General features: G+C 40.8%; 12 protein-coding genes and 2 long non-coding RNA genes across 45 annotated transcripts; 9 read left to right on the plus strand and 5 right to left on the minus strand.

Moving 5' to 3' along the window:
* The first annotated feature begins 335 nt into the window (after positions 1-335).
* LOC139621477 (phospholipid-transporting ATPase IH-like) lies at positions 336-34,684 on the plus strand. Of its 9 annotated transcripts, none has more exons than XM_071478056.1 (31): positions 336-806; positions 11,381-11,503; positions 11,759-11,848; positions 13,031-13,111; positions 13,768-13,875; positions 15,922-16,050; positions 17,600-17,703; positions 17,826-17,876; positions 18,009-18,073; positions 18,165-18,246; positions 18,350-18,500; positions 18,602-18,799; positions 18,909-19,082; positions 19,806-19,972; positions 20,720-20,791; positions 21,712-21,785; positions 21,896-21,999; positions 22,892-23,073; positions 23,506-23,739; positions 23,932-24,109; positions 24,204-24,306; positions 24,780-24,925; positions 25,329-25,388; positions 26,107-26,234; positions 26,360-26,495; positions 26,947-26,970; positions 27,953-28,018; positions 28,312-28,415; positions 28,513-28,678; positions 30,327-30,545; positions 31,631-31,768. In XM_071478056.1, the coding sequence occupies exons 1-30, from the start codon at positions 768-770 to the stop codon at positions 30,510-30,512; spliced, it is 3,525 nt and encodes a 1,174-aa protein (XP_071334157.1). In that variant the 5' UTR covers positions 336-767; the 3' UTR covers positions 30,513-30,545; positions 31,631-31,768. The 9 variants fall into 9 exon arrangements, with proteins under 9 accessions (XP_071334157.1, XP_071334149.1, XP_071334174.1 ...); XM_071478048.1 differs by having other exon boundaries at positions 30,327-30,526; XM_071478073.1 differs by lacking the exon at positions 30,327-30,545 and adding an exon at positions 29,383-29,497 and having other exon boundaries at positions 31,631-31,764.
* Positions 34,685-34,902: 218 nt separating this feature from the next.
* On the plus strand, positions 34,903-75,510 carry mcf2lb (mcf.2 cell line derived transforming sequence-like b). 9 transcript variants are annotated; one of them, XM_071477950.1, is made up of 35 exons: positions 34,903-35,168; positions 37,564-38,176; positions 52,486-52,569; positions 54,764-54,878; positions 58,747-58,837; positions 62,721-62,840; positions 62,954-63,070; positions 63,509-63,658; positions 63,781-63,905; positions 64,818-64,932; positions 65,036-65,155; positions 65,910-66,101; positions 66,185-66,376; positions 66,581-66,740; positions 67,574-67,635; positions 67,738-67,817; positions 67,993-68,059; positions 68,137-68,252; positions 68,396-68,465; positions 68,563-68,655; positions 68,743-68,835; positions 68,950-69,075; positions 69,728-69,949; positions 70,070-70,162; positions 70,602-70,680; positions 70,862-70,925; positions 71,040-71,146; positions 71,419-71,511; positions 71,968-72,027; positions 72,299-72,364; positions 72,501-72,578; positions 73,037-73,146; positions 73,931-74,043; positions 74,137-74,240; positions 74,351-75,510. In XM_071477950.1, the coding sequence occupies exons 2-35, from the start codon at positions 38,098-38,100 to the stop codon at positions 74,428-74,430; spliced, it is 3,636 nt and encodes a 1,211-aa protein (XP_071334051.1). In that variant the 5' UTR covers positions 34,903-35,168; positions 37,564-38,097; the 3' UTR covers positions 74,431-75,510. The 9 variants fall into 9 exon arrangements, with proteins under 9 accessions (XP_071334051.1, XP_071334043.1, XP_071334061.1 ...); XM_071477942.1 differs by lacking the exons at positions 34,903-35,168; positions 37,564-38,176 and adding an exon at positions 42,620-42,897; XM_071477965.1 differs by lacking the exons at positions 34,903-35,168; positions 37,564-38,176 and adding an exon at positions 43,313-43,560.
* Positions 75,511-76,662: 1,152 nt separating this feature from the next.
* Positions 76,663-89,065, plus strand: phf11 (PHD finger protein 11). Its single transcript, XM_071473613.1, has 18 exons — positions 76,663-76,893; positions 79,756-79,860; positions 79,958-80,091; positions 80,282-80,310; positions 80,397-80,467; positions 80,838-80,908; positions 81,036-81,085; positions 81,164-81,243; positions 81,357-81,379; positions 81,644-81,714; positions 81,822-81,949; positions 81,983-82,023; positions 82,633-82,667; positions 82,752-82,816; positions 83,059-83,203; positions 84,602-84,967; positions 85,060-85,131; positions 86,434-89,065. The coding sequence occupies exons 1-18, from the start codon at positions 76,783-76,785 to the stop codon at positions 86,508-86,510; spliced, it is 1,674 nt and encodes a 557-aa protein (XP_071329714.1). The 5' UTR covers positions 76,663-76,782; the 3' UTR covers positions 86,511-89,065.
* LOC139621515 (RCC1 and BTB domain-containing protein 1-like) lies at positions 88,897-99,700 on the minus strand. Of its 5 annotated transcripts, XM_071478112.1 has the most exons (13): positions 99,538-99,643; positions 98,056-98,115; positions 97,156-97,394; positions 95,480-95,630; positions 95,231-95,397; positions 94,062-94,220; positions 93,861-93,968; positions 92,592-92,734; positions 92,312-92,502; positions 91,047-91,173; positions 90,787-90,938; positions 90,542-90,672; positions 88,897-89,649 (listed from the first exon to the last, which is right to left on the minus strand). In XM_071478112.1, the coding sequence occupies exons 3-13, from the start codon at positions 97,279-97,281 to the stop codon at positions 89,509-89,511; spliced, it is 1,596 nt and encodes a 531-aa protein (XP_071334213.1). In that variant the 5' UTR covers positions 97,282-97,394; positions 98,056-98,115; positions 99,538-99,643; the 3' UTR covers positions 88,897-89,508. The 5 variants fall into 5 exon arrangements, with proteins under 5 accessions (XP_071334213.1, XP_071334196.1, XP_071334206.1 ...); XM_071478095.1 differs by lacking the exon at positions 98,056-98,115 and having other exon boundaries at positions 99,538-99,700; XM_071478105.1 differs by lacking the exons at positions 98,056-98,115; positions 99,538-99,643 and having other exon boundaries at positions 95,480-95,604; positions 97,156-97,284.
* A 2,389-nt stretch (positions 99,701-102,089) lies between these two features.
* kpna3 (karyopherin alpha 3 (importin alpha 4)) lies at positions 102,090-123,461 on the minus strand. 2 transcript variants are annotated; one of them, XM_071478144.1, is made up of 17 exons: positions 123,220-123,461; positions 120,509-120,553; positions 114,429-114,518; positions 111,143-111,172; positions 110,461-110,513; positions 110,273-110,368; positions 108,816-108,901; positions 107,701-107,787; positions 107,378-107,547; positions 107,015-107,059; positions 106,714-106,845; positions 106,484-106,612; positions 105,811-105,915; positions 105,438-105,509; positions 104,987-105,149; positions 104,644-104,738; positions 102,090-104,556 (listed from the first exon to the last, which is right to left on the minus strand). In XM_071478144.1, the coding sequence occupies exons 1-17, from the start codon at positions 123,286-123,288 to the stop codon at positions 104,458-104,460; spliced, it is 1,566 nt and encodes a 521-aa protein (XP_071334245.1). In that variant the 5' UTR covers positions 123,289-123,461; the 3' UTR covers positions 102,090-104,457. The 2 variants fall into 2 exon arrangements, with proteins under 2 accessions (XP_071334245.1, XP_071334252.1); XM_071478151.1 differs by lacking the exons at positions 114,429-114,518; positions 120,509-120,553; positions 123,220-123,461 and adding an exon at positions 113,710-114,367.
* Positions 123,462-123,633: 172 nt separating this feature from the next.
* spryd7b (SPRY domain containing 7b) lies at positions 123,634-132,477 on the minus strand. The gene is made up of 5 exons (XM_071478202.1): positions 132,314-132,477; positions 130,334-130,450; positions 129,716-129,882; positions 127,462-127,564; positions 123,634-124,812 (listed from the first exon to the last, which is right to left on the minus strand). The coding sequence occupies exons 1-5, from the start codon at positions 132,417-132,419 to the stop codon at positions 124,715-124,717; spliced, it is 591 nt and encodes a 196-aa protein (XP_071334303.1). The 5' UTR covers positions 132,420-132,477; the 3' UTR covers positions 123,634-124,714.
* A 119-nt stretch (positions 132,478-132,596) lies between these two features.
* Positions 132,597-135,600, plus strand: trim13 (tripartite motif containing 13). 4 transcript variants are annotated; one of them, XM_071478189.1, is made up of 2 exons: positions 132,597-132,720; positions 134,061-135,600. In XM_071478189.1, the coding sequence occupies exon 2, from the start codon at positions 134,067-134,069 to the stop codon at positions 135,261-135,263; it is 1,197 nt and encodes a 398-aa protein (XP_071334290.1). In that variant the 5' UTR covers positions 132,597-132,720; positions 134,061-134,066; the 3' UTR covers positions 135,264-135,600. The 4 variants fall into 4 exon arrangements, with proteins under 4 accessions (XP_071334290.1, XP_071334270.1, XP_071334262.1 ...); XM_071478169.1 differs by having other exon boundaries at positions 132,607-132,651; XM_071478161.1 differs by lacking the exon at positions 132,597-132,720 and adding an exon at positions 133,171-133,383.
* A 24,935-nt stretch (positions 135,601-160,535) lies between these two features.
* On the plus strand, positions 160,536-167,518 carry LOC139621574 (uncharacterized). 2 transcript variants are annotated; one of them, XR_011691022.1, is made up of 4 exons: positions 160,536-160,689; positions 160,803-160,992; positions 161,546-161,637; positions 163,880-167,518. It is a non-coding gene; the product is annotated as an uncharacterized lncRNA (long non-coding RNA). The 2 variants fall into 2 exon arrangements; XR_011691021.1 differs by having other exon boundaries at positions 160,536-160,992.
* Positions 167,519-183,077: 15,559 nt separating this feature from the next.
* Positions 183,078-187,430, plus strand: rnaseh2b (ribonuclease H2, subunit B). 2 transcript variants are annotated; one of them, XM_071478228.1, is made up of 11 exons: positions 183,078-183,319; positions 183,652-183,720; positions 184,433-184,540; positions 185,020-185,096; positions 185,395-185,509; positions 185,594-185,658; positions 185,844-185,949; positions 186,278-186,359; positions 186,453-186,498; positions 186,808-186,885; positions 187,261-187,430. In XM_071478228.1, exons 1-11 carry the CDS (start codon positions 183,256-183,258, stop codon positions 187,369-187,371), a joined length of 921 nt encoding a protein of 306 aa, XP_071334329.1. In that variant the 5' UTR covers positions 183,078-183,255; the 3' UTR covers positions 187,372-187,430. The 2 variants fall into 2 exon arrangements, with proteins under 2 accessions (XP_071334329.1, XP_071334339.1); XM_071478238.1 differs by lacking the exon at positions 186,808-186,885 and having other exon boundaries at positions 183,112-183,319.
* A 1,254-nt stretch (positions 187,431-188,684) lies between these two features.
* LOC139621598 (uncharacterized protein C13orf42) lies at positions 188,685-191,259 on the minus strand. The gene is made up of 3 exons (XM_071478264.1): positions 190,722-191,259; positions 190,497-190,641; positions 188,685-189,062 (listed from the first exon to the last, which is right to left on the minus strand). Exons 1-3 carry the CDS (start codon positions 191,133-191,135, stop codon positions 188,818-188,820), a joined length of 804 nt encoding a protein of 267 aa, XP_071334365.1. The 5' UTR covers positions 191,136-191,259; the 3' UTR covers positions 188,685-188,817.
* A 1,521-nt stretch (positions 191,260-192,780) lies between these two features.
* LOC139621592 (TLR adapter interacting with SLC15A4 on the lysosome) lies at positions 192,781-194,812 on the plus strand. Its single transcript, XM_071478251.1, has 2 exons — positions 192,781-192,948; positions 193,646-194,812. The coding sequence occupies exon 2, from the start codon at positions 193,647-193,649 to the stop codon at positions 194,589-194,591; it is 945 nt and encodes a 314-aa protein (XP_071334352.1). The 5' UTR covers positions 192,781-192,948; position 193,646; the 3' UTR covers positions 194,592-194,812.
* A 15,838-nt stretch (positions 194,813-210,650) lies between these two features.
* nr0b1 (nuclear receptor subfamily 0, group B, member 1) lies at positions 210,651-212,560 on the plus strand. Its single transcript, XM_071478331.1, has 2 exons — positions 210,651-211,501; positions 211,985-212,560. The coding sequence occupies exons 1-2, from the start codon at positions 210,832-210,834 to the stop codon at positions 212,224-212,226; spliced, it is 912 nt and encodes a 303-aa protein (XP_071334432.1). The 5' UTR covers positions 210,651-210,831; the 3' UTR covers positions 212,227-212,560.
* Positions 212,561-215,080: 2,520 nt separating this feature from the next.
* Positions 215,081-469,637, minus strand: il1rapl1a (interleukin 1 receptor accessory protein-like 1a). 6 transcript variants are annotated; one of them, XM_071478284.1, is made up of 13 exons: positions 469,493-469,637; positions 469,124-469,324; positions 362,003-362,104; positions 311,092-311,377; positions 304,745-304,931; positions 303,302-303,455; positions 271,608-271,682; positions 231,112-231,244; positions 226,689-226,834; positions 222,992-223,138; positions 221,030-221,200; positions 220,105-220,149; positions 215,081-219,517 (listed from the first exon to the last, which is right to left on the minus strand). In XM_071478284.1, the coding sequence occupies exons 3-13, from the start codon at positions 362,082-362,084 to the stop codon at positions 218,796-218,798; spliced, it is 2,148 nt and encodes a 715-aa protein (XP_071334385.1). In that variant the 5' UTR covers positions 362,085-362,104; positions 469,124-469,324; positions 469,493-469,637; the 3' UTR covers positions 215,081-218,795. The 6 variants fall into 6 exon arrangements, with proteins under 6 accessions (XP_071334385.1, XP_071334396.1, XP_071334405.1 ...); XM_071478295.1 differs by lacking the exons at positions 469,124-469,324; positions 469,493-469,637 and adding an exon at positions 389,189-389,796; XM_071478304.1 differs by lacking the exons at positions 469,124-469,324; positions 469,493-469,637 and adding an exon at positions 382,648-383,315 and having other exon boundaries at positions 222,992-223,135.
* Positions 302,308-304,747, plus strand: LOC139621630 (uncharacterized). The gene is made up of 3 exons (XR_011691038.1): positions 302,308-302,438; positions 303,401-303,476; positions 303,917-304,747. It is a non-coding gene; the product is annotated as an uncharacterized lncRNA (long non-coding RNA).
* Positions 469,638-495,349: the final 25,712 nt, after the last annotated feature.

Consider the following 495,349-nt stretch of genomic DNA (forward strand, 5'->3'; position numbering starts at 1 on the left):
AAGTAAGACATATCATAAAATGATAAACTCATAAATCATAAACTACAGTACAGTACAAGTACATCAAAAATACACTGAGGCGTTGAATGTACTTTGTGTCCCAGATGCTTCATAACGCTGACAAACCACAGCCACAGTGAGTGTTTTGATATTGTTTAGGTTATGATAGTTGTGATCATTGTCGGACCAGGGTATGATTTTGGATCAGTGTCGGTTTTCCGTACTCTTGGTCTGTGCATGTGAAACTGAAGTTACCTCTTTTAGTGCGCTACACATATTCCGGGAGATGCGACAAAAACCCAGTGCGCATGCGCAGCGTAGTCATCTGACGGGTGAGCGCTTGTGGACGCTTCTCGTTGCCGCTGCACCGAGGGCCACCGCCGGCGCGCAGAGCGGGACACGGGCTGTCTCCTGCAAGAATAAAACACTTCAGCATCGGACGGACAGTCAGCAACAAGACGAGCCGGAGGCTTGGCGGCGTGCATGCGGTGAAGCCCCCCCCCCTCCTCCTGAAATGTGGCCAGCAGCAGCAGCAGCGTGAGTGTGGGTCGTTGTGGTCGCTCGGTCGCTGCATGGCTCTTCCCAGGGATGCCATGAAAATCAGAGCAGCCGACTGAGAGACCGCTGCTCATCGCTATCACAGACACGGCGGCGGTGGCGGCGGTGAGCGATGGATACTGCTGGAAAGGTCCACGTTAGGTAGCGTTTACGAAGACCCAAGGAGAGCTGCACGTCTCTGTTTAGTCGCCGCCGGAGCTGTCTCAAGGATGGATTTCAGCCTGCTCCGGAATATCATCAGCAGATACGTAAGCCCCCCCCCCCCCGTCTGTCAACACTGTCACAACTGTGGCTCCGTGTCTCCAAGTGCAGCAGTATGTAGCCTATATGTAATGCATGTCCCATCTTTCTGTTATTGCATCTATCAAATGGGTTGTGGTGGATTGCACACTGCCTTGCTGGGCAGGGGGGTGAACACGTTGCTCGTCAGCAATGATAAACATTTCACTCCAGCTGCTTTGGCAGGCCGTTGACTGTGGGCTTTACAGTGGTTTTTGTGAAGTTGAATAGAGAATGTGCCAGTAGCTACAGATGCAGTGACGGCTGGTGAATGTGTAGAATAGAGATGAACTTGGCTGGCCCACTTAAGTTGTTTAAGTGAGCTACAACATGCAGGCACACTACAAAAAATCCCATGGCTTCCAGTTGCCCCGGTCTGCAGAGGGAATAAATCCCAATCAAGACTCAAAGACAGACTTCAGAGGCCTTGTAGAGACTCAGTCTGCAGCGTTAGTTTGTGAGCTGTACTCACTTCCAGCCTGATGGAGCAGAAAGTTGTGCAGGTTAAACTAGAGGTGCTCAGTAAAAGAGAGCGTCCTGCAAGGCCTCAACATTATCTTTAATCGGTGATTAGTCTGTCTGTGAGCAGGAAATCCACATCATATCAAAGCAGATGATGGTGAGCTCTAACCTTATTACTGGTTGGTGTGGTCTGAACAGGCCGGCGCCATCGGCAGCCTCTGATTATCTGCCAGGGCAGGAAGCAGCTGGCTTGTGGGCAGCTGAATTAGAGAAAAGGGAAAAAAAAAAAAAAAAAAAGAGTGTCTAGTGGGAACCAACTCTGACGGGCCCGGTGATGTTCATCAGACTGGGCACCTCTGGAGTATCGACACATCTGCTGCATACAGTCTGCGACCCATCACCTGACCTCAAACCTGGCTCAGGTGGTGTGAAGATAACTATCTCTTTGTGCGCGAGGGTGCATGCTTTTTTTTTGTGTGTGTGTATTATTCTGGTTTGTCAAGATTGTAAAGTACAAATTAGTGTGCAAGTGTGTGTGTGTATTTGTGTGTGTAGCGGGCAGGTGACAGTGTGTAGCTTGATGGATGCTCCAGCAGGGCTAATATCAGGGGAAATCAGATCCACCGCGGAGGCGGAGCGGAGGAGGGAGGGTTGGGGTTATTGAAGAAGCCCCTCATCTCTCACCCGTTTCCCTTTGCATCCTCCCTCTGCAACATTATGAAGTAGAGAAGGAATTAATCATTAATTTAATTATCCACATATTGATTTAGAATTGGACGGATGGTTGATGTTTATCTGGGCCCATGTTACTTGTGGATCACCCTCTGTTAACCCTGCCATATTCTGAATAGCTGCTCCCTGAGTGAGACTACGCAGAAGAACAAACTTTACATTACAGGAGGTGATTAACATGTGATAATTAGGGCGTCCAGGCCTTTGCTCTGGACACAGAGTCATCAAGGTCACTGTTCTCCACCGCTTTCATGCTTTTATCAAAAAAAATAAAAAAACAAAAAAAAAGCCGAACTTGTAAATCATCTTTAGCCGTTTAATAATGTAGGTCTGATTTAGTTCACTTTACTCCACTGGGCAAGTTTATGAGCCTTTCACTTCATATCTTGTTCCCTTATTATCACCCTGTCATTGACTTGTGGCTTGTCCTTGATGTATTTTTATGTGAGGGACATTTGTGTCTCACAACTCTGCTTTGCTTTTGGTTTGATTTGTTTTAATATGTCTATAAAGTACAGCATACCTTACTTTTTCAGGGATAGAACAACAAAGCCCAACAACCACTATGAAGACAAAGACAGGCCATAAGTGTCTGACTTTAAAAAACAACTCGACAACTGAAAGATATGAACAACTGATATATTCATTTTCAGGAAGCAGACCAGGTAAAAAGTACTGCAGACACAGAAAGTACCTGTTAAAAGACAAGAGTTGTATGTTTGCTATGATCTGTGTTCACAAGAATATTGTTCATTATTTGAGATCATTCCAAATTTGTTTTATTACTAAACCTACATCTCGACCACTAGTGCGTCAACCTTCACTGTGCAGCGTAAACTGTTTTGCCTGATAAACTTTATTGTTAACTGCGGACAGTTATTCAGATGTATCCAGTGCGGCACTTTATAATGAGAGGGAAATTACATTTTCTGAAGGCGGTGCATTCTGTCCTGCTCATAAGCCTGTTTTCTGACTCAAGAAAAATTGCTGGTGAATTGAGCCTTTACAGTTCAGTAAATAGTTTTTCTAAAGAAAAATATGGTGTCATGGTGTTTTGCAGCGCATGAAGTTTAAATGGGACATTTTGTTGCATAATAACCTAAATCTGTTCAACTTTTTTCTCTCTGCTGGCACAAAAGAATGGCTAAGCCCTCATGCAACAAGATATGCAGTATAATAGGAGAGTGTGTCTATGTGTGCACTCTTGTTCTGGTATGTCAGGAGACTATGACTTGGCAGGAAGAGATTTGATTTATAATGAGATTTATCTGGTAAATGACCTCCTGTGATTTAAACAGATAATGTTTGAGTGTGCGTGTTGGTCAGTGCATACGTTGCAAGTGTCCACTGTCCCCACTCCCTTCTCTTCAGCGTCCTTTTTGTCGTCTAGTAGTAGTAATAATAATAGCAATGGCGTGATGCCTCAGACATGCACAAACTGTGAGAACTGCATGAGGTCATGATCTGGATAAGAACGATGCTTATATGTGAGCGGTGGTCTTATTTAAAAAAAACCTAATACCCTATAGGAGCTTTGTCCTCTTATTTGTACAGCTTACCTTTTATGTCATGTAACAGTCTGCTGTGATCGCAGCATTTTGATCTATATCAGCCTTGTGGCCACTATTGTCTCCTGTCTTCAGCTTGATTTACCCTTGTCCCCCGCTATCCTCACCCTCCTTTACATCTTATCTCTGAATGTGTAACTGTTATTCTTGCAGAGACCTCTCACAACCTCAGCAGATAAAAGAGAAAGGCCAGCGATGTCTGCCTTTGATCAAAAAGGTGCCAGCGGGTCCCGCAGTACTGAAGGGCTTTAGAAAGGTTTCTAGCAACTTTACAGCTCTTTGAGTCTCCTGGCTAGTGTTGAAAGGCCAAACACAGCCTGCTAGATTACTGTTTACCACACCAGTTTGCACTGCTACAAACGGTTAAGGGCAGTCTATTCCTGTCCCCTGCCCCCCTTGGAGTTGGGCCCCTGGAGGAGAGACACGGGCTGTAGGTGAGAAAAACACACAGGATTTGTGTTTGGGCCGAGCTTTGCCCGCTGGCCTGCGTGTGTATATCAGAGACAACAGCCATGCATTGGCGTGCTGCTTCATAGGAATGATTTTTGTTTCCCACAGCGTGCCCTGAAGACAGACGTTTCATTAGAAGGTGCAGTTTCAAGCCTGTGTTAGCATGATGTCGGCACTAAATGCAGACAAGATGAGAAAGAGGGGTTTTTAGGATGCAGATTACAGCGGTGGGAGAAAAAGGAGAGAGGAGCGCGAGGGGAGAGGAGAAGTAGCACAGCTGGATTAAAGACTTATGTAACAGTTGGATCACAGCAAGTCAAGTGGGAGAGGAAGCTAGGGCAACAACAGAATACAAATTCTGTCATTTTAAAGTAATCTCCTCATATTTATCCTTTGATTTTGATGCAGATATATAGTCATTTGCGTCATCAGGGGTCTGGTGGGTTTTGTCATCAGTGTCAGCCGGTGAGATAGTGTGTACAGGCTGAAGGTCACTACTTTTCCCACATTTTCAAACCAAAATATTGCTAAAATATTATTTTCCCCATAATATTATCCTCTAATAAATAATTATAACAGCTAATGGCACTTACTTTCCTTGTGAGGTAAGCTCCCTCTCCTTATTTAATTAGTTTCTCCCTCGCTGCTGCGTTTGATGTTTTTTCTTTCATTCTACATTGTTCCAGAAAAACTGATTTTTAATAAGTCCTAGCTGAACCAAATAAAAGCGCCAAGAAGATCTTGAAGATGTTCTCTGGAACAGTACATACTTACATATTTTCCTTCAAATCCTCATAATATCTTGTCAAAGCCAGTTTCACAGCATTAAATCAAGGAGAAAATGTGACACATTTGATCTTCATTGTAAACACAACAAAGCCTCTGTGTGAAGCAGTTTCTCTGTGTCATGAACTTGCAGATGTAGTGGAGCTGCCGGCATATACTGTGTTGCCATGGTGATTAATGGCAAATGAGTAGCACTGGAGCGCATATTGAACAGGTAGCCTCCTTCCTCTTTAGCCGATCAAGGTCTCGAGGCTCCTTTTATCTTTGCCCAATACTACGACAGACTTCACAGCTTCTGTTCTGCTAATAAGTTATTCCCTTTCTTTCAACGTTCCTATGGCGAATTTACACAGAGAAGGTTTACTAAACAATCATGGTAATTTCTCTTATTTTAATGTTGAAAAAACTACATTGAAATCAGTGGAACTTTGCTCGTGCATACAGGTACACAAGGAGGATTATGTTGTGCCAGCTATTCATAAATTTATTGTGAATAGCTGTAACTGTACGAAAGTTTAAATTTTGTATTGCTGTAAAACAGGAAGTCACTTACCAAACCAATGCTAGCAAGATATTTAGCACAATCTTTTGTTGTTTGAGGTATATTTGTTATTTTTTTTAAATGTACTTTAAAATCTTCCTAGTTTACATTATAATGAAAGAACATGTTAACAAGTGTCCAGTCAACATGTATTTTTTTACCCTTCAGTTTAAACTGGTCATACTATCAGCAAGCAAACATTAGCCTTGTCAGTTAGCCCATTTAGCTAGGCTATAGTCACAGTTTGGGGCCATAAATATTTAGTAATGACTAATTTCTATGTGAGAGCCAGTATTTGCTGTGCAGCCTGTTTTATTTTGATGATGTGTGAATTTACATTTAGTAAACACTTACATAGGCTTTGAACATACAAAGGACAGCCACAACCGGCTACACGGCTATTACAGTTTCAGAAACCTTTGCACGTTCACATTTTAAATTGAAAAATAACATTTTTAACTGTTAAATTGACAATCTACTGCTCATATTTATCACATCCTGCATATGGGTGTTGTTTAACCATGTTTGTATATTTCTACATCCTCTGTCAAGCTGACATGAGTAGTTCATTAGGGAGGAGTTCAGTCAGGGGAATTTGATCTGTGAGTTAATGAAGGATACCTGCTCAACATGCTGTGTGCTTCTGCAGCACAGCATGGTGGATGAGACAGGACCATTTAATCAGGCCAGTTAATGGTGTATACCTTTTATTACACCTCCGTGGTAGAAAGGACCCACATCATGAAGACAGCATGGATAGATCCTGGTACTAGCGGGGTCAGGGGTTACTTTTCCACTATGGAGATTTACATATCCATAGCCCTGTAAAAGGCTATGGAGCAATGCATCTGTAAATCTTACACACGCTACAAGAGAAAGGCACAACTAGAAATAGTAAAGCCTAAAATAGCAGACATGCATCTGTTCTCTCTTGTGAATTCAGAGTTTAAACTGTTTGAAAAAAACATCTACCCAAGAGAGTGTACCAAAATATACGGTTTAAAACATAGGGAGGAGTTGCAGTGGTGGGATGTTTTCTGTCACCAAATCCATCCTGTCATTGTTGATGATTGATGTCAGACCAACCTCTCTGTGAGGACGCCGTTTCAGTGTTTTTAATAAAGACAAAGCCTCCATGTCCTCCAACCAACCAGCCAGCCACTTTGTCTGATGGAGCAGTAGAATGAAAAGGGAACAGTGGGCCGGGGGTTGATGCGGATCAGTGAGGATTAATGATCAGATAACTACAAACCACAATGCAATCTCTCTGTGTCTTTCTCCATCCCTCTCCCACAATCACACTGTCAGGGTGTGATACTCACCAAGGGAGGAAACAGTGCAGATAGACAGATGACGGGGATGAATGATGGAATCAGGGAAATGCAGATTTAGGAGAAAAAATTTTAAATAGAGGTACAACTGGAAAGTAGCAGATATTCTGTAGATTTATATATGATGGTGCACTTGTTATTAACTTATGTTGTGTAATTATTTTAACCATATGACCATTTTCTTTTGTTCTGGACTAGACTGTGTGCTGATTAGCTGGTGTAGCATCTGTTCAAATATTATTGGTTTGTTATTTTATGGGATGTAGTTGAGAAATTGTGTTTTATTGGTAAAATGGGTATCTTTTAGTAAGCGATAAAGTGCCTGTGTGTGTGTGTGTGTGTGTGTGTGTGTTTTACATGCGTATTGATTATATAAGCCTGGACTTCCCAGTATTTCAAAGCTGCCTCACAATTTAACTGAAGGTGATCTCAGAGCAATAAACAGTCCTTTAAGAGACAATGTGGAAGAACTGACCAACTGTCGAAATCGTACTCAAAACAAAAAGGGCAAAGGACAAATAAGCATATTACCAAAAAGTTGGGGTGTCCACACCTAGCATAAGAAACTAGGAAATGCTTTTTGGTCCCTCTTCCCCCTTCCCTTATGTCATAGTCAGACTGGCCATCAGGCATACTGATAATGGGCTGTTGGACCGCCAAAAAATCCATAAAGGTTTTACCAACCTTATTTGCCTCTCTACCAGCCCTCCCTGTGTACCTGTTATTGGGGCTGGACATGTTAAATGTTGAGCTAACGTTAGCTTGAATAAATCTAAAATCAGCAATGGGCAGTTGTTGCATGTTTCCAAACCTGCTTTGATTGTGCAGTAATGTTTTCCACACAGGTTTAACTTGCACTCTCTACCTGGTGTGCTGTTTTCTTCGATTATTGTTGAACTGATGACAATGATGCCACACCCAGTCTGCCCAGTCAGAGAGGGAGGTTGAGGGCGCGCAGCAGCATCAGTGGCTGAACTTGAGGAAAGTGTGGAGGAATATCGCTGAGCGAGGACAACTAGAACACAGCTTTATAGTTCACTCACTGTTACTATGTCTTTATTCTCTCATGTTGGACTGAGGGCAGGCTGGACACTACAGTGACCCACTATCGCCTCTTGAGGTAGAAATTGGCATTAGACCACCGGACAGGATGGGACGGGACGGGGCTAGCTGGTTGGTATGCTAACTTCAGTAGCTATCTGTGCAACACAATACATATACGTCTGTAAAATTATCATCAAAACTCTTATTTCTTCACGCTCTGTTGGTAATTGTAGTTAATTTTTACATGTTTCAAACAAAAATATGTATATATTGCTCCTTTGACAGGATAATTTTAGCTAACATGATGTTAGCCTGGATTATTTAAGGCATGTTTGAAGAACAGGACCCAGGGAGTTATTTTTGACTTTCTACTGACACACTTTTGACTTGAGACCAGTGAACACGACACTCAACAGATTGCATCTGTTTTTAACAGGTTGTTTTGGTCATTTACATTCCCTTGACTTAAAAAAACTCATAGTGTAAGTTGCCTTGTTTTCACAGTTTCTTTCGGCCATCATGTATCATGTCATTATTTTGTCCCCCTGCAACTCCTGCTCCCGCTGCTCGCTCTCCTTCAGTCTGCTTCTCTTTTTCCGCTTCGCTTTCCATCTCTCTTTCTTTCCATTTCACTGTATCTCTCTGGGTCATGTTGCCCTCCTAATGTTTTGAAGGGGTCTCAAGCCGGCTGACACTGTTGGCTTCAAGTCTATTTTTATCCCACTGCCAAGCGCCTGTTGATCACAGTGGATAAGTTTAGAAGTGTGACTCTGAGCTATTGTGATTTGCAGTTTTTCTTGCAGATTTCAGTAGGAAAAGTTACATTAGCCTTCATTTGAGCTTGTGTCCAAACCTATACTTGTTAAATTTATGGATTTGAACCTACAAGGTTACTGGGAATCAATGCAACAAGAGGAAAGTGTTAAATTTACAACATGTGCACTCTGAACACAAAGACATTAAAAGTTTTGCTCATTGGCAGTGATGAGCTGCATCTCTGCCAAAAAGCTGAGGACATTTAAAGCAGTGAAGCGCTGCTTCCACTGAGGTGCTTGTTCCAGAACTTTTCTGCTAATGGTCAACACTTCTGATTTGAGCTGTGTCAGGCAGGCTGCTTTGCCAAAGGCTACGCTCACACTGCCCACTCAGGCCAAAACATTAGGAGCCATGTAGGAAGCCAGATAGAAACAAACAGCTGAATGTTGAGGTCTCTTCACTGTTGTTTTTTTCTTGCAGAGCCCCAGTCCCACAATAGTTGTTAATGAAGGACACCTTGGGAAAAATGTGTGCCGTGCTAAAATCCCAGAATGCACTGTGTTAGTCCCCAGGGAGCTACTTAGTTGTAATATAGATGAGAGATGAACTTAGATGGAGGTTTGCATGCACATGATCCAATATGTATTCATTATTTTACATCAAGACATTGTATTAACAGAGTTACATGCTGTTTTGGACCTGTGCAGAGGAAAAAGAATAATGAGCAGCTGGAGCAGAGTGCAGACTGCAGAGTGGTCCTGTAGGAAGAACTGAAAAGATAAATGACAAATCCACACTTGTGTGACTCAGAGCTGATCCCACCTACACATATCAACAGACATACACTCATCCTTCAGTCGGCCCTGTCTTGTCTGTGAGGTTGTTTGTTACACAACTTCAATAACTTTTTTTAACACAGTCTTGTGTAACGTTCTGTTTCTTGATCGCAGTTTTAAATCCAGGACAGTTAGACCAGTGTCTTTCTAAGCTGATCAAAAGTTGCAAGGAATTAATCAGTAATTACATTTTATTTAGAAATGATATTAAGTTTATTTCATTGATGTGATTTATTTCATTGGGAAGTAAGACTAGTTGTTTAGTAGCAATGCAGTGATCCAAGTTTTTCTCTCAATACTAAATGGTAAATGGAGTGCACTTATATAGTGCTTTCCTAATCGTATCAACCACTCAAAGTATTTTATATTACATGCCACTTTCACCCATTCACTCACACATTGATACGTTCCATACACACTCTCTCTCACACATACAGTCAGTATCATTATCGTCTGATGCAGGGAACTGATCTTTTTCACAAATTGAAAATCGATATAACACATTGCATAATGTAATATACACTCACTGGCCACTTTATTAGGTACACCTTGCTAGTACCGGGTTGAACCCCCTTTTTCCTTCAGAACTGCCTTAATTCTTCATGTCATAGATTCAACAAGGTGCTGGATACATTCCTCAGAGATTTTGGTCCATATTGACATGATAGCATCAAGCAGTTGCTGCAGATTTGTTGTTTAACATCCACAATGTGAATCTCCTGTTCCACCACATCCCAAAGGTGCTCTATTGGACTGAGATCTGGTGACTGTGGAGGCCATTTGAGTACAGTGAACTCATTGTCATGTTCAAGAAACCAGTTTGAGATGATCTGAGCTTTGTGACATGGTGTGTTATGCTGCTGGAAGCAGCATCAGAAGATGGGTACACTGTGGTCATAAAGGGATAGATATGGTTAGCAACAATACTCAGGTAAACTGTGGCGTTTAAACGATGCTTAGTTGGTACTAAGGGGCCCAAAGTGTGCCAAGAATATATCCCCCACACCATTACACCACCACCAGCAGCCTGAACCGTTGATACAAGGCAGGATGAATCCACGTTTTCATGTTGATGACGCCAAATTCTGACCCTACCATCCGAATGTCACAACAGAAATTGGGACTCATCAGACCAGGCAGCGTTTTGTAGCCTCAGTTTCCTGTTCTGAGCAGACAGGAGTGGCACCCGGTGTGGTCTTGTTCAGAGATGCTCTTCTGCAAACCTTGGTTGTAACGAGTGGTTATTTGAGTTACTGTTGCCTTCCTATGAGCTCGAAGCAGTCTGGCCATTCTCCTCTGACATCTGGCATCAAATTTTTTCTCTTGGCATTTTCGCCAAGAGAACTGCTGCTCACTGGATGTTTTCTCTTTTTCGGACCATTATTTGTAAACCCTAGAGATGGTTGTGTGGTATATGGTGTGTGTGTGTGTGTGTGTGTGTGTGTGTGTATAAAAGTCTACCCAGATTACTTGTTTTGAGCAAAACCCAAAGATAAACAACTTGCCATGATTTCAAACAGAAAACCAGCAATTCCTCACATTTCAGAAGCTAAAACTAATAAATCATTGATACTTTTGCTTAATAAACAATTAACTGATTAGAAATATTGTTGACGAGTGGCTATTCTACCAATTATTTCAGCATTCCTGTTGTTATTGAGAACAATATACAAAATTATACATTCAGTAAAACTTTATAAGCCTATGGTGTAAAAGAAGCAACATCATATAATGAATATATAATTATAAACTATAGATGTATAAATATACAACAAACCATGTGGAGTTTATACGGTGTCAGTCTGCATTTGGTAAAATCATGCTTTAAAGAAATTTTAGCATGAGTGTAAAGTCTTGGTGAGTTTTAGTGACATTAATATTCATTTGAATCCAGGTGGTTGTAATAATATAAGTCAGGTAATAGTAAGAAGGTCACCACTCGTATGCGAACACAGTTGAACAGTGTGATTCAACCCATTTTTTTCCTCTCTACCTGTTTTGCTATTTATAACTATATATCATCTCCATCTCCATCAGTGTGTGGGGGAGGAGAACTGGGTGGACAGCCGGACGGTGTACATCGGGCATAAAGAACCCCCTCCGGGAGCTGAGGCCTACATCCCTCAGCGTTACCCCGACAACCGCATTGTCTCCTCCAAGGTGAGCGAGCCACAGCCCATGAGTCAGTGCCATAACGCTGTTCATCATCATGCTATTCCTTGGTTTCATATTCAGACAACCATGTAATTCCTATTGTGGCCACGTTTTTTTAAGGATGACACATTTCGTTCTTCCCGTGTTCATCAAGCTGTGCATCACCATTTGTCTTTCCAGGAGGATTTTTATGATGTGCCATTGTTTCCCTCTCTGTTTTTATGTGTATGCTAGTCATTTTGCTGTCACTCTGTCCCACAGTACACCTTCTGGAACTTCATTCCCAAGAACCTGTTTGAGCAGTTCAGGAGAATCGCTAACTTCTACTTCCTGGTCATCTTTCTGGTCCAGGTGAGATTTTCATGAAAACTATAAGCTATTTAAAAATGGTTCTATCTGAAAATACGACACTATTTGTTGAAGCAAGAAAAAAAAACATCCTAAGCTCTCACAAATGGCCACTTTTGTGATATAAAGTTTTTCGTTCCTATGTGAAACTGGCTCATGTTTATTTATAGTCCATGGCTTTGCATCAAGATGTTTGCAGGGCAGCTGGAGAAGTTCAGACAGCTGAACAACAGCCATATTTTTCATACATAACGTAGGTAACCATGTAGTGTAGATTGGATGGCTGATGATTCTTTTTTTTTAGTATTTGAAGACGCCTAGTCTTTGATACAATTCAGAAGTCAGTAAGTTTATTTGACTAACTTTTACTGTATAAATCTATGAAATGGAGGAAAATGTTTTTCGGAGTTTGGTCTTTTCAGTCATTCCTTATGAGCTGCACATCCAAATACATTTAGCCCTCTTGACAGATAAAATGCTGTACATGACATTTTCGCATTTTCAGAGGTTTCTTGGTCCTCATAGCCTTAACTCATGTTGGGTTAGCTTTGTGGCTTCACAATAAGAGCAATTATCCAAGATTAATAGCTAAATCCTGCACATGTCCTTGATGTTACCTGAATCACCAACATAATTTGAAATAGCTAACATATTATCCTGAAATGATGAGTATTGTACAGCGCAGTGTCTGTCAATCAGAGTCAAAGGGAAACAACTTTTTCCTTGAACAACTATATTGCACCAAATGTTGAATAATTGCACAAGGACAAACTCAACACAGATTCCTTTAAAGCAGTTTAGCAGAATGCAATGTAGCAACAGCTTGGCTCTTTGTGCGCTGTATGTTTTATCAGTAGCATGTGAAATACCGCACCCTCCTAATGAGACAAACAGGGCATGGCACAAAGCAGCAATGTTTGTACTCCTTTTTCTTTTTTGTCTACTGCAAAGGTCCTGCTTTGTTGTATTGCCCTCCTGTAAGTGTAGTTGGGACACACAAAACAAGATTTGATTACTGGATACTTTAAGTTTGTGAGATTGGTGCTTGATTCCTTATTACAGAAGCTTTTCCCTGCTGCACTTCCTTACTCAGCGTTGCATTTCTTGGCATCCTTTCCCCTCTCCTCTCTGTTCAACCCCCCCTCCCCCTTTGCATCTTCCCCCCACTGTTCCTCTCCCTTGCAGCTTATCATCGACACCCCCACCAGCCCAGTCACCAGCGGCCTGCCCCTCTTCTTTGTTATCACTGTCACCGCCATAAAACAGGTAGGACACACACAAACATGCTCACATTTCCAGGAAATATTGCCCTCAATGATCCCCCTCACACACACACACACCTACTCCCAGCTTCAAATTCACACACACACACACACACACACACACACACACACACTCTCTACCAATCGGCTGCTCTATTATCTGTATATACGCATTCCTCTCTCAGAGAAAGGACATGCCATTGAATATGTCTGGTGATGTGAGAAATATGATAATGAATGGTCTCCTCTGTTAATCACTCTAGCTGAGTATCCCATGCCCCTGGGAGATGCATCCTCTCCACCACATCTTAGTACTGAGGAATGGGGTACTATCAGTGATAGATGAAGCTGTTCTGGCTAAGGAAGCCTGAGCTTTCCTGGGACATAAATCTAAAACATGACGTGTTGGCTAGAAATCCAGGAAAGAGGTCACTAAGCTCAGGGAGCACAATGCTAATTAATTACAGTGTATGACTTTCACCTCTCTCCCTCTCTCTCTTGATCTCATGCTATGCTCTGGCCCCGATTCTCTCTGCACAATAATCTATATTTCCTGTTTCTACCCTGCGACAAACACATTGGATTTCTCCTCCTTTTCCCTTACAACCCTGTTCTCTCTTCCCCTCTCTCGCTGCATCCCTCTTGCTGCATCTCTCTCAGGGCTACGAGGACTGGCTCAGACACAAAGCTGACTGCTCTATAAACGAGTGTCCGGTGGATGTGGTGCAGCAGGGGAAGGTGGTGAGGACACAGAGTCACAAGCTACGGGTAAGAATGGCCTCATTAGAGCAATATAGCACCTGAGGCCACAAAGCAACACCACTGTACTGCTGCATAGCTCACTTTTTCTATATCTGTCACTCTCACTCCCCCCTTCTCTTCCTCTCTGCAGTCCTCTCTAATGTTGTTTCTGTCCTCTCTTGTGCTCTCTTGTTTTTTCCACCAATTAATTTCCCTGAAACAGTAGTAGAGCAGCAATTGGTGTCCCCTGGCACACCATGTAAGAGTTCCCTGGAGAATTAACAGGACTGATGCATCTCATGAGTTTGGATATTCCTGTCATCATTCCCTTATGTTCTCTTATGTCATTCTGATGCGACGGTAGATCACTGTTTGGTATTGTGGCTCAGTCTAATTCCTGGATATGTTTTATAATCCGTAAGATTTTTATTGTATCATAGCACATTTCTGATTCTCTGTATGTATTTGATATTATTCGCTTTCTGTAACTGTCTTTCTATATAGTAGTTTTTAATTTTATCGATGGAGTCTGCCTTGCCCATGTCAAATTCAAATTGCGTACTCATGGATAAGTGATTTCACATAGACATTTAATCATGAGTTCAGTACTACAACTTCGGACTGCCCTGTTTAGTCTCTTTATTAAAACAGAATGATGCAAGGAATCCTCTAGATCATGTTTCATTTGGCTGGACTCTAAACCAGACTGTTCCCGCACTAGAGGACGCTGCAGTTCGTTGATTTGCAGCGTTATTCGGAACGGTTAGTTGGTTTGCAGCCATATTTTGATTGGTTGGTGTGTAGCCATATTGTTATTAGTTGGTTGGTTTTTAGCTATATTCTGATGGGTTGGTTTATAGCCATGTTCTGATTGGTTGATACAAACTTATACAAACCAACCAATCAGCATAAGGCTACAAATCAACCAATCAGAAGATGGCTACAAATCAATTAATCAGAACGCGGCTACAAACTAACCAATCAGAATGGGAATTTCTCCATGGCTTCATCTAAATAAATGAGAAGAGGTTGGACTGTTGTGGTCACCACTGATTCATATGAATTCTATAATGGAAATGAATGACTCAGGCAATGCTGCGGAGTGCAGTAATGGTAAAGAGATGATAGAGTAGAGGAAATAAGAGACACCCATTAATAGTAGTCCCGGTACCAGATGCAGGGTTGAATGTCAAGATTTCTGTCGAAAGGCAAGAATCAGTTTCACTGAGCTTGTGTGTTGCTCTGCAAAATCTCTCTTGTATCATCCCAGCGTGAATGAAAACAGAGGTGTCAGACTGCATCATAGTGTGAATGTCTAGCTCAGCACCTCCGATGTAGATCTATAGTATATTTCAGTCTTGTTTCACCATTGTGTCAAGAGGGTATTTAAGGGGTGCAGGTACGTCTAGTTTCTGCTGCATCTGCTGCTCCTGTCGAGTATGCAGAGACTGTGTGGGATGTTGAGGGCCATCTTAGAGTGAGGCTTCGATACAGCTACACAGCCTTAAAGGTTACAGTTATTAGTTTTTGGTACCATAGCAGTAGTTTTCGCTGAATTTCATCATGAATTTTACATTGAAATGCACAAAACGTCTCCTGTCTTTCATTTTTTTGTCTCTCTCTGTCTGTCACTGTCCCGGTCCCTCTCTCACTTAGTCCTTTCTTTCTGCCTCTCTCTCCATCTGTCTGTCTGTCTTCTGGTTTTTTCTCTACCAAGGTTTCTCACTTCTGTAGATCAAACAGGGGATTAGAGTGTGAATTGGGAGCAGGAATAATGATGAATATATTAATCATGCAAAATCAGAGAGCGTGTGTCATGTGTATGGTCACCGTGGAGATGGGATTTATCAGAGCTTAAGCTGCTCCGCTCGCATAATCTGTTATGCAACTTCTTAATCCTTTGAAAAAAAAGAAAAAGGGGGATGTTAAAGGATGAGCAGACGATTACCCGCAGGTCCGTCTGTATGTCTTTTACTCTTGTGTTTACTTGAACCTCTTGTCAAAATACTTGTCATTTATTATGGATGTGAAAGCCATTACGGGGTGTGTGATGTGCCTGTCCTGCTCTGTCAGGTGGGGGACATCGTTATGGTGAGGGAGGATGAGACTTTCCCCTGTGACCTCATCCTGCTTTCCTCCAGCCGTCATGACGGGACCTGCTATGTCACCACCACCAGCCTGGATGGGGAGTCTAGTCACAAGGTGCCAGGACCAGTGCATGATTTACATTTTTTGTCCACTTAACTTTAAAGTTACCATCTTTAAATCCCTAGAAAGAAACATCCAAAGGTTAACATGGGTCTATAACTCTTGAAATAACACAAAACAACACGTTAGTATAATGGCTTTACCAGCATTGTTACACAGTCTATATCAATGACAACAAAAGAAAACAACAGCACTGTTGCCAGGCATTATGGTATCACAAGCATTAAGTATTATTGGAAAGTCTTCCTTCTTCTTTATTCTTATATTATGCTAGGCAATAGTTTCACCAAGCACACTTGGATGTTACACTACGTTCCATGACAACTGCTAATTTCAGTGTCCTTTTTCATATTTTATCTATTTACATTATGGAAACTTTCAATTACCTTCAGTGTGTTCATTGAGAAACTGACTGATTTTGAATAAGATTCTACGTAACATTTAAAAAGGCTTAAAAGTCCTACAATTTGCTAATACACCCATGCTGTGCACACTCATCTAGACCTGAAATGTTTAGCAATTTAATCGTTTAGATAATTTAGATAATTAATCAGAAATATTTACCTCAAACTAAGAGGTTATGTTTTCACCTGAGTCTGTTTGTTTGATTGTTTATTCTTCAGCAGTATTATTTATTCTGAATTGTACTGAACTGATTTACACCAGCCTTGGTGGAGGGATGGTGCATGACCAGGGAAGAACCAGAGCTGGATCCAGGAATTTCCTTTACATTGCAAGATTTTTGTCAATTTCTCAGGAAATAAAGTATAGATCTAAAGAATCCGAAAAATGTATGGTGTTTATACAATTTGGTACAGATCCAGATAATTATAATTATGCTTTGATCCAGATAATTATAATTATTGTATAGGATTGTTTGGCCTTGACAGAGGTATGCGCTCTACTGCGTGCCACTCTAGTCTGATAATCAATTACTTGTTTAGGTTATTGAAAGAACCAAACAGCCCAGTTGTCACCATAGGTTGTAGGAAATTGTGATGAGTATTTTTCACAATTTTCTGACACAAGGCCAAAATAAAAATTAAATAATTAATATAATAATTAGAAGATTAATCTAAATTAAAAAAAGAATTTGTTGCTGCCTTCCAATTTTTAATCAACACTTGCACTCAGGCTCACAAATGCACGAAGACGTGGGTGACGCACCGCCACACAACGCATTTCACATTTTCACCTCTCTGATGTTCACCGATGTCACTCACATGACCATCTGCATGGCTGAGCGTACACACACACATACACACATATCCCACAGTGTAGCATAGAGTACTCCACCCACCCTCCTCATACATGCCCCAAGGGCGACCTCCCACCGTGTTCACCTTCCCAGCATGCTGTCCTCTGCTGACCCGGGGAGGGCTTTTTAACTGCTCATCTCCCTGGCTCTCCTGGTCATTTAGAAAACCTGCAGGAAGCCAGGCTGAAGATTAAATGAACCCTGCTCTCATTAGTGGCAATGGTTGACATTTTCCTCTGTTGTCTTCTTCTTCTTCTTCCCCCTTCCTCCACCTTTCTATCTCAGACCTATTATGCTGTACCAGATACCATTGCCTTTAGAACGGAGCAGGAGGTGGATTCACTACATGCCACTATTGAATGTGAACAACCGCAGCCTGACCTCTACAAGTGAGTCACACACACACACACACTCTCTGATGCACCTTATACACAGGCCTGCTACCAGCTCTTAGAAATGAATCTTCCTTTATTGATATGTCTTGATTTGATTTTGCTTTGACCTTTCACAGATTTGTGGGACGGATCAATATTTACAAGGACAAAGAAGAGCCTGTGGCTAGGTGAGTGTACTTTCTTTAAAATATGTTTCCTTTACTTTTGAGAGGACCAACTCATTTTTCTCAGATTAATTTAATGTTTTTAACGGTGTATTTGAAATAAATACAGTGAGGGATTCTGTTTTATTCTTGTAGACCACTGGGGGCTGAGAACTTGCTCCTTAGAGGAGCCACACTGAAGAACACACAACATATTTATGGTAGTGACGTGCACATTCACACTGCTTAACAGTAAAAGGAAAGGCTGATGTCATTATTGTCTTGGTAACTCAGTGTTTTCTCTCCCCTCAGCTGTTGCAGTCTACACTGGCATGGAGACCAAGATGGCACTCAATTACCAGTCTAAATCTCAAAAGCGCTCCGCTGTAGAAAAGTATGATTAATGTCTATATTCCTCTCACTGCATCATTTGGAGTTGTTCTCTGTGGATTGGTTCAGTTCCTGATCCATGACCCTGACCCTCTGTCTCCTTGCAGGTCGATGAATGCCTTTCTCATAGTGTATCTGTGCATCTTGATCAGTAAAGCGGTGATCAACACTGTTCTAAAATACGCTTGGCAGTGGTCTCCCGACCGAGACGAGCCCTGGTACAACCACAGGACTGAGAACGAGCGCCAGCGGCACGTGGTCCGTTCATCAACCTCTACTTTAAAAACACACCATCGACACCTAATCTCAAATCTCATTTCCCTAAAACAGCTGTTGTCTTTTCTTCCTTCCAACCCCAGGTGATCCGAGCATTCACAGACTTCCTGGCTTTCATGGTCTTGTTTAATTACATCATCCCAGTGTCTATGTACGTGACGGTGGAGATGCAGAAATTCCTTGGCTCCTATTTCATCACCTGGGATGAGGAGATGTTTGATGAAGAGCTGGGAGAAGGCGCTCAGGTGAACACCTCTGATCTGAATGAAGAGCTGGGGCAGGTACATCAGCACACACACACACACACACACACACACAAACATTTGCATACAGTATCTGAGTGTAAACTTTCTGCAGGCATGCCCTTACTCTACCCTTCCTTCCTCCCAGGTGGAGTATGTGTTTACTGATAAGACAGGCACTCTGACTGAGAACAACATGGAGTTTATTGAATGTTGTGTCGATGGGAACGTCTACATCCCTCATGCCATCTGCAACGGGCAAATCCTCAGCGCTGCTTCCAGTATAGACATGATTGATTCCTCACCTGGAGGATACAGGAGAGTAAGTGTGTGTGTGTGTGTGTGTGTGTATGTGTTTGTAAAGTAAATAGGCTTCTAAATCCAGCCTGAATTGAAACTTGGCTGTACTAACTTGGCTACCGAATAGAGACACTTGCAGATTAACATGTCACATTTCAGGCAGGAGGAACATTGCAGTAATTTCTTCTGACATTTTAACATAAACAAATGTCTATTTTGCAGACATTTTTCCTTCCCATTGCTGGTGAACACAGTAAACGAACTCAACATTATATTTAGTTCATGAAAACTTCATCATTTTCTTTGTAACCTCTAAGTCCATGTCTTACATGGAAAAAAAATGTCCTCTGATACACAGAAAAGTGATGAGCCTTGCATTTTTGGCAGCGGCAGTGATTTGTTTAGATTTAATAGAAGAAAAGTTGTGTAGTCAGCATCTGCAGCAGTAGCCACCACAGGTGACCAGAGAGGGAGAAGAGCACTCGCTGCCAAAACTTAAATGGGCAGAAAACTTTAGAAAAAAAGATTCATGGATTAGCTGCTTTTTTGCTATGTTTTCTGGGAAATGTAGTTTAAAATTACTGCTTGAAAAGGTAAAAACATATCAGAAAGGCTGAAGGTTTTAAATAAGTATTTTACTGCACTGATGCACCTTTGAAATGGACTTATCTGTTGCCTGAATAAAATATAGAATATCAAGTATTATAATGTACTGCTGTGTGTCTGTATTTGTCTGCATCTGCAGGAACACGAAGATCTGTTTTTCCGGGCACTGTGTCTGTGCCACACAGTGCAGGTGAAGGAGGAGGAGACGGTGGACGGCATCAAGAGAGGCATCCACCAGGGCAGGCCCACCTCCTTCTACATCTCTTCCTCGCCGGATGAGGTGGCTTTGGTGGAGGGAATGAAAAGGTAAACATGCTGAAAAACACACAATTAGAAAAATTACTTTTAATACTTACTCGTTCTTTCAGTTGTGTTGCACTTCAGCACATTGAATTTGAAATTAAAAAATCCAGACTTCCTTTGTCAAATTGAGGAAGTGTGGCCTTTGACCTTCATGCATCAATCACTGTCTGAAGTCTCACTCTCTTGGTGATGTTTTGCCAGGCCTGCAAAGCAGCCATTTACACTCTTTGTTTGTTTTGGGCGCATTTACCTTCAGTCTGGTTTTGAGCAAGTTTTACATTTAAAATCAGATTGAATAGTCATTTATCCAATCAAGAAAACTAGGGGAGGATGTATAAAAAGGGATGCTTATCCTACAATGTTTAACCAATGTAGACGTTAAAGCAAAAAATTATAGCACTAAAGGGCAACTTTACAGACATTGTTTCATTTTAAATTCACTGTGATGGAGTGATGATTCAGTGTGTGGAAAAATGTCCTTAAGTTCAGCCTAGAACATCTTATGCTGTGTTTAGACTGTCGTTAGCTTTGTGTAAAGAACACAGTCCCCTCATTGATTTAAATGAGACCACTGTGTTGCTGGCAAAGAAATGCAGGGTCCTGGCTCAACTGCTGCTGCAAGTGAGCTGTGCTCCTGTTAAACTGAATCACCCACAGCCTTTCCAAGTGTGATAGAAATTAGTACTACTGCACAGTGTATGTGGATACCTTCTGTCAGACTATAATGAGTCATTTTTCTCTCGTCGTTAGGCTGGGTTACACCTATCTGAGACTGAAAGACAACTACATGGAGATCCTCAACAAAGATGACGAGATTGAAAGGTTAGTCTGCTGAGTGTCCGTTGTGGTCACACCACAGGCGATAAAGCAGGAGTAAGTTGGCTGATGGAGTTGTGCTCATACATCAGCTGCCTGGAGGGAATCAGCTTTCGGATTGTGTTTCATGTTTGACAGAGGTTACAAAAAACTACAACCGCCAAAGACACCACAGACAGAGAGTTGTTTTTAGAAACTGCTCAATCAGATCAAAATGCTCCAATTGGTCTGTAAGAATGAAAGATGGCCAGATTCCATTGGAAGGTGGTTTTGTGGAAAGTGTCTAATGTTGTGATCCGTAGGAAGTGTTCATGTAACCATCTTCTCTTTCCATCACTGTCTGCAGTAACCTGTCAATAGTGAGCTATTTTAAGGAAATAGGGGAGCTGGAGAGGGGAGGGAGGGAGTATCCAGTGATGTGAAGACTTAAGATGCAATAGGAAGGCAATAGGTTCGCGAGTATTCTCACACTTGCTGTTTTAACCCTTTATAGGGAATCTGAATCTTTTGGCCCAGAACACAAACTACCACACCTGTCTAATTGTCAAAAATGTCAAATTTTGTCAAATTTCTCTGAATCACCATCAAACATTATTTTATTGTTGATGAATAATGAAAGTGGCATATAAAGCCAAACAGGCACCTTTTTGAGAAAAGCCAGATCAAACCTGATTGCTTTTTGTTTTAGATAGTATGTTCATTTTCACAGCAACACATTAGGCCCTGAATATCAAGAATAGACTGGGGCATGACCAGAAAGTACAATATGCACTTAACAAAAAATTCAGGGGAAAAAAAGGTCTTGGTCCACTAAAAAATAGAGAACTGAGTTGATCTTAAGTGGACATATTTTACTACATTTGACTTGATAGAGCGTTAATAAAAAGAGAACTCGCTTCAACGCCTTCATACTGTCTCTTGTTCAGGTTTCTGCTGCTCCACGTGCTGAACTTCGACTCTGTCAGGAGGAGAATGAGTGTCATAGTCAGGTCAAGCTCAGGTAAGACGTCCTTTGACAGAAGTAATGCAGAAATCAGAGCCGTGTTCATACATTTTATAAATCAGACACTAAAAATGTTTTTTGTTGTATGTGTGTTTTTGGGCTTGCAGGAGAATACCTGCTCTTCTGTAAGGGCGCAGACTCATCCATTTTTCCTCGGGTGGTGTCTGGGAAGGTGGAGCAAGTGAAAGCCCGGGTGGAGCAGAATGCTGTTGTAAGTGTGCATGGTCTAATATAATGGGTTCAATAATACATCACATCAGTGCAGTTTTAGCATAAATATCATTCAGTGGTATTTTAAGGGCAGTAATACAACCTCATAAGCTTCTGCCTCATGAAAAGAAATTCATAAATATGAAGTTGATTTTTTTTAAAAAAGGGTTTAATGACTCATGATGATTTAAATGCTCCTGCAAAGAATCAAATTCAGCAAAACACTGAGCACTTCAGAAGCTCAATTTAAAGGCAATTTAGATCAGCGTAAAATTTGTCTATCAGCGGCTTTAAGAAAATCAGTATTTGTATATTAGCAATGAATCAAATGACTTGATTGACTTGGGTTGCTTGTTGAATCCACAGAGAATTGTGACACAACTCTGCAGTTCCTCTCTGCTCTACAGAGCGTTGTAGTTTGGTTTACATCCCACAACTTTACTGTCTTGGTTCAGTGTTACTGCTCCAATCAACCTAATCTCCAGCTATTTCAGCAAAAAAGGCTCTAAAAAAACGACTGTATGTGACCTGCCCAGCACCAAATAGCACACAAAATTAGTAACTAGCTGGTTAACTTGGGGAAGCGTTTAGCAGTAGAGCCAGATGTTTCCCTCATCAAAAGCAGAGCTCACAGAAGATTGAATATTGCACGTACATTCATTAGGTGAAAAGAAACAAAACAACAAATGAATACTAATGCTGCTCTGTGTCCACCAGATGTGTAAAAAGACACAGTTATATTATAATGTGAGAATATTCCACTGTTGTGTCTACAGTCTGTTACACAAACCTAAAGAAGCAAAGCAACCATATGAATCTAACTTTAACAAACTGTCTTGGGGTCACATGACAAATTGAGTCTCTCTTCATCTCTCTCTACACTGCGACACCAGGAGGGGCTGCGGACTCTGTGCGTCGCCTATCGGAGGCTGTCAGAGTCAGAGTATGAGGAGGCATGTCATCGCCTGACTGAAGCCAAGATGGCCCTGCAGGACAGGGAGCAGAGGCTGGCACAGGCCTATGACGTCATTGAGAGGGACTTTGTGCTTTTGGGTGCTACAGCAGTGGAGGACAGGTTGGTCACCGTGGAGAGAGAGAGAGAGAGGGAGAGAGAGAGAAAGGAAGGGGAAGATTTAAAAGCAGTGAGACAGAGGGGAAGATTAATGAGTCATGAAGTCATCTTCAAAGTATTGTCATGACTCATGAGACCAAAAAAGATTCAGCCTGAGCTCAGATAGGTGACTTACTACAAATACTAATACTATTTGGTTCCTTTCTTCACTATGCTGTGATACAAAATGTGTTTGTCCTCTGACAAAGTGGACTTCAGTATTGACCATAACTGATTGACAGTTTGACTTCCTAATAGATAAACTGGTGATGAGCAGGGACAGGGGTGGTCGTGTATTGATGAGTTGTCACCAGTTGGTAATTGATTGAAGTTCTGACGGATGCTTTAACCTACCCGCCTGGGGGCTGAAACTCTCATTGACTTATTGATGTGCAGGCTCCAGGAGAAAGCTGCAGATACCATTGAGTCACTGCACAAGGCTGGGATGAAAGTCTGGGTCCTGACGGGAGACAAGATGGAGACAGCGGCGGCTACTTGCTATGCTAGTAAGCTGTTCCGTCGGAGCACACAGATCCTGGAGCTGACCAAGAAACGCACAGAAGAGCAGAGTCTGCACGATGTTCTGTTTGAACTGAACAGGACCGTTCTCAGACAACGCTCTATTTCTGGGTATGAGATACTGCATGTGTGTATCTACAGCACAGGGTAAACGCTGTGGATCCACATGTGAAATAATAACATTTAAGAGTTTATGTACACTTAACTTTTGGTCAAACAGAATTTCAAGACCACAGACTCATCTACAATTGGGTTTGTGTACATAAATCCTGCTTTTGATCGGTCTGTGATATTTTCCTCCAGGTTGTCAGTAGACTGCCTCGACTTTGGTCTGATCATCGACGGGGCCACTCTGTCTGCAGTGTTAAAGCCTAACCAGGAGGGTGCAGGACACGGCAACTACAGAGAGATCTTTCTGGAGATCTGTCGCAACTGTAGTGCTGTGCTCTGCTGTCGCATGGCACCACTGCAGAAAGCACAGGTGACAGAACTGCACTTCCTTTTACAGGTATACTCCAGGCTTCTCCAAAGTGACAAATGGTGGTACTGATTGAAATTGTTTTTTTGTTCTGCAGATTGTGAAGCTAATTAAGGCTTCCAAGGAACACCCCATAACCCTCGCCATCGGTGATGGCGCCAACGATGTCAGCATGATCTTGGAAGCACATGTGGGCATTGGTGAGTTCATTTCACTCCTCTAATTAGTGGCTAATTTGCTAAATCATTCATTAAAATGTGAAAGATGTTTCTGTTAGAGACTGAGTTGATTTTTAAAGATAATACTGATTTTTTTGAGAGGAAAAGAAATCTGGTGAAGCTGTATGGGCCAATATTTGTTTTTACCCAAACACATAATGTAAAATAAAAATTCTGTGATCTTTTTAGTCAGGATATTTGCAGGGTCTTTGTTAATACATCTTATTATCAAAGCTCATTCCAATGGTAAATGTAAAAGTCCTTTTTAAACCAAAAACTTGAATTGAAATATGTATAAATCATAAATAAGCTATAAAAACAACATGTTAAACTTCTATATTATAAATTGTCAAATATACCCACAAATAAGCCAATAAAACATAGTAATGACTCACTTAGGGCTTTTATTACATTCCTGATCAGATTGTATATAACTACCTTTCTTGTTCCCTCAGGTATCATGGGTAAAGAAGGCCGACAGGCAGCGAGGAACAGTGACTACGCCATCCCGAAGTTTAAACACCTGAAAAAGATGCTACTTGTTCATGGCCACTACTACTACATCCGAATTGCTGAGCTTGTTCAGTACTTCTTCTACAAGGTACTAGACAAATGCTTTGTGTACTCCAGTGGCTCACACATTTTAATCACTTTATCGTAATTCCCAGTGAAACAGTGAGTTACAAAGAACCAGATTTTTCAGCTACTCTGACAGATTACTGGATTCATGAATCCCTGGTGCAACATTCTCTCCTGGATTCATGGCCACGATGATCAGTGTGGGCGGCTTCCACAGAAAGCAGTGCCCTGCCAACTGATTCATTTTTTCCTTTTGGCAGGCCAGCTCTTTGCGGCCCACTCAGTGAGCTTATAGCGCAATCTCTGCTTAAACAGAAATGTGTAGATAGTAGCATTTTTAGAGTCTTCAAATCTCCTCACATGTACTTGTCACAAGCTTATCACTCTCTCCACTTGTTGTTTTTCCAACTCTTAAATCTTTCCAGAATGTATGCTTCATCTTTCCTCAATTCCTGTATCAGTTCTTCTGCGGTTTCTCCCAACAGGTAAGTGATTAATACTCTGCTAAGGTTACAGTGTGCAGGCACACAGTGTAGTATATACTTTGATTACATATCCTCACACTGTTATTATATTAAACTGGCATAGTATTGTCAAAACTGTTTTTTGTTTTTACTTTTTAAAGCTGCATTTATCAATCATTTTATGTCAACAATGGGTGAAATGATTATATGTAATGTGAAAGGTGTTGCCCTTAGTCAATCACCTCGTTTTGTAGATCCTTTCAGCTCTATGGGGCATTTTATCATCTTTTAGCTCATTGTTTTGGTTTGTCTGCCCCACAAATTCTGCTTCATCGGTCTTGTTTCTAGGAGCATCTACCAGCCGTTCACTGTGAAAAAACTCTGATAAACCCACTTCACCAAATAGCTCACAGACAAAGTTAGTAACTAGCTGGCGAAAATAGTGAAGCATTTACCTGTAGAGACTAATATAGAACTAAAAGAAGAATTAATATTGGATATTTGCCAGGTGGCCAGAAACACTACTCCAGATAAATGTTTCTGCATGTATGCTGGACATGTAAATAAACAACTGTTGGCAAACATGTTGGCCATAAAAACTTTGCAAGGTGTTAATATGTCAGATGTTGTGTTTTTAGCTCCTTGCTGCCCCCAAGTGGCCAAGAAATCAAATAATTTTAAGCTGGCCTTGGAGTTCCACATGTCTAATGCTGCCTGTGTTGTATTTGTCCCTCGGCAGCCTCTGTACGACACCGCCTACTTGACGTTGTACAACATCAGCTTCACCTCACTCCCAATACTCCTCTACAGCCTGGTTGAGAAGCACGTCACCATAGAGACACTCAAGCGGGACCCCTCCTTGTACAGGTGAGCTCATAAGAAAATGTCTGACGCCCCCAAATGTTGTGCTACTGACAATAGTATTTAACTGCTACAATAAAATATTTATTGTGTTTACTCAAATTCTCCTTTTTTCTAATCCTCTCTCTCAGGGACATAGCAAAGAACTCCCTCCTCCGCTGGCCCGTCTTCCTGTACTGGACGTGCCTGGGTGTGTTTGACGCTGTTATCTTCTTCTTTGGTGCCTACTTCCTGTTTGACAACACCACCTTCACCAGCAACGGCCAGGTGAGCCTCTGTGGTGAAACGAGCAGAAATAAAACAGTGTTGTGGGGTATTTGAGGTTTAGGGAAATTAAAGGAGGATAAGGGATATAAAGAAAGTGCTGTCTTTACGAACACTCATCCATCTCCATTGGATTCTCATGAAAGAGGAGTTAATTGACTCTGTGGCCGTGTTTTTGTTATCTGTAACAGTAAGGTTTCTGTCCTGGGGCTCCCTTATAGGTCAGCAACATTGGATCTCCATTCATATCGACAACGCAATAGCATCTTTCTCTGTATTGTTAATTTGTATCATGTCAACTGTTTTCAATTGCCTTTGGTCCTGTTTTTTAAGTTGAAACATTCTGAAATTCATTTTACCCTTTGTCCTGATTCTTTTCTCTTTTCTTCCCCCTCCTTCTCTCTGCTTCCTCTCTCTTTATTTTGCTCCTCCTCTTCTTCTTCTTCTTCCTCAGCTTATGACCACCAACACACAGATGGTAAGCCTGTCTCCCTCCCTGTCAGCTCTCTCTGTCTTTCACGCTCTTTTAGTTCCTGTCGTACCGTTTAAGCTTTCAGTTTGACCGTTTCATCCGGTTTCATCCCTTCTCACTTCACATCATCCATGCACTTTCATTTGAATGTGTAGTTTTCTTGTGCTCCATTATTTCCCTAATCTCTGTAAAGCCCTGAATCCTGCACAGCACCTGATCTTAACAACTCCACTGACATAGTAGAAACCTTAGATGCTCCCCCACATTATCCTTGTGTTTATTTGTGGTAGCAAATAGAGTAATGCTAGTTTTTTCTATAGATTAAGATCCAACATCTGTTTGTTTTTCTGTCTAATGTGTTTGTGCCTTTATGTGTGTGTGTGTGCGCGTGTGTATTTGTAGCAGTTTTTGAGGTTGGTTGGTTTTTAGTTTGACTGCTCCACCATTCATGGGGGGGCTGAATTGTTTTCATCCTGTGCGCTTCCTGTTCTGTTGACAAACAGACAAACAAAAAAAAGAAGGAATTCAAAAAGGAAAGGAGTAACGAATGAAGGAGTTCTAGTGAAGTTACTGGTACTAACAACCAGCTGTGACTATTACATAAACTCCCCAGTTTCTTTGTCTTGATCTTCCTCTTCCTCCACCCTCCTTCATTCTCCTCCCCCCAACTCTCATCCCATCTGTTCACTGTTGATGTCTGCTTAAACCTTTCTAGGATTTCAGCAGGTAGAAAAATGTGGATGCTGAGAGGTGAAGTGAAAATATTCTCAGTCTATTGGCCCACAAACCTTAAGAGAAAATCTCAGAGAATAGTCCTTTCCTAACAGATTACTTCTCACCACAGCAGATATGACGTGAAGGTGTCTGTCTGCTGCTTTTCTGTGCTCACTGATGCACTGTAAAACCGTAGGATGTTCACTAATCCATGTGGAGGGTTATGTGATTTGCTGTAGCCATTAACCCTCTTCTTCTTCTCTCCTCCTCACAGATGTTTGGGAACTGGACATTCGGGACTCTTGTCTTCACTGTACTGGTGTTCACTGTTACACTCAAGGTGTGTGAGCACGAGTATTTGGAAATTAAATGAGGCGGAAAAAAAAAGAAAAAAAGAAACACTCACATCTATTGTATTGCATAATCCCTCCATTTGAAAGACTTGATTACCATTGCACGTGTGCCTGACTGGATGCGTGGACACGCTTGCGGCGCTCATGTTAGCTATTATGTTACATAAATGATTGACCGTACTGGCTGCTCAGTTTGCACAACAGTAAAGCCTAAAGGCAAAGTCAATGACTTCATTGACTGGTTGGTTGTTTACTATGTATATATTCTTGTTTGTTTCAGCTTGCCTTGGACACACACCACTGGACCTGGATCAATCACTTTGTCATCTGGGGATCACTACTTTTCTATGTTATTTTCTCTCTTCTCTGGGGAGGCATCATTTGGTATAACATCCTTTTTACTCTAGTATCTATAACGTTTATGTTGATTAGTACATTTCTGGAAAACCAATCAATTTCTCTCTTTCCCGTTGCTGCTCAGGCCCTTCCTGAACTACCAGAGGATGTACTACGTGTTCATGCAGATGCTGTCTAGTGGTCCGGCCTGGCTCAGCATCATCCTACTTATTACGGTCAGCTTGTTGCCAGATGTCATCAAGAAGGTCCTCTGCAGGGCCATATGTCCCACAGCCACTGAACGTGCACAGGTAGGTCTTGGCACCAACTCCACAGTGAAACTGAAGCTTTAAATATTTTGTGTTTTATAAATTTTCCTGTAGTGACGACTGATATTCTTAACTAAATGCTTTGCTGAAGCCATTAACAAATAACTAATTAATGCTTCCCAATTTTTAAAAGATAAACTATTTGTTGTTTTTTTCATTTCAGTTCACAAACTGAAATTCTCTTAAATCCTTGCTCACACTTAATATTTTGATAGTAATAAACCTTATGGGTAAGCCTCACATCTGTTACACTCTATTAATCATCCAGGAAGACCATTTAGACCCCTAAAAGCTTTGAGCAACAGTGTGATTTAGTGTGACCTCTTATTCCCTGTGGCTTTGCCTCACCTTCCTGTGAAAGCAAGCTTCACCATGAATGGAAAAATGAATGAAGGGTCTGACAGATTTCTTCTTCCTGTGCTCTTTCTTCTCTTTTCTCACTTGTCACTGCACCCTAATGGACTACCCTAATCAAAATTCACACCATCCTCCATTGTTTCTCCCTTTTCCCTTCAATCACCCTTTAATACCTTATCCTCACCACTGCCATCCCCCTTTTTCTTCTTCCTTCCTCCCTCCTCATTACTCTCCCCCTTCTCTTCTCCTCTCTTGTTTCCTTCCCCACTGCTCCTGTGTGGTTGTGACTCTGCCCTCCGCACTCACTCACTCTTTCGTGGTAACTGCAGTCCACTCGCCCGTGCCTTACTGTGGAGCCGTCCACCATCTTCATGCTTTCTCAGTCCTCCAGCAGAATGAGTTTCTGATTGGCCCAGAGAGACGAGAGAGGAGCAGGAAGAGGAGGTGACTCTCTCTTTTAAGCCCTCATCTCTATATGCATGGTGGCATGTCACAGTGTAAACCACTTATCTCTGTCTCAACACCTCGCCTAATGTGAAACTAACTACTAGGGCGCTCTTGATGATGCCCCGATGTCTGGTGTGCGAGTAGTATCCTATTCCTCCCGTTTATGAAATCACCTTTTCCTTATATATTTTGTGTGCTTTGTGTCCCTTTTTATATTTGCTGTTTTGTAACCATGTTTTCATCTCTTTCATGTTGTCACCTTGTTGTGTATTTTTTTTGGGTTTTTTTGTTATGGTTGGTAGGATGATGTCGTGCAAGGTTTCCCTAGGACTGCTTGACAGGAATAGCTTAGGCTTACAATTTAATTTGCTTCCATCTTTCTTAGCTAAAACAAATAGTTGAATAATTAATTATATGGTAAAAAATAATTACTAGATCTGGAAAAAAATAAATATCAACTGTTTTGACAGCAGATGAACTGTTAGTTAGCTGCAATTCATTGTCATTACTATATCATTTCAGACTAGATATTAACTGTCTAACATAAATCTAACATAAAACAACCAGGACAGTGTTTTGAAGTCTATAACCTTAGTGAGGTACCAAAAAGCCACAGCGGTTTATCGTTCAGGATTGTTCGTCAATCAGTTTAAGAGGGTTCACGGTTTGTGCATACACAACAGGTGAAAAAAAATCATTCTGACGTCAGGTGAGGACTCGAGTCAGCTTTAACTGAATCTAAACACATGCTGGATGTAAGAAAAAATAAGACATGAGGTCTGAGTAGATTCCATTATCACCTCCTTTCCTTTAACGTCATCCACAGAAGGTAAGGACAGCGGGGGCCCTGGAGGGCTGTGTGGCTCCTGGTCCTGCTGGTGGAGGGGGAGGCAATGAGCAGGACCCGCTCCACCCTGATAGGACCTGTGAGGGAGACAGTGGAGAAAAAGCTGCTAGGACCTATGACTCCATGATGTCACACAGCCACAGCACCCCGCTCAGCAAACCCTAGAGTCCTCCCTCTAGGTGGGCAATGGTCACCATGGTAACAGCACACAGAGGGCATTGACAGTGGGGAGTCAGGTTCTTAATGCTGCTACCAGGGTGCTTCCTGCTGCTGTGCATTGTGTGGGGCATGCTGTCGTGCTATGGCTGAGGCTTGGGGCGGGGGGTTGGTGGCCGGGCCTGCATAAGTATGAAGTTTCCTTCTGTCAAACCTACTTTCAGGAATCACAATATCCAATTAACTCTGCAGCGCTGGTTTCATAGCGTGCTGTGCTTCTCACCGCATGTCGACTGGGAATTAACTTGATCTGGGTAGCAGCCAAATTAGAAATGTTATCCTCTTTATTAGACGCAGGCTACTTAAAATCTGTTGCCACTTGTCATGGGGGCACCAACAAGTTGTAGACTTGTGACTGCTTTTTGGTCCTGGACAGATGTCAAAGTAAAATTGAGGGTATAAGAGTGCAGCTTCTGGATCAAAGGAGGTTTAATTATGTAATATGAAAAATTATTGTCAGGATTTAGTGATTTATACAGATTTAGTTTGTAACCAAGGTCATATTTTATTAGGCACTGCCACTAGTAGGCCTCCTAATCCAACACGAGTGCCACAGACAAAATATATATTTATATATATATTTACCCAGGTTGCCCAGGCAGCTCATTAAACCATATACTGTGTAACTGAAAAGTGTCATTCTGTACCAGCAACACTGATGACATCTGGTGTTGGAGGATCATATTGCAAGTGTGAATTTTGTCTTCATTTCTTCAGCATGCTAATTCTAACATGACTATTAAGCATAATGGGAATTTTCAGAGGGTTTCTTATTATTGATCAGTAAATTCTGTTTAGTTTCCACACTGAATTTTTTGTTTGTTTTTTTCAGTAAATTTCATCCAGGGGTCCACTGCATGGGGTCTTTGTTCATTAAAACTAAACATCTGGATATCTAAAACCAACCTTTATCTTCTGACTATAACCCTGTTGTTCGATCTCATGCATCAAGCCGTCTCACATCTTTTCTCATTCACAAGATGTTTGCTTATTTCGGTTGTTTGGATTTTGTCTTCTCTGTTTTTCATTGTATGGTGATGGTGTATCCTCCCTCCCTCTCTCTGCAGGATCATGAGAGGCTTTCGCGGGGTGGCGTGGCCGAGTTGACTCCGCTGTCGTCTCGTCGATCCTACAAAGGCACGAGCACGGACTCCTCTCACCTCCACCTTGGTGCTGCGGAGACGCTGTCGCTTCGCAGGTCTGATTCCCTGCCCCAGAAACTACTGGCCCACTTGGCAGAAGGGGGAGGGTCAGATTTGTGCGCCCTCAGCCCCTACACGCTCCGTCTCTCGGGGGCAGGATTCGCCTACTATGCTCCAGGGCCGGAGACCTCCGTGTGAACACAAATGCAAACTCTGAAACTATGTGTATGTGATTCTTGTCGGCTAAAACACACACACACAGCATGTGTAGTACATACCAAGATATGCGACCAAGATCTGCACCTCAAGGATCAAGGATTGAGAGAAAGAAATACAAACATGTTCACATACGTGTAAAGCATGGACACTCCATGCTGAGTTCACCATGTGCATTTTCTGGAATACACCTGAGTGGACAACCCTTTAGATATTATTGCCCTGACTCCTCATCCTCTTACTTTGGTAACATCTTTTTGTTTCAGTGTAGTCCTTGTCTTAGTCTCATCGAAGTTCCTGCTCAAACTCTTACTTGAAAAAGTCTAAGAACAAAAGGGGAACCACATGTGAAGGTGCATTATTTGTTGCACTATGGAACTGTCGAGTTTCAACATGTCAACAGTCGGGCATTTTTGTATTCCTCGTCTTCATTTTCAGTCTCACATTCTTCCCTCTTCCTCCACTTTTGTGTCCTTTTTGTTTCTTTTGTAAATGTTTGTCGAAAACATTTATGTACAGTACGTGGTCTGGCCAAGTAAGGGGCAGTCATCAAGCTCAGCCCTTTAGGTGTGCGTGAGTGTGCATGTGTGTGAGTGTATGCATGACTTTGCCTGTTATTGTATGTTTTTATGTGACACACCTTTGCCTTACAGGTAACCACACAGCAGCAGGCTAGGAGCCAAAGGAGAAATGTGTAGAAAAAAAGAAAAAAAAACAGAAGTGGTGTTTTACTAAGCCTTACACACACATACACACACACACCCATCAGCTGGAGGAGAGAAACGGGGGAAACTCTGAAGAGGGATGTGCAGTATTCTACCACCCTGCCTTAATTCATGGATTCATAGATACCCATTTTCAGTGGATTATATTTCTAAGTCAATTTAAACACATTTGTGAGAGTACAAGGAGGTTCAGAGGGCATATATGTCTGGTACAGTGTGCCTATTATTCCTCTTTCAGCTTCCTTTACCCTCATGATAGTGTCACGCTTTGTTTCCCTTCTTATCTGTCAGTGCTTCATGTTGGATCTCTCTGCTGCACGCTGATCTGTTCTTCTCTCGGTTGTTCCTTATCCTCCTTCGTCCCAGACATCATTCATCACAAACTATATCATGACACCTTTTCTTTCTCCTGAACAATGAGCACACTGTACCCACTCCCGCCTCCGTGTGGCCATGTAGGGTAACAGCAGCGGTCTTTATTTATGATGTCCTGAATGACATGTTATTCCTCACTATTGCATTGTGCTCGTGCGTTTGCCGCCATGCTCTGTGTTATGCAAAAGTAAATGTAAGAATGCTTATGTCATGTCGTCACATTATAAGGGGTTTTCCCTGTGTTGCATTAATACATGAGTTTTTTTTCTGTGTTCTAAAAATTATTGATGGCAGTCACTGTTTATGTATGGATGTAACTTAAAAACTTTTGATATGTATATTGTAGTGAGACGGGGGCGTTATGTAGTCTGTTGTAAGTAGGAGGGAGACTTGAATCGGCGATGTCACAATCAAATCAGTGAGAATGTTGAACTGATTTGTCCATCATGTCCTCCAGCTGAAGATTGTAGCTCATTATGGATGAACCTCTTTTCTTCATTTCTAACATCTGAAGTCCTCTTTGTCCAAAGCATATCCGTTGCGTTACACAGCGAGCGACTGACTCGGGAAGTCTTGAATGTCAGATTCTCAAGCATTTTTGTATGTTTATACAGTTTATTTTCATATACATCACCATCTGCCAACATGTATAGATTTAAAAAAAGGTGTTCATTGTTTTTTACTGGGGCAAAGATGGTTTATCAGTTTTGGTTGGAGGTCTGGATTTGTCTCACTCAAAGCCCACAAGACCTTCACAAGTGTTCTGGACCTGTTCGGGCTCAACATCCTGACCTTGGTCATCTTAAAGGAAGGTCCTTTGTGCTTGTTACACAGCGTCCCACCTTGCTGTACTTTAATGATGTGATGGGGAATTCTTTATGGTCATTCTTCAAACTGTTTTTTTAGGCAATTCCTCCACAGCTCAGTTTTTCACTACTTCTTGTCATTTTTGTGTTGTCCATTGTGAGAATTTCTTTTGCTACTTTTGTATCCCAGAGAGAAGACTATATTTTAACTCTGTTACAATGTCTGTTTAAGTTTGTAACCAAAATAAGAGCAACATATACATTATATGATTCATTATAGATTTACCAATAGGTCTACACACTGCACTTTGTTCTACAAGAGATCAGTTTTCCCCTAAAAACAAGGTCTATTGTCTGTCGACTGGGGTTTGTAAGTGTTCACTCTTCCTCACAAGTTATTTTTCTAAGAAGATTGTAGTGGGTGAGAAAAAAGTGACCAAATAACTTGACAAGGAATGAACTGTCTGTAGGTGTCAGCCTCTGTCTCAAAATGGGTTTATAACACCAGCCTTCTACTGCTGATCAGAATGTCAAACTGCTTTTCTAAGTCCATCAGCACAACAGCAGGTGCTCATCTTGTCACTCCTGAGCTTGGCAAAGGTCTGAAATGTCGACTTCTGTGCTCCGAGTAGCACTCTTCATATCATACTTTCAGTATAGCACTGTTTGTATTACTAAACAGGTTTTGAGAAATTACCTTTATTTTGGTGGGTGGGTGGGTGGGTAGGGGGCATAAAGATTTTAAAAGTTCACTTGTTGACTTTTTGCCAGCCTGTCTGTAGCAAATGAGGGCAAAGCACTGTATTGTCATTCTGCTTGTAATAAAAGAGTGAAAATACTTGTCCTCTAAACATTGTGTGTTATTGTCTCAGCGGCAGCTTCATCCTGTCGTTTATATATTTGCTCTGCCATTATCCACAGCTGACATTTTGACCAGTCCTGTCATTTCAGACCTCAGTTGATGTCCACAATCCACCAGGTGAACCTCACCCACCAGTTAACACAACTGACCCTCATTTCCCTTAATCAGCCACCCAGTATCTGTGCCTGCCCACAAACACTAGTCTTCTGCCACATTGTTTGATTCATCTTAAAAGAGTAACCCACACATTTAGCACTGCGCTGACTACTGTGGAAAGTTTACATAAAGTATTAAAATCAATGCAGCAGAACCAGATATATCTTTATCTATCCTACACCTTGTCAAAACCTGATGCCTACAATACCCACAATGCAACTGCCAGCCGTTTGCTTGGAGAGCCAGGTGTTGTGCTCGTAGCAGCTAATATAGCCCCAAACCTGCTAGGCTCAGTCGGGTCAGAGATGAGGAGCGCATTACTGGTAGGCTCACTTCTTTCTAACTCCACAACTTCAAATCTTTTTATTTGGTGGGATTTCTGTGAGAGCATTCAGACTTCAAAACATGTTTAAATTCATAAATAAATGCATCTTTTTCACAGATTTATAAACTTTGAAATTATTTGTGAGTAAGGGATCTGTCCAAAAGAAGACAGTCTTTTGGGTTGAACCCCAGTCTATGATGTGAATCACGATCTGCATCTTGTTTCCACTCTGGTTTTATTCTGAAAGTCCTGACTGGAATCGGACACTTGGCTCTTGCTTTTGTTCACCCACAATGCTGCCTTCTGTTTACCAAACACGACCAATCACAGTTTTGTTTACTCAATATGGAGTATTCCTTTGGACTGTGCTGTTACTTATTTATTTATGAGGTACAGTATGTGTCAGTGCCTGCTGACCAACAGGTCTCTCGTCCCGCAGACAACTGTAACTCCACCTTTTTGGCCCCCACCTGCTGGTGGAGGTTCCTGTTCCGCTCATGTACAACGCGCTCAGAGAGGCTGCAGAGCAAAACAAAGGCTGCTGTTGTCGGCTGCAGCTGCTTAACAGTTGACAGCGATTAGCATCAATTGAATATTATTTTGAATTTATTTATATTGAACTATTGCCACTTCTTAATGACATGGTCTGTACAATTCATCTGAAAAGGTAGATCACATGTCAAAGTAAGATCATCCACCTTTGTTTGTGAGCATCACTGTCCAAACCCAAAATAAGTTTGACCCTAATTTGTTCCCGTATCCCTTGTGATACACAAGAAGGTGTTTTCATACTGCAGTTACAGTTTGTTAAATGGATGATTGATGAATATTTTAATATAAGTCAACCTTTAACCTAAAGGAAAACTTTTAAAAATATGTCCAGGATTCCTGTTAACAGTATCTACAGTGTAGCCACATCCTTTGAAACTCATTGGAGTTTCCTGTGTAACTTGCACCTTACTGATTTAATTTAATGGTAAATGAAATTAATTTCAAACGAAAATGTTTCTCAATATTGTTTTGTAAAGAGATACCTAAAATATCATGGTTTGCCCTGCAATGGAAAGCGTAATTTATTTAGTACAGTTGTGTGTTTTAGTGGGCAGCTGGTTCCATTACCTGAGTCTCCGCTGCAGAGCCTGAAAGGTGCAGTAGATTTTCAAGACAGGCTGTTTATTAAACTTTTGGGTTGAGTGAGAGAAATTAGATTTATAAAAAATAAATCTGTGTGAGAAATTCAAGTTTGTACGTATGAAGAAATTTGACATGTGTAGAAGAGACTGTGATTAAAATCTGATTAGTGGTGAGGTAACACAAAGACACTGAAAGAAGTGATTTTGTCAATATCTGTGAACAGATACAGAGCAGAAAACTGTTTGTAAAACTTGATGCTCAAGTTCTGAAGTTACAAGTTACTAACCCTACGCCCAGCCATCGGGCTCCTGAGGGGTCAGCTTTGCCATGATGGGTAACCACCTTTTTTTTCTCAAACCCCAAATTTGACATTTTTGAGATGAGATCCTGTAAAGGCCCTACATTGTTTAAATTGCTTTATTATTTAAATTTGAAAATGAGTCTGGTTGAGTGGATGAGTGCTGCACATTCAGTTAATGTTTTGCTATTTTTTCTTACACACACACACACACACATACATATACACATATATATATATATATATATATATATATATATATATATATATATATATATATATATATATTCTTTTCTTCACCACCTGCAGCATCTGTGTCCTTCCTGGACCTTGTAGCTGATTTCACAAAGTCAGGGTATCCACAAGCTTGTGTGCACATTATCAGCTCTGGGTTCTGATAACTATTAGCTTGTTTTCCAGTGGGTGGTGAGAGTCAAACAGCAGGTACTGGTCTGTGTGGGTGGGTTTCCTGTATATTCCAATGTGGAGGCTCCTGTTGTCTTCAGTGTGTATGGTACAATTAAAAAGGGGCAAGATGTTTCTGACATCCTCTTGTGTGACCTCGATCATTCCTTTGTTTTAATTTTCACCCATGTGTCATCCACAGATCTGAGTCAGTGGCTCAGTGCTGTTCCTCAGTTTAAACCTTATAAATAGTGGTAAGGGCTACCAAAAGATCATGAACCTTTGTCCAACAGTCTAGTGGAACTGGAACAGGAATATGTCTATTATAAGGAGGCCCAATGATTTTTGTCATAACCATGTGTCGTCACATGGTGGCAATGCAGCATAATTAATGGTGCATGACCAGCAATAGTATAGTGTACGTTTCTGTGGCTGAGAACGTTTCATGATGCAGCTGTTATGCCTTTCCTCCACACTGGATGTCACTATTGTATCAGCTGTTTGTGTTTAACTGCAACGTTGACCTTCACTTCCCCTCCCCCTCTCTGTCTCCCAGGTCTGCACAGGTTTGCACCATCATGTGTGCTGAAGCTGAAGCATGCATATGTGAATGAGGCTGCCTCCTGCTCCACCTCCTCCCCATCTCCATCGCCGACATCCTGCGTTCTGCACCCCTCTGCCGAGGACTCGTCACTGCAGCTGAGCTGTCACAGCCCTAGCAGCTTCAGCATCATTCCTTCATCCGTCTCTGCAGCCTCCTCTCCATCCTCGAAACCATCCATTTCTCACAAGCATCCCAGTACTGCCAAGCTGCACACGCCCCCTTTCTCTCGAGCTTGTTTCCTCCAGCATCCGTGTGTCAAACAAGACTGCAGGCAGGCAGTCGCTTCCTGGGCTAGTTTACCCTGCTGCATCCCCGTCTTCCCTTCTGCTCGGCTGGGCTTCTCACCGTGACAGTGCCCCTCTCCCGTCCTCTTCACCATCATCTGCTCTCCAAAGCACCGTTCAGAGAAAAGCAGGCAAGCTGTCTCTTCTTCCCGTGAAAGTGTCTTTTGGCTGGGCAGCTGGTCTTCCACTGTCCCTCTGGAGGATGATCCTGTGGATGAAGACAGAGGAGATGGCCCTGGGGGAGTTGCTGGAGAGACTGAGGACCGTCACCCAAAGTATAGGTGGGTGACAAAAACACACCCAACACAAACTACAGTTGTTTTCTTGATTGCACAAGGTTATGCATGTTTGCCATGAATTGGATAGATATAGGTGAAGTACTCATAAATGCAGGATCATCATGTCAATAAGATTGATTTCTGCAGTTTATGCCTCAAGCTAGGCAGGTGTTTGGCCAGCAGGCTGTGTTTTTTATGACAAGACCTGCTTGTGCTTGCAGTGGGGAATATGATATTGACCCATATTATTTGATCCCATCACAGTGTTGTAAAATAGGACTTAAAATTACTACATATTATTACATAACACAGTTAGTTTGTCTAGTTATCATTAATGTTTTGTTGTTTTAATTGAACAAATTTTATGTTAAATAATATCTGACATGTAATCTGTATACGGATGTCTGTAAAATATGCAGACACTGTGATACAGTGCCTCACTGGCCTATTTCTTCAGCACTCCACCCTAATCAGTTACAGTATTTGGTCTATGTTTGGTCAGAAAAGGTGTTGAGAGCAGACATTGGAGAAACAGTGACCTATATATGATCCGCACACCTCTGTAACCCTGGACAGATTACTTAACATGGAAATGTTAGCTTCAGGTAGATTTTTACAGATTTTGCTGTGGTGTTTTAAAGCTCTATTGGATATGTTCATGGCCTTTTATTTGAAAAATCAGAGCTGCTGCAGGGAAAACATTTTCAATGTTTCATTTCTAGATGCAGTTCAGAGTCATTATGTAGCCATTGAAAATAAATCTATATCTGAGCCTTTTTTGAGTTTGACACCAGAACCCTTTATTTCCCAGACTGTAGATGTGATGTCCTGATGTTGCTCCTGCAGCCTCATGATGTATCACTCCTGATCAAAGGACAGATTGTTCTCCTTTATCTAAAGCCACTAATATGATTTCTGATGTTTGCTTCTCTTCTCTTTTGATCCATTTATAGAGACCTCCCTTAATCCACTCATTGCCAGCACACAGAGACAGACAGACACACACACACACACACACACACACACACACACACACACACACACACACACACACGCACACACACACACAGAACACACTTTGACGGTACACCTTTCATTTCATGTTTTTCTATTCTGTTATTGTTTCATTAGAGAACAGTGATGCTTACCTCATTTGGAGAAGCCATGGGTGCACATTTAATGTTGACTGACTCCTACTGTTTTCAAAACATGATTCCTTTTAGCTGTATTTGTAAGAGCTGTGCTGTGAATTAGAATAATGTTTAGTAGATGCATACACTGTACACACACACAGTCCCATTTTATTTTTACATGATTTTTTAGTTTTCTGTGGTGGCAGCTCTTGCTGCAATCATTTATGCAGCACAGTGGGCTCCAGTTCAGTTCTGTCCTTCCCAGCACAAGAGATGGTGAAAGTATGGCAGTAGTGAGTGGGTGGACTCGAGGAAGGGGGGAGGGGGGGGATAGCTGTGCCCAAGCTAGAAGAATGAAAATGCCATATATATATATATATATATATATATATATATATATATATATATATATATATATATATATATATATATATATATATATATATATATATATATAATATAATATATATATATAATATAATATAAAAAATAATTAATGGGCTGGATAAATGTGCCATTTCTTCATTTCATATAACTGTAAACAAATAACTAACAAACTGAGGTTATTGACAGTCAGACAGAAACAATACAAGTGCAATTGATACTGATGGGAATGTGATACTTTCTGGTATCTGGTCATAGTTTTAATTTTGACCTGATGATGGTGCTAGATGAGAAGTTAATGGCTCACCAAAGTCATTCAGTTCATCCTGAGGAGAACATGAATGTATTTACCAAATGTCATGGCAATCCATCCAACAGTTGCTGAGGTGTGGTGGACCCAGTGAATGACATTGCCCTTCACAGAGCCACACTGTCAGCATGGCTAAAAAATATGATACATGTTTAGTTCTAGTAACTTATAAAGGAATGATTAATCAATTTAATGAAAAAAATAACAACAGATTAGTTAGTCATGCAAGTAATTGTTACTTGCAGCAATAATCACAGACAGCCTTTACTTGACTCTCTAACTGGGCATTTGACCTACTTCCAGTTGATTTAAAGGGACACATCCAGTTCAATGCGTCACAGGTCTCAGCTTTTCCAGCATTAATGTGTTCATCTGTAGCCAGCAGTGCTTTGGGGGCTGTTTTACTTATTGTGTAGTAATGGTGACAAATTTGTGGCTAGAGGTTTTTTTTTTTTTTTTTAGCTAATGTGACTTGATATGACTGTGTGTGTGTGTGTGTGTGTGTGTGTGTGTGTGTGTGGCATTGGTTGGATGGAAAGCACAAAAGAAAAGTTGGTTATAAGTCAGGTATATGTGAGACGTTAACTTGATGTGAGTGTCAGGTTCCTTTTTAGCTTGAGGTCATGGGTTCATTCAGCTTCACAAGGTGAGCTGTGCTGTTCATCCCTAAAGGCAGAGCAGGTGTACAGCCAGATGGGTCCAGCAGGTCGCTGTTAGTCTCCAACTAGGCAGCTATAGTTAGAAGACGCAGGGACTTCAGTACCATTACTTCAGTAATAAAGTATTCTCAGTTTCATTCTTTGTATTTTACTAAGGCTGCTCACAATGCGTTTGATTTTTTTCCTATCAAATTAACTATCATGTAAACTGTCTGCAGAGGAATTTGAAAGCTTTATGTTAAATGCCAACTAATGTTCTTCTTACTCTATGTTTATATTTGCTTCCATCATGTTTGTCAATAGACACAAATGTTTATGTTGTGGCAATACAAATAGATGAATATCAGATTTTTAGCCACGCTAATGGCATAACTCTGTGGATGGCCATATCTGTCTGTCTGGCAATTGGTAATCACATCATTTTGGTCCAGACTGAAAAATCTCAACAACAGATTAATTGAGAAACACGAATGTACAAAAATATGTGCCAGAGGATGAATCCTCACATCTTTGGTGATCTCCTGACTTTTCCTCTCTACATAAGCACCACCACGAGGTTGACATTTGTGTTTAGTGAAGTTTTGTACAGATGACCATGAAACTCGGTTGACACATATTTTCCCACAGATAATGATGAATCCTTAACTTTCCTTTACCTTGTTCTTCTTCTAATTAGCAAATATTAGCATGCTAACAAACTACAAAGGTGGTGGACATGGGAATCTTTACACTTGATGATCATTACCATGTTAACATTGTCATTGTAAGCTGTATTTGAGGGTCTTAGTGGATTTCATTGGCTTCAGTCCTAAGTATCAATACATTATGTATGAGTCATAATGGTAACTTGTGGTGATAAGAGGAGAGGCAAGACGCATGTGCGTATGTGTATATCTTTGTTTTCCTGCGTGTGTGGAACACAAATAGGTACACACAAGTATGAAGTCAGTGTGGGTGCACACAGTGAGGGATTATAGATGAGGTGGTGGGAGATACCATAAAGGAAGGATCAGACCTCATTAACAGGGGAACTGAAAAAGAGGTGGGGGTGGGGGGTAAGGGTGAATGTCACTGAATAGGAACCTGATGTTTTGTGTCTCGTCCCTGCAGTGGCATCAGTATGTGTGAGAGTGCAGCTCCTCTCTCTTCTCTACTCTAAGCCTGTAAACTGCAAAGTGCCTTGTGCTTGCCAGTTTTAACCACACAACACAACACAGCCAAACACACACGCAGACACACACATACACTTCTAAGCCTGCCAGAAAGCAACCTACTTTTCTCTCCCATCAAAGGTGACCCTCTATGTTTGGTCCTCCACCTCAGTTACTGGCCACATATTGAACAACAACACACCCTGAGAGGTGTGTGCACACCACCATTTTTTTTTCTTTCAAATTCTGCAGCTGATTTGTTTCTGTGCAGTATTTATGCCTGTTTAAGATCAACAGGAATGAACGCAGGAAAGAAGCAGGGGAGACAGAAAAGAGGGAAAGAAAAGGCAGATTAGTTAAGGAGTGGAGGAATATAATTAGCCTGAGCAGCAGAAGGGGATTTGTGCTCCACCGGCTGCCCTCCGCCCCCCTCCATCCTCCTCCCCTCTTGTCCTTCCTTGGAAACCTATGCTACTCTGATTTGTCAATAGTTGCACTGACAAGGGGGTTTGTGTGTGTGTATCAGAGTGTGTGTGTTTGTGCAGAGCTGGGCCCATTCTCACCTTCAGTGTGAACAGTGTTTGTTTTCAGAGGTTGTGCAGACAGTGACTCAGCTTTTTTTTTTGGTTGTGCCGGCTTCGCACTGTGCTGTCTCCTTGGGCTCCCAACGTGGCTCTGCAGAGGACCCTGTTCTTGTCGTATATATGTAGCCAGCGCAGACAACTCCTCACAGGATGCATGTGAGAGCATGTCAGCTTGATCCTGCGTGACCCCGGCACATTACAGAAAGTAAGGATCCTTCCCATGCCTGCATTTGGGGGCTGCGGTTTGGAGTCTATTAGAGTGTGCAGCGGAGCTCTGCAGGTGCAGCAAGGGGTCTCTCTGGATGACAGAGTTTGTTTGAGTGTGTGAGACCAGCAGCCGGCTCTCATGTCTCTGCATGACATTCTGCGGGAGGGTGGTGAGGCGTCGTACCGGATCATGAACCGGCTCAGTCATCTGATCCAGAACTTGGACATCTCTGGACTGGGCACTCCTTTCCCTTTCAGCCCTGCCAGCCGCAAGAACTCCTGGAGAGACTGGGATGGTAAGACCAGCAGAGGCAGGGAGACTGTATGGTGTGTGTTGTGAGTGTGTGGACTTTTTGCAACTTTCCAGCACTGGAAAGTTGCATCTGAGATTACATGTCTATGTGCCTGAGCATGCATCTGTATGTGTGTGTGTATTGTCTGTAATATATTCCTGACTGAAGCTCTAGCCAGAGTCCTGTAGGGAATCATGCCCAGAGCTTCACACACTGTTTCCTGTGGGCTTCCCTTGCTCCCCATTGAGCTGTTTCTGTGTCTTTTCTTTGTGTGTATAACAGTTTGCGTCTGTGTGCGTGTGAGTGCGTGACTGTGCAGCTTAAACAGCCGCTTCACTTTCCAACATACAGATCTCGACAGCTGCCCTGACATTTTTCCGTAGCAGTAACAGATTCTTCAGCAAATGCAAAAACTGCAGCACACAGCAACTTACCAGCAGAGGAGCTGGTGCAAAGGAATGGGAACTGCTGATTAAAGCTGCTGAGTTTTCAAGTTGGTGTCCTGTCAGCCAAATTGTTGCCACTTGGAGACCTTGGTTTTGCCACAGCATAGAAAAGGACTCACCCTGGTCTTTCTGACACACTGCACAAAAAGCATGGTGAGGAAAGCCAAGAGGAGTGCTTCTCAGTGGGATAGTGGGATGCCGATGGTCCCGCTAAAGCCACGTGAGTCAGGAGACGTATGGATGGTGTTTTTGTGTGTCTATGTATGAGTAGGTTACTTGTACATTTTTCTATATTGAGGACAAGCTGACTTTGTGTCTGTATGTGCATTTGTGCATGTATAAGCTATTTGCTGCCAACATGATGTACAGTATGAGGACCTTGCATGTCCATTCATCCATCGCTTCTTTTTGTGACCTGGCTTACAAAGGTCATCCTTAGATATTTATGTCTATACTGTCCCTGGAAATTTGTCATTGTACAGTCTGAGCTATTTCTGTGCTTGGCAGGTATGAATTGAGTGTATGTGTGTCTCTGCATGTACAGTGGTGTGTGTGCTGGCAACCCTTTCAGCAATGCCAGCCACAGGAACTCCTGGAGAGAGTGGGGTTGGTAAGGCATGTGGGTATGTTGTCCTTGTCTGCTGTGTGGTGAAGCTGTGTGGTTTCAGGGGAAAGTTTTCCTTTTCTCCCCCTTCAGCTCTGTTAAAGTCATTAGTCATAAGGGGAATTCATACAAGAGAGGAATCATGTTGTTGATTCTTCAGCTTTTTGGTTTTACTGACTGAGGACACGAGCATTGATACTAAACAAATATCTGTGAAACTAGGGACATTTTTTGTTTGCCAAGTCTATCTTACATTTGTAGATTACTCACAGAAACAAACTTTAGGACAAATAAAAAAGATCTAACTTAGTTATTTCCAAAGAAAATCAATCTGTCTTTTTTAATCAAGTGTAGCTGTATCAAATGGATTCTTGGCAACATTGCAGAAACAACCGTGTCATGATGATAAATTCACATTGTTAGACTACTGTATACTGCAATCCCTCTACTCCTACTTCTGGCCACTGAAGTCTATTGAATGTCTGTCTGTCTGAAGAGGTCAAAACTCCAGCAAGACTTAACTTAGGTTTAAAGCAGAACAAAAGCAGAACAAAAATCAAAAATAACCAATCATATCAGTCAGTGGGGCTGCAACAAAGACTTGGCTGTCTGGGAAGAGGAGTCCCTCCTCTGTTTCCCATCCTCTTAAAGTTTGTGTATGTGTTTTTCCGTAGTGAACTGAGAATCTAAACATGGAGGGTATTGTATGTCCCACAGATTGCAAAGGGACATAGTTGTGATTTTGGGATTATATAAACAAAAACCGGCTTGACTTGAGGACTTATAATGACTGATTAAAACAAAACACATTGGGCAGTTGGGAAACCAGTGGGGGATCACGTTGTTTTTGCTGTTGTCGATGAGGTTGGCAGTGACAAGAACTACAGTGTAGGAATGACTAGTCATACCAAACTCTGGAGAAAAAGAAATGTGAATTTAAAATAAAAAATTTTAAAAAGTAATGTCTTGCAATAAGTGATACTTGTTCGGATTTGTGTCTTTTTCTGTAATTTCATGCTGATGGATTCATGTCTCGATTGGAGAAAAGTCTATATTTGATACAGCAGTTTCTTTCAGCACTCACACACTGGCTTTTGATGAAAACACAGTGAATCAGTGTCTAAATTGGACTGAGACTGTGTTTTGATCTGTCAGTCTGTCCCTTTGTTTGACCCTCTTTATCACTTTAAGTTGTGCAGTTCTCCAACCTAATGGCTTTAGTTTTATCTCTCAAGGTTTATGACACTGATAACCTCTAGCCTGACCTCACTCACAGAGCAAACACACATCTAAAACACTGTGCCCCATACACTCATGCAGATGCACGCTTTCCTACCCACACACACACACTCACTCAACACAAACATCTCTTGCTCAAACCTTTTCACACCACCAGACTTCTTTTAGTAGATAATGACTGAACCGGGAGACAGAGTGGTGTCTATTAGCTCTTTTCAAAAGAAATATATCTTTTACACAACTCATTGAAAAGGAATCTAAATTGCCACATTCTGTTAAGAAACAGTGTCTGTCTTTGAGAGGTCTCATTAGAATTAAGTCTTTCAGTAAGTTTGTAAGAATGGGGTCTTTTGATTGGTATAAACAAGAATAGAGGCTTTGAATAGATACAGTCCGTGAATGGTTAAATGGGGATACAGGCAGTGTTTGAATGGGCTGGTCAGAATGGAGGCTTTGTACTTTTGGTCCACATACCCTGAGATAAGGCGGACGAGAAGCCGGGCTCTGTTGGCCTAGGTAAATGAGCTGCAGTACCTACAGTACCTGGAGACTGTAACACAACATACTGTAGTGGAACTTAAATTTAAGCATTTATGGACTTTCTGGGTCCCTTTTTTAGAAGATTCAGAGTCAGTCATACATCAGCAGGTTAGAGGCATTGCTTTTGAGCCAGGAGAGGTCAGGTAATTGTCCTTTGGGGGGGGATATAGGTAGTCGGGCAAGCAGGGAGGGTGGGGTTGAGTGTTACACTGTAGCTTTTGTCTACAGGGAGGGTAACCTGAGGTTGCAATAGGAAGTCCTCACAGTTACTGAGTGACGTCCTGCAGGCTGTAGAGCACCTGTTGCCTGACAGAGAGTGAGAGGCTGAATGTGGAAAGGTGGAGTCAGAATGAGAGGGAAATTGTTGCTGTGATAACGTTTGCGAAAACTGCATGGAACAGGTGTGGCAGAAGAGGAGTGAACACGAAGCGGCCTGGAGCAGCAGGATGGGAGGAGAGGAGATGGCAGATTCAGGCTTCTTGATGGGGGAGGATGTGGAGGTCGAGGTAGACTCGGGGTTTTGCATGGAAGCAGATTCAGAGCTGAGTCTAGCAGGGCGGGTGAGTGTAGGTTCTGATGAATGTGCAGACATAGAGGAGTTGGACTGGTTTGTGATTACAGGACACACAGATTCTCTGTCTAATGGTAAGGAGCAAAAAGAGGGAAGCACAGGAGAAGATGCGGGGAGTCGAACTCAAGAGGAAGGTGAAGCTGAGTCAGAGTCAAAAACTGTCAAAGATGGAGGGACTGATGCTCAAACTGAAGAGGCCCAAGAAGAAAACAGTGGGGGAGCATTTGATGTGTGTTTGTGGCCGGCAGAGGAGGGTGGGGGTCATGTACGGATCTCTCTGGAGGAGGTGGAAAGATACTACAGATTTTCACGCTGCTGCCACTGGCTGCGTGGTAGGTGTCAGATTTTTTTTCTTATTGTTTTCTCTTATCTTCTTTCTTTTCTATGAATCACACAATGATTCCTTCCTTCCTTGTCTGTCACTTTTACAGGCACTTTATTCCTGTATTATATTAACCACAGTTTGGTTCTGTTATCTTGACACCACATCTCCCACCTGAGTCACCCGCCCTCTACCTTTGCTCTCAATGAGTGCTGGGATTGGAAAAACACTGCATTTGCTTATTGTTTCCTCTATGTGATTAAAAGCTCAAGTACATATGGCGTTACAGCAGCAGCAGCAGCATCCTTTGAAAATGTACAACATATAAAAGAAGAAAACGCTGTAAATCACAGAGGAATCAGATGCTCTGTGTCCATCTGTGTGTTATGTGGATGTATGTGGGGTCTGGTATAGATAACACTGTGATAATAATCAACAGTGATGCATTACTGTGCTATATACAGACAAAACATTGGATAAATGTATTAATGCTTGAATTTGTCCTGGTGAACCAGAAGACTAGAACTGTTGTTTTGGGTCTGTTTTTTTTTTTTAACTGTTTATTAGATGAGAACAATTGTCGACCATCCCCATCATCATGGACAATGCCTTCCTCTATGATATCATCCAGAGTCACCTGCTCACCCTGAGTCATTGCTCAGCCACATTTAGTGTTTTGCTTTATCTTTGTTGCTCCCCCTCCTCCATGACCATGACTGTAAGCCCCTTATTTCCACTTGTTGCCCTCCCCCACTTCTCTGTTCCTGAGCTTCCACTGTCCTCTGCCCTCCTCTCTCCCAACTATGACCTGGTCATCATTCAGAGTTTATTATATCTTTAGAATAATTTCATGTGAGGGCAGAGAAGAACGAGGAAGAAACAAGCAGCTCTGGCTGAAGGAGTTATTTCTTAAACATTTATTAACAGTCTGATAACCCGCTTGCTTTATAGTTTAGATGTTTTTCAATGTGTTTTTGTCCCTCCTGGCCTGGCGAACCAGGATTTCAGCCTTCTGCTGTAGTCCTGTTTAATCTGCATCAATAGTGACAGGCGGTCCAGGTGTGTGACTGTGACCCACTAACGTTTGACTTGTCACCCACAAATGTGAGCGTGAGTGGACACTAATCCTGATCGTTAAGCCTTTTAAAGAACATTAGAGCCTCAACCAGCAGGTGGTGTGTATATGACTGTGTGTTCTGTAAGGAGAGTTGGAATCATTTTATGTTCAAGATGTGTGTTTTATCATTAGCAGAATTACCTTGTCAGCAAAGAGCAGAAAGATCATTGTAATTATATAATTTTATTACAAGGTTAAAACAGCAAATACATTGGTATCTTCTAATTATCTGTCATGTAATACAGTACAGGAAAATGTGAGTAAAACAAACACTAAAAGTAATTGAAGCCCTTATCGTCAGTGATGCTTCATTTTCCTGTTGAGAGGATGTGGCCTGTGTGTGTCAATATACACAGACTGAGTTTCATCCCGACCACCTCAGAGCCAATGAGACATTAATAATAAACTTGGTTTCTTACATATACTTCCCTGAACTCTCATAAGAGCATTGTGACATCATCGATACTCATTGATGAGTGAACATGTATGAAAACACACTTGAGCAGTTTCATGGTCTGACGGTCTGACCTTTTGTTGGAAATACAGTAGTATCTGATAGTGGTTCATCCCATCCCTCTCAGATGGCCACAGGGCCTTTTTAAGGGTTGTATAAGACTGTGTGAATGGTGAGTGGAAGTCCCCAAAATAAAAAGGTGGGGGGCAAGGTAAAGACAAATATAGAGGACATTTTGTGGATATTGTTTTGTAACATAGAACAAAAAGTGACTCTAAGAAGTGACTGAAACTCAAATCTGACATGTTTCAGGAGGGGATTTTTCAGAAACAGAATAGCCTCTTCGTGGAAACAAAGTCTAGCTCTTGATGGCCCGGGTGGGGGATGGGTTAGGGGGTCGAATTGATATGTGTGGGAGTTGCTTGGGGCAAGGCGTGGCTAGCTGAGTGAGGCAGGGTCAGACAGTGGAAATTGATGGAGGTTTCTGTGTGAACTTGAGTCCATAAGGAGTGTGTCAGCACCTGCGAGCGCTCTGCAGACACAGCTTTGTGTCTAAACACCTCAGGTAGTGAGTGGCCATCAACATGCTTTACCGAGGTACAGACATCACAGATATGGGTCATTTATCTAGTCTCATTCCCACTTACTTGGCTTCTATGCAGGAGCCATTTTGGTGCCCACACCCTGGCCTGAGGTAAATTTCAAAGAAAGGAAGAAAAGGAAGCTGTGTCTCGAGTAACACCAGTAGATATCAGTCAGTCAGTTGTCTCTAATCAATACCTGTGAACTACAGATGTTATTGAAAATAGTATCCAATCAGTAGATGGCAGATACCTTGTTCCCTGCAGGTCTGGTAAGAATAAAAGAGATTTGGCTTTAAGGGTAGATTATATTTCTGAAGACAAATAATGACAAAAACTGGCGCAGTCCATCGGGATCAATAATGTTTGTCCAGCAACAGACAGGCTTTTAATTTATGATATATGAGCTTGTGCAACCTTTGCTGTATCATAGACAGAAGCATTTCCAGTGGAGGAGGAGAGGAAACAGATTGCTGTAACAGATGAGTGTGACTGAATAGCACCTTTTGGTCACACTGGGTTAACAAGGTGTTAATTCTAGGTTTACAACTGCCTACTTAATTCTGTCTGTGTATAGTATGTACAATTTACAAAAAACTGTACATGTGTATTTGAGCTGTGTGTGTGTGTATGTGTGTGTGTCTGTGTTCTTGGAACATGGTAGACTAATGTAAACTATATGCATCAACCTCATAGGCGTCCTGCTGTTGTAAGATGTAAAACCACCTGCTTCAGTGAGCAGAAGTTTCTCAAGAGATATATTGAATCCTAAAGCACCTAATGGAATTGGTGAAAGTTTGAGAACAAGTGCTGTTCCTGTCTTTTTATTGCTGTGAGGTATAACAACAGACCACTTTGCCCCACCTGTTTTCTAACCAACATTTTAGCTTGAACGTGTCCACACCCCTGTGATCTGGTGGCACAAGATCAGCAAACCAGCAACAGTTTAAAGCAAGAAACCACCAGATTGACACTACCTTTTTCAGATGAGATGCCCATTTTGGGTAGGTGGGTGGTTGTGTGGGTGGTTCATCTCGCTACATAGGCCACAAATACTTTTTGGCACCCTTTCTGAAATCCTGGATATCAGAGCATCGTTGAGCGCAGCAGCAAGGAGATTTTTCCGAAGTATTCCTGCAGATAACTGCAGTGTCTTGTACTGTGGCACTGAACATGCTTTTAAGTGGTTTGTCTTTCCAATTTATCTCACTGCTTTGAAGAAAACACAAAGGTGGTGAAACAACGGGGATGCAAGATATAAAAGATTTGCACTGTACAGTTGTCAATGAGCTTACAACTTCAAAAACACCGGTGTGGTCCTTTAAGTCCCCTGATTAGGAAAAATCTTTGATTGATGCTGTTTTGACAGAACAGACATGGCACCAGCTGGTCTCAGAGGAAAAAGATTTAAAGGAGACCAAACCAAGACGAAACACTTGAATGAGTCCTGTGCCCATGAGTGTGTGTGTGTGTGTGTGAGAGAAAGAGAGAGAGCGAGCAATGAATGTCAGTCAGTGTAATACCTCACGGCTAAGTCACCTGATAGGTTTCATTGCCAAACAAAGAGTTACAGCAAGTCTTTTTGGTTTGTTTAAACTGCACTCGGAGGAGGGCTGGAGCTGAAAGAGATATGCTCTGTTTACAGACAGAGACGGTCATCTGAACATACAGGGAGAGGTGGGAAACGACATACATAACACTGAGGGATATAATGTGATATTCCATAAAGGACTTAGCTCCGGTGAGAATGAAGCCAGACTAGGTGGATGTGTCTTGGGTCTGGGTCTGAGCCTGGTGTCACCGCATTGTCACGTATCATAAAACAGGTACAGTGCCACACAGGGAAAGCTCTTGAGACAGAACGTGTGTTTATTTATGTTGTGTCTGTGTAATGTTTGATAAATCTATTGAAAGGGATTTCTTTGTCTTAGCCTTTGGTAATGTTTGATATGTGTTCCCCAATTACTGTTTTTTACATATTTTATTGTCTTTCTTCACTTATTGTCAGATCCTTATACATAATGTTTGATAAATGTTTTTTTTATATATACTCTTCTTTTTATTATGCTCAGGCTCATTGGCTCTATCTAGTTTAGTTTTTCTGTGAAGCATTTGTAACTTTGTTACAAATGCTTCACAGAAAAAAAAACTCTGCTTGTTACCTTCATACTGTGTTATATCTCTAAAAGTAGTTTATTTTTGATCCAGAAAGACATGAACTGTATGCAACATTTGAATAGCATGGTGACTCAGTGGAGACTGCCTCAAGAAAACAGAACAAACAAAGTCAGATTAAGATGAAAAGTCAATATTACTCTTGTGCTCTAACTTACTTGAACTTGCCTGTCTATGTTTGTACAGTGACAACATTTACAGGATACTGTCAGTGACCGTGAGAAACTCTCTTCTCATAGCCTCCTTGCTTATCTGGTTCCTTGATGGATCTCCTTGTCATTTTCCCCCTGATTTTCACATGTATTTTCACAGCTGCAGCCTGTTTCACCTGAAGTACAGTATCAGAAAACAGTGCCTCGTATGTTTATGACTCTGAACTGTATCAACTCTGACTTGAGTTGTGGCCTCTTAGCTTTCATGACATAGAGGCATACAGAGCCCCATTTGGCTGGAACTAGATATAAAATATGCAGGCATCTTAAAAAATGGCCAGTAACTGAGGAATTCTTATTCACCTTTTTGTCTTTACTGGTATTGATAAACTGAATCTTAACACAGATGTTTCCTTGTCAAAATGCCCCAAGGAAAATTTGTTTACCTGACAGTATCTTCTCACAAGCTCACTTGTTTTGATTTCCCTCCGGCCTCTCGGTATGACGTCTACATTTAACGTTCATAACAGAGAGCGGTTTAGTTCAGAGAGACACGCAACTGGTTGACGAAACAACACAAACCTCAGAGGTCTTTCTTTCTTTGAGCATAAAAGAAGCATGCAACAATTCGATGTGTACATTTGGTTGTGTGAATATCAAGAGTGTGAGAGAGACACAAAGCAAGGGAAAAGCAGTAGTGTTACAATCTGATACCAGAGAACTGTATGACGCCAACTTTCCTGCATTGATCTGTTTTCCCTTCGCTGCGTAGCTCTCAGTTTCAAGTTGAACTGTGGCCAGTTTTCATTCAAAAGTTTCCTGAATACAAATCAATGCATACACTGTATACTGCATGGAGACTGTTTATGTTTAATGCATAGTATTCATGAGGACTAGCAGCTGTCAGACACAGATGTTTCAGTGTAACCTACATCTCTTCTCCATTTGTGCTTTGTCTGATTAGACCAAAGTAGAAAAGTAATGTATTTTCCTTTCTTCCTGAATATGTTACAAAAAATGTCCTACATGTAATGTTATTGTAATGACGTACAAAGGTATGCAGTGTGTCAGCTGGCTAGACTACTAATGCCCCCCCCCCCCCCCCCCATCAGTGTCTGCCATCCAACCTGCTGGGAGAATGAATCTTAAACCTGATTATTTTAATCCGTATGCAGAGAGTCCATGGGGGGTAGTGAGCTGTGATCACCACTGAAATGCTACTGCCAGAGTTAATTTTGGTCATGTTTGAAAATGCCAATGATTGTGCCATATTATAAAAAAAGTCGATAATGAAACAGAGATGAGAGGTTCACCTCAGGCTTCACACCATGCTGTACATCCTCTGCTCTGCTGTGTCACTAATGTTGGCATTTGTTCCTGTTTTTTCCAGATGAAATCATGCAGCTGGACAGCAGTCCTCTCCGAGCTGCTGACATCACCCCTGACCTCAAGAAGCAGTTCGCCTTCCTTTCAGGTGACACGTCTGTCTCTTTGTCTGTATCTATTAGTGTCATGTGTGTGTTTCTATTGTCTCTTCATTGCCATTTTTGCCTCCACTCATCTGCTGTCTGTTCATTTCTTTCCTCATTAACCTAACAACTATCATCTTCCTCATCTCAGCCATTTCAGTAATCATTTATATATTAACTATTCCTCTTAATATTTGCATAGTTGGTGTCAACTGTTCTCGTGGCACCCATGATTTGCTATTCAAATGTCACCTCCGACCTTTTCCTCTTAACTGGTTGGCAGGTTTTGGTCTACTGTGTTTTTGTTGCCTGATCTGCACCTTCACTCACTGCTTCTTAATGTCTAGTTCATGATAAATGTCATGTTTTCATCCCCGCAAGTCTCTTTTCACAATATCTGAGCCCTCCAGATTGCACCTATTATTATATCCATTCCTACAGTGCTGTTAAAAAAAAAGCTGTCCCCTGTGTGTGTGTGTGTGTGTGTGTGTGTGTGTGTGTGTGTGTGTGTGTGTGTGTGTGTGTGTGTGTGTGTGTGTGTGTGTGTGTGTCAGAGGTGACCTTGTGGCTGCAGCAGAGTCGGGAACCATTTTGCAGACAAAGATCTAAGCAGACGTTGAAACCATGACCATGCACTTGCTGTTGCTATAGCGATGAGAAAAGAAAAGGCAGACAGATTGATATTCCAGTCACATGCGCTGACAGAGCAGCTGTTCTGCACAAGGAGTGAGATTGTGTGTGTGTGTGTGCGTGTGTGTGTGTGTGTGTGTGTGTGTGTGTGTGTGTGTGTGCGCGCGCAAGAGGTGAGATAAGCCCTCAAAACATTTTCTCAGTTGGCTTCTTAATGTAAGTGATGGGTTGCTAAAGGAACACACAACCTTGTGCCGGCGTTGGAACAGTTTTGGTTATTTCAGACTAAAGATTTCTGTATTTTGTGTTTTTCTCTGTGCTCTTCTCACTGGTTTTAAGTGCGTGGGGCTCAGTTGGAGAAAGGCTATGTCACATATTTCTGTCCACCAATAAGTCTAATTGCACATATGGGGTTGTTTGCTCATGTTTCCAGGCGACAAATCAAATCTGATCAAACCTGACCCATGCAGTCCTGAGAAAGCAGATTTGCTGTATTTTTTTATTATTAAACTCATTATAATTAATTACTCAGGACAGTTTCTAAATGTTACCTTTGATTGTTGCTTATTTATTAAGTCATAAATTAAAGATGTTGCTTAAGATTTGAAATCAGGGCTTTAAGATTAAATTTGCGGTAAGATGGGGCAATAAGGGGCTAAGATAATGAGAAAATATCACCTTAAAAACCAGTTTATTTTTAACATTTAACTCTCAACTGATGACTCTAGAGGCCTTAATCTTCCTTTTTTCACATACTGATTCATTTTTTATTTTGTTCAATCTTTTTTTCTATTCTTTTCAAGGCTAGTAAATGTGCACAATTCCTCATTAATAGCTGAGAAGCAAAAAAGCAAAGAAAAAAGGAGAAAAATAGGGTTCAAGCTGAAGTACAGTACAAGCAATATACAAACCAAGGGGAAACAAACCTTAGTAAAGTTATACGGATATAATGTAGATCAAGGATTACCAGCATCTTCTAAAGATCAACAATACCAGGAATGTCCCTCGGTTCTCTAAATAAGCATCACAGGGGGACGGCATTAGTCAGGTACAGTGACAAAGTTAAATGTCTGAAGACAGATCTGCAGGGAACCCACACTTTTAAAAAAATATTCACAGACCTCCTTCAATGAATTTCAGATTTTTTTTTCTAATCTAATACGATAGCTGAATACACCTGAATCTATCCATAGTGATCCATAGCAAACTTTTTTTTACTCTGAATTCCTGTATTTTTAATTAAGCGTTCTGTCTGTACTAACGCAAAAAATTTGGTCAGATCACACATCTTTGCTTGTTGTTAGATTGAAGTGTGTGAGACAGATACACACCAAATCATTTTCTCTACAGCCTCCAGTCACACAGCTTTAACATCAGTGCCCCCATGTGGTCACAGCTTCTTCTTACTCAATGCTCTCTTCTGTGTTTACTGGAAAGTATTGAAATTGAATGACAAAGCTCTCAACAGCAGCCCAGAAACCATGAAAGCTATGATACGTTTAAATGGTTTCGTCTTCCCCTCACGTACTGTCTGATTCTTCTGACCAACTTTTTTTGGTTATTTTCTAGGGGGTAGAGGAGATAATGGCAGCCCCATCATTGTGTTCCCAGAATTCCCTGCATTTGGCGAGATCACAGACAGAGAGTTTCACAACGTGCTGACCTACCTGACCAGCGTCCCCAGGTAAAGTCCCTCACTGGGCTGGTTTTCACACGTACAAACATGCACACACACAAATCAGAGATGGTTGTTGATACCCACACTTCCCTTTCTTACCTCTTGTATCACACTCAGATTTTTCTTCTCCTTATTTTCTACTCTTCCTTGTTTAATGGCACATGCTTTTTTTTTTTTTTTTTTTTTTTTTTTTTTTTTTTAACACCATTCACTCCCCTGGTGTCAACATCCACTTGTTTAACCTCTCTCGATGCTGCAGTGTGGTAACAAGTTTAAACACAACCGACTGAGGCTTTTCTTTGTGGGGTTTGCCTCTTCTTGGGCTTTCTTCCACAGTCCAACGACATGCAGGTCAAGCGAATGGAAAATGGGTGGATGGAAGGATAGTATGAATTATAGAGATAAAAATGGAGTTTGTGAAGATATCTTTTGCATGAAGTCTGCCAGTAGATGGCAGTGGATACTTAATCACGGCTTCACTTCATGAAGACGTTGAGAGCAGAGGCTTTGCTCAGTGGATGAGACAGTCAGTTCATTGCACAGATATCTGTAAAAGGTTGTGATTCCTGTATTAATAAGATGGCCAAGTCATTATCCAGAGTCTTTATCAGTCCTCTGCAGATTGTCTCTGTACACATGGGTAGACCAGATGAAACAAGGGGGGAGGGGGGGAAGATAGAAGACCATCCTTTCCTCTAAATATCCCCCCAACAAGACAATCTCCTGTCCCCTCTTCCTGTTTGTTTTTGTTACTTTCTTTGACATTTTCCTCACAATTTTCCGTTTCTTGATTTAGCCCTTCCTCCTGTCTGTCAGACCCTTTCTTCATCCTGCCTGGAATAGTGTGCAAAAATAGAAACTGCAGCAATTCTGACTTTTATAATCTGAATAATGCATACAGACAGCTGAGCAGTGTTCTGCAGCAGTTGAGTGTGTGTGTGTGTGTGTGTGTGTGTGTGTGTGTGTGTGATGAATTGCTCACACAGACATGCATCTATATTAAGGCATATAGTACATGTGTTTGTGTTTAAAGGGCTTTATGTCAGTATATCTGGTCCCATGTTGCTTAAATTATTGCTTCCTACTTCAGCATGACCAAGACCGTTATAATTTCAATCAGGATTTACCTCCTCTTGCATACGCTGTATTACTGCTCAACTCTCCCCCAAAGCCAAGCAGAACAGCAGCTAACGGACAAATACTATTTTTAAGTTCACCTCCTCCGTGGTCTGTAGAGGTTACAGGTCATCTGAAGGAGGGTCGTCCACAGAAGCTGTTGTGAACACAGAAACAGATGGCTGCAGCTACCTGAGGGACCGACCACAACCAAGGGCAATTGTCCTGGATCTGTGTATTACGACCTTGAACAGCTGCTGCTAGTTTGAAATGAATACCTTGGGATCAATATTCATTACAGACATGATTTCTAATGTTAATTATGTCACACCATACATTCTTATAATCATATATTTATAAATCATAAATGTCATTTTCATTAAAGCTGAGGCTGACTGCTTGGGTGTGTTTAATATTGAATCAATTTCTTGTCTTGTTTGGTTTTTCTGGATCCTAATTCATTTATATTAGGCTTTGTATCTGAAAACACAGTAAATGAACTAATAGCTGTTCCCTTGCACAGATGATGTTCCTGTCTCTCTTCTTATTTCTTTTTATGCTCCTTGGCTTTGCATATGTGCATTCACACATGGATCTAGCTCGGTTGACTGGTTTTATGTTTAAACAAATACAGGTAATACTGAGATATCTGGCCAAAATTGTTATGCTTTCTTTGCTCATGGTTATTTAATCTGTTTTTAATTTAATATACCAGTGCCCTTACCAGTCACTTTCTCAGCTCATACTTCAGAAGGAGGAGGGGGGTGCAGCAGTTTGGGTATTGCTATGTCTGCATAAGCATTCATGCAGCAAATTTCCCTCAGTACTGCATTGCCATTAGGCAGAGCTTTGTCACAGCTCAACTCACAGCTTGTGGTGCTTCTACACACTTTGACCTGAGCAATCCAATTATTATTAGGACTAATATGTCACGCATGCCCAGCCACAACATCATCTGGCAATTCCTATGCATTTTTAAATTAAGCAGTTTATGTTTGAGACAGTGTCTGTTTGCAACACAAAATAATAATAATAATAATAATAATAATAATAATAATAATAATAATAATAATAATGTGTCCATTTACATTTTCATGAATTCAAAATCACCTTTGTTTTCAAAACAAAATTAGAAATTGTTCCTTGAACTGTGTTTTGATACAGTGAAAGTCCTGTATTAGTCCAAATACTGAATCACAAACACAGTTTATTTGCTTATTTATAAGGGACTGTAAACCTTTATCAATATTTTGAAAACACCGGAGAAAATGTGGCTTTGATTAGGTTTAGCTCAAAAGCTAGTTTCCACTGTCCCAACACAACTGAGAAACAGAAGATAACAAACATTACGTGTTAATGTACTGTGACGTGTATTATTGAAAAAATAAAGAGGGCGGTTGGCTGACACGCAGTTTGGGTCATTGTGGTTTAGTAGCAGCTGCGGAGGACCACTTCATCACGCTCCTCTGATGTTCTCTGTCCTTACACGCTCACCATAAACCACCCTCTCATCTCAGCAGCTGTAAATGTCTCAGAGGCAGAACAGCACTTGTCCCGCTTCCCCCTCCTCCCCCTCCTCCTCCTCCTCCTTCTCCTCCTCTGCGGCTGAGATGTAAAGCAGATTGTGCTTTGAAAGCCCGAGTGGCTGTGAGAGTCTGTGTAGGTGATTGTATGCAGAGCTGAGAAGTGGGGATGGTGGAGGAAGAGAATAGAACAAGATGAAAGAGGAGGGAAAGTGCAGGAAAAAAGGATGAGAGTCATTATGAATGTAAATGTAACAGTGAGAGAGATGGATAAAGCAGAGAGGCAGACATGGATAAACATTCTGTATTTTCCTAATAACTGAAACCCTCATGCTTATGGTTTACATCCTCTTTGAGCCTGCCCCCCCCACACACACACACACACACTTCTGTAAAGATCTGCTGATTAGCCACTAGAGCTGCTCATCACTTTGCAGCCATCTTGTGATTGGCTTGTGTCCCAGCAGCTCCCAGTGTCTCATTGGACGGCTTACAGATGCCGCACAGGGGATGCAGAGGCTGGATTCTGTGATGGTGTGAGGCATTTGGTCTCCCTCCCCTTCAAACAACACAGCACACGCTGGGATCTACTCATCTCCTGTGTTTTTTATTTTGTCTTTTTTGTCAGAAGAAGTGCCCTTTTAATCTGCTGCCACCCTGTTTGTACAGTTTATAGCTGTAGAATGGCCTGATATAAAAGCAAATACTTGAAGATTACTGGGATTTTTCTGCAGGAAAAGTACAGTGCCCATGTGTCACCTATGCTGTAGATGCATCATGTTTTCAGGTAAGCGCAGGGGATGAGCTGTGCATGTGATTGTCATTTATTGTTGGTGTATAGCCCCCCTCTCTTCTGGGACCAGAGAGCCGGCAGGGGGGGGGGAAGGGGGTGCGCAGGGAGAGAACAGGGGGGCTGGAGGCTGATGGCCAAGAAATCTGGAGGTGCTTCAGAGCCTCTCTTTTATGGACTGCACCAGCTGTCTAAGAAGATAAAGAGCAGCATAACAAACAAGTGAACTGTGAACAAGCACTTTGCTTCTTCACTGTATGTTTTAATGTTTTTGTTTTGGTTTTTTTTGTGTCCCCACTTTTCTGTCTTTAAAAGTGGCTCTTTGGTTAAAGTTTATGATCTGATCTTGCCGTTCACTGAGGTGCTGACCCCTGAACTATCTCTGTGGGTCAAACAGACCAGTGTGTAATTTGTGTTGAACATGCTGCCTCTCTGTGTGTTCCAGCTTGTCGTCGACAGGCGTGGGTTTCATCCTGGTCATTGATCGCCGGCAAGACAAATGGGCGGCTGTTAAGGGGACCCTGCTTCGTATTGCAGTAAGTTTGTCCTTGTGTCTGCAGATGTGACCCTGCACTTTCTTTCTGTGTGTATTGTCCTTGTTGTGAGTGTCTTTGTGTCTGTGTGGGAGAGGCTCAGCCCTTTTATCAGCTGTTGAGACGAGAGGACCGGGCTTTGAGAGGCCCCCGCCTTGCACCCTCACCCATGGGGAGGGTGCAAGGCCACAGAGAGGTGTTGGAGCATCCCCGTCTCTCTTTGGCAGCTCCACCACTAATATCATCACCACCACCCTGGGGAGTTCATATGAGCCAACACCATCCTTGAACTCTGTCCCATTACCATCACAGCCTGCCATGTGTTTCCATAGCTACGGGGCAAAATAAACAGTCATATGCCAAAAAAGACAGAAGGAGATAATGAGTTTTTTTTGTTCACTCATTTGCTGAAATCTCACTCATCTCTTCTTCATTTGCTATTGACAAGAAAACACATTTTTTGAAGCAAAAGGCCTTAATGGTTCATCTCAACATGTGACATATAATTTATGTTGCTGACTGAGGGAAATCTAGTTGTCGGTCATCAGAGCGAATCATTTCATTTCTATCTTCTGCTCCTTCTCATTGTTTCAGTCCTTTCTTCTGGACAATGAGATGGTGCATCTATATTTTCGTGTGTGTGTGTGTGTGTGTGTGTGTGTGTGTGTGTGTGTGTGTGTGTGAGAGAGAGAGAGAGAGAGAGAGAGACATCATACAATCTCTCAGCATATTTTTTGGGATGAAACAATGGACTAACACCCTGTTTTTATCAGCTCTACTCATAGTAACACTCGCCTTACTGTATATTCCCTGCCAGTGTAGTGTAGACATTATTGTTGTTGCTAAATAATAAACATTAGCATTTTTCAGAAATATTGCAGTGAATAAAAGTGGTCAAATAGGTGTTTTGGATTGGACAGGTCTTCACAGATGTATTGTTAATGGTATCAAAATAATATGTTATCCCAGAGGGCAACATGAAAGTATGAAATGTCTAAAAGAGAATGAGAGATGAATATCACCACCCACAGTCTCCAGAGACATGGGAGACCCACTCACTCATTTCAAATTAAATCAAGCTTTATTAATCCCACAAGGGGGACTTTAACGGGCTGACAGGCTGGTAAGAGGGGGCATTCAGTCATCCCTGCAGTAATGTCCTGTTTGGGGTGATTCATCCAGACTGCTAAATACATTGTGATCAAAACTGGACTTTCTACACTGCGACTATCTCTTTCTAGTGGAGACTAGATCATATATTAAATCATATATTGAATCATATTCAAAGCACACTGATGTATTTAGGTTATTCAGTGAGCGTGTACATGTACGTGGATGTGTGGATCTGAGGGAGTGCGTTTCTGCTGTTGAATGACTCTCTCTGTCTTTTGTCTTTTTGTGTCTGTGTTCACGATCACACTTGTGTACACATGTGCTTGTGTGAATGTGGGTCAGTGTGTTTCAAGGAGCTACCGGCTCCTGTGCATGGCTGAGTTTGATCTGATGACAGGCACGATGTGTGTTTACAGGCTGATCCTAAAGAAGTCTACAGTGTCAGCTGCTGAAGCACGCCGTCCTGTGTGTGTGTGTGTGTGTGTGTGTGTGTGTGTGTGTGTGTGTGTGTGTGTGTGTGTGTGTGTGTGTGTGTGTGTGTGTGTGTGTGTGTGTGACAAAGAACAAGTAGACCATGACCGCGACTCCCAGTGATCACAGATCTAAGCAGCATGGTTGAATGGTTACAATATACATTTAAAGGGTAAATGGAGAGATATTCTCCAAAAGAACAGAATCAGCAGCGAATTAGTTTGTTTCTCAATATTTCCCTGCTTCTCCGCCCTGTCTGTGGCCTTTACCCCTAAACTCATTTGTTCCTACATAAGACAAATTAGCAAACATGAGTATGTAGCTTCATCTTTAAAGAAGTCTAAATAATCCCACCCGTGTGTTGCTTTGGGCTTGGTATCACTACTTCAGGTGTGTTTTGGTCTGTACCAGACTCAATCTTTACAAACTTGACAAATCGTACATTTTTTTGACAGCTTCTGATTCTCTCAGTTCTAAGCATTGTAGGATCTCCACATGACTGCAACAGCTGTTGACACAGAATTGCTTAAGACTTGTGACTATGGCTCAGTTTTTCCCACACAAAAGGTGCTGCTACAGAACTTACATCCACTTTTTTTGTCCCAAAATATTTCCACCATGTTTGTTCAGCATCTTTTATAATCAACCAAGGTTATGACTGTGATCAAAAGGGCTGAAGCTTTTTCATTTTGGGTTGCGGACAACAGTGGGAGTTTCTGTTAAGGGGTTAACAGCTTGGCACTAGGGCTGCACAGTGAATTGAAATATTATCAAAATTGCAATATGGCCAAATGCAATATCCTAATCGTAAGAGCTGCAAAAAAATCACAGAAGCATTGCTGTGCATTGTTAGCATCTTAAGTGTTGTGGAGCTACAGAGACGCCCCCGCTTACAAATCATATTCTCCAGATGTAAGGGAACATGTTTAGTTACAGTTGGAGACTGTTGAGGATTCACAACAGCAGAAATTGTCTTAAAGTAAACTACAGTGCACATGTTCATCATAATGAAAAACATGTCACCCAGTGCAGTGCAGTGACTTTGTTTTTAAGCGTTTTTGGACAACACAGCTACATGGCACAGAGGAATAAGATATATGAGGCTTTGACGGCACAGGGAAGATTTGTTAGTGAGATCATCAGGATTAGTTGTTAATTTAAGTCTTTTCATGTGATTTATTGACAAGAAGAATAATATGGAATCTTACCAGACTGCACAACATTATCAAAACCATTAACCATAAATACACTGAATATTAGTTCTTTTTTGGTAACACCTCCTGTTACTATTGCTGTTATATAAAAACAGCTGTGTTCCACAGATTGTGGTTTTCTTCTCTCCAGATGGTGAATTACTATTTTCAACACAATTTTTCTCCTTCCACGGGGTCAGCAAGGACAGACACTGAATAGATTTATTAATTCCATTAACAGTGCAAATCCTAAGTGTCTTCTTTGATTATCAGTGTCTTCATTTTTATTTCTGCTGAAACCAGCATTCCTCAACTCACTTGGGGAGGACGGCCAATCAGGCAAGGCATCCGTTTAGGTCATTAGCTAATTAAAGCTGCATTAATAGTTGGATTGCCTCAGGCAGGGAGATCAGTGTCCACCCTCAACTGTCATCCAACTGCTTTCACAGCAGTTCTTAGTCTGTCGGTGGGTGTCAATCCAGACATTTTAATTGGCATTTTATTGGTTCTCTTGGCTGAGTTTAGCGTATGGTGGATACATAGCATGATAAATATAAGGAGGATTCAGAGGGATGTTCCAATAGTGTCCAGTAAAACAGTTTTAGCCTTGTGACTTTGCTTTATGTTGAGTATGTTTGTTAGAGATGAATTTACACAGCTGATAATCACAAATCATAAATTTGCCTCTAAGGGGGGTTACAAAAGTAAAATGTATAGTAAAATGTAGTAAAATTAATCATTCTGCATTAACAAATGCATCAACATTTTGGTGGTGGGTCTTTCCACCTTGTTATTCATGCAAAGCATCTTGGGGACATGAAGATTAATGTGTCTGCCAGAGGATCCCACATCCCCCACACCTTCCCCATCCACTTGTACTCCACACACTCCATGTACGTGTTCGAATGTGTTTGAGTGAGAGTTTTCACGTGGGAGACAGAGGGAGAGACAAAAGGAGAGCATAATACAGAGGAAGTGCTGGCTGTCAGCAAAAAAGAACGGGACGCGTCCATCCGGCTGAAGTGTGATGTATAATTGACTCACGGTGGAGGAGGATCCTGTCTGCTTTGTTGCACCAGTGACAGTCTTTATCTCCTCTGTAATTTCAGGGATCCTTCCCAGGGAACCTCCAGCTGGTCCTGGTTCTGAGGCCCACCACCCTCGTGCAGCGCACACTGTCCGACATCCTCTTCAAGTTCAACAAGGATGAGTTCAAGATGAAGGTGCCGGTGCGTGAAGTCACTCTCTCACTGGTGGAAACATGGTGTATACATCACACATATATGTTAAACATGGACATTTGATCTCATTTATAATGAAATGACGCGTGTCTCTGTCTCAGGTGATCATGCTGAGCTCTATAACTGAGCTGCACTCGTACATCGACCGCACCCAGCTGACCCAGGAACTCGGGGGAACACAGGAGTACTGCCATGAGAAGTGGATCTCTCACCGCACTGTATGTACACTGAACAGTTCACGCCACCTCACACCGAACAATACACACAGCCATTACAAGGAGCCTTACAAATAAAAGAAATGAGTACACGTAGAAGGTGAGAAGTACAAACAAAAATGAAATAAACAGGAGACAAAGAGGATCATGAGTCAGATTTAAGAAGCTCAGGCCAAGAGAGTATGATGAAAGTTAATATAACAAGCCATGTGTTTCTAGTTTAGGATGGAAACCCTCCATAAAAGTCTGCACCTTGGTAAAATCATAAAAAGTACCAAAGATGCAGCTGTGAAATATTCAGTCTAAGAAAAATATCCTTACATCTCATCATATCAGCATCATACTGCACCACCTGAATGTAAAAATAAAGGCACTGCAAATCTTTTTGAATCATCACAAGTATGCATGGAAACAATCTCTGTTGTGTCTTGTACACATCAGGCTATTGAAGGCTTTGCGCTGATGGTAAAGAAAACAGCACAGACCCTGCAGTCGTTTGGGACTGAGCTGGCTGAAACTGAACTCCCAAATGAAATCCAGGCCACAACCATCCTGCTCAGCACACACACGGACAAGAAAGACAAAATGAAGGTAATGCCATTCATATTCACATACACACTTCTGCCTTATTTCTCTGTATATTTCTATACAAAATATTAGTTATTTGTTTGGATTATCCACATGGTTTCTTCTGTCTTGGTGGGTGTCTCTAGGAGTACCTGCTGGTGGCTTTGGGTCAGGGTAGCAGGCTGTTGGAGAGCATCAATGAGCCTGTAGTGCGAGACCCCGACCACAACATGAACCAGGATGAACTAGAGAACCTAGCTACAGTGCAAAGGTTAGAACCACAAGAGCTGATAGAGCTGCAGGGAATCAGAAAGAATCAAGCTGATTCTCTCGAGAAAGAAATAAATCAAGATCACCATCATGGGAACTACAGAAACCAGGAAGTGATATTAAGTCAGAAGTTTTATCATTTAACACAAAAGCTCAGGTTTCAATAACAATAAGGCTATGGGTACAATACAATAACAAGTCAGAAACCGAATGAAAAATATGCATTTAATTATCATTATGAATTATTGTGTGTGTGTTTTTCTCTTTATTCAAGTAGAAAGTTGAAAGAAAATAGTCACATAATTTTTTATTTTGTATCTGATCATTTTAATTGATAATCATCAAGCAAAAGTACCAAGCATTTGTAGTTACAGCTTCTTTGCTTGTCTCCATTTCATACACTGCAGTTCTTACATTAATGCTGTGAGTTGTTTTTTTTTTTACCATTGATGAGGAAAAGTCAGTGTTTGAAGTCAACAGTTTTTAACACTGTACTTGAGTAAGTTGGACTAAACATATAGTAGCACCATTACTGAATCAGATGCACCACTGAGAGTCTGTATAACAAAGAGTAAAGCCAGGAGACTTTTGTTTTTTTTGATGGCAGGTGATTTGTTCCTGGCTGTCTCATCTCCTTCCATCAGTACAGTCGCAACAACACTCGCCAAGGCAGTGTGCTTTGAGGTCAGCCAGTATTTTGAGCAGCACTGAAGGCACTGATTCCCTTGTCAACAGGCATTAGCTCTACATAGCATGCACACACACAAACACAGAAAAATATCCAAATAACTCAGTCAGCATCTGTACTGCATTTCTCCCTCCACTGTCTTTTTTTCTACTTAACTGCCTGGTTTTTTTTTTTTACCATCTGTGTCTCTTACTGTTCTCATCTCTTCCTCTGCTCCTCTGTCAGACTGCTGTCTCAGCTGGATGAGACAGAAAGGGCTTTCGATGAGTTCTGGGTGAGGCATCAGACCAAACTGGAGCAGTGTCTCCAACTGCGCCATTTTGAGCACAACTACAGAGAGGTGAGCTGGAGCCTGTTGGCTCAGGTGAAATCCTCCGAACTAGACCTCAGTCAACATGATCCCTGTTTAAACCGGAAAACTGACCGTGGTGTTTCTGCTGCAGGTGAGGGCTCTGCTGGATCAGGTTTCTGAGAAACTTACAACCTTCTCTGAGGTTGGGATCAGCCCGGCCCACGCTGAACACATCTTCTGTGAACTCACCACCTATGAGGAGCGAGTGTGTGTAAGTAATACCCGACCCCTCACAGTCAAAGCGTTGTCTAACCACGGCACGAAAAAAGCTGGTGAATAATACCTAGGTTTGTTAAATTCTCAGTTCTGTTTGTGTCTTTATAATAAATCACTGTTTCTCATATAATCATGTCACTTCAGTAAAGCTGATAGTCTGGTAGACTTTTTGTCATCAAGTGGTTGGAAAATTTATAGAAATTTATATTTTGTTCCAAATTGCTGGAACTACTGCAAATTTATCGTCTTCTTAAAACTGCACGTGGCAGTATCTCCATAGTACCTTCCTGAATCAGGTCTGATTGAGAATAGTTTCAAATATTGAGCTGAGCGTATTGCTCTGCAAAGGCTGAGCATTCATTTTTTAAAATTTTTCAGTTTCATCCTAATCTGGATCAAAATACACATATGAAGCGTGTTGATGATGGCCTTGATTTTCAGAGAGGAGCAAAAAGAAAAATCCTCTTTTTGGGCAATTAAATTGCTCTATAGCAGCATCATAAATTTTAGCAGTTAATATGTCTCCTAAAAATGTGGTCACAATTGCTCAGTGGACTCAAAAGTGTTGGGAGTTTATCTCCAAAAAAATTCACAACCAATATAGGAAAAATGTAAAGAATATCAAATATGTAAAAAGATTTCAGATTTCAGGGTCATTAAGGTGTGTAGGAGATGAGGTTAAAATCGGATGATGTTTGTAGGAAGACCCCTGGCAGAGGTACTAACTATCACGCCACACTACTCCACAGGAGGTGCTGGATCGAGCCTTGGCCTTATCTCGTGAAGGTGATGAACTTATCCAGAACTCGCACTATGCTGAAGACTCCATTCAGCCCAAATGCAGCGAGCTCAGAGCGATCAGCGAGAACGTGAGCAGCAGCCTGAGGGCCAAGAAGGACCATCTCCTCAAAGCCATGGAGCTGCATCGCTGTTTGGAGAGGGTGAGAAGACGACACACACAGACACCTCTGGTGTAGTGCCCTTGTCTTGTTTCTGACCCCACCCCCTCTTCCGTCCTCCTCAGGCTTCTAAATGGGTTGATGATGGTATATATCTGCTGGCTTCTCAGCCAGTAGACAAGTGTCAGTCACACGAGGGGGCTGAGTTAGCCCTGCAGGAGCTGGAGCGTTATCTGGATAATGCAGGCCAGAACCAGCTGACAGACCTCAGCACCATCTGGACAGAATATGAGGCCGTGCTCAACCAGCAGTTCAAGGTAAGAGGGCCAACCAAAGAACAAAGAACTTGATGTAGTTATTGCTATATATGTCATTATTGCTATATATGCTTTATTGATGCTAATATATTTAACAAATATAAACATTAATTTAAATTATCTGCCGACTGAAAAATTATTGAAGCAAGCACCAAGTATTAATGTAGAGTACTGACACTCCTCTGATGACTTCCTGTGTGTCAGGACCAAGTGGAGAGGATTTTCCAGAAGCAGGTGTCCATGCAGGAGATGTTTGACAAGAGGAGGGTCAGCCTGAAGAAGCTAGCAGCCAAACAAACCAGGCCGGTGCAGCCGGTAGCCCCCAGACCTGAGGCCTTCATCAAATCCCCTCTCAGCTCACCTGGTCAGTTTTCACAAAAACTTAGAGGATTTTATTTTCTTTATTCTTTGCATGACGCAAAGGCTATTGGCACTAGGTATAACTCATATGTGTATATATATATATTTCTTCTTCTTCTGCGAAAAGTTTTTAGTTTAAATATAATAAACAAAAATGTACACAAAGTACGTAGTCCTCTAACAAGGAATGAAAGATGCTTTATTCTACTGGTTGTTTCATCAGGAAATTCTTGCTATAGCATTTAACGTATGCACAGCAGTACAAAGCTTTCTTCAGGGCAACTTTTGCATTTTCAGGGCAGGATGATGTTTCTTTTTTTTATAATATATAATATTATAAATAATAATATCGATTTATCCTACATACTAAAATTCATCAACATCTTTTGTGTTTGCTGACTAAAGAATTTGTAGCTGCAAGATGAAAATGAGATGTGATGAATGTAACTTCTGTAACTTCTTTTGATTAAATGTGTGTCTATCAGCACAGTAAAGCCCTGGTGAAATGAAGGTTACACTTAGTCTTCCATAACAGTATTACTTATTTAAATACAAATACTTAATATGTTAGACTATTAAAACTCTAAAACCATATCATCTGCTTTTCATAACAAATGCAAAATGTCAGGATGTTTATAGGATTATTTGTCCATGTGTAAAAACACAGACAGTGACAGCTGAGAAGTAACAGTATGTCGTCTGGTACAGATTCACAATTATACTGATCACAGTTTATACCAACTGTATTATATGTGACTAACTTCCAATAAGATAAAAAGCCACAAATGTTTCTTAATCTGACTGATGAAAATGATGAGTCTGTGTCCTCATCCTCAGCACACAGAGCACAGCAGGAGAAAAACTGCTCGGAGTCGGACTCTGGGAACAATTGTGAGAAAGTGAGTGTGTCTGCACGCTGATGTCCACTTGTTATCTCACGTTTGTATTGTCTGTTGCTCATGTTGATCCTATGTTGTGTTTTTTTTTATTTCTATTCCCAGGGTAACAGCCAGAATGGAGACAGTAACAGCAGACATGCTTCTCTGTCAGAAGAGGAGGAGAACCTGGCAGTGCTCAGGAGGTGAGGGGGTCAGCCGCTGCTCTTTCATCTGAAATCAAATGACACAGCAGATGGACTGTGTGTAAAGTTATCTCATTATCTGTAGCGCTCCATCTTTTCTGACTCTGACCAATATTTGCTCCCTCTTTTCACCTTTCTGCCTGTCTCACTTTCTGTTCTCTACGTCTGTCTGCAGGCACGTGATGAACGAGCTGCTGGAAACGGAGAGAGCCTACGTAGAGGAGCTGCTCTGTGTACTGCAGGTGTTTATTCGCTCCACAGAAGGATTCATACCTTCATTTACCTGCGCCTGTGAATCTCATGTTTGTGTGTGTTACAGGGATATGCCTCTGAGATGGATAATCCAGCTATGTCTCACCTCATCCCTGCTCCTCTGCAGAACAAAAAGGAGATTCTGTTTGGCAACATGCCCGAAATTTACCACTTCCACAAGAGGTGAATGAGCGCCACCTGGCTGTCATCAATGATACCCGCGCTGTGACTTAGCATTTTATAGAAAAGGCATTTCAATTAATTCTCAATTAATTTTCTTTTGTCTTACTCTTCCTCATACTCGTTCATGATTTTCTTGTCCCCAGGACATTTCTGAGGGAGCTGGAGCAGTACACTGACTGCCCAGAGTTGGTTGGAAGGTGTTTTCTAGAGAGGGTGAGTGAATTATGAGATTTTCAGTGCAGAGATGTGAATCCAGCAGTGCTGATGAGGAGGTTTCCTGAACACAAATCGTTTGCACTTCCTTCCTCAGATGACAGACCTGCAGATCTATGAGAAGTACTGTCACAACAAGCCTCGCTCTGAAAGCCTCTGGAGGCAGTGCTCAGACTGCGCCTTCTTCCAGGTGAACAGACCGTTACACATTCTGCTTTTGAACTTTCTGTTCAAGTGTGTTTAATTTAACATAATCATTTCTGTTTCATTGCATCAGGAGTGTCAGAAAAAGCTGGAGCATAAACTGGGTTTAGATTCCTATCTGCTGAAGCCTGTGCAGAGGATAACCAAATATCAGCTGCTCCTGAAGGTATGATACTGCCTGTTAGCAACAAGTCAGCTGGATTGTCACATTGTGTTTTCTGGGGGACTTGAATTTTTTTGTCTTTGCAATGAGCTTCTTGTTTATGTTTTCTGACTACAGGAAATGCTGAAGTACAGTAAGGGCTGTGAGGGGACTGCTGACCTGCAGGAGGCGCTGACCTCCATCTTAGGCATCCTGAAGGCCGTCAATGACTCCATGCACCTCATCGCCATCACAGGATATGAGGTTAGACGTTAAACAGGATCCAGGCTCATCAGTCACAGAACAGATTCTTGATAAAGGTTACTGATAAAAAATGGAAGCACCATGGACAAAAAAATGCTGAGTGTAGCCTTTGAACATGATAACGTGTTAAAGCCAAACTGATCTGTGATATGGGATGATCTCACCTGCATGATTGTCTCAGTCATTTAAAGAAGAAAATGATCAACAAAGGAGGATATGAAAAGGGAGAGATGAATACTGTAACAGTAAAAAGGGAAAAGCAATGGAACAATACAAACAGGCCACATATTAAATATAAACTAAGAATTCATTTATAATAAAAATGAGAATACAAAATCAAATGACATACAATACATACTCAATAATCGATTTTTGGACTGTTGGTCAGACAAAACAAGACATTTGGAGATGTGAACTCGGCAGCTGCTTCCAAGTATAGACTTCAGAGGAAAGACATCATGTCAGGATATAGACTCTCCTGATGAACACTGGCTCATAACACAGACATTAAACAGACACATTAAATGAAAAAGAGGTCAAGTTGTTTAAATAATGTATTAATATTAAAAATGATTGTCTCCATACAGTATTTCAGAACATATGCAGTGTGCGGTCAATCAGCTCTATCTTACCGCATCTTTCCCTTTCTCAGGGTAATCTGAGCGAGCTGGGGAAGCTGCTGATGCAAGGGTCATTCAGCGTGTGGACAGAGCACAAGAAGGGTCATGCCAAGGTTAAGGATCTGGCCCGTTTCAAGCCCATGCAGAGACACCTCTTCCTCCATGAGAAAGCCCTGCTCTTCTGCAAGAGGCGGGAGGAGAATGGAGAAGGCTACGAGAAAGCGCCCTCATACAGCTTCAAACAGTCTCTGAATGTGAGCACCTATCCATTTGCAATGTTGTGAATTTCTTCTTGCATTTGTGTCATAAACTGCCATCCATTTGTATTTTTTTAAGAAGTGTTACATTTTTAGCTTGTTATCTTTTTTTAACAGATGAGTGCTGTGGGCATCACTGAGAACGCAAAGGGAGACAACAAGAAGTTTGAGATCTGGTGCAACTCACGAGAAGAGGTTTACATTGTTCAGGTAAGAGTCTGGTGATATTCTACATTTTTATAATTGTCAACAAATCCCATGGAATGACCAAAACCAACAATCCTACTGATAAGTGTTGTCTATACAGCCACAATCTATTTCCTATTTCATGTAGCATGTTCCTTCATTACTGGAATTTATTTTGAGTCAATCCCTCATCTATGTCCTGGTGCCATAAATTCTCACTTGCACTTATTAAAAACAATTTACCATTGTTTTAGTAGTGTTTGCAGTGGCCAGCTGTTTTAGGAAATTTCTGAGCCTTTGAATGAATTTGTTGACAATGCGAAAAATACAAAATAAAGAGAGGGCTTATCTTTTAAGTATAACGTACTGTATTGGAACAATGGGGCTGTCTATCTCCAGGAAACAGTGGTAAACGTCACACAGTTTGCACTGAGCCTTTTAATATTTAACTGTCCTATTTCAGGCACCAACAACTGAAGTAAAAACCACTTGGGTAAATGAGATCAGGAAGGTTCTGACAACCCAGCTGGAAGCGTGCAGAGGTACAGCAAGAAGATAAGCTTCTCATTACAACACATTTTTTTTTTAAATTAATGTCCAATTTCAAGTCATAATCACACTAATATCTATATTTGACCAGAAACTGAGATGCCGATCATTTAGCTGTAATTATGATGACATTAAAATCCTTGTTTTTGTTTCCATTCGCCCTCTGTGTTTCAGAAGCCAGCCAGCAGAGGGCACCGGACCAGTTCCCTCCTGCTCCAAGTGCAACTGTAAGTCTCAGGTGAGTTTCATTTGTGATGGCTTTTTTTTATTGAACCCTAAATAATCAATCTTTGGGCCAGTCCTTCCTGAGACTGTTCAAACAGTCTTATTTTCCACTTTTGTTTACCCACAGTCCATTCAAGACCGGTCAGAAGAGCTTTAAAAAGGGAGAGGAGAAGAAAGCTGAGCCCTGCAGCCCTGATGTCAACTCCTCTTCTTCACCAAAGCCCACAGGAAAAGGTGAAACTGACAGGTCCTGTTAGACAGGCGCTTCTTTAACATTTCTCTTTCGACAAATCTTCCTTTAGCATTTGTAGTGCATGTATTATACAAACCGCACTCACCACTGCACCTCTTTGCTTCCTCACCTATGACATAACTTCTTTCTTCTCCACTGAAACATAGAACTTCTTCCCTCTTTATTGAATTTCTCCCTTTACCTTCCTTCCCTCCTTCCTTCCTTCCTTTCTTCTTTGTGTCCTTCCCGTATTCTTGTTTTTCCTCTGGATCAGATGAGGCCGTGACAAGCCCTACCTCAGACAGAGCTGCTGTGGCTAAAAAGCGCTTTACTTTACAAGGCTTCAGTAACCTCAAAGCTCAGAAAGGTAACTGCAGGCCATTGTCGATTTCATATCCAACACATCACGCCATCTTCTGCATTTCTACAATTAAAAAGGGAATTTCCAATTAGTGGAGCTCTTGACCACGGAATGGTCCACAGCCTGTCACTTTTTAGTCCTCACTTTCTGTACAGTTTCAACAAATTAGACATAACGTGTGTGAGCTTTAGAGGTGCTGGAAGGTGGTCTTTGTTACATTTGGACATAGCCCGACCAGCTGTTTCCTCCTATTTCCAGTCTTTATGCTAAGCTAAGCTAACCAGCTGCTGGCGGTAGCCTTATATATTTACCATGCAGACGTAAGTCTTGTTATCTTATTCTAGGCGGGTAAGCAAATAAGTGTCTATTTTCTGAACTGTCCATGAAGGACAAAAGTAAAGACGTAATATATTTTCAAGATGTTGGGTCAGTAGGTCAAATACTGCATGCTTCCCTCCACAGAGCCCTCAACTACTGAAGACAAAAGTTTTACATTACCCATGACAGTCCTCCCATCTCCAGGTATCACACAGCTCTAGAGCCCAGCTTTATTCAATCCAGTGTAATCTATTGTTGCTTTTAAAGTGCATTGCAACATCGATCTGCATTTTGCAACCCTCTCCTTCTTAGAATTAGTTTACCTCTGTCTTCGTTTTTTTCCTCAACCCCTGTAATTCAGCTGTAAGTTTACCATGTGTGTCCTGTAGCTTTTTCACTTGTCAGTATTTCGGTTGTGGTTTCTCTCTTGCCTCAACAACCATCCTCGTCTGTCCTTTTTCCTGCGTCATGGTAGGATCCCCCACAAGCCCCGATCACAAGACGAAACGCCAGAGTGACCCTACGCCATTCGGCTTCAAAGGTTAGTAAGTCTGTTCAGCGACAACCGCGTAACCTCCATGTCTGGTTGGTTGTTCATTTCTGAGCACAGCTGGGCTCGGCTGCGGCTGCTGCAGGGTGAGTGACTGGCTGTGTTTCCATTGCCTCCTGTCCCTCAGATGCAGGTCCTCCTCCCCTCCACCTGAGCAGGGCCAGGTGGTTCAGCACCTCTAGTCTCTTACAGACAAAGTGGAGAGGTACACTAGCACGAGCTGCTTCACACTGGCTGTGTGTCGGGTCCACTGTTTCACTACTACGAAAATCTAGAGAGTTTCTCTTTACTTTTGCTTTGCCTGTCTGACACCTTCACGTTTCTTTCAGGCTTAGAAAGAATCCAAGAAATACACACTGATATGGAGACATGGTTGCTGCCTGCCACTTTATTTCTTTGTTTCAGTCACAGAGTTTAAAACATAGAGCTGCATGTCTGTCTCCCCTGTCCTAGAATTGATAATAGAGTTGATAGTAGCTGTGGGACTGGTTGTGTCATGCTGGGATTCCTGGGATTAGCTGCTCGGTTCAGAAGAGCATCTTGTTCTTCCTTTCACCCTTTCACTCTCGTAGATCTCTCACTGTAGGTCACTCACATGTCTGACAGCGGGTGAAGTTACATGTTGCTGTAAACTAATCACCTGTGTTTCCCTCGTCTCCTCAGGCTGGAACAAGGCTTCCCTGTCACTGGATGCCTCAGAGGAGCATGACGGCTATTCCAGCGCTGAGGATCCTCTTAATTCTGACCCAGAGGACGATAACGGCAAGAAGCTGGTGAGTCACTGTGTGTGACAAACCTGTCAGCCTGTACTAATCAGACTGTGGAGACAAAAGCCTGATTACACAATCAAACCATGGGGACTCAGCTCCCTTCATTCCCTGTGGTGTAGGGAAGGGTTGGGGTTAGGTCTGTAGTGATTGTAGTTAATGTTAAGGTAAGTCTTTTTTTGGCCACTTGGGGTCAGTGGAACAAGCTGTAAAGACAACACTGACATTCAGTATAAAGCTGTTAGGTTAGACGTGTCCCGTTTATACATCCAGCAGACACAGACCATGATTATTTTAACGAGAAGTTCTGGCCACCGATTGAATTTAAGTCTAATATTCACTCTCATTTTAGCTCTTCTTTGCTCTTCCCCTCCCCTGAAGAAAATTAACCGACTTTAGCTGCTAAATGCTGCACTGTATTCACCGGCCGTCACTAATTTTGTCTGTGTCTTTTGTCTGCTTTTGACTGCTGAACTAGCTACAGCTGGAAACATCATTTGATCCATTGTTAACATAAAAGTAGGGTTGAACGATATGCAAAAAACAAACAAAAAAAAAAAACATTGTGATTATTTAGGCAGATATTGTGATTTCAATAATATTTTGATTAGTTGTTCACTCCTATATAAAAGTAATGATTTTTGCAGCTTTAAAGATGAGACACATTTTGACTGAATTGTTTGTCCTTCATAGCACATAATAATCGTAGGCGTCACTGTAACTCTTGATCTGGCAAAGCTCCTGACTCTAATGTCAGTGTGTATCCTCTCTGTTTCCTGACTATGAACAGTGTGCTGGAAAATACACAGTGATGGCCGACTATGAGAAGAGCAATGCTCAAGAGCTCTCAGTGAAGAATGGAGACATGGTGCAGCTGGTAAAAGAGGGGGATGATGGACAGTGGTGAGCATACAGCCTTTACTGCTGCCTATTAGAAATAAAAACATTTACAGCAGCTCCACTATAATACCACTGTGTGTGTGTCTGGCTACGCAGGTTTGTACGTAACCTGAGCACCTCTAGGGAGGGCTGGATCGCTGCTGCTAATCTTATCACACTCGTTGGAAAGTCCAAGTCATACCAGTCTCTCACCAGCTCAGGTATTCAAACAAAAAAAAAAAATAAAAATATGTATGAGCACTAACACATGATTGTTAGGTAAGTGTGCCGCATTAATCATTAATCTTCAATATGTGTGTGTCTCTAACAGAAGGCAGTGGCTCTGGAAACCTCAGCACATCGTCCAGCTGCAGCGAGACCTACACAAGCTTCTCTGACATCAAACCCTGAACCTGAAACCACCACCAAACTGCCCTCCTCAATGCTCGCATCGTGTGGCTAACTGTGCTGTCATGCCAACATCAGTACTCACAAGTATTTTGTCAGGTTTTCACAGAAAGCTGTATTTTTCCATCATTTCTATCACGCACATGCACCGCGTTAAGACAATGGCACACGATATAGATTTGACTGTGGTGCCATTGCACAGTGAAGATACAGCATAGACGAATATGTCACATACAGTAATTTCATAGTATAGTAAAGTGATCTTCCTCTAGTCACACACTTGTCTGTTTATTTTTTATGCAGGATCTGTGTGATCACAATGTAATAGATGTATGAATGGGCCAGCAGGACTGATCTCAGTTAATGCATCTATTTGAGTTTGTATCGAAAATGGGAAAAGATTCATGATCAAATATGACAGATGACGGTTGTCTTTGTGTTCATCTGCACTAATTCACCCAAGAGTTTACATTTCCACTGTTACTGTAAATAAAAGAAAGAGGACGAAAGCTAAATGCATACAGCTTGTTTAGCTTGAATGAATGTTTTCTGAGGGTCTAATCACCTCGATGTCCTCTGTTTTTTTTCCCTTTACAGGTTTATTTATTTGTAAAAAAGCAAAAACACTCACATACTGGATGTTTAGTCCATTTTTAACTTGCTTCTCATCATCTTTTCTTTTCTTACTTCTTTCTTTTTATTCTCTTCCTGTCTGCCATTTTTCTCTCCGTTGTCAGCCTGTCATTAGAAAATGTTCTGCCACCAGCTGCCCGGACTTGACTGTGTATGAGCTTTTGTCTTTTCTGGTCTCTGATGGCTTCATGGTCTAACTCTTAGTGGGTTTTTCATGTACGCTGCAGTTTATAAATGTTTCTCAGTGTGAATAATCAGAGATCACTGTATAGCGCTAACTTATTCCCTGTGAAGGGATCATGTTCTGAATGTAGATATTGTTCATTAAAATCTGTCTGTCATGAAATGTTTGTTATTGGAGATGCTATATTGTACATTAAGTTCGGTGATGTCACTACTTTGTGACTTGTCTAATTTTTTTTTTATATATAAACAACTTGTGATAATTCATCGCTGTCTCTCTCTGTGTCTAAATGTGTGTAGCTAAATATTGATCAATTTTTCTGCAGTTGAAAAAAACATTTCTGAAATTCAGGGAGCATTTATATGAGCAGATTTTACACACACTGACATAAGAGGCCTCAGACAGTCCTTCGGACCAGAAATGAAACTGAAACTGTCGAACGCGGTTGCCAGGTTTTGTTACAACCCACGATTTGTACAGTACAGTGTCATGAAAAGTACCAGTGTTATCATAAACTGGCATTTCTTTTTTTTTCTTTTTTTTTTTTCTTGTATATTTTTTCAAACTGAAAGGTGACAAATCGTCATCAGCCACTGCTGAACAACTGAAGCTGTGAATCTTGAGATGCGGAGCTCTGGTGACCAGAAGCTTTGTTTTGAAAGCTGCAAATCTAAACAACACAACAAATCTTTGTTTATTACAGCAGATGAAAACTCTCCACATAAAATCTTTGGAAGTTTAAAAAAAAAAAAAAGCAAGAGACACAAATATAAAATTGTATTTGTGGTAAAATTAAATGAATGTATTAAGTATTTTAAAATACTGAAGGACGATTTTAATGATATTAGAACACAAACTGAGTCTCAAAATGTACACATAACACCACAGTCATGTCCACAGTAATATTTCTGTAAATTTTGAGGGTTTGTAATGAGTTGATGTTTTTACATCCTACAGCTACACACATATTACACTTGATGGGGTTTGAAAGGGACTTTTTTTATTATTAAATTGGACAGTTTGGAGGCAAAAATGAAAATAAAATGAAAAGACACCAGGATTCTTCACCTTCTGATATGGCTTACAGGAAAAAAAAAAGGAGAATTAAGTGAATATATCCTGACATAAGACATTTTTAAATACCCTGAACATACACACAGATGTTTTTAGGTGGTGCCCAGCCCAAGATGTCTGTAGTGGGGTAATTTAGTCCATAACTTCAGTATTACTGGCTACAGCAGTGCTTCATTTATGGGGAAAAACACAAGACAGATGTGCAAAAAAAGATTAGCGTCAACAGTTTTGCACGACACGTTAGTTTTATCTGCAAAAATAACCCTGAAAAACTCGAAACAGGGTTTGGGGAGCTCGACAGGGGGATATTACGGTCCCAACCTGGCAACCATCCACCACAGGAATGGGCAGGGTGAGCACGGGGAAGTAATCTGAGGTCGTAGTGGAAAGGCTCCGGTCCAACCACCGGAGACAGATAAACAGATCAACAGTGATCTCAGACGCACCGACGCTGCTCGCTGGAAATGAGCCCCGGCCGCAGAGTCACCTGTGCACTTTGCCACCGGTCCGAGGAGACGACGATAACCGGAGCGCTGTCGACCAAAGACGAAGTCACTGCTCATCAGAACTGCTTGGTAAACATTTTATTTTTGTCTTTATTTCATTCATTTCCAACGAGTGGCTAGTGAGCTGAAGTTATCAGTCGGTTATGGGTTGACGTGTTGACGGGAGAGAGTGATTGAATAAACTGTAACGGATCTATTTGAGAAAAGATCCTGGAAATAATGGTGGGAAAAAAAAAAAAAAAAATCCCTGATGAGGAGAAGCGGGTGTCCTGAAGCGGAGACTCCTCAGGGCATAAAGGAGATGTTTGTTGTGCCTGTGTTCATGAACCGGCCTCAGTTTACTGCATCTTACCTAAAGATCAGTAAATCTAAGAGCTCTACTCTGCATTGTCTCCGTATGTTTCTTGTCTCTTGGGTGTTTATTGACTTCTATGAGCTAAGAGATATTGTTACTGAACTAAGTGCTGTGGAAGATCTTCAGACAGATTTCTGCTGCAACAGTGCAGAGGCAGCAGTAGAGACAAGGAGAAGCCTGCCTCACCTTTCATGCTGGGCCCTACATGCACAGTGTGGGGCCTCCCACACAGTGATGAGTGGCTCAGGGGAAGAGCAGAGGTGTGTAACCTAATAGTTGCAGAGAAGAGGAACTGTTGGCATTTCTGCTAATCCTTTATTTTCAATCCTTAATATTTAGTGATTTCAGTTTTTTCAATATTTGATAACGCAGATTTCTCTGTACTGAGTTCACTTTTTTCCTTTACTGACATGTAGCTCAGAACAAGAGTTTATCGAACATTTAACATGCAAATAAACACTTCATACATATCAACTGACAAAATGAGTCTCCCAGTTGTCTTTGAAATATCTTTTATTTGTCTATTTATTTATTTATTCATTTGGAATAAATCAAGATTTATTGGATTCTACAGCCTTACAACTACAGTCACTGAGCATTTTATTCATTTGAATGGAGAAGAAAATGTGACTTCCATGATTTTGACCAAGGCAGTATTGTTGGTGCCCGACGGGCTGGTTCAAGTGTTTGTGAAACTGCTGATCTCCTGGGATCTCCATACACACTTAAGGGTTTACTCAGAATGGTGCGGAAAACAAAAAACATCCAGTGGGCGGCAGCTCTGCAGAGGGGAAGCACCTTGTTGATGACAGAGGTCAGAGGAGACTGGCCATACTGGTTGGAGCTGGCAGAAAGGCTGTGGTTACTCAGATAACCACTCTTTTCAACTGTGGTGAGCAGAAAAAGATCTCAGACTCAGACAACATGTTGAGCCTTGAGGTGGACGGGCTACAACAGCAGAAGACCACATCAGGTTTCATTCTTGTCACCCAAGCACAGACATCTGAGGCTGCAGTGGGTACAGACACCAAAACCGGACAGTTGCAGACTGGAAAAACATGTCATAGCCCGGTCTGATGAATGTGGATTTCTGCTGAGGCAGCAGATGGTGGGGTCAGAATTTGGTGTCAACAGAGTGAATCGATTGACCCAACCTGCCTTGTGTCAACAGTCCTGGCTGGTGGTTTGTGTGCTGGTGTGGGGAATGTTCTCTGTGATAACAATCAATAATCATTTGAATGTCACAGGCTATCTGAGTGTTGTTGCTGAGCATGTGCATCCCTTTATGGCCACGGTGTACCATCTTCTAATGGCCTCTTCCATTCTAATGGAATGATAGGACACGCTGTCACAAAGCAAAAGACAGCGAGTTCAGTGGCCTCTGAATCCAATTGACCATATCTGGGATTTGGTAGAATAAGAGATTCAAAGAACGAATGTGCAGCTGACAAATCTGCTGAAATTATGTGATGAGATCACGTCGACCTGGAGCAGAATCTCAAAGGAATGTTTCCAACATCTCGTGGAGTCCATGCCACGAAGAACTGAGGCTGTCCTGAAAGCAGAGGGAGGCCCTAGTTCCTAATAAAGTGCTAAGTGATCCAGCATTCATGGTGTCCAAGAGGGACATCTGATCATAAACGTTGTACCTCCATATGGAAAATAATTCCTCTGTGAGGTTGAATGGATAGTAGGAGCAGTGACCTGACACCATACTGTAAACCAACCTGCGACTGGGAGAGAGCAGTGACACACCACATCGTCTCATATCATCATATCTGCCCCCTCTCCTCACCTGGCACAAGTCTTTCACCGAGGTCATGAAGGAATGAAAATGGCTGCTCCATGTTGTATGACCCACTTAGAAGTTTATGCATTTTTATCATTATATTTCTGTTTAGATGTAGATGTAGCAGATTGAAGCTAATTGCAGTTCAATTTACAGTAATTTTGCATTATGTAGGTTTGAATGTAAATTTAACAGTTTTCTTAAAGTTATATAAACATGTGCAATATGGACTCTAAGTCCACTGAGTTTTGGTGGCGGTTGAGTTTGAGTGAGGAAACAGTCAATGAATTTTGAAAGACATGGCAACTGAATGCATTCTGTGTCAGTGCAATGAAAAGGGAGCCACACTTCAGCATAGTCTTATGTTGTTCTAAACTGTGAAGAGTTTTGAAAAAAGTGAACTCAGTATTGAAAAATGCTTGTTACCAATTGTAAAAAGAAAACTAAATGTAAGTAGGGTGACCTCTGGTAAAGTTGGACAACTGGGTATAACATTTTTTTTTTTCTTTTTGTTTAAACAGGTCATTAACGTCCCCACAGTGACATCACATTGTACAAATCATTTTAAAACAAGTTATATTTAGTGGAAGTGTAATTTTATGTTTTAGTTGGACACTTCCTGCAGCATTAAGACACTACTGTGGTATTGCTCTTAATTTATGCTTTGAATGTACAGATGCCTAATAAGGCCTTCATTTACAAATGTAATCCTTAGACATGTATCTTTGAATTACAGTGTGATTGTTCAACACATTTTCTCCTCATTGGTGTTGTTTCTGTTTCACAGTTATTTTCCTCTGGGATTTATTGTCGGAATTCGCCACAGTTCGATGACCTGTTTGGTTTCTCCGTCGAGGATGTGATGACAGAGGTCAAACGAGGAAGCAAACTGGTAAAAATGACTGATGTTTTCATATCTGAACAGCCCTAATCCAGTAACTGTGTGGTTGAAACTATTTTTAGCTGTGTTACTCATTTGTTTGCATTAGTATTGTAACAAATGTAAGAAAAAGGGAGCAACTGCTGGGTGTGAAGTCAGACGCTGCAAGAAGTCCTACCACTACCCCTGTGCTGTTCAAGAGGGAGCTAAGATTACTGAAGAGCCAGACAATGGGAAGTACGGGTCAGTGCAACTGTGTTCTAAAAATGTCTGTGTTTATTTGTTGTGAGAAACATTATATTTTATTGCAGTTGAATAACAATTTAGTACTAATTTCATTATTATATTTATCTATTATTATTAAATTATTGCAATTTAACAGAAACGACTGATTATTTTCCTAAAATTACTTTTATGTTTTCTCATTTATCAGGCTATTCTGCTTCAAACACCATCCAGACAGTAAGTGGGCGTCTCTGAATTTTTCCCTTCTGTGAACTTTTTTTTTTTTTTTTTTTTCAAGGTATAAGAAATATTGAATTTTTCAGGATTGGAAAACAACTGCTCTGCGAACGGGCTCGGAACCTCCAAAAATCCCAGTGGAGCTGGATCATCTAAGGTTTGACTGATAGAACTACCTGCTACATAGACGTAAAGCACATCACTTAAAACTGCAAACCTTAAAAAAAACGATCAGCAATTTTCTAAAACATCTGGCCACTGAAGTTTTCAACAAATGTCACTCAAGCAGGAAGAAATAGTGCATGAGAACGAAGGAACATGTCCCCCGGTTCACTGATGTATTCTGAGTTTTTTTAGTTTAATGGCTTTTGCACAACATTGTCACAACAGGCAAAACTTGTTAATTGGTCAATTAAATGTTGGTTTTCATGGTTTTTTATTTTAGGAAGTGATAATTTTATTTAACATTTTGCAGTCTGGCCCCGAACTGTTCAGGAAGTAATGATATCCATGTTTATTTTCATGAGGTATATTGTCTCACCTGTGAAAAGACAGAGGGAAATATCAGTTTGGAGAGTTTGTCTAATAGCATTATTATGTAAGTATGTTAACATTTTGCAAACATCTTCCTTTATAAATCTATAACTCAATTGCTGTATGTTTCAAATCTTCTCTGAACATCAACATATGATCACGGTGTTACAACCAGACGTGTGTGTTTTTAGGTTGTACTGTGACCAACATGCTCCTTCAACACATAAGTGGAACACCAATGGTAAGTCCTGTTCAGTGTGTCTCATGTCTTCTGTTTTATCTCTGAGTGTCACAGATTAAATGTCTTTCTGCTTGACAGATGATTCTGCAGCAGCCAGACCAACTGCTTACAGCAGTGACTCAAACTCATCCAGCAGTATGACGCATTTGCACCCCAAGGTTCACATTTTATTCACAGTCATTTAAAATAAAGCTTTTTCATATTACGGTATTTCATTTTTAATCAGAATGATGCAGTGATTTTAATCATTCTGCTTTTGTATTTGAAACAGAGGCGGTTGAGTTTCAATGACAAGTAAGTTTTTGATCATTTGCATCCTGGACTTTGCTGTCCAACCTTTTTTTTTCTGTCTTAGATGTTTTGAGACTTTTGTGCCATTATTACAGCTTAAATCATTATTTGTATTACAAATGTATATACATTTTTATGTGCCTGTCTACATTTTTTTTGCTCCCAAATCAAATTCTTGCTTCCGATTCTTGCAGAACCACCACATTTCTCTTTCCATAGATTGTTAAAAAAGTCTGACAGATACATGGTGTCTCTCCTTTGTCGCAGACAGGAGGAGAGCCCCTCGAAGCGTAAATCTGCTGCCAGGACAAGGAAAATATCTGATTCTTCAAATTCAGGTGAACCATCTGCATTAAGTGAGAGAATGTAACCTATGTGGGTTTAGCACCCTTGAACTAATGAACCAGTTAACATACCGATTTATATGATTCCCTTTCTTCTACAGATGAGAATGAATCTACAGCAGCGATGGAAATCTTCGCTCCTTTGGAGTCAGACATAGATGAAAGTGCAAACTCTGTTCCAGAGCACCCAGTAAGTCTAATCTTAATTCCACCATTAGAGTTGTTTAATGTTTAATAATCATTTTTTCTGTCTTCTCTTTCATACATTCTTCTCCACTTCTTCACTATGCCTCAGTTTATCAGGTAAGACAAATTCTCTGTAATCCATTGAAAATAATTTATTATTTATTATTTTAGGTATTGACAGTGTGTAATAATTTGTACAGTGTACCCTATAATGACCATAACTAGAATTACCACCTCATGGTTGTATCCCACCGTCAACCAGTCAAGTTGCAGGAAATATCATCACCATCTGCTCTTCCTGAGCTACAGCATTTTTTTGAAGAACATTATGATGTCAAAGTGAAGTTGACCTTTGACTGTTTGGATATAAAATTTCATGACTTACTTTTTTTATCCTATTAGGCATTTGTGATAAATTGTGACATAATTTGCATATTAATTCTTGAGTTATGGCCAAATAGGCCAAAGCAGCCTTGACCTTTGACCTTTGACCACCAAAATCAAACTAGATCATCCTTGAGTCAAAGTGAGTGTTTGTGTCAAAGTAGAAAAAATTCCCTCCAGGCTTTCATGACATACAGCGTTATTTCATTAATTTAATTCATTCAAATAAATTTAGTTTAATTTCTCTGACACACAGTCAAGAACTGTTAAATGCTAGTTTTAATTACAGGCCTGTTGTATTGGATTGCATTAACACGTACAGTTTCTCCTCTCCCTTCACAGAAAAGACACAGAGTCCCCCGCAGAGTGCACCACAGGTAAACAGTCACAGTGGATTCTGTTTATGGAGCATGTAGCTAACACATGATGCTGGTTTGCAAAGTGATGCTGTCTCTTTTTAGGAAATCAACCAGAGGATGAGAGCAGAGGTACAAATGTAGATGAAGACGAAACAATCATAGATTTGGTGAGTTGTTACTGCACATTGTGCATCGTCACTGTCACATATAACATGTTTCCTGCCTTCACCATTCTTCTAATTTGTCATTTAGTCTTTTATCTGATATTCATATTCATATTGACTAACAGCTTCTTGAGGCTAATTTGAATTAGTCTGCCTGCAAAGGGTATTTAATCACAGAATATCAGGTATATCATTATTACTCTCAGAACAGGATTGTGACATCATATATGTTTGCTTCCTCTCAGGATGCTGAATCAGAAAGTCTGCTTCCTGTGCAGATCTGCAGAGAGGCAACAGCAGGTCCTGCACCCTCACCTAAGACAGTATCAACAGCATATCCCAAAGTGATTTTGGCTAAGTCGGTGGAGTCAAAAAAGAGACAAGATGAAGGCAAGTTTTACTCTTACTGTGGCAGAACAGTTTATTTGAAATGCAGTCAGATGATAACATTAACTTTTTAAAAGTCTGCCAGAAACTCAGAAAAGTAGATACAAATTCAGTTTAAGTATTAAAACATATATTTAACAAGACAGATGATACAAAACACCCCCAGACCTGAATATTCCCACCACCATGTTTCTCGCTTTGATACTCTCTCCTGTTCGTCTCCTTACATACACCCTTCTGTTACTGACATGAATCTCCAACTTGGACTCGTCAGTAAATAAGACATGTTTCCAGTCATCCACTGTGAAATTCTCCTATTTCTAAGTCCACCCCTGTTTCGCCTTTTTCCGCCTCCTGAGAAGTGGTTCAGAAACTGCTACTCATCCTCTGAGACCACGACAAGACTTTAGCTGATTGGCGTTCTCCATTTAGCAAATTCTGTATCTGTAATGATGTTGCTTTTCTACCTCTCAGGGAACTGAGCTTGATGCATTGATCTTCTGATGATGTGGTCACTCTTGGACTGCCTGATTGTGCTTTGGATAGAACTGATCCAGTTTCTGCAAAGTGTTTTAGAGGTCCATGCATCGCCCCTTAGAAACCTTTAGTCAGACCATGATTTGATGCTGAGAAAGCCCCTCTTTGCTCAGAATAACAGCTTGACTTCTGACACTTAGACTCAGTTCTGATGCTGTTTTCCCCACAATCACGATGCTACTGAATAAGCAATGATCTGCTGGAAACTTGAGGCGCAGACTTATTTATAACAGGTGAACACTGGCTGCAAGTTGAGTTAGTGATGAGTAGATCAAATCCATCAGAATGCACGCTTCAAAGGAAGGAAACAACTCGAGAAAATCTGACCTTTGTGTTAACTCTGGTCTCTTTTGGGCCCCACTTTATATTTCACAAGGCTGATACTGAGTCTTGGTCATGGTTTTACAGGCGTGTATATAATATATATATATATATTATATTATATTTAATAATGCAATAGATATCACAATTTAACCTTGTGCTCAGGATCATTCAGTAGTTCAGTAGAAATATTTCAGTCTGGACCAAAGTGGTCGAGCCACCCACCAACAGTGCCATCCTTAGAGTCCTGCTACTACCATGCTGAAAAAAAATACCAGATTATAATAGCATGACATCACACAGTTGCAATCACTCAGTTATGCACATGTTGTGTGCAAATACTTTTAACCATTCATATTATAACATAACCTTAATAAGCATTTCATATGAACGGGTGAATGAGTCCAGTTTGGTTGAAATAAATAATATATGTATAAACACTTTTAAGGAAGATTCTGTTGCAGCAAAATTGTACAGTAGTGAAACGTACAGTAGTGATGTTGTGTAAGCTGTGATAACACATGGTCCTGTCTCTTTTCTCAGGGTCCAGTCCTGAACATAAACCTGTCCACAGTCCTGTTCAACACATCGCTGGACCCTCTGCCCCAAAGCAAAGCTCCACTGGGGCCCCTCCCTCTCCTGACTCCAAACCCCACAGTGTAACTGGCTCACCTCGGGGCGGCAGCTCGGCCATTTCCCCGGCTCCACGTGAAACCATCTGTGTATCCCTCGTCTCCTCCTCTCCCTCTCTTATGGGTCCTCGCTCTGACCCAAAGCTCAGCATCGACTCTCCTAGCTTCTGGAAAAGCTGCAACACGGCAGGATGCACACAGGCCATCTTTACTGATTTCATTAATGAGATGAACGATATTGCCAGCAGGATTCAGTCAGACCAGGCAAGCCAGGAGGGTAAGAGAGGATTCAGTATATTCACAAGTTCCTGAGACTACATCTCTGTCTCACACTTTTACTGTGATATAAGCTCACTCGTCTTTTCACAGATTGTGATCTTGCACTAGCAGTGATGGCGGCTTCTGGGAAGCTGGCAGAGCTCGTGGCCAAGCAGCAGAAAGGTGACGTACGCTCTTAACAGACTCTATTTGGGTTGATACCGTTGTCCCTCACTTGGTCAACAGTAGTTCAGCATTACTATGAAAACATATAGGCAATTTTAGATGGTTGAGAGTTGCAGAGGTAAACAGTGTGACCTTTCTTTGGCACCACAATTTGCAGACAATTTCGTTGTCTGGACAGTAAATTTGAGTGTAATCTCATAGTGTTGCCAGTGTCTAGGCTTTTAGGGGATGTTTACTGAGGAGTGAGGCCCTCAAACTAATTTAATAATGGACCGTGCAAAGAGCTGCAACGATTAGTCAATTAATTATTTAGACTGCAGGAAAATTAATCAGCTGAAACTAATGCTATTTAGATAAGTCAATATTTGTTTCAGTCATTTTTAAAGCAAAGGTGTCAAATATTTGCACATCTTCATCATACAGCATATGACAGTAAATGAAATATGTGCAGGTTTTGGGCTGTTGGTCAAACAAAGCGAGGACGTCAGCTCAGGCCCCGGGAAGTTGTGATGGTGGTTTTTCACTGCTTTTCTTTACATTTCAAGGACTTAATAGTGAGACTAATTGTTAGTTGCTGCCCGACCTGCACCAAAGTGTTGCGCTGGCAAATCAGAAGTAAAGAGGCACAGCTTAAAATTGCATCTTTGAGGCTGCAAAATATGGGAGGGTGAGTCTGAATACTTCACTGCTACTACGTCAATGTGATATTTAAGTTTTTCTCCTGTAATAAATTAGCAAAAAGTTTTTGCTTAGTCACTGTGGGAAATTGAGTGCAGATTGATCAGGGGGAAAATGAATTTAAACTATTTTAGCAAAAGCCTCCAACTGAAGGGGTCTGAATACTTTCTGAATGTCCTGTACATAAACAGGCACCCACACCTGATTTATCATTGCTGACTGACGACCGTGGCAGAAGAAATTGTGTCTGAGATATAACTTGGATTGTATAATGTCTCTTTAAGAGTAAAGAGGGTGTAAAGTCTGCAGCATTGGGGAGAGGGGAGTATAGCCTTGTTAAAACGAGAGCGAAACATTTAGACAACTTTGGTCTTTAGTTGTAATTTCCACAATAACAAGTGACAGCAGTGAAGATAAAATATGCAGATTAGGCCACTTTACAACGTTTGACTATCAAGCTAATAATGAAATAGCCAAGTACAGCTTCAGTTTTTACACTTAACCTTGTTTTAAAAAGCGTAATCTTCAACAAGCACTGAACTGCAACTCACAAATTCAACCTTGCCATGTTTTACAGTAACTAAAGGGCAATGTGTAAATGTCAATGTATTGATTTTACAGAGTTACAAAGGAAACAAATGGAGCTGACAAAAGCAGCAGCAGCGATGAAGGAGGTCTTCTCAGCACTGAGGAGATGAGTCCAGCAGCAGCTACTATAAGAACTTGGAGATCAAGGTTAAATGTTCTCTTCTCTGTTATTTTTGTATTTCAAACTATTCACACTGATATTTTTACATTTTTACACAAGCAGTATATTTATGTATTTTTACTGAATGTGCCTTTGTTAATTTACGTTGCAGTTAAGTTGGGCTGGATGTGGAAATATAAAACTGTACGAATGTTTGGCACTGAAAGTTTAAAACAACTTTGAGACTGAATCTTGCAACGTGATCTCAGAGTTCAGTCTGTGATCATGATGCTTTTACAAATCAGCTGAAGATGTTGCACTTCCATTTAGAAGATATCTTATACAGAAATATGTCACATTGTGAAATAAGTTTGGAAAAATTTATTTCAAAACTTGTACGGAAGATAAAGAATTGGAAAGAATGTCTTGAAGATGTTTCTATCCAGCCCTAAACTAAATTAACCTCACCTGACTGAGGCGCTGAAATAGTTGTAATACGTCCGATTTTTTAAAAATATGATTATATTTAAGTTTCTTTGCTTTTCAAGATGATAAAATGAGATTTTGTGTAACATTGGCATTTTCTTAATTATTTAAATTGGATAATATTTTACTGTAGACCTGCTGACACACAGTAGAGAAAACAAAAACAATTTGCTTATGTCTATTTTGTTATTGTTCAAAGTGTCTTTTATGAAGAGCTGTGTGTTTGTGAGAGTCTCACACGATCCTTGTTCCCCAAGCTGCTTCCAAGTACATCTCTTTGTCGGTACATGTCGTCAGTGAATGACCAGACTGGTCTTAAGTTCAGTTTAGTAAACAAAGGACAGGAGAGCTGAAATAATGTTGCAGTTTACAGCTGAGTATTTTCAAGTGGTTTTCTGTGTCCTGTGGGCACAGTGGAGCCCTGATGTTGTTTTTCTTATGTTTGCATTGTGATTAAAAGGGGATTTGTGTTCTGAAATACATTTTTATAAGTGTGATAGATAAGAACTGAAGCTGTAATATGTTCTTGAATCTTGAAGTGTTATCTAGCTGTCACATTATACACATTTCATTCCAATAACTCATGTTTGCTCCTAGGATAATATTGTTTAAATCTTAAACTAGTAACACCATTATTGAGAAATTATAGTAATAATAATAAATAAAATATCTTCCAGTTGTTTTTAATGAACAGCTTTAGAGGAGCACTGAAATGAATTTAACTTGTGAAAATCTTTCAAAGAAAAACCAGACAAAACCTCCAGTGACCACAGTCCCAAGACCAGTATCTCAACATAACAGCTTAACAATACAGAATAACACTTGTAACCGAGATACAAGACGCAGATCTGAATGTCTCTGAATGTCTTTGGGAACATGTGTAATAAATCTGTAAGACACACGGAGATGCTCTGCGTGAAACAATGAGAACTATTTGTCGCATTGATGTTGGACAAACAGAGTGAGCTGTGGTTAAAGCAAGCATCAATGAAGATATAAGTTAGAGATAATTTAGTTTGATACATGATGAAACAAAACACTTTGTAGTGGAGGACTCACTTTATGAATCCTAAATGCTGCATTGTGTATTTTGATGGTTTGCATCTTGTGGTCGATCCATTGTGTTAATCACCTATCAAACTCAATTACTCAACTTTTTCTAATATTATCCATGATACATGAAAATCCTCATCTTTTCCAATTTGGTTCATTGCAATATGTCTTTTGAATACTGAAAAACACTTGTTTACAAAAAACACAAGCAGATCAGGGTCCTTTTTATTAATTTGCTTGTAGAGGTCATAAAATATAACTGGCACTTCATATGAATAAAACATCATTATTGATTTTAAAGTAGAAATGTCCTGCAAAGAAAATAGCAAATACATTCTTCAAAATACTCACAGCAGTAGTGCAAATGCCAACAACCTTATTAATGTTAATACTGTTAAATATTGTTTTTGACATCCAGTGGACATGTCATGCAGACACAAAAGTGTCCTTCAAAATCTAAGTGCCGGCCCACTCAGCCTAAGCTTCTGCAAGGCCAAATGCATTAGACTGATTCTGATACCTTTGTAGCAGCTGGCAACCAGGCAGTTTCAATGCCAGCTAACGGTTTTGTGCACTAAAAACCGACAAACTTAATAAGCCTTATATATGTTATGCTGCAGCTGCACAGAATAACAACTTTCCTTCCGTCCACAAATGTAAAGTGAAATCCACAGTTTAAGACTGACTCACTCTGTTGTGAATCTCACTTATAACCTGAGTTCCCATCTTTGGGTTGACTTCCAACCTGGACAAAAGCTCACACCTTAGCATCGCAGCTGTGGACACCACTTGGACTAATATCACTGACTGGAATTTGACCTTAATAGACTTAATTGCACCTTGGATGCCTGAGTCTGTTTTCTTATTATGTCAGTGTCTAGTTTTCAAAATACTGGTTCTGTCAATCCTGACATCTACAAGTGCACAGAGCCTCATAGCTCAACCTGAAAACCATGAACCCAGATGTCACAACCAAACTATGATGTGGTCTTCTAATAAAGTGGAACAAGATCATATAAAAAAAAACAAGTGCAAAGACTGAGGAAGTAACTTGGTCAATTAAACTGAAAAATAGAAAAAGTAAAGTGATATTAGGCGACTGATAAAATCCTTTAAGTTAAAAAGAAAAAACTCGATCAAGCGATAGTGTCCTCCTTTACACAATATGTGTAAATGAATAGGCAGTCAGGCACTGCGGCAAACAACTGTACTCTGTAATGATGCTGTTTCCTGTCAGCTCTGTCTTGTGATTTCAGGACGTGCAGCTCATGTAATGGACAAACAGGTTTTAGTCTGGAATGAGATGAATAATAGATTTGACAGTGATAATCCACTGTGTAACCACCTGTCAGTGAAGGTACATGCAGCCGACCGGGGGTGATGACAGTGATGACGTTCTTTGAGAATTTACTCCCCCAGAGTCCCACAGCATCCTCTGCGCCTGTTCCTGTCATTACCTCGAGTTGAGGTCAGTTTTTGAAGGCTCCACAGCGGCTGGCTCGACATATGAAATCTTTGAGCAAGTTGCCGTCAATCTGCCAGAAAGCAGCAGTCTGTGTCACCTCAGTCAGGTGATTCACGCAGAATTTAAAGCAGAACTCCTCGAGGTCCTGAATGACAAGGGAAGAGCACAAATAACCAAAGAGTTCCTCCTTTTAGTCAAACGTTCTCCAATAAATGAATGAGATTTTCTGACTTACTGCTAGTCTTGATCCAATTGCCACTCACACTAGTGTGGGCAAGCATCACTTGCTCAGAATTTGTAGTTGTCTGCTAGATAATGTACATACTGTATATGTAACAAATGTATTTTGAAATACATGCTGGAGACCTTAGGCTTTTACACCAATCTCAGTTTTACAAAACATATAATATGGAGCCAAGGGATCTGGGATCTTAGGAAAACTTTGTGGACTCTTGGCACTGGAATAAGTGACTGGGGTTGATTACCTTGGCCTGACAAAATGTAACCTCTTTTTTTTGTTGCTCTACAGGAAATCTCCTCACTGTCAAGTTTGAATTAGCAGCAGGAGGTGTTTTTTTTTTTTGCCATTTTTGGCTTTATTAGTATAGGGACAGTGAGCAATAATTTGTCATTATTCCAAATGTACAAAGCAGATTTTTTTACCTTTAAGTAGAGCAAGAGATGGATTTTCTACCTGTTTCCAGTCCTTATGTAAAGCTAAGCTGACTGGTTGTAGTAGCTTCGTATTTACTGCACATTTATGTGACTGGTATCAATCTTCACATCTAACTCTCAGAAAGAAAGCAAATAAATAATAATAAATAGATAAATAAATGATACATTTCCCAAAATGTTGAACTATTCCTTCGACAGAAGAAGAAAAACTAATGAAAAAAAAACAAAGACACTGTTACCTTCTCAGTGGATGAAACATTTTCTGTCCTACTTTTAAGACTCGACAACAGCTGTTTTAGATGTGTATTTCAAGATAAATTCTGCTTTGGATGATAGTTTGTCACCTGATGGTGAAGACTGACCTCTGCATCATAGCGCACAGCAGCCGACAGCAGGGAGAAGGCGTTTTCAACTGTGATTCCCCGCTTGATTATGTGTTGACAAAGTCGTTTCAGGCGGTTCTCACAATACGATGTTGCCAGATCCAGCAGCCCTGATAGAGCACAGACAGTAACACTGTCAGGTAAATGTCAGGATGTGAGATTAGACATTCACACATATGTGTGTGTTTGTATTGATGTGTGAATCTGTGGGAGGGGGGTCTGACCAATAGCATCTTCAGGAGGCAACTCCACGTTGTCTGTGTAGAGGAACTCGAGGAAGGAGCGGTACACTGGGTAGGAGAACTGGTCTATTTCAATCACCTCCTTCATGTCTTCATTCCAGTGGGACTGGAACATGGATCTGAAGTGTTCACACCTGCACAATAAGTCGTTTCAGGATAGATACAGATTTTATTTATTTTTGAATTGTTTCTATCTTATAGTTTTATGATTTAACAGATAGCTATGAGATGAAAATCCTGACCTGATTTTGAGAACAGCTTTGTGCACATAGATGTATTTGCCATCGACACAGAACTTGAGGTCAGCTGTCTCTGGGTTGTCAAACTCTTTCTTCAGAGACTGAGCTACAGTCAAGAAGTCGTCATGCTCTGGAGCGAGAAAACACACCCACACATACACCCACACACATCAGCTCCTGGCAGATAAAAACTCTTATCAGTAACTTTTAACCACTGGTATTTTAATGAGCCATACAGGGAGGACCACAGTCTTCCTATATCGTTTTGATCATCCTTTTTTGCTTCAACATGCTCCAAATAATTTCCTCTCAAGTTTCCTGCAAATAACCAAGTAATCTTGATCTAACTACAGGTCAGACTGACGCAGTGCTCAAATGCTACACTGCACTTTAACAATTCTAATTAAATGGTAAGTTAGTGTAACCTAAAGTCTTTTGGACAATGTGCAGCAGGTCTGCTGAACATGCAAATATGCCTACAGTTTAAATAATACTATGACAAGTCAAAATGTCTGCTGTAAAAAAGGCCTGTAAATGAATGATGGATAAATACTGATTTGGGATTAAATGGAATAGATCTTTCAAGGAAATTCCTCTTGAAAGGAACAAAAAGTATCTTAAAACTTTAAACAAAACTACATAAAAGAATAGCGTCACAACTTTGTCACTTTTGTCCCAATAATTACTTATTTAATTTACAATATGAAGTATGGCAGGTTGAAGTATGTTGTCCATCACAGTTATTCTTAAACAATTTTTGCTTGTCTTTGATACAAGTATTCAGTGTTTTTTACAGCCTCTTTTGTAACTGAACTTTGTAAGCCTGTTCTTTTACTGACGTACGTATTTAGCCAGCTTTATTTTTGTATGTGTTACACTATTATATGTTAAATGCAGTATTCCAACTGGGGATACAGATATGAACACAAAACTGTTTTGAAAACTCTTCCTTACTCACCTGCTCAGGAAAAAGAGAGATGCTTTCAAAACTGTTAACATTTGCAGCTGCATTATCACATGATGTTGATGTTGAGTAAATTAAATGTGCCTGTCGATTTTCAAAGCGTACATGCATGGACTAAAACCTAATCACTTCCTGAAGGTTAAAAATTAATTAATCAAAAACTTGCTTTGGAAAGTTGTCTTGAGTAACAGAAACATGATTTGTGGTTAATGGAAATATGTCAAAACCACTGCTGCAGTGCTTTAATTACCGCATCACCACCACCACCACCACCACCACCTAGCACATGAGCTTCTTGTCTTACCCATGGAAAGAGGCCTCCACATAACTGAGGGGGTGGCGAAGCATGCAAAGACATCGTCGGTGCAGGTGAAGTGCGTGAGGTGAGGCAGCACAATGGACTGGCCCCTGCACTGGCCCCACATGTACACCTGACCACTCTGAGTCTTCGCAGCTGATGTGTGTGTGGAGTGACAGGTGGCAATCTCTACAATCCTGTCAAAGCAGCCCGAGAAGGGAAACCAGTCAGCGGCAGTGTGTGACACAGTGGAGGGAGGATCTATTTTATCTGTGGTGATGCTCACCTCTCTTTGTCGGTCATGATCTGAATTGGGCTCAGTTGGTTGTTCTTGTTGCCGGTGCCCAGTTGTCCATATGTGTTGGCACCCCATGCGTAGAGCAACCCCTCATCCGTCAGTGCCAGTGAGTGGGCATAGCCTGAGACAATCTGGAGAGGAAAAAAACTTTAGATGTGGCTTCCACCATTTTGACATGCCCAATGAAACATACAAATGAGGTTTTCACATGAAAAATTGAATAAAAGTCTGCTTTACACTGAATAAATAAAATTACAGAGTTGTCCATTTTAAGATCCCTGTACTTTAACTTAAGCATGAAAACAAGTTGCTGATAAATGGAGTCTGTTGACAGAAGATGGTGATTTCAGTAATTTATCATATGTGATTATTTGTTCTGTGTCATGCTGTAAGTTGATAATTATGTTTTTGACTTTTGGTTAGACAAGTACAGCCATCACTTGGCTGTGGTTACTTTGACTAATTCGATATGATGAAATACTCAGCAAGTATTTAATGTATTTTATCTGAGTTTGCAATGTAAGCAACCTAGAACAACCTTTGTCTTAGCAGTGACTTACAATTGCATTCATAAAATTTTTCAGATTTTTTTCTGTTCAGGAGTATGATGATACACAAAATTTAAACAGTTGCGCATGGCTTCATTCAGCAAAGGGTGAATTGCAAAAACACAGCTCCAGGCTTCAGTGATTCATCAAACCTCATTATGACGGATGTATTTTTAATTTTTGCCATTTAATTTCTGCTACTGCAGATGTTTCCACTGTGGATGTTTCTCCCTCACACTTCCTGTCTCTTTCAACTGAGGCATTTTTCCAGCAAAACATTTGAGCACTTGCATATTTGAGTTAGTTGAGAATCTTCACATACACATCGAGCAAAGAATTTAAAATTACTACTAAGTCAAGTTAAGGAAGTTAACTTTAAGTTAAGTTAAACTTCTTATGAAATCATTTACTGCAGTATCTCAAATGATAAACAAATAAGATTCTAAATAGCACCATGTGAGTTGGTATTAAGTCTTATTATCATTCAGAGAAACATTATACTGACAGAATTACAACTGAGGTGACAGGGCTGGATCGAACCGCAGAGATCTCCTAGCTGACTAAAATCTATTTGGATGGACTGAATTGTTCATTGCATATTGATATGAGTGTAATGGTATCAGATCTCACCCTTAGTGTCCAAGTGTACTGAGAGGTTCATCAGTTTTTGTGTGTGTGTGAGAGTGTGTGTGTGTGTGTAACTTCAAACCTGTTGCACACATAAACCTTGCAGAGCCACAAGTCGGCAGGGAGTGAGCTGGTTCCCGTTATTTCCAAGTCCAAGTTGTCCATTCCCATTATAGCCCCAACCGTACACCTTGCAGAGACAAGAAGAGAACATGAGCGATTTTTTCGGCTGGATATCACTGGATAACACCTTTTATATCTCCAGTATGAACCAAGCAATCACCTCTCCGTTGTCCACCACTGCCAGAGATGAGGTCTGACCACAGACGATACCGACAGCCACTTTGTTCTGCAGGCAGCTGGACACTCTGCGGGGTGTGGGCTGGTTCGCTGTGGAGCCTGAGCCCACCTGCCCACAGTTGTTGTAGCCCCATGCATACACCTGGCAGACAATTGTTTATGATAGATGATTATGACAGCTATTGGTTTTCTGAGTGATGAAGAGCAGACTGTCATTATAAAGTCACAGAAAATATTGTCTGTCCTCACTTGTACCCACTGCTCCTAATCCCAGTTTTCAGGTCCCCTTTGTGGAGACTAAAAGTGCTACAAGCATTCCTTCATGTTTACAACAGCCAAGCTTCTTAATGCTAGGAGGTAAGTAGGTTGTTGACTGTTTACACAATGTGACAATAGTAATGATAATGATGATTTTACGATAGTTTTACTATAATTATAGTAGTGGATCAGCTGTAAAAAGTGTCGTTCACTAGAGGACATGGTGTCTTTGTAGTTTACAAAAGTTTGACAGATTGGGAAATACACATATTTGCTCTGCTGCAGAGAGGGGTCTGTAGTATGATGTATGAAGCTACTGCCAGCAGCTGGCGGACTGGGAACAGCTAGCCTGACTCTTTGCAGAGGTAACAAACTATGTTGTTTATTTAATCCATACAAAAACTTTGTGTAAAATGGTTTAATTTCTAAGTTAGCTGACTGCTGGCAGTTTCATATTAATTCACAGACATAAGAAAATAAGATTATTTCGCAAAATGTTGAACTATTCTTTTAACAACTAACAGATCTCTAAATAAATTATTCAGAATCCTCTTATTTAGTGCATTTAAACCCCTCCAAAACAAACTGTTATTGTATCTGGGAACTAGCAGACCATCATAGGCATTGATTGTGCCGTGCACTTGAAGATGACCATGTGAAGTAGTTTGAAGCACAATAGATTTCTTGTGGCTGAGCTCAGTTTTCAAAGTTTTCAGCTCAGGGGATCAGCTTGTGCTCTGATTGGACTCAGGGTCCTATAATGGTCTGTGTGACTAACCACTAGGCCTTTGACCAAAGCTGAGTCACCTGTGTCATTATAAAGGTTTTAAATAGGCTTCCATTCAGCTCTGTGCATAATTTTGCTGTAATTTTTTTTTTACCACAGATACTTACTTCTCCTGAGTCAGTCAGAGCCATTGAGTGGTGAGAACCACAGGCCACCTCTGTGACCTTCTTATTAAGCAGGTTTACAGAGACGAGCACTGGTGCTACTCCTTGGTTGGTTGTTCCGTTTCCCAGTTGGCTGTAGCCATTATGTCCCCAGGCAAATAGCTCCCCGTCTGAAACACAAAGAGATTAGTCATCCTGCGGCACTTTTTAATCCAACTGTGAAGAGGAGGATTACACGTTTTGTGCAGCTACCCTCTGTGGCCAGGAGGATATGCGGTCCGCTGCCGTAGCTCAGGCTGACCACCTTCCTCCCACTTAGGAAGTCCAGCTTCTTGGGTACAATGGTGCTCTGGCTATCCCCTGTCCCCAGGCAGTTACTGCAGTTCAACCCAAACACATACACCTGAGTGTGATGAGAGGAAGGAAGAGAACATGTAATGTGGATCAGTCATAAGCAGGGCTAAGCAGAGACAGATGGAGTCAGCTCAGTAGGTAACAGGTCACATCAAGACACACAAACATCACCACAAGAAGCAGCCCTGATAAGAGCTGCAGGTGTAGGTCCGGTGTCGTAGACCTCCACAGCACTGATACAGAGAGCTGACAACACCAACCTAAAGTTTATTTTGATATTTACTTTTGCGTTAATTATTAAAGGAGCCCCAAAGAATTCAATATTAAATAAATAAGTCATATGACTACATTGTGTAAAATGTATAAACATTAACCAGCCAGCTAAGTGTTTTTATTTAACAGTGAAGTGCTCCATGTCTGCTCTGTGTTTAATCTGACTCATTACACAGGGAGAGGGGGTATTAACAGTTACTGTTGGTTTAACAATGTTGTTAGGACACATACAAACGTCCATGGCCTGGCTGACCAGACTGAAATAAATTTAGAAACTGTTAAAACTCAGTACATCCTTATGTCATTTCATTAGACATTTTCATAATGACATGGTTTCATAGGAGTTAATTTTGATTTCATAAGGGTATTTTTCCTCAAAACTACTTTTATTTCATGATGGGTTTTTTTCTCTTACATAATGTCACTTTTCATTAGTGACATTAACTCTTTATTCAATCACACGACCCTACCTCTGAGCTAGCGAGCTCAACAGCTGCTACCAGATTTAGTCATTTAGTATCTGTTAGCTGGAGCAACAGTGAAGTCAAAATAATTCAGAACTCAACTATCTAGATGCTGCTTTAAATGATAGATTAAGAAATAAAAGGTTCCAAATCCAAGATTAAACGCTATTGAGCAGTTTTCAACATGTTTCCTACTTAAAATAGTATATGAAGGAAACGCTTTTCAGCAGTCGACTCTAGTCGCTCTGCATTTCGCTCTGTTTTGTTCTCTGCTGCTAGAAATTTGGAGAAATATCTGCTCCCTTGGCTGCTATGTTCACCAGCTGGGTGCTTACTTTGTGTGTCTGCTGTTTGGTCCTGAGCCAGTCACGAACAGTGGGCTTTTAAGTGGGTTTTGTTTTGGGTTTTTTTTGCTGGAAAAGGCTGACTGCCGCAGCTGGAAATAAGGTTAATGAGAGCAGTGACACTGAACCAAAACAGTGAAGTTGCTCGAATACTGTGACACTGACAGAAAATGAATAAAGTAAACTTCCTCTGTGGTGGTTGTGAGCCTGTTTTACTGCGGTTAGGGCTGAGTGTGGCGTGTGAATGGCTGCTCGCAAGGCAGGAAACCAATCTGAACAGTGTGCCGAAGAACATGGCAGTAATGTAAAGCAGACATGATTTGTAGTTCAGTGGCTAAAACATGCAAACCAACAGGTCATCTAACTATTAGCTATGTATCAGTTGACTTATGAGCAACCCTGGAAGAATTACATCATCATCTCGAAAGGTCAGCACTCGCTTTCCCTTGAACGATTAAAACACAACCACCCTGTTTTCCCTTTGACCTCTCACCTCATCGTCATTGGTGATGTAGATGGCCTCATTAGCAGACGTTCCAAACACGCATGCTTTCCGTATGGTGGAGAGCTCTTGAGGCCCCATCAGGCTGAAAATGGTCCATTTGGTCACATCCACCATGATGCTGCGAGTCTGTGGCGAGGGCAGTGGGGTGGAGGGAAGAACCTCAGTCCAAAGGCAGGGCAGGGGGAGAGGGAGGATCTGGGTGTGCAAGGCTGCCAGTGCTGCAGTTGCTGTTTTGAGTTGGTGCGAAAATATACACTGTTAGGGAGATATTTACCAACCTGAACATTCATCCATTCATTTAACACACTTAGACACACAAATATGGAAGAAGAAGAACTACGAACCTGCACGTTTTAACCTTGAAAAAAAAAAAAAAAAGCAATTTACAGCAGATTCAAAGCAACTTTTTAAACCTGTTAAATGTTTAAATGCTTTGGGACAAACAAGCTTCACACACATGGGCTGATGTTCAGTTTAGTAAGAAATGATGTAAAACCCACGCATGATCTCACTGAGGAGATTACAGAGAAGTTGGGTCATGTGGCGAAACATTAGTCCCAAGAGATCAGGGCTGGTATGTATAAAGCCGCTCAGAGTAAAATTTTGGTCTTAAGAGCTTTAAAATTCTAAGAGTTATATAATTTTCTTCTCAGCCTTATAATATATATAATATATGTGCCTATGAATAAACATTCATAGGAGTTAAGGCTTGGTGTCAGCTTCCAAATTATCGAAGAGAGCTCTAGAGGTTTCCTTACCCAGTCAGGAGCAACAAGCAAATGGCTGAGTCACATGTCCAGAGGCAGAGGATAAACACATTAAGAAAAGATATTTTGGAAACTATTTTCATTAAAATCATAGTACAATGTTTAGGATTATTTTTCGTACCATGTATAAGCAGTGAAGCAGACAGGACTCTCCTTCTCCTAACTCTAACGCAATCTTTTCCTTAAAGAAAAAGAAAAAAAAACTTAAGAGACTATACCATGTGTTATTTTTGTAATATTGCACAACTTAGTGGTAGTTTGTGAATTTGAATCAGCCTTGTCTTAAGCTGGAAAGCAGAGACACAATCAGTGTTGATGAGACAAATCTTAGAGCTGCTCCATAGATGGTGACAGCACCACACACACCTTCAAACCCCACATTACAGCTCAGTTTATTGTATAATGTATACTGCAGTATTTCAATTGAGGTACTTATACTTGAGTTTTTCCGTTTTATGGACTTTATACTTCTTCTCTCTATACCTCAAATATTGTACTTTTTACTAGACCAGGAAAAAAGTTACAGTTAATAATTTATTTATTTATTTATTTTATTACACGTTTGAATATGATGTATAGTTACTAATTAAATGCTGCAACTGCATGTTAATTAGTTAAAATTAGATCCCTCCCTGCCAGCTAAAACATTAAAATGGTATATTAAAGTAATAATAATCAAATAATATACGATAAAACACTGACAGGAGAGACTCATCTGTAAAACCTCAAAAGATAGTAAACTTGTGACAATTAAAATGCTTGTTATAATTCCTCACAGCCCAAAGTGACATCTTCAGATGTACTGTTATATCTGACCAACAGTCAAAAACTCAAAATTCAGTTTACTATGAAATACAAGACAAGAAAAGGCATCAAATCCTCACATTTGAGAAGCTGGAATCGACTAATGTTTGGACTTCTTTCTTCTTGCTTAGAAAACAACTACAATAATCAATTATCAAAATAGTTGTCTGTGGATTGACTGATCTATGAATTGACTAATGACTGCAGCTCTAGTAGAGATGACTGTAACTTTACTGTCACATGTAAACAGGGTGGATTGAGGTGGACTTTCTACTGTTTTGCCTGCCTTTAACTGTTTGTGGTGAAAACAGCTTATGAATTTCTGGGTATGTGACCGGATGAAGGGGGAGAGGACCATGACGACAACACCACTGTCATGAAAAGTGACATTTAGAAGTAACAAAATGGCCTGAAATAGAGGAAGTATTGGGGAAAACACCATTATGAAGCGAAAATGAACTCCTATAAAAGTGCTATCAAGAAAAAGACTGATTAAATGACACAATAATGTGATTAATTTCACTGCTTCCATATAGTCTAGTTAGCCAGGGACGTGGAGCTCCTCACTGCCGGATAACAACAGTTAGCTAGCTGGCTAATGTTGGCCATTGTTACAAACGCATTATTCAGCAAACTGACACAACACAGCAAAGTGTTGCTACTAGACTGATCCGCTGGGACAGTCTCTCTAATCTGAGCGGACTTGTTTTGCTTTGTTTTGTTTTTTTCACATGGCCACGGTTAGCGAGTTAGCCTCCGACAACAAGACACAACAGAAAAACACTAGAGTTCAACCCACCTGTTAAATAGATGAGTGACTGTTGTCGCTGACGGTTTCGCCGTGACCCACGGGTCGGTGGCGGGCTGTCCGTCCTGTTTTCACTTTCGACGGGAGCCGCCACAGTCCGCACGGTTCGCGTTTATTTGCGGAAATGGTGCGGGAAGGTGACGTCACGCGTTTTTGTAAGACCAAAATAATCGTTTGCAGACGGAGCTCAGACCGGACAGGATGAGCCCAGATCATTCAAAAGGCCCAGTGACCCTTGTTTTATGACCTGCATGATGTATGGTTTATATATATATATATATATATATATATAACACAGAACACTTCAGACAAGGCAGGATTATCCCATCAGAGGCTGCAGCAAACAAATACTTTCCTTAATAACTGATTGATTGTTCAGTGCATAAAATGTCAAAAACAAAGTGATCTAAAGCAGAGGTTAACACATTCCTAACATATTGTTTTTGTCTAACCAACAGTCAAAAACCCCGGAATTGTGTTTCCTATGACAGAAAGCTGTGAAAATGAGCAAATATTCACATTTAAGAGGCTTTGAGAGGCGTTTTGGTTAGAAATTTAACTGATTAGTTATAAATTGTTACAAATTAATTTTCTCTAAACGTCTAAATAAGCAAATTTCAGCTGTACAGGTTGGTTTCTGTGTGTCTGCTGAGATAATTACACTGCTGGGGTCAGTAGGGGCCCAACAACAAATTTCTGACCTTGTGCTCTCTGGATGGTTAATCCACCACATCTCATGGTCTTCCACAGCAGGTGGAGTATTCTCACTTCAGGTGTTGAGATTCACACATTACCATCAGGGAGGTGTCTGATTGGGCCCAAATTTAGTCTGCAGCATAAGAATGACCCCAAACACAGCAAGTCATAAAGATCTATTTTCAGCAAGAAGAAGAACAGAGAGTCCTGCAGCAGATGGTGTGGCCCCCATAGAGGTCTGGTCTCAACATCATGGAGTCAGTCTGGGATTGCATGAAGCAGACACCGTCTAAATCCACAGAACTGTGGCACATTCTCCAAGATGCTTGGAACAACCTATCTGCCAAAAACTTTGTGTAAGTGTACTGGGGCTGTTTTAACAGCAAAGAGTGGTCACACATTTAGTTTTTTTTCTGTTTACTGCTCTTTGTAATAAGTGAACTGACAAATAAAAACTATCCATGACGACCCTTTGGGGCACCTCCATCTGCAGGAGAAGATTGTGTAATATGATAGAAAGCTCCAGAACAGCAGTGGACCCTGTGGTGTGTTTGTTTTGTCAACTGCTGTTTTTCCACGGTCAAACGTGAACTTAAGATCCCAACTCAGATAATTTCTCTGGAAAACTCCTCTGACTCAGGTTTTGTTGTGTATCAGTTTGTGGTAAGAAGGGCATTAAAATTTGATGTTGATTTAGTTAAACAAGACAGGACCTTATCGCTTCCTTAAGCTCCTTACCATTTCAATGTACATCTTCCTACACCCAAAAACTGCAATGACATTACCACAAAGTAACCGCCTCTCCGTAAACCTGAGGCCTGTGGATCTAGGTCGAGCACCATTAATGTTCCACTTACAGGCCCGTTATCACTTTTGGGTTACAGACCCCATCCAAAACCCAAATTCAGTGTGCGGGTCTTCAGGTTAATCATTACCCCCAAGTCAACGTGTTCACCAACACATGTGCACGGATTCAGCAAACAAACTATGTCACTTACAAAACATGTTAAACACACAATGAGCTGTTCCAAGTGTTCACGCTAACCTAATTTCCAGCAGTGAATGAATGTGTGGGCTGGAAACCAGCCTGGGGTCACCTCTGGAGTACATGAGTCTGATGTTTCTTTGTGATTAGATAAATTCACAAACATCACGTGAGGGAACAGAAGAATCCAGGTCAATTAACAAATCATTACTCCCAGCCAGTTATTTGTCGCTGACAGATCTGATCTGTAATTTCAAGAACACACCACAGAAAAAACTATGGGAGGAGTAAGAGACCTTAAAAATGCTGTTTGGTAGAGGAAGTGATGCAGATCCTGATTACAAATTCAAGCGCATATAAAGGAGGAAAAATGGGTCCATCTCTCCCAAACATTTGGAATCCATCCTCACATTCATGCAACTTAAATTTAACTAACAGCTACTGTATGTGTGAATCACAACACTTGCAGGCACGGAGGATCCAGCGGCTAAACAGCAAGTTTATTTTGGTTAGGATCAGAAACACAGATCATGTCCTGAGGGCGAGATGAGAGGAGATGATATCAAAATCCCCTGACTGAAATATGGCAATATGGTGTGGAGGGGGAAGGGAGAGGGGGGGGAAGGAGTGATGAGTGGGAGAAATGGTGTGTTACAATGTTCAGTGGGTAAGATTGGAGGGGAGCAGTTGCTCTCAACAGCAGAGAGCAGCATTGACCATTCCCATGGCAAACTCCAACAACAGGGAGGCCACATATATTACTGCAGCCACATCTCCCATTTCTAAATTCTCCTGTCGCTCAAAGAATCTTTTCTATTCAATAAAACCTAGTTTTAGTTGAAATGAAAAACAAAAGGCACAATGATTTTCAACTCATTCTTGTCTTTAATATGCACAAGAGTTGAAAGCATCAATGAGCCACCTTAAAGAGAAGAATTCAATCTAAAATTTATAAAAAGATATAAACAATCAGAGGCCAAAACGCTGTCTGTTGCTTTTCTCCTATTATTTTATTTAAAACAACTTTTCATTAGCAAGTAAAAATCTTGCAACAAACATAAGCTTGTATCCAATTCAGATACAAGGCAACGAAATTGTAAATCTTTAAAGTGGCTCGGTCTAGTCTGCTAGTTCATGACTGTACACCCTCTCTATAGTTTTGTTCAGTAATAAACAGCTAGTCCCAAAAACAAGCCTGGGCTGCTCATAACAACCCCACCCAATATTTAAAACCCCAGTGTGACCACCCCCCTCCCCTGCTATGACCCCCTCTCAGTAGTTAGCAGCCATCCAGAGGATCATAAAGTCTTCGAGACCAGGGCTGGGGTCGGGCTCGAGTTGTGAGACCTCGAACCCGAACCCGCACACCAACTGGGACATGGGACGGTACATTTTAAACAGCCCGTCACCACTACAAAGAGAAGAAAAACACAGCCTGTTCCAATTTATCAGCATGTCATCACAATACATATGCAAGTCAAAAATAAAAACAATGAAACAAAGAAATATTGCTTCCAAAAAAAAAAAAAGAAAGAAAAAAAACCCCTTCCCAGTCATCTTTGACAGTAAAGTTATCGTCCATCCAATGACTGTCAGCTGCAGCAGCTTTGTACAGGCTTTATGTAAATATATTCATATATTCATTAGACGGCAAGGAGAGATACACATCACATTTTTGTACAATTATTCAAATTGAGTGATGACATGTGACCTCTTCATCGAAAGTAGTTAAGTATAGTAAAGGTCAGGACCTGTACTCCTTATACAAGTTTAGTCTTCAGTGAGTATAGGTCCCTTTCTGCAGGCAGACATCAATATGCCTCTCAGCGTGTGCATAAGACTGAAGAGAAGGAAAAAACAAAAACAGACATATGGAAGCTCCACAGACTCAACCAGCGGAAGCTGAAACATGAACCTAAAATATTTAATTGATTAAGATTTAAAATAACTGAGATAAGCTTAAGGTCTGATAAGCAATTTGGGTTGATTTTAGCTGTTGATGTTTTTTTTTTTTTTTTTTTTTTTTTTAGTTAAACCCCCCTTCTGAGTTTCACATTACAGGGGAGTCCCGAGCAAACAGTTCACTGGATCACAGGACGTGACCAAGCTCATGCTGCAGAAATGGATGTCCTGTGGGTGAGGGGGAATAAACGCTACAGCTGACATATTCCTTTTCTCTTAAGTCTCTGCGCCTTCACCTAAAGGTGCTTCCTCCCGTGACAGGTATTCACATCCGTAAAAAACAAAAATGTTGTCGCTCTGCTGAATCAGAAGCAGGCAATTAGCAGGTCTTACAGTTGTAAGTATTGGAAAAAAAGTATTATGGCGTTTTCTTCACATTTTTGATGATTTTTTAAACAAACGTTAAGCTTGATAATTCAACAGAAGTCACATTAAAAAAGTGACGTCATTGAGTCTGAAGTCCCATCAGTCAGTTTGCCACGGAGTCCTCTTTTTGCCTTAGAGCCCTTTCACCCCTCTACCTGCCCCAGGACTCTCCTGGGAGGGCAGTGGGGGTCCGTGGTTAATCATGGCTTAGCTCTGGGATTAACTCTTTAAACTGGGTGAGAGGGGGTTATTTGGGTGCCCGGCCATCAGGTATTAATGTGACTAAGTGTGTTGAAGTGTGTACTTGAATGTCAGTGTGCGTGCATGAGGGTGAAGTAACACCAGAGGACAATCCAGGGGAGGGAAAGCACAAAAATAAACCACAAACAAACAGCAGTATTTCTTCCCCATAAGTGATATGATGGCTTCTAACAGAAGTATGCACACAAATTCTAGGTGTCAAAAAGTGTGTATAGGTGTGTGTGTTTGTATGTCTGGAAATGTGCTTGTGTTTTTGTCTTTTGTGAGTACTTGACATTTGGCAATTAAATCTTGCCACGAAGGCTTTTTCTTCCTTCTGGTTTTATTTTTGTGTGATATTTAGAAGCACTGGCAGAGAATACTGACAATCCTCCTGATGCAGGTTGCCAGATGGTGATGGTGCCTGTTGAGTGACCAGGACTCCTATGAAGGGTTGCCGTGTTCAGTGAAGGATGACCATTTAAAAAGAAAAACACCCCGCAGTGCAGAGGTGGGTAAATCCTTCAGTGGTGAGTTTCCATGTTGAAGTGATGCTAAGTAAATCCTTCGGAACCAGGTTGCCAGGTTGGAGGAGAGATGGATGAATGTCTGGGGTGAATACAGAGTACCCGTGCAGCTGGTTGAACCAAAGATCCTGGTTTTTAGAAATTAAACTCCTTTGTTTGCATGTTGGAAGCTGGATCAAAGTTAAAGGTTCCTCCTTGAGTGGTTTCAGGGATCAAGCTGGGATCTTCATCAATCTGAAACGGACACATATGATAATTTGATGACTGTGCAGGAAAAACAAATGAACATTTTGAGGTGTAAATCACTGGTGGTAAACTCACATCATCTCCTGAAAAGTACTGATCAATAATCTCAAAGGCTAGTTTGTAGATATCCTCATTCTCGTGCTGCTGCAGATTTTCTATCTTCTCCAAACCTGTAAAAAACACAAACAATGACAAATATAACTTTTCCCCTGTTTTTAATCACTGGGGAAAAAAACGCTCTCATTTGCCAAACAAGAAATGGAAAATTATACAACAACAATCTTACAACTCTAGTCCTTGAAATAAAATATTGCAACAACTTCACTAACAAAAAAAAAAAAAAAATACGACACCTGAAATTATAAGATGATTAAGACAAACGAATAGAAAGGACTGAGAAGTAATGCAAGGAACAGACCTCCAGACTCCTCAATAATCTCAGCAATGGTGCTGGCTTCCTCTCCTGCCATGATGAGGATATTCTTGAGGCCATCCAGAACTACCTGCACCACCTGGGAGTCCTTCACTGACAGCAGGCTACAGAATGGGGGGATGACATTCTGCTCGACCAAGAACTCCACCTACACAAACCCACACATACACACCACATCCATACTTGATTACAACATAGGTACATGGTTACAAATGTGGAACATGTCCTTGTAATTCACTCACAATGACCTTCATAAAATGGTGGGGTAAACATTTTCTATTGAAATGATACAATAGTAAATGAATGCCTCACATGCTAAGTGGGACTTCTGTAGTTTAAATATAAATATTTACGTTGAATAAAAAAAAAATAGCAGCAAACATATTTGAACGCGAGCACCGCATATCTACATCACTGGTCCCAAAGCCCAGCTCACCTGGTCTTTCCTCCCACTGATGGTGAGGTTGCTGATGGCCCACGCTGCCTCCTTCTGAGTGCCAAAATCACCCTGTAGAGAGACAGGCTGTCACTAAGATGTGCACATAGCAGGTCTTTTCTACAACACCACGATGCCAAGGCTCACAGAAAATCCACGCTACGTTTGCATTCAGTGTTTTTTCATCTCTCAAAAGTTGTGTTGCTTCTCTGGCTACAAAACGTGGAATGTGTCGATGCAACTGAAAACATATAATCAACGGCAGCATTGTGCATCAAGTCTAGTACCATCTGCCGAGAAAACTGAATATAAAGGAGTACAGGATATAAAGCTTAAAGAATGTGCTTTCTCTGCTCCTCCACTGTGAACAAACCTTAGCCAGTTGGTGAATGATCATAGGAATCAGTCCAGCATCGATCACAGCTTGGACCTGCTGCTGGTTCCCAGCTGTAATGTTGGACAGGAACCAGACTGCTTCCTGCAAACAGACCAATCACAAATTTAAAACCAGCACTAAAGCTTCCACACACAAATATTAATTCAGTTACACTTGTCATTTTTGGGTTTAGCACTGGCTCTAAATCACAAGTCTCTTACACTTGTCATATCTAGCTGTATCATCTTAACATGGCTAATTATTGAGCATGTTTGTAACAATGAAGGCTAATGTGAAATGGGTGTCTGTGCTTTGTTTTCAGTAAATGCACGCTCACCACAAGGGTGCAAACAGGGTGATAAACATCCTTTTCTTATTTGTGTGGATTGGCAATTAAAAGTAGTACTGATCCATAAAAAAAAAACAGGGAAAAAAATCCCCACTGACTCTGGGAATATGGACAAAACAGACCTGCTCCTGATATATTATACTTCCTGAAGTGAAAGAGATATCTCTCATAAATGCCATGAACATCAGCACAGTTCAAACAGCAACAAACTCCTAATTCCATACCAGGCCACAAAAAAGCATCAGACATACAAAATGCAATGATATTCTATTGTAATTTTATTTCAGACTCACAAGAGGGCCCATAGATATTAAAATATACCTTGTTGATCTTTTCTTTAGGGTGTGTGAGCAGGTTGGGGAAATGTGAGAGGACATCACAGTTGAGCACAACCTGTGTCTGTTCATCTGTCCCCGTTACAATATTTCCCACTGCCCTCAGAGCTGCCGTCTGCAGTTTTTAGGACAAAGGAGAAGAATAAAGAATGGTATTAAATCATGGAGGATGAAAATTAAAATATGGTCATGGCTTTGAGTAAGACAAAGCCTCACCTGAACTTTCACCTCCTGATGGCTGAGGAGAGGCACAAGAAATGGAACAACTCCAGAATCAATGACCATCTGGATCTGCTCGTTGCCTCCGTCCGTCAGATAGGACAGAGCCCACACTGTGTCCACTAGGATCTAAACACAGACACACAAGCTCATATACCGACAGTGTGCAATAATTATGCTGTTAGATTTTTCAAAAAATGGCATGTTGGCAACACAAAGAAAGCATTTTTCTCTACAAACTATTAGAATCAGCAAACAGTAAATGACTGGGATAATCACTCTTCACTCTGATACTTACATTTATATCGGTGTGATATATTAGCACACAGAGGGCAGGCAAAATCTGTGGGGAAAGAGAAGTAGGCTGTGAGTGGGATGGATGTAGGCAGAGGAATAGATGGATCAGATCAAGGCAAAAACAGGGCAGAGTGAAAAGAAAAGACAAAAAAATCACAAAGATGAATAGCTGTCAAACCCAGACTTCAAATGGTCTTCAAATGGTGCCAGAGCTTTATAGTTAGAAAGTCCCCTGGGTGTTGAGGCTGATTTGGCTACTGAAATGCTCTCTGTGACTCAGCCTGCAGTGACAGTCAACTGCAAAGCAACACATCCATCTGTCTGGCACATGAAAGCCTGCACACACACACGCACACCCACCCACCTCCTGCACAGTCTCCATTGGTGGTGGAGGATCCTTGTTGCGGCAGAGGTTAACAATGACCCAGGTAACATTGCGGAGGAAGGTAATGGGGATTGATGGATTGATGAATGAAAGCAGTGGCTTGACCACACCCAAGGAGATGACATAATCCCTGCACTGTGGACCATCACCTGGGCAAGCAAGGGGCAGAGGTCAACATAACTCTGAAGAGTTGCTTCCACACCGTATACACACACACACACACACACACACACACACACACACACACACACACACACACACACACACACACACACACACACACACACTCTGACTATACTTACCTATAATGTTTCCTAAAGCCCATACAGCTTGTTCACAAACATTTTGGTGGGGGGAGTGTAGCAGTCGCAGGAAAAGGGGCACTGCATCTAGACAAACAAATATCAATACATCAAAACATTTGCCCAATGTGACAGATTGTGCAATTCAAGTGATAAGCTCTGTTGCCTGGACATATTCGAGGTCAAATAAAACAAACAAACCCATGACTTATATTAAGTAGCCCAAATGCAAATGCCCATTTAAAGCCACACAATCAATACATGCTCTCAGAGATGTTATCGACCAACACGTCCCTGTTTCTCCATTCGGCAGCACAAGTGTTAGTTGTCTGTGTTGTTTTGGTGACCTCTGTCTCCAGAATCTCAAACCAGCTTCTGCCAAAACTGAGCTCTGATCTCCCTGAATAACTGTTCTCAAGATAACTCAAGATAAACACTCAGTTTCAGATAGTATGTGGATACAGTACAATTCAGATTTTTCTGTTTCTTGAATACTTAGGCAAAGTTTGCTGGATCATAACCAAACCATTTTAAAGTTAAGCTTATCTAGGAACTAAGTTGAAATATGAATCACTCTCTTTCCAATAAAACAATTAAATATTTTCAAAAGCAAACATGTACGCTACTGGTTAATCATCAAATCAAAATGTTTTTAAGATTAACTTTGTTGAATATCATGATTTTTAAACAAATGGGCCTAAAAAATAAGGATCCAGTTCAAGTTTTCCTTAGGCTTGGCTAAATTATTGAAGGTTAGAGCAATTGAAGCTGAACAGATGCTTTTATTCAGAAAGGTAAGATGGAGATTTTGATGTGAAAATATATGAAATGTTTAACTATAATTTGTATATACTTAGATTGAGGCAAACAAATTCTGTCTCTGTAACAGCCTGGTAATCATATGAATACTGATCATGGTTCCCATTCTAGTCATGTTGTTTTCATTAGATAACACACCACTCTTATTTTGAAACAAAGCTATCATCCAAAAAATGGCTGTGCCTCATTGAGTGAAAAAAACAAATAAATACGTTTGCTTTTGCAGATTGCAGACGGTACACAAACACAGACTGAAGGGGTAACATCAAGGCAGACAGAATGTGGGGTCGACTTACTGGATTTAACCACAGCCTGAGTCTGTGCTGAAGTCCCAGACGCAATGTTGGTCAGAGCCCAAGCTGCCTCAAACTGAAGAGAGGGGCTGGGGGACAAAGAAAACAAAACCAGGTAAAGATATAAAGAAAGCTTGTTTGGGTGCCATGGTAGATTGGGACATGAAGGGGAAATTAAATAGTAATGATCATGATTAACACTGCAAGTTCACATTTCCAGCTGCCATTACATGTTCAAGGCTGACTCATCACCAGAGCCCATACACTGATCTGTTTTTGGCCTTCCAGTAATAAAATGACTTTTTAGAGCAATGTACCTCAAACCTATTTTAATCAAAAGCTTGTTGCTCATGAGGGCCATGAATTGTTTCTTTAAAGAGAGATTAATAATCTAATAATAAGTTTCGCACACTCTGTGAAATCCTGGCAAAAACAGTCTGTGTGGTGGATAATGCATCTGATACTGGATCAGCGACCTAGATATTATGCTAACTGTGGCAGGGCTCAAAAGAGCCCTATCATGAATTGATAAAAAAAAAAAAAAAATTATGCATCACAAAATATTAGAAATCAGAGGCAGGTGATCCTCACACCAGACACCAGCCAAATGCTAGTAAATCATCGGAAAAGGTGTTAAGTCCGTCTACCCCACCAAATATATCATCATACAGCCTGCCATGACCTGGAGTTTCTACTGGTTTCTCAAAGTTTAGTTAGGATGCAAAACAGTGCTCTTTGTGATACATCCGTCATACACCGTGGTTGCCTGTGGACAAAGTGGTTTTATCATGCCTTCACAGATTTAATTTTAGGACCTCAGAAAATATATTTAGCCTAATCTTGTTCATGGCAACTAGAGCTGATTTAATTCTGTACATTTCATTATAATTCTGTACCTCATCATATCAAGGTGAGCTGTCTTGTCTTTCTGCCATAACGCTATGGCAACATGGTAGACAATTATTTTCTCCTGATGGATGAACATGGGTTACACGGCATTGTTGCATTTCGTACAAACTAAAAATGACACAATTGCTTAACTTGAGCTTGTGTTCCATATTAACATGATGCCTTATGTTATAGGTTGTCATGGTAAAATCCTTACAACTTCTTCCTTTAATGTTTTTTTTTTTTTTTTTCAAACCCAACTATTCATTCTCCCCCCTCAGTGAACACAAGGTCCTGGGAATTGGGGAACTCCAAGAGACAGGAATGCTGTTATATTTGGCTTGGCCTGGACTGAGAAGACCAGCCAACTGCCCTGTGTGCCTCCACACACTCTCACGTGTGGACACAGTAGGATGCACACACACTTTCATGCACACAAAGCCTGCGTTGCAGCAAAGATGGAGCAGCTTGACAAACTGCACAGCAGTCTCCAGTCACATCAACTAGAACACCCAGCATCAGATACAAGCGACACTGACAGCAAACACAAACTGTTTTGGAAGCAGACTTACTTGTCGTCCCTTTCCAGGCATTTAACTAAAATGGGCAGGATCCCAGACTTTATCAAGTCGTCAATAGGAGGGTTTCTGTCACTCGAGAGCAGTTTTCTGACAAAAAGCAGGAAAAAGAAAATCATCTCAGGAACTTCATAGATAAAGACAACAGGTGTTTATCTGTGTGTATTCTGTCAGTAACTCACCTGGCTGCTTGTACAGCACTGAGCTGTATCACTGCATTATCACTGGTAGCATTCTATAGTGACAAAGAGTGAATAATAAATGTTAGAATAGCCAACAACTAAGAAGCTACTACTGACACATTTGGAAAAGGTTAATACACAGTACTGTGCTAAAGTTTTAGGCACTTGTTTAGACTGTTTAGATTCTTATCCATCAATACCATCAGAGAGGCATCTGATTGGTCCCAAATTCATTCTGCGGCATGAACGAAACCATAAAGCATGAGTCATAAAGAACTATCTTCAACAAAAAGAACAAGGAGTCCTGCAGCAGATGGTCTGGCCCCCACAGAGCCCTGATCCAAATATCATGGAGTCAGTCTGGGATTACATACAGACGACACACAGCCTAAATCCACAGAGGAACTGTGGCAAGTTTTCCAAGGTGCTTGGAACAACCTACCTGCCAAGTACATTGAAAAATTGTGTGCAAGTGTACCAAGGAGGACTTGGACTATGTTCAGGACAAAGGCTGGTTCCACCAAACAGTGAGTGATTTACCTTTTTCTGTTTATTGCACTTAGTATGAGGTTACTTACAATTTGTGGCATTATTTTTAAATAACATCCTCACTTTATTTGTAGTGCCTATAACCTTTGCACAGTACTGATTAAGGGAAAGCTTGAATGATGTTAACTCTTACCTGTAAGATGGCATCAAGTGTAACATTTTGCTGCACAAAGAGAAATAAAGAGGAATATTAGCACTGTCATAAATTGGAAAGTGTACTACATTCAATGTTAAGTGCTATGATTTGTACTCATGTATCTTTATTTTAGGACTGTAGTTACTTCTTTTGAACATTACTGAATCAACCAGCAAGCAAAAGTTGTTGACAGAGCTCTGTTGATTTGGAGCGTTCGGTGGATACAATTTGGATTTTGATGTCAGGTTGTCTTATGGATATTTTAAATACTTTTGCAGCATAACAAACCAAAACAAGAGAGGGTCAAAACCTGGTATATGGCTGAACCGACTATGGTCAAATCCTGGTGTTATAACTGTGACACCTGACAAAATCACCAAAAGCATATATCAAAGACTGTGCTGTGATTTTGGCTATACTGACTTATAAAATGATCAATGATGGATGAGAAAAGTTAGAAGCAACTTATTTTGTCTCTCACACAGAGCGCAACCTTCATGTGGGATTGATAACAGTTTAGACTTTATTTACCTCAACTCCAGAACGTAACAGATATTTATTAGAACATTATCTTTATTTATAACTCCCTCTGTTTGATGTGTATAATTGGTCAGCTGTATTTTAGTATGAAGCCTCGTTTTCAGTTGCTCCCGTTTGCTGTGTTAAAGTCACTGCATTACATGTAAATAGAAACTCAACACTTCCTGTCTACATTTCAAATTTAAAGCCCTGTAGCTCTTTCAGTGAACAGAAACCCTTTATTAACAGGTCTGTTATTGATGTGCTGCAGTAAGCGTATTGTCTCATTTCCAGTTGCTGATGTTTCTGTTGTTTACATGCTATTCAGATCTGCTAGTTTCTTTAGCAGTTACCCTTGACTTTTCTCTCTCTCCCTCTCTCCTGCTCAGTGTGTCTTATGTGTAGGTATTCCTCTGCCTCCATTAGTAATAATAATACATTAGTACATAATAATACATTTAGTAATGGAAGTATTTTATTTTCTGTAATGGTGGTAAGGCTCAGTGTATTGGAAGCACTCCTCCACGTCCCTGCAGTTCCTGAGCAGCCGGGAAATGAGAGTGGTTTGGTAAACTGCCGATAACAAGAGGTGTAGCCCTAATCTCCCGGTTGGCATCCATACACGGTCCAACAATGTACCAGGTTTATACCCAGTCTTGTTTTAAAAAAGTCTCTAATCTAGCAACAATGCACTAAGTTGGCAACACTGCAGGCTGTAAACACCCCCCTAATAGAACCCATTTGCGCCAGAAACTCCAGCCAAAACAAAAAAAAAAACATACCAAACTTAACAAACGCTTTCTTAGTACCACTTTACATGATGTGGAAATTATATAAACTAAATGTGCTAAAATATGCTAAAATTGAGCTTGCTCACTGCATCTAGGTGTCCGACGTGAAAATTATAAATGCAGAATATGAGAAATTCTTGCTGACTTTTCAGCATTTAACTGAAACATAAAGGAAATTACAATGAACTGAACCCTCTTTCCCTGTGACTCTGTGACAGGGCTCAAAGAAAGTACACATGCCCAGGCTAGCTTGTTTGAGTATCACCTTTACCTGATATTTTGGTTAATATTTTATGTTACATTAACATTTCTCTCATACTGTACTGGCTCAAAAACTGAAAAAACTTGTCACATTAACAAACAATGATGGCATTAGTTTTCAATCACAGCTCCCACGAGACTTTCACAGAGCTTCTGTGCCTAAGACATAGAATTAACACAACAGAGGTAACAGTAACGTTGGATGAAATGGCTTGGACGTGTGGTGTCACACAGTCATTTAATCCAGTTTTTGGATCAGTACTCTACATTTCCTTTCTCACTAATGTTTCTGTTGACACAAGTTGAGAGTGTGAAATGCACAGATTGGCTTACTCTGCAAACAATTTATTATGTCATTTATCTACTGAAACAATGTCATCAGAAATTAATGGCTGTGGAGAAACAAACATTTCTCTGCCTACATACAGAATATTACACTTTGTAGAAAAACCAGTAGCACGACAAGATGTTTTTTTTGCAGTCTAAGAGCAAAGTTCTGGATCTACAAACCACAGACCTGATTAACAGGGCTTTTGTAAATTCTCTACAGTGCAACTTGTCCATGACTGAAGGATAATTACAGGATTATCATTTTATCTGTACTATATTTAACATTTGTCTTATATGTCTGGATTGAGGTCAATAGCATTTTACCTGTGGTGCTTAAAGCAATTAAAAAAATAATAATTTGAAAATGATCTTCCTAGAAACATTGGTTTCTCAGGATAATCCACAGAACGTGTATCAACAGTTTTTATAATACATTTTCTAGTATTAAAACTGTCAACCAGGTATGTGGATTATCCTGAGAGACCAGAACATCATTACTGGAAAGTTTGCAAACATAATTTTTCACTTCTGTGAGGAGGACAAACAATATTCCATTCACATTAATTGCATTGGAGTGGTGGCAGAAATTCAGCAGCAGACATTGTGCACAGACCCACACAACTAGATTAAAAAAAACAAAACAAAACAACAAAATAAACTCACCAAACTGGCCATCGAGTAGCTATTAAGGAGCCCCCAAATACATGAGTTGATATACATGTTGCACAACTGTCCTCAGTAGTTGACGTTTACCCAGTTGTCATGGAACTGTAGATGTTCAAATTTCTGTTCCTCTGGGCTCTTTCGGAGCTATTTACTGTTTAAGCTACTAAATGGAGCTACAGTGGGATCCAAATGTCTGAGGCCACTTTTGGGAAAGCAGTTTCAGACTTTTGAATCCCATTATACTTCTTAGAAGTTTGAACATTAGCTATTCGATTACAACAGGGAAAACTCAATCTGCTGAGAAAGACAATGTAATGACACTGAAAGCTCCAGAACAGCCACTAAAATGAACTTTTTTTTGTCATCAGCTCTTTCCAAGATCATGAATGTACTTTCAATCTCAACTAAGGAGAAAATGTTTTTGGGTGAATTCGCCCATTGAAGTTTCAAATAATAAATCGTAACCTGAAATTTTATATGTAATTTGCACTGTAAATGCTTCTATTTGGGAGGAAATCCCTGTAACACAGAACTTTCCTCAAAGACCCAATTTATTCCTACTGAAGCTGGTAATGTACAATTTCTAGTGTGTATCACACACAGTGGACATTAAGTACACTGCCCACTTGATTTTAACACTTCTGACCTGTTATCCAGACAGTCCAGTCTCACTACATCTCTCTTGCTCAAGCACATACCCAGACACCCACACTTACTCCTTTGAAGTCTGAGTCGACATCAGAGTCCTCCAGACTCTCCTCCTGCGGGACATTTCTCTTCTTCAGTAGATGTTCGTCTCGTTTGTTCTGACAAGATGGGAAAAAAGACAGAAAAAGCAATGAGGGAAGATGAAAGTGTTCATTAATGCATTCATGAATTCTTAAAGTAACAGGTCTACCTCAAAAACTATTTTTCTCTTCTCCAAACTTTAACTTTGTGGAGTCACACCCACAAGTTTGAAATCCCATTCTAAGTGGGTAAGTCCGAGAAATCTGCCTGCAGGCTAATCCACAAATCACACACATTCATATTTGAAGGCCACTGAACCTTAAACCCCCCCCCCCCCCCTCCTCAGCAAGCACACACACATTCAAGAAGGAAATACAGAGAAAGACATGTACACAGAGACAGGCAGGAAGACCCACACCTCCCATCAATTCACAGGGCATGTGAGTCAGCGGTAGGAGGAGATTCCCTTGCCCTACATTCCTGTGCATCATACTGATGTGCGTCACTTATGACTAATCAGCCGGTGCAGTGCTTCTTGCTGCTCTGATCCAGCTAAATGGAATGTGCTAGACTTGAGACCACCTCAGCACTCCACAGCAGTGACGCTCTATATTTTAACACTGGCTGTGATGGTGTTCTCCAAATGTCTGCTGATGGCTTTGCTGCTCTACGTGCTTGTTTACCAGCATCCTCAGACTTTCTCTGAAAGCACAGTGCTAAAGTTTGCCTTGACCTTTGAGTATTACAATTACCATTCATTTGCCTCATACTAAGTCATGTCTCTACATGTGAATCTGTTTGTCATCTAAATGTTAATTTCCAAGTTTGATGTTAAGATGCTGTGATTTTCATATTTTCAATTCTATGTCATGCTGAGCTGCAAAAACTCAACTGTACAGAGCAATGACTTAACAATGGTTCATTTAAATTTCTACCACTTTGTCTGACACCCAGTTCCCAGAGCCAGGGGGCACCTTCATCTCCCATTACCCACATATGCCTTTCCTATTGTAGGAGACAAACAACTCTGATATTACATGATAACATCCATGTGGGAATATTTCATCAATAAGGATGGATAGTAGTAAAACAATTATTAAATGTGTTGTGGATATTCATGTTTTTAAAGAAATACCAGTTCTTAATTTAGTTCAGTAGAAAAAATATCTGTGGATGAGCCATAATGACTGTGTTAACACTTTATTTCCCAAAGTCATCGGGTATCTATATTAAAAAAAATCTTTTAAAAATGTGATAATTAAGATTCACCTTTCTGTTGTCAGATAATCACATTTAGACAGAAAGAATTATAAACCCCAGCTTAGATGTGAGCAATCTTTCCATCTGTTACAAAGCCAAATGAACCTCCAACTGTGTGTGAAAACAATCAGCAAGTTTAAAAGCTGCATGACAGAACTTATTTCTTAGTTAGAAACATCTTTTGGAGACAGTGTGGCTTCTTTCAATGATCTCATTACTTTAACTCTGCAACACACTACAGGAATCTGGGTGCTGAGTCTGATCTTAGCAAAGGTTAGGGTTAGGAAGTTTGAACAACTTCACTGTACTCCATATACCACTTTACACATGTGTTTCCTGGTGAGTTTTCTCTCACAGTTCTTATAAGAAAATGCATTAATGTCAGAAAGAAATATCCCACCACGCCCTGTCACAGTGTCCACAAAGGCTGTCTCCAAGTGAGTGTCAATGAAGGAGCCATGAAGTGTAAAATCAAAGTCTAGCCATAGTTTCTTCTGACATTGGACAGAGTTTGCATACACAAATCATGACTATACCAACTCAAGAAATTCTAATGATATGAAAAGGTGACTTGCTTTACAAAGTGAGGTTGATAGAAAATAACAAAGTCTTAAACATCCCCTGCTATGAAAACAATGTTTATGTTCTAACAGGTTATAACTCAACAATAGCAAATTACCTAATAAATGTATACTAAAGAACAACAACCAACAGATTTCACCTCAGAGCTTCACCTCAGAGGATTCATCACAAGATGAAAAACCTATTGTGGGCCTCATGTTTGGAAAAACCAGGTCACAGTTGGTTGTGGTACTCTAATGGGGTCTTTAAGTAAGTTGCTGGTTGATGCGACAAAAGTCAACCATACCAGAGTAATGGAGAGAATAGTGTGGAGAAAAATGTGACTCGGGCTCTACCACATTATCTATGAAACGTGGTGGCATGTATGGCTGACAGTGGAGCCAACTCACTAATGAAGGTACATACACACATACATCTGATCAGATCACAGTGAATGCATCAAATCTTTTTGAGCAATGCCATCCTTATGCTGCACCATGATCCTAAACATGCATCCAAAGCAACCAGCTGAACTAACAGGAAATACAGCTACGACTGAGTTTTACTGAGTGAAGGCGAATATCCGCTGAAACAAGCAATAAGTGAAGAATGCCTACATCCTGTGATGCATATTGGTCATAGCCAGCTGAAAGTTGCCATTTTAATCTCATAGTCCTTGTTTCATTCATTAGTACATGGTACATAGTAAAGGGCTAAATCGATAGAAAACGTGTTATGTGCACAAACTGCTTATTGTGAAATACCTGTTAAAATGTGGCCCCTTGCTGTTGTTTTAGACCAAAAATCAAAACAGGCAATAGAGCTCTGTCAAAAAAATGTAGATACTTCTGTCTTTTCAATACCATCGCCATGTTGGAACAGTGGGAGTGCAGCAAATGAAAAACAAATACAATAGTGTTGTATAAAATGATCCTAGCCCAACTTCTGTTGCAGTGTAATTTTGGCAATATGCTGTGTTTGCCAAATTGAATACATTCTGGGTAGAATACCTTGTAGCCTCTTGCTTGTAGCATTGTGATCATTTTGTGCTTTACCTGTAAATACTTTTTAGCAATCACACTTTTGAAACACAAGTTTTACAAATGGCATCACAATTTCTTGGAAAAAGCTTAAGCTAATTCAGTCTTTTTTTGGGTCTGCAAATCACTGAGACCTAGGTGGAATTGCCAGGAAGCATACAAACCATTGGGTAGAAACAGTATTTGATTTGGTTTGTTCTCTAACAAACGTAAGCATACTGCCTATGACTGCCTTGACTATATTATGATATAACCAATTTAATTTGCTGTAGCTAATTAAGTTTAATTCTTTCAGTTTACCAAAGGACTAAATTAAACTTGAGTGTTACTGTTGCCTCTGCATGCCAGTGTCTGTTCCATCAGTGTTCAGCCAAAGATGGTTCCCGCAGGAGAGAAACATCCTTCAGTATCAATTGGATATCCTACTTATTCTATGATAGCGAGTCAAGTGTGGCAGTGATACGCTTTGCTGTCAAATAACCCTGCGTTCACACAACTACGTTTCCGTTTTTAAACGCATCTCTTTTGGTATGTTTTTCGCCTGCCGTCCAGCAGGGCTCGAGCCTAACAATGTCCAGTTGTCATGGAAACGAAAGAAACTTGGGACAAACAGATCTGAGTTTGGGCGCCACCAACATAAAGGATATATATTTTTCATTTTCTTGTTTTAAACTATCGTTTAGCAAATGACAAATGAACCGAGCGCTGAAGCGCGTGTTATCGTTCTGTTGCTATGGTTACTATCACTCAGCACGAGACCTGAAATGTTCCTGTGCAGAACTCATGACTTCGGTCCATCTACCCCCTTAGCCATGGCTTATTGGCAGGACCTCACAAATATGTTGTGCTGGTTAAACAAAACACAAGGTGAAACCGCCAAGAGGCCTTAACCCTGGGTCTGAGGTAACTGAAGGACAAATTTTAATGGATGTGTTTTTATTAGGCATTGAATTAAAACAGTCACCAGCTGCTTGGTAAAGTTACTTCTTAGCTTAGCTTAGCAAACTTTACAGGCGGTGCCTTGGCTGCATGTGAGTAGCTGATATTAACTAAATATAAACATAACATTAATTTAGACTGATCCAATATATCATTGTGGTCTTTTTTGTTATCGTAGTGAACATAGCTTGTGTGTGAACAGTAGTGATCCCAGTTATATCCACAGGCACAACAGTTATAATCCATGGGTCCGGCGGTCATTAAAAAAATAACACTGATTAGTAGCGGATGGGTCGCGAGTGGTGAAATGATTCGTGTTCTGACTCAACTCCTCAAACTAACAGAGGTGAATACTGGGCACAGAGTGGCTGATTGGGAGACACAGGAAGACTCTTGGTTGGCTGAGCTGTTTGTTGGACCGCAAGGCAAGAGGTGAGAGAGCAAGGGAGCGGGTAAGAGCAGGAGGGAGATAGATGGAGAGTCCTGTGTGGTGATTAGCCCAGTGGAGCAGACTGTGTGGCATACTGTGGTTTTGTGTCTGTCATCTTCCTCGATGTCTCCCCAGAAAACTATGTTCGGTATGTTCGGTTCGGACCCGGGACTCTTTCCACTCGCTTACCGTTTATATGTTTGTATATGTTTATCATTGTTTTAACTGTGCTGCTTCACAGTGGACTGTGCCTTAAAAGCCAAGTCAAAAAATAACTTAAAATCAAGACTAATCCCGATGCTTCAAACAGTTGTTCATCTATCAGCAGTAACTCTTGAGACAACAGACAGGAGGAGCAGAGCAGCAGAGTGGGCTCAGGACCACAGCTCCCAGTACAGATCCCAGTGAGTTGAGTTTTACACAATAAGCAGTAGGCAGAAGACAATCTTTTTTTCGGAATCTTTTTCGAGTTTATTTCACGATAATTTTGTATAGCTTTGGTTTCTGCTCGTGTTTCATCAGAAATTCTTATAGGCTAACTAAAGTCATCACGGTTGTGTGAACGGCTCAGATCTACTGAATTTTATCACAGGGAGATCCAATGAAGGAAGAAAAGTACTAAAATTCAAAAGTGTGGTGTTGAATTTACTGCTGCACTGTCTGGTCTGAACTCTTATCTCTCACTCTCTACGAACTTATACAGAGCAAAGTGCAAATAGGAACTACAGTTTAATGTGCCAGTTCCATTTCAAGTATTGTTCTAGAAATCATCCTAATTAATTTATCCTATGTTTACTATATGATTCTTGTAAAGTGTGACACAGGCTGTATGTGATGGTGTCCCCAGATGGGCTCTGGTTGGCCATCCCTGAATATTAACAGATACTAAGAAATGCAGGCACTAATTTAGGTTAATCAGGAGCAAAAACTGGACTGCAGCAGGAAGCATACATCCAACTAGTTAATCCAACTAAAAAGCAAGAATCTCTGTCTGTCTGTGTGATATTAACAGAGTAAAGGAAAAACATTTTGATTTTGGGACATTTACACTTCAGGATAGTTAAAATTGTTTTTTGAGATGGCTATGAAAAAAAAGTTAGTCTGCAGCCCTGCTGTCCATACTAATCTGGAGATTTCAAGTGCCTAAAAAAAGAGACTTTTGGAAACACTGGGGGTGATGACATACAATATTGTATGTAAAACCGGGACAATGGCACAGATTTCCAGATAGTCTCTCCAGAAAGTCATTTGTAGTGTTGCACTAAGTTGTTCACAAGACCAGGGCCACAAATAGTTGTGTAACAAATGAAAGGAGCGCAAAAGAGAAAAGTTCAATCTTTGGCTCCTTCCTCACCTCATAGCTGACCAATCATGGTGTGATTGGTCAGCTATACCGATGGTCGGTATATGGGAGCATACTGACAAAATGGAAACCCAAAATACATGCAACAGTTCTCATTAAAAAAGCTTAGTCGGTTGCAAAGATGGTATTATAGTTGGGGGTGAATGAGGCTTTGTAAAAATTTCAGCCTATTTACTACAGAGCTGAGCAATGTTTTTAACATTAACAATGAATTAAATGTCTTACTGTAATGAAATGGGCAGCTAGTGCTTCCAGATGCAATAAACTTAAATGCTCAACTCTGCAACTTTTAGCAAACTTTTTTTGCATACAGACTGTATAGTTACATCCCAGTGGTTCTCAACATAAAATGGCTCAGTCTGCATTTTTAATATTCTCAGTACGTCAAACTCCACTTGTCTAAAATCTGTGGCAAGTTTAAAATACTCTGACAGAGGCTTGGTGTATGTATGTATAGACAGTGTCTTCTCTCACCTTTCTCAACTCAACTGTCACCTCATTTCGATGTCTTCTCATAGTCTGTAACAAAGAAACAAAAAGAAAGAGTCAATAAGAAAACTTTTGTGTTTTTATATTTTTGAGTAATTCAACCATTTACTGCTGTGGAAATATATACATTGAGCCTTTTACATGCATAACAAAAAGACCTAATGGGCAAATCACAAAAACCATGAACAAAAGTTATCAAGTTGTATCTTTTACATTCGATTACACGTTTCATTAATAAACCATTTCATTTTCAGGGTCTTATAACCATTTGAAAAAACAGCATTGCTCAAGTACATGACTTTTTTCAATTTAGGCATTAATCTGTGACTGAATCATAAAAGCACAAACCACCACCAACACATTCTGTAAAACATATTTAAAGCAACTCAAAAGTAGGAAAGACACTTTAACCAGTTGCTGTATTTGAGTGTGTCTGCTGGGTTTCCAGTTCATCCTGAACAGTTTGAGATGGTCTAACATCTTGTGACTGTTTGAAGAGGTTCATGTTGCCTTCCTAAATAGCCTCTTACGCAATCTGGGACAGTCATAACTCAGGAGGCTGCAGAGCATATTGGTGTCTCCCACCCAATGCAAAATAACAACAATGCCACTATCTCGACCCAGACAAAAAATACCCTTACAGACAGCAAAGCATTAAAATACAGTAGTCCCAACTGGATCTCAAGAGAAACTAATGCAGCCCAATATACTAAGCCCAATGCTTAATTTGCCTAATTCGCTTTACCCGATTTACCAGAAATATGGGCCTAAATACAAAGTTACAATGTATATATGCTTACAGTGATAAAATTGCTGAAGACCATGAAGGGCACCACACTAGATACTCGATGATATAAACATGATGATATAAGAAAGATGTGATATTTTCAGATAAATAACACTTTATCGAGCCACACCATAACTACATTTTATATGATATTCAGGAATACAAAGGAGGCTCTTACTATGATCTGGAGCATGTGAGACTTTACTGCTTTGCAATTCAAAGCTGTTCCTAATGATGACAGAAATGACGAGCAATCCATTATGCCTGACCTAAATAAATAAAACCCAAACTGGCATTTTTTTCCTGCTTTAGTCTGAGTCATCCCTTTAGGAAAACTCAAATTCATACAGAGGCTCTTAAGAGTACTCATGTTAGACATCTATGCCTGAAATAGCATCAGGAATGTACGAAGTCTGCCTGTTATAGTAGCCATGTGCTTGTCACACTGACTAAATTTCAAAACAACCACCTATGGGTCATCAATCTGTGCTTTGAGCCAGTCGCTGGTGAAACTCCAATCAGCACCCTGGTGGATTGTGAGGGGCCCATTTTCAGACATACCTTTGTTTGAGGATTACCTCAGGATTACCAATAGATCAGAAAAACCCAGCACAAGCATGTCTATTTGCTGGCAAACTATTAGGCCAAGAGTTGCATATCAATTCATTACATACATATAATATATAAAATAAGCAAGTCTAGACATGTGTTAATTTCTTTCACGTCTTCCTTTGCTCCAACACTTTTAGCTTCCCTTATCTTGGCTTGCCTGAACACAGCCTTGGCCAAATGGTTTGGTCCTCATGTCAATGAGCATTACAGATAAATGCTGTCACAGAATTTTATATTTAGACTTGTTAATTGAATGATGCTGCAATACCCAGCGTTTTAGGCTGTAGATTTGCCAGCAGGACACAGAGTACACCAATGGTGTTTTCTAGAAAATGTGACCTGTCAGTAAGGCACCTACAATTATCCTTTATAATTTCGTTATTATAGCGATGTATGATAGGAAAAATGTCTAAGGATAAGCATTATGAAATTGGCGAGCTAACCTTACAACGTTAGACCAAGTTACATGTAATAGTACTGCTCGCTAATTGTAATCAAAGTCTAACATTACTAATCCTCAATGAGGCATTCTCACCAAACTGTAACTTCATGACATTTGTTTTAATTAGCAATACATTTGCTAGTTTTTTAACATCAAAATGGGCCGTAAAACTCGGGTGATCGCATTATTACCGTTCAGCTAACAGTTTAGTGACTTAGCTAGCAGCTCAGTTTAGCTGGCTCACCTGGCATTACATGCTAGCTGTTTGCTTGACAACGTTAGCAAGCTAACAAGGAGGGGCAATGTTTGGTTAAGGTTGATGTGGACAAACCGTATAACGTCAATTCAACGTAATACGGCGTTTTAATAACAATGACAAATATATGAAATGTTTCCAAGTTAGCATTGATGTTACTTAAGGTCAGCTGGATGTAAAACAGAGCAAATGTCAAGAATCGGGTGCCGGCCAGGCCCAGCCTCGCTAGCGACCGGTGTCCATCCAACTAGCTACTTAACGTTAGCTGGCAGTGACAGCTACATCGCCTTCCCTCAATTCTCCCATTTCCCACGGTCAAACTATGATGCTGTTTACCTTTAACAAACATCCTCTGTTGTTAACGGGACAACCATCACCACAGTGGCTATATAAAGGGGGATATAACGATATGCAGATAGGCCAATAAGCACTTCTGATGGCGAACTCATCATAGCTTACGTTAGCTAGCTAGCTAGCTACCTAGCTGGAGGCAGCTGCAGCCGGGGCCAGGCTACCTAACGAGGCCCAAAGATTGACGCTTTCTACGTAAAACTAATTCGATTCATGTTATTTACAGGCGCATTTAAATGTCAGCTCACCTCGACATCACGTCCCTTATTTTTAAAACTCTTGATGCGGTGGTTTTCCAAGCCGGCGTTTTCTGCCATGGCTATAAGGGGTTTAGCTTTTACTCCGGCTTTCTGGATCTCCTCAGTGAAAGACGAGGCACGGCAGCTCCTGTGCTGCTGCTGCTGGATCCGGAGAAGGGGAGGAGGAGGAGGAGGACGTAACAGATCGCAGAGTGAGGGGAGGAGTCAATGCATACCTCCTCCATGGGCTGTCCTGGTTTCCACGGCTTCCTCGCAACGCAGTAATAATAAATTCACCCACAATTTATGATGCAGACATCCTCAAACGTGAAAGCTGCGCAGCCCAGTCTTCAACTTTGCAGATAACAATAAATAATTACAGAGATGATAGGCAACTTAAGACAGGAGAGGACTCAAAAAGAATGCCTCCAGACACAAAAGTTTAATGAGTCAACAATATTTGGATTTGCCTGTACAATAACATCATTAGTGCAAACAAAGACAAGCTTCTGAAATATTTAACTGTCACACTTCAGCAGCAGATATGCAATGCCAATACAACACAACAGATCGACATTTTTAGCCGAATATCTCTAATCAGAGACAACCAGCACCAGCTCTGGTAATATTCTGATATTTGATAAATGAATAAATACTCCATAAAAAGATTTCAGGACAAGAAAAGTGTGGGGAAACTAACAATCAGTCTTAATACATAATAGTGTCATGGCATTTAAGAAATATTTCACTTAATGAAACATTTTCCAGCACCATCACCTCAGCATGCCTCAGTGAAAAGTCAGCGTCAGCCACTAACTGTCCCCTGGAATGTGCACTGGTTTACTGGAGTTAGTATTTCAAACCGTCTCTGTCTCAACTCAAATTGGAGCAGGTACAGGAAGTGTGGCAATATCCCCACGTTTAATTGTGTTCTGAAGTACAGAAGGCAACATCAATGTAAATGGGATATTGTTGAATGATGTGTTAGTACTGACAGCTGATCTTCAATCATCTTTTGTCAAACCAAACAAACATATCACTTTGATCTGTGATTTTAATAAATACAAATAAATATAGGGCCAGATACCAGTTTTGCATTTGGGAGATTACACATGAAAACCTTGACTATAGAGCAATGTCAATCAAACACGGTTTCTGATCCCGGCATCTACACACAGACTGAGGATGTAAACAGTAACTGAAAGTGTTTCAGGAAGTATGGGATAATAACCACTGACACAAGGTAATGATTTGAGTTTTCCATCAGCAAAGACTGTAGCAGCCCATCATGGCCGACAAATGATCAGAAATCCCACCTTCTTCAAGGATACGCCAACATCAATCCAGAGCAGCAGCGGAGAGACGGGGTAATCAGGGGAAACAAAACAGGCATTCAAGCCACACATTAACATTCAATCAAGGTCAAACTGTAGTGCCACAGAGGTTGCAATTAGATATAGAGGAGAACGACAATGTAAAGAGGGGCTAAGGCTGAAGTGCTTCTTTAGAAGATTTGTTGTTCGAAGAGGATCTTCTCAAATCCTTGTGGAGGTGTGTGATAGAAGTCACTAAACTGGCAGTCTAAGATGGCACTGTCATCCACTGCAACAACAGAAGGAAAAGCACAAGCTTAGAAATTATTTACATGTTAACCCATAACATTTATTTGATTTATATTCACCTTTAAACCCAAGGGGGACTTTTTAAAAGTTTTAAATTGTAACATTTCTCTGCAACATCAGAAAAAAACCATCATTAAGAGTTAACTTACTCAAAACTGATCTGCTTCATTGGGACTGTGTGGGTGCGGTTTGATCAAGTCTGATTGACCGTTGCCTTGCAACATTAACAAACATTGCATTTTGATTGAAACAAAGCTAAATGCCATGTCATTGCATTTTTCTAATTGATCCCAATGAGAAGAGAACAGAATACACAACTCAACTTTCTAACATGTGCAGAAAATTTTGTTCACAGGACCACATCACTCAAAGTAAGAAGTTGATTGAGAAAATTGCCTTCAAGTTGGAAAAAAGATGGTTCCATACATCTGTTTTTTCAGTACTTGATCACTGCAATAAAAGATTTTTTTTTCCCCACTGAAAACATTTTCACATGTCACAGTAGGAAACAGGTGTAAGTAATCATGGCTACAATTCCATTCAGCTGCTTCAATTTCAGGGTCCTGGTGATGTGCATGCTGGCCAGCTGCCACACTGTTATAGCTCACTTGGACACTTGAACAGGACAGAGCCATATTATTAATATCACCTGTGTTTTTCCTGCTACGCCAAGACAGAATGCCTGCTGTGAAAACAGCCTCCTCAGACCAAGACTCAAACCCAACAGCATGTATTACAACACCGTTCCATCAAATGGATGATGCGTGGTCACATGTCTGTGGCGATAGGAGGTAGGCGGAGTTGATGGTGAAATTGGAGTCAAAAATACATTGATTGAGCCCATCCAACCATTCATATTCTTTGCACCACAACACCACATGCACAACACCAGGACCCTGGAACCAGCTCGTGTAAATAAAAAGCAGTTGTTACCAGCCACGACTGCATTGCTGGTATTGTTTTCATCTTGTGAGTGTGTGTTTGTGTGTGCGAGTGTGTGTGTATGTGTGTGTGTTATCACGTCATGGTTCTGGAGACACCTACTGTTGCGTGAGCTACGACAGATTTGGTTCTGACTAGTTTGGTAGGTGTTTATATGTCCGTCTGTGGACAGATTTTGTCGGTGTGATCACATCACAGCCATGCAACACACAGTCACAAAACTTTACAGGTGTGTAATTGAGCTCAAAATGAAGGTAGTGTTCAAAGATGACTGTGGTCTGACCCATGAGTACTGAGTAGTGATGTAATAATGTAGTAATGACTGCTGAGTACTCATGATTGTGAACATCAACATGTTAACAGGCTTTGTGGCGTGTAGAGATGAAACAGTTACAGGTTTCATGCTATATCTCGGTGTAAATGCTAGACGGTTAGTATAACCGTTGTAATTTTAATTAGCACTCTATCCGTTAATTATAGTGGTTAATTACTATGGTTAATTTGACTCAGGGTAAGTTCTGTACGGCAACAGCCTCCCAGACACATGAACAGCCAGCAACATGGGTTTGTTTTGTGTCAGTCAAAACATGGAGGAAGGTGGTAAGAGGCTCCTCCGGAGATTTTTCATCCTTCAAATACCGTTTTTACATCAAAGTTATTGAGTGTATGCTGGTTATTTTGATCACTATAATCGTGATATTAAATTTTCATATCATTTCATCTCTAGTGATGTGGTGCCATCTCAAGATGTTCTCTAGTTTCTAATAGTTTTGTGTGTTTCCTGCTTTGATCAGCTGTGAGAAAGGCCTGTCATTTGAACAGAATGTCAATGTTAAAACTGTCCGAATTTGGTAAAACTGAAATCGTAGGGTATTTATTACAAAACTGAGTCATGAGTTGTAGATAGCTGACATTGCTGTAAATGGCATATGATTACGGCGAATAGTGAAGTCATGATCCTAACAGCCAAAACAGTTTGCCTTGCCCTTTGGACATGAATAATATTATTGTAAATACACAACACAACAGAAAATAAAGTGGAAAGCTTGACGTGATATTTATAAAAGCATCCAGGGTCACGCTCTGATCACATGGATATTATTCTCTAATGCAGAAAAAAAAGCAGTGCTTTAGGATGTTTGCTCGAGAAAGCTCAAACAAATTAGTCATTAGTGTTGCTGTAGGCCACGAACAGGCAAAGCTACCACTAAATATCAACAGCGCACATTTTCTTTCCAAGATAAAATCCTCAGTAGATTTCACCGTCGAGCTCAAAATCCAACAGAGAGGAAACGGTCAGTGAAATCATCTGCTAAAGCTTCTAACCACAATAAAACCTGCATGTCTTGTTTCTCTGTGGTAAAACTGCCCCTTTCTGCTAAAGCTTTGTTTTGATTAGTTCACGTAACTCACTCTTGGGAAAGTAAAATCTGTTTGTGGTCAAAAAAATGTTTTTTTTTTCCTAAGTACAACTAATGACCATGCTAATGACCTGAACTGACCAGTGTTATGTAAAAATGCACAAATACAGCCCTCTAGTGGAATAGATTTGTAACTGCTGTAATGGCATTTCTGAGAAAATCAGCTCAAAAGTCAAAAATATTCACATAAATTTGTTCCAATTTTATGGAAATTAGTACAAACCTTGGTTAACTAATCAGCAGTTCAGGCCAACAAATGAACTTACCATAAACAACCGGGTATACAGTGCCTCGGATCCCTGAGGCAGGACAATGCATGTTCTTTCCGTTCAGATATAAATTCAGCTCCACATGGTCATATGTGATGCCCTGAGGAATATAGAGAAAAAGTTTATTAACTTTCACTGACTTTTTGCATGTGAATATGATTGCACATTTAAACCTGGTTTAATTATCAATAAGAAACGTTTTTTATGTGAAGCCTGGCTATTTGGCTGAGTTTCAGGTGAAACCTAGTTGAAGATAAGCACTGAGACTCATTCCTTTTTTCAGTCCAAGTCCAGAGGAGCGGGAAAAGCTTGGTTTAGCCAAATAAAAACAAAAGTATTCATATTATCCCGCAGTATGCTTTGCTTTCCTCTCCTACCTGCAGCTACACTGAGCCATCCTGAGCCATCATGGCTTAAGCTTTAATTATGACTCAATAATTACCGTCAATGACATTTCTATCGAAGAAAAAAATATGTCTGGCACAAATTGGGAAATAAAAGAAGACTAAACATTTTATGGTTGATCAGGGGTTTTAACAAAATATTTTAATATATCAAGATTTGTAAATGCACTATATTAGTTATCTGCACACAGAAAAAAAAAATCAGCGTAGTACTGGTGTCTTTATGGTGGCCTCTTTTGCCAAAGAGTTAAAATTACACTTAAATGCGTGCAGGTGGCCAAAACCAGTTAAAAACAATCCTAAAAGGTCTGCGTATTGAAAATATGTCAGTGCTGAACAAAGTCAGAGCTTGTTTTTGCAGGTCATTGTTACATGGAATAAATGATGAAGTGAGTAGTTGACAATGCATGTGAGTTTTGCACACTGCTTCATAACCCTCCAGGCTGTTAGTCATAAACACTTGCTAACTGACCGTCAGCTCATGACCAGTCACAGCTCTCATACAATTGACAGTTTGTTTGGCAAACTGCATATTTCACATGAAGTCCGGCCAACCTGCCTGTGCAAATCAGAGGGTTTTTAAAAAAATGTATTTACTTCATATCGCTTATCCTTCTGAGGGCCGTGGAAGAATTTATTTGATCATTTTTCTATTATTGTACTCTTACCCATATCAGTTAAACATTAACACAAAAACATCACAAATGCTTTAGAGTTGATGATGGTCATCACAAGGGCAGTTTAATAAAAGAATAGGGCATTATAACAAACCACACTGAGCAGGTATCACTGCATTCAGGGTTTGAGAACAGTTTCACTGGCTGACCTTAATTCTTGACTCCATACAAAATACCTTGTATCATCATAAAAAAAAAAAGATTGATTTTGTTATTACTGCACAATTACTCAGTTTGCAGTAAGACAAGTTTATTGACGTTCATCTGTATACATGTCTTTGCTCTGCCATCTGAGTGTGTGTGTATGTATGGTCACTATAAAGGTCACACAAATATAGAACTGCCACTAAAGGACGTAGGGGGTTCCAGTTGTGGTAGCTTTAAGCTGTTTTGGTCTCTTCTTTAGCAGAACTGTCGAGTGTCATAAAATGACCATCACTAGGAATAAATTTAAAAAAGCACTTTTTTCTTGTGTTTATATTTTAGCTTTGAGAAAAAGAAAAAACCTGATTTATCTTAACACTAAATGAGTTCTGATAGACAAGCTTTGTAAAAAATTGAAATAATAGCTATTTTAGGATAATGATAAATCAGTCATAATTTACAAACTGCATTCTGCCAAATGGAAATGTGGTGTGCATGTGGCAAACTCTGGCACAAAGAAAAAAGGCAATCGAAGCCACATTAGACCATACGTTTACAATGTGACTGTTGCTGTCAGCCAGCTGCCTTAGGAAAAAAAAAAGCCAAAATACCCATAACTACTGTGGGTCTCGTGGTACCTGCAGGCCAGCCTGTTCCAGCAGACCTCTGACAGATGATCCGTCTTTACAGGTTGATTAAGGCTTTGTATATACACACAATCTAAGGTCACATACTTGTTGGAAGACCATGAGAGAGCTCAATGTGTGTACAGACTGGACTGATAAAAACAAATTCCAGCAAGCATTAGTGCAGCACCTTTACTCTGCACAAAATCGCCTGAGCACAACACAACCTTTATTCCTGGAATATGTCCAGTTTATTAATAAGTTGTGTCTGTATCTCTTTACACTTGCCGGTTGTGATTTATTTGACAAGATGCAGATTCAGATGAGAAAAAGTTTCAACTTTACAGGCAACTGGCACCACTTAAATCATTCAAAGATCAATTCAGGATGTTGCACTTACAACAATGTCACCTTCCTGGGGAAGGCTGTTTGCAGGTAGACGATTCTTCTCTTCATTATTGTGGTACACAGACCCATCATGCCTCAGGACTAGGCTGTTTGTGTCTCTGCCCATAGGCACTTGGTTAAGATTCACTTTCTGGGTGGCCACACCTATTCCCCACACACCTAAACACAAAGCACAATTCTAAAGTACCTGTTTTTTGTTTTTTTTAATAAACACTTTAAATACTAAACCTAAGGTGCATTGATATTTAAAACAAAGACCAACTCCAATAAAAAGTAAGTAGGCAAGATTCACATACAGAGCACATTCACAACTAAATGTTACACGGTAAAATCCGTCCGTGACTAGTGTGAAGCTGCACGAGGGTGGCCTTGCTTAACGTCTTATATGGAAGAAAGCAAATGTCTCGTGGTTTCAGATGCTGTCCTTTTAAGTAAACAGAATTCCATCAGTTTGCGTGCAGTCACAAGATAGTGCAGCTACTAAAAAGTAGAGTGTGTCAGAATCAATAACCACCATTAGGAATGCACTAGAAAATGGCAATCTGGAAGGGAAAGAAGGCGGGAGAGGTGTGGGAACAGAGTGGTCATCAACTAAAAACCAAATGCTCACCGGTGGACTGGATCTTAAACTCAAAATAACTTTTGTTCTGGTGCAGAGGAGCGTTGGCCAGACAGCCTCCAGTGCCGCATATCCTCCTGCCACTCTTTACAATGACAACATCTGTGCCTGGAAGAGAAAAAAAATACATTTTTCAGTGAAGATATTCACACATCCAAATGTCTCAGGTGGAGGTGTGTTGCAAAGAGAGACATTTCAGTCTCTCTAGATCTTCATCAGAGGTATTTTTTGAACAAAGCTCTAGAGAGACCAAAACGTTAGGATGATCAGTATCTTGTGATGCTCAGCGAGAGCAGTGTGCGGGATGTTCTTCTTTTCAAGACTGCAGTTCAAACACATAAAATTCATTAAAGCTATTTTGAGATGCAACTACCAGCTGTATTCACTGGTAACTAACCTGTCAATGTTGCTTGAGTTATCAAGGAATTCTTCAGTCTATAAAATTACAGTAAATGCTAGAAAATCCTTGTCATATTTTCCTAGTGCCCAAGATGACAGCTTCAAAGTGATTGCTTTGTCCAACGAACAATCCAAAGATTCATTCATTTTACAATCATATCAATTGGTGATCCACAGTAAATCTTCACATCTGACAGGCTGGATCTGGAGAGTGTTTTGGATATTTGCTTGATACATGACTGCCTTGAGTTTTTAGGAGAGGTATTTGTAAAAGCTTTTAGGGTCCTACTTCTCCTGCACGGGCTCTTGTTTACTTTGGAGTATATGTAGGTAAAATGTCTTTGTGCACATATCTTTTTCTTAGCTAATTGTACCTTTTTATGTGAAAATAAATAATCAATAAATAACTTTTTAGATCAAAATCATTGATTAATGTTGTGTCAGTTGGTTTATCCGCTGATCGTTTCAGCACAATGCCAACTGTTGCTGGCCAATATCAATTCTCTGCAGGTGCTGCTTGAAAATCCAGATATTCCTTTAGAGTAAAAAGGTGAGGCAATTATTCAAGAGGAGTATCATAAGTTTATGTTCGATAACCTATAAAAAAGTTGTTGTATTTCAATACAGACAACAGGCACTTTATTATAACAAGTTGAAGTTGAAGTTGATGAATCCAGGCTTGTCTGAGCTTATGAAAACCTCTTCGAAAAGTAGGAGTAATGAAATACATTCAGGTAGATCATACCTCATACCCCTCTACTCAAAGATTTGTTTTGCTTATTGTTACTTCTCTTTTATGTTTGATGTTCACGGTGCATAATTAAAGTTTCCCTGGGTTTACCTTAGGTCTGAGTTCAGGAAGTGGAAGCACAGACAGGATTTTATGACATCGCAACTAGTTTGGAGACCAATTGTGGATCAATATGTAACTTTTGCAATTATGATGTGGACATTTGATTTCTCCACTGCACATTTATTGTGAATTGGCTTTTAAGTGTTATAAAGACATTTTGTTTCTGATACTTAAAAAAAAAATCAAAGGGAAACATTTGCATATTTATATCTTCTGGACTTCTCAATGAAGGAGAAGGATTTGATGTGATTATTTAAACTTTTATTAATTAATCGAACTTTTTTGGTGAAAAATGCGTATTAGACATGTTATTATTCAAAGTAGAGAGCTTTATACGTCTTAAAACATATATTGAGGGCATCTCCAAAGTTTAGCTTGTGGAAAAATTAGAAATGTCAGTCGTGTCTTTGCAAGAGACAAGAGCTCAGATTTCTCAAGTTTTCCTTTTTGTTGGTGTTGCTGCGTTACATCGTGTAGTATTTCACCAAGTGATAAACTTATGTGCAGTTTACTGACGATGTTTTTAAAAATACAAAACTGTCCGCAACAGCCCTCCTCCACAGAAATACATTCAGTAGCACAGTTAGCATAGCTAGCTAGCTAGCTAATGGTCACGACGGAAGTAGCGGACCGTCATGTCACAGACACAGCCGAGCCGACGTGTGCAGACATAAACTATCCGTCCATCAGTGGTAACAATCAGAGACAAACCCACTTACCCATGTGGTGGGTGTCTAACTGAACCGTGGGCATTTCTTTGAGGGGAATATGCCCCGATCCGCCATCTCCGCAGCAGCCTAGACAACACGTAAACATCGCAGCCATTCTCGCCCGATACTAAACCAAACATCCGGAAACAAACTCACACCATCAAACCAAAGAGCGCTCGGCGTTAAAGCGTCAGACCGCCCCCCCCCCCCTCCTCTCTCTCCCCGCAGCGACACCCCCCGGCAGGGGCCGGTACTACATAAGCCCCCGCTGCACCACTGTATCCAATCACAGCGGCTAAGATAGGCAGCCGCTCCTGATGGCATGGAAACAAGGGAAGAAAATCAAGGTCAACATTTACACACGTGACTAAGTAACTATTGGATATCGAAGTTATATAAGCGCAAGTGGACGGAAAGTGAGTTTCGTTGGTGGGGGGGGGGGTATATGTTTAGTAGTGCAGAGATGCTGACTTGGTCGTGTGAAGTTAGATGTGACCAGGCTGAGACATGGAGCCAGCAGCCAGGCTGTTTCCAGTCTGTCTCGGTTCCTGTGCGCTCACGCTGCCCGACATAACCCGCCACAGGGCGTGAGGCCACATTTAAGTTGATTTCATGTCGCAGGTGATGCACGTCGGGCGCCTGCACCGCGTTACCCGTGGACACATGCACATATTGACAGGTGCCCACACGACCGGCTGAAGTGGGGCAGTGTGAAAGCCCGTGATGCCGAGCGGGGACTCAAACCTGGCTGACAGTTTTTCACGCTGTAATGTTTTGCATAGCAACAGCCCCTCCCCCATCCGACCGGCAGGGATCCTCTGCAAGTTACCCTGCAGGGACAAAAACGTAAACATCCATCGCATTCAATGTTAAGCTGCCGCATAAATCGAAATACCGGTAGTTTCCATATTGGTGGCATCACATGACGCCCTCGGGTGTACCTGTGCGCAAACACAGAGGAACCAGTGCGTCTCAATTTTCTGTGCGCCACCGAAACAGTTAACTCCAGACCCGGAAAGGGCGAAGTCTGCACAGCAACAAGCGCCATGATTGCGTTGCACTGTGCGTCTCAGCAGCTGGTGAGTGATTCTTTTGGTCCAGTGGTTGCATGTTACTATGCGCTTGCAAAATCTGTCACAGCCCTCCTTCAGTACCTTGCCAGCAGGAGCAACGCTAACCTGAACCCCGTTTGTCGCTAATTTGTCGCATCGGTTTGGTTTTGGCGGCGGTAATTTAGGATTCATCACAGCTAACCACCGTCCTGCTGCTCTGTAATACAAAGCCAGGAGGAAGGAAAAAAAACAAAACAAAACAAAAAAACAACCACAAATCTCTGTAAAGTTATCACTGATTTGGACTTATATTCATCTTGGTTTTGCGACGCGGTTTTCAGTTTCTCTCAACGCCAGCCGGTTGCAGAGAGGCATCAAAAGCAGGATGTTACTTAACATTAGATTGGCACCCGGAGCCTCTGGCACAGCGCCCGCCACCCTTTCGCACGGGCACAGCGATGCAAGTCAGTTTCACTTTCAGGATGGGGATACTCCAGACGCAGCTGGATCGTGACTGCAAAAACCTGTATCCTTTGCGATGCATGTCCCTGTGTGATGTATTGCCGCTGCTGCCTTACGTGGCATCGTTTCTCCGAGCGTGAGTGCATGTTGTGCAGCCTGTTTGGCCGGGTGTTGATTGATTGAGCTTTTTTATTTGAAGTTATAGGCACCGATGATTTGACGCCTGGGTGATGTGTTTGCAGGATGCCATGGAGCAGCTAGAAGAGGAACTTACCTGCGCAATCTGCTGCGGTCTCTTCGAGGACCCACGGGTCCTGTTGTGCTCACACAGCTTTTGCAAGAAATGCTTGGAGGGACTCTTGGAAGGGAACCGAGGTCCAGCTTTCAGGACACCTTTCAAATGCCCCACATGCCGCAAAGAGACCCCCCACAACGGCGCAAGCAGCCTGCAGGTCAACTATTCCCTGCGCGGAATAGTGGAGAAGTACAGCAAAATAAGGGTTATGCCCAAGATGTCTGCTTGTAAACAACACTGCGACCAGCCTCTGAACATATTTTGCGCCACGGACTCAAAACTGATTTGTGGGTTCTGCGCGACAACAGATGACCACAAAGGGCACAGATTCTGCTCCTTGGAGGAGGCGTATGAACACGAGAAGGAGGTGTTTGAAGAGCTGCTACGCGGGGTGGAGAGCTGGCAGAGCGCAGATATGCTGTCCTGCCTGGAGACACTACAAACCGGTAAGAAAAAGGCTCTTCAGTCGGTGACCAAGGACGCAGAAAAGGTGACAGACTATTTCGACAAGCTCATCAGCGGCCTTGAATGCAAAAAGAATGAGATGCTGTCCGATTTTGAAACGCTGAAGCTGGTGGTGATGCAAGCATACGACCCGGAGATCACCAAGCTGAGCGCAGCGCTGGAGGAGCAGAGGCTGGCGCTCAGCATCGCGGAGTCCTTCAGGAGCGTCTCCGACCCCCTGTGCTTTCTGCAGCAGATGGAGGAGTTTCGGGAGAGGCTGAAGGTCCTTAAGGAGACTCCCCTGCCCTCTCGGAAGGAGATGGACGTGGGCCCCCTTGTGCGCAATTTCGACGTTAAAAAGTGGGATTCACTGAGGCTCAGGGACGTGGACAAGATCTCCGTCCCTCACGAAAGCGGCTCCTACCGAGTGGGGGGCTCACGGAAGGCAGCGTCCCGGTGGATCCCCCTGTTTGTTGTTCTGTTGCTGACGACCCCGCTCCTGCTGCAGCCGCACAACCTCTCAGCCCTCGTCACCCCGCGGATTGAATCATGTCTCACTACAGTTTCCTCGCACCTCAGCCACGCTGGCGTGTACCTGCGGGGAGTGACTGACGCGTGCACAGCTTTGATGGGTGCAGGTCAGGAATGCATCGTGCACTTAATTGACTCTGCTGTCAGTTTTATTGGCAGTTGTAAGTGGTTTTAGTTGGCGGCCTGTGGCATCTCACGCACTCGCAACTACAAATTGTTTTTCCAAGTGACCCCCTGAGATGCACAGAACTAGCGACAGACAGCAGCTGAGCATTGGGAAACACTATTTTACCTGTCGATCATGTCTTTTGCTCTCTTTTGCCCAGCCTCCCCGAAGCCACAGAATCAAACATTCATCCACAGATTGTAACCCCCATTTACACGAGAGTGACAGACGCTAATTCACACTTCTTTCTACAACTGTGCCACATATTCTTCTCAATACGATGGCAATTTTTTCTACTTCTCTAAGATGATCTTGATAAATAAAACTGAGAAATTTAAGACACCTCCATGTTTGTTTGTTTGTTTTTTTTGTAATTAAGTGCGGCAGGCCCAATCAGAGAGCTATTTAGGGAGAGAGAGCCGAGCCGGTGAAGTAGGACGCAAGTGAGCAATTGAACAAGTGTACGGTGTGATTCATGGCCTCTTCTCTGCAGAGCGCGTCAGCACCACCGTGATGCTGCAGCCCCTTCAAGGTTAGAGACGTTGCATAACAGGCCCCATGTGAAATATTCAGCAGGCTGCAGACATGGGGCGAGAGGTAAAAAAAAAAACAAAACAAAAAAACAATACGGTCCCGTGGTGTTATGTTATTTTCATGAAACCTAAAAACCTGCCAACTGCATTTCCTCCACCAGTGATAGTAAACCTGATGTAAGACTGCATGATCTGACCTGCGGAGGTTCACACGACTCATTCATTGAATGACTTGTTCCGGTCTATAAAACATCTGCAGGCTGTTCATTTAAAAGTACCGTGCAGGCCCAGTTTCCAGCATCTGAATTTGAAGAAAACTTGCTTATGAGCCTAAAATCAAAATGCAGTTGTGCAGCCAAATGGAAGTTATTACATTTATCTGTTTATTTATTTGTTTTTTTTTTTTTTTGGTTTTTTTTAATTTGGGTCAGCTCAATGAGATCTGTTTATCACCAACTGTGGTCTTCATTATAATAGGTCAGAGCAAACGGACAAACAACGAATTGTGCATCGATCATTTAACCTTTTTATTTATTTACTCCCCTGAGCATATGCATTTTGAAAAAAAAAAAATTAATTAATTATAAAATTCCCAAGATCAGACCACAAAGCGAATCCGTGATGTCAGCACTGACCATAATTCAGGATGTACGTCATGGCACGCTGGTACATATATATATAGCCTCCTGTTGCCAGGCAAATATAGGATGAAAATAAAAGTACCTTACCACATTAATATTTTAATTGTGTACGCAAATTTAAATATAGCCTGACAAACGTTAACTCAATCCACATTAAGGGAAACTATAGTGAATAGCAGGCAATAGGTTACACTTTTCTGGAAAAATGATAAAGCCATGGATCATGAAGCCAGGGCGCACGGACACCCACTGAAATCAGATGTGGGCCCTCTGTGAGGACTAATAAAAACAAACTTCAAGTCACCCTCTACACAATGTGCTGCTAAATGTATGACTCAATGACCAAATAATGTCCCGCACTTTTACACCCTTATACACTTAGGGTCTGAGCGTGTGATGGTAGTATATGTAAAGACCTGTCATATGTCCCGTTATTCAATCATCTAACTTAATATTATCTACTATTGTTACAATATTAATTTAACATAGAAATGAATTTTTAAGTTTTCTGGAAAATATGGTTGCAAATAATAGTACAAGCGCAATCAAAACTTGTCGGTGACTGCGCCCTTGGGAGAATAATTCTACAATTGTACAAGTAATTAAAATATGCACAGCCTATATGGACGCTGGCAAAAATGCACGAAGTCACAACAGCAAAAAAAAACGTGAAGTTTAACAACAGGTGTGAGACAAAATGTGGAAAATGAAGCCACACATTTTGATCGCTTTCTGCGGAGTCAGCAGCTTTTCTAAAAACGCTTAATGTTCCAGTATGGCTCAGATTTAAATCACAGAATTTAGGAAAAGATACAATAATTCACTGATTTATAAAATTATTGATGGGTTACTTTTGTGCTTTTAACACAACCAACCACACACACACACACACACACACACACTTGCAGAAAATCAATTTTCAAAGTCCACCTTATAGCCATGTCATAAAATAACGCACAGTACTATATTCAAGCTTATCCTCACTTAAATTAAAGCAAAACTCCCAATGTTAAAATATGTATTTGATGTCATTTTATTTTCCATTTGGAAAACTGCAAATCCTTTCTGCTTAAAAAAAAGAACTTTTTTTTTTTTGGCCGACTCCCGTCATTTATTTATTATCCGTTTATTTATAATTGTACTTGTAGGCTATAAACTAATCTGAGAATTCCGACTCATCAATAAAAAAAAAAGGCCCACAAGGCCAAATGGAAGAAAATCGATGCAACCTGCGTTTGTTCAGTGTACAGCAAAATGTCACTGGGCCTTAAACTGTCATAAGAAAAAAATGCATGGCCACCGTGTAAAATGTAATCCCCAAAATAATACATGATGTAACTATTATATACATTTTCATCAGAAAGCGAGGTCTTGTCTCTAAGACTTTGTAAACAGGTGTAAAAGCTTCTCATCAACTGATCTGATTTTGAAGCTTTTTATTTTACCGTGCGAGTTCACCTACCGCTTGCACTCCACTTTTTTTTTTTTTTTTTACAAAAGCCAGAGATTTTACAACCGTGGTCATATTATTCTAAAGGCTCATGAAACATGAATGTAGTCATTTTTATGAGGAAAGTCAGATTTGGGATTATCGTCGTCGCATGTCCTGGTGCATCAGATGCCTACACGGCGTTTATATGCGCTTAAAATGGAGGCTTTTAGCAGTCACACGCCACCATATCATTTGTTACAGCACTGCACAGAATATATCATCCTAGTTTGTTGGCATAGGGCCGACACACTATACAATAATCTAAAGCGACTGCGTCGTTATGAGATAGATACCAAAGACCATCAGGGTAATCGGGCCCAAGCAGAGCAGAAATCGGTCTGATAAAATGTCTTCAGGGGGAAAAATAAATTGACTTGTATAAAATAAATGCATTTTGATATTTCAGAAAGATTTCTGTCGTATGAAGTCTACAATAAAATGGCTGTCATGATTTTAATCCGCAGCAAATCTGTCTGTCAGGGCTCATGCTGAATAGGCCGGCCATCACACTGGCGCTGCATCAAGGCCACGCAGGCCAGTGTGCGTGGTTTCCTCTTTGTAGATGGCGGTCCGACTTAAAGTCATGATCATGGTTTCACACTTAGTTTTCTTTTTAATATACTAAATGCACGGCATTATGTATGTAAGCATGTTCAAAACACATTACAGATATAACCCAATTTAAAATTTTATTTTTGCAAGTACTCAGACATAACAGTGAAATGTAAAAAGGTGTTTTATACACATTTTAACTATCGACAAGACTGTGTAAAGGTGGACTCAAAATCGGTGAGTAAACAGTGCAATGTACCTGTGAGCATCGCTTCAGCAAAGCTACTGTCTGACACCAGCAGGGTTGGCGGGGGACGCTCGGTGGTGAGTTGCAAGGTCGAGAGTGGTCAGCTTTGCTTCAGCAGCACGATCAATACTGGAGGCTTCATCTAGTCTTAACTCCAATATTTACGTGCTGCTACAGTAAAGCGACCAGCAGATGTGAATGATAACTTTATTATCAGGAAAACAATGGTCTATGTCGCATTAATTCAGACAATGAATATGCAAGAGTTACAGTGGTAAAAAAAAAAAAAGAGAAAACTTCTATCATCCCTGAAAAAAGGCAACGTGTTGAAGAACTGATAGGTGACAGCCAAGTCGTATATCCAGGCTTTACTGCTGCAGCACAGTATGGCCTGCATCTCTGTGTAACCCACAAACCATTCCGTGCTGCTACAGCATTGCCAGAACTGCAGTCATGGTCCTTCCTCTTCCAGCTCTTCTCATCCTGTGTTGTTTGCACTCTCTTCATCTTCCAGGCTTCAAGTCCTTATATGTTCACAGATGGGTACAGACTTATCATCTATCCTTTATCTACCTAAAGGGCGTTCAGATGATCATCAGCATCTTTTGCAGATCAAAGTCTCCTGTCCACTCTGTAAGCAGGCAAGGAGCCTCGCCACCTGAAACATACACACAAGAAAGTAGATGTTAATATAATTCTGATGTCAGCCTGCCAAAATTGATTATCAACTTTGGTTATTAACACTGAAATTTTGCAGTGTTAATAATCAAAGTGCACTATATGACCAAAAGCATACACACATACACCAGAATATTATGCTCATAAGATTGTTGACAATTTTATCTTAAAAACCTCGGACATTAATATGATGCTGTTAAAGCCTTCACTCTTCTAGGGAAGCTTTCCGCAACATTTTGAAACCTGGCTGCTGAGATTTTCACCTATTTAGTTGCAATGTGAAGTTGGATACTGATGCTGGGAGAGAAGGCCTGGTTCAATGTCAGCTTCCAATGGGGTTGGGGTCAGGGCTCTCTGCAGACCAGTCAAGTTTTTCCAAGATCAGAAAACCATTTCTTTATAAATGTTGCTTAATGCTCACAGCTGTCTACAATGACACTGCATGCTGTAACGTTGGGACTCCCCTTGACTGAAGACCAAGCAGCATAGGGATAGGGCTGTCCACATTCTGGCCATCTAGGCCCTGTTCAGAGCTGGTATTAACATGCCTCTTGTGTGACACCAATACAAGGGGCAGACAGACCTGAGTACAGATGTGAATGCACCCAAGATGCATTGAGGACACACTTGAGATCCGATCACGCTGACCATATTCGGTGGTGGTCTGGAGTGTGTATGGCTACATTCTTTTAGCAGTGTGAACACAAATGTGTCCTGGGCCACACTGAAGGACCCAGTACTCAACTGATGTCCTCTGTCACAGTCTAATTTGTCCCGCCACAGTTTCATAATGAACTGAAAATTTTTACACTTCCCAGTGTTCTCCATACACCGATTTATTTGTGGTGGCCCGCCACAATGCCACATAGATTCCTTTTCCCCCCTATTTCAAATGGCCAAATCCTTATTTCATTTTAGAGCTGTGTGCAGCTGGCTCAGCCCCTTTTTGTCCCTCCCTCTCTCCCTCTCACACATAGAGACACAAACAAATTGACAACGGACCGTCTGTCATAGTTGGACTGACTAACAACAACGCATTTGGTCTTTGCAAACAGAAATGATTTACTGGCTTATTTGCATATAGAGCAGAAAGGTAAGATCTGAGCACAAGTGGTCACTTGAGACACATGTTGACAAATTTTGATGCCAGGTGTGAACTGACATACTTAGAGCTGTCCACTTGTGATCAAATCACCCGAGACATGTTAATGCAAGGTCTGAGCAGGGCCATAGTGCACTAAAGTAATTTCACATCTTCAGTCCAAGAATTTCTGCACTCCCTTTCCAGTACAGTTGAACAGTACATGTTACATTGTATTTTAGCAGCAACAATTCGAAAAATGGTTTAGTAGAATAGCTAATGTTACAAAACTAATAAGGCATAAATAAATAAATAAATAAATTTCACTCTGGTTTGTCTCAGCTAAGCACTATGAAAACAAGTGGTTGATGGAGAAAAAAAGCTGTCTGTGCTTTGCATGACTCAGAATTAAATCAGATTTTCTAAAGGGTCTGTGTACAACTATAATACTGTGGCATTTTTATGTCTAGTAACACACATTATAACTATTAACAGATGTAACCAGAGCTGCAAAGATGGTTACTGGTCAGAGGGATAGTGCAGTATTTCATTCAGTGCCTGAGCACTTTTAGGTTCAAGGATAATTGCTACTCCATTGCATTTAAGATTATTAATCCTACAGAAACCACTGTAAATAAACCAAAAAATATATATATGTAAGGAGAAAAAAAAAAAAAAAAAGTAAAAACATGACCCCACACATGTAAGAGAGCAATTAAAAACATAATTTATCCACTGGAGGAAATCAATAAACTGCCATATAAAAGACCTCAAAATACAACAGGTCAACTTTTATAGTGAGATGTTTTAGGCTATCCTGGGAAACAACATTTTAGAATTTTAAAACCAAACAAAACATTGTTTGTATGCAAAGGTGTTCAGAAACTGTATTCTGACAATAATCCTGTAGGTGATTAGATCCAACGATTGTGTTGCCACTAGAGGTCTCAATGGACCTGTAATTATTGTGACCTTGGTTTGAAATGGACCGGATAGCCTGAACCTAATGACATCTCTAACATACATTCTTCTCAAAGGAAAAAAAAAAAAAAAGAAGATGTGCAGTCCTCTGTTTTCTCTCACACAAACTCTAGTACAGCTCAGAGTAAACTAATTTAAAAAAATAAAAATGCCACTTTATTCATTTGTTTAAGGAAAGGTAACATTAACAACTTGTAGCTTTTATTTTTCTATCCAAATTACATTTGCTGCGGTAATGAAGCTGCAAAGCACAGATGATTTATATATTTAAAAAAGCCCTTATTAAGATGCCAGACTCAGCCTCACAAAGGGATTGCTCTCATCATTTACTGGCATTGCTCTCACTGTATACTGTCTGACAATTTAAGTCAGAGGCTAAACACTGGGAGGGGATTATATGAATTGGGTTGTTTTCCTGTTTACTCTGGATGTCAGTGTCCCCTAAACACCAAAAGGCAGTTTTCAAATTGGTCCCTGCTCTAAATTACATTACCATGCAACAACAAAACTTGTCCAAAAAAACTGTTCACTGATTGCACAAACAACAGATAAGATGTGCAAAGGTCAGCAGTCAATCTAAAATCCTGTGGTATAGTTAAATGCTAAGCAGTTACTACACAAACTGTGCGACTGCTGAAATAGAATTTATTATACTGTGATGCCTATAATTCTCAACTACTTCACCTCCAGTGCCATCATTACCTACTGCACATGTATCTCTGCACAAAGGCTTCATGACAGATAAAATTTATTTCTAATGTTAACTCAATCTTAGTGCAAGCAGGGAATAAGTGATAATAAAATGCATGGGTTTTTGCAGTTCTAAGATGTAACACATATGATATAGGATCTGTCTCATCTTTCTATCTCAAAGCATAATACATGTAATTCTTGGTGAAGAACATTAATGATTACAGGTAAAACAAAGGGTGAAAACACAGGTGCAACAATGCTGTCTACAGTCAGACACTCTTAGCAGTAGCAGGAGAGTGGGAAGAGCCAAGACCAGTGCTGTGCTTTTTTAAATTGGTGAGTTGGAGCCCAGACCTTTAATTACGCATGACATTGATGCCACACCATAAAAAAAAGTCTTACAACCATAGCACGGAAAAACATGGCACAAGCTAATTTAGTATGAAAATAAAGCACTTACTCAAGAAAATGTATAGTTTACACTTCAAACCAATTTTACAAATTATACCTAGCATCTCAAAAATACATCTTCACAAAATTTGGTGTAACTTCTGAATGACTTTTTTTTTAATTATTATTATTGAAGAAATTTTTTATACACATATATATATATATATAGATATATATATATATAGATATATATATATATATCTATATATATATATATATATATAGATATATAGATATATGTTACTCAACAACCAATGCTGTTAATTTGGTGCAAAACACTTTCTGGTGTATCATAGTTTAAAAACACAAGGTATCAAAAAGTCAAATAGTTATACTCAAGACATTTGATACATAAGTCACCACATGTTATACTGTGGTTAGTTCACAACTTCACATCAGGGGGGTGTTACTGTCAGATCTCTGGGGTATGACAAAATCTCCTTGTATTAGTCAGGGGCTAACAGGGTCCACATATCCTGTCAAAGTCCACATATCCTGGCAAAAAAAAGGGGGAAAACAAAGACAGCTATTGGAAGTAGTGCCTTAAAAATGTATGTGTGCAATAAAAAAATTAAACAGCAATTTTAAAAAGTAAATCATTTTTCTAGATAAATATGCCAAACATCTGCTGGTATCAGCTTTTCAAACATGAGGATTTTCAACTTTTATCTTTGTAAACTGAATCACCTGTTTTAGCTGTTGAGACAAAATAAGAAATCTGAAGACATGAATGGACTCTGTGAAGTTGGGGTGGAAAAGGGCACCTGTTATAATTTCTAACATTTTACTACTTAATTTATATAAATGAAAAGGATAAACTGATGATAAAAATGATTGTTAGCTAAGATATAATTATAAACAGCCCACCCCCCCCCCCCCATAATTTTTTTTTTTTTAATTACATATGTGGGAACACATACAGTGTATTTAGTGACATATAATTTTCTTGTCTTATGTCAATTGTACATTCCCTCTTTTAGCTCATTTTCTCAGAGGCCCATCCTGTACTGTGTGAATTAAGCTGAAGCTGTCATGAAACAACTATTTTACCTTGTTCATCCTTATAAATTACTAAACAAACAGGCACAGAGGAACTAACCAGGTAAGTTGTGTAATTTCCTTTTAACTGATAATTTCTTTACAAGTCCAAGTGGAATTCTTCACATCAATGACTCTAACCTCTCCCCATTTTTCTTGCTTTCCTTAAGGAAGCATGCCCGGACATGTCACCTTCACTGCTCAGCCTTTTTAACCCATTCCTACAACATTTGCTCCCCATACAATGGTCTAAAAGAGTCACCTGACCTTGAGGTTGAGGGTCAAGTAACCTCCTACACCCCATCGGGTACAGGGACATGGACATGACAGTCCATCGACCCCCCCTGAGATCAAGTGGTCTGGTCTGGCCTCTTCTAGTCTGTGTTACACAGTCCTCTGCCTGTACAAGCACAAACCAAAGGGAGATCTGTAATGACATCCTAAGCTGTGGGGGGAAAAAAACTGAATGCAATCGTATCTATCCACTTGAAAAGATCCATGCAAATATGAGTTTCTCATTATGTCCATGCTTTTAATCGTTAGTCATTGGAACAGGGAAGGAAACTACTCCAAGTTAAATATCTGCAGACACAACGGCTCAGTTTGACAGCTATAACAATTAACAAACATTACTGATTAATACTAGTTTCAGAGTATATTTAGCCATCAATTCAGGATACAGTGAATTGATGCAATGTGCAAAAATATTTCCCTACACAAAAGTCCATCACTTGTAAAATCTAAACCAGATAAACACCAGTTATTAGGCTACCGAAATCATTGTTGTCCTGTGTTTGGCAAGAACAACACACTACAAATATGCTCACCATGTCACCACATTATAAGATGTGACAAATTGTTTCATCGGCTACTGGGGTAGCATGTACACAGCATGAGATATCTACATTAGTAAAATCTAATACAAAACCAGTTCTTCCATAGTAACAAAACAATTGATTATGATGACAAGTAAATAACAGGAAAAAAATGTATATCACCTTTCTACAATAATAGGTGGTGATTAGTTTTATTGTTCATTGTAGAACAGGGATGCTACTTATGAAACACTGCTGTTGCATACACACTACTGTAATGGTATGTGTTAATCCTAGAAAACCCTGTTACATTCGCACACCCAGCAAAACATGTCCAGCAGCGCACAGGAAGAGTGACTGGGATTCCCTGGAAGCTGCATATCGTGTCATATCTTGTCAAATAAATTAGAGAAAACTCCAGAAACTTGTGAAAACATACCTGGGATTGAAAACTGAATAACCCTATTTTACAGTACAACATTAGCAAATATGTGAGAGTGACCTCTGAGTCATTTTTGCACTCCACAGGTATACAACACCCCCTCCATTTACTGTCAGGTGTGACTGTGACAGAGGGACTCTTTACACTTGAGGTACACAACATCTATACCAATGAGTAAAATTATTTGGAACAATGGATTATAAATTGAGTATTAATAAATTATAGATGAAATGTATAATTAAACAATATCTGAAATTGGATAGTTAAAGCACAATAATCATCTAACAGGTAAAGTAATGATTAATATGATTCAATGTACCGTTTTGAATTAGTTACTGAGAGCATGTCTTACAAAAGGGCAGTGCATGTCTTTAAGGATTTAATAATAGTTAGACATGTTTTTTTCACCATTTCCAGTGAAAGTGTGGTCCACATTATAAGGCTCCCCCTGGACCAAGAGCAATGTCTGTCACATCACTATGAACACACCAGGGTGTCCACAATGTGTCTGGTGAAATATTTAAAGTGAGCACATAATTGCTGTCCCTGCTCATACTGTAAAAACAATGCATTTCAACTTAATATTACTATTCTTCAGCAAATTAATTTCTGATCTCTCCAAATATTTACCATTTCATTTGAACTCTCTCAAGCTTTCTCTTACTGCCACGGACGACAGAGTAGCAATAAACAGGATGCAGACAAAGCAGTACACTGTGATGCAATTTCAAAACTACGACATGAGGACCTGATTTACACTTGACCAATTGCAATAAACTATACAACTTATATCTACAAACACCTCAACAAATTAAGCCTAGATAACTTCCAAAAACTTTAACATGACCACCACTTTTTTTTTTTTTTCATTACAGTGAATCCCAGTTTACAGAATCATCAGTAAGGCTGAAACTGATATCCAATAAAATGTGTACTGTATGTTCTATGCACATGCACACATAAGTAAGAGGGACAAATAAGGAAGCAGAAGCTGAAGTGTGAGAGTTGAATGGCACACCCATACACTCATACACCAGTTACAAAAACACACATACTATACTTTTTTTGGGATATATTCCAATTCAAATGCCTTGGTTAAATTCAGATACTGACATTACTCTGGTTCATGGTTGAAAAATGTTTGGTAAACATGTACCACAACCAAAACCAAAAATAATAAGGCTTTCCAAGGACTTCAAAGTTTTGTTGTTACACTACTGACAGAGTATACGCATTGACAAAAATAAATAAATAATTAATAGAACAGTGTATTATGACTCTTTTGTATGGTAAAAATGTTTAATCACATGTAAATGCAAGCATTTATATTTCTATTTATTTCACCACATTCCTTGCTAGACTTGACCTACCTACTTACAAGTGTATAGGCAGTGACAATTACACACAAGCAGATCAACATTAGTTACAGCAGTAAATCCAAAATTATGAGTGCCAAAAATTACTCTTAGGAATACACCAAATTAGTTGTCTGAATCAAACTTAAAACTCACCAAACAAGACATTGTTGGTGACAGTTCGTGTGAAAGTATCTGGTATCTGTGCACACAAGCACACTGCCTGGCTGTGGAGCAGAGGAAGACGTGCTACCTGCTTACCAAGTTAGGGCTAATAAAACAGCCATACACAAACCAGCCTACAATATTTTAGGATCATTATAAATCTTTCCAATCTAATCACTTGCATGTTAATACTGTGGGCTAATCTAGCGCCCGCAGGTGAAAAATAAGTCTGGTGCAGCAGAAATGAAAAACACTGTGTGTGTCTAGTCACAGGAGGCATACTCTTGCTATGTCAGATCTTACTGCCAGTGATGTTGCAGGTTATCATATTACTACCTAAAATTTAATTATCAAGCAGAGAATTCTCCAGCAATGTAACAGCTGACATACTCTATGCTGTCCAAGTTCATAAGTGCTTTTGTCACTGCCGGGAAAAAAAAATATATAAATAACTTAAAATAAATTTAAAAATAAAATAAAAGGGAATCTCCAACTTTTTGAGTGCAACAGCCACAAAAGATCTGATTTTTAGAGAATAGTGCATGACCTTTTGAAAATGTCCTAATATTTTAAAGCAGCTAATTGACCAACCCAAAATACAACAGTGTACACAACAGATGCTCTTGCTTTAGTGTGCCACAAAATCCCAGACTTTTTTCAACTTACCCGATTTGCTGAAAATGTGGTCAAATATATACAAACCATAACAGCAGTTAAGCACATAGCTGACAATTATTTTAAATGTTACTGCCTTCCAATATAAACTGTTTTATAATCTTTTCACCATTCAATGGAAACAGGTGTAAAGCACTACAGTGATGCCGGACATACTGTATGCAAAAATCAAAGCCAATGCAAAACATATGCTTGTAAGAAGCATGCAAGGGCCTGGCACCCTCATATGCTGCACTGCTGCCACTAGTGTTACCAGCCTTAACTTTATGTTTAAATACATCAGAAAAAATAAAGACAGTCACTTTCAATAAATATCACATCTTAATTTAAGGTGTACCTTGAATTACCACTATTTAGATTATCCCAGGACTAAAATTATGCCTGCGAGAGAACTGACTGATGCATATTAACCCATTTGACAGCTTCTATTTAATGCTACTGAGATATAGAACTGAAACCGAGGCCAACTTCTGGAAAATAACCAACAAGACCTGTGAAAACCTGTTCCCATCACAGCAAATTTGAATACTATAAAGTTTGTGCTGAGTGGTGCAGAAAGAAGGAAGAGAAGGGTGGGGGTTCTTTGTAGCCTGGCTACAACACATGTGAGCAAGTACAAGAAGAGAGGCACAGTTTCACCAGGAAATGGGGGTGGGAGCCCATTTTGCCGGAGGGGTCTGAGAAGACAGAATGATGAGTCACAGAATGTCATGCTAACAGTCTGAAACAGCACAACGGTGCTCTACAAAGAGAGTGAAAAGGCAAATACCAGAGAACGTAGGGGAGACATAGACCTGTAGCATTTAAAGGAGATTAACAGTAGGCACCACAGGAATAAAAACTGTTAAAATACACCAGTACTAATCTGACAATTGCTTACAGAGACAGAGTCAACAATGCTGTAATCCCTCTTCAAAAGAATATGAGCAAAATATTTACACCCATTTCACCTGTATGAGCACAACAGATACACATTCTAAAATGAACCAACCAGTGAGTAAACGTTTATGTATTACTAAGACTCTTGATCTTAAAATTCCACTTTGACAAACTGCTACCGCCTCCCTTCTAGAGATTAGATCTACAAATTCAAATCTGTACTTTTTACAAAACAATATCAGCAATAAGCACACACTGCATTGCTTCCATCGACTAAATTTGATGTAACTTGATTTCAATAGACTGACACTGTGAATCATTAACATTTTCAATGCGATTTTTTATCTATCTACACTTTTACAGCCAAGCCCTCTGTAATATTTTTATCCATTTACCTTATTAGAGCTATTTGGTTTACTATCTTTAAAACTGCTATCGGCTATTTGGCTGAAATCACATGATGACAGACTGGCAGACAACCATTTCAACTTTTAGCAAGAAATAATCCAGCAGATGCACTTAGTTTGCAAATATCTTTGAGTATACATGCAGGAGTACACCAGAGAAGTAATATAAACAAAATGTTGTGAAACCTTGCTTAAAAAAAAAAAAAATTGATATTGAGCTTTGAATAATTACATTTTCCAAGCACTAATTTTCATCATTTAGATCAGATAATGTGAAAAATAATATTTCAAAACACACCCCAACTTGTGTTGTGACCTAAATAGCCCCCTCCCCTCCCTAGATCAAATTATCAAGAAGCTCCTTTATCTAATTTTCAATAAATAGTTGGGGATTTTTTTTAACATTATGTGTGTATTTCATATTGGAGCATGGAAGTTAACACACACATACACTTGTAAAGTAAAATGGGAACTTTGAAAAAATATATATTGCCCATCAATTTTAAATACACCACATGGTGTACATTAAATATCATCAAATTTATTTATTCCTAAGGCAGATAATCACATGCCAGTCACATTTTAAGTCATCATATTCACTGTTTCATACACCCACAAATTAAAGTTTTCTTGTCAGTGACACATCAGATCTCATAGTACAATAATTTCCTCCTCCACCTCTTTACTCTGGTATGTGGCTGTGAAAGATCTTTCCCTTCTATCACATTCGCTAATTCCCCTCCAACTGAATACCCTCAAAAATAAATAAACAAAATCTTTCTATATGCAACAATTATTACACTAGGGAACAAAATGCGATTTCAATTAAGACAACTATACTTAAGACTATGGTATTCTGTCAGATTTTCATTCAGGTCATGCATAGCTAATCAAAGTAGAAGCTCAAGCTCTAGCCTTGCTGCTGCAGTATATGTATGAAAATAAAAATTCTGGAAAAATGCTATTAGTAAGCACACTGTCAGATGTGACTAGCCAAAGAAACCAATTCCAGGGAAAATTGACATAAGTACCTACAATCTGTCTAATGTTCTCAACGTGGTTAATTTGAATAGGGATTTTTAAAATTTTAACATCATACCTGACAATGTAGGCACTTGCTTGTTTAAATAAATGTAAGTGTAAAAGATAGGAAGGCCTCACATTATGTAACACATTAAACCGATCTCTACTTAGAAGGGGCGGGTTTAGACTCACAATTATATGGAGCCTCTCTTTTCCTCTCTTGTACTGCAACAGTCAAGTAGTCATATTCATGATGAGAAGCAAAAGGCAGTATAAAATATCACACATACAACCTCTCCAGAAATGAATAATTAGGTCCGTTTGGTCATTCCTTACTAAACCGATTAGACCACATTAGGGGTTTTTTTTTCTCTCTTCAATATAGTTGTATTTAATCAGGGTCTAGGGCACACAGAAAGCGGAGCGAGGCTAGTAAGGGCAAAAAAAAAAGGCAAAATGAGACAGAAGACAATGACTGAGAAGCCCTCAGCATCAAACTACGACAAACCAAAACCCCCAACATTACAGCGAGCCACGAGCAGCACCACAACAAAACAATCCTTATTTTTATTAACTAACGCTAATTCAACCTTACTGCATCGTTAGTGGTTATGACAGCCATTCGTCCAACGTTTAACACAGCTATTAAAGTTGAACCATCAGAAGTGGCGACCTATGACTGCTGTCACTTGGCTGAGAGCCACGTTGATCACCTAACCCCAATTTAAGATATTCAAACCTTTTTTTCAGATACAAACATGAAGTAAGTACTTCGCGTTGGATGAGATTAAGTTAATTATTAATCGTAGATACCTTAATACAAGAGCTGTCAACAGTAACGTTAAGACTGCAAATACACCTTAACAACCACTATGCGACACAGATAGGAAAATAAAACAAACTCAGTCATTACTAAAGTAGGCATCACTGGCTGTAAGGTCAAACCGATAATGTTACAAACTTACCAGGTGTTTTCTCTCTTACAATCCAAAAACCGTTTAAAACAAAACAGGACATCATGCAGTTTACCAGCTCGGGCAAAAAAAAAAAGTCAAGCCTCTGCAAACAAGCTTCGTAAAATTAAGTTACCACAAAAGGCACTGGGTCTGTCTCGGTATCTCGTTTTGATTTTTTCCCTCCCAAGCTATTGTAGGTGCCGTGTGCATTTGTTGACACTGCCGACCGAGCTTCTCCTCAGATCGAGCCTGGGCTGGATCTGAGGAGCCGGACCTCCCGCTCAAAACCGGGCTCCAATGCGAAAAAAATATAGTCCATTTTACTTCAACTTTGATTAATAACCCCTAAGTTCAGTGTCTCGTCTATAGAAAATAATATTCCATCCATTCGTGTTTTTTTTTTCTAATATATGCCCTCGCCTCCTGGATAAAACGGACCGCTGTGAGCGCATTTTTTTTTTTTACCGTTACAGCGCAGCAAAGTCAGACATCCCTGTGTGCTAGCACGCTAAGCTAGCAGGCTAGCTGCTAGGAGTAGTCAAGCTGACAAAGCTGGCCAAATGGCTAACGTCTCCCCGCCACGGTCGGTCTCTTCTCTTTTCCACGTATTGCTCTCCTCCAGTCCGCTTAAATTGACCGATTAAAATCTATTTAAATCGTTTGTGGCTGCAGTTACCTGTGTTTCCGTTGAAATTACGTGATTTCCCTCTCTAAAAGCGTAGTTTAATTTTGAGCGCCTGGTTTCTCCCCCGTCTCAGCGGCAGCTTCATATATTCGCAGCATCCTCTCTCTGCAGCTGCCGAGGCAATCGCTGCTCACTCGAAAATGGCGCCGAAAGATACACTCCTCATTCAAATTCGATAGAGCCTCCCATTCTCCCTATTGGCTGAATGCGGAGTGGACTCCGCGCCGCTGATTGGCTGCTGAAAATGCACTCTCGAATGATGTCGCAGCCCACCACAGCGTTCAACAGAGAGCGACATGTTAACTCTTTACGTCCCTCAACGACTTTTACAGCAAATCACCCGAAAGCCTTTACCTTCAAACTTGTTCACAGCAGGGTTTTTGAAATGAAACGAATGCCGCGATCATTAATAACGACGATACGCACTACTTAATGACAAAATTCAGCTTTTATAAGGGACACAATTGAATGTCCGCAAAACTCTATAGTGATACAACAGGAGATTGAGAGAAAAAAGTCGAATAAAGTAAATAGTAAAGGGGTTATTAGGTGCCATGGACACACTATAATCGTAAACTAACATAAATATTGTATGCACTTTGGAAATATTATAGTTGTATATAATTTCTTGACTTAATGTAATAGCAAACATGATCATTTGTCAAGTTTCTTACCACCCGTGAATAAAAATGACTAAAACTTAAACTAAAGCTCCACAGGCTGTGCCTGTTAACATGATAAATGTCTGTGGTACCAACAGTGATCCACAACAAAACAACAAGGACTGAGAGCTGCTACTGGCCTCATGGTTTAAATACACTGTTCTTCACCCAGATGACCTGGATTAAAATGTGTTAGCTGTCTGCTCTTGCACTTTCACTTACCGATTATTCCTTACCAGAGGCATCCTATATACAATTTTACATGTATTTTGCCTGTGCCTTAACAACACACTGTAAAATATGCATACATTAACACACACTACACTACATATGCAAAGCCTGTGTTACAGCACATTATAGGGCTGAAATAGGAGAGTTTTTTATGTAAAGTACATATAAAGGCATGGCCCTGTGGGTGTACAAGAATGCCACATAGTAATACTTTTATAACCATCCTTGATACAAGCACTATGAATGTCTGTTCAAATGCTGTCCCTTATTTATACAATGGGTGGTTATCTGCAGTTAGTATAATAGTGCTCGGAGTGACAGGCCTACCAAAAACAATCAAAGGATAGCCAAATAAAACACCTTATTACAGATATAGATGACAGAACATCTAACATAACATCTGGTATATGCGTATTATTAGTTCAACAAGTAAAGTCCCAAGGCCGAGGAGATGCAAACCAATTCATATCAGGGAACAAAAAGCAACAAAGGTTTAACTCTGAGTCAGTGAGGTAAAGAGGCTGGTAAACATAGAGGTTCAGACAGTTGTTATATTCTCCTTCCAGCCTCTTCTCAATCATATTGCAGAGTTTGGTTTGAAAAACACTGTCTTGGTTTATTTTCCAAAGTTTGAATGAGGACATTGCTTTCTTATCTTAAATCGCTGTGACATCATATTGCCCTCTCTAATTTTAATTAAGTTTCCTTTTCAGTTGCCCCATTCTTTTTTCTTTTTTTTTTACTCTTGACTGATTTGTTTCCCCACACCTTTCAAAGGGACCTGGGTATCTAGCTTAAAAGAAACAAATTCCATAAGTAAATTTTGTGGCATAACTCCTTCTCAATTTAAGATTTGCTACTACTTGAGCACACACTCCATTGTCGTGTACATGCGATGACCAAAGCACGCACGGGTTGGGCTCTGCCACAATAACCCTGCTGTTATCACATCTACTGTAGCATAGTGTACCTCGGGCAAGATAAACAGAGACAGCCATTTCATCCCAATGCACACATAATAACAATGCACAACATTCACCTGCTATGCCAGTAGTTGGCTCCACCAGGGTGCACTGGAAAAAGAATTAACTGCAACCTGCTATTAGTTGTGGGGTGTGCTTAAGTGAATAGAGACCAATCTCTTGAACACAACTTTAACTGAGTTAATATTTCTACTTATCTTTGAAAAAACTATTACATAATTACTGATGCCATTTCATTGTGATGACATTTTAAACTTTATATTTCTTTAGACCTCACCAAGAAGCATATAATTTCTTTGCATATGTGTTGTAGTGACACATAATGTTTTCTACTTTGGAGTACAAAAGCAGACTGGGAGAGAGAGGGCGCCCATTGTGTATGCATTCTGGTGTAGTGTGGACAATGGGGCGGAGAGGAAAAAAACACACTTGTTTACAGATAAACTGGTTTGGACAGGAAGCCAGTAAGGAGGAGCTCTATGTTGTTAAACAGGCATGTGGAGAAGCAGGGATGAGCCAGCAAAAACACCACTGTGACCATAGGGAAGATCATGATGCAGAACTCAAAGACTGCGCGCGCGCACACACACACACACACACATACACACACACGCACATACATGCATTAATATCTGCAGATCCACATATGCAGTACTTGCAGATTTTCAGATTAGTATCCCGTGAGTTTTCAAAAGATTAGTAACCAGTTCAGCCAAACCCTGTCAGTGACATGAACAGAAATTGTGGTTTCCTTAGTTTCACTATGACAAAAATTAACAAGATAAAAAGATGCTCATCGGTCCCTATTAGCAGTGCCAAACAGTAGCCAAGCTGAGCGCTGGTGAATACTATACAGTTCATCCTGCATTGTGTCACTGTCACATGAGCACACACTGCCTTCCATTAGGCAGGAGATCCTTATGACTCACGAAAACACAAGTCACATGTCACTACACAAATGAACCATGCTACTCAGACTGCTCTGTTACCCACAGCAGCTTTTTTTTTTTTTTTTTTGCAGGCCCAAATGAAATCACATCATAATGCATCTCTTCATTAGGAGGGTTGAGACCGAGTGGGGCTCTCCCTTGTCTTCTGGTAGACGAGCTGAACAAGAGCCACAGTGTCATGTATCGTGGTGTTCAGCACAGCAGGCTAACCTGGCTGCAAAGTTGCCATGCTGGGGCAGTTTTAGTTCAGTGTAATTTGATTTCATGTCAGATGAATTGCGTGCATAGCTGGCTGTTACACTCAGCTGCTTCTCATTCAAAGAGTTTTGAGATTTTTTTTCTCGTTCTCTCTTCCCTCACGCAAATCAAGAGGCAGCCCTTCACACCAGCAGACATGGGACCGCATCACATCAAATGATGGGGCAAGAGACAGCTCAACTCACAACATGCTTCAAGAGTTTCAAGAGTACAAACTTTCAGAAAATCCTTCCATATCGCTGAAACGAAGAAAATATCAACAAAAGACTTAATGATACCTTGAAATCAGCCCCAAAGGTTAATTAAAGTCAGGAGTGAAATTACACTATGGATACACCCCAGAAGACTAACAGTAAACAAACAGTTTGCAACTTTCCAGCAGGTGATTTCACATCAGTGTTGTTGAACATGAGAACTTTTGTCATGGGTGTTGGCTGAAATGAGAATGAGCAGTTATGGTGAATCACTCTGACTTTACTTCACTCACTGTTGAGGTAAATTTGGGACGATCATCATTTTAAATATAGTTCGTTACATTCACCTTTTAAATCAAAAATATCTGACACCACATCCTGGCAAGTAAAACTCGAGATTAAATTATTTCCTTTTATCATTCCATCCACAAAGCAGAGTGACGGGGAAAAAAAACTTCATAATAAATATCAAGATGTGGCAGTGCACACCAAGAGACAATTTCTTATAAACACAGCACACGCATGAGACAACCCAACAGTCAAAGTGAGCAACACCCTGAAAGAAAGTGTAAGAGACTATAGGCTTACTATATTAATGTGGCCTATTCCCTCGTCTTGGTCTTTAGAGAACACAATGAGCCCCACTGAGAACTCCATACTAGAGAGAGACTCTCCATTGATGTCTCCTTGGTTCCCCTCCCCCTCTCTCTATGAGACATCTGTAGCAGCTGCCCCCTTGTGCTCCTGTCAGCAGGGCAGAGTGTGCGTGTTTGCGTGTGTGTGTATGCACTAGTTGAGGTGGGGTTGGCTGGGAGGTTAGTGTGGGGCGTGCAATGAAACCTCCCCCTTTAGAGGGGTCCGGCCCGCACACTTGTGGGACATCACATTTATCAATGGCTAATAGTCACTAGCAGGTCACCCTGAAAACACAACAGAGACCTCTGACCTCTTTTTAGCACAAAGGCTGCGAGGTGGTCACATAAACCCCTGATAAAAAAGTGTACACACACACGCAACTTCTTTACATCCAAATCTGCTGTCAGAAGGCGTGGTAAAATATTGTTTCTTGTTTTACTTTCTAACAAACTCTCCCCTAACCTAATCCCATGACAAATGAATTGCATAACCCTAACCCTAAAGTACAGACAAGAAACAGACTTTTATCATAAGGGTTCTCCTAAATACTATCACATGCCTGGCAGGCAATTTTATATGTTACAGCACAAGAAGCCCTTTTTATATAGTCTCTCTATAAGCTTACAAATGTACTCACATATAGCAGTCAAATTAAGTGGGCATAATTCATAGACCAGGCTAAAGTCACATTACAAACTGGAGACAATTAAGGGGAAAAATTAAGGGGGGGGGGGGTTTGGCAAAAGGAAAAGAAGGAAAAGTAAAGAGAATGAAATGATGTTCCACAAAGAAATTCTCTGGTTTTAGACTTGATAAATGACAAAAGACTCAGCAAAAACTTCACTGTAGACACTGCAAGATAAGCGTAGTCTGCTAACAACGTACTGACACTGACAAGATCCTCAAGAGAAGCTTCATTTCACCTCAAACTGTGCTTTTGAATGCTTTTGCACAGTTAACACCGGTCATCTATGAGGCCTGCTGTTTTCATATGTATTTTCCATACTAATTGTGGAGTCATGTGCTAAAAAAATATAAAATGTCTATCAATAACCTCAGAGACATGTATTGCTACATCAAGACTCAAACACCCAGTGCCCTGGTTGGGGGTGTTTCAGTCTGTTGAGAGACATTTTCCGTTCAAAACAAATGTTATCGTTATTTTTGGGACAGGTTTAAATCACCCAACAAAACGTTATTCATGTTGCTTCCTGCTCTAGTAGGTTTTTTTATTTTTATTTTTTTTATTTTTTTTTTATCTTGACTGGATTGTCCACACCCCTTCTTATTTTTTTTCTTTATTGAGGCAGACTGCTGAGAGGGATTACAGAGAAGGCTAAACACAAGCAAGATCTAATCCTAGGCCAGCAGAGTTACAGAAAGGCCTTGAAGAATAAGTTTTTTGAAGGCTGATGTTAACAGCACTATTTTTTGCCTGAAGTTGGTGATTGAGGATGTTTTGTGCCGACATTCTTTATCTTTAAATTTAAGGATGACTGTGCCGAAAAAAAAATACAGCCAAGTACGGTATGAACAGCAGCTTCACCACAGGACTTAAGACTCACCACTGAGACCTGGACGGAAATAATATAAATAAATTATGTCAATGATATTCATATTCATATTTGAATCAAAATACAGAATTTGAAATCAGGATATAGTCAGAGACAGGTGTACCTATAATCAATTGCCATCAGTAAGTCACAGGGGACTGATCACTATCCGCACGGCCAAGAGACTATTTGCCTTAGAAGATACTTTATATTACTGTATATTCATTCTAACATTAGTCACTAGCTCTAATGGCATTCAAAAAGCTAAAGGAGACTCAATGGACTGTCCTACAAGACAATGTATTTTCTTGCAGGATTATCCAAGCTCTACACTGCCTTTCAGTTGCAGTCTCCTACGTGTTTAAACTTTACGCTTGTTCTCACTCTTGCCCAAAGTCTGTGTCTACAAACAATTTACGAGCAACCATTACACACAGATTTCCACTGTAAGCAAAATGTAATACACTCAAACTATGATAAGAGTTCAATCAGTTATTTTTTGAAACTCAAGTTATCAGACAGCATGAACAGTAATATGACAAGATAATGTTGAAAACAAAGCGCATACAGTGTATAAACCTCTAAGGTTTTTTTTTTTTTTTTCATTCTTAATCATGAGGAGTCAACTCATTATATCAGCTAATCTGAGACTCCATTGTCACAACCAGCATTCTTGTTTTTTGTAAATCAGAAAATACAGCAGTGTCCACTAACATCATGTTGCATTGCATGTGTTAGCTCCTGGATCCTTGTCTCATGTACACTGTGGAAATACACTGTGGAGAGTGGAAATTAACTCTGTTATTATAGTATAGTAGTGATTAGCAATACTTTACATTTTGGTTTGAAATTGACCGAATAATATCAGAGAAGGTGTTACTGATAACAATATTGATACATTGCACTGATAGAAACTTTGAATGTCATTTTATGGAGAAGAGAGGGTTTGTATTTAAACTAAAGTGTAAAAAAAATCAAAACAATCCCGCACACTGTTGGCCACGTGTACTCCCTCACAGTGCTCACATCTAAACAGGAGAATATACCTGACATAACATCACATTTAGACAATTAAGGAGATTATTTCCTACAATCTTACATGTATTATTATATTTGAGCCCAATATACTACTGCTACAACTACTACTAATAATGATAATAATATTAATGAAGCGGTAATACAGTTTATCACAAAGCATCTAGGATTTGATTGCAATAGTTTCAGCCCATCTCAAGACTCTATCTGAGCAGCATCGCTCAGTGAAAATCATTTCAGACAGTTTCTTTCTGTAGGCTCTTTCTGGTGATTAACTCCGATGTGTCGGAACAAATTTGTAACGCTGAAGCCAGGCGTCCACGTGTAATTGTAAAAGTTGACATCATTTTTATTAACAAGCAAGGTGATTGACCAATTTTGCTGTTTTGTCACTCAGTCATTGTAGGAGCTGAGGACTGTGGCTAATCTCTTCTTTGACACTCGGAGGCTACAGTTGCATGTTGTATGGTTGCAACCTTTAAAGCTCGTATCAATCCTCCTGCTAAAATTGACACATTACAAAAAGATGCAGCTGTTGCAGTATCAATAATTCTGGCATAGAGCCACCAGTCACCAGTTTCTAGACATATTGGGAGGTCGGTAAACATTTATGGACGTATGTATGTAAACTTAACAGCAACCTTCACCAAGTCAGCAAGTCTTCACCGGCCAAGTATTTTTTGCATTGAAACTAGAGGCATGCTAATGGCAGATTGAGAGGTTCTTCAGTTATAGTGTGTTTCCTGAGCATTACTATATTGAAATGACACAGTCACAAACAGTGTCTAAGGCACACCTAACAGCATCTTGGCTGTATGAAAGTGTAAACGGGCTCTGTCAATGGATGTAAGCTCTGAAAACATCAGACTGCAAGCTCCAGAAAACAAAACTGATCTATTCATTGTCCTGTTTCTGGACTACAAACTGAGAATTCCTGCGGAAGTCCCTCCCTCCGCGGGCCGCTGTTGTACCTCGATGATGTAACCACTTTCCAAATATAGCGTGTTGCTGATGGCGACGCGGCCTCCTCATTGGCCGGGCCGGCTGTCAGTTCCGTGACGTCATCGCGATCGTGTTATTATTGTAAACAGCCCGCCTGCTCTCCACCGACGCTCTGTGCCGAGCCGACTACTCCATCCAGTTCTTTGTTCATGCAGTAAAAACACCGACGCGACAAAGCGGAGTGATCGTCCGCCCAAACTGCGGACCGAACCTCAGAGCAAAGTTAGACACATCACCCAGAAATGATGGCACCACATCTGTGGAATAAAATGATCCCACCGCTGCTCCGTTGTGGACATGTTTGTTGATCACAGGGATCTTCATGCAACCGGCGACTGCTCAAGGCTGCTGCATGAATAACAATACTAATAAACTGGGAGTCTGTGTTGAAGTCCTGTCGATGCACAACACGTTTATGTCCACCCGAGCAGTGGGTATTCACACTGACCTGGTAGAAACTGATTTCTTGTTCACAATACATGGACTAAACCTACAGCCCCAGTCTTTCAGGCTGACAGTACAATAGTTAAAGCCTCGTTGTTGTCAATGGCCCCTTGATGTCAAATTGGTCAAAAAAGACAACAAACTTGTCATTTTGACAACAACATGCACATCTCTCTGTGTGGACATGACATACAGGCCTATAACTTATATTCCACCTCGCCAGTTCGACAGCGTTACCTTGGAGGGATTTTACTTTGTGCTCAGCGTCGCAGAGAAACGACCAAAACGACTTTATTTTTGCAGTGACTGACACCGTACGGCAAACTCAAGTAGTCGAGAGGTCACACACCAAAAGTTGAAATTACTCCACTGAATGTTTAATGGCACTTACTCGATCGCCTGGATGCGTTTCGGAGTGATCGACTGCATCTCCCTCGCTGCCGCCCGGCCACCGCTGACACCCTCACCTCGACATTTCCATCCAAGGCAAGTTGACAACAAGCGTCCATTCTCCGACTAAGTGCAGTTTCAGCAAAGCTTCAAGGAAGTTGTTTCTTTTGTTCCAGTATTTTTGGTTGCGTCAATGTTGCGAAAAGGGGGGGGGAGGCGGAGCGGTGGATACAGAGAGCGACCGAGAGAGAGAAAGAAGAAGAAGAAGAAGAAGAAGAAGAAGAAGAAGAAAAAAAAACCCCATCTGAGCGCACCACAGCTTCGCTCGCCTGGCCATTAACGCACAGAAACCCCCCTCATCTAAATCCGCGATAAAGTCGCCTCATCGGCTCAGCTCACGTGTCTGGGACAACCAGCATCCCTTCAAAGTGGAACAGACCAGCTACACGGCCCACGGAGCCCACGGAGCCCGGGTCCGATGGGCTGTCCAGGACCAGGCTGCACACTGCACATCGGTGCGCCCCATGCGCGCGTAGAGGACCGGGGACATTTGCATGGCCCGGCTCGGAAACTAGGATCTGTACACACAACAGCACGACCCGAAGCGCGCACACAGGTTCTCCCCTCTTGCTTCTCAATGGCGCTCGCCAGCCTTTCTCCCTGTCACTTCGCCGAGCCGGAGTCCTTCAGAGCGAGAAGGCACGCAGCCCGCACGCCTCTCCAGCTCAGCCTCTGCTGCTCCCGGACAGTAACAGGGCGGTAACGACCCGCTCGGTAACGCGTTACTGTCGCCTCCTCAGCGGGGAGCAGGTCCGTAGAGACTCACAAACATTTCCCTCCACTCCCAAAACTCTTTGCTATCACACGAATCACCCCCCCTGCCCCCTGCCCCTCCGCCCCCTGCCCCTCCGCCGGACTGAAGTTGAGCAATTATCCCATCTATACATTCCCTCCCTCGGCAGGTTACTCGCTCCCTGTCGCAGATTACATGAGGCGGAAAAGTTCACTTTCTCTGAGCGGAAGCAGGTTTCATCAAACGCGAAGATGGAAAGGCAATTTGTACATAACTTACGGGACAGCCAATTAGATTTCCTGCTTTCTAACGACAAAGACCACAGAGCAATGCAACAAGTACAGTGTCTCAGAAGAGACCCCCCCTACACCCCCCCCCCCATGTTGTCAGAACTGAGACGCGGACAGACCCTTTGATAAAAAACGAGTCCGTGGCTGTTCTTGGAAGCGAGGGGAGGGGGAGCTGAGGCGGCTTACTATGCAGAAATAGGATCATGAAGGTTCATCGGATAAAAAGGTGAGCTCCCTGTTTCCCCGCCGCTGTTACAGCAGCGTTGCGTCAGGAAGTTGTTGGTGTCAGTGAAGTCACCATCAAGACGCCCTTCTTCTTCTTCTTCTTCTTTCCTCCAGCCAGCTTGACGGCTAGCAGCGTACATGGATCACTCCTGTATGAAGTGAAAAGCAGCCGGTGCCTTCAGCTCCTAAATGTCCTTGAAAATATTTTTGACCTGACGGCGCTTGAGACTGTGACCAAAATGTTTGGTACGATGGAAATAAAAGGCTGCAGATTTCACTGAAGAGGAGGAAGCACGTTTCAAAGGTGGTGTATGAACAGGGGGAAAGAAAGTGCACATCTGACGTGTGTGTGTGTGTGTGTGTGTGTGTGTGTGTGTGTGGCAGCTTCATCGTCACAAATGAACTAAGAGCTTTTATAGCTCACAACATGCATTTCTGGTGCACATACACAGCAGGCCTGCAGTTTCAGGCCTGGTGCAGGCTGCATATCCTGGTTTGACAAACTCTTCTGAAGGGGGGGGGGGGGGGGTTGCATTATGAGCTCCACAGTAAGTCCAGAACCTCACAGACTCAGATTATAACAAGTGTGGCATATGGAGAATAACATCAAAAACAGAACATGAGCCTGAGAAATTCTGGTTTGCAGTCGTGTAAAAGTTCTGGTGGCAAACAGGAGTTGGGTATTAACAAAGATCCCAGTTTGGGGGATAGAAATGTGACTTTTGCAGAGTTCGCACATTTGCCCTCCAGCTGTGCCCTCGCTTTTTAAAAAAGTGTACAAAGGGAAGGACTACAAGCAGGAGCCCGCGTGGTTGATGGGAAGAAACTGAAAGCCTGCTGCTTGTTGTCCTAAACAGACCAAAGGTGACTCTGCCACCAGTGAGCGCACCGAGGAACCACTTCACTGACAGCCTCCTCACTACTGCGCCACCACATCTTAAATGGCCAGGTGAGCATGTTCTTTAACATCAGCTTTCAAACGCTCAGAACAAGCTTTGATTTACGCCCGTCTCACACTTTATCTGTGCGGCAGCAGGTGCACATCAGCCGCTGTGCGGCTGTGCGCGCCACAGGTCATCTGTCATACACACGTCCTCACTGTGGTCGTGGTGCAAAGTGATAAAAAACACTGAAACAAAAAAATACAACGGAAAATAAAATGTTTTTTTTTTTTGTTTGTTTTTTTGTCCCTCATGACCCCTGACAGAGTTCATTTGCAGTCTTAGGAGAAATGCATTCGAAAATTGCACTGAGGTATGTGCAGTGATTCTTGTGCAGGAGGACGTTCATGGACTAAATGTTGAAATTGTGTCCGGTTTGACTAAATTACAGGGAAAAACAGCGTGAAGCCTTTTTTTTCTTTGGGGGGGAAAAACAAAACCTTTTGGCTGAAAATGGGACTTGATTGTAGCAAATTAAATAGTCACCATTCGATTATAAACTATAAACTAAACTATATGGTAAAACTGCTAATATTTGTCATGTGCAGATTTTTTTTTTTTAACATTTTCTTTTTGTTGAGTTTGACAGACCAAGTGTACTTTAAAAAAAAAAAAGAAACGAAACTAGGTTAAAACCTGAAGCTTTGAGAACTTAAAAAACAGAATGAAGCCCTGAACACACACATTATACAATTCCCTGCCAAGCGTGTTTGCTATTATTGACACGTATTGACTGATAACATAGATTTAGTTGCAGGCTGTTCTGTGTGTAAATTAAAGTGATGAACTGACTGAGCTGTAGGAAAAAGCAACTGTGAAGACGCCTGATCTCTAACTGCGTGTGTGCGTGTGTGTGGGTGCTTGTGTGTGTTTTTGGGGAGTGTCAGACTAACAGTTATGCAGCAGTATTTGAATATTTGCCCGATGTGTGGGCTGATGTACAGTCACAATGCAAAGAAGAAACAGTAGTAAAATCATCTGATGGGCTGCGGTTCCACCTTAAAGGTCATCGATGAACAACAGAGCGCCAAAATAGTCGAAGAGAGATTTTAAAATTTCCACTTTGAAATCTGTCAGTCACCCAGGTTCTTTTTTTTTTTTTTTTTACCCTAAAACAAACAGTTTGTGTTGGCTCCCTCTGTCTTTCTTCTTTTCTGGTTCAACACCTGACTGCTGACTTTTTGAAAAACGAGGAGCGATGCGCATAAAAGAAATCCTTAAAACTTTCCGATCACCTCCTAGTTGCCCAACACTGACCTCTTCTTTCTCACAGTCATGCCATAATTACCACATACCTGCTTTTGCAACCGACAGTTAAAACCATTTACTATTAACTATTAAAATTTGAATTTGATGGGATTAATAAGAGGAGATATCTGGGCTGTCAAATGTAGTCGTTACGCACAGTCTGGAGAATATGCTACAAAAAACATGAAAAGCAACCGAAGATAAAGCTGTTAGAAAATGTTCATCTTTTAACTTTGTAATCGATTATCTATCAGAAGCATTTTCAATGCGCAAACATAACCCAAGGAGGGCGTTTGCGCAAATGTTTAAGTAAGATATTTAGAATATGAGGAACAACTGAAAGGTCATATTGTGTGGGTGGAATCTATATGACTCAAAACGAAAAACCCAGCAACTGTCTGTGTTTGTGTGTGTGTGTGTGTGTGTGGTATATGTGTTGCGCACATGACACACTGGTAACAAATCATCCCCGCCTGTCAGAGTGTAAAGAGGTTTTTAGGTTATTAGTATGGTTGCCGGTGGAAATGTCATGAGTAAAAAGATTTCTCTTAAACAGTCTGTTTTCATGTAAACTGAACAGAATTTTATGGCAGTTCAATATTAGCCTCATGTCAAATGAGTCAGAGTAAACCTACCTCCCCTGCATCTGGTGGCTTCAGTCACTGTGAATTTCTTCCTCTAAATTAGACATCTACAGTAAGACCTTGAACATCTACAGTAAGACCTTGAACATCTACAGTAAGATCCTGAACATCTACACTAAGATCTTGACAGTTGCTCAGGACAGCCCCGCTTTTCACTCATGTTATAAAGACTGAAAATGCACTGCCAGCGTGCAAACATCATCACTGTCACTCTGACAATAGGATCCTTGTCAGCTGGGGACGCCATCCAAGATCAATGATGTTCACTCAATTAACCTGATGGATAAAATGTCAGAGGGGTTATGGATGTGCTTTTCTCTGAGTGAATATGTTTACGTCCTGGACTGTCTGTCTACAGGCCCAGAGGAGACAGTGGGTGAGGCCTGTCCCTGCTAAAGCACCCTGTGTCCAGAGCAGAACTAGGTCAACAGAGACCGCTGGTTGGTGAGTTGGAACGATGCTGCTCTCTCACACACAGGAAAGAAAAGGAGGAAAAAAAAGCAGGAGAAGAAAATCCTTGCCTTCGATTGAGGGATAATTGGAGACTGTTTGACCTATTTGTCCCCTTAAATAAACCGTTGGCCATTTAGTTGGGAGTGGGTTTAGAGCATGTTGAGCCCTTCACTGGACCCCTCCAATTATGCTTTTTAATGGCAAGTTGCCTGCCTAGGTTCAAAGGTTTGCTTATTCTTTTTTCCATCTTTGTCTCTGTCACAACTTACATTCAGAGATGTTCAGTGTGCAAAAGCACTCAGTCAATTACACAGTCTTTGCCACAATATAAAGCTGTAGGGTGTATTTAACGGCACAGCTTCAGTGAAGATAATATGACAAACGGGACTGAATTAGTATTTTTCTGAAGTGTTTTGCTGAACAAAGAAAGTGCATTACATGAAGAAAAGAAAATGAAACCAGAGAATACAGGACATTCATGAACACAAACGGTGACATGACAGGCCATGAAACACGATTTTGAGATACTTTTTAGTAAAAGTGTGCTTTGAGAAGTGATTTCAGAGGGGTCACTGTGTGGGGGCTTCGCGGAATCTGCAGACTCTTACAGTAAAGGCAGTTTTTAAAGTCTGTCTTAAAGCAATACTCATGTGCCCATATGCACACTGAAGCCATTATTAGTCAACATAATTCTTCTTTTATCCTTCACTGAGGCCTAGATGTCACAGCATCAGTAAAATATTAATAGCAAAGCTTGAATGCAACCTATGCGGAGCTGTGAAAACAAAGGTCAGTTTTCCTGCTGACGATGTGCACGTCTGAAATGTACAACTGAAACACAGACGGAGATTTAATCCAAACACAGATGCGGTGTTATGAACAAATCACTGTAAAATCGTCAACATCTGCCTCTTATCTTTTGCATGAGCTATGGTTATGCAACATAGATAGCATGACCTGACACAAGTGAACAGGAAGTCACACTCAGGTTGACCCTCAATGCAACCTGTTGTAAGCACACAAGGTGGCCCGTATTCACAGTGTGCTTATGGGTTGGTGTCCATAGGGACAACAAATGTCCCTGTGATAAGTTCCCTCTCCTAGGCTGCTCAGCCTGTCAGCACAATGGGAATCAACAGGTAACTTAGAGACCTGAGCCAAACATATTTTCCAGAGAAAACCTGAATACAATGACTAATCACAACGGTATATGCTCCCTCTCTGTTGCCCTACAAAGGCTCTGCATTACTTGGACGCATGCAAACCTAACCTTACCTGAACCGGATAAAACGCTGAGGCTGTGCTTTAAAAATTCTGTCTCATCTTTATTCTCACTTGAGAGCTTGAAACAGGTGCCATTTGCATGTGTACAGTATGTGTGTGTGTGTGTGTGTGTGTGTGTGTGTGTGTGTGTGCAAGAGTGATAAAGGCGAGTGAAAACACACGGAAATGACCAAACGTATCAACTGTTGGAGGGCTTCAGCTGGTGCCTCATGAGTGAGGCCTATGACTAAGATCGGAAGAGAGTAGGAGTACGCCTGTGCCAATGTTGCCATACCAATACCGCAGCGAAAAGAAAGAAGGTAGGAAAGAGTGGACGGTGATTGGACTGGGTACAGATACACCAAATAAGACCAAAAATAGGCAGTGGGTGGAGTGGGTGGTAGTGAAATTCCTCCTTATTTAAGTAAACATTTACATGTTGGTGACCCCACAATCAGAATGTTGTTCTCACATCATGTACAGTATGTGAGTAAATGCACGTGTGTGGTTGTTTATTGTGTTGATCAGATAGTCTGCATGACATGCGCTGTGTTTTTTAAAGTCAGGGATGGGACAACACGCAAACAGGCATTTCAACAAAACACTACACGAAGAGAAGGAACTCTATGGGGAAATAATCACTAAAATGGTCTGCTTCCTCTTTTCGGTTTAAAGCGTATCTTTCTTGCTAACTTTGCTAAACACAAGTAACTGCACTGAAGCCAGCATTTTAAGTTATAAGGAGGGAATCTGATGAGGCTCTGAAGAAGTGCAGGAACACTAAATCTGATGGCTGTGAGTAATAACCCTGCCAAGAATAGATGCTGGTCAGGGCAAAAAGAACATTTCTCTGCTTCATCTTTGCTGGTTATTTTGTTTGATTATCCCTGACCAAATTTTTTCCTCCATTTTGTGGACTCACACCCTCACATCACGACGAGCCCTCCCTCATTCCCTTCCTATCGCTCATCTCTGCTCCTCTCTGTCCCACACTACATGCCTCTCTATTTATACAGTTGAGTCAGTTTGCCACTGACAGCAGTGAGCGATAGGGAAGATTGAATCATCATGCATTAGAAACACCAGCTTTCATATATCACTTCACTGTCTTAAAAGCAAACACTGAGCGTTACTGGCAGTTAATCAAAGTGTTAAGAAGATATGACCCTGCTGCAAAGGAAATTGGTCATAATCATAACCTTGCTATCAAATAAATAAAGCAAAGTAAGCTTTTTACAGAGAACACATCAGTGTCTGCCAAGTGGAAAGTCCTCAGCATCGGCAGTGGCTCCAGAGAAGGAGAGGTGTATCACTCCAGCAGGATGCTGGTCCATAGGTGTCTGGTTTCAGATGGCAGGCATGCTGGGAGCACAGTGTGGAGCACAGCACAGCCAAGTGGACAACAATGGAAACACGCAGGGACACAGGTGTCCCTACTAATTGTGTGAGAGTGTGTTTATTTGTGAGCCTGTGTCTATGTGTCCACGTGTAAATATGTTGTTGTGCATACAGCATGTGCTTCTATGCTACACACACAGTATCCTACTGCAGTACATGCACTTGTGTGTGTGTGTGTGTGTGAGAAGACTGGCAGATATTAAGGTTGTGTGTATGATGTGTTTATGTGAGTGTGTATTCGCTGACTGGTATTGATTCACTTGCACTCTAGCTGCACTTTAGCTGCACTCATGCATACTTCCCTCAGGACGGTAACACCTACAAATGGAAATAAAGCAAGTATTCCTAAAAGAGAGACACACGGGTCTGCGAAGATTGAACAAGAAGCAGACGCAGTCATGTAGAAGACAAAGAGCAGAAATCCAGATCACAGTCATTGTCTCTCTCTCAGTGTCTATTCCTTTTCCTTTCGCTTTATTTACAAGTCTCTCTGTCTCCTATTTGCTCTCTCCCTTTAACTCACTGGAGGATGCTAACCCATCAGGTCCCTTGGCTCCCCTCCACTGGATGATGTCATTTTAGATGACATCACCATGCAGTGTATGTGTGTTTGTGCTATGTGTGTGAGTGTGCGTGCCCCCCACCCCACCTCCTCCTGCAGCCCTCCCTCTGCTTCTTTCCTCGGAGGGAAGGTGCTGTTTGACACACACCCGCTATACCCAGACCGTCGGCCAAACTGCCATGCTAGCACAAGTGCTCACACAGACCAGAGCAAGGAGAATGAGGGCGATAGACACGGACTGCCAGGAAAGCAAGAAACACACACACACACACACATGCAAAAGAAGGAGGTGAGGTATTCTTTAGAGCAGTAGTGGTGTGATGTGAGGGCAGACAAAGAAGAGTGGAGGTGTGGGGAGCACTTGGGGAGGGGATGGGCTTTGAGGGGCAAGTTAATTACACAATTTTGCTGCTACCATAACGCCACAAAGCCTAGGCACTCACTATCATTAGGATAAAAACTAGTACATGGAGGAATGCCATAGATTGTCTGAATTATTTTATTTTATTATTTATTGCCTGTAGTTAACATCATTATATTAAAGGCTGCACAGTCTGGTGTAAAATTCTGATAAATGAGTTTAAGGAAGAATTTGACATTTTGAGAAATAGGCGTATTCACTTTACTGTTGAGAGTTTGATCAGACTATTCAAATTTGGCACAAAGTCAGTACACAGGGTTAAGCAGTAGCATGTAACAAAATCATACAACATATTGTATCTTGTTTGTTATAAAAAAAACCTGACGCATAAAAAGGAGAGGTTGTGGTTTTACGGGCGTTGTGTGCTGGACTGTCTCTGGGAGTCACTGCTCCCAGCCAAGACGTAGTCCTGCACAAAAACTCCCCACAAAACCAAAACTTCTCAGTTTCTACACTTGGCTTTTTATATGAATTATACAAATGTGATATAGAGAGTTAATTAATGAGCTTTAGAAGTGCTGGTTGGCAAATTTTCTTACCATTGGACAGAGCCAGGCAAGCTATTTCCCCCTGTTTCCACTCTTTATGCTAAGATAAGCTAACCTGCTGCTAGGTCTAACTTCCTATTCGTCCTACAGACCAAGTCTCACCAGGAATGTGGACTACCCATGAAATCCTCCTCCTAAAAGACAAATTACGTTTTTTCCACGCCCTGAATGACACATAGAAGTGTTTTCTGCTCTGATGCTCCTGCCAGCAGGACAACAGCTTTTCTCGGTATCTTCTAAAACCACAATGAATGCAGCGTTGGGAAGTAAAGCAGTTTTATGATGTAACAAGAATATGGTTTGGTTAGGTTTAGGGAAAGATCATTGTTAATGTTAAAATTACTGCCTTGTTAAGGTTGGGGGATCTTTGTTACAATAATAAATGTTGTTAAGGCTACGAACTGATCTCGGTCATGCTTTAAAACAAGAGCAAATGTCAGCTGTTGGTTGTTAAAGTCTGATGTTTTGATGACCTGTCCATCCACTCTGACCTCCACCCTACACAGACTTTATCACTTTATGATAACGTCACCTTACTTCCTCTTTTTGCTCCCATCATAATTCCTATGGTTGCTTGAAGGCTTTGTCCCTTGTATGTGAAAATACGTTGTGGTGTGCAGTGGCTGAACTGACTGATGCCATGATTCCTCTTGGTCGGACAGCCCCGAACCACCTGCTGGCATCTCTAAAACTCACAAATTAACACATCATATTTCTTTAAATAGAGCCTATACTGCAAACATTTTACAATTATTTATTTATTTTACAATAAAAGGCAGGCAGCAGTTCACCTAACTGAGCTCAGCTTTGCACACGTCTACTGGAGGTAGGAAAGGATGTTGTTATAATGATTCAATTTCTTTACAATTACTCGGCGAGTACTGGTGTCAGGAAATACTCTCAAATTTTTTGCCATGACTAATTTAGTACAAAGATCTTCTCACTCACGTCTTTCATACAAGTCTCAATGCAGCAGAGGCACTCCCACACTGAAACACGCCTGGGCTTTATTGAGCACAGTTGGCACGGTCTGAACCAATGATGTCATCCTGGTGAATGGGCCAGCAATATGGGGATCAGCAAGTTTCTGAAATGAGAAACGCTGGGGACAGACATCATGTGTAATAGCAGATATTGGAGTCATTATGGCAGAAAGGTAAGGCTGTAGCATTTTGGTGCATGTGTGTGTGTGTGTGTGTGTGTGTTTTTTTTTCTTGTTCTATCGAGGGGACAATGGTGAGCTTTGGAGACTATGTGCCCACAAAAGCTGGTCTCAAATTACATGTTGCAAGTCTGAAAATATTGAGGCATGGTTGGAGGTTTTCATGTGGTGGTGCTGAAGAGTTTTGATAAGTGGTTTTAGACTCTGCCAGTGAAATCTGTTGTTTTCAGCTTGGGATTGTAACCTAGCATGACACAGATTATAACCATCAGTTTGAGGCAATGGCAGACTTGTTTTTAGAGGTGTGTGTGTGTGTGTGTTGAGGTGGAAGATGTCATTATCATTTCTATAACTAGATTGTGAGGTCCGGGGCTTTGGTCATGGCGTTCACCCGTCTGTCCCATGAGTACAGGCCAAGGCCCCCGTCACCTCCACCTGCTCCAGCCTCCAGAGGGGACCAGGGCTAAATTTAGACCAACAAGGAAGCCAGTCTGTGGAACGAAGCGGGATAGAGGTCCTCCAGATTGTTGGAAAACTGGGGCCATCATCTTTGTGCCAAGCATAGAGGGAGAGTATTTACTGCAAAAAATATTCCCCTTCAAGACCATTTTAACAATTTCAAAATATTTATGTGACAATGTGAATTTAATTTTTAGAGATGGCAATGCTGGTCCAGACTGAATTTCAACAACTTTTAGATGACATGCCATGAAATTTTGTACAGATATTCATAGTCCCCAGAAGATGCACCTCAATAACTTTGGTGATCCTCCTGACCTGAATTGAGGTTTGCCACAACAACTTATGGATACAACTGCCATGAAATTTGGTGCACACCTCAGGATAAATTGTAAATATTTTAGTGATCCCTTAATTTTCTTTATGCAGCGTTATCAAATTTTTGGTTGGTTTTATTGGTTTAAGACTAAAAAGCTAATTCTTGTGATGACAGTTTTTTTTAATGTAAATAAAATGTGTGTTGGAGTTCAACACAATGCACAATTTCCATGTCATTTCATCTTTTCCTATATTTTTAATGAAATAACAGTTATTGATGTCTTGAAAAACTCCTCTTATGTGCTCCTCACATATTTTAGTAAATGATTAAAAATATATTGCAGGTAAATAAGACAGTGAGAAAAACAGGACTGCACGATTGTGAGCCTCACTTGAAGACTAAGGCTACATCCACACTAATACATGTCAATTTGAAAACACATTATTTTTTACCACATTTACACCTTCTGCCCACACTATGGTGTTTTCGAGCCCCTAGATCTGACACTTTAGGTGCTGCTGCCAGCCCCATTTTAGTTTGAAAACTCCTTGCATTGTAGACTGGATGGGCAAAACAGAGATCTTTGGAAACGATGATGCAGACACCCATCTTGCCCCCTGATTGGATCTTATCAGTGTCAACTACCAATGGTGAATGCCACACAGATAATGAATTACAAGGGTTGCTGACCTTGTTGTCTTTGCTCTTAGCAGCTGTTGTGCAGTTGAATTCTGCATTTTAATGGTACAACTGCCTTTGCTGTTGCTTCTTCGTAGTATTTTCTGCAACTAACCAACCGCAGAGTAGACAATGTGCTTTCTGTTAGCACCAGCACAAACATGCCCAGTGTACATTAACGGTCATGTGATATGTGTTTTCAGGTGTGTCAGGATGAACGGAGATCAGAGTCTGATACAGAGTTAAAACGGTTGTTTGGACGGAGATTGTTTTTGTATTAAAATGCCATTTTAAAGCAGAAAAATACTAGTGTGGATGTAGCCTAAGATGGGTGGACATTTTTTGCAGCTCACACTCTCTCTCTGTTTCTCTGCACTCTTAAAATAATGAGTTGTAGATTGAACATGCATTACACACACACACACACACGCACACACACACACAAACACACAAACACACACTCACACACACACACACACACACACACTCACACACGTGCACAAGTGCATGTGCACTCCTGCCTTGTGTGCACCTGTTGTCCTATGCAGAACATGCAGCTCTCCGTTGAACAGGAGGTAGAGCACTAAGAATTTCCACCTGTGCGTGGGAGGTGTGTGTGTGTGTGTGTGTGTGTGTATGTGTGTGCGTGTGATGACAGATAAAGAGGGAGACAATAAAAGAGGGAGGAGAGCAGCAGTGGTGTTTTATTGAAGGATAACTTGAATGAATTTCCCTCTTATAAACACACCCTGTTTAACCCCTCACTCCTCACCCGCCCCCCTTCACCCTGAAGGCCCAAATGTTGCCCCAACATTGACATGTTTTGGGTCATTTCATCTGATGGGATCTCCTGGGAGGAATTAGCATGTGCAAGAGAAAAGTCCACAGTTTTAAAAGCTCAGTGTTTCCAATTTGCCGCCACATGCTTCAAATTAGCCACGTATTTACTAAGGTCAGGCGCTGGGCACCGAGACCAGGGGGGAGCCTGTGTACGGGTTTGAAAGAGAGCGAGACGAGGGAGGGAGAAAGACAGAGAAGGAAGTTAGTTTAATTGTAATCTACTGCTGCCATCATAACACCGCAAATTTTAGCTCAGCCTATCTAAATGAATGCACAGAAGCATAACCGCCTCAACAAATTGTTGACTGCTCTGTGTAGTTCAATACAAATCCAGATAATATAATCATTTTTATATTCAGAGTTACACATACATCCTGCTCAGAGAGGACACCAGGCCATGTTAAAAGTCTCTTCCTAAACACACGACTCTTTTACACTCTGAGGGAAGGTCCTGTTTTACAGTTTATTTTAGTCAGTGAGGAACTCTGCGTATATACAGTATGCAAACTACAGAAAATTAACACAGTGGCCGACAATTCTATTTTTGGCTTTTTCAAAATAAGCTCAATGTGATTACATTTAGGGTCTGATTTAAAGTAGCTTTTTTCCTGGCAGAATATGAGGAGCTGTGGCCTGGCTTTTGTCAGAGAACTGAAGGTTTACAAGCTTATTATTAGGCATGTTTAGTTCTGCAGATTTGTTTTATTTGTTCTAAAGCCAAATGACATCCTTATCGCATCTGTTGTATGTTTGTCTTGTTTATATCACGACTCAGTCTTGGGCGAGGCTCCTCGAGTGGTTGTGCACACGTGTGCGTTGCCCATGGGTGTATGGGTGCATGTGCGTGTGCATGCCAGTCTGTGTGTGTGTGTGTGAGTGTGTGTGTGTGTGTAAACATACACACGCTTGGGTGTTGAGTGTGTGTGCGGCTGTGTGTGCATGTGCAGCCAAGCCTAAAAGCATTTAAGCGGGAATGGGAGAGGGTCTGGAATCCTGGGATGACATCATTATCCATGATGTCATTTCTGCAGGGTGACTTTGGCACATGTGATCGTTTGGGTGAGGTCACACCTACACTTCTAACTCACTGTAATTGACAATGAAACAGCAGGTCACCACTGCGGATTGAGCCATGTCAAATTTAGCAGCCAATTAGGTAGTCAGAAATAACAGTTTTAAAATGTGTAATCAATTTAATTAAAAACAGAAAACAAAAGGAAAAGGATTTTTTTTTGTAAGACTAATTGCTCGTATCTTTTAACTGTCAAATAACGAAACAAGATCTGGATTAGATACATGTTTCTATCATAAGGACTGTACCGATGTGAGAATTTACTACATGCTTTTATGCATAATATAGCCCACTGCTTGAGCAGGTTATTGCATACAAGTGTAACTCTGAGGTTAAGATTTTCTCCATATGTGCATTCATTTAAAAGGAGTTAAGAAAAATCTTATACTAGCTTGCCAATTTTTACTATGAGCTTTACAGAAAGGCAATAATTTTCACATTAAATGATTCAGGACTAAAATAATTTGCTACCTATATTCAATATGTGAAGTAAAATAAAGTTGTACTCAACCAAAGACAAACTAGAGAGAGCTGTAAGATACGAGCCCAAAAGGGTTTGTATGCCCGCGTCAGTTAGGACGTTTTGTTTATTCAAATTTCCAAATGTCCAAAATGTAGTAGAGGGGATCCGGCACTGTGCATGAGCTGACCTCTTACTTTGACCTCATCATAAAGAGGCCAAGTGAAGGAGGAATTTATCTTAAGAACACAAAAGAAAACAAAAGAGTAACTCACTGATCATCTATTTGAGATCAATATATAGGTAAGAAAAATGACATTACTTTGGTGTTCAGCAACATATGTTTTTAAGAGGTGATTTGCTCAACAACTCCGTCACAATCTCAAATAGTATCACAAATTTGTCCCAAAGGTTTTACGGTCTGTACAGAATATAACATCCTCAATCCTTAGACCCTCAGTTCGGATACAGAAAAAACTCCCCAGAGAAACATTTAACAGGGAAAACAGGACGGGACCAACAGAGGAAGGACCCCTCCTCTAGGACGGACAGATGTGTATTAGATGTCATATGTACAGCGTATTTTGTAACCTTAATTTTTTATAAAATTAGACTAAGAAGAATCAGGTTGACATTGTTATATAAACCAAATGGAAAACTGAGTAACTGAACTATTGTGAATAAAAGTGAAACTGGACTGGTTCTCTCATTGAGAATGAGTAACAGTGAAACTCTCATTGTTTTATTATCAAACTAACTAGCAACCAGAATTCAGGACAGTAAATACATTTAAAACTCAGGCATTAGTGGACTATGTGTGAGAGGACGTGGCGATTGCTCAGACCACAAAATACATTTGGAAACAGACTCAACCTTTGCTCACAATGAGTTCACAATGATACTCATCTGGTGAGTGGTATTGTATTGTCTGGATGCTTGAGACACTGTCTAAAAACAGTATGTGTCAGTGGAAAAATGAATCAGATTCATGCAAAACTCCAGACCTCACATGCCTTCCTCATGTGTCTGTCCCCTGGTGTGTACCTGTAGGTCCTTCGCATCAACCCTTTCTTGACTACATCATTCGGCCAATAACTATCAATTCATCACAGTAAGAACATGTGTACTCTGCCTCTCTCTCTCTCACACACACAGGCACACATGGATAGCTTGAGGCAGGCCATCTATTCTCATTAGTACCCTGTTGCAGTCGGTCGACGGTAAACTGAGCGTGTGCCAAAGTCATAAACTTGCACACCCCTCCCGCCATTACCTCACAATTATGATATCACACAGTGGCTCATAGTGATGACATCACACCACCAGATTCATGGTTTTGCCTTTTTCGATTACATTACACTCGGCTAGTTCATGCCAAGACCCTTATCCCTGAAAACCCAAGGACAAAATGCAGACTGTGTGAGACTGGGTCCAGTCAGGGGAGTAATTACCGTTTTTACTACTGAGATGAAAGCGTCTGGTTCAGCCATTGTTGTCCAGTCAGAAGAGCTTATTGGTAAAATTAAAGTTCTTGTTCACACTCTGGGATATTAGTGTTGGCAAGTAAAGTAGTCATTACCTATAGCATGGAAATTGGCCAAAACCCTTATGTCACATGAATGACGTTTTTGTCTTTCTGGTCACGAATAATGAAGTCAGTGGTCTTATCCACTGTCTATCCATCCACGTCTCTGTATAAATATTTGCTTACATACACAATTTCATGCATTACTTAAAGATGATTGTGTTTAAAATGCCAATGTGTTTATTGATTACGTGCACTGGGTCAAGAAATTTAGCAATACTTTAATGTGAAGTCCTTCAGAGCACACGAGAGTCGTTTTAGTTTTGGCGGAAAAATGACAGTTCTGACATAAAAGCATAGATCCATCATGGGAACAATTTCACTAAAAGACTGACTTGTTATTTTATGAAGCAGCCTGGTCAATCCATCTTCTGAGGTAAGTTAAAGGCTGGACGCGGGGCTGTCAGCCATCCGGTACCTGTCACTGCTGTGTAGTCGCTCTGCCTCCCTCAACATGAACACCTTCATGAGTCTGCCCTCTGCTCTCGTCCAGCATCTGTTTTCCGTTCCAGTAATGACTCTCAGATCACAGAGAGGGCCGAAAAAGAAGTGAAAATGACTGAATTGAAAAGCTGCTCATAAACACTCAAAACCTTGTGGCTGAATTATTCAGCTATCTTTGATAAAAGATGATGTGCAATACATGATGACAGTGGTTTGGTATCAAAATCCTTATTTTCTAAAAACAAAGAAAAGCAGGAAGAAGGCTGTAAGCGGTAGAGAATTTTTATGTCTTAAGAGGGAAACATGAAATAACCACAGACATGTCACAGCACATACAAACACACTGCGTAATAGGCTGTCCTCTCCCACTGTGTCACCCTCCACCTTGTAGATTTATACGGTATGAACATAATGATTCTGCTCCCAAATTATCCCAGTATGCCTGTGAAAAATCCAGATAATCTTTTAATGGCCTGAGTTGTCGACTGTCTCATTGCGCAGCTCATAAATTTGGGAATGGAGAAAGCGCCCCTCGGCAGCTCTGGGTCCCCTTGACTATCTTGTGTCTGAAACTGGACCCCTTCAAAGTGAAATGAGAGACATGCGGCTATCAGGGATGATGAGGAAACAGTGGGTCTTTTCCTCGTCTGAGAGATTCAGTGATTTTTGAAAGTCCGGTCGCTGGACTGGTGGTCAGGAAAACAGTTGGTGTACAGGCACTGAAAGAGTAGTTGGCAGGTGTGTCTTTATACTTTGATATGTGAGTTTTAAAATACTGTGATTTTCTCTCAATATATTTGTGAAAGAAGTAGTTTTGGAAAAGAAAGATATTTTGTGTGATCAGAGCTGACTCTCTCCTGGTCGAGCCTCTTAAAAACAACATCTGTACAACATATAATACTTTCTTTCCTCACTCAGATTAAGAGAAAAATAGAATAAAAAATCTCCTGTGAAGAATGGAAAAAGAGAGCGACATTAGGAGGAATGTGTAATAGGTTCTGTAAGTACAAAGCAGAATTATAATGTAGAGGAACAGAGTGACAACATTTAGTCAATAAATTACATTACAGATATAGTACTGAATTGAACCTATGTAACTTTTGCTGAACAGCAGCCACATTGGCTACGAGTGACAGTAAAAGGACGAGGGCAGACGTTTCAGGAAATAGTTCAACTTTTTGGGAAAAATGCTTATTCTCCTTCTCGACTGTGTGGTAAATATGATCACAACAAGACACTTTCTGGCCATATCCAACATGTGATCTTTACACTTATAGGGATTAGATAAACGAGATACACTGTGTTAATTAGATAGTTTAGAGGGGCTGGTACCATCCACACAGAGCAAGAAGAGGTAAGATTAAACTCATATCCCTGTCTGTACATAGAAGAAGTTATTGGTCACTGTAATCATTCCTCCTGTCCATACTGGGCCTAAGATGTGAAGGGGGACAGAATCAGTCCTCAGCTCTGTTTAAAATGCATGCTAAAGTTCAGCAGTCTGAGTTAAAGTCAAATCGAGCGAATATTTTCCAAAGTTACGCTTTTTTGAGTATAAAATTTCCTCTTTGTGTTATGATCCCTCCACTGCAGCTGAGCCCAGAAACACTGTCTGGGGAAAAACATAAAGGGAATTTTGAAATAAAAGGACTGTAACTTTGGAAGATATTCACTTCACACGATTAATACAAATGTTGAAGACTCATATTAGCTTCTGTTTATGAACTACATTTTTGATTAAAAAATCCATCACACCAAAACGATATCAAACAGGGACACATGCTAAAACGATAAATATAGTGGGAGAAGAACAACCACTTCAGCTGTGTTTCTCACAACTCTCCAACAGGGGCTTTTTACACATGACCCAGCCTTAGAGAGCCAAAGCAAGAAGAAGTGCCCTGGAATTCAGGGGTCTCATAAATAAACAAATAAACACATTTCATACACAGAGTACTTATTTTAATTGCAGTCCTGGACATGTGCTGAGCAGTCTCTAATTTCTCTCTGAGCAGAGAGACTTGCGGAGCCGTCTGCGGCAGACCAGCAGTCGGCAGATGTAATTACCACATCATCTCTGGTCCCTGGTACACTGAGAGAGACAGAGAGACAGAGAGAGGGAGAGAGAGAGAGAGAGAGAGAGAGAGACAGAGAGAGGGAGGAAGGAAGAGGGAGGGACACAGTAAGAGAGATGGAGAATAGAGAGAGGGACAGGGAGAGAGAGATTGATCCTAGTAAACAATAATTAGGGTTGGGGATAGTGTATTGTGGGACGTCTACTCGGCGGGACAGAATAAAGAGAGGGAAAGAGAAGGGAGAAAGAAGACAGGCAGGGATCATGGGCAGATGAAAGCCTCTGGGGCAGACAGCCCCCCCTGAAAGGCTGAGTTTAAATCTTAATAAACCCCACACATCATGGCTCCCTGTAGGGCTGCAACAAACTCTTGAAAAAGTTGATGCACTTCGACCAACTTGACGAACTTCCCTTCTTCTTCTCCCATTGTATTAGTCAATCTTTAGTATTTTTGCTTGATAAATTACTTAAACCTAAAATATCTCTGATAATCACTTCAGCCCAATTTCCATGATTAATACACTTTGAGCAGTTAAAAAAATAGATGTGAAAAATACACAATGAAGAAATAGGAAAATTCCTATTTAAGTGCCTAAATGGCAAAGTAATTTGTACCTAGTATATTGTTTACATCCATACTTGGTAGTCTTCTTCTTCCCTGCAATTTACTGGCTCAGTCCTACTTTTCTTGGAACATTATCACCACCCGCAGTCAGTGGAATAGTGTGAAACCATTGGCAGGAATGTATGTCGTGTGATTCGTGTCCTCAGTGATCTGCATGGGATACCAACAAAAAGGAAACCCACTCGTCAAAACGTTGCCTTATAATGCTACTTTCATTCATTCGTTACATTTGAATAAACTATCAGAGTGATGCAACAGTAAAAACATAAATCAAAGGAATCGCTCTTTCCTGTTGTTGTCTTATATGTGAAAACTGAGTCTCAAATGCCCCTGATGTTTACTCTGTCATTGAAGTAATTTAGTCTTCACGGTTCTTTGAACGTCCAAAAGGGACTTTTAATTTCTAGTTTAGTTCCTATTCCTAGATCCGATTCAACATTTCCTATAACTTTTTGGTCAAAAAGAGAGTTGGTCAGAAACTCAACAGGGTGAGTTAAACTTGACAGATGGATAGGTGCAAGGCTGTGTTACTTACTAAGAAATGTTGACAACTGCCCTGGGGCCACCGACGCTCAGGGGCCCCAAAAGCCCCATGGTAAAGGCCAAGGACTTTTTTTTCTTATCATGAGGCAGTTGTGGTGAGTCTCCCGTTGGCATACTTAACCCAGCTGGTTGTCTTGCTCGCAGGCTAACCCAAGACTTATTCATTTTCTGGCTAATTGGCCGGTTAGCGAGCTAAGCTAACCAGCCAAGTCTGATGAAGCCAGACGCTAGTGCTGACATATAAATAAAATAATACTGGAATTTAAGTCGCCTCAAAATACAGGGGCACAGACTTCCTTCTGGTAGTCAATGATCCGTACAGCAAGCATGAGAAACACACGGTGGAGAGGTCACGTTCAGTGACTCACATTAGTTGAGGTGACGTGGAGGAGACAGTGGGCGGACTGTGATGCAACACATCTGACACCCGAAGTGGCCACGCCCTGAATTATGTATAACTTTAAGCCTTAATAAAAGTTAAACGTGAATTATATAAAAATCCAACTCCTATACAGTTAAACGGGGAAAGTGGCTACAGAGACTAGACTGTTTTTTTGTACCAGCTTGTAAACATTTTTGTAAACAAATTTGGGCATTTCAACATGAGTCTGTTGGTTTTTTTGTTTTCACTCAGTTTTGTTGTGTTTTGTTTCATTTCATTTTGGCTGCTAAATCCCATTTTTCTAAAAAGGTTGGATGCAGCTATTTGCGGGCTGAAAGCTACTGTCATATGTGTCCCCCGAAGAAACACAGGTTACCATGTAAAAGCAATGACGCCAATCACACACTCCGTAGCAGTGAGTGATGGTTTTAAGGCACTTTTCTGTTTGCCATCTTCAAAAAAAGAAACACAAACATAACAAATGTGTTGTGGGGGTTAAAAGAGTAACACCTTAGGGCCAACATGCCAAAAGTGAAAGAGACAAATCTCTTTCTCTTTTCTGAACAGAATCAGAGATGGCATCTGGTTTATAACGTAGCTCTAACACTTGCTTCAACTATGCATTAGCTACGTGTACTTCATCTCTTTAGCTCTCTTTAGCATCTCTTCTGTTAAGTTCCAGACTACCCGCTCTCAGACTGTATTTGTAACTTGGTTGGTCATCAACAGAGCTGAGCTGCATCCTGGCAGCCACCAGACTGTATTTTCCACAGCGTGTGAAGATGATGTGGATTGTAACTTTAGTGGAACGTATTCACATGTTAGGTAACACTAACTGCCTATTACCACGGCTTGAGTCATGAGTCCTGCTGAGTGCAGACCCATCCCAGCTCCTAGTCACTCAGTCAGTGTAAAGTTAATTCATAGTGACTACATTTTAGCACAAAACTGCTGAGGATTCAGATGTTTTTGGTCTTTTAACCTCACTTGAAGACATATTTCCTTTCTTCTTCGCTCCAGTACCCTTCACCACTTGGACTCGGAGCCCAACACAATTTAATGTGCGTGTGTCCAGTAATGAGGCCGCTGTTGCTGCTGCTCAGCAAATGTTATATAGTCCTGCCTTAAAGTGGCTTTGTGCATTTTTGGCAGTTCTTGAAGCCCTGTTTTGTGTGAAAATGTAACACCTTCAGTATTTCATGAATACATTTGTGTTGAAATGATGCACAGCAACCCTGGCGCAGGTAGTATTCGAACATGGGAGTATGGGTTGGTAAATGACTGTATCTGATGGGTTTGTAAAGACAATGTAAGAAGTGGGAAGAACAAGGGCACCCATAGGGGCCCACGGTTCATTTGTGGCCCTGAGACCATCTAGTAGTTTTATCCAAACCCGGGTCTGTGGTTTAATCTTACATTTTTTTGAGCTTATTTTGTTTTGTGTTTGTTCTGCAAAAAAACCCCCCAACCTTTAGATAAATGTAGTGGAGTAAAAAGAAAAGAGGAAAATAATACTTAAGTAAAGTACTACAGCAAATGCACATTGTGAGCATTTCAAAAATGTAAAAAATGTTCACGGTTTTGAAAGATAAAGGGCTACGTCAACCATAAGCCATCACACCATTCTCACTAAGAGCAAAGGGAAATACCACGCTGAACCATCGGCCTCACACAGAGCAACTGATGCTGGGAATAAGGAGTCACAATCTTGTGGGGTGAGTGGGGGTGAAGAGGAAGAAGTCTTTACGGGAAGGAATATCTCCCCAGTGAGAGGACTGACGAAAATGTGTGTGTGTGTGTGTGTGTGTGTGCAACATTAGGCATGAGTGCTACATCTCAGACTTTACAAACGTGCGTGAGGGAAAACAGTTTGGTGATCCTTGCATTCCCGACATTCCTTCCTGTGGATTTCCAGTCAGCGTGAGCCTCACTGTTCCACAGCTCTGACATCACGAGGGGGTTCCACTCTGCTTCCACACTCTGCCTCCCGCTTTCTCACAATCCCACCCATATTTGGAAGTGAGAGGAAGGGAATCCCAGATGATGACTCAAAGGCTTCTGCTGCCAAGGGGAATTCTCTCCACATCTGTTTTTATGTGTGTACGTGTGTGCATGTCTATTATTAGTGCATCGATGTGTATATTACCTCCTTGAGCTAAAGATGGAGTTTACATCTGTGGGGAATTCAAAATAGTAATGTGGCTGTAACAGCTGCGTGGAATGACAGCCAATGTCTGTATCTATACAGAAAAAGTGGCACCCTGAGTGACGCTGTCTTTCTATTTATATCCTGCTTCTCTTGGCAGCACATATTCACATACACTGTGCTGAATATGTATGTTCTTGAAATCAACAGTTTTCACTCTATAAACTGTGAAGATAGACAATGAAGAGGGTAAAAAAAAAAAATACCCCCTTGTTAATGCACAGCACATTGTGGTGACATGGCAGCTCAGGGCTGAGTCGATATGTAAGCTGTAACCTGTCACCCTGCATTGGACCACCACAAATGAGGCCACAGCGATAGATGGGACCATGGGCTGTTCAATGAGCTCAGCAGAGTGTGACCAACCGTCTACAGCCTGCTGGCAGCAATACACTCCTACCTCCACAGAGGAGTTTATTGGAATCATCTTATTTTTTAACAAGTTGTGAGCTCAAACCTGAATTACATAGAGGAGGAGGAAGTAGAGCTTGAGGGGGAGAAAGAAAGAACAGACATGGCCTTGGTTGTGTTAAAATTCTCTTTGCTGGATGTATGATTGATGAGGATTGTGGAGTTGCGTTTGGGAGAGGATAGAGGGGGGGTCTCGGACTCTGTGTCCACAAAGCCACATCAGGGCCTAAATTTAGACCCACTTTGTTCTTGTCTGCACGCTGGTGACAGAGGACTGGGCTCTCTGGGGTTGTCTGTGGTCCAGTGTATCAGAAAGGCTGCTGTTGTTCTCCCTGGCAGTCAGAAACGCAGACGTTCCCTCAAGCAGCCCAAAAAGAAAGAAAGCTTTCATGGAATATTCTGTTTAGCTGCACAGACTGTTGTGTACGATACTCTGGGGACCCATAAAACGAGTAATTCACGGACAATATCTCACCCATGCTCTCTTTGCCGCAGACTACAGTAACATAAATCTAACTGATTTTAAGAAGGAGTTGAGACAGTGTTCAAAGGGTTGAGAGCATGTGTTGCTCAAGTGTGGGCAAATGGGCCTGAAAGGCAATATTATTTTTAAATAGACAAAAAACAAGGAAGACACAAAAGATAAAACACACACACACACACACACACACACACACACACACACACACACACACAAATAAAATATAGAAGGAGATGACATCAAAAAATGAGTGAACCAGAGAAACATTAAGCCAAAAGTCGCCCAGTGCAGGCTCTAGTTTTCCTCCACGTCATGCTGCTCCCCACAGGGACACTGTATGGGGATGTTTAAATGATCACCCAGCACACAAATCCCTCCTTTCCTCATTAACAAAACAAGCTTATTAGAAACCTGTTAATGTGCTGCGTTGTGGGTGTCTTCAGAAGAGAGGGAAATCCACGACTCAGAAAAAAGCTATCTAAGCATGTTAGAGGGACCCCTGAACAGTTAAACAAATTGATGACTCAGCGATTGTCATCTAATGGGGATGGAAACACAAGCACTCTACACATCCCTAGTTGAGCATGCACATAAACAGTGAAGGAGGTTAAAAAAAACAAAACAAAAAAAAAAAAAACAAGTGACTCACTGCAAAACCAACTGGGACTCAGTGTCACATCCTGAGAGTGAGAGTGAGAGATGCCCTTCTCTTACTGAAGGACAGATGGGCCCCCCAATCTGTTATGTGCCAGTGTGCCAAGGGCCCACAGGTCACCAAACATCCTGCACCTGAGAGCAGAGGCCTTTTGGCTCTCTGAGGAGACCAAACCATCTTTCTGAAATATCAGTATCTAGGGGGGGTAATCTGCCCAGCACAAACCCAAACGCTACCGTAGACTGTCATTTTAATCGTAGATCTTGGGCGACCTCTGGCGGTTTCACTGAGGAGCTGCATGTTGATGACATCACCGCGGAACGTACCACTGCAATGTCAACAGGGTGAATTAGAGTCTACCACAATGTCTGTTCCGCTTCTTTTTGAGTTATTTTAAATCAAATACTAATAATTCAATCTCACAAATTATATTTAGTGCTGCCTGTTTAAAAAACGATAGAAATGGCCTCACAACACAATAATAAATGTAGTGTTTTCTCCCCTTTTTTTCCCCTGTGGTACAAACGCAGATGGACACGGAGAGGCGCCTTTTCTGAGCTCATGTTGTTTGGCTAAAGTAGCGTTTACTTTCACAACACCGAGAGTGGATTTAGCTCAGGAAAAATAATTAAATTCACATCAGTAGCAAACCACGTCAACAGAAACTCATCCGGTCAGGCTGAATTACACAAAATGGCTACTAAAAAGAAGCGGACGCCTAACGCACAAAATGACAGCTGGGTAGTCGTTGCTGCGGGTAGGTTGAACAGCACAGTGAGCTAACTAAGCTAAGTTGCTACAAACATAAGAAACCCTAGCAAACCAGTGGTTGATGTTACACATGCTAAAGAAAACAAGGCCTTACTACAAAGTCAGCTAATGTTAGTTACTAGATAGTTATTCATTAGTGCATACGGTGATGTGAATTAGCTGTGCTCTCAGCATGACATGCAGAGATGATTTCCCACAGATTAAACAGTGATATTTTGAGATATATATATATATATACACACACACACAGATATATATATAGTGATGTGTGCTGACACTGAGCTATCATTAGCCTGATTTTTGTTTTGATGTCCACAGACTCTGTCATCGACACACAGAGGCCCGACAGTGATCCAGCATTTGTGAGACTAAGGAATCCCTCCACAGGTTTAACTTTTTTTTTTTTGTTGTTGTTATACAATATCTATCTACATCTGTATCCAACAATTAATGTCATACACTAATGAGGATAATACTCTTTCTGATGATAGTGATTAATGTCCATCTCAGCTTTCCAGAGCCCTGTGTAATACCTTCAGATTTCTTGTTTTGTCCAAGCAGCAGCCAAAGGCCTGAAGATATTTAGTTTACTGTCATAGAAGATTATGAATATTAGCAAATATTCACATTTGAGAAACTGAAATACGTGAGGTGAGCTCTGGTGAAAACCATTAGTAACCTGGCACTTTGGCTTTGAGAAGAAATATAACAAAGTAAATTGACAGACTTTTTTTGAAATGTTCCTCCAAGAAGGAATTGCTTGACAGATATACCAGTATGTGTCATCTCTATGTTTGCTAAATTATTAAGACACAACAGGACAGTTTGACAGCTATTGAGTTATAAGAAGCCACATTTTTTTACCTTTACAACAGCCAAGCTTGTCACTTGCATTTGGAACAACTTATTTGACAGTCAAAATTGTTGCACATTGCTAATACAATAATTGTTAGTTGCAGGCCTAACAACTAACAACCGTTAACAGTTAAGTCAGAAGAAGTTAGCGTTTGCTTTCGGTTTTCACCACAGTCTAATTACGTAGTGAGCACATGCTGATGTGGTAGTGAAAGTAACACAGTTCCTCTTTTTTACCCTCCAGATGCAGCATCTCTATATATGCTGGGTAGTGGTGATGCACAGCTGTATGAGGTCAAAGCGTTTGAAGAAGATTTCCACTCCTGGTTTGTTGGCCAGACTGTACAGAGAGGTTGGTCTCATTATTCTTTAAATAAACTTAATCATTATTACAAACACTGCTTCAATGGGGGCTCATACTTTCTATCATCCACACAAGAGTTATTGTAGACAACGAACAGAGCTCCACCTAAGCCAAATCATCTATGCAGAAACCCCAGGTGCAACGGTAATGAAATTGAAAAAATATATTAAACGCGTCCAAAAGAACAGTGTCCATCTGATATAACTACACCAAGCACAGACAGACAACAAGGAAGAGGAGCTGCTGACACAAATTTAAACTAGCCAAGTATCAGGTACGCATACAGCAAACTGGTATGAAGTCTGATACTGACTGAAATGTTGATTAAATTATTTCAGAGTTTGAGTTTATCATAAAGTTAATAACATTGTACTGCTGCTTCTTAATTTTAACTGGTCCTGGGTCATAATTTGACCATATGTTAATCAGGTTTCTGTATTTTTACATTTGTCTCTTTTGTTAAACAGATGGGAGACTTCTGTTCGTGACACCAATGGATCCTCTCTATCTCATTTTGCCGTATTTGATTAAAGCTGGAAAAGAGGTAGGAAATGATCCCAGCGATGCCTTCATGCTGATCATTGTGGTGTAATGCAGTCTAGTTCACAGTCTGTTTTTTAAACTTCATATCTAACTTATCCTATATACTAATCTTTCTAAAGATACAGTACAGTTTTGTACAGCAATGTTGTGCCTCTAATGACCTTAGGAGTATATGAATGACTTTAAATTGGACTAAAATCTTTCCCATTTTTTAGATTAGAACCTGCACATGAAAGTCACAATATCTGTTTTATCTTTTTTTTTTTTTTTTTTTTTTTTTAATGTTATCTACTGCTCAGGGGAAGTTCCAGCCTGTGGATCAGGTTGTTATGGATGAGGAATTCCCAGTTTGCTCAAGGCTGCTGAGCTGCACCCGTTCCCTGGCCTCTCTGCACCACATTGCCGAGGAAAAAGGTGAAGTTTATCTTTTAAACTAATAACCTTTAACTTTAAAGTTATGCTAATTACTTTCTTTAATGTTGTCTTTTATTCTCCCAGAGGTGGGAAGCCTGAGGTTTCATCGATACAGCCAAGAGAAGACAATGAACTGGTTAAAGAAAAAGGTACTTATTAAGTGCTAATGAAGCTGTTTAATATGAAATCTTTCTAACATCTTTCCATGCTGGTCCAAAGACAGTGCAAGACAGTTTTACTACAATACAATAGACAAAAAAACTGTGTTCATGTGAAAATTCATTATTGTTTTTGCACAGTGGAGCTGGATATTTTGTTTTACTTCTTGTTATAGGTAGAGAGGACAGTCATTGCCCTCAAGAAGAGAAATATCTCTGTGGGAGAAGGAGTCAAATCCACAACATACGTCAGAGTGAAATCAGAGTCAGACTTCCATGAGGGTAAGTCGGTTCATCTTCAGGCTGCCTCAGTGTTTAAGACGCTGTCTTGCAACTGTGTAATATTCCAGTCTCTCCTTCCAATGAAAAGAAAAGACAGTTTTTTTTTTTGCCTCATTTCCATTTTTCCAACATTTCCAGCTTGTGTTTGATGTTGACCAATAGATGGCAGTACTGATGCATAGTTGCTGTCTGGGTTAGGGTTAGTCAAAAAACACTAACGTTTATCCACCTTTCAGTTTGATTTTAAACCACTCAACCTTACATTATCTAAAACAATAAGTATTATTATATTGGTAATCACTGTCATTCTCTCGTCTTCATGACACAGAGGACTACCTACGCTATGCCCACGGCCTGATATCAGAGTACATCAGTGAAGACCTGAGCAAAGCCCTTCTCAAACACCTGCAGTATGTTCACACATCTAATACTTTGACGACATGAATGTTGTCAGTGCTAAGGTACGGTCTTAATGCCACCATGCATCTCCTCCTTCTTCACAGGTTGCCAGAGCTCACAAGCCCAAAGGAGACAGAGCCGCCCTCCAAGGTACGTTAGTGTCTTTCTTAGACATGAGTGAAGTCGGAATTATACATCGTCCTTCTTCTGCATGCTGGCAAAACTGCGCTGAGTGTTTTCTGTGGTCCTCCACCTCTCTCTAACATTACTGCATTTGCATGTTTTTGAGGAGAAATAATTGCACCATCCTAAGTCACTGCTTGTTTGTTGTTAACTTGGGTGTTAAGGTCTTTTAGCGTCTACAGCGTGAGGTCATTGGAGCTAGTCGTGTGTGTTTCTGTGGTAAAAGGTGTGGTGCTCTTTGTCATGAAAAGCATTTCTTACTTCCTCGTTTGGCAGAAGCGGAAACTTTCAGACAAACCGGTGGAGGCCGGAGAGGACTACACCAAATTCAACAGTGCAGACTTTGCGCGGAAAGTGAGTGTATATGGAGCAGTCTGCCTGAAAAGACCAAGCAGTTATTGCAGCAAAAAAAAAACAAAAAAAAAAAACGAGACTGGTCGTTTGTTTGCTTTTATCTCTGGAGTTGTTTTTTTTTTTTTTTTGTAAGACCTTGAGTGATTGTTGATGTAGTCATTGTTTGTTGACCGCTTTCTTTAAGCTTTGTCTGTAGATTATTTGTCTGTACATAAGCTTTGTAGATTTTATACACATGGGTCAATGAGGCTTACCTTGTACAAATATGTTTTTTCTCAGCTTGAATTGAGGTTCATGACATATAATGAATTCCCTGCTGTCTTTGTGCAAGGTTGTCGAGTTATCATATTGATTTCCCTCCCCCCCTTCCCCCAGCCACCCAAGAAGATGACGGCTGCTCAGAAAACTCTGGCTAAGGTGGACAAGACTGGCATGAAGCCTATGTCATCCTTCTTCAGCACCAAGGTCAAAGCTGAAAAGAAATGAATGCTGTATAGTTTCTGGTTTGTACATGACACATTTGTAATAAAGAAAAGAAAACGTGACATATTTTCTTTTTAAATATTTTGAATGAGATGTTGAAAAGGAAAATGGGATAATGGCAAGTAATTCTGCATTACTGATTTTACTAATATTTGACAATCTAAAGAATAATATACCATAATAATATATGACTGAAAGGAGACACTGCATAATGAGTGCTTTTACCTTAGATACTTTAAGCACATTTTGCTGATAATTCTGTGCAGTTTGAATTCAGGACCTTTGGTATTTTCAAAATTTGCCATTTTTCCTTTTACTTAAGTCAAGGGTCTTGATACTTCCATCACTGGAGCTTGCAAAAATTACAGCCCTTTTGTAATCTCACCCCAGTGGTACCTTAACCTGCAGACAGGTCACAGTTTATTTATTTTTTCAATGTTGTAAGCACCTAAAAAAAATTAATTCAGCACCATTGTATCTGAAATTTCAGTGACAGGCATCCCAAAACCTGGCCAAATAAAAGCCGAAATATCAACACTGCTACATACCATAAAGGTTATTCGAATTTACCTTTCATCTTTATCACCATTTTAACTTTAGCAGTGAGGAACGGAATTACCTTAGCTGGGTTTGAACTATTCAGACAACTCTGCCCTTGGACTTGCCTCGCAAATCTGAACCTCTCTGTTGAATGAAACAGGCATTCATGCAGCACTTGTTGAGCTATTGTTGCATTTTAAGGTTGGCTTTGATGCCTTGGCGGGATGCAGTCACTGCAGGTCTGAACCAGAAACTGTTCTCAACCTAAATTCCATATCTGTCACAATATTGGACGTTTCTCTAATTTAATTTAAATTCAAAAGCACATGAATAAAATGCTAAAGTAACCTTGAGATGGTGGAAAGAATTAAGGATTTTTCTATTTCAGACTATGCTGCAAAAATAATTTAATTTTTTAAAGTGGCACCTTATTGAGATTTATCAGTCAGACACTGACTGAGATTATTTGTAATATTAATCTGCTACTGTTAATGAAATCCTTGAAACAAATGATAGGCCTTTTAAGGCATTTTGACATGACACAGGAAAATTGCAGGTGTAAATAATAAGATGGTGGTTGAATTCCATTTAGCTGCTTCAGTTTCAGAGTCCAGGTATTGTGTGTGCTGGATCACTGTCACACTATCATGACTTACTGGGACACTTAATAAAAATAGCCATTGTTAATGTAATTAGTAACATCTTGACCTATATTTGAGGAGGAGGAATTATTTTCATTTCATTTAAAAGTTTTAATTTGCTTTATTAAAATTACACTTTACTGTTTTTATGTCTGTATTAAATGTCCGGATAGACTTTTTGCAGAGCATGGTGTCTGTCCAAACATACTAAATGAGGCTCTACGTCAGCAGTGTGGCAGTGCTGCTGGTTTCAAATGTCCATCAAGCTTCACTGCTTTTTTAATTTGGGTTTGAAGCGCAGAGTCTTGAACGCGCTCTCCACCACTTTGGGCAGGTGGATCGGGTTCCTCTGAAGTCTCAGTCTGCTGCTTGTGGACCCGCTTTGGTTTTTCTTCTTCGGGACGCTTTCATTGGCACAGTTCTTAACCGCTTTCTGCACGGAGTCATCCACGACCCGAGGAACACGCAAGACCCAATTGGAGTGGAGGTCGTGTTCAGCTGAGCTGGAGGCCACTGTGGGAGACAAGGCAGAGAGCCAGAACCTGAGCTGAGGCTGAAGCTGAAGCTGTTACTTAAGTAGCATTCTAACCAAGCAGGCACCACACAAAGTAGATTAAGTATCCAGTAAAAAAAGAAAAAAAAAAAAAAAAGAAGCTGGTCACAAAGAGCTGAAGCAGTGAAAAATGAGTATCTTACAAATTAGTAAATTAGCAGTGGAAGAATAACAGACTGTTGTCACAGCATACATTTTGACATGTAATAGAGGGAAAAGCTCATTAATAATACTAACAATGGCTGCATTCAATTCAGGTGTGCCAATGCTATGACCTTGGTGCATGCTGGCTTACTTGGACAAACAGAGCCTGAGTTAACATTATTCACTACACCTCTGCTTTCCAATGTAAAAACTGTAATCTGGAAGGTAAATAGTAAATAGCTGTCAAATAAATGGAATAAAACTCAAAATTGGTAGAAACCACCTCACAGCCCCTGCGTAGATACACAGGTTTACATCTTGTCATTAAGCCCCATAAGAATAATAAGAATTCCTACAGGTGCAATAAAACTGTAAAGTGACAGAGATATCAGTGAAGCTTAGTCTGTGCACGTCCACACAGTCTTGAGAGAATGTTTAATCAGACAAACCATGGATGTATGAGGGTTTTGAATATCTGTACTTAGCTACTTTCCACCTCTGACCTCAACCGTTCAAGAAAATCCTCAATTTAAGTAAAATTAGAAATAGAGGAATTTAAAAAAATGTGTCCCAAAGGAAAAATTTACTTTAGTAAAAGTATATAAGTATTATCGGCAAAATATACTTGAAATATCAAAAGTAAAAGAGCTCACAATGCAGAATGCCCTAGTATAATGTTGTATACAGTAATTACAATTAATTACAATTACTGATATGTTAATTTGTAAGCAGTGTTTTAATGTAAAGTGGTCGATGTGGGGTTCATTTTAAATAATGCTGGATAGTTGAATCTCTGACAGTGCATCAGACTTTATGTATTTATGATCTAAGTGTAGTATAAAATGAAAATAACCAAGTCCAAACATTTCGGTGAGTAAGCATTATCACTATAATGTATTGGACTGTTCTTATTAATGCAGTGACATTTGAATATGGGAGCTGGTTCAGGTGGAGATAATTACTTTATATAAGGTCGGGTTGTTTTATGTAAAGCAATATATGTTTATAAGATCATCTTCTATGTGTTATATGTCTACCACGGTCTGACTCTGACCTAAACACACCCATTTCAACGTTATTACGATATTTAGTAGTTTTAGGCCTGTGGTCTAAAGACAGGCTGATGAGACAAGCTGCCAAAAACTATGTCAGGCTTTGATCCCCTCACTTGAACTGACACCGAGGCAGTGCTGGATGCTCAGACAACATCTTAAGATCATTACAATTACGGAGAGGAATTTGAAGCTCGCCTATGAAATCCACGTCTGCGTTTCCATCATCCATGTAAGGTTTGCGCAGAGGCTCGCTGTCGCAGCTGGCGATGACCGCATCAAAGAACTGCAGAGTGTCCTCCTCGCTGGAGAGTGGAGGGGCAGAGGGTTTGGCTCTTGGCACCTGTGGTAATAAAGAAACAGGGGTACATTCGTCTGTGATATCCCCTGCCATGTGCTCTGGGAGAGACGATTGAAGCTTACCGGCTCCGCCCCGTCAGGCGGCGGGGGCGCAGGCTTCTTCCCGGAGGACACTGTGGCCTTGATGTCGTGACTCTTCAGGTCACCCACACTCTGAGTGTACCGCCGCCTCAGAGCCACAAGTGCTTCCAGGTACTCCAGGCAGTCCTGGTTCTGAGAGTAGAGCCATATCCTGTCCTCTTGTCTCTGGTAGTAGTACAAGGTCGACTCGATGCTCACTGAGCTTTTGCTGCGCTTCAAAGTGGTTGAGCCCGCGGCTGCCTGAGCTTTCTCCCCCACCACCAGCATGGAGGTGCTGCGGACCAGCCTGACGGTGCAGGCGCTGTGGTAGTCCTGCTCGGACCGGCGGCCGCCGCCGTCCCGCCCTCTGTGTCCGCGGTGGTTGGGACGGAACACGTTATTGATTTTCCTGAACATCCCTTTTAATCGGAGCCTCTCAGGGTCAAAGACTTATCCTCAGATTCCTCAGTGTTTGTGAGGCATCTATCCATAGTCGCCTCTTCAAGATAAACTGACAGGCTATTACTACAAATAACAAACAAACAAAACAAAACAAAACAAACAAACAAAACACCAAAATGCGTTGAACCTGGCTGGAGCTGTTCACTGGGACCAGGCGCTGTCCATGGTGCTGAAACCGACGAACCGCTTTTCTGCGATGACACAAGGTAGAAGCGCATCTGTTGTCTCACCTGAGCCCGACGTGTCTTCACTGTTACCGGTGTCGCTCAGCAACATCGCCGCTGGTAACTCGACCCTTGGTGCAGCCACCAGCTCTCCTGTGTCAGACACCCTGACTCATGGTGGACTTTAGTGGACAGAATAACAACAGCCAGCAGTCCTGCAAACTGTCGGCCTATAGTTTTGCTGCTTGTCAGGATGACTCCGCCTCTTTATAAACTATCCGTTGAACAAGACGGGAGATTTTTACTTTAAAAAATGTGATTAAACTATTGTTGTGTTTATTTCTTCCACGTTTTGGGCCAAACATGAAAACACACTAGAACTTTTAGACCCATATCAGCTATATAATGAACTATATTTTGTTCAGCATAACAAATACTGGAGACTTTATGTGGTGTTGATTCCTTGCCTTATCAATAATAGAACATGTTCTCTCATATTTCATGTGCTTCCATTGTTGGGCTTCCCTGGCGCAAGTGGAGGAAGTCTGAATAACAGAGTCTTAACTGAGGCAGCTCATATACACAGACAAGGTTGCTTTCATCTGGGAAAATCCTGGCCCTAAATGTGGCCTACAAGTTTCCTTCACCTTCCCCCGATGACTGATTCAGACTTGTATAACATAAAAGATTCAAAAATGAATTTATACCACTGAAGAGCTCAAATCGAGTGAGGGAAAACTACATCTTAAGGTCAAAGTTAGTATGACAGTTTAACTGTAGAATGCTGAAGCGTTGGTTCAGTTTCAAAGAGGAAATAGTGAGTTATGTTTCATACATAACTGAGCATGAAGTCACACTTCCGCTTTGGCAGCAGAGACAGATAACAGAGGGAGTAAAATATGAGCTCTGAACAATTAGTCTACTAAAAACCTGCAGCTCTAAGTGCGCTCACAGAGAGGTGACTCACAATCTGTGGTGTGACCTAACAGAAAACGAAAGCAGGAATCAGCAACTGCAGAACTTTCTGTTTGCTGATATTTTGATCATATTAAATATGACTTTCTTTTCTGCTTTCAACTGAACCTCAATCACACACCTGTTTCTTTTACAGAGAAACACAACTTCAGTGGTTTTCTTTTTATAGCTTCTGTAAACCTCCAAAGAACACAACATCTGCCATTTCACTTCTTTTGGCAAGAACAAAAACTGATGCAGAGTTAGGTACCTTCTTATATAAGGGTGTAAAAAAAAAGGACACAATTCCACTGACTAGGAACAGGATATCAGTAAAACATTATTGACAAGATGATGTGCTGGAATACATTCAGCAGCTGCAACATTAAGTCTGCAGATATGGGAAAAAAGTGAAAAGAATCTGACGTTCCCACTTCCTCTTGGGGTGGTACAAAACAACCGCTCTTCACACACCACTCTCCAGACAGACTTTGAATCAAATTGCGTGTGCACATTTGGTAAGCTGCACTGATAGACAATGAAATGTTTCTAAGAAGAACTTTTCTCTTCTGTGATACAGACTGTGGAAGGGCATTTGGCGCCCAACATCAAGTGACCAGCTGATTGAGAGAATTTGAATCCAGTTCAAGGTAGGAAGATGTTTGTTTCAGAGTGAGGTGATTTATTTTAATGATTTTTCTCTTCGCAGTATTCAGACTCCCTCCGTTTCTTCACATTTTCTTCCTCGGGCGAGCCACCCAGTAAAACTGGGCTATCAGGGGGGAAAGGCCTTGGTAAGAGAGGTGACCAAGCCTGGCTGAGCTCCAGAGATCCTGTGTGGAGGCAGGAGAAACTGCCTAAAAACTAAAGAAACAAAATTCTGTTTTTAATTTGTCCACATGGAGTATTGTATGTGTAGATTGATGAGGGAAAAAAAAAGATTTTTTTAAAATTCTAATATAAGGCTGCAACATAACCAGGTGTGTAAGAATTGAAGGGGTCTGAATACTTTCTGAGTGCCCTGTAAATAGGATCATTTAAACTCAAGTAGCTTTTAACGCGTGATCTTGTGCTTGTCATTGAGTTTTGTGTATTTGTATAAAGACCCATCAAGGGACAGGCATTAAAAAACTAGCTGAGACTATCATGCTGTAGTGTCTGGCACTGGTCCATGCTGTGTACACACAGACCTACAGAAGGCCTGTGTGTACATAGAAGCCTATTGTGTGTATATAAATTAAATAGATCATTACATTCATGGTGACAGCTGCCTCTCATCACATGTTGACATGCAGTGTGCTTTAATGACTCCACTCACAGCTCCTGAGTATGTGCTCTTTGTTGCAGTATGCTTTGCGAAGGGAGACTGTTAAGCATGGCCTTCGATGAATTGCAGGAGGCGGACTCCTCCCCACCTCAGAGGGCTCTCCAGAGTGCTTATGGGCTGCCAAGAGCACCTGCAACCCTCATGTCAGGCTCCACTAGACACGCTCCACCTGTTCATCACAGTTCCCCTGAGCCCACAAGTAGCATGGACAACAGCAGTGCTTCAGCTGAGTTGTACATTTCTCCCCTGCAGTCCTTGGCTCTTCAGAAAGCCCATCCAGGCAGACTGATCTCTTCAGAAATAGAGATCCCAGCTCATGCTCTCTCAGGGGGCGATTCCCCTTTCTTGGTTCCCTCCTCCTGTCAGAGCATCTGCCAAAACTACAGTGACCTCCACATTGGAGGTGACCAGGTGATGCCTCTCTCAGCCAATGATGGTGAGCTGAGGCTCTGCCCTGACGCCCAGCCTGCTGGCCCCTTTCTTCAGTCTTGCGATGTCCCCTCAGCTGTGGAGGATTCTCTCCCTAGACAGACATCTCAGGGTGGGCTTCAGCATCCACTGAGGAGAGGCTCCAATCACTGGAGACTGGGGAGTGGCCGTGATCGCAGCTTTTTGTTCCAGGGGCGAGAGGGACCATTCTCCAACTCCCTTCTAAATCACTACCTGGAGCAGAAGCTCTTGGATCTGTACCAGCAATATATGATGGAAAACATGGTGAGAGAAGATTCTGACCCACGCCCCATTTGCCCTCTGCTGGGGTCAGAGCTGGTCCTGACCAGCGTGGACCAGATCACTCTGAAGCTGAGTCGGGAAGGGAACTTGGATGCCGGCCTGGCCAAGGACATGGTCCTGAGCTGCCTGCTGCGGGTAGCTGGTGACATGCAGTCGAGTGAGCTCAGCACTCCCTTCCTGCAGATTTCAAACGAGGCATCCAGGGAGCAGCTGACAGAGAATGAGGAGGAGTAACCCCAGTGTTGCAAAACTGACTCACTTCTCCCACACCATGAAAACAAGATGAAACTGATGACTGCATTTTATTTTTTTTTGTTTTATTAGCTGTTGTTCAGTATTTATGTATCGTAATTGTAATGCAACTGGCATGTATGTATAAGGCATGTTAGTGGCATGTGAGTGTGTGCATTCTTCATTTTCTACAGGGCAATAAAAACAGGAACTGAAAATTGAAACAGATTTTTTTCCCTTTTTTTCCAAATAATGTTTGGGGAAAAAAACAGAACACATCATGCCCATCTCAACTATTGCTTAACACACAAAAACTACACACATGATCATCATATCTTCATCTGTTATAAATGTCTCTTTGTGGTTAGGTGCAGGAGAACATGGTGCCCCTATCATTTAGGTGACATGTTCAGAATAATATAAAACAGACAGTTTATTTCAACAGAATAAACTTGTGCTGCAAGTTTCGATTCTAATCAAAAAAGTGGTTTTGCTTTTTGTTACCTCACTTGGATGTTTGACCTTCACTGTGCTGAATGATGGATGTGCAGAGTCGGACACTAGAAGGCTGTTTTTCCATTCACCTGCTCTCTGTGCTCAACCTTAAATGTGAATTTAAGTTGTGCACATATGATTTTATCACATCACAGCTATTGTGGAAGGTTGTTTTGTTCATTATTCAGTTTACTGAACAAGTTTAATCTGAGAGCAATGTTTTCAGTGAAGTAGGAGACATCTGTATCCACCTGCTAACATAAACAATATTTGCATATTCTGAGATTATAGATTCAGATATAATGGAAAAAAATTAAAGTAATTGAATCTATTTTGTGGAAAAACCACATTAAACTCAAATTATTAATCAAAGAAGAGTAATTTTGTAGTTCTAAAAACATGTGGGGAATTGATCTTTAAGTACAAAGCTAAATGCAATCAATTGATCTTAGATACTGTGGAATACCACTATTTAATCAATTTTTTAAATGCATAAAATATTATTTTTGACATATTACATCATTGGTCACATGTTTTTATTCCTACGCTCCTGTGAATGATGGAGGTCATTAGTGACTTTTCTACAATGTGTGCAGTTTAATAAACAGTCACAAGGGGGAAGCATTATCACTGAACTTATTAACCCTGATGACTTTGACACACACCTCCTGCTCCTCTCTTTTGTGTTACTCCCCCTCCGCCACACTGTCTGTCCGCCCGGCCAACACTTCCTATCGCCTACTCCTCCTCATCTATGACGTCATTAAGACCGGGCTATAAATCTGTAGCACGCAGGCAGTTGGGCATTAACACCAGTCTTGACCCTGCTTGTGATACTGTTTCTTCTACTTTGTAAACAAAATTCAGACTTCAGATAAGGGTATCTACACTGCCTGATTTATTTTAAGAAAATATTGCACAAGCACAAATGAGGCACTTGACAGGACTGAAAGCCAGTGGATGTGCACACTAAAAGAGACATGCTATTTTTCATGTTTCCCTCTATTTAAAGCGCTTTGAAAGTCCCGCAACTCCATTCCAGCTCAATGCAGCCGTGGCCTTCTGAGCCAGTGTTTGATCAGCTTCCTTGTTTCCTGTCCAAACAGAAAGCCACAGGAGGAAACCGTGTTTACCGAGCTGAGCAGTGAGTCGGAGCCCTGTGAAGTCTCAAGGCCACAGAGACACATGTTTGGTATTTCTGCCTCTATCCGGATTGAACATTCCAGGTACATGTTAAAGGAACCGAGTCCTTAAAGACCTAAACAAAAACACACTCACATATAAATATCATTCACCCAATGCCAGGCCCGGCACTGTGAGTGTATTCAAACAAACTGTTTTCCGCAGACCTTGAAAAAATGAAAAACAGACCTCTTGTTCCAGCAGAGGATGAGAATTGTTTAAAGGGCTGAAGGAAACGCGACATACTGCAGTCTCTCATATTTATTCACAAACCTTCAGCTTCACCATATTACACATATTAGGCAAATTATTTACCTTGTCTCTTCATCAGATTGACAAATATTTCATTGTGTTTCACTTATTTGGGTGCAAAAGCAACATAAATAAAAGGCAAATTGAATTTTTAAAATTTAATTACCAGTAGTTTTTCTCTAAGAAAAAGGGAGACAAAGACTGAAGGAGAAGCTATGAAATAAGTGCAGGGAACGAATGGCAAACTGCAAAAACACACTTCTCTCATGGTCTGGCTATGAAACTAACAAGGAGGGTGAAGTGTTGGAGTGTCTTTCAGAGGTTCATAAAGTAATTTCCTTGTCACAAAGAGCTTTTAACATGGAGGGCGGTGGAAGCAAGGCCACAAGATTTCATATCAAAGCCAAGGTCCTAGATACACTCTCACTATTGTGGCTTTAATGCTCTGTAACGCTCTGTAGCTTGCCTTTATTTAAAAAGCTTTTTGCACACTGGGTCCAAAACTGTGAGACCACTTTTCCATTGGGAAACTGGTCTCAGGCTTTTGGATCTGACTGTGTGTCGCCATGTTAATTGGAACAGTCATATACTATTCACTTATATTTTTTCTTCCTTTGTGACTATGTGATTTAAAAACCCCTGTCAACCCAGTTTATCAAGGCCTATTGCTCGTCAAGCTCCTTTGAGCCCTTTACAGACTTAGACGGGGATACACATGCACACACATTAAGCATACACACATTTCCAATCTTTTAATTTTGACTCAAAACTTTTGACTCACTTTTTGCCCATTCAAACTTTAATGTAAAGCTTCAAGAAATGCAATGCGCGCACACACACACACACACACACACATATCAAGGCACTTAATTCAATTAACATTTGTTCAGAAGCCGAGCTCTTACTGCAAATTTCTTGGACGGCCTTGAGCAAATGTGTTTTTTTTTCTCCCAGATTATATCTACTGGAATGACCTAATGTCCAAGTGGCAGCGTGCTGGAACATTTAATGACAGCCCTGCTCTGTATCTGGCTGATTGACACTGAGACACGTAGGTGGTGGAACGGGAGAACACACATTTCCCGGTCAGTTAGCCACTCAAGGTTGCAGGGAGCCCGCAGCAGAGCGGGTGACCTTGGCTAAGCTAGAGCAGACTGAGAAAGACCTTGAAAGACAGCAGGGCAGCAGGATCTGGCGCTCAAAGAGCCAGGGAACATAATGTGGCAATGCACGACTGTATTTTACAGCACACAGCACCCACGTGAATGTGGATGGCAACTGGCTGGAAAAACAGTTTTATTCACTCACATGTTTAGTCTTCTTTACAAGCTTATGGTTTTACTCTGATCTGAGGATCACTGACATTTTACATTTTACAACCTGGCTGATAAAATATAAAAAGAATTGTAATATATATTTTGGAGTTCTGATTATAATAATGTACTGTTTAAGTTCTACAATTTGTTCACATGGTTTTCTTGTTTAGATGAAAAATAGATGGGAGTTTTTATTCCTTGCTATATCTCTTGTTCTTATCTGCGTTTATACCCTTTGTATAATAGAAATCAGCCACTATGCATATGTCAGATACCAGACCTTTATGAATGTATTAAACTCAATTCTTAGCACCTACTTCTGTGGAGGTTAAATGTTTTTGAGAGAAGGCTGATGGTGTTATTTTACAGATCCATTTACAATTACATTTAGTCATTCGACAGATGCTTGTGTGCAATAGGATGAACAATCACGTACAATCCCAGCCACAAGATTCTTGACCCTCTATCCTGACACTAATAGATAAAATCTATGGAGGGCATCAGCCTCGTTTGTCAGACATTTCTGGCAAATCACATGGACAACTACATCCATCACTGCAAATCTGCACCATCTGCTCTTTAAGGAATTTGATCTTCTCCCCTCTGGTCAGAGATACATGTTTCTGAAATTAGGTCAAACTGATTGAAGTTTTCTTTTTATCCAATCTGCAATAAACACATTATTATTATTATTTTTTAACTTCTTCTTATTATTGCAGTATTTCTTTGCTTTTATCACATGGACCTGATACTGGACTCTGTATTGCATGTATGCTACCAGCACTTTTAATGTTTCTGTTGGCTTTTCGTGATTTTTTTTTCTTGTGTAACAATAAACATCTGAACCAAATTGAACTGAACATCACATTTACTCAAAGTTCAAGAGGTTTGAGCTCCAGTGCACAATATTTACACACCCTTAAAAAACTTTCTTTCAAACTGTCTTTCACTACTGCATGTAAAAGCTGTGGAAAAATGTAATACATATTCTCGTACTTTATACCAACACAGAAACCTCAAGGTTAATGGACTTGAATAAAATGGAAAAATGTACAAGATGTCTCCTTTTGATGCAAAAGTTTGTGTATGTGCATTACACTGTGTGAATAGAGGCACATCAGCAGCCAAACAGCAAACAGAAGTTTGTGTTGTAATTTCAAAGGTTTTAGTGAAAGTTAATCTTTGATTGATTTACACCAAAGATAATTCAAGAGATTGAGAAGATAAAGAGTGCTAACCTCTTGCTGACAGGCCCGGATTAAACAAAAATTGAGCTGTGAGATTATTGGCCCCCTGTTTCTCCCACCCTCTATGCATTGTTTATGTTGTGGTTAGTAATTACCATTCACTTTGTGGTAATTTGACTGAGCGTACATTCATTTAGGGCTATACAATGTGTAAGTACAATATAGACTAAAATAATACAGGCCTTAAAACTAGATTTTAAATGAGAGCCCTTCTACAAAACACCAGGCTTTATGGTGCCACTTGAAGGCTCCTATATGGTTCTTCACTGTCAAACAAATTATATTATATTATATTCACATAATAATTACCACACAATGATCCTGGAGCCTTTGGGACCCCTGAGAGAAAACCTGTGTGGTGTATAGGATATTCTTTCCTCTTACAATCTGACTTGACTGATCCAAACAAATGAATTTTTACTTGAAAGTCATGAAAATCTAGGGACAAAAGACAAGTATAAGACCTATGGTGCCTGCCAACATAGCTCGGCAAAAAAGTGCCCTCTATCAACAGAAAGTTGAACAAGCTCAAGAGGCATTTAGTTGTGGCCTTGGCCTCGGCAAAAGCAAACATATTTGTCAGGCAACACCTTGAAAAGAGAGGGAAATTACATTGGTACAAATAAATTGTGAGGAGGAGGCGGGATGATGTGCTACAGCAATTTATCCAGTTAAAGAATGGATGAACTTGAAAGGGTGAAAGGAAGGAAACATCATAAGAAAGAACCTCTTGTTATAAAACAATCCAGGATTAGATTAGACAAACGTCTTATCAGGGAGGGTCAATACACACAGGTAGAGACCTCTCATCAGCAAATAGTTAACCTGAATGTGACCAGTTATTGACCTGTGGTCCAAAACTGCATAGTGTGTTTCACATGTGGAGCTCACTGTGCAAAGTAAACAGAAAATTCAACATAGGACATCAGAAAAGAAATGATATGCATATTGAAATAGCAGATGAGGCTGTTTAAGGCGGGAATGTTGCGCCTTTAATCTGTCTCACCAGTCTGCATAAAAGGTATAAACATGGATGCTGCGGTGTCGTTCTGTAATCACAGAGCTTGATCGACGTCTGTGTAAAAGGGAGAGCTGGCATGGTGGGACAGACGCCAACACTGCTGTGTTACTCCTCATGCCTCTGATCACACACTGGGGGCAGCCTTATGTCGGTCTCGTTTGATTCAGTGTAAACAAAGAATGGCAGAATAACGAGGGGTCTTCTCAATGGCAATATAGTGGGATCTCTGTTTAAAGGGTAACTTGATCTATGAATGCGACCAGTGGTGCTGGAATCAAACCAGTGTCCACTTCATCCTGTGGTAATAGGAACAAACTGATTTCTTAACTGGTAGGAGGGCTGTTCAAGCCAGTACAGGATACTGGATGTTAGAGTTTTATACTCTGAAGTACAACAATTGTACTTCAGTTGGCTTCACTAGATAATGCAGCCAACCAGCAAGCACCAAACCAGACAATAATCTAGCATGGGTAAACCTTCAGTGGCTGCTGTAAATGATGCTTTTATGCATCATTTTTTCATTTAAGAACAACATCACATTTCACTCAAGTTACAAAGATAATATTAATAAACATGACTATTTACAGACATTATGTCTAACAAACTCTGTCAGACAGATGGCAATGGATTAAATAAAGCAGGTCACATTGTCAACACACTGCTGCTTCCTGCCCTGTATTTCCTCACTAACTTCCTGTCTAACACGATGGGGAACTACAAGCCTGCTGTATCTCGACTCCAGAGGGTGTCACTGTTGTTTTCTGAGCTAAATATGGTCCAGAACAACAACGTTAACTCACAGTATGTCGGTGCTAGTTTCTCCAAGATGTTTTAAAAACAATATCTAGGCCTTATTGTTTAATGAAATAGAATGAAAACAGACCAGACTCACTTGCTGCATGAAAATGTCACCCAGACAAACTCACAGAGATGCTTCCGACTGCCAAACTAAAACACCAGTTTGCAATGAAACTGAAGTTTACTGCTTATTTCCACTTAAAAATAGAAGTAAAGTGATTTCTTGAGAACAAACCACTTCCTTCATTATGATGAACATAGGCACTGTGGTATATTCAGTCTGTCTCGCACGCGCCATCCTTATTCACGGACAAACCAAAGTTGGAAGATGTACTTTGCCACACTTTTCTTGAGTATTATTAATCCAGAACACTTCAAATCAAGGTGTAGCTTGTAGTGAAATAAGTATTCAGAACATTTATTTAAATAATGTGGGTCACAGCATCTGTTCTTGTTATCACAAGGTAGACCTTTATGACTCTGGTTGTGTGTCTTTATCTGCAAAATAACTGGTAACTATAACCATCAGATAAAATACATGGAGAAAAAATATGAGGAGAATACATTTTTTCCCCACTGGCATGTGTTGTGGAGTAGAAGCACTACTTATGCACGTTGCACAAAATAATTGTCTAGAAGTGATTTATGAGGTTTCAGATGATAACTTCACAGCATTTCATTTCAAGTTGAACACGCTCAGGTTGGCATTTTAAAATATACAAAGCATTGCATTTTGAAGGTTAATACAGATCCTAAATCACTCAAGTGTCACTGAGGCAAAGCAAAGCCAGACAGCATGACTCATTAGCCTGCTGGCTAATCACTTACAGCAGTCTGAAAATCTTTTTCTTGCTGCTTAAGGTGCGGAAGTCTCGATGAAAAATATCTCACTGTCATCTTGCAGCATTTTATCACTCAAAAAATAAAATATAAAAGAAACCATTCTTCAAACTTAATATCCTTTATTTTATTGTAAATGTGTGCTTCACCCACCAGTGTCTTTTCCCCCACCTTTCACCTTTCTCCTTGTTTTCCACTCCCTTACCCCCGCCCACATCTCTTCTTGGCATGCCAACATTGCTATTAGTGTCATAATTTACCTCCTTATGCAAACATGACCCTGTCCTCGATATGCTGTAAGGCAAAATATTCATACTGTAGTCACTGTGAGACCAATAAAGAATGAGATAGGAGGGACATAAATTATGCTTCCATAGCTACAGTATTTCATATTTCACTCAGTAGTCTCACCACACATCACTGATGCACACGTGTCTCATGTGTTTCCAGTCATGGCTATACATATGAAAAAGGAGCATTATGTCATTGTGGGACACATATTTGGATAAGGTGAATAGATCAGCAAGGGTAAGCAGAGATGGAAGGAGAGGACAAGTGGTGAAAGGAGAGGTGAAGGCACATCAATGGGAGATGTGTGTAGGAGTCAGGTGAAGCAATCTGCATTTTAAGCGCTGTTGTGTCTAAAGGTGTTTTTACGATGCAACTGTGGAGTAAATCCTTTGTGACTCACTGGGATAACACAGATAAGATAACTGAGATAACTGGAATGAAGATGTGTGTTCCCAAAGTGAACTTGGTTTTTAATAGTGAGGAGACTGAATGAAGTGAACCCATCAGTGTGGCACCGGGGCACTACTGTGCTGTGTGCTTCGGAAGCACATGCACCCTGGTGGGTTTGACCTTGGCAGCCTCTCCTCCTCCTCCCTCCTACATGATAACCCCCTTCCCCCAACCCCCCAGGGTCCCACTCAACCTTGGCTAATTATTTCATGTCCCAGTGGCATATGTTCAACACACAATTTATCCACAACAAGGACATTACAACTGCAGTGTCCCGCCTCTGCACTGCCTCCCTCATGTTGTTGGCATTCTGCTGTAGCGTATGAGTATGATACAGGTAATAATGAGTTATCTTTAACGCCATAAATCTGACTTTTTGTACACCTTTTATGTGCTTTTTGATACATCTCATCTAAGGCTACCATAATCAATATTTTTATCGTACATTCATTACTACTTTTAAGAAAAAATAAATGGAAATCTCTCCTAATGTTACGGTGTAAACATACATGAATACTTTGTCTTCATCTTTAGAGTCCATTCTTCTCCTCACAAACAACCAATGACAGTGACTGTGTGACTAAGTCACCAGCACTGCTGGTCTTAGTCTTATATCGTTGGTATCTTGTATGCTTCCAAAGTGCCTCTTAAACCAATCTAATCTGACTTTCTGGGATGATTTGGGCTGTATACAAAACTCCCAACTTAATACTAAAGATTGGAAATTTTAAAACTAAAAGTCCTATCAACTAATCCTTGAACTCAGAGTTTAGATCACTGAGCAGCCGTCTGCCTCATTAGTAGGTCAATGTTCAAATGAGTCCTTTGATGAGAGCACAGCTGGTGTGCGACCAATCTCGGCTACTTGTACACTAGGAAAAAGACCCACAAATGAAGCTTAGTGAAAGTTCAGTCAGGAAGACTTATCTCCTTGCCCAAGCCTTCTAAGTCACAAGCTCCTTTTCCTGCTATCTCTTAGCTCTACAAGCTCATTCTCATCTTCATCCAATCACAACCTGACATGGTGGCCTTTAGCCAATCATGTGTAAGCTGTCCAACTTTAAACGTGTTCTCTCTCTCTCTGCTGTCTTTCAGCCGTCATTTCAGCACTGTGAACGTTTCGTGACCCTGCTCAACCCTTTCACCACCTCAACCGTGGATTCCTGACCATCCCCAATCAAACCACTCGATCAGAAGTTTTCCTCTCATGAAGACGTTCCTGTCGTAGATTTTTTAGTGAAATAAATGGATGAATAAATAAAAATGGACAATTGATATTGATGTGACACGTCTAAAACACTGCACAATAAAAAGATGAAAATAGACACCCTGAGAAATAGTGTTAACACACAGGTGGTTCTTGTGGGTAGCTGGTTGCCAAGTGGTCTGGCTGAACTCGACCCCCACACTCGGTTTAAGAGTGGCCCGAGGCTGCAGTCTGAGGGGCATCAAGCCCCAGATGGATGTCACTGTGGCTCATCACTCCTTGTATTTAACCTACAGCTGGGAACCGAGTTAAAGACTCCTTTAATACTGAGCTTAAAATCGTTATTCCACTTTCTATAATGAATGTTTACAAAGTTCTTACTCTTTGGATGTTTTTTAACTGGTTTTATGTTTTTGGAGGTTGTTATACTTAACTTATCAGGAAGGACACTGGAGTGGACGGTTGTGGCAACGACAAGTGGGAATTTGACAATAGAGATTTCAATCACTTCACACATCTCTCATTTGACCAATACAACAATGTAAAGACACAAATACAAGTAAAAGTCAAGTCTTACCTGAGTAAAAGTACAGCATTAAAAACTAAATATACTTAAAGAATCAAAAGTAAAAGCTCTTGTTCCTCTGTCAAAAACCCCCACTAGATTGTTATGTAATTATAAATGACATAATTATCTTATTATTACTGGTGCATTAATGTGTAAGCAGCATTTCACTGTTGTAGCTGGTCCAGATGCAGATAGTTTTAACTACTTCATATACAGTCAGGTATTTTAGTTCCCATCATAGCAAGTGGGCCCCTCCGAGGGGTCACAAGCTAAATCTGAGGAGTTGTGCTTTTTTTAAATGAAATAGTAGATGATTTTTTTTTTTACCTCTTTCAGCCATAAACAGTTATTTAAATAAAACAATCTGGGAATTTTTATGAATCTTTGACATTTGCATCAAGTAAGGGGTCACAAACCAAAAAGATTGCCTAGTAACAACAGAAACAAAGTTTATCCAGTGTTTTTAATGGTGTAAGTAGTAACTACAGCCGTCAGATAAATGTAATGTAGAGGAAAGTACAATATTTCCCTTTAAAAATGTGGTGGAATGGAAATAGCACTGAACGGAAAGTACAAGTACATAAAAATGTACAAAAGTGCTCCTGGGATTTCTAATATGACCATTTTAATTTCTATGCTTTCAGATTTTTGTTTTAAACAGGAAGATGTTTCGGACATTTAATTTGAAGAATAGTGCAGAATATTTAGTGTCTCCATTTGAATGTATGCTGCAAATAGTCTGATTACAAATGAATAATATAAAAGAGTTCAAACGTGATTTTTCTGTAACCTCTCTTATGCAGGGTTAATAAAACAAAGCACTACCGTCACCATGCAAATTGAGACAAAACCCTGCTGTACAACATGACATAACACAACATTTTTATCACATGTTAGAACACAACCCAGCAATAATCTGTACAAGCAAAAACCTGGCTTTAAAGCCAGTATATCTGCTGCTTTGTTTGTTGTACACTGGGTTACCTTGACCTTAAAAACTGTTGCATGAGGAGAGACAAACAGACTATGGACCGTCATATCACAAGCGTGTGTTACGTGTGTGTTTGTGTGTGTGCTGTTTACCTACATTCAGTGAGATGTTCACAGCTGATGTAAACAATGACCAAAGCTGTGTTTGTTCAGAGAGACAGGTTTCTGTTTCACTGAGCTGTTTTTACTGACTGATGTTGTTAGTACAAAAAAACCTACAACACAACTGCAAATCTGAAACCAAAGGCCATCTTTGAACAGACTGGGGGGGTTCCTCCACCCTCCACCTTATACAATCACCTGCTATCATCATAGTTCAGTGCCCGGATCATACAAACACCATGGAGCTATGTCCATGTCACCTGTCCCCAAGAAAATATGTTTATATACAGCTGATTCGCAACAGCAAATACGTTACATAATAGGAGACATAATGCAGACTGGATCACATTTTTATTAACAAAAATATTTGATTTGAAATACTATATCTGCTTATACTGACTCAATGTTATTTAACTTTTTTAAGGCTGCAGTGGATCTAATTTATATTATACTTCAAATCGGAGATTTATCTTTGAGGCTTAAAGAGTAGTTACACAGGATATGATTCAATGTGACAGAGCTGGTTTTAATCAATACAGATGTTTACACCGATTGTGCAATGGCGTGTGTCTCACTCACACAGGATTTTCTTTCATCTTATGCGTGTAACAACAGTGATTGTGCATCAGGCTGTGAGGGTGGGTAACAATGGAAATACAAGGCTTGCGTAATCCTTAAAAATATGACCTTGATATAACAAATACGATCACTGATTTACCTCTCAAACACAAATAAGTGGAAGTCTAAAAAAATAAAATACTCAAAGACAACACACTTTACGAAAATACTGACATCATATAGGACTGCATTGCCTGCAAGTCCAGTGATATTTTAGCCACTGTAGTTAATTTTGAATCAATCCAACAAACACCATATGCACCTATATTCACAAGAACAAAAAATGTGTATTAATCCCCAGCTGAAAATAGTCCACAGTAAATGCCAAGCAGGTTTTTAAAGATTTATGTCTCAGGAGCCAGTGGGCTTAAAGCTGACTGACGCAAACAGGGGAGAGAAGTCTGAACATTTTGAGGGACAGACTAACAATATATTTGTTACCAATAATAAATAATAACACAGGCCTTATCCTCTGATGTGACATGATATAACTTTCAAGACTTACAAGAATCACTTTACACAGCAGTTAACATTGTGATTACTGAGATTTCTAATATGACGGTCATTCCTATTATTTTATTGCGCTTTGTTGTGTCTTTTCACTTTTTTTTTTTTTGCATTAATTTCAGTGTTTGCTCTGTTTCTATCGTGGAATTATTATCTTTTTTGTATTCCTTGATTCACAAAATAAATCAAGACAAAGTTAAAGAAAAATGTGCTTTTTACATCACTTATCCAGCACATCGAAAGCAAACTTGTCTTCTTTCTTCCTCTCTAACACACTCACACACACACACACACACAAACACACACACGCTGTAAGTTGGTGACATGAGTCCTTGGAAAGTGCAGTATTCAATTTGTAACTATTATGGAGACAAGGACACAGTCCTTTATGTGAGCAGCCACAGAGAGAAAATGGAAGCAGTCACTATAGCAACCGCCAGAAGAGCGCCCAACAAATCAACAAACAATGCAGTACAAGACTTTTCCAGGGGAGCCATTTAATGCGAAGCCTTGAATCATACAAAGTTGTCCTCTTAAGTTTCTGAGACCTGTCTTGGAGTGTCTGTGGGTATCTAAGCCCCTAGTGTTTGGTAAAAAACCTTGTGTTTTTCTTCACACTTGTGTTTCAAGGACGACTTGGCTGAATTTGCCAAAGAGCTGTCTTCTTGGGTCACGGCAACCTCAGAGTTTCATTTGTGTGATCAGCCTTCAGGAAATGCTCACTGTTGCAAAAGTATATCACATAACAATACTCACTTATTGAAAACATTTTGTATATTTTCTTGAGCAATCTTCACATATTAAAAAAGTTCAGAGTTTCAAAGTAATAGTTGTAGAGGCAGATTAAACATGGTTACAAACAAACTTTGTCTGTAGTCATCTGTAGTCAATTCAGCTGAGAGGCTGTGAGAAATCCTAATGGATATTGAGACAATTTCACCTTTTAAGGGGGAGTTAAAGCAGTTGAATTTACTTTGTCTTTCCCTCCCACTTTAATTCCTGTGTGTTGCTCTCACGTTCCCATGCCCCTTGTCTGAGGAGCTTCTTTGGTTCTGACCTTGCTCTAAATTTCAGACACAAAGCTGCAGCATGGCTGATGCAGTCTGACTTGGACTGTCTGGGTGTCACCGCAATGTGACTCAGAAGTACAGCTCACAGACAGATGACTACGTGTATATGTCTGTGTGTGTGCACGTACACATATTCTGTATAAAAAAATGGTTAAATCTTCAAGAGTTTCTGTGTGTGAAGAGCAGATTAGTCATTGCAAAAAATCTTCCAGCTGGATAGTTAATTCAAATTAAAAAAAGTAAATTTAGACATGACCAAGTTGAGTCAGTAATACTATATAGTATATACTCAATAAGATATGAGCACAATAGTTTACTAGATATAGACAACAACACAAATGTTAACAGTGTGCTGTTCTTTTTTGAGAAGCAGTGCTTGTATCCTTAAAGTTATGCGATAAGGCTGTGAAAGGGCCTCCCCATGCAGAGCCTTTTTAAACTGGGCGTGGGACCAGCAGGCACAGGGCCAGAGAGAGCGTCTGCTCCATATCACAGAAAATTAACATCGAATTTGACTTTTGAAGCTGATATCATAACTCTGACTACTTTATTTGATTTGGTGTAGCTTCTAGAAACAAACTTTTTTTTTGGCAATGACTCCAGTATACAGCATGTTTTTGATGTGAAAGCTAACCCTTCAACACTTAAGCCTTATTAACCCCTTAACATCCAGTTTTAACCTTAAACTTTGAGTTTCCTTAAAGTTTAAGATGTAATCCTAAAGATTTTCATGATATCAAATCTTGATTTCATATTGCATTAGATCTGCTATAGCCATTCAGTGTATTTCATTCTGCAAATACGTTTCTATAGTCATTTTTCATTGTCAGTGGTGGAGTCCGCCATTCCAACGTACTGGATTCAGATTGGCTACCTACATGAGGGATTTACAAGAAATGATGTCTGCATGTAACCCAGGTCATTTCTATCTCATTGACATTAAACAAGGAGGCTGTTATTCCACCGTGCTGTGTCAGCGCTGGGGAATTGTCTGGTTGCACCCATTTCCATTCTGCTATAGGTAGTTCTTACACCAACAATTGTCTTGGGTGGTGCTGAGCCCAGCATGCCATGATGGTTCTGCTACAAAATATTGGGAAATTGTTTTGGTGGAACATTTGCACGCAGGGAGACGAGCACTGTCATGGCTAATTCTCTGCAAAGAAAACACCACAATAAATAGCAAATTACATCTGTCTACTGTGTGATTATACAATCCAAATATTTCTCAAAACTGGAAGTGGACTTCGCAGAGATGACCTGGGTAGGCTGTTTTATTTTAATAGAACAGTCTCACACAACATCATATTATGGTTGCAGTTTGTTTGGCTGCGCTGTAAACAGATACACCGGCTGTTCTTCTGTTGTATTTTTGACAAAGTAGCAGTTCAGTGAATGTTTTTGATAGTGATAATACACATTTACTCAAAATGTAATGTAGCCTGGCATATTTAGTATCTTTGGACCAGTTTTTGATCACTAGAATTTAAACTAAGGTTCTGTTGGTCTGACTGAAATGTTGCTGCAAGTCATGGGCTGGCCACCAGTTGGGTTTAAGATTTTGCAGAAATATTTCAAGCCACATTTTATTTGCTCTGTAAGAGGGAAGATGGCGGTGAGCTACTTAAGAACACAGTGCAAATTTGATAAATAAACAAAAGACGAAAAGGAGGGCCCATGAACTAGACAAAGAGTGGCAGAGCACTGTAGCTGTCTTTTCAACTCTGTGCTTTTGCAACAAGACATAATGTAATCTCTCCTTGAGACGGAAGGATTTTTATAACCTGCACTGGCTGGGCCTTGAGCAGAAGAAGAGACAGGCTGAGTGAAGGCTGTTTATCCCACGCTGTCCTTGATATAAACATGTGAAAAATCTCTCTGTTTTCTCTCTCAGCTAAATCAATATAAAGACATTTGGCCTCTGAACAATGTTGTAACACAACTGCAAATGTTTTTCATCCTGCCTCCATTCATAGCTGTGTCCTTCAGCGAAAGAGAGCAGAGGACACTGATGTCCTGCTCACAGCTATTTCATTAATGTTGCCATGCACTCAGTGTCATCCTTTCTTTACACCAAAGACAACCTTCTACGCAGACCTTTATGTGACAGTGTGACGGTATTTGTTAGAAGGGCCACCCCACCGCTGCCTGAATCTTTGGACCTGGACCAAAGATGAAATTTTCTCAAAACTTTTGCGTTATTCTTGCACAGTTTTCCTCATTCTGAAAATTTCTTTCCAGTTAAACTCCTCTGAAATCACTTCTGATTTTCCCAGATCCCCTTTCTCTCTCCCTCTCTCTCAGTCAACCCTAACCTGTGATCCCTCTTAGGAGCAATTAAGATAAACCTCTAATTCATCAGCTTTATCCCGACCTGTCTCTCTCAAGTCTCTCATTCACTGACCTCCACTCCTCCCTTTCTTCAAGCCCCCCCTCCCACCCCTCTGCTGCTTCCCATCCTCCTTCAGTGACAGAGGCAAGGAGAGCATTGAATCATGACATCATAATTCACCAGCTCCTGTTTTCACGGTTAAATCAATATCAGTGTGTCCGAGTCAAGGTTGGATGCTGGCCTTCACAGCTCAGCTCTTCCTACTTCTTTCTCATAGAAAATCATATAAATTGTCCCTAAAATAATTAAGCCTTCAGATCTGTCGCTGGCCTATATTTTTTACCAGCTCCTGCCTGATAAACAGCACTGCCAGAGAGTCAAGGTAATGCTGAGAATAGAACTGGGCTCTGATTCCGCGTCTGTCTGTGCCTCCCTCTTCCTTTTTCCCTTTCTCTCACAATCAGTTTAATTATCCCAGCCTGTTCACTGTTGCTATTCACCTTAAATATTGTATGTTCAGCTACACTGTGCCACCAGGCTGAAATGTCACATAGCCTATAACATTTATTTGAGCCTTTCTTAACCCTTCACATGTGAGCAAAAAAGAGTGAGCCTATTTTATATCATTGTTTGTCTGGCGTCTTGCAAAAAATGTCCTTTTATAGGACTGTGTATTTAATGTGTGAGAGCACCGAAAGGTGTTTCTAAGGTGTGTGTGTGTGTGTGTCAGAGAGAGGGAACCGGAGAGGAGGTGGAGAAGGAGGAGGTGCCAGAGCCTGGGGAGGCGGAATATGCAGAGAGTCTGAACAAGCTCTGCAAGCGCAGGGACAGACGGGAGCTAATATAAACGTGCTGCCCTTCAATCGGGGCTATCAGGGGCTAAGAAAACAGTGCTACCTGTGTCACTGACCTCCGGCGCTTCAAAGAGACAGCGGGACGCGCCGAGCTCCAGCGGCCATGGCCACGCTGGATGGCTGCCGCTGTCGGGGTGTCAGCGGCCGAAACAACAGCAGCATCCTCTATAGCATATTGAAAAGTGACAGCTTTGCAAACGCCGAGGAGCAGCAGCAGCAGCAGCAGCAACAACAGCAACAACGTCCCCAACATCAACAACAAACACTGCAACACTTGTTCCACAAGACTTCCTCCTCCTCCTCCTCCGCCCCAGCCTCGCTGCAGGAGCTCCGGCAGCAGGCTTGCTCCTGCGGCTCCACACGGCGCCGAGGTGTCCTTCGCTCCCCGCAGGTGACGTGCAAAGCCGCGTCGGCGGTTCTGGTGAAGACGCTGCGGTTCGTGAAAAACGTCCCCTGCTTTCGGGAGTTGCCGGAGGACGACCAGCTGATGCTGATCCGGAGCGGCTGGGCGCCCCTGCTCGTGTTGGGGCTTGCACAGGACCGGGTGGACTTTGAGACCACGGAGACCCTGGAGCCCAGCATGCTGCAGCGCATCCTCACGGGTGTACCCGACAGGCAGAGCGAGGCTCCGGGCGGCCAGAGCGGCAGGGGAGCAGCCGGGGTCTCCGTGGTAGATATCGAGGCTATCAGAGCTTTCCTGAAGAAGTGCTGGAGTGTGGATATCAGTACGAAGGAGTACGCGTATCTGAAAGGAGCCGTGCTGTTTAACCCAGGTAGGTCAGGGTCTTCATACCTGTACATCAAACTTACTTCACACAGGGGACACACACTGAGTTACAGGGTAAGTGCAGACCGCCAGAGTATCATACAAGCTAGGTAATTAAAATAGGTTTATTGATAAGCCAGTGTGTGTGTGTGTGTGTGTGTCAGAACTTTTGTTTATTTAAAAAGTATTGGCCTAATATTTATCAACAAGAAGTTTAGTACATGTATCTCAAAGACAGGCATGTTTTCTATCAGTTACTATGTATCACTGAAATGGATAAAGGTGCCATTAATCCACATACATATTAAAGTCCAAGTGTTATCATTTCACATGTAGGAGTTTGGATAAAAAACAGGTTTATTGTATTACTGACATTTGCCTTTAATTGGGCTACAGCTTGCTGTATGGAAACCATACTGAACTATCTCCACTTTCATCTCCGTCTCCCTCTCCTCCCCTGTCCTCCTGTCTCTCCTCATGCTGACCCCAGACCTTGAGGGCTTGCGCTGTCTCCACTACATCCAGTCCCTGCGTCGGGAGGCGCACCAGGCTCTGAACGAGCACGTCAGGCTGATCCACCGCGAAGACACGACACGGTTCGCCAAGCTGCTCATAGCTCTGTCCATGCTGAGGGCCATCAGCCCGCCGGTGGTCGCCCAGCTCTTCTTCAGACCCATCATAGGGACCGTCAACATTGAGGAGGTGCTCATGGAGATGTTCTACGGGAAATAGGTCACAGTCTGTAGAGGTCTGAGGTGAATTCAGCAGATTCAGCTGCCGGTTGGACTGAAATGCTCCAAGCTCTTATTGGGTAGGGGGTGAAGGCAGGTGAAGAGGATATTTGGGACTGAATTTGCAACTACTGTGTGTGGGAGATCTTTGGAGGCTGTGAAAGGACCAATACAGGAAAGAAGAGACTGTGTGTGTGCATGAGGGAATGAAAGAGAGTGTGATGAAGGTGAGATGTGTGTTATAATACAGGAAAAATACAAAGCAGCTGCTGGAATTCATAATTTATTTGTTTTTATATATACTATTTTTCTATAATAAAAAGAATACTCTCTGAGCTGTTTGTTATACTGTACTTGTGTGATACTTATACTATACGTGTGTGATATCAGCTCTCATTGCAGACAAACTTTCCAGAGAGGCAAGTGTGAAATCAGTCCCAGAAAGAATCTTATGTAGGAGATAATGTCTCAGTGCGTAAATCTGACATATATCACCTTGAAAAATCTGTTTCATGTCAGCTACTGTTTACAGAAGTGATTGATATAGAATTTTATTACGTCAACTAAGATCCAGCTGTTCACTGTCCAGTACAGCAGGTAAGTCAGAAAGTTGACGAGTTTGTGATGTCTGTGGTCAGTTCTTCTAAATACTGGTGAAGGGCCAGGGTAGACCACCAGAGCGCAACAGTATACCACATGCATCACCCTGACGCACACACAATCTCTCTCTCTCTCTCTCTCTCCACACACAGACAGGTGCGGAGATGGTGTAGTAAAAAGCGCCGCAGGTAATGTTCTACCTGTCCATCCTATTTTGGCCATTGCAGAGTGTAATTTTGTGGATGCAATATCTCGGGAAAGGATGGAGGACTTTCTCATGGGGAATCTATAACCTACAGAGGAAAAGCATCTGTAGTCTGCACATAAAGGCAACGGCAGCTAGATTACGCTTGTGGCATCATCATCATAGATTATTTGGTTCTATTAATTCTATAGAGACCTATGTGATGAAATGCTGTACAACATGATTATTCACCTTGGACAATGGGGCAAAGACTTCCTGCTGTTACAGTACACACAGTCCGACCAAATGATTATGTGAAACTGAGTCCCCGGACACCTGATTCCTGCTTCCAGCAGCTATAATACTTAGTCACTCTTCAAAGGCCAGATGGTCCGCACCTGTGCTCGGTCCCCGTGGTTTTGTTTTGGCCCACTCTGACAGAATAACCTGGCCAGAAGGTTAGTTTTTACATTTAGATATGTCCTGCTCTGCCTGTTTTAGGATTACACCCAAACAGTGGTGGAAGAAGTACTCAGGTCTTTTAGCAAAAACACAGTGTTATAATAGTTTGGTTCTGCATTTAAAGTGAAAGTACTACAGATATATTGGTGTGAAAAAAACAATTAAAGCACCAAAAGTAAAAGTAGCATACTCTCTGAGGGATGTCACAATACCAGAAATTTGGTAGATATCAATACCAACAAAATTACACGATTCTTAATACCAGCAAAAAACAAACCTCATAGTTTGCAATCTTCAGTCTACTACCAAGGTGACAGACCAATGGTGTGAAAATAATCCTTTAAAAAGTCTGTATTCTTACACACTGACCTGTAATGGCTGTAGCCAGCTAATGTTGTTAGCACCCAGCTAACATGTTAGCCTAAACAAGCTAACGTTAGCCTCTGTGAACGTTTCGTGAGGAGCTTTGCTACAACAGATGTCACAAATTCACAAACAGTAACAGTGATATTTCAGGACATGAACATTTCGACGACACCTTGTTCATATGAAGTTTAAAGTGTTTCCTTTCAGGTGAAATACTCCGCGGCGGCACCGTTAGCGTACTGGATTTAAGTTGTCTATAACTCGCTCCTGATGATTTAGCCTATAAAATATCTCCACACACCAGCCTTGCCGTGTTTTTTGTTTTTTTTAACAAGTCACAGTGAACCTGTTGCCTCACCTGCAGTTGCTGCTGCCGCTTCACGTATTGTTGTTGTTGTTGTTGTTGTTGTTTACGGAAGTTTGTTGTCAGACTGTAACGCTCCGGGTTCTTACGCTGCCCTCGTCGGTCAGAGAAGAGGCACATCTCCGATACCCACGGTTCATCGACTCGGTGCCAAGGTGCTGGGACATCCTGACTCATTATAGAGAGTTACATTATTTCAGAGTGATGTATATTATATTATTGGAGTAAAATGATTGATGAATGACTTTGTACATCACTTTAACGTTAGAGTTGGTAAAGATGGGTTAATTTTAATGACTTTATACACTGCTGGGTAGCCTGTGTCTTATCATCCCAACTTATAATAATACGTCATCATTTAAAAAAAAAAATTATTTTGTGTAATTTATCTGAAAATGCAAAGCAACTAACAATTTAATTAAGTTACTAAAAGTAAGTACATTTTGTGGAGTAAAAAGTACAATATTTGCCTCAAAAGGAAATGCTCAGGTAAAAATACAAGAAACTTCAGTATTTGAGCAGTTTGTTACTTTGCAGCACTGTAACCAAATCACAGAGGAAGTGAAAATGAGACTGGAAGATAGAAAGAGAGAGACATCATCGCTTCTGCTGAGGGGAAAGTTGGAGAAAGTATCTCCCTCTCTCTCAGAGAACCGCTGGATCATGAAATGGCCTCTTGTTTCTGTGTAGACATTGAAACATCAGTGGCTGTGTGTGGAAACTGACTGGATGTTTGTGTGTGTGTGTGAGAGCTGAGAGTTTAGAAGAGGCAGAGACGGCAGAGCAGGAGGAGCTATATTGTTTAAAAGTCACAAAGCAGGAGGGTTTCAGCAAGCGGCGGCTCTATTAAACCTCTCTTTGATGTGGAGTGAAGGGGAGGGATGAGATCATCAGCCACACGCACCTGATGGGAGTGTTTGAATGGACTGATTGATTAAAGCTAGTCAGGGATCTCTTCATTACCCTGTATGTATATCTGCTGGAGTATGTGCTAGTTATGACAAATGGACAAAATAAAACAGAATTGCCAGCAATTTCATCAAATTGCCGTCTAGTTTTTCAACAAAAACTCCTTGAAGAGATGTTTACGAGAGCAGTAGGATTTTCCAGTGGACCTCAAAGTAGCAAAGTGGCTTTGCGTCTGGTCTATTTTTGATTCCAGTTCAGTGCACAATAACCACATGCAATGGAACTGGAAAGTCACTGAAACAAAGGAGGTGCAGACAAAAATAAACTAGGCCATGAAAATATGAAAATAAAAACTGATGTTCATGTGAGCACATTTCTGATCATTCTCACACACCTCCTGGTGGTGTGATAAGACATTGCAGACTAAAATGACACACGCATGCACATATGCCGCTGTGGACTGTGCTCTCAAGATATTCTTATTCCTGTCTGCCTCGTCTACATGTTCCCTATTTTCGCTCCAATTAAGTCCTTAATTGCTCTGGGTAATAAAGACTCTATTAATCCTGTGTCTGCTAATAAAACTCCAGCTGTCTGGTCGGAGGCTGCTGCCAACATGCAACAGTCACTAGCTCTACTTGTGGGTGACAACATGTTGTGTGTGCTTGCACGTGTGCATGCCTCCAACCGTTGGTACCATTTATTAAAAGAAAGAAAACAGCCAGAGTTAATTACAGAGGCTGTGGTTCAACTGTTTTTCATCAATACTGCTATCACTGTTTTTTCTTTGAGTTTGCATATGCCCTGGACCCACCTGAGCCCCTCTGCGCACCCTAGCACAAACACAAACTGTCCATCCTCTTACTTTAATGGTAACAAACACAGTCTTTCTCTCATTTCATCCTTTTCTCTGCCTTTAACTCTGCCAGTGTGTCCCAGTCTTTTTCCTCTGCCCCAGTTTCTCTTTTACTCTGTTCTCTCCTGGGATTGACAGAGAATCAGTAAATCTGCTTTCTGTTTCTGTTTACCCCTTGTAGGTAGTGTTTATCCCCAGGAGATGGCACTGTTTGGCAGCACTCAAACACCCTTGTGTTTATGTTGCCAAGCAAAAAGCCAGGCATCAATTGAGATTCCTTGGCTTTAAGCCATCAGCGCGTTTAAAAAGAAAAAGAAAAAAGATCATCTTTTTGTGTGTTTGCTGCTGTTATCTGACAGGACAGATAGATACATGGGGAAATGAGGGGAGAGTAAGGGAGATGCCATGAAATAAATGTCCTTGGCCAGTACTGTACCAAATGAAATGGTAATTGCATCATATGTGTTCAAGCGTTCTAGGCCCCAAAAAGTTATTAGCACATTTAAAAAAGTCAGATTCCTATCATAAGCTCCATCATTACACGCTGTGTAATTGTTGACCTACTTTGCCCACTGCATTGACAGTCTGCTGTAAAGGTTGTAGTGTTTTTTGTTTCTTGAGAGTGAAAGAACAATTGGAAGAACATGACCAGTCCAAACATTTGGACATTAGGTTATACTATACTGTCCTCTGGGTACAGTATAATATACCCTCCATTTGTCATTGTTTGCAAAGCACATTTCAAACTATCCTCATGGGGATCCAAATAAAGAAATAAAGAAATAAAGAAAAAACTGTCCCCGTAGAGGTTAGTTCTCAGTTTCTGGATTGAAATTAATTCACCTTGTGGTTATTTAAGAAAATAATCAGAGCGAACAGATGGAGTGAAGAAGTCTGTCTGTACAAGCACACACTGTTTTCTGGCTGTTTAGTAATACTATAGTCTTGTAGAGTTTGCCACCAAAACAGCAGTTGGCAGATTAATGCACAGTTTTGTTGTCTACTGTTTAAACTAATTTCATCAGTATCTGGAGACAATGATGCTTCTTCTTCATTTTCCCAGAGTCGGATCTTCCAGCAGCATCACTGGTTCAACTGACAAACTCACTTTTCAACACATTAGTTGATGGTCATAGAGATCATAAAGCTGTCATAGGGTGTGATGAATTTGCCATTAATGTGACTGCTGCGAGACTAATCAGATGTGCAGTGGGTGCTGGGAATTACTGACAACAAACAGTCAAACTTGGACACAAAAGAAAAACATCAAAGGAAATCAATGTTTTTAATGTGCAGTGAGAAAGTAAGGGCAACTGATAATGATTGTGTTTCTATAAAGATAGACATTTCTTTCCAAGTGAAAATTGTGTTTATATATTTATATAAATATCTATATTATATATAGAATACATATCTATTTGCTATGCATACTCAAAAATCACACCTTCAAATATATTTAAAAAGTCTTTCAAAACACAAATGTTTTCTTTTCTGTCCTTAAACATGAACTATCCATATGAACCAAAGTAATTATCAAGATGGGAATAATATTATGTTTTAAAAACCAAAACATTGAAAATGCTTTACTTTTGAATCTAGAACAGTAGAGGACATATTTTTTTATGTGGGATTCAAAAGCCACCTTAATCTCTTAACAAACCAGGAATCACATTGCAAGGATACAAAACCAGCATTACACTTATACACAAATCCCCTTTCTATGGTAGATGAAATGCAAATAAGTATGACTTCTCAAGCAAACTCTTTTCTGTTATAAAAATAGAATTCCTTTTAAAATAATCTACAGATTTCATTTTAAGGTGAGGCATTTCACTATCACTCTAAAACAGCAAGGCTGTTGGTTTCAATAGAAAATATGAAGCTTTAGAGAGAGATCTGCCAGTCTATCGGTCTATCTGATTGGAGAGGACCAGCACTGTCCCCCAACCGCTCCGCCTTCTTGCTCTCACAGGACGGTGTGTTTTCGCCAGCTCCTCCTTCTTTTTGCATATTCTATGTTTTTTTTTTTTTAAAAGAGAGTTTCCTTTTAAACTAGATACACCTTTTACAGGTAAACAAAAAGAAGTTTCAGCTCCTCGAAGCTCCTGAAATGTCCAGGCAATTCCAAAGGTGTTAAAAAATGTTCTCTTAAACTACACAAAGTTTTAAAACAAAACAAAACAAAACAACAAAAAAACAACAAAAAGAAAAACACAACGCCGCAGGTACGTGGACTTACTCGCTTTCCAAACAAGCGCATTGAAATAAGAATAAAAAACAAACTAAAAAGAGAAAAAATAAAAAATATACAACTCTGTGTAACAAGGTAAAGCAAAGTCCTACAGTAGAGAAGGCAACAAACAGGATTGAATAAAACAAACAAAAGAACAAAACAGGAAAACACTGATGCTACAAATAAATTGAAATATATGTACAAGACCCTGTTTTCCTTGTGTTTATATGTATGAACATTTTGCGAGTGTGTGTGTATGCATGTGTGTGCACAATTGCCATAGTGTGTTGGTTCTTTAACGTGGAGTTCTTGCAAGTCTGTATCTCGCTAGTTGATGAAACATTGTTTTTATTATATCTCCTGCAGTTTCACATAGAAAACATTCCCTGCAACACAGGCGCCGTCCTCAAGGGTAGCAGTGTCCAAAAACCTGCCGCATCTCCATGTTTTCCTGCTTGTCAACAACAGTTGGAATCAAATGGATCCAAAACACTTTTCACTGAAACCATGAGCATGAACTGTGGTCCACCAGACTGAGCCCAGCCGCGTCTGACCCTGACCGATCCCCCTACAGCTGATGCCGAGCCTGTTCATCGTTACCAGATGACGCTGGAGATGCTGGTTTCTCTTGGCAGCAGAGGGAGCATGGCGTTGTTAGCATGTGCTTCCTCCAGGCTGTGCTCTCGGCTCTTCCCGGGAGGCCTCTGTCCGTTCAGCAGTGTTAGAGGGATGTTGCAGTAGGTGTGCTGGTTCCCCAGAGAAGACAGAGATGGCAGGGTCCCTCCTGGGGGTATGTCATACTCGTAGCTGCGGTAGTAGTGTTTCTGCCTCATGGTGGTGTGGTAGGTGTTGTGGAAAGAGGAACGCAGCTCGGGGTGGGCGGTGGCCATGGCGGTGGAAGTGGCTGCCGCCATGGAGATGGCAGAGACGGTCTGCAGCTCTCCGAAGGGGCCCTGCTCGCTGACGTCCAGCGCCGGCTCGTGGGTGAGCATGGGCACTGTGCGCCTGAACGGCATCTCGTACTGCAGCTGCTTCCAGAACTTGGAGTTGAGCTTGTTGCTCTTGGGGCCACGCCACTTGATGACAGTGAGGGTTTTAATGGTATGCTTAAGAGCCTCTACCTCCTGGTAGTTCATGATGCCGCGCAACTCAGCGCACTCGATCAGGATGACTTTGATCTCGCCAGTCACCAGCATGTTGCGCAGCCGTGTCTCCAGCTCAAAGATGCTCCAGCCTCGCCGCACCACATAGTTGGGTGTCATGACTATAATGAGGCGTTTGCTCTGGTCGACACAGCGTGCCACATCCTCTATGTAGGCTGGACGACAAAAAAGAAGAGAAAAATGAACGAGACATGAGAGAGGTAAAATAGTTGAGTAATGTACATTTAGAACGTTTAGAGCTAAAGATATTAGATGAGTGCAGGATCACAACACTGAACAATGATGGATGAACATACAGCATCAAACACAAAACACGAGACAATGACAGGTGGCTATTTTGTCTAATAGCACGCTTTTAGTTTGTAGTTTGTAGTTTGTAGTGAACAGAAAGACAGGCACTGTATGTGTGTGTAGACACACATGTAAAAGCATGTGTTTGTAAAGCTGAATGTGTCTTTAGCTCTGGAGCAGTGTAAAGTATTATTCTGTGTATTGTAATCAATACAGCCAGCCTCAAAGACCAAGCTAAGTGCTGCGCTAAATGGCTGCAGATGTTGGGGGGGGGGCTAAAGGATTGATAAAGATACACAGTCAATAAGATAAAGCAGAGTTGGTGTCCATTGAAGTGGGCCTGATGTTTCAGATCACAACAACAGAGCCACTCTAAGTGTCTTTTTGAAACTTGCTAGGAGCAGGTAAATGACAGCAGCTGACAGCAGAGGAAAAGACTGAGGGCGAGTACCTCCAAAGAGTCGTGTGTCATCCTGGTAATGCTCATTGGTGAGACCTAAACATAAACATTTTCACATTCAGTTCACAGGCAGAACACGGAACAGACACAGAAACATACTCAACACAGTCGAGAAAGTGGCCGCCTCTCCTTTCGCTCATCTTTTTTACTTCACATATGATTAATCACATTCCATGTTTCCCTGATTGGACATTCATCTACAACGATTTTGTTTGGCACTGACGCTAGCGGCAATTTTCTTTTGATTAAAGGAAAGGAGGCAGCTCAGTCAGCAGGGCTCGGAGCCTTTGCACATTTCCCACTGATGTTTAATTCTGTCTGGGACGTGTTTGTGTTTTATCAGTTCCACATGAAGCCTACAGTACAAACACACAGCAGCACTACTAACTAGAGCACACTGTGTACCACTGGCACAGACTGGCACTGCTAAGCAGAGTTAGCACGCATGAGAATATGTTCAGACAGAATTTTCATGGATTTATTTAGGCATGGCTGAAAATCAGGGAGGATGATAAATTTGTTCAATATATCAGCTCCTGGTACACACTATACACTGTGCTCCAATATCTTGAGTACATAGCATGGAAAGAGCCAGTGAAGAATAGTATTATCTAATTTAATCCAGAGAGGGCTGAGGGGATACCAGAGGCAGGGTTCTGGAGTTTTGCGTCTTTTTCCCTTTTTCCCTTCATGGAAATCTGGATTAATCATCTATTCATCACTTCCAAGTGTGAATATCCTCAGCTTGAATCAATATTGATACACAAGACAGTGACAGTGAGAAACAACACTGAAGACAAACGACACACAACAAAGACTTCAAACTTCAACAGCAGCTGTAAATGACACACTACAGTATGTTAGATGAACATACAGTGTGTGTGTGCACGTATACACAGCGGGTCACAGTGCTTACTTCCTGTTGGAATGAGGTCTCGATCTGGGATGAAAAGTTTGTAGCCGTAATGTTTCTCCAGGACGTCAGGGAGGATCTCCAGGGCAAAGCGTTCCTCCTCCCTGGTCTCCTGACTCCACTGGTCGGGGTCCACTTTGGTGTAGGACAGGTACGCGTCGTAGTCTTTGTTTTCTGACAAACAGAGAGAAACAACAGGCTCAACTTCCACGACAAGGTTTTGATTCTTAAAACTCCTAATTCAAAACGGCTAACTACTACTTTTGAGCTCAAATCTGATGTAGCTCACAAAATTAAAATATCTGCATCGACATCATGCCGTAAGTTTCTCAAAGCAGCACAAAATAATATATGTTTGTCACTGAATTTTAATTGTTGATTTTAAATGGTTCATTTTAAAATATATTACTTTCAAATGATCATTATCATATAAAGTAAAAAAATACATACAATACAATTATATATAGATACATTATATGCAATGAATGCAGAAGTCAGCGTTCAAAATGATGCAGAGTGATAATGACTTTTGAAAACATTCACTTCATTTACTGAACGTCCTGTATCTTTGTAACGTAGTCTAGAGTCTGACTCTAAACTACAGTTCATACAAGACAAAAAGAAAATTCAGATGCAACTTCACTGCATCATCTTATTTCTCCTGTTCTGAAAAAGTTTGTTTTTCACCAAGACACAAAACCTTAGATCTAATTTACATATTATTGTAATATGCCTCTATAAAAGCCTCCACTGCTCTCTTTGTGGAAGACTTTCCACAAAGTTATAGATCCTGGCTGCAGGGATTTGATTCTTTAGCATCCTTAACTGGAACAAAGACCAAGAATAAAAAAGATGTGGACAGCGGTGTCCATCTACTTTTGGCCATGTAGTTTCTATGAGAAACAAATTGGGGTAGACACAAAAATACCCAAATCATGATTCAAGCAATATCCTCTTCCCCACCTCAAAATGATTTCCCTGAAGACAAGAGGAAGAACTGAAAAAGCAGAAGACAGACAGCGGGGAAAAAGGCTCCACTGGTGACATGTTCAGTAAGTCCTAGTCATTATGCTCTGTAGAAACTGGAATGTGGGCCAGCCAAAAAACTCTTTGAGGAGCACACGCAGCTTTGAAACTCGCTGGAAAGGCCAGGGCTGCGCTCAGTAAGAATCCAAACATCAAACAACGCTTTCAAATTAGCAACCAACCTTGCAAATTAACCACCTAGCAAACTTGGAAAATCAAAAACAGCTTGTATCAGTGGTCCCTGACGGTATGACTTAATCATGTGGAAGTTTGAATCAACAAAACATTGTGTAATAGATAATTCATGCTACTGTAGAAACAATCCAGTGATTTAAAAATGAGTTCAGTCTTTCCAGAATCTTTGAAAAGAAACCGGAGAGGCTCAAAATACAAAGCAAAAAAGAAAAATACTGGGACACAAACAGACAAATCTGTTACCGACGCTGAAGTTAACTATGTTCTGTAAAGAAAACAAAAAGTTGCCCTCCAATTTCAGGCTGTTTATGCTCCTATTTGCCGCTTAGGGAAGGAGCTTCGAGCTGATCTAGTCCCCGTGCACCACAATCTGGCCTTTGACAGCAGAGAGTGGGCATCATTCCATGACTTATTGAGACTGATCTCTTTTTAAATGGGCAACAAATTGAAAATCTGTCTCCGCTGTTCCCTATGCAGCCATCGCAGCAATGTACACACACAATCACGTGCAGCTCCGACAGCAGAAAGAGAGAGAGACACACGCACACACACACACAAAACCGCATTCACACAGATAAACAAACAGAACACATTCACTCTCATGAAAACAAACCCACACAGGCACATACATGGTCATCAATGCCTGCTTGACACTGAAGTTTGGACAAGAAAGACCTGATGAAAAAAAAAAAAAAAGGGCTTCGGGCAGAAAGTGAATTTCTTTCGAAGATGCTCTGTCTTTACCTCCATCCACGTCCTCGCTGCCAAAGTGCCTCCTATAGAAAAGCATCAGCTCGATCTTGTAGCATTTGTAGAGGGAGATGAGAAAGATGAGCAGCAGCAGGATCGCTCCCAGCCCTCCTGCCAGTTCCACCGTGTACATGAGCTCTGCTGAGGACAACACACACAGACCAGAAGATGTTTAAAAACGCTGACACAGTCGTGGTTCGGACTTCATTCACAGTTACGTGTGTTATGAATACACAAAAAGAGGTTATTGATTCTGCACCAGGTTGGACTCAAAAGTTGTCTTTTTTTTCCTTCATCTCCTCCCGCCCTGTTAAACTCAAAGAATGAGGCAGTTTAGGACACATTTACATTTGCTGGAATTCTGAACAATCATCAGTATCTTCAGAGCTCAGCTCAAAGTGAAGCAGCATCAATCTTCAGTGGGAAGAGACACGAGGCTCATAATGAGTTTGGGAAAAATGAGAGGGCACAGTGCAGAGAGACGTGGGGAAAAAAAAAAGATTATGAGAAATTGGATTAATTTCTTTGGAGCAGTGCAGCAATGACACAGATCTGCACCTTGGCTGTCGTCCATAGTGGGACTTGTGACAATTTTGGACATGGACGGAGGCATTTTCAAAACAAGAGGCTTTAGTTTATTCATCTCACTTACTCCGCTCTCCATAAATACTCTTCTTCTCTATCTGGCATTTCCATCCCCCCTGTTCTCACTCTGTCTTTCCATTCATTTCTCTTCTCTATTATCTTTTCTCCACCTCCCCAGAGATCTAGCTTGGGGAAGGTTGAGTTATGGTGTGTATTAAAGCAGCATTTACCTGGTTGGCTCAGCTAGAGCAGGTTCAACTTATATCTCTGTCACACCGTGGGCTGCACATGGCTGCCATAGTAACTGCAATGTACTCTCTATATTATCACAGATAATGTAGCCTGTATAGGAACTTAGCTTTACAAATCACAATCACATCAGTATAAAGTCAAGCATTATATATTTATATTCAAACAACTTTAAATTACACCAGAGGCATGACATATGCTCATTTCAGTGCAAGTCATTTTATTTTAGTAATTAAGCAGAGTCATCGTTATTTTCATGATAATGATATCACTTATTTAAAAAAAACTGCTAAGACATGAGGCTGCATCAGAAATATTCAAGTTATTTTATCACACAGTACGATTTTAGTTATTTAATAAAACGGTTGAACTCTTGATGTTTAACCAAAAACAGGTTTAATTTCAAGACTAATATGAGACTAAATGACTGTGTTAAAAAGTAGTTCTATATTTTGGGAAATGCACTACTTTGCTTTCTTGTTGCCAGCAGCCGGTTAGCTTAGCTTAGCATACAGACATGAAACAGGGGAAAACATGTAGCCTGGTTCTGTCCGCTGTAACAAAGTCCACACTCCAGCACATCTGAAGCTCAATAATTTACCTTGTTTGTTTAACTAAAACAAAATTCATGACATGCTGTGGTTTTACAGGGGATTATGTGCCTGATTATTTCTGGGCCGTGCCCAGTAACTTGTACTAAGATAAGCTAACTGGCTGCTCATATTTACCCTACAGACATGTGAATTGTATCGATCTTCTTACATATAATGCCAATAAGCATATTTTGTTGTATTTTTTTAGTATGAGTTGGTGCATAATCCTCTTAGTTTTTTTTTTATAATTAAAAACAAACACTGCCTCAGAAAGACAGCACTGCTGCTTTGGCCCTCTAATGGCCTTCTCCATAACTTTAATGCTTCCATCTCAACAGCAATCATCCTCAGTCTCTAAGTCGTTTATGTTTCACTGACCACCACTTCCCTTCTGCCTACTCTCTTTCCAGTTCTCTCTTTCTTCTGAGATGGAAGGAAAGGCAGCCTGCAGGGCTTATAAGTGATGCATTCTAGGAGGGGAAACATGAAATAAACATGAGAATAATGTGGCTGAGAAAGACAGACAGAGAGCGAGCGGGAGAGAAGAAGAGAGAGAGATTGACTTGAAGTCTTTCTTGAAGTCTTTGAGTCCCTCTACTTGGAAATGCTGCTTTAACAGAGAGTTAAATGAAGCTGTCTACAGTCTACAAAGACCACTCAAAAGGAACTGGGCCGTCTACAAAGGACGGTCACAGAGACAGAGATTAAAGCGAGGAGACAGACAGATAAAGACTTCAAATGTAATTGTATGCTGAAGTTATTGCCCTGTTGGGAAAAGCTGAGGACCAATTTGCTGTTTAAACAGCCTCAAATTACCTCTCTTTGTAGGGTGACAACCAGTGCATGAAAAGAGCTTCAGACAAGTCATGCTAGAGAGCCAAAATAGCTGCACAGCTGCCGGGGCACACGTAGAGAGGAACAACACAACCAAATGGAGCTCGAGCACAGATTGTTAACACAAGAGTGGATGGGAGAGGGAATAAAAATGAACCGGGAAGACACTGTTTAACACAGTGCTGTGAGGTCTGTAGCCCTGTTCACACCTGTGAGTTCAGAAGGAAAATAGGTCAGGTTATTTAATCACACTGTAAGATTTTTGTTATTGAACAAACTGGTTAATTTAGCCCAAACAGGATTAATTTAAGAGGAATAGTTCAACATTTTGGGAAATAAGCTGCTTTGCTTTTTTGTTGATAGATGAGATAAACTACAGCCAGCAGCCGGTTAGCTTAGCCTAGCATTAAGAGTTAGTTTACAGTCTTCGTGCTAATTTTAGCTAAGTGGCTGCTGGCGTTAGCTTCATATTTACTACAGACATGAGAGCGGTATCAAGTTATGTATCACTTCTCCATAACTCTATACAAGAATGTCAAAAAGAGTATTTAGGGAACTAGTCCTTTAACTAACACTGTGTCTCAGAAAGCACTGCAGTTTTGGCCCTCTAATATGCACTTTGTTGGCCTTCTAATTTATAAAGCGTAGTGTATAAACACTTCCTTATCCTGTTAAAAAAATCCAATTTGTAACATGTTCTTAAAGAAACAAACGTGTGTCCACCTGAAAGCTTTTCACAAGCAATAACTGATTTTTTGGGACCATTTAGGGCAGTAAAAACAAGCTGTAAAGACAAAATTGATCTCTTTAGCGGCTACATGCGCCACCTTTGATCAACAGCTGCTGACTACTACAAACTGTGTGTGCCAGTCATTTGGTGCCAGGCAGATAGCAGGTTTTCAGAGCTTTTTGTCTGAAAACAGCTACCTGCTGTGTTCAAAAATGATGCTGACGAGAGCAGTGAGAGTGAACCACAGCAGAATCAAAGGTTAAGAGCTTTAAAATGAAAACAAAATGAAAACACTCCTTAAAGCCGAGGAGAACTGCACAGTCAGAATTCTCTGTGGGTTTTTCACTATGATCAACCCCTCTCACGTTACACAGAGCACCTTTAACCTTTGACACACGCCAAACTTTGCTTGATTAAGTGGAAATCTCAAAGTTTCCACAAATATGTCAGAATCAATCAATTACGTAGAAGACATCCAGAATATTTGTATTTGATGAAATGGTGCAGCCCGGCTTTTAATCTTTCATCCATCTTATAGCTTTAATGAAGAGTTGGAAGAAGCTGATACAGAATATATATATGAGGCTGTCAGACAGTGGGGAATAAGAGGATTTTTTCAAACGTATTGCTGCTTACAGTGAAAAAAAAAAAGCAAAAACACTTCTCATCGTCACAGCGGAAAATGTCCAAGAGCCCTTACCCCGCCTGAAGAGCTGGATGGTAGCTTGACGACGGCCGTTGCCATTTTCCACATAACAGGAATAATTTCCCAGGTCGTCCTCCTCCAAAGAGTCAATAGTCAAGGAAATTGCAACTTCCTGTTCACCAAGATGCTCTCTGACCACCCTGCATGACAAAAAAACCCAAACATAAATAAAAAACCTTATGGATGTAGCTTGTTGTGTCAAGTTCCCCTGACCTGTATAACTGTACAGGAACATGCAATCAGTGCAACTGAATGTGATGGCAAGCAGCATGTATGTGCTGGGGTTCAAGAGTCGTGATCCTGAGTGCAGCAATCAAAACATATTGTGCTACAATTCAATATGATATATGTGATAAAAATGCCCATAAGCAGTGACTCTGTACAACAAAGGTATCTGGATGAATCTCCTTTTGTGTTCCTGTGAGTCCTTCACAGTATGTTAATTTCTCTCCCTGCACGCAAAACATATGAGAAATGAAAATCAATAAGGACTCTTCCTTGGCATGTGCGGGAGGGAAATCAAATAATGGCGATGAGAGAAAAATCTTTTTATAGCAGCTGCCATGGTAACGGAGAGAAGGAGAGAAAGTAATATTCCATAAAGTAAATGAGTGTCCCCCGGTGGGCTGGTTGAGCCTGATGGAGGAGGAAATGGGGAGATAATGCTCCCTCGTACCTTAGACACACTACTTAGCCCACTTTTACAGCACCCTCAGCACAAATGACACTTTGAACGAAACAAAGTACAGATTATAAAAAGATCACCTCTGTTTGTCCATGTGTGTGTGAGTATCGGTGCATTTACAGTATGTGTTAATAACAGCTATGTGTTGGGAAGGAGGAGTGGGATTAGAAAAGAGGAAAGTGTGTGTGTGTGTGTGTGTGAGAGAGAGGGAGAGAAAGAGAGAGAGAGTGTGTGTTTGAGTGTGTAGGGGTATAATGACTCTCAACCATCTCTCTTCTCTCTCACTTTCAAGCCGATAAACTGCGCATAAGGACAGCTTGTTGGGGAGATTTGGCACCAGTAAATGAAAGTGTATCATGGGCTTTGCATGGAGAGGCTGAGGCAGTGCTGATGATATTTGTGGTTTCTGCTGAGTTTGTTGTGCAGTGGGGTGGCGGGTTGAGTCGCTGAGGGAAGGAGGCATGGGAATAATTCATGTCTCTCTAGGGAGGGGTGGATACTTTGAAGCCTCCCATTTCACATTATCGCTCTATATGAGCTGGCACAGCTCACTGCCATACAACCTGATGGATAATGACCACTGACGTACAACCTGAGCCTCAAATGGACATGATGAGTACATGAAGTTAGTGTAGGTGGATGACAAGGTGCAGGTAGAGGACGCATGTACAGATGAGAGCTGAATGACAGCTCATAACATACACAAACACACACACACACACCCAGTCAAAGAGCTGGGCTGACCATGGGTGTATTTAATGCAATGTTCCTACATGTGTGAATCAGAAAGACTCGCCGAATATCAGATTTGTAGAATTCCATGTAAATCTTTGTAAAACTCTGTAAAATCCTCTACTTTTCTTTTGGATGATTGGGTTCATTGAAACACAGTTAGCAGAATGAGTTAATCCTGAACACTGTCTCAAGATATGGCTGCTGCAGGCACTTTTTCTTATTCTTCAATATTCTCTCCTTCCTCATTAGCAAAACCTCTGTGTTTGCTCATTTAGTGATCAATTTCCAACTTATTCATTCCTTTTATGTATTCGCCTCGATGTGCACCTGCAAAACACCAACTGAACTGGGTCAACAATGTATTGATCACCTCCTTTATTATGCTGAGCCAGATTTGTTTTGCTAATTTATTAATCTCTGCATGCTATGCTAATGTCCAGTCATCCGTGCTATGATAACAACAATTGCCCTGTCCCACTGGCACAAATGAGAATTTATGGGCTTGGGTTACCATAGAAATGAACTCCTCCTAATCAATAGGCTCTGAGTTGGGTACATGAATGCCTGCAGAAACTTTGAGTCCGATGTATGAGAGCGCTTCTCTAAGCTCAAGTTTGGCTGCTGATGCATTAGTAATAAAGCTAAAACTGTGTGGGTACCAGCCTGAAGAAGGGAGGTAACCTTCATAAACATACCCACTGTATCTGTCCACTCTAGTTTGAGAAGGAGGCTTAGCTCCAGGGTAAGTTCAGATTTGCTCATGTTTAGCTTCTTGTATCCTTTCTCTCCATTTCTCCCTGTCCTTGCCTGGTCTGCATCCACGGCCGCCTTCATGGAAGTAAAAGCAAGGCTCTGGCTGGACCTGAACAAGGCTGTGGCAGCAGCATCAGCAACAGAGAGTGGATGATCAAATACATTATTGATCCGCTGCATGAAATATTGGTATGAATAATTGAAAAGATAACCCCTCAGCCACTGAGTGGGGGAATCCTGGTGTCAGGGAGTAATGGAGGAAGAGAGAGAGAAAGAAAGACAGGACAGCAGCAGTGGTGGTTAAAATGAAATTTGTTTCTGTCGCCTGTTCATATCTGGGCACGAGCAGACTCACTATCACAGATGTGTCTTCTTTACTATCCTCCTCAGTGACCATATTTCTTCCTCTTTCCACTTCTTTCCTGTCTGCTCCCTCTCTCTTTCTCCACCTCTCCGTTTCTTCCCCTCCCACCCCTACTCCTCTGCTCCCCGTGGACCATCTGCATGCTGCTATAGGTGGGTGCAGCAAGCGAGATAGCGATAGTGGCGGCGGTGTGAAAAATGGCGGTTGTTAACCATCTGACAGGGCTGTGTCCCCAGAGCTGCAGCCTCTCCAAACAGCCCTAATGGGAAACATGCACATGGACCAGCAAATGGACTTGTTTAAATGTGTTACACCAGTAGGAGGGAGAGACATGGAGATGAGCTTGTTTTAAATGTCTTAAGAGGCCTCAAAGTGAGGCTTGCTGGGTAAATTTATAATGTTTCACTGAAATGAGACAGTAAGAGAGGGCAAGGTGCAGAGATAACTTTTTTTTATGCGTTTAACATTTAGTACATTCATGTGTGCTGCAAAATATTTACACATTTTAGTTACATGTATGTTACCAATATTTACTTAATAAAATATTTGATACAATATTAACATTTCATACATTCAATGCACAGCATGTTTATTTCTTTATTTTTCTATTCAGTTTCTCTGTTTAGTAGCTTCTGTTTGTTTATGCTTTGGCAGCACATTTTTTGATCAAGACGTCTTGCCAATTAAGTGTCCTAGAAACTGAAAATGGAGAGTGAGCAATAAAAACTAGACCATCAGCCGTGACAGTTTATAGAAAATACAGTATTTCATGACAGCCAACAATTTAAAGGTCAGTGCTGAACCGTTCAGACTGTATCGGCTCCAAGATTTGAAACTGCTTGCTTGGATAAACCATTGTGACACACAATTCAAAAACCTTTGTTTTGAATTCATTGTCAGATTGTCGTCAGAGCTGGTAATGCGGCTGCACACAAGGACTGATTTGAAAACTCCCTTTGTTGGAGTGTCCAACCAGATTTCAGAGACACAAACCTTTTAATGCGAGAAACACAAAAACATCAAAGTTTCCTTTTTCAAAGTGTGCAGTACTGGTTTGCTGTTTTTTTTTTCTCTTTTGTCTTGTGACTTGATTTTTTGACAATGTATCTGATAAATGCAGTGAGGCTTGGGACAAATAATCAGTATGGCAATGCAGCATGATACAGTACACTGGCATCGATACTGTGATATGTTTTTAAGAAACAGTAAGTAGTGATATTGAAGTATCAATGTTCAGAACTGTTTTGTTTTCTCGCAGTGCTGCAGATCTTTAAGTGAAGCTGATACACAGAACATATCAGATGTGCGTGTGCTGAAATGAGCCTGCACACTTTGTTTTTGTGAAACTAAAAACACTTTATAATACAGTAAATACCAAGTATTAAGTACTAAGTATTAATCCTTTGCCACTTTACCGCCATGTGTTCATTGTCAGTTACACGGATACTGTGGTGTATAATAGATGATTATCATGCTGTGTATGTGATGTATGCATTTCTGTTGTTTCCCTGCGAAATGTAGCACATTATAAGTCATCCTGTTCCCACCTGCACTGGTACATTTTCACGGGAAAATAACATAATTTAAATAAAAGACTTAAGGTGACAAAACGAATGAATGATGATCTAAAACAAACTTCAAGTCTCTGTTCATGCCATAGCAAAATAAATGGAAATCAGCAGCTGCTTGGAAGGCAGCAAATAAATCTGTGGCAAATGGTTGGTGTAGTGTACGCAATTTGGAGTTAATGGACTAAAACATGCAAAACCATTGGTATCGTCCTTTAATATTCTCCAGTGAATTTATCCACAGCTGCTATTAATTTCTCATTACTGCCAAGTCCGATGGAATGATTTCAACTCCAGCAGCGTGAGTCTTACTTGATGTCGCTCTCCTGGACTCTCTCTTCGTCCAAGTCCTCTATGAACTTCTCTCCCTTCATCCAGTAGATGAGCGGGCTGACATCACCGCTGTAGCCAAAAAACGCCCGGCAAGTCAGGTTCAAAGCGCTTCCTGCAAAGACAGAAGATGATGTGCTGTCATGCTTAATTGTCCCGCTGGCTTTTTTAGGACATGCATTTTATACACACGCCCCAAAAATTGCATCATGTCATGCAAACGCCTTCAAAGTCAGTCAGTGACTTCAACAGAAACACTTGAGGCTACTTTGTGGTGACATGTGCATTCACAGTTCATTGTGCATCATACACATATATGCTACGACAACACTAATCCATGTACACACATACAGACACACACATATAATTGCACAAAAATGGTTCCATGAGAGTAGTTGTGTGTTGGACGCTTGGGCACACTCAACAAATCTTTGGGGATGCAGCTGCGATTGAAAGCAGACAGTCTTTCCTTCCACACAGACTCAAGGGGAACATCTCTGAAAATGTTTTGATTTGCTCATGTCAACAGCGCACACATACAGTACAGTAATCTGAAAGCAAGTAAACAGTAGTGAACACATGAGGGCACTCAAGAGCTTCCTTGAGCACCCCTCGAGACTGTGTGTGAAAGAGAGAAAAGAGGAGGCTGACAGTAACATTATTTTGTTTAGAGCTGCTGTTTGGTATGAAGGAAGGTCAGGAGTCAACAACTGTAGTTTACTGTTTACTGAGAGTTTATATGCGGATTATCTCTGCATATGATGAATATCTCCTTGGTAAACTTTGTGCAACAATTGAAAACCCCCTCCATTTCAGTAAGGCAGGTGATATTATTGTGCTATGGTTCAAAATCATTGAATAGCTATGAGCTAATGTTAGATTTAGCCCTGGCGTAAGGTGATTAAAATTGGCACCAAGAAGCCCTTTGCAGCACTCCTGCAAGACCATCCAGTGTCCATGAGCTATGCATGTATTACTCCAGTGAACATAAAGACAGAGCACTGTTGTCATATACTATGCATATGTTTATTTTGCATTCTTCTGAAGTGGCATTCTCAAAGGCCTGGGGTGCAGCAATCACATGCTGCTGCCTCTCAGTGAACCACACAGCAACATGTAAACACCACACAGTTCTGGGGGGGAGGGGGGCTCATTGCGCAGCACGTACAGTAAACTGTATGGACGCTCCTCTTGGGAGAGCTGGTGCTGTGACTTGCTCCGAGGCATGTGCTGTTGGGAAGCACTGGGAGAAACCACATGAAGGGGATGACGGGGGTGAAAGAGATGCCCATCCCTTTCACTGCAGGATTTATGAGCAGGAGTGCAAATGTAAACTGTACTGGTATGGGGCATGTATTCATTAATGCTGCTTTAACGCACTACAGCACCATGGACAGCTCCCCACAGTGGAGTGTAGGGGGTAGAATGGAAAGCAGAGTCTTACAGCCTCAAAAAGAACTGCGTTTGAGTCGATTGCTTTTCTGACACAGTCAAAACTAAATGCTCAACAGCAAGACTGTTCTTTTGGATTGCATTACAGTCTAGGGGTATCTAATTATTTTGGCCACTCAGTGTAATGATTCTTTGATCCTCACATGCCCTGACCGTGACCAGTGGCACACACGTCTTCAGAGGCAAGGTTATTTTTGAAAGACTGTTTGTGTTTGAACTAAGGGCATGCGTCCTGTGTGCTTCCCCTGCCCGACACTCAGCCACAACTTCAAAAGATTTCAGTAGGTCACTCTCAGCACAAGTAAAGTTTTATGGCGTGCAGGGAAGGAGGCTGGGAGGACACCCAGGAATGGACTGATAGTACTGTCGGTGAGGAGCAGTGGCTGACATTTCCAAAGTTCAACAGCCACTCTCGGATTGGTATTTGTGCACAGCCGGGCTCTACAAAAGCTACATGCTGTACCTACAAAACAGGAACCCTCTGTGTGTGGTGTCACACACACACACACCCACACACATGTTTTTGGTGCAGTTGTGCTTCACCGTATAGTCACACTTAATGATTTGTGTAGCAAGTGTGCAAAGTAAGCGTACATAATGTAAACTGTATAAGTGTCTGTGTGATCCAATGTTTCCCCGTTATTTGGAAATCCCCTCTGTGATCTTAGTTTATTCCACAGATCAATTGCACACTAGGAATGTCATGCTGCCAGCAGCCACTGCCTGAAGAGGAAGTTTCCACTGAGCCTCCTGAGAGTCACAGGAAATTGTTGAAGGCCTCATGCTGTCTCATTCTAATCCAAGTGCAACACTCCCCCTAATGCTCTCGCAGCCGCCTTTGTTACTACTTCCACTATTACAAACACCAGTGTGTAGTGTCACATCTGCAACATCATCATCACATTCAGAGATGCATTATGAGAGCTGGACATTGTGTTCCTAGATAGAGGCCATTGACATTGGTGAAGCAAGACTACAAGGTGTATGAGCAGCCTATTTGGAGCTTGCTATCACCTTCATCTGCAGATGGAGTTTGGTACATTGTTGTAACTTTATAGATTAAGTTTGCATCTATTGCATTTCTTTCTGGACTTCTAATCTATGTTGGTTTAAAAGTCAAGATTAAAAGTTTATTCCTGAGAGGAACAAATAAGGAATGAACTGTCAATCTTAACTTTTGAACCATCACAGATGAGACGGTCTTGAGACCTAACGGGCCTTGTGTTAAGGCAGTTTTGCAAACCACTGTTTCCAAGTCAAAAATGAATCAAACTCAAAATGTCAAACTTTCTTTCTTTGAATATAATATAAAGTTTCACTAACTATTCACATTCAGCTTTGTGTGCCATTCAAGATGTTCTACGCAGGTTTACTGGCACGTCTTTTACAATAGTGACCTACAGGGAATTTTTTTTTTTTTTCAGCAGGCAATGGGGATATAAAACCATTCCTTTTTTCCAGAACAGCCGAAATAACACATTCCTTCTCCCTGCAATACATATACGTTGTGCAAGCAGAGCCACAGTTTAAAGTGATGTGAGCAGGCTGAAGAGCAAATGAATGACTGTGTTTGCAAGGCTGCTGAAAAAAAACGTACAAATATTAGCCAGGCAAAGAGAGGAGACAGTTTTACATTAGGCTGGCATGACTCTGTCATTAGCCTCTGAGCCAGCAAACTACTATGATGTCAAGCCGGTTGAAGTCTGAACAGATGGTGGGAAAACTATTAACAAGGACTGGAACAATGAGGTGAATCATTTGCTCACTATCAAGTTACAGAGGAGGAGGAGCAGCTTTCAAAATCCCTCTGTTCTCTCCTGCTGTCCAATCTCACAGCAGTGTCATTGTTATTATAATCTATTATTATTCTCAGAGCAGTCTGTAACCCTTGGTAACTCACACTGTGTGTGTGTGTATGTGTGTGAGTGAGTGTGTGAGACCACCTTGGGCTTCATAACAGTAAAACACAGATGTCTAAAACCTCGGGTAATTAAAAGCCCACTGGTCCATTTAAAAGAGGAGCACAGTAAGTCGCAGGTAAAAACGTCACAGAGGGAAAACCAAAGACAGTTCAATGGTGACCGTTCAGAGATGCTTTTAAGAAAACAGCATGAGAAACAAGGACAAACTCAGTATGTAAGGTTCCAGCAAAGGCAGTAGACTGGAATTAGAGTGAGCCCTCTTCACATATAAATACAGGCTATACGTATACACTGAACAAAAATATAAATGCAGCATTTTTGTTTTTTTGTTCCAATTCCATGGGTTGAATTTAAAGATCTAAGAAGGGTCAGTATCTGGTGTGGCCATCATTTGCCTCCTGCAGTGCAGCACATCTCCTCCGAAGAGAGTTGATGAGCTTGTTGATTGTTGTCTGAGGAATTTTGAATGGTTGTTGCAAAGTTGCTGGATATTGGCAAGAATTGGAACATGCTGTCGAACACGCAGATCCCGAGCATGCTCACTGGGTGACACGTCTGGTGACTACATGGGTCATGCAAGAACTGGTTCGGTCTAAGCTTCCAGGAATTGTTTTCATCATGGTGCAACACTAGGCGACGGTGGCAGATGAATGGCACGACAAAGGGCCTCGCGCTCTCATCATGGTACATCTGTGTGTGTGTGTGTTTGTGTGTGTGTGTGCGCATCTTTTATGTTTACAGAAAAAGTCTTAGATCTTTTATTTCAACTCATGAGAAATAAGAGTAAAAACAAAAGTAGTACATTTTATATTTTTGTTCAGTATATATGTACATGTGTGTATATGTGCGTGTGCTTCCCTTGCTGCTTTTAATTAGCCCATTAGTCACAGATATGATTCAAGCGGTGCGTGGGACCTTTACAACTTCAAGTCACTGAAACTCCAAATGCTTTCTATCAACCAAAGCAGAGCTGAGAAAACAAACCCATATCTGTCTTTAAAAAAAAAGTGAAGGCCAAGTGGAAACATAACAAACCTCACAAGTCGTTTCCACCGTCAACCCCAAACCAGTAACATTCAGCTCAGCACAAACACAACTTGGCATCAAAACGTCATCCTGTTTAGTGAGTAACAAAATTCAAGTACTACCAAGTTAATTTACCTAGCTAAGCAGTGAATGGAGGTATTAATTATGTGGTTATTTTGAAGCTGTTGGACATTTGGCTTGTTAGAGAGATTTAAAACAACATGTAAAACATGTTTTGGTTAGAAAGAGAATTTTCACAATGTGATACCTTTGGGAAACACTGATGGTTTTAGGGCAGCAAATCCCAATAACCCTCATTACCAATTAATCTGTGTACTATTTACTCATTTGATCGCTCCAGTGCTTGGTCTAAAAAGGTTTGAAACAGTGATCAACAGTGTTACATTCAGTCTCCTGTCACATAAGAAAAACATCAAATCCTCACATTCTTGAGGCCTGAACAAGGTCATGTTTGGCTGTTTTCGCTTTAAATGCCAAAAAAACATTTATTATCTGCTGTCAATGTTTGTTTTCTCTTCTGATACATTTGCACAAAAGGGAATGGTTTTAAAGCACGTCACTGGCAGTTTAATATTAAAAGCCCTGTAAACAAAGATGAATTTTAGTTGATTTTATCTTCATTTCCATCTGATATTAATATCATGATGCAGTAAAGCTCGATATTGAGACAGCAATACAAACAACATAATATCAGCTCGGCAGAGGAAGATCTGAGAGGGTGCCAGTGATATTGGTTTATCTGCTTTCCTGTACATTTGCTACCTCCTTGCCCCTCTGTCTATGGATTAATATACTCGCTGCCTTTTGGTAAACACTCAGAAATTCAAGTCCATGACTGTGTCATTTTTTGATGTTCACAAATAAATGTGCCATTACAAGACTTGGCAAAACTTGGTGTGAAAAATATCCCCCGCTGACTGAATGTGCGCCTTGTACAGCACAAGAGCATGATTAAGTGTTTTCATGAGTGTGTTTCTTTATATGTGCACATCTTTGTGTGTTGTTTTTGCCTTCACATGTGCGTGGGTGCGGAACAAATCCATGTAATCTGAGTTATTGACATCCTCCCCCCCAGCTGAGCGCTGGTTATGGTGCCTGATGGAGAGGAGACTTCAGATCCACCCTTTCTTTTATTTCTGCTCGCTTTTAAAAGCCAACAAAATAATAAGAGACATTTTGCAAAATATGTTTATTTGCTTTCTTGCAGAGAGTCAGATGAGAATATTGATGCTATTCTGGTAGCTGTAAAGTAAATGTGAAGGTACAGCAAGCAGCTAGTTAGCTTAGCTTAGCACAAAGGCTGCAAATGGGGGTTACATGCATGTGGCAGGTACATACGTCTTAAGTGACTTACAATACCTAAATGAATGAGGTTACTGAATACACTTCTCATAAGTGCATTCAGGCCAAATAAGCATATAAACAGAAAACTGCTTTATGCTTTTTAAAAGAGTCACAACAGAAAATACATTCAACAACCAAATCTAGTTGAACACAAGCAAACGCTGACATGGGGCAGCTCTTTGGCTCTCATTATTGCACGGCCAGATGAATGAGTGGGTGAGCAAATGACTGAGTGAGTGTGAAGTTGATTTGCATCAACTCTTGGTGCATGTTTAGCTGATTTCACAGTATTTGGGATAATTAGGCTTCACAGAGCTGGCACTCAGATTCAGACAGAGGAATACTTTCCAAGCCAGAGGAGAGGAAAACAAACGTTGCACAGAAAACACTCTGCAGATGCTGTCCAATTTCAGCACAGACGCACAGAACACACAGTGAGATTGACAGATACGCAGAGAGAAGGGCAGATGAATGAACAGACAAGCAGAAAAACAAAACAAAACAAAACAAAAAAAAAACAATAAAACCATGCGCATACAAACATGATTATAAATGAACAGACACACACATGCACATCAATGTCATTTCTGTCTTTTCTGTCTTATCTCTTTCTCCTACAATCCACTGAATAGGACCCTTGTCTTTCACATGTCACTGCTTGGAACAGAGTCGGTTTGTGCGTTTCTTTGTGTGCGACAGCCACCACCATGTTTTATTTGTAGAATAAGCTACGATCTGGAGCGCTTTTTGAATAAGTCATAGTCAGTGTGTGTTTGATGTTTCATAACACTTCACTTCTTCAGCACAACCCAGTGTTCTCTTAGTGCTCTATTTTCAAGGCGGGGGTGAAGCCTGGCACAAGAAGCGATACCACATGTTAGTACTTTCCTCACCCTGAAGTGAACTTTGCTCATTTGTTTTAGTTTTTCTACTCTGTGCAGGTGGGAGGGGAAGGCATCATGAGATGGGAATTCCATGTAAACCAAACGAGCTTTTGGTGACAAAAAAAAAAATCATCTTAAAAATCTATTCAGTTTTCATTGAATGTCACCCATTTTTGAATACTATCGTTGTGATTGATGCATATTGAAATCTGCATCAATCATAACAAAAAGGCTGAATAATATGAATAATATGAGGGTTAAAACACTGCAACTTCAGAAAACACACAACCAAATATAAAAAAAACCAAAAACAAACACATTTGTGTTTTTTTTTTTTTTTTCAAAATGTGTTTACAGTCATCTCAAGGGAGCAGGGACTGATACAGTGCGTGTGTTGCATCTGCAGCTGCTAAACATCAAATACAGTCACTCACAATGATTACTGCTTTGGTAAAATCATGCACAACACAACACCAAGTTGCCACAAAACAACCACACCACCCAAGTTTAACTCAATAATCTGAGAGCTCTGCGATGTTTAGAGTCTTTGGATACAGGACATGTAAAAAGTTTGCACAGCGACCAATATTATAATTAGAAACCAGTCTCCTGTTGCCATCGCATCACATCCTCAGGACTGCCTGTTCCCACCAGTCTTCTCTCAGCATACTCCTCCAAAAACATGAGGTTACCAGGGGAAACGGCTGCATGCATTATTTCCTTTTTACAACTTGTCTGACAAAAGTACTCTTTCTTATTTATGAACACTTTTCTCTGCAATATGATGTCATAGACCAAAATAACGATCCCATTCAGACATGTGGTGGGGACACATTTCATTTAGTCCAGAGGACATTTTCACACAAAAATGTTCACTAAACTCCAACAACAACAACAACAACAACAAGAGCAACAAAGGTTTAGAGACACATCTTCTGATCTCTCTCATTAAAAATTTCAGAGTCCCGCTGACTCCAACTTCACTCAAGTCTGGTCTAAGAGTATAGTATGTGCACTGGAGATTCAAAGATATCACTTACATAATTTGATTTGTGGGCCATGATGGCTGGCTTCCTCACTAGCTGGGATGTCACAAAAATCTGACCATATGTGCATGTCTCAAACTCACAGAACAGCAGACAAATGTGAAAACAGCTTTCAAGTACCAAGCTCTCAACATACTGCGCCTCAATCTGTAGAGTGAAGGTCGAAGATCCAAAGGTGGAAACCATGATAAGCATCAATTTTTAGCTATCTTTTGGGAAATATACAAATGAATAAATCAATAAACTAATTCAAACTCTTTGGAAAGTAATGTCAGCAGATTATTGTCATTGTTATTGCAACCAAACCAACATTACTACACTGATCACTTCCAAACGCCTTCTCAACCATTTAAGCTAACTAACAACATTTTATTGTGGTGCTGTATTTTTACTTGAACATGCTTTGTTTTTGTATTGTGTAGCCATTGTGCTACAAAATAAAACGGTGCTTCATCATTTTGTGAAAACACTGTGCACACAAATATAAAATTCATCTTAAAAAGGAATAAAAATCTACTTCCAATCGCACATTTGTGTTGCAATATGTTTGCGCCTTGCCACTGCACAAGTGCCGATGATAGTATTTTTTCACTGTAAGAGCTGAGTCACTTTGCTCTTAGCTGTGTGAACCTTTTTATCTGCAGCATCACAACCATAGGTGATTTAATGAACAGGTTTTTCTGCCCTGATGCCGAGGGGCCTGGAATTGCAAAGGGCCTCTGAATGTCAATAATATTTTTTTCAGGAGGGAATAGTAAATTAATTCAGTGTAGTGATTGATTTCCCATTTTTTTGCCAATAGCGATATTTGTTGGCCTTAATTGGTCAGTTTGGTCTCAGGGTGTTTTCATGTTATGAGCTGCTCTGTTAACTGGTTTGCAAAAAAAACAAAAAAAAACAAACAAAAAAAAATGTTGTTGGAATTGTGGACATGGCGGACATGGGAGCAGTGCTCAAAAATGAAAGGCTCAAAAAGAAAAAGAAAAGCGAGAACAGGAGTTACTTAAAAGATAAACCAAAACCCAGAAACTCTGTGGCGGCTAGTGCTTATGTTAGCATGGTGCCTCGAGCATACATTACAAGACAGCGAGCAGATCTTCTTATCACAAAATGACAGTTGTGAGTAAGATCTGGCACCACCAGCCCTTGTCGCACCAGGAAGCTGGAGAGACCGCAGAAGACGACACTGCGGGTGGCTCTGCTGTAAGCAGACCAAAGGATCCACGCACTTATGGGGATGAAGAATATGGGGATGCCACTGTTTGTGCCGGGCTGGGGGTTTTTGTCAAAACAGAAATGCTTACCTTCATTCATCTCAGAGCAGCAGAGTTACTGTGGTGGTTGTGTTTGCAGTAATGCAGAAATTCACAGCTGATAGGAGACTGAAACTTTGCAGTGACATGTCATACTGTTGGAGAGAGACATCCAAAGATGTAACGAAGTGTAAATGAAGTGTGTAATGCCTGCACAGTAGTTTGTTGCAGTATCACTATGTGCATTTGTGGCGATGGTTACGTGGTTGTGGACAACAGGCTTAGTCAAGCCCTGGGGCCTATGACAGGATTAAATCGTCCCTGCTCACAACCACTTTCTGCTGGTTTGTTGTAGGTGAATCATAATATTAAAAACACACAATTTCCACTTCTTTTATCACAGACATTCACTCGATGCCACTTCTTAATGTCTGCCAGTTTGTACCCACTCAGGTTTTAGTTGAGACTTTTTTGGGAAGGGTGCTACTCAGATGATGAGATTATACTGGCAGGAACACACTGAGATGGATGTTTGGGTGAAAACCTCTTATCCTTTAAATGTCATTGTATGATTAGTTAAGAACAGCAGAGTAAAGCTGTGTTGTTTCTAGCTTGACATTATCCAGTGAGATTTTAAGGGATGTGTCTAATTCCATGTGAGGTTATATAAGCCTTTATCTGAGGTGAACAATCATCAGAAATTGAGTTATTGTATGATGCTTTCACACAAAACAGTGGTATTCTACTCCTTAGCTTTTGACAGAGACTTTAATTTCAGAGTTTGTGTATTTTAGGCATTTAATTATAATGGCCAAGTAGAAAGTGCTTGTGTGTGCACATAATATGAGAGTGTGTCTGTGTGAGAGAGAGAGAGGGGGAGGAGGTAGAGACAGACAGTCAGACAGACAGAGAGACTGTTTGTGAAGATTTCCTGGGGATATCGCTGCAGGAGAATCTGATACAAGTCCTGTCAGTCATGATTCTTCCCCCACAAGGTGTGAAACAAGCATGAAAAAGTGCACATGGTACTGTGTAATCCTTTTTCTGCACATAGGAAGGATAAGAGAGCAAACAAGACAAGCAGTAAGTAGACACTCTCGTCAAGGGCAAGAAAGAGAGAGAGAGAGAGAGGGAGGGAGAGAGAGAGAGAGAGAGAGAGAGATAGAGAGATGAGTAGAGAGGAGGCAGAAAGTGATAAAAAAGAGCTTTTAGAAAAGATGGTGAATGACAGCCAGTCAGCATCAACAACAACCCCTAGAGATTCCTTGAAATTCTCATTCCAATCCCCATCGCTAAAATCATCTGATCCTGCTTCTTCATCCAGGTTCATCTCTCAATGCAGGAGGGGAAGAGGGGGTGGCACCACCAGAAAGGCGCACACGGGCAGATGTGTTTACCGTTTTCTGGTTATATCAGGAGTGGGGTGTTAATCTCAGGAACGTCCAAATCTGTCATTCCTTTTCTTCAGCCTCCTGCAGGTTACCATGACAACACCTACTGTGCCAGGTAGGAGAGGCTCTGCAGGCTCCGTCAGGACAAAAAAAATACAGTAAAGACAGGTACTGTGCCACATCAGGACCTCTGTGGATTTGTGCCGATGGCGAGCAGCAATCAAAGTCAACTCTAATCTGGAGGAAACAAAACTCTGGGTGCACACATCAGAAAATAGTTTGTCTTGCTTTATAAAGCTGCTCTTAAAACATTTTAGAACCACTATACCTGCAACTTGCAAACCTACTGTACATGATGGAAATCTTGTGAGCTTCGGGAAGAAGGTTCAGGAGACCTAGAAGCATTTTACTGATGCACGATGCGTCAAAGAGAAGAATGAGCTCAGCTCTCCTTCAGACAGACACTAAACTGTTATCTAATAATAAATGACGTGTGAATGACCTGTGCGCAGACCTTCCCTGAATAGGAGAATACAGGCTAAATGAAAGAGAATGGACTTAATCAGAGAAAATAGACCTCAAGAAGGAAAATTCCCTCACACTGTGGGCTGATGATGTGGCTTTTTGCGCATGGCATAGGAGTGAGCTTATGTGAAACAACGACGATGGGCTGAACTTTTTACTCTGCATTGCGGATAAGTGCAGTCGCTGTGAGACAGGGGAACTGGAGGGATGAGAAGTACAGTAAAAATGTGGATTGGAGGATTTGGGCAGAGTAAGTGGAGGAATGAGTAAGGGCAATGAGAACATGAAAGAGTTGGGGCCCACCCCTCCACCACCTCAGCCTCTCTGCTGTTCTAATATTGTCCCCTCTCCAGAGACAAGCCCTTAATTACCATTACAAGCCTGAGAGCTTTTAACAGAGGAGAATCCTGCTTCTTTTCATCTCTGTCGCTCCTTCTCCCCATTTGTTCTGTGGCCCCAGATGATCCGTCACGGAAATGTAAGCCTTTAATTACCGGTAAAAATTACGGCCTTTGTGAACAGGTAGTTGGTGCCCTCGCTTTCATCTCCCCTTTCGTCTGCTAATCGTCCCTTTTTGATGACATAATAGGTGCTCTGTCCAAGTCAGTGGAAGACAGACTCCCATTATATTGTGAAAGGCATTGTGGGGGATTATACGATCATGTGATGATGAACTAAATAAACGCTCCTTTATCTTTCTAGCAATTTCATATTGATTGGGGGATCAACGTAGAAAAGTGCTGGTTCCCCTCCTCTTCCTGAGCCTTGTTCATATCCCATGAAAGTATGCTACTGTCTACTATGGGAATGGAAATAAAATTCCTTAACACACCTCAGCTCACCCACATTGCGAGCCCTTGCCTTTCTAACCTTTTGTTTAGAAGCTATTGTGTCTTTTTTTCTTACAAAGAGTCTTTGTCACTCATGTCTTATCATCGCTGCAGGCTCCACATCCTCCTTTTCTTTTATACTTCTTTCATTTAAAATGCCAGAGGGTTTGGAGACCACTTTTCTCACTGCTGTGGGTTCATGTGAAATCTCCTTTTATGGCCAAAATCAGAGCAAAGAGAACAAAATTCTCCTTCGATGACACTGGGTGCCATGCTTCTAAAGACTGCTCTCCAAGCAGCTTGAGAAAGCTGGGCAATTTTGCCCCCTCTGAGATTTGCCAATGACCAAGAAAAACTTCTTGATAAATGAGAATTAATGCTAATACAAGTGACTGTGAAAATAAAAATTTGACGGAAAAGGAAAGAAAGAGGTGGAGAGACAAAGAATAGTCAGAACAGTGCAGCTTAAAGACAAGTGCAGACATGGAGGGCGTAAGAGAGAGGAAGCTGTAATTGGCTCTTGTCCAGGGGGCTGGAGGCCAATTAAATGGTGTGATTTGAACATTTGACGAGGAACATTGCTTTAACAGATGACCCAAGAGAGGAGTGGCTGCAGGCACTGACCCACTGACCAGAATTCCAACTCAGCCCAGACTAACTCAATCAAAATCAGAGGCTTACTATCCAAGACCCAGACAATCCACGATTAACCGCACAGAATCACACAGGCCTGAATCACACCCCATTTATACACTTGTGCCATTTTACTTGTGTTAACAGAAAGGCTCTCTATTCCGTCACTGCTTCGTTTCCAAACTGAAATGAGTGAACAATGATTCCTGTGAGGACGGTAGGTTAGAATTTCATTCATTCATTCATGAATGTCACACAGCTGCAGATAAAAACATCAGATCTCTGTGGAGCGACAAGGAGACTGTAATGTTCCTCAAATTAATACATGAAACAAACCAAAATATTTCCACCATGTTTTCTAAATTGTTTTTCACTGGCACACTTTTAATTATGTCAGCTTCTCGTGTCTTCTTCTTATGCAGCAGTTTAATGGCACCTGACTGGAAAATTTGTGTCATGAGCTGTTCATCTCCCCAAAACCCTTTAGTTCCTATTAGATTCTCAACTGTGATTGGTTCTAGGGACAAAAAACATATTACAGCCTAAGCAGTCATGCCACTACACAACAGTTGAATTATGTTGATATTAGTAATATTGTGGACAACTGTGCTGAACTTATCATAGACATTTGTAAAGCATTTGATTCTGCTGATAATAACAGTTCACTAGAAAAACTTCAAATGGTTCCAAATCAGGGATCTATTCTTGGTCCTCTTTCATTTAACATATACATAAACAATATTATGTCTGTCACTCTGGGTTGTTATGCTGATGACACTGTCTTTTATAACAAAGACTCTTCTCTTAATCTGGCCATTACAAATTTACAGTCTGCTTTTTATACATTTCATCTTTTATCAAATATAAACTTGTTTTAAATTCTGATGAAACAAAATGTATGCCACTCTCAAGGACAATTAAAGGTGTACAGACTATAAGTATACAGACTGTTCCAATCAGAGCACCATTGTGCAAGTCACATGATTATGGTAATATCATGCAATGTATTACAGAGTACTTACAATGTCAGGTCACAAAAGAGATCACTATCTCCATAAGGCTACCTGTTTAAATAAAGGATGAAATAAATAATTACATAATAATTGCATAGCAGCAGTGTATGGAAACCAGCATTAATGTGCCTTTATTTTGGCTGATTTTCTCAGAATGCTGTCAAAACTTGCACTGCAATGTGATGGAAACCTTGTTTGCTTGTGACTGAAAAATATGTGAGTTAAATTGCTAATTGGACAAGCAAAATGAATGACACCTTCAGCGTCATGACCACTATTCAGGTGTTCATGAGACAGGAAGGGCATCTAAGCAACACCTGCTGCGGTCAATTGAATACAAATACAAAGCAATACAAAATAAAATAAGGTGCTTTACATAAGACTTTGAGACTAAAATAACAAAATGCATGACGTGAAAAGAATAAATGGAAGACAAAGTTTAAAAGTAATGGTAGAAGAAGTTTCATCATGTCTGGATTTAATTTGGGGGCAACGTACAGTCCAGTGCAGACCGACCTCCAGCTCCACAGGCTTGATATTCTGTCACCACCAGCTATTTTCAGTAGAATATTATGTTGCTAGGAGCAACCGCTACAGGTAAAGTTCTACAGCAGTTTCCATAATTGGAGATGTTAAATTAGTTTCTCTGTTGATCTCATGTGAGCCATTACACTAGCTGCCTGTGTCACTAATGAAGCTGTGAAATGGAAGGAAACTGAAGAATTTTTCCTTGATGAAATCTTCAGTGTTCCCCAAAATACGCAGGACAATGTAATGATTCTAGAGGTGTAGCCACTACAGGAACCGGTTTTAGATGTCTCTCAGAGAGATGATGCTTTTTTTCTGTTAGCTATGCATAGCAGGTGGCTGTAAATGCTACGATGCCCGTGAACCTAAGCTGCTGTTACTATGGAAATGCAGCCAGTCAGAGACATAAATCAGAGATGAAGCAAAATTAAAACTGCTTGTTGTTGCAAAACATGGGCTTGTAACTTACACTTTTTATCAGCAAACCAGATATTTTCTACCATAGTTTTTTCATCTTTGTGCATGAAGGGCAGTTACTTCCAGAACCAGGAAATGTTGGAAATGACTTGTCCTCTTATAAATTTTAGCCTTTTTACTTTTGTACTTTTTACTTGTTCTTACCTTTTACTTTTCTTCTTGTCCTGTTACCAATTCATTTTTATTTTATCTTCAGTCTTACTCTTGTTTATGCTATCTCATCTTTTTCTGATCTGGAAGCACTATCACTGAAGTTATTGTACTTTTTTTATGATTTCACAGCTGCTTCCACCACAAACTTCAAAGGCTAGCTCCTTCCTTCAACCTCTGCTGGGGGTGTTTGGCTCATTCCATAGCTGTGCACCCACAATCACAGTGAGGGCAGAAGAAATGATGTAACAGAAGATTAGAGATGTATTTTTGTCCTGAGCCCGTTAGTGATTAATAAATGAGAAGAGGAATTGCAAAATAATTTCATAAGTGCAACTAGAGAAGATGGTGGTGGCAGAGGAGGGCTCAGCTGCGAATGTGTGCTACTCTGTCACTATGACGTAACATGTTGCTGGAAGATCATTAATGCATATTCAGTCAAGAAGGACCCCTTCACTAAAGTGTCTACTGCTTCTTAATATAGTTCAAATGAAGTATAACAAATTACTGTAGGCCTGAAACAATCACACTCATTAACCATGTCACATGAGGTTTGTGTTTCTGATGGCACACAGGTAGCCATCCACAACAACATGGTCAGACAGAAGAATGGTGCATTCAAACCAATTTGGACCAAAAGATGTTGATGGCTAATTTAAAAACATGAAGATGAACTAATTTTCAGTTCATGAGCAAAAAGCTTGTGTTATTTGTATCTAAATGTAATAATTTTATGCACAAACTGTAAGTTTTTTTTTTTTTTTTTTTTTTGCACACCCTCTGGAGCTTTATACATACCCCTGGCTTATGCTCATTCCCTGTCTTGAGAATAGTAGATCTAAGGAATTCATTTACTCTTCCTCTTTTATCTCCTTTCTCCATGCAAGAGATCACATATCTTCACTTGCTGAAGAGAGGGACCGTCTGTATCTCTTCTCTATCCTCCAGATATGTTGCCCCTCCACTTTGTAGCTAACCTTTTTCTCAGCATTCATATAGCTATTTCCTCCAACCAAAGCTTTGGCTTATCTTCTGAACATCATCCAAACCCCCCTTGTCCTATTTTTCTCCTTTACTTTCCTTCTTTTTCTTTTTCTGTTCTTCACAGTGACACCCCCTCCCCGCCCGCTCTTCTCCCCCCTTCTATAACACAAAGGAAAGCCCCTCTTCACCTTCCATACCTCAGCCTCTTATCGCACCTCTACCATTCTCCACCCTGTCCTCCCTCTCAGCCCCTGGTTTTGTAACCAGACCCCCCTCTTTTACTGTTTGTCGCACACTTCACTCTCTTTCGCTCTCCCTCCTTTTCATCTCTGTCTCTTCCCTGTTTAAATTTCTGATTCTTGTTGCCCTCTATCACATCACCGTCACATCGTCTCTTGCCCAATTTTCGCACAAGCACTTCCTCCAAATCCAACAAAGAGCGTGTCCGGTAAATTCAGGGCTTTTGAGTGGGAGTGCAGATTGAGCTCCAGCCGCAGGAGGCCCATGTGTTTATAAGTCTAAATCAGGGCTGACAAATGACTTGTGCCGAGTGGGCTGGAGACACTGGGACGGGGGCACCGGGGGGAAAACAGAAATGTTTACACACTAACACAGGCTGATGATGTCCCCTGGCACTTGCCAAGCACTGGGATAATTTCACTCTGGCAAAAATACCTGTGGGAACTGTGCAGAGCTGCCTCTTAGGATGACTTTCAGCCAATCAGTGGCAACAAGGGAGCATGCTAGGATGTTAATTATGGCAATGATTTCCTGTGAGAAGCAAGCTGTGTTTGATTTGCGTCTGTATTTGCATGTGTGTACATGTGTCGACCTACGGCATATATGTGCTACATCATACCAGAGAGGGTTCAGCTTCAATCAGCGCCTCCTTGTCTCCAGAAGAAATCAAATAAGCTGCGCTGCACAAATCCTCACAATGATGACTCAGTTTCTGTTACTTTGACCATAACCTCAAGTTCTGCTGCCCTCTTACTGTTATGATATCACATGATCAATGTAACGGCGCATCCTCTATGCTGGGACCCTATTTTGAAGACATCAAAACACATCACATCATATCCTATTTTCACTTTTTTCCTTTTTGTCCCCAAGGATCATTACTCTAAAAGAATGCAACTGGGATCTAGTTACTATAGTAACAGAAAAATTTGCTTTGCCTTCAGAGCTTATCCACGATCAGAGAGAAAAAGGCTTTTAATTATCACCAGAAAATGAAGACCATGTGCATGTATGCACTTAAACACGCTCTCAAACAGACCATATGTTTGACTATGAGTTAAGCCAACTATATTATGTGCAAATACTGTTAACTGTTTACACACACATGCAAGTAACAGCATATTTCACACCGCATAAAATTTACATTGTGTACAATACATGGTGTGAGACATAAAAACACACAAACGTTTACTTTTGTGCAAGGCAGATTCATATCATGTCCTGTATTCCCAAGTTCAATCAGTGTCTCTAAGTCAGAAATCTTTTCATGACAGACTAAAGACCACTCCTGTACTGTTCAACTAAGTGCATACACTGACATTACACATCACATTTCACCACAGTGGGCCTCCACCAGTTATCATTCACATCTTCCAAAAAACTATGAGTTTAAAAAGCGTTTAAAAGCCTCTTTTCCATCCGCATTAATGGTCATACATAACATTTATCTGCACTGTTTCAGTGTATAATGGTTCCTTACCTTGAAAGTAATTAACAGTACTTAGCACTTACCTGAGTGTTACACATAATTACCTCTATTTCAACACAGAGGTCAACCAAATATGCCATATATGGTTATTCAGACTAAGCAGGGCTATTCAGAAATGTTTTTTTTCGAAAGATCTATGTCCTTTGTACCATCACAGCAACCTTCTATTCTAGTCCTCAAATGATAAATAAGGACCATTCCATCACTGAACTATACAATAGCCTAGATTTATCCATGGTCCGCTGGGCTCAGAGAAAGAGTGAGTGATTATTCTCTGTGAGACAACAGACGCTGTGCCTTGGACTCTAACTGATTCCGTAAAGAGACAGGTATTACCAGTGAGGCAGCGCGTAATTCATTTGAGAGACAAGTGGCTCTGAGATACACAGCCAACAATCATGGGTTTATGCATTTGCTCGTGTGTGTGTGTGTGTGTCTGAAACTGTGTATTCACATACAATACAGGCACAAGTTACACTGAAAAACTACTGTATTTCCTAATAAAAAATGTATCTTCAAGTGAGGCAGGTTCAGCTGGGAAACTCTCATAATATCTCTGAATCCTTAAGAAAGTGTTATTTAAATGAGTGGGTGCATGACCGTGTTACTGTGTATGCATGTGCAATAGTAGGTTGGGATTATAAGAAGTCTTAGATTTGACAACTTTAATTAACCTTCAAGCAAAAAATGTGATGGAAACTCTCAACTACTAACAGCCTGTTAAATTCCCCATCAAACTTTCTACTGTTCTTGCCGACCTTTGTTCATCCTGGGTAAACACACTCTGTTAGCACTTTCTCATAATATCCAAGGCCTTGCACAGGTAAGCACTAGATAATTCTTTTATCCATAAAGCCAGTCTTACAATGACCTTGGGTGTGAATACACTAATATCAAGACTATTAAATGTTATATGTAACAATGTGTTAAATTTAATTTTATTGTAAGTGAAGCACTGCACCATGCACATCCTTCATACACAGGTACCTTTACCTCTTCTCCAACTGCGATTAAGATTTTGCCACTCCTGAGCAAGCATTGTCTCTTTCAGCATGCCTACAAGGTAAGTAGATCCAAAAGCCTCCACTGTCTGCCAGCTGGTCACGCAAACTTCTCCAGACAAACTTGTAGTGCTTATCTACACAGAAAACACAACACAGTCTCCTACAGCTATCACAGGTTAATCTCTGTTATGATTAGCAAAGAATTACACACAGTACTGTAATTACCAAATGTAGTTACTTTTTGTTTCATCCTCTTTCTGTCTGTGCAAAGTGAACACTCAGGCTACGTCCACATTGCTAAGTTTTTGTTTTAAAACGCATCACTTTTGCTGTCCACACTGACTGGGTCCCTTCAGCCTCGACCACCAGTGGATAACGCATTACAAGTGTTACTAATCTTGTTGTCTTGCTAGCAGCTGTTGTGCAGTTAAATTCTGCATTGTAATGCTACATCTGCCTTTGCTGTTCCTCGTTCATAGTATTGTGCAACTAATCAACTGCAGAGTAGACAATCTGCTTCCTGTTTACATTGGCTCTCACGCGCCTCGTATACGTGCATGGTCATGTGTGTATATGTGTTCAAGTGTTGTTCGTATTGACAGAGATCATTTTTGTTTAAATGAAAACGCATGAAAGTGTCCTCTCTTTCTGTCTCTGCCTCTTTGGTCTTCACTTATATCTTTAAATGAATATCCACCCGTGTTGAGCAACGCTGGGCAGCGTCCACTCCGTGTTCCACCCAGAACAGGAGGAGGGTCATGAAGGAGGGTTCCTGCACAGATAGACCTCAGACTGACCCGCTAAACTGAGATTCCTTTTTGTCTTGTGAGCCTTGACAGACAAACCGTTCCTACTTGTCCTGATTCCTGCCCTGGTCCTGTTTTTGCTGTCTCTCCCTTCACCGGCATTTCTCTCCCCCGGACCTTCACTCCATTCCTTCTGACCTGACCTTCACCTGCCCACTCACACATCTGCTACCCTAGTCTCCCAGTCTGTATTTAAACCAGTCAGTTACACCTGCTCTCTGCCAGATTGTGTGCTATTCTTCATGTTGTTCATGTTGTGGACTCCTGTTCTTGCCACTCTGCCTGTTACTTGTTGTTGTTGTTGTTGTTGTTATTCCTTTAACCTAAACCCGTTTTTGTACCTGCCTGTCAGTGTTTGCCTGCTGTCTGCATTTGGGTCCTGGGCTCCTGTTGCCCCATGCAAGATCGTGACATCTACTTGTAAACCATCGTGCCAGACTGCAATTGTCTTTGAAGTGTGAACAATTCCATCAAAGACTCATGTTTCCTTTTCTCTTTTCCTTTTCTGCTTATTTCTTTTCCATTTCCTTTGTTTTGCTGCAAACCATTTTTTAAAGCTCTGAAGTCATAAAACTCTCCACAGGTGCAGCTATTTTTTGGCTCGAAGTGTCTGACTCATAGGCCAACCACAAACAATAGTCTTTAGGAAATTGGAGATCAGTTCATACCTAAAATGGATATAAGGCTCATGTTATTTACACCAGTGAATGGTGTTTTTAGCCCATTTATGAGACTTTATCAAAGCAGCTAGATAGTTACACGTTTTCACAACTAACAGGAACGATGGCCAGAAACCCTTGGTGAAAAAAAATATAACTTTCCCGTAATAGCTATGAGTGGGCCAGTGGTTCAGCGTTTCCATTATTTCCAACAAACCATCTGCTGCAAGCGCACACCCACCACAAATATAAATCTGAGTTAAGGATTCAAGGCAGGGGCTCACTAAAAAGCTGTTTGCTAAACTTTGTAATTACCACACTATTGTTGCTATCAGATCTTCCATCACACAGCTGGACAGCCGGAGGTGTCCTAAGAAACCTGGGACTATATCAAATATCAAAGCACCATATTTGAAGATAGAAATAGGCAAAAGTGCCATGAAGCAGCATCTTGGTTGGATAAAAATGGCTCAAGGCTCTTCTGTATGGTGGCCCTGAGAGCTCAACGAACTGCAGTCTAGGAAAACACATCCAAATAGATGAAACACAAGCAAATTCAGAGAACATCTTCATCAATTTGACAAATGCTGCAAATATCCACAACACAACCAAAACTGCGCTGCAAATACTGACAACACCATGAAGGTGTTTCCAGGGGACACTAAAAAGTGATGAACCTGGCTGGGACACAGTTGCTGTTCGCTGACTGTGTGTCCTACTTTCTTTTAAGTTATTTATTCCGATAGCGACAGGGAAGTCAGAGAGAGAGAGTGAAGATGACGTGTAGCAAAGAGCCACGGGTCGGGCTCGAACCAGCACTAGGCCTTCATGGTACATCTCCTACCAAGTTAGCCACCAGGGTGCCCACCCTCATCATTTTAACACTTCTGTTGTGTTGTGAGTATTTGCAGCATGTTTTGTGTATTTGGTTGTGTTGTGGGTATTTGCTATGTGCGTTCCAATTGATGTTTTCTGAATTTGCATGTGTTTTTTTAAGTTGCGGTGCATTACTGTACTTCTGATGTGCAGTGTGGAGAACATAAATCCTCTGGTTGTTTGTCTGTATTTGATCATGCTCCGGCTAAAAAAATCTTTGGTCCCAAAAACTTCTGGCAAAGTCATAGGAAGAAGAAAAAAAATAAACCGATGAAATTGAAATGAAATTCCTCTGAAGTTCCATATCCGCCATCCTATGTCACTGTGGTGCAGATAATTTCACAGATACCACTCTTGTTCAGTGCAGGAGTTAAGATGCAAATGGATCCATAGTGTGAGGCTGCATACACAGGCTGGCGGGGGGCTCATCTTAAAAAAAGCAAGCCAGAAAACACACATACAGCAGACACACAACTCCTGACTCATGGTGAAAGCTGACTTTCTTTCCCACATTATTCAATCTTTTTCGCTTCTATCACTCACTCTGTCTCCCTCCCCTATTTCCCTTCCTTTTCCCCATCCTATCAACTGCAGGCGTTTAGTCTGTGTGGAATCTTGCTGCAGTACTCTCTCAGAATGCTAATATGCTGGGCTGATGTGGGTCAGGACTTAATCCTGTAGAAATGATTATCGCTGCACGACTGGAACTTCTCCTGTAGGATATCATTAGCATTCTGTACTTTTCCACTGCACTGCACTAACATTCCCACCGCATCATTCCAGAAAACCTCGAACAATCAAATTGAAATGTATATGTTGTAGCGCCCAACTGGGAAGTGGATTTTCCCTTTGTGTATTCATTATGCATGAGTGTGAATATGTATGTGTTCATGTAAGCATGTATGGTTATATAGGTAATTTGAAAAAACAAATCAGGCAAAATGTACTGGATCGCCTCCACTGATACAAATTATTATGATACTAAACTACTGAGTGGGGATGAAGGCAGGATGAAGCTGTGTGTGACTTTGGAGGTGAGACTGTCAAGTTAGCATGATCAAGGTGAAAGTATATGGAGAGAAATCAGCTTTCTAAAGTTTATAAATCTTTGTTGTCCTTATATTAAAATATTTGTGAAGTTTCTTCTTCTTCTATTGTTTACAGATAGTTGAATGCGTGAACCTGTCACATGTTGACTGGGTTACTTTTGTGTGAGGAGTTTTGAGACATTTTTCACTGCACTGATTCACAAATACAAGCTGCATTTGAATGCTGAAGGAAAATTTGGGCATCTGGCTTTTCAATGCATTCATGAGGAATTTTGTTTTTTGGCATCTTCAAATTCACTGATTGTACTGTTTTTGTCATATCAAGCATGAAGAAGCTGTATCCCTGTATTTTTGAACCCTGCAGAGATGCTTATCAACTGTCTCACCAACTGAAATTGTCTTTTTAAATTATGTTGTAGCTAATTAGTACAGGAATACTTTTTTTTTTCTTTTTTACCAGAGTGTCACAGTAACCACAATCAGCTACAGCTAGGGGGCGGACTTCTTCGTCTGTGGCAGGACATCGCCTCGTCTCGCTGTCATGTCTGAGATATCACACACACAAAAACAGGGAGGAGACTCCAGGTGCAGTCCTACAATGCACTGGAGAAAATACTGTATATACACTACCTAGCATTAAAATGCCTAAGGAGTGGGTGGAGAGGGACGTGGGGCAAAACGGGTAGATGGACAATCCATCAAACAATAACAATTATTTGGCATAGCAGTGTGTGTCTGTTTGCATGCATGTGTGCACATGCGTGTGTGTGTGTTTCCTTGTGTGTTCACCAGTGTGTGCGCTTATGCCAAGCTACCTGCAGAGCATGGGGAATCTGGGTAATGGAAACGTTATGTTTGAACAGCCACATAAATGAAAGAAGAGGGAGCCTGATACGGGGTCTGCAGAGCTGATGCAGTGCCCATACACACTGTAAAAAGCTGTATTATCTCTGCTTTCACTAACCAGCCACTGAACATTAACTATAGTCATAAAGCCAGGTATATAGCATATTAAAAATATGCTTACTCTTAAATTACTTTCAATATAAATATAACTCACCAGGGAGAAAGGTGTACGGAGAGAATGAAATGATTTATATTTAAGACTCAAAGTGAAAGTAACAAAAGAAAACATGGAGATAAACAAATCTAAGTTAACTTCACTGCTGAACTTTGCAGCAGCAGAGTGAATATCACTGTGGATATGTGATATATGAGGGTTGTACATAAAAGTGCGTATGAGGGCTACTTACTTGCCACTTTGATTTCTTTTTACATATTTACTCTGGGAAAGGAAATAGTAAGAGAAAGAAAGAGAGAGTGGCAAATTGAAAGGGTGATAGAGCTGGAGAAAATATAGGCAGGAGTCCAAAACCAATGAGCAGCAAAAAATGTGATGAGGAGGAGGACCATGGACGAGTGAAAGCGGCCGATTACTTGTGAAACACGGCGTGATGTGGAGGGCCTGTGCTACTAAAGAGAATAAGAGATAAGGTCAGAGGAGTCCTTGTAAACTTGGCTTGACTTGCACATACGTAAAGGTGACTCATTTTCTCATTTTCCAGTTGAGGACAAAGAACTGTAATGGCACTCCTTGGCTGAACTTCGTGATGGAGCCCACTTTAGCCCCACATTATGCTCCACTTGATCCACAGCTGTTCTCAGTCTGCCTCACTCTTAAAGGTCACATAGGAAACTGCCAACACACAAAAGGTCATGTTATCTCTAATAGGGGAGCGCATGCGATTAGAAAAGCCACTGAGTAGAAGAAAAATTAAGTAAGGAGAGGAGAGAAGGAGATTAATATAGAAGTAAGTCAGTAGACTGAACTTGTATGCTTGCCAGTGACTGTCTGTCTGTCAAGCCACATATTATATCATGATTCTTAAATAGGTCCATAAGTAGAATAAGGCTTTGAAACAGAAAGCAGAACAAAGTAGAAATACTCAAATGGCACTGTTCTTATCTAAATACAAAGGTCATAACTTTGGTTTTACTGATTTACACAAAAAATACGTTTTGTTTTTAAGTGCCCACATGAGTTTCAACAAGATTTTGCAAGAAGGCACAATAGGTCCTAGAGGTTACATAAAGTTAAGGAAATTAGCTGCAAACTCTTCACCAGAGTGTCTCTAAGTAAGTTAAAAAAATAAGTAAATAAATAAAAACAAGAAACAAAGTTCTAACATTGCAAACAGTAATTCTAAATCCAATGTTCGCCCAGATTTTGCAGATATTTTTTTTTGGAAAAACCAAAACCAAAAATAAAGAACTCTCTCTATGAAGCCATACAATGTCAACAGACAAACAAAGACGTGGAGGATTAAAGTGAAGAGTGAAATTCAAACAGCTCTGGCAGCCGTTGGACGTGCACAGAGTCTACACAACAGGCGGGTTCTGGCACAAGCAGGCAGCACTGGACAGATGGTGAGAGCTCTGCAGGAATTTCAAAAACACCTCCTCTGAGTGTTGAGATAGACAGTGACAGGAACCTGAGGTGAGAGTAAGAGAGGAGAGGCGACAGGCCAGGTAGGTTTATGCATGTGACAATGTCTCATGGTCAACATTAGACCTGGAGAAAATACCTTAAAATTCACTAATGAACTGACAACAAGTCCTCCGAATTAAACAAGAAATCAGTTTATTTATTAGAGCCCTGACTCACGCAACTGTTCCAAAAATGTTTTTCTTGTGAGCTCTTTCCGATCTGCTACTGCCGTGGTTAGGATTTGGTTACATTTAGGCAATTAAAGCTATTTGCTTAAAGTCCTGGTAGTATTGCCTTCATGGTTAAAAGTTGATCATTGATAGGATATGAGACAAAAACCAGAGTCTCAAGGTTTACAGTAACACGCTTGATTGAATAAAACATTTTTAATTTAATGGCAGCTGTTTGAGGTGGATGTTGGGTGTACAAAGCACACGACCATCACACCAGAGACTGAAGTTCACAATCACAATTCTGTCTGTGTTTAGGTTTAGGCAAAAAAGCACTTTGGTTTATATTAGGGAAAGACACTGGTTTTGGTTAAATGTTAATAAATGTTGTGTCTGAAGTCACTCTTTCCCTAATCTTAACCGCGTGCTGTTAGTGTCTAAGCATCACCATGAAAAAAGTTTAATAAAGCCTTAGTCACTACCAGAGTATATTGTACTGAAAGATCTGATATCTGTGAACACTTCACTAATATGCTCAGAATCAACATATTTGCAACTTGAGACAACACATTATCATCCAGGCCTAATTACATTTCCTACATGTGTTTGCTGTTGCAAATTAGTTGTATATAAATGTAATTTGGGGGTAGACACGGTTAATTTTCTGCTGAGGACAGTGTCCTGATTGGACAGATTAGCACTTCACTTGAATGAAAGAACAAACAAACAAAAAAAAATCTCTCACTTAAAGACAGTGTTTCTAAACTCTCCCTGACAGTAACAGCTTATCACAATCAAAGCTTGTTTAGAGCTTTCTTACATAACATTGTGCGATGCAGCACTTTGGCTAAGGGTCTGCTCGCGATACTAAATAGAGCACTTTCTGTTTTGGGTTGAATCAGACATCATAATTGTAAGCACTAAACAGCACAAGTGTCTCTCCACTGTGAGACTCCTGAAACACACATTCTGTGAGAAAGAAAATTGATAAGGCTGCAGACATACAGTAGCTATTATAGCTATTATAGACCAGTTCCCTGGCTGCATTATTAGCAGAATTGATGCACATGTAATACCCATAAGGTTTAACCTAATATTTAGACTGAATGCCAAATTGTGTCAGGTTTTACGTTTGAAAACAGTTTAATTTGACATATTTAATTGAGTCATTGCAGTCAGCGCTGCCAAAACACAGCTATCAGGCTCTGCTTTACAGTATCCCAAGACCAGTCATAAAAGGAATTAATTCTTTTTTTCCTGATAGAATTAACAAGAAACAATGATTCATTGCAAAAAAGCATCCTGAAAAGGGACTGGTCCTGGTAAAAAGGACAAATAAGCCTGTCTGTCCAAGTCTGCATTGATGGAGGTTGGCACTGCTATAAGAATCTCATGTAACTGAGAGAAGGAAGGTTGGAGAAAGAGAAGTACAGGACTGTGTTACTGGCAGAGACAAAACTTATTAAAAATGTGACTGGTTTGGTAGATTTTGTGGACGCATCTCATTTAGTTGAAAAGAGGCAATGAAAATAAAAGAGATCTTGGTTCAGAGATAGTTACGGAGCTTGCCCCCCATTGTCACAGTCTGTAGCCTGAAACATAAAACTGAGATAAGAGCACATAGAGGAGGAGGCAAGGCAGTGTGAACGCTGGCTTTTATCAAAACCAATCCATACTCCTAATCTTGCATACACACTGAGTCACCAAGATCAATGTTGGCTCAGTATGAGCCAGTTAACACGTTAAGTGGTTATTAATGACAGGAAGCATTTGTTACTGCGACATGTGGCCAGTGTTATTAGCCCACAATGGCAGGAGGGTAGAGTGTCATTTTAATGTAGTATTCATATATGTTGATTGGCTGCTGTATTTGCTGGATATTGGACCAACACTGACCTTATTCATTGAATCAGGACAAAGGACAAACTTCACGGTGAAAAAAATACATTCCAACATTCAGATGAAGCCGTAGCTGTCTGGTTCTCTGGTTCTCCTGGACAGTGTTCTGTTAAATACGTCTTAGCAATCACATGTAGGTTTGCTGTTTTATACACAACACCACCAGTAAACCCACAATTTGGCTTAATTTAGGCAACGTCTACACTACAACGTTTTCGTTTTAAAACGCATCACTTTTGCTACATTTTTGCCTGCCCACACTGCTTAGTCTTTGAGCACCTAAAACAGAGACCTTTGGAAACCCTGCTGGACCCATTTTAGTTTCAAAACTCTGGGGTTTCGTTGTAGTCTGGATGGCCAAAAACATCGACGTAGACACTGTCACTCTCTGATCGGGTCTTATCAGCCGCGGCGACCTGTGGTGAAAGCAACATGAGTAAATAATTACAAGTGTTACTGACTTCGCTGTCTTTGCTAGCAGCTGTTGTGCAGTTATATTTGTTTGCATTTTAACACTTCCCTGCATTTGGTGTTCCACATTCATAGTACTTTGTGTGACAAGTTCCAAAACTGCAAAGTAGATAATCTGCTTCCTGTTTACACCGGCTCGTACATGCCCAGTTTACATGAATGGTCATGTATGTATGCATTTTCAGGTGTGATAATACGGACTGAGATTGTTTCTGATACTGAGCTATCTGGACGGAGATCAGTTTAGTTTTTTATATATGTATGTATATGTATATGTATATGTATTAGTTTGGACGTAGCCTTAGAATGCATTATTAAAATTGTGGTTTTTGTATCCCAAGTTGTTCATTGAAGTCTCGCTATAAATGGCCCACTTTATAACCAGTAACAATGGGAGCAGACAGAAAGAGGCTGAGTAATACATTAAAACTGACTTGGAAAAATCTGAACATATCTATTACAATTAGAGGTGAAAATTTAGGTTTAGATGGTGCTGTGTGGCAATTTGGCATCAGACACAACTTATGCACATATTCTGTTACTGTAAATGTAAAGCAGACACCTTGAAATCTCCTAAAATTCAATATTTAGGGGTTGAATACTACAGTGAAATGAATAAAAAACAGTGTAAAGAGCTCTGAATGGGTTGTTTGGGTTTAGCTTTGGTCATTTGCCTTGATAAAACAAACACAAGCATTGAGTAAAGTGGAAAACACAAAAAGCAGAAACTGAAGAGAAAAGGCCTGCAATCTGTAATGACATGTGCTCAACTATATATGTGCAACAGAGAGAGTGCACCCACTCACAAACAGAAAAAAACACACACAATCCCAGCTGCACGCTTATTACCAGTAACCCAAGGAGGGTTTTTTCTTTTGTTTCAAAGAGGGTAATTATTACCACTGAGGGTAGTTATTAAGGAAAGTAAAGCTGGTACTTAAAATGCCTATTCTTCCATTGTTTAATACTAATAACACATTTCAGGGGATGAAGAGAGCAGTTAAGCGAGGAAGGAAAGAAGAGGGGAGGAGAAAAGAGCAGAAAAGAGGGGAGAAATTGCAAGGAGAGGCTAAAATAGCTAAGAGGAAATGAGGGTTTCTCACATCCTTCCACTGAGTAAATTACAGTTGAAAAAAGGTTGATCTGTTTTTTATTTCAAATTTACTACAATTTCTCTTTCATCTTCCACAATGTCCTGAGCAGTACTGAGAATAACAACCAATATCAAACAAAAACAATTTGATTTCAGCTGGCTATACTCTCCCTCAAACATAACCCCAGGACTGAACATCTTCTCTTCTTGAGAACAGAGTCAGCAGCAGCAGCCATTCATAGTAAATTCAGTACTGTTTATGGTAATATGGTAATAACAAAATTGAAGATAATTATCCACCTAAAACTGTGTGTTTATTCAGGAAATGATGCAGATTATGCACAAACTACCTCTATACTGCTTCTGCTGTCACTCTGCTCTGCGGTACATGTACTGTGCAACGTGATGCCCCTGTGGATTCGGAGAGAGGGATAGAGGAAAACTGAGAGGTGGAGTGAAAAGGAAACAAGAAAGACAAAGATAGAGAAAGTCCATTAACCCAAATGTAAATGAGTCACAACTATTTACCCCATGCTGGGCCTCTCGAATTACTGACTGTGTTCAGGATGTAGATTGCAGATGGCAATTAAAGATGAACAGTGTGCACAGACACAGACTGGGAAGATGTGCACTAACGTAAGCTTGCATACACATTACCTAAGGCAGCAGTTTGGTGCAGATCTACTGATCTCCATAGCAACATTCACCGCCGTGGGCGACAGTGACATCATGAAGATTGATTGTCATAAAAAAAATCTACAGTACAGCAAAAAGAGGGCAACAGTGATATGGGTCTTAGCTAAAGTGCAATGGTGCTCCTCTCTGCCGGGTGATGTCAAGGCTTCTGGGGGGGGGGTCATCTTTGGTTAATAAGGAAGAGACTTATGTGAAGGGCCTCAGCTGATCCCCAAACACATGTCAACAGTGAGGATGGTGGTTGTTTTATGTAACATGGAGGAAGATAGAAAGCTACTGTAGATAGCTCTCTGGGGTTCAAATGCTCAGTGTGGCCCCTCTCCTTTCCTTTCTGTTTATCTGCCCTCCTCCTCTGTTTCTCTCCTCTGTCTCCTTATCTTTTCCTGTCTGACCGCCTCCTCTCAACCCTCCTCTCTTGTCTCCCTCTCTTTCTGCTAGCTCTTTTACCCTTCACTCAGCACCAAAGCTCGGTGCGGCATGGTGTCTAATTCCAGAGTCCAGATACAGCCACTCGCTTGCTGGAAACATCAGAGCCCTGAAATCTGGAAGTTCTGTCTTGCCTTATTTTTTCCTCTCTCCACCCTGCCTAGTTTTTTTGGCACTTGTTTTTCTTCATTTTTCTGTTACGTAAGACAGACAGAAGTAGAGCAAGCTTCAAAGTGAATGGCAAAGCCATCTTTTCCCCTGCTCGCTTTGCTGTTCATGCATGTCATTCCAGTGCCAGCTCCCTCCCCTCTTTCCCCTCCCTCTCTCTCTCTCTAGTCTTTCTCACTTCTCCATCCTTCCATTCTTATTACTGTCCATCCATCTCCTTCTACCAAATAGGCCACTCACACAATTTTCACCGCATGTAGTTCCATGTATGCAGTCAGTATGTCAAGTTGCTCTTTTAGAAGATATCCCCTGACCTTGTCATTGCCACCTTGACCAAACAGAGCTTGCTGCAGCTGTGACTAAGGAGAAAGAGGATGAAAGGGCAGTTTCTGGAAGCAGAGAACCTCTGAAAAGGAGACAGGTCTCATTATGTCTACTTCTTGCTCCTGTCTGCCCTTGTTGTATCAAATACAAAGTGATGCAGGGATGAGTGGGGTGCTCCCTCTCTTTGATTACCTGTCAGTGAACCTGAGCATCAGAGCCGGATGAGGTAAAAGCTACCATTACCTAAATCATTTCTCTTTAAAGACATCCCTCGGCTTAAAAGGTGCACAAACTCTTATCTGCGACTGATTTAACACAACTGCTCAGGACCTCATGAATAATGGTTGTGTTGTGGATACTGGTAAAACACACAGACACACAAACACATGACTGACATAACTGAATATACACACTGACAGAAAGCATAAAGTTGAGCCCAGGACAGGGAGAGACAAAGCAGATCTGTTACCCCTGTCGAGGGCAGATGTCATGGATGTGACACACCAAACAGAAAGTGCTGACAAAAACGAACTGTGTCACCGCACGTCGCCTCACATATTGTAAGTAGCACTTAAGGCCACAGTAGACAATCAGCTGATTGCTCATTCTTCATGGAAGTGACAGGAAATAACAAAGCTAGTAGTTGGTGTTTTCTATTCCAAAAAAGCATTACAGAGAAACAAACACAACAATTCATCACCTTTCATGTTGTTGCAATATGACTTTTCAAGTCTTATAAGAGCCATGTACTGGTTTATTATTGAGATTCATTCATCAGTTAAGATATATATTTACATCTCTCTCTCTCTCTGCTGTCTCTCTCTATCTCTCTCCAGGTGTCTGTCTTCCAGAAGTGCCAGTGTTAAGAGGTCTGTCAGAGTTGGTTGGCTGCACCTGGAGAAGGAGTGGCCTACGGAAATAAAAGGGCTTCTAACCCAGAAGTATTTTTGTTGTTGTTGTTGTTGTTGCTGAGCAGCCAGAATGATTTCCACGTGACCTTCACCTTAGATAAGTTTGCTTTTGTGATATTTTCCTTTACTTCTACCACCCATAGTGCAGTCACTGATTCCAAACCATCCCCATATTTCATTATGAGTAGTTATCTTTAGTGTAATAAATACCTTTTTTCACTTTTCATCAGTGTGTGGACTCACTCATTTGTTACAAGTCCTGTGCCAGGTTTGTAACAAATGGGATCAAAGGATCTCTGGTATAGTATTTGATAGCCTCTAGTGCTTTGTATACCACTAGGGTTTTATGTAAATCCTTAGGGACTGTCTACTGTGGTGAGTACGGAGATAGTGACTGTGTTATTGTTTTCTCTGTATCTTTGTAGCTGTAGCCTAAAACAAGTATTAGTATTGGGGAGAGTCCTGCACAAAGTGAAAGGGTGGTTTATTCAGTTCTGTGTGGGTAGAAGTTCAGTCTCCCTGTTTTGGCCAGTAGCAGTAGGTTGGTGGACACCTCCCTGAGAAACTGGGTTTTTTGTGTTTGCATCTGATCTGGTAAGATTTTGAGATGGTTATTGGAACTCCTTTTCAGATAACTCATTTTTAGTTGTTTCTAGTACCTTTTTAGGGACTAGAAACAACATCCATTTCACTTGTTGTTCATTGTTTTAGTTTGTGGTTTTTTGTGTATTAGTTAATTAGAGAATTCTGTTGAGGATACACCATGACACCATGACTGTCCAGGCCGGCCGCCGGCATACTGGTTGACTGGCCGAGTAATTTGGCTCCGTGTTTGCATGAAGACTAGGGCTGAGTCAGTCAGCTGGTTTTCTGGGCTCAGTAGAGAGCCAGGGGAATGATAGATCCACATTGTGGCTGTTGTGCTGGGTTGGGGGTACACTTTTGTAGTCGGTGGGTCTAATTCCTGGTCAGCCTAGTGTTTGCATTGTAGGGTTTTTGTGGCAGGCAACATTTTTTAGGTGTTGTGCTTTCAAAGTATTGAGTTACTGGTTAGTGTGGTTTGGCTACTGGTATTAAGGTGATCTTGTCTGCTGTAGAGGAATTTATCCACAATCCAAGTGAGGCACTGCTAGATGCCTAGACTAAGGATCAGTTACGAAAGGTGGCAGAGCATTTTAAAATTTAATTCCCTAGTCAGGGGCGTAAAGACTGCATTTTGGGTGTATTGAAGAAATGCTGGGTTCAGTTAAGGATTTTATCTGATGTGGTAAAGGGCACTGACACTCAGAATGACTTCTCTGGTCAGTCTTCCTGAGCAGTCTGTGATACATGTCCAGCCTGTAGCTGGGGTTGGGGTAGCTGTTTACTTGCAGTACAGACATGAACTGGAATATGAGGAAAAGGATCTGGAACAAGAACACTCTGTTGAAATTGAAAGGCTAAAATACAGTGTGCAAGAGGAGCGATTAGCGTGCTATAAGCTGGATCTGATCAAGTAGAATAAGATCCTTGATCTTGATAAACAGTTAGCATTGGAACCCTCTGAGGGCAATTCTTCAAATATTGATGTCTCTGGTTGCTTACCATTTGTTCTAGAGTTTCTAGAGAGGGATTCAGATACATTTTACTTGTTGTTTGAAAAGGTAGCTAAAATAGGAAGTGGGATGATTCTGAGCAGATCCTGCTGCTACAGTGCATGGAAGGACTGGGAACGCTCAGGAGGCTTATTCTGCTTTGCCTGTAAAAGACAGTGAAAACTATCTCAAGGTGAAAGTGGCTGTTTAAAAAGTATATGAACTAGTACCTGAGGCTTACTGGCATAAATTCAGGGGTGTGAAGAAATATGATAAAGAGACCTATGTAGAGTTTGGGCATGAGCTGTCCACTCTTTTTGGTTGATGGTGGCAGACTTTATTTGAGCAATGTAAGTTATGTGAGCTGGTCTTGTTGGAGCTTTAAAGGAGCTCTTTCTGAGTGTTTTCCTTCCTATATGAGTGAGTGAAAGGCTGAATCTTCAGTGGAAGATAACAAAGGAGTATGCCTTGACTCGTGAAGTATTGGGTGACTATGGCCACAGAGATAGTGCTTTTGGTGGTCATCAGAAAAAATCAGGGAGCAAGCTTCCTTCTATCGAGAAAGGTAACAGCTGATTGGATTTAGGTCAGACTAGTAACCATTACCTTGGTAAGGGTCATTGGAAAGGTGAGTGTCCAATGCTGAAATCAAAGCACGGATCCCAACCAGGTAACCACCCTGTAAAACCTGTGGCCCTTTATGCTTTGGCATGGTTGAGTGAGAAGGCCGAGGCTATTGCTACAGTTCAACAACACACAAAGTCAACTGTAGTGGCTGTTGACGCTTCCTTGTCTGACAAGAGAAAATTTGTTCCTTTCTGTGTTATCGATACAGGAATGTATTGTCTTGATCAGTCATCAGTCATCGATCATCAATATACAAGCACCAAATGTTTTTTATTAAAATCATGCAGGTGCTCCGCACAGATTCCCCTGCCAGCTCGACTTAGCAGAGTCACTAATACATGACTCCTCATGGTGGCACCAATCAAATGAATGAGTGTAGCAAAGAAGAATCTCATGGGAAGAAAATGTCATATGGCAGGGAAAAACAAGTGAGGGACGCATCATCTTTTAAGTTAAAAGTCTGGCCCCACTTTGGATTTCATGGCAGAAGTGATACAGAGAGCTACAGGTGAATGGAAGCTTACTGAAAGACACCTAGTAGTCATTACTGACAATGCATCAAATATAACTGTGGTTGTTGAGCTGACTGATATCAACACATGTGGTGTTTTGTGAATTTACTGAACCTCACATCACAGTGTACCTTGAAACTGACAGCTGTTGCTCAACTGCTTGCCAAAGTTCAGAGGATTTCCAGCTTCTTCCACAGACTCACCATAGCTGCAGATGCACTGAGGAGAAACAAGAGGATGCTGGACTTTCCACAACACAAGCTTATAACAGATGTTGTACGATGGAACAGCGCCTGTGAGATGCTCCCCTGGTTTCTTGAGCAACACCCTGCCATCTGTGCTATCCTCTCATCCCCTGAGGTAAGGTCTTTATTGTACATTGTAACTGATAAAGTGTATTAAAGTCTGTATTTAATTTGTTTGTATGTCATATAGATTCAATTTCAATGAGGTTGTGAATGATGTAGCCTAAAATATAATTTCTAATTAAAGAGCCATCCTCTGTTCTTGCATTAAAGCTTTGGTAAGTTGAATTTTAATATTGACTTGGTTGTGAATTATGTAAAATGTAATTTAAATGTATTTTGTATAATTCCTAATAAAAAATCTAAACATGAGCATGAACAGAACAGCACAGCACTTTAATGAAGATTAATGAAGGAATTTATAGTTTAGGCTACATCATCCAAAAAGTAAAAAAAAAAAAAAAAATGTTCTTAATGACAGTTTCTGCCCTATTGTCTCATTAAAGGTGAGAATGGCATCTTCCTGACTGAGACAGACATCTCAAACACTGAACAGGTTGTGCAAACCCTCAAGCCACTGCTGGTGGCAACAAACATCATGTGCAAGGAGAACCAACATTTTCAGTTATTGCTCTACTTCATGCACAACTTTTGAGTGACACAATCAGCACCATTGAAGATCCCCCTCTTGTCAGAGAGATGAAGTGCACCATCCATAAGCCCTATCAAAGAGATACAACTGCAGAGGAGAAAAACTACCTGAACATCTCATCAGGCTTAGATCCAAGGTTTAAATCTCTGCTCTTTCTATCGCCAGATATATGCCATAGTGGTGTCAACAGCTGCTGCTCTGCAGGTAATCCCATCTTGTAAACAGTAGTAGATCATCTAAATTCTTAGTTTCAGTTTTGGGCTGATGTGCTCTTTACCATCAGATTACTACTAGAGATGCGAATGAGAACAAACCTTCCACTGCACACAGAATAAAGAAGAGAAAACCTGCTCCTGTTGACCTCCTCAGACAGACATTCATGAGAACCGGAGCCCACTTGGTGTTGGCTACTCCCATAGCTGAAGATGCTCTGCCTCTACCGCTGATAGATGACCCATTGGATTGGTGGACGTCTCATGCACAAGGTACCCTCTTCTTGCCAAGCTGGCACAATGGTATCTATGTGTAACTGCAGAAAGCATCTTTTCGACTGTCGTGTTCAAGAAATCAGGATTTTAGGAGTGCAGATGAGCAGCTGGTCTGACAATGAAAACATATAAATGAGAACAGCTTCATAGGGAATTTGCAGATACTCTGTATGTGAGCACAGAGAGTATGAGAGAAGCAAACAGATAAAGGGCTGAAACCAGCTGACACAAGGCAGAATGCAAACAGCCTACCACACGGTCCACCCATATACAAGGTGTTGACCTAGTCTTGTTCTGTTGTGTTTGAGGCAGCCTTTCGGGCCCTCGTCTTTATGGGAGGTGGTGTGACGGCCTCTCTCTATTTCCCTCTACTTTCTGTCTACTTCTCTCCAGGAGTGCCATCAGAGTTGGTTGGCTGTACCTGGAGAGGGAGCGGCCTTAGGAAATAAGGGCTGCTATCCTCGAGGTATTTTTGTTGTTGTTGTTGCTAAGCAGCCAGAACCTCTTCCACATGACCTTCAATTTAGATTAGTTTGCTTTTCTGTTATTTTCCTGTTCTTCTGCCACCTCATACTTTAATCATTCACACACGCTTTACACCACTGATGCCTAACATTCACATATTTCATTATGAGCTGTTATATTTTGTTTAATAAATAGTTTTTTCATTGCTGTCATCACTGTGGACTCTCTCATTTGTTGCAAACCATGAGCCAAACTATTATTCTACCTTCAGTGCTAGTATAGTATAGCACTTGCAGATCTGGATCGAAACAAGCTTTGTTTGTTGTATTGGTGTCAGCCTGTAAACAGGAATAAAGTAACAAGTCTGTACTGGACCAGGGTGAGATGTATCTTTTGCAGATCACCTACTGCCATGTTGTAACCTCACCCTTCAAATAAACCCTAATTAAATATCTTCCCTGCCTCCTGGACTCATGAGTATGTTGGTTCAGTTCACAAGAAAGTTGGATTAATTAAATGGAGCACAAGTCAGATATAAGGCAATCCTTTGCAGACTAAATTGGACAGAAATGTGAATGTTTGATAAAAAGTTGCACTGCACTGTCACTGTAAAAGTTTTGCTTTGCTTTGTACTGCTGTTCTGTGCTCTTCTGCCTGTGGAAGGCAAAAAAGAGACTAAAGAGACATCTGAATGAATAGGTAAAATCACTGATTCACTGGGCTGAGTAGCTGGTCAGACAGCTTCTTCTCAACAACTGCCTCTGCTGCTGATAAGGTCTATTAAAACCAACAGTGCTAAACTACAGCCGCTCAAAGACAGCGCAGTGACAGTCCAACGTCAACTTGATGCCACTGAGAAAAAATAACCAAGAATCTGGTGCAAATGAAGATGGAGTTCATACCTTTCTTGCATCCTCTTACCTGCCTCACTGGGTGTGGTGAGTAATGTCAAGGCAGCAGTAAACAAGCCGCTTTATGTGATGCACAGTGGGGTGTTGTGTCAGTCTTTATTGCCTGCTATGTGGTCTTGTTTCTGTCTCTCCCTTTGTGTATTTTCTCATTCCCTGCTCCCGTTCCTGTTCGGCATGTGTAGAGGCCCTTTTAGTTCATTTATCATACCGCAGACTCCTGCTCTCAGCCCCAGACTCAATGATTAATGACGACCGTTCACACACTTAAACATTTAGCTTTGTTTCGCTGACACACTAGTTACCATACCGGTCACCGTGGGTTACTTAACGCTGGGTCACTGTGGGACCGCAACCAAACTGAATGATGACAGATGCACATACACACACACACACACAAACACACACACACACAAAACGTCCCGTGTATCTTCAGTGTGACCTTTAAGGGCTGGTTTTCTCTTTGATTTTTCTCTCTCCGTGTTAGAATATAAATGTGTCATTTATCACAAGAAATTAACTACACAGACACAGTCCAAAGAGCACAGCACAAAGATAAAGTCCTTTCAGGCCCTTGCCCCTTAAAAGATATGGATATATTTACTTACTTAGTTCTACTCTCAATAGATTTCTTTGCATAGATGAGTAATGTGACCATCAAAGCATGTGACCTTCTCTTTTTCACGGATTATCTGTCTGATTACCAACACTGACACACAAAATCAAATTCAAACATGTCAGGACACCACTATGACCATGTTTCTACAGATACCTTCATGCATGTCTGAGTTAAAGAAATGTGACAGGGACTGAGGCAAGACTGAGTGAGAGGAACTGTCGTTCAAGTGAGGAGGGAATGAAGGAGTGTGTTACAGACTGAAAGAGAGCGAGAGAGAGAGAGAGAGAGAGATAGAGAGAGAGACTACAGGTAATTTAGTGAAGTGACTCTGTGTTGACCTTTAGTAACTCTCCAGAGCAATGTCAATTTCAATTTCACCCTTCCCCAAGGCAAGGTGACAAGACTGGTGTCACAGCTAGGTGTAAGATCGAGAATGTCTTCAGCGTTGTGAGAAGAGAAGTGAAGAGAGCATTAAAAAAAGCAGCAAAGAGAAGAGAAGGAAAGAGAAGCGGAGAAGAGAAGAGAGGACACAGGCTGTAAGGAGAGAGGAGGTAAGGAATATAGGGACAAACAGGAAAAGGGAGAGAGAAAGGATGGATATATTTCTTCTGTGGGGCAGTTTATAGTCCAGCAGAGACGAGTTATATCAAATCAGCTGGAGCATCATGGCTCATAAGATATCTTCTTAAACCATGGACTGTGCAGGTCTCTGCTCCACAAATTGTCAGACGGTTTGTGATGAAATGTGTGCGTCAAAGTTAATTAAAGTTGATCTCTTGATGAAGCCCCGCATGGATTCACCTTGTTTAAATGAGTAAATTCACTAATCGCAGTGATTCAATTAAAACCCCTTCAAGTAGACGGGTGTCTGAAGGAAAGAGTGGCACATCCACTCTGCCAGCCTTTTTTTTCTAACCTTGTCAAAAACATATTTGGAAAAGCCTGGGAAAATCTGTAACGTCAGCATCTTCCAGTGTCAGTCTATTACAGATGGCCACTATTGAGTGCAGCGCAAGAAGATGTGTGTGCATGTGTGCAATGGCCGGGGTTTGTGCCTCTATGTTGAAATGAAGTAGGTTTAAGAGTCATCTCCCTCTTGCCGCCCATTCCATGCTGATGGGTCCTGCTCTCTGAAATAATGGATTCTAATTCCTTTCCACTAGAGTGCACCCATCTGCTGGCTTTGGGGGACAGTAAAATCCTCTATCAGTTACAATTATCCCACGGTTACTGAGGAGTGCTCTGCAAGCATGTGTGTGACCTAGCCATCCCAAGTGTTGTGGGGGCGTGCGCCTGTGTGTGTGTGTGTATGACGAACAGGGAGAGCTAGCGAGACAGAGAGATGCTCAGAGTGGAGTGCTGCGTAAGCGTGAGTTGAATCTCTCCACCCTCTGGGACTGCGAATCCATGACAAATCATCCCGAGGGAATCAACACCAAGTCATTGAGTCTGTGTGTTTTAAATCTGGAGCTATGTGTAATGTGTCACAAAAAGTAAGTGTGCCCCCCCCCCCGCCTGCCACATAGACACAAACTGAAACTCTGCAATATGAATCATCCCTCTGGAAGAAGTGGAAGTGGACTGCACCAACTCACCGGGGGGAGGGGGTAAATCTGGCAAAAGACAAACTGTATGGTTGCTGACAACATCCAAGCCTCTCTACACAACCTTGATTGTGTCTCCTTTGGAAACCACACAGAAAATGTCAAGTTGTCCAGAAGTAATATTTGCAGGCCTGCTTTCTGCATCCACACAGCCACACATCCCTGAGGACTCCTGAGCCCCTGAAGCTTTGTACTGTAGATCTGTGATGTGAGCTGCACACACACACACACACACACTCAATGCTGGTTGGTGGTGGAGCTGTAGCTGTGGGATTTTGGGTCGTCAGCAGAAAGGGACACTTGCAGAGACATGCAAGGAGACCTAAGGAGAGCTGGGGAGGGGATACTCTGACACCCCCTCTCCTAGGACAAACAAACTCCCTCTGATGCAGATGTCTCTTCACCCCCGTCTTTCTTTCCTCTTTTCTCTGACACCCCTCTTGCTTCTGTGATCCCTCTGATGCAATCAGTTTTTTTTTTTTTTGTTTTTTTTTTTTTTTTTGCTTTCAGTATCACGGACTTCTGTGTTCTTCTCTCTGTATTGACTTTCCTTTACATCCTGACACTGTGTGTTCTGAGAGTGAGTTTATGTAACATATGTGTTTTATTTATGTCTGGTGGGTGAAGCTGGCTGTGATGGCAGCCGCCTGAAACCTCCACTGGTCGCAGCAGCAGAGGAGATAAAATAGGTGTGTGTTTCCCGGCACTGCTGCAGATTTATCTCTCTGCTTACGGCTCTGATTTTACTGCCCATCCCCTGGCCTCCACTGGATCCCATCTCCCTCCCTCTCTCTCTCTCTCTGCGCACGTTCTGGCTACTATAAATCTGCCCCGTTGCTCCATAAAGCTGCTTAGGGCATGACTCAACAAATATTAAGGAAGAGGAGAATAAATAAATAAAGGTAAATAAAAGAGAAACTCTCATTTGGAGGGAGAGACAACTTTTCTGCACACAAAATGGAGCCCGGCTGTAAGATTTTTACCTCAGTGTCTCTGTGCTGTAGACTTCCTGCCGGGAGTCTGTTGAGGCTCACTACATCACATCACACATACTTTTTTCTGTCTCTATTCCTCTTTCTTGCCTGGGACTCTTTTTTTGTGATAGTGGTGCCAATCCCTTGTGTGGCATAATATTAAAGGGAGGGAGGTGGGGGTCGGGGGAGGGCTGTATCACTGTTACATATCTAGATCAGCTTTTAAGTCCCAGGGAGGACTAATTAGCCTGTGAAAACAGAAGTACAGTCTTCTGTGGCTCTGGAGCAAATTTTTTTTGTCAAAAAGAAATTACCCCACTGTTGTCACCTGGGTTATTTTGGGTTGGGCTTAGAAACAAACTGCATAACAAACTGGGGCCATTGGAGAGTCAAAGAGCATCGTGGGAAATGTGCATACATTGGTAGCGTATGATTCAGAGATTGACCCATACCAGAGTCTAAAAGTCAGGATATCTTCCGTCTCTGCTGCTCTGATTTAGACCTTCCTTTTTTTAAAACCTTCTCTCACAGCTCTCCCAATTTTATGATAGTGCAGTAATAAAGGCGCCAACCCTTTAATACACAAACACACACGCACACTCCACACCACATGAAAACACTCACACAGCAAACATAAGACTAGACTGACAGTGAAGCTTTAAATAATTGCAGTTTCAAAAGAGGAGCCAACCCTTTCTTCAAAATCTCAGTGGAATCAAGATAGAGACAAACGCCACAAATAGCTGAAGGGCCTGCCTGCGTTGTGCAGCCTGTTCATGCAGGGGTGTGAGTGCGCTGACATGCGAGGCTGCGCTTGTCGGTTTATCAACGGCAGCAATTTTTCACTCTTGATCAGCCAACCATGGAGGCATTTTCAATGAACTATACCTGGGTTCCAATCGCATCAGATAGAAGACAAAAGGTAAATGCTCAGTGAATCATTGCACCGTCTTTGTCTCTGTCCCCACCCCCTCTTTTTCTGTCACATACACATCCAATCCCTCTCTGCTTTCCAGGCCTCGCAGTCTTGTCCCATTGGCTTCATCGTGACAGACACATTAGCCATTCACAGAGCGGCAAGCACCATGTGGACAGTGGACTGTGCCCAGAAATCAAGCAATATGCTGTCACAGAGAGAAAAAAACAAACAAAAAACAAACACAACCACAACCACATGCATATAGTCTCCCACGCACGTATGCACACATGATAGGCCCAACGTGACCCCACGTCAAAAAAGACAAACAACGGCACCAGAAAGCGGCTGCCTCTCCATGTGGCGAACCGGTGTATGGAACTCTGGCACCATATGGGCTTTCCATTGTTGACAAAACAGCCTTGGGACATTACTACCCACAATTTGCATATATGGAAAACACTTTTACAATTGTTTTTTTTTTTCTCTTTCCGCTCCTCCTTGCAAATAAAAGTGCCATCATCAATCTGCGTTCATTGCCTGGAGGTGTGTAGCAGAGGATTTGAAAAGTCATCCATTTCCTGTCATTTGGAAATGACAGCGATAGTACTGACTGCAGCTGCAGGAAATCCTGTGATGCTCTTACCTAGCTGCAGCTCCATATTGCTAATCTTGTTTTCCGAGGGAAACAGGATCTTTGGCGGCTTGTCGGTCAAAGGAGCTGAAAAGGAGAAAAGACACAGTTAAAATATGATACAAGATGAACCGACAATTCAGGCAAACTGTCACTGAGGAAGAATAGTGAGAATTTCAAATTGTGCTGTTTTTACGTTGCAGTATTTTCTTTGTATCCCCATCTGCTTTACATAGATTTGTAAGAATTTCAGAAGAGAGCACAGACAGATGTTATCTCCTACCTCCCATGTAAAATGAATAAATGTTCTGCTTGCTTCTTGTGTAGTTGCAGACACATTGCTCTCGAGTGTCTATAGATCTTTCATTCCAATCCATTCATCTGACCTACTTCTAATCATAAATACATCACCCTGTTGCCAAGAACTAGCCAGCATTTAATCAGCATTAGTGTTAGGTATCTGAAGAGCCATCATGGAGAGTCGGTGTGTGTGTGTGTGTGTGTGTGTGAGAGAGTGAGAGGGAGCAGCTGATGCTCTAATGATGCTAATCATCCATACGGTGGATGTCAGACCTGCTGCTGAAGTCCCTCCTCTTGGGAATGCAGCAGTTTTATTGTTGTTGAAAGCTTTTGTGTGTTCTGCGAGAAAGGCGGTGCTCTTTAGGGTTAAGACAACAGAAACAGGGTCTTGTAGATACATGACTGAAGACACACAAGGCGGGAGAGATGGAGAGTCTGTGTCAACATGGAAGATGAAGTGTTTTGATCATGTGGAGCTTTCACAGTCTTTCACAGAGAGATGTTTTTTTTTTCTTTAATTTTGAATGTGTTTTTTTAAAACTGTGTCTGTCCTCACACTCAATCTGTCACAAACATTCACAGCAAAGAGTTCATACTTGGGAGTACTAGGGCTTCATGATAGGGGTACTATGGGGTGAGGAGGTGTGGTACAAAATATTCAGCTTGTGCCAACTTAAAACAGCGTAATAATTTCACGATTCATGTGTGTTACAGTGTAGTCCAGTATTGTGATACAAGATTGTGTTTTGGTCTTGGTTTCAGAAACGTTACACCTCTACTTGGTGTCTGCTCAAAAGCACTTCATCAAAGTGTTGTGAGGTGTCTCACGTTTTGGTAAAAGTATCATAAAGACAGCATACTCGTTACTATAGCAATGACATACGAAGCTATCATGACATCATCTTCCATGCAACACACATTTGAAGAATGGAGGATATTGAAGGGATATCTATTACTACTAACAACTTTTGCCTTATGGAAAAGCAGAAAAGGTGAGTAGAGTGAAGTCAAGTTGAGGCCATGCAGTGGGAAAGCGCTAACTGAGTCCTTACAGTTCATGTGGGGATTTTTAAAAAAGTTTATTTATTTATTTAATAGAGATGATGCAATTTACCATAGTTCCAATACAGAGCAGAAAACTGCTGTGTTGCTCAGAGATTTTATAGCTATTGTTCATTTTCAACTCTTAGCCCCTTGTTGGGCTTTACATCTACAGTGTAACAGAACAAACTGTATCAAAGTATTGTCTTCACTATTAAATATGCATAAACAAAGCGCTCGAGGCTATCTTGTTTCTTCTTTATGATATATTTACTTGTGTATGTGTATTCTTTCTTCTTGCGGATTCACACACCAAGTCTTGTTTTATGATGATGCTGCTCAAAAGTCTGGAGACAAAACTGCAAATTTTTCTGGACCAGATCATGTGTTACTTTTTAATTATGTAAATGTCTGTTTTCTTGCTATCCTTGTTGAATGTACCCACATTCTTGGAGCTGCCAGTGTAGTATTCTTTGGACTTCAGACCAACAATTGTCATTATCTTGACAACAATGTGTTGGTGACGTGAATATTATTGCTGCTGTAATGCTAATTAGCATGACTTGTGAAAGTTTGCAAAGAAACGCAAAGATGATGAAAGAAACAAAATTAAAAATGGATATATTCATTGATTTGGCTACAGTCCAGTAGTGAACTCATGAGCTCTGACCACTTGGATCAGTGCCTCTCACCTTGAAGTCCCACCTTTTGTATCAGGGTGCAAGGCACATGTTACAGGTAAAGCTGTGCCATTTTTCCCACTGTGTCAAGCCACCACATGTAGTTTTAGTTCAATTATAAGAATGTGTTACTTTTTTTTTTTTGTTACGGACCATTTTTTGACTTGTGTTTATGTTGGTGTGTTGTGCTGACTTTGTTCTGGACCTCTGACCTCATGTTCAGTTCACCTACTTCATGACAAATATATGCACAACTGGAACCAATGGGGCCAGTCAGACTGGCCAATACCTGTAGACTCATAGTGCAGCAGCTGCACGACTGCAGTGCTATGCGTGCTCCCATTTATATAAAAGGAAAAAAATCAGTCATGCACATGTTCTTTCTCTGCAGATTTTAACACTGTGTTCGATTCAAACCTACAACACAATTTCCTGTTGCTGTGCCATTACATCATGAGGAAAAATTGGGGCATGTTAAGCTCATTATAACCCACATTTCACTGCTGGTGAGCATGACATGTTTGATATCATCGCAGACCTTAGATTTTCTTCATCTCTATGGAAATGAGTGCAGAACTTCACCGTTATAATTATAATACAGTTCTTACAAGATTGAGTCTGCTGCAACCAAATGTTAGATATATGGAGGTATGTATGGTGAATGTATTTATTTATGGTAATGACTCTATACATTCCATTTTGCAGTAGGTAAGATAGGAGGGATATGACATTTGACCACATGCACAGCAGCACACTACACAGAGACAAACACAAGAAAGTACTCACAGTGCATACAACCATATGCACAGAGGAAGGCAAACACTAATTCTGTACTTCCAAAAAAAAACAAAACCTTTATTGACTCAAAACAGAGGCTACTGCAACAGCAGACCTTTCAGGCATGTCTAATTATTTAGTGGTGAATTTGTAAAGATGGCTTATTCAGGCCAGTCTGTAACACGGTACTTTTCTTAAGACATTTCCTTAAGTGTTCTCACAAGCCCTCTTCAAGCCTTTACTTTATTATAAAACCTCTCTAACAAGCTGTTTGAAAGCCCTGCTCTGGTTTGGTGTCAGTATCTGGGAGGAAGAAGCCATGCAATGTTGCTGCGCTAATTCATTCAGCACAAAGTGTGTGGTCTTGTCTCAAGTGAAGCGCGTGGTCTTGGAGAGCGTTTGGTTTAAGGCTAAATGATAATATATTTAATTATTGATCAGGCTGTCAGAAAGATGGTTTCATGTAGACCAAAGTGTAAATGTTTATTATGTGTGAGTCTGAATGGTGTATCTTTGCTCAGATGTAGCACCTGCTGGTATGTAAATACTGACAGAGGAGCACTGTGACTTCTATGAGAGGGGCGGTCACGGGCTTTTAGGCACAACTGTTTGCACTGTTAATAGGTAATCACACAGCACAAATTACACTGGATACTGATACAATTTTAATTACATATCAAACTGCTATACATAATTACACAATGGGTGATCCTATAGCTAATTATGCACTAGGCAAACAAATGAGGACAAGCTGTGGATGGGAGTCGAGAGGGGAAGCAGATGTGGTAGGAGAACACAGATAGGATGCAGACATCAGTAGACCGTAAAGCAGAGCTGGCAAAATGGAGAGAATAAAAACAGGAGTGAGGATGGAAAGGAGAATTTATAAAGCTTAAGTGAGCCAGTCAAGAAACATACTTCCACTCATTTTTGCATGCAATGCTTGCCTCTGAAAATCTCATTATCTTAATTACCACTCCTTTATGGGAAATCCATCAATTATCATGGTTCAGTGGGGAGGGGGTGGGGGGCATTTAAAATGTGGAGGATTGGAAGCAACTCCTAACAAAAGGAAAGAGCCTCTGCTTGCCATTACCGGGCAGAGTCTGGAATTAAGCAACCATAGACAAAAGCAGGTAATTAAACATGCAAATATATCTGTTGAGTTGTTAACTTGGAAATTGATGTTTTATGTATCTTATTTCTAAAAGAAATGATTATATGCCATATTTTCAAGGTTAGAATCAGGTCTGATTTCCGCCCATGTATGGCTGTCTGCCACTTGTTAGACAAAAAACAGGCACTATTATGCTGTATTCATGTGACGGTGGCAAGTTCTAAATGGTGTGTACCACCTCCAGGTTGGGCACTGAGTGATATTCACTCCCTGCGTTGCTAATGGCAAATAGACTGCACACATACATCACGTCTCTAAGTTAACAGATAAAATGTTTTACAATCTGCCTCTCATTCATCCTTTAATACTCATGCAAGTCACCAGTGGGGACAAGGACACTTTAACATGTGGCGAGGAGGAACTGCCCCCGCCTCCCCCCAAACAAAATTAGGCTTGTGCAGAAACAGCAACTCTGCTTGGGAGACCTGGGTAAAGTTAGCTGCAATGTTTAAGCTCTAGCAAGTGTCTCTTCACTGGCACTGTGCAGGTAGGACGTGATTATCTTTAGGGGACCAGAATGGCTGGGCTGATATGCTTGTGCAAGCACACCAACCAAACTAAACGCTGATGTCTGAGTATCCCCAGGGCAGAAGCTATTCTCTGCAGCAAAGTAGGCTGAATTCATTTCAGGAGGTGACATTAAGGATCTCTGTAAACTCTTCAACCACGTGACAGTGGGGCTGTACCTTAGGATGGATGCTATATATATAAAGTTACAGGACATGTAGTACATGGAGTGGAAAATGACTGAGCTTCTTCTTCTGCCTAATTGTGTGTAAAATGTTGCATGCAGTGTGTGATGTGTGAAGTAATTGCAAAGCCTAAGATTCTTTGACACATGACAGTCGGTATGAAATAACTGCAATGTGAGTAGGTTTGAAGTGCTATTGAGGAGACGCTAAGTCAAGCATTGTGTGTGTGCGCGCCGGCCTACATGTTGATACGTTAACAGAGTGGGACTGTGTGGATATAAGCTTTGTGATCAGTCATCCATAATCCCATTTCTGCTTGGTGGCGGGAAAGCTCACTGGACTTTCCAGTTGGATTATTCTGGGTGACTGACTGTAGGGAAACAGCAAATTAATGAATTAAAGATGGAGCCGAGATACTTGGATCACTGGGCTTTTTCTGTTAGTCGTCTCATTTGTGGGGGTCGGTGTGGGGAATTTGAAAGGAAGAAATATGCTGTTGGCTAATTGGTGACAAAGGTGAAAACAAGAACAAATCAAACATATAAATCACTGCCACATGCAGTGTATGGAGACTGACATAGGTACTCACTTACCACTCAGGCATACAAATGGATATAGCACTTATACAGTCACAGTTATGGACATTCACACACACATACATTATAATTGGAAAAACACATGCATGAAGTCATGAACAAGGGCCTGCACTGGTCTCAGGAAATTAGCTCCCAAAGGTTTCCAGTATTTTACCAACAAAGGCCATGAAGCTTGAGAAAAAAGGCAAAAACAGACGGAAGGAGACTTCAGCAAACACTAAGTCCTTGTGAGTCTCCCATGACTGCTAAGCTTGACTAGAGAAGCCTCAGTTCTCCTCTACGGCTGGTAAACTCCTATATTGTACTGCAGGAGATCACCATATATTAACAGTGACCTTCCTCTGTACTGTTGTCACCTTTAAGCCAGTTTCATTACATTTTTGATGGTGCAATAACCATCCTGTATGATTCCCTTATAAAGTCACCTCTGAGTATACAGAATTCAATTCCCGACCTGACCGTTTCCCACATGAGAGAAGCTGAGCAGGGAGCTGGATGGTGTCATCCGAAGTAAGGTAATAAAAGCAATTATATTCATCCTCAACCACATCACGCTTCCCCACAGTGCACTACTGTTGAGCTCTCTAAGAGTTCTGCCTCTGGCAAAGCTGAAACACATCAAAGCAACAGGAGTGTGTGTTCTGTCCAGCAAATATGGCTAGACAGGTTCCTGCATCATAGTCACACACGCCGTTAAATGGCTGTCATCACCAAAGGTGAGAACAATTGGCCTCCTTTGGCTGAGCAGTCGGTCGAGCTTTTCTGACGAAGCAGCTCTCTACCAGACCTTCTGATAATGAAACATGGCAGAGATAACGCTGTTCAAAGTGGGGTTCCCACTGTGAGGCCTCAATAATCCATATCTTTGTGAAATAATATGATAGAGGACATTAAAAGCCAGGGCTTCATTTGCAGAATATGTTATCCAACTGATGGAAACTACATTTAACAATTCATTACCTAATAAGCACTATATGGGGACCAATTAAGGCTGAATTTGACCCAAAGAGGAGAAAACTGTTGGAGAAAGTGAAAGATGATGTGATACAGAGACAGAGACACAGAGTGAAGGGAACAGACTGAGAAAATGTGTAATCGATTGCTGGATGTTTACCATGATCCTGCCCTCTCAGCAGGTGTGTGTGTGTGTGTGTGTGTGCGTGTGTATGTGAGTGTACATATGTATACTTATGCTTGTGCATGTGCGACCACAGATCTTTGCCCCTTATTAACGCCTGATCAAATAATCTCACCGGTGCCCTGACGTCGGGCTTTCCCTCCTTTTACATGCATTTTACTATAACTCCACATGAATTAGACAATGAGGCTTCAAGTGGCTACAGAAATTAATGCTCAGGAAGTATACACCTCTGCACAATACAATAATGTATTACTCTCTACTTAAAAACCAACATAATTAAACTCGTCTTTATTTTTTTTTTTTCAGACTCTCAACAAGGATTATGTTTGATAGAAGGTTGATAGAACACTGTGTTCACAGCAAGAGGCTCAATTAAGCAGTGAGGTAATGTGAGGAGTGTTTGAAATGAATGAGGAGCATTTAATGGATCTATTGTTTACAGAACAGAGAGAGTCAGAGATGTCCTCAAGATTTCATGGTCTCTGCTGCGCCTCATAGTCAAGGAGGAAAAGGAAAACATGTGTGTAGTGTACATACATGTCTACAAACACAAACACAATAATTCATTCTCAAATTCATGGATAGCATAAAGACAAAAACTGGGAGTATTTGATGACTGACAATAGGTTTCTTTGTTGTAATTACACTAATAAAGCAGGTACAGTACCAGCAAACCCGGCAGTCTCCCTCTCTTCTGCTTCTCTGTCACATACTGTGTACACACTAATGCAACTCTGCCACCTACCACTCACACAGACAACTTGCCCAATCATCTCTCTTCCCAGTCCAGAGGGATCTGTGACACATATGGTGTACTGCACTCTGCTATGTTACAGTATGTTACAGTGACATGTGACTGTTGCAGCTTTACAGTTTCCAGATGCTCTGTCCCAAACAACTTGCACTTGTAGCAAAGCACAAGATCCATAAGGCAGAATTCAAACTATCTTTTTTTTTATAATGTTTAAATGTACTGCACAGTATAGTTAGACAACAACGACATTAGAAAACCTAATGAAACCACCACAGTGAACAAAGAACTAAATTTTGCTTTTGTGTAAACTCTGTGAGCGAGAAAGCAAATCTGCATGTTCAAACCCCACGCAAAGTGTGCGCTCCAAGCGTGTGCACTCATGCGTGTTTATGCGCTGGGAGAGAAGGCAGGCGTCTACAGAGAGAGAAAAACAAGGTGCGAGAGAGAAAGCACACACAGCATGATTATGATCTTCACAGGGTTATGTGTCTGTGAGGATACACAAAAAAAAAAAAAAAAAAAATGTTAGGACGTGATACAATTCAAGGTACAAATGAGTATGAATAAATGGGAGGGCAAACCACAACCAGCGTGTGTGTGTATTTGCTTTTGTCATTTGGTTAGATATGAAGTGGAAAGAAAAAAGATGAAGATGAAATTCAGGCTAGAAATTCAGAAAAGGATGGAAGAATACAAAAATAAAGAGGGTAGAAGGTAGAACTTGATGGGGAGGAGGCTCTTGTGTTTACAGTCACAGTCTGCTAGACTCATTGGAGGTATATCCACATCAACAATCCGTGTGGGTGTGGCGTGGCACAGACATCTCAGTCTGACTGCCTCTGACTCTTAACCTCTCTCACTGGAGTGGCAGAGTGAGATTTTTCTTTTTTATTCTGTCTCACCAAGAAGTGTGGCCCTTTCTCTCCTCTGTCATCTTTTCATCCTGTTGTCACTGTCCCAGCATAGTTTTTTTTACCTTTCAGTAAATCTTGCTGCTTCTTTTGTGAGCTTCTTTTCCTCTGCACTCAGCCCCAGCTTATGCTCCTGCCTCTCCCCGACAGCTTGTACGTGTTTGTCTGTGCAGTGTATCTTGGATAATATCGCTGTGAACTTTAATGTTTCCCAATGGGTGGAGTGTACACTACACTGTTCTTCCATTAGGGCTCGGCTCACAAACAGGGTGTACACATTCAATAATGCAGGCCAGTGCTTAACATCTGCCAGTGTGCAAAATCAGCACACACCCCGGGTAGCTGGTGTTACACAAATGCACACACACACACACACACAGATGCATACACAGAAGTCTTTACACATGCTTCTGTTGCGTACATAGGCTGCTGATCCTTGCAAGCATTCTCACAATCTAACAAGCGTGCACGACACACTCTCACACCGTACACACACTTTCCTGTCCACTGGGCTCTCAGATAACAGAACCCAGCAGTGGGGTGGTGATAACGAAGTAATTCCTGCTAAATAAAAGAGTAACATGTACAATGAATACACCTGTGTGGAGCTTATGCAGATAGGCAGAGCGGAGGGAGGGGAGGGGCTCGACAACGGAGACATGTGATGCAAGACCGAAAAATACAGACAACATTTTCAGAGGAGACAGATATTGACTGTCAAAACATCCAGCAGCAGGTCCTACAGTGGGCAATGACAGAGGATTAGCTGTCTAATCAGTGGCGATCTCTGCGGGCAATTCAGAGGGAAACCCTGGTGGCCTGGTGTCCATTCTGTTGCTCTGTCAGAGCAGGAGGACAAGGCTAAACCAGTCCACTGCAGGGGGGAGCCAGAGCAGGTGGACACACACCTGAGGGACAGGATTAACACAGTCCTGGCACATTACAATCAGCATGCACAGCCTATAATCCCACTGGAAAGGTGTGTGTATGTGTGTGTGTCTTGTTTTTTTTGCCATGCTCTATACCCGCCTCAGGTGTATCCAGGTGTGTAAACACACTGGCACTGCCAGTGGGACACCTGAGGTGGCACATATAGGGCTACATGAAGTAAGTGAGGAACAGATAGGCAGCCTGCAGGGTCACCTCACTGCCATCTGCTCCATCGGCTCCTTTTGACCCATCTCCACAGCAACCTCGGCAGATCCCAGCATCCATTGCTCCTCCTCATCTGTGTATAATAACTCTGTGATAAATGTAGACAGTCAAGACAAAAACTACTTCATCCAATTCACTGTCCTCTGTGTGCTATATACATGATTATTTAGTGCATTCTGCCGACAGACAGAATATGTAAATGAGTTTCCTACACTTGAAGCGTGGATTTCATGATCACATGTATTAGGTCTGAACACCACAACAACTGTGCTTCATACATGTATTATAAAAAGCAGAATTATATTGGTCACGCACAGTAAGTTAAAGTGCAGCGACTAAAGAAATGCAAAGAGCTCTATCTGCAAAGCAGGACTATTTTTATCATTTGAATTTGACACATAATATGCTTAAGTTCTGCATAGCTTCTGACACACTATCTACTGTGCCTCTATTTTATTTTATTTTGTAATTTATTGAGTTCGGCAGTATCAAGTTAAAGACATTCAAAGAACTGAACAGAACAAAGTCTTCACTTGATATTGTATATCCTGGCCTGTTTTTGTTGTTTGTATTTATTGTAACAATGTTCTGATACTGCCCTCTTGGCCTGGTCTGTCTTGAAAAAGATGTTTTTACTTTCACATTTTCTCTGATTTAATAACGGTGAATTGGAAATGAAAATGAATAAAATTTTTGCTTCCTCATCAACATTAACCCGGCTTATGATCTACATTTAATAAGATTAAAAAAGCCTTTATATATGTTGTACTAACTGAACAGGTTTGAATAAAGGAAATATAAGCTGCATCACAGCTTTTCTTTAATGCTTTACAATAACATTTAATGCAGTGGCCTATAGTATTTTCCCTACTGTGTGCATTGATCTGTTGTCTCAGGAAGGTTTGGAAGGATTTAAACGATGCTGTTCTTCTGGAGGAATTCCACATTTTGCACTTACCATTTAAAAGATGACCAAAAAGCAGTTTTAAAGATGAAAAACTTCAACAAGTGAACAAAGAGAATGTGTCGTTATTCAACATGGGAGAACTGTTTGTCGGCACGGCCAATTCCCTCAGCACACCAAATGATTTTTATATCTCCCTCAGAGCGACTTAACCGTTAATTGGCACCATGTTGGTTTTTTTCGATAGGGCAGAAAATGGATTTTGCTATGGTAAAACAGGTGGTGATGTTAGACAAGCTGATGAAGACAGCACGGACCACAAGCCACTTTCACTGTGAGGAGAGTAGCTGAGGTGCAGCAGAGACAGGAGTTGAGACAACTCGCCAGCTCTCGGTTTGTTCTGTCAATCAGCACAAAGCTTAGTGAGAACACCTCCATCTGAAAAACACAGAAATATTTGAGATACAGCGCAGTAGTGGTGCAATACTGAAAAATACGCCAAAATAGTCCCACTTTGTGATGGAATTGCTGGGCCTCTGTTTCTTACATAACACATTTGTCTTATTTGTGTTGTCCATTCCACCGCAGAGAAAACTCCTACATGCTGCGAGGTGCTGGTTAAAGTAAAGTGACTTCAAGACCGTCTTCTCAAGAAGAACGACAGCATCAGTTGTTTCAGTTAAGAGCTCCAAAACAACATTTGTTTATGTGCAAGTGACAAAGGCTTCTAGTGGCTGTAACAATAAAGACGAGGACAAGTCAGGAGATGCTACTGCAGGGCCACAAAGTGTGTGCAGAGAGGAGGTCAGAGTGGATGGACCGGTCAACAAAATGTCAAACTTTAACAGAAGACAGCAGTTTGTTTCCCATTTCCAGTTCCTGATGGGTTTTTAGAGCGTGACCACAGTCATTCCCAAACCTTGACCACATTTTTATTGTGGTCACCATGACAGCAAAGCACCTGTAACCGTAACAAGGTACTTACTCTAAACCAAACCACGATGTTTCCCTAAACCTCCTAAACTGAACCAAAGTTTAACCAAAGTACCGTCCCAACCATGAAACCACTTCATTTTTCAACAGATTCAACAGACAAATGAAGTCCCTCTGTGTGGACATTAACAAACAGTGTATGTTATTATCTAATATGGACGACTTATTGGATTTAAACAGTCTATTCAATAAAACAAAAACTAAGCAAAGCAGAGGAGATGGTATTACTTTAGCCAGGCACAAACAACACACACTGTGAGTGGAGCCACTCATGCTACACACACTCCTTCTCCTTGATGTTAGAGCCACTATAGAGTGTGTCCAGTCTACGCCAAATTCTTATTAGAGATTCGGTCGCCTCATTTTTGATCATAAGCCTGAGATGTGCGCATACTGTACATTCATACGTTAACACAGACACACATTCACACACAGACGATATCCCTAAAATAGACACTGGCATGCATACAGTAAACAAATCCACTGTTAGTGGAGTCACTGGAGAACAGCGATCATCAGCATGACACTACTGATGGTCTAAACTGTCTCTAAGCTACATTTTACCAGCTGACTCAAATGAAGCCAGACACATAACACGGTGCCAGGGTGAGATCTGCAAATCATGTGTTTGCTTGCTTCCCCTTATTCCAAAAGCCTAACGATGCTCTTCTCTCCCAGCCTCCTAAGACAGATGGAGATCATTAGTTTCTCTCACTCCCCTCTCTCCTCCTCTCTTTCTCCCTCCCTCCCTGCCTCTCCACTCGCCTCGATCTGTCATGTCTAAACCACAGGCGCTCTTTGTCTTGCCTTTTCACTCATCTCCTCCTCTGTTTGGCCCTCACTCACTGTCTCTGTCCATCTTCCTCTACACAGATTTATATCTAAAGGTTTCAAACTCCGGCCGAATCTTACAACTTTAACAAGTGCTTCATCATTCTTGTCAGAAGTAGTTACAGGAGTCATGACACACACTTCCCTAGACAGGAGGAATTGATGAGAAACCATTAGACTCTGCTGATCCTAGAGTGAACGGCAAAGGCCTCCATCACTGCGTTCCTCTCCTCCTTGACATAGAAGCATGGGCAGCAGCGGCTCTTTGGACACGTGTCAGATGCACCATTTCTTTACAGACGCGCACTGAGTTTGTTTAATTTTTAAATTTCTAAATGTAATTTTAATGAGGAGCTTCACAGCCAAAGCATCTGCCAAAAGGTTCAGAGAGCTATTCCCCACTACATCCCAAGTAAGCCAAAGGCGTGAAGAATATATTATTTGTTAATGAAGCTCAGTTATTGATGGCATTATTAGGAGACATGTGGCTAAATAAATAGCACACAGTGTGGAGTGTTGGGGTTTACTGTTGGCACTCTAACAGTTTTTGCTGTTTGACTGCAGTAGTGTCGAAAATGTCGATGGAGCCTCTGCTGTCCTGACTGCACCGGTGACCATCTGGACCAAATCCATCACTTTGTTCTGCACTTCCTCCGCGGCCCTGAATCCTAATTTCTCATTATGACACTGTGGTTGCGGGACCAGCTATATGAGGGGGCCACTCACGCAGGAGCCGAAGAGCTGACTTTCAAGGCCATCTTCTATTAGTTTTTAGTTTGTGATCACCTAAGTGTTTTGAAAATGTTATTGTCCTGGTAAAACTGAAGTGACTGAGAAAGGTTGCCAGACATACAAAATCATTTGATCAAACGTTGGTCAAGCTGATTTTAAAATGCCTGAGAGGCTCTATGGGAGCTGATGATAATTTTTATAGTGCTGACCTGAGGTTACTGCTGTGTTCAGTGGCAGCGAAGGAACATCTGTCACATGCAGCCACTTGCTGTTTCAGTAAATTGAGGCACAGGATCGTTGTTCTTGGACTTTAATTAGTTGTAATAATCCTCTACACACCATGTTCTCACCTATTAAATAGTTGTAGCGTTCCAGCTGTTAGACTGCAGGTATATGTTTACATGTGCAGATTTGTGCACACACAGAGAGATCTGCTGTTTTAGCATGAAGACTAAGTGAAGGGAAAAACAGCATGTAATAACAGCATTTCAAGGTCAGTTTTTGGCTACAACAGTGATGCGTTAGCATTAATGAGGTTTGGTGAAGGTATCTGTGTTTCAGTGCATATGGTGGTCTTCAGTAAGTGAACACAAAGCCAGGCTTCCTGGAGGTATTCGCCTGGGATAATGAGGAAGATTTTTTTTTTTGGGGGGGTTACATACTGTGGACAGTATGTAACAGGTTTATGTAAATGTCAGCATCCATATGTATGCACAGATGCATACAATAAACACAAGGGTATACATGCTGAAGATACGACCAACAGCCACCCTCTTGTCTGAACATTTCACATTGAATCCTAAGCTAATAAAAGTGGCGGAGCTGATTGAGTGCTTTGACCTCTCTGAGGGTGGTCGAGGTTAAACGGGTGCAGGGCTGGGCTCTCTTTCTCTGCTTTTAAAAGCCTGACATGTTCCCTGCAGGATGTCTGACCCTCTCTGACCACAAATCAACCGGCAATTACAAGCCTGCAGAAACCAACTCACATACACGGAGTACAGACAGGCACACACACACACACACACACACACACACACACACACACACACACACACACACACACACACACACACACACACACACACACACACACACACACACACTACCACGGTACTCCCTGACCAGTGCTGTGGTGCAGATCTGAAACAAAAAGGCAAAGCAACATATTTGTGAATGAGGCAAAGTGTAATATCCTGAAAAGTAGTATAAGGCAGAATGACAGAGAGACAGACAAGGAAAAAAATGAGAAAAATGAGAGTCAAGACCACAAGATGAGAGCAGAGTAGAGGCCAAGGAAGTATGAAGAGCTGTTTATCTGACCAAGTAGTATGCGTCACCTCGTCACCTTAATTGTGATGTAATTTCTTTTTTGGGCCCATCAGTGTAATTCTGAAACCCAAAAATGTTCTCACTGTATGTGTCATCCCTCTAATGTTTCTTCCAGTCCATCTATCTGTGTCTGGGATATTGAGAGTGAAAAAAAATACAAATGGACTAAAGATGATTTATTCTCCTCCCCCCAGATACATTCATTGGCAAGAAAAAGCACTGGAGACTTAAAGTCTGAGTGGCGGTCATGTTGCGCTGTTTTATTCTATGGCAGCGTGTTCACTGGTGTCTCATAAATAAGGTACGTCCCAGAGGGCTGGAAAGCCCTCCTAAGTCACTGCTTTGTTTCAAGACAAAGCCCCTTTTTATTTCACTTGGAATAACTTGTCACAACAAAGCTGAACCCAAGGTGCCATCCTATCAATTTCCACGGCAACAGGGATGCTGGCATTGGCAAATGTAGAAAAGAGTGGAGTGGGCTGTTCTTTAGGACTGCGGAGGTGGCAATTCACTTGAGGTTTGGATGGAACAAAAGAAGCGTTTTTTTCATGTTTCCTTTCAGATGCAAAAAATTATATCATTGTTTGTTTGTTTTTATTTTAATAAAACATCACTACACAGCTAGTGTGGACAACAAGACTGAGTATGACGATCAATAACTTACATATGGGCATGTGACTATTGTTCAGACATTAAAAACCCTGCACCAGTTCCTTTAAGTCCCGAGAACTTCTCCTAAAGACCAAGTGACCATGCTTTTTCAAACAAATCAATCAAAATGTTACTATAAGTGTGAAGGTCCTGAACATTTTCCTCTCCAGTGCCCACGTTGTTAAAATAGCAAATGTATTTGCGCCAACCTGTGCACCAATGGGTGTGAAAAATTAGCCGTGGTCAGGCGCACTGTTGGCGCATCGCTGTCTTGAGGCAGTGGAAAGTGATTGCCCTGCAAAAACCTGGTCTTAAGTCAGTGGCGCATTATATCATTGTTATCTTAAGGGCGTATTATCAAGAGAGTTCTATGCACCTACCTAGGCAGTTGCACAATGTTTGTCTGTTACACACAAGCAGAGGTTACTCTGCTACTCAAGCTAAACGCTTGGATGTTTGTATAGGTCAAGTGGAACATTAGAAACCAGCCAACAGAAGGTCGGAGCATTCCTGCGACATATTGTGTGTTGCACAACGTTGCCATGAGGCTCTGCAGAGAAGTGTTCTTTCTTACTACCTGGTAAATCTGCCACAGTGTTCCCCATCCACCATCTAAATTTGTCCACCACAGTTTCATAATGAACCGAAGATTTATTCACACTTCTCATCATATAAAAAATGCCGTTACTGTGCTCAACCCTTCCCGGCCCCTCAGGGTGCACAGAGCTGCTGTATGTGTGTGTGCTGGGCCTGGGCTCACTGGTCAGTCACTCACCACAAATAGACTCGAATTCTGTCTGAAACACTGTGACATTATAATAGCAACACACCAAGGTGCAAACATGTCTGGCTTTTAAAGGGAATAGTAGCTGGCATTCTGATTGGTTTATTGTATGTTACGCCCAAAACACGTGAATAATTGAGAGATTAAGTACAACCCTTTTGAACCATGCACCTTGGCCAGTGATTGTTTTTCCACCATTAAAATAACAAAAGTGACATGGACATGTATTTGCCTAATTCTCTGTCATTTTCTCACTGATGTGCAGGACTCGCTTGGAATAACGCCAATCCACCAATCAGATTTTAGCAGGACAGCAGGGAGAGAAGAGGAGAAATTAGTGAGCATACACAGGAAGAGAAAAACCAGTATGTCATTCCTGACACCCACATCATTCTACCATTTCAATCTAAATGTGATAACACTAAGTAATAGCCATCTTAACATCCTTCTGTGCATTTATAATTCACACAAATCCCCATGTGAAATAAATGTCACAGACACCAAATTCTCCAGCTCAGATAAAAGGGAATAAAACAGCAAACATTAGGCAGCCACTCCATACAGTTACGTCTCACAGAAGAAGCACCGTCAGCACTGTGCTATCAAATCCTCTAAGAGCCAGGAGACACAGAAGGATGTAACAATAGATATATATGAGTTATTTGCATTTCGGATACAACCACCTGTTGGCTTCAAAGCATAGCATCTGAGGGAAACACAGAGGGTTTGACAGTAATGACTAATCATGGACCAGTGATACAAAGCAGGCCTCTTCACAGGGAGCCTTTGATGCAGGTGAATCACATCCTAAACATACTTATTAGCAGGGGTGGGGGAGGAGAGAGAGAGGGAGGAAGGGTGAAAAGAAGGGGGAGAGAAATTTGTTCCGCACGTTAGCTGGCATGCTTGGGTGCGCGAGAACAGAAGGTTGGCATAATGAATTCTGGCGTGCAAGTGGTTGTTAATGAAATAAAGAACCCCACCCCAGCAGAGGTGTGAAAGTGTGTGTGCTGGAGTGTGTAAGCATGTGTGCAAAAGAGAGACGGAGGGGACGAGACAGAGGAAGTCAGAGAAGTGAGGAGAGAAGGAGATGGGTGAGTTTACGGCAGAGAGGAGAAGATGGAGAGAGAGGCTGTGAGAGTCAAGGAGAAAGTTTGTACGAGCAGGTTTTGTGTATTTGTGTGTGCTCCTGTGTTGCTTTTACAGAGAGAAAAAAAAACATTGTTCCCTTTAGTTTTGGATGTATTGGTTGCTTATCTCTGCAGGGCTGCATAATAAGGGGATAATGTGGGACAACAAGGACTTTCTAGCCATGTTGATTAAATGTTAATTCTGCTTCTTTGTAATCTGTTGATTGAGGGAGCTTGGGGACAAAGAGACATCTACTGTACAGCATGAGATATTCAACTGCCAACAAAACTTACATAATTAAAAGGAAAAAATGGGTGTTCAAAGTTATTTACTACCTCATGAGTGAGGTAGCTTCCAGAAAGAAAAATGAGGCCGGACGAAGTCGTTAACCCACAACACATTCAGAATCTTGCACACGGCCCCTGTCACAGAGAGATCTGCGAAAGAACATTTTCTTTATCAAAACTTTGTCATTTTTTTTCTTCATCTGTTTACTCTCAAGAGCAGTATCATAAGCTGCCCAGCTTTGTAGTGGCTCGGTTCATAAATCAACGCTTTTTACTGAAACGACAGAAAGCAGATCTTACTGGAGAACATCAACCCTTTCTATCCCAGACAGAGAGACGATGGGAAGCAGACGCTCTATTTGAACTATTTTAAGATGTTGTCAATATAAGATATTGTCAAAGGCATGAAGTTTAACTTTATATGGAAGCGACATACAATATGTTCTCAGTAGGCCAGGTGGTTGATGAGGCTCAGATGTGATTTCTAAAGCCTCTGAAGACGGTCTGTCCCCACCCTCTCAACACTGGTTGCCTAATTGAGTGTTAATTTGGTGCTAATTATGTAACATGTTATCCCAGTGAGACGCCCCAGATGCCAGGAGATGAAGGCGTGTGGAAGAGTGTGCAGAATCGCAAAGCAAAGCATTTAGGGAGACACTATGTGTCTGTGTCTCACGGTCTGCATCTGCTTCCTGAATTCACTGAGTCACAGTGCAGAAAAAAAAAAAAAAACAACATCCCAAATTAAGAAGCATTCAGTCAAGTTAAGATAAGCATTTATCAGAAATAAGGCCCTCCTCACATAAACCACAGCTGATTGTTAAGCAAATATTAATCTCCACAAGGAAGACTCGTTGAAGTAATCATTCAACAAACAGTAACTCATGAAAGTTTAGCCCCTACATTAAAAATCAACACATTTCTTTTACTGTAGAAGTATTAAAGGCTGAAACTGGGCTGTGTCTTTTCAGGCAGAGAGTGGCTGGGCCTGGGAGAGTGCTGTGGCACTGATGCTCTCTTCTACCCCCCTTGCTCTGTTCCTCAACATAAATATAGCATGATTATGAAGAAGACCTCTCTGCTCTTTTATTTATCAAAGTCATAGAGCCTTATACAACACACTGCAGAATATGCTGCATGGGCACCAGAGTGGGGTATTAGGGTTTAGGGATGAGTGTGTAGTGCTAGCTTATTATATGAAAATGTGTGCATGCACTTTGCTGTGTGTGTGATAATTCATTCAAAAGATATGACTGTTATTTTGTATATTTATGTCTTTGTCAACAAAACCCTTGAAAAGACCAAATGCAACAATGCACTACTGTGTCTCTCTGCAGTGTCTCTGTGGATGAACACCCATTTGGTGCAGTAGTAAGTATTTTCTATACCAGGATATTGTATGTGTGTCTCGCTCATTACAAATTACGGTGCCCATGTTAATTTCACCCATTGTAATGTTGTAGCCAATTCATGGGCTTTTACAGTTCAGCAACAATAGAGTTCAGTAAAAGACACATAATACTTCACTGTTGGTTTTGGTGTTTTTATGGGATTTGTTAACGATAAGAAAAATGAAGAATAATCCTAGACTCATTCTTTGAGAGTTTCTCTTCTACACTCTGAAGAGGCAGGTTCATATCTGGGACTAGCTCTGATCCAGGAGTGAATCCACCATTCAGTGTTCATAACTTTTTTCAGCGTTCAAAAGAGAAACTCACTCAAAAATCAGTGTAGAGAGATGATGCAGATGTAGTGCAGTACTGCCACAGGCCTTTTTTTTTTAAGACCTATGGAAAACATTATGTCGCAGTGGCTGAATTCCATTTAGCTGCTTTGGTTTCAGGGTCCTGGTGTTGTGTATGCTGGATCACCGTCACACTGTTATGGCTTTTTGAGACTCTTGAATAGAACAAAGCCATTGTTATTGTTATTACTGACAGCTGAGCTTTTCCTGCTGTAAAAATGACACATGCTATATTACAATTATTGTATATTAAAGGAGGAGCATATACCTCTGTGAATATAGAGTCATGTTTTTATTGCATTAAACCCATCTGATACCATTTTTTTTCTTCTAATAGGTGAGAGAGAGAGAGAGAGAGAGAGAGAGAGAGAGGGCACATCACTTGTTTCCTTGTGAATGCAGTAATGGCAGGGGAGATGACTATAGTTAGTCCAACACGAACCGGACTCAGCAATCCCTCATTCAGCGCTGAGCCTTCTCTGCATTCACTAATAGATTTCCTATTCTTGTCTAATTAAAAAGGGAAGCCTTTTTCCCCTGAAAGGCTCCCAGAGCTATACCGAGGGGTGGAGAGGTCGCTGGGAATCCATCAGATGTGATGCAGTTAATCAGCATAAAGCCTGCTCCACTGCACTGCTAAACAACAACTGCAGGAATGGACCCAACCCTCACACTGCACCACACTGGGATTCAAAGCCACACAGGCACAGAGGTGAAGTCAACTTTTGAACAAAAAAAAAAAGAATATCCAGTATTTTCTAGATTTTGTCTTGAAACCTCACTACCTTGTAGCTTCAATATACGCTCTAAAACTGGTGATTAGAAGAGATTTAAAAATAACTACAGAGACAGCTGGAGAGAGAGAAAGGTAATGGGGTTTGTAGGAGAGAACATAAAGAAAATGAGAGGACAGGGAAACAGCCCTCGCCTACAGTAATTACCTGTCTCTACCTCCTATCTTTTTTTGAGCGTCAACAAAAGAAGTTTAGAGAGAGAGGAGGAGACAGGAGACAGGTGAGAATGAAGGAGACACAATCTGAAGGAGAACATTGAGAGGAGAGGAGAGGAGAGGAGAATAGAGAATAGAGGGGGGAGAGGAGAGGAGAAGAGAGGAGAAGAGAGGATGGGAGAGGAGAGGAGAGGAGAGGAGGGAAGAGGAGAGGAGAGGAGAGGAGGGGAGAGGAGAGGAGAAGAGAGGAGGGGAGAGGAGAGGAGGGGAGAGGAGAGAGGAGAGGAGAGGAGAGGAGAGGAGAGGAGAGGAGAAGAGAGGAGAATAGAGAATAGAGGGGGGAGAGGAGAGGAGAAGAGAGGAGAAGAGAGGAGAAGAGAGGAGAAGAGAGGAGGGGAGAGGAGAGGAGAGGAGAGGAGGGAAGAGGAGAGGAGAGGAGAGGAGGGGAGAGGAGAGGAGAGAAGAAGAGAGAAGGGGAGAGGAGAGGAGGGGAGAGGAGAGAGGAGAGGAGAGGAGAGGAGAGGAGAGGAGAGGAGAGGAGAGGAGAAGAGAGGAGAACAGAGAATAGAGGGTGGAGAGGAGAGGAGAAGAGAGGAGGGGAGAGGAGAGGAGGGGAGAGGAGAGGAGAGGAGAGGAGAGGAGAGGAGAGGAGAGGAGAGGAGGGGAGAGGAGGGGAGAGGAGAGGAGAGGAGATGAGAGGAAAGGAGAGGAGAGGAGAGGTTCATGAGCATATGCAGAGGAAAAACCAGTGAGACATTCCTGACACCAGCAACATTCAAACATTAGCAACCGGGGAGGCAATAACAATGGCTGACTCAAACTCCTTCAGCAATGCACATTTTACCTTTCTTTTTATTCCCCACACCTATGATTAAGAAACAGCAGGTAGCTGATCTTGAGTTAGACGCAGCGAGCAGCAGAGGTGGTCATGGAGACAGCAGATAAGTTACAAAAGACATCTCCAATTGCTGAGCATCTGACTAGCGAGACAGAAATGAGTGTGTGTAATCTCAGTGAGGTGAATGCAGCAATCAGAGATGTTTATCAATGTGCTCTCTGCAGTTTGCCTGCCCATCACCTAACCTCTGCTATGGCAAAGAAAACTGCTATCAATAATTTTTTTTTTTTAAATAGGAGTCATAGAATCCTAAATCCTAAATTTGATTTATAGTTTTTAAGTCATTCACCAGCTGAACACCCTTATAATCTTTCTACAATGACAAATATGAAACATTGTTTAGAAAGTTCATCCCAACACTGTTGAAGAATGTGTTGCACTTGTAGTTTGTTTTGCTTTCACCTGACTGTGCTGCTCTTCCATCATGTGAAGCCACCGTCCAGTTCTTCTCTTCTAATGTTTTGGGTCATTATCTTGCTGTAGGATGAACCCAGGCCGACCAGTCAGCCTTCCCTTTGCTACTCGCCTTTTTCTCACCATTTTGATAGCAATATGAAGCGCTAGCTCCTACCTGCAGTACAGCTTTGTCCTAATACTGCATCAGAGGATGTAGCAACACAGTCTGTTACAACACTGCCTTTGTACAGACAGAGTCAGGCTTCATGTACTTCAACTGCTGCAGGAAAGCAGGAAGTACACAAATTTCTTAATCCCTGAAAAAGTCCTGTTTTCTATGAAATCTACATGATTTTGTTTTTGGCTTTTTTTCTTTTTTTTTTTCCCTTGGACAGTTTGCTGCTTTCCTTTTGCACCATTTAAGGTTATTCAGTGGACTTGTTCAAATTTCAGTAAAAACTACTGCTTCAGAGAAACTAGCTCTTGGATGAGAAGAAATGGGACTTTGTGTCCAGAGCGGCAACTGGCTTCAGGGACGGACAGGTGGAAGAGAAACTCTGCCATCCATTCGCACTTATCACAGCAGAACAGGCATTTAGGATTCGTATGTACAGTACACACACACACACACACACACACACACACACACACACACACACACACACACAGGTATGTACGTACAGCAGATGTACAGTTGTAGTGATGGACACAGACGGGCACTGAAACAAATAATGCTCACTCACACAAGCAGGGGAACAGACAGTGAGACTGTAGATGCTGAGACTGGCTTCCTGGACAGCCTCTCTAACTGTGCAAGGATGCCAGAGGAGAGAGAGAGAGAGAGAGAGAAGCAGGACTGCTGCTGTAAAGACATCATTTCCATTGTGTACCAGGGAAAGTGGTGGCAACACAAAATGGTAATGACAGTTAAGGCGTTTAGTCACGGACTTACTGGAAGGAACTGAAAAAAAAGCCTCATTTTGACATAACTGACATTCTCCGAGGCACCGCTACCGGGTCCAAAATAACTACCACAGAGAAGGACATACACACTGTTTACTATTCAGTGCACCTGAAGAGAGTGGGCAGGATGACGCAAATAAAACATGTGCACACAAACACATGCACATGAATGAACAGCACCACGTACAATACACACAGTGAGGGAGCTTCTTTTGCAGATAGTCTTAACAGAGATCTCTTTGTGTCTCCACCCCAGGGCTGAGAGGCATCGACTGCACAATATATTTATGATTTAGAGACCTGAGTGACAAGGAAAGGGCGAGGGTTGCATCAACCTTATGAAGGGAGAAAAAGGGCTCGGGGTGGGGGTATACAGAGAGACAGAAAACATGGGAGTAACAGACAGATGATGTCAGACATTTGACGTGATTCAACCTTGTGCATAGTTGCTTAGTTTATTTTGGGTTTGTACAATGTTGACAGAGGAAACAACTGAAAACATGGAAAATAGAAACTGTTCACACTGTGTATAGTGTATTGCTATTCATATTATATAGGCGCACACATACATTTGAACACATGCCTAAAAATCCATGCAAATATGCCCATAGACCCTCACACACCTCTCGTAGCCCTTCATTAATTTCAACACTTCACAGCTTGCTGAAGAGTGTGTCCATAGCTGCTTTGTGACTAAGATCAAATGTGTGAATATCTCTCTATTTTCTGTCAACGTCCTCTGTGGTTGTTAATGGTCACCTTCTTATCTTTTAATTGGAGGGAGGGCCTTTTAGAGTGCTCTTTTCTTAAGGACACTGTATAATAAGAGGGTTAGTTAGGGCCCTCTAATTGACCTTCAGCCTTTTCATATCCTGTCAGAGAACTGTACTGCAGCTGGAAGTGTGATTATAACAGAACTATGAGTGAATTTCTTATATTGAGAAGAACACCAAAGTTAGGTGGTCACTGCCCGTTTGAGACAAGAGGAGAGGAGAGGAGAGGAGAGGAGAGGAGAGGAAAGGAAAGGAAAGGAAAGGAAAGGAGAGGAGAGGAGAGGAGAGGGGAGGGGAGGGGAGGGGAGGGGAGGGGAGGAGAGGAGAGGAGAGGAGAGGAGAGGAGAGGAGAGGAGAGGAGAGGAAAAGAAAGGAGAGGAGAGGAGAGGAGAGGAGAGGGGAGGGGAGGAGAGGAGAGGAGAGGAGAGGGGAGGAGAGGAGAGGAAAGGAAAGGAAAGGAGAGGAGAGGAGAGGAGAGGAGAGGAGAGGGGAGGAGAGGAAAAGAAAGGAGAGGAGAGGAGAGGAGAGGAGAGGAGAGGAGAGGAGAGGAGAGGGGAGGGGAGGAGAGGAGAGGAGAGGGGAGGAGAGGAGAGGAGAGGAGAAGAGAGGAGAGGAGAGGAGAGGAGAGGAGAGGAGAGGAGAGGAAAGCAAGGAAAGGAAAGGAAAGGAAAGGAAAGGAAAGGAAAGGAAAGGAAAGGAAAGGAAAGGAAAGGAAAATGTCTGCAGGGAGAAGTAAGTCGGGACTTAAGGGGCCAATTACCACTGGACTGATGGCATGGGGAACAAGGACTGCAGAGAGATCAGAGTGACAAAGGCCATAACATGATCAGTGTCAACATTGCATTGTAAGTTCATTAGTGAACAGGAAGGGAGACAGGCAGACTGAGAGAAAAAAAAACACTCATGTAAGTACAAGGCTGTGCTGTAAGTAACATGCTCAAAACTTCCCTGCTTGTCGTTCAATTTAAACTTGACACTGAGGTTATTAGTGCGACTGCAGCTACTGCTGTGTTACAAAATGAGACCCTGGGAACCGTGCTTTAAGGTTCTGAATTGTACAGATGTAGGCTTCACACTCCATGTCTGCCATTATCCCAGCATGCAGTTCAAAAGGACCGTGTGTTTTCAGAACTGGACACAAAAGGGACACAAAACTACAGCATTACACAAGCTGCTTCAAAAGACATGGTAAGGTAATGGGCTGCATACAAAGAGGGAGAGAAAGACACACACACACACACACACACACACACACACACACACACACACACAGAAAGCACAGACTACCTACATTGTTTCAGTTAAGTTAAGCCTCCACTACTGTGTACTAGTTCTGACCCTGATTTAAGGAACAAAATTGTACAGTATTACATGTAGGCTTTGAACTTCATGTGCCCCATTATCTCTGTGCACAGTTCAAATGACCACATGTTTCAGAGCAAGGACTGGACATAAAATTGAAGCAAAATTATAGCTTTACAGATGCTGCTTGAAGAGATAGTACACTACATACTTAGAGGGGGAGAGAGAGACAGAGACAGAGGATTGAAAGTAAAATGATGCACCAACATGGCTGAATTGTGTCAGAAGGAGAATATATGTGAACAAAGGCTTTGTTTTTCTATTCACACGGCTGGATGTACTGCGCCAGGGGATGGTAGGCTCACACCTGCAGTGTATCAACAGGCTTACTTGAGACAAGACAATTCATTTAATCATTTCAGTTCAAGTTCAAATTCAATATCAAGCATAATGCCACTCAAAATGAACTCCGAGTGCTTTATCGTTTGATTCAATTCTGGGTATTTAACAGATATGGCCTTCTAGTGGGTGGGTTTATAAAAAAAAGAAAATAGAAGCATGTCAGAAATAATGTACAATCCTATGATTAAAGGATGAGTTGAATATTTAAGGAAATGTGCTGGGAGCAAGAAGAAATAGCCTGGCTGTGTCTGAAGGTAAAAACACAGCCTATAAGGCCTAAAGCTCACACGTTGACATGTTATATCTCCAGTGTTTAATCTGAAGAAAAACCAAAGTCTAAAAGTGACACTGTTTTTACAGCGGTTTATGTGTTGGTCTGTTTCTTGGCTGAGTGCAATGACTTCCTCGACTCACGTGGTCTCCAGCTGAGAGGTCATTATCCTCAATATTTCCATCATCATTAGAGTTCAAGTTGAAGTTAATTTGTGCAGCACAATGTCATGCAAAAATCATTTGAAGTGCTGTATCCTTTGGATGACCTCGAGAAGGAGACAGCAGTCCTCAGGTCGGACAACTGCCAAAATGTCAGATCCACAGTCTGGGGCCAGACCATTACAAGCTTTATAGACCAGGAGCAGAACCTCACTTCTGTACTGAACATGTGGCCAATGGAGTTGTTCAAGAACCATGACATGATCCTAGTCAAGATACAAACGAGCTGGAACTATTCAATGGCTTCACCAGAGCTACTATGTACTATGGATGTAGGATGTAGGTGTTTTTAAATCTGACTGGGACAGAAAGCATCACAATTCTTTGGTCTCACTCGGCCAATGTTCCTGAAAGAGAGCTGCCTCTAAACTTTGCACCCAACACTAGAATTTCCCTTTTTTTCTGGGTAACTGCAGAAAGATACACAGACACTGATGTCTTTCCAGCGGCTGAACAGCGAGTCTAAAATGCTCTTGTTATCAGGAGATAGTGAAATGTAGAGTTGTGCATCATATGCATATTTATGACAAGTAATGTCAAGTACTCTTCAACATATTTCACTGCTACAATAAATATCTCATCTCAACTGTGATGCAGTGTTTTAATGAGAGAGGATCGTTTCACTGGTTGGTAAATTATAGGTGTAAATTACGTCTCTTTCAGATGTACATTACCAGCCACAGAGACAGACGAAGTATTGACCTACACTTCAAAAGACATCATAAGACAAAATTATAATTTCAATTTCACTCCAGCACTATATGCCTAGATAATGATAATATCCAGAGACTGAGTGTGTGTGTGTGTGTGTGGATGGAGAGGGGGTAGGTCAGGCAAGATTAATTGTGGGGGATGTAAATTTCATTCGTCACATGCAGATTGGTGTCAATTTTAATTGAATTAAAACAATGTGAACCCTGGCCTGCTCGGAGTCTATGAGGACAGCTGGTGAATAGAGATGAAGTGAGTTGGAGAACACTTGAGAGACGGGGAGGAGGTGAGGGGAGGCGAGTGGAGAGGTTGGGGGGGGCGAGGGAGAGAGACGCAGAAAGAGAGAGAGATTAGTTAATGATGAGAGTGATGGGTGGCCTTAAACTAATGAGTCATTCTGCTCCACCCTATGATGGTAACACTGGTTTCATGAGTAACTCAGCTGCTCATTAAATTTAAAGCCTTTGAAAATATGTGGCTGTACGTGTCCTATACATATCCTCACACCAGACTTTCTGCACACTGAACAGCAGCTTGTGCTTTTACCATGTGTGCACTGGCACCTTTTGGGTGTGATTGATGTCCAGGGGTCTGCACACAGGTGCATACATGTGTGGAGGTGGAGTCAGGAAAAATCAAGTGCTGGGGTAACACTTATCTCAGGTGTGATTTTATCATCATCTCCCCAAGGACATGTAGCTGAGACCTGAGTGTTTAGCGGGAACGCGACAGGCTGGCACAGGTGCAATGCACTCACACCAGGCTTAGGCATACAGACCGAGAAAGGGAGAAGGTTTCGGTCGAGAGCAAACCCATCTCATTTTCTCACCCTGCAACTCTTATCTCACCCCACTCATTCCTCCACTCCACGCTCTCTTGGATGATATCAGCGCTAATCGCTGCCTCTCCATCCATCTATCCATCTTCAGACCGACAGACAGGAGACCAGACGAGGGGGAGGTGTGGATGCCTCAGTGTCTCTGCTGGTGCCTCCGACTTCGCCTGCAGTTTCAACATCCGCTGTGGTGAGATTACACCCGGTTGGCCAGGTAAAAGTCAAGCTATTGCCATAATACATAAATAAATAAATCACCAAGTCCTGCTCACACATGTGCACACAGGCTGTAACATTTTATAAGGTTGTGAAGTGTTCATGCTTCTGAAGGTGACCCTATAGCAGAGGAACCGTAAGGAACCTTTTACTGCGATGAGACGATGTCCTGGATCACCTCCCCACACCTCAGCTCCTCATTACACACGTAAACAACACTCTCTCTCTAACACACACGCACACACACACACACACACTATATGCATGTTGTCCTGTCTCAAATGTGAGATCTAGCCTCAGAGAGGCAAGGGCAATCAGGTTACCGTGAACCCTGATGGATGAATCTTAAGTGTTCGGCGCCTGCTGCTGGAGAATACATTCCGGTACAGTGAGCAGGAAATCAAGCAAACACCACATGCAAATAAACCAAACACAGTCACATATTTTTATTTTCACACATATACAGTACATATTATCCACAATACACAAAGTGAGCCACCCATCACCCCGCCCACTACCAGAGGTAATGTAAGGCAGATGATTCCTTTCCTCCCCTCGATTTCCTCTTGCCCTCTGCATCTCCAATTCACTGTGCCAAATGGTACATTTACATTGGCCATAACCTCAATCACCATGCTTGCAGGCTATGCTGAATGTGCAGACAGACATTTCTACAAGGAGGGGATGCAGGCAGAGGTATAATGGGAGCAATAGATAGAAACCCACGCCCAAGGCATCCATCAAACCAAACGACTCCATTACAGTAAGTCCGACAGAGGCAAACGGTAATGTGCACTGTGATAAACACTAGGATAATAGTCTGTTTATAGTGCTGGACACACTGTTTCTGCCGAGAAACACTGGCAAAGAATACAGATAAGATACAGGAGCAGCGACTGCTCTATCTTTTTCATTCTTTCTATCTCTCCTCCTCTCTCTCCTTTGCTGTTATCAGTCACTTTCACTCCCTTGTTCTCTTTATCCTTTCCAGCTCTCTCTGTATAATATTTTCCTTCCTACAGAACGCAGAGGGAGCTGCATACATCAGCTGAACAGGGCTTTTATCTGGTGTTACAGTATAGTAGCATTACCATAACAGTGCTGAAATGAGGCCTGGGAGAACCATAAAAATGCAATAGAAATGATTCAGATGTAGTATTAAAAAAACAGACACATCACACCAGACACTTGTAGGTATGCATAAGTAATTTCAGGAAGACAAACACACAGAGTGGCAGATACTGTATATGCATGTATCACTTAGTCCTAGTTGGGTTTTGGGTTCAGCTGACACGTTGCTTCTCATGTCTCTGATAGTAGAAAGGGGTAAACACTGAAGTAGACTAATCTGACCACGCTCTGTATTCCTCAGAGGAACTGGGAAATAGCAAACCTGCTGCTGCTATGAATCCATTAAAAGAGTACACAAAAAGGCACTCTCTTTACAGATGGGAGGTTGAGGTGAAGGTCTATGGAGGGGAAAGAGAAAACAAAATCTTTCCATCTGTTGATAATGGTGTTTTTATTTTCAGTACACACCCCATTGTGTGACAGGCTCTACCTCCTCATGTCCACATGCTGAGAATGAGATAAGAACATTTAAATGCACCCTGACATAAAAGGGAAAGAACAACAACAAAAAAAGAGGTAACGGAGGGGTCACTGTTTCTTTCTTTCTTACATTTCTATTAACCTGAGGAGCATCAGCGTTTGATTAGGGTGTTCCTGGATCAGCCTGATCTGGTCAAGTCTGTGTTTATGCCCATACTTAACCTCTATTACAAGACTGACCTCAGTCCAGATAGTGGCTCCTGTACTGCTTCAAATGGGGGCTGTTACATGGTGCGGCAGGGTCAGAACACACACACACAGACACACACAGACACACACACACACACACACAAACACGCACACGCATAATTTGCGGCAATCCGGGGTCAAAGCAAAGGCCAGTTTCTATTGCACTATATTTAAGATCAGTTAAACTTAATGACCTCCCTCATCCTCTTTGCCTATCAAATAAACTCTAACATTAGCCCTCAGATCTTAGACGGAGTTTGGCCTTTTATGCTTGCCGTCCAGGCAATGTCAGTTTTAACAGTATGTGATGAAGTGTGGGTAATCTCACGCCCACTTGAGGGCATGATGGTGTAGGTTTATTAAAGGAAATGAGCCTATGGTGAGGATGAGCTAATCTAATTCTAGCAGGATACTACAGCACTAAAGAGGAGGTACCCCACTGATATGGTAATAAGGCAAAATGCTGTGGTAATAGAGCAGGCCGTATTTTTATAGCAGAAGCAGCATAACTGATGACACAGAATTGGTGACTGAGACAAGCACATATTGAAAACAGCTACAAGCAGTTTTCTAATAAATATGGGACACTGGGTCAGTCACATTCAGTCAGTTTACAAGGGGGCACTGAGTCTTCATTTTGGAAATGTGCTTCATGTAAATTATTTTATGTCCCTTGAGAAGAAAAACAATTGTGGGATCCACACATCAACCTGCTGAATTAAAGCTACAGAGCATTGCTCCCTGTGTATCAAATAAAATTACTTCCTCCATTTTGATGACTTATAGACATTTCATTATGCGAAACATGCATCAAGGTATCTACAGACAGTGTGTGGGTGTTTCTCTGTGGCTCGATACTATATGTGTGTATGCAACCATGACTGAACGGCGTACAAGACACTATGGGTGGTTTAGGTAGAATAATAAAAACACAGAACAATAGAAAGGAGAGATAATCAAATGTAAAATGACTTATTTCTTTCCTTCTTGCTCACAGACTCACTCTTGCTCACAGGGTTGGTTTAACTCTAAAGCGTTCAGTTATATATTTTCTTACCCCTATAGTTCAGCCAGGTTCATTGTGTATTCATACCTCACATTGCATACAGGTAACAGGAGGGCTAACATAGAAGGAGAATAGTTTTTCACTTGACCAGCGTTTCTTTCTCTTTCTTTCTGCCTCTTTCTGTATATTTTCCACTCTCTCCATCCTCCTGTCTGTATCATTAATGTTGACTGTGTATATTTATAACCCAATAAACCTTTTATGACCGCCGCCATTAGAGAACATTGAGGTCATGCTGACAGGCAAACAGACACACAAGGATACAGCCAAAGTACATACGGCATGCAGTCGACATGGTTTTCACTTGGCAAACATTCCAACTGTGTAGCACATAATCACACATGCTAAATACATGAAACACGTATTCACATTAAAAATAAGGTTACCTAGCCACACTGACCTATACTGCTACCAAAAGGTAGAGGGGATTTTGTTTGTCTTGCTCAAAGAAGAATAAAAACACAGCAGCACAGTGTCTTTCCAGATGCAACATCCCGGCACAGGCATGTGGAGTACTTTGAGTAACTGGGATATTCTCAAAGGAAAGCTACACTGCTCCAGTTATTTACATTTTCCAGTGCTGGGAGCACCACGAATTCTATTGATGTCTACTGTATGTGGTACGTGGCAGAAGTCTTAATAGTATATTTCTCAAACCCTGGGCAAAAACAAAAAGAGAGAAATATACAAAAATCTTCACAGACAGATACCATGAGAGACAGAGAGGAAATTATGCTTCCTCTGAAATGGGTAAAGTGACCCATTAAACTGTAGCACAGCACCTCAAAAAGGACCCAATGGACCATCTACTGATGGCCTCTGACATGTTATAGGTTATATTCTGCTCATGCATGTCCCAAGGAATTTTTCATTTAGGCTCTTTACAGGGAAATGCTGAGCTCAGTAATATTCTGCTGTGATGGTAATAGTGATAAAATTAAATCTACCTCCTACCTGTCTTATACTCACTGAGCCCCGCTGAGGATAAAATGCAGATCCATCAATCACAAGATCAACCAGTTACAAAGCCACACCTCACAGATTCACATTCAGCCTTATCCAATAGCCAGCCGTGCTCAGGGTGAGGTACGTATCTTCCTGTTTGATCTTTGTTAGATAGCAAACAGCCTTTGTACCGCACACTGCTATCACGCTCATATCACACAAGAGCAATGACCAGCCACACAAATAAACACCGCACAAGATACTAATCAAATGCTAACACTATTTCTGGGGGGGAAAACATAACACACACACACACACCCACACACAGAACCACATCAACACACAACATGAAGCATTGACCAACAACAACCAGGATTGCTGAGAAGGGTGAATCCATGGAGAATCAATGTGGCTCACCACTTTTAATCCATTAATCCTAAATATATATTTTTATGATACACACCATCCAAACTGATGCGATGAAGGTACATACAAACTTTTCTGAAACTATAGAGTTTTGTAATTTATTTTTTCATATTGGATGGATCCCGAAATGGAGGTCAAGCAACGCCGATTTCATTTCCTACAGCATCACTGAGCACATTACAACCACAATTTTACACTTTTATTTGTATGATGTGACCCTGGTGGGCAGAGTGAAATAGGCGGCATCAAACACTAGAATACAATGAGCGGGACCATGGCAACTGGCTTGAGCGAAAGAAAAGGAGAGAGAATAACTGGACTGGACCTTTTCATTAACCCTAATCAGAGCAGTTGACCTGGCAGGACGGTCACTCTAATAAAGAACACATGAAGGCATTTATTTATGTGCTCACCTTGCAGGTGTGCAAGGCAAAGACTGAGCGAGAGAGAGAGAGAGAGAGAGAGAGAGAGAGAGAGAGAGAGAGAGAGAGAGAGAGAGAGAGAGAGAGAGAGAGAGAGAGAGATGGATAGAAACAGAGAGAGCAGACTGAGTGTACTGTAAATCTCCTGACCTTGGTCCTGGCTCTTTAGCTCTCTGTGTGAAGGGGTTTAGCCCATAGCCTTAAATATTTCAACACTGCTTGGTTGGCGGGAAAGTGCTGAGCTAGAAGAAGGGATAGAGGCCAGGCCACAGCATTCTACCTCCCCCAGCAATTAACAGAGCAGCAGGACACTGCTGCAGTGCTCAGTGATGTGTGTGTATGTGTGTGTTTGTGCGTTTATTACTCTTCATTTCTTTTCTGCAAGTACCTTTGACTGTTTCAACTGCTACAGTAAGATTTGTAGACACCTCTAGCCAATCCACATATACAAAATCACACTTTCTTTTTCATGTTTTTTCCCCCTCCTCCTAAAAACTTACCAGTAACTGTAAGTTCAGTTGTCCTCCTGACCACAAAACCACCAAACTGGATTTCGCAGGTATAATTTCCAATGTCATCTTCCTTTACTTCCTGGATAGACAGGATGTCTCTCTTTTGGATGATGCTGGCACGCCACTGCTTTGGACGGCACTCCTGTGCATTAGAGAAGGACAGGTAGGTCAAATTCAGAACATCAACTCAAAATTCATAAAGAATTACATCCACAACATTTCAAAATGGTTTGAGCTGGACACAAAAGCTTTCAAATGTCACTCAGCGTTAAGAAAGTGGATAAAGTGCTAGCAATGCAAAGCTTGGCACTCTGACATAAAAACTCCATACGGTAAAATGATAAGGCTTAGCTATTATCCTACTTATCTGATCAAGATTTATTGCACTGAACTGAATATGCTCCATGCAATACTCCAGTATATCCACACAGGACAGAGAATGTTATTTACAGGAGGTCTCTGCTGGCTAAATAAATGTGTCTGTGCTGCGTCGATGTATTCGTGTGTGTGTGTGTGTGTGTGTGTGTGTGTGTGTGTGTGTGTGTGTGATAATAAGTATGTGCAGGCACAATGAGTGACTCCATGACATGATCCCCTCTCCAGCCCCCTTGGCGCTCTGGTAGGGACAACGTTGGCTCGGCGGATTCTATTCCACCATTGCTCTCGGCAACCTTCAAATTCAATCACTGTGGCTCCACAGTCATCCAAATAACTCTGGGTTCCAGGACTCCCAGTCATTACCCAGGCCGTAATTGAATTCTGGAAAAACCTAGAGGTCGAGCCCGGCCAGCTAATCTACTGCTGATCTGCCTGTGAATCGTCTGGCCTGAGCCCTTCTCCTGATGCACTATGCTGTCCGCAGGCTGTGCCTGACCTGGGAAAGGCAAGAACCCAGGTGAGGGATGAGGGGGTGCATGCTGAATAAAGATCAGGGACGAGAAGATTGGAGGACATCCACTCGTTCCTCAGGGCAAAGAGTGACATTACAGAATTTTCTCTTCATACAAGTTTTGTGTTGATTATGAAAGCCATCTCTGTGGCTGCCCTCTGCTCAGCCCTTCTTCTCTTTACATGACTCTGACAGTAGTACACAGCAAACATAGCTTATGTAATTCATTGTCATCATTTGCATACACACATAATCTGCCTAAGTGATCTGGAAGCAAGTTTCCAACAAGGCTTTTAAACATAATCAGCCAAGAAATTACATGAAAACAAACCAATGAACCATTCAAGAATATTTCTCGGTTGTATAATCACAGAGACAGATGCCCTCCTTATTACTTTTTCCTGACACATGGCAAATACAAGTATTCAAGACACACAAAAAACATTGGCGAACATTCACACAAGTATACAAATGACACACAAATCAATAGAAGAGCTTTAATCACACATTAACAAACACGCTTAGTCAGAAAGCCGACCCACCTTGTACCAGGTAATGTCTGGTTCTTTGCCGGGTTCAACATAGTCATCTATGTCAGGGCAGAGAATGTCTTTACTCTTGCTGAGCTCAGCCTTCTCAGTCCTCCTCATGTTGGAGTTGTAGCACAGATTTGTGTCGTTTTCCGCCACGGTCAGAGACATGGACACCTTCATGCAGTATGTTGAGTTCCTGTGGGCAGAGAACAACAACACTTGACTTGGCTGATACTGGGAGTTCACTGAGAAAGCATCATTAAACAGCACTGATGCTACATCAAAGAAAGCGAGAAAGAAAAAGTCTTCCTTCATCGTGTTCATTCACACAAACACGAAACACTGATACTCTTACTACACACACTCAAACGAGTGGAGTTTTATGTTTACTCCCGTTGATACCCTTTTAGTTGTTTTCATCCTTTTCCATCCCTCCTCTGTCTCCCTCCTCCTCCCGTGTTTGTGGGGTTAGCAATAATGACGTGTTCAGCAGCTTTACCGAGTCAATGACTCACGCTCACGACCATTATTGGATTTATGGGGGGAGTCAGCCGGGCCTGGGAATGCTAATCAGAGAAGAGACAAACACTGAGCGGGCCTCACGACATGAGGGATGGGAAAGCTGCTTGGTCATCACAAGAAGTTGGTCCCCTCTGCACATCCCCCCCTCGTCTCCCGGCAACCATCAGCACACTTCACCTCTGATGCGCACAAGCTGGCAGAGGTGAAGGATGCCTCTCTCTCTCTCCCTCTGTTATTAATGTTGTCGTAATCATCATCATTAGCCACCATCAGCCACCATCATTTCAGCCCCTGTCACCACTGACACAATGCCATCACAACGCACCCGCCTCCCCAGAAGTGACTGTGACAATGTGTTCCCTACCAGACTTACGCAACATGGCCAAAAGTACAAGGATCCCCACTCACAGTATGTTGACACCTCTGCTGATGACAGCCTCCACTCTTTCTCTGTTGGGGAAAGTTTTTCCACTGAATTTTGGAGCCTTGCTGCTGGAATTTGCTGAAAAAGTTGAAATTTTTATTCAGCCTCAAAAGCTTTACTGACAATGTTCCTGTTTATCCTGCACTTCCACCTGGGTTGCATTGAGGTCAGGGCTTTGTGCACGACAGTTATGTTCTTCCACATTGAACTTAGTAAAACAATTTCCTTATGGACCTCACTGCACTGCATGGGGACTTCATGTCATGTTGAAAGAGGAAAGGGCTTGTTTCCACATTGTTGCTACAAAAGTGGAAGTGTGATTAGGAGTAGCATTTTTTCATTATTAAATTTTCTCTGCTGCTGAACGTGGTTTCTTGCCATGAGCGGGTGGTGGTGATTGTTGCTTGACAAGAGCTTCGGCTATCGTTGTGTTTACAAGAAGGAGGTTAAAATACACTCTCTGAACATCACTACCACTTCAGGGCAGACAGGAGGCTAGAGGCAGCTCCTGGCGAGTAAAGGAATGAAGTTTGATTGTGAACTTGCAACGACTGGTAAGTAAACAGACATTAATGCTAACGCTGGCTATGTAGCAAATACAGACAAATAGCTCCTTCAAAATTTCCCTCAACTGGAATTGAGAGGCCTTGTCCAAACCATGAAAAACAGATCCAGACTAAAACTACTTTTATAATGTAAGTCTGTCTGTGTTTTTAACCTCTGCTGCCCACCCCAGCCTGGCTGTGATCTGACTGGGTCAGCCCGTCGATTGGTCGAAATGGGACGCTGTGCGTAAAGCCATATGGGCTTTCATTTCATTTCATTACATTACATTTATAGCTTGCCAGATGCTCCCATTCACTGTAAATGACAGGGTTTCATATGATCTACTCAGGTTATGGAAGCAATAAGGGAGTCACCCTCGCTCGTATAAACACCTCTGACCCCCTGGGGCCATAAAACACAGATGTAGACACACACACGTGTGTGTGAACACACATGCTAAAGATACAAATGTGGCTGCGTGCAGCTGTGGAAGACTGTAAAGATAGCAATGAGGGGAGCAGAAGGAGAATAGCAACTGGGTATGAGATAAAAAGATGCTATATTCCTCTACTACATAGAAGATGACTAAAAGGGCATCTGGAAAATGCTGTAGGAAGCAAAAGTACGATGCAAGATATTGCAACAGAGTTATGCCCTCTTGGTGCTGAAATCTAACATTATCGACTCAATGCCTCCTATCTAGAGGGAACAGAGTGGGAAGATGCTATGCTGTAGGCTCACAAAGTACACTTGAACAATATATTTAGTTAAAGAAAAAACACAACCATGCAAGCACACCAATACAAATGTGGACACATACATGCACATGTAGGCAAATTCCTCCACCTACAAAATCAACCCCACAAACCCCAACCTGCTTGTTGACATAATGGGGGAGATGATCAGAAATGACCTCTCACAGAAGTGCACCTGAGCCACTGGAGTCCCCAGGGAGCTGATAGGAGACATCTCTAATAGTTAAAAATTCAAAATATTCACAGCAGTCACCCTGTGGCATTGTGGGAAGGTGTCAGTGGTGCTGCTTGATTGATGGACAGCCGGGGGTCAGTGCTCAGACCTGCTGTGTCTTTCACGTCTGTCACATTCTATTTGAGTGTAGCTGGATATTAGTTGTGGACATTAGTCTGCGGCTCACGTTAGTTGTAATTCCCCAGACGTTATTATCCCGCATGTTGGATAATGTAATCATGGGAAGGAAATACACATGGTGTCACCCACTCCAGAACACAGACTCATTACTGAAATCATTAGAAAATAATTTATCAGGTGAAACATAGAGGGACTGTGGCGGTGTGTGTGTGTGTGTGTGTGTGTGTGTGTGTGTGTGTGTAAGTGAGAAACAGTGAGGAAGACCTCAAACCTCATGTGAGATGGCAGAGGAAGGGGCAAGCAGAGGAAAGAGAGGCAGAGGAAGAGCGAAGGAGTGAAAGAGACAGTAAACCAAAGAAAGCACGCGCAGATTGATGCGTAAATGAAGTCACCTTCACATGAGAACTGGAGATTAGCCTTAAACTTCCAGACAGAGAAGGACAAAGATAACTATTCACACGCATGAACGCAATATATACACAAAAAGACACACACTTCAGTGACTCGGTGTTCTTCCGTATCTCTTTCTGAGAAAAACATCTGGAGGGCTTCGGTGGAAAGCTGAACTTAACACAGAGAGATTTACCTACATTTAGAGATATTATGCAACGTGGCCAGAGCTTCTGGAAACTATCCTGCCATACATACAGTGCAGTCAGAAGGCATTAGGGCAGTGACACATTTCTGGTGTGTTGGCGTTTCGTACTTCATCGCACTGGAATTGAAATGAAACATTCCCTCTGACTTTAAAGTACAGACTATCAGCTTTAATTTGAGGGTGTTTACATCAAGATTAACTTTAACTGTGATACAATAAAATCATTGAAGTAAAAACTGCTGCCATTATCATTTCTAAATGGATCATTGCCATCACTATCACCTAATTCCTCATATGCATTCTTCATGCAACTCATATTGACTCAAGAAAACACAAGCTATCACAGTCCGCAGTGGCGCTGGCAGGAATATATTTCATAGTACGCACAAGAACCGCCTATCCGCTTGTAGGCTACCTTTAGGTTTCCCACTAGGGTCGTCGCTTATGGGATCGTCTCATATTTGAAGATAAAATGTTGTGTGCCATATTGAATCAATAAGCCTACAGGAAGCAATTTGTCCTGTATCCCGTGCTGTGAATAATAGAATGTCAAGTAAACTAGTTATGGTTCATGTAGTGCTGTGCACTGGTGGCTCGCCTGGTAGAGCGCAAGATTTCAAGACTTATGTTATATCATAGGCCCTTTTCTGCAGGTTATCTGCTTTCCTCTACTAATTTTAAAGCAGCAGTGCTGTGCATTGTTTTGTTACCCTTTTATATTTTTGGGTTATAAACATATGAAAGAGTACATATCAAAAAAGAAATGTATGCACAGTGTGAACAGGATTACGACCGCCGGCGCAACTGACAGTGTGGTCAAAACATCTATGTACGTAGCCTTGGCATGTAGTTACATTTCTGAGGCAGTGCACTGCACATCATTTCAGGCACTTTGACTAGGAAGGGGAGAGGCACATGAGCTTAACCACGTGTTTATTATTGTAACCATGATAACAAATGTCTGGTACTTCTGCTGCTATAGGGATTCCACATTAGGAGACGCCCTTATGGGTTGTATCAGAGCATAGGCACAAGTACCACAGTACTGGTGGCACTTAATGTGCTTTAAATTGCATGTAATAATAACGACATTCTTACAACCGAGTAACTCCTTATGTTTTTGGATTGTTATACCCACTGAGCTGCAGTTTATTAGGTACAAATAAAGTAAATCAAACAACAACCTAATACACTAGCTCTCTAATAAAAGCTTACCATTACAAATTTTATAAATCCCATTATGTTAGAGAGGGGTTGATTTAACTCTACAGTCATATCACTGTGTAATGTTTGTCCATGATTAGCAGTGTCATTGGGGGTTGTTATAATATTAGGTGTAATTCAGATGTCTGAGGTTTGCATAAATTAAGGTCTGCTACATGTACTGTACGAAATCTGACTGGGGCAAAGAGAAGATGAAGGCATATTTTTCCTGTCTTTGCCTGCAGGGAGTTTCAGGGGATAGCGGTTGGGTCATATGTGCTAAAATGTGTGACTCAAAAGCTTACTCCCTTACAAAAAGAGAATTGATTTCAGCACAGAGACAAATCTCTCACAGTGTTCTGATTAGGGTATCTGAGTGGTTTGAAATCCCTCAAGCTCACCAAGAGCAGGCTGAGAAACACAGACCTGGGGGCATTTTTTTACAACTGTAGTGCTCTACAGAATTACAGCATGCTCTGAATTTCAAACACAACACTTGAATAGCAACACGACCTTGTTAGAAGACATTGTCAATAATCAAAGTCCAGCTTAATTTACAGTAAGACAGCATTAGGAAGTATTTGTGCCAGATTAGTCCTACAAAGTGTATTAATGAAAATGGGCAGGGATATCACTGCACACGAGCACGCGCCCCCCAGCCACACTCAATGTATCCTGCAAGCATCTCTGGGTCTTTAAAAGGCCTTTAACTGGGTTTATTAAAAAAACTCTCTGAAATGAAGAGCTGCAATGAGCCGTTTATTGAGGGATGTTCTCCACTGTAAAGGTTAATAAGTTTCTGCCACATAATTACGCATCTTGTATTAGGAGGAGTCTCTCTGCAACGGTCCACTAAAGAGTGTGTGTATGTGTGTTGTCTCTTATATCTACCTTTGCCATTTCACAGCAGGTATGTTTGCATGGAGGCTAATATTCTGATTATAATCAGTTCAAACGGAATGAAAATGCTCCATTTGAACACCTCAATCAGAATACACAGGTTGAAGCTTAAAACGATCAAATAAAAAATTGTACCATGTAAACGATTTAATCTGATTACTTCCTAAATGCATTCTTTCTGCGCATTACCTCTAAACGGATGTAAATGCGTAGGGCTGTACAGCTCTCCGCTTCACGTGATCAAACATGTACCAAAGAGATAGTCGCTGAAGAAGATGAATGCATTACGTATTCATCACTTCAGTGCATGTAAACACCATATCGTCACAAATCACATCCCATGTAAACAGTTCACCCAAAATCTTCAATTGGATTGATTTCAATCAGAATGAAAAAATGTGTAGCTAGTGGTTTATGGCTCACTGTGTTTCAGCATTTTGCTTATTTGCTTTCTCTATGAGAGTTAAGTGAGAGGATCATTAATATGCTCATATGTATACACCCATGTCTTTTCTATCGAGTACAGAGGAAAAGCTGGAGGGCAATAAGCCTGGCTTAGCATAAAGAGATTTTATGGGGCACTCTGTGCTGTAACTATTTCATCGGTAAACAGCAGGGGAGCAATAACTTCTTAAGTTCTTGTCATCATACAGAAGCTAGCATGTAACTACCCTTTCAACTACAAAGTGTCTCTTTTGCATATTTGTGTACATATTCAATGGTGTTACATCATGTTCATTAGAAGGTGTTAGAGGTGCAGGTAGCTGTGTTTTTGAACTTTTGAGAGAGCAAAGGTAGCTGTTCCCCCTGATTCCAGTCTTCTTGCTAAGTCAAGCTAATTGCACCCCAGGTTCCTGCTCTACACTCAACACACATAAAAGTGATTGGTATTAGTCTGCATCTCTAAATATCTGCAAAAAGAAGTGAATGAATGTTTGATAAAAATCAGGATTTTATAGGATTTTTACTGCAGCCAGACAAAATTACATAACATAACTGGTTTTTAATGCATCATCCTTCACATTTTCTGCTTTTTTTTTTTTCTCCTCTTACCGTAAGACACAGGAGTAGAGGCCCACGTCCTGGAGGTCAGCAGGTCTGAACCAGATGGCATCCTCCTCTTTGCTCATGCGCACGCCGTCAAAAGAGATGGGCTCCTCGAAGTCGCTGTGGCCGAGGCCAGAGCTGCGGTACCACATGAGGCTGAGGCCCACACTCTGTGCCTGGCTGTAGTTGGCCCGAATGTAACCATAGAACAGAGCGCACTTCAGCCGCACCGGCTCTCCCTGCAGCACCCGGTACTTTAGGTAGTCCACTGACCAGTCTGTACAGCCGTCCACTGCAAAGCAACAGAAGAGAGAAAGAGACACATAACAAGGGCGTTAGAAAAAAAACACAAAAGAGACAGAAAATATAAAAAAATAAATGAAATATAAACGAGCACATACAGCACTAGGTACAGTGTGATTACAGCACATAGAAAAAAATAATACACTTCCAGCAGAACAATACAGCAATATTCTGCATCTTCAAGTTATTTTACAAGAACATGTGAGAAGGATGAAGATTACCAGGTAATAAACCACCCACAATAATCCTCTTATTATTTATTAGAAAACACTCTCTAAAACAGCTTTATTAGTAATGAGACACTAAGCTCTTTACAGTGAACAAGTAGAACATTGCATGGAGATGCAATGCATGGATATTATTGTAGTTCACTTTCTTTTGCTCTATATTATGTGAGATTTTGGAGGATTGCAGTTTTACAGTGGTGGATCCACCTCCTCTCCTGCTAGCGGGACGCCGCTCACACATTCAGGGCATGTGTGCCACCCTTGCCTCTGCAGGGACGGCTTAGACGCTCTCCTGCAGCATCCAGACATGCGACCACTGTGACATTTGGGAATGAACTGTAAAGTATCTCCATAAATGATGTCAGGCTCCTCCAAGTGCTGAGGATGCAGCACAGTTCCAGTGTCACAGAGTGTAAGGCCAGATCATTAACTGGGAATATGTCTCAAGCCCTTCAAACCTGGCATGTTCTTTGTCTAACAGATTTTTGCTAAGGCTCTTTGTCTCACAGTTTTCTGTCCAGAGCTAACAGGCTAGTTCAGCTAGCATCAATTTTAAATGGACTGAGACAGACTTGCCTACATGTCCAACTAGGAAAGTATGTATATGAAAGTGAAAGCAGAGTAGCTCATTTTACAGATAAATCACAAGATCAGAACACGTGTAATACAGATTGAAATAGTATCTCCCAGCCTGTGAAGTCTGAAGTCTGAAGATCTGTGAAGTATATACTTCAGTTGATACAGCATAACAAGGTGCAGAGGAAAGAGGTGGCTGAAAGGACATTTGACAAAAAAGACACTGGCACAGCCCCTCAGGCAAACTTCTCTGCTCCGGCTCTAGCGAGCAGACCTCTCTCAATTCCCAAGCTAGCGGAAGTTAACCTGTGGCCAGCTATCAGTCTCTGACTAATTAACTACCATTTGTTTATCCAGCAGGTGTATATTAGAGAGTGCATGCGGGTGCATGCGTAACCAGAGAGCTTGAGAGAGAGAGAGAAGTGGTGATGGTGTGGTGAGATAAAGTAATAAGAACCCTGCTGCGTGCCAGTCTGTGAGTGATACAGAGCCTCATGGGGACAGCTATGCTTGTAATTAATACTCTTAATTACCAGGGAAGTAATGTGTGTCTTTCCCTGTGTGTGTGTGTGTGTGTGTGTGTGTGTGTGTGTGTACGTGTGTGTGGTTGCATGAGTGTGCATTCCCTATACGAACGTCTGTGTGCCTAATTATGTCTGTTAATTACCAGTAGGCTTATCCACAAATATGTGTGTGTGCCTACATTTGAATATGAGAGAAACACAAAGCATGTGTTTGTGTGTATGTGTGTGTGCAGGTGAATTGTGTGAAACCCTGTCTAATTATCACTCCTAATAATGAGAGAAGAGCCCCCACAGATGCAAACAGCACGCGCGCACTCTCATATATGTTCATGTGCACTGCTCTCAACTTTAAATTTGATCAATCAACTGTTAGGCATCTTACTGATAAACACTATTAACAATTTAAGTTCTGCATATAAGCCTTTTTTGTCAATAGAGATCATTTTTTTCAAAATAAAATTGAAAAACCACAATGACATTTTCCATCATTATTCCAGCAAAAACAGCACAACCCAAACATTTTGTGCATCTATCCTCTTTGAACATTTAAACATGAAATAAGAGATAATGACCAGGAAACACTGAACCACAGACAACTACTTCTTCTCTAACATTAGGGTGAATTTCCATTGGAGGCAGCAGGTAACTCTTCTGGCCTGCCTGCATATCAATCAGCTAATCAGCAGGGACAGTGGAGGCTTCATTCAACCCTTTCTTTATTCACCCTCTACACCTCTAATGGATATGACCTCTGCCTCTCTCTCTCTCACATGCTCCATTTCTACCCTCTCTGCCACAACAAAAACTCTTTATTCTAATGAGCTTGTATCCTCATTCACGATGAAAAAACACTTTATTCAGTGGGAGACTGTCGTCCTGTAAAAAATGAGCCCATGGGTCGTCTGTGTAAGCAGCTCATTATGACGGGAGCAAAGAAGGAGCAGTTTTTGTGCCTAAACCTGACCAAACTGTGACTGTACCAGAACTTTAATCATGGTTTTAATTACTGTTACCATGACGATGAGGGTCCTATACTCAAAGGTTGCACCCAAGGGTAGAGACAAGTTGGAGGACTTGTTGTTAGTGGTGGCGTGCCACCTCCACATGCATAAGGGTATGGACACCTTTCATTCCTAACAGACCTCCCCACTGGGAGTTATCTAATATGGTGGCCTTTTGTGTGGGGGGGGTCATATTTACGTCTGAAACTTAAAATGGTTTTATCAACTCAATTAGAGGCTGACATTTCCCTCATCCCCATGCTGGGCCGGAAAATCAATGCTTCCCGCTGGAGGAATACTGCAGTCCCCACCTTTCACTCTCCCTGCTGACAACAGATTCACACACACACACACACACACACACACACACACACACACACAGGATCTCTTTCTTTCCCTACCTGCACCTCTGGGACATCACACCTTTGTAGCGATTTTGTTCAGCCACTCTTAGACAAGCCCATAGTGTAAAGGATGTTTTCCATATGGACATATTCCCACATGGCTGTCAGACCGGAGGAAACTGACCTCTGCTCCACTGGATCTTACTGCAGCACCGTAAGCTGCAGCACTCCTCGACTGGCCACTGCTGCTCTGCTGCTGATGCCCTAACAATCACATGACGTGTAGGGCATATGTACAGCTGGTGCAAGGAGGCAGCAAGGAGAGAATGTCAAGCTATAGGATATATGTATGTGCGTGTGTGTGTGTGTGTCTCATAGAAACCTTATTACTTTCTGCATCACGGCAGACCTGTCCGTCTTAGTGTGACACTAAACCAAGGCAATAAATACAGACCCCTGAGCTAGAATAAATTTACCCACATTCATGCATAAACACTCATGGAATCACACAAATAAGCAAATGCACACTTGCAACAACCCCATCCACACACACACACACACACACACACACAGAGTGGGCTACTGCTTTTGTTTCCCGCATAATCAAATTCCCATTATCCTTTCAAAACAGTATATCACTCCAGTGTGCCTTGCTCTCCTACTTGCATGTCTCTCACTTGCTCTCATGACGCTCTCAGTGGTCGGCCTCTCCTCTCTCATCACTACCTGCTCTCCTAATGAAGTGTAATTATCAGATGTTTGGTGGGCGGCAGGGTTCTCACAGGCCATGAAGACATTCAGTGATCTATATGTGGGTAAGGACTCTTAATAACTTTCTGTCTCTCTCATTCTCTTTTTCTCCTCTTCAGTTTACACCCACTCTGCATACGTGACTCCATCATTATCTCCCTATCCAGCAGACTTGATTCCTCTAACTTGGCTTGGTTGATGATTTCCCTCCTCCGTGGCCTATTTTGTGTTTTCTAACTGATTTCTAGAACAATGCTTTTCATTACTGTGTAGAGTTTACTCTCATATGAAACAATTTATTACGTTACAGAACAAACATCTTGTATTACCAGTAACACAGGAGGCAAAGAAATTACTGACATTGTCCACTATGGAATTTCACCAATGTAGTCTAGACAAAGGCTAATTACGTACTATAGATTTCCATGATTTTCTGGCCCCACAACTGCAGGTATGGTTGCTAAGAGCCATGCAGACCACTCAAAGTAATCTTGCAGAATCTATAGCATATGGTTCACTGTGCTAGTAAGCCCTATAATCACCACCTATCTTTTGCCCAATTACATACGACTTTCCTGTGCTGCACACTTTACTACTGTTAAATCCCCTGCAATGAGATAACATGCGATAACTGGATATATGGAGCAACAAATGTGCAGCAAAACCATTCCTGCATTAGTCTTCAAAATTGGCTCAGGTACCTACCTCTCTGCTGGATTCATTGCTTTTCAATGTCTCTCTGCCTGTCTCTACTTCAGCCTCAAGACTAATTATTTAAGGATTAACACAGTTAACCACAACCTGAGTCTTACCCTTTCGTGGTAGAATCCCGGTTGTTTCCTCCTGTGTAACTAAAACTGTTTTTATCACGTTTTCAGTCTGCACATGAAATAACTCACTAATTAAAAAGAAAAAATGTAATTATTGCAAAAAAAAAAAAGGCTGTGTTGGAAAAGTCAGTATATCGATAAAATCCAAATGCGACAAAGGGAATAAATCATGACATACACACGCATGTGACTTAAACATAACTATAGCTTCTGCTCCACTGGAGAGACAGAACATGGCTAATTTGTGCAGACTGATGAGGAGGCTGTAACATTTCTCAAGTTAATACATGAAACAAAAACATAAATGCCATATTTCCATACGATTCTCCATGTTTTTGAGTGTTTGGGGTTTGACTGGTGCTCTTTTAATTGCATCATCTTGTTGCACCTTCTCAAACCTTGTCAAATGGTTTAAATATGCACCCGAGCTGAGTAGCACCAACAACTCATTATCTTAATGTACCAACTCCTAATAGTCATATAACAGTGTAGAGGTAAATGTGGATTCATTTACATTTTCTCAAAGTCTGTGCTACATTTGTGCAGAAATATGACTCAGTCAAAGAGACTTGCGTTAAGTAACAGTAAGGAGTTTAAGGTTATTATGGCTGTGCTGTATGTCTGTGTAAATGTGAGTGGACATTACTAGTCAGCTGATAGCCATAGTTTTGAATGAGCCAATGATTGTGAATCATGAATGAAACATTTGATGCAAATCAGCTGATGCAATCAGTGCTCGGTCTCAACTGACATGATGCTCCATTAATTTTGTCCTGTCCTATGTTTGTTCGAGTTCTTGTTTTGTCGCAACAGCAATGAATTATATATTTTAGTCATGAAAATAATCAATCTTAGTCCAAACCACGAAGCTAACAAACAGCAGAGCTGATCATGTAAATACTTCTGCGTTAATTGTCAATTGATACAGTTCAGAAAGACAAAAATTATGTGAGCTCAATTACAGGCTGAGGCCTTTTTGAAGCCGGTGAGGAAAATCCATCTTTGTTGAAGAGGATCCACAACACTAGAACTAACTCAGTTTATGTAGCCTGTTCCTGTTTTAACAGGAGCTGACATGGTCTGAATTAACATCAACACCAGACCTTTCCTGCACGTGTTTATAAATGTATCAAGTCAGAACCTCTGTCAACTAAATGATCTCTGTGAAGAGTATTTCAGATATTTTACTAGACGCACATACTGTATCTATTTTACAATTGTGTGTCAGTATTTGCATTTAATACTCTTCCCTCTTCTTTCCCGTATTTCCTCTTGTCTTTGTAACTACTCTAAGTAACTTGATATGTGTCTTTTTAATCTCTTCCGCTGCGCTGTGCCGTGCCACTCCATATTTCTGTCTCGACATCCATCTCTTTCACTGACAATCGACCATTGTTCATTTATATGCAAATGTGAACCGATACAGATAATTCCTCTTTACCTTTGCTGTTTATCCAAAAAACTGTTAGACCAGGAACAGAACTTTACTTTATATAAATCTCCCTTCCTGTTTGTTGTTCTCTGTCTGTCATGACGACTTTAAATGAATGATTTTGACATTTGATAGTGTCAACATGGTACAATAAGTAAAAGCTTTATTCTTCTTTTATACTTTCAACTGGTTTTTCGTCATGTGATTTTAATGTGACTTTTAATTCATCAGTTTTTTCCCTACAGCAGGAATGTATCAGACGGCAGCACCCTGATATTTCAGGGCTGTTCAAAAAGCTGACTATTGTCTCTTACTGTATCCAAGCTCGTCTAATGTCTTAAAAAGGTTCCCTGAACTTATGTTAAGTTTACAGTCGCTGACTACTTTGAGTGACTTCGCGAGGGGGAGAATCATGAGGACAGGTGAAAGAGTGCTGACGTCATCTGATTATGACAGGCAGTTAAAGAGTAATGATTCAAGCTCCTAACGAGATTCAGTAAATTTGTCAGGTCTGAAGGTCACGCACAACCACAAGTAGAAAGGACCAGTGATGGAGAGGATCAGATCAAGGAAGGACGAGGAGTCAAGGTGGGGGTATTCAGCTGCCAACTCATTAGGAGCATTTAACTCACAGCCGACATTTACAGTTTCAGGTCACTTTTTTAAGGTTAACAATTTAAATGTCACTTTTCATTAATTTTGCAACAACAAAGACAGGAAAAACATGTCACAGTAAAAAAAAACACAAAAAAAACCAAAAAACAAACATCCTCCTTCATTGTGGACAGTGGGTCTGTGTTTGTCTTTGATCATTGTAAAATAATCAGACAGAATTTTTATTTTTTATTTTTTTTTAATAATTATTATTATTTTTTTGGGCTTTTTATGCCTTTATTATAGCTTAGTGGAGACTGACAGGAAAGGGGGTAGAAAGAGGGGAATGACATGCAGGAAAGAGTCGGACCGGCGACTGCCCTGCTAAGAGCGTCTTGCGCTCAACATGGTACGCACCCTAACCACTCGACTACCGGGCCGCCCCATCAGCCAGAATTTTTGAAGACAGACACAATAAATAGAACATTTTTTCATTCAAAAAATATCAGCCAGAAAAAAACATTTAACTGGTACAGATTAAAACAATTCTAGATAAACTGACAGTCAATTTATAAATATGACACAAAGGCAGCAAAGGTTTGTTGTAGGGCTGAGAGAAATAGTATTTTCATTCTTGATTGATGTGGTGATTTTTTTTTTTTTCCAATTAATCATTTAATTTAGTCTTCAAAATGCCATGCCATTCACACACTCTCTGAGTCATTACCCAGTCAAATCTGAACACACAGACATGATACACACATTTTTAGATTCAGTGTGACTGATAATATCATCCCTGATGTCCATGGCCCGCAGAGAAACATCCATAAATCTGCTCAGAGTTCACAGAGAGAAGATGCTCTGTATGTTACTCCAGGACTTGCCACAGAATGATAACGATTTCAAATTTTCTTCAGAATCAAAGTGATCCAGTGATAGTTGTCTGTACATCCATGGGTATACTGCAAACACAAACTGCTGATAGCTAATTCAGTATGTTTTTAATGGTGAAAAAAAATTTAAAAAATTGACTCAGGCTGCGGCACATAGCATAACTATTGACTCCATGGTAACCGCCCTGTTTACATCTACCTAAAGCCACCAAAATACTGCAGCTGTAGTTTCAACACGTAGAGCATTTTATCCCCAAAACAGAAGCAGGACAATGAATAATAATGGTATTTGGGGAGGGAGCAATACATACTATAACTGCCCATTTTGATAATATCCTGGTGACATTCACATTCATGTTTTGGAAGTGTCCTATTACCTCAATCTTTTGGAAATATGTTAGTTCCACTTTGGCTGATTTACTCATATGACAGTTATAATTATGTTCCAGACTCTGCCTTCTGTCTGTAACAACAAATCTTTCACTTAATCAGCAAAGCACGATAGTTTCTGGGTTAACGGCTAAGGTCATATCTATAATATAGTCTCATTCCTGATTTTAACATAGAGAAACAGTTGCTTTTTGTGAACACTACGTGTCACTTCAAGGTTAAACGTGACCCACAATGTAAGTATAGTAAAATAGTGAACTTTTGCTAATGTATGCTGTGACAGCTACATGCTGTAGTGGCAGTATCTCATTGCCCCCTTTCTTTTTGTATTCCTCTGTTTATTTAGTATGATTTTTCTAGGTTATTGTTCAATATTGTTTCTATTGTGTCTGTGGTGTTTGGCAGTTCAGTGAAAAATGCAATTTAAATGGTCACAACAATATCTCAAAGATAATGAATAGCTTATTACTGCTTATATGTTCCTTGAGGCCATTTCCCCCATTACCTTTTACTCCTATGTGTGCGTGTGTGTGTGTGTGTGTTTGTCCATGAGTACAATACATATCCTGCTGTATGCAAATTAAATCAGAGCCTCCACTTCTCTACATCCTGCTATATTATTTTTTTCCTCCTGAAATTATTTCTAGTGCACAGACTGTAAATTGTGCTGTAATGCACAACAGTGTTACATTAAACCACTGAACCTGCACCTGAGGACCACAGAGGTGGATATAGGAACAATAGGGAAATGAAATAAATCTAATTTCTGGCAGTAGATGTTGACATTTACATACATATTGGCAGAGTAATTTCAGAGGCAAGATGAAGCTTTGAGAGATAAACCAAGAACAATACCTAAAACTGAGGCAAATCCTCAACAGTGAGATTTAAACCACACAGTCTAAGCAGGTGCTCAGAAGGAAACTGCAGGCAAATGTATTAGTGGCTACAATAACTACAAAAAGTAAAACAGGATAGAATCTGTAAGTTTACGCACAGTATTAAAAGTAGTTTACAGGCGAATCAAACAAACTTTCAAGTTTGCCTGAAGGTGACAGTCCTGTTTCTATTGTTTCATATGAAAACCAGGGTGGGTTTGTTGCCCTTGACCAAGTTCAGCTCACTCAGATCCTTTTAATAACTCTCCAATTGACTTCAAATTAACCAGAACCCGTTATAGAACAGAAATTTCCCCTGTTGTGTGAGAAAGGGTGTCACTGAGACATTAGCTTTTTGACTTTCCTCTCTCTCTCTCTCTCTCTCTCTCTCTCTCTCCATCTCTCTTTTTCCCTTGCTCATCCTTTCTTCCTTTCTCTTGATGATAAAGGGCTCTTTTTAAGGGGAACAGAAAGCTTGTCAGGAATTGGCCAGCTGGAGAAAGTCATTTGAGGCCCAAATTGATGCACTCAGGACTCTCAATAGTATCTCTCCTATAGTGGGGGCAGGATAGAGGGAGATGTGGTGGCCGGGACATTGTTCCTCGTAAATGGCTCTTTATTTCATCGGCGTAGTCGGGAAATGAGCAGCTCCGCTCATGGCTGCTGCCGTACAGGGGAGGACGGCCATGCGTTAAATAGAACACTAAGAAACAGAAGCCCCTAATATCTTAACAACTGAAAAGTCTACGCCTTACCTACATCATGTGCAGTTTTACTGGCAATGGGAACACATGCAAATAAAGTTCCTATAAGTTATGAAGTCAAGGCTGTGCGTGAACACCATCCATCATGCTGACGGTGTGAGGGCAGGCTACATGGACATGAATCTATGCACAGGCTGACTAGCTGAACCAGGCCCCATGGACCATGACTAGAAGAAAGATTCAGTTTCAAATCCCAAATGTAAAGTGTGTGTGCGCACATGTTTTTTCTGTGGGAAAATCTGCGTCTATGCAGGTGTCAGTCTGCTACATAGTACTGAAATGCCAGTAATTTCTTCCCTCTCTTTCTCTTTCTGTGTGTCTGTGTGTGTGTGTGTGTGTGTGCGTGCGTGTGTGCTCTCCATTGTGCAGCTGTGATCCATGAGATTCAGGCTGAGCTGTCACTCCGCTAATCTCCCCCAGTAGAAATACAGCTTGGAAAATGTCATCCGAACATTCCGAATTGTGTTTACACTCGCTGCAGGTTCCATCGCTTCTAATTTGACAAGTCATTATCACCCATGCTCCTCTCCCTCCTCCCCCTCGCTGCCTGAGAGACAACAATAAAGAGGAGGAGGAAGGATGAAGTAGAAAAAACAAGGGCATTAAATTCCACTCACAAACACACAATTACGCTCTCAATAACCAGGTAATCCAAACACCTGGGCTAGAACAGGAAGTACTATTGTTATTTTCATTTATTAAAGAAAAACTTCACATCTTAAAAAAAAAATCATTCCCCGAGGCATGCTTATGTTTATAAAATATAAAAACTAGACAGAAAGCCCTCATGGTGAAGCTGTTGGCTGCCTGGTTTAAAAAATAATAAATTAAAAAGCAGCTGGTGGCTTCATGTGTATTGGGAGAAGAACATTACTTTCAACACCCTGAGGCCCACGGTAAAGTTAGTAGTGACAAGGACTGCAGTGGGGTGGGAATTACCACAATAAGTCCTCCAAATTAAACAACATAATAAAAACAACATTGTCTTCCAGAACGACACATACAAGTTTTTGCTTTTTCTGATGCCGCTACAGATGGGAGGAAGACGTTGCTGTTTCGACAGTGTAACTGTAGGTTCAGGCACAAGAACAACTTGGTTAGGATTAGCGAAATGGATCATGGGTAGGGTCAAAATAACCACTTGGTTAAGGTTAGAGAACAAGCACAGTTATGGTTAAAAGAATTCAACATTGTTGCCTGTCAGCCGTAGTTAAAAGTCTGATGTTTAGTCAACCCATTCATCTGCCCAGACCTTCTCCCTCAGTGCACTTCCTCCTTTGCTCCAGGTGGACAGGAATCACAATGACTACCACTGCTTCAGGGCTTTGTCCCTTTAATGTAAATACAAGTCATTTTGGGGCATTTATGGAAATTGTCTTTTTTTTTTTGTGAGGACAGTCTCCCCTCACATTATGTGCGACTGTAAACACATATGGCTGTGACCTTGTTAGGATATTTTCATTCAATAGTCATGCCATAGCTTGATCTCTGCTGTTAAAGATTTAGACAGATAAAAGCACTCCGCAGTGACATTAATCTGACCCTATGCTGCAAAAACTTCCCGAAACTGTGAAGTCCTTTCAAAAGTTTTGTGGATTTTGTATTCATGGGGTTTGTGTAGGAGCATTTCTCATGACCTCTATTACCAGGCATACAACTTACAGCCTGGGGTAAAACTCTAAAATACGCAATCTAACTGCAGAGGAAATGGGGTCTCAAGTAGACACCACCACCACTAATGGTTGAGACTAGGGTTCTGGTTGACTGTGCCTATCCCTGTAGATTGGCCCTTTCACTCCGATTTGTGCTCCATTGTGGCTGGATCCAGTGGTGCTATCAATGATGCTGAACATTCAGGGATGTAATGCGTTAGTTATTCTGATGCAGACCACAGAATACAATATTCATGGTTATATGCCTTGGCCTCACTTGGCTGTCAACTGGTATGTTACTTTGGTTATAGATGTGCATTTTTCATTATTTACCATGTTTCATAATACATTGGGTTGATTTATTCATCTGAGACATTAAGCATCCCAGTGATGCAGTGTATGTATGTATGCTATGTCACTGTAGAGCTGTTATGCTTTTTTACTGAGAAGTGAAATGCTTATGTCTAATTTGTTTCTTCAGTCTCTGACATATGTTTGTGTAGAGAAGAAATGTTTGTGTGATCGCATGCTAGTTCAATTTTGAGTCATTTTTTTGGGTAAAAACATGACATAATGGATATGGTGACTTATAAGTTACTTATAATTATATTATAAATATTTATTGTTGAACGAGGTTTGTTCTTTCTCTTCACTCTGACATGTAAAACAAAAAGATCCCTGAATAAGAGGAAATCTGTGTCCCAAAAAAAAAGACATAAAAAAAAGTCCATGGTTGAATAAGAAATATGATGTTAAATCAAGGTGATAGCAGAGGAACTGTCCAGGAGAGAGAGGGTGGGGGAGTGGTGGAGGCAATGACCCATCCATCCATCCAGTCAGTGGAGAGACAGCTCCAGTGATAGCAGCACTCGGGGCCAGAGGAGTTAATGACACAGTGCCCCAGGCCTAGACCCGGGCACCATGCCCATGATCATAAACAGACACACACACAAACAAACACACACACACACACACACACACACACAGGCGCACACATGCACACGTGCGCACACGCGCACACACATACACACACACACACACATATACACACACACACACACACACACACACACACAAACAAACACACAGCTCAAGTGATTTCTATTCAAATTTGTATTTTTTATCGACATGACCCCAAAGAAAGCAAACTGCCGTGAAGGACTAGAGACTGAGGTCCATCCTTCAGTCTCCTCTGACATCATCTGATACTGGCAGTTCACTGATAACACAAAGTTGCAGGTCAATAAAAACCTGTTTTTCATATTTCATCATTCATTCTGCTAAGGTGTTGCTAGTGCTCCACATGCCCTTAAATGATTTCTCCTGTTTCACCCCATCCTCTTTCTGTCCCCTCATCCATATCTTTCCATCCATTCTCTCTCTCTCTCCTTCACCTCTCAGTTTTCTTCACTTCTGTCTTCTCTTCTCTTTTTCAGAGGTTGGGTGATGAAGCGATGATGCCTACCGGACACGTGGCCTCCACCGTGACTGTCAGTCCCTGGATTTCTCACCATGAGACCCTCAAGCTCATACCTGACATTGATCATCAATCGACCCTTTGTTCACTACCTTGTGCTTGTTCCTCATTTAAACCTCCAAAACGAAAAAGTGTATTGACTAGAATTGAATTGTGGAGTGGCACACATCAAATATGATGATCTGAAAATGATTTGTACACTGTGAGTTATTTGAGGTCTAAAGTACATAAAGTATCAAAGTAAGTTTATATATATTATATTTATGGGTTAATAATAATTTACTTAAACACATAAAACAATTAACTGGATGATAATTCGTGTTTTTTTATTCATTGCTTGTTCATAAATTCAAATACAGGTCAAATTTGACCCAAAACACTAAAGGTGTTTTGGGTCAAATTTCTAACACATTAGGAGAGTTAATCCCAACTCTCAGGCTGAACCCCTCTCATCCCAAAATCCCTAACCCTTATTCATCCCCTTGCCTTTATGTGTTTAATGTGTATAGGTTGTGTCTATGAGTACTATGAATGTATACGTGCAGTATATGTATGATACCATTTATGTTAAGGGAGCGGATAAATGAGCAAGTGCTGAAGAGGAAAGAACATTTTCAATTAAGATGAGTATGAAGCCTGGTTCATTAATAATGCAAAAATCATTACCCCTATTACGATAGCGCCCCAGTTTAAAGACGCTGTATGTGTGCATGTGTGTTTTCTTGCCAGCTTTGCATGTGTGTGTCTAGTGTGCACGCGAAATGGATTCCTCAAGTGATTTGATGCCAATAATTCATCCCTCTTAATGCCCAAAGGAAAAAGCCATACAGCTTCTCAGCTCGTGCACACAGAGAGTGCATGCTTTGGTGCACCTCCATGCATGCACGGGAACAGGCGGGTGGAGAGAAACAAAAGAGATGAAAAAGAGCGTAGTCAGATAGGCAGACTTGTCCGATGCGCTCCTCTAAAATATTTATGTAGCGGGAGATTTCTGTCCCTGATTCTGAGTCCAATTAAAGCTCTTCTCTAAATGAATGTGCTTGTGCAGGAGCCAGGAGCCAGGAGAGGAAACAGCAGCCGTCTGCAAAAGCAGCAAACACAACACTGCAATACAGCCAGTCAATCTTACAGTCTGTGTTTCATAAAACCACACAGGTCCACAACGACAATACCTTGATGCCGCAGTAACATACCGCCATAAACACAGAATAGATACAGAATCAATAAACAGACAAAACGTTTTTCTCCATGAATGAAATACACACTAACAACACAACATCATGTGCTTATTTGCTACGCTTGCGCTGACATTATAAATTACACTCTGCGTTTAATGCAACGCACCAAACTCCTGACATTAACTTGCCAGCCTGGAATTAAAGCAATCTCCTTTACATCTGAAACTGCTGAATTATTCAGCAGCTCGCCAACAAGGAGCGGCGCTAGAGAGGATAGGGCCTTTGGGTGGGCAATTCTAAGACAAACGACACATACGCTAACATGCACTGCTCTCCAGTGGCGCACGCTTTTGTCTCATAAACATCCAGGAAAGAATAGAAGGGCGAGAGGAGTGATTTAAAAGATGAACTCAGCAACAGAAATGAAAAGAAATGATACTAACATGACATGGACTCCTTCTCGTGCTCTTCCTCAGCCTGGAGAGCAGGGAGGGCAGTGCCTGTGCGGCAGCTTTAAATAGGAATTAGCAGCATTTCATTGTGATACTGATTGAGTATGGGTCCCTGGGGTAGGTCTGGTCATTGTTACAAGGCTTTGTAAATCTATAATAATCCTCCCAGTGCAAGCCAGAGGCGCACACATACACACATGAATATTGCACACAAACAAAAATGCATATAGGCTACAATATAACATTGTATATTCATTCTTATTGTTTCCAACCAAAAAATATGAAAAAAAAACTAAATTCATAAAAATGTTCCAGCAGACACCACCATTCAACCCACACGCCTGTTACCAGCAGGAGAGCTTGTGATTTTTAAATTCTGTAACTCAATCATAAAATCAGATTCAGAACCAAGCTCGTCTCTCGTTGTCAATGACAATATGATTAGAATAATTATGTTTCCCAGAGTTTGGTTCCTTATACTGATGACTGTCCATACTACTTTTCCTTAACATTTGGACTCCACCCACTCATCCACCCACAGAAACATGCAGACACACAGTTTGGTGAGACAGCTTGAGTGCAGAATAGCTCGCAGCTCGCTGACTCTCTCCCTCACAAGCTTTCTATGGTCAGCATTCACCTGTCTCTGCACCTCATGTATTTCAAAATCTAGCACCAGTTTGTGAACTTCAGCCCTGCTCAAAAGATCACTGCAAAAGCCTGGACGGCTAAGGTTGGTAAGCACTTCAGCCTAAACTGGAGAGGTGAGAAGAGGTCCTTGTTCAGTGCACAGCCAAGAGGACGGTGGTTTTAGGAGAGCAAAAGTCACAGTCAATTAAACCCTGCTCCTTGAGGGGTTGGGACACAAAATTAGTATTCCAAGCTGACACACTAAATTTCTCATATGCTTTCTGGTCTTAAATGTCTAAGTATCTTAACATAAACTGACCCTGCAGCTAGTGGTAACAATGAAAAGGTCAAGCTGGAATCCACACTAGTTAATTTCAGAATTTAAAGATTGTAGCTCTGAAAATGTCCCTTATGTGCAATTCATTATCTGAAAAAAATAATAAAATAAAATAAAATAATATATAATATAAATCTTATATATATAATATTATTTTATTTTATTTTTTCATTTTTTATTTTCTATATGTTATACATTTAACATATATATGTCATATGTTATATATGTTATATGTTGTAAAATGTAAATGTAACATGTAAAATGTTATATTACTCTGTCATCATTATTGGGGATTTAACATATAAGCAGGTTGGTAATTAAATATGTAACAATACAACATCTGTAATAAACTGATCACATGCAAATTAACTCCAGCTGTCACAAATAATTAAACAGATAAATGTAGTGGAGCTGGAGTATAAGGCAGGAAATATGGAAAAATTAAAGTCACAGAAGTGTAATTATGTAATGAACGTACTTTGTTAATCCAACATTAGACCTTTGTTAGAATAAACCACAACAATCAATTCTAACAGAAGAAACAGAAGAAATCAATTTCAAATATACAGAAAAAAGCATTGCATGGTGTAATCCTGTGTAACTTGACCCTAGTCGTTTAAAGTGCAATATATTGCATTTCATATAAATATATGAGAAGGTAATAAATCCAGTAGTCATCTATTAACATGCCCTGCCCTCTTATTTCTTTGTATGGACTCATCTGTGCTCACAGATGCACAGAGCCAGCACACAAGCCCACACTGAGAAATTGTATCTGCTGCTCTCTCAGGCATGTACTTTATGTACTATTTTCATATTTAAGTGCACAGTGGGTAAAGGCTCCTCTCTGGTGCACAGTAGGTGTTGTGGAAATAAATATTTTATACTAGAATCTAATTGCATTTTGTGGCCCTGAGCGCCCTACCAGACAATCTGCAATACTGCTCTAATGGCTATGCTCCTCTCTGTGTGTGTTGGAGGGCAGGCACACACACACACACACACACACACACACACACACACACACACACACACACCTTACAGTCTTGTTTATGGGACTCAGCATCTGTGTAACTCTCACACATTTCACCAGCAGTCTCTCATATAGGTCTATAGGTCATAGAGCAATGCGAGTTGATCTACTTGTATGTGAGTCTGTTTACATATTCAGCAGAGGAAGAATACACTGAATCCCTGACAGAGTGTGTGAAGGACTGAGCGTGCCCTCTCTGCTCCTGCTTATTGACCGGAATGGCCTTGTACATCCCACATGAGAGGGGTTTGAGGTTAAGCATAAGCACATACACACATACTGTATACATACACAGACATGCTACAATAGACAACACTTACATAAGATCTCAATATGATACAAAATGAGATTAGTGTGTTCGTAAATCAGAAAGGGATCCATGCATCCTAAAAATATCAGCCATTCAGTCTCAAAAACTAACACAAACTCAGAGATAAGTAAATCCTGTTTGCGCAACAGGCCACAGAGATTAAGTATTGTCCTCCAATGATGACCATATTGACAATCGACGGAGCCAGACTTGTATAATCTGAGAGAAAGGCCAAATCAATATCCACCGCAGGATCCAGCACACTCAGATGAGGGTTTAACCCACTCAAAGAGGAGCCTGGAAAAGCTCTATCAACCCCAGAGGCCACTATACCAAGCAAAATCCCAAGCGCTTGGTTTTAATAAGGGAATCAAAATAATCGTCAGGGTACAGGCTGGCCTTGGCTTTGTTTTTGTGTCTTTCAATATGGGCTGATGGAAAGTGTGAAGAGTGGATGTTGGACCAGAGTCTCACTCCATACACAGAGAGAGCAAATAAAACAGATGGTCACACAGTCAAACACCATTTTCTAAAGGTCGAGCTGTTAAAACAAAACAACTTACAATAGTTTTAAAAATGCAGTCCATAGTGAGCTCGTTGCCACTGAAGTCTGCTGCTGCCGCACCTGTGTCCCTGCAGACGTCAACAGGAATCCCGTTAGGATTGCCCGGTGTGGCTGTATGTGTGTATTGGTGATTCACAGTCACGGGGTGGGTTTCTGTGCAGAGCAGAACTCCGATATGGTTTTCCACTGGCACACGGCCAGCATTTACATATGAATAAATATCAGGAAAAATCAAATAAATAAACAGGACAGCAGGGAAAAATAATCCTGTTAAAGATCAAACAGCAGGCTCCCTTTCCCCTCCTCCTGCCGCTCTCTCCTGCCACTATTTTTCTCCACTTTATACCTACATTCCTCAGCTCATCTGTGCTCTCACCTTTCTCTCTTTTTCCTCACTCGTCTTCTGGGCTACCATACCTTCACTTTTAATATTCATTTCTACTTCCCCTCATCCTCTTTCTCTCCATCTTTTCTCCCGCTTCCCCCACCCTCCATCTCCTTTTCGATGCCATGGCCAGCCATATCTTTAATCTTCCTATTCCTCCTTTTCCCGTGTCCAACGCTCCCTCCCTCCCTCTCTCCTCTCCAGTGCAGAACTAAATGGAGATTAATGAAGGGAGGAAGATGTGTCTGTCATCCAGACAGTCTGATGCAGCCACAACCAGTAAAGTACTGGAGCTATTCAAAACACACCAGGGAAAGCTCTGCACTAACACTGCTCCAGCTGAGAAGAACTACAGATTAGCCCTCCACTTCTATTTAGATGATTTGTAAATACTAACCACACCACTGAAGCATACATTCCTTTCTGCTGTGATATAAAGTATTTGGTATATCTCTCTCTCTCATTTTTATCCTATCATTGTAGGATATTCAGAGCACACCCGAATGTCTCATTTCCTCCCTAAGTTTAAATCCTGACAACTGACGGCCGCTCGCTGCTCACACGCCAGTCAAATAGCTCTGATAAGCCCCGCAGGAAATTGACTCGTATTTTAGAGCTTCATCTCCCACATCACATCCTTCCACCACACATCATGCCCTTGGTTAGAGGTCAAGCAGCTTTCACTAATCTCATATGCAAATTTGTGCATGGTACAGTGTGAACATGAGGGTGATGTATGAACCATGTCCATAATTTATGCACCATTACCAGTGACAAGTTACACTTCTGTCTGGACACAAGTTCTTGCCGATATCTTGTTTCTTCGTACAGTCGGCGCTGGGAAAATGGATGAAATAGGTCGAAAAGTAAGCTGCCATTTGTGTGTGTGGTACATGTGTCTGTGTGCATTCAGGAATGGAAGAACAAGAGAGTGTTGCATGCTGCATGAAATATTTAGTAAAGATGGCTCTAATGCTCTGGACCTGCCTGTTCGTCTTCTTTCTTTACACATGCCTCCTTTTATACTTCCATGACATTACTATGCTGTCTTATTGAGATGATGTCATACTGAATATATATATATATATATATATATATATATATATATATATATATATATATATATATATATATATATATATATATATATATACACACACACACACACACACACAAACACACAGTATATGTGTGTGTTGTGTGTACATGAAAGAATAGGGAAATGCGCTCATATCAAAACACTACGTGAAAGGGCTTCAATTAAAAGTAAACACTCTGATGAAGATGATACATTTACTCACAAGGTAATTACAAACATTAATTAAAATCCATCCACAAACAGGCTTGTGTATGCCACGTTTAGCACCACAATCAGCTGCTTATACCCACACACTTATCAGGGCTCACATTGCCTGTGTGGATTAGCATCTGTTTATGTGTGCTGTATATTCATCTATCTATTGTGTTCCTTCTCTCAGCCTGGCTGGGTGGTGCTTTCAAGGCGCAGACATCTCCTCTGGAGTTCTTCTGTAGCAGTGTGCACAGCAGTCAGCCGAACGCAGCAGGGGGACCGGGCTCATGTGACTCTACTACTGGTGAGAAAGAGGCAGAAAACTGACAGGCTGGCATACACAACTGGGACTGCAGTTAAGACGACAGGAAGACTCCTGTGAAGCTGCTGGAGATATGCTCAGAGGAGCTGGAGCTGAATTACATGAAAGCATCTGCCTAGTTAAAACAGATTCCAGTTTCTGCATGTTTCCAAATTCAAAACAAAACAAGGGGTTTATCAGGTAGGACACAGATTCACTTAACAATGCAGTAACGCTTGGATACATAAGACGGTGACCCTCCTCCTGTTCATTTTTCTTCAAAATGCCACAGCAAGAAACAAAACCATTAATTGTCATGGAGCGATCTCCTCACTTCATCCCCCACCTCCTGCTCTTTTTTCCCTACATGCCTTCATCCTAATCAGCCCGGGGATGACGCCTCTGTCAGGTTTACTCATCTGTGATTCTGAGCATGGCAACTGCTGGTATCCTGAATCCAACTCACATACCATACACTCACATAAACTCATACAACCATACCACTGTATTGTAGTCTGGAAATATACTGTGGGCTATATATGAATATGTACACACACACACACACACACATATATATATATATATATATACACACACACACACACACACACACACACACACACACACACACATATATATATATATATATATATATATATATATATACATACACACACACACACACACACACGCACAGATAGGTGACAAATGTAAGGAAAAACCTGAATAAATGAGTGAGGAAACATTACGAATGCAGATGCTTCCACACAGGTGCACTGCATGGTACAATTAAGCAATTAACATCCAGTCATGCTCTGTGGCAGTTATAAAAATGCTGAGTAGTTTATTCTGATTTTGTTGTTTAGGGAAGGGATGGCAGAAGCTTCAGTCACAAAGACTGCTCAGCTGGATAGTGTTTCAATAGGAACAGCGACTAAAGTGACATCTGCATCTGATCTATGGGGAAGACATCAGTACAGAGGGTCACAGACTGTGTTGGACAGTGTGCATTTGATGACCGTGAAGCTCGTGCATTAGTGTGATATTTAGGGAAAAACAGAGGAGCAACTCTTTTACAATGTTTACAACAACAATTACACAGAGAGGGATATTATGGTAGGGTTGCTGTGAATAAACCCCTCATTACAAAGATGAATGCACATGTGAAGGTTTAGTGGTGCAAAAACCATACGCACTTGTCTACAGTGATTTGGAAAAAAGCGTCATGGTCAGATGAGTCATACTTCGCCATATTCTCTACAAGGGGGCAAGTGCATGTGTGGGATACAGAGGCCTGAATGTGTGACCTCTACGGTGAGAGGACCCCTCTGTTAGGCTGCGGAAAGTCTTGGTCTTTATTTCGGCGCCCATGTTAATGGATGAGAGCGGACATAATGACTGCATGACACATGAATGAGATGCACATCTCTTGCGTCGCCGCTGCGTCATGTGATCTTGAAGTTTGCCATCTTGACTGTTTTTCATGGGTGATGCGCACATCTTGTAGCAAAAACAGACTTAGAAAGGACGTGTTGTTAATTTGACATCATACCAGCAATATTACACAAAAACTGACACCTTCCACTATAGTCTCTCTGTCTAGGCTGAATCTGAACGTGTCATAGACATGTGCAGACAGTGGTGTTTTAGAGGCATTTTCTGTCAAAAATAAATCAGAAATTACTTAAAAATGAAGAGAAATCCAACATTCAATTATCCTGTAAACTCTACGTACACAGATAGAGCTGGCAGGAGCAGCGACATGCAGCCAGCGTGAACACACACGCATGTATTTCCACAGTAGATCAGCAACGGCAGCCACGACGCACACTACATGCTTCCAGCGTGTCTCTGACGTTAAGCTGTAGGGGGCATGTTGCTGTCATGGTTTGGGTCCACTGGTCCCAAGTGGCAAAGGTCACTACAAATCAATACAAAGTTGTTCTGAGTGATCACCTATATTTTATAATGAAACATGGGAGTGGCCTCTTCCAGTATGAAAATGCCCCCATCAATAAGACACGACGGGTCAATGAGTGGTTTGATGAATATGAAAATGATGTGAATCATATGGCCTTCACAGTCACCAAATCTCAACCCAACTAATGCCTTTTGGACCAGTGTCTCAAAAGGTGTACTCTACCTCCATCATCATCAAAACACCAAATGAGGGAATATCTCTGCTTATCCCTCCAGTAGAGTTCAGACACTTGGAGAATCAATGCCAAGGTGCACTGATGCTGTTCTGGCAGCTTGTGGTGGCTCAACACCTTCCTATTGCACTTTATGTTGGTTATTCCTTTAATTTATCTGGTGATTATGATAAGGCTTTATTTTGGGCTTAAATGCTTTATATAAGATGAGTATCTCATCTTATTCAACACCAATACCTTGGACAAGTGACAGTTCTTTTTATAATCCTCCTGACTACATTTAGTCTCAATCTGATAATGAGTAATTCAACTCAATGCAAGTGATGAAATGTGGCAGTAATGAACTACAGGCCGTAATATCACTCTCTTAATCTGGCGATGAACTTATGAATAGTAAAGGCACATTTAGGTTTGTTACTACATACAGCAGGTGCACACATTATTATCTTTAACACTTTACTCAACAACTTCATTATGATACGGCAACATCACTAGAAATAAAAAAAATACTCTAGAGACCTAAAGGTGGATTTAAAACTAACTTATCAAACTGTCTGTTGTAATTGCTAACAGATTTCGTCAGACATCAAAATACTGTACAGTTGTATATAAACCCTTTAGACACGATTTTACAACTCTTAAAGTTATGACAGCAGCAGTTATTTTACCTTTTGGCACGAAGATTGTGGTAAACTGGGAAACTGTGAAAATACAGCATTTAGACCACATTTACAAATCTACCAGGAGTGTGTGATTTTTGGTCATGCAGCACTGTGCCAGATGATGCTGTATTGCATTGCAGGAACAACTGTGACAAGTTCAACTGTTTTTTGCTGAATGACCTTGCTATCTATTTTTTATTTTTTTATTTTTTTTTGCCAGAGCCCTCTGCGTTGGTATCCCCACCGGGCTGGTGGAATGGCCTCATTCCACTTTTTTTTTTTTTGTATGCACAGCTGAAGTTGTTCTGAACCAACTCTGAATGCAGCCTTATAACTGTGTGCGCACAGTCTTAGATCTCAGTGGATAATTGTAATGAATGCAGGTGTGTTCCCTAATATTGTTTTTCAGATAACGAGGTTAGATTGTGGATTACTTCAAAACCAACCAGATCATTTAATTGCTCAGATCTTAGCAGTGAAGTTTATGAATGCACTGACAATAAGAATGAAAAAACAAAATTACAAAAGTGCTGTGGAACAATGTTAGTGTTCCCCCTTGTGTCAATTTTGCCATTCTACAATAAAGACACTGAACAGACGTCAGTGGGTGCTGTGGATCAGTGGGAAACAGGTTTCAATATATTTGACATATACAATATTTACTGTCAGTATAATCAGATTGATTCCAGTCTTTTAGTGAGAAAATGCAAATAACATTAGTTGGGAATTGTGACAGTAGCAAGCCTTCAACCAGTTAAATTAGCCCCCACTCCCACTCCTGACTCCTGAGCTGGGGCTGTAAAACATTTATCAGATTAGTCATTTGGGATGGTGAGCAGGTCTAATTCTGAACCCTTTTATTGTTGGTATTAAGCATGTTACATAAGATGAACATATTTTCTTCATCAGCGGTGCTCATATACATAATCATGTCGAGTTTGCCTGCAGTGGACTACCATCAACAGCCATCAAGCAGAACTGCTCTCAAGTGGGCAAAGCCAGCTGCATCGGTCAAGTCAAGAATCTGCTTTCATAAATGATTATTTGATATTATATTATTATTTGATAGGTATGAGATACGCAATATTAGTTACAGTTGCTTGCATTTGCTGATGGGCTAAAGATAGCCTAGATTCAACAAGTGGAATTACAATAGCAGGAGTCTGAAAGCCAGCGTTGATGTTATCAACTTGCCAGCAAAGTTTTGGGGAACAAACGTCATGGGCTTCGAGCTAACATAAAGGGTCTCTCACTGTCGGCGCAAGTGCACGTGTGTCTCTGCAGTACACCAGGCTAACACGGTGTTTAATGAGAGAAAGTAGTGGATTTGCAGGTCAGAGTCTGCGATCTGTGACACTGTTGTCACCTCTCATCACTTGGTAGATGGGAAGAGGCTGTGAAATGCAAGCGAACAAAGTTATTATTTTTTAATGTGTTTGAGTGCTTAGATTAGCTTTTTGGCTTGTAACCGAGTCTGTCAACAAATATAAACAAGCATAAAAAAATATGCTTCAGGACAGTTTTGGGAAGGCGGTGAAAAAGTTACGTTTCGAGCCCTGGACTGTAACTCTGATGCACCCTGTTATAAATGTTTGCTTTAATTATCTTGTCTCTTCCAAATGTCCTAAATGACAGCAAATCTAATTTAAAACTGTTACTGGCCAGTGTTAAATATACATTTTTTTATGTTTCAGACAATATTATAAGTATTAAATAAGTATTATATATCAGCCATCAGCTGCCCTGCTCTCTAAATATCAGGATCAGCCACTGAAAAGCCTGTATCAGTCAATCACCAGTTTAAATATAATCAGCACACCTTACACAAATCACACCACTGCTTTCTCAAAGAGAGCAGGTGGGAGGTTCATCGACAGCAGAGTGAAATTAAAGCCCCCTGTAGCCTCTGCAACACTCTTATCACCACCGTCTGTTCTCTAATCGGAGGATTAAACAAGGCCTGCTGGCAGTCTTGTGCATGGAAGAATGGTACTGTTGGCCTTCTAGTCAGGCAGAAGATAGCGAGTAAGAATGCAGAGAGGGAGACAGAAACGGCAGAAATGTCGCTCAGTATGTCATTATTGAAAAAGTGTTATAACTCTGGGATAAACTGAGAGTGAGTTTCTGTATTAAATCAGAAGGAGGCGGGGACAGCAAGTCAACACAGACCAGGGGATGTCTCTCTCTCTGTGCAATCATAGTGCTGTCTCTACCATTTTATGTATCATAATGTTGTAACATTCTTGCTCTATTTCCTCTTTCACGTACCATACATTTCTGTGTCATTCATATGCTAATATTCTTATTTTCAGTCCTTTTTGCCCTCCCCTTCACTCGCAGTGTTCACTTTCTCATCCACTGTGTTCATATTGGCATTCCTCTGCTTCCCCTCCCCCCATCCTCTTTCTCTCGTCTTCCCCTCCTCTTTTGATCTGTGAGCTGAATTATTCAATCTTACCCGGGCTTTTAATTCTCTTGATTGAGCCAATTACCTTCTGGATGGATCAATGTGGGAAAGGTAATGATTTAAATGGCTTCCGCATAAAGCCGCATAACCACTTCAGCTGGTGCAAAAGGAAAAAGGGGAGAGAGAGAGAGAGAGAGAGAGAGAGAGAGTGAGGAGGAGGAGGAGGAGGATTGAGCAAATGAAGGTGGTTTAACAGAGGGAAGGAAATGAATATCCTCTCTTTAACACAACCGTGCATGATTCAGCATGTACGTTTAAGTGCTTCATTTTGTGTCCCTGCATCTACCTGCTGTATGCTACAATGTAAAACCATGCAGGAGAGGCAGACTGTGCAAACCCAGTTTCCTCAGGGATTATCTAAAATGTATGGGCTCTGTGGAAACTGGGTCACTCTGATCCTAAATGGTGCCATCGTAGCAGAAACCCTCTAAGTCAATATCCTTCAGTATCCCACAGTCCCTCACTCGCTTGTCATCCTACTTCTCACATGCACCTCTAGTTCATGTAACATGTACAGCTCACATTTACATATACTCGACACGTGCACACACCAACACACACACACTTTTCCCCATCTTTGCGACTTGTCATCTCCTGTTGAGTGAGCTGTCCCATCCCATTTGGCCTTCCTCCTTCATCCTCCTATCTATTATTGATGTAATGGAGCATTGTATCTAAATGCAGCTCTGCCTGTGACAAGCACTTCAGCCCGGGGGGAACCAGGGAAGCAGGCCAACGGTTGTGAGCTCCTGCTGGGTTCGCTTTGGGGGCAAGTCAGTGAGGAGACAGACGAATGATTGGGCAGGTGGTTATCCTGGGCTTGGACTTGGCCTGACACACATACCATTGGTGAAGAATTTCCTCCTCATCTGTATAATCTGAGACCACTTTCAGACACGGAACATGTAACGATGCTGGCTTCATCGAGCTGCTAAAGTAATGGCTTTTTAGAATTCCACATAGGTGTTCATTATGTTGATTATGTAAATGTTCCTTATGGCTTTGTTCAGACAAGAAAGAACATCTACACATAAAGCCACAGCCTGAGAGGGAGCAGTGTCACTGCTGGAAAACAGCAGTGAGTTAAAAAGTTATGACATGCAGAAAGAATAGTGTTCTCAGATCCTTCCCAGGCTGCGTCAAGTGAAGGATTTTATAACTTATTTTACTCTCGACCTGCTTCTTACAATGAACCCCCCTAATAAACTTTATCATCAAGATAATTGTGTATTTCAGAATTCTGCTGCCTATTTAATAGTCTGTCAGTGCTTAAGCATAAGTGCTAGAGCCCCTGTTTGGTAACATGCTGTATGTACAGCATTCTGCTAGATAGTCATCATTTCAACCACGCAGTTGGCATGAACAAAGGTTGAAAATATAAGAACGAGGACAGATGGTCTGATTACTGTAGATATACAAAGTCTCTTTTTAACCTCTTTTCACTGCACTGTGAGGGAGAAAAAAACTCTTTCAAACACTGATCAAACACTGGAAAAATCTGCTCAACTATTCACTCTTATAATGGACTAATATATTTATAAATTTCGTTTAACACTGACTTAATAATGAGCTTGTGCAATTTCTCTCTGTGCATGTTTTACCTTGTGCTGCTGCAGCCTTTACATTATTCTGCCAGCATTCAATTCAGACCTGTTGTCATGGAAATGTGACGATGTCCAACCTCATAAGATTGCAGTAGAGGCATTTTGGTTAAAGTGACCACGTTGCTTATACAGACCTGAAACACATTTATGGTCCAAAGGGCATGTCTGGGTTTAATGGAGCGATTCAACATTCTGAGAAATATGCTTATTCACTTTCTTGTCTAAGGATCTCATTTCCGTCCTGTATTGGCTGCCTGACAACTGTTGTTTTTACACTTTGTCGTTATGTTTGGATAAAACAAACAAAATATGATATTTTAATTAGTAAATATTAGCGGTGGTGGAGGACAGATTTTGTCACCTGAACCAGAAACAAAAGAATAGGGTTGTGCTGACGGTGACTGACGATTATCAGAGCAATCACTGATAGCTTGTGCCTTTGCCAATGTCAGGACCATATTTGGCTTGTTTCCTGTTAATGTATTAACTTACTATTATTTGTAATATTAAATTAATAAAGTCAATTTGCCCAGCCATAGTTTCACGTTGGCACACACCAGCTGACTGCTGTTCAAGCGCTGTTTGTGTGTGTAGGTGCTGCGCTGTGATTTAACACAGTGGAGATCGAGAGACAGAATATGTCACTAAGTTCAGTTTCTAATCCTGCTTGTTTTTTGTGCTTGTAAACAGAACCATAACATAACAAGGAAGAGAAGGGAATCAGCTCTCAACAAGAAAGTGAATCAACGTACTATTGAAAATGTGGAATTATTCCTTTAACATGTAAGAGGAGAAATTAGGATATCAGCTCTTCCATCACAGCAGCGAGCTTGCAGGTTGTTGTTCTCTACAGGGTGAGCGCAGTAATAGTGTTACAAGTGTTTGAGAATTAGCAGTAAAGGACAGAGGATTAGTGTTTGGCCCCAAGATACATTGGGGCTAAAATATCTAGTGAGCTGCCAATAGCCAAACCTTATTTAATTGGCACTGTTTTTAATTACTTAAAGCAAATGCAAAGTGATTGACAGCAGTAATTAGTTTAGTGCTGAAACTCTTGTATGTGCCCTGTCTTTCTTAGTCCTTTCACTTCGTGTACAGTGTTTTTTTCTCACTGGTAACTTCTGAGGCTTTAGTGAAGTTTACTCAATAAGTTTGAAACTGCAGGTTTAGGATTTGTTCCATCTCAATTACTGTTTTGTTACTGTTACTGTTACTCTTTTGCTATTCAAAAGACGGAACATAGAGAAGACAGAAGTAAACAGCACTACTGTCCTTATTGTGTTTGGTGAAAGAAACTGTGAGTTCGAACTGCATATGCAGCCCCTCATCTCATCTTTCTACTTGAGGTATGTTGGGAACTTCAACTGGAATCCTGTCCCTGTTTTCTGATCACACACTGACTAAAGTGCAGCACCTCCGTGGGCCATTTTAAGTTCAAAGTCCATCCGAGCCACTTGACTGAGGATGAGGAGGCCAACAGCAGATTTGGTTACCACAGCAACTAGAGACCAGTTCTGTCGGAGGGGTCAGCAGCTATCGGTTCGCTTCAAGGGAGATGATGTTGAAGAGGCAGTGGAGGCTCAGGATCAGCCAGAGTATAACTGCCTCTCCAACCCCTTCATTCTCTATCTCTGCTGAACAGGACTCTCCTCTTTCTATCCAGGTATATAACAGACCGTAGTTCACCTCCACACCTTCTCCTATCCTCATTTTTCTCCCTTTTCTATCCAAACTCTCTCAGTTCCTCACTGTTAGAACTTACACACCACACCACAATGTATATTTCACTGTTTTGCATATACTGAAAATTCTTGCTTCATTTCTTTCTCCTGCTAACATGAAAATAAATTGTACCACTGATTTTGCATGTGCATATTCAATGTCTGTATGGATGTAACAAACTTGTGAAGCGTCTTCAGTATATGCATAACATGAATATGTATTGATAACTTGACCTTTTAGTTACCCCCGGACCACGACTAAGATGTGTGTCGAAGCAGCTTTTAGTATGTATGCTCCTTATATGGAGCAGCCTGCCAGAGGAATTTCTGAGCTCAGCATTTGCATAATTACATAAATCAGACCAAGTTAAAGTAGTTTTTATTTCCTTGGAAGGCAAATTGCTCTACATTGAATCATAAATAGCTCCCATGGTGCCATTTTACTTCACTGGATTACCAGTATTTGGTGATTAACAATGTTTTAAATGTTTTATTAGTTGGCTTCTTTTAAACACCATATTGATGTACAATTTTTGTGTTTTATGTGCATCACCCCTTGTTCTGTGTATTTTGTTTGTGTTCACAAGTAATTACTTTTGAAACTGTCTGCATTAAGTAATCTACACCAGTCAGCCACAACATTTAAATCAGTTACTGGACTGGATGTTGTGGCTAATGAGTGTGTGAAACTGCATTCCCTTACACAATCCTGTGTTGTGTAATGACAATGAACCTCGACCTTGAGTACTAGACACACGCAAACACATCTTCAAACATCTCCTACACAGACTGACCTCAGTGAAAAAAACCCATCTGAACCCACACTTACAGCTGAATGTATTGATATTGACCAACCAGCCAATTCTCCTTCTACAAATACAATAACAGATAATACAAAGTGCTCATTACCATCAAAACTGTTCACCAGCTTTGGACACAAGACATGAGAGGCCAGGATGATGTGTACATGTTAATACTTTAAACTTTCAAAGAAGAAAAAGTGCTGCTGTAAGTTCATCTTCCTAAAAACTGAAACTGCGCAGTGTGATTATTAAATGATGAGCTTGAAATCAAAATTCATATTTAATCGGAGTGAGAGTGACTGGCTCATTCATCATTTAGATGATCAACAGAAAATTAATCGGCAACTATTTTTAAAATCAATTAATTGTTTGGCAAAAACCCCATACGTTTGATAGTCACAACTTCTCTCTCTTCTTCTTCCTTCTCTCTCTTGTCTTAACAGTTGTCTTAGTGAAGGGAACATCTTTAAGATGTGAACTGTTGGTTGATGACATTTACTAAGAAATTGTGACTGTTTTTTTTTCACAGTTTTTTGTGATTAATTGAGGAAATTATTGGGAGCTTGACATTAATTGCAGCCTGAACTTGAATGTGTGTATTGTGCACTTACTAACTTATTGTACACTTATTAACATGTATACCTCCTTAAAACAGTGTTGACAGTGTGACCATTAAATATATAGTTGTAGCTTCTTCTTTTTTTGTGTACACGCTGGAGCTCATGCCAGTGAAGTACTTAAAATTTAAATCTACATGAGTCTGTGAGTACATCACGCAACAATTCCTTTTCTTCTTACATGTGCACAAATTCAATTGTTTTCTTTCATTAATTCAGGATTCTTCTCTGTTCTGCATAATCCCTCATTTTTCTGCCCACTCTGCAACTTCGCTCCGTTCGCTCTTTTAGCCTCCTTTTTCTCTACTCAGCATCCAATACTCCTGCAGTACACGTACCTGCCTGCATCCCAATTCTGCATTGTATCCCAGCTTACCTCTCTCTCCTTCTCAGCTCCTGCCACTTGCCCTCAGATGGCATAATCCCTGTCATATTTTCACATTACAGGAGTTCAGATGCTAATGGCTGCACTGCTAATCCAGCTGCTGGCAAGCCTGGACTAGCGCCCATACCCGCTCTGCCCGGCTCTGAAACAGCTGTGCTTTTCTCAGTCATGCCAATGACGCACCGGGGATCACAGACACAAAGCAGGCATGAGGTGGGAGAACTGGATGCTGAAATGGACATTACAGAGAAGGCAGGAGGCCTTGCGATATGGTAAGGACTGCGGGAAAAGATATGTGGTGGAGAGGAGGGGAGGGGAGCTACATGCACTGATGGAGCTGAAGATACTGGTCGGAGGCAGCACGTCAGCGAAACAAACTTGAAGGTCATTGTGCAAAGGCTGCTTAGGGTGCGATAAGACGGAGGTTGTGGCTGTACCCTAAAATGGCATTTGGAGGTTTAAACAAAGAAAACATGCTGAATGAGACACAGACAGAGAAGGAGAAGGTCAGGATTCACTAGAGGGAAACAGACACAGCTAGCAGGTGATTGAGATGTGTATGTGAATGAGCCTTGGCAGTTGGCAGACAATTATGGTTAATACTGTCTCTTTGTGAAGAGAAGAAATTTTCCATTCTTTGGGAGGCAAAGAATGTACTTAAGCTCCAGAGCATTGTGTGTTGTGAAGATGTTCCAACTGCTCTCCCATCCATCAGACGGGGAAAATCCGTTTGCCTATAATCAAAGTATAACAACACTTATCAAAAATTTAATGTGAATTAAAACCTCCTCCTTTTCAATAAAACGTCTGCCTGAAAGCATCATCCCATTAGTGAAAAGCAGGCATTTAGCTACTTCAAAAATAATTCAGCTAATTTGGCTGAAACCATGGGTTCAATTATTGAAACCCACCATACAAGAGCAGAGGATGGAGAGGGACACAGAAGTGGACTGAATACATGGTCAGCGATGTGAGGGCTCTTTACGGAGGGGTGGTGTGCGCATGTGGTGAGGAGGTGTCCTTCACCCTTTCACCTCCAGCATTAAACTCCACTTTCCCACACATTCTCTCTCTGTCTCACACACACACAATAATGATGAGGTGTGGATGGGATTGATCAAAAGCATCTCCTCTGACAGTGACAAATGTAGTGTGTGTGTGTGTGTGTGTGTGGCGCCCACATGTGTGTGTGGTGTGCCTGCTGTTGTTGATGGCAAATGTCCTGTTAAAAGATGCATATAATACAGCAAGATGAATTCAGGATACCAGTGAGCTACGGCACAGACCGAACTGCTCTGTTAATCTAATTGGTGTGTGTCAGGGCAAAATCAAACCTAAAACAGGGATGGGCAAATCAAATTTAAGATTTAAACACAATTATCTGAGATCATTAGTTATGAAATCAGGAAGCAGAGGCTCCTAATCTCTTACTTTGAAATTGGCCGGAGAGAGAACATACACACAGCCGCCCTTGCATAAACACAAACTCTCATCTCATTCTTCCAGTGTGTACAGAGGGAGACCTTTGACCTCCATTCTCAAACAGAGCAAGGTTTGGAGAGTGGATGCACAGCCTGTGTACTCAGCTCTTGTGCACACAATCGTCCGCCTCCTGTCTGTGTGTTCATGTTGTTTACCTTCCATTAGACTAGGAGATGTGTCTATTACAGTGAAAGCCCTCGAGTTGCAGTGGTATTCGCCCCCCATCAAAATTTACTCTTCATTCCTAGGATTTCAAACTATAACAACAGGATTTAAAAAGACATAATGTCTGCCCTGATTTAGACAAAGAATGAACTGTATGTGTAGAGGTAGGAAATTCTGCTATCACATACTTTTATTCCTGGTAAAGGACAATTATTTTAAGGGTGAAATAGGTGACAATTTCGCATTCAGAAGCTTGAGTGAAAGTGTTTAAGTTTCTGTATTTTAAAAGAAAAAAAGAGAAATCAGTAGAAGAGAATATTACACGTCCCTCTAGCTCCACCATTACATTAGCAGCTCTTCATTACATCACTATACAACATATGTTACAAGGAGACTGAAGTATGTAGCAGCTGTCTAAAATGAGTAGTCTTCAGGGAAATTAGCTGTTTGTGATGTGCTCACCGCGTCTTTGATTCTTTTGAACATTTTCCTCTTCCTGTTGCCCCATGTTCACTCTGGACTACTGAGAGCGGCCTGGGCCCACGGGTGATGAGTTCACCCCAGAGTGAGAGGGAGATTGAGGAGGTTTTAAACAGAGAATTCCTGAGAAAATTTAAATGACAAGAACACTGAGGGGAAGAAAAGGGGAAACTTGAGTTCTTTCCTGTTATTGTTGGCTCTTTATTCCGGGTTTGAAGAGAGTGTCTCGGGGTCAGAGTGGTCGGGAATGTGCGCTGAGAGGGCTGAAAGGAAGAAAAGCCGTCCATGATTGGCTGAGATTCCCAGAGGAAAATTGGTGAGGCTTGAGGAAACCTCTGAGGCTAATCTATCATTAGCATTCTACAGGAATCACTGGGACTTGTACAGAGAGACACAAACACACACACACACTCACACCAACGTTAGCCTGATTATGAATATTTTGTCACAAAAACAAGCACACACGAATGTGAGCAAACATTATGCTGAAACAATGCTCACAAAAACAGACGTTTGAATAAACAAGTCCCCCATTAAACCCTGGGTGAGTCCACAGAAGCAGTAATTTAGTCAATCTAAAGCTGCTATCAAACTATTTTGACAGTGACAAATTTTTTAAGTCATTTTACAAGCAAATATGCCAAACCTTTGATGGTTCCAACTTCTCGAATGTGAATATTTGCAGCTTTTCCCTATTATACATTATAGTAAATTACATATTTGGCTTTTAGACAAAACAACACAGCTGAAGATGTCACATCAGACTCTGGGACATGTTTTCACTATTTTGTTGTTTTATAAACAATTAAAATAATTGACAAACTAAATGAAAATAATCATTAGTTGCAGCATTAATTGAATCAATATAAACTAAACCCAGGGAACATTTATTCCATACAATATAAAACTGAAAGTCTGCAATACGGTGAATAGTAAATTCACAACATGACACAATGAATTCTCTTAAGAGAAGATGTAAGATGTAATTATCAGGTAGGGGCAAGAGAAAACGAACATATCTTATTATGCACAAACACACACAGGATGACTAATACACCTGAACAGAGTTCCCACTAGTCCATTGTATGGTAAACACAGTGAGGTCTGTTCCAGTAATGAGGGAAACCCAGAGCTGTATTGATCACATGCAGTGGATCACAGGACCTCTGTCAGTCCCTCAGAGCCCACTTTATACAGCCAGAGAACCTGACACAATCCCCTCTCATTTACCACTTTACATCTATCTCTCTCTCTCTCTCTCACCCCTTTTGCCTCTGCATCACAACTTGTCCTCTTGATCCATTTTAGAGGTTCTCCTTCTTTTTGCTCTCTTGTTTTTTACCCATCTTTTGTTGCCTCATCTCCTCTCTTCTTTGCTTTCTCTTTCTCTTTGCTTCCATGTATCAACCTCCTTATTTATGTAAATCCATTTGCTGTGAGAATGAAGCTTGTCTAATGTCCTGAACACTGCTGGATTTTATGCTATTTCTTCCCGGTAACGGTAGAATAATGAAAATGTAAATAGCGTTAAGCTGGGTAGCTTAAGACAACCTCTTAATGACGGCAGAGAGAGAGAGAGAGAGAGAGAGAGAGAGAGAGAGAGAGAGAGAATGGGGGGAGAGCGACAGAGAGGGAGAGCATAGGCATTTTTAGCTTCAAAAGAGTCCCAACGTCACATGCTACAATATCACATACAGCAAGCCACTGAAGCGTGTGTATGGGAACCAGCTAAAGAAGAGACGTTATAGGAATTCACAATTTGTGGTGAGAGCTGCCTTCAAATAGAGCCTGAAAGAATATCCTTTCAAGTGACATTTCAACTGGTATGCTCCAAACACCATTCATGTGTCTCTCTCTTGTGTTTGCTTCTTCAGGCTTTTCCTAAGGTTGCCAGTCAATCTCAAGGGGACAATCCTGGACTGTAATCTTAGGAGATGTTAATCAGGCTTTCCTTTTTGCCTCGCTCTGACACAGCTGTCCATTACAGGGGTAACGCCAATATTTAAGTGATAATATTAATATTCCCTCTGCCTTGAACACTCACGTTGCTTTATACACATGCACTTATCCAGGAGAGTGAGGGGGAGGCAGTTATGTAAGAAGGGATCAAGGAGGGCTTCCCTTGAGCTTTGGATAGAAAGTGAAAGAAAAGAGCAAAGGAGACGAACATGGAGTATGTGAACGGAGAACAAGACAGGAAATGGGGCAGAGGTGCACAAAGGTGACCCCTCATGTGCTGCTGATGAAAAGATTAAGTCTGACAAGAAACAGGGAGGGGAGGGGGGAAGGAAACAGAATAAACCAGAATAATTAGTGATTTGAAACACTGATTAAAAGAGAGGGAGTCAGGCAAAGGGAAACAATAGAGGCAGAGGAAATAATTAAAATGCAAAATGTACTGAAGTGAAAGAGAGGTTTTGCTTTTGTTTCAGAAGTACTTTCTCAACCCAGATAAGTGTTTGCTGTCACCTTTCTAAATGTCCCATGCCACTTTATAGATTGTGGATCTACATAGGCCGCAAAACAGCATGTGTGTCCTTGCTATGCCGCTCAACCTTGGGATAACTCTGCATTAGCACATCAGGCTGTTAAGTCAATCCCAGAGCTACTCAGCCAAACAGACCATTGGCTTGATCTTTGATTGTAAAAGCCTGCCAGGCTGGCAAGTTAATCCTGGAGCGTAGTAGGCCAATCAAGTTGTCAGGCCAGGCTCACCGTCAATAACACATTTAGGTCAAACACAAAGGCATGGAGCAGACTTGATCCTCTAAAGACATACCTTCATCAAATCAGATATAAACATCAAACAGTAAAAGTATTTATCTATATGTATGTGCAGACTATATGCCTTATATATATATATATATATATATATATATATATATATATATATATATATATATATATATATATATATATATATATATATATATATATAATCAATATAGGATCTGGAATTTTGCTGGATAACTTGTTACAGCTGCCTTTTTTATTGATCGCCATCTGAGCCCAGGCACTTGACAACGTGGAGCAGTAGAAAGGTTATTGTGCAGTCACCAGAACCACCCACATCTGCAGTGGCACAGAAAAATGAACTCTGAAACAGAACAACTAGGCAGGAGTAGAGGAAACGGCAGCAGTGAAGGACATGGGAGGTGCTGTGGCAACGAGAGGGGTGGAGAGAGAGCGAGAAATGCAGAAAAGCTAGAAAGAAATAAAGACATGTCGGAGAGAAACAGAGAAAGAAAAAGACTCAGAGGCAGACAGGGAGACCGCACTATTTACGGTAGATTAGTTGTTATGGTGATAAGCAGAAGGGAAAGGGAGGGATGTAGTTGTCAGGGTGATGGGGCTGCACTGGGCTACTAATGATATGTAAAAATAACTGCTTAGAATTCGCCCTACCTTTGGAAGAAAAAAATGCTAACACACATACACACACAAACATGCTCAGATGAATACACACAAAGACAAAGCAGTCTGTTGAAACAGGCTCCTCTCATTAGCATTTGGAGATGTACTCAGATTCCTCCCCCACAGTCTCAGCATGGAGCTCACTTTTTTTGTAAGTTTTTGCTTAATGAGGGATGGTAGCTAGAAACACACAAACACTGGGGATGCATGTGTGAGTGTTTGCTGCTATGTGTACAGTTGTACTTATGTGCTTCTGAAGGTCTAACAACGGCATAACACATTGACAGACAGAGATGACAGAGGACTGTGGGTAATTGTAGTTTAAATGACCTGAAGGGATTTCTAGAATGCTGGTCTTTGTAGTTTTTGCCGCCTGCGGGTTCACCTCTGTGTTTTCCAAAGACCTCAGATGTTATGACTGTCAAAGGCAGGCACACCTTTGTAAGCCAAGTGCCAAAACCAACTAACTTTCATTCATGTCAATAAGTAAACATACTGTAGGCAGTGGTAGAATGTAACTGTACATTTCTGTACAAAACTTTGACTTTACTCACTTTAAACCTTCACTTCACTACATTTTGGAGTCAAATAATATATTTTGAACTCTGACAGTTGGAGTTACTTTGCATTTTTACACTATAGTGACAAACAGCTTATAAGATATGATGCATTACTGACCAACTACAATGCTACAATGCTGTTTACACTTTAATGCATCAGTAATAATAATCAAATAACATAATATATAATAAACTAACTACGACAGGGGCATTCCATGATGAGTACTTTTACTTTTGATACTTAAAATAAACTTTGCTGACAGCACTTTGCCATATACTACATTCTTTGTATTTTTACTTTAGTAAACAACCTGAATGCTTCTTCCATCACTGGTTGTGTCCAACACTGACAGAGAATCTAGGAAATTTTAACTACAGCAGGAAAAACTCAGCCAGCACAGGAATTACAAATGCATACTGCTAAGTGAGCATAAATACAACAGTCACTTCTGAGTAATCAGATATCACACTTACAAACAGTGCAGGCACCCTGCTGCTATTTCACAAGCAGTTAATGTGGGATAAATTGCCTTGAAGTCTATAAAAGCATCTAGTGGCAATTCTCCCCAATTAATTACCTGGCATTCTGTAGTATATACTCTATAAACACACTCACACACCCTTCACAGCAGTGCGCATGCGGAATATTACATTATATTCACTTGTGCCACAAACATAAATGTATCCCCAGCCATAATTGCTTCATTATCAGTGAAGACCAGCACATGCATATCACACCACACATCCCTCTAATAGTCTGATCACTTCCTCCCTCCTCTACACACGGCACCCATCACACACAAACACACATACGAGAAACACGTACGCCATTACACATTCATACATGTAATTTCCCTGAACGTACATTAACAAGAGGGAGTAACAGCCCAGGCTGTGATGGTCTTTAAATGGAAACCATTAGAGGGTATTTTAAGACCTACTGTATAAAATATAAGAAATACATCCTGTCATGTGGTTTTCTCAAGTGTAACCCTCCACCTGGCTCTTGAGAAAATCTAGTGTGTATAACTGAAAGCATTTATTTTATTTTTGAAGAGCTCTTGCCTCACTTCCACACATTGGAGGCTTTCAAAAGAGGAACAAACCACTAATTCCAATCTCTGACAGATGACACAATCAGCCTTAATAAGCAAAATAACGAGGCAGTCAAATGTAATCCTGTACCAGAGCAATCAGTGTATCAAGGCTCAATGGCCTCCGTATGCTGGCCCATCCTAAGGCTCTGCAGCAGTTGTGAACCAAGCAAGAGAAAACAGGCTTCCTACGTATCCACACAATGCGCCATCCAGGGCCAGCTTGGCTCTCTACAAGGAAGCCATTTAATCTCCAGTAGTCTGCATGTGATCAATCTCCTAGCACAGTGTTACCGCTGCACAGGCCATTCCTCATCATTTAGAGAGAGAGGTATTGACCAGGCCAGGACAGCCTCTCTAGTACATTTGTGTGTTGTGAGCCAACAGCAAAGAATGAACAAAACTGTCCAGTGTATTAAATACATCCTGTGTTTTTTTTTCCATTGTGTATTTGTAATGTATCTGCATGTGTATGATGTTTATTAAATGTAAATGTGTGTAAATCAGAGGGGCAAAAGCAGCAGTCTAACAAATTTGTTTTTATTAATGTTCACATATTTTCCTGTGAGCTGGCTTGTTTCCATATTGATGTCTTGTGGGCTGATACAGGTAACCTGTAAATGTCTATTTATTATCAATACATCCTTAGTTAGACACCCCTGCTTAATGGCTCACATCAAGAAAACAGACACCAAGGACAAGCAGAGCATTGTTAAAGAGCAGTAAATGCAACTGGCTTAGCAAAAAGAGGGAGAAGGCAGAGCCGGAGAGTACTCTTGAATGTGTAGTGTCATTTTAGACCTATCAAGTTAAAGGTTCAGGGTGATCAATCGTTTAACTTGAGTCTGGCTACCATCATACATTAGTGTGTACGGATGTCGATGTGGACAGCTGATCTGTCAATAAACTATTACACTCTTTTCCTCCACTAGAAATGAGAGGAATGAATGTTCAATACAAGCATCTAGGAAGCCTCGGGGGTATGAGACAGGCATGACAAGTAGAGACAAGGTCTCACTACATCTTATTTGTGTATGTCATTCAGCCCATCTGCTTGACAGAGGAAATGTATAGGCAGGCACATTTCAGTTTTCAAGTGTCAGAGAAACTGCAGCAGTATGATTTGTGAAATGAAAGGAGAGCGCCTTGACAAATAAATTAACTGACTGACTGGCTGGATTTTGTGTTCCTGTCCTCACACTTATCGTGAGGTTATTCAGGCGTCAGCGCCATGGACCTCATCCCCCACACTGCCTTGGGGCCATGTCAGATTTACAGTTATCCATGACAGGCTCTTATCAGGAATTTGGAGCGGGACTTTGCAGAGTCATCTAGAATACCGGCTGTATCGTTTTTTTTAAACCCCCGCTCAGAGAAACAGCACAAGGCCATGGTTGGGATATCACCAGTCACATAAGGAGAAACATTCAGATGAATGCAATCATACACTGTGTACACACACATACACACACACACACTCCTGACATCTCCTGCTGGGATCATTGAGTAGCTATGCCCTGCCGTATCCGAGTACGTAGACAGTGAGCTGACTGCAGAGGCTTTTGGGACACTATGCTACATTACACCAGCAGCCGCAGCTGGTCTCTCTGCAGCTCCAAGGTTTTTTCTTGTTTGTTTTGTTTTTTTGAGCTTGTGAATTGCAGGTTCATTTACATACATGTACATTGCTGCACAGTTTGTGTTATCGATAAAAAAAACAACAGCATTTTGTGTGTTTAAACCGACCATCAAAGAAAAAAAGGTATGTTTTATCATGGTTATCTTTTTTAATAAACATTCCTGATGTAAACAAACCTGTACAACATTCATAAATAAGACAGTTGTGTCCAGTATCAGTCCTTGTATTATGTAATATTGACATCATAATCAGTTTCAGAGTTTAAGCAGGTTGAGATTTTGCGCAGTGAGGGTATCCTTTTATTTGCACTGTACCTTAAATGTGGAGTCAGTAACCACCAGGGAACCATCTCAAGCACTCTGTGTATTTACTGTAAGATAGTGCCTTTGCTGAGTTGAGTGTAAGACATAGTGAGGCTCCCATTCTCTGAGTGCAGAATGTTGTTTTCCACTGCAGCATGTTCACTCATCCCTGCAGGCTGTGTTTAAAAGACATTATTCCAGCTAACAGACCGGTCAGCGGGCCTTGGATGTGTTTAGTAATGTCTATTGTCTGGCTCTCTCATGACATTTGGAGTGCATAAATGGACAAAGTGTTCATGCAGCGTTTTATTTTTTGCCTCTGTATAGGACAGCAGAGGCGGCAAAGGCTATGATGCTGCAGAGTCGCAGCTGTGAGCAATTCATAATCAGGGCTATTGTTTGTTTATGTCCTGGCAGTGAGCGTGGGCCAAGAGGCAACGCACACATTGGACCCTGTGAATCGTTCTCATGGTGATACGTTAAACTCAACCTTTGACCAGGTGACAGTGATTGATGGGCAGGTGGTGCACGTCCCGGCACAGTGCTCACCCTCTGCACAGGGTGAGCCATCAGGAAAACCTGTAAGTAAATGGGTAATGAATTTAGATTTCCGACCATGACCCCATGGTGTAAAACACATAACTGCATCACAGCTCAAATTTGACACAGGTCTGAGCCGAGATGTCAGAAATGTGGATGGAATAACTCTGTTAAAATTGTTCCAATGTGTGCTGCGACTGCTGCGCTAATGTAGCTTACTGGGTTAATAAGCTTTCATGTGGTCCCTTCTACAATAACTAGATCAGACAGGAATCTCATTCTGCCAATTTCTGGTCTGACCAGGTCTATTGAGGAACATAATGCTCCCCAAATTCGGCTTAAAATTACACAACAAGTGGCCCTTTTGGGTAACATGCAATCATGTTGACAATGAAATTGCACACAGTGACCGATAAACACTGGCGCTCACAATGGGAATCAAGAGAGTGAGTTAGGGCCAAGCCTCCAGGAACAGTGTGTGGTGAATTTGTAATACTGGCCGCAGCCTGAATTGCAGGTGATGTGATGAGTTGGGGTCCAAAAATAAATAACTGCAAATAAGGAATACCTTTATGTGTGCCAACAAAATTAACTGTTGTATTATCACAATTAGAGCAGTTAGAGTCAGCAATACGTGAGAGAAGGATGTAATACTCAGAAGCTTGAAGAACTTTTCTGGTGCACGCATGCAGTGAGCAGCTTGCATTTGAATACATGGGGTGCCATTTTGTAGTCCAGTTCTCTTAGACATTGTTAACGTTAAAGTTTAGAGCACGGTTCATATAGTCCCCTGCCTTTTACCTTTCTAAAACCAGACACAGACACACCAAGCCAATCTTTGGTCTGGCCTGAGAACAAACCCATCAAGGCTGAATTAAAGGTTTTTACTGAAACAGTATCAGTTCCACAGAGCCTGGTAAAGCCCTACTGTTACAAAACATCACAGTCCAATCACACTTCACAATTCTGTGTGTATTTCACAAGAATGAATAAGGTGTTCTATTTTGTTATTCATTTTTTAAATTTGAAACACAGGTCATACATGATGCTCCTAACATTTTCATTATATTACGTGCCAATGTCACCTATTACCGGTAACAGACAAAAATCCTACCCATTTACATGCACCAAATCGAAAAGAAAGGTAAAAAATGTATATGCGTTTATCTGCACATACTCTAAGGTGTCCTATTTTGATGCCTCAGTTTAAAAAAGCATCGGAATCGATCAGGCTATGATAACTTTATTTTGCCACTTGATTTGACCAAAGCTACTTGAAAATTCTGCGTCACTAGTCTCCGAGAACGTCTCCGTCTTCATCCCACAAAGTTCATATGAACTTAGTGCACATCCTTTCAGGTTTTTCAGTTCCAAGTGCCCACTTTTCAAAGCCTGATGGATTGGGTCCTGAGTGCTTTTTCATGTGTCTTCTCTAAATAAGACAGTCAGGACTCAACCCAAAAAGTGTACAGGTAGGAAGGGGATATTCCTTAGGATCAAAGCAGGTGTGTTTGAGAAGACTGAGGGGAAGGATGTCTGCCCAAGGCCCGAATCTTATTCGGTTGACTGTCTGCTACTGTCACTTCATCCTAAACTTCCCACAGTGATCATTTCTTGACTGATCTCTGCTGAGACTCTGATCCAGTCCAGTGGACAGAGCAGTGCCAACAGGAGTTTGAAAAAAATCCACAGAGAGATATGTCTGGCTTTTTGTTTTTGTCTCCGGCACCAGACAGGGAGCTGAATGTTTTTCTCTGGATAGACAAGGAAAATAACAATAACAAACCAAGAGCATTTTCACCACTTTTGTTTTCATTTCTCTTTGGTGCCAACCTGCTTATTTGAGTCTTGATAAGATGCTCAAAAAAGCTCGAAGTTGCCTGTTATATCATTCATTCTATAAGATCTGAAAACATATTGTTCTGATACACCATCCTTCAACATTTAGAATAATGTGTAGCATATCATGTTTGTCCGAAACATTTCTCAACCTCTCAACAGCATGGGACCAGTGTACTGACAGCAGCTAAGCAAAGTAAGTAATTCTAATCATGCTAGCGATGGCTGCTAAATGCAGCAGGATTTGCATTTAGCAGGTAGAACACCACTGCAAAGCCAAGTGCCGGCTATGTATGGCACATCAAAATACATGCACCCATTGTTTTCTAACCCGCCCACCGGTGATGAGCATTATTGTGGGTTGACGTGTTTTATCACATTTGCTCCCCCAGATTAGCACATCTCATCTACTGTAGGTTTACTGCGTCTTCTGTCAGTATGTCTCATCCAGTAAGTGCAAGAGGTGTCAAATTGATGGGCACGCTCCATGACGCAGCCGCCACATAAACACCTTCTCATTACGCTGCTCACAGGACATTAGAAAGCCGCAAGGAGATTTCTGGCTCGCCAGCGACACTCTCTGCTTCAGCTGTACTTTATAAACTTGATTTGTACAACACTTTGAAGCAATGAGTGGATTCTCCCTCACTCAAAAAATTACTCAAAGAGATGGAAGTTTATGTGACAATACAAAAAGCTGATGAATCCATTTCCTCAAGATTTTACAGCACCTTCTGGTAGAAGGATTTGGCAGCACCAAGCCACAACTTCACCCTGCATACAGGCAGAGGCTGCATCATTTTGAGAGACAGGGTCGTAAGAAGTCCATCACAATCTATTATTATCTGTCATATTCATTTTCATTTTTTACGATAATGAGACAGAGCCCATTTAATAGCATTTCATTTTCAAGAACTCGGATTGTGCATTTATAACAGCATGGAGAGAAAAGATGAACAGAGACACCCACCGTGCATCAATTTTCATGTCAACACTACACTAAGCAGGTGAATTCATTTCGTTCCCACAGTGACAGCGGAGGAAACTAAAACACAGCGGCCATTGTGCACAGCGCAGTTTTACAGAACTGTTTTACAGTTTTACAGACAATTACAATTAAAACAATTAAACTGGATCCACGAGCCAAAGAAGATTGCTGCAGAGGCGACTGCTATTAGGTTTTTTTTTTTCCTTTGCCTCTTTGCCTCAGACAGAAACTTCTCAGGGCCGTAATTTTGTGAGTTTTGAGGTTAGGGAACATCTCTCACAGGGAAGCGATCAGAAGTTGACAAGACTGTCTGAACACAGAATTTCCTGATTCTGCAAGTATCCGCTTCACCGGTAAGAAATCCCACAGCATGAGCTCCTTCTGCACCCAGGGCGAGGCTGCACCAGTCTGTGTAGCGGTGACAGATGCGCTCGAAGGCCTTCTGTCAGTAACACGTTGTCAGCACCCGGACAGTAAGATAGTAAGTGTTGCCCTGAGGGAAATTCGGTTACGCTGCGCTGTAGTCTGTGTGCAAAATTGAAAAGGTTTGTGCGTCTGCCTGCACGAGCGTGACGCAACGGAAACTGGCGTCTAACTCTGTGCTCTAATCTGTCAAAATGACAGACGGCTTTTAGATTTTCCCGTCATTGTTAAGAAAGTTCAGCGAATGTCGGAAAATAATGGTTGAGCTGACCCCTGCAGAAAGGTGGCTACATTTGCTTTGTGTAAAAAATGTGTCAAATTTTTGTTCAGTTCAACTGTGTTGTGTAGAATTTAACTTTCCCCCATTGACCACCTTTGTGCATGTTTTTTTTTATCCTTTATACATGTATGTAAAACTGTTTTTGCTATTATCAATCAATCCGTTGTTTGATTTTCAAGTCATCAATTAACTTTTAGACAATAGCATTATAGATTTACATGTCACAGGTCACTGTCAGATATGCTTGACAATTTTACTTAATAAAAGACTAACTGACTTATCACAGTTTCCTTAGATTAACTTCCTGTAAATCTAACCCATTTATTCTTTCAGCGCCCCTCATAAATAGTTTTTACAATCTGCATTCTCTCTTGATGTCGTCGTCTCTGCTCCTACAATGTGTTGTGGTGAGCACACCATCGGGTTGTTTGTTTTGTCTGATACCCATATTTAACATTAGTCAGTGTGGCTTATAGCCTGCTGTACACTGGTACACTTGTGTTTGCAGGCAGACTGAGACACCAGTTCAAGAGTCCCTGTCTTGTCTGATTAAAGTCTGGCTCTTTACGGGCTGATCTCAAACAGAGAGGCTGGAATGGGCCTGCTCAGACTTGATTGGGCCAGGTTGGACCAAGATGGTGACATCCGGAGTCTGATGGATGGACCTTGACAGCTTGTCTCTGTCAGAGACCTGCTCAGAGTCCCTGCGAGTGAATCTCACGCGGTGTCAGCATGGCCTTGGTCAGTCCACTGCACAATCACACCGAGGTGAGAGGATGTATTGAGCAAAGCGCCAGGAGTTCAAATCCTCATGCGCAGCAGCAGAGCATACACACTCCAAGATGTGGGTCAAACACGACCAGCTCAGACATGCATCTACAGACGAGTGCACACACATTACAGCAATCACAAACCAACAACAACTATCTACCCCAATTGATACCCAATTCTGCAGAGCTTGACTGGTCATTAAAACCATGAGCAATGCCAAACATGGTGCAAACAGTGAGGGAATAAGAGACACATGCAGCCTCCACACCTTTGGGAAACTCATTAGTCTGGGTAATACAAGCCCAAGCGGACTCCACATTGAATAATTATAGGATTTCGGAGTGCTACAAACTCTGGGAATGCTGTCTGGACATTGGAGGGGGAAATCAATTGAATAGCTGCTTTATCCAGTGTCTCTTGAGGCCTAATCAGGCCCTCATAGCTGATCCCTCAACCATAACTATTCAAGGTTGTGAATTCAAATTCCCAACCCTTCCTGCAATCCTACAGTAACAATAGAGTATTCCCATCTGATACCGAATGCCCCCACTAACAATTCATTAGAACAGTGATCCAAACAAAAGTCTCTTTCTTTGTCTAAAACTTTCTTTTCCTTTCATTGAGATGGTTTGGATTCAACAGTAACAACAACCTCCTATAAATGACCATGGCATAGGTCAGTGTTAGACACCAGAGGTGGTCATTTGAAGTTAATTTAATAGCAACCACCAGAGTCCAGCTGCTTCATCTCTTTCATCTCCCAACACATGAAGACAAATGTCCCAAACCTTTGAACTGGAAAACAATCACCCACCAGGGGCTTTATCAGTCAATTAATCTTCTTTACTACTACATTTCATCTTTAACACAGACACCTAACCTTCATCCTGTTCCATTTGACAGAAACTAGTACTGGGGAGAAGAACGTAGAGGGTAGAAAAATGATTTTGACTGTGAATGTGTTAGGGCAACGTCATTTATTGAAATAAAAAAAGGTGAAAGTAAAAATACTGAAATCACAACAGCCTGACAGAAGGCTGTGGTAACTACTTACACATTTAGAGGAACAGATGTGCAAAGCAATTTATTCAAGGTATTTAAATACAAAATGAAACTTCAATTTCAAGCAAACAATTTCATTACAATTAGCATTTCAAGTTGATGATTCTAGGTCAATTGTTTCATGGATTCTCCAAACCCACAATAAATATATCTATGTATTGCTTTTTTGTGTGTTTTAATGAAATGATTGTAATAAGTAATAGTAATGTAAAGTAATGTAAATATAGCCCCACATGGACAACAGTACTGTATAAATAGATGCAAGAGAAATAGAAGGTGACGGCATATCCCAGAATACAAGCACTGTCTGATTTTGCACATGCCTCCATTTATAATCGTTGAGGTAGACAGAAGACAGAGGAGCCTTTCAAAGTGGTATTAAACAGCTAAACTACCCAGTGACACTACGTCACCTTTGACCCCCCAGTTGGGGGGTAATATTGACTTTACTGCTATCGATATTTGACTGAAAGACCCAGAGGACCCACTTGATTGATCTGATGTGCTGTCCTGGCTCTGATCTATATGAAAATCCTCCACGGACCAAAGCATATAACCACTCAGGCACTGTGTGCATGTGTGCATGTGTGTTTGTGTGCATGGAGAAGAACACAAGAACAACAGAAGTCCTATTTAAATCATGACACAACTGATTATACAAATACCTACTGAGGCACACACATGCAGTTCATTACATATTAACAGCATAATAAGCTAAATTCTTTTAATTTTGCCTCTCATTGTGTTATTGTCTTCCATTACCATAAGGCAGAAAGCTCGTTATGACAGCTAAATGACCAGTGTAACATACTGTAACTTAGTTGGATGATAATAATACAATAGATTTTCAAACTGCAAAACTGCTGAAACAATTATACTTAAATGATTTTTTAAGTGGTCTTAAGGGCCTAATCAAAGCACAAAGCTGATTTCACTGACATGAGTTTAACCTTGTGTCAAACCAGTTATTATCATTATTATGACTATATAGGTGCAATTATTGTCTTCCATCTTTTATTATAGTGCAACATCTAGCATCAATGTCCATAAAATCATCTACTGTATACACTCCAGTGTTTTAAGGACAATGATAGCACATGTCCAGACACGTTGGAGATTTAAGAATGCAGATGTACTGTAAAGTACATCCAAGTTCTTTTATCCAGTCTTTTATTAGCAGCTGGAAATTGAGTGAATCAAGGTCTGACCTGGACTATATATGATATATGGGCAGGTTACTACATCTGCTTCAGCTTCAACAAACATATAAGACTTTTTAAGTGTTCAAAATGGATAAAGGAGAGGGTCTTTCACTGATCCACTGCTCCACTGTTAAAGTAAAGAAACCGTGGTAACAGTACTTAAAGGTAAAAGATATAAAAGTGGGAGTTTGAAGAGAAAGCAGAGAAAGAAAAATTCAAAAAATTTGAAGAGCTGGACCAAATCCTTGGGACAGGATCAACAGTTTGTTCAGGGGTCCTAGTTTAATCCTATGACAGTAAGATTTCCTCAGAGACTCCATCCCTGTCAGCATTCCCAGTTACTCTGGAGATCTGAAGCTAGACGGTGAGTGTATATTTGATGTAAAGAGTCTGATGACGACACATGAAGTGTTTCATTATATCAAATATACAGTAAGTGCAGTGGAAAGGGTGGTAATGGCAATTGCAACTACTCTGTGAGGGACTAATAAACCCTTTTAGACCCACAGTACTATATAGTTATGACCTCTGGTTAGGCATGGCCCACAGTATAAATAAGATTATTGTTACACGCATATATAACACTGTGTGCTAATCATGTTATAATTATATACTTTATATTTACAGAATTAGACTATTTTCATAGATTATTGATTTCTTTGCCAAGTTCTGTGGGTGCTTTCTTACCATCTGCCTGAACATGAACTTGTGCTTAACGTGTAGTAATGCATAATTAATATATTCAATAATGAAGCCATTTCATTCTTCAGAGAACTGTTATCATACTTCCAACAACACACCAATTACAAAGAAGAAAGTGAGCCAACTGCTACAGCTCATACCACCTCCTCCGCCGAAGAGGACAGCGACGCTCCACAGAATACAAGCAGCAAGGGCCATAGAGGGCAGAGTGAAGGAATCAGTGACAGGCTGCCCATTCCTGGGGCTCAAGCCCAAAACTAGTGTAGTGGATAGTAGGCTTACATGGCTCAGCAGAAAAGGCAGCTTGAGGAAAAGCATGAAGCTGAGCAGAAACATAAAAAAACTGGAATTTGACACCACTGACAGACTGCTGAGGGCTCGACAGGAGACAGAGGAAAGGAGATTCCAGTCTATGCAGGACCAGCAACAAGCGAACCGTCGGATGTTTATGCAGCTAACAGGGACTGTCCTGACTGCTCTGTGTGCTGGTCAATAACACTACCCACAATCAGCTCCACTGTGGTCAACCACTACTAGTGCCAGGTCTATGCATCACTCACCTGTGCAACAGTGGATCATGTCACCTATGGCCCAGGGAATGATGCTTACAACTACGCCTGTGTCTCAACAGCTCATGCAACCACCCACACTTACGGTGAAGTGACTCAACACCAACTAAGTGCTGTTGTTTTTAATTACACAACACTAACACGAACCAGCATTTCTACAGTTCAGTTCCATTCAGTGGCTATGTAACAGAATAAAACCTGTGACTGAATCTAACCAACACAGTCAGCAAAACAATAAAAGATTGTCCAACTCTTAGATTATCGTACATTGTGAATTTTGGATCTCATGACTTCTCCTTTCTCCCACCAGCAAACAAATTTCCCTGCTGCCCAGTTTATTTAACGTCATCTTCATCATCTTCCTAATTGTCTCCCTTGTTGGATTCTCAGAAAAGTCAGGTGATACACAGTAGGTAGCAACAATGTGCCTGACAAGGGTAATGTCTGTCTCATTCCATTTCAGACTTCCCCTCCATCACCCTCTGAGGTCAATAATTAATGTTGAGCTGTGCAACCGTTGCCCCTCTGGATTCTGAAAATGGCTTCATGAGCCAGGGCAGTAATGGATAGGCTAAATCATCCAGGATGACCAGCAGCACATCTACCTCTCAAATGTTTAGGTCCATCTGGTTGTCCTGGTCTCGATCATATATGTGATGAAAGAGCAAAAAACATGAGCACCGCAGACTATACCAGCTTGTCCAACATTTCCATGCAAAAACTTCATGTTATTGTCAACCACACCTTGTGAAATGACCAAATGTTGCACCTTTCGATGGTTATTGTGAGCGGGGGCATGGGATGGAGCTTCGATGTTAATTTGTGTCCCAGCAATGGCACAAGCAATTTGTACACTCCACTTGTCATGAAAGCCTGTGCTATTGTTCTCAGCTCGGCTCTGTCAATGTGATGCATAATTCAGTTACCAACTAGCCTGCAGGTAGATTCAAGCGGAATATCCACAAACAGCAAAAAGACAATCAACTACTCCTGTCCTGTATATTATGCTCAGTATTAGCCCCCTTCCTCCGCCTGGTCATCTGAAGGCAGCACTTCTTTCTGTGTGTGGAGCAGTACAGCGTTTTCAAGATGTTTCCTCTTAATGCATTCAAATGTGGATGGTGATTATTTTGACAGACTGCGATTATGATATGAGTCATGATTTCAGTTGGAAGGATGATTTTTTCACTTTCACTGAAAAAAAAACAAAAAAAAAAACGCAAAAATTATGATGCTGTGATTTTTGTTGGGTAACGTACCAAAACAGCATGTTTCCTTACATCTGGAGAATATGAGTTGTAGGCTTGGGCATCTCTGTAGCATAGTGCTTCATTTATGGTATGTGTTGAGGCTTTTTACCTTTATCAAAAAAATTTCAGCTCCTGCGATGTGGATATTTTGGATCAATCATTTAGCTGTACCGTCCATGTTAGCCATCTTTCTCTCACAGAAATACACACTAACCGTGAACACAGGCCCTTCCCTTCCTCCCAACACATCTAACCAATAAGTGGAGAAAACACTCTCACATGGCATTCTGAAAACAGCAGGTTCACACTGGCATTAATAAAAGCAAAATAATTTTTCCATGGAACTGCTAGTATCATTGGATTCACAGGAACAGATCTGTGGAAGAAGTAACTCAGAGGTAAATCTGTGCAAATTTCTCATGTCAAGTTCAACTTAAACACGTAAATTTGCAACATGACGGACAGCAAGCTGCCTTGAGCAGGGAGCCAAAACAGAGGATGCTCATTATCTTGGTTGCACCACCCAGCTTTATTGAACGTCCACTGTCAGAATATTAACTCTCCACAAAAAAACTGCTCCACGAAAGAGGAATGGGTTTAGAGGCAGTTATGAGACAGGAGCTGAGGGCACAAATACATTGTGTGAACTTATTGTGCCATCAACTTACTGACAGTTAGAAGGCTTGTTAGTTTAGAGAGCTTTTTCCCCCTTCAGTATGTCTTTATTGGATGAAATGATGTGCAGCCCTGGGAAGAAAATGCTTGGAAGGGAATGAGCAGCTCAGTACAGAGAAAATGTAAAATTATTGTGACTGACTAATGCTAGTCTGGCTGGCTAGCATGTTGGAGATTAGCCAACTTGCTCTGCAAGCTTCTGAAATCCACATGAAACTTACTGTGCCACCCTTTGGTGTGACAAAAAAACTGTGGTTAGTATGTTTTTAAGTTTGTTTCCTGAGTATTTTATTATTTTTTTTTTTTTACATTTCAGTAGGTGTATAGGTAAGTGTGTGTGTATTCTGTGTCAGTGACCATCTTCTCTGCTTGTTGAAGCACATTATTCACTGAGACGTTACCCTTATGCTCTTGTCTAGTGAGTTTGCTTCCTTCAATATAAAACCTTTAGCTAAAGGTCAGTCCTTAAATCTTCACACTCTTGTCTGCAGTACAAACACACCCGGACACAAATCCCAGCATGTAAGTAGTGCACACGTGCACGCACACACAAGCACACACAAAATGCATGTTCCTGTATGCTATGGGCATACAGCTCTTCTGCAGCCCAGGTGGGTTTAATTATATTAATGATCCTGTCAAAAATAATGGTAAACACTGAATGTGCTGTGTATGTATACAAACCCACCTGGGTCAAAATGTACTGCACCTTTCACAACCTGCGGCAGAGATGAAGGAAACGGAACCACCTGCCTCCTGCTTTGTGATTGTTCAGTCACATTCAGGTGTGAAAACAGGATCCAAATTCATACTCGTAACTTGAGCTTGACCTTTGAGCTCTGGGTTTTAAATGCAGTTTTTGCTTTGTATCTGTATAACTGTACAAATACAGTTATACAGATACAAAGTGTAACCTCACAAGTCAAAATCTTTTTGACCCTAATTTGAGCCCATATTATACAAGCAATGATATGATGCTATGATGGAGGTATGACGATGTTAGAATGAATGCATCTTATGATGCAAAGACTGGCAGATACTTAAAGATAGATAAAGTATTACCCTATATGATTTTACCTGACTTTTTATACAGACCCAGTGCATTTAACTAATTTGTGAATACTGAAAGCATTAAATATCAATCTGCTCTATATTCTTTATAATGGCAGTTTGTTTGAACTGCCTGCTTGAATCCCTCTGTATTCCCGTCATGGAAAGTTTCTACTTTCAGTCTTTTTGCTCTCCATTTTCTCTTTTGACCTTTGCATTCGTTCACAATTGATGTTCAATTTGCTGGCATTTAGAGCCAAAATGAGTTTCACATTAACCCTTAGTGAACCAGGCACTGAGAAACTGGATCATTTGGTAGCTGTCACTCTCTCTAGATTGAGGCAGGTCTAGCTAATTCTAAGAAGTAAATTGTATATCTTTTCATTAATTCAAATTCCCTTCACCTAAGACACAGACCACACACAGACCACTTACAGCTAAATTGCTCAGCGGTGCTTCTATTTTTCTGTGTGAGTCATTCCCACACACAAGTGGGGAAGGCCTCATTCTTTGCAATTACCTGTCTATCATCTGTCTCAACAGAATTTCTTAAAGCACATGCTGTAACACACACACAAATCATGCAAACCACTGTTTTCCAGTAGCACCAGAGGCCTACAGAATAATTACAGATTTTTCACCAGCTAAACACAATCCCACAGTGAAAATGACGGCAACATAAGTTCTAGGTGATTAACATTTAGTGCCAACAAAACAAAGGCACAAAAACAATTAAATAGTGTCAGTAAAAATCACCAGAAGTCCCCAAATTACATCAACAACAGCCATTGATGGTTGGCGGCTACCATGGTCTGAAGAGAGCACACAGTCACTGAAATACATGTACAGGCTTCAGACTGGACGCCACTGAAGGGGTGGGAGGATGCAGTGTGTGAAATACCTGAGCCTCTCTTAGAGACCACCTTCACACTCTTGGACAGCGTGATGTACAGCAGGATCAGAAGAGGGCTGGGAGGTCTCATCTTCCCCCCGTCCTCACCGCCTGAAAAGATAAAGGAGAAGGAGGGAGAAGAGGGATGGCAGGAGAGAAAGAGAAAAAAGAGCGATCAGTGACTGCTGTACATGAGATCAAGTACCTCCTTGTTTCTACTAGACAAGAGTAAGTGTCAGTAGGGAGGAACGCTCTGTAACAGCCCAAACACTACAGCAAGCAGGCACACACACTACTGCACAAACATTTGCCCACCCACATGCACGCACGCACGCACGCACGCACGCACACACACACACACACACACACTCACTTGGACACTCACATCAACATAACAGTTTCCACACTCCCCTGGGGGATCTTTCTTGTAATGATTTTCGCTCATGATTGCAATTGAGACAAGTTATCATAGCAGGGATATATTTCATGAGAAACCATTCCCTAAGATGCTGACAAATCAATAAAGAAATAATTACATGTGTAAGAAACACCACTTTTAATCGGCGGCTTCATTAAAAAAAAGGAAGACCTTGAAGGGAATTTCAAATTATGACCTGGTGACTCACAGAGATGTAGCAAATATCCCACCCATATCCCTTATCGACTCATATATCAAATTAATTGATGGAGGTGACTCATTTTCTTCTCCTCATCTTCTTTGAGTAAATGACATAATCTAACATGTAGTAATTACCCCCTAATACCCAGCTCCTGAAATAGAGCCAGTGCTGCTGGATAAAATGGATGTTAAATTAAAAAAGAGACACGAGCACTCAATAAAAGAAACAATACTCAATCAAAGTATGTCTAACTGTAATAGAAGCTTTACACACAAAACAAGAAACAAAAAAAAAAACATGAGAAAGTTGAATTAGTAAACGTTTAAAATGTTAGACATGTTAGAGGAAAAGTTCAACATTTTGAGAAATGTGCTCATTCACTTTCTTGCCAAGAGCTGGATGAGAAGGTCAATATCACTCTCTCAGTAAGTACTGCCAGCAGCTGTTTAGCTTAGCTTAGCATAAAGAATGGTGACAGCTAAACTGGCTCTGTCCAAGAGTAACTAAATCCATCTGCCAGCGCCTCTGAAGCTCACAGATTAATATGACGATTTCTTGGTTGGTGTCAGAAACTTCCTGTACACTTCAGCCAAGAAGTAGTTTAGCATAGGATCGCTTATAAAACAGCTAATTGTCATTTTTACACTTCAAATTTGTACAACTTAAACAAGGGAGATATAACATGTTAATTAGTGAGCGTTAGAGGGACAGGGTTTGTTACCTTTGGTCAGAACCAGGCTAACTGTTTCCTCCATTTACAGTCTTTGTGCTAAGCTAAGTTAGCCGGCTACAGGCAGTAGCGTCAGAGTTACCACACATACATGCGTGGCATCGATTTTCTCATCTAACTCCTGTCAAACTATTTCTTGGTAGAGTTTGGAAGAGATCCATTGTCTTGTGATAGTAGACACGGTCAAAGTCTACTAAAGCTGCCAGTCTGGATGGTAGCATGTCTGAGAAGTAGCAGATAAAAAGCAGAAGGTAATAGGAGGAAAGGAGCAGATTCAAGAGTAGTCAGACCTATGTTTCTGTCAGTGTAACATATAAGAAAAGGGGAACATAACACAGGCAAATTAACCCAATGAACCAGAAAGAAGAAGACAGGACCCTGGTCTTTGGAGACAGAAACTCAGAGATCCAGAGCCAAGAGGGACCCTGGAGTCTGCGGCAAGTCACGTGCACTCCAGATTAGCATAGCTAATGAAAGGAGCCTCTCTCAGTGTGTTTACACGACACTCACGAGGCCTGCTCTGAAAAGAAGCCTTTCTCTCCTCTTCAGTCACATTCTACTTGGAAACAGCGTTCAGTCGATAAACATCGCTCTGCCAATAACATTCTGGCAAATGCCACAGTTGAAGGATTGGCGCCTCTTTGTTCGGCTAAAAGGCCTTTTAAAAACACTTGCCGATAATCTGGTGGGTTCTAAATGTGTGTTTTTTTCGCTGCAGCGGTAACCCCTCGGTCTGTTTATGGCGTTGTTCACACACAAATCACCAACCAGAAACTCTCTCAATTGTCCAAATGCTTTAAAGGTCAATACAGATTTTTGGAGACCTCAGTCTGACTGAACATTTTCTTCTTTAAACAAAAACACATCCTACGCATTGTTTCCTCTAGGATCATCCCGTGTTGTGATCTCAGCACGGGATCAGCCCCGTTCAGCATCGTTCTGGTGTACTCCAGCAGAACTATGTTGGTGAAGTGAGCCCAGTCTGGGACCATGCACACGACACGCTCTCATGCGCACCCCAAATGACAGGCACACAGAGAGCGCTGGTAGAGACACTGACAAACAGGTCCAGTGAGAACTTCATGGATTTATTGATGACCCACCGGGATTTGTCCCAGTATGCCCGATGGCTAGTCCGACAATGTCCTGCTGTACATGGGTAGTGCGTGCGTAGTATGTCAGCAGTCGGAGTGAATATCAACAGGTAATAAAAATCTAACTTAATATTAGCTAGTTAAATCTCTCTCTCTTCTCTCTCCACTTTATCCACTTTCGAATTAAAAGCCCTCAAAAAAACCTCATGACTTTGCAACAACAGCAATAAGGTATATAAGAGAAACACCAGTGGGAAATTCCCCTCTTTCTGCACCTTTCCATCCAGCAGCCACGTGAATGCAACATCTTTGACCGCTCAGACAGACAGACAGACATTTTTTTTTTTTTTTTTGGAAATGGAAATGGGGTTGACTTCAAAACCCAGCGCTGGCTAACTGACATTGTAATGTTTAACTGATGTTACATTTGGAAGACGGTTACTTAACAACATGACTTAAAACCTGCTGTCATCAGTATTCTGCATCAAATTAATGTTGGCATTACTGCCTGACATTGAATTTTGGTGCCTGACACCACAAACTACATTCAACCAAATATCAATACCTAACAATGTTGATGGCCAGCTGCGTGCCTGCAGGGTAACTTCTAATTTATGATTATTTTAATATTCAGTAATGCTATCACTCAAATTCAAGGTCATTTCATTTTGGGGTGCCCAGTAGCCTAGGGTTTCAGACTCGAACCTTACTGTTTAACCACAACATTCCTGGTTCGATTCTGTCTGGGCACCATAGTTCCATGTCTCCCCACCCTGCATTTCCTGAGACTGCAGACTGTCCAATAACGGCAAGGTGCCAAAAACAGATCATTTTCTAGTTGCTCATATGAGATTATTTACTTCACATAACTGGATGATTGGCAGGTTGGGTTTGTGTGGCTGCAGGATGGAGCGCTGCCCCTCGTCACAGCCTGATTCAATACAACAATGTCAGCGACCCTCCTCTGTGTCCTAATCATGTCACGCCTTCACAAGCTCAGTGGGCTTTGGGTCCTGCCAGCCATGACATCACCAGCCTGCCATCCTCAGTCACAGAGGGGCATTGTGCACCTCAGACGACCCCCACAAACACCAAACACACCTCGTCTCCCTCTCCACTCCCCCTCACCACAGACACTCTAACTGAGCAACACAAAGACGCTCAAAAAAGCAACTTCTAAGATATAAAACCAGAATGGCAAACAGGTCAGACTGACTTCTGAGTGTACTTCAGGGAACAGACTGCTTGTTCATGGACAAATTGGAAGAAAGCATATCAGCCCGTAGACTCAGTAAAGCAGGCTTTTCAACTGCCTCAATTTAGCTCCTGTAAAACATGTAGCTGTTAAGAATTTGCAGTAAGTGGAGAGTCAAGCTGTTTTTTTAAACTCTCCATCACTCCACTCCTTTCATCATTTTGTCATGCTCAGACAGACAGCATATACTGTGTTTGAATAATGTCCCAGTCACCCTTAATTTTCACCCCACCCAAGGCCAGGACAAGCAAACCAGAGGTCTTGTAGGTTTATTTTAAACTATACAAGACAAATTTCTCTACATATAGTTGACTCACTTGACACAAATCTGGCCTTGCCTGATGGTGATGATCTGAAGTTATTGTTATTTTATTTCCAGGGCAACATGGAAAGAAATTCAACTTGACTCATTAAAAGAAGATGGGTGACTATAAAAAGGAGTAAAATTAAGAGTAGCACATAGATATCTATTTTATTGTAACATAACATTCTGGCTTTGCTCGTGTGATTAAATACAGCCAAGCTTTTTCTCTGAGGCGTCAGGAGCAGGTGTGTCTGAGGAGGCACACACAGAGGCATGGCGTGATACCCACGCTTCAGCGATGCATGAAGCTTGCAGTAGCATACATGCCATTTGCCTGCTGCTTTTTACCAGAAAATGAGGGGCATGGCCCAGCACTTCCTGCTGACTCGCCCTGACAAAGGGGCAGAGGAATTTACTGTCTATTGCCATTGTTACGGGACTGTATCTCCCAGGATGGCTGTATCTCCTCCCGTCTTCCCCTAATGTTTCCTAAATTCAATTATCACCTCACGCTATTTGTTGCAAGCACACTCCCTGTGCTGCGTGCATGTGGTCTGCGTGTGTGTGTGCACAGGATTCTGTGTACGTTACCTATTTTTTATCCCTCAGGACACACGGATTCACAATTCACATGCAGAGCCTAACACTGAAAACACTGGCTTTGCAGCTCTGTTAGCGTTGCTGTAGTGTGCAGTTGTGCCACCTTAAGAAAGAGAAAGAACGCTCCGCCATCTTGGCATAGCAAGCTGTGGATGATTGATCATGTTATTTAGGGATTTAATCCAATTTGAAGGCAGCCTGTGCTGTGGTCTTAGGTAAAGCACATCTTCATAGCATTTACTAGTCATGGCTCTGTTCCCTGACAGGACCAGAAATGCAGACAGCGAAAATGTGCATCTGAGAAGAGTTGATCTGAAGCATCTGACTGTTTCATTTCATAGTGCACACTATGTCATTATGTTTTTACTCTAATTAATGAATTATTTCAAGTAAATACAGTATTACTGTACATGTGAAATTCTACCTGCCTAACGTACTCACGCACTGTTTGTCAGATTAAAAATAGTGCAGTTAAATGCAATTGTTCTCTCATCAAAGGATGAGGTTTGTTAAGATGAATTGTCCGAGGAGAGAGTGTGGGTGTCTGTATCTTAACTGTCTCTGCTGAGTGGAAGGAGGATGATGATGGAGTTATAGGAAGGTCAGAGAACTAGGCCATGACTGTATCGCTCCAGTACACAGCTGTAAATACAAGGAAATAAACTTTCTCTCAGACGTGCATGACAAGACCAGTAGTGGTTTTTGATCAATATTGCATGAGTAATAACTGCTGTATATTAAATGAGAATTCGGCAGGTGGAAAAATACTCGACAGCTAAATTCAGATTATAGCCCTGGTGTCATGAGATGAGAATATGTATGTATGATATATGTATACCATCCTCCAGTCTATGAAATAATACATTATTGATATGCTCAAGAAGCAACTGCCTGTACAGAGTAACCTTCAAAGCTATCCTCCGAGAGACACATGACCACACGAATAATACGGTGCAGGTTCTACGCTGGAGTCAAACCCTGCAATTAGAGAGACAGTCAGAATTATTAAAAAGTGACAGTTTGTCTGCAGATGCATCTCTCTCACTCTCACCGTTATTCCTTCTCCATCTGTACTTTTAGCTATGTCAACATCAAATGCGACAGAAAAAGAATAGTATAAACATCAAAAGCAGACACACACACGCAGAAAAACACACAAATTTGTGTGAGTCATAGGTGTTTCTGTGTGTCACTGTGTCAAAGAGATTCATGCTGGGATTGCTAGTAAACGGCACCGCACACTGCAACTATGCTTACTGTATGTGTAAGTGTGTGTATGTGTGTGTGTGTGTGTGTGCTCTGCTGTTTGCCAGATGTGTCACAGTGTGAGTCAGGTCCCATGAATATTATTGTGCAGCCATAAAGCGAATCGCTGCCTCGGAATAAAAAAAAAAAAAAAAAACATAAGCTTGGTGGTAGACTGAGTGAGTATTCGTTAAAACACATTTGACCGCTTTTGACCATGGGCAGCCCTCGTTAATCTCCAGAGGCTGGCCATAGGTGGTTAGAGTTAACAAGCAAGGTGCGGTGAGCTATGCCCTGCCTCAGTCCCAACATGCACCTCTTCACTGAGTGAGATTAATTACCACACCATTCTGAACCAATCCACACTCCTGTTGTTCTGCTAACCTCAAACACAGACACACAGGAACTGTACGTGCACTTAAAGAGCACATAAAATGCAGCACTGTGTACATAATTAATTAAAAAGAGAGCTTGAAGGCAAACTAAAGCCATTTGCACATGATTGGTCAAGAGCAGAGCCGTGGGTTGTTGTGAGTGAGGTCTGGGTTCAGACACATTCCACCAGCAGTGAAGCATTTTCCTCCAGTTGTTGTTGAATGCTCTCAGCCATGTCCCCCATGCCCAGGCCCACTGTCAGCTGTCCAAGGATGACTGGCTGCAGAGACGCTCTCATGCTTCCAGTCAATGCTGCCTTTGATGGAGAGCAGGGACCAACACTCTCCTCACCCATTTAGTGTACACAGCCCACTGGGGGCAGCCGGACCACTACTGACACACAGACAGACTAAAAACGCTGTCAAACACGAGCACACATCCGCAGGCTGAGACACATGTTCGGCTACACACATGTTCGGCTCTTATTTTTACAGTATTCATTCATCTTTTTTTATCCTCTATCTTGTTTGCATCGTTCACTGCATTCATATTAGTTCTTCCAGCTTGTTTCTTATAGTGTAAGATGCAGGTTAGCACGCTTGTATTTGGTAATTGTTTATGCTAATTATACATGTTATGCTCTGATATCATTGAAGTTTATACAATAGTATTATGTATGATTGGAATAGTGATTTATAGGCGAACTCTGCTGAAGTTATGCTATATTTTGTATTATTTTGTGTGTGCGGGACTACAGCTAGATATACTCTACTGTCTAGCTGTTATTCTGTGAAACATAATTGCAATATAATAATTATACTTTAAAGCACAGCTACATCATAGATATTAAACGTTAATCATCATCACATTAGTGCTGTTTTACTGCAAACCACACTTACAGTAAGGATTTTCTACAGCAAGTTACAGCAAAGTATATGGAAAGGGCTGTTTGCATTATTACAATAAAAGTACAATAAAATGTCTAACAGTGTTGTGTGCAATACAAAATAGTTGATGTTGGTGATTGACCAGTATGAGATGTAGCTTTGTTTTGGATATGATGCAACTCTGTTACATTTAACTCATAAGAACATGTGGATTGTGTCCAGCAGACTACGCTGCTCTGGAACCACTACAGTGCATACTGTAAATCACTTCTTACTCACTAATTATTGTTTGAGGAACATACAATCGGCCTATAATTCAAGCTTCTAACTACTATCTCTAATATTATTTTTATTAGTTGAAATAGTAGTGGTATATACACTGCATGCAATGTAAGCATGCAATAATATGTACAATGAATTCACTTCTTTTCCTTATATGGTTTCTCTTTCAGCCTGAAACACACTCCCCCGACACACACGCGACTGAGGTCAGTCTTTACGATGAAGTACGTTGCCCTTTGTTATGAATTATGTATCCAGGCAACAGAGGTGGGTATTGTTGTAGATTTGCTAAACAGTGTCTTCCCTTCAACTTAAGTGAATAAAAAAATAAGCACCGAAGGCTTGTTGATTTGTTTAAATTGATTCTTATTTTATCAGGTATAGAACATGATGTCCTTCATTTGCCAAACTGCAGTGTGATATTGACAGCTTCTGTTAGAGGGCATCCAAGTGTTTAGCGTAATGCCACCACACTTGTCTCAGGGTGTAACTGTTTCTGCAGGGTGAGACAATATGTCTCCATGTGTACATTTCAATTCAACCACTTTGTTGAACCAAAATAAGACTAACTGACCCCAACCTTACAAATGTCTTAATTTGTGCCTAAAACGCTGTTGTTTTGATTTGAAAATACACGTGCATTGCTCCTGCATCTCTGTCCTCCCACAGCATGTGCTCCGGTGCATCATATTGCTTTACCCTCTCACACGACAACACACACAGCTCTGAGATTTGTTTCAGGATAATGTCAACATAACGGACATTTCCAAATTGGAGCTTTTGTTTCTTCATCAGTACATGATAAGAGGCAAATTGCAAGCCTGAGGCGTAACATGTGGTTCCTGGGACTCCATACCATGCGCCAATATTTTCATGAGGACAGTTTGATCAGCACATACTGCACCCATGTCTGGGATAAAGTACATTTGGAATTGCAGAAGATTCCCTGAAACCTTTCAATCCTAGATAGAGAACGAGCGCTGTGATTGGCTGCGCACGCTGCCCGTGGTTTCTGACAGGCATACAGCTGCTATAGAGGAGCGCAGGCCCCTGATGAGAAATCAGCAGCCGCTGTTTACAATAGGAACAAATTGCCATATGTTGCAAACTGCACAAAAACTACTGCAGCGATAAAAAAGTGAACAGAGGCATGCAGTAAATAGCATGGAAAAAAAGCCCATACATTTTCTATATCCCCCTCCTATCTAGCCTGTGGCTGTGAAATGTGCTGGATGCACTGATGTTACTGGTTTATGGAAAAGCAGTGCAGTCCATCCTCTCAAACCGACAGGGTTTCTTTTTTAACCAAAGCTCCCTGAAGACAAGAAATGCTGGCCTGAGCTGTTTTCAGCTGGAATGTGCATTTACGCTTTGGTATCCATGTCAGAGTCTATCCTATTGTCTAGAGGAGCCATCATGGTCGCAATGGAGCCTAAATGAGGCCAATAATGGTTCTCTGCTCGGTCCCCAGAGTCTTGCCTGTTTAAAAATCGATTCTCTGGTTGACTGGGGACAGGGTAGGAGCAGAGAGAACTAGATGAAATGGAGAGGAAAGTGGCGGAAAGAAGAGGGGGTGAGAGAGGTTACAAAAGATAAGATACCACGAGAGAAAATCCATCCACATGTTCAATTATCACTTAGTTATTGTATCAGTGTATAAAAAATGTAGCTAAACATGTTATTTTGAAAAACATAACAAAGGAAAAATCTATGTTTTTGACATGTAAAAGGCTAATATGTTGGTTATTTATTCCTTGTTCTTTTATTCAGTGTTAAATATCAAAAATCAAACACTCTTGATTGTGGAAATCCTCATGAAAACAATTTCCTTGCATTATAAATATATACACAGTAAACAATACATTATTGTACTACCTGCACAGTGGTTATTCTGAAAATAAATAAGTTCTCTGGATTGCACAATCCTGCTCTGCTGCCTGTGTATGTTGCCTGTGTGGGCAGGCCTTACAGAAACCACACAGAATGCCAACTATTTGTTGAAGGTTTAATTTTGTAGAAGAGACACTGAAATCAATGAAGCAGAAAGCAGAAGTTGAACTCCACCTTGTGTCTCATCTCAGCTCTCACGGTGTTTAAGAGGTGGCACATTAATATGAAACACTGCCTGGAACCTTATGTACCAAAACTCGGAGGTAATTCCCTGCTATTGATGGATTACTTCTATCGACTCAATTAAACTTCTAAAAATGTTTTCAATGATTCGGAGAAAATGAGCCTAGGCGTTTCACAATACTACAGTAATTACAAAACTATCTGAAGTCATGCACTAAACAGTGTGGAGTTGCAGAAATGTGCATAAAATCAAATTACCTTGAAATGATCCATGAGAACTTCAGCCACACCAAAAAGTAGCAACAACTCATGGTTCATGCCAGAAAAAGACACTCACTCAGACACCACAAACACACCACGACTAACTTACCAAAGTGAGGTCACACCCAACAGTATATCACAGACTTGCACTGAGGTGGAAAAGTCTTCCCTTCCCTTCCCTTTGTTGCCTACAAAAAGCCAAAGATGCTGTCAATTTTGGCAGAGAAAGATATATGGGCTCTATCAGCGACTGAACCAATGAGAGCAACTTGTGGGTGTTGCAGAACAATAGCTACAGCCAACCAAAAGTCCCAAACACACACTCACGCACTCACTCACATGCGCACACACACACACACACACACACACACACACAAAGAGAGAGCAATGGAGGGTATATAAAAGCCCTATTACACAGATGAGGTCCTATCGAGTGGATGGTCTCACACCCTTGCTGGGGACTAGGGTTTGGGGGGGAGGAGGGTTTGAATGAAGGGGGGATGGGGAATCAGAGAATGTTTAATTCAACATGTGCTCACCTCGTTATCTGTTGCTCTTATTTACACCATCCCTCCACCTCACTCCTGCTCTCCTGTGCGTGAATCACAGCCCATAAGCACATCTCAATGACCTTCAACCGTCTCCTGTGTTTCAACCTGACAAGCTCACCTGTTTGTCTAAACCTGACCCCCTGTGTGTGTGTGTGTGTGTGTGAGACACAATGGAACCCTAAAACCGATACTTCAGTACAATATCCAGCCCGACTACAATAGACAATACACACCTATAGATTTCTTCTTCTTTTGCACAAATGATGTCGAGGCACAAACAGGCACTGAACTGACACTTTTTTTGGGAGACACTGAACATCCAGCTGCCGCGTCTTTCATGTATAATGATGCATTTTTTTTGCACATTTGTTTCTGTATTTTTATGAATGATGATCTGGCAATCTGGCTTGTTTCAGCTAAACTGTTTTGGCCAGTCTAAATTCAGTGAGGCTGTTAAACTTTAATATGTAGTGACCACTATTGGCTGGTAATTCAGAAATTTTATTTAAAATCCTGAGTACACAGACATGCACTCAAACACACACACTCAGTCAGTATCATTGATTGTTCTCAGACCTGTATCCATTCTACAATGCAGCTGCTGTGGGTCTCAGAGACGAGAAAATGCCCTGCAGGGAGCAGTCCAGTTATCTCAGATGGAATCTTATTACAGGATTTATGTGAACAGAAACAGGACTCTAACACTGAATTGGTGTGTGCGTGCATTTGTGTGTGTGTGTGTGTGTGTGTGTGTGTGTGTGTGTGTGTGTGTGTGTGTGTATCCCTGCTGTGAGGATATCCAAGGTTTTGTCTAAGGAATGTAGACAGGGCTTTGTCGATTGCTATCATTGTCTGTGAAGAAGCCACAGCTCTTCGTAGGGCATGTGTTCAGCATCCTCTGTGTGGCACATTATAATTGGGTATATAATACGACCATATTACTGTCATATGATAGCAAAGCACAGCATAGAGAGCCAGAAATGAGGAGGCATACCGGGACAGCCAGGGTGTATGTCCTGTCAGCTCTCTTTCTCTCTTTTTTTTTTTTTGATACCCTGCAAGGCCCGGGCAGGCTGATCTGCACTGTTGTGTGGATAGAGGGAGAAAAGAAGGATGGGAGAAGGGAGGAGGAGGAGGAGAGGCAGCAGGAGAGACGGAGAGAGAGAAAGAGAGGGGGAGAAGGGGAGGCATGGCAGGGGCTGCAGGACTAGGAAAAGTGCCAGATCACTGCTGGAGCCAAGAACAGGACTGACTGGGCCTGTGTGTCAGATCAGTGCGCACAGGCATACAGACACACACACACACACACACACACACACACACACGCGCACGCATGCACACACACGCACGCGCATGCACACACACACAAGCATATGCAAGATGAGCAGACACATAGATGTCACCGACCTTCGACAAACACACTGCAATGTCACAGCTCTAACAAACTGAGACGCTAACACTTCATGTTCCTCTTGTCAAGAGCCACCAGTATTCAAGCACACGTTACCATGTTTGTGCTTGTTTATCATGAGCTCTGTATATCCAAGAATATCAGATTTTAGCTCATCCTCTAACAAGGAAGCCATCTGCCGTTCTTAAGTTTGTGCCATGTGTGTGTGTCTCCCCGAAACTCAAGCAGACGAGGGTTTAGAGACATAACATTTGGCTGGGACTTGTACCCGCTCATTACTGACCAGTGGCACTAACAGCCATCATCCTGAACACAATGTGCGCCTGCATCAGAGATGGCTGTTCCACACAGGACAATATTTATCGCAGTCCCTACTCCCTGGAGACTCATTGCACCATAACACAGACCACTGCAGCTGACAAAATAACAGGGCAGAGTGTTTCAGCTTTAGGAAACAATAGAAATACCCTCTCTATTCTCTCTTTACCTCTTACTGCTCCAATGTGTCTCTGTCTCTCGTCCTCTCGCTCCCTTGCCAATTCTCGCATGACCTCGTCTGTGTTTTTGTCTTTCCTTCTTTATAGCTCTGAGCTGGGGCCATCGGAGTGGATTTCACAGACAAGTTGGCAAGCCAAGCAACAGAGAGCTGAGATAAAGTCACCCCTCACTCTCTCTCTCTCTCCCTCTCTCTCTCTTTCCTTGTGGTCCAGTCCACCGAGAGATCACGGCTTACAATTTCACTGTTGTGAGCAAATCTGATCTTGAAAATTCTGACAACTTTCTTTACACGTAACTGCCAGCTCGGAGATTTTCGACATCTACGTCCCCAAGGAACGCTACAACGGTGATTTGCTTTCCACACCAATTCTAGAACAAACTGAACGATTAAATTACACCTTTTAAATGCAATTTCATCCTGTAAGACAAGGCAGTTATCCAAGACTAATCTTGTGTGTTTAAGAGTTTGTGTGTCGCAGAGAAAGACAGAGAAGAGAAAGGCTGTGTTTCTCTATTTTACAGGCCTGCACTCTTTTTCATTTGTGTGTTCTGAATGAGCACATGTGGTGAGACTGTTCATATCTCATTTCTTACACACTCGCCCATGGGACACTGGCAAGATTTTCACAGAACCAATGCAAAGTGACAGCTGAGACAATGATTCTATTACTGCTGGTGTGGACTAGCCTCTGTGTTTTATGAAAAAGGCCGATGGCAGCATGCGAACAGTAAGAGAGAAACCTAATAAGAGCAAGGTCAGCAGCACGATCTATTCATGGTTGAGCTGAGAGGGCCTCACCTTGTGTGTCTGTGTGCGTGTGTGTTTGTGTGTGAACTTAGTACTGTGGCAGGTCTATCTGTCTCTGAACAGATTTTGGCATCACAACTGTGTAAGATGTAGTCATGAAACTTTACCGGTGTTAAGTTTAGCTCAAAATGAAGGCAGATTTCGATGATGGGTGTGGTCCGACCCATGAGTGTTCACTACTGAGTCCTCAGGGCTCACAGCCAGTGGTCTCTAGTTCTACTCAGTGTGTCTTTGTGTGGGCGGGAATGATTGAAACTGGGGTACAGAGGTCCATGCGTTACCTCAGGTGCCCTAAGTGGAAGGCCAGTGGCCCCTTCCCTTGCTTGGACGACACTCATTTTTAAACTCTGCCTTCGTTTTGATCTCAACTATGCACCTGTAAAGCTTCCTCTCTGTATCTTGCATAGTTTTGATGTGATCACAAAGTCAAAATCACACACACACAGACTCACAAGCTAAAAACAATACCAGCCCTGCTGTCTCAGCTGGTAAACATGCTTAGGTGTTATTTATTAAGACTTTAACACTCAGAAACTCAAACCTGCCTGCTACATCAGGACTATGCTATTACAACACAGACTTGAGTTGTTATTGTTTAATATTGGCTGTTTGGTTCAACATGTCCTCCAAACCAAACAACAAAACTCATTCTTGGTCCATGCCCTTCAAAACAACACATACACGACCCATTCTTCTGTTCTGATGAGTGGAAACAGAAAGACATGAAACTCTATGATTAACATTTGGACCAGCTTAAGCACAAAATAATCTTTGTAAAAGGTTAGGGAAAGATCACGGCCTGGGATAAAATTACTGCTGTGTTAAAGTTGGTGGACTGTCATCATCATGGCCACAACAACCACTTGGTCATGGTTAGGGACGACTGCTGCCATCGTTAAAAGAAACCCACATTAACTGTCGGTAGATAACAGTTTCGTTTTGATTACCGGTCCGTCTACCGCATCGTCCACCCTCTCTAGAGCTCTGGTTCTACAGTGACATCACACGACTTCCTCCTTTGCTTCAGAGTCATCATTATTGTGAGCAGTAAAGGGCTTCGTCACTTGGGTGAAAACATTTGTCGTTTTTTTGGCCGTTTGCTGAAACGACTGCTGCTCTTCTTTTTCTTGGGGGGACGCTCTCATTAGGAAACAGTCATTTGTGATTAAAAACAGCATTGACAGAACCAGCCTCTGTTTTTATAGAAGAAAAGTATTTACATGCATGTACACATTCAATCAATTTTAAATTTTTGCCGTCTGATTTTAATAGAGGATTCCCCTCAAACATATGTGCTCTTGCCGGTCTCTCTGTCTGACCCTTCGAAGTCTCTCTTTCTTTTTTGTTTTGAAAAGACTGATTCAAAGCCAGTGGAGCAAATAAGAGCTCCAGCTGTACAGCAAATGAAAACAAGCTTGAGCACCTTCTTTTAGTTTATTACATTTCCCATTCCCTTCATCTCTCCCCCACTACAGTCCGCCCAACCCGCCTCCTTTCTATACTTCTGTTTTCACCTGTCTTTAACCTCCATCTGCTTCTCTCTCTTTTTCCACTCCTCATCCATTTTCTTCCCTCATTGATTTAGACACGCTGGAAGATCTGCATATATATATCTACACATAAAGGAGAGTTTTGCATGTCGCGTAAAGTGATTTCAAGCTAGGAGAAAAAAAACAAAAAAACAACACCACTTTAGCCTAACTGCTGTAGCTGCTGACAGGTTACTATTTCGAGCGAGTGAATTAAAAGGCCAGGCTTAGGAAAGTGACTTTGACAGGCCTGACTTTGTTTACCACATCAACAGCTGTCAAGGTATTGTTGAAGAGAGGGGAGAAGTTTTCTGAGAAAGTGCTCCGGGGAAGACGAGTGTGATAGAAAGAGGAAGAAGAAGAGTATCAGTGGAGTAGGATCTCTGCTGTGTTTTGAGTGAGCATGAGTGTGAGAGAGGTTATCAGTGGAGGTGAGTTCAAGCATCCATTGTCAAGTATCCTGTGGTCTCCTGTCTTCACCTTCAAAGTCTAGACATCATTGACTCCCCAGATTTCACTGTTCAAGTTATTTTCTATAGCCATCCCATTGTCTTCCTTTGTAATAAAAAGCAGCTTCGGGGTTCCCACTCTTTTATAGAGATCCTTATCCAGGACTTTCCCAGGACATTTTCAGTGATGATTTAGCTCATATGACAGTCAGGAATCACCAATACGTTCCTGTCTGTGGAAGTCTGATTTAAAATAAGTGCAAACTGTACTTATCTATGAAATCATCTCTTACATGCCTAATTAATTATGTAAGTTATGACAAATTGAATGCAACAACTTGTATGTAAATAAAATTGATCATTACATTAAAATCATTATCAATTTATAATCTGACCTACTTTTTTGGTATGAATTATATTGCACATTGCTCCTGAACACCAATGACACAAATAGTAGCCTACAATTGTCCCCGCTGACAAATCTATACTGAACTTTACAGCTAAATGTACAATTCAAAGTCTTATCCGTTTATCACACTTCAGTCCCTTTACTAGTGATAGGAAGAGAGGTCTTAACAAGGTTAATTACACCCACTGTGAGATACTGCTACTAAAGTAAAACATTTCATATCATATTATTTACCTGAACAATGCAGCACTGAGTCTGAAGTGAGGGTAACAAAGATGCTAGCGAAGTAAAAAAAAAAAAGCCTATAGCAAGTGTTTGAATAACATACAGTTGAGCTCTGATTCATTGTATTGACCCCAGCTTCTCATTTATTATTATCCAACTCTCAGCAATAAACCGGCACTTATTTAAAGCCTTTGCTCCACCAGAGTTTGATCACAAACCTTAAACCTTAAGCTACAGGCAAAACAAGCTAGCAAGCACATCAACTTCAGCAACCGAACCAGTCGTGTTGACCCATTGTTCAACAGTTTAAAACAAGTTAAGAAGAAAATGTTAATCTATAAGCATAATAAAAACTAGCAAACAGTGACTTACCTACATCTAAAGGATAATGCAACCTACATTCTTCAGAGTTTCAGCAACTTAAGTTGTAAATCATCCTGGATATAACTTTGCCTTAAAATAGGAGAATGTTTAAATAATTTTCCAGGACAACACAATATTTTCCAGGACATTCTACTTATTCTCCAATTTTCCATGTGTTTTCCCTGACTGGGATATTGTATTGTGTTGATGTAGGGGAAATAAAAGGTCTAACATTTATATCAACCTCCCACTGCAATAATGATGTTAATATAATGGACCACAGTGAAGAAATGTTGAGGGAGCCTTCAGCACCATCAGAGGGCTTAACTATCATTTAGACGCACTGTATAAGCACAAATACTTTAAGAGTTCAAGCTTGAGGGTCTTCAAACCTGCATCTAAATGCCATCGTCCTAATTTGTGAGATGGAAACCTGATTTATGGCATATGTTTGGTTCTTGTGAGAGGCAGTTAATCAAGTAGTATTCTCTCTGTGCTGTTTATTGTTCCTTTATTGTCAATCAATGTGACAAGGAGGAGATGGCGTTTTAAAAAATGACCCTCTTCCAAATATCAATTTCAGTAGTTCAGCGATGAAAACAATGTGCATGCGAGTGTGTGTGAGTGTGTGTATGTGCTCCAGTGGGGGAATTAATGAATTAGCTGTCAGGCGCAACCTATCCTCAACCTCTTCTGCAACAGGGACACAAATCACTGACCTGTCCTTTCTGCTGTGATCTGAGGGGCTTCATCGAATGACAAACAGGCTAAAAGCTTTTATTCCCTGACACCACTCTGTATTCCACATCTGCGTGTTATTATTATTATGTGATTGTATGCGTCTGTGCGTAATTGAACATTTTGAACCTTTGAGCCAATATGCCTCAAATGAATCCTCAGCTCCCACATCAAAATGATTATTTCTAAACAAACCGTGTTTAATTGACTGCGTGCCACTCTCCATCTGGAGGATGCTGCGTGACAGCTTCCCTTAAATTACAAATATCAATCTGCCACAGTGGGAGCTCAGCTGCCAGTGGCCTCATGGGGGTCCACGTCAAAGCAACCAGCCTTCAAAACAAAGCCATCAAAATGTCAAGCTCACTAGATGTTTTCTTCTGAATAACCACGTCCGTCGCCAGATCAAAGTTCTACTGAAATCACCACATAACTGAACAGTAAGGGCTTGCAGTGCACAGCCCCGGGATGATTTTAAAAGCTCCTGATAACACAAAGAAAATAACAGAGCTAAACTGAGCTGGATTCAGTAATGAAGCTCAGCTGAGTTTGGCCCAGTGTGTGGTTCTGGGTCAGCTCTGCGTTGCTCCACCCCTCTCTCCCCCCGGTGCAGGGACCGACAGACGCCAGCACCAAGGGCTCCCAATCTGCTGTGTGATCAGCAGGACTCTCCCTAAGCGTGTTCCCCCTCCTCATCACCGGCTGTCTGCCCGCGGCAACACTACCACTTACACTCCATCCACCCGCTTATTGATACACTTCACCGCAGGATCGCCTTCGAGTGCTCCTTGGGAAAGCAGTGGGTCTGCAGGGTGGCCTAATTCAATCAACGTTGGGGGAAAACACACACATCATTCATCACCAACGCAGGACTAGTCCGGGAAGGCCCAGGACGACTCTAGCAGCTCTTCCTTCTCACTAAATGCCCATTAACACACAAACAAATCGTCTTGCTGTTGTCCCAAAGGGCAATGAGCAGCTCAGTTACTCCAGTGCAGGTTACATGTGCAGTATTAAGTTAAGATATTTTATACACATTCATGCACATACATAGATACTGGGCGATAGCAATCACAGAAAAGCAATTTAGTCAATTATCAGGCATGCAGTAGTTGTCATGGCTTCCCCAAGGTTAATTTGATTTGCACTTGGGCTGTATATTGTTTCTCCAACTATATTTATTACTGGCATGGCGCACACAATGTGCATTACAAAAGCTCAAGGAGTGTTTAACCCTTTGGAATCCAAACAGAAACAGCAGCAGGAGCAACGCTTTCACTGAGCACAATCACCAGTCTCTCAATAGCCCTTTACTTTAGGGCACATTAATAAAAATGCTACAGTGAGTGAGATATTTGGCGTGATACAAGAGACAGAGAGAATCCCTGAACTCAACATGCTGATGCTGACAAAACTCTAACACTGACTTCAAAGGCTTTATGTATGTCCCAGCATGTTTCACACACTCCATGCACAACAAAAGCAGAAAAGTATTTATTCTGTGACTGGATTTGCATTAATTATTAGCATGAAAGACTCAGAAGAAATAGTTTCTTTCAAACAGATATTATATAACTGAGCAGCATGGGCAAAGATAACTGGTCCTCAAGATATTATGATACTGTTTGTAAAAGTGCCTTTTTTTTATGGTGTCGATATGTTCCATTTTCACAAAACCCAATCTTAAAAGCTGAGCACCACTTCATGATGATCAGCTAATGGGTTTTAACACCACTCAGCTCCCATGTTGTGTAAGGCCAAAACGAAGAAAAACACAGGGGCACGGGATACATGACATAATGTGTTATTTTACCATTAGAAGTGCAACAATGGAACATGATGTGTTGGTTCAGATGAGCAACATGTAATATGTAAGAAGCTTGTAGCTTAATGCACATGGGGGTAGAATGAATGTGATTATTAGACAATCATTAAAAGTTATCATTACATTACAAATAAATCAAAGAAATAAAAAAATTAATGCAGCGCATTACGAAGACTCAGTGCTCTCTCATAAATGCACTCTGATCCCACATGTGTACTTGTGACACGCTTAGAGACATAGCCTACATGCATGTGGCTCAGTAGCTGCTCAAATATTTAAACATAAAAAGCAAGTCAGACAGTTACTGCGGCCACTGAACATTTCAACTTACAAAATCCGCCCAGAGTTGAACAAAGGAGCTGTCTGTTTCAGCACCACAGACAGTTCCTGTCATCTCCCCTGTGATGAGGTGCTGCTGGCAGCAGCGACGGCCTGCCACTTTTATCTGCTGCACGTTGTAACATCAGACACAAGTGACTTCACGAATTCATTAATGCAAGGCTCTGTGCTCATAAAATTTACACCGAAAATCCAGATTGACACGGAGACTTTTTCCTTTCATGACTTTCTAATGGTTAACAACGTGAATTGAAGATGTGGCTCACCTCCAAACGGCCTCTGGCATGGTCTCTGCCAGCACAGATAGATATAGGTCACCTGACAAACTTAAAAAAAAAAAAAAAAAAAAAAAAAAAACTCTGTCTGCTCTGATTAACAGTGTATGAGCCCGGGCTTGGTGTTTTCTGAAACTGCAGCCCAGCGAGGCAGCGTCGGTTGAGCTGAAATGAGTTGGAAACAACTTGGCCTCTCTCTTGTTGATGCGTGTGACAGGGAAGAGAGAGAGAGAGAGAGAGAGAGAGAGAGAGAGAGAGAGAGGCCACCTTGGCACAAGCCTGCGCTCACATACAGTACATGCTCTGACCGACAGACCTCCTGCCGTCTCTCCTCAAGACCACTTTTAGCTGGTCTCCACTAAAAACTGGGGCCGCTCAAAATGCTCATGGCGCCTCTGATCCGGGCGAACTTCCAGAAATAGGATGAAATAAATCATCATCAATCATCACTCAGATACCTGCGTCATGCGTCGGTATTCGCGGGTCCACCCGAGGGACCGCGCCGCTTGTGCCCGTGGGAAACTCGCACACAGTGCGGGTCGGGATGCTTAGAGAGCCGAGTGTGCTGGAGTGGCCGCCGATGAGGCTCAGAGCTGCCACTCAGACACTGTTAAATCACCGTAATAACCCGGCGTCTCCTGTCGCTCGTCTCTGATTCAGCTTAACTACAGTGACGCACTCTCTCGTACGCGATCATCCAAACTCAATCACTGTGACACACACGCACGCACACACACAAACAAACAAACAGGGAGAGAGAGAGAGAGAGAGAGAGAGAGAGAGAGAGAGCGAACCTGATAAGTTATTTTTTGTGGCGCAACCATTAAAAAAAAAAAACAAAAAAAAAACTTGGGTCTATTTTGTTGTTACACCGTCGCCGCGGTGCCGCCAGCAGCCCGTATCCACCGTATAAAGCCGGGATTGTGTTTATAAGAAGGCTTACTGGTAGACTGTCTTCAGGCAAAGCTGCCGCTTCGCTTACACCTTTATCTAAATCCTCTCCTCAGCGAGCCCCAGTGAGCCCGGCGGGCCGGTGCGAGGCTGCACTGCAGAGGGCTTCTCCGGCAGATCCGTGACCGAGCTCAGGAACAAACGTATCAGAACAGGGACACTCACTCCTAAAAAGACAGACATGCAAAACACTCTCATTTCTTTAACTATTGCTTTCTGGGTGTTTGAAGCCTCCATTGATCCGTGTTCGACCTGATATCATTGCTGCAACAGGGACAGGTGCTGAACTTCTCCTCCTGAAAGCATTTAACTGGCCCAGAGCCGTTTTAAAGTGATGAGTATTTAATCATCACCACCGTCTTTTTTTTTTTTCTTTTTTTTTTTTTCTAGAAATACTGCTGCAAGTGTCCGACATAAACCCAGAGTCACAGGCGATCGATTCACTGCCGCAATAATCGATAACCAGGTAAATTGAGGTCTGCCAACTTTATCAAATGATCAGGAAAAAAAAAAAAAAAGCGTGTTAGGTCGGCAAGCCAAGAGGAAAACTGGCCTACCTTCAACTCGATTCCAAAATGGTACAACGCCGTTTGTCAGTCAGTGGGGAAGGCTCTGGACATCACAACTCCAAGTCAATAGAGAAAACACGTTTCCATAAAATGGGTGCAAGCCAGTGATAGTCTGTGTTTCTGCGAGGTCACCCATTCAGCCAGTCGTCCGGTTTAAATCCAAACAGAATAATGGAGATCTTGTCTCTGTCTTTTGGGGAAGAAGTGCGCCAAGCGCTCTCCTACGCAGATGTGACTTTGCGCGCCTGAAATAAAACGATGATGGGTAGAAATAAAAAAAAAAGAAGAAGAAAAAAAAAATACTACTACAACCAATAAAAAAAAATATACATCAAAACGAATGGGGGCGAAGCTGAGAAATTATCAACCCCCCCCCCCCCCTTCGAAAGAAAAAAGAAAAAAATCTGACAGCTGACTTTTGCGCAAATCGGTCTTTATTACTTATCCTCTCCTGGGGGCTTGACCATCCCAGACGCACTGTTTGGTGCGATCCTCTGCACTCAGCCGCGTCGCGGTGGAGATGGGGGGAAAAGAAATGTATGGATATAATGGCCAGATCCGATGGGGGGGTTTCCTCCACGGCTCCGCTCTGTAGTTGCAATGCACACGACGAGAAGGATCTCTCCCCGGTCCTAGTGCACCACACACCGTCCCCTGCTGGATCTAACACACGCCTCGGCTGCACCTGCACTCTGTCATTTTCATCGATCAGATGGATGAGGGGGAAAAATTCCAGCAGACACCCATAACTCAGCTCAAAGCTCCAGCGCTGAGCAGGACGAGAGGAGCAAAAAGGGTCCTCACTGGCTGGAAGAGGGAGATGATGATGATGATGATGATAATGTGTGTGTGTGTGTGTGTGTGTGTGTGTGTGTGTGTGGTTGTTTGGGGGTGGGTGGGGGTATGAAGCCTGTATGACAGGCTTCAAATAAAGTCTGAATTCAAAGAAAGTTTCATTCATGTTAAATGCCCATGCAAATTAAATGATTTTGTGCAAGACAAGTTCAAACGCTGCTCTATTTTTTTCCCCAGTTTAAATTGTTTCACTGCTGCAGTTCAAAAAAAAGAAAAAAGAAAAGAAAAAAGAGCACAGGCAGGGCAGGATACTGTAGCCAGATCTAGGCTCTAGCTGTGGCAGAAAGCAAAACAGAGGCGACTGATGTAATGAGCAATATGGAAATCAATCCAGTTAAATGTTGTCATGCAGTTAGGCAGTGATCAAAGGATCCTGGCAGAAACTGTTTGTGGTGTTTACAGAAGTGGTATAGACAAAATGTGACCACAGGAGAAACCGCTCTTTCAACACATGTGAAGCCACATTTGGAGATATTTTACCACAGTGGTGGTTGTATTACGATCCTGCTAGGAGTCCATAAGGTGACATAACTTTAAGTATTCAGTATGTTTATGAAGGACAAGGGCCTGTAGACGCAGCAACATATAGTTTATCTGCTGTTTATGGTCGGATTAACCTGTTGGGGGGGCCCCTGTTGACCCCGACTTTACATGACAATTTTATTATTTCACCTGCCACCAAGAAACCATCAAACACTCTTAACCTGAAATAATTACTTAATTAGTTGCCTCCAGTTTTGTTAATTGAGCCATTTTTAAAGTTTTTTTTGTTTGGGTTTTTGACTGTTGGTTAGACAACAAATGCAATTTGAATATGTTTAGGCCCGTTTCTTAATATATACTGACATTTTATACATTCATACATGTAGCTAACCCGGGGCTTCTGGGGTCTCTGGGGATCTGGGGTTTTTGGGCAAGTGCCTGCTTTGCCCAGTTGATAATCCAGCCTTGTGTTTCCCCCTATTATAACCTCCAGAGCCTGCTGCTGCTTTCTTAAAGACAGGACAAAGCTCAATGCAGGAGGATAAGAATGTGTGACATATTCGTATATGTAAAAAATTAAATAGTTATATTCAGTTGATGTAGCAGGTAACAAAAACTCAAGAAGATTAATAAGTTTACTTCTTACTACTTCTTTCTACTTTTGTGGTTTTCCTTTTGCCCCATTCAAGACTCATCTGCTGCATGGGAGGCTGCCCAAGAAGCTCCCAGAGAACTAATACTATTTGAAAACACTTGTTATAAAGCATATATCTCTAAATTTGTATTCAAGTGTGTAATTGGCTCATTGTTGCCTCTTGTGGCTGTTGGTGTGAAAAAAAAAACAAACAAACAAAAAAAAAAACGCAACAGGTTCTCAATAACGGTCAAGTACCACAGCCTCAAGGGCCAGTGCAATGAGCCCATTGCTGCTTGCCACACCAGAACAAGGCAAAGAAGACGCCACACTCAAAAAAGCCACACAAAGGTGGGGTTTATCCATCACTGAAGGTAACAATATCTTTTACTTTTGCAAGAGAAAATACTTAAAAGATGAGGATCAGCTGATTTGAAAATAATTGTCTCCCACATAGAGGAGCCCTGAACGTGGCTCTTGAATGTGGCTTGTGTCTTCTATTTGGCCACTTTGTTATTTTGTGTGAGGCAAACACTGATGTTCAAGTGATCTTGAAAATGATACGACTCCAACCCTTGTACATTATATCATGAGTAGCTACGTAGCATTACGTGGTGGAGAAGAATAGGCCTACTCTGAGCCATTGTGCTACAAACATCACATCTGCATCCAGTCCAGCTAAAATGAAATTGCATTGTTTTGTCTGTTAAAGTCAGCGTACTGCTTCTTTAAACCAAAGACGAAACCAAAGAAACCAGACATAAACACACGTATTCTCCCACAGCTTCGCCTGTTGAAGAAACTGCCAAACAAAAATTAAGGGGGAAAAGTGCATAATGTCAGTTTGCAGGATATAGCTAATAAGCTATTAGGCTGCAGCACATCATACAGCATGTAAACTTAGCTGTAAATGTCACTTACGTCCAGTTAGATGTTAGTGTGGTCCTTCAAAATGACTGACCATGACTTGTAAGCTACCTGCAGTGTGTGTTTGCTTTGCATCCTTCAGTTTCTTCTCCTTCTTTTTGACACTGCATTACTGCCTTCTCTCTCTCAATGTCCGTTTCTTTTGAAGTCTAGCCATTAGCTTAGTTGCTTTCAAAGTAGTAGAAGTGACAGTGAAACACTATTGGACTCAACACTGTTATGGGTCACAGTCTAACAGCTGCTGTCAAGCTGAGAATTTCCTTTTTTCTTCCTTTTCACTGAACCAAACCATTAATAATAATAATGAAAACATCATTTTTGACTGCAAAAAATGATTATTTGTATGTTTACATCTATGATATTGTCATTCTGATTTCCCATTTTGTAATGTTGCTATTTTAGGCCATCTGTTCGGGAAGAAATCAAAGGCTTATGCTGTACAGATTGCAAAGCCCCTTGAGGCCAATTTGTGATTTGTGATATTGAGCTATGTAAATAAAACTTGATGACTAAATGTGATTTCAGTTGGATTTTAAAAGCACTGCACACACACGGTGAAGTCACACAGGTGATTTAAATATTTCAGCTTTTTAGACCACTCCTCTCCTTTGCTTGATCGACAACTTTCCTGTTGGTTTGTTGCAGCTGTTAGGACTCTCACTGGGCATGAAGTCCAGTTACATCACTTAATTTCCACCAGAATAAGGTGAAAACACCTGTGTGGGCACACAGGTACAAGAACAATAGTGAATGATTCAGCTCTAGTATTTCAAATTTTGTTGTGAGTGTAAGTGTTGATGAGCAGATGCATTGTTGCCTCCGCCAGAGAGGGTTAGGTTTTCACAAATGTCTGTTTATTTATTTCTCAGCAGGATTGCACAAAAATTAATAAACCGATTTGCACCACACTTAGTGGAGGGATGGGGCACAGCCAGGGAAGAACCTATTACATTTTGGTACCAGTCTGATTAAATGGGCTGATCCAGGAACTTATATCACTTTCCAGATGTCCAGCATTTTTTTGTCATCTGGAAAAAATTTCTTTCAAAACTTCATTTACAGGATCATTATTTACCTAACATATACTAAGCGAGTATATAGTATCATATAGGTTAATAAGCTAATTTCAAAACCTATATTTTATGTTAATGCTTGAAATTCACCCCCCTAAAATCTATCTCAGTTATAAGACTAACCGTCGCGTCAGAAGGCTGCCCACCCTCAGCCCGATCCTGTTGGGGGTTTCTTCCTGTTAAAAGGGAGTTTTTCCTCCCCACTTTTCACCAAGCGCTTGCTCTTTGTGGGAACTGTTACAGGGTTTCTCTCAACATTAATGTAAGGTTTTGACCTAACCCTGTAAAGTGCCTTGAGATGATGTATATTATGATTTGGTGCTATACAAATAAAATTGAATTCCATTGAAATTAAATGTCATGTTACTGGAACCATATTTACTGATTTTTGCAAAGTATTTGAAACAGTGAATTATAAATATCTTCTTGATAAACCTTGTATATGTAAATGAGACAGCTGTCTTCTATATCCAGATGACCAAGTTATCTTTCCCTTTTCTAACCGTTATTGTTTACATGGCATGTTACAACAGCACCACCTTTCCATCCCAGGAAATGTACAAGAATACAGGTCTATTAAGAAATTCTCTTCTCTTTCCTACTCTTCCTTTGGCCGAAAATACTGAAAACTGTTGTTGTATTAATTATGATCTCTTGACATGCTGCAATGCAGGAAAGCTGCTTAAAACAAAGTACCCTGTGAAATATTCTTATGAAATTAAAATGACAGCTGAGAGAGAATATCCATTTTGCCATGGGACTTTTGTTTTGGTTGTCAATCACTTAAGAACACATCAACCCTTTTCAAATGGTAGTCATCTCAATTGTAGGTATTAACAGTAGGTTTACATGTTATCCCTCATAAGTAAATTACCACCAGACGACAGCCAGTGTGACAATGATGTAATGAAAAAAGAAGACCGGAAAAGTAATACAAAATAAATAAATGTTTTCATGAGTCTAACAGCACAAGGACATGCAGTGTGAGTGCAGATCAGACACACGTCAATATGAGGATAAACCTCATTTTTTATCATATCCCATCCGGCATCTGTACAATAGCTGGGAAAAAAGAGGGCTGTCTTGTATAACTGCACTTGCCCCAGGCTCAGGAAACTCGTCACAGACGCATCTGCCTCCACAGTTTTTCCTTTCCGAGTATGAGTAGGTACCTGACCGTTATCCGTCATGCAGAAAATATAGAGGCTGACTGATATGACATAAATCCTCCTCTTCATTCGCCTTAAAAAATTCACTCACTCACTCACTCACTCACTGCACTGCACTGCACTGCACTGCACTGCACTGCGCTGCTGAATATTCGGTTGATTAATGGTTGCATGGGTGATGCCATAGTAACTGCTGAGAGATCATGGGACCCCATCACATCTTACTCCCACACTTCTTTTTTTTTCTGCTGCTGCTGCATTGTCTAGTTTCCTTCAACTAAATGGCTCTGCACAGCAGTTCCTTTGACAGTACAGTAACGGCTCCATATAAAAGCTCTCAATAAGTTCAAAAAGAGACCAACTTTGCTTTAAAAAGCAATATCTTGAATTAGCATCATGTCCCACTTTCCTGTACAGACCAAAATAGACTTTGCATTAGAATGCAATCAGATTAAGAAACAATTTATTCCTTGGTTCAAAATTGAAAATAAGAAAGAATAATGTGAATTCTCACTGGAACACAGGATACATTAGAACAGATGTGGCCGTGGCATGTGAAATATGCGGGTACCACAGTGTTAGGCCACACACAGACAAATCGATTAGAAGATAAAAGTCCTCAATCTGTTTCTTTCGTCTTGAATATTTTTTGAAGTTATGATCTACATGGATAAAGACTTTATCCTCACCAGTGGTTGCAGTTCAATACATTCATATCCACCACTGAATACTAATGAAAGGTGAATTGATACATATATGGGGATGCTCATGGTGAGACATTACAGTTTATCTATTAAAGGAGCTATTTGTTAGTTTTATCTAACTAGCTATATTTATCGATATTCTATTGTTATATAGCCAATGTTAGCATTAACAGCTGTTTACTACCAATCTAGAAGAGACATTTTATGTTCATTCCTTTACTTACCAAGAGCTGTCTCCAATGGTGCAAAGCAACCCTTTTGTTTTCGCCTCTATTTCCATCATTTCTTCGACTGAAGATTGCATGGTAACCGGCTAGCTCAGAACTAGTCAGCCCATCTTGTCACTTTTTGAAACCAAGTCACTGTGTCGTGTCTGCACTGAAGAAGCAGCACTGCTTAGAGGGCGTATTAAAGCCTCTTGTCTTGTAAATGCTGCAATGGCCGAAGATTGCAGCAAGACTTGGAAGCAAACAACTGTGACTGCTAATGTTGGCTATGTAGCAATAGCAAAATTTACAAATAGCTAATTTAAGAACTGTTAATCTTAATTCAGATATGAAAACTTGTACTAATTGCTTTTTTGCCCACTTTGTGCCAGCACAACTAATTGTAAACACAGCATTAGCCCTAACCTTATAAAGTTATCACAGTGAACATGTTATCAGACAGTTGATATTTACTTACCCAGAAGACTATTTCTGCTTCTGGCCACCTGAAAAACATAAGTCCAAATTCACAGTCCTAATTCAATGTTTTCACAGTTGCCCAGACGGGTCAACACGATGCAAAAGCCACAAGAAAAATACAAAAGCCACAACACACATGCAAAAGCCAAAACACGATTGCAAAAGCCACAACATGAATGAAAATTAAGCCACAACACATATACAAAAGCCATAACATGAATGCAAAAGCCACAACACAAGTCCAAAAGCTACAACAGGAATGCAAAAGCCACAACACAAATACAAAAGCCACAACATGCATGCAAAGGCAACAGCATGAATGCAGCAGCCAAAACACAAATGCAAATTAAGCCACAACAAAAGTGAATAGAGGTCCATCTATTCTATTGGTTGTCAGTGGACTATTATTGCCGGTGAACGGGCAGACTATTTTGACAGGGACAGTTTTCAAAGAAGTTTGAGAAGTGAAACGTTGTGTTTACATTTTCATATTTATGTACTCCGCCATCCAATGTCAGGTTATTGTGAAGTAAGCTATGTAGTAACATTAGAATTAAGTCACTTACTGTAGGCAACATTTGTCAGTCAGATGAATGTAAACCTGCTATGAACCTTCGAAAACTTCAGTCAAAATAGTCTGTCTGTCGAAACCATCCGGGGGACACTGGATAACCGAGTGGTTAAAGCATAAAGCATAAAGCATTAATAGTCCCCCAGCACACGGACCAATAGTATAGATGGATGCTGCTCACTTCTCTTGTGGCTTAATTTGCACTTTTGAATTCGTGTTGTGACTTTTGGATTTGTGTTTTGCTGAAAACAGCTGCCTACTGTGACTGGAAACGAAGCTGATGTGAGCAATGAGACACAACCAAAACAGTAAAATTCAGGCTGTGAAACCAAATTGATGAGCTGAAAGATGCTAAAACTTTATGTAGAGGTGAGAGGAGCTGCAGAGTGGGGTAATAATTCTGTGGGTTTGTCACATTACAGATAGCCATTTCATCTATTATTAATATAAAAATATTGATTCCAATTTAAATGAGTGATTACAAGAATAAATGGTTGATTACAGTATGTATTTTCTCAGATGGGAAGCCAGTGAGGGATCATGTCCTTTTTCAAACTGGGACATTGCACTAGCAACTGGTTGTTCAGGGGCACATGTACAGAGGAGGGTAGAATCTAAATGCGACACGTGAAATCGCAGTGTATCATTCTCACTGTGAAGCTCTTCATAGACACTGAGGCACAAACCTGATTCTCTGTGGAACAGGTGAAGGATCACAGAGGAACAGGTCGTTCCAAATTGGCGAGCTAAGCAAAATCAATTATAAATGATATTGTCATAACAGTACTTTCACATTTAAGTCAGTTTTGTGCTAATATATGTCAAATAGGACATAACTAATAATTTTGTGTCTCAGTTTAACAAAGTGATTCTGTCTCCTCTCATCAAACGGTTTCCTTTCTGTCTGTCATTTCTATCCATCTACCTATATATATATCTATTTTACTGTGACACATACACAAACTGAAAATGTACAAACACACACACACACACACACACACACACACACACACACACACACACACACACACACACACACACACACACACACAAGCAGATGTTTCACACAGAGTGCTGACTGATACATGCCCATTGCCTAATTGCAGGTTTATGAAATCTGCAGGTTGCTGGTGCCAAGCAGATTCCAAACGGATGCCAAGCAGTTGCTGTGACAGCAGGTCGTGACCTTCCTGTAATTGTAGAGATGATGCCATCTCCCCTGCTCATCTGGTATGCACATCTGTGCCAACACAAAACTACAGACAGCCAGAGAACACCACCGACCAAAATCAACACTTCAGAAGGAGAAACAGTTTATACTGTCATCAATCCCTCAGAGGTTTGCTTTGCTAAATGTTCATTTCTTTTTCAAAACCTTCTGCTTGGTGTGCTCTTTCAAAGACTGATACTAATACTACCAAAATGTGCATGTCTGACCTTTAAAACATAAAATACTTGCTGATGATTTCATTGTTTTGGCCAGTTCATCTCCTTGATGATGTGTGATCACCTATTTTGGCAGCTGGCATAAAGTTTTCTTGTTCACAGTAGCATCTTTCCTTATCACATTGCCACTACCTTCAATTTCGACAGTGCAGCTGTCTGATGTTGTAGTGTGAAATGGCATGAGCATAAATTTCACCTGATCAGCTGCTCAGTCAGAGAGCAAGGGAACCCTCATTTTAAAAAGCAGAACAAGAAAGGGGAGATAGTTAAGGGGAGTAGGACACACAGGGGGTGGTAGATTCAGAACAGCTTGTCTGGGCTTTTTACAAGAATGCACCCCGCACTGCTGGATGTTCAAAATAAAAAAACACTTTGGTGAAATTTAGTTATGACAGAAGATCTTGGAACACAGCTTACCTGTTCAATATTTCAATGTAACCCAAACCCAAAAAATACACAAATTTTCCTTCTGCACAAGGGGTCTAGTATACTGGAAAAAGAAAAGAAATTTTCCCCTTCCCGCCTCCCCACTCACTCTCTGTTTCTTCTGGAGTGTAAAACTGTTTTCATAACAAGACCTTGCAGGAATAACCACTTTATTGGTCCACTTCTTTCACTGTCTTGTTATTTTACTTTGTGCTGAGAGCTTGTGAGAAGCTAGAGTAACATTCATGGCATTGTACAGCTTACAGTAGCTTCTTTCCGCATGCTGAGCACTGTTAAATATTTCAACAGGGAACTAGATTTTCTCCCTCTGCAGCTTCATCAACAAACCATCTCCAACTCACAGAAATTATCACAAGGCATAAAAACCAGTGAAAGCAAAATCTCTTCAAAACAGTGGGGAAGAGAAGACGAAAGCGCTCAGTGAGTAGCGCTCTGAAAGCACTGCTTTGAAAATGCATTTGTGAGTGCCTGTGGTGGGAAATGCTGAGGCACTTGGAAGGAGCACATCACACGTAGGTGCAAGGCTACTGGAAAACAGCACCACTGGAAAAAAAATAATGCACGCACACTGACTTCAAACAACAAATTAATTTAGATAAACAACACTGTGATCGCAGTTGGATCATCGTCAAAAGAAAATGTTTAAATGTTTAATTTAACTAGCGATCAAACCATAGAACCTGCCCAGGGTAATAAATAAATGTCAAGCAGATAACAATTCAAATAGGATACAATCAAAAATGGTAAAGAGGAAAGGGACAGTTGTACAAATATACAATTGTAGTCAACATGAAAGGAAGACATCAAAATATTTAAAATACTCAAAAAATGTTATACCCACATATCTTTCCACATAGCCATTATATTTTGAGTTGACATACATTAACATAAATGCATGTTATATATAAAGTTGAGATGATGGAAAACTATCAACATGCAGCTGCACCACATATAAATTTTGCATATTCTTGGTTCTGATGTTTTGGTGTTAGAGTCTAAAGAATTTGACGCTATATGAGCATGCTAACCATTTTGAAACATTTTGACTGATTGCTATGTTGTTTTTCTAAATGAATTTGTGGTACGAGTGAGTGTGCAGGCTTTTTCATCAACGCTGAGACACTTGTCAACATCATTAGCCAGTCTCATTAAGGTCTCCCATCTAACCTGAATTATACATCAAGCAGCCAATCAAAAGCCTGCGTGCAGAGCCGTCATGGGAGCATTCCTGATGATTCCCAGTTGAGGATTTTCCTTTTAATCAGAAGACTGGAGCCAGATCAGTATTTTCAATCCAAATGGATACAGGGAAAGATAGAAAAGAGAAGAGAGGAGGACAGGAAGATTGGGGAAGGGGAAAGAAAGGGGGAGGTGGGGTGATGGAATCCCACAGGTGCAGCAACACATACATGCTCTATCTACATGTGCCCTATGTGGGATGTTTGATGTGTGCATGTCTGTGGCGGTGGGTTTGATAAAAGAATTAAAAACATTATACAATGGTATCCATTGGTCCCTTTTTATAAATAAACGTTCCTTTCCACAAAATGGGAAAAAAAAGAAATACATCAAATCAAACATATAACAACCAACAAAATTAATAATAGTTTTATCAAAGTACAGTTTATTTAAAAAAAAAAAATTAAAAAGCCTAAATTAGCTACTTATGTAACATAATTATAGTGGTTGTGGCTTTAATAAGTGGAAGCCAACAAAAGCAAAGAGTGTTAAGTTCCTTTTAAATTAGCTGAATTCATTGTGGTTGTAAAATCACCTTTTATATAGATGTAAAAGCTGGCAAAGGTGGATTTTCGGCCATGTTGCCAGCAGGTTGCTGAGAATTCTGTAGTTGCCAGATTCAAAACGAGGAGGCTGACTTGAATGGTTTTTCTGACTAGGCAGCTCATAATTATATTCCGAATGATATCACATGAATGCAGCGATGCTGAAGAAGCTAAATGTTTCAGGAGACAGTTATAGCGCTTGTCCATCACATGGCACCAACTCTGCTTGACTCTGCTTGCTTTTGCTATCAGGTGCGTATTTTTCCACTGCAGATTGTACCCCATCAATGCAGCATCGTTACCATAGCAATAACACACAATGTTATTGTGATGTCATCTTCAGCGCAGCACACTCATGAAGAACCAAGGCATGGTTCTGCGGGTTGCCATAGTGAAAGTAAAGTTTAATAACTAATGGACTAACAGAAATGTAACAGGCTACGGTGAGAAGTGTACAGTCGCTTGGCAGGTTTGTTGACGCAGTGGTGACATTCCTCTCTGACCGATCAGTAGTCTGTCGTGTTTTTGTGTCAACTTTTGGTATAGCCTGAAAAAAAAGTACCAGGTACCAGGTACAATCCACAACATTTACCCAACGGGAAACCAGAAAAGGCCAGTAGAGTCGAGTTGAGTTGAGCTGGTACCATGCAGTAGAAAAGGGCTATTAGCAAGTGGAATGCTGCTTGCAAGCGCTCTAGCCGGACAGAACGATATAACATTAGAATGATTTTGAAGAATTTTGACAGTAAAATATGAAAAAGAGGGCACTGAGGTGCACTTTGAGCACCTCCTTTTATGAAGGGGTTTTAAGGACATAAGCAGGAACACACAAAGGTAAGACAAATGAAGAATGGAAAATACGAGAGGAGGCAAAAGAACAGTGAGGGATTACTAGGACTAAAGATTTAAGATGTCAATATTTTCTTCTCCGCTGGTGTTTAATTGTGCTCTATTTGAGATGTCTAGCTTTGCTATACTTTAACATGGTTATTAGAATAAATGCAGTAGAAACAACCCCTCTTTTGTGACCCACAACAGATGCGAAATCATGCAAAAATAGAGCAAAAAAAGTAGACCATTTGAGGACATTTGTATTCTTATGTCTTTTATTTCTCTCTCTTTTAACACAAGGTTACTTAACAGTCTTTTAATCACGTAACTCCTCTTCGGAACATCAACTTTGTCTGAAAACAATTGTCAATTATCCCTGTCCCTCCCTATTGCCTCTAGTGTTCATTAACATAGAAATTGATGAGCCACAATTGATGCTCTAAAGCAAAGTTCAGACAGCAAGGTCAGCCAAGAATCAGTAATTAAGCCAGTCCTTAAAGTGTGGCGGATCTGCTTATTAGTCGTGCAGGCCAGGACTCATCCACATAGAACTGAAAATGGAAATAAAATCCATCTCATTCCCTGAATAGCCCGCAGGACGTCAGCACTCAGTGTAAAACAATTACAGACTATTACATAGGGCAGAGACGGATGAAAGTGGACTCTTAGTCTCCTTGCCTCTAGCGGCTTCACACCCTGTCTTTTGAGAGACACAAAGGTTCTCTCTTATTATACACACTGTGTATATATAAACAGTATGTCTGAATCTGTCTGTCTAAGGTTTTCACACAGAGACAGTTCCATCATCCATACGAGAGAAATGTCTGATCCAATGATGTACTTCCGCCCTCAGATGTGAAGTAGCTTACCTGCTGCAGCCAAAGCAACAGGAAATCCTCAACCCTAAGCCCCAGTGAGAACAATGGCTGTCTTCCGATATGCTACTTTAATATGCCCACTTACCTGCCGTTTCAGGCCCAATTTGGGTCAGATAGGAGAAAAAGAGACAAGAGCTTCTCTACCAACTTTCTCCTTCTACTGGGTCTCTCTACCTTCTGCTCTCTCACATTAAACAGCGATAACAGCGAGAGTATGAAAGACAAAAGGGGTGCTTTTAAGTGCTACAGAGATGATTTATTCATTGTTTTAAGCTCCATTGTATCAGAAGCCCTACAGCAGGGGGTAGAGGCATGCTAGATCTGCACTTAAACTGTCTGACATAGGCGGAGGCCAGAGTACCACAGTTATTAACATTATTATTATTGTTATCTATCGATCTATCTATCTATCTATCTATCTATCTATCTATCTATCTATCTATCTATCTATCTATCTAATTAAGCAGTTGAAGTCTGTCCGTTGAGCTTTGCTGACCGACAGGGGGTTTTGGACAAACTTGTCACACACCCTCCCTTTGGGGAGGGTACAAGAAGAGAGCAGCAGAAATATATTAATAATTCAGTGACAAAGCAGGAGAAGCCACACAGCTATGGGCTGGACTGTACAATCCACCCACTTTATAGTCAAACAGCTAAACACTCATGACATGATGCCACTGTTGTTGTATAAATAATAAAGGGAATGTTTGACCCCGGTGATCTCTATTTCCAGGAGACTCGGGGTCTGGTTACAGCCTCTGATATTGAGTACAATTATTATATTGGCAATATTTATGGAGGATTTAATGTCATTATGGTGTGACTCAAAATATGGTATGTAAAAAGGATGTAATCTAATTGCATTCTGAGGAAGTGCATTTGAAGCCTAATGGTCGAGGTGCACACCACATACCCGCAATGCCCCTGGTTCAACTCCGGCAAGAGGCCTCATACCCCTCTCTCTGAATTTCGTTCTGAGTTCCTGGTCTCAATTTGATTTGACAGAAATGATTTTTCTTTAAGTAAACATTAAGACATTTATTGTTACAAAGCAATCTGCCAGGATTGTGTGCTTGTATGTATTTGTTCAGCTGCTGCAGCGCCTTGCTGGATGATGTCACATTGCGTTTGGCAATGTTGAACCATGTCCAGCTTTTTTGCTAGGAGCCCCTGCCTTTTTTTTGCCAGAGCTCTTTGTGTTTGCACCCTGTCTGGGTCATCAGAGTGGTCCCATTCATATGAATGAGGAGGAAGTATTTTTTATCACACAGTGCTGAAGTTCTGAAACCCAAGAACCACAATTTTTTAGAAAAAAAAAACATTTTGACTGTTTGTGTGCATGAAAGAAACAGTCCTGTGGTAGCATGCAGTTTTTCTCTGTGTCAGTGGCAGAGCATCTGAAAACAGCTGTTGGAACATCTGCTTGCACCGTGTCACTCATGCATCAAGTGTTTCTGGTTCACTCTGGGCTAATGGCTGAGAGAGACAGGCAAAGATACAATGTCAGAGCACCCGAGCTGCCAGCTACAATTTCAATAATTACAGTGGAAAGTAGTTGATGACACTCCTCTTTGTCACTCTTCGGCAGCTTCATCATCGTGACACATTTCATGTGTTACCGTCACTGCCCTGTTTGTCTGGAAAGAAAAGGTTGCAGATGCGGTTGAGACAACAAACATCCAGGTTTTCTGTCGCTCAGTGTGTGCATGACCATTCCAATTAAGAGTCAGCTGAGCCAGGCAAAACATAATCAGGCTCAGCCAAGTGACACCGACTGATGCTCAAAGACAGAAAACTCTCCACTTTAACAATGTACATCATTTGTTTTTAAGCGCACTGAATTACATTTATCTAACATACTTTTTTCTTCATTGTCAACACAAAAGCAGCTCTGAATCGTATCAGATAGTGTGGCTTCTTCTCTCTCCCACTCTTAAATAATCAGTTAAAAACTAAAGGCACAGGCTGAGGCTGCATACTGAAAAGGTGGAGCGGTGAGAAGAACGCTCTAATCAGCCAACCGTAACAACACACTCAAAGGACAAATGGAAACACAAAACCTGGAGTGGCAGCAGAAGGCAGCAAGTTATTGAAGGTCATAAGATGGAGAGAACGGGAAGGACAGAGGGAGAGCGCTATTAGCCTAGAGTGACAGAAGGAGGAGTGTTAGATGCTTGCTCATTTTATCATTTTGCTTTGAATGATTTTGCATGAATTTGTGTGATGACTCATGATACGCTGTGATTGATTTTCTCTGCAGCCAAAAGCTTGTAATTAGTTAGTGAACTTGGAATAAAAAAAATCCAGAAGAAAAAACCTACCATGTGGATGACTTTCTTATAAAGGTTAAAGTAGTTTGTTGTTGGTGTCACTCACATCTTCCAAAGTATTTCTGTTTACCTTCCTCATGGAAGAGAACAAATTTACAGTTGTAACAAATCTCTCCTTAATAAGGAAACATCAGAGATATATACTCAATATTAGAGCACGTCTGGCCACTCATGCTGTTATTGTTGCGTTGATTACGGTGGGATGGAAAGCTGGAGTGGGTGTGTCATTAGTAGTAAGCTGATCTGGAGTCTTCCCCCTGCCTCGCTCATGTCTGACAGCCAGAAGATTAGTATGAAGGATGTTCTTCATTTGTTAAGTGCTGATACTAATCCCATCTATCCATGTTATGAAGTGACACGCTGTCTTTATGCAGCCTGGACAGCGTCACCAAGATCAGCGCTGACGGAAATTAAAACCAGAACCTGCTGCCTCATTCAGCCATCAGTTATTCATGTCTGCGTGGCGTCTGCTGTGAGAGAGGCCACTTTTGTTTTGGAGCACAGGGATACGTGTTCATAACACAGGGTTTAAATGGAGGCCATGGAACTTTTGGAGGAAGACATTTTTTTCTCTTGAAAGGGTACATTTTAAAAGCATCCTCACTCAGTTCAATAGACACAAGGGTTATGAAGCATGTGTTTGCTTTTCTAAATGAATACAGCGATTTTAAACTCTGGAAGGTTCTTTATCTTTGTGTCCATTACAAACCGTGAAACATAGAACTTATTGGGTATTATATCTTATAAAAGTGACATTGCTGAGTGAGTTTGCTGATACAGTGACTCTTCTCTACTTGTGCTACTGTTACACTTTGGTTTAAAGGTGCTATTTGTAAGTTTTGTTACTGCTACATAGACAATGTTAGCATTGAAAGTTTTTTACTTACAAGTTTAGAAGGAAATTTTGCAAGTTCAGCATCAAACTTCATTGCTTTACTAACTAAGAGCTGTCTCCAGCAGTGAGAACACCACCAGTGTTGACTCATGTCTCCATCACATCTTTATTCTACTGAAGATAGCACACTAACCAGCAAGCCCTGTGTCACTCATCCATCTTTTCATGCCTCACTATAGCCTCCAGTCTGTCCTGAAGACGTAGCGCTGCTCAGAGGGCGTATTATAACCTCTTGTCTTGTAAATGCAACAATGGCTGAAGCTCATGTCAAGCAATAATCACCATCACTTGCTCCTGGTAAGAAACCATGTTCGATGGCAGAGAAAACTTACAAATAGCCCCTTTAAAATTAACTATGAGTGTCTAATGTCACTTGTGGCCACAATGGCTGTTGCTGATGAAGGTACTAAGTCTTTTCCTACTTGTTATTTTGGTTTTCCCACTGTGGGACAATGAGTAGAGCAGCAGTATATAATGTACTGTGGCTCTAAAATACAAAGTCAATAGAAAATGACATTTATAGTCTCTCCAACGTGAGAATTATCATTGTGAAAGTGATACATTTGTTTTTTGTAACTGTTGCTCAAACAACATATGATATAAATTCTACAGACATCAAAATTCATAATTGAATGCTTATACTCATGATAAACAGATCAAACCAAAGTCATACAATGACAAAAACAGAGAAATCCAGTGACTAAAAGAATGCTGTCATAACAGAAGACAAAACAGCAGAGCATCCATCACTTCAAAATGTGCATGTTATAGTTCCGGAGGGACCATAATATTTAAGCAACAGAGGGTGTTGGGACGTTAATGTGCCGAGCGATGGAGGTGGGTTCATAAATAGTCTTGTACTCTGACACACTGAGCTGGCTGAGGAGGTTTGCAAGGCTGCTGAACTTGGAAGCTCCTTAGTGAATGAAAGTTCAGAAAGTGGTGAGGCCCTCCTCCACTCTGCTGCCCACACAGCCAGGCCTTCACACCATTTTATGTAACCAGAGATGGAGAAGAAGAGAAGGCAACGAGAAGCAGAGAAACAGAGAGGTGGCAAAGGGAGAGGTAGGAAGAGAAAAAGATGGAGTCATAGAGAAGAGAGACAAAAGTATATATAGAAAACAATGAATAATAAGATGCACCCTCACTTTTCTTCACCCTACATCAGAATCAGAATCAGAAATACTTTATTAATCCCTCACGGGAAATTGTTATGTTGCAGTGCTCTATTATGTATTATACATGGTATGATGATTTATCTTTTTTAAATTAAAAAGGGTCTAGTCATTTTCTAAAACAGCTAGGTACTGTAGTTTTTTTGTAAATTTACTCAAAATTACGTTCAAACTAATTTGTTGGGGACTATTTTCTGCTTTGGATTATTTGGTGCACTATTAAAGCAGTAGGATGGTCTATGTGGGATTGTCTAAAAATAAACCACAGTGCCCATGTTCTTTGTAATAAAGTAAGATGTCACCCAGTAAAATCTAATAATAGTTTTTATAGCTCAGATTAAAAATCTAAAGCTAGAACATCTTTTCAAGGGATATAATAATATATAGGAAAATACAGAATATCACAAAACTGACCTATTGGATGACAAATATTGACAAATCTTTTCCCGAAAAGTAAGACACATTGATATGGATTTAATTGTTAGATGCCACTGACAGTATAATGTACATCAACTCCCCAAACACACCCAGAACATGTCCTAAAGAGATGAGCTGAGGATTTATATAAAGTCCAAGGCCTGGTCATTTCCAGAGATAGAGAATGGTATTTGAAAAAATCTAGCTCACACTCACATACACACACACACACACTCACACACACACACACACAGACATGCACACTCACACAGCCTAAGTGGTGATAGGGGTGTTAGGATTGGGCTAAATGCCAGACAGCTCTCCGCCTGAAGAGATAAACTTTTCTGCTCATGGTCTCTCCACTTACTTATCAAACAGTCTTAATGATCCCACTGTGGGTGAAGTAAGGTCGTGTCTGTGTGTGTGTGTGTGTTGTATTGGGGAATGTTTGACCTAGCAGAGGTGTGTGTGGTGGCTCTTGACGGGACCACTCTGACCTCTAAATCTAAAAAAAAAAGGCTCAGCTCCACTTCCATCTTTGACTGGCTGTTGTCACACATCTCCATCAGTATCAGTGTTTTGATTGTGAGTCATAAACGCTGTGCCTAAGGCTAACAGTAATTCTCGGGTAACTGAATTGAGGCCTTATTACCTGATAACACCTGTGTTATGTCATCTAAATACAAACACAGTCACAATGAACCACCTCACAGGAGTCGTTGTTCTTCGTGCTGCTGCTCTGTGTTGCCAATAAGTGACAAACACATGTCAGTGTTTTTAAATAGAGTCTGTTTTCTCTGTTGCAGTAGATAAGACATTAGATAAGCCTGTTCAAATGTGTCCTCTTTTCCAAAAGCGTAGTTTTCTGTTCTTTGTTCATGTCTGCAGCAAACAATGTTGGTTTGACGACACTATAACTAAAGCGTAAGAGCTCAATAATGTCATTTCAGAAAAGTAACAGAATGCACTAAGTAAACCTTATGTAAGAAGAGAGGGATAAATGTGGTTAAACCAACCTGAACTATGTTGACTAATGCTTAATAGGGTTTTGACTCAATTATGAACACTACTTCTATGAATTATATTACCTCACAGTTACTCTAATATGTGCTTGTAAGTTATACAGCACTTTTTTGATGCTTTTTACAACATGTCAAAATGCTTTTACAAAAGCAGCAACTTACAATTGGTTTCAAAGTACTTAAAGCCTGCGCAGACAAGAAGATTAGAATACTAGCTACCTTGAGGCTCTTTTCTTACAGTTCCAGTTTCATCAAGGCCTTGGAATCACTCTACATCTGGTTCTTGATGATCCCACTGTAGGTGAAGTGAGGTGGCATTTTCCTGAGATAAATCAAATCATATATGGACCGCAACCAGATGTGAAATTCTTGACCAAGCACCAGTACTGGAGGACCAGTTTGCAGTTATGTTAAAATATGGCAACTGGAACAAATTGCGACGCTGATTGTTCATAATAATATTACTGTTTCATCTGTGAGATCACTGTAAATGCCATTTTATCAGTAGTTTACTGCAGGTCTAAGAAGCATGTGACAGTGGAAGAGGGCCGCAAGAGCTCAAACATCATCAGGCACAGCACGTACTGTATACCAAACAAAGGAAAACATTCCCATATAATAACAGTGTCATACACAAGACACTGGGTTTGCTGGCAGGTTGACTGCACATACAGGAGTTAATTTAATAGCAGCTTCCACTGACTATCTGTAAGAGTGGTGAGTTGTCAGTCCTCCATGGCTCAACCTTCTAATGCACCGTAAGCTTTGTAAAGTGGTTATGAAGAGCAGGAGTCATGGTTTCCAGTGCATGGAACAGAAACATTGTCTCCACAGAGCCCTAAAAATAGGTCACGCTCTGCTCTCTGATCTACTCCGCACTGTTACATAAAATACACTCTGCTTTGTACCAAATCACAGTTTCTTTCCCTCACTCCGACATACAGTACACAAACAGAATCCACATGTAGCAGTTACAATGCATGCTGTATGCTGTATTCATTATTAAGACCTAATAAATGTGAGGAATCTGAGGCACGCCTTTATAGAAATAAATGTACCGATACACTTTTAATATTAACATGTGGCTGAGATGATATTGCAGGTAGTTTATCAGAGGTACAGTAGGTTAAATGCAAGGAAATGCATACACCATACATTTGTCCAAGGTTATGCCATATGTTTTTTCTTTTTTTTTTCATTTTTCATTTGAGGTGATGGGATAATATCAAACATGGGCAGTCAGTGATGATGACTCATGCTGAGAGCTAACAGGATCGTGATGTGAAGGGTTTCTATGGACTTTTAAAGGACCGCAACAAAGGCAATGTTGTCTTCAATGCACCACTACTCTTTATAATTCACTACCTCTTACACTGTCATTTGTTTTCTGAGCCTCAGTGTTTTCTTGTCTTTTAGTGCTATTGTCCTTCCATCAAGTAAGGCTTATACAATAATCACAACCGTAATTGGTGATAATGCCATTGTTTGTTTTCGGATGAAAGCCGCTGAGATGAGCCGGTCGGCTTAATGCCACTGTGAAAATATCATCTGAACCTTTCAACCTTTTCTATTGATTCCTGAGCAACATGGTGCCTATTGACTATCAACATCTGATAAATAAACACAGTATGACACCCCAAGACTCAAACACAGGGAAATCTCTTTACCCACTAAATGTAAAATACTGCTGTTATTGATTATTAATCTTAACTTCTTGGTTGAATGTACTTTTGTAAATTTGCAAGATCCTTAGAGGTCATCCAGCTGGATTTAAGATTTATATATTTCTTGTTTTTAAAACATCCATTGATATTTAATGTCACAAACTGGAGATCAAAGTTGTGAAAACAAAACCATCCTTGCTGTGGCAAGATTAGATTAAGGCTGGTTATGAAACCAAAGTCAACATCCAAAGAGAATGAATAACTGCAGCACTACATGAATCTAATATAATATGTAATGTACCTGTATAATTGCATTATTTATTAAGGTCGTTGTGAATCATGCACCCTTGGTATAAAAAATAGTTACAGAACACAAACTCAGTTGAGACGTATCTGCCAGTTTGAAGACCTAAAAAATTAATTTATGAATACAGAATAGATTATGTAAAATAACATGTGGCATGTTTGAAAAGAATATTATCAGGAATGCAAAGGAAAGACGCTGAACACATGTGGTCCGTTACCTTATCAGTTTTCTACTGGCTATGCTCCACTAGGCCAGGTAATGTGCCACATTTTCACCTGTTTTGTTAAACGTATAAAATCATAAGATACTGCTCTATTTGTTTAGACAAATATAATCATATCTGTAATTTCCAGCCACATTTAAGGATTCATAAATATTGTAATAACAATAAATAGCCAGTAAATATATTCATGTCTTACAGTCCTAAATACTGATGCCAAAGACAGAGAACACATTTGTAAACAGACCTTTATTGTTGATACTTGCAGAACCTGTTATTTGTGATCTGGAGTGGGATAAGGAAAACTGAATGTTCTGTCAAACATTTAAGTGTAATTTAAAGTGTGATTTGTATCAGTAATGCATATTGACAATAAATACTGTCTGTTAATAACTGTATGTTTTAACATTTGTGCACTAGCAGCATTCTAGCTTTTAACCTACTGTACAATTGTTTTTAAAATGCTTTTGGCTTAACGTTTGCATGCATTAAAATAAGTGTGTGTGTGTGTGTGTGTGTGTGTGTGTGTGTGTGTGTGTGTGTGTGTGTGTGTTTGTGTGGGTGTGAGGGTGTGCTAATTTTTCAAGTCTCAGTTGTTTTGTTTTTTTAAGCTTAATAAAGCTTTGGACTAGGTCGGTGCTGCTTTTTTTTTTTTTTTGACAACACATTGGGGAAGATCTCTGACCTAAATTTTGCACTGTGCGTGACGTATAGTTCTTTTTCAGTCCCTTAATGTGTGCAAAGTTGAATACATTTGGCCCTTAATCTCAGAATAAAAGCTTGAGTACTTTAAACCTACACACTCTCATATATATGCATTCAGCGATTCATGGAACACACACAAAATAAAATAACCAAGGCTGACATTTCTATGAGCTGACTAATGGGAAAACTCAGTCCTACATTAGATAAATGGAGAACCTCCACTTTGTTTGATGCTGTCCTGCTGATCCAGAAGCAGCAGAATGCAGCAACTGAAGCAGGAAACACACACACAAACCCTCCTGTATGCACTCCGGGCAACCCCTTCCCTCACCACTTCTCTCCCCCACTTCTCACCGCAGGTTCGATTAACAGCATCTGCTTTGTTCTGACTCCCTGGGGCTAGTCCTATTGCAGGGTACCTGTGTATGTGCATATGTGTGTGTGAGTGTGCGCGTGTGAAAGAGAGCGAGTAGAGCGCAATGCAAGCGTAGAATAGGGTGCCTTTGAAGAGAGAGACAGAGAGACAGAGAGAGAGAGAGAGAGAGAGGGAGAGAGGGAAGGAGATGGTGGCAGAAACAGATAAACACAAGAATACCAAGGGGACAAAATAAACCTGTGCTGTTAAGAGTTATTTTACTCAGAACAGGGAGGGTGAACAGTTTCCAAAGAATAAGAGCACCGCATTGTGACAAGGGTGTAAGGATCAAATGACATAGTGTAGACGCATTCATAACAACCAGTCACCTCTCACGTGTCATCTGTATGTGAAGTGTGCCTTTCTTATGGGTTGAGGAGTGCCACAAACACACTAACACATTTCATATTAATGCATGTGTAGTAGTGTTCTGAGGCTCTTCACGATCTGTACGGCATGTTTAGAGTGAAGCAGCTGACATGTAATCACGTAACTCGTATCATGTCCTCTGTGTGTGTGGCTGATGTAATAACTTGTAAGACTATGTGTTGTTTACTGGTAATATTACTCACTATCTGCATAGATCCTTTCGTAGGCAGGATATGTTTCTATACTTACTATTGCAGAGATTTTCCTATTCTGAGATGCCTGCAACAACTGGCAAGCAATCAATACAGCTGCATGTATATGAGCCTCAATGTATGTAATTGTGTGTGTGTGTGTGTGTGTGTGTGTGTGTGTGTGTGTATGTGTGTAATACAGTTCATTGAGCCAAACATTAGAGTAAATCATGCTGTGTTTGACCACCTGCGGAGACATTGGTATTTGCTGTATAGAGGCATTGAATGCCTTCTGTTTACTGGCACAGTGGGATAAAATACAGAAATTGACAAAAATGAAGAATCACAAAGCTTTCAACGTAAACAAGTGTTATCTTTAATGCAGCTACCAGTAGCGTTAGTAACACAGGCACCAGTTGTCACTGTCTATTGCTGTCATTTCTGTCCTTAAAGAGAAGTGAGGAAGACTTATTACGAATTAACAGAGACATAGATAGTTCAGCATCAACTGAGCTTAAATACTTATAGTTGTGGACTGTATATACACTAGTGTGTGCTTCTGTCTACATTCATTTCAAATCCTTTCTCATTTATTGTTTCATCATAGAAACTTTTGTCATTCTGATTGGCTACGTGATCATGTGATATGACACATGGCATGAAACTCTCCTGGTTGAAACATCACCAAATGTTTAACGACTGTGTTGATATATATCTGGTTCTTTCATTTAAAAAAAACAGATAAACAATCGTGTAAATAAAATTTTTCGAGGGAGAAGTTAACAGGGTGGATGTTAACACCATGTTTCATAAACAACTGCAATGACCAAACATTTTGAATCACCCTTCAATTCTGACTCGTGCTTCTCACTGGCTGCTTGTCCATAGCAGCAGGCTCCAAGGCTTATGGGTAGTGTAGTACTTAGACCTGTTTGTCATACCAACATGATGGACAAAAAATAATAAAATAAGATGAAATAATTAAAACTGGTCTCATAATCCTATAGGGTCATTACATTATCCAGGAGTCCCTTGTTTTTTATGTTAAGCAACATTGTTTTTAAAGAAAAACCTGACATGGGAATACAGACTGCAGCAGAACCAGCAGATCCAGTGAAATAAATCTGTGCAGCTTTTACTGAACACTGTGATGTTGGAACAATATTTAGATTCAACTTGTTTGTTTTACCCAATTAAAAAGATGACTTGGCTCTCACCTTTGCAAACTGTGGCTGGTCCCTGTCTGAGGCTACACCCACACTTGTACATTTTAATTTTAAAACACTTTGCTACACTTATGCCTGGCATCCACACTGTTTGGCACTCCACACTGGAGTTTTCGGGCCACTAAAACAGAGACTTTTGGAAATCCTGATGGCCCTGTTTTACTTTCAAAACTCCGGGGTTCTGTTGTAGTCCGGATGAGCAAAAACGGAGACCTTTGAAGACTACGATGTAGACACCCACGGTCGCTCCTTCATGGGGTCTTCTTGGTCACAAAAACCAGTGGTGAATGCAACATGGATAACAAATTCCAAAGCACCACTGTCTTTGTTGTCTATAGCTGCTGTTGTGCAGTTAAATTCTGCATGAATTAATCCTTCATCTGCCTTTGCTGTTCCAACTGCAGACTAGATAATCTGCTTCCTGTTATCCTGCACATGCCCAGTGACCGTGAATGGCCGTGTGATGTGTTTGCATGTGTGTTAGTAGGTACAGAGATGATTTCTTATACAGCCATCTGGATGCAGATTGTTTTTGTTTTAAACTACCTTTTAAAGTCAGTCAGAAGACATGACAGAGGATAGGGATCTAGCTGTTGCCTATACAAAACACTGAGCTAACAAAATATTACACGTTATCTACCCTGTATTTTCCCTTTGAAGGATTCAAGTCAATGTACAAAGAAGATCTGAGTACAAAACACATGAAAATCTCTCAGAGTATGAAATAAAGAAAAACAGAAATCTTCTAGACTGAAGCCATAGTTTAAAAAACGGACATATTTCCAATCTACAGATGTGGAACATACTGTACAAGCACTGTACAAGTCACTGTTGAGAATACAGTGTCAATATTGTACAACACAAATCCTTTCCATTGTAAGAGACAAACCACATCACAATTGTTACGTTTAACTTTACTCATTGTAGTCAGTATTATTAGCAGACCAAGCATAGGTCATTTCAAACGAGAGGAATTTTTATTTTTGACTTTGTCTGTGTTTAAAAAAATCATTACTGTCCGTTTTGTTTGCAGGTGGCACAGCACAATGAGCTCTCTCGGTCATCCCTAAAGCAGAAAGATCCACACCATGGTGTAGCCTCTCATGTTGGAACATGGCCTTTATATAACTTAATGCACAGCCTACGTTTGGATCGGCTGATTCATTCAACTCATTTACATTTTCCCAGTGACCTTTCCTGCTCTCTCCAATCCCACGCATTCCTAAATACAGGGTTCTGTGTCCACACGTACGTAGGAAAATAGCAGAGGAGAGAAGGGGAGGCGCTCAAGTCTCACTCAAAAGTATGCATGCACACAGGCACAGACTGGTGTGTACAGGAAAATGCGATTGTGCACACATATGCTGATGCTGTACATCAAGACAGCCATTTTCTGCTCATTTATCAAAGCAGCACTAATCACTTTCATAGAGCTTACAGCATCTCATTTTACAGCATACTTCAGAGGATAGACATGCAGCTGTGTGAGTGCCTGTGCATCATTCACATGCATAACCAGATGTGTCGTATGTTCCACATGTGCGTTATCACTGCTGGGCCAGCCTGGCAGAGCCTTGTCATAGTCTGACATTTTGTGCAAGGGAGTAATCCCTGATTGTGTAGGTGCGGATAAGTTCCGAAAAGTGTTTTTCTCTTCAGCTGTAAGTGTGGGGTGAAATGAGACTGGTAAGCCATTTCTGGTGATGTGCTTTTCTTTCTTTTTTTTTCATGTCCTGTGTTAATGTTTTCCCCCTTCCTTCTTACTTTGGCTTCTCCCTCTCATGCCTGTATGTTCTTTTGATATACAAACTCATTTATTTATTCTTCCCTTTGTGTCCTTGCTTTCTGAACATACCATTTTCCCCTCTCTGTGCTCTCTCACTTCACATTCCACTCTTTTTTTTTCCTCTGAAGCTACTGAGCTGAATCCTTTCCATTAGAGACTGTGAGAGGGAGATTAGTGTTGTATCACTTCGTATGTGTGTGTCTTCGGGGGTGCAGGCCCAGGAGAAGGGATTTCCAAGGCTTTCTTAGTAACAGTAAGACGACAACCAGGAAAACCATCATTGTCTAGAGGGGTTTGAGGGGGATGTGGAGAAGCCGGGAGATGCTTCATTTGTATCTAATGTGGCTGCACCCATTTCATATCAGCTCTATCATACTGTGTAATGCTACAGTATGATCACGTTCTGTAGAGATCAGGCTTGACTGCTCTGCTTCTGCCCAGTCGACTAAACCAATATACTTTGCATGTGCAAAGGAAAACAGACACCAATGCACATGCACACAGATACATGAGTCGCAAACATAAGCATGTAAATCCACAGGACCTGAAGCCTTTGCATACACACACACACACACACACACACACACACTACTGCATCTGCAGGGGCCATCAGCCATGAGACAAGCGTGTTGCTTAGAGACCAAGAGGTCACCCCAACAACAGACATCACACAAACCAGGTGTGACATCTGTTCCAGTGTGGTGGCCACAGCCAGCTCTGGAGCTCTGCCTGCCTGGAGCATGCAAATGTAGAACACCCTATGGCTGCTCAGGAAAAGACATTTGTCAGTGAATATATTTGGAGGCACCATAGAGCCTTTTTTTTAATCCTTTACTGGAAGTATTCCCAAATCACAAATCACTGGCAAAACACAGAACAAAATAAAAGAGATCTCCATTTACCTGTAAATGATTCTCTGATCGTATTTTGCCATATTTACTCAGCTGGAGATTAGTGTAAAATTTCTGCAGGCAACCAAGACTAAATGGTGATGTATTATTCTGTGGCTGATCCTTTAAAATGTTGCACAAGAAAATTTCTGAAAATTTAGCAAAATACACTTTGAATCAATGCATTTCAATCTCCTGACTTTCTGCAAATACATTCAAAAGACCATGACAGAATTAAACAATTGGTAAACACTAGCAACTAATATTGTACATCACTGCATTTTATTGCTGCTTCGCATCTACAGTAGCAATTTTCTTTTCAATGAATGAATTCTTTTTTACTGAGGCTGCTGCAACATCCCTTTGTCTGCAGTAGAAAAGCAGAAGATACAGCAAAGTATCTGAAAAGTCTGTTTCCATCAGCCTTTATTGCTTTATCTCCTCTTTGCAATAGGGCAGCTTTTTCATATCAGAGATGCATAAAAACATTTAGCTATATTTAATTTACATCTAAGTTGCTTTATACTCAAACTGAAAACATGCACAAAAACAGGAAATATTGAACATACAACAGTGCGAGTGAGTCTGCAGTTCACCAGAGTGATTAACATTCATCTTCTGGTATACATGAACATCAGTACTAAATGTAATGGTAAAAGCAATGACAAAAGCCCAATCCATGTTTGGACATCACCTCTTGACAAAACAGCTGGATACTGCCATCCTGTAAACCATGCTGCTAAAGTAGCCCTTAACAGGTCTGTCTGTCACTGTCTTTTGCTTATGAGAGTCCTTTTTTCTCTGAGAATGCCTGAAGGAAGATGCTCCTCCATCAGCAAAGTTAGGCAAACAGCAGTTACAGCTTATATCTGCATTTAACATCTGTATGAGCTGGTGAATTGGCATGATCACTGAAGCATTTGAGAGACATCCATCTGCAGTGCCACTCCAGAGCAGCGAAGTGCGACTGCAGTGACAAACATGCTGTCATACAGTTTCCCACACCCAAACAAACACCACGCACACACACACACACACACACACAGATGTGCTCTCTCATAATGCTTTCCTCCTCTCACTCCTCCTTTCCTGTTCCATCATTCTCTCAGTCTTCATTTCTGACATAATTCTTAACAGCGGTGCAGTGAAGCAGATTGAATATTCAGTTATAGACATCTTTTTCAGTTAGCAGCTTTCACAAAAAATGTAATTGTTGAAGAGTGTAAGTTGTGTCAAACAGCCGATACAATATATGAACATTGTAGGTATACAAAAAGTGGAGATATATACTGTAAATATATCACATGTGCTTTGAAAAGTTGAACTCTTTTTTTTTAATAAAAACATATCAGCCAATCAGTGTTTTGACCTCCCTCCCTCCTGTTTCTCTTTCACAGTTTCTTCCACTCTTGTTCCCTCTCCCTCCTTTTGCATGTTTCTGTCCGGCACTCGCCATGACACCAGACCAGGGCCACCAGGTGACCCCACAGATGGCACTTTGACACTCAGATGTGAAATCAGGTGTTGTGCTGTACAGATCTGCATATTTAGTGTCACATTATACGCTATATTAACACACAATGTTTGCAATTCAAGGTAATTTCTAAGTCAACAGAAGCAGGGTGAGGAAGGAGAGAGGAATAAGAAATAACTTTGTGAATAAATTGCTTCATTCCTCCCGTTCACTTTTCAAGGGTAAGACTGGCTTTGGTGTCAGGAAAACAGGAAGTATCGCTGCTTCTTGAGGGATTGTTTATAGATTTCTAACCTAGGCCAGCAAGTTGTAATTCTTTCTGTCTTACTCCTGCTGTGCATTTTCTCATTAACTGCATAAATGCTATGCTCAGGAGTCCACAGCAGGAATACAAGAGACCAGGACACAATTTATGTTTTTTGCAAGTAAGAGATTGAGAGGCTGAGACATTAAGGTCACACTGTATATGCTGACACATGAATTAACAGCAGGGAGTCTGTATGTCACTCACTGATCAAAACAAATGCTGAGACTTGGCAAGAGACAGAGACACAAGGCAGGGTTCATGATGAAGGGAAAGGTTGTGATTTGTACAATTGGTTATTTGTCTGAGCTTGACATAGTTCATGCTCTTCCAATCAGCATCTCTAAGGCTGAGTCTCATCATTAAATGCACAAAGCTGTGTAAAGTTGTGTTGTTTATATTAAAAATATCCACACATTATCCCTTTTAATACAGGAGATGAGGGTTTATTGAACATCTTTTGATATATTGATGTGAAACAACTTCTTCCAAGCAGATTAGTACTAAACAACCTCATTCCATAGAACTGCATGATCTGAGTATCAAAGAGTTAACTCTCAGTTTCCCTCCAAACATGAATTCCCTCCTGCTCACAGGCTCACCCCTTCTTACTCTCCTTTGTTAGATGAGTCAGGCAGTTGGGTTTAAAGACATTTATACGCCATTAACATTCAGTTAAATTCAATCCTTAGCAGCACTCCTGCAGATCTGCTGAGAGGAGGTTCATAAAACTAGGTCAGAAAACATGGCGTGACACTATTGATGGTTTACCTTGGAATACTGTGTCAGCAATAGGTTTTATTGTAGTCCCTGGATGGGGTCAAGACACAGGAAGAGAAGAAACAGATGACTCACTTCCTGATGACTGTATGACAACAAAGCAGATTTTTTTCCCTTTTTTAAGTAAATCTAACATAACATTAGAGAAAAAAAAGCATTTTTTTATTAATCTCTGCGGCATAGCAGTGCTAAATATGCACAATAAGTATACCAGGAAGCTCACAGTAATAATATAAATGTTAGCATAATATTACTGGAATATCAGTTTCCCTGCAATCCAATTGTTGGGTGGATTTTTGTTGAGACATTTCAATAAAAAAAGAAAAAAAGGGGACCACCAGCATTCTTAGGATTCTTTTTTTTTTTACACCTCCAGAAGACATGGAGCAACATTAGGTCTCATTCAGGGTCATTTCTCAACAACTCATCAACTAATAGGTTCAATAGTCACTTCTTTTAACTGAGAGCTGGTCTTCTCCAAAATGTCAAAGTCTATTGCTTCTAGCTGTTTGATCTTCCTCGCCCTTACTCGCTCATCTCGTCACTTTATTATAGCAACTCACTGTAACCTCCTATCTGCTCTGAAGAAGCAGCACTGCTCAAAGTGTGTATTATAACCTCTTGACTTGTGAACACAACAATGGCCAAATGTCTTGTCAAGCAACAATCACCATCCACTCCTGGCAAGAAACCACGTTCAGTGGCAGAAAAAACTTACAAATAGCCACTTTAAAAATTCTGAACCATATGGTAAATATGCAGGCTGGAAAGCCAAAACCACTAGCTCAAAGTTAAAACTTCTGTTGAGGTGCATAGTTGTGATTTGGATTGCTGTGAGCCACCTTTCACGTCACACAGAATAATCTGAGTCAATGATATCAAAAATATTTATTATTACAGTATATCTTGGTGACGGTTTTAATATGTTTCTAGAGTACGTTGAAATATTTGTAAAACCTCCCACTACACACTGTAAGCCTGAAACTAAAGCCTAATGGCAACCACTGAAGCCAAATAACTCCATGATTTAGAGAGTGAAAAAGAATATGTTTCTGCATCACAAACCACAAAGTGAGCCAAAGATTGATGAGATGATACTCTTCTGGCCATTCTCTATTGTCTTCTTCTGGAAGACTGCATATTCCTGTCTCCCTCTGGGCTTGTAGGAGGTTTCAGAAGATTTAGATGAGAAGGCAAGCTGTTGGAAACACCTCACAATCACACTCCCACTGGGTGCTCCATCAACAGCAACATTAATCTATATGCACCTCGTCAAATTACCTGAGGTGGTACTTCCAGGAGATAACCTCCACAGACGTAGAGAGAATAAAAATACTGTGATACTGGATCTGAAATTGACAACTGTTTAGTGGCTTCATGGTACAGAGCCCTGAGCCTAATCTGCAACTGAGTAGATTTCACATTTAAACTTACCTACAGTAAGAATAAAGTAAGATGACTATCATCCCATCCACAGGTATTTACTTGGGTGTTTTCACAACCAACCTCTAAGACAAAGCCTTATGTACTTTATACTGTGGGTGATACTCTTCAATAAAATTTATCCGAGGCAGTGTCTTCCTGATCTAGCTCTAGGTTTACAATTGTTTCGTAGCCGGTTTAAGAAAAAAGGTTAAACTCCTATACCAGCAAACAATCATTAATTCCCTGGTCATATTTCCTGCCCCATAGATCTTGTTATGCCAGTACCCAGCCACACTGAAGGTTAGGTATTGGTTTGATTGGAATCTGTCCCTGCCACACTGAACTCCACAATCCTGTCAAACTGTGAAACTGTCAAATTCATGGATTTGTGCCTGCTGTCGCTTAAGTTTTATGGCCAGTATTGGCAGGGTACTTTTTTACACATTCAGAGCCATTTTAGGGCCTCCTCTTTTTCTGTCTCTCTCTCCCTTTAGCGTGTTCCATTTCTGCCAGCATGAATCAGCATCCCACTCTCTTTACCAATATACACAGTGATGCACGATGGGGTGAGGACAAGGCAGATGAAGAGGTAACCTGCTGTCTACACCATGCTCTCCACCATCCACAATCCCTGTTCTGCCTCCACAGTCTCAGTGTTTGACCTTTTCTTTGCTGTAAAGCATGCGCAGAGCTGTGTAAAGCAGGGACGCTGAAACAGTTATGCTGCTGCATGCATCTATGCTTGTACATACACTCCAAAAGCCCATTCAGTTCTAACCTGCGGTTGGGCTTTAACTGCTGAGTAAATCTGTGCAGCACTAATGGATTCTTCACCCCTGATGCTACACATCATGTCAAGGGACACCGCTGGTCTGTGTGTCTACCGGCACACAGTGCCATCCAACAGCCCCAACAGTGATCACATTTTTACCAGTGAGCTGCACCAAACCTGTGTGAAGTCAGAACATCCAGAGTCAATTCAGCCCATGTGTTACATTTGTGAGAAAACTGCCTCAGTAGGTGAAGCAGAATTGGGAACATTTATGGACAGTACACATGCACTGTAGAGATTTAGTGCTGGGGTAAGTGTGGTGCTAACATGCTTAGCACTTCGCAGCCATTTTAACAACATTAAAAACAGGATCAGACTTGCTCCACTACCTGAGAATAATTAAACAGTCTCCATACAGCAACACCTGCTGGAGCTTCAAGACAGATATATAGAAATTTACCATCAGCTCCAGATGGCTGTGTATCACACAGTCACACTACACTAAGGCTTAATGTTACTTTTTATGCCTCTGTGCTGGCAACAGCCAGAGCCAGAGGCATTATGTTACGTAATGTATACATCCGTCCGTCCCACTCTTGTGAACACGATATCTCAGTAACGCCTTGATGGAAGGTCTTCAAATTTGGCATAAATATTCATTTGGACTAAAGGATGAACTGATTCAATTTTGGTGGACAAAGGTCAAAGGTCTTGGTAGTGGTGACCTCACAAAACACGATTAAGTCCAAACGTGGACTTAAGGATGAACTGATTAGAAATTGGTGGTCAAAGGTCAAGGCCACTATGACCTCACAAAACTTTACATTTACATTTACTCATTTGGCAGACGCTTTTATCCAAAACGAATTACAAGTGAAGGACAATAGTAAAGCTAAAAAACCTGTTGTTGGTCATAACTCTAAAAGTCAGACACTAATTATGAAACAAACTCTAACTGTAAAGTACATATCTATCAAGATAAAATTAAGTGATGACATTTTACAATTAAATAAAAGCAAAAAAAAAAAAAGAAAAAATCAAAAACATTTGAAATGGCTAAAGGTCAACATCAGTATGACATCATAATGTTCTGCAAAAACACCTCTGGCCATTATTCAGTGCTGTAACTTAGAAAGGGATGATTGTGACCAGATTCCCTGCAACATGGCTGTTTGGCAGAGGCATACAACCTTGTACAACTGGTAATTCTAGTGTCTGTGTGTGCCTGTATGTGGTAGCATTAGTAATCTTTCTGCACTTAAAAGAAACTACTTTGTTAATACATACATACAACACAATAGAGGGCTATGTAAGTTAAAAGAAGGATCTTGAAATGAATCCATTTCCCAGAAAATAACTGGTAAAGCAAAAGTGTTCATAGTTGTTCCAAATGGCCAGATTAAAAAAAGGGGTGAGAAGCTGGAAGTCATAAAAGGGGGAAATATCATTTAAATATGGGGATAACAGTGCAATTCCCCAGACAATCTCTGCTGGAAGAAATTCACAGTTCTTGCACTCAGTTGTTCAAATGAAAGTATTTAAAAATTTCAAAAGGTCAAAGTCTGCTTACTTTCTCACCGCCACATAGCTGGCCAATCATGGTATAAAGTGGGTGTGAATGTCGGACTATCGATTTTAAGAAGTTACAGAAAGACCTGGAAAGGTGTTGGGGAGGCGGGTTCTGAAGCTATTAGACCATGTGACTAGCAGTTCTGATGGAGTATGTCAGCTCCTTAAAGGCTCAGTGTTTTCAGTTTTTACAGATTATCATCAAAAGCACCCAGATTGGTACAAACCAGTCTACTAGTTTGGCCTGCCAATATAATTTTCTTAAACCTCATTTGCTTTTACCTTTGAGTTTTGAAATGATTACAACATACTTAATGAATGAGAGTGCTGGAGTCATTGCAGAGGTTAATGTCATGTGATAAAGTCAAGAGAAGACTCTGAACATGTAGTCACCACCCAGAAGGCACCAGACATCAGTGTAACATTAGAAAGATGTTGGACTCCAATGACTCTAACGTCAGACAGGCGTTAAATTTTGGTTTGTAACGAAAATTAGCTGATGTCAAAATCCAGTGTTGGCTAATTGACACTGATGTTTAGCATATGTTGAGTTTTTCTTTTGACTAGAATGTCAGTATTTTATATGTCAAGATGGTGCTGGCACAATAAAATTACAAGACGTTGGATTTTGGAACTTAAAACCAACAAAATATCAACATCAAAAGAATAAACTATCAACGGCACCTGTCATCAGTATTCTACATCAAATTGATGTTGGCATTAGATGTCAATTTGACATTGATCATTGCCGCAAACCTACATTTAACCAAATATCTGTGTCTAATTACGACCGTGGCCAGCGGCGTGCCAGATAGAGCAAGGTCTCAAAAGCAAGCATGGTTTCCACTTTAGAGTGGCTACTGATAAAACACAAAACATGACATTACAACGACATATGCATCAGAGGATTAAAATAGAGAAAGAATTAATGGGCTGTCATGTCAATGAGGAAAAGGACAAAGTTGAGGCTAGAGGAGAGAGAGGAAGAAAAAAGGATGAGGAGGAGATGAAAGAGGTGTTTTAGCTGTGATACAGAGCTGGGTTTTCAGTTGAGAAAAAAAAGCACAAAAGACAAAGAAGCTTTTTCTCCAGAAATTCCAATTTTCATATTTAGATGAACAGCTCTTATTTAGTTATTTCATTAAAAAAAGCCAACACACACAGACTGCAGTCATGTTTTCAGCATAGCTATGTTTAGCAATAACAATAAACTATGGTTTTGTACCACACAGTATAAAGATGAGGTGATAAAAATTCAGCTAGTGTTTGACGGTGAGCCAGTCGTTACTATCCATCAAACCTGGACGCTGTGCAGCAGCCTCCACTCCTGCTTTTGTTTATAAAGCAGCAATTATCACCGATATAGGTCAAGAGAGAGGTTTGTAAAGTGATGTAAAACCTAATGCACTGAATGTGCACGGATCATTCTGTGACGAGACAGAAAGTCAATTTTTACCGTCACTAATCAGAAAAGGCATTGCAGGAGGGGGTGGGAGACCCCTGCTTGTCTCTGCACACTCTCCCAGAGAGAGGGCTGACCAGTGGGCTGCCACCAGAGATCAATGACCTCCCCCTCTTGAGACTTGTTGTGAGATTACATACTGATTCTCTAACTCTGTCCCTGTGCCACACAAAGGTTCCTGCTTATATATTACAAGGTGGGTAAAAATGTGCATGAGCATGTGCAAGTGTATTCCCATTCACGAGGGCTCTGTAGCCAGATGGCAGCAAATTTAAATCCTCGAACCATCAGAGAGTAAAACAGCAAGGCCCTTCCTCAACCAACAGCACCAAACCCCAGTACCTTCAGTGTAACTGCTGAGCAAAAACACAACAAGACAGCAGATGTCCAACACACCCCACCTAAATCTTTAATCCTCAACCATTCTTCTGCCCTGCTGGTATGAAGAATTCTCCGTCCACTGCACAGTAAAGTAGTTTTTAATCCAAGTTGCCACGACTCTTGAAAATCAGGCAGGATAAAAGAGTCTTGGCAATTCTTGGTATGTCTTCAGCAAGAATAAGCTGGATTTTTGTGTTTTTATTCCTAATGAAATGGCAGAACATCTTTCCAATGTGTAATGGGACATACGTCCAAGTGAAATGGAATGTACAGGAAGGGTATAATTTTGAGATTGATATTGTCCAATCATCGAACCATAACTTAGAGCACTCTCTGGAAAACCAGTGATTTCCAGCTGCGGAGAACTGCCTCTATCTACACAATAACTCATCTGCATTGTTACATCAAGAGTCAGAGGAAGATCACAAACATACTCTTTAGAAAATCGAGAAGTTTTCACACTATGATATTCAAACACACACCCATGACCTCTGATATTTCTCAACTACAACCTACCTAAAATTTATGCATCCAGTCAAAAGTGATTAGTGGTGACCAGCTAACCCTATTAATTGACTATGTTAGCTTGTGGTTCAAAAATAGATAAATCTATGAATTTTGAGCCACAACATTAACTATTATTTAATTGCAAAGAGGAAATGTGGACATCAAACATGTGGAATGTCCTCTACGATGACTGGTGTAGACGTAAGAAGAAATCACTTTCTTCATTTATCAACTTCCTAATATCTATGGCCTATAGAGTCTTAAATGCAGCATCTATTGTGCAGAGCTGAGAAGAAAAAGACAGACTTGTAAGTGGCTGATAGCATGGAGGTGAAAAGAGGAGTGGTCCCTGTCTTGTCACACAAATAGCCAGGGACAGAAAAATGTCTATTGAAAGCTGAGCAGATATCATACTGACTTCCTGCTCAGGATTAATGCATGTGGGTAAAGGAGGAATGATTTTACCTTTATCAAATATGACTGCCTTACAGAATTTAATGAGATCTGAATGGAGCTTCAAGTGAGGTTAACTGATAAAGACTGACTTTAATGTGGACAGCTGGAGGGAAGATTAAGTGGTCTTAAGAACAACCCTACACACGTTGATAAACAACTCAAACACTCAGGTGATTGGCATGCAGTACACACCTTACTTGCAGGCTTGGTAAGAAATGGATCAGCAGCATTCTCTGGGTTTGCGTAATTAATATTCCAGTGGGACTCTTAGTCTAGTAATTAGGTGCTGAAACTCTACAGGACTCCATTAATGAAAAGTCAGTCCCAACGCTGATGAAAGATTGATCATCTCTTAGTTTGCCATGCATGTTATCCAGCTTTCCTGGGTTTGCCTTTTAAAATGTACCCTGCTCCAAAAAAAGTGTCTGTAAGGATGCACCTGTGTGTCCTTGATGGATTCTTACACAGGCCAGAAAAAAAGCATCTGGACCTTGAACAATGGGACAGAAGAGAAGTAGAGGGAGCAGTGAAAAATGCCCCTTGTCATGAGACACTCAATCCTGGCTCGTTTGTGATGACATATTAAAGCAGGGACTGTAGGGAGGCCATAAATACAGTGGCCATGTCCTGACCCAACACTGCTAACCCCCTGACCCCTCCTGAGTTCATGGAGGGAGGGCGAACAAAAGCTAAAGGAGAACGATCCCACTGTAAGCTTACTGAACAGAAAGTTGGGACTATACTTCTTATGATGTTGACCAGGTGTGTTTACACTTGGTGGAAAATATGACCAATTTATTTCAGAGCCATTCCTAAAGGTTGTTTATCATCAAGGAGCAGGAAGATTTTATGACTGCTGATGATGGTTTATGGCATAATGGGTGTTTAGTGTTAAGGGTGTTGGAGGTACGGAGAGAGCTGGACACTGTACAGCAATTAAGTCTTGCTGCCAATTTGTCCCAAGTTTGTTTTTGCTCCTAGTGAAGACAAGCATTGTAAAAGAGATGTCTTTAAAACCATAGATAGGACCTCCAACTGCAAACAAGGTCAATTATAATTTATATCTACCAAAAAGATCAACTCACTGTGTGTGTTACTACTCTTTGTATTGATTTTTTTTTTTTTTTAACACTTGAAGGTTTGCTATTTATGCAAGTGAAACTTCCCCAGAGTCTAGAGCTAGTTTATGTGCATGAGATCATCTCATTGTAAAGTATATGGAGCAACATAATGTTTAGCCTCAAATATCTTACTCTGTTATTGCCACCAGGAAGCAGAAGACACATTAGAACTGTACCATAATGACTTATCCATGGACATATCTAGCACTTAGAAACAGTGCAATTTGCAGTAGAACCACAATGCTACTTAATTTGGATGGGACACTTGATCTTGCCTTAGCATAACTTGTTTATAACATGCCTCATGACACACTGAATTCTAATGCTCAGCTAGTAGCAGCATGAACTCTAATCCGGATTACACCAGTAAATTTCTTCTTGCAGGTGGTGTGAAATTGTGTGATTCCCAGACCACAAGATTAAGGGCCCTGACACACCAAGCCAACTTCGAACAACTGGCCCTGACAAAGACAAACTGATGCACTGGCTCCTATTGTCTTACATCTTCTCTTAGAGGTTGAATTTAAGCACAGCACAAAAACCATCACTGATAGGCAGCATGACTGCTGACTGGCAAAAAGCATTCTGAGCCTGGATATGAAGATATAACAAATACACTGTAAAGAAAGAGCATTTGTAAATCTGTTTTTGAATATGTGTAAGTCTGTATTTATACCACTGCTTAGATTAACACAGCTGCTGGCATCTTAACAGATCCATTAATGCTGGAAACACACCACAAATAGTACAAACACAACATGGCTCAAGAAATTCCCACAATTTTCCAGCATAATATATCATAAAGTACACATAACCTAAGTTGAAGAAACTCAAACAAAACCACATGTGAATTATTAGCAACTATTTTCACTTTATTGCATGCATACAGTAAAAATAAATATTAGCGATGCAACATCAAGAGAGACTCAATTTGCACCTGTGAAATACTTCATATTGTACCATCTGTTGTGATTTTTTAGCTTTTGAAAAAATATTTAAAAAGTGATACATCTTCCAGCGTCATGCCACCTCTACCAAACATGAATTAAAAGCAAGTAGCAGCTGTGGAAAGGTGCAATTAAAATCTACACAGCGTGAAATACACTTGTTGAACAGCAAAATAGACGAACTGTTGCACATCTCGTTAAAACAGCCAGATACATGCAGACACTGACTTACCATCCACCAAGTATTTTTACCTCATCTGTTTCTAAGAAAAATGATCCAACATGTTGAATCCATGGCTGTGGAAAAGTGTGATTTAACAACCACAGGACAAACAGCTGAGAAAGCCCCAACTTCTCCCTCAAAATTGTTGACCAGCTAGTGTTGCCTAAATTACAGTGCACTTGTAAAACACCAATGTTGGTTGTTGTTGGTTTCTTTGCATGAGTTCGGTACAACAGGGACGAGCCCATTCGGTTTGGTTCAGTTTGTAACGCGAGCGGTTCCGTATGTGATAAGGATCCTAAGTAATACACATATCTTGTGGGTATACTACTTGTGGGCACATCTCTTCTTCAATTTCTCTCACCATTTAACCCTCTTCAGTACACTGTTTATTTTCTGCCTCCTGCTTCTGTGACCACCCTTTTCTTTGCCTCTGCTCACACTCTCTCTATCGCCATCAAAATCTCTGGAATCAATCGCTTCCTTTCAGCCATGCGGGCATGGGTACTTGAGACCACATAATAACAGATGTGTTCAAATCGTGAGGTATCGCCCTGCAACACACAGTGAGGCTCAGGAGATGGTGTTGGGGTGGTGGAAATGAGGGAATTCACCACAGTCACTGGTAATCCCACAGCACTTAACAGAGCTTTTTAGGGCTGGACAGCGCTGAGAAAGGGAAGAGGATATGGACGGCTGGAGGAGAAGAAAAGGATCAGAACAGAGGGAGTTTGCAATCGAAGAAAAACCTCTGCAGTTTACGCTCCCAATCACTTCATGGTGACAGATTTACTGTATTCAAAGAGAATAATTTTTAACTCTAAAACCTGTAATTGATTAATGATCTCTTTCATCTTTTTATCACCTGGAGGATTCCTCAAAAACCATCACAAAAATGAGACCAAACGCTGTCATTCTACAATAATCCTAAGATTTACAGTGCTATTAGCAATATCTCTGATACCAACTGTCATAATCTGCCTTTCAACTCTGACCCATAATAATAAGAATATGCAAGACATATCCTTACACCTAAAATTATGCCATTCACATCACAAATAGCGAGTCTTTAGGGAGGAACGTAGGGAAAGAGTCAGCTGTGATGACTTGACAGCCTCACAGGAGGAGTGGAAAAGCCTGCTGAGGAATGTTTCTAAAGCACCACTCGAGGTGAGTGGGTGTTTGTTAGCATCCAGAGAGTGTCTTGTCTTGTCAGTGTTTTTCAGATTTTATTACCTTACTCGCTCTCTCTCTTTTATGCTGTATGCTCCCTCTGGTTTTTGCTGCCATGGAGGCAGCAGATCCTAAGAAAGCGAATCTCCATTAATGCTTATATTTGACCCCTTAGAGGCATCTCTCAAATCCAACAGGTCCTATTGTCCCTACCCATACAAGTGCACCACAACTTGGAAGGTATTATACCACTTAAACCAAGGATACTTGCCAACAAAATACCACATACAGTATAAAATCAACTTGAAAATATCAGTTGTTAATTTTGTCATAAACCTCATTTTGATCTCCCTTTAAAAAAATAAAATAGAAATCATAAAAGATGGTTTCTAGCCCCCACATTTGTGTTTCTAGGCAACATCTATCTCGACAGGAAGAGGTTCACAAGGCTGGGCTTTGATATTAAAAATCTTTTTTTAAAGCAGGAGAGAAAGACACATTTTACTGATTGCTTCCCATCTTGAGAATAGGGAAATAGAAAATAGTGATGTATCATGCTCGGCAATGTTACTAAAACCAACAAGTCCTCTGACCTAAACAACAGCATACATTGTTTGTCCCTACCCTTGGAACCAACTCATAGGTGTGGCAGTGCATACTGGACGTCTGTCCTCATGGTAACAGCAATACAACCTATGGAAGCGTATGATTAAGGCTACAATAATAAACATGTGGTTAATGTTGTGCAATGGTCATGGTTTGGTTCGTTTTATGCACAAAAACTACTTCAGTTTAGGGAAAGCTCATGGTTTGGGTTACAATAAGTACATTCATGAGGTTACAGGACCTTCGTCGTCATGGTTATAGGAATAAACATGTGGTTAAGGTTGTGGAATGGTGACGGATGAAAGAAACAACAATGAATAACATTTTACACAGGAAATGCATTGTAGTCTCTTGTGTGAAGGTCCTGTGTTTTGTCGACCCATTCATTCAATACAACATCCTCATCCTAACATGGACTTTGATTATACATACAGTGCATCCGGAAAATAGTCACAGCGCTTCACTTTTTCCACAATTTGTTATGTTACAGCCTTATTCCAAAATGTATTAAATTCATTTTTTACCTCAAAATTCTACACACAATACCCCATAATGACAGAGTGAAAAAAGAAATACATAAGTATTCACAGCTTTTGCTCAATACTTTGTTGAAGCACCTTTGGCAGCAATTACAGCCTGAGTATGATGCTACAAGCTTGGCACACCTATTTTTGGGCAGTTTCTCCCATTCTTCTCTGCATTCCTCTCAAGCTCCATCAGGTTGGATGGGGAGCGTCGGTGCACAGCCATTTTCAGATCTCTCCAGAGATGTTCAATCGGGCTCAAGTCTGGGCTCTGGCTGGGCCACTCAAGGACATTCACAGAGTTGTCCTGAAGCCACTCCTTTGGTAGCTTGGCTGTGTGCTTAGGGTTGTTGTCCTGTTGGAAGATGAACCTTCGCCCCAGTCCGAGGTCCAGAGTGCTCTGGAGCAGATTATCATCAAGGATGTCTCTGTACATTGCTGCATTCATCTTTCCCTCGACCCTGACTAGTCTCCCAGTTCCTGCTGCTGAAAAACATCCCCACAGCATGATGCTGCCACCACCGTGCTTCAATGTAGGGATGGTACTGGGCAGGTGATGAGCGGTGCCTGGTTTCCTCCAGACATGACGCTTGGCATTCAGGCCAAAGAGTTCAATCTTTGTTTCATCAGACCAGAGAATTTTGTTTCTCATGGTCTGAGAGTCCTTGAGATGCCTTTTGGCAAACTCCAGGCAGGCTGTCATGTGCCTTTTACTGAGGAGTTGCTTCCATCTGGCCACTCTACGATACAGGCCTGATTGGTGGAGTGCTGCAGAAATGATTGTCCTTCTGGAAGGTTCTCCTCTCTCCACAGAGCAACACTGGAGCACTGTCAGAGAGACCATCAGGTTCTTGGTCACCTCCCTGACTAAGGCCCTTCTGTCCCGATCGCTCAGATTGGCCGGGCGGCCAGCTCTCGGAAGAGTCCTGGTGGTTCCAAACTTCTTCCATTTACAGATGATGGAGGCCACTGTGCTCATTGGGATCTTCAATGCTGCAGAGATTTTTCTGTACCCTTCCCCAGATCTGTTCCTCGATACAATCCTGTCTTGAAGGTCTACAGACAATTCCTTGGACTTCATGGCTTGGTTTGTGCTTTGACATGCACTGTCAACTATGGGACCTTATATAGACAGATGTGTGCCTTTCCAAATCATGTCCAGTCAACTGAATCTACCACAGGTGGACCCCAATCAAGTAGTAGAAACATCTGAAGGATGATCAGTGGAAACAGGATGCACCTGAGCTCAATTTTGGGTGTCATGGCAAAGGCTGTGAATACTTATGTACATATGATTTTCTTTGTTTTTTATCTTTAATATATTTGCAAAAATTTCAAGCAAACTTTTTTCACTTTGTCATTATGGGGTATTGTGTGTAGAATTTTGAGGTAAAAAAATAATTTAATCCATTTTGGAATAAGGCTGTAACATAACAAAATGTGGAAAAAGTGAAGCGTTGTGAATACCTTCTGGATGCACTGTATACTGTATATGATGTCACCTAACTTCCTCTTTTGCTCCTATCACAATTACTGTGGCCATTAGAGGTCACCCAACAATAAATCTAACAGTCATAAAAAGCAGAAAACCTATGGGCTTCTTTTTTTTTCCCACCAAGAAACCCTCCCAATATACATTAAACTAAATGTCAGACAGAAATCAATTTCAGACTCAGACTGAGCTTGGGCCAACAGTGTATTCTTTTAAAACATTATATAATAAATAATCAAAATAATAAGCAAAGTTTATTTATACACAGCTTGAAATGAAGAGAGGGCTTTAACTTAAGAGCAGCAGACTGCAGTAATAAGCCAATGCAGTATCAAACCTGCTGCAGTCTGGTAGACTGAAAAATCACTAAATACATATTCTGACATCTACATTTCATATTATGTAAAATGTGTCAATTCATGATTAAATTACATTTGAATGAGTGTCCTGGTGCAGTCTAACTAGCTAGTGATATTTCTGACCAGCAGGTTTTCATCAGTTTGTCTCAGCTGTTTAGCATAAAACTGGATCAGACTGGGTTGATCTTTTCTTTTTTTTTTTTTTTGTCCAAACATGACACAAATGTGAAATAGAAATGACAGCCTACTTTCCATTCACACAAACAAAAAAGGTGTACCAAAAACTGTACACAATTGCAAATTCTGTGCTGCAGCATGGACTGGAGTTGAAGATAGACTCTGCTGGCTACAAACAGCTCCCACAGCATTTGTGATAAAGACAAGATTTCAAATGATAAATGCCCATTTACACCCACACACTTTCTGTTGCTAAGAAACTTTACTTGTGAGCGACCAAGCTACCTGGTAATCTTCACAATAACTAAGCAACCACTCAGCATGATCTGTGGATGTGAAGTTTCTATTTGTTGAACTGTTTTGTAAAAAAGATTGTAGATACAGTTGATACAAGATTTTAAATTATTTACTTAAAACACATCTTAGATCCTTTATGTTGTGATATTTTTACAACCACAAACTAGAGTAGACTACTACAAATCTTCCTTTTCTACCTTAAGCAAAAAAGCCTATAAAAAGTCGAGCCCTCAGCTCACACTGCTGAAACTGCATCATTCTCGTTCTGACATTTTGACTTTCCTGTCTTATCTGCTGAGTATTGTCAAAGCCCGACATTTACGCCACAACGTTTCGACTCTTCATCACGCTGAGTCAGTTTAACTGTGCAGCAAAATGTAAGGTAAGATGGATGCCACTGATTGAGCTGTTCACCTTGAAGAATGAATGAAGAGGACGGATGTGCAGATACATGACCCCCCCACCCCCCCCCCCCCCCACCCCCACCCCCCCGCCCGCCAAAATTCATGCTTTATCATCTCTCCCTGGTAAACCTGGTGATTTGTGACAGATGCTGTTAGCGTTTGCTCTAACAGCTCAGGTTCAGCTGTCGAAGCCTGACTGAAGTTTTGTGCCGGCGAGCCATGCCCGGCCAACATAACGCTGGGCGGGCACACAGGTGCTACACTTCAGACCAGCTGTTCACCGTTGTCAGGACAATGTTTGCCCTTTTCTGGTGCGTCATCATCTCTCCAAACACCTGCTGTCCTGTCATAACTACAGATATCGTTCTAAACACAGCTCCGATCTAATTATGATACAGTAGACATAATTCTAGCAGAAATGTCTGTGCAAAGATACGAAACAAAGATGGAAGTTTGAAAAAGAGGAATTTACTCTCTCAACTCAACAAACTAACTTGTTAAATGTATAACAATTTCTTAAAAGTACATAATTTGACATTTGCCAGTTTCCACTGTCCTCTTGTAAATATGCTTGTAAATGAATGAGGTTTTGTTTTTTTGTTTTTTTGTTTGTGTTCTTTAAGTGTTTATTCAAGTACAGAGCTTGTCAACAGTTACAACCTCTCCTATGATGACATATTTTATATTATTAAAAGTATGTTTTATTTTATTGTCATTCATTCATCTCTGTTTTTACATCAGCCTCCATTTATTTTTAGCCCACAGGTTATAGTTGTTGAAAAATTCATTAATAAACACTTACAACCTCATAATAATAATTACATTGTTTAATAATTATAAATATATTAACATTAAGTGTAACAAGTTTCTCTATGAATATTTTACTTTTTAAGATGTACATACTTTTTATTCATACATGTGTGGAAACTATGTGAGTTTTTCTTTCTTTCTATCCCATGTCCATGTGTTAACTGATCATCTCTTATGCTGAATATATGAGGAGGAAATGATTTTCAGTAGATTTATATCAAAATCCCTCTTTCTTTTCCCTTTTTAAAAAAACTGATGACTCATCTTGAAGCACATAAACAAATGTATCCCTTTCAAATGTGCGCTAACCTCACCAATCATACAAAACTAAAACAGCCATAAACTTCATGGGTCAGAGGACTGTGTTTACATGTTTACATCTCAGTCAGCAGAAAAAAAACACTCACATTTAAAAAAAAGCATTGTCTAATTCATTCATTTGTCTGTCCTCCACTTCCTGATAAAACAATATAGGTGCTCTATATATAGTACATATAGTCTACATACTATATAGTCCTGTATATAGTACTCTATAGCTCTGTATTGCTCCATATTCACTGAACTATGCCCGTGTTTAAGTGATCCGATCAAATCTGCAGGATTTTTAAAAATCTGTATCAAAAAAACAACACTAGCGATAAAGATGCTTCGGTTCCTGTTTCACTGTGAATTTAAGCATCCATTGTGACATGATGCATCAAATCAACAAATGGTGCCAAACTGTGGTTTCTATTTGTGTGAATCAACAAAGCCCATCACAAAGTACAGTCAGTAACACTAAATCACACAGTTTCAGCAGCACAGTACTTGCATGCTTTAGTTGTGCTCACTCCACTTATGCTCTACTCCCTCACAGTGAGGGATAAGTGCTCAAACCCTGAATATTATGGCCCTGTGACTAGAGAGGAACAACGCTCTCAACAGTGTCATTACTGTAAACCGATTGGTTCAATATGTTTGGTCATGCAAGCAACAAGACAGACAGGAGCCTCACTGTCTGTTGAAGCTGTAATGAAATCTGTTGCTGTGTTAGCACTACTTAGTTCTCTTATTGAAATTTGCCCACCAACAAGCCACTGCCAGGCTTTCACAATGAAGCAGCTTCAATGAGTGTTGACATAGTAGGCACTGCCATCCCTACACACAAGTCAATCGCAGTCCAGACTGTTCTTGTCTGTGGTTCCCTGATGGTGGAGCAAGCTACCAAATGCTATCAGAGCAATGGTGTCCCTCTCTATCTTCAAGAATCTCTTGAAGACTCATCTCACCTCCTTTCCTAACGCCTCTAACACCCTAACATGCCTAACTAGCACTTACTGTGCACTTTCGGTGCAATTCCCTACCTGATCTCTTCACACTTAATGAACAGATGTAGTACTTAGACCAAAGTCTCTTACTGCACTTAAGCTTTAGTGTTGCCCCTCACTTGTAAGTCGCTTTGGATGAAAGCTTCTGCTAAATGAGTAAATGTAAATGTATTTACTAAGATTAGCAACAACATGCTAAATTTCTGTTTTAAAGAAACAGTAAGTCATCCTGCTTTTGACATTGTTTGTTGCTTTCTTTGTTATATTACAAGGAATGGCAGGTGAGTACAGCCACAAGTAAACCAGTTCAATAAAAAATGTAGGTGTAACGCAGTTAATAAAGCTTAGGCATACCTAACAGCTTATACAAGTCATCAGTGTAAGCATACCATTCACTTCAGATGGATTGGCACTGTGTCATGCCAGCATCAAGGTTTCCGGTCATGAGGGTGTAGGTTATGATCAGTTGAATTGCCCATTTTGTGATGTGTGCAGTCAAGAAAAAAAGCCATTACAAATGCTTCTCCCAAAAAGAAATCCTTTTTATACCCTTTATATACTTTGTAGAGGTTACACAATCACCATTAGTAATAATGCAATAAGGACATTAGACTAAACCAGCTTGAGAGGAGGTAAGACATTTGGTTATTCTGGTCCTAAGATTCACTGACAATTGTAAAACTAAAATAGCTCAGTGGCATTCAGTGAACAGCAACACACTGTATGAGTGACAGGAGGGAGGTGGTCTACAGGAGTACACCACCAGCCATCACCAACATGTGCAGTTATATTTGCGTATTATGGAGTATACTGGCAGTTCTATAAAACATAATCACTCACATCATTGCCAAATGCATACATATGTTTTGTTTGTTCTGCTTGATGGATTTATATCAAATTAATCAGGATCTAATCTACATAAAAGTCTCTGTGAGCCTTTGAATAGGATGTGTTCTAGCACAAATGCTACATGCACCTTTGCTCTTCTGTGAGAATACAAAATCATGGTATTCCTTGTGAACAGGAATATGCTGAACCCCCTAATCATAACTGACACACTGCCTACGGAGCCTTTCCCCCCACTGTGATACCATACCAAACAGGCGAAGGTGGAGAAGGCAGAAACTCTGTGCCAAACAGAAATGTGATGCAAAGCCTCATCATAAGCTACAATGAAAATGCAGCCTTGGAGCAGCTAAACATCTGGTTAACCTTAGATTAAACTCAGGTGGATTTATTTTTTGTTTTTGTTTTTTTAAATCAAAATCTGAAAAAAGAAAAATCTTTCTGTCTAATTTTGGTCAGTTTAATTGATTTTTTGAGCAGTATACCAATTCTGGTCCTGCCATTTTTTTTGCCATTGGTCTTTATGGTATATATTGTACCACAAGATAATGATTAGGACAACAGCAGAGGTAATCTCAACTAATCACAAATGGTTTTATCATCCCTTGTGAGTGGTTGCTTTATAGTTTTGACTGCAATCCCAAACAGCATATGTTTTGAATAGTTATTATTAGACCTTTGATATATGATATGTGATAGGATATGAGAAATTAGGTAGTTAAACAGCAGATAATGGGTCATGATGATGAATGACAGCTAAAAATCCAAACAGTATTTTTTTTATTTATTTTTATTTGTATTATTTGTATTTTATTATTTTTTTTCTTTATTGCTGCCATGTGTTTTGGACACTGTTCTAAAGTAAAATGTCAGTTGATACTTGAAAACATAAACTGTGTGTTTCTGTGAGGCTCTAAGGTCATTCATTAGTTTTCTGTTTGCAACAGAATAAGATACTCTCTTATCTCAAGAGTCGAGAGTTGTGAATTACTAAATTAAACTACTACTAAAAGATAAAACAAATCATTTATGTTAGTACAAGAATTTAATCTATTCAATCTTAACACTCTATCATCATGAACATGTGCTAAAAGCTCAGAGCCCTGTCTCTTCATCTTTGCCTCTATAAGCTTCTACTCCCAGGGATAGTGGGAAACACAGGGGGAAATGACCAACTAATCTCGTCAAACTTGTGAAAATGGCTGATAATATTGCAGCCATGTGTGTTCACTGTGGTCCACATCATCATCATCATCATCACGCTAGATGTGGAAAACTGGTTAATGCTACTGCATCACCAAATGTTAGAAACAACTGGTGCACAAATCCTTTGAGAAATCTTATCCCACTTGGAGAGCCTCTTGACGGGAAACACAGACAAACGGTCCACATGATCTTATACTGACACTATATGAGAAAAACATCATAAACCCACTGTCGAGTAGCTAAAACAGAACATAGGTTAGTATATGATGTGATGAATTTGAATTAAATCAGGAGATTTAAACGCAATAAATAAATACAAATTACTGTAGGAATACTTTAAAATATTACTGTGACATTGGAAATTACAAGAATGTCAGGTTTAAGGTTTTATAAGGATACCATAGGTGCATTATAGGGCTTGAAATGATGCATTATGTAACTAATGCTGTTTACTGATTCAGTTCTTTCCCAACTCCATACTATTTATGTTTTTATTCTACTCCTGTTGAATAATATAACACAATCATAACTCATTTCACATTTAGGCTAGATGCTTTTTTGTGCGCACATGGAAATTGAATTGGTTAAATAAGCTACCTTAGAAACAAATTGCTAATTGACAGTGACTGTGTGTAGGCTCCTTATTTTTAAGATAATGGACCGAGCATCTCAATTTTCTGAAAAGAGCTGTAGGAAATGATTGTTGTTTGCCTGAGGGCTGATGGACTTCAGTGTTGAACCATCAGCTTTCTAGACCAGATCTAAAATCAAGTACTGCAAAACAAGACTGTCATCCTGTAAAATACTAATTAATAATCCCATAGGTCATCTGTGCAAGCATGGAAGTGACCCATAATTACATTTTATTATTTGGTGGCCTCCAGCAGTCATAGTAATTATGATGGGCGCAAAGGAGGAAGTCAGGTGACGTAGTACATCGAGTCACAATGTCTGTGCAGGGAGGAGGTTGGGGTGCATCGTTGGCTCGACAAAACTCAGGACTTTGACACATGTTTTTTAACCCATGATCATTTGACAACCTCAACCACATGTTAATGATTGTTGCTATGACTACAACAGTCCAGTATTCTCCTATGGGTCGTATCCATGAGTAGAGACAAACAACCTATATGATCATTTACGTTGGAGGGCTTGTTGGTTTAACTGTAGTGAGGGCCAAGAAATTCTGGTTTCTAATGCAACATGACTCCACTTGGTAAGGACATGACTGAGCAAGTGAGAAACCAGATTGCAAGACTTCAAAAAGAGGGGAGAGGGTAAGAGAGCATCAGTAGGCCACTGAACGTAAGATGACAGAACACAGCTGCAGCAGTGGATAGGAAGCATATGAGCAGCCGAGCCACTAATAGCAGAAGGCGCAATGGCTGTCCTTCACATCTTGTCACAACCTTGCACTGAAAAGGGACTTGAAAAGCAGCATTAAAAGTTGGCAGCACATTGTTAAGTCAGATGAAACCAAAAATAAATTTGTTTGGATCAGATGCATGCAGCATGTTTAGCGTGGACCTTGCCAATGACTGCATAGTACCAACTGTTCAACATGGAGGTGGGAGTGCAGTGATATGGGGCTGTATGTGTGCATCAGGTGTAGGGGAGATGAAATTTATAGATGGCATTACGGATGCAGGTTTGTGTGCTCATATACTGAATGAGAAGACTCCCAGTCTCAAGAAGCTTGGCAGGAGAGGAATTTTCCAATGTGACGATGATTCCACACACACTGCAAAAAAATAAAAAATAAAAAAATCACACGAGTTTGTAAAGAAGACAAAAGTGAAAACCAGCAATAAAACCACTCCAGCAAAGAGCAGCCGAAAAGAATAATTTGTGAAGAATGACACGTCTCCACAGATCTGTGGTTACATCCATGGCCAGGAGGATCAAAACTGTCAGCAAAAGTAAAGGTGGCCATACAAAATATGAAAAAAAAAAAAAAAAAAAAAAAATTTAAATAGAATCTCACTAATGAGGGCTGTACTGCCTTTTGTTTCAGTTGGTTTTCAGATACAGAACTTTCATTACAATTTAATTAGTCAAACATCTCTGTTTTTTTTTTTTATTAATTGGCTTCATTCTACTTCAACTTTGGCTAAAAATAAATGAAATTGTATTACATGTATAGGATGTGTAATTATATAACATTTTAGCGATAATGACCATGGTTGTACTCACTTTTGTTGTACTGTATCTTGTATGGGGACACAAGCAGCTCATTATTTCTGATTAGCCCCACCATTTCAGACTTGTTGCTGCCTGCTTTGCACAAACTGTCACTGTTCTTTCTGCCAGCACATACCACCATACCAGAGAATTAGGGAGTAAGAGAGAGGCTGTACGGCTGCTTGTGTTGACATCAGAAGTTCACTGTTTTCTGTGGCTGTGGCTGAAAAGACTTGCACTGGAAGCTGCTCTATGTCAGCAAAGACAAAAGATGCTGAAGCTGACGCAGTGTGTTGACGTGTGAGCGAGAGGACGGGGTCACACCACTATACAGAGGCAGGCAGATAAAGGGGGAGAGTGAGAACGCATAAGAAGCCCAGGGGATCTGACAACACACAGGCTTGAATATCAAGTTACTGAGAGAGGCCTCAAAGCTTTGACAGAGATGATAGAGCCAGCCCCACATTGGCTGGAGCACATAGCAGCCATCCAATAAAATCTCAAGCATGCATCAGAGGACCTCGGCTCCAGATAAGGCTGGCAGCACTACCTTCCCTTTGACATCAATCTGTAAGCTCATTCACTCGCTGTGACTTTTTGTCAAGATACCTAAAACTATGCATGATAAAATCATATATGAAGTTTTCTATGTTGTCGATTTGGCTGTTTGTATCAGCCAGAATGTGGAAATACCTCTCAGCATTTGATTGGTTACAGCTAAATGAAAGAATGATGATAGCCAAGTGGCTCTGAGACAACTTATTGTCTCCTTTCACTTCCAAGATCCCCCTTTGAAAATCATCCTGTTCTTTGTTCATCAGTGTCTCCAAGCATCTTTTGAAAACCATCACTCACATAAAGCTGTTATGGTATCTATAAAATTTGTTTCCATTTAAAGGCATCATCAGAAGGTTCTGCAACTATAACATAACATGAATGAAGGAAACATGAATCTAATTATGATCTGAAGTTTTTTTGTTAATTGTAAAATATTACCATTAGGTGTTGCCAAATGTTCACCATATGAATGGCGAATGGGTGCATGTGGCTGAATGCAAAACATGTTGGCTCTGTCCCTTGTGTCCACATAGCAGCTGGATTTTAATGTATCATTTTGTCCCCGTGAACGCGCAGAACAGATGCATTTATTTTAACTAATATAGATCAACATTTGGCAAACTGCCTTCAGCGGGACAAAATAGTTTGGCCCACAAACATATCTTTGAATGCCCCTGCATTAAAACCGCATTCATCTATTTTTGACAAAGAGACTGATTCCCAAGCAAATTCAAAGCCCAAGCGATGAAATTGATTTGGCCAACATGTTAGCAAATGATTGCTGACTGTAAGCTCTGTAAGCTCCTGTGTTGAGAGCCCATTGTTCTCTACAAGATGCCATCATTTCTGTTTTGTCAGTCTGGTAAACAAAACAATGAAGTGAAGCTGTGTAGAGCTGCAGACTGGTGTTGATTCTCAGTGGGACTGTCAGAGTCAGCAGCTCCTTCACAAAACCATGAGCCCTTTCATTCAGTGTTACTGGATGGATGGATTTTTTCATTCTCATTTAACATTTCGATTGTGATAGTTTTTATTTTGAGAATAACTTCGTCAACATAAGATTTTAAAGACATAGTGGAAGAAGTGTGGCCAAAAACAAACACCAATACAAGTGTTGCATCCTCTTGTGTTTCTGAAGACAATTTACCCTATTAATTGTGAAGGAATTCTGCATGTTGAGTGGTTAATTTCAAGCACCCCAAAGTCACTTTAACGTCGCTTCACATCTCCTCTGAGACTGTCGTTCATTACAACAACAACTCAAAACTCAAACTGCCTGTTTATCAGAGACTACAGTGGATGGCAGTATGGACAAATTGAGGCGTAATTACAGTGTTGCGTTGCAAGAGACTTTTCATCACCGCAGAAAGCACTCCACGCAAATTATTCAGTGTGGAGATGAAGAGAGACAGAGAGAGAGGTTTTACTTGCTGGTGTCAGGAAAACAAGCGCTGAGCTTTTCAGCTTCAAAAGTCTGAAGAGTGGGAGCCATTTGTAAACGGGATCCCTTGAGGGGGGTCATGTTTGGAAAAAGAGAGAGACTCACAGAACTGAGAGAGAAACATGTAACTATCAGATTAGCTCTTTGAATTAGCACACTGGAGACGTCCTACTTAGATAGACGTACTTCCTTAGAAAGACTGTTGGACTAATCAACATCCTTATGACAAATCAGAATTGAGTTCAATTATCAAGAGGGTTGAAAATTATAAAAAGATTCATTTTCAATCAGGATAAAAAGAGTTTTTATCCTGATTCAAAATGAGGTAAAACAACCACAGATGACATGGTCATTTTGACTCTTTGACTTTTTGGTTCTTTTGTGTCTCTCTGTAGTCATTTTGTAACTCATCTGTTTGAGTTTTGAATTTATCTACAGTTTTTTGGTCTCTCTTTGTAGTTGCTTTGTGTTTCTCTGCAGTCGTTCGCTTCTCTCTGTGGTCTTTTTGTGTCTCTTAACTGACGTTCAAGCAAAACATATTGACACTTCCTTCATACAGATTCTCTGTCCCAGGCAGAGAATTATCATCTTATTCTGTGTTTCCACTCAGCTCTACTTAGTGTTTTAGCATCATTCAACTCCTTATTTTGGTTTTACAACCAACAACTTTACTGTGTTGTGTTGCTCCCAGATAATGCAGGCAGATGTTTTCAGTCAAAAAACTCTGACAATCTCATGCTAAGCTTCCTGCCCAGCACCAAACATTGGCCAAAGTTAGCAACAACCTAGTGAACACAGTGGAGCATTTAGAGTCTAAACAGCCTGATCTTTCCCTCAGGAGTTAGTAGGGACCACAAACAGAGCTAAAGGACAGTGAATGTTGGAGTTACACTCATCAGTCTTAGACTGTACCAAACACAATAACAAATATATGTCAGTATTGTGTTTACAGATTGTTCTGCTGTCCCAGAGATGCCCCAAAAATATGGCTGCTTTACCTTCAACACTGAAATTAATAATAAGAAAACTATGGAGCTATATTTGTGCTTTAAATATTTGTGTTTGCTATTATCCACAGAAGTGACCAATGATAACCTCTTTCACTCAGGTTTACTCATTTGTCTTACCTCAGTATCTCTGCTGTGTGCTTGTAAGCCCTTGGATGCTCACTCACAGTGTTTCTCTTGCTTTCCCGACACCTCTGCTGTGAGCACTCACAGGGAAAAAAATTGTCTATGCTCAAAATGTCTTATCACACGCTCAGGAGGATGCACTACTATCATGTGATGTTATCTGCTGCAACATCTCTGCATTACATTCCACCTTTATAAAGTTCAGCATATTCTGTTTTTCTTGACTGTGTTAGAAAGGTATTGATTAAACTCAGCTGACTGTGGTTTGTGTTGGTATTGCATTAGATTGCATTATACTGAAAGGTGTTTCCAGTATTTTGTCCACAGTAAGCACAAGATTAGAAAAACAAGCAGGAAAATACTAAAATAGCTATAAAATACTGGTTGCAAGTGCATGCATAGAGTAGTCACAAGTTGATTTGCTGTATCTTTATTCATTGAAGAAGAGCGGTTTGGTATTGACCACCTTGACCAGCAGTGTTAATTATCTTGTACGATGCTGTGGTCAAGGAAAAACCTTGGCTGTGGAACATCAACAACACATTTTTACACTTAATACATCCTCATTACCTATTTGGCTTTTCTGAAGTATGAAAAAGTGGGATACAGTAGAAACAGGGACTGACATATTTTCTGAGATCTCCATATTCAGGCTGCAGCTATTCTCTAAAGGGAGGGGAGATATGAGGGAGAATGTGGTAAAAAAAGAGAGACAAGCCAGGAGTTGGTTAAGCGTGAGTGTGCATGCTTGCTGGTACATGTTGTACATGTTGTGTGGGTTTGCCTTTGTGTTAGCACGCCTGTGTTACATGTGGTGAGAGAATCTTGACTTGAGCGTATGAAGTTACAAGCAAAGATATGGATACAAATAGAAATGCAGAGTGGAGGAGTGGGGGTAGAGGGAGTCAGAGAGAGGGAGTCTTTGTATCTGTGAGGATCGCAGAAGATACAGACCTGAATATTAACTCACAGAGACCCTATAGAGCTTTAATTATTGATTACCGATGAGTATTCATGGCCAAACCCAACACGTGATCTGCTGACAATCAGCTGAAAGGATATTATATAGTACGTAGAAATTCAATGAGCAAACTCCTTCCTGAAAAGTTTTACATAGCACCAGGTCTTATGAGACCCGGAACAATGAAATCTTAAAGCAGAGCCCTGTGTAAACCACAAAGGGAAGCTAAGAGAGGGACAGGATGGTAGACAGTACAGTAGCGCCGCTAACAGTCGCTTGTGTTGTGTTGAGCACTTTCCTGAGAGATGGATTAGACTGGATTAAACAAGACTAGTTCTGGAGCAAAATACAGATATACAAAAACCTTTCTGATGCCGGTTTATGTGCTGCTGATACATCTCAGTGCCTGTTTCCATCCCTCAGTTCTGCCTCTCATCAGCCTACTGGTGCTGTCGCACTGCATCGCGGCGGGAGATTACTAACGCTTAATTTCATTTGTCTAATTGGAAGCTAATTCTCACATGCTGCAGATGGAGGCTAAAAGGCACTGCAGTGGCCCCAAGGTAACTCAGTGGTAACCTCTCCGTTTTATTCCGTGCTCAAGTTCAACTTAGCTCCAGTGACTTCATTTCACACTTCATCTCCCTTCCAGTCACATCCACTCACACACACACACAAACACACAAGTACAAACAGATCACACAGATGCACACAGGCTTCATGCTCACACACACACACACACACACACACACACACACACACACACACACACAGCAACATGGACTCAACACAGGCAAGTCCAGTCGCAATTCATGACATTTCCAGAGAATGTTTGAATCATGAACAATCAACCTACACAAATTAGGCTGCCACACTTGGCAGAGTACAGCTTGATGCGTGCATTATTACATTAAACAGCTGTGAGTGTATTTTCCTTCTTGATATTTTCCTCTTAGACAATGATTGCTTGATTGCTTTTGCATTCTTTTCCCTACTAAAATGAAATACTAAAAGAACTGCAAGTGGCGTTTCAGCTGCTTTATTTCATGGTCTACAAGGGAAATACATGACACAATGTCAAACTTCTATCAATTTGGCATTGGTATTCTGTTTGAAATGAGCGAAATCTACAAACTGGGAAGCCCATAATGCTCTGCAGTTCTGTTCCATCTGTTAGAGAACTCAGAGTAGCAGGCACTTGGACTCTGTCTCTGTGTCCTCATGATGCTGAGAGGCCTCACAACACGGTGCTCATGTTCAGCCTGACCTTAGCATGGTCAAATCAGAGTAGATGGCACTTTACAGCATGGAGCCACTCAAAACGCTGACAGCCCAGTACATAAAAAACTCTGGGTGGGAGCTGTGGAAATGATTGTGTGGCCATAAGCAAGGAGCGCAGTCGTGATATGTGATAATATGTGGCGTCTATCCCAGCTGACACTGGGCACACACACCATGGACAGGTCGCCATTACATGGCTGAAACACAATGATTCACAGCTAACTCACAGCTTCTGGTAGTTTAGAATCAGCTATTAACCTAACCAGACCAAACTATTCAAAGTTCAAAAATAGAAAATACCAAAAAGTAAATTCAGGGCAAAAGTGCCAGCTGGCACCAGGCATAACTGTGACTTTTCTCAGTTTTTCTTATTTTTTAACAAAATTGTTTGTGATAAAAGCATGGAATAAAAAAAAAATTAAAAAATTAAAAAATAAATAAATAAAAGATTTTTCCATCCTGCATGAAGATTGACAAAAACTATGTGGTTACGCAGCAAAGCACTAATAAAGAAGAAGAATTCATAAATAAATAATCCACAATTTTAAATATTTATAATGTCAACTTTGGAAATGTTTCCTGAAAATGTTTTATTTGTTTAGCCTCAAGGATACATACACACAATCCATTTTGATGATTAACACTTTTGTTTGTTTACAGGAAAATATTTTGAAAATTTCCTTATTTGGTAAAAGGATAATATCGATACCACTCTCACATTTGTGCATTAAGTACAACACTTACAGCAAGCAGGCAGATAGCCTAGCTTAGCACTGGGAATTGAAACAGGCGGAAACAGCGACCCTTGCTCACTTCCAGTAAACATTACCCATCTTGTTTGTTTATTCTGCAGCCTACACAAAAAGTAAAGCGGTTTTATAGGGAGCTGTTATTTCTTGATGAATAACAGGATGCTTGTCGTCCCACTGAGGTTGCAGGCAGCACCGTGGTTCCACAGGACTGAGTGATGGAAAAACTGTTCATCATTATCAAAGAGTTACACTCCCTATTACTGTTTCTTAATGTTTGTACTAAAGCCCAGACACAAAGGTGGTATTCTTCTCTAACTCTCTGTGAAAAAAGCAAATAAGCATACTTCCCAAGGCAGTTATTATATGTTAGAGAGGATTAAGTCCAAATACTATGTCCCAGCAAATGTTCTGACAATAAAAAAATCAACTCTCAGAGGTGATAGCTAATTACTGAAAGCTCCCTCAAGATTAGCCAGGTGAAATGATGATGTGTTTAAGGTACACAGTTTAGGGCTCATACTGTTGTCCTCTCAGTCATTTGGTGATTTAAGGATGGTGGGGTGAGCTTAAAGTGAGTCATATGGTGCCTGCGGTATGTGTCCTTCAGGCAGTTTGAACGTATTTTTGGTGTGTGGGTGTGTGTGTGTGTGTGTGTGTGTGTGTGTGTGTGTGTGTGTGTGTGTGTGTGTGTGTGTGTGTGTACACCACCATCTGTGGCCTGGTCACCAGCCTAGAGTTTTTTTCTGCCAATGGTTCCCTTAAAGAAAGATTGTTAGGGGGCAGGTTGAGAATCATTGCTGATCCCCCCCCCCCAACACACACAAGCAGGCGCACAGATCATCTTAATGGACTTTTGCATCAATGCTTTTTAAACAATGAGAGTTTGAAATTGGCTTCTGTGTCAAAAATATTCAGGGTTGAAGAGGTTTAAGAAACGTATATTTCCATCCTATTGTTCTATTTATCCTTTTCTTTCCACCCCCCCTTCTCCCCTCTCTGTGTTATACACCGCCAAATCCCAAAGCAAGACACAAGCATCAGACTTTCACCCAACTGTTCCTATCAGATCAAAGAGATGAATATGAGTATTTAAAATGACTCAGTCCCTTCAATCCCATTTCAGTGATCCATTTTTCCTGACAGCTTTGAGGCTGAGGAAGTGTTTTGCTGAGGAGCAGGGCCTGAAATCACTCTTGCACTGTGTGGCTCATAAATAGTGGAGTGCTATAAACTGATCTTTTTACTGTTAAGGGTCGAACATTTACAGTATTTCATTATGGATGTGACCGAGAGCTCAGATATCATAGTGTTATAATGTGGCAGAGGTTTGCTGCTGAAAATGAGAGAGGTCCCTGCCTTGTGTTGAGTTTGCCACAGTATGGTAATGGCCATCTGTTGGTGGTGCAGCAGTGCAGTAAACTACCTCTGATAGTCAGACAAGAGGAGACACACACACACACAAACCTAAAGCTAAACACACACACACACACACACACACACACACACACACACACACACACAATTCAAACCTTCAAACATGCACGGTGTACAACAATGACATCTCTCGAGTCTCAAGCAATACATGTGTGACTGTGTGTGTGTTTCCATGGCTTGTCTACAATGCTCTGGGGTGAGTCAGACAGGGGACAGAGGAGGATTGGGCTTCAACATGAGGATGAGGAGGGTCATGAATTTATACTGTTTAGACCACAAAATAGTTAGAGGACACACTCTTGTGCCTGGCCTGCACAAAACACCCTGTCCCCTAGAAATGATATTTATATACTAACAATTTGCAGTGGTACATCTGAAGGAAACTTAATTCCACTCCACTAAGGTCCAGATTGAATTATCTCAACAACAACTCAGTGAATTGCCATGAAATCTGGTACAAACCTTCATGCCCAAGCCCTTCAGGGTGAGCTGTAATAACTTTATCCCTATGACTTCTCATGTAGCTTTTTATTTTTAGGAAATAAAATGAGATGGTGAACATGGAAAACATTACACCTGCTAAACAACATGTCAGCATTGTCATTGTGATCATGATAAAGGGGAAACATTTTTCCCCTTTATTTGTAAATTTCAGGTTATTTATTTATTACAACTTATTACAAGTGATCCAAACTCACATGGACTAACAGGTAACTTGTTCAATTTCGGTGACCTGTCATCCTGCTAGGGTTGTGAACGATAAACCGATGCAACCGGATATTCGGTTCAACAAGTGAGAGATACGGCTGCATCGGTAGCAGCCTCCTCAATCGATACGAATTATCAATGAATTCCTAGATGAATCGGTTATAGAGTCATGGATCGGGTATCGCGAGACTTTGAATCGGTTGGCGGCATTACACACGCGCCAGGTCTCTAAAACAACGCGAGAGCTGAGGCTGCCTGTGAAACGCCGTAGCTGCCTAGCTGGTATTAGCATGAGTGATAAACAAGGGACGACACGGAAAATGGAGGAGGTGGAGAACGAAAGCGTCAGCCTGACCGAAGGTGATAATGCACCGAGAAAGATTTTCGATGCATCGGGGAAACAAAAATCCAAGGTGTGGACCGTTTTGGGGTTTTATAAGAAGGAGGGGAAGCTCGAACAAAGTTTGTTGTTACTATTCTGTGCTACTTTTACCTCTGGAGTTCCCATCCAACGATTCAGCCAGACTTTTTTTTGGTCCATGTCTAAAAATAAATACATTGACATGTGATTTTGTTGTTCTGTTTTTTTTTTTTTTTGCCAGTGCCAGCCTTTTACATATTTAAAAAGAAACTATTGCACTGTCACTTTCATAGACTTGGCTTCTTTATTATATAAAATATCTACAACAAATATTAACCATAGAATCGAATCGTATCGTTCTTACACTGTATGGAATCGATTCGTATCGAATCGGTCTGTAATAAAAGGATATCGTTTTTGAATCGAATCGTAACCTGTGTATCTAGATGCATATCGAATCGTTTATCACAGAGAGATTTGCAACCCTACATCCTGCACACACTTAGTTTGTCTGACTAATGTCACATCTCGCTGCACTTCAGGGTGCTTGAACATTTTATTTATCTTCTAGTCTCAAAGAGCTCAAGGTTCCAGCAGGCACCTGAAACCCGAGCTCAACAAGTAAATGTGGCTAAACAACAAAAAGTAAAAGGATAATAAGCTTGAATCTTGAAGCTTGAAAGCCACAGGATTATGAATTATTGTCTTGATTTTTTAGGCATTCCACATTTTAAAGGCTACCACTTCAACTCTGCCCAAGCTTAATGGAGTCTGTGAGTATTAATTATATATAAGACTGTGTCCAAGCTTAAAATTCATATACTGTTTATGTTGTAGTATATTACATTTGAAATGGTCCTATTAGATCTTAATTTTAAAATTACAAAGCTGTGATGACAATGTATACTGATAATTTTCTTCTTGATTATGCACCTAAATAATTCGATCACTCTCTCACTTTAAAATAAGTTCCAAATCTGTAACTATGGGTAATAGAAAGAGAAATGATCCCATTTCCAAATGGGTGCAAGAGTTAATTACACTTTTAATTACAATTCTGCTTTCTCATTTTTTTTCAATTTCGACAAAATAAAACAGAACGCTTTCTGAATTAACTCACTGTAAGTTACAGATGCAATAACATCATTCCTCAAATACTGCAAATTATCGCTTTCCTGTTCCTTGTGGTGTAGAAAAAGCAGCTGCAATGCCTTGCCCTGCAGTAATAAAATCCTCCAGGCAGTTTGTCTGGTTTAGCATTAAAAAGCCCAGTACTCGTGACAAATATCTGTAGCTACAATGTGGTATTTTCACAGAAGTAGGTAATGATTATTAGCAGTGTTAGAGAATATAAAAGTGAATTAGGAAGATGGATAGTCTAAGTGACATATTCTAGTATTTGCACAAATATAAAAATGATACAAAGAACTCGGGATGTAAGCTGCATGTTCATGTAAGTTTCTTTGGTTACTGCTACAAAAGCACTTTATCCTTTTCAGATGAAGCATAAATCTTGGTTGGAGATTTGCAGTGTCATTAAACATTATGGATTTCTCTAAATATTTTTTTCTGCAGGGGCTCCAGAAATATTTCTACATGTTGACAAAAACATGTTTACTGTGCTGTTTGAACTTTGCATCACCAATGTGTAGCGAACACATTTGCATCACCAATGTGTAGCGAACAATGCATTACAAATAGTTTCATCAGATGCTGTCATGTGGTTTTCATGAAGGCACTGTACAGTATGTCACAGAGCGCATCTGTATGTATACACACACACACACACACACACACACTTACACTTTGTTATTTGATCCAAAACACTCAAGGTAAATTGGAAGCATCTCACATCTTTATCTGTAGCCCTAAGACGGGAGGGAGAGGTGGTGACTCGCTACTTCATCTTATCTACTGTGAACTCTATATAGACAAATCCCTGTTATTATGCTTTTGATAAAGCTTGGAAGCCTGGGACTTGCCAGAATGTTGTGAGAGATTTGCCTCACAGAGTGATGTGACATTCATGTTGTGGGATGAGATGACACACACATACATACACTTCACAACTTGTCCACGTAGCCAAGCAACAAGCAGACAATAAAATACACACACACACATATGTGTGACAGATGAAGTAATGCCATAAATGCTAAAATAGACCAAGAAGACAAAATAATATTACAAAGTAACGTTTTTTCTGGTATGACACAGGGTATCTTTTGTGTTATTATGTTTTAGGCTGTTACTGATTTATTGTCAGTTGCAGTAGTAAAGAGTGTTCTTCCTCCAAATTAAACAACAAATCATGCCATTTGTCCATACCCAACAACATGAGTAAGCCTTTAATGATCAGAAGCCTGTATCATCAGGTCAGCATCATTTGTCTGTGCTTTCACAAATCACTTTTGGAAATCAACTTTTGTGACAACACTATAGTTAAGTCTTTGTCACCTGAATGTAAACACACAGACATACAAAAATGTATGTTGTTTTGGGGCAGTGTCTATTTGGGAGTACGGTCTCCTCTTAGTATGTTTTATGCTTGTATCGTCACCCAAATAATAGTAATAAGATAGTTACATGAGGGCTCCAGTAGGGGGAGCTGGACCATCCCACTCCCTTTCATACAGATATAATGAGTCTGTATTGTGATTGTTAATGATAATTAATACTCCTCTTTCAAGTTGTGAGCCCCTCATATCACTGATTTATGTTAACTTGTGCTGGGTGACCATGTGCACTTCTGGACACCATTTGTGTTTTAGTGTGGTTTTGTCTTGAAGATGTGACTGAGCTAGCTTGCTTTTTCTACTGGTAACCACACTGGCAAAAAAAGATGAATAAAACAGTGACACGTCGTCACCTTTATTACCTTCTAGCAAACATTTGTAGCAAACAGTTCCAGAGCAACATCACTCCTCAGGGTATTACCTAGCTCTTTAGCTGCTAAATGCTCTACTACGTTAAGCTAGTAGCTAACTGAAAGAGCAAGAATCCTCTGAATCAAATTGTTAAATGGTCCAGTAAGCTGGCTTGTGAGTCACAGCTTATCCAATCGTCCCTGTACACCAGACAGCTACAGAGATAGCTGGCTCGATTTAAATGGTTCGTGGCACCAAAGAGCAGGACAAAACGGCATGAAGAGAGCTTTGTTCCAGGCATCACTTATATGAATAAGATGTAATAACACTGCGTAGAAGTGATGTTTAATTTATTCATTTATTTATTTTAATTTACCTTGTGCACTTTTTTCCTGTGATTGAAGACTGATTTCATGGTCAACCAAATTTACCTACAGGTACAAATTAAGTAACCGAACCTAACTTTCTCTGTCAGGCACTTGGTGCTGAGCAGATAGTGTACAGTGTTTTTTTTATTTTTAGAACTTAAAAAAAAAAAAATCAACCTGCTGTTGAAAACAACACTGTGAGAGCAGTAAGAATGAACCACAACAGTAAAGTTTGAAGCTGGACAGCTACACAATGAGCACAAACTTGCTATAAAGCTCCACAAAGGTGAGGGGAGCTGCAGATTCAGGTGATAATTCCCTGATGGTTCGTCACTAGGACTCATAACTTTCACATCTTGTTGTGATCCAGGACACATGTAGGGGTCACATATTGTTTTCACATTGTCATTTGATATATTTATAGTATATAAATATAAATTACATTAATGCTTTGCCAAGTACAGCACAGAGGTCTTAAGTACAGTAGAGAGTCTGCAGTGACCTGCAGTTGTGTCTGTATTGATTGTATGATGATATTTTGACATACCAGATATAATAAAGATGATCTAAAAGTGCATTGTGATGCCTTAACACAAAAGAGCTTTTTCACATTCACATACAAACACAGGCCGAGGATCTAAAATTATATTTCAGAGTTGATTCCATTCAGCATATTTTTTAACACTTGCTGCAATGTTCTGATGATGACTGGCACTTTTCATATTAAATGTCACCAGATGACTGCTTCCGAGGGGCGAAAAACCTCTAGGTGAACTTAAGTTGTTACATTCTGTTCCCCATACAATACTGTTTACCTCATTCACAAAGTGTCTACAACAACAACACGCTCGGTCAACTTCTGATGGCTCAACTGTTCCTAAACACATTCAAACTCAACAACAGAGACAGAAAAGGGAAATGTAGGGGAAAAAGTAAAAAGGCGAAAAACTCCACCTGGGCAGCAAAAGAAATGGAGGCAAGTGTGGATCTAATTTCCCATGGTGCACTACTTCCTTGTGCTGTGCAGCTTGTGGTGGTGTTGACTGATGAAGCCTGGCCCCGGCTCACCTGTGACGGCCTTCTCTCCAAGGTTCTGGGAACTTCTTCCCCCAGCTCTGCCTACAACTCACACACGACAGCCTTCATTATAACTACTGTACATCCCAGTTTCCAGTGTCCCTGTACCTTCACTCCAGTTCCCAATTTCTCCCTATAACCCTTTTCCCACTTCTATCCCCATTATCATTATGAGCTCCTCTTCTCCACTGAGCCTCGCCTTCTTGAGCACCAGCTCCACTTTAACCCCGGCAATATATCACATCCTCCCATACTGTCCTCTTCAGCACCTGGCAGGAATATATATCTATGTCTCTGGTGATTAGCCCTTTGGTAAATTTACCCAAGCGTTCTAGCCTGGCGTCAGACCTCTTCATCTCTGTGTGCATTATGTGTTTTCAGTAATTCAATAGGTCTGGTGTTGTGCTGTTAACAGCTGTCTCCTTGTTTGGCGAGAAAAAAAAATCTAATTCAAGCTTTGTAGGCAGTAGGTCTGTCACGATATCTGATTTCACTGCACAATAATTGTGGCCAGAAGAATTCATGATCCTGATTATTTTCATATCTATGGAAAACTGGGAAAAGAAAATAGCAATATTAATAATTCTATCAGTCAAATTCATCTTTATCTGTTTTTCTTTGTTTATTGTGTGTTTTGTCTCTCATTTTGTTAATGATAATGATTAAAGTTTAATAGGGAGGGAGGTGGCAAGAGAGTCTGTAACCATAATTGTACAAAAGAGTACAAAAAGAACAATTACACCTAATGGATAATGAAAAGGCAAACAGATAAACTGATAAATCAAAGTATAAATAGCAGCACATGGAGTCCTTCTTCTGCCTAAAGCATAGTGGTAGCCATAGCTAGCTAAACACAGGTATAGACACAGTTATTCTCTCAAAGGGCCATGTGCCTCCAGTGACTGTAAAAGCTCCAGACTCAGAACGTCTCTCCAGCAGAGTCCAACAGTGGCCCCTCACGGATGCTTCGCTTTGACAACCAGCTGTACAACTCTGTCCGTGCTACACTGCATGGTGGTCAGTGAGTGTCCCCCAGCCCTCCACATCATCCACTGTGTGGCCACGAGGTGACGCCCCCTACAATCACCGTTCACTGACTCCTTATTTGCATTTTTGAAATATGCTGGTAGAGAAGCTTCCAGCTGAATTTGTGGGTATAGTTACTCTTTAAAGACTAAGCTCTTAGACACCACAACTGCAGCTGAAAATGACACAGAAGGGACAAATACACCCATCACTGCTGATTGATGATTATTAATTCTAGACCTTGATAATCAGTTCTCAAGAGTTTGAATTCATATCACTTATGTAATTTACCCCACAGTCAGATTAGTTCTCCCTAGGCTCACATTCCTTCAGTGTATCTTCTGCCGATCACAGTCTCCTACCTAAAAAATAATGAAGCGAGGGGAGGCTTGACTGATTATGTGGGAATTAGCGGTCAAAAGGAGACTAGGAATAAAGTGAAGGTTTCCTTTCACCCAGCACCAGTCCTCTCACAGTAAATATTCCTGACTTCTCTCAGCACTGACAAGCGCAATTATGCATACATAATCACTGGTGTTACACAACTAAATGGGTTACTGGTACATGAATAATTTGTATTTGATACTCAGCCTTCATGCTCTGAGTTTTCTTTTTTGCCATTGTTTCGGTCTCACTCTCATTTTTCTAACACTCATCTTATTGTTGCAAGAGGTTTAGTCTTATGGACTTGTAGACTGATTGTGGACAGCAAAACAGCTCTTTATGACAAGATGATGAAGAATTAAACTGCGTGCATGTGTGTGCGCGTGTGTGTGCGCGTGTGTGTGTGTGTGTGTGTGCGTGTGTGTGTGTGTGCGTGTGTGTGCGCGTGTGTGCGTGCGTGTGTGCGTGCGTGTGTGCAGGGGGTTAAAGGATGATGTGCAGACAGTGAGGCTGGGTATCACAGACTGGTTCGGATTTATATGTGTTTGTTATTTAAATCTGTTTCTGATATGAATTATGCACAGACATTTTTTCAGCAACAGCCATTCAGTGTATTTACATGTACTTCTCTCTCTATGTAGTAGTTTTAATTTTTCAGTCTCTGCCTTTACTGTTCACTCTCATACAGCTTTATCAGAGCTGTATTAAGTTACTGCTATATGCCAACAGGACATTTTCTTCTGCTGCAGCTTCATATTAAATGTATTAGACTGGTGCAATACAGGTGGCTTTTATTGTGAAGCAGTCATAGCTGGCTGCAATAATTTCTGAACAATCCCTTTACAAAACAAGTAAACAGTCATTATCAGCATTTTTTCACATATTGCAGAGTAATGGTTCAGGAGGGAGGTGTTAGATGTATGGCTGCAGGCTGTACACCTCCGACTGTAGCAACAAGCAACAAAACCAGATTGTGGGGGGAAACTTTACTGACTGATTTTGTAATTGAAACAACGTTGGTTTCTTTGGACACAAGAGGTGTTTGTCATATTACTGAACTGCACTTGCTCTTAATACCACTAACACAAGTGTCACACAAATCAACCAGACTGAAACTTTAAGGATCACAACTTTAAGGAACATGCTTTTTGATTCTACTTAATAACTCCACAAAGCAAACTTTAGAGCTGCCATACTTTACTCTACCTTGTAACACCTTAAGTGTAACACACACAGTGTGTGTGACACACACAGTGCATGTAAACACCAAATGTCTACATGTGTTTGTGTGCGTGTTTGTCTCTGTCTGTTTGGCCACTAATGAGGTGTCCAGCTGTGGCAGCTATCTTAAAAGGTGCTTCCTCTGACATGGAGATGAGAGGGAGACAATTTTAGCAACTTAAAAGACACATGTCAGCAAGACAATTGAGGAAACTGCACAGACAGACACTCACAGACACATGCACATCACAACCTCCAGATTTTGATTGTGCAGTGTGAGAAGGCAGGAGCTGCCCCTCTCCCTTTGCAGTATGTAATTAGCAGTGCCATCTGTATGCTGTGGGCCGTCAAAGACTCAGGGGTGAGGACAGCTCAGGAAGAGCACGGCTGTCCATCCTCATTTACACTCAAATCATTACTTTGGCCTATTCATCCTCTTTTTTCATTACTCCTCTGCTCTTTCCCTTGGAAAATACTCTCCCAGATTAAGCCATCAACTACAAACTGCTCTATTTCATCTGCAGTGCAATGCCACCTTTCTGTCCTCTTTGTGTGGAATTCAACCTCTCAATTCACGGCTTTTTTCAACATGCCCCATCCGTCTCTTCTCATCCTCCCAATGCCATCAAGCACATTTTCATGCATGTGCTGATTTCACATCTTTCTCTGTCTGCCTCCTGCTGGTTGTCATTCTGTCTCTCTTCCCTCTCTCTCTCTCTCTATCTGTCTTTAGGTGTCTTTGTTATTTGCTATTTCACTCTCTCTCCCCCTCCCTCTCTCTGGGCTCCAGGCAGAAGTGTTGGACTCTCAGAGGAGAAGTACAGGTTTAAATGACGGGCTTGTTAACGGGGTCACTGATAATTCTGCTAATTAGCTGCCGTATCACCTTGAGCTGCAGTCCTAGCAGCTAGATAAGAGAGACAGTGAGCGAGTGAGGATAAAAGAAAGAAGACAGAAAAGAAACAAACACTCAGTATCTGGCAGCATCTAAAATCAAGGTACTATCCCTCACTTTTTCCATAGCTTTTAAAAATCAGGAGTTGAATGTATAATAATACCAAAGAAAGATTAGCAACCATTTCAACACTGCATTAAGTCTCATTATATTATTAACCAGCATTTCAGGTTCTTCAAAAAGTTGATTGTCTGTAACAAGAAAACTGTGTTTTAAAGTTGTCCCCATTAAAATATCAAATTCAATTTAATTACCCATTTCTTTCAAAAAAGATGAAACACACACACACACATATATATATATATATATATATATATATATATATATGAGGCATAATTCAATTTGTGTAATAGATTTAATGCTACAATGAATACTAGTTATCCGTGTGAGTGCTGACAATTAGCATGGGTCGCTAAAAAATTGACAAAGCTTTGTCGTCATGCCGCAGGGAAAATTCATCACGTAATTAACCTGTTAAGAATCAATACACAGCAGACTGTATGCAAAATGAGAGGCCATGTCCCTTATTAGCAGCAGAGTTCAAAGCGGATCCTTCTGTTGTACCATTGGCTGCTCAGGGAGGCACCAGACCTCCTATTGGTCCTGGCAACTTGTTAATGAGCTTCAGATGTCCACTTCACTCAGTGGGATTATCGTGGTGTTTAATATTGATATCAGCCATACTAATTACAGCCTATTAATTATGGAATAAATAATTGAAAGCAAAAACTATACTCCAGTTAGTGTAATTAAAGAAGACTAATTAATGTATTAATTGATTTTATGTTAATTTAATTTTCCATGAAATTAGAAGAATCTTGGGAGAATGACACGTAGTGAAGTACAGGCCCTTGGACAAGGTCGATATGATTTGGCACGATGAGAAATACTCTTTGAAATGGCAGCGCTGTGCAACCTTACACAAACACAGCTGGGAAAAGTCACAGAGTGCAGTTTGATTAAAGAGTGATGAGGAAGTTCAAATCAACCAAGGATGTTCTAAACACACACTCATCTGGATGCCCAATATACATACCATTTTTTTAAAGTTCTGCCTTGTACTTTTTCCTAATTGGGGAGCATGCTAAGACCGGATGGCGCCCTTTCATCAATTAGACTCCAGAGAGCATCCTTTCCAGCCAGTGGGATTCTATCTCAAAAACCCAAAACACAGAAATAGTAGAAAATGGTGGAAATGCAGAGATGAGTGGTATGGAGGCACATATCTGAGGGCTAGATGAGCCTTTGTTCTAAAAAAGAGAGAGAGAAGATGAAAAACCGTCTTCGTCTGGGATCTGGGTCAGAGCTCTGTTTTGCAGCAGCAGTGTTTTTTCCGTAGCTCTGTGCTGCACACTGTAATGACTGTATCTGTCTCTGGATAGGCTATGAGACGAATCTTCCTGGCAGAGCATCACTGAGTAGATCAAGCACCCACATACTCACAGTCTACTGTAATACGCAAACAGCAATCAGAATTAAAATACGCCTTCACACACACACGCACGCACGGGCACATACACACACACACGCACACACGCTCAGCTCCTGTCATGATATGCTGCGATGCAGAGCCAATGAGGCGAGAAGCCATATCACGTTATGAGACGGTGACTAGGCCAGCTGAGGCAGACTGTTCCTGCCGTGAAAATCTGCCCCCCACCCCTCTGCTTGTATGATCTGCTTCCCCTATAATACCACAAGAGGGATTCTCAGAGTTAGCTGCAGCATTTCCTCCCCCTCTAAAGTTTCAACTCCCAACCATAAGTCAGCCTCTATTAGATTAGCAGCACGGTAAACTAGCCAAACCCCCTTCTCCAAACTGCATTATGAGAAAGCATGTCTCCATATGACTTTGCCTTTGCAGGTCACTGCATTCATTTTTGCAGCACAGGACTAAAACACATACACACTTAATTCACTAACATATGCTGGCACATAAACACATGACAAACACATAAACAAAAGCAGCCGCTGGGGTATAATAGAAGCAACAGAGGCATTTGATTGACATTAGCACGGCGACTGTAGATCTAATTTTCTCAGCTTGGTGGAGAGGAACAGCAACAGAGAACGCAGCAAATCAGGCTGTCAGTCAAAGTGGCTACCTGCCCCTGCTTGGGCTCGAGTGAGCGTTCCGCCGCAGCAGAGCTACAGCGGGAGAAACAGCAGCACAACAGGTGCATCAGATGCGCTGTTGAAGCAGAAAGGATTAATCCACAAGTCGTTATCGCTATTATATTGATTTAATTGAGCCAATCATTTGCACAAATTCTAATGACTTCAGGAATACAGCAATATTATTGGATAGGAACAAACAAGAAGGCGTTAATTGTTTTCATGTCAATGCCAGTGCGTTCATTGTGAATTGGTTCCACTCCTCAAAATTTAAAAGCCACTGTACAAATGTTTGTAGACATAAAAATCGTGTGTTTTGAATAAATATGGTTAAACTTTATTAAAAGCACATGCACTCATTCTCCCTTATTTAAAAAATCCAGGATCTACTTCACTGTCCCCTGTTAGTATTTGCGCACTGGAGGTGTCGAGTTTTAACCATGACTGATTGCCAAAGTAGCTGCGATGTCACAAAATCATTATCATAAACTTTATGTTGAGCACGGAGAAACTTTTTTTTTAGCAGCTAAATGTGTAAAACAGCCCTCTAGTGTCAAAATCTGCACATACATAATTTTGCCAAGTTAAGTTCAATCATGGAAAAGGTTAAAAAGCAGAGTACATTGTGTGGAGGGGGACTTTAAGCTCTCTTGATAAAGAAAAAGCACCTTTTTTATTGACACACATGTTGTTAACCTGGTTGCTGCTGTAAATAGCAACAGTGTGTTTTTCTTTTTCTTTTTTTCATGACATGAGGTTATCATCAGGCTTTAAGTTTGAATGGATTACAGGTTAAGATTGTCAGGTGATTCTTAATCCAACAGACCCTTGGGGGGTTAAATGATGTGTATCAGATCAATTAAGCGGCTTATAGAGAAGGACTAAGCAAGGAAGAGGTGGTGCTGTGGGGCCTGAGGCAGACAGAATAAGATCTCAGTTCTAGGTATCTGCTACATCTCTGCTTCGCTGGCGGGAAAGAGGTAGGTGTCATATATGCTGTTATCAGCAGAGTAGGACTGCTTTCATATCTCTCATATCTCAGGTTTATCATCAGTATAAACAAAAGGCCCTTTGAAAAGTAAGAAAATGCCCTGGGGACCAGTGGCCATCTAACTGGTTTCTTTCCCTCTCATTGTCTTTTCACTTCATTCCTCTTGGTTGTCACAGTAAAGCGACCATACAGGAAATGTAGCCACTCCACACTGACAGCCCACACAGATTCTAATCTTTTTTCATTTATCCGTTCCTCTTTAGAAAGCCTTTGTCGCGGGTGGCCACAGGTGAAGGACGTCAGCTTCTCTGCTCTGTGCTGTCTTCTTTTTTCTTCCTCTTTTATCAGCCAATGAAAGGGGAGGATGGACAGTGGTATGGGTCGCAGAAGAGGACCACACAGTACTTTCAGAGATCTAATTTAAAATTTAATTTTGTATGCAGAATGGAGTCCCCCGTAGTAGGTAGTGAGGTACAGGTGAACTGGTCTGATTGAAGGTGAATGAACATCTGAATGTGTGTAAAATATCTTTACAGTAGATTGTGTCTGAAAGTAGCACTTTCCTTTGTGTGAACAGCCATCCCCTTGACTTCTGCTTTCATTAACCTCTCAGTGCGCTTCATCAGAGAGAGGGGAATGTGCTACAATAATATCCTGGTGACGACACGTGGGTCAGGACCCCTCTGATCCTGAGAGGGGAGAATATCTCATTAAGAGAGAAAGCCTCTGGGACACTAAAGCAATTTGGTTTGCCCTCTGTTCTTAGGAACCAATTAAAACATTAGCCTAAACTATCGCAGCACTCACAGATGTCGATGCGCAGCCATGACAGTTGTGTGCGTAACAGAAAAGTCAAAGCCGAAACAGTGACTCCCAAGGCTAAAACAGTAATCAGAGAAGGTGACAAATATGCTGCATAATGTAAATTAAAACATTAAAAGAGAACGTGAGCGATGCGCCACAGTTATAATGCATATGTGACTTCTTTATGGCTTGTGTGTCCATACAGTGCGTATATCTTTGTGCCAAGGTCCCACAAGTTGAATGTGCATTCTTTTTATAGAGAAACATGAGCAGAATAAAATAGGTCCAGTGACTAAACCTCAAGTTAGACTAAAAACTGCTTCCTGACTGCTTTCTCCCACTGCGTGGTTCATTTTCCATCCCACGATTTCATTCCAGGCTATTAAACTGTGCTTCCAGGCCAACTAACAAAGTCTCAACAGCTTCATTCTGTGCAAATTAAACACAGCCTGTCCTTAACCAAATCTCTTTCTATGAAATTCCTGGATAACACTGGCCTGTGTGCAGACTGATTGTTAATCTTTCCTCTGATCTCTAACTTAGTTTAACAATTATATGCAAATAGTCCACAAATTCCAGTCAATGGGCAGAAAGGAGAAGGTTCAAACCAGGATCCTCCATAGATGAATCAATCCATCCATCCATCCATCCATCCATCTGCTATTTTGTCAATCAGCCTTTCCAGCTTTGATTTTTTCCAGCTTCTAAATACATACTTCTTTCCTTTCAATATTTATGACACTAAAATGTAACAATCAATGTGCTTCATTGTACAAACTGTGAACAATCGCACCATCTTCTTTTCACTCACAGCAAAGAAAGATCAGAAGCTAATCTTTCCAAAATCTAAAAAAAAAAAATCTGATTACTCATGAATACTCCTCCTGGGGTGAGTATGCTTCACTGCTGTGCCTTTCACAAACTATAATCAGAGGTGAATCCATCTTTGCCTGATAAAGTGCTAGCGAATGCAGAGTCCTTGAGTCAGCTCGAGTGCTAAACCATGAAGACGTTCTATTCTTATGTCAAAACAATATTTACAACCATTCAGGACATTGTGACAGAGTGTGGCAAAAAGAAAACATTTAAGCATCACCTCTGACCGCATGTTGCCTCCTAGTTGATATGATTGACAGGAGATGAGTGCAGATATGCTGAGTCCACTGGGCATCTCCCTGAGCTATGGCACTGTGGGGTCATGCGATGACAGTCCAGTGTAGTGCCCCCCCCCAAACCCCTGAGCTGAATAAACAGAGGAGATTCACAATGAATCCTGCAACTCACTGGAGTGAATGACAGACAGAGGCTGGAGTTACTAGGTTATCCCTGCACCCATGGCTGCCTACGAGAGCCACAAAATAAGAGCACTCCACTGGTGCTGAACATTAAACACTTCATCAAACACATAAACCCAGCCAAGAGGCTTCAGAGATGAGCTACTTTTGAGAGTTTTTATCAGCACAGTAACTATATTCACATTATTCACAAATAGATGATGTCCCATTATCCATGCCGTTAAACAGGCTGATCATCACTCTGGAGGTCAGTGGTCCAATCACCCTCGACCTCATGGGAGAGTGTTCGTTGGATGCAGGCCAGCGCTTAGAGACAGGCTGGCATTTCACCCATAGCGCCTTACATCTCTGCCAAAAGCATGCCTCTGTGCGAGGCCCTTAACAGCTACAGATCAGTGCTCCAGACAGGGTGGTTTTTGGCTGACCCACTATACTGTGACCCTGCAGTGGAGGATACTGACATGTGCATGTCTGTGTGTCTTAAAAGGGCTGGTGATAATGAAAAAGTGAATTCTCGCAGTGAAAGTAAAAGTTTTTCGACCAAAATTAATTTCATATACAAAAATCAGTTGTGAGAAGGCACACAGGGAAAAACAACATTTTGTGACAAAAATTACAAAACAGAACAATCTGTTTTTATAATTTTGATTTCTGCAGCTGTGTGAAGCTGTTAGCTTTAACATAAACATTCTACCATGCTCAAAATGACAACGTTAATATGTTGTATAATGCTTACCATGTTCACTATCTCAATATAGCATAAAAGCATTTGCTATTGCAAATTAGCACTAAATTCAAAGTCTAGCTGAGGCTGATGGGAATGTGATTACTTTTGCAGGTATATGTAAATAGTCATAAACCAAAGTATTGGCAAATTTAGAGCAGATGGTGGTGCTAGATTAAAAGTTATGGAATTGTCAATGTTAAAACAATTCATCCTGAGGGGGACATGAATGTTTGTTCAGACACAGCCCAGGCTCAGGGAGTTAGCTACAAAGAGGGAGACCACACTGGATTTCAAGTCATTCAAGCTATATTTTGTTTTAAATTCAGATAAGAAGCAACATAATTGATCTGTAGTTTGTGAGTGGTTGCAGTGTTGAATGTGAAGTATCCACCAAAAGGGTGGATGATGGTGGTGTGAGAGAGAGACAGAATGAGGACTCATGCATTTATCTAGGCCTATCCTGCCTAGGTGAAAGACATCAGGTTAGTTGGCTCTATTCATCAGGGAAAAACATGAGACGGCAGGAGGAGCACTGACGGGGACAGTGGCTGTCACAGTACCAAATTCCATGGCAGTTCATCCAGTGGTTCATGACACATTTCACTTACAACCACAAATGTCAACCAAAGAAAAGTCAGTGGCTCACCAAAGTCATCAGGCTTTATCTTCTGGGAACTAAATCAAAATTTCATGGCAATCCATCGATAGATGTTGAGATATTTCAGTCTTGACCAAAGTGGTGGACCGACCACGCAATCCACCAACTATCAGTGCCATCCCTACGGCCATCCTGCTAACATTTCAAAAATGTATATTTTATATACATTTAAGATTGATATTTAATTGCTTTTCAGTAACTTTGTTGTCTTATCAAATTATTTTATTTCCTGCAGAGAGAACAACTCTCCATATGAAAGACAACATTAAAACTTTAATTGGTTTTAATCAAGAAATCTGTTGTGTACCTGATTCATGCACACGTGACAGTACACACAGACAGAAAAATAACCACGTAAACATACACATTCAGAGACACATGCACACAGACACATAATATGATCCCTCTTGGCAATCTATGACCCAAATTCTCAATGAACCCCTCCCTCTTGGCTCCTCCACTTCTGTTTTCTCTCAGTCTGTCTTTCTGGCAAGGGATTGGGACCTCATACATACAGTTACATATATATATTTTTTTCCCCCAATCAGTTTGAATTTTACATGAACAAAGATGCAAGCACATGCATTTCTCAACAAACAATGAACATATTCTACATCTCTCCACGCAGAAATCCCTGTTGTTGTAACTAAAATAGTATCTCAAGTTCTACATGTAAAGATCTGGGCTCATCCGTGGACAGAGAGGGGTGCGTGAGAGGAAGGAAAGAAAGCAGTATCCTTCCTTGTGTGTCCCTGACTGATCTTAATGGTGTTGATGGTGTGATTTCTATCTGTCACTCTTCTCTTTCAGAAACATCTCAACCTTTGTAGCACATCACTGGTCTCACCTCTGAGTCAACGGCCCCCTCCCCATGTGAAAGAAGACGAGGTGTCCAGTAGAGAGAGAGGCTACTGGGGCTGCAGAGGGTTAAATGCTGGCTCTGACCCCCACTGATCACCCTGCTGAGTCTATAATGCCACCCATAGACCGAGGGCTCGGGGAGACGTATGTGGGTCTGCATTGAGAATATAAACTAGGTGAGATTTGTGTGGGTTGAAGGGGAAAAACGGAGGGAAGGGATTTCAAAGGAAGTCTTCTGAGAGTTGCCATATGCTCAATAAGCCCTTTAACACCTGCGCTCTTTACCATAAGCCGTCACCAGGATGATATTCACAGAATGAACAGACACCTCAGAACTTTCTTCCTCTCAGCCTGCTTTGAGTGCACGCACAAGATGTACTTTTAATGCATCCTTAAGCATTTGAAAGCTGGATCTATTACTTCTTTTAACATGAAAATTAAATTGATTGCTCAGGGAAGTGTGTACCAGTGGCAGAAGAAGTACTCAGCTCCTTTACTTAAGTAAACGTACCAATACAGTAAAAATACTCTATTACTCTATTATTATTAGTGTCATCAGAAAAATGTACTTAAAGTACTTAATAGAGAGTTAGTTTAGTTTAGTGGTTCACAACCTAGAGTTTGACCACTTCCTGAGGGTCACACGATAAATCCAATTCAAACAGTAAAAGCATCTAAGAAGTTTAGAGAGGAACTGTCTCTTTGGTTGAACTGCTAACAGCTCAGAGACATCTGAAACATTACAAGGAACTCCAACTAGACTGAGTAAAGACTGAGTGAGAGAACTGTTAACAAGCCATAAACAGCTGCTTCTACGGGCCACCCCCTCCTGATTTCAAGTGAATATTGTGAATTCTCTAATTAATAAATGTAAATAATTAATGCTCTGTTTGATCACAGTTAGTTAGTTTTAATATAGCCTTAAAAATGTCATCTTACTATGCCTCTCTTCACTCCAAGCAACAGAGAGAGAGTCTAATTTTTTTTCATAGAGGCACTGTAGGACAATCTGACTATGGATGAGATCGCCCAAACCTAGTACATGTACTCAGTTATTTTCTACCACTGGTACACAGTATTTTGTATGCGTGCCAGTTCCTGACTTTAGTGAGTGAACAAGACAATGCTCACATACAGGAGGTCACAGCAGACCTCAGTGCCCACAGAAACAACAGCAGAGAAGTCAGTGTGAATCAACACAATGACTCACGAGCAAACATGGCCAGACCAACAACAGAGCTGTAATCAGCTGCTCAGCCTTTCTGGAAATTACTCCATTAGGGCAACTCTCTGATGAAGTAAGGAGACAAGCGGTGGGAAGATAATACACTCTTGCATGCTGTGGTGGGGTTACTAATATCCACTCTGGACAGGCAATGATGAATGAGATTCCTGGGCTGTGTGGAGGTGTATTGAGCACAGGGTAAGAGAGAAAAAGACGTGAAGAACAGAAGACGGCAGTTAGGTGATTAACCAAAGGTTGTGTGAATGGTCCCTCTGATAGTTATTTCAAACGTGTATTGTTACACCAGTGCTCAACAGTGCTTGAATGTGGTGTCTTATTATTCTCATGGCAGATATCCAGACACTCCAGGAGAGGGAGGGAATTCTTTGTTTCACCAGGCAATCTTTTTCATGCTTGGCTTTACTATTAAGTTGTCTTTGTGGTTACAACAAAGCTGTTGTTTTCTATATTCACTCAGCAGTAATCAATATTTTATCCCTCATCTGAATTAAACTCACCCATGAAACTCTGCACACGGTCTGGAGACTAATGCAGCTGCTGAGAGTTGAAACACTGCTGTGTACAGGCCCATTGAGTGATAAGGTACTATATAAATAGTTCAATCCTTTACACAAGCCAGAGAAATTTTCAGTGGGAAAATGTATTCCACTTCATTTATCTGACAGAAATAGTCAGTATTTACTTTTCACACTAAGATTTTGCATTATAAAATGTATGACACGGTTGGAAAATACAATGCATTTTAAAGATTATACAACTTGTAATACTTTTAATCATATTCTTAAAAAGGCAGTATCTTCTGAGGAGCTTTTTTTCATGTTTTAGATGTCTGTGAGTTACTAGCAGCTCCGCCAAAGACTGATCTTACCTTTTAAATCTAAATTGATTATATGCATCAACTGAGAACCACTCACACTCACAAATAAACTGTAGGGTTGCAACTACAGGTTATTTTCAGTATTCCATTTGCAATAATAAAAAATTGGGAAAAGCAAACATTAATTAACATTTTTGATTGATGAAAGGATTTAAATGCTAAATCGATCCTTAAAACTATTGCTGACTAAATTCCTGTATATCCACCAGTGGATTAATTGTCTAATCTTTTCAGATGTGCAATAGTACATCTTATTGTTCATCTCATACAGTACAAGGCTGGTTTTTATAGCAGCCCGGGGAAATATATAGCAAAGCACCTTCCAAATACTTTCAGCAAGTGAGTAACACAGTAAGTGTACAACAGAATGGTAAATGAAAGGAATTAGTCATTCAATGTACAAACATCAGTGCATTACAAGGAATATAGGAGATACCGTGTGAAGTGCTACATAATTCAGACTTGTGCCTGGCACACTTCAGTCTGTTTAAAGTAAAGCTCTTCTCAATTTGACCTCATGGCTATTCTAAGGATATGAGAGCACCTTCTCAGATCTATAAATGGGTGTCTCATAATGAGTATGATGACACCAAGCAGAAATACTTCTCTGTTTCATCAGGGAACTCACACAATCTGATTTGTTCTATTCTTCTGTGGCAGATGCACTATAGGAATGTTCCTTTGTGCAAAAGGGTTGTTAAATCACCTTTAAGAAAAACTTGGAAACTGGCGTGGGAAAGTCAACCTTTGAGCTGAGAAACATACTCCTAAAGCAATGTTACCCTCTTATGTTGCAGCTTTAAAGTTTACTGTAGAGAATGTCGCATCATTTCTGGCAGGATGACAGTGGTGTGAGACGTTTTCAGATTGTTTACTACTACCACAATTTAAAAATCCTCCATTAAAAGTAAAAGACCTGTAATGTGTAAGTACAAACAAAAGTACTCTTTATGGAGTAGAATGGCCCCTAACAGTGTTATATTATATTACTGGATTATTGTTGCAAATATATTACCGTGTCAACTGTAGCTAACTGAGCCTGCACTAGTTTAACTGCTTTATATTTTATAGTGTCTTTGCATGGTGTCATCTATAACAATTCCTCATGTTTATAAACTTATATGTTTTGCATGTAATATCTCAATCTGTATGAGTAGTATATGACTGCATCAAATGATTATTTCTATTACTGAATATTTTCATTATTGAATAATCTACTAATCATTTTCTTGTTTAATTGATTCATTGCTTCCTGAAAATGTAAACCCACAGATGTTCATTTTTTGTATCACATAAGACAAAAGATCACATAAGGCTGTAGTAAGGCAAGTAGTGGCCCATGCGCCAGATCTGGCCCGCCAGCAAAAATATTTGGTCCCCTGACACTTTCACATGCTTTTTCTCAAGTCTTTTGTAGACAGAAATGTAAATACAAAACTCACGTAATACCCAGTAGCATATGCATAGTGTAACACAAAAAATACATCCTCATATGAGTCATTTTTTACCAAAGAAATTATAACACGTGCTGCTGTAGCTCTGTCAGCCCTAAAGTAGAATTACTAAAGCTAAAAATTATTTTTGTCCTCGGATACAATCCTAGAATAACCAGTTTTATGAATCAATGTTTTTCTTAAATGAATTAAAAGAAAGAAAGTGAAAAATGAAACATGTTTTCCTCAGTAGTGAACAATGACAAAAAAAAAAAAGGCCCACGATTGAAACTAATTGCTGACCCCGTCATGAGACAATCCTTACAACTGAGAGGTTATAACTGACAAATAATCCTTTATCAAAATAGCTGCCAATGAATTTTCTCACGATCTACAACTTGATTAAATTCATAAAATAACTGGCATATGAATTTAGTTGAGTAGTACAGCATTATTAAAAACAGTATTTCCCTTATAGATGTAGTGACATTTTGGTACATACCTTAGTTTTGAATCCACAGTTTGTTATGTTTTTGGGACAGTGAAAAAAGAAATTTCTTATTTTTATTTAGTTATGACTTTAACTTGTAAGTATCAATGTTTAATTGTAACCTTGTGAACGTGTAACCCAGTGACAAAATGGACATAATTCAAATTGGATGACTTGTTTCTAAAACACAACAAATGCACATAAAGTGAAAAAAACATACACACACCTAAATCATCTAAGTATTAATGATATTGCTGCAATCTACTTAAATAGCTTCAGAAGGTTATCAAATATAAATAATCAATAACTAATAATATAATAATAAAATAAAGATTTATTCAAGTATAGCATCTAGAAATGTATCTGTACATTCACTCTTTTTCTTTCACTGTAGCTGTATGACCTTATTTGCTAACATGTCAGTAGACTGACCATCAGAATACCAAACATTATGCACGTAACGTGCATGATTAAAGCTAGATTACATTCATTTGGATCATAATGCAAACCAAACAGCATGACACAAATACCATTACATTCCTACTTAAAACTGTACTTAAACTGTACTGGAGTAAATGAACTTATTATGTAGTTATTTCCACCACTGCATGATGAAGCTTCCCAGTTAACAATAGGGTGGAAAAGAGAGGGGACAGTTTAACATGAAGGTATTGTATGTCTCCTTTGTGATCTAAAGACATAACAAAAGAGAAGATTCAGTTTCCACACCAAAGCCCTGAGGACACTGTGCTGATTATTGCTTAAATAAATGAGCTACAGTTATTGATAGATTTAGCTTTAGTAAATGAGCATCAGAGTGTGTTTTATTTTCATTACTGCAGTTTGTGCATGGAGGGAGGTTATGATGATTAATATTGCCTCTGCATGAGCCTGAGTGATGGAGCTTGGGAAACAGAGAGACAAGGACAGGACATGAATGCTCCACTGCATGTCGGCGCCGGTTAACCCTGCAGCCACACAGGTTGTGACAGAGAGTGAATATGTAATAAATGAGGAAATAAGCCTCTCCAGTGTTGTGTTGTCCAGGTTTACCCCTCTTCTGTCAGATACTGTGTTGCACCAGGACTGAATGTCGTGTTGATGGTTCATTTTAATAGTATACAAAGTACTATCCACATGAAAAGCTGAATGGAATAGCTGAAGTGGAAACATTGGTGTACTGATGAGAAAAAATTAGATAAAGGCTGCAGGGGAGATTTTTTTAGGATAAATAATGACATTACAGAATATGATTTAAAGAAAACCTGCTCCAGAGTCCCTGTGACCTATGACTAGGGTGATGGTTCACCTTTCAGCACAACAATGACCTGAAGCCCACAGCCAACACAATGCTGGTGTGGCTTCAGGACAAGTCTCTGACTGTCCTTGAGTGACCCTGCCAAGGATTTACACCCAACAGAACATCCATGGAGAGACTTGAACATGGCAGTTTAGACACTTCCCACCCAATCTGACAGGGCTTTAGAGGATCTGCCTCAAAGAATGTGATAAACTGCTCAAATCCAGGTGCGCAGAGCTTGTAGAGACTTAAAAAGACTCAAAGCTGTAATTGCTGCCGAAGGGGCTTCTACAAAGTACTGAATTAAGGGTCTGAAACTTTTGTAAATGAGAGGTTTCAGTTTTTGATTTTCAACAAATTTACCAACATTTCAAAAAATATATTTGCACTTTTCAATTATGGGTTATTGAGTCTAGACTGATGGGCAAATATTGAAATTTCACACTTTTGAAATTAATCTCCAACATAATCTTTTCAAAAGGTGAGGTGGCCTGAATACCTTCTGTAGCCACTGTGTGCACTTTTACTTAAGTAAAAATATTTAATGCAGAATTTTTACTTGTAGCAAAGTATTTCTAAACTAGGGTATTGTTACTCTTACTCAAGTAGAAATTCTGAGTCCTTCTTTTACCACCAGCTATGGTGGTAGCTATGGACACATGCATCAATGTAGAAAAATATACATCTTTGTCCAGTAACCTCACTCACTAAGATTAATCACCATGAGGCAGGCTGCAAATTAAGTCATTTACCCAGAAATCTGATGCTGCATCTTTTTCATCTACTGAATTACAAAACTAATTAAATGTAATTCATTAGCAATTAATCATTAACTGTAAATGCTGCTGGTATTGGGCATTGCTGTGCCATTCCACTATATGCTAACAAACTGCTTGCTTCATGAAAGCAGTGTTTTCGCCTTGCTGATTTTTTAAATTGACAACACAATATTTAGATTTTCTACTGTACAACAAAGGTAAGAAATTAAAGCCACTATACGTAGAACCTATATGTTACAGAACTTCAAACTATGCCTTAAGCTTTAGTCTGGAGAAAAAACAACAGCACAACAGTGTTCACAATTTGTGCTCTGTTTGAGTTGCTTTCAGCCCAGTCATACTCAAGTGTCTTCAGGTCCGTCCATGGAGATGTGGTGTGGCAGCCACTGAGTGGTTTTGATACTACCACTAACGTCCAAAACATTTCACACTGTGGCTTGAAGGTTAATGAAGCTTAATAATGATTAACAATATATTCCTTGGTTAAAGAAGGTGCTGGATTTTTAAATATCAAGGTGACTTCTTCATCGAATTAGAATTTAAAAATTCATTAAAAAAAAACCAAAACGTATTATTTGGGGCTGTAACAGTCAATCTTTTCAGTTGATATGGTTAACGTGTTGCTTATTAACAAATGCAGCAGTTGTGAAGCAACATTATCATAATTTAGAGTCTTGTTTCTGGTCACCTGGAAAATATAAGTTCAATAGTAACTCTCATTTTAGCTCTGTTCTCGGTCTCTACCAACTCCTGAGGGAACCACCTGGCTGTTTAGTTGCTAAATGCTCCACTATGTTCACAGTTCTCTGAAGTTTATCACTACATGCGATCGCTTTCACACTGTCACATTGTTTTCACATTTTCATTTCATACATTGCTCTTATGAAAATATTGATTATGCAGACTATCCAGCACTATTAGAGATAGAAAGATAGAAATAGAAACTGGAAGGGAGGACACACGTTGAAATGCCAATGATATCACATATAAAGGTCTGCTTATGTCACGTTAGCTCCCCCTTGACATATATATTTGCATCATCCTGCTCTTACATGTCTGAATCCTTGCTTCTTAACATCCTCTTCCTCATCCGACATTCCTCCCTCCGTGTCTCTCCATCTCTCGCACTGCAGTCGTTTGTTTCTAGCTGTCTTTGATCATGAGCTGAGGAGGACAGTAATCTACTGGAAGCCAAGTGTTTATATCTAGGACAGCTAAGAATTGGGTCACACGTGATTTTTGCTGCCCTAGGACCACACGGGCGCTACCTCTAAGTTTCCTCATGATTGTCTCTCTCTAAGTGCCTAAGTTTGTCAACAATGACTCAGCAGAATGGATGCAAATGTCCAGCCAAGTGTCAAGGTGAGACCATTACAAAAGACAGCTGTCCTGCATAATGCTCTGTACTTTCTCACTATTTAAATCAATAGCATGGCAGCAGGCCACCCTCAAAGGTGATTACAGTTATTTAAAGTAACAGCCAATTTACTACTGTCTGCATCTGGTTTATATAATATAAAAACCATAAATATAGACTGTATATTCAGGGTTTACAACTGATCCATTTTCCCAGAGCTGTGTGGCTCAGGGGACGGCAATGTCATTCTGTTTGTCAAGAGCTTTCCAGACTGAAATATCTCAACAACTGTAAGATGATGAAGGGTGGCACAGTGGTGCAGCGTTTAGTACTGTCACCCCACAGCAAGACGCTTCTGGGTTCAAACCTCCTGGTTCCTGTTTGGAGTTTGCATGTTCTCCCGGTGCCTTTGTGGGTTTCCTCTGGGTACTCTGGTTTCCTCCCACAGTCCAAAGACATGCAGGTTAGGTTAATTGCCGACTCTGAATTTCCCATAGGCGTGAATATGAGTGTGAATGGTTGTTTGTCTCTATATGTAGGCCCTGTGATAGGTGATCTGTCCAGGGCTGCTCAGTTTAAACTGGAATTAGCTCTAGCCCATCCATGACCCTGAAAAGGATAATCAGTACAGCTGATGGACGGATGGACAATCAGATGGATTGCCATGAAATTTGGTACAGACCTTCGTGTCCCTATCAGGATGAACTGCAATCACATTTGTGATCCCTTCACTTCTCATTTAGCATGACCATCAGGTTCCACTCAGTTAATGACTTAATACCTTCAAAACAAACCATAAAGATGCTGATTTTAACATTTAGCGTGTTTCTGTTTCTCATCAAGGACCGAACTGAAGCACATAAGTGTGGCCATTACCCTCTCTCCATGCTTGGTTTCATTTTATACAATAAAATAGTGCTATGAAATTTGCTTGCAGACACAAAGCAGCAGGACGCCTAGCTGGGTGTCTTGAAAGGGTACAACCACTGCTGATCCGTAATGTGGAAAGACATAGGGAGGCTGGAAAAGAGTGGAAGTTTTTCAAAGCACAGTCATAATGTCATAAAATACTTGAGTCTGTACAGTTACACATAATGCTGCTCTGCTCTTTCCTCACTCCATCAGACAGGCCACCAACAGACAGCAGCACTCTGGCCAGGCAGACTGTGCAGTGATGTCAGAGATCGCTGAGGCACGTGTGCTCCCGCAGATGTGCCGGTAATTATGGAGGAATGAATAGTGATGTTTTAAGAGGAGATCAGGGGCAATTACAGTGATTTAAAGCAATGGAGCCAGGCCCTGAGCACACACCTTCTAATTACCAGGCACAATCTCAGATCTCAGAGCGAGCACGACAGATTTGGCATGTTTGCATAATCAAACAAAGGCTGCTGTATGATGTTTATCTTTCAATATTTAAAGGTCTTGATTCTGCCTGTGTGTGATAGTGCATTTGCTCAGTGATGTGTTTGCTTCTGCTGCCGCTTATGTCGCTGTTAATGACTTTGAAAGAGGTTGGTGATATATTTAGCTGCTAATCAGACAAAATTAATCTAAAGTCGTTTAGAAATTTTGTTGCATACCAATAGCTTGCGGGAATGCGTTAGATGGGAGTGCATGTGAGGGGGTATCCACAAGAGGCTAAAACAGGGATATAATTTCATTTGATTGCCACACTCATCAAGTCTAAATGAAGATTAATGAACACATGATGGAGAATTGAAAATAATAATATTCCTGTTGTCTTTAGGGCTCTAATTTGTTTGAGAACATGCTGTCACGCTACAGAGGGCTTATTGGCATTTGCTAATGGACTGCTCATTGCAATGGAGATGGGAAGGGGGGGGGGGGGGGGGGGTCTGTACACAGTACTCAGGCCATAAGCTATGAGGAGTAAGAATAGAAAGTGATGCGGCGGTGTATCTGTTTTGTAAGTGAGGTGACTGTGCTGATGGTAAACTAAAACATTTGTGTGTGTGTGCAGGAAAGAGTTACTGTATGAGGAGGGGGTGGCCAATTCCCTAAATAACTTGTTCATTGATCGCAGCAAGTAGATGCAGTATTGATAATGTTGTTCGCCCAAAGGACCCTGATCCACTAATAATTAATTGCAATAGAATAAGGAGGCTGGGCGTCTATACTGCATTGCAGCTCTACACAGCACATTGAAGATAGAGTACTGTATATAACAGTCTGTGTTCAACCCTGTCCCCATGTAATATTCATTTGTACCAAATCACATATTAAGAGAAAAGTTACAGTTTTTATCACCATAATGAGGAAATGCTTTTAATGATGATACCTTCCAAGTTTCAAAGTGTTCTACTGAAGCCTGATTAACATGTTTTATGGTTATGTCAAAGGGATGGAAATTACAGCAGCAGGCTGTATAATTGCCTGTATTGTATGTATTTTTAAACTGGCTTACTATAATTAGGTATATGAAGTTTGTAAAGCATATGAAAAATTATGAAATAGTAGTTATATATAGTATACAACAAAACTGAGTACACAGTCCTCCTGACACCAGTCTTGCACAGATCTGTGGAGATATGTTCTGCCGTTCTTCTACCTTCTTCTTTAAAATGCTCCAATTCCTTCCTATTGAATTCAAGTCAGGGGAAATGGCTGGGCAGGTTATTGTTTTGACTTCTTCTGCAGTACTCCTGTGTGATTTTTGCAGTGTGGTAGTTTATTGTCATGTTAGAAAACCCCATCTGATCCAAACAAATTTAGTTTGGTTTCATTTGACTAAACAATGTGCTGCCAACTTTCATCAGGCTTCTTTTCATGTTCTGTGTGAGGAAGTTGTGGTGTCCACAGGTATTTTATAATCTTGTTCATGCATTTTGATATAGTATTATAAGATAATTTCTTTTTAATTCTGTTATATTTTCTGTGTATGTTTGGTGACTTGATTCTAATTACTTGCCACACATCCTTTACTCTACACCTGCTGGCCTAAATGGTTGCAATACTGTGCCGTGGGAGAACAGTCAGTAAGGAAGACTTCTGTGCATCCTGTGTGTTCTGACTGACACCCTTAGGGGAAAAACACTTCAATCCAACCAATATCTTGAGTTTCCCTTAAAACATAACTGCAAAACAATTTAGTAATATTGAGTCCTGAGCAGCAGAACATGACTTACATTAAACAGGTCTTGTGTATTATAAACACAACAAAAAAAGCTTTAGGTTAGGTTTCATCTTAGATTCTTGGGTTATATTTACAATGTGAGGATTCAGTTTCCATAAACTCAAGCCATTGCCTGCTTGTTCTCCACCCACACAAAATGTTAAAGGTGATCCATACTGTAGATGGAACAGAATTTTTACTTCAGGATGACACTGATATTCACAAACTTCCCTTTGTGTGTGTGTGTGTGTGTGTGTGTGTGTGTGTGTGTGTGTGTGTGTGGATACAATACACAAAGATTTAATAAAATAATCAATCAATGATTAGATGGAATTCTCCAGCATTTACTAATGCAATCTCTCAACACACAAGTTAATGCCCTGTTTTAGAGGACTTACTGATACACTGAAGCCTTACTCATTCACAGGGTCATTCACAGTAATCAGGTTCTTTATAATGGGCTACAATCATTGTCTCCCTCCTCTCATCTGTTTAGAACAAGTAACATTCAGCGTTTCTAAGCGGCACAGCTCAAGAACACCATGCCTGTGCACATGAGTTATTAATAACAGTGTGCTCTTGATACTCATGCTCTCAGCTCTCACCGTCTGACACTACAGCTGCACAGTGTCATATTCCAAGCAACATTGTCCAAATTGAAAGTACAAAGACGCCTGAGGTTTATGAGTTCTGTCACAGTCAGGGCTGGGGGATCACATCCAAGCTGTGGCTCAGATGAAATGTGTGATTCGAAAGGAAGGAGATGACATCCCTATTATTTCCTGAGTCATCAAGTATCCACTCTAATACCTTCTGTCTGTCCTTCATCTCATCCCTCCTTTCACTCTCACTGTGTGTTTAAAAATGTAAGCCTAACCCAATTATTATTCTATTAAGTTCTTAGCATAAAATAATTTGGGAAATGGGAGAGACAGAACATGGTGTGCAGAGCGTATCTTTTCTGAGCTGACTGCTGTATACAGTGTATACAGTGTCTAGCGCCGTTATTTTCATCCTGTCCCTGTCAAAAGGTCACACAGACAGACTTACGCTTGAGCGCATTCACATTTATGCACAAACAGCAAGATTTCCATTACTACCTTGCTGAATGCCGGGGGATAATGTGTGGGTGGACCCTCATGGCAATTTCTGATCCCTCCCACCACCCGAGACAGACAGAGAAACAAGTGAGACGATGAGAAAGATTCTCTGTGTGTGCGTGTGTGTGTGTGTGTGTATGTGTGTGTGTAAAAGAAAATAAGTTTATGTAAGGGATGTGAGGAAAATGTCAGCCGTTGACATCTTGCATGACCTTAACGTAAGGACTCATTGCCTATAGAACAGAATAACATTAATTAAACCAGTCTATTTTTGAGTTCAAGATTCTGGAGGAGATGGAGAGAGGGACCTTTGAGGAGACAGAGAAGATGTCACTACACTAGGTATAATGTTTGGCCATGAATTTGCAACAGGACAGCATTAAGTTAGATGAGTTTTTTTCCACAGCATCAGTGACAGTTGTGGCAAGAGGCATTTTGTGTTTGGGTTTTAAACACAATATCTCAGGAATGCCTTGAGGGAACTTCTTCAAATTTGGAACAAAGCTTTACTTGGACTCAAGGATGAACTGATTAGATTTTGGTGGTCAAAGGTCAAAGGTCAAACCCAGGTTCCCTCAACAAAAGGCTAATTTTCCTCTGGCTTTTGGATTATTGCAGAAAATAAGCTCAATGATAAACAAACGTTTATGATACCTACACATATTGTACATCAAGATAATCTTCACAAATGAAAGCCACATTGTTGAAGACATTGTTGAAAATGATTATGAAGTTGAAAAATAAAGAGTTGGGAAGTTACTTTCACATAAACCTTCACTTTTGAGTTGAAATACTTATTTATCATCAGTGGGATAAAAGACATATTGACATATTGATTTCTTCATTACAGAGAAAATATTAAAGGTATATGTCTGGGTACCTCCTTAATGTCTGGATCAAAAGTAATCAGAGTAAGAAAGCTATTGCAAACATTAGCAGCAGCTCGGCTCACAGCTGCTTTGGGATGACTTTTAACAGCAAACGGCTTTATTCTGTGTTTCTACCAGTTTTGATTACCTTGTCTATTTGTTTTGGAAAGAAGGAGACCTCTGTGGATAATTCGGCTCACGGTGTAAACTTCCTAAACCACTGACCCTGAAGGAATCCTAACCGAGAGTAGCTGACTGCAATGACAGCAATAGTGGTGAAGACATATCCATCTTAAGGGACCTGATCAAACACATGCCATCGATAGATAGTCATTGGAGAGACAAATGCAGATGTATTCATCACTTTTGCACATATAAACACCAGACCGTATTAAATCACACCCAAAGTAAACAGTCACTCCTGGATTAAGAATGCAGAGCACCCCCCACAATCAAGAATTTTAATTATAGGTTCTCAGGAGAGGCTAGTAGCTGTTGGGAACACCACTAGCTTATACATGATTTACACTGACAGGCTACAGCCTATGATCACAACCTGAAGGACAACACCTGTAGATATATTCTATCACACAGGATTTATACCACAATTGCAGCAATACTTTCTTGGGCCAGCAGCAAGAATATCAGCACATTAGCCCAGAGTGTGTAGCTGAATGGCACACACGAGCACATACAGCCCAACCTCCGCCCATACAGCTTCAATCACTCACACACACACACAATAGCACAGTCATTGATTCATACTTCTCTGCGCTGGCTGAGCTCTAACAAATAATATGTGTAACCTGTGTCACACAGGATTTCCACCATATCGCACAACCTGGCATAGACAGTAATACAGAAATGTTTTGTAAAAAAAAAAAAAAAACAATGTCAACTACTACTCATTGTATGAACACATCACCTTGGAGACAAGAATATAGACCCTAGATTAGGACAGTTCATAATGTGTGAATAATAATATGAGAGAAAGCCTACCTCGTGCTTCTCTCTAGCCTTTCTTTTCCAAAACCCCTCCACATCATGAAGGTCCAGGCATTGGTGTGGGGCTCAGGTGGAGATGAGGGTGGGGTCGTTGGACAGGTGGTCAGGACTGTGGCTCTCCGCCTGTTTCATGCTGGCGCTCAGGTGTGTTAATGGCTGGGGCATCGTCCTCTCCAGGCTCCTTGGTAATGCCAGCTTTCGAAAAAAAAAAGTCGAGATAGACGGTGTGTTTTGGTAATGGTAATTGTAATTTCAGTTTCTCTGATATCCTTTTCAATGTTTCGACTCTCTCTTAGCTGCTCCACTGCTCCGACGTTTGCTTCCCATAACGTTTTTAAGAAGTGTCTCGTTTTTTTTTTTTACCTGGCTGAAAGACTTTGCCGTGGTTACTAGACTCCCATGGTTGCCATCGGGGTCACCTGACCTGACCTGACCTGGTTGTCATCATGACGACACAGACACAGCAAACCACTCATAATGATTTTCTTATTTGCGGATTAAGTAGCTCTGCATTCATTTGTTTGTATTTGTATACAGACACACAATTAACACAACTAAATTAACTCTGCTTTCAGTTCATATGAAATGAAATATGAAATATGCTCAGTAGAGAGCGGACCTCTGCCAAGGCCAATGTCAAACAATGTATACCAGACCTTACAGAAAAAAAAAAATCTGATTCATAGTAAATAATCCGGATCTGCCCCCCCCCCCATCCCTTCACAAAGTTTGGTGCAAATCGGTGACAAATAAACAAACAAACCAACGAAAAAACAGACATGGGTGAAAGCCTAACCTCTTTAGCAACTATTGCAAAATTGAGGTCAACAGGTGACTTGATAGAAAGCCGAAGGAGTTCATCAGTGCCAGCCACAGCAGCAAACATGATTACTCCTCCATGTAGCCGTCATAAAGGACATGATCTGTCTCAAGCCTGCTAATGATAAGCTACAGTCCACTGTATGACCTGTAGTGTAGGGACCACAGACTGTAGGGACCCAGTGTACTTTACAGCAGTTGGCAAGTGAGCCGCGCAGCACAGCAAACGATTGGCAACTGAAACAGCCCCCAATATTGCACTGGGAGGAAAGAAATAAGGTTAAAAGTGACAAAAATAATAGGAATCCATTTTTCTCTATTCCATTTTTAACAGAACAGACATGTTGCTTTATTTATATAATATATTATTGTAAACTATCCAAATGAAAATAGCATGGAAAAAAAGATTGAGACCCTTGACCTAATATTTTGTTAAAAAAAAAAACCCTTTGAGGCAATCACTGCAATCAAGAGCTTCTTGTAGTTCTTAATGAGACCTACACACTTCTGAACTACTTCACTTCCTCGTAGATCTTAAATTGGATAAAGATCTAGATTCTTTGGAGATCACTTCAAAAGGGTCCAATGTTTTCTTTTCATCCATTCTTGGCTGCTTCTCGATGGATGTTTTGGGTCATTATCATGTTGGGGGAGCTTTGACCTGCAGCTGAGACAGAACACTCTGACACTGAGCACTATGTTTTGCTTCAGATTGCTTTGATTATTTTCAGATTCCATTGTGCCCTGCAAGGTTCAAGGCGTCCTGTGCCAGACACAGCAAAGTAACCCCATAACATAAGTCAGTCTCCTCCATGTTTCACAGTGGGGAAGCTGTTCTTTTCCTCGAAAGAGATATTGTGACTTGCCAAAAAGCTCTAACTTTGTGTATGGTGTAACCTCACACTGATGTACCTTGCATCTGTTATCAAGTTTTCCTTGGTTCTTTCTCCACCATTTGACTAATCCTTCTAGTCATCTGGGATCAATTTTCCTGTTGTGGCCACGTCCACAGAGGTTGACTATGGTCCCAAGGATTTTAAACTTCTTAATAAAATTAGCAGCTGTATTCACAGGACCATCAAGCTTCTTGGAGTCTTGTAGCCTTTACCTTGATCACGCTCTGCAATTATTTTCTTCCTTATCTTCTCAAACAGCTGTTCTTTTCTCTAAATTTTTCTTGTTCGGTGTGATGCAGACAATGACACCAAACAGCACAATGAGGACTTTCCTCCATTTAAACAGGCTAAATGACTGCTTATAAGATTGAAGACACCTGGGATACAAATACCAGACAATAGTCTGATTGAAATATCACTACAGAACACTGGTATACCACCACTTTATCATTATTTTGTCAAGGCCATTTTTAAGGATCCTTGTTGAATAAGCAAGAATTCACATCTTTTCACAGCTTCTTTGTTTTATTCTATGGCAAACCAAAGATGTGCAGGGTTTTGTGACAAAATAGGAAGGACAGCATATTGTTGCAATGATGTGTAAGGGCACCAACACTTTTGGCTACGTCTGCATGGGCACTTGCTTCCACACTTTCTCCTTGTTATTATATGCCCCTCTACCCTTGGTACGTCTCACACTTATCTGATTACATTCTTTTAATGCAGCCCTTGTTGTCTCTCGCCTTCACACCTTGCTGCATTATTTTTGTCTTTGTACAGTATGTGCGCTCCAAGCACATGGCCTGTTCTGACCACAAAGAGGAAATTGTTGCATGCCTTGATTTATTAGTTAAAAGACCTATTCATCTATCAGTAACAAAACTGAGTCAGAGATTGTAACCAACACGCTTTCTTAACCATGAGATACTGCTTCGCTCGATCACAACTAATGTTTCTGCGGACACTCACGCCTCTGGTGATGTGTGATCAACCTGAGGACAGAACAACAGCATACGTCAAACCTACTACCATTGTCAGTAACAAGGTATTGATTTGGATCCATGCCCAATAGAATGATGATATGTGCCTGCTTGGTTTGGCCGACTGACAACAGTGATTTTTTTTTACTCCCCTCTTTCCCTTCCTCTTCAGTCCCTCCCATGCCAGACAACCTTGTCTGTCATCTCTCATCCATCTCAGGTGTGAAGGGGGACCTGAGAGAGAGGCAGGGGCACCTGAGACATGGCATGAAGATAAGGGTTATAGTGCTCAACAGACAGTGTCTGTCTCTAAGCCCATCAGCCAGATGGCCACTGTCTGCCAGGGAGTTGGCCAGTCCCCCAGGGTCACGCGTGCAAATTCAAACACACATTAAATAGATATACTATCATACTTTAGCATACTGCTGTATTACATATTTTTATTCTCAAAGGTGTGCAAATATAAAGAGGGGTAAAGTACAGAAAAATGCATTGTGAATTGTTAAAATATCTTCTGATTGAAGCTGCCACTTTGAAGCCAACTGTGATGACAGCTCTGCAACAGTAAATGGCATAAAGATATTTAAGCCATATGCATTTTCTGTGGCCATATGTGGTTTTGTTGTCCATCCCTTTGTTGGCAAACACTGTAACATATAATATGCTATAACATGGCAGCCGTGGAGCGCAAGGCCAGGAAACTGAGACAGTCTGTGTTCAATGATATCTGCCCAAGATTCCTTTCTCTTCTAGGGGGAGATGCAACGGTCTGTGAGCCCCCCAGATCCACAGACAGATGGAGACTCTCATCTTTCCCTCCTCCTCCTCCTCCTCTTCTCCCTGTTCTCCCAGGCAGAGCCGTTCATCCTGCCCCAAGGAACATATGTGCTGTTTCTAGGAAAAAGTGCAAAATCTCATATAGGGGCCAACTTTGAGATTTGGCATATTTCCCGAGTGGCTTTTTATTGTCCTGTTGGACTTTCTGTTATGATGGACAGGCTTGGATTCTGTGCCCCTTTAAGAAAGGGTACACTGCGACTTCCTCTGTGGTGCCAAACTTCAACTGAAGAATTAATTTAACAAGAAGAAAAAGCTACTAGCAGTTAAGATACTGTCTGTCAGCAGATGAGGCAGCGTTGTTCAACACGATGCAAGCCGTTGGCCCTTTCACATTGCTGTTGAAAGCCAATTACCTCTTCCAATAATCATTTCACTTTCATAACGGTTGAGGATGATTAAATGCAATTTTCATAAAAGTAGTGGGCTATCAAATGGCACCACCTCTGCCACTCTGTGATCAGCGCTTCATTTAATTTTTCCAAAGAAGAATAAAGAAGAACCAGAAAGAACTGCAAGTGCAAGATTGCTGTCAGGTATTTGCTAAGGTAATAATGAAGTTAACCTAGCACAGACCTTTGAGTATAATAGTGTAATTATAATCGTGTTTTACCCTTTTTTCTTTCTAGAAAAATTTCAAATGCAGCTAAAATAAATGATCTTGTGCCATAGGTGCGGTTTACATAAGCATCAATAAACTACTGCCTCACTCTAGCAGCAGCAATAGTATATTCAAGCTTCAGTACGCGAACCAATTCAGTAAGTGCTGATCATGTTACTGTGACAATTCCTCATAAAATGGTTAAATTTATTTTGGAAAAATACTGGCAGAGGACCAAGAAAATAAGTTGATAACAGAACATCAGTTATTGCAAAACGCTTTTTGACCCTCAAGATATCAGAAAGTTCAGTGTGCATAAATCAACAGGAGAAAGTCAGGGACACTTCAGTATCAGTGCTGTTTGTGCATGTGTACATTTGGTCAATTAACACTAAACACTGAATGCTTATATTTGATCATTTGTGAGCTGGTACATCAAGTACAAGTATTTTTGGATCCTGAGGCAAGGCTCATTACTTATGACATATAGGCGTCCTATAATGTTCATTCATTTGCTTCACTACGAGTGACATTGTGAAAAATGTGTAATTCATGAAATGCTGAGAGCTCTTCAGGAACGCAGAGACCTCCAGAGGTCTGCAGTTGACTTCTGTGAAAATTAAGCATAGTTTTCCATTTCAACCAATCAGGGAAAAGGATGCTCTGGGAAACTTGACACCAGAACAATTCTTGATGAACTTTGCATTCACTTATTTGTGGGCTGTAACTACTTGGTTATGAGACGAAGCCTTAAAATTAGCTATTTCATGCTGTGGTACAGAGAAAGCATCTACTTGGCAAAATCCTCTATGGATAAATGTGATTTTTTTGTTGCATTTTATTGCAACAGCTAGTTAGTCATCACTGTGGAATTCCTGTTGCTTTAGGGCTCATGCAACAGTAATTGTACTGATTTTCACAAACATGACACTGAAAAGCATTTTCAAACTCTGAAAGAAACGTCTGCGGTTGACGGTATTATTTAAACGTCTGGGTGAGAAGGTTCCCTGACATTAATGCATGTTAATGAAGTATGAACAGATTCTGACATGATTTCTTTTCTTTGGCCATTTTATGCCTTTATTGGATAAGACAGCATAGTGAGTAACAGGAAATGAGGGGACTTGGAGGGAGAAGGACATGAAGCAAAGATGCGTACCGCTGAGGAGTCAAACCGCCAACTCGCTTGCTTGCAAAACACCATGTATCAAATCGGCTATTCAAGGCAGATGTGGACTATCTCCATATGTAAGTAATACAATTTGTATTTTGTCTAATATTTTGTCTGTGCTACACAAAGGTGACTGTATATTTAACACAATAATAAATATGCAATGAGTCAAGTGTGAAGGCGTATCTTTAAAGTGCATTTTAGGTTACATTTAGTCTGCGTGATGATGTGCTACATGAGTCAACAGTGATTTTAAATGAAATGGAACCAAAGCTGTTCAGAATGAAGAGAAGCACTTGGGACTGGAAATCAGCAGAAACTTGATGCCATTAGTATTTTTCCTTAGGTAAACGGCAGTTTGAAGGATATGACTGTTGGGTAAGAAAATATATACAATTATATAATCTATAAAGCCTGAATGCAGTTGATACATCTTTATCAGAATATGTAAAAATAAGATAAGAAAAAGAAAGGAACTGTAAGCCACTTGGGACAAAAGTGTAATGCAAATGAATGTAATGTAATGTGACGTAAATGCAGCTCAGCTCTATTTCAAATCACTCTTGCTGTGACAAAATTGAACAGTAACCAAAGGTAATTCAGTTGCTTTTCTTACCCTGCAGTGTTGCTGTGCATCAGAGATGCATGAAGGAGAACTTGCATTGTGTTTATAAAGGTGGCAGAGGATTGGTGGATTGGTAACCAGAAAAACACAGAGTGTGAACCAAGGGCAGACCTGGGCTGAGTACAGATCATACAAGTCATCAGGGTTCATGACTGAGTGTGATGCTAAGAGGGAGCATGGAAAATTACCACACAGAAAATTAACTCAGCAGAGTGTGATTAAAAATAATTTTTGTGAAACTAATTTGCACTTACTGTAGCATAAAATTAAGGTTGCGTTGGAACAGTTGGTTCAATTTTCAGAGGACCATCAGGACTTTTGAAAATTTAATGAGGAACCAAATTGCCTCTTTCTCTCCCGTCCACATTATGTATTTGTGACAACCCAGTGCTGTCTCTGTCTGGTAAAGACCAAAGAGCCATACAGCAGCGACGCACTAATACATGCACAGAAGTCCAGGTGGATCTGGTAGACAGAATTTAGGAAATCATTTGTTCACTTCAGTGACCGATATTCTGTTCTTTTATTTTTAATTTTGACTACAGCAGAGCAAGAGGAACGCATATGATGGAAATAATTGAAAAAAGTGATTAAAAATGCTATGAAGTCCCTCTGCTCATTAGTCTCATGATGTCAGGAGAATTGCTCTATGTTAGAGGGCAGAGGTTACAGGTCAGGAAAGGGTTAAATGGATGACCTTTCAACTCTTGACTCCATTTACAACCACAGAGAGGAGGGATAATTTTTATCCTAGTAGCACATTGTTTAGAAAATCAAACCACTTCATCATCCAACCCACTCACTTAATCTTTCCAACTGCTAAGATGGCATTTAAGGGGAGAAAAGTACGAATCCATATCGGACGTAATATAATCTTAATGAATATGCATGTAATCGGCCATGGAAAATGGCCCATGGCAGTAGGCTTCACAGTTATCACAGTTTAAGTTTTTTTTGAGTGTGATGATTATTATCTAGTTATTGCTAATAAAGAAGCATTCAGCTAAACCACTAACGTCAATATGCGATGAGCGTGTTTCTCACTCATGTCATGTAATTTTTTTTAAACTAGATTTCCAGAAAATTAAACCCAAACCTTGGCTTTTTAGATGAGAAACATCAAATAGTTCAAGGTGAGAAGAGCAAACTTGAAAATTACATAGCTGATCTGAATTCAGGTCTTTGTTGTGTCTCACACTGGCTGAAGATCTTGCTGCAGGATCAGAAAACCGGTGAACCTGGGTAACCTTGATCCTTGATCCTTGATTGAATGAGTCACAGGAAGTCATCTTTCTGCCTCAGGGTGGACACCTGTAGTTGAAAGGCCCGAGCTTTGATGAGAAAGTGTTAAAGCAAGTGTGTGTCAGAGGGAGCAGGCTATGAAGAGGGGAAGTAGCCTCTAAAATTTATTTTTACACTTTGTATGGTTCAACTGATACAAGTTTGATACATCAAACTTCAAATAACTTTCAAATTTTGAAACATTTGATTTTCTCCTGATCTTAAAATATATTAAAAAATATATCACTTGAATTTGCTCTTTCCTTCTCTCTATCTGCCTTTGTTTGATGCCTTAATGTTGTAACATAAATGTTTGCTGTTTGCTTGTCTTGATCTGTGACACCAGCACTGCATAAAATTCACAGCCCCCAGAGACCAGAGGGTGCTGTAATCAACAAGTCCTCCAATTTAAATGAGCATTGTTGCTGAACCTCCGTCGTCATGGTAACCATAATATGACCTGAGTGTACCAGCAAGAGGTGTAAATGCAAATCATGTTCCAGGTAGAATACTTGTGTTTTCTATGTGATCATCATGGTGGAGCGTAAAATGATTGCTGCAATGATAACTTTTCAGAGTTGCAAAATTTTGATGAACCTTAAAACTTCTTAATGTGTTGTGTGTCTTAATACTTCATGAGGTAGTGTATCCTGAATTGACTCATCACACGAAGCCTCTGCTTTTGCTTGCTTTATTGTTCCAACAAAAGGTAACACAACAACATGCCAGGTCATCCTAGCTATCTCCCTCCATTCCTTGCTGCCACTTCCTGTTGCTGAAACTGTTTCTTGGATTGTAAGTCATCTTCTCACTGTCCTTATAGCCACATGCCCACACCAGTGCAGACATTCTTCCTTCAATAAAACCTTTCAGTTATTCATTAACTTAAAGTCTGTGGTTAATTTGGTCTTTAGATTTTCTGCGGCAACTGCTCAGGGCTTTGTGTTCCCCTTTTGTAAAGTATTACGCAAAAGGTGTTCCCAAGGTTCAATCCTTGGCCCGTGCATATCTGTCAATAATCAAGGCAGGTTCATGGACTGTCATGAACAGTCCATGAACTATTTATTGTAGAAATGAATGAACATTCAACATTCAACATCCAATTCTGAATGAGGAAAATTAGCACTAATAAATAACTGCATGAACTGGATTTATGTAGCACTTTTATCATTAGCATGGCACTGGCCTAACCATAAGGAGCAACTTGGGATTCAGTGTCTTGACAGGACAGGAAAAACCTGGGGATTGAGCCATTAGTGCTGCAGTTAGTGGGCGCCCTGCTCTTCCTCCTGAGTCACAGTAAAAACACAAACAGTGCTCTGTGGTTCTTTCTGTTTACTCCCAAACACCAGTACTAATGATTATCATGTTTAGTCTGGTTTGGTCAGCCACAACCTTTTGGTCTCTGCATCCAGGGTCATAGTGGCCACAAAAAGTCCCTTGAGGGCATGGGCTTTCAGTGAACCATAAACCTAGAGCTTTGCCCCCTGTCACACTGTGGTCACTCTCCAGGCCTCACCGCTACAGGCCTGGCTGATCTCAGCTTGTGCTCCTTCTCTCCTCTGTGACTAAGTCTCTTCCACCCAAAGTTAATTTTTAATGACACACTTTGTTATGTGGGTCCGTAGGGGGCCCTTAGTGACTGTGCTTTAATAAAGAGAGTCTCACTGCCTGCTCCCTTCGGAGTAGGCTTCATTAAAACCAGTGACGGAAAAAAAGGTCTTTGAAGTCCCAGATTTGAGCCTATCCAAACTTTATATTTCTCTGTCCATCTGTCTGTCTGGTGTTTTATGAGTTTATTTTCATTTTTATGTCAATGGGTGCAATAAACAAACAAGATATTTTGAAGGACAGATGATGTGACCCCCTACGGGCTACTTCATAACTGTAGTGCAGTGAGTATGAGTGTGTGTTCCAGAGGGAGTGGCATTTGGGGTAGAGAGAGAAGGTACAAGTGCACCATTACTCTTCATCAATGATCGTTCATTGTCATCCTTATAATATCCCACTTTATTATAAAACCAAGAGACGCATGACAATGTTTCTGAACCTGAACTGCTGCAGAAATGGTGGGATTGCAGAGACAAAAACTTCAACTTCAAGATTGTGCAATAATTGTACAATAGTTTACCAATATGAGATGTCTGATGGGTTTCTAAAAAGAAAGACAATTAATATATATATTTACTTGTCAAAATACTTAGAGCAGTTTGAATGGTTGTTTGTCTCTGTATGTCAGCCCTGTGACAGACTGGTGACCTGTCCAGGGTGTACCCCGCCCTCGTGACCCTGCACTGATAAGCAGTATAGATAATGGATGGATGGATGGAAATACTTACAGCCAATAAAAGAATAGTAAGTGTAGTTTTGGTTGGGAATTCAAAAATTAGGTTTTGTAAATCTGAAGACTAACTTAAATGGCGTTTTGTTTGAGTATTGAGTATTTTCAACATGTAATAGATTCCACAGACTGTCATGGTCATGGTTAAAGGCAAAGGCAGATAAATAGTAAAATCCTTTACATATATTATAGTGTTACCGGCTTAATGGTGCCTTATTTACTTCTACCTACAACTCATAACTGACCATACAAAAAGGCCAGCCACACCCTAGTTCCTTGTGCTTGTACATTGTACCCTAAGAAAGTAAGGTGGGTGTCATTGAGTGAATAATGGAACAAGACATTTGTGTATCACACCAATTTGAGAACTCAGTTTCTCAACCTCCAAGTTTTATTGATAAACAATACCAGACACCATTCAGATTATATTCTATGCAAAATTTACTGGCATTTTGGTGAGTAAACTTCATTTTTACCACTTGAGCTTAGCTGAATCCATTATAGAGGGTGTAATATTTGTCACAGGAGAATCTGACAACTCTGTACTATACTCTATATAACAGAGCTTGTGAAAAGTAAATGATTTCAGACACAGGCTGCCATGGAAACAAGTAGGCTTCAGCTCGGTCAGTGGGGTGAAGCATCCTTGCTGTTTTAAATGAAGTGAAAGGGAAAAGTGCCATTTGAAACACAAACTAGCCTCAGCATCGCAGCCATAGCCGACCAGTCTGACTGTATTTATCTGCTAAGCACAAAAAACGTTTGATATCTTTTTCCTCTGAATCACCGTAATCTACTTTTAAACCACCAGGATCGAGTGTATTTGGTTCATGTAATCTGTAGATAAAATGAGGTTCTTCAGGTGTGTAGCTCACAATATTAGGCACAGGTTACAGTACCTGTTTTCAATAATGAAGAGAGAACTTTGAGTGAAGCTGCTAGTAATTGTTCTCTATTGCACTGAAGACTTGTACTTGTGTTTCCTGCCAGGATGAACACCTGGCTCTTGGCTTGTTGCTATAATAATCAAGGGAGAAAAAAAACATTGCAGCTGTGCTATAGTTGTATTTAGCCAGTAAATTAATAAATATCTTCTACAGGCTACAACTGCCTTTAATTGCTGAAATTGATTAGACAGTTTATCGGATGTGCCTTCTTCTTCTCCCATCTGTGAAAAGATGTAATTTTCTTTTCCCACACTTCTCTATCAAGAAAATAATTACAGAACAGAGTGATGAGAAAACTAAATGAATGCTATCAGTAAGCTGGTAGAGAAAAGGTCATTATTCAAGGATTGGACAACTGAGTGGTGTAAGTGAACTAGGGTATATGGAGCTAGTCATTAGTGGTAAGGTGGCAATAACAGCACATTGGAGCAAGGTTAGCATGTGATTCTTCATTATAACCTAGCCTTTGGTATAAACCTTATAATTTAATGTAAATCTCCCTACATGACCAACAAGGGAATTACACTATAATCAAGGAATTACAGTGTCATCTACTATGATTTGGAGACAAAATTAGAGGCAAATTAGAAAAAAAAAACATTACCAGCATCCTAATCATCTGTTAACATACAATAAATTCAAACACAAAACATGCAATATTTGCTAAAGTTGCACTTGTGTGTTATATATGTACACATCTGTGCCAACAGGAAGTGAAAAATCCAAATCATGCTTTTGGGTTTTGCAGGTAAAAAGAGATCACAGACTCAAACTCAATTTCACTGGTTGAATCTTTGAAGCTGCTGTACTTCAGAGAGAAAACATCAAATATAGAAATTCAAGCGAGCATAACGAACAACAGATCCTTCTTTACATATTTACGCTACACTATGTTCTACAGTATAGACTGGGGATTCTGCAGAAGGATATTTTCTCAATGCACATATGTCTGCCTGCTATTCACACATCCGAGAATAATTTTTGAGCCTCGCTTTAAAAAAAGGACAATAACCTTAAAGGAAAAAGGTCATTTCACTATGTTTTTGCATATAGTAACTCTTCTGAGGATGAGATCACATTAGTCATCTTCTAAGAATCTGACTACATAGATGCATTTTTGTCAACTATGTTAAAGTATTTCAAATATACTGCGGAGGAATTTGTCTTTTTAAATTTTTGATTTTTTATACTTATTTTATATTTATTTATATTTGCCCTGCTTGTACTACTCATTGTGTTTCATAGCAGATAAGATTATAAGCAGGTAATGCTTTCACAGAGGCATAGATGAAACTTATAAAAGGCATTATGTGTCACATGCAGGTTTTGTGTGTGCTGCACGGGCAGCGTTCTGTGTACTCTCCATTTAATCCATGTGATTTTGCACTCCCTCCTCACAGGAGGGGAAGAACTGATTGCAGTGTTCTCCCTGTCTTTTTCAATAAGCCCGGCACTGTCGCCTCCTCTTTCACTCAAACTCATGTGTGGAGTGACTGTCAACCCGCCAAGACCCATTCACTCCAGCACACACCACATCCACCACAACTCCCTGTGCTCTGTCTGCATCACAGCTCCTCCCCAGCTCGCTCTCAGCTCACAGTCACATTCTGCAGCTTTGAACTAGAATTTAGCTCACCTCCAGTCTCTACCCCACAGACCCTTTCCACTTCCCCATGCATCCCCACTCTCCTCCCAGTCTTACCCCCCCCCCAGCTCCACTCGGGGCTACATGATAACACACTTTGGAGGGAGCCGCTTTCCCCCAGAGCAGCCCAAACTGTGAGCATATTCATTCCATCATAACAGCACTGTAGCAAAACTGCTGTCACGCCGAGTTTGCCATGCTAATGTTGCTCTAGGCGCCACTACCCTGCCCTTAAAATACTGTGATGGAGGTGTGTGGAGTGTTTTGTGGGTGCTGAAGTGGGAGAGGGGTGGGGGTTTGTTTGGAGAGGTTAAATAGCACAATGCTGGGGTTCTGGGGCCTGAAAGTGAATGTATAGAGGATGGGGTGGAGAGAGGCTATAAAGATAGTTCACATCAAGGGAGCAATTGCTCCTGTGGCTAAAAGCAGTTTAATTCCCAGTAAGGTAAACATTGCTTGATGCAGGGCAAAATGCGAAACCACTCGAGCAAGCTCCTCCTATTCTCCCCTATATACCCTTTGAGAGAGGTGAGAGAGGAGGCTTCAAAGGGCTTGACTGACGCCTGGTATTGCTTTGAACTATGTCCTTGAACTGTCATATGAAAAGACAGACACTCCCTTTAATCACCCACTTACAAACATCATGTATCAAGACATATGTACTCAAATAGTACCAACACCTCAGTCTAATCTCAGCGCACATGCACGCACACACACGCACACACACACACACACACACACACACACACACACACACACACACACACACACACACACACACACACAGTATTCTCTACAGCTGCTGCAGCAACAGTGAGAATCTGATGGGAGTAACCAGGATCCTACCTTCCTCCAAATGAACAATTATTTCCTACTGGCAACATGATGCAGTTGTCTGCAAATCATTGCGACACCAAGGAGGGCAATCAGCCAATTACCATTACCACAGCTTTCCAAGATACAGGCTCCCGTTTACTCTAAAGTGTGGGATGCATGAAACAGATTCCTCCTGCGTCTTTTGCCCCGCCTTTGATGTTTCATGAAACTCAGAGACTCATCTGCATGTGCCAAATAAATGGTTGCAGCTTTGTTTGCTCATATATGGAGTTCAGTGATGTAGCACCTTGTAACCTACACACGTGGTCTTAGACTGAGCTTAGACCCGGCACATTAAAACCTGTAAAACCACATGACCTTTTTATGATTCAGTTTTTCACTGACTTAAACAGACAAGATATTATGTGTTAATTCGTAAGATTTAGAGGTGTTGGTAAGTGCAGTCCTCAAAATGCCCAACTATTCCTTTAACCATGACTCTTATCTCAAAGGATTCTCCAGGTGCTGCTTGGGTGCACTTTTTTAGTAACTCAAAATTTGCTATTCAACGTTCAACCACCTCCCCCAGCAGTCTTTACACAAACCCTATTATTGTTTTTATCCAGTCCATTTTTTTTCCCAATGCATTTTTCATTTCCTTCTCTTTCTATGGAAACTCCCAGTCCTTTTTATCCCACCTCTGCATTTCCCTCCCTTCTCTTTTTTATTGTTAATCTCAACCAGCCAGTCCATCTTCTTCTTTCTGAAGCCAGACCCACATTAATCACATCATTTCTGTCCAAAATATTTAAGTAAGGAGGGACTAATGGATAAGAGTGCGAGTGCAATTAAATGAATTTATAAAGCAGTGTGCACAACAGAAAAATGAAGAAATATGCAATGAGACTTTTGGTGGCAATTAGAACCCACTGTGACATTATATTTTACGGGAGTAGTCAAGCCTTGACCCATATCTTAACATCTACCCCATGGGTTCTGAACACCATTGCTGGTGGTGAAAGAGTGAAGAAGAATAGCTGAAGATTTGGATGGATGTAATGAGGAGCTGTACCCTTTGGACAGCTGGTTCTGACTTTTGCTAAGCTTTCAACAAGAATAAAACCTCCTCACCAACACTGACAGCATGCAGGACACCAAGTGACTCGCCATCAGATATCTGTCTGTCTGACTGTCTTCAGTTTCATCTGCTCATCACATCAACTTTTCTGCACCACGACTCTGCACTACTGGAACTTATGTTTCAGTCAAATAATCTTTTTACTGTATGTAATTCAATTTTAATCTTTAGTTGCTCTCCCCTAGTTGAATTAGAGGAATAGTGCAACAGTCTGAAGACTGTGTTCTTACGTGTTCCAGTCTGAGCTGCCCAGGTCATTGTTTCTCCTTTTTCTGTCTGTGTGTTGACATGATGAGGTTCCTGCTTCTCATGTGCCGTCTGTGTGTTTGCGTGATGCACAAGTAAAACCAGAAGCAGGTCAGGAGTGAAATCAACCATCAGGTTGTTGGTGTGATGGAAAATAGATGATTGTTAATTCATGTCGCTGATGAATAAGTGATTGGCTCCAGCGTTGGGGGCCTGGCTTAAAGGCATGGGGCATATGGGGAATGAGGAGGGGCACAGATGCTCCTCAGGGCCAGAGGGCTGATAGGCAAACTTAAGAGGGACACAGAGAGGGGAGAGGAGACACCAGGGCAAGCATGAGAGATGAAGATAAAATGTGAAAAGAGAAAAGAAGGCATGCTTACCCGGCCTCAGAGGCGAACTCTGGTCCCACTATGCAGAACTAACCCCCTAACTAAGCTCCCGAACCCAGTGTCTGGAGTGACAGTAAACAGCAGAGGCCTGAAGAGACACTGCTTTGAGAGGTTTGCCTCTGAGACTTACGTCCTGTCCTACTCTGACCTCCAACAAAAGTAAACAGCTCAAAGGCGAAAACTTCTGCATCCGTGTAAGTAACAAGGCTGACTTCATGGAAGCTGAGATATCTACACAAACATACTGTAAGGAAAACACAAAGATACCAAGATTCTGATCTATCCCTTTATGATCTCTTTAAAAAAATATATCAATGTTCAGAATTACACACATGCAGCAGACATGCAGACATACACATGCATTCACTCACACACACACACACACACACACACGTATCACATTCTGCAGAGCTACCCCTGGAGCACTGAGAGGATCTCAGCTCCATCTACTGGTGGCATTGTGAATAAGCTGCTACACTTTGGCTGAGGGGAAATAAACACCAACTCAGTTCCCTGAAATCATTTTCTCCACAGTCTTTGCCAAGCCTCTCTCTTTCCATTTACACCTCCTCCAAGCCAAGAAACTAATCTGACATGGTTAGTCACAGTTTGCCAGTGCAGCACTACGGTATCTTTTATCATCCACAAAGACCTTCTATTATATCACAGGAGGAAGAAGGTAGTTTCAAATTAGATTAGATCCAAAATCTGATATCAAGCATCGCATGTGATAATGTCTGTTTAAGAAGGATGATTGAATACACAAAATCTCCCCAAAAACAGCTGAAACAATTTTGATTTTGAAGAGGGGTTTCCTATATTTTAGAGGTATTAGATGCTGAACTTCATCAATATATATACAGTGCATTCAGAAAGTATTCAGACCCTCTCACTTTTTTCACATTGTTATGTTGCAACATTCAATCATCACTCTCATAATGACAAAGCAAAAAAGAATTTTAGATTTTTTTGCAAATAAAAACTAAAAACGAAAAACTGAAATATCACATTGACATCACAGCCCTTTTACTCAGTACTTATTTGAAGCACCCTTGGCAACAATCACAGCCTCAAGTCTTCCTGGATATGATGCGACACTTGGATTTGGGGATTTTCGGCTAGTCTTGTCTGTAGATCCTCTCAAGCTCTGTCAGGTTGGATAGGGAACATTGGTGGACAGCCATTTTTTGGTCTTTCCAGAGATGTTCAACTGGGTTCAAGTCAGGGCTCTGGCTAGACCACTCAAGGACATTCACTGAGTTGTGCCTAAGCCACTCCTGCCTTGTCTTGGCAGTTTGCTTTGGGTCATTCTCCTGTTGGAAGGTAAACTTTCAGCTGAGTCTGAGGTCCTGAGGTTTTCATGAAGGTTCTCATCAATGATGCTATTTCGGCTAACAGTAGGCATGCTAACGCTAACTGAGTTGTGGCTCTGGTAAGGTATCACGATGCTACTGCCATTCACCTGTGACTGTGTTGTGCAATTAGGGATCCATTGTAATATTTTTAAGTCAAGTTAAAATTATATTCTGTTTATTACATTTATTTTTGATTCATTGTCATCAGAAAATAATGTGTTTGTGAATATCATGTGGCCTGGATATTATGATTAAAATGCTTGTTTGGAACCTGCCGTCTCTGAATTGTTGTTGAGGAAATTATAGTGATGAGGTAATGAGGGACAACCGAGTAACAACACAGTTTGATGTGTCACTTTACTGACCAAAGCTCTACAAACTGTATCAACAACCACAACATTGTTAGTTGAATAATTTCCTTGTTAGTTATACTACAACTTGTCATTTTACCGATTTTACTTGGCTGATCATATCCTAAACTTTTGTGTAGGTGTAGATCTCCCTAAAGCACTGCATGATTCTTTCCAGTATTTCCTTTTATTTTGTTTCATAGTTTTCCTCACTATTGTTTACACTTTTGTATTTCAGATTTTCCCAATTACGATTTCTTTAAAGTTGAATGCCAAATTTATTTTTTTGACTGACCTAACACATTCTTTATTCCACCAAGGCACTTGTTTTCTTTTATCATTCAGTGTATTGCCTTTTTTGGAGCTTTTATTATAAAAGCTTTTATCTTTCCCACTCTTTTTTTTTAATTCTTGTAATCATATATTGAAGATAATAGGGTAATGATCCAATTGCTGTTTCCTGGCATACTATCCAACTCCAAATACAGGCAAAGCATTTTGATACTAATGTTAAATCAGGTACAGAGACTTGTGAAGTAGTAGTATTTATCCTGGTTCTGTGTCCATTATTCAGGCACAATTATTCCTTCCTATCCATTAGTTTCTCTATTACTTCCCCATTTCTTCTGTTCTTTTGCCTCCCCTGAGGGTACAATGTGTATTTAAGTCTCTACATACTATTACTCTCTTGTTATCTTGACCTTTGTTGGTTTCTAAAGAATGTAGTTTTAATTTCTTTCATGGATTTTATAAGGTTAGTATAGTGAGAGACTTTTTACATGCTTAAAGCCAGTAGATCTCTAGCTTTCCACTGAAGAATTACCAATACCATCATTGTCGCATACTGAGTTGACGTGATAGCTCTATCTGGGTAATAAGATCATCTCTTACATCTTCCCATTTCAGATTTGTCATTCCAATATGGATGGTTGTTCCTTTCACAATCATCTAGATTCACTCTGTTTAGTGTCCCAGTTCACACGTTCCATCTATCACTCCAGCTATGAAGGTCTCTAGCTTTTTAGCATCTGTTGTTATCATACAGCCATTCATCGTCTCATCAGGTTTCTTACTTCTCTGATCTCTAAGTGTATCTATCCCTGCTTTTTTGTTTTTGAACTGGTGTCTGGTTCTCATTATTTGTACTTGAGCCTCCCTCTTCATAATCACAACAACCACCATATGCAACACTATGTTGCCCCCCACAGCTGCAGCACTTAAGGTGGGACACCTTCTCTACATTTCCCATATTCATTCTTTCCCCCGTATCTGGAACATCTTTGCTTTTGTCTACAAATCATTGCTACAGACCTCTGACAGTTGTACAATCATAGTGGTTTGGGATATACTCTCTCACTGGGTACCTCATGAATCCAACATATATGGCCTCTGGCATGACTTTGCTGTCAAAGTGAAGAAAAAGGTCGGGTGTGAAATGCATGTGTCTTTGGTGGGTATCTCGGTTGGTTCTGCACAAGTAGAATTTGACAGTAAAGGTCAATTTAACATGACAAATGAATATTTGTTTGAGCTGTTGTGTGACCATATAATTTTCTTCTTTTTTTTATACCATGTATGGTGAGAAACCTAACACCATTATGTATGTTTTCATCCACGTGTGGATGGCCAGCAAAATACTCAACTAAGAACTGGATGTAGATAAGGACAGTGTCTCACTGGCTCAGAGGCTTAGACAGTGGTGTTAGGATTGTATAATCGACTTTTTATTCACTTGATAAAGGAATACCAACTATTTTTTTATCTGCAAAGGTTTCCAATAACTTTTTTTTTTAAATGTCTTTTTTTCCTGATCAACTGCTCTGTAGTGGTTGTTGGGATGTCATCTTCTTTTTGGGTCCCTTACCCTGCATGGGTGGCACACCAATGCCACTTCTGCCCTCTGTATCATCTTCCACCCTTGGATGCTTTTGTTGCCATTCCTCTGTGAAGGAATGGGTGTAGAAATATCAGTGTAAATGACGTGAGTTTGACAGGTTAATACAGCTGAGTCAGTGGGCAGTGTGGGTGCTGGAGTCCATTTGTTGCAGGCTCTTGGATTTGTAAGTGCAACTGTCATCTTGCTGTTGTCCTGATGACCAGGATTAAACTATAACTACAGTGTTTAACAATCCAATGATGAAAACTGTAGCCAAGTTCTTACAGCAGAGTTCCTCATCAATTCCCTGTAGGTTATGTCATTCTTTTGTCAGAAGAGGCATCGCTGGGAAAAGATATGCACTGAGATGCATGGATCCACGGGTCCCTTTCAGCAGTTGGAGCAATCATTGGCACCTGGTAAGGTCCTGTCCCCCAGGGCTGATGCCAGTGTTTCTGGTATCTCACTACCCAGTAATCTGGGCTGTATGTTGTGGAGTTGTGGTGATGTAGGCTCGGGAAGGGCAGCTCTTATTTTACGGAAGATAAGCTTCAACATCAAAAACACCATGTAAGTATCTCATAAGGAGAGAATCCAGTTGTCGTATGTGGGCAGCCTCTTATGAACATTAATGCAAGAGGTAAAAGCTCAACCCATAGCAGCATTTTTCCAGCCATTCATTTTGTCAGTTTTGTTTTCAGGGTCTGGTTAGTGCTTTCCATTGCACTTCCACTAGCCTGATGATAGGCACAGTGTGTGTTTATAATTTTATCTAAAGGCTCTCTGAAGGGCTTTGAATTATGCCATTTACAAAATGGGAACCATTATCCCTGATCGATTTTGATGGGAGTCCCCATTGTGGAATTAGTTCTCTCAACAATGCTTCACTGAGATACCCATGGCATGTGGGCATGCCATGGGTATCTCAAACTACTAAATGTTCAAAAAGACCTCGAGGTTTAGTAGCACAAATTGCAATTTTTTTTTACAAAACCTTTCAGCAAAAGTTGAAAATTCACAATTCTTTTACATTATCCAACATCCCCCTTTTACACATATGGTCGTGGGTGGGGCCACGTCAATTTGGCCGAAAAAGGGAATATGACTTTTGGGAGTACTTGGGGCCATTTATTTTTACCCACTCTAGATTAGAGTTTAGCACACCCTTTTCTTTTGCCATAACTCTTTCTTCTCCCCAGCATCAGCTCCTGTTTGAAGCAAAGTTACATCATTAAGGGAAAAAATATCATCCTGGACAGAAAAGTGCATCTGGGAGGCAGGAGGAAGAACAGCTGCCTTTGCTGCAGCATCAGCGGATGCTTTACCCTTTGACACTGGATTGGCAGGACCTGTATGTGCCTTTTGTATAGTGTCACAGAGGCAGAGAGAAGAAAGCAGACAAGAGGTTAATGATAATAGTTAAATACTTGAAGTTATGACACACATTAAACACATACTGAAAATGAGTGTAAACTGTGAAATCCTGTTAGCATGAGCTAATGCAAATAATTCAGCTGCCTGAGCAGACAGGTTACCATTAGAAACCATTAGATGGATTTCTTATGGTGGAACCATCTACAAAATACAATACGTCTAGTGTTAACTATAGATTGTGTTGACTGGAATCCTGGTGAAGGAAGAGACCTTTAGGTGGTGCGTATCATCTTGTCCTTCTTGCTGGTTAGGTTCAGGAGTGGGACAGAGATATATACCCAGTCATTGCACCTCAGTCTGTTTTGAAGAGAATTGTCAGACCCTCCCTGAAGGTTGGGATGTGGTCCCAGAGTTCTCCTCCCTTTAGCATACCCTCTAATGTTGTTCTGGCGAGATTGCCTTCTTGGCCCAGGGTTCAGGGTTAACTGAGCTGTGTGAGTTTTTTTGTCTGTGTGAAATCCAAGTCTAACATATTTCTTTCAGTGTGCAACACGTGTCCAGAGAGTTGAAATGGGCTCTGTTTCCCAGCCAACACATGAAGCTATGACCCATTTCTCGAGGCCTGGAGACCATTCACCAAAGCAGTCTTTAACAGCTCAATGTCAAGTCAAGTCAAGTCAATTTTTATTTATATGGCGCCAAATCACAACAGAAGTTATCTCAAGGCACTTTCTAAAAAGAGGAGGTCGAGACCTTCTCGTTATAGCATTTTTTCAGAGACCCAACAATTCCCACCAACAATTCAAGAGAGAGAGAGAGAGAGAGAGAAAGTGAAAGAGAGAAAGAGAGCGCAAGTGAGAAGGAAAGAGAGAGAGACCAAGAGTGACTGCAGGGGAAAAAAGACCACGATGCACTCACAGTAATAATACTGAAAAGCAGTAACAGCAACAACAGTAATGTTAATGGTAACTATAATACTGCTACTGATATAAGTATACTATTAATGAGAGCTAACAACAGTAAAAATGAATAATATTATTAATACATTTAGCAGCAGGTGCTAAGCAAGATCATGGGGGCAGTGGGTGGTTTTCAGTTGCAGATCCAGACTCTATGGCTCAGGAGGTGGAAGGACCTGCAGAGAATAACAGGAGGAGAGAAAGAAAGAAGGAGAGAGGAGGGGGTGGGGGTAGGTGGTGGGGTCACGGGGAAATGGAGAAGGAGAAGGGGCACACAACCTGGGCACTCATGTCCTTGAGGGAAAAAAACAAGTGGTTTGAATAATGCAGTGATTTCAGAAAGTTCACAATAATCTCGTCGGCAGGACTGAGACTGAGACCCACCCGTCAATGGTAGGATATCAGTCAAGAGCCCTAAATTCTGGGAGCAGAGAGCGCGAGAAGGAGTATATGGTTGAAGAAGATCAGACAGGTATGGTGGAGCAAGTCTGTTTTGAGCTTTATATGTCATCAGAAGCACCTTCAAGTCTGATCTGACATTGACAGTAAGCCAGTGGAGGAAAGCTAAAACTGGCGTGATGTGATCAAATTTACTGGAGTTAGTTAAAATTCTAGCTGCAGCATTCTGAACCATTTGAACTGACTTTTAATACGAGCATGTGGCAGGCCAGAAAACAGGGCATTACAATAATCAAGTCTGGATGAAACAAAGGCATGAATTAAGATTTCAGCATCAGTCATAGACAGAAAAGATCGAATCCAAGCTATGTTACAAAGTCCTCCACAATCTGCTCTAAATCTAACCTCTCTGCTAATTTATTCTCAAAGCAAAATATGACCAGTCCACTCAGCCTCTCTGGTCTCACTGCACTCCTCCAAGCAGTACCACAAAGATTATACACAAGGAGCATATGATCGATAAAGATGCATTACTGAGATTAAAAAAAAAAAAAAAAAAAACTAAGCAGAAAAAAAACTTGTTGTTAGTCCATGAAGCTGTTGGAATTTAGAGTTTTGATTTAACTCTGTGGCGTTAAATAATTCTTATGACATGAAATGCACTTATTAAACCGTGAAATCTTTAAATTAGAACAACTGTAACAATTAAGTGAAAGTCAAATATGTAAAAATTTTGTTTTTAACTGTCTCATCAGAAAGTCAGTACCTGTATTTTATGTATGTAAAGTTATGGTTAAATTATGGAAAATTACTAAATATTATTAGTGTTATTAACAGTACTTGTATGTATTTGACACTAAGGGGAATTATTGTGAAATCACAGAAAATACTGCTACTTTTGTCAGTAAAGAATATTTTATTTCTATGGTTATCTTTGGTAAAATTGTCATTTAAATAATGTAATGTAATTTAATGATAATTCATTTTTTTCTTAGCTCACACGACAAATTTAAATCAACAGATGTTTTCTTGTAACTTTAATAATATTTTCCTGTCATATTGAAATATATGGCAAAAAGTGTAAAATTTACTGAGAAAAACTGTATTTTTTCTTTTTTTGTGTGTTTAGTGTGGCAGTCTTACTATTTTAAAAAGGCCGTTATGAACTATTTATGAAGTCAGTCTAACATTTGATCATACAGTCAATCTAACATAGAACTGTGTGATCAGTTATAGTGGATTCATGTATGTAAACTTGCCACTGTAGGAACGGTGATCACATAAAATACTGTGTAAGGTGCGAGACAACCCTGATGACATCATCAGCTTTTTGGGTCTTTGGAAAGCTCCCTCCAGAACCACAGACTACACTAAACAATTCTTGTACTGCACGCTACATATAAACTGAATTTGATGTGGAAAATTGACAGTGTGCCTTTGATATCAATAAACAAATCAATCACAGAAATAAATAAATAATAACAGTGTTGTCTGTGGGATCAATTCAGTCATCAAGCTAATTTCGAACTGTTTGCTTACGTGACATTTTTATATCATTAGCTCAACCCCACTGTGGAGGTGCTGTCTTTGAGGACAAGGAGATCTTCAAATGGTGTCTGAGGTCATGTAAAGTAATTTCTGACTTGAAGAAGGTTAATGTTGTAAATGCACATCAGACAAAAAGATGTTTCAGAGCTGCAGTTGCTGGGCGAGGCTTGAAGCTGGAATCTCAATTATTTTGACTGCTTTATGTAGATGTAGCACTATTTCTGGTTAGATTCTGCTGGCAGTGTGCTTTTCTTATTCTTATCACCACCGACAGCAGAACAGCAGAATAATAAAATCTATTGTGTAGCTACTTGTAAAATTCTCCTCCCAACAGCAAGAGCTTGTGGGACATTTCCTGAGATTAACTTTTTAGTCGACATGGAAAAACATTGCATGACACTCAACATCTCAATGTAGGGGCATCAGATAACATTCAGAGAATATTTAGACAGGTAAAGTGGGGACTGGATAACTGCCCTTCTGAATCAGCATATAGCAGCTATGAGTCTGTAAGTGTCTGCACGTGTCCGGGTTCTCCCATCTTCCTAAAATTACAGACAAATACATCAATTTGTTATCAATGGAAACAGCTGCTCAAGAACTGATTGTAAAATGGTAATTTTTACGGTGAGGACCTGCAGAGAGCGGTGACATGACAAATCTCCCTCTTAGGAACGTCTTTTTAGAAACCACAACCTGGTCCTCACACACTCACTATCTCTACCTCGATCAGAAAATGAATTGCTGCAGTACATATGAAGGATTCCCTCCTTTCACCAACACACTGCATTATTGAACAAAGCATGCAGCAACACACTGGTCGTCTTTATTCTACATGAGTTCAGGGCAACAACACAACAGGGTCTAATAATGTTGTTCAGGCCAGTATTTTGTTTTTGTCAAAGAAGTTAGTTCATTTGTGTGCCTGTAAGAGTTTTCAGATGATGAGAACATTATGTACTGGTGAAGCAGAGATTTCCTCGATAATATCACACATTACGTGCGCGCGCACACACACACACACACACACACACACAGTTGCAGAGGGTGGCAGTGACGGGTTAATAGCTTCTCTAAGGATGAGAGCCAACCTAATTTGCACCATGCAAATTCCCTGTGGTGACTTCACCTACAAGACAACCATATTAATGTTCAGTATGTGTCTGCAGTCTCACAGAAACATTTACAGCACGCGTTGTTGTCAGAGACAGAAAAAAAACTACAGTATGTGTGTAAAGAAAGAGAGAGAAATAAAAACAAAACAAAAAAAAACAGAGAAGGATCAAGGGAGAAAGATATAATTCAATGCTGCTTATCTCTTTGATATCCACACTGTGACTTTCTGTTCCAGGCTGAGAAATGCCCAAATTATTCTTTTCGTCTTTTATTCATGACCTGTGGGACATCCTGACTTACCCTCTTACCACTTTGCTCCTAGTCAAACTCGATCTCCCGCCCTCTCTCTCTGCTCCTCTCTTGCATTCTCCTCATTCTTTCATTTCTCATCTTATCATCCCCATGTGTGATATCTCATTAAGCTTATGCATTCATGAGTGATTACTTATTTACATAAAGTATATAATGTAGTATAGGGGGTGGGGTAAAGGAGTCAGCCCTAAGAGCATTAGCATGTATGTTTTTTCATAATTATGACCAGTACCAGTAATTATGCATTGATGGAAGTAATGTCCATTTGAGAAATTAATCATGACTATTTATGACTAGTAAATGGATTCCTGCTGTTACAGGATAATTAATTTAAATGTACTTACTCTGTCTTAGAATATCTTAAAGTTACATACATAAACATAAAACTTTTAAAGTATTTTGTGCAAGTGAAATTAGTCAGAAGATAAAATGTTAAAATGTTGGTTTAATATATGTTTTGCTATGTCGGGAGGTTATTTCCAAACTGATTAAGCAAAAACAGATTCACAATTTATGCATGTTCGGAAATTCTCTATGTTATAATACATTTCTTGTTTGCAGTGTATCGCACAGACTCAGTCTTTTATTCAATTTTTTTCAGATTCTCATAGATTATTTAGGGCGAAAAAGCAACGGCTAGGTTTATTTCAGGTACAACAGCCGTATTTGATTGGTTTACCTTCCATAATCTGGTGCTATTGAAAGTTTAAAATGTCATCATGCTGCCTTAGACTATGAGGTGAAAGCAGGTATTAAGCCACAGTGTAAATGCAGCTTGTGGGATAATAAATCATCTTGAACCACAACAGCTACTGCACACCATGATGTAGATGGTTTATCTTCTGTATTCCTATTGACACGAAAAAGAGAACAGGTTCAATATTTAATACCTGCATTTTTATGCTCATAGACAGCTGTGTGAGTATTATAAGCTATTGTGTTTGTTCAGCGCCTCAAAGTCTTGCAGTCCAATAGCCAACAATGGGATAAACATTACACGGGGGTAAACAGAAATTCAAAAACACAAATATTTCTTCAAATGTAATATCACAAAGATTTATTAGAAACTTAATGAAATCTACATGTACACATTTCTATTTTTTTTAACCCTCTGCTGTACAGTGTTGCCAAAGGGCCAAATACCCTGATATTTTAACGCTGATTGGCCTTTGCATAGATGGGCATTTTTTTTAACCAGTTATGTACTTGGATGACCTCACACAACATTTAAACCCCCCAAAATCTTACTCTTTCCTATGCTGTCCATGACCTCCAGTCACCCTAAGAAGAGCTCCTCAATCTGCAAAGACTTCGTCTGGTTTTTCAAATATCTGCAGCATTTGAAAAATACTGAAAGACTATGCACGATGTTATTCCCTGTTTTTATCATGTAAATCTTGTTTCAATAAAATGATTGTCTTTTTTTCAATAAATAATAATTGGGTATCTTCCCAAACGGCAACATTGTGCATTGTGTTCCGTGTACCATACTGACCACAGGCCAGAGATGACTGGAGCAAAAGGGAGGTGCAAAACTCCTTGCTGCAAATACATCGTCAGAGTGACTTGCTTTAGGTTCAAAGTTTACCTCTGCTGTAACATTGAGAAGATACAGCAATGTGCAAATACTCTGTTACAAGTAAAACCCTGCATCCAAGATCTCAGGTAAACATAACGAAGCATTATCAGCAAATTGTTCTTAAAGTATAGAAAGTAAAAGTCCTCATTCTGATGATATGTTATTATATATTAGATTTTTAGATTGTTAATACTCATGCATCAACGCATAAGTAACATTTTCATTTGTTAGCTGGTCAAGGTGGAGCTACAGGTAGGCAGTTTACTCCAGTGTTTCCCATCCTACATCTTGGGCCTCCTCCAAAGGGTTAATATAAATCTGCTGGGTCATAAGATGATTAATGGGAGAGGAAAGAAAGAAAAAAAAAACAAAGTTCTGAAGCATCAATTTTGTATTACAAGTATTACATAACTTAACTTCTTTGGACCTTGAAAAGTGATTCAAATGAAACTTTAAAGTTTAGAGGGGAAACGTCTCTTAGCTGGAACGACTAACAACTCACAGACATCTAAAATGTGAGAGGGGACACTACTTTTTTGTGGGGGATCACAAACCAAGAAGGTTATGAACTACTGGTTTAGTCTTTTAGAAGGACATCAGTTTATATATGTAAAATC

The sequence above is a fragment of the Trachinotus anak genome, unplaced genomic scaffold (assembly GCF_046630095.1).
Source record: "Trachinotus anak isolate AG129_WGS33_773 ecotype Australia unplaced genomic scaffold, CSIRO_AGI_Tana_v1 ptg000001l, whole genome shotgun sequence".
NCBI lineage: Eukaryota > Metazoa > Chordata > Actinopteri > Carangiformes > Carangidae > Trachinotus > Trachinotus anak.

Bases quoted from the DNA above. Each gene is read 5' to 3' on its own strand.
- LOC139621477 (XM_071478013.1), top strand. From the start codon at position 768: ATGGATTTCAGCCTGCTCCGGAATATCATCAGCAGATAC. The intron at 21,786-21,895 runs GTAAGACGTCCT...TTGGGCTTGCAG, and splicing joins CATAGTCAGGTCAAGCTCAG to GAGAATACCTGCTCTTCTGT. The intron at 25,389-26,106 runs GTAAGTGATTAA...GTCCCTCGGCAG, and splicing joins TCTGCGGTTTCTCCCAACAG to CCTCTGTACGACACCGCCTA.
- mcf2lb (XM_071477942.1), top strand. From the start codon at position 42,741: ATGTCTCTGCATGACATTCTGCGGGAGGGTGGTGAGGCGTCGTACCGG. The intron at 68,836-68,949 runs GTATGATACTGC...TTCTGACTACAG, and splicing joins AATATCAGCTGCTCCTGAAG to GAAATGCTGAAGTACAGTAA. The intron at 72,365-72,500 runs GTTAGTAAGTCT...CCTGTCCCTCAG, and splicing joins TACGCCATTCGGCTTCAAAG to ATGCAGGTCCTCCTCCCCTC.
- phf11 (XM_071473613.1), top strand. From the start codon at position 76,783: ATGAGCCCCGGCCGCAGAGTCACCTGTGCACTTTGCCACCGGTCCGAG. The intron at 83,204-84,601 runs GCAAGTTTTACT...CTCTTTTCTCAG, and splicing joins AAAAAAGAGACAAGATGAAG to GGTCCAGTCCTGAACATAAA. The intron at 85,132-86,433 runs GTGACGTACGCT...TTGATTTTACAG, and splicing joins CGTGGCCAAGCAGCAGAAAG to AGTTACAAAGGAAACAAATG.
- LOC139621515 (XM_071478095.1), bottom strand. From the start codon at position 97,281: ATGGTGGATGTGACCAAATGGACCATTTTCAGCCTGATGGGGCCTCAA. The intron at 94,221-95,230 runs GTAAGTATCTGT...ATTGTCTGCCAG, and splicing joins CTCTGACTGACTCAGGAGAA to GTGTATGCATGGGGCTACAA. The intron at 89,650-90,541 runs GTCAGTCTTCAC...CTTGTCATTCAG, and splicing joins CTGTGCGCTATGATGCAGAG to GACCTCGAGGAGTTCTGCTT.
- kpna3 (XM_071478144.1), bottom strand. From the start codon at position 123,288: ATGGCAGAAAACGCCGGCTTGGAAAACCACCGCATCAAGAGTTTTAAA. The intron at 114,519-120,508 runs GTGAGAGAAGAC...CCATCTTGTCAG, and splicing joins TGACAGTTGAGTTGAGAAAG to AACAAACGAGACGAACATCT. The intron at 111,173-114,428 runs GTAAGTGTGGGT...CTCTTTGTGCAG, and splicing joins TCGACTCAGACTTCAAAGGA to CAAAATGTTACACTTGATGC.
- spryd7b (XM_071478202.1), bottom strand. From the start codon at position 132,419: ATGGCTGCGATGTTTACGTGTTGTCTAGGCTGCTGCGGAGATGGCGGA. The intron at 130,451-132,313 runs GTAAGTGGGTTT...TTTCTCTTCCAG, and splicing joins GTTAGACACCCACCACATGG to GCACAGATGTTGTCATTGTA. The intron at 124,813-127,461 runs GTAAGTTCATTT...CTGTTGTTGCAG, and splicing joins TGTATACCCGGTTGTTTATG to TGGATGACAGTGCCATCTTA.
- trim13 (XM_071478161.1), top strand. From the start codon at position 133,351: ATGATTGCGTTGCACTGTGCGTCTCAGCAGCTG. The intron at 133,384-134,060 runs GTGAGTGATTCT...ATGTGTTTGCAG, and splicing joins ACTGTGCGTCTCAGCAGCTG to GATGCCATGGAGCAGCTAGA.
- rnaseh2b (XM_071478228.1), top strand. From the start codon at position 183,256: ATGGCTACTAAAAAGAAGCGGACGCCTAACGCACAAAATGACAGCTGG. The intron at 183,721-184,432 runs GTTTAACTTTTT...TTTACCCTCCAG, and splicing joins ACTAAGGAATCCCTCCACAG to ATGCAGCATCTCTATATATG. The intron at 186,886-187,260 runs GTGAGTGTATAT...CCCTTCCCCCAG, and splicing joins GTGCAGACTTTGCGCGGAAA to CCACCCAAGAAGATGACGGC.
- LOC139621598 (XM_071478264.1), bottom strand. From the start codon at position 191,135: ATGTTCAGGAAAATCAATAACGTGTTCCGTCCCAACCACCGCGGACAC. The intron at 190,642-190,721 runs GTAAGCTTCAAT...TTATTACCACAG, and splicing joins CGCCTGACGGGGCGGAGCCG to GTGCCAAGAGCCAAACCCTC. The intron at 189,063-190,496 runs GCGAGCTTCAAA...TGTCTCCCACAG, and splicing joins CGCAGACGTGGATTTCATAG to TGGCCTCCAGCTCAGCTGAA.
- LOC139621592 (XM_071478251.1), top strand. From the start codon at position 193,647: ATGCTTTGCGAAGGGAGACTGTTAAGCATGGCCTTCGATGAATTGCAG.
- nr0b1 (XM_071478331.1), top strand. From the start codon at position 210,832: ATGGCCACGCTGGATGGCTGCCGCTGTCGGGGTGTCAGCGGCCGAAAC. The intron at 211,502-211,984 runs GTAGGTCAGGGT...TGCTGACCCCAG, and splicing joins AGCCGTGCTGTTTAACCCAG to ACCTTGAGGGCTTGCGCTGT.
- il1rapl1a (XM_071478284.1), bottom strand. From the start codon at position 362,084: ATGAGACCTCCCAGCCCTCTTCTGATCCTGCTGTACATCACGCTGTCC. The intron at 311,378-362,002 runs GTATTTCACACA...GTTGCTTTGCAG, and splicing joins GGTCTCTAAGAGAGGCTCAG to TGGACGGCTGTACAGACTGG. The intron at 271,683-303,301 runs GTAAGTTTTTAG...TCTCCTTTTCAG, and splicing joins AACTGAACTTACAGTTACTG to CTCCTTTGACCGACAAGCCG.